Source organism: Ascidia mentula, chromosome 7 (assembly GCF_947561715.1).
Source record: "Ascidia mentula chromosome 7, kaAscMent1.1, whole genome shotgun sequence".
NCBI lineage: Eukaryota > Metazoa > Chordata > Ascidiacea > Phlebobranchia > Ascidiidae > Ascidia > Ascidia mentula.
In genome coordinates, this window is record NC_138572.1 from 6362666 (window position 1) to 6921716 (window position 559051).

Below are 559051 nucleotides of genomic sequence, written 5' to 3' on the forward strand. Positions count from 1 at the left end.
TGCGTGGGGGCGGGGCCTTTTGGAAGTGTTTCATATTTTAGTATTTTAGTATTTTTAACGGTAAGTTTCGAAATCACGAATGCAGGAATGTAAAATTGTTGTTAGGCTAACGTGCGTTTTACCAGTCAATGCAATGGTTGCAACCTAGAAATAATTTCTCGACAAATTAATAAATGTTTTACTCGCATATTATCTCATCCAAAAACGACAGCTTGAGTGTAATCATAGAAAAGGTGCGTAAAACCGACTTGTTTTGCGCGTAAAACCGATAAGTCTAGAGACCTGTTCCGTCTTAAGATTAACAAGGTGAAAGGACAGCATCAATTCGCAGCCACTTGAATGAATCTAAATAATGTACCTGCACCACTCCATGGCGCCCACTAGCGACAGACAAAAACTAGCCACCAATTTGGTTTGCGGACTGCGCTGCAATTCCTTACTTTGAATCTTCATAAGATAGACTAGCACACTGTTTTCGTGTCAATTGACAGTCGTGGAATTAAATAGTTTTAAAAATGAAAAATTTTCAAGCAGTTTCAAACCTAACGTTCAGTACTATTTCATGTATCTGCCTGGTAGGCCCCACTTTCTACTGATCCCAACTCAATTGTCTGCAAATTTTGAAAAGTCAGGAAGTTACTGTAGCAGCTTTGCTATAGTTTTATTTTGCCATCAAAAAAAGAATCCCAGGATTTTTCCTCCTGTGTGCTTTCTCCTCGCCTCCTCGTGGTCCATGATGCCGTTACTAGTGGTGAGGACTATGTATCTGCAAAACAATCATACATTAGTTAACCTTGATTTTACTTGGGTTTATTGACGTATATTATGGCAAGGGTTGCCAACAGCCTTGGACAACAAAATAAGCAATTATGATACAAATTGTGATATACTACTGTCATAGAAAGCAGATTTTAGGACTATTGATATGATTTTTTCACAGGATGATCACCTTTGTGAAACTATTTTGAAAATAAGGACATTTTTCAAAAAAAGGCATAGTATGGCAACCCTGATCTTAGCTCATATTAGGCACCTGTAAGTGTGTTCTACGCATAATCAACTATTATTATATAATGCAGCATTATAAATGAGTTTTTCGAACCAAACATTGCACAACAGAACAACACATAACTTGTATAACATTCTGAATAAAATAGAATTTACTTTCATCCTGCATAAATTTGAATATCCAAATTAGTTCCACAAAAATAGACTCCAACAAAACTATATATAAGTATGTAAAAACAACACTTGCAACCTTGCCAATCATTGAAAAAATTTGCCTAAAAAAACGCAAATGCTAATGCTTTTAAAAACAATATGCATACACGCATTAGTAACATTATACACATATTAAACAATACTGTTTAAATTATTACCATGAAAAATAACACTTCAGCAAATCAGAAAACAAATTATTACAAATGCCCCCATTTAATGTAAATATCAGTTAATGTTAGTGTCCCAACAGGCCCACAACCACAGCTTGTATCATTTCATTAAATACATTTCTAAAAAAAACTTTTTGCAAACCACCATTCTTCAAGGACCATTTCTTGCTTCTTTATGTATATATATATATAGGACAGTGGTTGCCAAACCTTTTTTATATAAGATATGTTCAATGCAAATAGTATTATTATGGGACAGCTTTAAAAGGTATGGCAGCTATTATACATATACAACATAACCAAATAGCACAGAGCAGTGTGCAATAACCATGCATCCTCCTCCATCAATTATGGCCAACTTTAGTTTTCTACACTATCAATAACAAATGCCTTGAGGCATGATGGCAGGGACCCTCTTGTAAAACACAGACATACCCAAACTGTCTTGAAGGCAACAAGTTAGTCGTCCATCTTTCCATGTCTCTGATATTAACGTCAAAGCGCGGGGAAATAACTCCACATTTGTTAAGTCGACCATTCAGCTCAACGACAATCTTGCCAGCTCGGTGGTCGTCAACAATTTCAAATTCGTTTATGTAACCTGGAAATCATAATTGAGTGAGTGTTAGGGTGACCACATACAGTAAATTGGACAACAAAGCAAATTTGCTGTTTGATCAGAAAGCAATATTTTCCTCTCACTTTTATATCAGAGAGATTCCACGCATAGACATCATTTCAAACAGCATAGACATCATAAAGTAAAGGTATTATTTTCCATAAATCACTTTTATAGCATATACAAAAATGATAAAAGCCAATACAATTTTAACATATACACAAAGTTTTGTAAATTTAAGGAAGTGCTATTCTACTTAAAACTACACTTTACAATTTTCAAAATGCAACTAGAAAAAACGATACAATTCAAATGTAAGACTGTAAAGCTGCCAAAACAGATCGAAAAGTTAGTATTTTTCCGTTTTACTTGTGTTAATTGTGCAGATGATGTTCTTACTGGCTTGCATTTATACATACACGTAAAGGTTCTGGTAGCAATATACAAAAACTATTGCTTAATAAATACCGTGCTTCATCATCACAGTCAAGAACTTGACGATGACTTTAGAGCATGGTCGAATGAGAACCTGGCGTTTTCCTCGCTTCTCAGCGTTACAAATGCTTTTCAAGGCATCGGCAAGAACATTCATACGCACCATGGTGGTGACTTCTGAAAATTAAACATATTGTACTGAGCACAATTTTGCTATTTTTAGGCTATAAATTGTTTTGCTTTGTACAAATAAGTTTGTATTGATTGATCAGAGTGCTTTAATATCTCCTCATTTGAATATAGGAGAGATTCCTCGCTTTAGACATCATTTCAACCAGTATAAAATGTTTACCTTGTAATTTTGCATATCAGGGCTTTACACAATCGCTTCTTGCGACCTCTTGACAAATATTTTACACCAAATACTGCCTATGAACTATTAGTTGTGTTGTGTACGTAATTATATTGTTAAAACATGGTTTTCTGTGCCTTATTAAATGATTTTTACAGATAAATTGGGAAAAGAACACATTACATACCACTATACCTCCAGCGTCCAAAAAAGACAGAGCCGCGATTTTGGGAGTGAGATGTGTTTTAGAACGCCCCCCAGCGGAATATATAAAACATCGACATGGTTTATTTTTAAAGCATTAAAAGTGAAAAACGGGCTTATTCGTAACTTTGTACAACTTTTTGTCACACAAACGATCGATTGATTCAGTTTAGAGGCGGATATATCCGTAATTATCGCATATGCGCGATCATAAATAACAGAACAATTGTTTTCTTAATTCCGTATATTGTGGTGTGATATAAACAAAAAAATACTCGAATCAACGACGATATTGTGGTCTACTTTAAGTGATATATTGCCGTTGCCAAATAATTTCGAAAAACAATGTAATCTGGGTTAGAATTCCGGGCGTGAATTTACTCACTTAACTCAAGTCCTAAATGAATGCTATTTTAAATGGATTGAGCAAAATAGAATCAGTAGGCCTATAGATTATTACAAGAAAATGCTTGCTTTTGGAACATAAAATGGTGTAATTATCCCAAGCGTTTTAACTGACTTTTACCATTGGCTTAATGTAATAAGTTGCAGAAATTCGATCGCTATTGTCTTGGGTAATCGGCTTTGAAGTGTTCACTTGTGGAGATATCTGATACTAGATCCAGTTACTGCGTCATGACAACCATTCGATACACTATCCACACAGCACAGAGCTAACACGGTGATTAGTCTAATTAGCTGGCAGTTGGTATTTTTCAAAAGAAATATGAAAAATATGGCGAACAAAACTACATTATCATAAGAGCGAGTGTGGTAGAGGGACATTAGGCTTATACACGTGTCGGTCAGCAAACATTTACTGTAGACAGGTGATGTTGCGACTGTAATGGCGTTTGTATTTGTGGGTATGTAATTGGAATCGTTGCTATTATTGCAAGCTACGTTTGCGTTTATTTAGCAGACTTTCTAGTAAAGCAAACAATTTTCACAAAGAAAATGTTTAACGACGGCGATGATGATGAAATTATCGCTCACGATACACAGGATGCAGAAAGACCACCAAGCGGACTGAGCAGGTACGTTTGGTGTGACTAAATGTATTGAAGTAAACATGTACGTTTGATTCTATCATAACTGAAATACTAAAGTAATATTTTGCCCATTGTCAATAGAACTATTTTGGCATTAAATAATATACGATTTCAGTAAATTTCTGATAATTTAAAATCCAATCTAGCATGCTAGTGATAATCGTCTGTGATTAAAAAAATTAAAATACATGTTTTTAATTAAGAGCTACGATTTCTATACCGTCGCTTGCTTGTGTAGTAATCCGAGTCAGTAGGGCTTTAACATTGACATTTTTATTTTATGATATTCCTTCACAATTACAATGAATATAAATATTTTGACAAACATTGATAAGTCCGCCACAATTTAACAATGTCAGATAATATTTTGCTAGAAAAGAAAATAGTAGATTTGAATATTTTTTTTGTTTCGAAGAGGATATTTCGTCTCGTAGCAACGGCAAAGATAGTCGCAACGAAAATCTTAAGAAGTTTTGATTTGACATTTTCAATATTTGTGTGCAGTATTAGCGGTGGCAGTTCATCTTTTTCGGACGAAGACAATAAAGAAGCTATGGAGGTGAAAATGAAGCCCCCGCAAATATACGTTGAACGAACATTGGCCATAATCAAACCTGATGCCATGAACAAAGCCGCAGAAATCGAGGATATTATTTTGAGAAACGGCTTTACGATTTTGCAGGTAGGTCCGAAAATAAAAAAGAACTTGTTTGTTCAACAATTACAATCATCTGTGGATAAACACCTTCTTTCTTTGTTAGGGGTTTTACAAACCACGAAACCAGTAGATGTAGGCTAATACAAACCAAACCTAAACATTTAGCTTTTCTCCAACTGCTAAAAAGATCTTAATCCCTGGATGCAGGTAGCCCTGATTAAGACCCACTGCAATAGATAAATGAATCTCATGTTTCAAAATAATTGTGTTTCATAAAATTGTAATTTTATTAAGGTTTAAAAGAATATACTTCACTTATTACTGTTGGTTTATTTAACAATTGCATTTGTAAGTACAATCACAAAACAATCATCACTACATTGATATAATAAACAATGCAAGTGCTTCAAATCTGTTTTTTTGTTACAGAAACGAAAAGTTCATCTATCTCCAGAACAAGCAAGTGACTTCTATGTGGAACATTATGGAAAGATGTTTTTCCCTAGTTTGGTGGCTTACATGAGCAGTTCACCAATTATGGTATATGTGCTTGCGAAAGACAAAGCTATTGCATCATGGCGAGAGCTGATTGGACCCACTAACCCTTTCAAGGTGTCTTAGTTTTTCAAGTCAAATGTTTTCTTCTTAATGATGGTTAAAATATAAAAAATATATTATGTGCTACAGCTAATATAATTATTAGTATGCAAATACTATTAGTAATACAAATGCCCATTTTGGCTATTTAGAATAGTAATTATCTTTGTCATCAACTTAGTGACAAATATTTGAGGTGCTGAGATATGCAACTTTTTTTGTAAACTTGAAGGCACGAGAAACTCATCCTGGATGTTTAAGAGATACATACGGAAAAGATCAAACTCGCAATGCGATTCATGGCAGTGACAGTTATTTGTCTTCTGAGAGGGAAATTCGCTTTATGTTCCATAACAGTAAGTGTTTTGTTCAACATTTTGGAGTTTTCAATTTTAAACATCTGTTGACAAAAATTTTTGACTCAGATCCCATTTTATTCCAAATTAACTCTGGCCATACCAGAAGTCATTAAAACAGAAAGCCTTTGAAAATTTGACAGAAAAATGTGGAACAAATAAAAGCAGGGCTGCCATATTTAATAAAAAAAAACTTTTTAGAAGGGGTTAGCACAAGCACCTTGAATGCCACCTCTGCATATATCCTACTCACATACAGTAATAGTAATTTCCAGGACAGGGACTTTACAGTTTTAAAGTAATTTTTAAACAGAACATTTGTCTTCCACTATGTATACCAACTGCTAATAAGAGGTCTTTTGGTTGTACTAAGTGTTAGTACTTCTAAATTGTAGATGTGATTGAGCCTATTGCAGCTGGTCAAGACTGCAAGGACTACCTTTCTGGTGAAGTGAACCCCACACTCCTGAAAGGACTCACAGAGCTTTGCAAAAAGAAACCAGGAGATCCTGTCGTAAGTGGTCATAATATGTAGTCCCAAGTAGCAAAAGTTTAATAAAGCCTTGAAACAAAAATTTTGGTCGTTTTTAGAAAAAAAAAATCAAAAAACTTTTCAAAAAAGTAGTAACATATTTGAAATTACACTTAAATTGAAAGTTGTATAATTATCAAAAAAGTGTATTTGTGTTCATCTTTAATTTGTGAAGGTAAAATACTTTCTTTTGTACAACAGACATGGCTTGCTGATTGGCTAATTGACAACAACCCAAACAAACCAAGTGTGAAAGATCCTGTTGTGGTGGAAGAAGCCTAAAAATTTAATATCTGTTCTTTGTTTGTTTACTTTGTCGCGCTATTAAATATATTAGTAATCTGTTATAAGCTGTTTTTGGAGAGATTTAATTAACGGACATTATACAGACAAATTTGTCAACAAAAACGTTTTTGCAACATTTTTTAGATTGAAGAAATACAAAAGTATCAAAGAAAATGACTGGAAGAAAGCAGGAAACACAGAAAAACATGCAATACAATCTCATAAAAGTGATTTGATATTGTGGCAACAATGTACATGGCTTAAATACATATCTAGGTTCAACATATTGTTTTCAATATCTCACTAATTACCCCTGCAATTATAACCAAGTGCCTTATATTTATACAGAAAACAAAAAATGAAGCAACTTATACAGCAGTATTTTCCTGCATATACTGACACATATTATAATTTGAGGCAGTAAAAATACAAAAATCACGAAAGGTAAAAGCAGTGAGTGTTGTTTCCATATGAATGCATTTTACAAATGTGTAACCATTGTTTTTGTCGCTGCAAAACACAACAAAATTTATATAACACATATATGCTTAATGCTAAGATAACTGTTCTCACCTCTACATCCTTTTATAAACATAAAAATTGCAGCTAGAAAGGAAAGACCGCATGCAGTCCATGCTAGTGCATATCCATAGAAGAAAGCAGGATATCCCAAAAGGTTACTTTCCTCAAGTGCTTCTAGAGCTTGAACAGTGTACACTGCTGTGGCAGAAAGCACCACACAACCTTAAAAAATAAATGTCCAGTACTGTTTTACAATTTGTTGTTTAACATTTTGCAAAGGAAAATATTTCGCTAAAATCTGATTTACAACCTAACATTTGGTCATTTCTATTGTTGCTTATGTGCATAGCATACATATTTAGAAATATAATTATGATGACAATGCTGCATATGAGTAGGCGCAAAATAATCACCACATACCAAAATATGTATAACGTAGGTTTGTCACATATTGTTACAGATATACTTCACCACTGTATATTAATCAAAAACTAATTTAATGTATTTTTTGTGCAGCCTTTATGAATAAACAAGCACCTAATTGACACAATTGTATATGACTGAAAATGGGATTTTATTTATTTGATCCTGAGTTTTCTTAAACCTTTTATACAACCCCTGAACAACTTTATGATTCAAAAATGTCCCGTCAATTATATAAGATAAATGTGATGTTCAAGACTGATACAACAACACAGGCTTCTCCACAGCAGCCCTTTTTGCAGTACAAACAATCCCGAGGGAGTCCTGGCAAACCGCTAACCACAGTATATGACATGTTAAGATTACACATAAATAATACTGGAGTTCTGTATAAATTTTTTAAGTGCTATTAGAGATGTTATCTACAAAAAAGTTACAAACCAAATCGATTTTAAATTTACCCACCTCCTACTGTAGAAAATGGTGCAGCAATGAGAAGAATAAGATCCCTTGACTTTATATGGGCTACAAGGCAAAGTACAACCCCAGCAAGCAGGATCACTGATGCACCAACCATTGAAAATAAAACTCCTTGGGCATAAGCTGATCGTTCAACTACACACAACGTCAATCAAACTCCTTAACACTCCAATTGGTTTATACTTTTACTTCATAAATTTTCCATTACACTTTTTTATTAACAGGTGTAAAAATTTGTCATCATAATCATGCTAAAAAAAACTTTTTTTTCTGGTAAATAAACTTAAATAATGCAGTTCTAGTTGCAGTATATCTTCTTAACCTGTTTTATTCGAAATCGCTCTTCTGGCACTTAGTTTCAAAAAATAGCAGTATATTAACCTGTTTTGTTTTATAACTTTTGTAATGTGGACATAGGCCCACTTTCTGGGTGTGATCCCCAATTATACCCCAAAACACAAAAATTGTTGAACTATATTTTAGGACCATTACTACAATGGTAGTTAATGAATAGCTCTAATTTTATTTGATTTTGTGTGCATTCTGAGCAATACATTTTCAAAAAATGTAAAATTTTAATGTAGAAAACTAACATAACTTATGGTGAAACATAAATATGCATTTAAATTCCAAATGCAGAAATGTTGTTTTTCAGCCAGATTGGAAAAAATGTCGTGCGCAAAGGATTGATTCACTTTTGCCAAAATTTATCGATAACCTGCGCAACATTAATTAGCTAATGCATTAACATACGAAAAAAACATTGCAATCGTCCGCAGAATTAGCGATCGCATAAAAAAATTTCCTCCGCACATAAAACAAACTTTCCAATCTGGCTCTTCGGTAGGCTACCAGTCTGCAGAGTATGGCCACTGCCTGTGCAAGTTCGCACGGCAATTTTTTTTTACTGCACACGAAAATTTTTTGACTTGCAAATGTCTAAACATTCAACAATTAACAGAAAGACGTTTTATAGTTTTCATTGCACGCGGGTTTAGGGGTCGTACACACGCTCACTCAAAAAGATTTAGTCTTGCACCCCCGACATCTCGTCAGGAACTGCAATATTCTGCAGACTGGGACTAGGCTATATGTTCATCATATATTTTTTACACAATTAATCTAATATTGGGACTTTTGTAAAAGGTGTTTAAGCAATTACAGGCTAGTATTAGTCTAATGCAAGTAACACATCCTTCTATCATATTATGTACAGAAAGATTTTTGAAACTTACACCAGTCTATAGCACAGCCGTAAACGGTACAAGATTGGTACAGCCCAAAGTAGTGCGTGGGGGATCCATTCAAAGAGAAGGTGAACCAACTTGTTGTGATAAGGGAAATAAAAACAGCAAGCAAGCCCAAAACGCTACAAATAATGCCAAGCCCTCCAAGTAGATCCATTCGGCATTGGATTCTTTACAAGCTTTATAACCAGAAAAATTAAGGAACTCCGAGTCTGAAGTCTGGTCCAGAATCTCTCCACGAAGCAAAAAAATCCCCATTCGTGTTGCGCTTTGTTATTATTATCGTAAATCGAATGAGAGAAACCTTTATTTGAAACGAAATCATAGGTAAAAGTAGCAATGTACACTTTTTGAAACTAAAAATCATCCTTTAAAAGCCTTTCAGCACCAATTGGAAGACTGTAGTTAAACAATCTAAAATCGGGTTGAAACATTTTGAGTAATGAGTTCAAATTTTCGCGTGATACGTTTGAAAAATAGGGATTGAGTATGTCTTCTCGACTTGTTGATGTTTGCCTTTTCCCATTTAACCTTGGGAAAGATATGTTTCTGGGAGCTCCTATAATGTTCAAAAGGTACCTGTAAAATATACATAGGATTTTCTCGGTAATAATTGGACTCATTATTAAGTGTAAAATATCTACACCGATTTATGACACCAAGAGTAAAGTAGTATGGGTCGATTTCATGCAAAACTTTTATTTAAAACATACCTTGAGTCTTCTTCAATTGTTTCCAGTTGGCAAATAATGTCATACTGGACCTGACACGGTTGACACAAGTATGCATAAGTGGACCAATGTCGCTCAAACATGTTGGTTTGTTTGCGATCCGGATAAATCACGTGTTCAACGAACTGGTTGAAGGTGACATTGGGAGGCACTAGTGCTGGAGAAGACCATGTACTACGTATTGACGCCGCCCTGTCTAAAAGTAAGAAACTATTTTTCAAGTAATAGCAATGGCGTCCAACACAGCATAATTCAGCTATATTTACCACATTGGCAAATCTGTTTTATTGGTTTGTGCAACACCTTTTACTTACTTGTTCCATGAATTTTTCTGTTGTAGGAAGACACCAACCTCTCGTATGGATCGCGAACCAATATTGAAGACACAAATCTTGTTGTATTTGTAACATTTACAAAGTACTTTTCAACTCTACTCTCCACCACATGAGGGCTACCGACCAACTGCAGCAGAAACACATGACAATGTTATAACCAATAACGTAACATGTATTTCGATGTGTATATTAAGACAATGTGTATACATTGGATAACGAAGAGATATTTTCTTGTGTTTACTTATTCCACAGCTTACTGTGGAACAAACCAAGTTGCTGTATTGTTTTGGAATTAGTCCTACAGGCATTGGTGAATACATTTGCGATAAAATATCATCTGAAGTGTTAAACTTTAATCCCTAACAAGCTTCTAAATATGAACAAAAAAAGTCCTACCTTTTGTATTTTGTCTAACAATTTTATCATCAGTGCGTCCATGCTTGTTGAACCAGCTTTAGGAATTCGGCAATGCAACCAGTTGTATCCTTCCATTTCCATCAAAAGTTGTTTGCGGTAAGGAATTTCCAACATGTCTGAGAAAACACTGGTGTGAGACAGATCAACGGCAGCACTTACTCCATTTGGAACAATATGTTTCAACCGTGTATGACAGGCTACGTAATATTGAAGTGCGGTTTTTTCGGATCGTTGTACCACCGCAGATAGCCACTAGATGACACCCGAGCGCATGTAGGTTTGATTCGTGTTGGAGGTTGTTTTTAACAACTGATATTTACCAAGATTTTTACATTCTTTTTTCAACAATTCTCTTCTCCTTTTCATGCGAAGCGACATTCTAGCCATAAACTCTTCTTCTGATTCGTAAAGTGGCTGCTGGCACGGCACAAAATTGAGTTGTTGAAATGGTCAGTTGAATCGATTACAACACGCAAAAAAAAATTATTTATTTTTTGAATACTCAAGACATGACAGTTTTTTTTACAATTTTGCATTATCATTGGTCGTTGATGCAGTAATTAAACAAGTTTAACAATAAAATAGAACTTAGTTACAGACTTTATCCCTTTCAAAATCATTTCATTTAACGTTAAACCCTGAGTTATCGTAGGCTGAATATTGCAAAAGATAAATCAACCTGGTTTTCGCCTCTTTGCCGATCTTCAACGATATCGCGAACATCACTGAGGTCAGACTTTGTTGTTAGGTAGATCCTTTTTACAGGTAGTGAATTACTGGTGCGAAAATGACCGTACAATAGAAACATAAAGATAACAGAGGAACAAACAATGATAATCTTGGGTCGCAAGTTCATGTTTTTGATCACGACCAATTTTTTTTAGATATTCTTTTTGAATTCCTGGATTAAAAGTGTAAACTTCGTAAATTTATATACAACGTTGAAACAACTTGTATCTCCAAGCCCTTTTATTCGTTATCTACCAGCGTTCACTCAATGAGGTGCACAAATACGAAATTCTGTTGATTGTCTGTTGATTAGAAATTATGTCCCTGAATTAAGGACTAATACATACCCTTTTATGCTTTAGGGACCATTACTCGCCACCTCCAACCCACCTTAATATTATGTATAATACATACCACCAAAGTATGCCGATTTATTTGTTTGATTCGCGGAAAATACCGACTGACTATCATACTCCTGGTACAAATTTCTTTCCATGCCTGATAAAAATTTGACTATCATTATTCACTCGCTATACTTCTAATTATACGCTGCGAGGTTTTCAATATGTATTTCCTTTTCTTCCAACAAAATTCGAAAATTTTTTTTGTTGAAAAATTGTTACGCGATGCCCCTGTGAACTCACAACAACGCGATGCACAGTTTGAGAACCACGGTTTAACAGTAACGGATTTATAAGCGGATTTGTGTTCTCCACGGGTGCATTCACGTCGAGAATATAGGTATTTTGTAATGGATTAGAAGGACGCCCTTGTCGCTACATTTGTTATTAAGACACGTGAACAAGGTATCATTTTCGCGTCAGTTATAATGGAGCACGCTAATGAACTACACTGAAAACCGCCGGAAAGCTAATACAGTGCAGTGCATTATAAGATAATTCATGTTGGATTATCTCCGGAAAACCAAGATGGTAAAGTTTTGTAAAGTTAAGTTAATCTACCTGTGGGCTGTATTTTAGCAAATCTCTTTACACTTGTTAAAAATGGTGTATTATAAATTAATCACGTAACGTATGGGTTTATAGCTCAAAAACGAAAGCAAGAAAAGAAACACGATGTGTTTTCATTTAACACAAGCAAAAGATACGAACGAAATGGCATTTTTTGGAAACGTAAACGTAATGTACAAGGTGGCAGACATGAACAGAACTTGGCTTTATATGGGGTTTAAGGTACAACAGACAGATCGTGGCATTGGCAGTCTAGCCGCTTATAGCAATCCAAACGATCTAAGAGCGATATTGTAAAAAAGTAATTTTGTAATACATTTGCTAAACAATTAAAAGAAATTAGCAGTTTGCTGGAAGAAGCAAAAGACCAACAATTTAATAGTTGAAAAGTGCAACGGTTTGTACGCATTTTGCTACAAGTATACAAAAACATATTGCATGGTGTATCGCGCGAAATTATCCGCATGAAAATAATGTTTGCTACGTAGTTTTGACACCTTTCGTCGCCTCCCTGTCCTTCAGTCTTAAATTGTACAGCTCCGACATTTTCGCTGCAAGAGCAGAAAAATCAAAGGATTCCAGAAAATTGCTGCTTTGTTGATAAAGGCCTTGGACCTTCTCATGACGCTTCTTTGCTTCTTCGACATAACGCGGCTGAAAAGTCTTTAGTTGCAGCCTTGTGTGCGTGATGTACTTGATGACGTTAACTGACGTGGTGTTGAGTGACGTCAGACCGTCTTTTTGCATGCGCACGCGAGCTAATGAAGTCCGATCAGCGCGCAGTGGATTCACGGGATTCCCCTTGTCTCGCTGGTGTTTTATCATTTTAAATCTGAGTGAGATATTTTATGTGTTTGATTCAGGATGGAGAATTAGTTAAACATATAAATGTGACCATTGGGACCAGTTGAAAATTTTCAGGTAGGACCTTCTTTTACTGCTTTAAACTATCTATCACAAAAATTGAAATACAGTTATACAGATTGATCTATAAAAGTTTCCAGTGATTATTAAAAAAAAAGTAATATATTTTCTAAAAATTCTGCTTATATTTGTCAACAGGGTAGTGAAAAATACAGCCTGTATCTGAGATGAGTGCTGTCGCCAGCCCTGAAGGTCAACAAATCAATTTTATCCTATAAATCACCACACTCATATTGCGGAATTCTTTGTGGTCAACTCAAGCGGTAAAAAATGATTTAAGTTAAGTGCCCCATGACCGACGGGTGTGGTGATTATTCAAAAAGTGTTTCAATGGGGACCCAGTTAAGGCGTCAATTTTGTAACCATCTAAATTTTGTAACCATCAGGTAACTGCGAATAATTCTAGTGGTAAATGCCACTTCAATAAAAATCGCAAAGCCTGTGAATATATGGTTTGAAGAAGTTTTTTGCCACCGGGAATCTGTGTCATTTCAACAACTGTTTTACCCATTGCAATAAATCATCATCTGATTATACTTCGAGTCATCGGGCTAATACGTTAATTTTAATAATGAATAGAAATAAATCTCACTTCACGAAAGTTTGGTTTTCCCGCCAAACTTTCAGTTCAACTTGCTTTATTCGTTCAGCCATATCGTCATCCTCGCCTCCCCAGCCCTGAATAGCAAACATTAAAGGTTTTTGGGTGTTGTGCCTCATCATGAGATTGTGTATTTTTATCTTTTCCATATTCTTATAAAAGTAACCTGGATTTTGGTATTTATATATTTGTCGAAGCTTTTCCTCACAACGTTAATTTAACTGTCTTAACGTTGCCATTAAAAAGTCACTGTTCATACCTACGTGCCCAAGACCATGATTGTATAGGGTTTTCCGAAAAGCTCATGCCTTTTTTACAAGCACGAGGCCCTATGAGTATTCTTTTTATGAAATACAATGTGTTATCACTCACAAGTGATAGCGTGTGCTGAGCACTAACAGTTAGCGCGCAGGCTTTTAGTATTGTGAAGTTTTTCTCGCGCCCAAAACGGTCGTGAACCATTTGTCTCTTCAGTAGTATATACCCGAATAGTTTATACTTACAACAAATTCGTTGGAATAACCATTTACTGCTCGAAACTGTTTATAGGTGAAGGCCAACGCGGCTCCAACAGTCAATCCATATTTCATTTTGTATCCATATTTGTCGATGTACGGAGCAAGATGGACAACGCGGTCATCTACAAACACATTCGGAATACTGACTTTAAAGACAATAACCAAAGGTTAAGAATTGTGGTGGTAGATTTAAATTGCAATTTAGAGCACTAAAACTTCAGACCTTACAATGAGTTGGATTTGTAGGTGGCAAAAATAGGATTTATAGCATATAGTCGGTTCTAGAAAATGATGCCAACGTTTTAGAAAATGCCGACCAAACCTCTCACGGGAAACCACCAAACAACAGTATACCCACTTTTGCATGTGTACGATATGCGGTCGTCTTCAGCTATGATGTCAACGTCGTGAAAGATGAAACAATCGAAATTCATCAACTGGTTGGCATACACAAACGCCGAATTCATTAACTGCCCTGTAGGATGACATAATAGAAAATTAAATGAAGAGTCCCTGTAATTGCACAGTGCTCAGGAAACTTATCTCGGACAAAACACTCGGTCTTGCTCAAAGTCAAACAAATGGAAATGGCTAAAAATAGCCATAGATTGCGTTTTGCGTACTAAAGTCTGTACGTACAGCAACCGACACGTGCGATTCCTAGTAATGTACACACAGCAACCCACAACAATACGTACCTTTGTTGAATGTTTCTTTGTCAACCTGTTCTGCCACTATTATGACGTAACACAACTGTTGTCTTTGTAATAGCTGGTGAATGTAAAACAGAAAGTACCTGAGAAAACACGAAAAAACATAGATGACAAAAGCATTCACTCAAGGTTAATAATCGGCCTTAAACCTAGAAATTAAGAACAAACCTTAAATGCATTTCTCTGTCCCTTACAGGAACCACTACAGCTACAGTTGTTCGACACACGCAGTCGCTAGGGCCAGCATACGAGCCACCAATTTCCAGATACTTGTATTGGACAGCTATCTCCTCCATAGTGGGCGGCCAATTTTGAAGAGGTCGACTCTTGTTTGTCACTTGAACTATGTAATCGAATTCCCCTAAAAACAATTAATGTAATGTTACACTATTCCCCTAAAAAACATAACCGTAATATCATATAGTCATACATAATCGAAAACCAATCAACAAAGGTATAATGCTGCGTCTGCATCGGCATAAGCACCTTGCAACACAATGCGTTTTGACTAACTCTAAATATTGTGACTAAAAACACAAGGAAAGTTTTAGTGGTTGAAGTAACGTATTGTATTTTTGGATATGGTTTAATCTGGCATAAACCTAAGGTGCAGCCAAGCATAAACTCAGACGAAAGCCTTCTCTAGCCAGATTTTACGGTCCGGCGAACGCTAACTTACTGTTAATGTGTATGTTGATCGGTCCCTGTAGCATTGGCGATGTGAGTGGGCACAGAGTCAAGTTCTTCGTTTCAACTGTTGACAATTTCTTTCCCGAGTCTTGCCGGTTTTGAGTCAAGCAGTCAGTTATCGTGGATTCGAGTTTGTAACAATCGCCCGGTTCGTGGGCTAAACGCCGGGGTAGACTTTCCACGATGCTCCTGATGCATTCGTTCTCTTGACTTCTGTGGACTACCGATTCCCGGTTGATGGTATAGGAAAATATATGCATTATGGTCAAAAGACCAACGGCACACAGGCCAATAAGCCACAGTTTTTTGATGTTAATTCGCATTATCTTTTAAAGTTCTCGACTAAAATTTTGATAGACATTTGAAAAGCCTGGTTAAAAAAGCTGTGATTATCACACATAAAACATAAATAATATAGCAGCGAAAACGTTATTCTATATCAAACAAATGCAGTAAGGCAATATAGCGTTTAAATTTAACAGATTGTTTCGCTTTCGTTGAAATTTCGCTTACTTACTGCATATGTTTTCCTTGCGTTTCCGAACTAATACAGAGAACAAGACACAAATATACAATATACTTGCAACACACGTAGTTAAATGCAGAAAATACTCCACTTTTCCTCTATGAGGAATAACACAAAAGACACATCAATCGCTAAAGACAGGTGAGCAGAATTTCAATGCTATACTGTGTCAGCTACAACTGCGACCATTGCTAAAAACACCTCTGAATAATTGACGATCGCAAAAACAAGGACCCGACAAGGGCAATGGGCAAACGACACTTGATGACACATTTAATGGCGATGAGGCACAAGGTGTTTGGTTAAGCGAATACGCTCAACTTCTTCTGTATAGAGTTTTATGGTTGCCACAGCGACGGCTGCGCAAAAATGCCAGTGTTATTACAACAGCTATGCTAGTTTTTGAAAACGGACAGGAGCCCAGTGAAAACTAGCAGTTACCTTCGCCACTTTGAGTTTGTACCATTCGGTCGAAACGATTTAAGCGCAACTAAAACTGTGAAAAGACCGAAAACGATTTTCCCAACACTCGCTAACATTTCACATATTTTTACTCTCTAGACCTTTCAAAACCAACAAATTTAGCACAAACTTCCACTTCTTACAGCCAATTTCCAAGGCCTCCAATGTGCATTTGCTCAACTTCAACAGATGACTAACAGCGGGGTGTCGGTTGTAAAAGAAAATCAGACTTGTTTACTAGGTCAAGTTAAAGTTACATTGTTTATCACCAGCAACCACTATTGATTGTATTTTGGTGCTTGTTCAAATTGTCAGACAAAATAAAAAAACAGGATGCTGAGCTGGGTAATTTGGTCACTTGTTTACAATAGTTTAAACTTAGGGATTCGTTCATAATTGAATTGCTGTCAAAGAATCCTTAACTAAGTTGATCACGAAATATGAGCTGGCGACTCGTGCTGCTACTGGTACTGAAAAAAACACCACGGTATCCATAATATAAACTTTCCTTTCTTGTCGCCCACGTTCCTTGAGAAAGCGATCATTGTTTGATCTGGTTCAAACTATATTCAATTAGGTCAGCTAAAAAAGGATACCAAACCTTTGTCAACCAAAAAGATAACAGGAGAGTCTGATAAACAAACTATTATCAGGTAGAATTGACAAAAATTGATGTTTCTTGTAATTTAAAGGACCAGCAATTTATCGCTATCTTCCTGCCAAATATAAACCTATTAAAGGCTTGCCTACGTGCTCTCCAGTTTCAGTTGATACCGTGGCTTTTCCGCCCTTCGCTCACTGCTTCCGATAGTAAAGCAATCTCTCCAATGCTTTGTCACGATCCAGTAACTCAACCCGGCTGGACTACTCCAGCGTCAGTCACACATTAACGGTTCGCTAGTTTTCGACCGACCGATGCGAACATCCTGAAAAAGGTGAAATCAATCCTGTATTGTTCGCATGGGCGCGGGCAAACACACTTATTGGTATTGGCATGAACATCGCACCATTCAAAAGCCATAAAACTGTTCAGTGTTTCCGCCTGTGTGTTTCCGCTCCGGGAATTTACTCAACTTGATAACGCATGCCAGTGGTTACCAGCATTCATGAACCCGCCACGCACGCATCCCTATCACACTGCTATAACGACGGGCCAGAAAAGGGGATATTTGTAGTGTTAACAGTTTTTGCGACAAATCCGCTGCTTTTTTTCTTCAGTGAAACAGCTATCAAGCTGCGAAGTTTGTTATTTAGAAGTAAAATACGTAAATCCTCCATGTATGCTTGCAATGCCCGCCCCAGAAACATTATCTGTGAAGCAGCATTTATAAACCTCTGCTCTATAGTGTTACATGCGTATCTCACATTCTACTTCTTATATTTTGCGTTCCTATATTTTATATCTAGTCTGGTATGTAAATGAAAAGTTTTGATTATTAAAAACAATTTTCAGTCCTGCCTGCGTGCTTTTTAATCAAAATTTACGGCAAGTCTGCGAAGGTAAACTTTTCACTTTAGGTCAAAACTTAAACGCACGTGTCAGCAATAATCGCAGTTTTGCCAACTATGCGAAAAAAAACTTTAATTCGTCGGATATTCCTTGCTTTTTCCTAAAATACAAATGTCAAAAGTCCCATTCTCCTCACCTGTCGCTATAACAAAACACATACATATTTCAGCGAAAGAACCTTAAATCACATGATTGAATTCGTGCGGAACGTTTCATTATTTGTGAAGCACTCAGCTTTGATAAAGCACACAGAGAAATTGAAACATGTGTATCTGTGTAACGGATCAGCATCACTGGATTTGTAGGCGTGAATATCATCAAAGCAAAACTGTGTAACAATACTGTAGCGTATGCTTAGCTCAGCTTGTAACGTTTGTGAAGCTAACTCGACATACATAAATTTCATATATATAGGTTCAAGTACGTTGGTATGAGTACAAGCAGTTATAGCTTGCTGGCGCCCACTGCCGGCACTAGTTCAAGTCTAATTATAAACAAAAATTTCGTGTTGCTAAAAATTGTCAGGTTTGTTACGTTTTCATAAAAAATAACCTATCCAGCATACGCGCTTCGGCACATCTCCCTTATACCTCCAACTTAATGATAATTTTGAAAACTTGTTTTCACATGTATTGTGAATACATCTGGAACACAAACGCATAAAATTCTTTCATTGAAAAAGGCTGCTGATATTTTCCAATTTAATGCACTGAATTTAGGCGAAAAAAACATGCTCTGGAACTTGATCCGATCAGCTAATCGTCCGCGCCACATAGTTTGCTGCTTTGATTCAGATTCGTCCTTGATTTTTCTGGCGGAGACTCTTTTCGGCTTCTTCGATAAAAGGCGTTTTGAAAGATTTTACTTTGAGTCTTGTGTGCGTAATGTGCTTAGTGACGTCAACCAAGGTGGTTTTAAGTGAATTCAGGCCATCTTGTTGCATGCGCATACGTGCCCTTGTAATTCGTTGGAAACGTAAAGGATTGACTGGATTTCCTTCATCACGTTTATGCTTTAGCATTCTGAACCTGTTAAATATGAGTTGTTTGATAAAAATGTTGGAATTATTTAATTTATTCGGGTTAAGGTTGATGAACAACGACAGCGAAATTAAAAAACATAAGGTTTATTCCAGTTAGACCATCGGTATTTGCAAGTTTCAGCAATGATTCGTTTGCGTGCAGGTGTTACTTTGATATGCTGTCTTACGCTTATGCTAATACTATATAGACCGCATGATAGTCAAAGCATAACTGGACAATATTGTCCCTGTTTATAAAATCGCTGAGGTTTGTAGTGCAATATTGGCATATTAAAAATTTGTTATTTTGCTTTAAGACAATGGTACAGACACCCACAAAAAACAGCATACCTCACGTAAGTCTGGTTTCCTCGCCAAATTTTCAGATTCGCTGAATATATTCTCTTCTGCATGTCGTCATCATCTCCGCCCCAACCCTGAACAACAAAAGTGGAATAGTTTCTCAGTGTCGAATTTTAATACAGACAATTCACGACAGCAAGTATTGGTAGCAAACAGCTACGTTTTGTTGGATGAAATTTTCCCCAGCGCCACTTCGTTATAGACGTTTCTTAATGTTTGTGAACGAACCTTGGTCCTAGCTAGGAAATGCGGTGCCTATATATTTTTTAAGTTGAACCATCATAGTTATAGGTTTGATCTTTTGGGTATTCGAGGTACCCTCTCCTACCCCCTAAAAGCGCGAGACCCGATTTGGTCCAGTCGGTCAAATGTGCCTGGGGTCGCCCCAACTATAATGTAGTAAATATTCTGGGTCGCATGAGAAGGTCTTGGTCCAGTGTACTCACAACAAATTCGTTGGAAAATCCATTCACTGTTTGATATTGTTCCGATGTAAAAGACAATGCGGCGCCAACAGTCAACCCGGGGAATATTTTGTATTTGTTTTTGTCCAGGTAAGCCCCCAGGTGAATAACCTCCTCTATAAAAAAGAAAATTTTTAAAGTTGAGAACTGGTTGTGTTTTTGATGTCGACTTAAATGTCATAAGAGCTAACATAAACAGTTTGAGAATCACTGACGTTTGACAACGTGAAACTTATGTCAGGAGACGGCCCACAGTTAATTTCGATATGACCAATCAACTCCAGGGGATCAGTTGGTATAGTTGAATTATGTAAAAGTCTGATCATATAAAGGCAGTATAGTGACACAATTCACACCCTTTTACATTGGAAAATACTATAATACACCGGAGTCACACAGTTTTTGCTAAACTGTGCGATTTTTAATGGTTAGGTGTGAACAGACCCACCACCTGTTTTTTTGGGTGATGTATTTGAGTTGAAATACCACACGAAATCGTATAGCGTTAATATTCGCACAGATTTCTATGTTACATAAGATTTTATGTGGATCAAGTTTGGCGAAAACTTTGGGACCCCGTGTAATATACTTCCTTTACATCACATCATAATCGGCAGAATTTTTTTAGATAAAAATCTCGTGTTTTTGCAACTGAAATAAAAGTACTTACTTCTACAAGTGTAAGGTACGCGATCGTCTTCCGCGATTAGATCAACGTCGTGAAGCACGAAACAATCAAATTTCCTTAGCTGATTGGCGTACTTAAATCCTGTGTTCACCATTTGCCCTAATAAGACAACAGTGGAATAAACAAAACAACACTTTTTTATACCTCCTGAATTACACATGCTGGCATAAGATTAGCGAAAATGAAGGAAAAACAACGGTATAAAAAATATACTTGGTAATGTAAAATGCAGGACCTCGTGCATTACACATGTTGGCGTAAGATTAGTGAAAAAAATGCATATTTTGAAAGCAAAAATGTACTGTGGAAATTAGCAAGGCCTATTCCTTCACTTTACAGCAGCGATTCCTTACTACATGGTAAAAGAATTGTTTCTAAAGTAAGCACATTAGTTTGATAATTACATTTATTTGACATATTGTTGGAGGTAGGTTTGAGTTAGGCTCCATCTGATTCCGTGTATTTAAACTTGCTGTTCTCACCTCTGTTAAAAATTTCGTCATCATCTTGTTCTACCACAATCACGGTGTAACACAGTTGCTGCCTTTGCATAATTCGATGAACGTAATAGAGAAAGTACCTGAAAAATATTGGAATATGTCAAAAGCCAACTATTTAAAGCCTAGCGCCACTAAAACATACCTTAAGTGCAATTCTCTGTCTCTGAACGGCACCACTACGGCCACAGTAGCTCTACATCGGCAATCTTCGGGACCTGTATACGTGCCACCGACAGTTAGATAACTGTGTTGGACAGCTAACTCCTCCATAGTAGGCGGCCAGTTTGGAAGAGCTGGCATGCTGTGGTTTGCATTTTCATCCAAATGACTTAACTCCTCTGCAAAATACAGGATTATCCATACAGAAGCTTCAAAAATCGTGTTCATGCAAGTGCTTAAATACACATTTAAAGCTTCCGACCAGCAGTCAACATAATCGCAAATCTATTCATTGTAGTTTTCGAGCATCCATGGATGCTCGAAAACTAATTTATTTATTCCAATTTATTTATTCCAAAATTTATTCCAAGAATAAAACTAAAAATGCCCATTTATATGTTAACAACGTACTATCAATATATATCTCCACTGGTCCCTTGATATAAGGTGATGTCTCTGGACACAACGTCAGATTTTTCGTTTCCACATTTCGAAATAAGCAGGAGTCAAGCATGGAGTCCAACTTGTTGCATTTTCCCTGATTTCGAGGCGAGTAAGGCGACATACTTTCCACAATGTCTCTGATGCATTCGTTTTCCTTGTGTCTGCGAACTAAGGAGTCCCGGCGAACAGTATAGGAAAATAATTGCATGACAGTCATAAGACCGATGGCAAAAGGTACCAGGATCCAAAATTTCAATGATTGCATTTGTTTCATCTTGCAATGTTCAAAGCCGCATAACAAGTGACGATTGCAGAGCACCTTGGTTGAAAAAAATGCTATAATTAATGCTCTACACGTATACAGTGCAATTCTTGTCCATGCATTATTTTTATGGCCAATAACTTGACCATAGACTGGTTATCGAAGTAGGCAAAGGCTGTACAACACTGTAACGGTTATTTTAGCTTTCTGATTAAGTTAATTGCTATTGAAAAGTTCCCAAACCAAATTTTATGTGCGATTTATTATCGAGACAGTTTCCAGCATCCATAATCTTAAACAAGAAATATGTGAGCACTGGGTTAATGTTGTTGCTATTATTTCAGGATTGATTTAGCTTAACAGTATATGCACTTGAATGTAGTACACTGGCGCTTTCCATCCCTTATACTAAACCATTTTATTTGGTACTAGTATGTCAATATGAAGTTCAGTTAATATCATCGTAGTCGTTTTTTTGCTAAATTTCGTCTTGCAGCACACCATGCTCTCCCTTTTCTCATAATTCTTTCAACGCTTATCATAGCAGTAAGTTACATTTCTTTTAAGTCGCATTCTTGCTAGTAGATCCATTTTAGTCAGTAGTACCTACGTGTCATTACATCACAACAATTTTTACAGCGCAGATTGGTTCACATATGTTTAGCAGGTTCCCGTTTTGTGAAACAAAGCACAAGGGACGATTATTTCCGTTAATAGTTCCATTTACGCCACAGATAAAGCAATTAATCCCTTGTGCAACCACGTGTAGGGTTGGTGTCCTATTATCGCTTTTATGAATCTGCGTTTGGGCAGTGTGGAGTCGTTTACCATAGGGGTGGTGAAAACAACAGGAGGTTACGGGTTACGCGAAGGTTTGCTGCCCTTCCTGAAGGTCAAGCCACAGCTCCTCGGACAGCGACAGAAAGCCCACAGAACAGTTTACCACAGGGATGGTATATAATGGTGGAAACCGCTTTATTGTCAGATAATTGCGACTTTCTGAATAGAAATACGCCGTGCAATATTAGTACCATCCAAGCAGCTTCCCCCATTTTACTATATTTCATAGATAGATCCCTGTAATTAAGAAACCCCGCTTTCACACGTGTAACACAATAGATTATTACCAAAGAAATGTAATTCCGACTTAAACTTGCGGAACGACAACGTATATTGGAAAATACGCGACCAGTTTGGGGCAGAACGTCACAGAATGTTTTAAACCGGGTTTCGAACGAGAGACGAACATAAAACGCGAAAGTAAGTTAAGTACAAAATGTACAAAGGTCGACTGGACACTGTGCAACACGAGATGTCATTTTTGCTTTTAAATTGAACGGCTTCAAGCCAGTTACTGTACAAATGAAAGCAGGTTGCGTTCTACGCATTCTAAGAACGCAGGTCATAACTGTCGAATTGCTATAAAAAAAACCTTGACGAAGTAGGCGCTTTGCTCGTTACAATACAACAAGCCTCGAGCCTTGAATAAATATGTTTACAGTGCCAAGCAGTCGAAGCTGCATAAGTTGGGCCGGTAGGTGGCGCTTTGCTTCGAAGCATTGGGAAATGACACAGTTCGCACCAAGTTATGACACGCGCACAAAAGGATGAAGGTCGTGAACTATACGGACAACGCAGGGCAAGCCGAAGGTTGAACAGTTGGAATACAATTCGCTTGCGATTATCGCACAAAGTTTTAAGAATTGCAACGTTCAGTTGAACGTGGCTTAAGGAGCTTTTTGAAACAGGAAAATAGTAGTCGTTATAACGTAAAGAAGCGAACGTCTTGGTTAAGTATAGGCGGAATACGATTTAGAGATGTTTATTTAATACTTGGCTGTATTTAAAAGTATTTAATTTAATTACGAGTTGACAGCGATACTAAGGCCGCAGGTAAGAACCTAAAACTCCACTGCTGTGATAAATAAAACTTAAAAAGCTCAACAACCTCGGTCCGGTTATGTGAACTTACACATCGAGAAGGCCAGCTACTTCAAAAAGTCGCTCTGAACGCATTTAATCTGTTAAGTGGGAGGATTGTATAGGAAAAAGATTTTACTATTTGTTGTGAAATACCGGACGCGTGCAACTGGGCCGCGTAAACTCGAGAAACAGGGGGTAGGAGTTGAAAAAAATCACAGAAACACGTTATTTTATCGTTGGATGCCAGGCCCACGCGGTCACCGGCGGGGTCCTTGATTGTAGTTAGGTCTTGGCACGCCATCCCGGGCCTCACGAGAGCCTTGGCGGTCCCGCCGCATGCCCATTGGGCCCCCACCACGGCGTGCGCCCCGTCCGTCGCCCATCATGCCTCCTCCGCGTCTCTGTTCCCCTCCCGTGCGCCGATTGTTGTCCCGAGCGTTTCGTTGTTTTTTCTCCTCTATGTTGATACGGTGCTTGTCTTTGAAATGTGTGGGCTGCAGGAAATAGAGTGGTGTTACGTGATGTGGGCGCTGGCTTGTTTATATTGTGCAGCGTCAATAAAACTACGCATTCTGTTTCGGATGAAAACGCACTGTTTAAGTAATGCCAAAAAATCACATTAAATTGTAAACGGTTTTCTTTTTGAAAGAAAGATCAGAATCGCAAGTTGTCTTACTGGATGTTTGTTTAATATATACATTTTGACCACTAATAATTATTTGTTTGTCTTTGTTGTAAACAGCGCTATACATCAAACATTTGCAGGACTAGGGGGGTTTATGTAAAAGCTACTGAAGGATTACAGAGCATGGAATGTTAATAAAAAACCTATATATGTCATACAAAGCTTTAAATACATGTCCTGCAACAGCCAACAAGAGAATTTCCATAAATTGAATGCTTACAATGCATTAAAATTGTATCTAAGGTAGGTGCTTTCTTACCATAACTTCCAGTACACGTTCCACAGCTTTTGGCTCCTCGAATATCACAAAACCAAAGCTTGGATTGTTAGAATGGGAATGGTTGATGCGCACCTCCAAAACATGTCCAAAGTCTGTTAAAAATGCAGCACATTTTTAAGAAATGCATTTCCATACATCAACTGGCTTCAAATGGATGTTAGCTGGGTTACTGTATATACTTGAATAACAGACTTTAAGATTTTTGAACCTATTCTGGAGATATATATGTGAAAAATAAGTACTTTGAGACCATGTATCACATTGTAAATTCATTGAGTTGCTGTTTTCATAAAATAAAATTATGTTATTGACGTACTAAACACATTTTTTCAATTCCACAGCAAAATTTTCTTAATGAGCTGCTGACGCCCCATTATGTCTCATTAATCAGTGTCGGCTAAATTGCCAAACTTCCACAAGTAGTAACTGAGCACAAATGTTCACTTGGTTGTTAGCTCAGGAATTGCCATAAAAATACACACCTGAGAAATGATCATTCAGGTCTTTTTCGCTTATATCATATGGTAAGTTTCCCACAAAGATCTGCTGTTGGTCTGGGTACCGGATGGGCATTTGGTCCCGACCTCCTGGGCCCATAGGTGGGCCAGTTGGCCCGGCACCGATAGGCCCAGATCTTCTAGGTTGGTCTGGCCTATCACCATATCCACGATCATCATCCCTTTGAAAATTTCTTTGGTTTTGTCTCTGTTGTCTCTGCGCTCTGGGTGGTGCTTCTACTGGTTCTGTTGGCTCCGTTGGCTAACACAAACACAGCTGCCTTATATTTCAATTAAACAAAATCAAATCATATATATAATTGTTACATTTGCATGTTTTGTGCAGCCAATGTTTTAGTGATTAAGCAAAATTGTGACATGCATTTTTGTGGTATCTGTTACAAACTACACCTACAACAGAACCAAACTAAACTAAGAAAAAAGGAAAATAGGTGATGCCGCTACCAAAGCTATTTTCACATAAATGCCTTTTCAAAGAAACATCCTCACAACACACTAACCTGGTGAACTTTTACAACAGTTCCTTGTTGAGTTTTAGCCTGGGCTGGGGTATTTTTCGATGCCCGATCAGCCCATGATAGGACTTTTGGGGCAGTTGGTTTCGTTTCCACTAGTTCTTCCTCTTTCAGTGGTTCTGGTTCCTTTGTGGGTTCCGGCAAGAGTTCATCCTCAGGAGGAGCTGGAGTTGGCTAGAATCAAGTAACAGTTGTGTTGAATTGCAAAATAGCATATATATACTTTACATTATACTCATAGGCTGGTTTTTTTTTTCACTAAAAAATTTCTGTCAAATGACCGAAATGCCAGCAAAAATTTAGGACATTTTCAATTTATTTTGGTCATTTACATTATAACACATTCGTTCGCAAAAATGTAAGCAACTTGAATAATCTACCAGCCAATTTCCTTTGGGACATTGTGTCCAAAATGGCTTTTATTTTTTGTGACATTTCTAAGAAAATTGGGTCAATGACAGACAAATGACACAAAAAAAACCCAGATCATAGCAGGGAAAACAAAGGACAACTAATGTCATATCGCACAATGGTTGTAATGGCAACAATGCATTTATTAAGTTATGTGAAACAAATACTGATAAGAAACATAAATATTTAATACCATCTCATTACAAATTACCCATATACATATAGTTGTCGTTCTATTTGTTTTTCTTGGCCACATGAACTCCACTACAGTTCATAATGGAGGTGCACAAAGCTTCTTTATTTGCAATACATTATTTATTGAAGCAAAACCTTGCAAGTCTTCTCAAGCTACACATAAATTGTATGACAGAGATGCTACATTGCCACCCATTTACATCTCTGACTTTTAAGTAAAGTTGACAAACACATCATCATGTCAGCAGCAGAGAAAAATTTATATTACCTCTCGTTTTATTTCCGGGGTCAGGGATCGAGTGGGGGATTGACGGAGGGCATTATTCTCTTGAGCATCAGGTTCAATTAACTTTGTCTGTTCCGTTTGGTTTTCATCCAGTCTTTGGTCGAGGCCATTGGTCATAACAGGAGGTTGATGAAGATTTTGGGTCTCGTCTAAGTTTTGGTTGGCTGGGGGTTGGTACTTGTCTTGAAATGCAGGAACCAGGTTGGTTTGTGGTGGTTGAGATGGCTCCAATTCCTCTTCAGATTCTGGATAAAATTTTGTTCATTCACAACATGCATATAACTCATAATCCAAAGGGTGTATAAAAGTGAGATTTCAGCAAAAAACATACTTGTAAGGTCAAGGAACTTGTTAAACACTGAATTTGACTGAACTAATATTTGGTAAGATCATTACAGCTCTGTCCAAAATGCAAATCTATTGTTGCTAAAAGAGGAACTTAGGTATAAGGTTTCACAAAACACCCCCTGGACAACAAACCCATGGAGGCCTAAAAGAATCACATTTTAACAATGTTTTTCTACAATCCGTCCAACTGAATATACGATTACTGACCTTGTTCTCCATCAGAGCGATCATTGGGAGAGCTATCCATGAAGACTTCATCCTGGTATCGGAAGATGTCATTGTGAACATAAAACTTGTATGGATTGTCGCCCTGGAAAGTAAAGAAAATGTAATTGTATGTACATGAAATGTCCCAACTCTGATTTAGGGAAGAAGCAATATAAAAAGGTTATTTTCTCATCCTTGCACCCCACAGATGTTGTTTGCTTTCATCTAAGTAGCTACATTAAGGGGCAACTATTAGCGGTACATATGTTTAGTTGTTAACAAAAATCAACAGTTGTTAGTTGTGTTATAGGCTAGTTATTTGATAAACAAACTATTAAGAGCAACTGAGTAGAACTTACCTGAGGTGCCAACACGAATGTTTGCATGAAGCGCCTCAAGGGCATTCCCTCATTGGACAGCTCCCCAGTGACTTGAACAACCACTCCACTGCCAATAGTCGAATGGGCATCCACCTGTCGAATCTTCGTTCTACAGTCATGAAACTTCAGAGAATTGATCTTTTGATGGATCTCCTGAACAAAGAAAATAAGCATATTCACTGTAGAATTCTCATTAAAATGGATATAGATTATTCCAAGATTCTTTCCATGCAAGCAAAGCACCACACTAAATTAAATATAATCCTTGGCTGCACTAAACGGAAAGTTTGTAATTTACACAGGAAATTATAATTTATTTGGCGAAGTTAATTTTGCACATAATCAGAAAGTTTTTCATTGATGCATTTAGCTTAATGTAAGTTACGCAGAATATCACAAATTTTTGGAATAAAAGATATTTTTTTAATGGCTGCACAATACACGGATACTGCAGCTAACTTACAGTTTGACCGATGACAGGTTGTTCAGGTTCCCCATTACAGTATCTTCCCCCATGTACATACGATGAGCTGATGCTGTAAAATCTGCACAAAAATTTCGATAAAATCACATCAAGGGCTGTTAAAAAAACAACATTATGTTAGTCTGTAATTGGTGTTGGTAGATATATAGACTGCATAGTTTGTTGAAAATTTACCTATGCAACAATTCTGGTGCTTTATTAAGCAGCGTGTAATACTGGCGCACAAACTCGCGCCCAACTTGAATGGGGCTTGGTTTTTCCATCATTACCATTGCTCAGAAACAAAGCAAGTAAAATGTAAACCTGCAAGTAAAGAAACAAATGTATGTAGTTTTTAATACACATTCCACATATTTGTAAGTTTCAGGGGAAAGTTATTCAATAACTGTTAAACTTTGGTTTTGGCAAGTTTCAATTTAACGTTCTGCTTTGTGAAAGTTGTTGCAACAACAATAAAGCAAAACGACAGTTTGTATGAACACGTGGTTAAGTTTACGCAAGTAATATTCCTACTGGGCACGAAAAATAAAGAGCTAGTTAAAACCTTACTAATACATCTGTTACGCTTGCATATACCGTCATATACGTCTTATCTTTAAGTTGTCAAGGCATTCAAAACCTTCGCTACGTTTGTAACGGTCACGTTTTCTCAACACGCCACAAGCGAAACAGTTTTCTTCGAAAGTTCTCGTTTTTGTCCCAACGCTTAACGTGAAATCACCGAAGCGTTAATTTTTCATGCCCCTGTTCAAAGCTTTGTTATCGAAAATAATAGTCTCGGACAACGCATGGCAAACTGTTTGTTCTTTTTTGCCACAATCTTAGGTCGTCTGCTAAAAGTTATGCAATCAAGGATCAATATATGATAATTTCCTACATTGGAATTACCGTCTGCACACAAGGGAGACAATCATTTCCAAAACATGCTTTTCTAAAGGTGGGTATATATTTGGAGGGTCGCGTTTATATTTGTCCTGATTAATATAGGCTATGTTTTTAAGCCACCCTTGCTTACAACAGAACTGTTCATGAGCAAACGTGTCTTCTAGCCTCATATATTTTGTAAAGATATTAAACTGCCTCGAATCTTTGTTTTATGAATCAGATCAAATGTTATTAACAAGTGAAATATTATATTAATTGACTTCAAAACAAAAAAGCTGTATAAATGTGCAACTTTGAAACCAGAATATTTGCAATAAATCTGTTTTAGGAATTCCTAAAACCTACGTACATGGTGCACACTTTGAAATAAACCAGTGGTTCTCAACCTGTGGCACGCGAGCTCCTTACGGATCCTTTAAGAAGGTATGTGACATAATAAAATTGTTTGCAATAATTAAAATCTACCTTTACAAGTCTGCACTATGGAATATACGCATATTTTCCCTCTCCTGGATTAAAATTGTGTTTACGGTATTTGCTGAAAGTGTTTTGTTGTAATCATGTTTCAAACTTCGGCCAGGAACCAAATAGGTCGATTACAAATACGTTGAGAACCACTGAAATAAAGCCTATTTTCAATAAGTACAAATGCAGCCTTTAAACTTAAAGCAAAACGTGGAAATGTAGCGATGAGGGTAGATTGGGCAATGATTCCCGATATCGTTTAACACAGTACTTCCCAACCTTTTTCAGTTCGCGACCCACTTTTAATGCAAGTTTTATTGTGCGACCCACAATGACATAAAACCTGCATCTTTACTACTGGCATACGTACTGAAATAGTTATAATGCGACACAACACATCTAATTGTTACGTATTTGTTACATTGTTGCATAAATGTTACATAATGATAACGCAATAATTTCGTGAACTAATAGAAAACTGTAACATTTAGAAATGCTTCGCGACCCACTGGTTTAGCATATAACAAAAACTAATATTGCGTTGATAACCGTTTGATGGAAATGGGTAAAAAATAAACGAACAAAGTTGCACGTGCATAAGAACTTGAGATAAAATAAACTTTAGTGTACGAGTTTCACTTGTGTTTGTATGTGTCCGTTGTAACAGGAGACCAAGCGTGACGTCAGATATGCTGAAGAGTAATTTATGAGTGTGTAGGTAGGCGTACGCTGTGCGCGTCTGATATCGTTGGTTAAAACAAGCAGGCAGCACCGCCCTAGGCAAAGTCAACTGCACGCTCGCAGAAAACAATGACGCAGTTCTTCTCTGAGTGACGACTACTAACTTGGAATTTTCAACGAAAGTAGGCTGACACTTGTTGACTAAGCAAACAACGGCGCGAAGAAGATGTACGAACCGTTCGTATTTCAAGTTGTAAAGGAGATTTTAGGCCCACTGTACAAGAGAGAACACTCCAACAGTCACAGACAAGTTCGATTTGCTTCTCAAATTGAAGAAATCCATGAGATTATCAAAGATTCTGTGGACATTCAAGAAGTCTGTGATGATGCTACATTGAAATATGTAGATCGCATAGTGGATTGTCTTTTTGTTAATGTAAGAAATCCTCTTGAACTTAGCCAGGTTGAAGAATTTGCCAATGGTGTGTTATCTAGTGCATTTAAGAAATCTCAGGAAAAGATAATTCAGCAGTACTTAGTACGTGTTGAGGCCAAAAAGAAATTTGGTGAAGATATGTCAAAAAAATTGTTGGACGATGCAATAAAGTTCACATGTGAAGAGCAACGGCGGTTGTCAATGATTGAAAGATTTTGTGAAGAATTTATTACTTTACACATTCAACCGACAGTTGAATGTTTTGATGTTGTCAAAGATTATGCTACAAAAAAAAGTAAAGACATTTTACGTACTTCTGTCAATGAAGCTGTGGCGCACAATACCCATGTGAAAAATGTTACTCAGTATTCTGAAGATCTAAGCAAACTTGTGTTGGGTGACAGCCTAAAAGATTTACGTTTATCTTACACCACTGACCCATGTACACAAAATGCAGTTATTGTTGCTGAGAAAATAATAAGAAACCTGTTTTGTGAAAGCTGTTATCAGCAATCAGTATCAAAACCCCCTGACCTAAGATTTCAAAGGTTTTCAGAAAATCTTTGTTCCAATGTCTGGAATGAAGTATATGATGATTCAAGCTTGAGGTTAGTATATTTTGCCACAAACATGGAAATTTATATGATATAGTTAACAAACAATCTTTTTTAGATCAAGCATTTTGCATGGTGATGAAAGAGAATATATGTCCTTGACTTTACATAAGTGTGATGAAACCAACAATGAGGACCAGGTAATTGCTTGTTGATTATAGATCAAATAATTTCTACACAACATTAATAATCAGTTCAAAAAATTGTACATTGATCTGTGCTTATCGGTTTGAGTACATCACGTTATTTTGAAAGGTTTTGTTTCTCTGCAGAATAAGTCAAAAAACAGTAACTCTGATTCATCGAACTCTAGTTTTTTAACAGTCAACAGAAGGGATAGCTGTGATACATCAAGGTATGAAAGGCCTAATTTTTGGTTATGAATCATGGTGCAACAAGTTGAGTCTTTCAGTATGTTTTATAGTGAAGCACTGACACCAAAGTCTGCAATTGATGAAAGCACATGGAAAAAGGGATTGTATCAATTTGCTGACCAGCTTTTGTACTCTTTATCACATCTTGCAGAAGAACCCAGAATTCCTGATATGTTTGGTCCTGCTGACATAGGTAAACTACATGCGTACATAAAGCTAATAAGTTGCTTATGAACATAACAAATGATCTTGTGCATTAAAACTCCCATTCAGAAATTAATTTATGCACTTTCTGTCAAACCGGTATTTACAACATGGAAACACCACTCATTTTTTTTCAGGTGCACTAAGTAGCAAAGTTCGAAGGTCCGGATCATGCCCCCATATTTTGCGGATACCTTCCACCGTGTATGAAACTCCTTGTACAAGAAGGCAGTCTGAAACCCTAATACGATTCTCAGGAGGCATGAATGGTTTTGCGGAAAGTCTTGCTTCAGATATCATGCTTTCCAGTTTTCTGGAATTTTAACTATGTGCAAGTGAACTGTCCGACAAGGAAAGCAGTACTTCGATCCTATTTATATTTTTTTCTTTCTTGACACATCTAAGTGTTGTAATAATTGTTAAATGTGGCAAATGTTGCAAAATGTTCTATTCTTCGTTGTCTTAGTTCTGTTCAATACTGGCGACTTGGTAATATCACTGTTTCCAAAAAAGTGTATAGAGTTCCCTTTCTAACTTGGTGTTGTGGCATAACTTTGTACTGTTTGCGGAAAAAGCTAAAAACTAAATACCATGTCTATTCAATAAGAATTTAGTATTTGACAAATTGAAAATTACAATAATCACGTAAATGTAAAGTGATACATACTGTTTATATCTTATTTATGTGCCAAGTGCTTTTAAACTCCACTTTTCATCTTTGTTTATGTTCAGCCCAACTGTATGTGCCACTTGCATTTCGTATCTCATCGTATTGTCATTTTCTTTTTATCATGTTTCACATAGTGTTTTGGTTATTAAGTACATCACAAAACTAATGTACCCTGTTGTCGTGATATTGGTATAGGAAGTGTTCACTATACCTAAGATTTAAAAAAATGCCAATAAGCTTTTGTTGCAATCTGACGAATGTCCTTAGTAGGAGATCAGTACAACCAGATGTGGTGTATAAAACACAGTTTTAATTACTAATGTTATATTTGATATACAACAGTTAAATACTTGTGGTTGAAAGTACACTGTGGTTTCATAACCAATTGTCAATTTTTCAAATTGACATCAAGTAAAAAAAGAATATATTTGTCAAAAATTTTTTTTGTTATTATAAGTTTATACAGAAAAAGTAAGTTAAGTGCGCGCAATACAGAATAAAAGCAAATCAGCATCTACATAATTTTTCTGCCATCACTTGATTTTTTTGGACCCGGCAATACTTACACAATCATAGCAAAAATATAGGGTTTCATACTTCAGTTTCCATGGAACTGCAGTATAAAAATGTCTCACAGCTTACTGAAGATAAGTTGCATTTTCCTCTTCTTCGGTTCGTTTGTATCCCACCAACCCTATCCTTCCCTTGGTCAATTCCAGATCTCCCTTCGCTACCGCATCACTGGTATCGTACATTTTTCCCGGCGAGTTTGGTCTTTCGTCGGGAGCAGGCGCTGTTGATGGACCGGCCAAACTTGTTTCGACTGGAAGGTGGCCTTCAGTACTGATAGGCCGAACTCCCTGCGTTCTAGCTTGCCTTAGTTCAATTTTCACACGATCGTGCTCGTTGTACGAAATCATGTTTCCCACATAAGTGCCATCCTGGTTGGGGTTTGGAAGAGCGTAACGTGCCTGAGAGGAGAATACGTCGTAGAAGGCGCGTCTCAAGACCACACGCACGTGTGAAGCTCGGTAGCAGAAGATCAGTACTGAAACCACGCCCTGAAACATATTGTGTTTTTAATGCCAGATTAATAGAATTACCGGAATTATCCTAAATGCTACAGGCTTCGTTTGACACTATTATACTTGCGAAAATTTTGGATTTGGTTGTGTATTTGTTGTATAGTATGTACATTAAACCCATACTTATATTACTATAGTGAATTCCTTTTGTTTCTAGGCTGTTTTCTAGAAACATTTACCACTTCACGGTTCAAGAAATGCAAAGAGAAGGTGGCAGGTGAGCTTTTTTTACCACATGTCGGATTAACGCTGTTTTTTTTATTCAAATGACCCGCTTATATGTAAACGAGTAAATACAGTAATTGGTGTTTAGACTCGGGCGTATCGAAACCATATCCCACCTAACTCATACAAACACAACAAACAGTCGTAACCTTACCAGCACGATAGCACATGCTGCATAAATGTGATCCAGTGTGGCGTAATACGTAATTCCCCACTGGTCTGAAACAAGCCTGGCGCTTGCAATCGCCCACGTAAATGTAAACAAGATCAGAAGAACCAGAAGATGCTCGGCGAGGTGTTTCGACTCTTTAAATTGAGTCATGTAGCCTTGAAAAAGGATCTATTTAAAACAAAAGATTGTTGTAAAATTGGTTTAAACCCATTTTGCCACAAAGTGAAATTAGGGTTATGGAGGAACGTATATATCATGCTACCGCTGTAACAGGATTTCACATATATTGCTAAAATGCCTGACATGACATGTATTATGATCGTTTCATAAAGTGGCCACATTACGTTCGGACAAGAAACATTCTTTTCTCTGTAAAACACTATCAGCAGTACATATTTGTTACCTCTTTCTTATTCCTGTTGGCAGTCACCTCTTTGGTGGCATAACCAGATGCCAGAAGCGTGACAACGAACATCAAACCGGCTGGAATGGCAAATCCATAGTATAGGGCAGGTCCTTGCATAAGACATGATTCCTGTCCGGCGAATATATTTGCATGGAACACTGTTGTTCCAGCCACTGAAAATGTATGCGATTACGTCTTGAAGCATTATTCAATGCACCCTTACAGTACAGTATAATGCCAGTAAACTTACCGGTTGTTGTCTCGCTTTCGTAAGTCAGCATAAGACCCATGACAATCGCTGTAATCACAATACAAGTCGGATACACCACTAATGAGAATCTGTGGATTTTAAAGCAGTTGCTCATAAAACAATATTTCCCTTGGTGTTGATAGGCTTTAGTTAATAAAGTCCTGTTGTTGTGGTTTGATGGCCATAACTTATGACAACACAATTACCTAATTGACGGTTGTTCACTTAATTGTTAAGTTTGGCCCTATTATGACTAATGATTCCGACCAATTGTATGCGTAATTTTCTTATGTAACCGCGTATATAATATTACGTGACGTAGTACACGATGTACATAAGCGTAAAACTATTAATATATATCGCTGTTGCGTTTCCCTTTCCTGTAACGTATTGTGTGGCAGTCTTGCTCCCTTGTCAACGTAAGTTGGCTATGTACATGGCAGCTTTTAACGTATTTACGTACATACATGTAACTTGTTCACATTTACACCCACTGCTCCACACAGACCACTTTGTCTTTTGTAAAATTTAAACTTATGTCAGTTTAAAGGTTAACCAGTACATACCAACTTTGATAGTGAGTAAAAGTAAAAAACCCGACCTCCGCTATATTTAATCACATACTATATCCTATACAAGGTACTCACTTTCGCATTGCTGCATTTCTTCGGTCCTGCTCGCAATGCGAGAACAAGAGAATCCAGTTTAACGGCCATTCGATATTACGGTAGGCGGCAAATGCGGCAAAAGCCAGCCAACCAAAGGTCAAAAGAAGAAAGAAGTAATGCAGTATCGCCACTGTCAGACAGGAAGGTCGTGTCAACTTTGCCCACGTTGTTTCTGCCACTAGATGGAGCATGAACGCTATGGTAGCGGCAACAGATATTTGCAGTATAAGGTGAGACATCGGATCGCGACGTATTCGCCTATTCAAACAAAAATGCGACGTCATTGTTTTGTGTTTAATGGCATAAATTTCCGCACATATGATACCACTGCGTGTTTAAAATTACTAACATTAGTGTCAAATTGAATATCTATGTGTCAATTAACAAGATATAAACTCAGTATGACGATAATCATGTCTGACGGAATCATGATGTTCGGTGTTGTTTGTTTCATATACATAGGGATGACTCAGTAGTAATGAGCATTCAGTTTAATTGTAAATATGACGTTGACTATAAACAAGCACCTATACAATGTTACGCGGGTGTTACCGTTAACTTATACGTACAATACTGGGCCAACAAACACCAAGACACAACACACGGGAAATGCTAACTAAGTTATCGAATACGAACAACCCAGATGTCGTCAGAACTCGTATATTGCAAGGATTACATTGACATTGTTTTGATTTAAATATGTAATTCATTGGGTCGTTCTTTTTGCTTGCAGCCCGCAGAAAGTTTGGTAAACGCTGCTTAAGAATGAAACAACAAATATACCTGAAAGATATATGCGCCAGAGCAACCACCAAGAACGAGACCATAGCGATTGCGGATCCGGCTATTGCACTGCTTGTGGGTGGTATGGGCGGAAAACTTATCTAAAATTGTCAAGTATTTTTGTACGGGTCATTGTTTACTATATGTACGAATAGTACGAGATAACCCTTGTTTCCCAAAAAGGACTTCAAATATTGAAAAATTGGGATCTCAACCATAGACTGTAGATGCTGACCTAGCGATCACTGTTACTTACATAATGGCAATATGCACACAAAGTATAACTAGGTTTTAACAACAGGATCAGCCTGGTTGTAGTTAGAAATATATATTTTCCTTCATGGTAAACACAACAATAAAATGATGTAAAAAACATCTTATTTAAGTCCTATTTGTGTGCTTTAGTTTTCCATTACTGTTTGTTTTTAATATTTTTTGAAAACAAAATACATTTGGTTTAATTATCTTTGTTTATGACCTTCTGTAAAAAACTAACCATGCGCCTCGGCGTGTTTCTAGATTAAAGCTACAAATTGTAACTTCTCGCCGTTTACCTTTGTGAATAGAACAAAGGATGTTAGATGGTTGGTTTGGCAAGTTTGTTTTGTGGATATTGCACTTCCTGGGGACGGTTGGACTCCTGACTGTGAAAATCCATTGCTTGCCGGATCGAGGTACGCGCACACCGTTTGTACGTTCATGGGCTTCGAAGGCTAAAACAAATTGTTCTCGTTTTTGGAGATGTGAGTAATTAAAGCTTTATGTCAATGCTAATAATTTACAAATTAATAAACGTGCCGTATCAGTCTATATATGTGTACAAGCTAAATTCTCTTGATTGGCACTCTTTTGTAAAAGACTGACTTTTGTAATGAAAACAGTACACTAGCTTTCGCGATTTTCCCTCGCTTCGTCAGGTGTAAATGAACACAATGCGATACAAAAAAAATAATTTACATTGACTGTTTTTTGAAAAGGCCATAACTTACAGCTGGGAGTATTTAAACACAATGACAAATGAAAAGTATATTCTGGAATTCAGAATGTTTACGTAAATGTTTTTGGTCCACACAAAGCCACATATGCAAACACTAGTTTTTCACAAATTTTTTTAAAATAGTTAAAGTCTTGCACTGCCTTCGGTCATTTTCTTACTTGTTTGAGAGCATTTCGCTGTCCTGTGACCTGATTTGCAATGTTCCAAGTAATTTCAATTGGCGTAGTGAGGTTTGTTACAGTAGATTGTGAAGATGGTGAACCAACGCTTATCGACGCAACTGGCCCTGTTTCAACAATGAAGCAACACGTCATACTATGTTGACTACTCCCACAAAAATCCTCTATAAATTACTACAGTAACAGAATAGGAAATACTAATTTATTACTCGTTCTTAAAAACCTCCATAGACGCCTGCTGTAACATGAAAACGGTTTTTACCTGTAAGAGTTTCAGTGCCACCAGTCGGGTTTGGTGGAAAGATAGTTTTGTCCGTGAGTAGAATAACGACAGTTTTAACGATTGTTCCCGTACCACCGGGCAAAGCATTCTGCGGTATGGTAATGCTTGAAACGTAGTCTGTATTTGTACTAGCAGGAGGTGGAACTGTAACGTCCAGTCTCCCCGTTGCCGGTCTGGGTTGTTGCGCCACGCTAATAGTGACACCGCCGTATGTTTTTATCGTGGTTTCTGCATAGGTAGAAAAATTTATTTGCCTTAATTGACAATCATATGGCTTTTGCATACTTCAATTTTGTCGAATGAAACACAACAGTATATAATTATTATATATCACAAATATGGGAATCTTAAGTGCGTCATTAGCTGGTTCCTAAAATTTTATATCATTTTTTTTAATTTTTGATCTCGAAGAAAACCAGATCAGGATTCGTGCCCAGGATGCCTTGAGTTCAAATCCCCAAATTTTTTTTTTTTTTTTTGACCACACCGGGATTTGAACCCAGGATGTCATGGGCACGAAACCCGATCAGGTTTTATTCTTCGTATACGGGTCGGGCGCTTGGTTAATGCTGCCAATCACCCGCCCCAAATAGGTTATCATTTACTTTTCCCCAAAAACTGTAGCAGCGCCCACTACGTGACGAGGAAAAAGAGGAGCTCCTTGGGAATGTTCATCTACTTACTGGTTGTAACATTCTGTTTGAAGGCCATCGTTTCAACAACACCCAAAAGCCGTCCGACGGCCCCGTTTGTTGGAGACGCTTTGAAGGCGGGTGCAAGGTTTGTGAATACTGCTGCCACTACCGCTACGTCTGCTTCGTTTGTCTGTTCCAAAGTGACATGTTTTACCGCGTGTAAAGCACTTATTGGAAATTACACTTACCACGTTTGCCCCTGTTGCTTTCATGCTTAGCAAATCTGTCACGTTTGCAACGTCTATTGCACTTATATTTGACGCCGAGGTAAGTATCAGGGCAGTACGAACCGAAGTGGACAAAGTTGCCCCTTCCTACGTGAAAAGACCAAAGGTAATTTTTATCTAGCAGGTTACTTTTTTATACTGAGGGAATTTGGCCCACACGCAACTGATGCGAAATTTATTTGCAAATGTTATGATCGTTTCTACCGACAGTATTTTTGTAGTTACGATCGCAACGTTTGCAAATGATTTCGCTTCCGCCTGTGGGCTTCATTATTTGTCCTAAAGATTTACAAAACTGTGAGTAATGTTCATAAATCGTCATATTTTTTGCGAAACATTGTTAGAAATTTACTTACCAGTGAAGACAACACATCTGAAACCGTTGCGTTGCAAGATATAACCAGAAAGTCCCTCCATATTCCTCCTGCGCCACAGAAAGCAGATGCAGTGGCTCGCCCTTGAACACAAATTGATGTTTAATAAAATTACTTGCGATGAATTGTTTGTGCTCACCATCCGGGCATTTTTCCACACTTAGAGCGGCGTTTCCGATCGTAGTATCTGGGAATGTGGTTTTATCGTTGTGCATGTGTTTGGAGCAAGATGTGACTACCACCACTGCTGTTGTCGCGTTGTTGTCGATCGTCACTGCAGCAGTGCTGTTTACCGATTCACTTGTATATTCTTCAAACATATCTGTAGTGGCTTCGGTTTCCATCACTTCTGATTCGGTTTCAGCATCAGTCGAAAGTGTTTCAAACCTCGATACCGTAACTGTTGGGACCTGTGTAGTTTGCAAAGCCGTAGACTCGGTAGCTGGGGCAGAGGTGGAGCTAAAAACTTGAGATGTCGATAACAGTGTAGCTGTAGTCCCAGCGGTGGTGGCTTTTACTGCCGTTGACGCGGCACTGGTTGCCGTGGTGGTTATTTCTTCACTTGCTGTTATATCTGCCGCTTGCGACGTGATCTCCGAAGTGCTACCCGCTGTTGCAACTGCCCCCTCTGTGACTGTCGTCGCTACAACTGAGTTACTTGCGGCTGGCATTGCTGATGTGGAGTACATGGTACTTTCTGTGGCAAGCGACATAAACCCCGAGGTATGGGTTTGTTCTTCCGAAACAGTGGCCGTGGGCTCTGATGGTGAACCAGCTGTGGTATTACCTCCAATAAAAACAAGTGGATGTTGTGTTACGCCGGTACTGGTTTCGCTTGCTGTTGCATCTGTTAAAGTAACTGGAATAGTTGCTGAAACCGTCTCAGAAGACCCGGCAGTCATTTCAGATGTTAAGGCAACTGGGTTACTTGCAGAGGGTGTGGCTGAAGTGGAGTACACAGTGCTTTCCGTGGCCATGGTGACGGACAACACAGCTGCACCTGTTTCCTCTGTGCCTGTGACCATGGTTTCGGGTGTTGTGACTGTACCAACGGTTAATAGTTCCCCAGTTGTAGTATCTGTATTTTTTGTTGTTACTGCAGCGTAACTACTTTCTGTGGCTGTTGTCATCGACATATCTGGAACAGTTTCAGAAGGCTCAGTTTCAACTATTTGCGACGTCACATCGATAATATATGGAGCCTGGTTTGTTACTGAAGACGTCGCAGCCGACTCAGGTAATGTTGACATTGTGTTCTGGACCATTGAGGAACTAAGGGCGTAATTTGATGTTCCTCCGACAGATGCGTCTGTACCTGACGTAACCGCTGTTGCAATTTTCGACGTAGTTGGTGAAACCGTCTCAGAAGAACCGGCAGTCATTTCAGATGTTGAGGCGACTGAGTTACTTGTGACTGGAATTACTGATGTGGAGGACACGATGCTTTCTGTGACAGTTGTTGCTGAATTAGACGACATAAATTCCGATGTGTGGGTTTGTTCTTCCGAAACAGTGGCCGTGGGCTCTGATGCTGAATCAGCTGTGGTATTTACACCAATAAAAACAACTGGATGTTGTGTTACGCCGGTACTGGTTTCGCTTGCTGTTGCCATCGATGTTGCATCTGGTGAAGTAACTGGAATAGTTGCTGAAGCCGTCTCAGAAGACCCGGCAGTCATTTCAGATGTTAAGGCAACTAGGTTACTTGCAGAGGGCGTGGCTGAAGTGGAGTACATAGTGCTTTCCGTGGCCATGGTGACAGCGGCACCTGTTGCCATTGTTTCTGATGTTGTGTCTGTTCCAATGGTCGAAAGTTCCCCAGTTGTAGTATCTGTATTTTTGGTTGTTACTGCAGCGTAACTTCTTCCTGTGGCTGTTGTCATCGACATATTTGGAACAGTTTCAAAAGGCTCGGTTGCAACTGTGATTTCTCCGGTTGTTACTTCGGTTGATGTTGTTGTTGGGTAGTAGGTTGTTGATGGCGATTTAGTCGTGGTAACAATGCTAGTTGGAGTTGCGTTTTCAGTGGTAGATACTGTGCTTGTCGCGTCGAAGTTTAGTGGTGCGACATCTTGCGTTGTTGCAGAAGCCGGTGATGTATCCGCGCTTGAACCAGAGCCTGTCGATACGTACAGAGAGGTGGACATTTGTTTTTCTGTTGTCAAGATTGCAGAGGGTGATGTATCCGCGTTGGAACCGCTTGTCTCGCCTGTCAATGTGTCTGTAGCTGACATAAATATTGTTGCGATTGTCGGTGTTATTGACGTAGTTGTTGAAGCCGTGTCAGCAGATCCGACAGTTTCGTCAGATATTGAAGCAGCTGTGTTACTTGCAAATGACGTTGTTGAAGTGGAGTACATTGTGCTCTCTGTGGCGGTTGTAACAGCACCTAACGACGCAGTTGTAGATGCTCCCTCAACTGCTGCTGTGTAGGTTTGTGCATCTGATGTCGCACCAGCTGTGTTGTTTTCAACGCCAAAACCAACTGGTCGATCTGTTGTATCGCCACTGGTATCCGTAAATGTTGCCATTGTTGTTTCTTCAACTGTCTGAGAAGATCCAACAGTCATTTCAGATACCGTCGCTATTACGGAACCTGAAGTTGATGTTGAGTACATGGTGTTTTCCGTGGCCTCTATTACTGTGCCTGAAATAATACCGGTCGTTTCACTACTGATTGCTGCCACAGAAGCACCAGTTGAACTCTCTGCTGTTGATTCTGCAGAGACAGATTGTGTCAATTCTGTTGTTGGGGCATGTGTGGCTGTAGCCATGTCAGATGAACTTGTCACAATTTCAGATGATGTCGCGTTATTGATAAGCTGCACTAGGTTTGGAACTGAAGATGTTAAAATCATATTCGAAACCGACTCTGCTGATGTTGAGCTTTGTGCTGAGGTCATTGTGCCCTGCGCCATTGAGGAACTAGTTGGATAATTTGATGCTTCATCGGTCGTGACGTACTGAGAGGTCGACATTTGTCCTTCTGTAAATGCGATTCCGGTGGTGGAACTGCTTGTTGCGCCTGCTGTCATTGTGTCTGTAGATGACGTCTCCGTAATGAAAACTGAGTTTGTGGATGTATCCGCCAAGCTTTCTGTTGACGCGAATGCCGCCGATGGATTGTTCGTTGGTGATGATGATGATGTGGGAGTGTTTGGTTGATTTGTGGCACCAGTGGAAGACTGTTCAAAGGTCATAATCTCAGTGGAAAATGTTTCAGTAGAAACGACAGAAGTTGATGAAATTTCAGTTGCAGGGTCACCACGTGTAGTTGTTTCCTTTGGGGCTGTTGCAATTTCTGTAATTTGAGGCGACGTTGTTGCATTTTCTGCAGAGAATTGTTCAACTTGGACTGTGGAAACAGATGTATCAGTCATACCATGTGTAGAAGAAACTTGAACATTCTGAGTATGTTCCGTTGTAATTCCCTGCTCTGTTTGCATATTTGTTGATACCAAGACCGACCCGGCAGGAGTATTACCGGCGGCCTCAGACATCGTTGAGGATTGAGTGATTTGGTCCGAAACCGTGGACAATTCCGCTGAGGTGGATATGGAGTCAAGTGTAGTGGCCGCTGTATCACTAACTGTCGGATATGTTTCATGTATATTGGTTGTCGCAACCTCTGGGGATGCAGTGCTAATTTCTTGTGACATCATCATATTAGTTGTTTGTGCGACAGTTCCCGTTTCAATGTCTGTTGTGAAATCAGTTATCGCAAACGAAGACTCCGGCGCGGTAAAGTCTGTTACAGAGTCTGTCGTCAGATCTCCGGCACCTTCTTCAGTCACTCCTATCGCATTACGGTCATTCGGACCTTCAGCAGTCGTACCCAAAGGAAAGTCAGTCGTCATTTGACTGTATGTAGTCTCCTCATTCGAACCGCTTGCTTCGTTTGACACCATCGAAACATCAGTAGTTTGTTCAACATATGTAACTGTTGTATCCTCTGGCATCAAAGCTAATTCCGTCAGGTTGGCGCTAGACGAGGTCTCGTATACGTTGCCGAAGGTTGCATAATCTAGACTTTGCGCTGTGGTGTCCGACAAAAAACTTGTGTTGGTTGCCGTCGATGTATCTGCATTTTGCACATGTTTTATGTCGCCCTTATTGATGTCCCGGTAATTGTTTAGTCATAACACCTTCAAACTTTAAATTGTGTCAAAAGTTTGGTAGGCTATAAGTTGATATACTATATACAATCAGTCTGTAAGTTAACAACAGAGAAACATACAACCAAAAGACTAGGCGCTCTCACACAAAATTAACGTATGCGTCTAAACAGTGAAACTGTAACAAACGTGACGGTAACGCTAACGCTAACGGAGCACCAAAAACCGGTATGAACATTACGCAACCGGAATATGTAGTATAGTGTGATTGAAACTGCTTTTGGTTTCTGCGGTTGTATAGAAATTATTGACCCATATTTTAGTACTTACATATTGTCACATTGGTCAATTCTTCAGCAGAAGTAGTTTCTGAAATGAAAAATTACTGTTACCCACTGATGACATCGGCCTACAAATCTGAACACAATCACAATGGTCCCAACGGTGTCATATATATTGCCACTGTCTACGCCTGCAAATTACTGACGCTACCAGGCCGAAATGAGTGAATGGTATTGCTATTGGAACCTTTTTGTGTTAATTTTATAAGTTAGAAAAAAAACTTATCAGTTGTAACTTGCAAGATGTTCTGATTCGACCAACTATTGAAATATTGCTATGAACGCATCCTGCCTCTTTAATGCATTTTTATGGAATAGAAATACTAAATTAACACACAAACAATCAAGATTGGAACAATTGCTTACCTTGTACTGCATTAGATATAACAAATGATGATCCAAAGATCACCGATAAGAAAAACTTGAAAACATTTAGATTCATTCTGTGGTTGCTCTTTCGTTGCCCTCTGTTTTTAAATAGGCCTATCACCCTTGTGCTGCCATCAAATACCTATACACTACCTATGCACCTGTGCCAATGACAATATTTACCAAGACATCTGAAACTTTCGTTAGATTACAGTTTTTACACTGCAATAAATGCAAAATCTTTTAGTTTTCCATTTATCAATATATTTTTTTTAGCAATTAACGTTGAACTTTTTTACGTAGATAATACGTTCGGTCAGAAAATAACATAAAAATGGTGCGATTTTAAATAGGCTTTCGCGAAACTCGGTAGTTTCTTAACCAAAATGAATGCCCTGTGAGATCCATCGTAGATGTAGTTTGATGCAAAAATCTGCTGAATAGCCTATATTAAGAGTTTTAACAACAGACATATGAGAATGAAGCCAAAATGAAAAGAAACGACGATACAACTTGTGTGAAAATCCGATCATGTTTACTTGACGTTTTTAGGGGTTCTTTGTCACCTTTAATAACCTTTTTCTGCGGACGAAAAAAGTTTGGAAAACACTGCACTAAAACGTCTTTCTAGAACACTCTGGAACAAACACTGCACATTCACGTAGCCACCTCGTAACAGGAAAGGAATTACACAATCGGCCAGACGTAAGACTGGGATAATACTTGCACAGCAAAAGTCCATGACGAATATTAGAAATGATTAAGTTATGTTGACGAGGGTCCACATTGACGCAGAGCATTGCTTATGCACGGAAACGCTTAATCAGTTAGTGTTGTTTAACACCGCACGTGCATTGCTGTTGACGCGGATTGTTCTGATTACGTAACAAACCGGCTCCCCTGTTTCCATCGATTGCAACTTCTAGCTGTATTTATTTTTTGCGCGTACGTCTTGATTAAAGACTTTCCACATCTGTGATTAAAACACATTTGCGGCTGTCAGCTTGCCAACAAAGGTTTCTTTATTCGGTAAATAGGCCTATATTTATTTAAAATTATTCCGCCAGTGAAATTCGGTTGTCCCTTGCCTGACGTCACTGAATGTAAAAGATGTCAATACATTTTATTTCTTTTTAAAAAGTTAATAAAATAAAATTTCTTGTAATCGACTTGCTTGTAACGTGCAATGCACTGGGCGTGCCCACCTAGTGTTTCTCTGGTACACGTAAAAGTGCCTACAACGTCCGAAGGTCTGAATCACCATGGTGTAAAGGCCGATTTTAGACAGTGATTGCGGAAGCTGTTTTAGTTCTCTTCTCAATTTGTCCTGCGAAACTGCTTTGTATTGCACTTTATTTCCGCAACTTTAAATAAAACACATAAGTTTTCTTCATAACTCACATTCCGATATATGAAAATAACTTAGGCTATTTGTCTGCTTGTGAGTGAAATTTTTATAGCTTCCGCGTTCTACCCTTAATGCAAAACTTTGGCGCAGTTTTGTCTTATACGTAATTCCAGCAGTCCAATACACTTGTGGCACACAGCGAGCGGTGATTCGAGGATATGTTTTGATTTGTGATGTTGCGTCCGGAATTTTGCCCACGTCTTCCTCGTACTATCTGACGCCATCGGCTCGTTCTTCTCCAGCCATGGAAACTTTTCACATAGAAGACTTAGATGTTGTGTACTGTGAAGGCGGAAAAAACGCTTCCGTCGCCAAACGGACAGTGCGGTATAACTACTTCCCATTGTTATATTGCGAATAAACACCTTAGTCGAGTATTTTTGGGGGCCTGATAATAAACACGAGTGGGACATTTCTTTTTTAACGACTTTTAAATCGACTAAAAATTACGAAATTCACGTTACTTGACAGCGATCTTTTTTAAGGGTTAGGGAAAACAACGCTTATGATTTAGAGATATGTCGTTGATACTGATGGAAGCAATCGTATGTATAGGCTTAAATCAACCAGAAACCACGAGGGTTGAATTAACGGCTGAAGATCAAGGTAGGGAACATGGCCATCCCTGCTGAAGTTGTTTTCATGGCTTTGTCTAAGGCCACCCACAATCCTAAGGGACCCCAAAAGGTTACATTACTTGCACATTTTTTTCTTTGTGTAATTAAATGGCAAAACTGCCCATAAAATAACCAAGCACTGTACCACAACACGCGTTTTAAAACTATAGGCACGCTAGCTTGTGTGCTTATCTAGTCTGTTCGGAACGCGTTTGGTATATTTCAGGTTTATAGGCATTTGTAATGCTGCGTTAACACACAAGGGTATGCACACGGCATAAAGGCATTGAAGTACAGAAGAAATAAGTAAAGGTTAATACATAGAAATTCACAGTCTCCAGGCGGAAACAAATAGTTAGTCACACGACAGTCCGCTGCACTGCTGAAATGCTATCAACGGCCTCTTTGATTTGGTCTTCCTGTCTGCTATCCCACATAATCTGGGATGGAATACATGCGTCGTACAACTGTGAGTAGTTGATTCGTTCCACTACTGTTAGAGAACCTGGAATACGCATGCGTGGTTAGTTGAAAACAATTAACTCGGCGTGCCGTTGACCTCTGATTGATTACATCCGGGTGTGGAGCAGTTTTTCTGTACCTTATTATAGAGCAATTTAGTTTTTTTTGATACAATTCTTGCTACAAAACCTCAGGAACAACTTTTTTAAATAAAGAAATGTTGGTTGCCTGTTGTTGTTTGAGGTAGTTTTTTCGCTGCCCTTGACTCTCTCCAGCGTATATAGGCTTTACCGAACATTTGCACTAGGTGGGGATGGCGAGCAGCAAAGCGCTCTTCGCGACTAAGACGCCGGTGTTTCTTTAGTGGCCTAAAAGTGTACACATCTTATGAACAGTTCGTTTGTAAGATAGTAAAATGGTTGGGTTTAATTGAAAAACTAGAATTAGCTGCAAGAATTGAGACAACAACACAGATATGAAGCTAATTTTTGCACGTAAATGTCATGTACCTTTTGCAGTTTGACATGAGCACAGCAGATTGGTAATTTTCCACGTTGTTTAGCCTTAAGCATGAACGCGTAAACCAGGACGCAACAATGTCTTTTTTTCTGTTTCCCGGGTTCAAGACAGAATTCACAGCGTCATTCTGCGCTTGTTGCATTGGCTGATTTTTTTCAAATTCCCCATCCAACGAGCACCGTGACTCCGTATCGTCCTCGAAGCTGGAGTTTGCTGACTCATCACTTTGAGAACATTCCTCAGCTTCTGATTGCGTAGCTTCAAAGGAAAGAGGCACAGCTCTCACATTGTTCCATACCGCAAGGCAGCCGCTTTGTTTACCTTTGTTGTTTTTTAAAAAATGATTGAGGACATCACAGAAGTATTACCATGCTTTCGCATAGCAAGGCAGGATCACACGTTTTGTAGTGTACTAATTTAAATAACAGTATAATAACTGTAAACTGAAGGTTCTTTATATGTACTAACTTTATCGCATAATTAACAAACTACCACTTAGGCAGAGGCAAATTCCTGTTGTTTTAAAACTTAAATTAGGTTTTCATTAGTAAGTCTATAAATATCTCTTTCTAAAGTTATATGTAATCCAAATTACAAACAATCTATAATTACCTGACGGAGATACTTCATAACGCCGTATCAAAGGGTTGTGATTGAAATTGTTGACAAGAATTGGGCGTTGAAACCTATTCACAACCCCATGGCCCGAAAATTGAATCCCAAACTGATTCCTTTGGCCTGACCAATAGCCCAGTGTACCTTAATCAAAACAGTAAAAATAACAACACAAAAACTTTTATCTAATGTTGATTCTTGTTAAGTTGTGAGACCGCGTTTTTACAAAACTTCCAAACTATTTATTTGGAATATGTGTATGAACCTTGTTTTTGTGTTTTCGTTACAGAAAGTTAAACATTTTCGTTTAATTGCCATGAGCCAACTTTATACAAATTATTTTCTTTCGCGGGATACGGAAAAACACACCTGTCGTAGGATATTAAGGTAAACAACTAACCTCATACCGTTGTAAGCTGCTGGAAACGGAGTATAGGGTTGAATAACCTGCAAGCAGCCGCCATTGCCAGTTGGGATTATGTTTCCAGTCGGCAACATCTTAAATGCTACTTCCGAAACAATTTAGTCGCTAAATTTTGGATTGTTTAACACGAACCAATAAACCACGCCATTTTGACTAGCTGTCTTGTTAAATAAAAACACATATCAATCATTGTTTTATTATGACGTAACAGAAACACTGGAATCGTTCGTAAAAGTCGTTTCCCAAACAAATATTGATGCAAATATATTGTGTGGTAAAGTGTCAACAATTTTTAGAATAATTTATGATGAAAATAATTTACTTCAAAATTAACACATTTGTCAAAGGCGTATGGTCCACAACGTAGCAAGTCGTAGAAATACGTTGCTGTTATCGGAACAATGAGTTAGCAAGTTGTGTGAAAAGATTTGGTTTTTTTTATTGGCGAGTTCTGCAATTTACCTTCGTTACGTTTTCTGTCACGACGAATAATGGTTTTGGAGAGTACTGTGCTTTGGTAAGTGTAGTACTGTTTTATTTTTTTCGTGTTATTTTACAATTTTAGACATTTTTTTGAACACTATGCCTAAGATCGCATTTTTGTGAAACTAATAACCAAACTTTTCATTGACTAACTAATACAGTGTTGTTGCAGTGTGGACAACAGTGAGTATATGAGAAATGGAGACTATCTGCCTACAAGAATACAATCTCAGCAGGATGCTGCCAACTTGGTTTGCCGGTCAAAACTCCAATCAAACCCAGAAAACAATGTTGCTTTGATGTCAATGTCAGAGTAAGTATCCACTCATAGTTTGCATTCTCAGCAGCAACAATCTGCACACAAAAAACTATTATGATATACATAGGCGTAGAGTTTTGTACATCAACGGGGGTGCGGCGAAAAAAATACAAACATCAGGTGGTCGTTTGTGTACGCCAAATATAAAGTTATAGCGTTGTCCATATAACTTTATTGGCCGAAAAAAATGGACGAAACGTGGTTTTGGGACAAAGTCGATTTCTCTATACACGCGATAAAATCTTCCTTTTTCACGTTCGTCACCAACGTATTTTCGCTTGTGTTGCGTAATTGTAGATCGCGAATACGATGCAAACGAAACCGCGTGTTAAGTACCTTTATGAGTGTAATCAGAAAAGAAATGCGCCTTCATTTTTGTTGCGGTTTAAAACTGGCACCCCTGCACCCCCGTACTCTACGCCAGTGATGATATATATAAGATTGGAAAAAATGTCAGTTTTGTAAAAATTTACCGATAATCCATGCAATATTAATTAGCTGATGCATTAACATACGAAAAAATGTTTCGACCGTCTGCACAATTAACGATTGCCAAAACAAAATCCTCCGCACAAAAGACAAACTTTCCAATCTGGTATATATACAACAAGACTGCGTTTGGTGGAAAAAAACTCACAAAATATGAACTCTCCATCTCGTCAATACCCATTGTGGTTTTAAAATCTAATAGATATTTTTTTGATTTTTTTTTAACAAGGTATATTCGAAATTTTTTGAGGGTATAAACATGAATGTAACAACTAAATTATTATCTGCACATTAAATTAATAATTATCTTATTAGCATGCAGGTACACGTCACGCTGACAACTGATTCTGGAAAACTTCTCTCTAAACTGAACATGATTCAACCCAAAGGTGATCTGAAGTTTGTCAATGGACTAAGAGTTGCTCATCTCGCTTTAAAACATCGCCAAAGCAAAAACCACAAAACAAGAATAGTTGCTTTTGTTGGAAGTCCTATCACAGAAGAAGACAAAGAGGTATATATAAACTAGATCTATTTTTTTGTCCGGAGATTTGTTTTTAGCGCTCGCTAATTGGGCAGATGATCGCACATTTTTCATATGTGAATGCATTAGCTAATTAATATTGCGTGGATTATCGTTTAATTTTTGCAAAAGTGACATTTTTTTCAATCTGGTATATGACAGTGTATATACTGAAATGAAAAGGCTGATATAAATACGCCATCTAACACAATGAAATAAATATTGTTAGTTGGTGAAACTGGCAAAGAAGCTCAAGAAAGAGAAGGTGACAGTTGATTTGATAAGTTTTGGTGAACAAGATGTTAACACTGAAAAGTTGAACAACTTTGTTAACACACTCAATGGAAAAGATGGCTCAGGGTAAGGTTTACTTGTATGATTTTTAACAAACTCACAAATATAGATATCCTGACACATTTAAATTTATATCTCTGAATATGACCAGGCAAAATTTATCAGGTAAAAAAAGATCGTTAAACTGGACAAGTGCACATGTACAAAAGCAACTAAAAAGTCTTGTGTTTTAAAAAAGTTGTTCGATATTTCGCTTAACTACTGTAATGCAATCAGTTTTTTAAAGCTCAATTTGCATGGTAAATCTTCGAAAAAATTTTAATCGCATCTAATGGCTTCATTAATTAAGTACCAAAACCGAACACCCCCTCATATGTTTACTAGATCCACCATTGAGTGAATTTATCAACTTACTAGATAAATGTTTCTTAAACTAAATACTTGTTGCACAGATCACATCTGGTGACAATCCCTCCTGGTTCAATGTTGTCTGGAGCAATTTCCAGTTCTCCAATAGTTCAGCAATTTGGTGGAGCAGCTCCTGCTACTGGAGGAGGGTCAGACTTTGATCTTGGATTTGATCCTAATTCAGACCCTGAACTTGCACTGGCTTTGAGAGTTTCCCTTGAGGAACAGAGGCAGAGACAAGAAGAAGATGCACGAAGAACCAAAAATGCACAGGAAACCCAATCTGCACCAGCTACTGCAGGAGGTACGTTTTCCTTATGCATCAAGGCTGATACATTTTTTTCATAAAAAGCATAAAGTTTGACACCAACATAAGTGTCATGATAAAGTTTTGTGATTTGTACCCATTGACACATTTGGATTGATTCATAGACCAGTTTTAATTATAAACAACATGACATTCTAGTATGGGTTTACCCCCCGTCCCCATCTGGTTTTACTAGCAGGGGGACACACGGCACAGGCTTTGAGCATTAGGGACAATGGCGTTCTAGTTTTTGAAAAAAAATTCAACATTGTTTTTTTGTAGGGAATCCTACATCAGAGGATGATATGTTGCAGGCAGCATTGGCAATGTCAATGGATCAGGGTATCTTGGAACCTCCAGCGACAGCTCCACCAGCAGCAATGACCGACTCTATTGACATCAGTGCAATGACAGAAGAAGAACAGATTGCTTATGCCATGCGCATGTCTATGCAGACAACGCCAAGTGGTAACACATTATGCTGGTTATAATATTATGACTGCAAAGCAAAATACATTGTAAAACCAAACCATGCACATTCATATAAAAACAACTAGATCAACTGTTGTATGTTACAGAGAGTGTGCCACAAACACCAATGGAAACTGAAAATCCGGATGCTTATCCCACAAAGGCAAGTACATATGGATAACTTATTGATTATATTAATATTGGTGAGAAGGTATGTCTGACTGAGCCCTTGATTTTGTAGCATGACATTTGTGCATTTTCCATACTCTGTCAGTGCAAATGAATTGTAACTTTGAATTTAAACAGCCTATGGACACAAATGAATTTGACGAGAGTGATGAAGATGTGATTACCGACCCTGAGTTTCTCCAGAGTGTGTTGCAAACCCTGCCTGGTGTTGATCCACAGAGTGAGGCTGTCCAGCAAGCAATGAGTGAATTAACTCAACCACGAAGGTCAAATAATGATTCCAAAAAAGGTTCTGATGATAGCAAGAAGGACAATGCATGAAGTTGGGCTAAATACGTTTCTTAAACAATACTGCTTTACTAAACAACTTTGAAAATTTGTGTTGTGACTTGGTTGTGAAGGCTGTTTATGCATACAAGTATTTATTTGTAAAACGGCAAAAATAAAAATATGGAAAAAAATAAAAACGTTTGTTATTATTTGGCCTGGACCTTTTCTATTCTTGCTAAATATCCAGACTCCTTGTCTTTTATTTTGTTGCGCAGTTCAGTTTTAGCAGGAAGAATCATTTCCCTTGTGACTTTTTCAATTATTCGTCGTAGTTCTGATGCTGGCACAGTCTTTACTGCCTTGCTATCAGAGCTTTCAACTTCTTTGAGAACAGCTTCTGTTAGTTCATCAGTGATTATATCCACATTTTCGTCTTCCGTCTTTTCCTCCTGAAAAGGCAATATTATAAACTTTTTATATTTTCTATGTAACAGGTGTGTCACTTACCTTGGCCTGACTTAAAAAGAAATTTTCATATATCTCCTTTGGCATTGCCTCCTCCAATGGAGGTGGGAACGGTCCATTCATTTCAGAACAGACATCCACACAAAGCTAAAACAAAAAATATAAATAATTCACCCCTTTTTAAATGTAAACAAAAAACTTCACACAAATTCCCATTTAAATAAACTGCAAATGATATAATACTGACTTTGCACCCAGATATAATACTGTATATACATAATATTTACATCTGTTCCAACGATGAGTTCATCTTGCTCTTGTTGGTACAGGTATTCATAAAGAGAGTAGTGGTGGAACAGAGTAGAAATCAGGTATTCCATGATCAGTTTTGCATGATCAAGCTTGAAGAAATACAGAGGAATGGGCATCACAGCTGGACTTTCTGAGCCCACGCCAGAGAAGCATTCTTTGAGGTAATTTAAATTTTCTGACTTTTTCATGCCCCCATCTGCAAGGCAAATTTACAAGTGTTGACAATGAACAAAAAGATGGCAGATCAATGCTATGCAACTTGTTACCTTTGTAATCTAGTTAAAGGGAAAGAGGCTAGAATTGACTGTTAAAAAAAATCATCACCACAAATGCTATGTGGAGCAGGCATTGTTTGTACCTTTCATGTTTTTTAGTAGGTTTGACACAAGTGTTATGAAACCACTAAGTTGCCTTTCATCAAATCCATTTTCTTTGGCCCAGTGAAAGGCAATAACAAAACAATCAAGCTGGGTTGCTTCTTTGAGGTCTTCTTCGTGTTGCTCAAAATTAAGAATTGTTGCCATTTTCCTTCAAAAATTAAATATCTAAATAAATAATGGAACAAAACTATTAATTAGTACAGATAACGCAGTAATATTTCATGCAATGGCATGATGGGCAGGATCGCCCCACTACTACAGATATTGTTTAATCTTAAAATTAAAAAAAATATTTATATATAAAATAATTCCTAACTTACTCCTGTAATTCTTCAGGCGTTTCTGTTTGAACAAGCGTCCTTACTTGTGAGGGAAGCAAATCCTTCCATGCAAATGATCCATTGGGTTCTTTCTGTACAGCCTCTTCATCCTGCAACAACCAGTAGTTTTATATGCTTGCACAGTGACATATTTAAATAAGATATAGAGTAAGCCATTTAGTTAGATATGCTATCTGATAAAATGACCAGAAATCCACATCATCTTTTTTTTAATTAGTCTGTCTCAATTACTGCCATAAAGACGCTTTAGGAAAGGTAGTTTGTCACAAAGAATAGAACTGGTTACTGATGTGGATAATGGGGCATTAATCATTTATGCTACTGACGTTGTTGGTTTGTTCCAGATATATTAGGAAGGCAACAAACTGCAAAAGTGTGTTTTTTGTCAGGTGCAGATCTGCATTGGGACACAAAATACACTGAAAATGGGTATTTTCTTGCACGAGGGCAAACAGCCTTGTTTAAAATACTTTGTTTGTTACACTTGGTATATACCAACCGTTAAAGCATATAACGAAGGGTCTTCCTTTTTTCCCTTTCCCCTTAGGCTGGCAACGTTTTTGAAACTCATTGTCTTGCGACCATTTCAAACAACAAAACGCGCCTAAATCTTGTCAAATGTGACACTCGATCCACGCATATACAAAAACCGACCGGCTTCGACCCTAAAACTATCAAGGACTCAGCGAAAAATCTTGTCGGACACGATTATAATGTTGATGGTACAAACAGTTTCTACACGTACGAAATCCTATTGGGCTTACAATCACTATGACGACAGCGTTAACCACGTGATATTTTACGCCTGACTGGTTTTCCAGCATCTGCGCAACCAATGATTGTTATTGGACTTAAATTTAACTTTTTGAAATTTTAAGAAAAGCTAAGACAATTTAAGCAACCGACAGTACACGAAACACAATACTGGGTATCATAACTACCTACAACTTTTTTTAACTGATAAAACTGCGGTAATTTCTTCTGCTTCACAAGATGGCACAAGAAAGAACCAATTTTGGATGGGTTCAGAAGAAAACATATTGTGTATCTTTTTCGGGTCAATCAACAAAACTTATGTTTAAATTGTGTGTTAAAAAGTTTTTGTTATCTGTTTTTCACAACGAATTCATAGTTTTTAAAGTTATACCACGGCGCCAATAGCACATTAACATACCTCATTTTTCTCTCGCTTCTTTCCCTGCAAACAAATAAAAAAATAATCAAAAACAGTTGAGCATATAACAATTTAACAAAAACGAAACTTCTTACCCGTTGTTTTCTGTTAGCACTGGGCATCTTGCTGGTTTTGCCCATACTGATTTTACGTCCGTTAGTCATTGACAGACTTAACTTACGAAAAAATATCTAATCAACAGTCTCAGGTTACAACTATCCCCATTAACCGGCAATTGGATTAACCAGAGAGAAACTAGATCTCTCCTCGTAACACTATCAAGAAATGGAATGCTGCCAGTCGATCTCGCCAATAGCAAAACGGAATCGGCGTTGATTCGTCCGCCATATTGCAATTCTTAAAAGCAAACACCTTGTGACGTAATACACGGTTTTGTTATCGTGTATTTTTAAAAGAGCCAACATATCTCGAGCACAAGAATAACTAAAAGTATCCGGATATAATGCGCCTAAACCGCAGAACACAGTTCCTTCCTTGTTACGCGAAACACTTGATTGTGTGTAAGTGCCAGTGCAACGCTTTTTACATCAAGGCCCGTTTGCATTGTTTGAAAAAGGGTTCAAGACGGGACGTAAGACTGTCCTGGCTCTGCATACGATGGTAGGGAGGCTAGTACGGGCCTTAACCAAAACTTTCGGTAATCCGTGGGCCATGCAAATCCCATCACAAACAATATCAGTTTCTTAGAGCCTATTCGACTGTCTTTATAAAGATTTTTTAAATTTGCTTCAAAGCGGATCAAAATAATAGACAATAAAAGATTGCCCAGTAATGTGATGCTGTCGCTTTGGATTTATCTAAATTTCCCATTTTCGCCAGTCTTGTTGAGACAACAAAGAAAAATTGACACGCGACGGCGGTGCATTTGTATTAGAACACGTACGAAAAAGTTATATCAAAACAAAATCACCAAAAAAGATTCCTGGTTTCTAGATTTCTCCCGGTCGGAAACTACCTTTAAAATGATCGCTAATTTGCTTGTATTGTATAAGCTTAGTTTGGTGCACACTGGACATCATTTTGTTTGTCAAACATAAAATGGGTTCACAACTACACACCTGTGTCACAAAATAGCTTTGAAATAATAATTGCACAAAATACTACAGATTTGTTTCTTCGATACCAGTCGATTCGTCGTCATCTTCGTCATGACAAAGGATAATGGAAAGTCGAGGTCTTTTATTATCGCTACTTTCAGCGTCTTTATCCTCTGCCGAGTCAACGGACATGTCGGTTTCTTTAAGCTTCTGTAACGCATATTCCAAATGCTGTTTAACTTCAACAATGCCGCTGGGTACCTGGGCCTTGTATATTTGTTCCAAACTGTTACTTATACTCGAGGCAACTTTCCGGTTTAGGTCTTCATGGGACGAGGGCTGCGCCTGGTCTGGGTAAAAGTTAGTGTAAGCCTGCATTAGTTCACTGTCGTTACCAAACGCCTCTTCTTCATATACTTCATTGACTTCTTCCAGAGTAGAATTGGCCACAACCTCCTCTATGATCTCAGCAGGAGGATCCTTTAACGGGCTTGTGGCTGGTTTCTCAGCAGCGGTGGCAAAATAATAATAAAATACACTGTCCTTTGTTGCAGGTTTGTCCCATTTTCCAGGAGCAAGTGTGATATTGTCCCCATCCATGCGTACTTTGTTTTGTTGAATGCAAGAGTCTACATAGTGTTGGCAAATCACTTTTCTTGTTGGCCAAAACCTTCTGTGGGATTTACATGGGAGCTCCTGGTCCTTAAACATTTCCCCAACATGTAAGGTGAGGGTTTGTTTTATATCTCTCATTGAACTTATGCCAGCGGCCACCATCTCATCAATCTTTTCTACCAGCCTGCTATCCAACTGATGACGACTACTTGTGTCCTGAATATACACACACATAGTTTTATAACAATCAACAAAAAAGTTATAGTTATTTTACAATGCTATTTATGATAAATCATTAGGATTGGTATTGTAATTACTTCAATTACTTTTATGCTATAAGAACTGGGTTTCAAATGGGTAAGAATCACAACCCGTTTTACCTCTCCAAATGCATGGCCCACATGTGAGCCATTTGCGGGAAAGGTAATGCGACAAAACAACTCTTTGTAAACATCCTCATGCCTTGTTGCGAGATCATATCTCAAAACCTGACTAGAGGTCTTTCTCTGTCGCACAGTAGCATTAGTAGACAACTAAACAAATAGAAAAGTATATAGTTGTCAACTTGTAATATAAAACAATGTCTACAGTAAAACATATATACCTGATATTGTGGATAAATTTCAGCCTCAAGTATTTCAATAAATGCTGGGCAGTCTGTTTTCTTTGAAACATGAGCAGAGATATATCGCTTGTACTTCTTTCTTTTGGAAACTCTTGGCTGGTTTAAACAATCATAAACTGTATTCTTTGCCAGTGCTAAGTTTAATGATTGTTTAACATACCTGCACCTCGCTCTGCATTGCCAACTTGTCCCTACGCTTGTCGTTGTACTGCTTATTCCGATCCTTTGCATGTTCACATTCCATTTTATGCACCCGGACTATCTTGTATGGAAAATTGTCTGTGCAGTCCCATCTTATTCGAGCTTTGTCAATATCTGCAAGAACATTTATAGTTTAAAGAACAGTCATCATCATCCAATGACAACACTTAAATAAGATAATTTTATCACCAACAAAATGAGCATTAATCTAGCTCCTAGATCACAAAAAAGATGTTGCATATAAACATTGTTTGCTTACCATATGATCGTCTACGCTGCATTATAAATTTGGCTTGTGTCTGTTTCTCATAATCTTTTACTTCCTCAAGAGCCTTTTCCAAAGAGGTTACCCACTGTAAATAGGTAATTAAATAAAAATGTCACTTTGTCTGTTTAGCATTAATTCATAGACCAGCATACATGCTTGTAGATAGACATTGTAAATGGTATATTTAATATCTTTAAATACTTTACTTCAAACAGTGTAGCCTAGTAGTAGTAATACCTTTCGCAATTGTTTGTCTCCTGACGTAGAATATGCATCAGCATAGTCATCAGAACCACACACAACCACAGTCAAACTTCCCTCATTACTATCTTCCATTTTACATTCCATTCAACTTTTGTTACCTATCAACATGCATTTAAGGCTAAGATACATTTTAAGTAAGTATAGGACAAACTACTACAAACAAACGAATTCAAATTTAACAAGCATTTTACCATAAAACAATTTGACGACCTAATTTAATCTGTGCATTTGCAAACACTGTAAAAACTCCAAATCTTTAAAACTAGAGATGCACTGAAACACCTTATTTTTTATTCAGCCGAAACCAAATGTTCGGCAAAAGTTGCCAAATAAACCGAAACTAATTTTGGTATCCATCTCTTTAAATGCAATAAATTTAAACAAAACAAGTGCTGGATTTGATCTGATCCTATCATACAGCCTTTTATTGGCACTCAAAGAATAACCTCGACTGCTGTACCAAATGCTTAAAGTTGATTTTAGTCATTTCGGGGACAATAAACAAATAATAAAAACACATTCGTGCAGTTCAAACAATGATCTACACTAAACTTTGCGTATTAGCGTTGCATGCAGTGAAAAATTTCGGTTTCGGTCGAATTTTGCAAAAATATTCGGCCGAAACCGAATAATTATGAAAACCTTAGTTTCGGCCGAATAAATTCGGCAAACCGAACTTTCGGTCGGTGCATCCATCCTTATTCAAAATCATGCCAATGCGAAGCTGACCTTCATGTCCTCTTTTTTCGCAAACTAAACGGCTGCGCAAAAATTACTATTTTTGTGTAACAGGGGAACACAATATTTGAATACTTACCCAAGGCAGTAATTTACTGGGCTAGTATAAACTTTATTTGCTATATTCTGTTGTCAAAAACTCGCGCGAGAAGTAACGATTCTTTGAAAGTAACATTTTTGGGAGTACTTCATGCTGGCACATATTACGTAACACGCAGTAACAAACTCCACACTTTTTGTCACAAAGGTAAGGTTTCAAAATACACGCAAGAACGAGGATGTCTACTGTTTGTCAAAACAGAAATAGTTTTAAATCATCTTTTTTCGTTATATTCGCATGTAATAACATTACAAATATTCACAAATATGAAACAACCTGTTACGTAGTTTCATAATAGGTAGGCCTGCGTGTATTGTTATTTGACCAAAGCTTACGAACATACTTTCCTCCTAAAATATGTGTTTGGAAAGAAGAAATGCAAACATCGCACTATTAAAATCCCTTTAGAAAAAAAAACCCTTACAAAACTGTATTTAAAAAAAAATAATCTCATAACCTTGCACGCCTGATTGCCTCGCGTATGTGTGTGCAAAGTAACATATGGTGCCGTTCGGCGCACGGTTTAATTCTTTAATTAAGTGTTAAGCTTCCTGTATTGTGCTGAGGGACTGAAGTGGTTTATGTTAAGACAAATAAAATGTTAACTTGAACTAATCATGACTGCTATTCAGTTTGACAGATATCTTAAAAAACTAGCAATAAGAATTAAATATGTCTTCCAAAAGAATTAATCCGGATCTTCAAAAAGAAAGAAATGCAGCAACAATCGATGTGGAAGAACTCAGTTTAATTTTACACAATGGAAAACCGGAATTAGAAAAGAAGCGCAAACTTGGTATAAACATTTATTCTATTTCCTTAGTTCATCAATTATTCGAAACAGCAATATATTGTAGATGTTACTAGAACTCAAAAACAGTAACAAACAATCAACGTCAGTGCATGCGATCTTATTTGATTGAAACAGAAATGTAAATTCCACCTATTGGCATTTTCATTTTCGGACTTTTTTAAATAGGTGTTTCACTGTTTTTTGGATGATGTATGGTCTTCTATTGTTTCAAACACATGTGTTGCAATTGCATTTACAAGTTGCGAACGGCTTCTAATTTGCTTGTTGTATTATGGTCATGTAGTTGTCCCGTAGGCCTATATACATTATGATTCAGGCCCTTGGGTAACTTAATAAATGTGTTTCCACTGAGCATTGTTGTATGAATTCTGTGTTTAAGAAATTCATATTTCAATTATACTTCTCTGTGAGCAATTTTAGCTGAATTTGTGACACTTGGGCAAGGCATTTTTGTGGTTGAAATATAGCTTATTTTGCCTGGTGTTTCAGTGATGATGTGATGATTGTATAATATATCCTGTATTTTGCTTTTTGCAGAGGAAGCTGTGTTCAAGGACCCCGATTACAAAAGCATTCCATTGAATTTTATGTCCAGGGAAGAACAATACGAGGAGGGCCTCAGACGGTCAGCCATCGCTGTAACCAAGAAGGATTCACTTGGTGACTTGATAGAAAACCATGTCGACCTCATATCATACAACTCGTAAGTCAAAGTTGCAAGATGTGTATTATCAAGGAGAAATAGTTTTAGTACCCTGCAAATAGGAAATTGTATATACAGTAATACAGTTGTTGTAGTTTCGCACGAGTAAATGGGTTTTGGCATAGTTTACATAGAATATAAAATACCAAGGACACTGATAATTAAATGAACTATGTTTTCTGTAAAGAAGATATCTTGTTTTCTCAGATTTAACAAGTTTGTGAATATAATAAAATTGTAAGGTTTCATTTTAAATGACATTTCTATGATGAGTTACATTCAATCCTCCGAAAGGTTTCAGTACAAACTCTTGATAAATTCATGTTTTACCTTTGCAACATAAAGTTTCTGCAAAGTTTTATTATATCACATGCTGTTGTAACCAACATTGTATCCGGTGGTAGGGATGTATGCTCACCGAATGTTTTGTTTGATCTGAATTATGGCATGTTTGTTCCCACATTGCTCGGACAAGGCACTGAAGAGCAGCATACCAAGTGGCTCTACCCCGCCATGAACCATGAAATCATTGGCACGTATGCACAGACTGAAATGGGACATGGTAGGGGCAGAATGGAAATGGCACCTGCTCTCTTTGGGTGCACAGCAAATGAAGCATGAAACCGATACCCATTAGTTGTTTTCAGTAAAAACCATGCAGTGTATTTTTTCTGAACTGATAGAAATACATGTTCACAATAATCCTAAAACACTGAATGATTTCTGAACAAAGAAAACATTGCATTGATTTTATTTCATTCTGTCATTTAAAAATGAAGTCTAAGCAATTTAAACATTCCTTTTTAAATAGTGACTATTGTTGTTCTATGTGTGTACATAATTGTTTTGAGTAATTCCACACAAGCATTTTAGTTTTACATATCAGAAAGGTGGGCTAATTTATCTAAAAGAATGCCTCAAAACCAAAAGATTGCCAAGATCTAAATGTGTCATACTGCACTGTTAGGGAAAGTGAGCCAAAAATGCTGCACTGTTAGTTATGATCCAATAACATGAGTAAATATAACAAGAAATACTATAGGAATATAAATGTTTTGATTTTAAAGCATTTGAAATGTTAAACATGTTTAAACCTGCAGTGTGGTATGTAATGGAGTATCCCCCTTTGGATTACATGATGGTATGTTCCTTATCACCATGGAAAAGCTATGTGACCCAGAGCAAAATGCTAAATGGATGCCCCTCATTGAGAATTATAAGATCTTGGGCACTTATGCACAAACTGAACTTGGACATGGTATGACAAGTACCAAGCATTATTAAACTTCCACCTTTTGTGTGAGCTAAATTAAAAATCTAATTAAAAATTAGTCAGAGTGGCTCATTGCTGTAATCGAAGTTGCACAATTTGCACTTTTTAGAAGAAGTTTTTCTCCTGCATGTATCTTGTTAATTCACCTATTGTTCTGTCACACACTTACACCGGTATCAAAATGTGAAAGTTACACAGCGTTTATATTTCAGTTGGGTCAAAAAGTTCAGAGTTGGGGCTGAACCGAATGAGTGTGTGTGTGTGTGTTCTCACAAATTGAAATATTTAGTTAAATGAAATGTTTAACACAAAATGAAATGTGTACATGCTTCAACGTATATACTTCTGTTAGCTACAACATATGTTGTCCAAATATGTATTAGTTGAGGCTTATGACTGTGGTTGGTTATTAGTGTTCAGTGGCAAGAGTTGTTCCATGTTGTTACATTTTCTAACCCAGAATCGCCAGTGGAGGCAACAACCTCTTCTGGTTGCACGACAAAATGTTCACTGATGCCTTGAGAAGATTGGGCAGTGACTAACTAAAACAAAAACTTCTTCCGCTCTGTAACAATTACGAGATTCTTGGCACATATGCACAGACTGAACTGGGCCATGGTAGGATTGTGAGTTTTATCAGCACATGACAACAACGTTGGCGTGCAATGCCATGTAGTAATTTGTGACTTAATTCCATTTCTGACACATCCCTGACATATTTAATCCCTGACATATGTAACAGAGTTGAGAGATGAAGTTTGTTTCTGAGCGCAAAGGGAGTATGTATGTATAAAGTCAAGAATTTTGATGTTATGTCATTTCTCCATAAACAGGCTTGCCATACAGGGTTAATTTCTGAGATTCATGCCTTTAAAAACAGTTTTCCAAAAATCAAATGTGCTTGTTGACATTATTTTCACTTTGCGCCTGTACATTTTTTATTTAAGTAGTTTTTCCTGCTGCAATTGCAGACTGTTAGGTATATGTTGCACTCTGGTAGACATATTAAAACATATTTTAGTGTCGAAAAATATTTGTTGCATGTTTCCAAAAAAAGCCATCATCCTGACCATTAATATCAAAAGCCTTTGAAATTGGGCAATGTGACTAAAATCAATCAAAATTTGAATCTACTGCCTCATCAAAAACCCAGTTGATGATAACCCTCTTAATAATAGATAAACCTAAACTAAATTTTATGTGTAAATGACATATTTTGCACAAACTGAAAGAAGAACTTTATGTCTTGTTCGAAATTGTTTTGAAAGCCTTTGCTATCTTTGTGTAACAGTGCTGGTTCGCTGAGTTTTTAAATAGTAACACTTTGTCACCCAGAATTACCAATGGTGGACTGTATGAATTCATGGTGCATGATCAATTGTTTACCGATGTCATAAGAAGACTGGGCAGTGTTTCCTTGCAACAAAAACTTCTTCCCCTCTGTTACAATTATGAGATTATTGGAACATATGCACAAACTGAAATGGGCCATGGTAGGATTATGCATTTGAACACTATGTCATGTCTTGATGGTGAATTGCATGGGTCCAAAATTCTTTTCTCGTAACAAAAGCAGCTTTATTTTTCATAGCTATATTGACCTTGATTTGCCTATGTGATAAAACATTAACACGTGACCACTACAAATTAAAATCAAATCAGATGGTTTTTTTTTGACCGCTTCAATAGCTTCAAAAAGAATAGTCAAAATAAACATAGCTTGGGAGATGTCATGGGGGTTGTGTTGTTGCTAACAGAATGCACAAGTTTGCAGCATAACACAACATCAACTCTGCCTAATAATGATTTTGCAGCTTGCTGATATTTGTGTTTTTCTGTAACTCTTTCGCAAAGTAAGTTTTTGCCCACTATCTCTATAAACTTTTTATTCTAAACCTGGGTGACTTACTTGTCTTTACAGAGGTTGTTCACTTTATCATTCACAATGTTACACCCCAGCTTAGCGAGTGGTAATTTAACAGAGCTTGGAAAACTATGATTTGTTCTGTTTTTATTCAAAGTTCGAAGTGACTTGGCAAGAGTTTTTCCTGATCTGGGTCAGAGCATGATTGATTGTTTGTTTGCCTTAAATACTAACACAAATTAATACTGCTTGAATAAAACTAGTATGCCCTTTAATGGAATTTGCTTGGTGTCTGCCTAATGTATAGCAAAATCTTTGTAGAAAAATCTTTCAAAGTAGTCACTTTTGTGCTACTGGATAAAGTATAACATCATGTTACATCACATAACATTGTGGATTTCTCTGTCTCTTTTGTCCAAGAAGAGTACATCTTTATTTTACCATAGTGTAAATATTACTGTGTTGCAATTGCCATGGAATATTTGGGTGGATGCTACTGTAAATGTTTTGAAGTTGAAGCTTTGTCCTGTGGCTCTTATAAACTTGATTTGCAGCATTGTGCTCATGGTTTGGTACATTCTATGTAAAACCCTCACTGGGCATTCTTGTGTGATTCACATTGTCATTCCAAATCCAGAGACAGTGATTGAACATTTACCGAAAACAGAAGTGATTTGCTCTTGTGTTTGTAACACATAATTAGAAAAACAGAAAAAATATATATCAGCTACCAACAAACTCATGTATTGTGCACTTGGATCAAGCAATATTGTAATACAAACCTGTTGTGGATATGCTGGACTATATGTCACATGTTTTTGCTAGATTCAGGTGGCAATAGTAAAATGAAAGTTTTGTGATGGTGCAACAAACAGAAAACCAATTCAAAAGTGTCACTTTCTTTTTTTCTTTAATTTAGTTTGGTCAACGCAGACCTTCATTCATTTCGGGCACATTACAACATGTTCTCTGATGTTCTAGAAAGATTGGGTAGCGATTCTTTAAAGCAAACAATGCTTCCCCTCTGTCAGAAATATCAAATCATCGGCACCTACGCTCAAACTGAGCTTGGCCATGGTATGACCAAAAGTTTTCCATTAAACGTAATAAATATTGAAAAATTGTCACACAAAATGTATGGTATGCCTTAATTCACCATATATTTTGGATTATGTTGACATTTGTTTGATGTGCATACCATAATTCCTGATAATTGCATGGGAAAATTGTGAAAAAGTCTTTCACAACTGCTGGAGTAAAGGAAAACAGCAAACATAATTAAATTGTATTTATTATTGTTTTTATGTAAGTATGTGGGCAATCTTTGTAAAAAAGCAACTAATTTATTAACCTTTGACTCCTCTTCCATCAGTGATAAATCAGAATGATATATTTTGCTTAGAGCAGAATTTGCATATTGTTTTTTTGCTTTGAGGTTGTTATGCAAGTGTGTAAGTACAGGACTTTGGGGCAAAGATATGTTGTAATTGTCATTATTACATTATATCAGGTATCCCTTTTGGTAAAATTGCGGATTTTGGCAGAAAATTAAGGCATTTGATGGCATTGTTTTTCCTAGAAATTGTCATGCAGTGTTTATTTTTTATATTAGACATTGGGAAAGATTTATTTGCTTAAACATCAGTTGTTCATTTTACATTCAGCAAAGATTTTGTTGATTTTGTCATACAGTGAGGCTTCTGGTGGAATTTATCCTTTTCTTCTGCATGAGTCGATGTTTAGGGATGTTATACTTCGTCAGGGGATAAAGGAACAACAGCAAAAATACTTACCTCTTATCGAGTCCTACCAAATTCTTGGCACTTACGTTCAAACTGAAATGGGCCATGGTAATGAATAAATGGCATGCCAATAAAATATTAAGAAACATGAAAGAGAAATCAAAAAAGATATGTCTAAATTATTTTTTCTGTAGATTTGAAATGCCTTGTGTCTTGTTGTGTGCTGTGTTGGAAAAATGAATCTGTATATTTATTTTGTTGTTTTTGTCACTCTGAGATGTGCTTTCAGATGCATGTGTTTTCCATTTGATTTCTCCAATCTATTGAGCTTACTACGATAAATCTACAAATATGTACAGTTTTCTTTCATATCTACAGTAGGCACAGAAATATCCATGGTCTGTGTCTCCCACAGAACTTCATTTTGTTTGTGAAAAAGTTCTCTGATTAATTCAATGAATAAGATTACCAATAATCACCTGATCATAATGTGGATCCTACTTGATCTCCAATGGTAATTAATGCATACCATATGGATATGGATATGGTCATTAGGTATACACAACACCATGTTTATAAGCACAATTACTTCTCCACAACGATGTGTTTGATCTCTTTACAAATTTTTCAATCTGTTTTGTGGATAAGATAGGTTCGATCGAATTAAAAAGCAGCTGTCCGGATAGACAAAATTTACAGCACAACATGTGAGAAACAACTTTTCAAATCCAATCCTCTTTGTCTTCTGCTAATTTCTTCTCTTGTTAACTTGCGACTTTTAACAGACTACAGACCTGACTAATTTCAAAGTGTGTAGCGCATGTTCATGCTGCTTGATATAGCTTTACCTACATGCAAATAATTATACCTATTGAAACTTATGAACAGACAATCTTACAAATAAAAACATATTTAACAAACTTTTGTGAGATATTGGAATGACTTTTGTGTGGTATAATTTGTGTGTCAAGCATGTAACACTGCATGAAAGTGTGTAATTAGATAAAGAAGTGGTTCAGATTTACCAAAGCAATATATTAAAGGTTATTGACCTGCAGTAACCTCGCTTTCTGTAAGCCCAAAGAGAGCAAGGTGTTTTCTTTGTGTATTCACGTTAATGTTTACTCAGTAACTGGTATCAGAGCAAAGTCTATTTTGTGCTGTGATTCAGCATAAATTTATGCTTACACCATTATGTCATACATGTATAAACCACTTGATTGTTCATGTACTTTTGTTTAACTTTATTTGTGTGTGCTCGATTTTATGTTCCGACTGCAATGGAATAAACATTTTACCTACTTTTTCAGGCACATTTTTAAGGGGCCTTGAAACCACTGCCCACTATGATCCAAATACTCAGGAATTTGTGTTAAATTCTCCCACTGTTACTTCAACCAAATGGTGGCCTGGTGCATGTGAGTGAATAAAACTTTGCTTTTGAGGTTTTTATGCAAGTGTGTAAGTATAGGACTTTGGGGTAGAGATATTTTGTGATAACAAGATTATATCAGTTATCCTTTTGATAAAAATATGGATTTCGTAACAAAATTAAGGCATTTTATGGCATTATTTTCTCTTGAAATTGTCATGCAGCCAGTATTTTTATATTAGACATTGAAAAAGATTTATTTTGGTTAGATACATAACAGTTGTAATTTTTGTATGAGACTTAACATTTGTAAGTTACGGTGTTTTTGTCTCCAGTGGGAAAAACTTCAACACATGCTGTTGTTCTTGCTCAGTTGTATACCCAAGGAAAATGCCAGGGTATTCACCCATTCGTGGTACAACTTCGCAGCTTAGAAGATCACAAATCATTGCCAGGTGTCAACACAAACTTTTCAAACATTTCTTGCTACACCCCAACACAGGCTGCATGAGTCATCCTATTAGTTGTCTGTTTTTGCAAAATAAGGAATACTTGCATTTTTTCTTTTTTATATTCTATAAACATTTTTTTGAAAGCACAACATGATCTTAGTCTTATGTCGTGGTATTAGTTTTTTCTGTTTACTTCCTGAGTGCCTTGTAGCCTTCCCAATTTGAATTGACACATAACACATCAGCAGGGTTTCGTGTTTTTAAGCTGTTTTAAGCTCTATAATTATTAAATTATATAAATGACTTGTTTTGAAATATTTTTTTGCTTAGGAATTACCCTTGGTGATATTGGACCAAAATTTGGATATGGTGCAAATGATAATGGATTCTTGAGACTTAACAACCATAGAATCCCCAGAGAAAATATGCTAATGAAATACTCAAAGGTGCCTTAGCAATATAAGTGGTTTTTGAGATTTTGGTGATGCATTTTTTTTCTTTTCATGGAAATATACAAGGCTTTACTGTGTAATCGGACACTGTCAGTATTTTTTTCACAAAAAAGAGTCTTTTGTAACTTTTAGCTAAAACTGAGTTGCTTTTTTTCTTTTGTATCATGGTTCATTGACCACAAGTGCTATCTTAACCAGGTTTCACCTGATGGAACCTACACTAAACCACCCAAGTCACAGTTGACTTATGGTACCATGACATTCATTCGAAGCATGATTGTTCGTGCCTCTGCTTTTGGTCTTGCCAAGGGTTGCACTATTGCCATCAGATACAGTGCTGTACGCAGACAGAGTGAAATGCGACCTGGGTAAGGTTTTGTCTAAACCGAGTGTGAAAGATTTTTTTCTGGCACAATATGCGAACTTTAAACTTATCCTTTAGCATAATCATTCTACACTACAAACTATTTTTATTAATTATCAAAGATTAATTATCAATGTCATGCAAATTGTCATTTTTAATATGGTGAAGTTATATGTATAGTGGCTATTGCCAAATCCGAACCATCTCAAGAATATAGTTTAAATTATGAAATGCATAGAAATAATTAAAACATTGCTAATTCCCTGTTGGTTGTACAATGACCGAATTGCTTCTCCATGCAGGGAACCTGAGCCACAAGTTCTAAGTTACCCCACTCAGCAATACAAGCTTTTTCCACTGCTTGCGACATCGTATGCATTCCTATTTGTGCAGCAACAAATGGTGGCAACTTACAGTGAAGTGAATCAGCAAATAAACAACGGAGATTACTCAAGAATTCAAGAGGTTTGTGTTTTCAAGGGTTGTAGTATTTTTTTTTTGATTACAAAGTCTTGTTTATATGTTTTTTTTTCATCTGATTGTAACAAATTAGGTGTAAATCTTTGCTAAGCAGAACACCTTAAAAATGCACAGTTTTGTTTGAAGTTTTTTTTATAACGCAATTCAAAGAACCCATGTCTTGCAGCTTCATGGTCTTTCCTCTGCCTTAAAAGCATTCACCAGCTGGACGTCGAACGTCGGTTTGGAAATTTGCCGCATGTCTTGCGGAGGTCACGGCTACTCCATGTCGAGCGGATTTCCTAGACTCTACGCCGACTTCACGCCTAACTGTACATATGAAGGAGAGAATACGGTGCTCCTTCTACAGGCAGCTAGGTGATTGATTACTATAAGGGTTGAATTGCCTTTAAATGACTACATGTGAAAAATGCGTATGAAAAGTACCCTTTTGGTGTTTTTAAATGTGTTTTTTTTGAATAACTTTGAGAGCAGCCAATATAACGTATAATACAACGACTAATCTCTCTGTATAAATTATTTCATTTCACTCATTGTCTCACGAAAAGTTACAAAAAAAAATTGTATTTAAGGTTTTTGGTGAAATGTTACAAGGAGGGACAGAAGGGGTCTAAGTTGCCGGGGTCAGTTGCTTACCTTTCTTGCTCGGTATCTTCTCTGCGAAGTCGCGTAACTGCAGCCGGCAGAGATCTAACAGATCCATCTTTGCTCGTCGCTCTCTACACCGAGAGAGCCATGAGGTCAGTATCGCGCAACCGTCACCGTGTTGTATTTACTTTGTTGTTTTAGACCAAGTCCTTGTCTTTTGTTGTAATATTTTTGTCCCTTGTTTTGGTCATGATTTGATCCAAATCTTCACTTCGACTATTCTTTTATAGTTAAGTTCACCAGGGTATTTTACATGACATGGCTTTGGTCTGTGCTTCGTAGATTTTCGATCCTTATTCGTACCCTAAAGAATTTATTGAAAATGCAGTATCTACAGATTTATTCCCAATCGCACAAATAAAAATACTGTAGCATAGTAATGTTGTTCTGCAGACAAATAATGTTCGCGAACGGAAAGGTTGAAGCGGCCAAAGCAGAAGGCCTTGATCTTGTGGGAGCTTTGAATCAAGCTTCTGTGCATCTTGTGAGAGCTGCGAACGTGAGTAAAAATAAAAATTTATTGCCAAATGTGTTGTCAGTAGCAACAGGTGAGATGGACCCAATGTAAACGTTACTTACTTTAAATCTCATCTAAATCTCAACCATAGTAAGTTTATGATAAGCGAAGTGGAGTCAATAATATGAATTGTATATAAGCTGCAGACAGATGGCCACTGTTTCGACCTAAACGGTCTCATCAGTGCAGCTGGTGTGACAAAAGTAAGTTTAGGTCTTCGAAACTGACTTCACAAAGTAAAATTAATCACAATTAACTCACACGGTTGGACAACCAACAGGCAAATGTATTCATTTCCATAGTTTTGTATTCATTGTGTGTTGTTTTGACCTTCGTGTGACGACATTGCTTGTACATATATGGTTTGTGGGGATTTAGGCCCATGCTCATCTCCTTGTGGTCGACAACTTCTGGATAAAGCTCAAAGAGTTAAAAATTTCAAAGGCCCTGTACAGTACATTGCTTCAATTGTTCCAACTCTATGCCTTGGACGGCATCAGCAATAGCAGTGGTGAATTCCTGGAGGTCGGTATAAAGACATGATTTTGTTGAAGCATTTAAAAAAGCAGTTAGAAGATTGTTTTTTTTAAGTGTTTACATCATTTTTTGCGTTAAGAAATACAAGACAATTCTGATATTCTTAAACTTCCTGGTGCATGTTTCACATTTAAATTTGATGAAATTTTATTACTTGTTCAATAGAGATTTGTATGATTGAAGGTTTACGCGACGTAATTTCGGCGTCGCACTCCAATTAATTACTGAGCGTTTTACTACAGGATGGAATATTAAGCGGAACAGAAGTGAAAGCAATTCGTCAACATGTCGTTGAGTTGCTGCCGTTAATCCGGACCAATGCAGTGGCACTGGTTGACGCCTTTGACTTCAGGTGCGGACTTCATGCGTTAAGAAACACATTCGTACAACTTTGCCAAACACCTTAACATTATATTACATCTTAGCGTGGGGACTGTTTAAAACAAGTATATTTTTTTTGATGAGTGGACAATATCTAGGATTGTCTGTTTTATTAGTATGCACTTATAAAACGACTTGTGCAGTTATGTATTGATTTTTTCACAACATTTTTGAGTCCGTATTCGAAGATTTGATACCAGCAATCATTGCAATTACTTGTTACGTCGGGTTGTGTCAGTGTATATCTATTAATCCCACCAAAAAAGTGCACTCCAGTGTCACAAGACTAATACGCCCTATAGTATAATCTATATCTAATAAGATTTCTATTGAAATAACATTTTTGTGTGAACTCTGTAACTAATTGTGTTACTATTTTACACCTGTTCAGAGACGAAGCGCTGGACTCTGTACTGGGAAGATATGACGGAAACGTCTATGAAGAACTCCTTAAATGGGCGCTGTCTTCACCCCTCAACAAAACTGACGTAATTTTTCACGTTCCCCTGATTTTATTTTTTGCATTGAAAACGCCTTTTTTTACAGGTGCACCCGTCCTACGAAAAATATCTCAAGCCACTTCTTCACCGATACCGCTCCAAGCTGTGATTCGTTATTTGCGATCACGTGGCATCGTCAACAACCAATCAGCTCTTTTGGTCTATGCAATCAATTTCCAGCGCGCCCTATTTTGTGCCGCCTAATTTAACGTCTGTAGTTATTTTTCGCATTTGCACTTAAATGAGCAAGAACGTTTTAGATTTTACGCGTTGGTCTGTGGCCCATGCGGGCTTTAAGCGTTTTAATTTGTCAGTGAAAGCAGTGCGTAATTGTGATGTAATCCAGTAAAGCAAAAACTTCTTGTAAAGAGTTGCGTGTATTTTATTGTTTTGTTTTCGATCGTTACAGTAAGTGTGCTTGATTTGTTGCATCAACTACCCTCAATCTACATTTAAAATCATGTTGTCTGAGATGACTTTGGAAACAAAATCATTTATGTCGTTGCATAATATTTAAATGACGCGTTTGCCATGATTAAATAAAACAATTTTCAAAACGCCAATGGCAGCGTCCTGTTTCAAGTACTTAAAACCTTTTTGGGGGTTAAAGGATGAAACCTTTTCGTGTCGGTAAGTACCCGTTATCTTGTGCACCCATTTGGTATCTTCTTTCCTGATTACTCTTATTTGTTTCAGGAATTGACTGACAAAGGGTCATTCACATCCTTGGCATATTTGAACTTATTGAGGAATGTGCTGCAGTTCGAACATAAAACCAATGTTTAGCATTGTTTGCTCACAATTACGCTTCGCACTTCGTCACCCAACCGTGTTGCCGTTTGATAGTTTTTTTTTTCAAGTGCAGAATATACACACACCACGTCGCCATCCAAGCATAACATTGTTGTGAATTTATTAATACAAAGACCATAACAAAATGTTGTTGAATTAAACAGCAAGTTCACTAAACATGTCCATTTTTCTCACATGGTCATATTATCAATGAGAAACCATTTTGATGACCTTTTATTTATACATACACCATGGTTATAGGTCACTGGATTTTTCCTGTTGGTGAATATGATATCATTCACCACCTACCAGTATAACCACAAATGTACCGGTTTCAACAAACGATATGTTGTTTGTAACGCATATTATTTAATTGATGAAACGTTAGCAGTGTTGAAAACCCCTATGTTTCTTTCAATTACACTTGAAGTTTGAACCGGAGGAATTCCCTTTTTCGCCGATTCCTGTCGCCAGAGGGAGCCCAAGATCCTAGTCCAGGAATCAAAAGAAAGCAGCACGCTTGTAAGGTTGAGCAACATATTCATTTCAAACATTATCAGAGCCGCGTGGCGCGTAGCATCCTTTGGCATCAGTACAACGAATACGACCATCACTGACATATCTGACACCACGCACAGGATCGTAAGTAGAAATGTACGTTTGAGAATACGCGCTATCCGCGTTGCATTCGGTCCGTGTCGTTGCGAAAACAGTGGATTTGCGAACAAGAAAACGAGAAGTCCTTGTCCGACCAGGGCTAAACCGATTCCCAGGAAAACCCCAGTTACGTTGATGCCTGAAGCTACAGCTTTACAGCCTTCTGGGGTTGGACCATAGTTTTGAGGTGTGACGTACACCACGCCTGCTGTCACACCGCCAACAAGCACAAGGCAAATAGTCCCCCAGCTTATTACCGCCAACCATCGTCGTTGCACGCCTGTCATGACGGGGTGCTGGTATAGAGATCGCTGTCGAAACCACAAAAACATGTAGGTGAGACTCAATGTAGTGGTGTATCCAATTCCCGACGCATCTTGAAAGATTTCGCACCAGTTGGTGACGTGACTTTCGTTGGTGTATCCAATGTTAAATAAGACTTGATCGGGGATTAGGCGAATGTACGTGGAACACATAGCCACTACCGCTGTCGTGTATACCGGACCGGCGTTGATCTTGAATGTGTTCTCTTTCTTCCATTTTCCAGTTTTTATTCCGTACACGATAAGGGATATTGCAACGTAGCCTACCGTCACCATTGCAAGGCCGTTTACTGCTTCCGCAATATACCACTGGGGCTGCGTAAATTTCACATGTTCAAGTTCATTTCCGTCGGACATTGTAAGAAAAGTAGCTACGTCAATTCCTAACAGATTAAGTATAAAAATTTAGTCCTGTAAAAGAGAGAGTTAAACCAAATAAGACTTCACCGCCCTTACAACTTTTTAGTGGCTTAAATGAACCAAAAGTCTTTCTCTTTGAAATTCAGTGTAGACCCACATCATATACCAACCTGGACTAATTCAAATCGTAAAAAAACGTCTTTGTTTCAACATTTTTTCTCTTCAGTTTACCCTTTTTTCACGTAGGGTTCTACCTACATAAAGAAACTGTCGCGCTTTTAAATTTCTAAATCTATTCAAATTAAGTAGGCTATTATCTCATACGTATAACAGTGTGGCGAATTCATTATGACCGAAATAAATGTGAGACGAATTATATAAACCTTTTTATACAAAGGCCCAGACTTTTCAGCCTACGTAAATGACTGCAAGAAGTTGAGTAACCGCACTTTTTAAACTTTACAAAACGGTAAAAGCGCCGTATTGACAGACGTCCTACATAATATCACGTCTGGCGATTTACGTTTGTCTGGGTGGAACTACAAGGGTGTTATATAAGCGCATTTCGTATAAAATGGAAAAACAATGGTCCGATTTTAGAGCTTGGGTGCATGAAATGTTAAATTAACGCTTCTATTATTGACATGCCTGGTTTGTTTGTAGTTAGAGGTGAAATTGTCACGATTTTGATGCAAATGTATGTCTTTTTATACATTGACATTCTTACATTGATATTGGTTTTAAATCGCGTTGTTTGCGTGTTTTCAGTGAAATATGTATAACGTAAGCCTATATTAAGGTAAATCCTTTTCAAACATATGGCTTAGGTTCGCCAAAAACAGTGATTTATTCCCAAACCGTTATGATGCCAGCGATTGTAACAACGGATATAACATGACATTTTTGATTTGATACCGCGTACAAATAGAATAAACAAATGACGTTGGACTTCACGAGAACAAATCTTGAAACTCCTTTCTTTACAGGTAATTTCCAAAAACTAAGAAACACTTGTTTTTCCCAGAATTCACTTCTATGCCTATCCATTAACAATAACTCCTTCATTAACATTAAACTCTTTGCCACCCTTTTCAATGTATACTGAAATTCATTTTATAAATACCAGAGATTTTGTGAGCCAGCGTTTTATAAGTAGCGAAGTTTGCATATTTAAATTCAGTATTGTAGATTTGCATTTTTTGTGGTCACGGATTCCGGATTTTTTATGTGTCAGCACATTCGTGACGTTTCTATGTATTTTATATTACTAAATACTGTGTTATTATGGCAAGTGTAAACTGACTGTTTCTTTTAGGGCTAATTAATATCATCTAAGTTTCTTGTCATGATGCTAAATAAAGAATGCCGAACGATTTTCGGTTTCGAAAGACATCGCATAAGCCGGTGGGGCAATATTGCCTTGGGTTACGAGAGTTTATGCCTTCTTCTATTTTAGATATTACGTCACAGTAAATGTGTTATTCTCCAACTAACCGTGTGTGTGATATTTCTGGCACTTTGGTTGTGCTGCGCTCAGTCCATGGGAAGCTTTTGCATAAGACCGTGTTATGACGTCACTTTTTATAAATTTGCAACGCTTTGCAACATGCGATGTGTTCGAAATTTAAAATTTTGATTATAGCGTTCAGGTAAACGATCTTCAGCGTAGTTTCTAGTATTAAACTTCAGAAGATGTTTCAAACGACTTAAACGGAAAAGGTAAAGTGATAACAGACCTAGTATTAAAGCAAGATTGTATTTTTTTAACTGAAAACGTTTGCAAAATGCTCTGAAAAGGAACCACAAGGTCATAGCAGACCGCGGGTTTTGCTCAAAACACGTGGTTTATTTCTACAGAATGAAAGTCTAATGCGGACATGGTGACGTGGTCGCACTGTTGATCCGCATAAGGAAACAGTAGCGGAACGAAATTGGAAGTCTACTTGATTGATTACCAAAATTACAGCACAAGGTTTTGACTTCCTCGTCACGATTTTCGTTTCAAGTAGAAGTTTTTCAAACCACCCGAATATTCTATTTTTTTCTCGCTAAATTTTTCGAAGCGATGTTAACCTGATTTTGTTAACATTTGGTTCGTGCTTTTGTAAACCTCGTTGATGTAGAGTATGGGTCTTTTTCAACTGTTACCAAGTACATAATGTAATGACAACTGACATAAACGCGTGCGAATGAAACCATAAATAAGAATCAAGATTTCAAAAAACTTTAAAAAAATACACGTGGAAAGAATAAAAGAAAACAAGACAGTGATAACAATGAACAAGTAGTATGTATTTCGGGAATTTTTGATATAAAGTGAGGCTAATTTCGTTTGCAAGTACTATGGTGGTAAAAAAATGGGTTTAGGCCTTAAAAAAGAAATCTCATAGGAGCAAATACAAATAAAGAAATCTCATAGGAGCAAATATCTCACTTTTCATACACAACAACACCAAGTCATGTAATTTTTGTGTATTCGTAACCAATGGACTTCTTTTACGTCAGAATATCCTCAAGTTTAAAAATGAATTTTATGTTGCGGTGTTTGCAAACCTCTGTGAAGCAGGTTTAAACTATTGTACGTGGCTCTGTAGTGCTTGTGAAACCAGAAGGGCGGCGTGACGTATTTAGTGCTGCTGTATTTCTCCTGCAAATAACGGTGGTGATCTTGGGCCACGAACGGAAGGAAAAGATTATCCCAAAAAGATTAAGTAGAAGGTTAACCTCATATAGAACTCCCGGCAAATGTAGTGTACTGTTAGGTGGTATTACGAACACGTACAGTACCATACATGCAAGGTCCGTTACCACACAGAAGGCGGCAAGTCCCAAACATCGCTTTAAAAGCTTGTTGACTTTCATCGAGTTGTTCTTATTCACTTGCGAACGCAGGGGGTAAGCGAGCAGAAAAAACAACAAAGCCTGGCAGATGATTAAGAATCCGTTTCCGATGTAGATTCCAATTGGCGAGATGCGGTCTTTGCGAGTCGCGCAACCTCTTGGTGACTGGCGGTAGTTGTATGGGGCCACAAGAGATACACAGGCAGATACTAGACCACAAACACCAATAAATAATGTGCCGTAACTTACAATCGTCAGCCAAGTAGGGGAGGCGCTTTTCAATGCTGGGTGCTTGTATAGAGTATGCTGTCGAAGCCACAAAAAAGCATACACCGAACCTACGTTGATCGTGTAACCAATTGTGGCCAAATCGGCAGCCACTTCACAAAACGATAAGGAATCATTGCTGTTTCCATAACCATAGTTCATCACAAACTGGCGTGGTACCAAACGTAAGAAGCTGGAAACAGCGACCACCACTGCTGCGGTATAGACAGCCCCTGCGTTCACATTATGTGTTGCTAAGATGTTCGTTTTGTTCCACTTGCCGGTTCGAACGCCATAAACGACAAGGCTAATGCTGAGCCAAGTAACTATACAAGCGGCAACAATGTTGAAGGTTTCGCTTGCCAGCCATTCGGGCTGCTGGAACTTGTTTTCTATTACTTCTGTTTGGTTTTCCATTCTGTTTACTCCGGTGATTGCATGTGCTGCCAGAATGAACAAGTCATGAATCTATTAAGCCCTTCGGAAATCTAATGAGCCTAAACAAAATTATATGATAATGCTTGTATGACATCATATTTAAAACGTGCGGAAGCATTTTTATCTTAAACTGACACATAATATGGATATGAACTCCTGCGATGCAAATTTTAATTTTAAAGTTGCACTTGACGATTGATTTGGTAACGTGTAAATGAACTCTTAACGTACGCTTAATCTTCTTCAACCAGTTATATTCATTTGTTTAGGCCTCCAACTTTAATTAATGTATGGGTTCAATTGTTCTTTTGTTGCACACTGCTATAATAGTACTGTTTTCTGCAACATATGTTAACCAAACACTGCTAACCAAAACTAAACGTTTACCAACGCACGACGCTAATCTGAAAAACAAATTACCTCTGCCTGGCATAAGCCCCACAGCATTCTTAATGTATGTAATGACAATGGTATTATTAATTATTTATTACTACCCCTTATAACCTAAGTCATGTCGCTGCCTTGTAGAATATGACTCACAATAAGCTACCCTCACATACGTCACGAACACGTGTGTTACGTCAGATTTCTCAGGCGACTTAGGCGACTTTATAGGCGTGTGAAACAGAAACTGTGAATGGCTGTCTTTTGTTTTCAACTATTTGTCGTCCACCGACGCTATATTAGCGGTGGAATGTGGCTGTAGCCTCAGGGGGTTGCTCGCGCCTAACTGGAAGTTCTACTGCAAATCAAAACGTTTACAATGAAAAACGTAGTTATTTTTTGCCGTGATCGCATTTGATCACGCCCTACCAAGAGCGCAAAGGGTGTCACAAGGACGTCGAAGTTTTATTCCGTGTCGAACATTGAGAGAAAATTTATTTTCGCGCAACAAAAATCTAGTAGCCCGGTAACTGACGCATGAGAACGGCCTGCCGTATTTTAATCAAAACATTGTAATCGTTGAAACTCTTCTATAAATATACTGGTGTTGATAACTGGTTTTATCACAGCATGCAGTGATGCTATGCCTCTATGACTCAGATTTAGTGAAAAATTGCACTTATTTTGTAGCAATGCAACGTGTTTAGTAACGATGTAACGTGTTTTGTAATAATGCCATGTGTTTAAACGATTGTACTGACATCAAAATTATTTAATCACTTCAAAAATTGACAACTAATTGTAATCAAGAAAATCGTTGGGTCTTCGAAAAAAACAGAAGATCGGTGTCAAAGCTGTGAATTTACGAGACCCGTTATATTAGGCTAAATTAGTTCATAACAGAAGTATTACTGTACATAAGTAAGAGAAGTATATTGTAAATCTTATTTTAGGACTTTAGTTGATAACAATAGCATTCGTCTGTTCGTCGCCCGTGTGGAACACTTAGAATGGCGAAAAGGCAAAAATAGACGCCCTGGGTGTCACATTGCCGAAAGGCCGATAGGGACTCGCATAATAGATCGACACTTGGGCGGGTGATTGGCAGCATTGGTCTTTTCCATTCTGCAGATTTTGCGCTAACAGATTTCGGTGCAATGCTTCAAAAAGAAATATTCAGGTTTGCCTCTTGTATAAAGGGAAAAGGTGTTACCTTTGGAAATTGGTGCCGATTTTTGTGTGGCTTCGTTCCCACAAAATTAAATGACAGAATATTTCCAAATATAGATTTTTAGTGCTCAGGCGAGAAATAACATGTGCAATTTCACCACAAAATGATTGTTTTTCCAGAACAAGATAGGACGTACTGCGGCATATTTAACTGCACAAAGACTAACATAATATTTATTATAATAAACAACACGCAAACGAAACACTTTAATTTCCACAGCCACAAACGTTAATTTCCCGGCTAAAATCCATCAGTCTTGCTATATAAAACTACTCTATTTCGCTGTTGAGAAAAAAAGGATTCTCAGTGTACAGCTTTAACGACAAAACATTGTATCAATATTATATATACAATTTTCATGAGTCATTGGGGTGTTTAAACCTGCATATCGGTCGAAACCACCTGATGCTCCAATGTCTGTTTCTTCAGGGCACATGTAAGGATATCACGCCACGATTCGAATGACAAAAGGACGCTGATTAGGTTAATCATCACATTCAATGTGTACACCGTTACTGTAATATGCCGAGTTGTGTTTTTCCGTGCGGTTATGAGTGTAGCTGAGGCTGTGACATCGCTCACAACGCAAAGGCCAGCAAAGATTGTAGAACGCTTTAGAATCCTCAGCACTCTCTCTGCACTTCTGTCGCTACGTTGGGTAATCAAGGGGTAGATGAAGAGAAACAACATTGCAATCTGACCAAATACAACCACGCCGTTCATTGCGTACAGGGGCCATGCGATAAACTCATGTAAAGGTTTAGACACGCATCCTCGGTCAGAATACGTGTAATTTTGCTGGACAATAAACGCCGAACAGGCGAAGAGCCAGCCAGCCAACACCACAACAACGGTCAGCCGATTAACAATGTGCACCCAGGTTCTAATCGCATCGCTCAACGCGGGATGCTGGTAGATTGAACGCTGGCGAAGCCATAGGAAAATGTACACACAGCTAATGGTCAAGGTATATCCGATTGTGGATACATCCATCGCAATCTCACAAGGCCAAGAGGTGTCGTCGTTGTATCCAATGTTGAAAGTGACTTGACTTGTTAGAAGCCACACATAGCTGAATAGAAACCCCGCAAGCGCAGCCGAGTAAACGGCACCTGCGTTAATGCGTAAATTGTTTGCAGAGTTCGTCTTTCGCCACTTTCCCGTACGTCTACCATTTACTATGAGACCAATTGTCACCCACGTGACTGTTACTATAGAAACGACGTTGAAGACTTCTGCAATATACCACTCGGGCTGTTGAAACCGGTTGACTGAAGTGTACCCAGTTGTGTTGGAGACCATGGCAACCATACTTACTACGCGGAAGGAACTAACAGCGCTTTTTCCAAAAATTTAGCAAAGAACATTCTATCAAGGAAATATAAAGTGTTCCATAATAGTTTACTAATGTTTAATGCACTGGTACCAGCATTATGAAGAACAGCATTCTAGCTTTGGCTTTTTTATTTAGACTATACATGAGCTTTTGTGCTAAGTTGAACGAGAGACGCCAACAACGTCACTTTATATGGCAACAAAATACGCCAACAAATGCAATCTCCAAATCTCTATGCAATTAACGGACATAAAACTGTATTCTCTTTAACTTTTATAACTTTAAATCTAAAATCTCTTCCAGAAATTTGACCTCTCTGCTTTTTGCGTTGCGTTGCGCAAAGGCACTATTCAACAGCAACAAACAAAGAAAACTGTTTAAATGTTTAAAAGCGCAAGTTGTTTTACTATATAGGTCTCAAAGATAGATTATGATAATTTAATTCTAATTCTATGTAGTAAGCGTTCTGTTTTGGTTTCAGGTATTGAACAATGGCAATGAAAGGTTTCGTATTTACATTTCATTGGAATGTATTTACAGTGGCGCATCCAGGTCAATAACAATAAACTATTTTCTTCAACTTAAAGTGACAATTTGCATGAAAAATACTCTGTTCCGCTTCGTTTTGTATAAAGCTTTCGTTGTGGCCGGTAAACATTTTCCAATTCCTTCCACATTCCTCAATATGGGAGGATCTCGCACTTACCGTCAGTCGTGTAGTTGATTTGTGTGGGCCAAACAATTTATTGTTTCAAGCGAAGAAATGTTTTGTTTTAAATCCCCACGATTGATAAGATGTGTTTGATGAAAAATGGCGTTGAAAAACTAAACCACATCTTTTTAGATTTAGAAATCTTAAACTTACGAATCTTTAACAAATGGCTAATACCTGCACTTTAGGTATTAATCAGTGGTTCCCTATTGGGGTGAGCGAACCAAGGTAACTTGTACTGTCATGAAAAACAACTAAACTCTGCATTTAATAGTTGGACGTGCAACATATTTGCACGCAAGTAACGACAAGTTTCTCAAACATTGTTATAAAATAAGTGACTTTTTTCTAATTTGAAAGCTGGACTTGCCACGTTTAAATAGAATCCATCATATTTATATTACATTAATGTTGATGCTACATATGTTTAAAAAAAGCCATATTATTGCAAAGCTGCAGACAGGGTGTGTACACGCACTGTTTCGACCTGTAAGGTCTCATCAGTGCAGCTGTTGAGTGGCACTGTGTTAGCTTTTACACTAGCAGGCACACTAGTCTCCACTTTGTGGTACCTTTCGGTCAACGTCGATCTGCAGGGTACCTTATACTGAGTACCGAACAACAGGGACGAACCACTGTGGAGCGCACAATGGCCAAACGGATCTGCTTGTGGTTCGTCGTATCTGTTGTTCGGTACTCAGTATAGGGTACCCTGCAGATCGACGTTGACCGAATGTTGATGCTGATTTACTGATTATTATGTCAACGAAAAGTCACTGTTTCTGAAACTGCATGATAGTCCATTCAAATCATGGGCGTGCTTAAAACCGTTTCTTACATATTGATATGTGAAATTTAACGAAGAAATCTGTCCAATTTTGACATTTTTTCCGCATCGATGCGATGTTGAAGTCAAATATTAAATTTATTCTCTCGAGGATTTTTTGCCAACATTTACCTACGATTGGCTGCACAATAGAAGGGATTATACATATAATCGATTTTAGACCGTTTCCTTGGTCGGAATTCTTGTTTCTGTTTCCTGTTCACGAATCTGAATAAAATTTACGTATTTTGATTGTTGGAGTGCACAGAGATTGTTTGAAATACAGTACAAAAGTCCTTGCCGTTGATATAGTAGACGGCACACCCCTCCTGTGTTTATTTCAACCAGTTTGGAATACGAAGATGTTAGTATGTGCTTCACCAAAGGAATTAATCCTGTAAAGTTGTAAAGTTATAGTTAAGAAGCAGTTATTACAATGCCAGACAACGTATCTGCTATCAATAGATATGACCAACCCGCATGGTTCATAGCGGAAATCTTTAACGTTGTTACCACAGTAACGGTGACGTGGATCTGCATTAGTCTGATTGTGAACGGGTATCGTACAGGAAAGTGGAGAAAGGAAAATACGTCAAGCGCTTTGAAAGTCCATTCAGGACCTGTTTACACAGCGGCGGTTGCCTGCTTTCTTCTGAGCTACACGCGTTTAATTCCAAATCAAGTAATCTTTAATATCGGATACAACGACAGCTCTCCGGTGCCATGCGAAATAGCTATGGATGTCTCTATAATCGGTTACACAGCCACCATTGCTTGCGTCTACGCATTTCTTTGGCTGCGACAGCGTTCACTTTACCAACACCCCTTGATGGGATTCGCCAATAAAAAATGGCTGCGCTTTATCAATTGGGGGTCAATTATTCTTGTAATGGCCGACTGGATAGTTGTTGGTGTCACACTTGTTTTGCCACACAACTACACTGATTCGAACCAAGGCTGCGTTTCAAGGCCCAGGAAAGAGTTCACGGTTTGGCCGATATACTTGAACACGACTGTGCTTGCCATTGGACAGGCAATGATGTTGTTTCTTTTCCTATTTCCACTCTACTTGCACGTGAAAAACCCACTTGCAAGTAATTCTGGAAGGATTATGAAGATTTTAAAGCGGTGTGCGCTTTTCGCAATAATCTGCGTTGTGAGTGATTTTGTGGCGATGCTCGTTCTTGCTGTAATCGTACCGGAAAGCACAACCCGGCACGTCACAGTGACCGTTTATGACGTCAACATGGCTGTTAACCTCATGAGTGTTCTCCTGTCTTTTCAATCGTGGCCTCAAATTGTTTGGACATGCTGGAACAGACATCCGGCGTCGACCGGACCTTCCTGAAAAGATATGTGCTGTTAGGAAACAATCAATTTCTGAACTAAAGAGTTTGCATTGTAAAATGTTGCATATTTTTGCATTTTTTTATGATTCAACAATGTGCTTTCTTTTAACAGCATCTTAGCTTTGGCTTTTTTATTCAAAATGCTTTCTTTTTTGTTTGTGAAAATGAGAAAACCAGTTTTGCAGGAGCACTCGTAAGCTGTGAAGCAACATTGAGACATAAAAAATGGTAATTACGCCAGCATTGCTTGCATTGAATTGAAAGACTTTCATTATTGATCAGTATTTAAAACTGTACATGCGTACAAACACACACAAAACAAATGGATGGGCAAGTTTTGATTCTTTGAATAAAAACCAATCTTGATTTTCCATGTACTTGGTATAACTATAAAGTACATCATGGGAGTGACGGTACGATACCAGCCAGGAGTCAAACCACACCATCAAGGTCGCATGGGAAGTGAACTCAGTTTTTCAACTCATTCGACTTTTAATTCATTGTTGCGTTAATAATACCCCATTGTGTTGCAATAATGCTGTGGAGTCACGCAAGGGTGGGACTTTTTATTCACTTTCGCTTAATTTCCTTTTTCCGCTCGCAGGTTGCTCTGCAAGAAACCAAAACAAGCAACCCCCGAAACTAAAGCGTGACGAGAATCTTGCGCTGACTCAACTGTTTTTCCGGGTATAGAAAACCTTTAAAATGTCGCAACGGAGGTTGTTTGTTACTTGAAATAAGAGTGCAACGGTAGCTTCACGCCAGTAGTCTTTCTCGCGAAAATGCGTTCACTGTTAATTCATTTTGTTAATTATGCTGCTAAAGGTAACATAGGTAATAGTTTTTGCGTTACAAGTAAACTGTTTTTCATGATTTTCTTGTTTTAACATACGGTGTGTTCTCGTCCCCAAATATTGAAATTCGTCGCAGCATAGTGTTGTTTGACAGACGTTTCCACAGCTTTTTGCAAGGGTTTAGATAGAGCCTTACTTCCTATGACCTCACAGCTGTCTACTATTGTGAACCAGGAAACAGTTTTTTGTGTGATGGCATTGTTTGCGAGTAAATTTTTTTTGTGTGTGTATGTGGGGGAGGGGGGAGGGGGTATTGCGATTCGGATATTAACTGGAAGGATATGGTTTGTTGCAATATTAGTCTCCGAAGGCAAAGAGGGTGAATTTTTATTAAATGGAAAAAAAGATTTTGTTACCAACAAGATTTCTGTAAAAACGGGTATTTTTCGGGTATTTCGAAACTTTGTTGAATTTGTCATTTTTTTGTATATAAGGCACGCCCGTCGTGTAGTGATGCCTAATTTTTGACTAAACAGCAATTCTATAAAGCCTTAATTAAACACTGTCAACTATCTGATATATGATATAATTGTTGTGATCGTTTTATGCTAAAATTAATCTCATGGGACTTTGACCCAACCGCTATCCATTGTTCGAAAACAAATACCAGCCAATGCAAATCGCGTTGTCATGGCATATTGATTTCAGCACAATGGCTAGAAATCTAAATGTGTCCACATGGGTGTGGAGTGCAGGGCTTTTCCTGGCTACGCCATGCAGTCAAACGACTTCCTATATTCGTATATGGTCCCGTTAGTACCAAGCGATCGGCGCAACAATGGTTCAAGTATCAAGTTTCAACCGCAAGAAACAACCAAAGGGTAGCAATATTAAGTTGCTGTATAGAAGCTTATTCTCAAAAAGTGCAAGAGTTCTTTGCTTTTGTTACCGCTGTGCTGTATTGTTGTGTGGAACGAACAGTATTTTGGTGCGAAAACGATTCTTTTGCACCTATATGAATCCTATCAGTACCATATAGTACACTGCTATTCCACCAAGTCAGAATGTAACATTTGATTGCTGTTTTTTCGGACAAAACCTGACATTTTGTACTAAACAACAACGTTCCAACGACGCGTCAAAGTCATGGCGTAAAAGTTTTGTTATTAATATCACTGTAATGTTTGCTTCACAAATTTTTCTGGCGTTTTTTCACGTAACTAAATGAGTCCTTACTAAAATGGAAGGTGAAATGATGTCGCGTAACTAACTTGATTCATATGTAGCGGATAAACTACCGCAAAAAGGACACTAACTTTTATCAACATCTTGCAGGTAATCAGGGAAGTAGATAAGATTTGTCGATTTTCTAAACCGAAAATATGGAAAATATTTCCGACAACGCAACTCAGCCTGACGTCGTAAACTGGTTCGAACAGCCACAATGGTACGTAGCCGAAATCTTCAACATTTTTGCCATCTTTACGGTTACTTGGGTCAGCGTGGGGCTTATTGTCAACGGAAGACGCACCGGAAAATGGAGAAAAGAAAATACTTCCAACGTATCGCAGGTGAACGCTGGGGCGGTTTACACAGCGGCCGTAGCTTCGTTTTTGCTCAGCTACATTCGACTGATACCAGGTCAAGTCACTTTCAATATCGGATACCACCAGGGAAACCCCATGCCTTGTGAAATAGCATTGGACGTTTCAATTATCGGCTACACTTTGACCATCACGTGTGTCTACGTTTTCCTATGGTTTCGTCAGCGTTCGCTGTACCAGCACCCTGCTATGAATTTGGCTCATAAACCGTGGCTACGTCATCTTAACTGGGGTACGTTAGTTGTGATGGTCCTTGGTTGCCTTTTCTCCGGAGTTGCTTTCACTTACTCGGACAACTACACCGACTCCAACCGCGGGTGCGCCTCCAGGCCAAAGGATAAATTCACCGTTTGGCCGATATACGCTGGCAACGCCATAGTCATCATTGCACAGGCCATGATGTTGTTTCTTTTTCTCTATCCGCTCCGTTCGCAAACGCGTGGTAGTAATGCTTACAGAGTGATGCGGATACTCAAGCGCTCTGCCATGTTCGCTGGCGTTTGCGTGGTCAGTGACCTGCTGGCCATGGTAATGCTTGCAATAGTGGTTCCAGAAAGCACAACAAGACACGTCACAGTGACGGTGTATGACATCAACATGATGGTCAATCTCATGAGCGTCCTTTTATCTTTCGAGTCGTGGCCTGAAATCCTCACAACATGCTGGAAAGTTAAGCACAGAAGAGAGAGTGGGGTCTTGTCTTCTTCGGCCAGTGCTGTGACAGGAGAAACTAGAACATAGATTTGTTTCAGTTTTTCTCCGTGTGTAAACGTAATCTTTACAACGGATTTCCAGTTCCATATAAATCATCTTTTCTTGCTTTTAACTTCCCTTGTTTGAGTGAGCCTTATTTTGCAAGATCAAATACGCTATGTTATTTTGTTCTCTTCTAAGTGAAATTGGTAATTATGTAAAAAAAAGTCTTTGCCGAGTTCCAGCATCAAATGGCTTGATATTGGAATAAATTACCAACATTTTGTTTTTTGCCCATCCGATCCCATGTAATATTTCTTTGTTTGTAAATACAATCGTATCAACGATAAGCTGTAATAAAGTATGTTATGGTATTTTGTCGCTATGGTTGTCGATAAGAGCTTTTACGTTTTGAACAGTGATATGAAAGTCAGACTTCCTGGTGAAAGTGACGCATGATTAGAAACCAACAATTGATAAAGGGAAGACTTTCTTCTAAAATTTCGATCGACTTGAGGGGATCGACTTGACTGAAAATAAAGCTGTTTCAAAAACCGACGTCATTCGAAACTGTCCGTAACAAAGAAATTCAGCACCGGAGCGGTCAATCAGGTGTAAGCAAGTCTTTCATAAACCCACGTCGGTCGTGGTTGCGAAACATTACCACGCCTCCGGATACGTCACGAACCAGTTTAAACCCAATTGGCAAAACACTGTCCCACCACCCTATTTTAACATTCCGTCAATTTAAGTACAATGCTAGTTTTAAAGTTTTTTATGAAGTGTTTTTGTATTTGAGAGCTGCAGACATCTGGGTGTACACGCACTGTTTCGACCTGTAAGGTCTCATCAGTGCAGCTGTTGACAGTGGCACACTAATTTCCACTTTGTACTCAGTATTCGGTACTCAGTATTGGGTACCCAACGGATCGTTGACTGAAAGGTACCACAAAGTGGAAATTAGTGTGCCCGCTAGTGTAAAAGCTAGCACAGTGCCACTGTCAACGGCTGCCCTAATGAGACCTTACAGGTCGAAGCAGTGCGTATACACCCTGTCTGCAGTTCTCCATTACTATGGCTTTTTTTGTATTTGCTGTTGTACATTTGTATCTGGGAAACGCTAAAAGCAAGAAAAGAAAAGTATTTTAACACCATGGAATTTGGAAAAGGCTGATACTCTCTCGCATAAAATAGAGACCACGCACTATGTATAATATTTCTAGTATTTCGTTAATTCGACCAAAACTATGTATTTTTGTTTGGTTTACGAATACTTTTTGTGTTTAACATAACATGTTACAAACACAGTTGCGGTTTTTAAATGCAATTAATGAACGTTTGTTTTTTTGTATTCTTACAAGTAATTTCTGGCAGGGGATAATGTTTGCATGCAAAACTATCTCCACAATTAACTAAAATCTTTAGTTTACTTCAGTTCCGAAGACTCAAAGCATACATTTGCCTGCGAAAGCCATTTTATTTCACAAGCAGTCCATGTCAACCAACGCTATTATCTATTCAACAGGGTACATAGGGACAAATACGGTTTATTGTAAGGACGACACGCGTGGGCTTGTTGCTACCGTCCGCTTAATTTAAAGTGACCCATGTTGCACTTCATGACGTTTGTGGAGGCATAAGGTAATGCACATTTTCATAACTAAACTTAATTCTCACTTATGCATATTTAAACATGGGTTATATAACATTATCAACAGGCTGTGGAGTGTATGAATACTATCTCAGTTCTATTTGGTATTGCCTGTCAGATTAAATTAGATTGAAGTGGAAGAAACAACGCAAAGTAACTGAAACAAAGGAATATTATTCTCTGTCGCCCTTGACGTCAATGTTACAAACAACTGTCTTATAGATTGATTTGTATTAACGTACATATGCTATAGGCCAGGGTTTCTTAAACTTTTCTATTTGTAATTTGTATTAAAACCACAAAATTTTGTGTATAGCAACCCCAATTAGGTCGCGACCCATTGATTAACAACCTCTATGTTGGAGTAAAAATATCGCGGACAAACAGTTTGTCGGATCTACTTCTCTGCTGTATTGACAAAGTGCGCTGACTCCATGAAAAACAGGGCATGATATCATGAAGCGGACTAATTGTGCTTATTGTTTTTAACTACGCTGAATAATGTAGTGGGCTGAGTGTCTATATCATCAAGGAAGACGGTGGAGTGTAATGATAATGTCTCAGTTCTATGTGTTATTGTCTGTGAGAGTTTGTGGGTCATAGTTGAGGGAACAACGTAAAGCAACAGAAACAAAGGAAAGGTATTTTCTTTCGCCTGCGATGTCAATATTACAAACAGTTGTCTTGCAGATTATTTTGTGTAAGATCTTGCAATGTATACACCAACGACTGGTAACTTTACTCGCAACACCAACCACACTGTCTTGCAGCCTCAAGTTGACAGATTTTTGCAACCGGAATGGATTGTAGCAGAAATCTTCAACGTTGTTGCCATCACAACCGTCACGTGGGTCATCTTAAGTCTTATAGTTTACGGTCGTCGCACCGGAAAATGGAAACACGAAAATAGGTCGAAATCATCGCATGTGAATGCAGGTGCAGTTTATACCTCGGCCCTCATAGCTTTTCTACTGAGCTACATTCGCTTGATTCCTGATCAATTTACTTTTAATATCGGCTACAACGATGGAACTCCTTCACCATGCGAAGTAGCCATGGATGTATCAATAATCGGTTATACCTTGACCCTTGTTTGCGTCAACATTTTTCTTTGGTTTCGACAGCGTTCGCTTTACCAGCACCCGGCCATGGACTTGGCTAACAAACGCTGGCTCCGTTGCATCAACTGGGCAACTATATTTACTATTGTCGGGGGTGGCCTCTTCTCAGGTATAGCTTTTGCATATCCGAAAAACTACATGGACTCCAACCGTGGTTGTGTATCAAGACCCAAGGATAAGTTCACCGTTTGGCCAATTTATTTGAGTAACGGCGTGATCATTCTTGGTCAAGCGATGATGCTCTTTCTCTTTTTTTATCCCCTACTTTATCAAACACGTGGCAACAATGCTGGCAGAGTCAAACATATTTTGAGGCGATCAGCTATTTTTGCGGCGGTTTGTGTCGTCAGTGACCTTCTTGCTATGATAATACTCGCATTCGCAGTTCCTGAAAAAACGACACGACACGTCACCGTGACGGTGTATGACGTTAACATGATGACGAACCTCGCGAGTATACTTCTGTCTTTCGAATCATGGCGCGAAATTCTCACAAGTTTTTGTTCAAAATCAGAAATCACGAAGAATGTCCTTCCTACCGCTGCCAGTGGAATAACTGGTGACTCAAGATTGTAACTACGTTTTTATTTTGTGAATAAATTGCGATCGATTGTTAAATAAAACATCTTTTGGCGTCTGTTATCATGTTATATATCATTCAGTTAACAGCCTTGCATCAAAAATCACATCAGAGATGAGAATGTAACGTAAAAACCTTTAAAAGAAGTTTTATGAAAAACAATGTTATGATAGGGCCTGCCAAATTGTCAATGTTTAATTTTTGAAAAATTGTTATCAAAAGTTTGTGTTTACTTTATAATAACATGCATGTTTTCAGTGATATCACGAAGCACCAAAGGAATTGTGAGACTTTTTCGATTTGATAAAATAATATCGTGTTTCTAACAGAGCACACCCTCCATTGTATTTGGACAGGGTTTCTCAAACTTTTCTTTTGTACTTCTATGCTAATTCTAATCAATACCTGGCAACGTCTAGTATGGAATTGTTCTACAAAATTTCTTTCAAACCCCCCAAATTTTATCTTGCAACCCTAATTAGGTCGCGACCCAAGCTCTGTGTTGGGCTGTTTGGGAAAATATTACAGTTTAAATTGGACAAGCAGTTTGTCGGATCTACTTCACAGGTTTCTGTTGTATTGACAAAGTGAGTTGGTTCCATAAAAAAGCAGAGCATCACAACATGAAGCGGACCAATTGTGCTTGTTGTTTTACCAAGCTGTGAGTCACATTGGGGCGTAGTCATATAGTTTTCCAAACAGATACAGTTATTTCCCAAGGTTTGAGAATTAGTGCCAGGCGTATGTTCATGGTAACACCTAATTGTTTCCGCAATTGCTTTCATGGCTAAATCAAGTAATTAAAACAAAAGCTTAACACAAAATGAATACAACGACTGCTAATCCGCCAGCGGTGAACAAATTTGTGCAGTTGGAATGGATTTTTACCAGAAATGGAATGGATTTTACCAGAAACGGATTTTACAACGTCGTTTCCATAGCAACAGTCACGTCGGTTAGTGTGGCATTTATTGTAAACGGACGTCGCACTGGAAAGTGGAAAAAAGAAAACATATCCAACGCTTCAAAAGTTAACGCAGGCGCAGTCTACACGGCGGCCGTTGCCTCACTTTTGTCAAGTTACTTGTGTCTGCTTCCTACCCAGGCCACTTTCAACATTGGGTGCAACGATAGTTCAAGAAAACCTTGCGAGGTAGGAATGGACCTCTGCATCCTGGGATATATTTTGACCATTGTCTGTGTGTACATTTTCTTATGGTTTCGTCAGCGCGATTTACCAACATCCGGCAATTTTCTCTTAAGAAAGTCTGTTAGCCCCCCAGAAAAACAGAGCATGAAAACATGACATGGAGTAATCGTCTTTGTTGTCAGATATGTGGGCTGAGTAACACAACAAGGAAGACGGTAGAGTGGGTTGATACCATCTCTCAGTTCTATGTGTTATTGCCTGTGAGAGTTTGTGGATTGGAGTTGAAGGAACAACGTAAAGCAACGGAAACAAAGGGAAGGTTTCCTTTATCGCTTTTGAAGTCAATGCTACAAAATATTGTCTTACAGATTATTTTATGTAAGAGTGCAAGTCTTGCAATGTATACACCAACGACTGGTAACTTTACTCGCAACACGAACCAGACTGTCTTGCAGCCTCAAGTGGACAGATTTATGCAACCGGAATGGATTGTAGCAGAAATCTTCAACGTTGTTGCCATCACAACCGTCACGTGGGTCATCTTAAGTCTTATAGTTTACGGTCGTCGCACCGGAAAATGGAAACACGAAAATAGGTCGCAATCATCGCATGTGAATGCAGGTGCCGTTTATACCTCGGCACTGGTAGCTTTTCTACTGAGCTACATTCGCTTGATACCTGATCAAGTTACTTTTAATATCGGCTACAACGATGGAACTCCTTCACCATGCGAAGTAGCCATGGATGTTTCAATAATCGGTTATATTTTGACCATCACCAGCGTCTACGTTTTCCTTTGGTTTCGCCAGCGATCACTTTACCAACATCCGGCAATGGACTTGGATAACAGATGGCTGCGTTACGTTCACTGGGCAACTATAATCACCGTAGTATCAGGCTACCTTTTCGTAGGTATAACTTTTGCATATCCGAAAAACTACATGGACTCCAACCGTGGATGCGTATCAAGACCCAAAGATGAGTTCACCGTTTGGCCAATTTACTTCAGCAACGGATTGGTGTTTCTTAGTCAAGCAATGATGCTGTTTCTCTTCCTGCACCCTCTACGTAGGCAAGCCCAAGGCAGTAATGCTGGCAGAATTAAACACATTTTGAAGCGATCAGCTCTCATGGCAGCCATATGTGCTGTCAGTGACCTTCTTGCCATGGCAATACTCGCAATAGCGGTCCCAGAAAGTATAACACGACACGTCACAGTGACGGTGTATGACGTCAACATGATGACAAACCTTGCCAGTGTGCTTCTTTCTTTCGAATCGTGGCGTGACATCCTCTGGAGCATTTGGCAAAAATCGAAACCCCCTAAGGATTTTCTATTTTCTTCTGCTCCCAGAGCGTAAACAAAAGTATGAACACTGACTTTAATTTTATGGTCAGGCTTGCCAGCAATGTGGAGATATATGAAAACGGAACTTGTTCAGACGTACAAGCAGTTATTATTGTCCATGTTAGGAAAGCTAATACTGAATCTACGTGTACTCATATACACTTATATATCGTACACATCTCAATGGACTGCAAAAATAATATATTTTTCGTCTAGTTGTCTGTTTTGTGTTCGTTACTTTGTTGTATTGGTACCACTTTCCTCAATACCAGCAAAGATCTGTGCATGGTGTTTGAACTGCGCACAGTAAAAATTTTTGTGTATCACATGGCTTACTTTCCTTTAATTGTCTTTAGTTGTGAAAGCTCTTCTAATGATTTCTGTGTTGTATGTAAGTGCGGTATTTTAAACAATAAACTCATTTTCGCTTTTACAGAAAGGTTTGCTGCATTACGGGTATAATAATTCCACAACAATCTCTCGTTAATATCACAACTACGATAACAACAGAAACGTATTCTATTAAAACGAATCAACTATAGTGCAGTCATTTTGTTTCTATGGCAAGTAAGACGAAAGCTATTTTTACAACATAAAAAGAAAATTTGCATTGACCTCATAAACATTGATTATAAGGAAGGCGTGTCCACTGAATTTGTCATCACACACCCAGAAATGAAAATACTTGCATAGAAAAACATTTCTAGTGTAGCCAGGTAGAGCAATAATACTTGACATTTTGTTGAGTTTGTACTGGTTAGACTTTCTTACTATTATACCGAAACACCTATACGTAGGCCTAATAGTGATAACTGATCTGCATTAAACAAAATGAAAAATTCAATGAGAAACTCTCTTTCCTAATAAATGCTTTGATATTTCATGAGAAGCACGATTACGAAGAGAAAAATTAATTAATCAAAAATATAATTATGTTTGTTGACATTAGCATCCCTGTTCGGTAATAAAATGGATAAAAGCTTACACAAAACAACGACAAGTGCTTTCAATACCCCATATTGGAAATATACAATATATATATTGTATTTTTTTTAGTTAAAGAGGTTTATTTTTATGCATATGTCTCAAACACACTTTGTCCGATAATACGTTTCACCAATTCAATACAAATCAAACGAGTGCTTTGATGCGACAACGTGCACCACGTAGCAAACCGACTTGACTCCGAAACGCAATTAAGAAGAATGGAAAATACCTCAATTTCCCGTGCATATGTCGGCCCTTCTCCCTTTTATTTGACTCGGGCAATAGTATGCAGAAATAAACGTTCTCCGGGAAATTCCTTTAACAAGGCTTTAATTAGAATGTGATGGAATGTATGAGGAAGGCGTTTGAGACATTGTTTAGGCAGTAAAAATTTTACACAGAAATAAGGCCGCCAGCTGAGGTGACCACTCATTTGGTTTCACTGTAGTTGAGAAATGGTCAAGTGTGGATATATTGATATTAGGTTTGTAGCAATTATGTCTTGTCATACAACAGCATTTAAATCTTCTATAAAAAATTATCGTTGCCCTAAAATAATAATATACGAAGCAAGGAATTGCGTCATGATGGGCAACAACAGGAAGTCTGCTGTTCAAATGCCTAATTTATTCGCTGTTCGTTGAACCACAGAATAGAACGTAGAAACCTCGACACAAGCATGATCGATAGGTTCTTGTTTCTTTGTATTGCTGCGCACAGCTCACCTCGAAATAATGACTGGAAATCCGCTGTTCCAATGTCAGATAAGTGCGATCGTCAAAGATTTAATTTTAACAGATTATCTGTTGTAGAACAGGTAACATAGTGAATGAAGTACTTCGCTTAACAACTGGAAACGAAGCGATTATAGTCTCAAAATATTGTGACAAAAATTTGAAAAATTGTCGACTTTTAGGAAGATCAGCAAATTGCAAGGACGAATTTTACTAATTCTCAACAAGTGGTGACGAAATACATGCAGCCTGACTGGATTGCATTTGAAATATGTGACGTAATTGCACTTGTAACCGTCGCGTGGGTTAGTGTGGCTCTCATAGTGAATGGTATTCGCACAGGAAAATGGGAAAAAGAAAACGTCTTCAATGCTTCAAAAGTGAACGCAGGACCCGTATATACTGCAGCAGTGGCTTCCTTTCTTATGAGTTGTTTGAACTTGCTGTTATTGCAAGTATTTGTCATTCTTGGATACAACAACGGGTCGACACGAACTTGCGAAATAGCAATGGACACCTTCATCATTCTCTCCACTCTATCCATTATCTGTGTATATACTTTCCTTTGGTTTCGTCAACGTTCACTCAGTCATCACCCAGCTATGCGATTTACTGAAACACGATGGCTTCAAATTGTAAACTTTGGTGCTTTGTTTTTTGTAGTAGCCGGCTGGCTGGTTGGGGGTGTTGCTTTTGCATACCCAAATAACTATTTCTTTGCGAATAATAGCTGCCACGCTGTACCAAATGAACGATTCGTTATGTGGCCTATATACTTATCCAACGCTGTTGCCGTAATCGGCCAGTCGCTGATTCTCTTTCTTTTCTTATACCAACTGCGTTTCCATGCACAAGGAAATAATGCTGACCGTATTGTGAGACTGGTAAAAAGGTCAATAGTTTTGGGATGTGTTTGTGTTTTAAGTGACTTCATCTCCATGGCTTGTGTGGCTAAGGTGTCTTTGCATTTTTCTGTGAGTGTGTACGTCATCAACTTATTTCTAAACCTCACAAGTGTCCTCCTGACTTTCGAATCATGGCCGAGCATCGTTAAGAGTATTTGTGGAAAAAAGACAGAGACCTCCGGATAAAACCACGTGGTTGAAATGCTGAGACAACTACCGATAAACCAGAACTGAATTTGTATCTTTTCGCATAATTTTTTCATTGAAGTTTGTACCTGTTTTGTAAATATTGTCGTTTTAATCGGCGATGCATAAAATAATAACACCGAAGAGTTTCGGTGTGTTTCTTATGAAGTGTCGATGCTTGTGCTAATTGCTTGTGCTGGGCTAAAGTAATATTTTTCACTAGAATTGCAAAATACAGACCGGTATGTAAATCTGCCAAAAAAGCAGCAGTCATTGCAGATAATACAAGGAAATCTTTCTGGTCAAAAAAAGGTTACTGTATTGACCGTAATTGTCGCTCTTTATATCTGAAGACGGGTTTATCTCAACATTGTTATGGATGCCGTAGGAACAGGAAATTAACGTCATATTTACCATTATTTGGAAACAAGGCTGCAAAGTCAAAGTGTGTTATCATAGCCTTTGGATAAAACTACACGATGATGAACTCGCACATCCTGGTTCGGTCACGTCATGTAACCGAGACTAAAATAATAACATAATGCCACGCTTGCAAAGCTGCAGATAGGGTGTGTACACGCACTGTTTCGACCTGTAAGGTCTTCGGTGCTCAGTATAGGGTACCCTGCAGATCGACGTGGACCGAAAGGTACCACAAAGTGAAGACTAGTGTGCCTGCTAGCGTAAAAGCTAGCACAGTGCCACTCAAAACTGCACTGATGAGACCTTACAGGTCGAACCAGTTCGTGTACACACCCTGTCTGCAGCTTTGCAATGATATGGCTTTTTTGCAAATAAATGCCACGCTTCTTTCACTTCTTGTATGTTAATTTATTTCTTTATGCAATATTGTATTAACACGGGCGGTTGGAATTTATTAATATGAAGTCACAAATAGAAGTAACCGGTCTTTGTTCTCCCATCGCAATCTGTTTGCAATTAATTCAATCACGACCAAGAAAGAAGGTATTCACTGATGTTATAAATATGGTTGTATTGTTGTCCTGGATTTAATTTTGGAACGGGTACTGAACCCTAACGATATACCACAGAGTGGTGTACTATGCAGAATAAGGAGAACGTACGCTATAGTAGAAGTTTTAAAACATTATTGGAAAATTTTACCTACTCAAAAATCTCACAGTTCTCAGAGTTTTTTCAGATTATTAATTATGTCAATATGAGGTGGTGAAATCAACACGTATGTTTAAACAATTTCCATCATCATTCTCTATTTATCTAATACAATTTTAGCGCTTTCACTATACAAACGTTAGTTTAGCAAGCTGCGAGTCACATTGACGTGTAGTTATATCTGTTTGGAACGTTTGGATAATGCGGAAACCGCTGCATGACGTCCGCTGTTCCAATGCCTAATTTATTCGCTGTTCGTTTGAACCACAGAATAGAACGGAACAAGCATGACCGATAGGTTCTTGCTTTTTTGTATTGCTACGCACAGTTCACCTCGAAATAATGACTGGAAATCCGCTGTTCCAATGTCAGATTAATTCAGTTAAGTGCGTCAAAGATTCAATTTCAACAGATTATGTGTTGCATAACAGGTAAAATAGTAAATGAAGTACTTCGCTGAACAACTGGGAAAGAAGCGATTATAGTCTCAAAATATTGTGACAAAAATTGTAAAAATTGTTAACTTTTGAAAGATCAGCAAATTACAAGGATGAACTTTACTAATTCTCAACAAGTGGTGACGAAATACATGCAGCCTGACTGGATTGCATTTGAAATATGTGACGTAGTTGCACTTGTAACCGTCGCGTGGGTTAGTGTGGCTCTCATAGTGAACGGTATTCGCACAGGAAAATGGGAAAAAGAAAACGTCTTCAATGCTTCAAAAGTGAACGCAGGTCCCGTATATACTGCAGCAGTGGCTTCCTTTTTTGTAGTGATGTGTTGCGCCGGATCCGGGTACCCGAACCCGGCCGGATATTGACCAATTTTCAATACCCGGACCAGGCCGGATAATACACTTAATTTTACCGGATAGTTGGGAAAGCATTTTTGTCCTAAACGCGGACAAACATTTCGCAAATTACTCGTTTTTGGGACCCAGTCTGTTATAGCCTACTCGCCGACGTAAGATTTTTCTGTTATTTGTTATTAAGGTTTTTCGTGACGTGTTATACCATATTAATAAATGCCCACGTTTATTTGTTCCACTCATGACAGGCTAACCTTAACATAGTATTCTGTTTGGCAATTAAACATTTTTGCCATAATACACGAATCGGTGTTAACAAACTGCCGGATCCAAGTTATCCGGCCGGATTTGATTAATAACTATCCGGATCCGGCCGGGCCGGATAATTTGGAACTGGGAACATCACTACTTTCTTATGACTTGTTTGAATTTCCTGTTATTGCAGGTATTTACCATTCTTGGATACAACAACGGGTCGACACGAACTTGCGAAATAGCAATGGACACCTTCATCATTCTATACACTCTATCCATTATCTGTGTATATACTTTCCTTTGGTTTCGTCAGCGTTCACTGAAACACGATGGCTTCAAATTGTAAACTTTGGTGCTTTGTTTTTTGTAGTAGCCGGCTGGCTGGTTGGGGGTGTTACTTTTGCATACCCAAATAACTATTTCTTTGCGAATAATAGCTGCAACGCTGTACCAAATGAACGATTTGTTATGTGGCCTATATAAGTATGCAACGCTGTTGCCGTAATCGGCCAGTCGCTGATTCTCTTTCTTTTCTTATACCAACTACGTTTCCATGCACAAGAAAGTAATGCTGACCGTATTGTGAGACTGGTAAAAAGGTCAATAGTTTTGGGATGTGTTTGTGTTTTAAGCGACTTCGTCTCCATGGCTTGTGTGGCTAAGGTGTCTTTGCATTTTTCTGTGAGTGTGTACGTCATCAACTTATTTCTAAACCTCACAAGTGTCCTCCTGACTTTCGAATCGTGGCCGAGCATCGTTAAGAGTATTTGTGGAAAAAAGACAGAGACCTCCGGATAAAACCACGTGGTTGAAATGCTGAGACAACTACCGATAAACCAGAACTGAATTGGTATCTTTTCGCATAATTTTTTCATTGAAGTTTGTACCTGTGTTGTAAATATTGTCGTTTTAATCGGCGATGCATAAAATAATAACACCAAAGAGTTTCTGTGTGTTCTTCATGAAGTGTCGATGCTTTTAATAATGTTCAGAAAAACGGTAATTCGCTTTACCCTCAAGTGCTAATTGCTTGTGCTGGGCAAAGTAATATTTTTCACTAAAATTGCAAGTACAGACGGGTGTGTGAATCTGCCAAAAAAGCAACAGTCGTTGCAGATATATATATCCAACAAAAACTTTTCTGGTCAAAAAAAGTCACTGTAATGACCGTAATTATCACTCTTTATGTCTAAAGACAGGTTTATCTCAACATTCGTATGGATGCCGTAGGAACAGGAAATTGACGTCATGGTTACCATTATTTGGAAACAAGGCTGCAAAGTCAAAGTGTGTTATCATAGCCTTTGGATAAAACTACACGATGATGAACTCGCACATCCTAGTTCGGTGACGTCATGCAACCGAGACTAAAATAATAACATAATGCCACGCTTGCAAAGCTGCAGATAGGGTGTGTACACGCACTGTTTCGACCTGTAAGGTCTTCGGTGCTCAGTATAGGGTACCCTGCAGATCGACGTTGACCGAAAGGTACCACAAAGTGAAGACTAGTGTGCCTGCTAGTGTAAAAGCTAGCACAGTGCCACTCAAAACTGCACTGATGAGACCTTACAGGTCGAACCAGTGCGTGTACACACCCTGTCTGCAGCTTTGCAATAATATGGCTTTTTTTGCAAATAAATGCCACGCTTCTTTCACTTCTTGTGTGTTAATTTATTTCTTTATGCAATATTGTATTAACATGGGCGGTTGGAATATATTAATATGAAGTCACAAATAGAAGTAACCAGTCTTTGTTTTCCCATCGCAATTTGTTTGCAATTAATTCAATCACGACCAAGAAAGAAGGTATTCACTGATGTTATAAATATGGTTGTATTGTTGTCCTGGATTTAATTTTGGAACGGGTACTGAACCCTAACGATATACCACAGAGTGGTGTACTATGCAGAATAAGGAGAACGTACGCTATAGTAGAAGTTTTAAAACTTTATTGGAAAATTTTGCCTACTCAAAAATCTCACAGTACTCAGAGTTTTATCAGATTATTAATTATGTCAATATGAGGTGGTGAAATCAACACGTATGTTTAAACTGTTTCCATCATCATTCTCTATTTATCTAATACAATCGTAGCGCTTTCTCTTTGCAAATGTTAGTTTAGCAAGCTGCGAGTCACATTGACGTGTAGTTGTATCTGTTTGAAAAGTTTAGATAATGCGGAAACCGCTGCATCTCAACTATTATCACAGGAAGCTATGAAAACATCAACCTCATAGTGGACTTGGTTTAATTGAAGGAGCAGTTGAATAAAACAACATCTTAGACATTGTCGCTGTTGCAGATAAAGCAGTGTAACGATAATATAATATTTTCTGCTTTGGTTTGAGGTAGTTGTAGTTTTGTCAAGATATTAAGGCAATCCTCAACTAATTGTCAGATCGTCTACAAGAGTCAAGGCAAGCTGCGCTGATGAGATTTATTACCTCGAAACAGAGGCCACCTGTCTGCAGCTGATATAATCAATTCTTAACGTTTGTGAAAAATAATAATGACGTATGCTTATGCAAGCGTCAATTATATCAGCTTAAAAGGTTAAGTGAAGTCATTAAAAGAAACGCTTAACTGCAACAAAATGAATACAACGACTGCTAATCCGCAAGCGGTGAACAAATTTGTGCAGTGGGAATGGATTGTAGCAGAAATCTTCAACGTTGTTGCCATCACAACCGTCACGTGGGTCATCTTAAGTCTTATAGTTTACGGTCGTCGCACCGGAAAATGGAAACACGAAAATGCGTCGCAATCATCGCAAGTGAATGCAGGTGCAGTTTATACCTCGGCCCTCATAGCTTTTCTAATGAGCTACATTCGCTTGATTCCTGATCAATTTACTTTTAATATCGGCTACAACGATGGAACTCCTTCACCATGCGAAGTAGCCATGGATGTATCAATAATCGGTTATACCTTGACCCTTATTTGCGTCAACATTTTTCTTTGGTTTCGACAGCGTTCGCTTTACCAGCACCCGGCCATGGACTTGGCTAACAAACGCTGGCTCCGTTGCATCAACTGGGCAACTATATTTACTATTGTCGGGGGTGGCCTCTTCTCAGGTATAGCTTTTGCATATCCGAAAAACTACATGGACTCCAACCGTGGTTGTGTATCAAGACCCAAAGATAAGTTCACCGTTTGGCCAATTTATTTGAGTAACGGCGTGATCATTCTTGGTCAAGCGATGATGCTCTTTCTCTTTTTTTATCCCCTACTTTATCAAACACGTGGCAACAATGCTGGCAGAGTCAAACATATTTTGAGGCGATCAGCTAGTTTTGCGGCGGTTTGTGTCGTCAGTGACCTTCTTGCTATGATAATACTCGCATTCGCAGTTCCTGAAAAAACGACACGACACATCACCGTGACGGTGTATGACGTCAACATGATGACGAACCTCGCGAGTATACTTCTGTCTTTCGAAACATGGCGCGAAATTCTCACAAATCTTTGTTCAAAATCAGAAACCACAAAGAATTTCCTTCCTACCGCTGCCAGTGGAATAACTGGTGACTCAAGATTGTAACTACGTTTTTATTTTGTGAATAATTTGCGACCAATTGTTAAATAAAACCTTTTTTGGGCGTCTGTTATCATGTTATATATCATTCAGTTAACAGCCTTGCATCAAAAATCACATCAGAGATGAGAATGTAACGTAAAAACCTTTAAAAGAAGTTTTATGAAAAACAATGTTATGATAGGGCCTGCCAAATTGTCAATGTTTAATTTTTGAAAAATTGTTATTAAAAGTTTGTGTTTACTTTATAATAACATGCATGTTTTCAGTGATATCACGAAGCACCAAAGGAATTGTGAGGCTTTTTCGATTTGATAAAATCACTATCGCGTTTTAAACTGAGCACACCCTCCATTGGATTTGGACAGGGTTTCTCAAACTTTTCTTTTGTACTTCTATGCTAATTCTAAACAATACCCGGCAACGTCTAGTATGGAATTGTTCTACAAAGTTTCTTTCAAACCTCCCAAATTTTATCTTGCAACCCTAATTAGGTCGCGACCCAAGCTCTGTGTTGGGTTGTTTAAAAAAATATCACAGTTTAAATTGGACAAGCAGTTTGTCGGATCTACTTCACAGGTTTCTGTTGTATTGACAAAGTGAGTTGGTTCAATAAAAAAACAGAGCATCACAACATGAAGCGGACTAATTGTGCTGGTTGTTTTAACAAGCTGCGAGTCACATTGGAGCGTAGATATATAGTTTTCCAACCAGATAAAGTTATTTCCCAACGTTTGAGAATAAGTGCCTGGCGTATGTTTATGGCAACACCTAATTGTTTCCGCAATTGCTTTCATGGCTAAATCAAGTAATTAAAACAAAAGCTTAACACAAAATGAATACAACCACTGCTAATCCGCCAGCGGTGAACAAATTTGTGCAGTTGGAATGGATTTTTACCAGAAATGGAATGGATTTTACCAGAAACGGATTTTACAACGTCGTTTCCATCGCAACAGTCACGTGGGTTAGTGTGGCATTTATTGTAAACGGACGTCGCACTGGAAAGTGGAAAAAAGAAAACGTGTACAACGTTTCAAAAGTTAACGCAGGCGCAGTCTACACGGCAGCGGTTGCCTCATTTTTATTGAGTTACTTGTGTGTGCTTCCAGTCCAGGCCACTTTCAACATCGGGTACAACGACAGTTCAAGAAAACCTTGCGAGGTAGGAATGGACCTCTTCATCCTGGGATATATTTTGACCATTGCCTGTGTGTACATTTTCCTATGGTTTCGTCAGCGTGCAATTTACCAACATCCGGCAATTTTCTATTAACAAAGTCTTTTGCCCCCCAGAAAAACAGAGCATGAAAACACGACATGGAGTAATCGTCTTTGTTGTCAGTTATGTGGGCTGAGTAACACAACAAGGAAGACGGTAGAGTGGGTTGATACCATCTCTCAGTTCTATGTGTTATTGTCTGTGAGAGTTTGTGGATTGGAGTTAAAGGGACAACGTAAAGCAACAGAAACAAAGGAAGGTTTCCTCTATCGCTTTTGAAGTCAATGTTACAAAATATTGTCTTACAGATTATTTTACGTAAGAGTGCAAGTCTTGCAATGTATACACCAACGACTGTTAACTTTACTCGCAACACGAACCAGACTGTCTTGCAGCCTCAAGTTGACAGATTTATGCAACCGGAATGGATTGTAGCAGAAATCTTCAACGTTGTTGCCATCACAACCGTCACGTGGGTCATCTTAAGTCTTATAGTTTACGGTCGTCGCACCGGAAAATGGAAAAACGAAAATAGGTCGAAATCATCGCATGTAAACGCAGGTGCCGTTTATACCTCGGCTCTCATAGCTTTTCTAATCAGCTACATTCGCTTGATACCTGATCAAGTTACTTTTAATATCGGCTACAACGATGGAACTCCTTCACCATGCGAAGTAGCCATGGATGTTTCAATAATCGGTTATATTTTGACCATCACCAGCGTCTACGTTTTCCTTTGGTTTCGCCAGCGATCACTTTACCAACATCCGGCAATGGACTTGGATAACAGATGGTGGCTGCGTTGTGTTCACTGGGCAGCTATAATCACCGTAGTATCAGGCTACCTTTTCGTAGGTATAACTTTTGCATATCCGAAAAACTACATGGACTCCAACCGTGGATGCGTATCGAGACCCAAAGATAAGTTCACCGTTTGGCCAATTTACTTCAGCAACGGATTAGTGTTTCTTAGTCAAGCAATGATGCTGTTTCTTTTCCTGCACCCTCTACGTAGGCAAGCCCAAGGCAGTAATGCTGGCAGAATTAAACACATTTTGAAGCGATCAGCTCTCATGGCAGCCATATGCGCTGTCAGTGACCTTCTTGCCATGGCAATACTCGCAATAGCGGTCCCAGAAAGTACAACACGACACGTCACAGTGACGGTGTATGACGTCAACATGATGACAAACCTTGCCAGTGTGCTTCTTTCTTTCGAATCGTGGCGTGACATCCTCTGGAGCATTTGGGAAAAATCGAAACCAACTAAAGATTTTCCCTTTTCTTCTGCTCCCAGAGCGTAAACAAAAGTATAAACACTGACTTTAATTTTATGGCCAGGCTTGCCAGCAATGTGGAGATATATGAAAACGGAACTTGTTCAGGCGTACAAGCAGTTATTATTGTCCATGTTAGGACAGCTAATACAGAATCTACGTGTACTCGTATACACTTATATATCGTACACATCACAAAGACTGCAAAAATAACTATTTTTCGTCTAGTTGTCTGTTTTGTTTTCGTTACTTCGTTGTATTGGTACCACTTTACTCAATACCAGCAAAGATCTGTGCATGATGTTTGAACTGCGCACTGTAAAAAAAAAATTGTGTATCACATGGCTTACTTTCCTTTAATTGTCTTTAGTTGTAAAAGCTCTTCTAGTGATTTCTGTGTTGTATGTAAGTGCGGTATTTTAAATAATAAACTCATTTTCGCTTTTACAGAAAGGTTTGCTGATTACGGGTATAATAATTCCACAACAATCTCTCGTTAATATCACAACTACGAAAACAACAGAAACGTATTCTATTAAAATGAATCAACTATAGTGCAGTTGTTTTATTTCTACAGAAAGTAAAGAAAACCTATTTTTACAACATTAAAACAACATTTGCATTGACCTTATAAATATTGTTTTTGAGGAAGTCTAGTCCACTAAATTTGTCATCACATCACCAGAAATGAAAATACTTGTATAGAAAAACATTTCTAGTGTAACCATGTAGAGCAATAATACTTGACATTTTGTTGAGTTTGTACTGGTTAGACTTTCTTACTATTATACCGAAACACCTATACGTAGGCCTAATAGTGATGACTGATCTGCATTAAACAAAATAAAAATTCAATGAGAAACTCTCTTTCCTAATAAATGATATTTCATGAGAAGCACGATTAAGAGAAAAATTAATTAATCAAAATTATAATTATGTTTGTTCACATTAGCATCCCTGTTCGGTATTAAAATGGATAAAAGCTTACACAAAACAACGACAAGTACTTTCAAATACCCCATATTGTAAATATACAATATATATATTGTATTTTTTTTAGTCAAAGAGGTTTATTTTTATGCATATGTCTCAAACACACTTTGTCCGATAATACGTTTCACCAATTCAATCCAAATCAAACGAGTGCTTTGATGCGACAACGTGCACCACGTAGCAAACCAACTTGACTCCCAAACGCAATGAAGAAGAATGGAAAATACCTCAATTTCCCGTGCATATGTCGGCCCTTCTCCCTTTTATTTGACTCGGGCAATAGTATGCAAAAATAAACGTTCTCCGGGAAATTCCTTTAACAAGGCTTTGATTAGAATGTGATGGAATGTATGAGGAAGGCGTTTTAGACATTGTTTAGGCAGTAATAATTTTACACAGAAATAAGGCCGCCAGCTGAGGTGACCACTCATTTGGTTTCACTGTAGTTGAGAAATGGTCAAGTGTGGATATATTGATATTAGGTTTGTAGCAATTATGTCTTGTCATACAACAGCATTTAAATCTTCTATAAAAAATTATCGTTTGCCCTAAAATAATAATATACGAAGCAAGGAATTGCGTCATGATGGGTAACAGCAGGAAGTCTGCTGTTCAAATGCCTAATTTATACGCTGTTGGTTGAACCACAGATAAGAACGTAGAAACCTCGACAAGCATGATCGATAGGTTCTTGTTTCTTTGTATTGCTGCGCACAGCTTACCTCGAAATAATGACTGGAAATCCGCTGTTCCAATGTCAGATAAGTGCGATCGTCAAAGATTTAATTTTAACAGATTATCTGTTGTAGAACAGGTAACATAGTGAATAAGGCATTTCTATTAACAACTGGAAACGAAGCGATTATAGTCTCAAAATATTGTGACAAAAATTTGAAAAATTGTCGACTTTTAGGAAGATCAGCAAATTGCAAGGATGAATTTAACTAATTCTCAACAAGTGGTGACGAAATACATGCAGCCTGACTGGATTGCATTTGAAATATGTGACGTAGTTGCACTTGTAATCGTCGCGTGGGTTAGTGTGGCTCTCATAGTGAATGGTATTCGCACAGGAAAATGGGAAAAACAAAACGTCTTCAATGCTTCAAAAGTGAACGCAGGTCCCGTATATACTGCAGCAGTGGCTTCCTTTCTTACGACTTGTTTGAATTTCCTGTTATTGCAAGTATTTACCATTCTTGGATACAACAACGGGTCGACACGAACTTGCGAAATAGCAATGGACACCTTCATCATTCTCTACACTCTATCCATTATCTGTGTATATACTTTTCTTTGGTTTCGTCAGCGTTCACTCAGTCATCATCCAGCTATGCGATTTACTGAAACACGATGGCTTCAAATTGTAAACTTTGGTGCTTTGTTTTTTGTAGTAGCCGGCTGGCTGGTTGGGGGTGTTGCTTTTGCATACCCAAATAACTATTTCTTTGCGAATAATAGCTGCAACGCTGTACCAAATGAACGATTCGTTATGTGGCCTATATACGTATGCAACGCTGTTGCCGTAATCGGTCAGTCGCTGATTCTCTTTCTTTTCTTATACCAACTACGTTTCCATGCACAAGGAAGTAATGCTGACCGTATTGTGAGACTGGTAAAAAGGTCAATAGTTTTGGGATGTGTTTGTGTTTTAAGCGACTTCATCTCCATGGCTTGTGTGGCTAAGGTGTCTTTGCATTTTTCTGTGAGTGTGTACGTCATCAACTTATTTCTAAACCTCACAAGTGTCCTCCTGACTTTCGAATCGTGGCCGAGCATCGTTAAGAGTATTTGTGGAAAAAAGACAGACCTCCTGATAAAACCACGTGGTTGAAATTCTGAGACAACTACCGATAAACCAGAACTGAATTTGTATCTTTTCGCATAATTTTTTCATTGAAGTTTGTACCTGTTTTGTAAATATTGTCGTTTTAATCGGCGATGCATAAAATAATAACACCGAAGAGTTTCGGTGTGTTTCTTATGAAGTGTCGATGCTTGTGCTAATTGCTTGTGCTGGGCTAAAGTAATATTTTTCACTAGAATTGCAAAATACAGACCGGTATGTAAATCTGCCAAAAAAGCAGCAGTCATTGCAGATAAATGTCATACAAAGAAATCTTTTTGGTCAAAAAAAGGTCACTGTATTGACCTTAATTGTCTCTATTTATATCTGAAGACGGGTTCATCTCAACATTCGTATGGATGCCGCAGGAACAGGAAATTGACGTCATGGTTACCATTATTTGGAAACATGGCTGCAAAGTCAAAGTGTTTTGTCATAGCCTTTGGATAAAACTACACGATGATGAACTCGCACATCCTAGTTCGGTCACGTCATGTAACCGAGACTAAAATAATAACATAATGCCACGCTTGCAAAGCTGCAGATAGGGTGTGTACACGCACTGTTTCGACCTGTAAGGTCTTCGGTACTCAGTATACGGTACCCTGTAGATCGACGTTGACCGAAAGGTACCACAAAGTGAAGACTAGTGTGCCTGCTAGTGTAAAAGCTAGCACAGTGCCACTCAAAACTGCACTGATGAGACCTTACAGGTCGAACCAGTGCGTGTACACACCCTGTCTGCAGCTTTGCAATAATATGGCTTTTTTGCAAATAAATGCCACGCTTCTTTCACTTCTTGTATGTTAATTTATTTCTTTGTGGAATATTGTATTAACATGGGCGGTTGGAATATATTAATATGAAGTCACAAATAGAAGTAACCGGCCATTTTTTTCCATCGCAATTTGTTTGCAATTAATTCAATCACGACCAAAGAAAGAAGGTATTCACTGATGTTATAAATATGGTTGTATTGTTGTCCTTGATTTAATTTTGGAACGGGTACTGAACACTAACGATAAGCCACAAACAGCTGTACTTTACAGAATAAGGCGAACGTATGCTATAGTAGAAATCTCAAAACTTTATTGGAAAATTTTTCCCACTCAAAAATCTCACATTACTCATATAGTTTCATCAGATCATTAATTATGTCAATATGAGGTAGCAAAATCAACACGTATGTTTAAACTATTTCCATTATCACATTCTAATTTTCTAATACACTTTTAGAGCTGTCACTTTGCAAACGTTAGTTTATCAAGCTGTGAGTCACATTGACGTGTAGTTATATCTGTTTGAACAGTTAGATAATGCGGAAACCGCTGCATCTCAACTCTATTGTCACAGGAAGCTATAAAAACATTTACCTCATAGTGGGCATGGTTTAATTGAAGGAGCAGTTGAATAAAACAACATCTTAGACATTGTCGCTGTTGCAGATGACGCAGTGTAACGATAATATAATATTTTCTGCTTTGGTTTTAGGTAGTTGTAGTTTTGTCAAGATATTAAGGCAATCCTCAACTAATTGTCAGATCGTCTACAAGAGTCAAGGCAAGCTGCGCTGATGAGATTTTTTACGTCGAAACAGAGGCCACCTGACTGCAGCTGATATAATCAATTCTATACGTTTGTGAAAAATAATAATGACGTATGTTTATGCAAACGTTTAATTATCTCAGCTTAAAAGGTTAAGTCAAGTCATTAAAAGAAAAGCTTAACTGCAACAAAATGAATACAACGACTGCTAATCCGAAAACAGCGGTGAACAAATTTGTGCAGTGGGAATGGATTTTAGCAGAAATTGTCAACGTCGTTTCCATCGCAATAGTCACGTGGGTTAGTGTGGCACTTATTGTAAACGGGCGTCGCACTGGAAAGTGGAGAAAAGAAAACGTGTACAACGTTTCAAAAGTTAACGCAGGCGCAGTCTACACGGCAGCGGTTGCCTCATTTTTATTGAGTTACTTGTGTCTGATTCCAGCCCAGGCCACTTTCAACATCGGGTACAACGACAGTTCAAGAAAACCTTGCGAGGTAGGAATGGACCTCTTCATCCTGGGCTATCTTTTGACCATTGTCTGTGTGTACATTTTCTTATGGTTTCGTCAGCGTTCAATCTACCAGCATCCGGCAATGGACTTGGCAGATAAAGCGTGGCTACATTACTTAAACTGGGGCGCGCTTGCTATAATAATATGCGGATGGCTTCTCGCAGGTATAGCCTTCGTTTACCCGAACAATTACACGAACTCCAACCGTGGCTGTATTTCTATTCCCAAAGATCAGTACACTATTTGGCCAGTGTACGTCAGTAATGTTATTGCTCTGGTTGGACAAGGTCTTATGTTATTTCTGTTCCTTTACCCTCTACGCTTACAAACCCAAGGAAGCAATGCTCGTCGCATTATCAGAATTCTAAAGCGGTCGGCTGCACTGGCAACCATATGTGTGGCTAGCGACCTTGTGGCCGTGCTAATTCTTGTGGTTCTACCTGCAAATACAACCAGACATGTTACTCTTACTGTGTACACATTTAACCTAATGGTAAATATCATGAGTGTTTTGCTGTCCTTTGAATCGTGGTCTGAAATCCTCAAGAGCGTTTGTAGTAAGGGGGTGACAGCGGAATCCCGTGAGGCTTCTTCTATCGGAATAACGGGAGAGACAAGGGCCTGATTTTCGGATACAGTTTTAGTTTACCGTCAAGAAACTGATATTTTGTATAGTTGTTTTGTGAAAACATGTGCAAAAAAATGATTCTCGAGTTTCAGCGCCAACATAGGATGAAACGTTTTATTCGTTACACGACAACGTGCACCACGTATATTTGTGTCATGGCAAACAGGCGCGTTATAAGAACGTAGCAAAGAACAACAAAAAACATTTTGATTTGCCGTTCAATTGCCGACTGTTCAATCCATCTTTTTGACTCTCGAGCGCCTCATTGTGTACAAACGCGTTCCAATGTGCTGCGGCAAATAGCCCAGGGGTTGATTTGAATGTTATGTTAACTCGCACTCTCACTATATAAACAAGAACAGAATTGGCATCTTTTTATGTAATGTTTGCATTTAAGTTTGTACCTGTTTTGTAAATATTGTCATTTTTACCTGTTATGCATAAATTATCACCACTCAAACTTTGTGTAGTGTCTGCATGAAGTATTGATGTTGATCATATTGTTCAAAGAAAAAGGTTCGTCGCTTTGCCTTAAGGTGCCAATTACTTGTCCCGGGCTAAAGTAATATTGGTCCCTAGAGTTGCAAAGTAAAGACGGGGATGTGACGTAATCACAAAAACGAACTCGAAATGAAGTCGCTTCACTCAGCATTTCGAGAGATACGCCTGTGCCCTTCACGAATCAAAATCTTAACTATATGTTTACCACAAAGTTTGTATGGTTGCTAAATGTGCAGGAAATTATCGCCAAAGTTCATATTATAGTTTCAATGTACGAGATTGTTGTCATAGCCTTAGTATAACACTTTAAAATGATGAACTCCCACATCCTGTTTCGGTCACAAAGTGCAACCAAGACTGAATTATTAACGTAATGCCACGTTGCTTTCACTACTTGTACGTTAATTTAGTCATTCTTTTAGCTTTATACCTCACTGCATTAACATTGGCCGTTGGAATTTATTGACATAAAATCACACATGGAAGTCTGACTTTTGTTTTCCCATCGCAATTTGTTTGCAATTAATTCAATCACCAACAAGAAAGAAGGTATTCACTGATGTTATAAATAGGGTTGTATTGTTGTCCTTGATTTAATTTTGAAACGGGCACTAAACGCCAGCGACAGGCGACAAATAGCAGTACTATGCAGAATAAGGAAAACGTATTATGTAGCTGAAATCCTAAAACTTTATTACATGATTTTACCCATATAAAAATCTCACAGTACTCATGTAGTTTTATCAGATTATTAACTATGTCAATATGAGGTCGTAAAATCAGCACATATGTTTCAACAATTTCCATTCATCATTCTCTATTTATCTAATACAATTTTTGCGCTTTCTCTTTGCAAACGTTAGTTTAGCAAGCTGTGAGTCACATTGATGTGTAGTTGTATCTGTTTAAAACGTTTGGGTAATACGGAAACCTCTGCATCTCAACTCTATTGTCACATGAAGCTGTAAAAACATTAACCTCATCGTGGGCTTGCTTTAATCGAAGGAGAAGTGGTAAAACAACATCTTAGGCCATGTCGCAGTAGGAGGCAACGAAATGTAACGCTAATGCAAAATTCTGCTTTGGTTCAAGGTGATTATATAGTTTTGTCAAGATATTAAGGCAATCATCGACTAGTTGCCTTAGCAAAGCAATCGGCGAAAGGTGTCAGCACGATGCTCGGTGTAACTGAGTCATAAATATCATCCATGTAAAGTGATTGAGCCGTAAAGTGATCAGAGTCGGCTTTAACTTTCATCGTTATAAACTGATCGTCGAGGTCGAAAACACAGCGTGGACTCTGTTGAACGTCCAATTATTCCGTTTGGAATACCAAGTTTAAATTGCTCGAGTGATTTTTATGATCTGTGTCGGCCAAATGAACAATCGCGCACGGCGAGAGATGATAAACAAACAACCATCCGCGCGCTGATTTGAACTCACTACGACCAAGCAAAAGCATCCGACTGCCCCTTGAGCAATGAACGTCTCAACCGAGTACTGAACGTTTATTACAGGTTTTGCATCCTCACTTAGCAACACAGTTCAGCATGGTTGTTCTCACACCAGTAAACCGTGCAGCTCGCGGACTTCAAGTTCCACGTAATTAACTCTTCACGGTTTATCAATCACCGAAATCACCGATCCGGATTAATGACAAGTGTGGCCGGTTTTGAGCACTCATGTCTATAAAAAGTCGTCATTTCCTTGTGGAGAAGTAGGCGTTTTAGAGATTATTTTAGCAATAAAAATTTTGAAAATAGTTAAGGTCGCCAGCTGAGGTGGTACCTCATATGGTTTCACTGTAGTTGAGAAACGGTCAAGTGTGAATATATTGATAATCAGATTGGTAGAAATTATGTCTTGTCATACAACAGCATGTAAATCTTCCATACAAAAATTATTTATTTGTGCGTTGTTCTACCTGAGATCCTAAAGCCCTAAAATAATAATATACGAAGCAAGGAATTGCGTCATGATGGGCAACAGCATGACGTCCGCTGTTCCAATGCCTAATTTATTCGCTGTTCGTTTGAACCACAGAATAGAACGGAACAAGCATGACCGATAGGTTCTTGCTTTTTTGTATTGCTACGCACAGTTCACCTCGAAATAATGACTGGAAATCCGCTGTTCCAATGTCAGATTAATTCAGTTAAGTGCGTCAAAGATTCAATTTCAACAGATTATGTGTTGCATAACAGGTAACATAGTAAATGAAGTACTTCGCTGAACAACTGGGAAAGAAGCGATTATAGTCTCAAAATATTGTGACAAAAATTGTAAAAATTGTCAACTTTTGAAAGAACAGCAAATTACAATGGTGAACTTTACTAATTCTCAACAAGTGGTTAGGAAATATATGCAGCCTGACTGGATTGCATTTGAAATATGTGACGTAGTTGCACTTGTAACCGTCGCGTGGTTTAGTGTAGCTCTTACAGTGAACGGTGTTCGCACAGAAAAATGGGAAAAAGAAAATGTTTTAAACTCTTCAAAAGTGAACGCAGGTCCCGTATATACTGCAACAGTGGCTTTCTTTCTTATGACTTGTTCGAACTTGCTGTTATTGCAAGTATATTTTTAACTCTTACATACAACAACGGGTCGACACGAACTTGCGAAATAGCAATGGACACCTTCGTCATTCTCTACACTCTATCCATTATCTGTGTATATACTTTTCTTTGGTTTCGTCAACGTTCACTTAGTCATCACTCAGCTATGAAGTTTGCTACGAGATTGTTGTCAAAGCCTTGGTATAAAATGATGAACTTGCACATCTTGTTTCGGTCACGACGTGCAACCGAGACTGAATTATTAACGTAATGCCACGCTACTTTCACTACTTGTACGTTAATTTAGTTAACTTTAAATAGGGTTGTATTGTTGTTCTTGATTTAATTTTAAACGGGCACCGATCCCTACTGATAGGCCACAAACAGCTGTACTATGCAGAATAAGGACAACGTATGATATAATTGAAATCTTTAAACTCTATTACATGATTTTACCCACTTAACCCGTCTCAAAGTACTCACAGTTTTATCAGATTATTAGTTATGTCAATATGAGGTGGTGAAATCAACGTATGTTTAAACTATTTCGATTTATCTAATATACTTTTAGCGCTTTCTCTTTGCAAACGTTAGTTTAGCAAGCTGCGAGTCACATTGACGTTTAGTTATATCTGTTTGAACAGTTAGATAATGCGGAAACCTCTGCATCTCAACTCTTTTGTCACAGGAAGCTGTGAAAATATTAACCTCATAGTGGACTTGGTTTAAATGAAGGAGTAGTTGACTAAAACAACATCTTAGGCCTTGTCACTGTTGCAGATAAAGCAGTGTAACAATAATATAAAATTTACTGCTTTGGTTTTAGGTAGTATTAGTTTTTTTTAAGATATTAAGGAAATCCTCAATTATTTGTCAGATCGTCTAAAAATACACAGCAAGCTACACTGATGAGATTTATTACGTCGAAACAGTAGCCATCTGTCTGCAGCTGATATAATTAATTCTTAACGTATGTGAAAAATAACAATTATGAATGTTTATGCAAGCGTCAATTATCTCAGTGTTTTTTTAAAGGTTAAGTCAAGTAATTAAAAGAAAAGTATAACAGCAACAAAATGAATACAACGACTGCTATTCCGCCAGCGGTTAACAAATTTGTGCAGTTGGAATGGATTTTAGCAGAAATCTTCAACGTCGTTTCCATAGCAACAGTCACGTGGGTTAGTGTGGCACTTATTGTAAACGGGCGTCGCACTGGAAAGTGGAAAAATGAAAACGTATCCAACGCTTCAAAAGTTAACGCAGGCGCAGTCTACACGGCAGCGGTTGCCTCATTTTTATTGAGTTACTTGTGTCTGCTTCCTACCCAGGCCACTTTCAACATCGGGTACAACGACAGTTCAAGAAAACCTTGCGAGGTAGGAATGGACCTCTGCATCCTGGGATATATTTTGACCATTGCCTGTGTGTACATTTTCCTATGGTTTCGTCAGCGTGCAATTTACCAGCATCCGGCAATGGACTTGGCAGATAAAGCGTGGCTGCGTTACTTAAACTGGAGCGCACTTGCTATAATAACATGCGGATGGCTTCTCGCAGGTATAGCCTTCGTTTACCCGAACAATTACACCAGTTCCAACCGTGGCTGTATTTCTATTCCCAAAGATCAGTACACTATCTGGCCAGTGTACGTCAGTAATGTTATTGCTCTGGTTGGACAAGGTCTTATGTTATTTCTGTTCCTTTATCCTCTGCGCTTGCAAACCCAAGGAAGCAATGCTCATCGCATTCTCAGAATTCTAAAGCGGTCGGCTGCACTGGCGACCATTTGTGTGGCTAGCGACCTTGTCGCCATGGTAATTCTTGTGATTCTACCTGGAAACACAACCAGACATGTTACTCTTACTGTGTACACATTTAACCTAATGGTAAATATCATGAGTGTTTTGCTGTCCTTTGAATCGTGGTCTGAAATCCTCAAGAGCGTTTGTCGTAAAGGGGTGGCAGCGGAATCCCGTGAGGCTTCTTCTATCGAAAATACAGGAGAGAAAAGGGCTTGATTTTCGGATACAGTTTCATTTTACCTTCAAGAAACTGATATTTTGTACAGTTTTTTTTGTGAAAAAATGATTTTCAAAGTTGAGCGTCAGCATCTGTTGAAATGTTTACAAAGTGCTCAACACTCGTTTGTGACGTTACATTGTTTGACACCGAATGCAATATCAAGCACCAGGCCATGACCTTGTTTGCTGTAAACCTAACGGGAAAGCTGACCTCGTGCCTGTTTTTGTGTGCCAGTCATATTGACAAGTTTGTATAAATAGAAGTGATATGCACCCTTCTGATGTGTAAGTCTTCTATTAGTTTCGGTTGTGTATATAGTGAAGCAACAAGCCTCTTGATGCAACAAGTTTCGGTTTTGTATTGTGTACTGTAGGGACAACCGAATATAACCGAGGTTTTGATTTTGAAAACCATTTTAGATAAGCAATATATTATACGCCCAATTCAGTGACGTTGTGATCTAATTGTTTTGAATATAATCGGAGTAGGCAATGGCTTAAACCGCAAAAACATACAGTTTGGTAAATGTTGTTAATAGACGCACGACAACCACCTGGAATGCATTACATTAAATCACTATCAGAAAAACCCATGTGAAAAAAACCCGACCACATCATCTTTTAGTCACTAAGCTGCACTGATATGACCTGATATGTCGAAACAATGGTACTGCCGGTAGCTTGCTAAATGTAAATACAATATCCTGCAGTTTCTCAATTGTATTCCGGATATAACGAAATATATTCATCCCATTTCTGGAAGGTATTTGTAAGAAACAGAGCATGATGTACACAAGTTTCGTGCGCAAAGTGTTTAAGTTTACAAATATAAAATTTTAAGAAGAAACTTTGTTCGAAGCAGAGGAGATTTAACATTGTGATATGTATATGAGAGGTGTTCCAAGAACAAGGGCAAATAGCACAACACAAGAGGACACAAAAATTGTACAATATAAAACCATAGATAAATCCATGACGAAACCCCTTTAAATGTTGTCGAATTTGTAAACATCAGTGCAAAAGTTGCGATCGTCTTGCGTAAAAACGGAAACCTCTCCAAACGACCGTCTTTTTACATATCGGTGGTTGCAGCAGAAGTAGCTTGTGAGGAAATCGCGCCAGATGCACGTTTAATTCCACCTGTGCGCGGCCTAAATAGGATCGATTTCCAAGACTCAAACGACAGTAAGATGCTGACGAGGTTGGTCATTAAGCTGACGTTGTACACTGTGACGGTCACGTGACGCGTCGAACTTTCAGGAACGATGAAGAGAAGCGTTGCCATGGCAAAGAGATCAGTGGCCACACACACAACGGCGAATGTAGCGGAGCGCTTGAGGATTCGACGAATGCGTCTCTCGGTGCGGTTGCTGTAACTCTGGAATCGCAGTGGGTAGAGAAATATGAAAAGCAGTAGAGCCTGTCCCGTGATGGCGCAAACATTTCCCATGTATACCGGCCACGAGGTGAACTCTGACCTTGGTCTTGCGACGCAACCTCGCTTTGAACGCTTGTAGTTTTCTGGTATGATATAAGCTAAGCCCGCGAACACAAGACCACTGGATATCGCGAAAATGCTTCCCCAGCTCAGTTTTCGAAGCCAAACTTTTTCAGCAAGAGCCGACATAGACGGGTGCTGGTAAACGGATCGATGGCGAAACCACAAAAATGCGTAAATGTTCACAAAGCTCACAGCGTAGCCCGCTACGTAGATCTCCAGGGCCATTTCGCATGGGCGATTGCTTGTGTCTTCATAGCCCAAATTGAATACAGCTTGGGAAGGCAGTAGCGCTGTATAGCTGGCAACCATTGCTACTAAGGCCGAAGTGTACACGGCACCAGCGTTAATCTTGCTGGAATCAGAACGGTTTGCCCGACGCCACTTTCCGGTCCTGTAGCCGTAAATGACCATGCACGTAATTACCCACGTGACTAGCAAAATTGACAGAAAGTTTGCCGCTTGTGCAATTATCCATTCTGGCTGTTCTAAGCGGTTAACAGCTCCTTCGAAATCCGTTTGATTTAATCCAGTAGAGGTGGTGACGTTTTCCATTTCGCATTGGTTGGTGTCAGCTAAATTTATTGTTATCTTGCAAATAAGTTATCGTATTGACGGTACAATATATATATATACATATACCTGTTCAACAATTAAACTACGTTTGGTATCTCATTGGATTCACTAAACTATAACATCGTGCTAACCAAGGATTACATATTATAATAATTAATAATTTTCACTCCGTAATATAACCAGTTACTAATCCTATTTCTCAGTTTTTAACACACTAATATCCTTTTTAGGTAAACCAGCGTTGGCGAAACCAAACCGAATTGGACCAGGCATTTTGCTTGCAATGTATACGCCTAGACTTTAATTAGTTGTCATTATAGCGCATGCAATCTCATAAGTAGACATATAGTACTTCCTTGTGGTACATTTGCGCGCAACAGTAGCCTGATAAGAAGCTTGAATGTACTTTCATTGTATGGTTCTTCCGTCGGTCGCTTTTACTCGAAAGCACCTCTCGTTAAATCACACAATAGCTAAGGGCTGTTTATAGAAAAGACCAGAAAGTGTAACTAAGGGTCCACGAGGTATTTCCTGGTCAACCCGGGCCCTCAACCAAGATTTTTGAACTCGTTTTTAATAGATGGGTTTCTCATTTGTCAGCACGACTGGCCAGAAAACGTGCCGTGTCACTTGTACTGACACAATGTGCAATAGATTGTGACTTTACACAGCAAGTGATTCCTTCGAATAAAATGTATCTGTCGTTCCCTCCGCATCTCATTCGTCATCCGTTTGGTTTGTCGTTTAATGAAGACGTAATAGCATGAATTATTGTTTGGTTTTTATTACTTGTTTAAACTGGAGTAACATATGCAAGGTTTACCGCTTAGTTGTGGCCAATATAGGCCTTTGTGTGGACCCTACTGTATATTCATGCATCCTACCAACAACCTCAGCAAATATACATACATGCAATTCATGTGGTTTGGTAAAAGCCTGAGACGAATCCATTGAACCTCCCAAATTTTCCAGCCGTTTTTCCTTCCTGTTATATCAGATTTCACTTCGTGTCGATTTAAAGCGGCATCGTCTTTAATATCGCTATACGTTTCGTTGATCTATTGCAACAGATTCACTGAGTGTATACGAGTTTTACTTGTTTACTGTGTTGGTAGAATGAATGAAACAGCAAGGGAAAATAGAATAGTGGTTTACAGATATTGTTTGTCATGCGCATATACATGTCTTTACAGGAAGCAATTACAAAAGGAAGGCAGTAAATGACGGTATCGATACGTATTGAGTTTGCATTCTACGCTATATTCGAATATAAGAGCAAATATCATGAAATGGGTGCAGGTAACGGTCTGTGCAGGTCGGTTTTGACCAACGGATCTTTCTTTGTATGTCAGTATTTTTCAGAACACGATCATCTTTAGTGTATGTGATCTTTTACTTAACAGAAACATTTTTATCGCCTTATGGCTTCACCAATTTTTGTCAAAAACTGCACGCGAATAAAAGACTAAAAACACAAAAATCAGTTGCAAATCTTGGATTTCGAGTGCCCACAAAATTGAAAATAATAGTGATGCAGTAGAACATTAGGGGGTTAATTGCAGCATTTTCTGCATCAGATTGCAGCACGGAAGTAGGAGGTGAAACTGGGCTTGAATAACAATATAAGGGTCATGCTCTGAGCGAACTGTAAATAAACAGCACAGGCATTCAACATCAGTCATCATGTGACTTTCATATCCATATGTGGATGATAAGTAGCTTACGGTGATTTGTATGCATGAACTGAAATGCCTCCAAAACATTCAAATCATTTCCTTGAAGACTTCAAATATAATTCGCCGTTTAAATGCAAACGAAAGAATATCCGTCATTGAAGCCAATGAAACCCCAAATCTCGCTGCCACTTCCTTCCCTTATAATTTATTTATTTGTTTTATTTTATTTTCGGGCTCAGGCGAATGTATTTAGGGCGTCCAACACAATTGCGTTTTGTACATTGAAACAACAGGATTGTAAGAATGACTGCCGGTAGAAACGGAACTATAGCCTATACTGCTGGTAAAGTGCAGGACCCGTTTGGTCGTGATATTGACAAATTAATGTTCTAATGACCGGATAGGCTACCAGCTTGGTGAACGGGGGTCCACTAGGAAGGCACACAACATGCCACAACTAAGTTGGTGTAGCAATTATGAGTAGCTATACGTTACTTTGTCTTGCGGATTCACAACACTGGAATGTGGTTTGTTAGACAGTAGGCAAATTCCGTAATAATCTTTAATATATATTCTGACTGTGTAGCCGCGCGTTATGTAAGTAACCTTTCAGTTACCCCACATACTGGGACAATTTTAGGTGCTGACGTTATTATCTGAGATAAGGGTACTTCTTCGAGCGATGGTGTCACAGAACTGTTAAGTGTGGGAATTTTTGCTGTGTCATCGAATATACGAGGTTGTTTAGGTTTGGCGAAAGGATAAATATAAAACGCCAACATAAACATAATCTGCTGTAATCATGCACTGACAGGCAGTAAGGTTTACTCGTACAAATTAACCTTCATCGTAGTACTATATACTGCTTGGTGTATTTGGCGCGAGATACCTTTCTAAATGTGGCGTCTGTTTCCGTAAAGGATATGTGTGTTTGATTAGGTGGCTTATACTTTAATCGGAGACAAAACGTTTCGCAGGGAAAATACGTCTGTATTAAATTATTTTACTTGTTTTTGTGGAAACTGCAAAATAATTTTTCTGTGGTATGCAAAATTCAGAAGGTAGTGTCGCATACAAGTCCTTTTGTATTATAAATCCGTGTGTACAGTTATTTACGCTTATAATCAAAAGCCTTAGCTTGCAAGAACTTGAGCATATGAGGACCTCAATGCAAATTTTATTGGGGCAAACGCATTAAAACTTGCAGTTGAAATGGATTGAAATCTCGCATTGAAACTGGCAGTATGCCCTGTAGCCGTTATTGTTGATAATATTCAGGATGACTTTGCATAAAGCATTGTCTTCTTTTCTTGAAAAGGACGACAGGGCCTTCTTTCGACATAGAATAGCTCCAGTATTGTTGTCAGTGGGGGCATTGTTGTCGCCTACTTCTATGGGGTTTCAATCTCTTCTGCAGCTAGTATAGAAGCTTAGTGAGGCGGCAATTTGCAACAAGAAGACCCCAGACAGCCAGCCACGCAGTGTCAGTTTACGTGGTATTCATTCATTCATTCATTGGTTTATTTTTGCCCAAAGTATTTCAGCAATAAAAAGATGGGGAATGCGAGAGTATGGGCAGGGGGACGCTGGATTAACCTTCAGGTTTTCGATGCCAAGCGTCACCCTTGGTCTGGTATTAACAAGTTTCATCGCCACACTTATCATATGACGTCACAAATTTACGTAATGCTTCTTTGAATTAAGGGGTACCCCATGCAATGTACGTACAGCTAGCGCGGTTGTATCATCTGCAAGCAGGAAGAAACTCTTTTAAAGTCAGTCATGGAACTCTTCATACTACAAGCGCTTCTTATCGTTTACTTCCCTGTACACAAGCGAAGGGAAAGACGTTAGTTGTGCAGTTAAGAGCAGAAGGAGTTGCTTGTTAGTGTGTTTGAAATTTGCGTGCTTATTGCGCTTAGTGACGCTCAAACGTTTGTAAACCCAACGTATTTTTCATTACTTCGTTTTTTTTTCAGTTATTTCGTCTTCACTTGTTTTTAAATTTTGATAAAATAGTTTTAGGAATTGATTCACTCACGTCCATGGAGCACACCACAGCATTTGAGGGTTTGAACGAGACTTCACATACAAACGCGACTATGGGATATCGGGAGCGATATGTTTCACTCGTTTTCACGTTCCTGGCGGTTCCATGGCTTTCGTACGTCACGATTGCGATGACGTATTACAACTATACCCACAAAATATTCGCATGCCCTGGACGTAAGTCATTAAATTTAAGTAGTTTTGTAAGCATGTGTGTGTTGTTAATGGGCATTTTGAACAAAGTTATGAGAGAACATCTAAACGAGTGTTAAAAAATGCAAAAGTGATTACCACCACCTTTTTGTGTCAAATCTGTACCCGAATAAAATCTATATATTTTTACTAGAGTCCAGCATGGCATCAAGAAAAAAAGCAAACACGGGTGCCAAGGTTGTCAACACAGTGCTGGTGGTTGCATGCTGGTTCGGATTGGTTTACATTGTCGCTGAACTTCTTTTGGTTTCGCTGCCACCTCCTCCTGGTTTCTGTCCGATTTATCACCGTATAAAGCAGATAAGCTATGGGGTGTGTCTTGTCTGTGTTTATCTCACGCTGTGGTTTCGGGTTTTTACAGCTTTTTACTGGGACAAGTTCTCCAAAAATAGCACGAGCGTGTTTGCGCGCGCCGCCAACATCTTCGCCATTGTGTTCCTGTTGCTCATAACCGTGGCAAACTATGCCACGTTCCTTTCAGGCCCAGCGTACGCCACTCAGGTGTACGGTTGTTCACCTTCAATTCCAACTAAGGCCGACCGTATGAAATGGGTCATTTTAGGAGCGACAACGATTATCTGCCAGCTCATTATGCTTTCTTCTCTCATTTATCCCCTCTACCTGCACCGCAACAAGATGCTCAGTCAAGGCTTTAATACACAGTCGGCGATCCCGCTTATCAAGCGCTCCGTTGCCATGACTATCGTGTGCATTATATCAGACGCTATTACATCCATTTTCGCGACCATGTACAAGAACCCATCCGTCTATCTCAATCACGTCGTCTTCAGCATCAACCTGCTGGTCAATATGACTTGCGTGATCTGTTCCTTTGCTGACCATAGAGAAAAGCTGTTCCCCTTCCCTTGTTGCTCGGGTTACCATACCGTGAGGCGGCTAAGCAGAAGTTCAATTCAGTCGCGGCATTCTCTGACCACTTTCAAAAGGGGGAGAGGATCATCAGTCACAACCGTTGTGCAATGAACGCATTGTATTTTTTTAAGACACACAAAAAAGAATATTTTAAAGGCCAGTATTGTTTACTTGGCTACACAGGGTGAACGGTTGCGGTAAAATTGTTTCAAAATACCACATTTGCTGCTGATTTTTAAACTGTGCATGGTTTACTTTGTCGAATTAAGGCAATCAAAAAAATGAATTCTTTAATTTATAATGTATGTAGCAGCTTTGGTCTTGCAGCGTGAATGTGACTTCCCATACCTTAACCTCGTGAGCGATACTAATGCCCTGCAATTGTATGGGTTGATTTGTGGTCTGTTATGACTAACCGTGGTCAACCACAATCAATCATGCTAAAGGAACAATTCCCGAGTCACCACTTCCTCTTCGCTTGAAACTTTGACTGAGTCACTTTCGACAAACGCTTCTCTTTTTAAAACCGAAGAAAGCGTCTTGTCATGTAACAAACTCTTATGCTTTTAATATGTTTGTCCTTTTTCTGGTAATTGTAGATATTGTTGTGACCTGTTTTTTCCACAAAACTAACAAGTATGTGCAAAGGCATTGAAACAATAAACTCTTTTCATTTCTAATTGCGTATTTCGGCGATGTGTACATATTTTGTTGGGTATTTCTACAATGTATAAATAAACGTTGATTCCCTCTTGTTAAAAACGAAATTGTCAATTTTCTAGCACCGGATTTAGATCAGTATCAAGCTTAATCGTTTGTAAGGTGACTGTACAAAGGGTGGTATATGTTTCGTATATAAGAATAATATAAAATCGGTTATGCTGTAGTAGTTTGGGCTTTTATCCGGGAAAATGCCGGAGCAATAACTGGTTTATTAAAATAGTAAAAGTAATGGAAGCTCATTTGGGACACCTTAATTTCTGCCGAAAGCCGTCTTTATTTTATCATTGTCTCGATTTCTCTGTTTGGGCGTGCAGCAATCCAACATCTGCCATTGGCCTTTATTATTTGGAAAAAATATAGATACAGGGAAACTTGTTAGTTTGATTACGTAAGTTCACAAAATTTAATAAAGACAAGGTAAGGTTGTATCCGATAGTACATTTTAGGAACAAAAGTTCCACTCATTGGATGTATAAATTTTGTTTACTTCTTCATCGTCAGCTGACTTGGTTTGTTTGACATTTGTTTACAGATCACGAATAAAATATGCGTTTATAACAAACTCGTAGACGTTACCAAGTATTTTAATCCTTTAATGTTCTGATTTGGCCGATTTGTGTGGTCAGACGTGACATTGCTACCTTGCAAAACGCACAGAGTTAACGAGTAACCTTGACAGTTTGCTGTAAAATTACAATCGTTGGCTGACCCAAAAATATTAAACATCATAACACGAAAAATTTGTATTTTCCAGTTATACAGTTGTACAACATGTGAGGATAGTACGGGTTGAAAAAATGTCTGAGCCGAAACCATTGTACATTGCTTCATCATTAAAAGACTTGAATGCAAAGTCTGTGTACAAAGATGGTGGTAGAAGCATTAGAACTCACATATCGTTTGCTGACAAGGCATTTGATGCTGGTGAAGAAGCATTGAAGGTCTCGGATGAGGAGCGTGCATATGTATTGTTCATGAAATACTTGGATATTATTAAAAAGGTACGCAAGTTACCAGAGTACAAAAAGGATCCAAAATATTATAATTCTTTAATTGGGAATAAAAAGATAAATGAAGGTCTGAATCATGCTGAAAAATTGGCCAAGAATTTGGAATTACGATACACGATAAAAAGTGAAAAAGAAATTAAGGCAAAGAAACCAGAAGAACCACAAAACCATTCGTCTTCTATATCTAATGGTTTCCAACTTCAAGAAGATTTTGTATTTCCAAAAGAAAAGCTAACTTCGCAGGAGCTGTATGACATTTTGTATAAAAAAAGGAAGAATGTGATGGTCATGGACCTTCGCTCGGCAAATGACTTCAAAGCTTCCCATATAAGACACGATTACTGCATCAACGTACCTTCCGATGTCATTAAACCGGGGTGTACACCATCAAAGGTTGAAAAAGGAATTGATAAGGAACACTTTGATGTGTGGAATTCCAGAGACTCTGTAGATTTAATTGTTCTTGTTGACTGGACGTCCAAATTGTCACGTGTAGAAGAGTTAAGTGACCCATTGCGTAGCTTAAAAGACTGTATACATAAATGGGACCAGATAAAAATACTCAAAAGAAACCCTGTTGTGTTAGAAGGTGGGTATATTGATTTCCTTGATGCTTTTCCACAGTACAGCACAAACCCACAGGTGAAAGTGCCAAGTTTTAAAGCAGAGACTAAAAATGTTAATAGTCTTTTGGATTTTGACTACTCAGATTTGAGGCAGTCTATGAAACCAGTAAAGGTTGATGCAGAGGTTAAAACTCCTCCTGTTAAGCCTACATCACCAGAGCGCCCTAAACCTTCTTCTACACAAATACCACCAACAAAGAGCAATGACAGGAAACCAGAAACACTGACTAATGGTTTTTGCGAAACTAGTGCCACTGGGCTCTATCCGTCATTGACAAGTGCATCTGTTAAACCCACTGTACAGAGTACCAATGAAAGTTATGTATCTGACAGACCCATGATTAAACCGACTGTTCCTAAGACTCAACCCAAGTTTGACAGATCCATGAAGCCCAAACCTCCAACTGAACCGAAGCCCAAAAATGAAAATCAACAAAGTCCAACATTTCAGCCTCAGCGAAAAGCAACTCCAGAGCACAAAAAACCTAATGTCCGAATTCAGCATCCCCCTCCAGTGGACCATAGTGATACTATTAGCGAAATGGAGAGGCGCATAGCTGAAATGGAAGAAGTAGAAAATGCAAAGCAATCTGATCTAAAGCAAATTGAGCAACAAAAAAAAATTGCTGAGTTAAAGGCCAAAGAAGCTGAAATTAAAAGAAGAAATGAAGAACTTGAAAGGAAGACAAAAAAAGTGGAAAAGGATCTTGCTGCTACTATGCGGGGACTTGCTAAACCTGCTACTGATAATCAGAAGTCTGAAACAACCAATGGCACTCCAGTAAACTCCCTGGAAGATAAAAAGAAAGATGATGTAGCAACAGAAAATACAGTGGTAAGCAGCAATTCAGAAAACCCTGAACCAGAAACACCTATAAACCAATTAGATGCCAAACCAAGCCTGCCGAAGTCTGCAAACAATTCTGAACCCACATCGAAACCTATTGTAAAAAGTGAACCACCTTCCACATCTGCATTGGACATAAAACCAAGTAATATTTCTTCAAACATTCAGAATGTGAAACCTCAAAGTGCAGCAATACTGCCTACTGTGTCTAGGTCAGAACCAGCCATAGGCCAAAAGACCCCATCTCAAGATAAATCTACACCTGCAGCAGCACCAATAGATCCAGAGAAAGTATCTGTTCCACTAAAGAGTGTGGTGGAAAATGTTGACCGATCTGTAAAGCCAATGCCGCAGGCACCTGCTCCAAAACAACCTCCTACAATACAGTCACAGCCTAAACCTAATATAACTGTAAAACCAGTGCAAAAAATGGTTACCAAACCATCCAAGCCCCAAATAACAAGAAGCAATACTCCTCCAGCTGGTGGATTTGGTTTAAAGAGGTCCTCTTCATCGCCAAACATTGCCAAAATGGTGCAGGACGAAGCATCTGCCAACCAATCTAAACAACCAACTATTCCGAACCGTGTTTCAAAACCCCATGTGCTTTCAATAGAAGCAAGTAACTTCGAGGCAACGCTGGATCGATCTCTGCAGGGTGTTTACGGTGGCCATGATGCTAAAGCTCTTTGTGGTCTCAGAAACCTAGGCAATTCCTGTTACATGAACTCAACCTTGCAGTGCCTGTTTAACACCTCTCAGTTGGCACACTATGTCCTGAAGTTTGGGTATCGTGAAGATATTAATCGCAGAAGTCGAATGGGATCTGGAGGCAAGGTTGCAGAAGGTTTTAGTGTCCTTTTGCGAGCAGTTTGGAATGCACAATATCGATTTATAGTGCCAAGGGATTTTAAAAACATCATTGGTAGCGTCAAGCCAATGTTTCTGAAAACAACTCAGGAGGATGCCCAAGAATTTCTCATGTGTCTTTTGGATGAACTTCATGAGGATTTAAACAGGAAAGGGGCAAGCAAATATATTGAAGAGCCAGACAATGACAAACTGAGTGATGTTGAAGCCGCACAACAAGCTTGGGAATTTCATAAGCAACGCAATGAGTCGATTGTTGTTGAGTTATTTAGTGGTCAGTTTAGAGCAATACTCCAGTGTGTGGCATGTGGTAAGACATCAAGAAAATTCGACACTTTCATGTACCTGTCTCTCCCCTTACCACAGCACCAGGCAAACATTTATGATGTCATAAACTCTTTCACAAAAGTAGAGCTTTTGCGTGGAAGCGACCAGTGGTTTTGTCCTAATTGCAAGGCTCACAGAGATGCCAAAAGAACAATTCAAATATGGAAGCTGCCTCCGGTTTTGATAATCCACTTCAAGCGCTTTGTTTCATCAGGGCAGTGGTTGGACAAGATCCACACCACTATATCATACCCCATAACTGGCCTGGATCTAGCTCGCTTTATTAAAGGTCCGAAAAAGCGTAATCCTTACGACTTGTATGCAGTTTCACACCACCAAGGGCCTGGACTAGATAGTGGGCACTACACGGCTACCTGCAAAAACTCAGTGAACCAATGTTGGTATAAGTTTGATGATACAGAGGTGTTTGCATCCTCAGCACCAAGTGGGCCCACTTCATTTATCTTGTTTTATTCGTGTTACCCCAGAGCCGTTCCAGCATAAAATGCATTTTGTTTTTGTATATTTGTATTAAGTTTTTTTCTTGAAGATTTTAATATTATTTCCCGAGAAATAAGTTGTATGTACATATATATTGTTTTTTTCTTTGTGCTAAAATGCCCTGTTTAATGTCGGTGTGTTGTGAGCAGTTATTTTGGATTCTATCGTCACAACCGATTAGGTCATAGTCCTCAATGCAATACAAGCTCCCTTAATTGATATCGAAAACAGATGCAATTTTTGTATAGTTTTAGTGCATATTTCATGTTGTAACGTATGTGCATGTTTCGGAAGTGCTTTATTTGGAGGCATATCAATTATTAATCTTCGTCGTTGCTCGTCAACAATCCGATTGTCCTGTTTAAACTGTCTGAGTAGCTATGACATGTTGAAGTCAAAACGCAACATAATCTGTTTAAAACCAGAAAAACTGTCTTTGAATACAGCACGTTACTTGACTATGTTATTTTGCGTCAAGCATTTGAAGTTAATGCGTTATGAATCGTAATTGTAATGCTCCTTTGGCAGTTGCCGGTTGTAAAAAAATGCAAACTTGTGTATTTTTGTATTTTGATTTCATTGTAGTACCCACTACTCTATATGGTCATCAAGCAAACCTATTTAAAAAAAGGATAAAGTTGGACTTACTTTTCATTTTATTGAATTGCCGTCAATGTAGTGGTTTGAACTGGTTATTTCAAGGTTTCTGTACTTCACATGGTGATATCAGATGGGAAAACATAGCTAAAAACGTTGCGAGGATGCAGGGAAGTCCGAAACTGCGTTTAATTCTGAAGATAAACAGACTAGCCCATACTGCTGAAAACATTGACCATCCGCACTATTTTAAATTGATGAGGGTTGTTGCCGAAACGTTTTAACTGAATAAAACATGTCAATGTTTTTAGCGCTATGGGTCGGTCTGTTCATTCTCAGAATTATGAGTAAACCCGTTATCAGTGTTCCATTGCGCAAATATTTTCAAAATGACGGTCAATTCGCGACCCTGCCTGGCGTGAATTTAGCAAAGAAAAAACATGTTGAAATAATCCAATTATTTTTAAAGTTGGCACCAGCGATCCAAGGGCATTTGCATTTATAAATAAGAACCTAAAGAACAAACAGACGATTGGAGGGCGCTGAGAAACATGGGCAGTAGGTCTTTATTGGTCGCAGCTGTTAAGCGACCTTTACGTATGCGGTTGAATTGTTGTTATATTTTGGTGACTATACTACAATCCGAATGTGCGTACAATCACGCCACAAGGGCGTGGTCAACGACAGCCAAACATTCTTTTTAAACGGGGCGTGTTGTGAAATGTCGGTAAAAATGCAAAACGTTTTTATTACAAACAAGTGAAATAGATAGGATTAAATTCACCATACAATTGGTCACTTCAACACGGTTCTGCAAAGTGTCGGTAATCATACTGAAACATAAAAATTCCTTAAAACTGTGCAAACTGTGCCAACCAGCAGATTGCCTAAGCGTTTTAGCACAAACTAAGCTTCAAGCGCATTCCGATGTGCAATGTGAAGCACAAGACTTGTGATTGGCCGACCTCTGTAGCTCCAAACGCACGGCAATTTGATTGGTCGGAGGAAAAGAAAAAAACGCCAGCAAGGTTGGCAAAATCGGCCATTTGTTCTTAGCTTGGTCGAGCAGGGAGGGTTGAAACTTGGGGAATAAGAATTACTTACTGCTATTTGTGTAACTGTAATACAAAAAACTTGTAGATTTATTAAACTCTGTAAAATATGCTGACGTGGACGCTGAATTATCCTTAAAGAACACAACCAGTAAGTTACAATCAAATTCAATCCGCTCGGATGTAGCCTAAGTTAGATTTTAAGACATTCTGCCAATGTTCATTTGCATGCTGAGTTTGAGTCGGCTTTGTGGAGTCTCGTGTACAGCATTCGTCGGTTTAGCCAACCAGAAGACGTCACACACTTCGCCTGCAAATATAATTGGTAAAATTTTCGTAGCGTGAAAATTCCTGGTTCATGACGTGTTCACTATACCTTGCTCATAATACCATTTTTTGTTTAGTTACAATCCATTTTTACCAAGCCATGATGCGGAAAGACGAGTAGATGGTTACTGCTCAAATATACTGATGTAGACGGAGGAGATGCTGCTGTTGCATGTTGGCAATTGTTTTCTTGCTGTAATTTGATATCAAATTTCGTTGTTTTGGTCGTCGTGCGCGTAGGGTTAATTATTATAAATTAACATAATTTTCCCACTAGAACCAGAAGTGAGAGATACCAACACACAAAGCGGAAACATTCAACAAAAATTTGCAGAATAAACTCCATACTTGACTTAGGTCGCTAAGACGAGTGTTCGCAACCACTGGCCTAGCAATTAATCGTGCCACGCTAAGTGATTTAAAGCATTCCAATAATTCCGTTTAATGCAGTGATTCCCAACCTTTTTGTGGTTGAGTACCACTTGTAGGTAAAACAATTCCGAAGCGTAACCAATTGGTTGAGTGTTACAAAGTAGCGTGGGGAATGAAGTAATAAAAAATTTAAAATTTATCACGATTTTTTTGAATTCGAACTAGATCCGCACATTACTGAAATGTGCTCGCGTACCATTGGTTGGAAAACACTGGTTTATTGCATGTATCAAACAGCGCTTCAATGATGTTTCCAATCTATAAAGGTTTACGCCCTCTTCACTTAGACCGAATTCTAAATCCGTGCCTTCTATAACGATGTTTTGGTAGAGATGTTTTTTCGGTGGGTTCGCTTCCCTCGCACATAACGTCACGGGTTGTAATTCCGCTGAAAAAATGCGCATCCGTGTAAAATGAATCCTGCAACTGAAAAGTTGTCCTTTAATTGTAACACCCTTGTTAGTGGTGATTGTACTAATAAGTTTATCGTCAAATGCTCATTTGAATTGAATATTTACACTGTATTTCCCATGTAAAAAAAACACATTAATCACCTCCTTTACCCTTGTAAGCACCCTCTTTATCGCTTATCTCGTTATTGAATCCTAGCAAAGATTTGTTGGATTTTCCTTGTTGCGACCGCGCCAATGTACTACAAACACCATGTTAACCAGTTTCTTTCGTGACCTGTTGTGGTGGAGAGGTTAACGCCTTCTTCCAGTCATCTGTACCCGTGTTCGAAGGTCTGGTAAAATAGAATTAATCTCTCTCCGATAACGCACTTCGGGCCTAAATATTTGATCATTATCTAGTGAAATGAAGCTGGTCGTCCTCAATATGGTGGTGTGTTTTGCCTCTTCCAATGCACCAAAGGGTAGGAGCATAATGTATTAATAGGTTAATACATTAAAAATCAGTACACACTGAATGTAATATAGGGCAGACTATCATAAAATATGTCCTTATTTCCCAACATAGCAAAGTCTAACCCTATGTCAGTCCATCCTTATTGCTATTCCACATAACATAAGCGAAACCACAACCTAAAGTAGTTGAATGTATGTCAACCTCAACTAAAATCTGAGAAAAAAGTACGTTGTATGCCCAAAGTTTCATGAAACTCTTAGATCGTGTTCATAGGTTATGATCCCCCATTATTAAAAATATTCACACATAAAACTATTTAAAGTGCTATATTCAAACGCCTTGTGTATTAACCAAACCTACAACTTCTGGAAGGCACATTTGCAAACATCAACCAACCTACACAGGATTCTCTTCAAACAACATTAAATTTAAACTGATTGATAATCTTGATAAATAACCAAAATTCGTTATTTCGATGATTAATCATCATGCCTGAGATGAGAATCGAACCCGCAACCATGAAATGCCATGCATGGAAACGTGCCTCTCTCACAACCACATGGACGTGTGCCTGTGTTCAACATTTCATGGAAATGGGTTGAAAAGTTTATAAAGAAGAAGAATCGCCTTAGTTCTTCGTTTAGTAGTAAAACAAAACAAATGTGAGTCATTTTGGGTTCAAATATTTGCTTTTCTCATATATATTCCAAAATTATGAAAGAATCCCAGTAGATTCGGAATTAATTCTACATCTTGTTAGCTCGTTGTTCTTATCGCACATTGTGGTGTAGTGGTTAGTTGAGTAAGCTGTCAATCAAGTGGTCTTGAGTTCGAAACCAGGTGAAAACCTTTTTTTCCAATTTAAATCTGGCCCAGTCGACTGAGAACATTATGAACACTTACTTGGATCTTTACATCCGTCACCAGTTGTGGTGTAGAGGTTATGTCACTGTGTTCTTAATCCTCTGCACCCGAGTTCGAACCCCGGTAAAGTTAAAATCTTTCCCCGGAAACCGATAACACACTTCGGGTTCGAACCTTCACCCAACCACAGTAAACTGTAACTGGTGATCCTCCTTAGTATGGAGGTCTGTCCTGATAACTTAATCTCAACATCCTTCCTTCGAACTAACGCATGGGCATAACTCTAGAGCTTGTAATCCAGAAATTAATTGCGCCTGAAAGTAAAATCACATCTTAACGAAGTAAGTTAACACCTGAGGACTAAGTACCACCTCTCTATGGGCATAACCCTCGAACGTAATCCTGTATTAAATGCGCCTGAGAAGCAAACTGGTTAAACTTGGTAATTACGTAGCATCTCCTTTCCAACTAACCCAATCCTTGAGCTTGTATCTTCGTAATACGCCAAGAAAGTAAATTCACCGCTTAACAAGTCACAACCTGTGAATTACGTAGCATCTCCGTTCCAACTAACCCATGGGCATAACCCTCGTGCTTATAATCCAGAATCTAACTGCGCCTAAAATTAAATTCGCATCCTAACGAAGTAAGTCACAACCTGGTAATTACGTCATCCAACAAACCCATGGGCATAACCCTGTAGCTAAAGTCACTATCCTATCGAAGTAAATTCCTGGTCGTAAATCAGCCGCTCATTAAAGTCACTATAGGGCCGTCCGAATGTAGGTCCAAATGAAATAACAGTAATCCCCATCCCGAACTGACCTGAAGCTACGCCAACCTAAACAAAAATCCCAGAAAAAATAGGGGACATACACAAAATTTTTAAATATTTTACAAAATCATTAGCTGACTAATCTCCTCGTGCGCCCGCTTCTGAGTTGGCCACCTGCCTATGCCCCCTGATGGGACACTTGCCCCCTGGTGGGGCGCTCCCTGATGGAGCATAAGGTGTGTTTTCGGATCTCGGTGGCCAACTCAGAAGCGGGGACTTCTTAGCCTGACTAAACGCAGGGCTACCTGGCCGCGATCCTTAGCCTGATTTGAGTGAGTTAACGGGGGTGGGGGAGATAATTACCGAATTGCTTTTACCCATCCGTGACAGGCACACGCACGGAGAGGTGACACCAGCGGGAAGAATTTAGTTAGATTGGGATAAGTCCGAACCCGAAGTGAATTAACGGTTACCGGGAAAGAAGTATTAACTTTACCGGGGTTCGAACTGTGGTGCAGAGCATCAATAGAGGGGGGCGGTAACCTCTACACCACGGCTGGTGACGAGGGTGAGGCATCCAAATCGCGTTAATAAGTTTCTTACTATCATTCGTTTTTAAAAAAAATCAACCGGAGGACTTTCAATGTCAACAATCCTCGTGTGAGAACCGAACCCTCAACCTCTGGAACACGGAACTGGAAACATACCTTCATCACAACAACCTGCATGTGTGTGCTTGCTTCAACTCAGGTATTAACACTCGATTTTTCCTTTTTAAATGATAAAGTGGAAAACAATTACGACCAATTTGTTGAAGGCAAGGATCGAACCGACAACCTTCGGCATACTCGAGCGGAAACCTACCTTCCACACAATTACCTGCACACACATCTCACTTCAAATCAAGTTAAATGGCATCATACAATTTTCCCTTGAATTACTATTTCAGACTTTTGCATTATTCCTTAAAAAAACAATAGAACTTGATTTTAACACCCTGAAAGTCTGACTGGAATGTCTACCATAAACGTTCCACGCAAAGACTTTTATAAATCGGTGCCATTTACAGATACCTATTCGGTTTCTAAAAACTTTCCTGTACACAATCAACCAGCAAGGTCAAAGGCATTTAACTTGCTTTGAATGTTGTTCATTCACCTGTAATTATTTGCACTGAACAAAAAAGTTTGATATCAATCGGTGGCAACAAAAATCACAAACTTCCTGTTATTCTTTACTGAAAATTTATGATAAAGCATAAATTCAATGAGAAGGTATATATAGAAGAAAGTGACATATTACAGGAATTGTGCTTGCTATCTTTTTCATTAGCATGTTCAGTAATAGAAACAGCAATTCTAACCATGCAGATCACAAGTTTTTGATATTTATTGAGTTGTAAACTAGTGGAACTCAAGTGGAAAAATTAATTTGGTGAAACATGAATGCGTAGTTTTGAAGTAAGCGAACGCCAAGAAAAACAACACATCACAAAACTGACGCAAAACACGAAATTTCTTCCATCAGCATGTCACAAACCTTTATAATACCAAATTAAAATTTCAAAATTAACATATGAACTCTTAGTTTTTTTGTTGGCAACAACGTGACGAATGCTGCTAAAAATCCCGCTGTTCATTGATTGCTTATAGTCGGCATGTGCTGTTCCTTGTAGCGACCAATAACATGAAATCTGTGCAAAATATAATTAAACTAAACTTCTGAAAACCTATATTGATAATTGCTCATAAAACACTTTGGGTTATTACCCATAACATTTACATTAACCTTCGGCAATAACCAAACAATGTCATATTTCATGTGCATTCACACGTGTCGACATCTTTGTCCTTGACCATTCCAGATATCTGGACTAAAAACATGGTGCGGAAAACTGTACATTTTGTCAGATATTACAGATATGAATTATTTTATCATGAATTATTAGTAAATATCTGTTAATACTGCGCACTGCACTAAGTACTTTTACGGTATTGCAACGTCTTACAACAGCAACAACAGTTGTTGTTTTTCTAGCATAACATACACATCCCACACGGGAAGAAAGGGTGATGTCAGTGTAATCGAACCTTGCATTTAGTACATTACTTTATTGGTATCTGAAGTTGTCGTCCAAGTTAGTAGTTTTGTCTCACTGCTTTAAACAATGAAATCTACATGCATTGTGGAATGTACAAAGTGGGATCTGTGATTAAAATTAGTGTAAATTACCCCACTTATTGTGCGGTTTTATGACTATTTTAGTTGCTGCGCGGTAAGACTAAAATATTGACAAAAAAACACAACACAAATAAAATCATAATAATTAACCAATGACAAGAGAGGACACTGCCTTTACCCACAATTTAAGTTTATCCGAACAAGTTAGGCGCTATCTCCGCATCAGAGATGGTGTTGATGATCCGAGATTAAAACATGTAACACAAAATTACATTACGTTAACAACCCGGTATTTAGTTCACAGCACTCCTTCACTATATAGATAACACCAGGAAAAACACTAGTCTCTCCCAGTAACGATCATATTAAATTCCCTCACAACGCAAAATATCACGTCATTCCAGCAGCCAGGCGTGCGTCATAACTTACACCTTTAATCGATGTTTATTCTTTGCAGCGCGAAAGAAGCGAACGAGGTTGTATTCTTCTGTTATGGTTACACGCGGCATTCATATAAAAATAGCGCAAACAAATGCACAAAAGCTACTAATGTTTGTATTACTTGCAACAGAACACTAACTGAGAACACATCATTTTGCAAGTTTTAATCACACTTACTTACTTGGCTCCAAATCACGTCATTCCGTTGTGAAATTCCGAAGCTAAAGAAGCACAACCAGCATCAGAAGTTTGATATGAGCACACAACAATTAACGCCTCGCGTTTGCCCAGGGGGAAATCCAGATGAAATAAAGGGAGAGAAGTAAGAAAATAAATGACGTCTCCGATCTCCTCCGATCCAACCAAGAACATCATTATCACCTTGATGGCTTCTAACTCTCGTCACCAGTTGTGGTGTAGAGGTTATGTCACTTTGTTCTTAATCCTCTGCACCCGAGTTCGAACCCCGGTAAAGTTAAATCTGTCACCGGTAACCGATAACACACTTCGGGTTCGAACCTTCGCCCATTCACAGTAAATTGTAACTGGTGATCCTCCTTAGTATGGAGGTCTTTCCCGGTAATCAACATCACTATATCAACAAAGTAAGTCACAACCTGGTAATTACGTAGCACCTCTCTTCCCACAAACCCATGAGCATAACCCTAGAGATAAAGTCCCCATCCTATCGAAGTAAATTCCTGATCATAAATCAACCATTGATAAAAGTCACTAACATAAATGTGTAATAATCTGATCATAAATCAGGCCATCCGAATGTATGTCCACATGAAGTAAGAGTAATCCCCATCCCGAGGTAACTTAAAGCTACGGCAACCTAAACAAAAATCTCAGAAAAAATCGGGGGACATACACAAAATTTTTACATATTTTAAAAAATCATTAGCTGACTAATCTCCTCGTGCACCCGCTTCTGAGTTGGCCACCTGCCTATGCCCCCTGATGGGACACTTGCCCCCTGGTGGGGCGCTCCCTGATGGAGCATAAAGTGTGTTTTCGGATCTCGGTGGCCAACTCAGAAGCGGGGACTTCTTAGCCTGACTAAACGCAGGGCTACCTGGCCGCGATCCTTAGCCTGATTTCAGTGAGTTAACGGGGGTGGGAGAGATAATTACCGAATTACTTTTACCCATCCGTGACAGGCACACGCACGGAGAGGTGACACCAGCGGGAAGAATTTAGTTAGAGTGGGATAAGTCCGAACCCGAAGTGAATTAACGGTTACCGGGAAAGAAGTATTAACTTTACCGGGGTTCGAACTGTGGTGCAGAGCATCAATAGAGGGGGGCGGTAACCTCTACACCACGGCTGGTGACGAGGGTAAGGCATCCAGATTGCGTAAATAAGTTTCTAACTATCATTCGTTTTCAAAAATATTTAACGGGATGGCTTTCAATGTCGACAATCCTTCTGTGATAACCGAACCCACAACCTCTGGAACACGAGACTGGAAACATACCAACTTCACAACCACCCTGCATGTGTTTGGTTGCTTCAACTCAAGTATTAACACACGATTTTTCCATTTTGAATAATAAAAGGGAAAACAACTAGGACCATTCTGTTGAAGGCAAGGATCGAACCGACAACCTTCGGTATCCTCGAGCGGAAACCTACCTTTCACATAATTACCTGCACACAAATCTCACTTCAAATCAAGTCAAGTAGCATCACACAACTTTTATCTTTAAATAAATAACTATTTGGGTGGTTTAATTTTCTTTAAAATCTAACTCATAAGCTCTGAATGACATTGGAAGCCTAACATTCACACATCGATTTTTTAACTTTCCCTTCGTATAAAGACTTTTGCATTATTCCTTTAATTTAAGGAAAAACCTTAGAATGTTATTTTATCACTCTTTGGGTCGGACTTTTTCGATTGGTAAACCGGTAGAATACATGTGCCATTTACAGATACCCATTCGGCTTTTAAAAACTGCCAGTGTACAATCAACCAGCAAGGTCAAAAGCATTTTACTTTCTTTATATGTTGTTCATTTAATTATATTCATTCGCACTAAACAAAAAAGTTATATATATTTCTGTCGTAACAAAAATCGCAAACCTTTCTGTTATTGTTTACTTAAAATTTATGAGAAGGTGTAAAGAAGTGACATATTGCAGGAATTGCACTTGCTTTCTGGAAGCAGTAATCGAAAGGGGAATTCAAACAAGCAACAAACACAACACATCACAAAACTGACGCAAAACATAAAAATAAATTAAAGAAAATTTCATCAGCATGTCACAAGCCCTCGCCGAAAGATAACTACAATTATTCAGCTGACCAATTATTTGATAACTAATTTCAAATTACAATATTAACATATAAACTCTTCCAGTTTTTTGTTTGGCAGCAACGTTACGAATACTGGCGAAAATCCAGCTGTTATTACTCATAAACAAGCGCTTACAATAAGCTCCAGCAATAACCAAACAATGTCATATTTCATGTGCATTCACACGTATCGACATCTTTGTACGTGACTTTCCCAAATATCTGGACTAAAAACATATCTGGAGAAAACAACAAACTTTGTTAGATATTACAGATATGGATTCCTTTATCAGGATCTGTTATAGTAAATATCCATCCATAATGTGCATTTTACCAGCAACAGTTGCTGTGTTACTAGCCTACCTTACACATCCCACACAGGAAGAAAGGGTAATCGAAGCATAGCATTATTTTTTATACATAACCTTGATAGTATGTGAAGTTTTGTCTCCATGCCCCAACCAACGAAGTCTGAATCGCAGAATGTACAATGTTGGGATCTGTAATGAAAATTAACATTAGTCTCTCCAAGTGACGTTCATATTCAATTTCATCACAACGCAAAACATCATGTCATCCCAACATGTAGGCGTGCTGGGAATACATTGTAGTTTTAATCAATGTTTGTTCGTTGCATCGCCATAGCAGTGATAAACTGTAAGTCTTTTCCATGCAGTTACGTTCAAGCTAAATTACAACACAACGCAAAACACCACGTCATTCCCAGTAGTATGTGATCGAAGTCGTATTCTTCTGTTGTGTTTACACACGATGTCGTAAAGCAACATTTAAATAAAAAACAGCACAAACACATGCATAAGATGCATTAATGTTAGATTACTTGCAACAAAATACAACCCAAGCACTTGTTTCACATCATTTTGCAAGTTTTAATCGAAGTTTACTTACTTGGATCTAAACCACGTCCTTCCGTTGAGAAATTCCGAAGGCAATGAAGCACAACCAGCATCAGAAGTTCGATATGAGCACGCAACAATTAACGCCCCGCGTTTGCCTAGGGGAAATCTAGATGAAACAAAGAGAGAAAGGTATAGAAAATCACAGACTTCCCCGCTGGATTGTGCATTCGAGCTATTTTGAACCATTTCAAAATAAAAAGATATTTTTCCCTTTGTTATTCAAACCTTTATGTATGTTGCAACCCACGACCAAATGTTTAAACCTGTTTTTTTGTAACAGATTCTGATGTTTTCATTAAAATTTTGCATTCGTTTCATTGAGCAGCGAAGTTTCACATTAATTTCAGATCGAAATTCGCCTTTTTTTAAATTCTGACATAAAATTTCCTTGTTGCATGTTGTGCTTCAATACATGTGGTACAAACTTTCCGACAAATGTTTGAACCTGTTTTTTTGGCATATTCTGATGTTTGTGTTAAGTTTTTTTACTCGTTCTGCATCCCTTTTATTGAGCAGAAGAGTTCCACCAAAATTTCAGCTCGAAATTCGCCTTCTTAAATTTCTCACATAAAATTTCCTTGTTACATGTTGTGCTTTAATATATGTGGTACTCACTTTCCGACAAATGTTTGAACCTGTTTTTCTGGCAGATTCTGATGTTTCAATTCAAAATTTGACTCGTTCTGCATCCCTTTTATTGAGCAGAAGAGATAGGCAACAATCTTAGATCGAAATTTGCTTTTTCAAAATTTTGACACAAAATTTCCTTGTTGCATGTTGTGCTTTAATACATGTGGTACTCACTTTCCGACAAATGTTTAAACCTGTTTTTCTGGCAGATTCTGTTGTTTCAATTCAAAATTTGACTCGTTCTGCATCCCTTTTATTAAGCAGAAGAGTTCGGCAACAATCTTAGATCAAAATTCGCTTTTTCAAAATTTTGTCACAAAATATCCTTGTTGCATGTTGTGCTTTAATACATGTGGTACTCACTTTCCGACAAATGTTTGAACCTGTTTTTCTGGCAGATTCTGATGTTTTAATTCAAAATTTGACTCGTTCTGCATCTCTTTTATTTTTCCAACTGCTTCAACAACTCAACAAAGTTCGAAATAACTTGTTTTAAAAGGTATTAAAATATGGATAAAGACTGCAATTGTAGTAAAAACGAAGATGGCCTTATTCTGTGCATTGTCTTGCATACTGTTCTTTAGTTGTGTTTGGACACAAAAAACACGCCAAACTTCAAAATTCTATGAAACTTTTTGTAGCTCTTAACGGGTTGCAAATGTTTTGTCAATGTGTTTCTAGCATCTGTACTCGAGTTCGAACCCCTCTAAACGATTGAATTCTGCGTTATGGGGAAATAAATTATCTGATTCTATTCGGTAATTACGGGGCATGCTCAGATCCGCTTGTGGCACAAAGAAAGCGGTTTTTAACTTGAGGTGGTGGCTTACCTCTATGAGATCTGTTTCTAGTTGGTGGGAGAAACTATAATTAATACGGTTGATTCTTTTCCTCTGCAATAAAATGTACGCATACTGCAATACAGAGTAATCACACGTAGTGTTTTTAGACACAATGTTAAAAAAATACACAACTGTTTGTGTATTTTAAATACATTCTTAACATATTTCGATTTTCGTGTCCAATTTGCGAAACTTTAGGGCATTCACCAGAATTAAAACATAGTGTGAGACGACTATCCACGTATGGATGCCCACATATCAACACAGCCTTCCGGCTTTGCGCTGGTGCGTCATTTCCCTTTCGCATTGCAGGCTTGAAATCGCTCAATACAAATGCTTAGATGCAATGGTAAATCACTAAGGTTTGAGGCACCATAGGACAAGTCCGTGGTTAGCGTATGGAGTTGAAACGTGACTGTGGAAGTTCAATTAGCCCTAGTTTTAGCTTACAACATGATTTACAGTCTCTTGTACGCTCACGTCTTGCGTAGTGGTAGAAGGCGTGAGACACAATTGCTGCGGGGTATGACAAGGAGCTCCAGTGTCTGGTAGCTGTTGGGCCTAACGTCGCTCTCTTATTGACAAGATTGAAGGGCTTATATCGAATGACAGCCAATCAGTTCGTAATGGTTGTAAAAGGTTATACGTAAGGTTCAGAAACGTATTACATTCTAGAGACATATACACAGAACAGGATTAGAGGAGGGCAAAGGCTGCTTGCATTGTGTCTTAATATTTGCGAGAGTATATTTGTAGAATGACTTCACTTGCTCGGTGAAAAATTGAGGGCCAAACAAGGCGGTCATTCGGGCACTGTGTGGTTTGTTTGCTGGAATTTCGGCGTCATACCGTTCAAAAATAACTGCGACGGGTCCGTTATAAGCAAAAACAATACAATCGTGCCTTGACTTGTCAGCGCGACTAAAAACAAATCTGCCGGTTTTCTGTTAGGTGCAGTATAAGAAACCCAACTGCATGACGCAGTGTGTGTATAAACCGTGAGCTATGCCTATGTTTAACAACACAATGACTGTTGAAACCTGACAAGATGCCTTTCCATTTACCAACACACAAAAGGTAAGGTATAGGTGAGAATGTAAGTGCGCTATAAATCATTGCAAGTGTTTTGTTAGAATGTAAAACAGTCAAAGCAATACGTGAACTAGAAAACAGCACATTTCTCAGCGACAATCTCCTGTCGGTAAATTACAGGCTGTGCAATGGCCGGAAATGATTGAAACGCGTCATAGGCAATTATTCATTAATCGATCTGTGTCCATTTGATGTGTACCGGGCTTGGCTAAACGCGACATGTACATTGTATCTTATCCTTTAAACATCATTAAAATTGGCTTATTGTACCACGGTGTAACTCCGTTTGAAAATACAAGAGTTCCAGAAAAATCCTTGGTATAACAGCATTTATAGTGACGGTAGATAACAGTATTTATGTGGAAACGACATATAGCATAACACGAGACGCTGTTTTACCATATCACTTCATAGTTTAATAACAAACGTATGTTGACCACTGCATACTTGTTATCACATCAAACCCCTTTGTACGAACAAGGGCAACCATTGCTTATGTTTTAGTCGGACTCAATTGGCTTTGAGTCCAAATGTATCGTCCTCCGCTATCAACAAAACCCCCACCTTCGGACTTGGGCCTGGACAATGGAAAATAAAAGACGAAAACCATTCAGCTTCCTTGTCGGAAAGCCTTCGGTCTATGAGAGATGATGGATTTCTTACCGACATTACTTTTACATACCACGAGGAGGTTACTATGATTATTTAACGAAACCCATGCAAGTCAACGTAGTGGTGAATGAAAGTGATTAAAATAGTGCACCCAAAAAAGTTTGAATAAATTGTGAATATCGTATGCGTTTGAAATATGGGTACACTTTTCACATTCCTGAAGCACACAAGTATTCAAAACTAATAATTGTATTTTTAAGAGTATCAAAGCAAACCGGGTCGTCCTGGCCGCCGTAAGTCCAGTCATGCGAAACGTTTTTGCAAAGCGTGAGAGCCTTCTTAACGCTGACGTCATCCCTCCGGAAGCACTACATCAGTTAGTTCAGTTCGTTTACAAGTGAGTATTGATTACAGTTGAAACACATACCTTTTCAGCTTATACGCTCACATACTGTGTCTTAGTATCTTGATGGTTTCCATGGCATTTATACCAAAACTACATTTTGCATCAACTTTCGTGACTGTTAATCCTAGAGTTTTTTGACGTTAATATCTTTTTATGTGCTTGCATAACGTAAATTTGTACATGAATACTTGATAACGGAAGGGTTTACTGTATGCAGCGTAAACATCGAAATCGAGGTGGATGCGATCAAGAAGATTTATAGTGCCTCCAAAATCCTTCAAGTTGCTTCCGTGAAGCGAATGTGCGAAAACCTTCTTAGCATGTTACCCCACGACCGCAAAGGTAATGTTACCACAGGTTGCTCTCCCGTCCTTTGGGATTATTTGAACCTAACATTTCTTTCAACACTTCAAAATTTACGATTCATAATGTTTCTATATAAAAAATTAAGTGTGGGTTAATTTTAATGTTCATAAAGGGTTGTCTGTCAGTGGAGACCATTTTAAAGTGTACATTACTTTTAATTTCACATTTTTTTACGATTACGTAAGTATTTTCATAACTAAACGTCTGTTGGTGTATGGGTGTAGGTCAGGTTGAAAGTTCATAAATTGGCTCCAATGCTTTATTACTGGCTTTACCAAATATGTGTAATTACTAAACAGAACTACCACCTCGTCGACCGAAGCTTAAACGCATGGCTGGCGTTGATGAAATGTCAATTGGAGATGACGTAACAGATGGACACGCGAGCAGTTCCTCCGAGAAAGAGAACTCATCTCAGGTAAGCTTTGAACAAAAATCTAAATCAATTTGGACCAACATTGGTTGCAAAATTTTTGCCAGGTTTTGAAATACCATACACAAGCAGTTGGCTGTGTGCCAGTGGCTCGTATTTTTAGTGTAATCACGTTTTCGGGCCACAACCTCAAGGAAAGTACCTCTTTAATAAAACAAAAACCTGTAGGCAGCATAGTTAAGTTACAGTGCTTACTCATGAACTTACCCAATAACTCGTACCGGTGTAACTGCTCTTTTCTTATTTATTGGCACTATATGGACTGATTAGTATCTGCGAGTCCCACTCCATTCCTCAACATTCGTCAGGTGTTCTGAATTGTAATCAGCATTAATGTGTAATTATAATAGTGCGTCTTACGTACGTTTCAAAATGTTATGCATGAAATCAACGGCATTAAAACAGTCTCAATATATTCCAGGTTTCTGGATCTGAAAGCACCGATTCTAGTTCGGACCTCAATTTGTCTATGACCGCACTAAAGCGAGATACAAAAGCATCCATCAAACTGACATTTCATAGCCGTTGTCCAACACCAGTCAACCGGTCTATGGAAGACCTAACGTCGAATAGCGTTGGAAGCCTGGAAACTGGATGCAACGACAACAACAGCACCTTTAGCCGAACTCCAGATAGCATTCGCAAGTCGGAGGGTAACATTGTGTCTCCAAAACGCGAGGCCCAAGTTAAGAAATCAGCAGGGAGGTCGTTTGATGAGAGAATGGCCCAAAAACCAAGATCTGGGAGTTACGACGTTCCCAACAATGGACCTATCCTGCTTTCTGCTGTTCTCAACAGTAAAATGAATACAGGAAACAAAAATCAGACCTCGAATATAAACGGATCGGTTCTCAAGGAGACAGGAAACGGAACTTGGCCGACGCGCATGCGCACTAACGGTAGGTCGTCACTTCCGGAGGAATGGAAGAAGTCGCACGACAACCTTCAGTCTCCGGTAAAGGAAGTGGGAAAAATTGTCGAGAAGAAACGCGAGGGAGTAAAGAGAAGGAAGCAGAAGAGCCGAGATGTTTACACAATCGGGTTTAGATCGAAGTCAATACCTGGTTTGTTAAAAGGTTTGTTCAATTGGCTGTAATTTTCACATTTTTTAACCCAACGGCAAGTATAATATATCCCCTACGCAGCAAACATACACATTTATGTGATTCTCTATATAAACAGCAAATAGCATAGTATAATAGTTACCCAGTTCTTCGTCTGAAAAAATGTCCAGCTGGTGTTTAATTCAATGATGGAGAGAGTTTATTGTAAAAAAAAAACTTAACAGGGCTAAACAGCATGCGGGAACAAAATCTGTTCTGCGATCTGACTCTTATTGTTGCCAACGCGCGTATAAACTGCCACAAGGTGGTGCTAGCGGCAAGCAGTCCGGTCTTTAGCGCCATCGTGCAGAAAATCAACACCACTGAGATCGTGTTGACGAAAGTGGACGAGAATGCGGTTCTGGAAATAGTTCGATTCGTTTACAACGGGCAGGTAAGTTACAATAAAACAAAACGGAATCAGCTTTGTAACGTAGTGTAGCTTTGCCGCTTTGCTGGCAACGTGTACTATGTCAAATTTGGTGTATTTTCGTCGATACGAATGCAATCCAAGCGAAATGGAAACCAGATAGTACTGTATTTCACTCCGCTATTTTAAAAGAATTTGGAAAATTGCGTCTGTTACTCAGGCGATCAAACCCCAGTATACAGTTTATCGATAGCATCTTCTTAACTTTCAGTGCACAATCGACAAAGACAACGCAATGGGACTGCTTCGTGCCTCCTATCGTTTTCAGTTCCACTTTCTTGTTCGACAATGCGCCAGTTACCTTGAAAGGAATTGCACAAACCATAATAGTTTTTTTTCGGCCGACAACGTGCTTCTCGCATATAAGCTCTCCGGCATGTGCGGCCTAGCTCGTCTGCGAGAGGAATCGAGGAAGTTTGCTACCTCACGATTTTGGGAACTCACAGAGACTCAATCCTACAAAGAGCTTTCCTCGCTGGTAAGGAAGCTCCGGTCATACTTTTATGCTGCCTATACGATGGCAACAACGGAATACATGTATTAAAGTAACGTTTCTGTTTCAGTGGCATTTTAAAGAAAATATGATGGCAATAGAAAATTAATTCATTGTGCTAAAAACATGTATTTCTGATAATTGGAAACAACAACATAAATACAGCGGAAAATGTAGGGTATATAGCAAAATATCTGCGAAATTCCTGTTTCTAAAGTTTAGTGTCGATCAAATAGCGCTGGGCTTTCGTTAATCTTCGTTTCTGTGAGCACTGTTTTAAAACTAGTTTAAACCTCAATATCTGACCCTCATGTTGTGAACAAAGGACCTGAACAAACTGATCAGTTGCGAGACTTTACGAACCGCCAGGATTCGTGATCCAGAACTTGAGTTGCAGTTTTTCTTCGCTCTCATCCGCTGGTTGACCTACAAATCCAGTCAGAGAATTCCCTTGATGACGTGGCGCGTGATGAAGTTTGTGCAGTTTGACAACATGAAAGCTAGCGTCATCAACCGCGTCGTTACAAAGGAATCTATCGTCATGGGAGATCCAGTGAGTTGAAACCCTGGGTGTATTTGCTGGGTTGTGTATGTTCACATAATAAAAATCGTCATTTATGGAAATACGTATCTGGGATATGTCCACGTAACGTAAAGGTGGAATTTTGTTGTTGACTTTTGGATCATCAGTACTAAATTTACAACTGAAATCTCTTCAGTTTAAGTTGTAAAGTGGATAATATAATATTCCTCGGTTTTAAGCGGACTCGCTATGATTCACGTCCAATATACAAATATTTATAGTCCAGTGTGTTTAATGAATGAATACTGGATCAATTTAAAACCAAAAGTCCCTGGCATGCTGTTGATCGCTCACCGTATCGATATAATTATATATTAAACTTCATAAAGCAATCTGCGGACAGCTCAGATGTTTTTTTATGAGAAAAATATATTCTATATATTATAATTATCTATAGTCCAGAGAAACTAAATCGTACGGACTTTGAAATTTGCGATTTTAGCCAGTGATGATACACTTTATGTAGGACACAAGACAAAGGATTCTGATGGCATTGCACAACCAAACTGCACCTCAATACCTTTCTAATGCCATCGGAGGGGAATCCCCTCCAAGACAGGCCAAAAAAGGAAACATCGTCGCTTTCGTTTCATTTGATGAGACGTCGGAGTCAAAGAAAACAAACAACAAAGTTTATGGGTAAGATTCGAACGCAACGTACTAAATATTACGTCGAGGAAATTGTAATAACCTGCGACCACAACATACAAATCCAGCAAGTAGCCTTCTGTAAAACCAATCAGTACAAAACAAAAACCGAATGGTTTAGAAGTTTTCGGTAAATCATGGTTCAAAAAAACCCATCGAAAGCGATTTTCCTAAGCAGTCCAAGCTAAATATGATTGTGAATTAATTATGACTGTAATCATTCAGTGACATTCCAAAATTATTAAAACAATTCTAAATATACTTTCTCCGCAGTGTAAACCCATCTGAGAATACATGGGAGGATCGCGGTCTTGCCCCGGTCACGTGGGGTGGTTTTGCTGTGACGTCACAGGGTAGTGCGCTTTACGTCGCCGGGGGACGTGACTTCAGAAAGAACAAACATACATCAAGTGATGTGTACAAGTAGGAATAATATCTTGAGTTTTACTGTAAAATTTTTGTTCAGTTCTGTTGACATCGTTTGTTTATTTTTCTGAAACATCACAAAAAATAACAAGTTCGTGTTGTTTTGCCATGCACAGATACGAAAACCAGCAGTGGACACAACTTCCCAGCATGAAAGTGGTGAGGTCGCATTTTTCGATCGTACCATACGAAGGAACATTGTATGCCCTGGGTGGAATGACTGAAAGTGTTGAAAAAGGTAAACTGGACGATGGTCTTATTGGTAGTTAATGTTGCAGGCATAAGTTACCTTATACTAATATGGCAAACAGAAAGCATTTTGTGACTATTACCAAGATGTTGAATTTCAGGCGTACCGGGATATCAGATTACAGGATGCATAGAGCGCCTTGTAGCGGATACACGTCGCGGACATTTAAAGTGGAAGATGTCGTCCCTGAGCATGCCGACGCCAAGCTACTTTCATTCTGCCGTGTTTTGCGAAGCTACAATGCGCTTTAGTGCCCTGGATGCTGCGTTTATGCCAGGAAAGGTATATGAAAGCACATTCCTTATAAAAGCTTCATACTATTCTATCTCAACGTAGAAGTGTTTCTATGTAGTAGAATTATCTCAACAACAAATCAGGTTAAGCATTCATCACGGTGTTAAAATTTAGGCCTTTTTCAGTGGTTGTTGTTGACAGTGTCATGACGTATTGTGCCACATGATGACGTAATAAACTTGATAAACCTTCATATACATTACATTGTGTTAAGCACGACCGACCAGAAGGAAGAAAACAGGCTTCACCGAACAAAGCGAGGAATATTCTTCGCTCGTCTAGGGAATCAGAAAAGAGTCCAACATTTAGCCGCCTCTCTCCCAAGCAAAACGCATTAAAATACAAAAAACCCTCGTTCGGTGAGTTAACATATTCACACAACATCACGCATGCTGTGTCATTGCTGTTACATTTTCAAAGGCTTTAAGAACGGTTTGGGCTTTGGTTTTATTGCACTTAGAAAACCCAGTAGCAAAACGTTACTATTCCTGGAACTCAGCAGTAATCTTTGTTTTTATTGCTTATGTTGTTTCAGTTTAATAATTGTACTTGTCACTTAGTGCTGCTACTCACAGGTAAACACTTTTTTTCCAGATCAGTTTAGTGAAGACGCACACAGTCATACTATAACAAGACCTGTTATACTGGTATGTGGGGGAAAGAGCAAACCCATGCAGAACATTATGTTCGATCCAATGAACGAAAGGTGGGTATATCAATAAATTAGGAAAGCTTTGATGTACAAGCATTTGTTTTTCTGGGCAAATACTCTGTTTATCCCCATAATTTTCTCTTTAGAAGCATGTCGTAGTTCCGAACCTCCCCATAAAGGTAGTCCCCTATAAAAATGCTCGTTCTATATTGGAGTGGCAAATACGTTTTGGCAAACTCATATTTTTTTGCAAAGTTTAATAGCTTACATAAAGAGTAAAAATTGCAGCATTATGGGACAAAATATCGTTTAGGTTTGTCGAAAAGCGTCCACTTCCTTGTCCTTGCACGTCACCAATTATGACGTCAAACATGTCTCGAGCCTACCTCATAAGCACAGGGAATGTGGATTCGTCACAAGTGAACGCTCTTCTATTCGAGTACAGTTTCAACAGTGACCAATGGACAGAAATCAAGTTGCCCATGTCGGCAAGCGTTCCATCACAACCCGCGTGAGTCTGATGTACAGATTGATTGGTTTCACTTTTCAGCACTATAATTCTGGGAAGAACATATCGAAGACTGCTGGTTATAGGGTGGAATATTACATGTCCAAATACAACATCACCCCTGTTGCTTTGGCTTTCGTTAGGTTAATTTTTTTGCAGCGAATATTTTCATACAGTTCACACTGTCTTGACACATACAGCTTACGTGTTTGCTCAACACAGTTACTGTTGGTTCAATGAATGTTTCACCAAGCTAAGCATATGCGTAAAAAGTGACAAAAACACAAGACATTTTCCAAGAGCACCTCCGTATCAAATACAATCAAACTCAAGGACCTTGTTTTTTTGCAGAGGAAAGCTGACTCGCCTGCGCGCAAGTTTTCGCCGAGAAGACAAAACAGCGCAATCTAAGCCACTGGTCACGTGCGTAGCCAACGGCAACCAGCTGGCTTACGTCGTTACGCACAACAATGACGTCACTCTTCATACATACGACACCACGTCGACAACATGGACGTCTTCCGGAAAGAAAAGACTGGAAAGTACACCGAGAGCCATGCAAATATGCGTTCTGCACGATCGTGGTTGAAATCAGAGTACTTGATCGACAACCTGTTATAAATCGCAAATTATGCAATAGTTTCGTTTTTGCCTCTGTATTCGCACTTGCAATATACGCTTGAAGTAGAACTCGTGTGTGGTGGTGAGAAGAACAATTGCATGGTGTGGTTGAAAGAATTTGAGAGGCTGTCGTTAGTGGTGACTTAAACTGGTTATATGACGCGAACAGGATGAGTCGCCTGAGGCAGTCAGTACACGCCAACAAGACTGCATGCTAGCACTGTGTGTGTTGGTGACGAAATTTAACTTCAAGCAAATACTAAGACGAAGTAGAAACCCATAACACAATAAAACGAATGTTCTACATATATTTTGCCAGAAACAGATTTTAGAGTAGTGATAATTTAGACATGTGTTCAGTACAGCGTTACAATTTTGGATAAAACTACAGGATATGAAAGTTTGTGAAAGTGTCAAATTTGCCAAGCTGACGGTTTGTTTACACCGTGTTGAACATTATGTTTGTAATCTTTTAATGTTAGACAAGCGCAAGAAGTTTGCAGTTTGCAAAATCTCATAGAATTGTATGCATTGACATAGAACATATCTATGAAAAATTCCTGAGTATCCATTTTTAAACCAGTATCTTAGTGGTGTAAAGGACGGCTAATAATGACAAAAGATGAAAAAAACTTAGAATAAACGACCTTGGGTGTTGCCCCAGGCAAAAATCAGTCGTCGATCGCAAATCAAGATATGCGTGGAATACATGTATACCGTGCCCTGCTGTCCGTTGGTGTTATTGGAGTTTTCTACTGGATGACGTCACACGACAAGAGTGAAAAAGTTGAATATGAAGTTCTATCGGATTATGGTGAGAAGAAATACATTTCTTTTTTAAAAAAACTATGTCAAGGTTGTTACATAGCGTGTTTGGTTCTTAGACCAAGTTGCAAACACCGATGGTTCGATCTTATCCATCAAATCAACTGCTTCAAGGTAATCATACAAATATAAACCAGCTTTGGTTGCCAGCATCGTTTCATTTCTTAATACAAAAACCGAACAAACATTTTGTAGTCTACCATCAACGACAACAGTACCAGCCCGTAAACGCATCTTAATCTGGAACATTCCTTCCTCCGTCACATACCCAAGAAACATCGACGAAAGATGTGGTCTCTGTGACGTCACAACCAACCGCACGCTACTAAGTGACAGTGACGCAGTCGTGTTTCATTTTCGAAAAATTGCGGAGTTGCCTGATCCAGCGTTAAGGTACAATTCTACTCGAATTCTACTCGAGAAAACAGCCAAAATGGATAAGTTAACTTATATTGCTTTTTGGATGCTATAAAATTTTGCAACAAATACCTCTAAATTCGAAAGTTCAGAAGAAAAAAAATTTCTTGTTCCAGAAAACCTCAACAACTTTTCGTATGGCTTTGCCGCGAAAGCCCCTCTACAACGAAGCTTTTGACAAATCTGAACTTGGATCGATACGATCACTATTTCAATGCCACAATGACACATAGGTATCAACATTCATTAGTTTCCATTCCTTATGAAGGATGCCTAAATCGTGTAAGAATAGTTGCCAGAACATAAAAGCTTTAAAGTCCAACAAATTGTTGCTTTAAGTACAAAGTATAGTGTTGGGACTATTCATAGAAAACGTCCAGCAAATATATTTTCTAATTTTTTCACATTGTGGTTCTTTAATGACAAAAATCGCCCCTTATACCTTCCTAAGCTTTCCTCATCGCTTTACTGAACTGTTAAACATCTTATTCACTCTTTAGGCGGGAATCTGAGATCTTTTCGCCTTACCTTCGCCCTCTGACGTACGATACATCACCTTACCTCCACGTGAGACAGTCTGACATTCTGAAAACGAAGCGCTACCTAGCGGCGTGGGTTGTAAGCAACTGCGGAAGTTCGAATGCGGCGACGAGGCGTATGTTGTTCGTTTCTTCACTCGCGGAGGTAAATTAAAATGGGTGCCAACAGATTTAAAAAGATTAATCGTTCGGTTTAGTGAACACATCTATTTAACTTCAATATTACATCAGTCCCGAATCGGAGATTTTTAAGGAAAGGGTTTATTTGCAATTAAATTGCATAGTTGTCAACGGCTGACTTAAAATGTGTTTTCAATCAAGATCTGAAATACTTAACAACCTGTACATGAAGCACATTATTTTGACCTATCAGGTCTCATCAGTCTTAGTAAAGGCTGTCACATTGTGGTTACTTTATACCCCCACTCCAACATTTTGGCGTTATGTAGGCTGGACTGAAGGTTGATCTGTTCGGAAAGTGTTACAACAAAGAATTTCCGCCGTACAAGTCGAAAGAAGCCCTTGAGAAACTCAGCGAGTACAAGTTCTACCTTGCAATGGAAAATTCCTACCACTGTCGCGATTACGTAACCGAAAAGTTCTGGAACAACGCAATTTTAAGGTAAAATTGTACCGATATGCGAACTACTGTACAAAAACTGGCTCAAAATGCCGTTTCTCAATTTTAGTTTGTGCATTCATACTGTCCGCCATAACGTATAAGTAAACTTATTCCAGTGTTGTTTAAACTGTTAAATGTTCCTTCGTTACACAATAGTCACAATTTAATTGACGTAATTAAAGACGACGACATGGTATTTAAGAAGCGTCAAAATTTAAGTCTATACTAGGTTTTGTACATTCTAAAATCATGGATTTTCTGTGACAAATTTCCGCCGGTACGCCGGTTTGGAAAGTTTGAAACAGCACCGGCTTATTTCATATTTTTACTCAATCATATATTTGTTGCAACAAAGAACTGTACGTTAATTACCTGATGGTTGTCTTCTCAGTGGTGCTGTACCAATCGTGTGGGGACCCGACAAGGACGACATCCTACAAATAGCACCACCGAAGTCCTTTATCTTCGCCGAAGACTTTGATTCGCCACGAAAGCTTGTCGAATACATCAACTTCCTCGACACCCACGACGACGAATACTTAAAATTCTTCGACTGGAGAAACAACCTTCCCGAGGACGGAGGGTTTCTCTACCGCGACCAAGCGGCTAGGATTTCAGTCTTGCACAAACCGAAGATCCAGCCGACAAATTGGATGCTTGAAGGCGTACGGGAATACGAGTACTGTGAACTTTGTAGAACTTTGCATAGCAATCGAGTTAAAAGTTATAAAACTGTGCCGTCATTGAAAGAGTTCTGGTACGACCACGAACGGAAAGAATGCCTGGTAATGTAGTTCAATAGAATTGACTTTTCTGTCTGTCCCAAGGGGAACTGTAAGAAAGTAGTAAATATTAGGTTTATGCATGTTTTGCTTGGCCAAAACTTTTTAACACATAGTGTGCTTGTAGAGTTTTAAACGGTTGACAACAATGCTTTTGTTTCGATGTATTTACAGTTATATTTATGTCACCCAAAAAACGTCGATGAGAATAAAAAGTTTCAAAAAATATTTGTGTTATGTAATGTAAGTTTTGTCAACAAATGCCATACTCTCTCAAACGTTACCACGTCGAGGAGTAATCGTCGCTGGGTGGAGTAAAGAGCTAGCGTGCATACTGCCAGTATGATTTTGTGGTGTTTGATGGGATATGGAATTTGCAATATTTAGGCACAACAATTTATATTTGTGTTATACTTGCGATACAATGGAAAAAGCATTAAATTCGTTCTGTGATATATTTGTTTCTTCGTCGCGATGTATACGACTTTGACAATAAATAGGCTTCATCCCAGAGAATATAAAGATATTACTTTATAACAAACCAAGGTTTGCGAGAACAAAAAAACTAAATTACCAGACACAAATATTATACCAGCATCACAATTAGTAATGTAGGTTCCACCTAAATTTAAAGCTTAGTCTCTAAAAATGATGATAACAAATCGCGCGTTGAGTCAACAGCAAAATCGTGCGTACTATCTATCATTAGACTTACACTGTGACCTCTATGGTATTATTTCCTTCCGTACTCCTGAGGGCGAAATGGAGAGGCACCCGCATATCAAACATGCCGAAACCACTTCAGAACGCGGCGCTGAAAGAAGAAAAGATTGCGGTTGGCTGGATTGAAGATCCGCTCGAAGGCCGTGTCAAGTCCAATGTCAATGACAAATTCGGGGGATCTGAACAATCTGCGGTTTCTCACGATTTTTGAATGCGTCAATGGATTTTGAATTCAGAAATTTAACACTCCTAGTGACGTATATACATGGTATACATTTCGCATAATGTTTTTATCTGTTTATTTTCAGCCGAACAGAAGTACAACTACTATACTGATTCAGACAGGCATAAGATTTTATCGTTTACAAATCAGTAAGGTTTATGTGTTTAAAAACCAAATTACTTGCTTGCAAGGAGTCCCACTGAAAAAGATCGGTGTGTTACTGATTGGGTTTCGGTTGGCTCGTCCACAAAGCCACAAACGTCATCGGGTTGATAAACCAAGCAAGACACCCGAATTTGCATATATCACAATGGCACAACCGTAAGATCGCTTAAAGTTTGTGGTTAAATCTACGCCGAAAGGTCAACTTGACAACAGAAAACAAGGTGTTAAATCGGAAACGCCCAGAAAAACTCCAAATCTCCAAGATAAAACTTCAAAAATCTAAAAAACAAGACAGACTTGAAAAGCGTATTGCCCACAAAGTGGTCAAGAGCATTGCCAGGATCTTTTGATTTAACTGGCTTGAAACACAGACACCAAAGATTCCACATGTAATTACGCAGTCACCCGCAAACCGCTCACGCTTTCTAATCGTGTGTAACCGGGTAATCGCAACCTGACCGACGGGCGGGTGCAAAGTCAAACAACGTCACAATTACCGAACTGTTTGCCAATCATTAGGCGTCCCGTTGCCCCCGAGCAGGGATCCCGGCTCGATTGGATCAACAACGTCGCTGTTTTTGGCACCCCTCGTCTCGTGCAATTATCCTTCAATCTGAACCACCTCCTGCTTGGATTGTTTGGCTTTGAGGGAGGTCTCGAGGTTTGTTTGTTCGTTAGCACCCCTCTGGTAAAAGGTGATTAACGAAGAAGTCGACAGTTAATGTGATCTATTGCTCAAATATATGTTCTGCCAGAATTGCTGTGGAGTGTAGAGTTGGCAACATCATGTCATTAAGATACGAACGTTTGCGCAAGAGGGCAATCGGTATTTCAGTACGATGACGTCAGTTTGATAAGTTTTTTGACTAATTTTTGAAGCGGTGACCTTGAGCAAATACCTGTAGTGCCTTATATTTTATAGTAGGAAAATGGGTTTGAAGGCACAGCTAGAGGTTTGTGTAAGTTGCATGTTTTGTGGTCACAAACGTTTAATAATTTGTTCAGTCTTTTCATTACACGGGTTCCTCAGCAAAACAACTGGCCCTCGATAAAGCAGCGCAAAAAGGGCCACAACCACACAGTAGCTTGAATAAACCATCGTTTCCACAGCGGCCGATAACATTCCTGTTTAACCTCACGCAAAAACGCGCAACAATATTTACCGTCGTAAGTGTTTGAGTTGCAATCGAAGCAATTGACTTTATCAGGCGTTTAATTGCCGTTGGGAAGCCTCGATACATACCAAAGCTACGTCATCCATCTGTGTGCGACGGAGAAGCAGTGCGAACGTGTTACATAGCACCATACAGCACGTTCTGAGATAAGGTTGATTGGAAATAAGATAGACGCAGAGTTAATTGTCAATGGCCCAAAACCGGTAATCCATTAAAACTGGGAAAGGCAAATATTCGTGACAGAGGGTCGACCATTCAGACGATTCCGCGCATAGATAAGCAACCCACATCACAATGCACACCCTCGACGCGAATTTCTGGCCCGTGGTTTGGGAGAAAAGATTTTTGAAGGAAGTTTAAAATCCGATAGGCAAGACTCGGGAGTACTGAAAGCTTAGTAACATGGATACGATTTAGTGGCTTGGGGATCATGTGCGATACAGAGGTTCCGGCAGGGTATCAGCCACGGTACAGCGGCGCTTTCTAATCCTCGGAGTGTAAACGGTATTTAAATCCGCAGCGATGTCACGCATGAGAGGTGGCAAGTCTAAAAACAGAGAAGATTGGAGGTTAGCTGCTGTTTTTGTAAACAAGTGTGCAGGATTACCAAAATACTCGAGCGATTTGGCGTTTCTTTTTGCCGCCGTTTACCGCTTTAGTCGTCAACAAACAAACCTATTATGCCTGGTGTGCTTTCATCCACCATCCCACAATCGTTGCAGATTTCGGCGAAACAAAGTGAGGTTTGAACGGCGCAATGCAGACAGGAAAAGTGTTTCCATCAAACATTTACGGATTAAGGCATTTACGCAAGTTCGTTACACACATTTCATCTCGTAAAAGATAGCGTGGGGTATAGGTTAAAGTCCGCCACGTATCTGTATCCTAATACAACCTATTCACCAATAGTTTTGTAATTTAAACAAAAAAAATAAAAATACGGAGAAAAATAGCGGTGTTGAGTCATCCTTCTCCGACTAAAAATTGTAAACGTAAGAAGAAAACTATCCTAATAGATTTACGCTTAGTGCCTCGTGCGCTGAATCTTTCCAAATGCGTCATACGCGGCAATCTTTGGACTGGAATATTTAACAGCGCTAAAAATATAGAATAGGAGTGTGAATGATTAAAAGTTGTCGGAAATGGGATTTTCAAGGAGTGTGTTGAAAAAAAGTCTTTTCAGCCGAAAACGCGATACTAGCAATAGTTACGACCTCCTGCTACTGGACACGCAGGTGTTCATAAGCTTGCCGTTTGTTTTGCAATAAAACAGCTTCGGGTTCTGTGTGCAGGAACAACATCGCGCTACCGCGTGGAAGTGAGGTCGTAAAGTTAATGGCGTTGTCGTATTTCAGTCTCACCTGTTTAAGCCTCGCTAACGAGGCTGGGATTTGCACTGGGTGTACTCCGCGCGCGATGCCGTTATTTTTTGTGGCATACGAGGCCGTAAAACTGTGTTATTATATCGTGCATTGTCCTCATATTGTTGCTCGGTATGAGATAATGTTACATACGCAGTGGCACTGTCGGGTTCCGGGCTACGGAATTTCGCGCCGCACACGACTCAATAAACTCCTGCGGTGGGTGGGAATTCCAGTGCCGGTATCACATGCCGAGAACCGATTAAAAACAGCGCAAATCTATCCGCATGTATATAGGCGTGAATATCTTCGCGGAGGCAAACTTCCAGGGAAATTGCGGGTTTTGACTTCCACGTTTGGGTCGTTTGGCTATTAATGTTCTCTTGTGTTGTTTACGTGGCCTCTACGTGTTTTTGAATCTTACAAAGCCACTGGCACAGGGTATCACAACCTCTGTACTTGCGGTTGGTAAATGATTGGCAAAAAGTCTGTCACGAAAATAAATAAAATCCAGGTAATCTAGTTCAATAACTTGCATTGTGAGAACCGCAAGGCACCGCACTGTTAACCACGTCAAGATCGATTGTAAATCTGAACGCCGGGATCGAGGTAAGCATATCGACGTGTGCAGTTGCGCCTAGGGTTTTAATTTGCGCCCTACACAGCGCGAGGGAGAGGGTGTTCAGCTGTTCTTTGCGGGACAGACTGGTTAAACATAAGTGCAGACCAGGAGTGCGTGACTTTTTGGCGAACTGTCCGCCGTTCTGCTTGCAGCCTCTTCGAATCTGGAATGATTGGGGACAGACAACGCGACGCAGGCGTTCGGAAGGCAGGAAAATAATGTAAATGCGTTTAGGGATCTTCGTTGTTCATTGCAACGTAGCAAGTTGTGCATACAGCTCTTGAGTGTAAAGGTTTGTTTGGGAGACAACTATTAGTTGTCCACCACCAGCAGCAGCACGTGGGATTTGTTGCCAGTTAACGCACAACATGCATAGGTCAGCTACAGTCTTCGTGCTATCATCATGAGCCGCAATATGAAAGGATTACTGATGCAGTTGCTTGAATACCGTTTGTCTCGTCCAGAGGGAATTGCGTGACAATTGTTAACGCTGTGCGTTTTATAAAGGAAAGGCCTGGACGTTTTAACGACAATGACGTTGGCACTTAAAAAGGTTATTCCCACATGGAATTCTTTGTGTGAGACGCCAAGTACTCGGGAAGGTTTGTAAGTACTGGGGTCAGACCTGAAGCATTGAGCCTTGAGTGGCAATTAAGCTGATGGTGTACATTGCAAAGCCGCGTAACATAGGGTAAAAGGCGGCCCTTACGCAATTCACCATACTCCCAAATTTCGCCTATTGTCCCGCATGACGCTTGTGCAAACTGAGATAGTCAAATACGTCATGTGGTTGTATTGACTTTGACGCGAGCGATAGGGAATTCGCTCTTCGACTCGTTACCGGAGCTCCCATTGTTTTGTGGGGACCCTGGTGCGTCAGCTGGGAGCAAAAGGGCGGCAAAGGGGAGCGAAAATCCATGTTGACATCGCGCACGATGCGCTCGTGCCATCACCGTAGTTTAGTTTGCACAGAAAACAAAACAGCTCAGGGTCGCAACGCAGGAGCGATTTTTGAGCTAGCAGCCTAATGAGGGACAAATGAAGCGGTCTATCCTACTTCATGCACGGGTGAGCCCAAAACCGCGTGCGATGGTGAACCGCTCTAGACCGGTGCAAGGTTAATAGCTGGCTAGTGTTGCGTCCAATCTCATCTAAAGCGGTATAACGTTCCTTGGGCCTGAAGCTCGCGCCAACGGCTTAAGTCTACAACGAGGCATCCTAATTAGATTAGCTTGGCGTCCCCTCGCGCTTCAAACTTTCGTCTGCGCGTGATTGCTTCCTCAGTGGCAACGTTACACTTACCCGTGGTTGACTGCTGATGGGGGATACACGCAGCCGACAATTGATCAGCTTAACTAGATGGAGCACTTCAATCGTCGTGCCAACGTGCCTGCGTCAGAGCTCCGGGCTGTAAGAGGACGCCGGTAGAACACGTTAAGACGCATACCAAGCCATCTTAAGCATTACCAACGGCATTCGAGCGCGCTTAAGCCAATATCGCGTCGCATTTGGGATAAGACCGCGTTAATTTTTAAGGGGTTTTGTTTCAAAGACTTTTCTCGGACAGTGAAAGTATCCGTGATCCCTAGAGAAGGATGGGAAGCCGCAATACTCCTTCATACGTTACTTCAGACATATGGTAGATGTTAGTTTAATACCTTTAGGCCATAGGACAAGTCTATTGGATTAATGTGTGGGTCGATGCTGTTAGTGAGTAAGCCGGGAGACTTTATATGATCGTCAACACGACTATCTAGTAAAAACCGTAATTGCCATATTCCCTCTTTATTAGCCTTAAACTAATGCAAAGTAAGCCAAATGAACATATTTTGTTGCAAATTTAACGTAATAATAGCTAAAAGATTGGACATCGGTGTATAGCGTTTAAATCGACGCCAGTATGTAGCTGCCACTTTTCTTCTTTCGATATCACTTGACGAGTCTTACTTAATCAGCTTCGATCCTCTGTCATATTAGTAACATTAAATTGTCCATCTGGAGGCTGTCGTCTTTACTCGCGACGGCAAACCTCCAATTAAGACCCATGAGCTGAGCAAAATGGCAGGAATTGCGTCATCGTGGCAACTCGTTTTCATAGCATTACGTGTGTACGTATACAAGTTCAGTGGGTACGAGAGGGCGTGTCCGTTTAGCGTTGCACAATTATAGGAAATACTTTGATCAGGGCAAATTAAAGCTCCGCACGAGGACCCAGCGGCGACGTGTGCTGTGCTGGTATTACCGATATTTAAGTGGACTGCACAGAAACAGATGCTAAAGGCTAGTAATGTTTTTGGGGTGATTTCTAGTGATGCGTATTCAGTTTTACATTAGTTTTTTGTTAAAGTATGCTCTGCATTCACGTTGGTCAGAAAAGAATTTTTCAGTTGTATTACGAGCGGGTAAGTCCCTTGTTAGAGCCTAGAAAACGACGATGCTAATTGTCGTGACGTCACGGCGAGTTGTAAATTGACGGGTGAGCGTGTATGTAGGTCCGACTGATCGAGAAAAACGTTCAGGCATCGCGTTTGAACAGGCGCCGACTGGATCTTACAGACAGGAGTTGTAATGTGTGGCACTCGCGGACAGGAAAGGCCTTGATGGCGAAAGGAAATGGCACCTCGACCTGAACTAAGTTCTGTCAGCCCGGCCGACGCCCAGGAACGCTAATCGCGAGGCAGGGGAAAGAAAGAACTGCCCGCGAAAAAGTCGCGGAATATACAAAAGCGAGTGGGGCAGTATGTGTGACAGACAGACGTCGATGTGTAGGTTGTGGAAATAGTCTAAGAAAACTGGCCTTAGATTTATAAGTGTATATTTTGTATTTCCAAAACAGGTGACAGTTTGTTAATTTTGTTACTTATCAAGTGGATCAGGATTAACGATTTTGAAAAGAAGAGATTGACTCTGCGTACAAAATTCTGCGGAAGAATGAGGCCTGAAACCTCGTGGACGACGATGGCGAGACGGGCCAGCATGATCGTTTGGGGACTTGTTTTATCGACGGTTGTCGTACAGACTGGGCATCGGACACTGGCCAACGCGACGTACGTAAAACAGCCGTCACACTGTTTGCCGATTCCCGTAAATATGAAACTCTGCCACAATGTGGGCTACCCGCAGATGATGCTCCCAAATTTCTTCGGTCATGAGTCGTTAGACGAGGCGCATCGTCAGTCAATCAGTTTTGTACCACTCATTGGCCAAAATTGCCATCCGCACACCAAGATATTCCTCTGCTCCTTGTTTGCACCAGTGTGTCTGAGCGGAGGTCCTATCCCACCGTGTCTGTCTCTCTGCGAAAGCGTACAGGATGCATGTCTACCCACCTTGCTTAAATTCTTCTTTGACTGGCCGGAGATGCTCAACTGCTCGCAATTTACCAACGATCATCCCTGCGTTACGATAAACTCTTCCAGCACCCCGAGTCCATCTCCAACGCCAGAAAGTAAGTGCTTTGCTTGTGAGTGTTGAGTGAAAGATCTTAGTTATAATAGGTACTATGGTTTTAAATGGTGATTATGCTGTGCGGAACATTATTTCAAATTAAACCTTGAAATAAGACACCGTTTTTAGTGGCAGTTAGTTTTACCGCATTTTGTAAACCTTCATACACTATTGCATGGATTTGGGGTGCTTTGAAGTGAGGAGTGTTTGTATTCAATAATATTACTTGGAAGGTTCCACTTTTCAATGCTCTATTGTGTATTCAGTGATTTGGTACAGATATGGTTGTTTGCACTTTGTTAAGCGTGGGTGTCTGTTGTTTGAGTTCCGGACCATTAGTACTTCGTTCTGAAACTGAGTCAGAAGTGTTTTACGAACACCTGTAGCCGCACTGACAAATGTTAGATTCTGTGATATTCTAAGGAGGCGATTGAAACTAAGTTGACATTTTGTGGTCACTGCGCACAGCTGCGAAAAGTACATTGCTTAGCGCCAAAGAAAAGACAAATGCACTAAAAAGAGCCATAATTTAAAATAGCCGAATACAAGTCCCGCATACTTGGCCCTCTCGGGCACATAAATGTTTTTAGTACCGAAATGACTAAGAAATCCAAAACCAGACTATGTTCAGTATGGTCGCCTCACACGAAATTTAGCAAAGAAATGATCCCAACCAGGTTTTGGGGACATAGAATTCAAAACACGTTCAAAACTCATGCCAAAATATGAAATGCAATATGCGACACACCGCAATGGTAGTCGTTGGAAAAGCTGGATCCTGGATGGTAGCCCAGTCTTTTGCCCGTAAAAATTTACTACTTCAATGCTTGGCGTGCGGAGTACGGTCACCGAACTTTAAACATCCATCACCTTTGCATTAAACCCTTTTGCTCAACTGCGTATCATATCGTTCGCCAGACAAAGTACACAGCAGTATAAAAGACCCAACGACGGGGTTTAAATTTATGATATCGGTTTGTCATGACTTGCCCCCACGAAAGGCAAAGCAAAGCTCGAATACACATAGTTTCCCATGCCAATTTAACTCAATAATATAAGGCCGCCAACTTTGCTTTGTTTAAATTTTGTTTTGGCTGATGTCGTAACTTCGAAGTTTTAACGGTTTTCTAGCATTCGGGGCTTTAAAAACGGCGGTAGACATTTCAGGCATGCTACGTTATATAACCCTTTAACTTCACCGGCAGAAATAAAATTGTAAAGACGTTGTTGTTTCTCAAAACTTTAAATTATGCGCCTCAGGGCGTCAAAACAAAAAGCTTGTTGACTTCATTCACGTGGGCAACCAAGCATTCCTCTGCTCCAGTAGACAAATTCGCCATCGTGCTTAGAATAATTAAATAATAGGCCATGGATTTCGGCGCCTAATTCGTTTGACGCGGTCAACGTGATTTCGTTACGCACCAATCCGCGCCATGAATTTTTAAGACAGTGTTTATTAAAAGTTTCTCACGTTGTATCCTAAAAACGTTGGTGAATTTGCCTGTCATGAGGCTTTCTGGTGAAAACTTTGTAACTTATTTAATTTTGATTTTCTCGATTGCTGGCTGTGTTTTTTACATAGAACTGTGTAAAAAGCTATGAGATGGGATACCCCGACTACAATGCTGTTCCATCATATAACAGACGTATCCGTGCACCGTAAAACAGTTGTTTTTGAGTCGCCCTAACTTATGCCGTGATGGGGAGCGCCTCAGGTTCAAGTTGACTCTAAGGGCGCGGCATCGATGATTATGATTGACTGAAAAGTGGGGTAGTACGGTCGTAGCCTACCCACATTCTCACAGCCATGCAAATGGAGGGTGGAAATGTCCCTTTTGCGAGCTCAACGTGGGTGGGTATGAGTCGCTTGTGATGCTGTGCCGTATTCCTTTCTGGCCCACTTATAGTGCAAGCGGAAATCCGCAAATGAGGACGGTCGCCAGTTTTAAGTTTTGCTCAGTCAGAGTGGAAACAATGCAAAACCGTGACCTCCGGCTTCGAGATCCGAGGTCATTTACATTTGGAGAAACACTCAAAATCGTATTTGCAAAACCAAAGGAAAAAAAAGCGAGCGCGTCTTGCACGTGACGTTAAAAAGCGGTTTGGCGCCAGACTGTGTGAGGACAGGCCGTTAAAACTTAACGCCAGAGTAAGATGAACCAAGTATACTGTTATTGTTATAACACCCTTTTTCTCGTTTAGTGCTGTTACGGGGCAAATCGCGCTTACCTGGAGAATAACACTTAAAGCGTAGAATAGACAACTTTAAACGTGTGATTCCTTTTTCTTGACCAATGATAGGCTTTTGTTTTTTATCTTGGTAAGCACCAGCAGCAACTCATTGCAAAAACTTGCGTTAGTCAAAACCACAGCTGCGCATACATAAGTGGGCGCTTCACAACTTTTTCGTCTTGACTTTGGTCGAATATAGCGGTATGTGGTTATCCAGCTTGTGTAATCAAATCCAAAGTAAACACCCTTCCAGGTTTTGAAGGCCTATTAAATTCAGCATAGCAAACCATCTCTGTTCAATGTGAATGTAGCCCACCAAAACCAATATCAGCGACACCGTGAAATCGCAAACCATTTCTCCTTGTTGCATTTTATGCTGGTGCATATCAAGGCGAAATTGCCGCCGCTGAGCAAAGTACGTTTTTACAAAGCAAGTTGGCGTTTTGGTTTGCTCGGTAGCTCTAGTCGTTATTAGAGTTGTTCGAATGGAGACGCACAGTTAACTCATATATTACAAGAAGCACAAAACTTGCCGTATTCCGCCACCAAGGAACGTAGTTGTCATTTAGTTCTAGATGCACAGACATCGTGAAACTTTCTCCTTATTTATCCGAAGTATTGCATGTTTGTTCTGTTCTCGCGGCATGGATTTTCGTTTGTGTTGAGCATGCGCTTGGATAGTCTCATTTGGTGGTCGATCTCTACTTATTGGTTTCTTTCTCAGGTGGCCTGGGTGACCCTCGCGACGCCTCGAACACAAGTACGTGCCTACCGTTTCATTGCTTGTCTTCGTTTACGGTTTTAAACATTCGCTGTGTTCGGGCTATTTCTATTGGTCAGGGTAGCTCTAGCGATCTTTTGTGAAAATAACTTTCCAAAAAGCGCTGGTTTGGGGTAAGCTGACAACAAATGTTATTAGACCAAACAGTTTCCCATCAGTTTCGTCATGAATTGTTTGCAATTATGTGTGAAGTGCAAAATGTCAAAAATCACTCGTACGCTGTGAAAAGGTAAAACTATGTTAAACAATTACAAGCGTTAAAGATTTAGCCTCGAAAAGACAAATATATAAATTTGACGGGCACCAATCTCAGTCACATCGCGAAGATGCCTAAAATATTTGGCGAACGGGGGTGCGAGGCATTTGAACAGGAGCCGTAAGGCGCCCGGATGCTGTACGCCTGTTGGCACGTTCCCGAAGCGCTAATGAGACGGCTGGGAGGGGATCAATCCTCGCCTGAGTTCAGACGCCCCGGGGCTGGCAGTTAGTACGCGATAAAATCGCCTAATCTATTGCGGGCATCGAAGAAACAGATTAGAGGTGTTGATTGTTAGGAAGTCGCGCCAACTGGCCCGTTTAGCCTGGAGTTAAGGCTTGCTGCTCGTGTGTGGCGCTCGAAGGCGTTTATCCAAATCAGAAAGTTTTTGTTGGGCAAAACACGAGTATATTTGCGATAAATACGAGGCTCCTTACAAATGTTTACGAAATTTTTGGACGCGTGGGCTTAACTTAGATGCCCTCATTTGACCCATGTTTAGCAAATTGTGCCACGTGCGATTGATATGATATAGGAATAGATTTGAATCGTTTCGACCAACTCAACTACCCTGCGATTGCAGTTTCGTGCAAAACGAAAAACAAAAATTTTGTTTTGTTTCACCCTGCAGCTTGCGAAAGACCTCAGGTGCGGCATATCCATGTTATGTATGCATATTTTTTATAATTACGATAATATAATCCACGCGCAAGGTCAACCAAAAGTCAACGAACCACAATCGCCGGAGATAAAATTCGACACCCTTTTAAACGAGGAAATAATGACGCCTCTGTCGTTAAGGCCTTGCAAGCAGTAACTTGAAATCTTTCGATATTATCGCCATCAACGCATTACGTCACTACACAGCAGTGTTTCGGTCGCTTTAACGGTTAGCGTGTGCCCGGGGCCGACTACTCTCTCGCTAAATGGATGCTTGATTTCGATCGGAATTGGTGACGGTTTCAGCGCGTCTGTGTTTAGGGGAGAGACGCGTTTACACCGATACCGACGATAGCGCTATTTGCAACGTTCTCGGGGTCGCATTGATTATATCGCGAGCGTTAATTACGCCAGTGTTGTGAGTTCCGCTCGGCCCAAGTTTGCGATTATCGCCGTATCGACCACAACTGTAGCTTTTTACATGCTTCGGCAAAATGTTTCAAGTTTTGCTTGACCACGAAAGTTGAAAACGCTTTCTAAATGATTCCTGGAAGTCAAAACTTGGCTCTGTGTGAATCGATCAGGACGTTAACCCATGCAAGAGCTCAAAGACAAATATATCAGTGAATGTAAAATATACCAATCCTACATGGTCTGTGTTGAAGTTGCGTAACATACCATTAAAATTGCAGACCAGTTCTCAACAGCATTAGCGCTTGTGCGATTGATAAAGATACATGATGGATAATGTGGTGTGTGTATAAGCTGCTAGTTAATTTACCGTTTGTTTTTGTCCAGGCGACGTTTGCGCTCCATGTGATACTCCACTGGACAACACAGTTCTGGACAACTTTTGCGCCAGCGAATTCGGTGAGTAAAATGTTTGTTACATTGGATACACATACCAGTTGGGCTATTCATCACATTTTACTGTGATCTTAACGCCTCCTGTGGTGCACCACACATATGAGAAGGTATCTCCGAATTCGGCGATACATGACAAAAACAGCAACCGAATACCGATGGTATACCTCGACGTGCGTTGCGCAAACTTCAGCGTGCCGTGTACAATGAAACGCGATACAAACTCAGAGGTCAGAGATTTTTGGGAGAAAAAAACTATGTTAATCTCACGCTCCTAAAAACGATGCTGTTATGGCATTCATACTCACGCTATGTGGTTGCTTGTCTTGGCAAGTTCAGACCCCTTTTACACAAGCTTTTGCTGAGGTATATGGCTTGTTATGTAAGACTTCACGCCATGCACGCTTTTAACTGCCCTTCTCCCATTTAACACGCGACAGAAATGCATTTAAAGCATAAATACTTCGTGTATAACCTGTACACACAAGATAGAACAAATCTTTAGCACGAGGTCAAACCTAATCCAACCTGTTAAGAATGACAAAAAATGTAAAGTGGATAATGCTGCACATTAGGAAGGGGACTCAGTTAAGCGTCAGTCACATGGTTTTGATTGATTGCCAAGAACGAGGGTTCCGGCTACTTCTTGCACAGGAAACAAACAAAACGTCCGTCAACACAACCGCCCCCGTCTCACAGCGCGCTGTCGAGAGACAATAGTCGTCAAGATAAGGATCTTAGACTCCGGACCTTCGACCCGAAAGGCGCAGGCTAAAAAATATTGCCATGTCGTGCAAAGTGTCACATATAGTGGATAAACATACGGGAAGACGCTGTCACAGTTTCAGATCATATCTGTTAATTGCGTGGCGTAGTTGGACGTACGGCGCGGCATAAACAGGTTGATCGCCAAATAAACACATTTTTAGTGTGACCATAGATATGGTTGTGCAACCGTTTGCAAATCTGTTGACGAGGTGATGGATCGGGTTGTTGCACAAAGGCACCTCATTCACCAACCCAATTAGGACATATACAACTTCGTTTGGTGCAAAACATAGATACCCAAGGGAACGTACACAGATGAGAGATATCATCCACACAAAACCGTGCAACTTTGAGGAACGTTTTCCCGCCAGACTTACCGCAAAAACATCCCATTCAAGAGCGATATGCGCGAAAAGCCATGAGACACTTCTGCCAATTATTCCATACCATTGGTTTTTTTTAACTCCCAACCGTTTTACAACGAGCAACAATTGGGTGAATCACAAAAATGTATTGAAACCAGGGCTTTTCAAAGTGGCGTTACAGCAGTCTGAATCACGCTCAAATATTAGCCTTGGCTGGGTCGTGTGTCACTAGTTTCTGCGATCAATGACGGCCTGGTAATGATGGATATTTGGCGAAATGTCATGATAAATGTTATCACATTGAGAAATTGTGAACTAGACCACCGCAAACGTTTTGTTCGACATTTTAGTGTAAAGTCTGACACTGCAGTCTCGTTGTGTAAATTCAGGGGGGTTTATCATATCATATTTATCATACAAGGCAAGTGGCTGTGACTACTTCAGTACAGCGCCTTTGTCACCGGGCACTTTTCTCAACTCACGTGCCATGATCAGTAAAATCAAACGGAGTACCAAAGGGGAATTTTCCTCAAATAATTCTCTGTAATGCCATACAAATCGGCTGTCGACATATCACATTCAACAAAAGAGTTTTCATTTACGAGAGTGTTAGACATTCTCCCTCGGCGAGTGGTAAATCAAGGATGCAAATGCGGCGGCTGTCAATTAGGAAGATGTCTCCGTCCCTAAAACAAGTCTAGGGGAAGTCATTTGAGGGAAATCTGTAATTTACGCTAGGAATAATCAGCATAGGAAATAACTATGAAATAATCATGATTTAAACCTCTGACCAAAACCTTGACATAACTCCGACAAACCAAGAGTGTTATCATCCAGTATCTAATTGGCATACGTCGTTATTTTCAGTATTTGCCACTAAATTGATGTCTGGCGTCAAGTGCGATTACAATGGGACTTGAACATAATTATATTATTCGTACAATATACAGTACAATGGATTTCGTTATACCAATTGCCATACAATTCGATACGCCTTCTTCAGAATCTTCAGGCAATAGGTTTTTTGTCTGTAATCGTAATTTACCAAGTGGTTTTCAAAAAGTCATTACAATTCATAATCGCAGGGCCATAGGTGCAAATATTTTCTCTTGCGACTGCGGTAATTACCACATCCTCTCTCACAGAAGCTCGTGGCTAGTCTAGACGCCCCATCTATAAGCACACTTGTCGTCATGACGCAAAACAAGCACATTAATCAGGGCTTCGTCGCGTCCGCTTCAAAGGCGGTTGAAACTTGAAAGTGGCAGTGGCGCGCTTTTAGGCACGAAAATATTGATCAAGCTCACCATCTGGAGTCAACAAAGAAGTGGCAAATGGTACAGCGACCTGCTGCTGAGCAAATAGAAATATGACAACGTCGATTATATTGGGGATAGCTTCACCGAAATCCTTATTAAGATACAACTTTTCGTGATATACAGCAAGCGCAAAATTTATGATACAAGAAACACCAGAGATACAACTATTACAATAAAACGGTCACTATCGATCGCTGCTCATCATTCATGGCTTTTCACTTAATAATGACCTTGTGTTAGCTGTAAACAACTAAAAATAAGATGATACTCTCACCCCCGGAAAGCCGTCAACAGTTGCTAAACACGAAAGCGTTTTGCGGCAGTGGAAGCGGAAAACATGATACTTTTAAGATTAACTTTTAATCTAGGCGACCTTCACAACTTCAAAATGACATTGGGAGAAGATATCCTGCCTACTCCACCTTAAACGGGTCAAATGTTTGCGCAGACAATTTGCAACCCACCTCCTTAGGAAAACAAAACGACTTTACTTAGAATAATCTACAGGATATAACTTACAGACCAAAGGGTCTCATGTTTTCGTTGCACGTTGGGGTATTTATCTATATTTAAAAATATCTTCCTGATCAAGTTTTTCACCAACGTGGAGGTGTCAAATGTGAAAGCGAACCACTGGAAAACAAATAGAAATACAATAACGTATCGTTAATTTATGCATTTTCACTGCAAGGAATCAACACAGAGCGTTAGTCGACAGTGAAAACACGATACTTTTTAGGTTAAACCCTAATCCAGCTTGGAATCGATTTCGGCAGCAGATTTTCTGCTTACTTTCACCTTAAACGGGTCAAATGATTGCGCCTGGAAAATTGCACCCTCTCCAAAAACAAAACGACTCAATTCAGAATAATTTGCCGGTCTTGAAGCTAGGATGACATTTACAGACCAAAGGGGTCTCATGTTTCCGTTGCACGATGAGATATTGGCATTCCTGCGGTCGTCAAATGACAAGATAATCTCCTCTGGAGGGTTAGCGAAGGAGATCGGGAGCCGGCACGTGCACGCCGTACGGTTATGCGCAATAACTCAACTGCTATACAAACCTGTAGACTGTGCGCTGACATTTTGTTTGACTTAAAATGCAAGTTGCGTGGGCTAACCCTTGCGGCAACGCTAACGCGGCTCTCGTCCACAACGTCATTATTCTTAATTTTTAGTATCCCGGACAATAGTTGAATATTCTTCGTTTGTTGAAGAGCTGTATCGTTGAGATATGGCGATTTGTGCACGCAAGGGATTAACATAACCACACTAACAAATTACTTGAAGGGAAATAATCGATATGAGTTGACGCGGCCCACGCAAGGCCAATTCGCCTGTCACGTAAACATATAATGAGATTCTCCAGTTGGGTGAGTTTTACGTGATGTAAATTTGTGAAGCCGTCAAGTAAGTGCTTGTAAAATAACGAAGCGCAAATCCTTCATTGATTGCGTTTTCAGAACGAAATGTAAAAATATCGCCGACCCCTGCTCCAGGCCGATGATATACGGCCTGCGGCGGGCCGGGTTAATCCAGAGGGATGCAATCACCATTAGCTCCGCACAAGTAGACAGTTGTTGTTGAACAAGACAAGAAGATCAAGACTAATCGTATGCATAAGAAATATGCCGGAATAAGTGCGGCTACTACCTCTAGCCAGCGTTGTTAAAGTACCTCCGTAGTACAACATAGTAACCTCCGGGCTCAAAGTGCAGTTGTGCATATTAGATGTTCGACTGTAATGTTATACGACGACGGTTTAGAGTTGTCTTTGCTGAAATCACGACCTGTACAGTTTGTAAGCTGCGGATGTTATAAAATCCTATTTTTTACAGATAAAAATCTTTTTTCGTGAAAACTTACGGTCAGATGGCCAACGGAAAATAACACCTTAAATGGCACGAAATAAAGAGAGCGGTTTAACGTAAACAAAAAATGAAAGTTTTGTTTATTGTAAATATAAATTTCCCACTGCCTTTAAATATGCACATCGCTAGCCGGCCTGTTTAAATATGCACATCGTTTCGTGGTGATAGTTCATTACTACAGACAGATATTATGTAAAAGCCCGTCTGGGCCCGGATCCTGCAAAAACGCGGAGTTTAAGTGTCGACCATTCGCGAATGCCACAAAAATGCTAACGATGTCATTCGATTCCGTTCTCACGGACAATTAGAGGCACTTAATTCGGTGGCTTCTTTGTCCTCGCAAGCATCTGCCCATGGCACTATAGGCGAAGTGGGACATGTAACCCATTCATGCACTTGGCACTTCCCCGTGGTAAAAAAAACAGCCCCAGACGGCACTTATAACGCACCCTTGTACTATTTATAGTGCATTAAATAGCCAATTCTTGGCGCCAATCAATGGGTGTTTCACAATGTTATTTCGTTCAGGATTTTGTCATCACATTTAATACAATTGCTGTTCGTACAAACCCGTCCTTTTACAGTCCAATTTTTTTTTTCTGACGCGCAGCGCACCCAAGCGGATATATCGGTGCCATTTTCGGTGGAAAGCACCATTTGCCATGCTACGGAAGAGGTCAATTGACATTCTTCTCATACATGGCAATTAATTTTGCCTAACTGCACTGTTGTGGAAGTAATTTGGACACTTGTTTGAAGCCACAAACCCGAAATTGGCCCTAAAACGTTCATGAACGTGCACATTAAGAGAAACAAAGAAGCCTATCAACCCAACGAAATATAAAAATATGACCAATCGTAATACCAACAAGTCAATGTAGTAATGTTTCATGCAATGGCTTGATTTGCAGGATCTCTACACTGCCAACTAGTCATTCGTAATTTGTGTTCATGCGCAAAATACCAACCACGCAATTACGAAATTAACATGAACTGATGAGAAAACCAACTTTAACCAAGAGACAAATAATAATCGTCTGCTTTCGCCCTAAAGGGAATCTCGAAATGATCCAAAACATGACGGAATTTCACACTTCATATTCCCCACCCAATTCCACGCCCATTTTGCATGAAACATATTTAACCGCGGTTGTCATCTGTACCAAGCATTCTTACTTTCTGCTATTCTTTCGACTTACGCCAATCAAGTTAGGGCAGAGCAGAAAACAAGCAGGCACTCGAAAAGTTAACGCGTTTCACCAGTCCGCACGCGAGGTTCATGAACAGCTCCATCGACGGCGGACAGACGAAGCAAATACCCGCCCTCTTTCTCGTAAATACACCGGCATTCGTGCAGAATATTTTGGCGCAGTCATTGGGGGCTTGGACAAGCGTCGTCTCACTTCGCTGGCAATCGGGTGCCAAACTATGCCGCGCCCGGCTTGGGTTGCAATTTTACGGGGTGGGGTGCGACCTTCGCGTTTCCTAAATCAGTTGAGAAAGTCGCTGTGTGATATAAAAACAAGTAAAGAAAAGAAACATCAGACCAAAAATTTAATTTAAAGTGCGCGCACACCTGCATAACGGTCATGTTAAGTCAGTAGCTTAAATACCAAGTGATAATACCGTAAAATATTAGCATCTATAAGGTGCTATGTGCTCTGTTGCCTCGATATTCGCAAACGTATTTTACCGAATGTCACGGAAAAAGTTGGCCAAATTATCTGGATTTAGGGCTGAAAAATTGAACCGGGCGTAGGTGTAAGTGCACAGCTGCACAAAAGGCTGCCAAATCGGAAGAAAACCACTTGAACCGAAAGCGAGACAACGTCGCTTGGCAGCCAACTGGCGTCATCGTGTTTCATGGCGGGTGTATTTTAGGCAAGGGTGGCTCCCAAAATAGGTAACGCCCAAAAATTTCGAGTGCATCGTTCATTTTTGGACTTTCTGGAACGGTCGTCATTAGGCTTTCAGATTTGCTACTCCTAGTAGTGCTCATCGCATCGCACGCAAGCATTATATTTAGAACCAATTATTGTACTTTTTTACCCAATGCAATAGAGGCGAAATGATTTGAACACGCACAGTTATTTACTTTTTGAACACTTGGAAATCGATCCAGGAAGACATTTGTCTATTTGTGCCGTGGAATTTTCTGTTTGAATGCAAAGTGCCTTCAACAATTTAAAACGGTTCATTCGGGAAAGAAACCTTTCAAAATTCCAGCCTCGACACCAAATAGCTTTCAATCAAGCATCATTGCAAACAGAACCCTTCTCCAATGCTATGTCCAGAGTAAACCCCGGACGTTTAACGCACCTTGCTAAACAAATGCCTGATGCGAGGCCTAACATATCAATTTTCACACCACCATGGGTGGCCCGTGGGGTCTTTGACAGCGAGACCGCTTCCAGGAGCCCCTCGAACCCGCGGTGTCAACCCGACCAGGTTGTTTGTGTCCCAAACACACAGAGTCGTGGCCTTATGATGGTTCTTCACGTTCCGTCACAGACACCGTATACAGTGAACACTGGCTGATTTCACTTGTACGGCGTAAATACAATGGAGTTCGAATTCGAAATATTTAACCCTGGCCCGTGTAAACAGTCTGTGTTTTCCGAATCGCATGAACAACAAACAACGAAACGTTACAAGGTAGCTTGGGGCTACTATTGCAGTTTTTAAAATCTAGTTTTGCAGCATCCGCGAAAAAATTTGCTGGAGGGCGCCTGTAATTCACTGACTGTTTGTTGAACCATCAACGCTTGCAAACTCATTAATAAAATTTGCGTTTTTTCTGGTGCAGGTAGCTATGTTCTGGTGACTAGTCGTTTTGGTTATAAAACAATCAAAAATTATCTCCTAGTAAAATGTTATTTCCAAAAAATTAGACGAAATTAAATTAATTGCCAATGGTACAAAGGGAAACTATGCAAACAGGCGCTTATTTTTATTCTCAAAAAGTTACCAACTATTTTGTTTGTTTTGCAGTGATCAAAGCCTACTTCAGCAAGATTCGGATCGCCGGCAGGGGATCTAAGCGCCAAATAAAGTTCAAAAAAAAGAAGCGCAAGGTCTACAAGCAAGGGCCGCTCAAACAACGAGATCTGCAGCGGAAGCATCTGAAGTTAAGCATCCCCAGCAGCCGTAAATGCAACTGCCCTCAAGTGGACCTGCTTGTGTCCAAAAAGGGCAAGAAAGGAAAGAAGGGAAAGAAGGGAAGAAAGCCCAAGGTCGCTTTTCTTGTAATGGGACGAAAGGTGAACAAGAAAATGCTCGTAACCGTGATCCACAAATGGGACAAAAAGAACAAAATGCTGAAGAAGATGGAGAAGAAATTCCGACAAGACGCTTGCACTCTGGGGGGGCCGTGAAAATCACGCCACGCGTTCCAAGCCAATAGAGTTAGGTTGCTACACCGAGACGAACTCGAAATAAGCAGCCCCCAGTCGACTCTGCGCCAATCGTTTTTATCAGTACAGGCGATTCACCAAATTCTTGAGTAAAATATATTTCATCATTTCACTATCTCGGCTGTACTGCTTTTACTTGGCTTGAAAAGCTTTTATTTGTTCAAAATCAGTCACCACAGAAGCTCACCTTGGTGCGCATCAAAGGGCGATTTTCGATTAAAAGGTCGCACCGATATTTTTGTTAAGACGCTTTATAATGTTTTGGATTTTTTACTGTGTACAGAACTCTTTCCAACGCTATGCTTTCTTTGCAATCTTTTCTTTCGTTTAGTTTGTTTTACTTTTGTGTTTGTTTTGTTTTTTCAAAAATGCTCGGCAGCCACAAAAGGTTTATAGCAAAGGCAATTCACCAGAACCACAATCCACTTTAAATTTCTCATTTTTGTATAAAAAAAGTCATATGATGCAACGGCATGCCATATCTAAGCGAAATAAGCGATAGTGATGTAAATACCTATTGAGAGTATACGTGTGGCTTTGTGAGTAAAGCTATTTTTCGTTGAAGATTGGAATTATTTTTTGTGCTGGGCCGTTGCTTGTACGTTCGCCGCTACTTGCATTAATACAAAGAAGCCTTCAAAGCTAAGATGTTCAATTTGGCAGGTGCGTGTGGCACACTCGTAATTTGTTTGCAAACATGCAGTTAAGCATTTATACTTGTAAGTGAAACAGGGCTTGCCAAACAAAAATAAGATGTGATGTAAAACTTCATGTCATATGCATGGTTTTTCAGACCGTGAGGTAGAAACTTTAAATCTATTTTTAGTATTTTTAGTTTTGTAGTTGGCCTTCCATTGGTAATAAAATATTTGAAACATTGAAACTGACAAATGCATGTCTGTTTAAGAAAACACAGTTAAACACAGGGCGTACCCGTCCTTTTGTGATGTACACAGCAAATGCGATCTCGTGCGCACTCTTGTGACAAACAAAAATATTTCAAAGTACCGCTACTTGTCGCTAGGGTGTAAGAATGTGAAATTAGTATTTTTTTAAACGGGGGATGTGCAGCATAGGTCAGGTCGCACAATTCTACGATCAAAACCACAGGTAGATATGTCAAGATTTGAACGCAAGTCCCAGTGCGGTAATGGAAAAAAATCCAAAATGTTTGTTTTTTCAGAATGAATCGAGACGTGGAGGTTAAATTCGTTAACTTACAAACACTTAAACTTTACAAATTACAAATACACACACATATATAAATGAGTGTGTGTGGGGGGAAACACAAACGCATTAAAACTGATAGCGATTCACGAGTTTCCAACTTAATTGCGTAAATCTAACAGGACGAACGTGTCTGAGTCTCGTATCTAAAAGTAACTCTGAAAGGTAGATAAATCATTATCGTTTGAAAACTCTAGTTTTCCTCGTACGAAACATGCCAGGAACCTCGCTTCAATCAATCGGCGTGACTTGTGTTGTTAACGAATCCCTAAGTCCGCTCACGCGCAAACAGAAGACATGGCAACACCTAAAGCTACGTAGGCGCGTACCTTCAGAATTTGAGGCTCCAACATTTGCATATTAGTTCAAGCTAGCGAAAATTTGCCAAAACTTTAGCCAAAGTTAATCGCGATGAATCACTCGACGGGACCACATAGGTATCTCACAATCCCAAAGCGCACGTTAAATGTCAAGGTTGTATGGTCCTGCGTCAGCACTTAAATTAGCACGTAATTCTTTTACAGTATTTTCACGACGCTCTTACAATGTACCAATCAAATGCTTTCTTTGTAGCTGCCTAGATTTACATATTTATTTTGACTTTATGTTGAAATAATTAATATCTCGGAAAAATATATTTTGCGACAAATGTGTATTGCTTGTGGCACGATAACACGTTTTACATATACTGACAACAGGTGGAATGTTGCACACGGGAACTACACAGCGACCACAGTTGACATTTTCGTAACAAGCACGTGGTCGCCTGGGGGAAAAAATATGCTAAACTTGTAAGTTTGTGCATGACAGCAATTAGATTTAGTTTCCCATAACATTCATGGTGCAAATCAGCATATTTGAAGTTTTCAGAATCGACATTCTCTGCAATAACAAGCAAGGAATGAAAAAGACCATTTGTACGTTTCTATTTACTGATTAGGACTTTGTAGTCGTAATGCTCTACATAACATGGTATTGTTTTTTTAGTGCTGATGGTCCAAGCTTTTCTCTCAGTCTCTTGTGTGGGAGAGGCGATGGCGGTTGCAAACAAGTCTGCTCAAGATCAAGAAGCTTTGTGTGCTCGTGCAGAGAGGGATTCGTTCTCAAGAAGGATAATCAAAGTTGTAAAGGTTTGCCCACTTAACACACCTGTAGGCAAACATCGGGAACGCGATAATATGAGGCAACTGACAAAGTATGCTTTAGAAGACTGGTTTTGAAAAATAAACGACCCGATTGCCTTGTCGCCCTTTCTTCGGTATTTTATATAATGATATTATATGGTCAGTAAGCGGTCTTAAAATTGCTCCAGCCTCATGACTCATACTTTAATAAGCTTATGTGCACAAAACTGCAGATAATTTCAAATGTGCCTCAGCTCAAATCCGGAATAAACCGGTTTGTTCAAGTCAACACTGCTGAGGGTGTACAGTTACTTTCATGCCCTGAAGACAAAATGTGAAAAAGTCCCGTCGAATCGACCGCATATGCCGTATATAGTCAAACAAGTGGTGCATTTTGAAATTAACAAGCGTATATATGAACCTGTGTATCTGATTTGATCAGAGTGTACCAACTTGACATTTTTTACATTTCTTGGACTGAATTAACCGTATATCGACTTTCTGTAGAAACCAAGCAAGACTTTTGCGTCATCACTCATTAAGTATGTGTCTGATAAATGAAATCAACAGATGGTTTCAGTTAATTACCATTCAAAAAACAGACGAGTGTGTCGAAAACACTAATAACTGTGTTCAAGGAATATAGATTTCCGCTGATAAACATTCCACAGAAACATTAAAACCCAAATTAAAGGAAATAATAACAGCTAATGCATTGTCGCATATACGCCCGATAGACAAATCAACATTTCTCATCCAGCCGCAGACTGGCTGGATGAGTATCTTGCCTTTGGCTGTATGCGTGAGGTGAAAGGTCAGATGACGTACGAGCTATCAAAGTAAAAAAGTGCTTCTGATGGGTAACAGTTGTAGAAGTCGCGATTTTTAGAAACCAAGGACCCAAAATGGACTGGTTTATCATACATACATGACTGAAGTGCTGCTGTGTTGTTGAAATACACTTACAAAACAAAATCGGGTCAGTTCTGATAATTTTCTATTTTCGTTGTCATTTATTATGGACTAGACTACGCGCCCCAAGGTTCTTTTTTCGAATCACTTTTTATTAAACGTACCGTAATTAAAATTTTTAGTCGATGAAAGGAAGTATATCTCCATCGACTTGTACGCAGCCAACTGCACGAGGAGAATGGGGTGTATGCAAAAGGTGTGTTTCCAATAACCCATTTCGAATCGCTCATGATGTACTGCGCTGCACGATTAAGTAAACACGCGCTAAAGTAACGTTGTGGCAAGCTCGTATAAAAATGCCCCGTAGAACCTTATGACTTCTTGCAGCACTTTCCAACGACTTCTTGATACTAACCGAAACGTGGTCCTGTGTTAATACCTTTAACGTAAGTAGACCGTATTTTTCTAACTATACTACTAATGATGAAAAGCATTTAGAAGCCCATACTACTCAACAAATCTTATGCACGGACGTTTCAGTCATTACTCGAACTAAATTTTTATTACAACTATCAGCACAGGTGTGTTGCGTTGCATAGTATATACTTTTATAGCAAAATCAACGCTTTCAAAAGAGTATAGTAAATACAACAATGATATGTGTTTTATAAATTTTAGCAGTGCCAATTGGCAATTCCTTTTTTTAGCATAGTTGCCGATGTGCAGCCATCAAACAAAAATAGTCGGTGACTCGGTTTTGCAAACAATGCGTGGCGACCAAGTATGAATTTCTTTACACCTATTCCTCTTAACATTATTACTGCAACTAAACCTGGTCAATAGCATTCAAGTTTAAGTGTATTGGCCAGTCCGTCCGAATAAATGCAAAAAGGGTTTGTGATACAGAATCATGGAATTTTTGACAGATAACGGCCGCTTATACGACGTTTGTGCCTCTGCCATGTTTTGTGTGACGTGTGAGATACAATTGTACAATCCTAGCATATGAGAAACAATATGTGACAAAACAGTGTTAGCAACAAATATGCAGAAAGTGACAACTTACATAACTTTATCAAAGTTTTTGGATTTGTTTTTGTCAAAATCTAACGTTATGAGGTAAGATTAAGTTCGATTGAAAAGGGGTCTTGGGCCTCAAGTTTCCAAACATAAAAACCTCAAAACGTTTTCGATAAATTTAAAAGCGTCATGTGCTCTTCGCTCTAATCAGAATTTCGCATTTAACGACCTCGATTCATGGTAAAAACATGGTCTGGATCACTTCCAGTATCGCGCAAACACGTGACTACAGGTAGCTCCTATACGGTTGCACGCAATAAGCCGGCAAATGCGCGTCAATGGGGCCCAAATAAAGCTTCCTAGTGATGATGTAGGGCCAAAACGTGTGTTGCGCACAGTCATGGAACCGTGTTTGGTCATGCCTGACCGCACCCAACTTGCAAATACCATCGGCTATCCGAGCAAAGCCATGTAACGAATTTTAAACGGGAAAAACGAAACGGAGTCACGCTCAAACAATAAACTTGTGCGCAGATGCAAAGTATTCCCAACGATACTAATATATTTTTTTAATTAGCGTGCTAATTACCACGAACAATTGACTGTCTGCCAATAATTGGATGGAAATAAACGAAAACTAACACAAACAATGAATTCAGATTTTCAGTAATCATTTAGGACAAAATTTTACTCTTTTTATTTCTATGATTTAATAAAGCAAAAAAACAAACAAAGAATTTTGTTGTTATTTCCTTTAATTCGGACATTTATCAGTGACAACTAGACAGTCGCCATAAATAAAATATACAGTTTTAACCAACAACCCCTCGCGAAATGTTTTAGGTCAATCCTACACAGGAAAGAAATGGTGTTTAACTGTTTTCCGTTCTACAAGCGCGCAAGTCATGCAAGGGACAATGAAAACCACAAATTCCGTCTTGAGCTCGTGTAAGTGTGTCGTGGTTGTTCTAAAGGTTACATTGGCATGCATGTGCACTAGGCAATCTTGTAGAGCCGGTAAAGAATTGAATTCAAGTCACAGAGCATCTGCTGCTTTTGCTTGCATGGATTGGTAAATGGCATAAAAGACTTCGCACTAGATTTTGTGAAGCACAAAGCAATTTTGCATTTGACCTTTAAAAGTACTAGCAGACAAAGTCAACTTCCAATAGATAAATAGTTTGGCCTTAGGGGCTACGGCCTCCAGTTGGCTACACCGTCAAAACCAGTGAGATAAGTAAGTTTGCAATCACCGGGGGCAAAGATGCGATAACGATTCTGGATTTGGATTTACCGAGATTGTAATAATCAAACACAAGCCGACAATACTTTCTGTTTTGGATGAGTTAGCGTGTGGTTGTCAAGTATCCGTTAAACAACCGCGTTTTAATTCCTGACACATCTAATAACTTCAGACTGGTCACAAAAATGTGAATGTTTTGTTGCGCAAATATTTGTGTTGGGCGTGCAACCCTATAAGTAATTATAAAACAAGTAACCGAACGAATTATATCCATATATCAAAGCCTAATCACACCAACGTCATTAAATAGAGCTAAAATGTTAATGCGTAATTAAGCACGCAACTTCAAATCAAATGACATGATTTCATAACTTTAATGACCACGAATTCATTTAGCAAACAAAACGCCGGGCTTTTCTGTAATAAAACTATTACACAACATATCTATATTTGTAATCGACATTTTACGTTTTCAATCGTGCATGGGAATAATACAGACGTAACTTCTCACAGGGTTTTGGCAATCTTCCGTGCGCAAAATCAAAAGTAAGAAAAACGGGGCGAGGACTTGAAAAACGGCGTGAAAAAGAGAAAGTCTGCATACATTTCATAGCTTCTACCTCCAAGTCAGTTTAATTTAAGAAACGAGCGATACTGAGTACCGTTAGGTGGATACGTGTCAGTGCTTTAATTTATGGTGGTCGTTTATGGCCGCATGTGATGAGTTCCTTGGTGTTAATTAAATAGCCTTATTAAAGGTGCAGACGGCTCTCGCAACTTATATAAACAGAGTTTTTAGCTGTAGTCTGCACGCTTTTATGGACTTTGTATGTTGTGAGTGTACTACACGCGCCTTTAAAGTAAAACGTCAATGATAGCAAAAAGTTTTTAGTTAAAGTTGTGGTCACTTAGGTATATATGTGTATATATATATATATATAGACCAAATCGAAGCAGCAGCAAAACCAGTCAACGACAAATCTACTGTAGACGAACCAAATATGTTTTTACAGAAATACTTATGATGACGCTTTGAAAGAACAGTAAACGGCATTTTAAACAACTTTTTGTGTGCAGATATACTATACGTCAACAAACAAGATTTGAAACTGCCTTTAAACTGCTCAGGATGTTGCGGATAGCTCTGTGTTTCACCATGATAGCGACGGTTCTTGCAAGTAAGTTTTTTATGTAGTACCAGCGTACAAGTTATTTGTCCTACGATCCCCGTGTAGGCCCCATCAATCAAATATACCAAAGGCGCATTACAAAATAAACGCAACCTCGGCGTTTCGAATGGCACACGTGCGCATACGATACCTTAATTTGGTAACAACCGCTGGTATCGCCCGCCAATTGTAACGCGGTTGGTGCCGAATTACAAAGTGGATAGGAAACGGATGCTTCCCTGCGAAACGGAAAGGCGTGTGTTGTATTTGTGGTGGATAAATATCAACATTATATTTATAAAGTGAAACACGCAATTGCAAACCTGACTACATTTTTTACGCGCAGTTTTTTTATAATGTAATGTAAATTTGAGTAAAAAAAAAACACTACTATTAATCAAAAAGACGACAAAACAAATTTCGATCATAACCTCAAGTATAAATATACAATTGACGTCACTTTGCACGAGTCGATGCACGATCTTAGCATGTGGAATGCAGCACCCATCCCTAAAAGGTCACAACAGGGCCAAAAACTTGTTTTTTAATCTATCATATGATTCCGGCTATCAACGTGACGTTCACAAACGCAATCCCGGAGCCAGATCAATCATAACCAGGAAGGTAACCGGTGTCAATCGGTTTAAGGTCGTTTAATACTCTTTTCGTCGTGACGTATTTTGGCATGAAATGGAAAACCTCTAGCTTACATTTCATCGTTACACCAGGAATTTCATCACATCTGTTGTTAATATGTCAATTGATTGATTAGACCTGTGTCAACAGATTGCCTTTTATGATATTATTATTATGGTGTTCTATAGGAACCGTTTACGCACCGAACATTTCAGTGCGTTGTTCCTGATGAATACAAAACACAAAAACCAAAGACTGTGATTTATCACAAATCTAGATTGGACGAAGGATCTCACTGTTTGAATTTTATTTGCACAAGCACATGCTTTCCATAAATGTAAACTCAAAGTTTTCGATGCACAAGTTCGTGATTGCGAGTTTTCCAAAAAAATACCTAAGAAGCAAAGGCCGCGTGGCAACTTTGACTTCGAGCCAAACATGACCTTCACAGACAGCAGAAGGTTCAACCCCAAACACGTGGAGTGCAAACAAGATATTGTGATATCGCTGACCTATTGCAAATCAGCGAAGAAACTTAGTACCACCTCGGGCAGTGTAACGCTAAGGAACACGACGTAGGTGTTTTGGGTTTAGGCAGGATTGTGGCTTTAGTGTTCTTATCCCATTGTTGATGCTTATTCTGGTACACCACTTAATAGTGCTAATGGAATTTTTGAAGTGAAAGCTAGTTTTAATCCATTTGACCGTTAAACTGTTAAATCTAATTAGTTATAACAGTAACTTGCAGTTTTTAAAATCATCGCAATTGCAAAAAAGTGTCACTGATTTCGAATGAAAAATGTTGTGGATCATGCTAATGGTTTTATTATTCTAGGTATCATTGTTAAAAAGGGAAATTTAAATATTTTCTCACAAAAACACATAATTTTAAACTTGTACATATCCTACTTGGTGTGTTCCAACCCGTAACGTTTTGTCAGGAAAAAATGCACAAACTAGACGAGGCCGTGTAATTGTGCGACTTGGTTATCGCGAAAGAGCATCTGCAGCAAGATTTCAATCTTCTGTATACAAACCACAGTAAGGTACATGAAACAGGGGTGGTGAGCCATTGGCGCCTCACAAGGCGTTTTAAGGAAACTGGTTTGCTGTTGCAGCAGAAGAGTGGTATAAACTGGTAACCATTGTTTCCTGAACCGAGGATAAGCTTTCGCATTCGCTTCGGGAAAAATGAAATATTTAGAAACTCATGACGTCACGTAATTCTACTTAAAACAAAAAAATATGGTCGTTTTTTATTTGTTATATTCATGTTGCCACCCGACATTACTCCCTTACAAAGATACTGTTAGGATGCTATCCACTGTCGTATAGTGTATTGTTTATTATTTGCATGAAACGAAAAGATTGATAAATTTTCTTTTCGTTGATATAACTATTCGCCGAAATAGATACAAGTTCGTTAAAACAAAGTTATGAATGCTACTACGAGTTGAATGCTGCATAATGGTCACAATGTTACATCAAACACAGTTGCAATTTCACGTGCATTTATCCTATACAATTGTTGAGACGCCTTTAAACATGTTTATCTATGTTTAGATACACGCTGTGGGGGGCAGTGGTGCCGAGGCATCAAACGTTACTGCTGCGAATCTGGTCGAAGGCCTTACTGCGTCGTGAGCCCACGAAGCTGCGTGTCGAGGACGTTATGCGCCCGCGTGAGATGCCCGGAAGAGACGCCTCACTGCTGCGGGAGCGAAACAGCGGCTTTCTGTGTGCGAAGTAGCAAGCAATGTGCACCGAGAAATGGGTGCGGCTCGTCCCGGTGCAGTTGGATCAAACCCTACTGTTGTGACAAGGATGGCGAGAGGCAATACTGCACCTTCACGGCGCGCACATGCGTGAGCAGACAGACGTGCGGTGGAGAATTTTGCGACCGTCTCAAACCTTATTGCTGTCCGGTCGGGGGCGCCCACTGCACGCGGAGCAGATTCACTTGTAACGTACGCAAGAGGGCGCCACAGAACAGACCGCAGGTGCGGATCAACGTCAACCGACGCACCTTCGGTAAGTAATTCCTATTTATAACGGAGTTAATGTTGGGCACAACAAATATGTTTACCCTTAAGAGATTGGCGATCATTTCTTTTCCGTTCTCATTTACGCAAATTTAAACAAAACATGTATATTTATGTGAACTGCATACAAGACCACTGTTTCGACCACTAAGGTTTATAATCCAGGGAGCAATTCGGCTGAATATTATTAAACTTCACATGTTACCTACAGAAAGCACAGTCTGCGGAAGTATGACATGCTCTCCAGTTCGACCAGTTTGTTGCACGCAGGGCAGCCGACCCTACTGTGCAGTGAGCGTGCGAAGTTGCCAAAACCGCCGATTAAACTTTTGTGGAAACTCCGTTTGTTCGTCTCTTAGGCCCCATTGCTGTACATTCAGAGGTCTGTCTTTCTGTGTTGCGAAAGAGAGTCAGTGCCCAACACCAAGCTGTGGAAGCGAGACATGTAACCGAGCTAAGCCGCACTGCTGCCGTCGCGGACCTGAGCCTTACTGCTCGGTAGGGTTAAGATCGTGCGTGTACAAACAGCGCTGTGGGTCGGGATACTGTTACGCCGCCAAACCCTACTGCTGCGGATCTGGAAAATTTGCAAGTTGTGTCAGGAAAGAACAGCAGTGCGCTGAGAAAGTGACGCCCAGGAATGAGGTTGCGGCAGTGGCGACGACTGCTACGACTCTAGCAACGACGACTGTGAAGCCAGTGGCGACGACTGTGGAGCCAGTGACGACGACTGTGGAGCCAGTGGTGACGACTGTGGAGACTCTCGCGACGACGACTGTGGAGCCAGTGGCGACGACTGCTACGACTCTAACGACGACTGTGGAGCCAGTGGCGACGACTGTGGAGCCAGTGACAACGACTGTGGAGCCAGTGGAGACGACTGTGGAGACTCTGGCGAAAACGACTGTGGAGCCAGTGGCGACGACGACTGTTGAGACTCTAGTGACATCGAGCGGCACTAATAACGCGCCAAACGCAACCACTAGAGTGAGCAGCGGAGCAGGCTCCGACGCTGATACTATCATGTAATTGCTTATTTTACCCACAAAATTTCAATGTTTGTACTATTGATTTTGTACATAAATTTTTCAATAAATCACATGATGGTTATACGCCGGGTCACATTTTTATGTTCAAAGTACCCAGACTCCCTAAATAATCCCACAGGGAGCTTTTACTACATGTTTTAATTCACCATAAACGTGCAACGTATACGGAAAGACGTGATAGTTCAACCGCATAGCATTGCTTACAGAGACTCGAATGACCAGCGTAAGGCGTCATTACTAGAGTTTCGTGTGTACGCAAATGCTAAGTTAGTCCACCGTACAAAATGAAATATTAGCTTTGCATGTTCGAGATTGCTTAGAACGCGGCAAGGTCTTAGGTCTCTATGAAGCGTAGAAAGGTTTCATTTTACTTGGGAGACAGGCCTTTTTAGTGACCGAAACGTAGATTTTAACGACAGAAGTTTTGGCCACATTCGTCCTGTTTATAGCGTTTACCTGACATGTAACAGTGGTGAATTCTAACTGGTGTAATATGACGAGAGATTGGATGGTATACTGTTCATATCATAACATCATAGTCATGCTTCATGCCTAAATCAAATTGGTTTTGCTTGTGAAACAACTGAGTAAAACATACCTTAACCTGAACTAATTGTCGCCATGTAACCTTCGACCCAAGAAAAATGATGACAATCAAGAAACGGTCAATTAGCGTCAAATAGGAGTTATCCTCAATTAAGCCATTTTCACGAAAGAAATCCAATAGGACGATAATTCAACCGGGCCGGGCAGCAATTAGAACTGCTTCGTTAAGGCCAATATCAGATAGAGCAGTGATAAATACCTGGAGAATCAAGTTTTGGGTGTCTGATAATGCGCATGTTTGCGCAATTTATACTGGCGTTTCAAAATAGCTGCTGAAAGTCATTTTAAAATTTGGAATTTCAAACAGAAAACAAAAGTGTAATTTGTAACTGATTGTAGCTGATTTTTACGTACTGTAGTGTCCAGAGAACAAAGGAACATTTGTTTTATTTTTTACTGTTTCCATCAGTTAGTTAGAAAGGATTTCTGAAATGCTAGCATCCTCTGTTAAAAATATCGTGATAGTTTAGATGTTGGAGTCGTAATATATGCTTGTATCACGTTGATATCAAAAACACAGAAACAGCATTTTGGGGAAAATGCATTGATTGGTTATAAATACTTAACAAAATTCAAATGCACGGACAGTTAATAGGAATTGTGAACAACAAACCCTGACAATAAATTGCCATAATTTGGTTTAAACAAAAATAATCTGACATTTTGAAATAAAAATCGTGAAACGTAAACAAGAAGTTGGCGAAAAAATCCACCGCGGGGCCATACAAAGTACCAGGCCACCGTGCGAATAACGCAGCCCACAATTAATTCGGTCTTACTAAAATGGTAAGTGGGTGGCATATTAAGTAGATATCGTTTCGCATAGTTCCGCATTATGACGACTTCGTGGCAACGATGCAAAAAGGACTGTCCTTTTTTCTTCATTCGCCCACGCGTGCCCGCTTTTTTATTTACGCACGTCCGTCGAATGCAAAACTAATCGCGTGCTTTTAGTAGTTTCGGTGTATGTGTGTTGAAGGACGTCACACTCAGAGTTATGCATGCAGAAATAGGGATGCATTTGCTGTGATAAAATGTGTTGATAATTTTGGTTTTTATATGGTAATATATATTTATATTATATTTTTGCAATATACAGAATATTGTAAAGCTGAGAAAAGTTGTTTTCAATCAACCCGCTCTATCGCTCCAACCTTCAAGGTTGTGTCTTTAGTTACACCAACTAAAACAGTTTTCATTAAAATAATCTTTACATCAAATAACCAAATATCTTCTCGAAAACCGACAAAAATTATTACAAACGCCTGTATTAGAATTTACAACCAGCCTAACGCAACATGAGCATAGCCCAACACCAAGCCAGCATAAGTGCAGTGTTAATTCAGGTGCAAATAGCAGTAAGTGTTGTGGCTAATCATGGATTTTGTAACAGGCAAAGGTGGTATTTGAAAGTGCAGTGGTTTCCACTGAACGGAGAAATGCTTATGATGAGATTCTGCACGCGCCGGACGATAATTTGAATATAGGCTTTAAATGGAAGAGGCAATATAGCAAAAAAAGGTCATGAATTTTAGATTGCATACAACAAAAGGTTTGACACACTATAAGCTAATGGATGTATGTATTTAAATATTACTACCAGCAGAAGAAACATTCTGATCTTCTTAAAAAAATGGTGGGATGTGGTACGCATGTAAACCTAGAATCGCCAAGGCGACACAACAGGTATAAATTGTTTGTCGCTAGTGCTGTTTAATGCAGTTGAAGTAACGAAGTGTAGGAGAGGTTATGTATTAATCCAATTTGTGTAATGTTAGCCAGTTTTGCTATTCAGTCGTGAGTATCAAGTATGGTCAAATGTTTTCAAATAGTTTGAATAACAGGTTAGTTGTACTGGGCATAGCCAACTACCCATTAACCCAAGTAGGTTCTTTGAAGCATATGAGAAGGCAACACCTTGTCAAAATACGACAGAATTTTGCGAAAATTGTGCATTTAGACATCATCATATACTGAATACGGCGTTGTATTATCTCTCATACAGTTTATTAACCTAATATAGGCCCAAAGCGCCCTAAAGCTGTAAAGACAGATTTAATTCGAGCTCCTGTCACACCTTTGCACTAAATTAGCCGTTACGTTGACGGAACTATGTAGAATAACATACGCTGGTCAAGCGATGCCTGTTGCCGGTTGTTCGTGACGATCCAATTAAATATCTTGTTGGGCGCTTAGGTCATCAATCGTGACCATTATCTTCGAAAATCAGACGCTTGGACCTAACAAGTGTTTACACACAGCACACGCTCACGCATAAACTGATGTTGGCACGGCCGGGCATGGATTAAAATCATTAAGTCCGATGAAATATCTCAGTCCATGATACATATACACAATCGTGTTTGAGTGGACAGCACCGAGGTCGCCAATTAATAAGCCCACAGGTCAAAAAAATAAACCAATTTCGCGATTACTGCGAAGCTTCAGCCATCGTGATCCGATTAAGATTCGGTTGCCATTGGAGAAAACCTCGAAGGTCTGTTACATTCATACTGTGATACCTGAACTGAGCATTACCTGTTGCAGGATATAGTTAATTCGTGGAGTCATATCGCCAAGTGCGTAGGCGAATTGGGATTGGACAGTCCGTTGGTAATTGTTACTTTGCAATCTACTGGAAAGGTGTGTCGGTGATCGGAATGGAAGTAATGAGATTTGTGGCAATTTGTTTCGGCCTATTTGGCATCGGTGCTCTCGTCGATGCCCAAGGTGTGTATGTCCTTGATAAATTGTAACATATTTTAGCATTTTTTTCCTTTTCACAGTAACAATATAGATATGTACATTTTAAACATTATGTTGGCTATGCTGGATTGATAACGAAATATTGCAGTATTGAAATAACTTACCAGATGTAACATAACCATTGCAATTTTTATGGTCTCAAGTTGTGACACTTTTTAAATCAATGAATCGGGAATTGTCGCGTAAACTTACATGTTTAAGAAATGTTGCTGCCAATTTTAGAGTTTAAATCCGATATTCAAATCATAAATGCAATAAAGCTTGTAGGTCATGTTCCGACAATTTCAATCGAATAACATTATCCGAAGGGTGCCGAATTTCGAAACGATTACGGGTTGGCATCTTTGGAACAACAAGCAATGAAGTGCTTTAACCACTGAATAAACATGTTCAAATCCAAGTTTGGAATCCACTTATTTTAAAAGAGCAGTTGTGCTTTGTTGTCCAAGTCTCATTATTGTAAAGTAAGGAACGTGAATTCCGCCATTAAACATACTGAAGTGCAAATTTTGCACTTTCGAGACATTTAAAGTTGAGGCAATTACGATCATAATAGGACCTTCGATATAACACCTGAACTCTGCTTGTGAGTGACAGGATTAAGTAGCAAAAAGCTGCGGCAGGAGGTAAACAACATACCTTAGTTTGCGACTCACCATGTACTATCGCCCGAGGAGCAAATTTTTACCAACGCGCGCGTTGCACGTGCCACTCAGTGATATAAATCTCGCGTCGATGTCATGGAAAGGCGGTTTTCCGCAAGTTGTGAATATTTACAGATTCGGTTTTTTTCGCAGTTTGTCATGTTGCTTATCATATCCAAATTGCGTGTTACGATATAGCCCCTAAAATATTTATAGGTCGCCTGTATGTCTTAAGTAAAAGCAGGTCTTAACACAAGTTTAGCAACATCTAAAAACACACCAAAAATTCAATTTTACCTAGAATCGGTATCATACGATTTATACTTGTGTCCCAAACCAACTTTCAAATACAAACCGCATCAGTCAAAGGGCACCGAACATTAGAGGAATATTATAACCAGAAAATATACATAATGTGGGTGACATTGCGCTGCACGTCAGGGGCAATTTCGTGACATCCAAAACAAAAAACGGCGAAGGAGATGCCCTGGAAAAGTCAATACCGTAATATTGGATCCTTTAAGACGCGTGGCTTAATTTCTGTTGAAACATGGGATGGTACGTGCAATATAATGGGCACATTATAAAAAACCTGGTGTTCGTACTGAGTGATACAAAGAGAAACGTTTGATAGATGTTAGCAGAAAATATAAATTGATTAAGCTTACATCCGTATATTATGTGATTCTGAAAGCACTGTTATACTATATGTTACTAATATTTAAAAGTGATGGGCGCCTAACTAAAGAACCTTTATGGTTTTATCGGGGGTGTTCCATTCTATAAATTTTGTTATTTGTGTTTTAGTTTATCATTAAATGCATTTATTTGATATTAATTAACTTTAGGCTATTTGCGCGTTCTATTATACTGTATTTTGTTTTCATTCACAAACGCATGTAAGCAAAGCCCAGGCAATTAACAATAATGTTGTGTTTTTTTTAGGAGAACAATGCGGATTCCAGACCTGCAACATTGTGAAACGTTACTGCTGCTTGAAAGGTGATACACCGTATTGCACAGTGAGTCCACGAAGCTGCGTCGCCAGGAACATGTGTGGCAGTAAAACGTGCTCGGTGAGCAAGCCATATTGTTGTGGAGTAGGTCGATTGGCTTACTGCACCAAGGCTGGACGCAACTGTGTGGCAACCATATGTGGTCAGGGGTCTTGTACAAGGCAAAAACCCTACTGTTGTGGATCAGGAAACACAGCATACTGCACAGAAAACAGCCAAACGTGTCAGGCTTCAAACTGTGGTGGTGGACAATGTCCCTCCTATAAACCGCACTGCTGTAAAGCTGGACCAAGGTTCTATTGCGCAAGGGATAGCGGAGATTGTGTAAACACTTTCGACTGCGGGACCAACACTTGTAATGTTGTCACTCCATACTGTTGCGAAACTGGTGCAGACAAGTACTGTGCCGTGGGTCGACGAAATTGCGTTTACAGGCGTCAATGTGGCCCCAGCTTCTGTCTCTCTGAGTCTCCCTTCTGTTGCCAATATGGCACGGATTCATTCTGCACTCTCAACGCAGAGACTTGTGCAAAAATGTCCCCAAGTTCTGAGGTGGTAACACCAATCATAGAACAACCTATAAGCACCACGGCCTTGGCCACAAAGTTACAGACGAACACAGTTAGTCAGTTAGTCACCACCCCAACGACAACAACCCCATCATGTGGACGAATCTCTTGCTCAAGAGTAAAACGTCACTGTTGCCAACTTGGACCAGAGCCTTACTGCACAGTTAGCCCAAGAAGCTGCGTATTTAAAGTGTCCTGTGGTTCCATTTACTGTTTTTCGGGCGCCCCGCATTGTTGCGCGGATGCTGAGACCCCGTTTTGTACAAACGATGTCACTACTTGTCCTACAACAACCACTACTACAACCACAACAACAACTGCAACAACTACAGCAATTCCAACCACTACAGTTGCTCCAACGACCACTACAGTTGCTCCAACGACCACTACAGTTGCTCCAACGACCACTATAGTTGCTCCAAAGACCACTACTGTTGCTCCAACGACCACTACAGTTGCTCCAACCACAACTACATTTGCTCCAACGACCACTACTGTTGCTCCAACGACCACTACAGTTGCTCCAACCACAACTACAGTTGCTCCAACGACCACTACTGTTGCTCCAACGACCACTACAGTTGCTCCAACCACAACTACATTTGCTCCAACTACCACTAAAGTTGCTCCAACCTCAGATGCAGCAGCGCCACCCACCTCAACAACTACAGTTGCTCCAACGACCACTACAGTTGCCCCAACCACTACTACTGTTGCTCCAACCACCACTGCAGCAGCGGCACCCTCCACAACGACAACACAAGCTCCAATCACTATTACGAAGACAACGGAAAACCCAAGTACAACAACAACGACGTTTTCGGAAGGTCCATCGACTACAACCTCTATACAAACCCCGCCCATTGCAACAACAGTTGAAAAAACAACTACAACAGGTACCACCACAATAACGTCTCCAAGCACAACGACAGCAACAATAACTACAAAAACAACTACAACACCTACCACAACAAAATCTCTTACGACACCTGCAACCACAACCGCATTACCAATCGCCACGACGCAAACAGTTACCACAGCTGCTAGAACTACATCACCAACCACAGAATTAACAAAACCAGATAACATCTCCATAGAAGTGCCAATCACCACCACAAACACAACAAGTACAATTACAAATAATGCGATAATCACAACAACAACAACCTTCGCAAAGATGGCAACAACAGCTGCAACCAGTGCTGAAACACTAAGTGCTACAAATGCAGCACCAACTGCAACACTTTATACAACTAAACTTACACCAAATATGAGCTCATCCGAAGCCACTGAGACGACAACTACAGGTACAACAGCAACACCTAGAGGCAATCCTGCAACCATTGCTACAACAACTACATCTGTGACATCCACAACTGCAAGGGCAACAACTAATGACGCTGTGACCGCGAAGCCTACAAAATTCTCTAAAGCCACAAATGAAACAGTTGTAGTTTCCTCATCCACAAGTTCAGCATCAACAACAGAAGATTTTGCAAGCACAAAATTAACCACAGAAATTCCAATCACGATTGCAAGAGAATCTACGGTGCTTTCCACCAGAATGTCAGGCAATATTTCAACAACTGCAACCACACAAACGACAATTGTACCAGTAGTTACAGTCATAAACGCAGACAACACCACCATCGTCACTAGTACATCTATATTTCAATCCACAACTTATACAACGAATGCGACAAGCGCAGCAGACGCGGCTACCGCAGGCCCAGCAGACACACAAACTACTACGAAACCAAATACGACTTCTTCGACTATAATAGCAACTGATAATGTAACAAAATCCTTTGCAACAGAAAACACGACTTCCGATGCTGCGGGAACAAACAAGACAAGCTCGTCACCAATACAAGGAAGCACATCAAGAGTAAGATGTTGGTTGATAACTTGCAGTTATGTTTATTAAAATCGCCGTAGCACTGTCGTGTATTTTAGACATTTATCCACCGGTTTTGCATACCTATTAACTCACGACCTACCAATTGTACAATTAGGCTAATGCCATTTTCAAATCTTTATTACTCAGGGTGCAGATAGCGGGGGGAGCGAAACAACAACGTTGATCGCCAGCAGCGTAAAGGAAGACCAAACTGCTTTGGAATTTACAACTACCATGGGTTCGGATGCCCCAGCTGCGACAACAAAAACGATGTTGGTGAACTCAAAAAAACCTACCAACGAGTTTCTAGTGCCTTCCACACCCTCTGTGGAGAAGACAACGAACGTAGAAGGGGTCGTGAATCAAGCAATGCCACAGTAAGTCTAATCATGGTGTATTGAGCTTGTTTAAGCTGGTGTGCACAAACACTAATTGGAATTGTCTCTGTGTTGCTAGTTAGCCGAGAAAACCGTCCTAAGTTACCAGCTGCATTGGTGAGACCCGATAGGTCTAAACAGTGTGCTGTGCACAATTGTCTGAAACTCACTGATCATTATCGGCTCATTGCTCGTACAAAGAAAATTGTGTTGCTAGTGCCTTAGGTTTTTGCATTGTTGCCAACGTTTGTAATTGGCCACGACAAAACTGGTCAGGTTTTTATTAGTAAGGATTAATTGTATCCTCGTTTAAAACAATTACCTAAAAATATGCCAAGTCGTGTTGTAACTCACACATAGCTTCACAATTCGAATACCCAATTGAGACGTTTAACGCTAAATTGCTGAGAAGCAAAAATTTTCACATGCCTTTCGGCTGACTTGAAAACAACCCGGGTTCCAATTAAAGAGACGCTGAAGTGTGTAATTCGTGGCGCACCGTCAGAAGTTCCGAAATGTGTTTTGGATCGCAGTCTGTCGCAGAGTGTACGTCATACGGACCTTATAAGCCGACGATCTTCGCGTGGACGCAAAAGGAATGTTAAACGCTAAGCACAAATTAAAGGAAATTTTACCGATAATGATGCATTGGCCTTGCCAAAATATTTCAAAGGCACGTTTGGGACATTGGAAAAATAATTGAAATCCTCTATGTCGCTGAAGAAGTCAGATGTTGTTAAAACAACCAAAGCGCTTGTACTACAAAACTGGTACTCAATAAAAAAATTTTTTGGAGATTTTGGTGTGAAATAGTGAACAGTACCACAGTCTTTTTTGAAAAAAAGCAATTGACAATGAATCCAGCTAGTTAGGTGTAAATATTGCTGAAATAATTAAAAATATAATGATATTACAGAAACCTTTTGGTGGGAGTAACCGTGGCTGGTGCTGTTCTGGTCCTATCTTTCATCGCATTCATCGTCTACCGTGTTCACCGGAATAAACAGAAGACAGGGTTGTACGTGGTGAATTGTGATCCCTGAAAAACAACACGATGTGAGCAAGAGAATCGTCGATACAACCTCAAATGAACTTGTCTGGATGCTCAATTATAACTGGGAAGTGTCCAACGGAAGACTAAAGAGGTCGTGGTCAATAATAAACTCACTGTAATTATCTGTACAGAGAACATTTTGATAAGTCCGAACGTAATCTTGTTGGGACAAAGTTCGTGTGACGTCATATGGAGCTCAGTGCTATACAACACGAAAGGTGCGGAAAGAAGTTTTTTTTTTAGTTCTGAGCTGATTTTAACAGCTGTATGTATTTTAAGATTCAAAGTTATGTGTTGTATCGTGACAAGAAACTGAAAACATGGCAATAAATATGTACATTTGATGCAGTACATTAAACCTTTCACAAAACTTAAAATTCAAGAACATGAATTGCTTTGCGTTTGAAGTTTCATGATATTCACTACATGTCGCAGGCCTAGTTGTGCGACGACGCACATTTCTCCAACACGTTGTTTTCGGGTGTTTATGTAAAGTATTGGGCCGTCTTTTCTGCTTGTACTGCATTAGCAATGCAAAACTTTCTGACGTGCACGACTTTGGCAGGCGACGCGTATGACAAATTGGCATCGATGAATTTTTGTTCTGAGAAAACTTTCCATTAAATTTACTGTCTGACACCTGGTGTCAGGAAATTTTGAAACAGTTTGAACTGAAATGTTAGAGGAACTAAAGTGACTGTTTCTTTTTTAGATTTGCTTGTTGTCTGTTTTGTGTCTTGACTTTTGATACTCATAACTGCACGTTTTGGTAAACTGTATATGATTACTGTGATTTTTCTGTGTCGCTGATGTAATAAACTCCAAACAGCAGTCAAAACTACATGAGATAACCAGAGAAAAAGTGTATTTCCCCTACTCAAAGCAGTGGATTTTTAAATTTTTGGTCAAATGTCATAAAATAAAATCAGCGAATGCGTGGAAACGATGTTGTTGCTTCAACCCGTGCACGAGTTGTGTGGTTGTGCTGTAAGTATTTTTAGAATACGAGAAGCATTCCTTAGACTCATTTGCGTCCATGGATGCCAAAGAATGGGAGGTCACTGAAGGGTAACGGGATTTTTATTTTTTGATCAAACATCACAACAGTAACTTCAAAATTAGTGTTTCCCAAACTTTTTGTAAATTGCCCACAAATTTATATTTTTTGAGGGTTTGTGAACCTAACCTAAACATAAGAAAAATCCTATTGAACTTTGGGTAAATAGCACCAATTGGCGCATTTCAAACACAACAACTCTGGCGTCGATTCTTAAAACAAATTAAACCGGCAAAATAAGCCCGCTTTGGGGGACACCAATGTGAAGTGCAGCAGAAGGTATGTAGTTTTATATGGAAAAATATCAAATTCAACCAAATGCGAGACTTTGTATTCGCCGATCAAAACGATGATACTTTTTGAAGTACAGTTTTCTCGACAGAGCGATATTGTCCGACCATGAAGAATATGAAGACCGCAAAAAGACCTGCAAAAAAGTGACTAAATTTAGCAATAGTGAGAACAATATATTTTTTGGGGGAAGTAGAAAAAAAATTACCAGGATTCGACAAAAACATGGAAGGAAGTATTATGCAGACATTACATCATTTTTAACCATGAGGTTTCGCAATCGTCTACTTTTCAATTCCTAATAGAAACTGCTTACATAGGCCTCGAATTTCCCATTAAAACTAATGTAAAAAAAAACATGCTGACCTATCAGGATAGTCAAAAACATAAAGAATGACGTAAGTGCCGCATGACCCTTCTTACACTATTATGACGTTATATCTACACGTGCAATGGCGTAATTTGCTTACTTGGCTGTCGATGCACAGTTGGGTTTCGACCAGCGATAAAAAATCTTCCAAGTTTCTGTTTAAAAACTCGCAACGATCCAACATTTTTTCGGAAATTAAAAATTGGCGGAGATCCTTTGAACTGAAGAATCGGATTCCCTGCCTACATTTTGCAAAATAATTTAGCAAACCCATCCGAAACTGTTATTAATTGTCACTACAGGCAACTGATCGTGCTATTCAATGATTCTTAATATGTATTCTCTACAGTGGTTTTAATTACTAAACATAAAACTAAGAAATGTTTAATTAATTACAGATTAACTTACATTTTTGTTAAATCCATGTTAAAAACGTACTTTGAAATTTAGATAATTTGTGAAGTTTATTGCGGATTGCTAATCCATGTATATATATATAATACTGTCTATTTTGTACTGTATAATTTCTGTATTTACAAACAAAAAGTAGGAAAGAACGACTCACGGTTTGTACATCAATAGGCCTTTCATAAGCCAGTTCAACGCCTTAGGTGGAGCGGCAACGTATAATTTAATTATGTTGTCGTGTGGGACTGCTGAGGCATTGTGAGAGAGGTATTCGTAAACGGAGCGACTCAAACCTTGTATGTTGATTCCCGCCACAGTTGCGCACATTTTAGTCAAAGCTGGGTTGCGACGGTTGTCTGAAAGGAAAACGTCCCTTTATCAGCACTTGTTTATCATATTTCCAAAAAAGAATATCCCACACAATAAAGCTATTCAAAAATTACTAGAGGATAGTTCGCAGAAAAACTGCCCTTCTTTATAACGTATGCGATATTGCAATTGTGGCATTCAACCAAAGTAATATAATGCTGCGTGTATGATGCTGCACAAATCGAAACTAAAGCAGAAATTAGGAATTCAATGCTTTACTTTGTTCACTAATTGGCAGTGAGCACAGAATGGAAATTTAAACTTGTGGATTTTTGACATCAGTTTTGAGGTCATTTGACTGCAAGTATACAAAGAGGTGGACGCCATTATATTCCTCTGTCACGTGGAAGGTTACCCAGAGTTAACTGTTTGCCTTATTTGATGGTGGCTGAATTACACCATGAGCAGGCAGGAAAGTGAACTTTCCACGTCTAGGCATTTTTGTGTTGCTGGTATGGTCAATGCACTTTGTACCTTTAAAGTAACTTCTTTATTTTTTCATTAGTGTTTTCCTTTTTTTATCATAGTTTTTCCTCAAGCTTTAATAGGGGCGGGCAAAGTGAAATAAAACGCCACACTGTAATAAGAATCATACAATGTATGCCTCGCACGCATACTGCAACATAATTGTGCAAACATGTTTTTATGGTCTCGTTTTGGGCTTTTGAGGCAATCATTGCCAGACAACGGTATGTAAAAACATGTTGCATTTGAAAATAGTCCAAATTAGATGTGAGAATAAAATGCCATTTAACTACATGTTAGACGCGCAACATACATGTGATCTTCATATTATTAAACCGCTATTACACAAGAAACATTCAAATTCTAGCAGCAATTACATACGCACTGGCGACACTATTACATTAAATTTCGTGCCATATTTTCGAGAGTGTAAGAAATGTTTAGTCACACTAAAATCACACAAAACGGAGTTTCTAAGTTTAGTGCGAAGTTGTTATTACATATACTATGACAATAAACTTCCGTCGTTTGGTCCCCAAACCGCAGAAACTGGCGAACTGCACGAACCGATCGGTTGCGTTTTATATAATGGGCCGGAAGTAATCGCATCAGAATTTGCTGCTAACTAATAGTTCGTGTTATAGAAAGGTTTCCAAACATAACAACCAATATTATGAAAACACTCCAAATTGTGCGCTCAAATTCAAACATAGAAAAAATAGAATCTTTGAAATGTTAAACCCTTACGTTTATTTTGGGGATTCCCGCCGGCCACGCACATGAACTCATAGAAATCGTCTTTATCGTAACGCCAGTGCATGGCTGTGTAGCGACGATCACTAAGAACACGATCGACAAAAAGCTGCGCAATTTCCTGGAAGCATAAGAAGGGTGGTTATCAATCAATGTGTCTTTCATAACATTCATCGTTTCGCTAAATAACCCCGTAGCGCCACCTGCCGGAAACATTTTTCAAGAATAACAATCACTAGAAAATATTTGATTTTTTTTTTTTTTTTTGTCAAAGTTTTTCAAATACAATTTTGTCATTAAACCCAAAAAGTCCGGCGTTGTTTTCTACAGTGTCTTGCAACGACGCCTGTGGGCGTTAGTGCGGATTGCACAAGCAAGTCAGAACGCTATAAAATGCAACAATTTATACAATAAAAGAATAAATTTTGTCGCCTGTACCTTAACATACAAAGGCAACTGGGTGCTTTTGGAAATCAAGGCATTCAAATACAAGTCTGACACAGCGCTTGTGTTCTTCGTAACGCTTTGTGGTGGCATATCGAACAACGTTCTCACCGTCTGAAAGGAAAAGGAAGCAGCCCCCTTTTAAGTTAGGACATCAATAATAACATACATAATGAAACTTACTTGATTGCCAAGGCTCGAAAAGGAAACTTCTCGAAAAGGCATGGCGTACAATGCGCATTGTTTATTCGTCTGGTAATTACTTAAAATTTCCTCCTCGCTACTTCCAGTGCGATAAGCTTTGTGCTTAGGAAGAAAGGGCATTTGCAAACGGTTTTCCAATCTCAATTTGAGAATATTACCATTGTTACCCTGAAAATATATCATCTACCTTAAATTACATTGTGAACGGCAACAACAAAAACTACAATACGCTCAATATTGACTACTGACAAATTAAATAATGACTAAATTGGTGATTGTGGAATTAGAATACAACAAGCATAACTTACTCTTGGCATAATAAATTATGTAAAACAAAATCAAACCTTATTCAAAATGTCAATGTTTAATTTCTCTTCAGCTTGACGCAACTGAGAAATTGTCCACTCATTATTTAAGGATGAAGTCAGAAAGATGACGTCAGGTTGCCGCGAGCAATGACGTCTATACTCGGAAAGTGTGATCACCGGAAGTAGATTTCCAAGAGCAGCGACATTAAACCTGCATCAAAATACATTCTCATTTACAAGGCGAACACAGCCAAATATTAAACTGTATGACTGACCTATGGTTAGCATCGATTGTATTCATGCTTCCGTTGGCATCCGTAAAGTGTTTGTGCATTAGAGGCAGGACTAGAGTCCTATTTAACCTTATTGCTACATAAGCAGCCTGTCTCAGTCCGAACAATTGGTTGTTTGGTCCATTGTAGAGCCACGGTAATATAAATTTGGTTTCCGAGGTCTGAAACATTGGCTTCTGGTTGGATGAGAGAACCTCGTCGCTTGGCAACCAGCTTTTGCACTTTAGCGATCTGCGGCACGTGTGACAGTCGAGGTTTCTGATTGGTTTAGAATGACCAGATATGGGTTCTGAATTATCAACAGTTTGTTGTCTTGCTTTCTCATACGCCAATTGCCGGACGGAATGAAATGCTTGACTTTTATACAAGGAGCGCTTGGTCGAAATCACCATCAATGCCAACAGACAAAGAAAATATATTCTTGCTCGAGTAATCATCGCACATATTTTCTAACACAATTCATATCCCTGTAAAAGTTCGACATATATCAATGAGCTTATTTTACGTTGCCGCAGATCTTACCAATTACAATATAATTGCCACTCAATCATAACAAATTAGATGTTGGCGGCCAATTATTCACGATTTATAAGAATCGCTACGTAAGGCGTCCACGCTTTCGACCGTGTTAACGAGTCTAATCGCGCTTGTTTTGTGGTTTTTCTTTAACCGCAGCTACATCACTCAACTGACAGCTTCGCAGGTGGATTTCAACTGCCGGGTAATCCAGCGCAAACTTTTAGATCGATATTTGAATTAAACAAACACTTTTCCTAATCTATCCCCTGTAGAGGGCCATTATTAGTTGGTGTCTGCCACGCATAGGGGTTGCAAGTTAAAACAAATATATCCCAGTTCTGTCTGAACCCATTATATTCCACTTGTGAATGGAAATGGAACATTTGTAGAAATTTAATCGACCTCGTATCACAAATTGGTGCAAACCAAACTAAATACAATATCACTTTTAAGTTATATTAACATTATGTCCGACAACGAAAAATAAATATTACGTTAACATAACGCTCGGCGCACGTCATACTTAAGCTATAACTTGACAAGAGTAATGATTCAATCAGACATTGCCGCTCCAACTGCAACTACCCCTGAAGAATCCGGCCTTTTTTGTCTCGGCTTTCAGCAGTTTTTCATGACTTGCTCGATACAATGCAAGAAAAAGTGCAATACATTCTTTTGCAAAAAAAGTACATTCGTCAGTACTTCTGCAATGGCACAGGTAGCGTATTACCCATCAAGTCACCAGGCCTTTTTTCCGAGTACTACTCTATGTAAATACCGTGAGAAATTATCCAATACCTTCCAGCGCCTCCTGTTGGACGACGAGTAATCTTTGCGGCTAATCCGCCGGTTAGACACGCTGGCCTGGAACTAACCCGCCTTTTGAAAGGGCATTTTTCGCCACAAGGTCATTTCGCCGAAAATTCGCCCCGGGGTCTCCGATCGGTGACGGTGTCATGTTTGTTTAGAGACAGGGCGACTGTTTATTGGCAAAACGCAACGTTGCTGTTTACAAAACGTCAAAATGGCGACCGACCATAATTACCCCGGATATAAGTTTTTTTTGGAAAGTTGCGACTTTTTATTGGAGAGGAAATTAAAAAATATTTCAGGAGATTGCACAAAGTAATACGAATTTTTCCGTAAAAGTCAAATAGCCGAAACACGGCGATGAAAATGTCCATGGGCTATTCAATTATACTAGCAGGACAAAATAAACTTGTTCTGTACGAAATAATTAACGCATTTCTGTGTAGCTTATGTTCAAAGCTCACCTTTATCCAAACAAAACTGTAATCATTTTATCGCATTTATAGCTAACACCCGTCGGATTAATGAGCAAAGACCATGGTAATTAACAATCGGTTGTGGAATCGTCTTAATAAGTGCAATGCCACAAGCTATGGTGTAGCTATGGTGTAACTAGTGCTTGTACAATATATTGTTTGTATTGGTACGTTTTACAATTCCACTGATCAATTTACAAAACAATTGGATCTTAAAACTACATTTAATGATCATTTTTATCACCAACTAATATCACAATCATCACATAATATTCTCCTTTCTATAGAAACAACCTATATTTAAATAAAATCTTTTGGAGGGTGGTTCAAGGTCATACAGTCGTAGACAATTTCCCACATACTTAAAGCATGTTTGCTTCATCATACGCACATCAAGTGGCAATAGAGGCCCACTGAAGGCGCGAAATCGCAATCAAAATGACATAGCGCTTGAATATACCCGAAAACCCCTATGTGATGAATGACGCGCGCATGTTATTGTGGCTCACCGCATCGGTTTTTGCTAGAAGTGTTTGATCAGTTGCGACTGTAAGTGCAGTTCTTCATCGACTATACCGCCCTGTTCCCCAGTCATCAGTGTATGGGTCGTGAGTCAAAACCGATCAAAATCGTACACAGCTTTAAATAAAAGCGACAGTTTGTGTTAACTTAATTTAGTTTCTGTGTTCCGATTGGCTGTGAGAAGAAATGCAGCAAGACATACATTGAGATATAAGGGGAATTTACGAGGCAACCGCAATAGAGTTTCAAAAGAGTGAAAGATGTATATTTTAATTGCTGTGTTTGCTATACTAGCAGGTGAGTTTGCATCGATAAAATTGAAAACTTACCCAGCTTTTATATGATGTTCACACAATGCAAAAAACTAAGTGTTGTCTTGTCAATGCCAGAACCATAACCTTGTCACAAAGGACAGTGCCATGAAATAAAACAACATAAACTGAAAACTTTGATTAAAATATCGCTCTGTTGCACCGATAACCTATACGTTTTTAACTATTGTAAAGACCCCGCTAATGGCCAAGCTGCTTGTGGAGGAGTGGAACAGAAAGGACAAGGATACGTTATTACACCCAACTACAACAAACCTTATCCTAACAACGTTAAGTGCGTTTGGGAGTTTCCATTCCGACCTAACGACCTAATTTACGTAAGTCTGTACTGCATATTATGGGCTACGGAGTCGCAAAACGGCAATGCCGATAAAAATTGATGAACTATTTCAATGGCCAAAGTACGACGATTGAATCAGTGATATGTTTATAAACAAAACTGTCTTCCCGGAAATACTTTGTGGGCGAATACCCAATCTAACTAAGTTATTAAAGATTTTATTTCGCAAATTTTATGTCGCCAACTGAAAGATAATTGATTTATTAAGATTTGGCGATTTAAACAGAGAATCAAGATAATAAGTTAGTCTCTGACGATATTAAATCAAAAGCGCAGAATTTATCAACACATTTGTACAGTTGACGCTAATGGACATGGCGATTGACAATGGAGGTACATGCAAAAAGGACTACCTTCGGTTCGAGTTTTACGGCAAAGCGCCGCGTACAGTATGTGGCACACAAACGAATCGTGAGCAGTTTATTGGATCTGGACCCGCAAAAGTGGTATTTGTAAGCGATGGAAGCAACCTCGCTGCAGTCCGTGGAATCTACATACAGTACAGAGGTACGACGTCTAATCTTGCTGCTCATTATTATTTTGGTCGAGGTGTTGCTGAAACAAGGAATGTGTTATGTTGTTCATAACTCTTTGAAAGCGATAAAGCTATGGAATCTATATGTGGGTAGTTTTCTCCATTTTGTTTACAAATAATTATTTCATTTTGTCGGCTACCAGTCAACCCACTGCTGGTGTAAACTCTATTGACACAGTGAGTGTCTATGCAGTGAATTACAGAGCGTATTTTTGAAGACGTGTATTTAACTGCGCACTACATACGTTCTAACTTTAAACTCAACCTCATGCTGATTGAATTTGCTAACCAAACCATTGATCAGCATTATCCCTTTGTAATCACGCTTATATTTTAAAGTACCCACTTTTTCAGTGCGACAGAATGCGGCTCAGGTGGTGAGTCCTTGTGTTTCCAATCCTTGTCTGAACGGAGGCACCTGTAGTCCCGCACGATTTAACTACAGATGTGCTTGCCCTGACGGGTTCGAGGGAGACAACTGCGAAACGGAAGTTGAATCAAGTGAACAATATTTTCTATTTATGGGAGCTAGGGGCAATCACAAGGCCAACAAACTAAACAACAAGGGTGCCAATAACGAAGTCATACTTTTAGCTTAGAAGTAACCCAAAGGTAGTCGTTTTAAAGTTGACAGAAACACAGTTTTTCGTCCACAAAGGTGCAGTCAACTACTGTGACCCGAATCCTTGCACAAACGGAGGAACATGCACGGATACTGGAGATGGCTTCACCTGCGCGTGCCCACCAGGATGGACTGGAGACACTTGTTCAGCAGGTGTAGGCATTGTGCATGCTTGTTTTGCTTTTTTGTAGGGCTTTTATGCACCATATTCATTGGATCAAAGTTTATGCAACAGCACCACACAACGTACATTTTAGACGTTTTTCAGGCACATGTAATGGAATCTTTCGGCCAAACAGAATTGGTTTGAGACAAAACAGTCGTAGCCCGTCTGACCTTTTAAAACGAAGGCTTTGTGTGTCTTAAAGTTAAACCAAACTTACACCCATCACAAATTTAATTTCGATCATCGTAATTCTTCCTAGCTATATTTAGAAAGACCTCAGTCAACAGCAGCACTGATTCAATCTAATAGGTCGAAGCCTGGCTGACTGCAACTCTGTAATAAAATCATTCTTATCAAACATTCAATTTGGTAGATGTTGATGAGTGTGCTGAAGGACCTTGCAAAAACGGTGCTACCTGCGTTAACGGTGCTAATCAGTTTACCTGTACCTGTCTACCGGGATACACTGACGAGACTTGCGGAACAGGTAAAAAAGCCGTATAAGTAGATAGATCCGGAGTAGATAAGGCAATTCCTCTATTATAGTTTCACAAATAGTTTGCATGTTTTCGTTCAGTTTAGTGAAGTTAGCATGATATAACGATGTAGGCCTACACAACGAAACATAACAGATTAAAAATGATTTAAAATCAACGTCAATACAGCTACTTTTAAAGTTCACATTAGGTATTGTTTTACGTCCATACACTTCCATATATATTTAATTTGTGCGTCTGAATGTCGCAGACATCAACGAATGCGATTCCTCGCCTTGTCAGAATGCAGGAGAATGCCAAGACGAAGTGAATCAGTTTACTTGTAAATGCCAGGAAGGTTGGTCGGGCGAAACCTGCACCGAAGGTGAGATGACTTGCAACGTTTTAACTCTAAATGTTGGCAAGACAGTTTTTTGATAACGATCTTACAAACGCGATCGACGCAGATTAAACTGTTTGGCCCGTGTTTTCAAGCATGATTCCAGCATGGTATATCTTAAATTCACGGTACAGCATCATTAAATGGTTACAAGGTTTTTGGATATCTTGGTGCAATCTAAAAACTATTAAAGAACCATAATTCCTAGGTTATTTTTAGATTGTATTCTGCAGCATTTTTTCCTTAGAATATTATTAAGGTTGTACCTAACATCATTTCTTCACAGCATGTATTGTTGCCCTATTGGGACAACTCTGTGAGTAAGAGAATACGAAAAAAATGCCTGTTTGGTTAAGATATCAACGAGTGTGAATCGGAACCTTGTGAAAACGGTGGGAGTTGCGCGAACGGCGTGAATATGTTTACATGCAGTTGTGTGGATGGCTGGGAGGGAGATATGTGTGAAACCAGTAAGCAAACGTCACAAAATCACATGCTTGCTCAACGGCCCGCAACCACATATGTCCAAAAATCTTAATTTGTGCAGACAGTCCTAATTAATAAGTTTGTTTCCAATTGATTCATGTACAAAGTAATGACAAATGATGTTTGTTTTGCCAAAAGCAATTGCGCAATTGAAAATTAACATAAAAAATTCTAGTCCAATCTACATAATTTAGATATAAATGAGTGCCAATCAGAACCTTGCCAGAACGGTGGCACTTGCGATGATGGGGACAACATGTTTACCTGCACCTGTGCCGAGGGCTGGAACGGGGAAACTTGCGATAGTAGTGAGATACACACGCTGCTTTGCTATGTTAAAACCACAAGTCTTTAAATGAAATGTCATATACGCTTTCATATAAATTTAATTTACTCTGGTTTGGTGGATGGGTGATTTGCCCCACATAACTGCTATTGCTTTGGGGTAATGAACATTACCGGAGGCTGTCTATTTGTGGATCCCAACAAGTGTGTATCGGTTACGGCTAGTTGGACAAAATGTTTTAAATGTCAGTACGAATATCCGCTGCAATGCTTCTGTTTTTTTTGCTTGGAAGGCTGATTTTCGTTTTTAACACAGTTTAACTCATTCGCTTGTAAACACTTTTGAAATTTGCACTCCTCTTTTTGGGAAAGCAAATAACTAATAGCAAGGCGAAATCGCATAATGCTTTGTAGCTACGTTGCATAACATTGCAAACTGTTGTAATCAATTTCAAGCAGCTGCTAACCATGTATGCGATGTGAAGTACAAGAGTTAAAGAGTTATTAATCGACATTGATTGCGGTGGAATTTCAGAGGAGGAAGTTAACGAATGCGAGTCGGAACCCTGTTTAAACGGAGGGTCTTGCGAGGATGGGGATGGAAAGTTTACGTGTATTTGTGCAGAAGGATGGATAGGCGACACTTGCGAAACTAGTAAGATCTGGTCCGGTATATGCAGCTCTTGCTTTGGTGGTTGGCTTTAAGTTCAGCAAAAACGTCCAAGGAAAGACTTGGTCTTCTGTATGAAGCTATAGCTTTTGCCAAGGTGATTGAATTAGATGCTTTACGTTTTAGCAAAAAAGATAGCTCATGTGCGTATGCATGTGTGCTGCTTTTGCCAAGAACTCGCAGTTAGGTTTGGAATCGCTTGCCATTTCCAGCTTTCTTTGGTATGTTGTTGTAGTTGCTTTTTTTGCAATGAACATTTTCTGTTTCTTCCGGCCGTAAAGGAAAACAATAATAAAATCCTAACCAATCAAATTTGATGCCGAAATGTAGAAGCTCCGCTCATACAAATGCTTGCATCGCAGTTTGCGTGATGTCTTGGTGTAGAAGTTTTGTATATGACTACATGTATGTTAATCCAATGAACAGGGAGAGTTTAATATATCTATATCTTTTTGGTGGAAGACACTGTACGTCTCTTTTCAGAGGAAAATATAAATGAGTGCGATTCGGAACCGTGCCAGAACGGGGGCTCTTGCGTCGATGGCGACAATGCGTTTACGTGCAGCTGTGTGGACGGTTGGAGTGGCGACACTTGTGATATCAGTGAGACCATTGCGCTAAAGCTTGCTTAGAGCAGGAAATCGAAATGCGTTGATCCCCATTTTCGAGTGGTCAAATCCATCGCTGGGATCGACACATTTCTGTGCTTACAACACATTCCAGGTTATGCTGGAGTGTAGTTTACAGCTGAGGGGCGCATCGTTCAAAGTATCGAGTATGTTTGTGCGGTAAACAGCTCATCGGCACCAAAACATAAACTTTCGCTTCAGCTGAACTGGTACTTCTGCTTTGGTTGTCATAAAGTGCAATCTTTCTTTAGCAAATATATACAGCAACACATGGATTTCAATTTATATTTAGAGGACGAAATAGATCCATGTGAATCGCAACCATGTCTCAACGGTGGTTCGTGCGAGGCTGGTAAAGATATGTTTACGTGCACCTGCATGATTGGTTGGACTGGGGTCACGTGTGATACCAGTAAGATACACGTCGATGCTTCACAAGCTACTTCTCTATTGCGCTATCACGATGTTAAATCAAAGGCTTGCTATGGCAGTTTATAAAGCCATACTGGGAAGCCTTGTAGATTAGACGCTTGACAAAACTTTTGCAAAGCACTTTGCAGAAGCAAATTACTTTCTATAGTATAAACGAGTTGAACTTTTACGATCTATTTGTAGTCATTTCTGTTGGAGTTTTTGATCCCTTGCCCAGGCTTGAGCTATAAATTCACTAGAATATGAAATCCATACAGTTGCAATACGCGTTACTTGGTGTTTTGATGGAAAATGATCATCAAAGCTGTATCTTTGATATTCCGGTGACTTGCGCTAACATGTTAAAACAAAGACACAACCAAACTCTGAATTAGCTTTGCTGATCAAATACTCTGCTTCTGCTTTACGCGACAAGATATTGCATAATACTGCTATGCAACGTGGTAGCAATAGGCAGCTAATGCACGTAGCTGTTACGCAGCAATTAACTATAAATTGGGGCCATCCCGTGAGTTAAAGGATATTCTAGAGACGGATCCATGCAACTCTGACCCGTGTCGAAACGGAGGGAATTGTCAGACAAAAGGCGAGGGATACGATTGTAAATGTGCCAGTGGGTGGACAGGGCATACATGCGAAGTAGAAGAAGGTACTTGATACAACAATATACAGCAACACTCTCTTAGTTTAAACAGGCAATGACGAGTGGCCATTTTATGGTAATCGTTTCACGCAAACAGGCGGTAATCTGGAAGAGAATTATTCGTCGCATTAAAACCGCAACGTTTTTATTCAAATTTTCACAGAAGTTCAAGACCACTGCACACCGAATCCTTGCCGCAATCAGGGTACGTGCACGAATACGGCCAGCAGCTTTGAATGCAGATGCAGAGCAGGATTCAGAGGCAGAACATGCACTCAGGGTAAGTGTTCATTTTGTCTAGATTTCTTGCTGCAGAGGTTGCTCAAGCAGAACACGGCTTAGAAAATAAGCAAATGTTAAAATGGGTTTAAGGTTACTCGTCAGGGATCTTGAGTCCGATAAATTACGGCGAAGTTTCCTTGTAGACATCAACGAATGTGCATCAAACCCTTGCTTGAACAATGGAAGGTGCGTGAACAAAATAAACTCGTATTCGTGCAACTGCCAGGGTGGATATACTGGATCGAGGTGCGAAAACGCTCCAGAAGTCGGTAAGTAAAAATATGTGACCTACATTTTTGTGAAACATATCTTTCTATCTGTTATATGTAAGAGCCTTTCTTAGAAGTAGTGAATATAATTGTCAAAAACAAGTTAAATGGATCTAATGGTGAGAACTTTAATAGTATTAATAAAGGTGGAAAGTAAGGTGTGAAGGATCACTATAATGGTCGTAAGGCATATTTTTCATAATACAGTTGAAGAAGCAGGGGACCCGAATGACATTTGCAACCCCAATCCTTGCAAGAATGAGGGTGAATGTCATGACCTTGGGGATGGAGATCCATTTTGTTTTTGCCAAGATGGCTTCGAAGGGGACTTTTGCGAGGAAGGTATTACGTGTCGAAAGATTCTTCGTGCAAACCAGGTGTCTCGGTGACCATCAAAACATGGAACTTTGCGCGCAAAGTTGCGTTGATTGGATTGGTTAAACTACTTTTGTCTGCGTTGTACGACGTCCTCGTTATATTTTTTTCGGTGTCATGTTCATTTGTCATGTTTTCTCTTTGAAAACATATTCGACTCCGTGCAAAAATATTGTGTAAACTTTTAGTTGTATTCATTTGCTTCGGTGAAAGTGGTATTTTACTATATTTGTTAAAATATTTTTTCCATCGTTATGTATTAAAACATGTCATGTTCACATTGTTTCCATGGCACACAATAAACTGAGTGTTATTGTCGACATCATATTTTGTATCAAAAGAGGAGACTTTGCAAAGATTTTGTTTTACATTTCCGTTATTGAAACAAAATCTTTGACGCAATTTTGCACAAAATTGTGTGTAATGTAGTTGCACAAAGAAATATCAAGTAGTTGGCGTTTTCGCAGCACAACTACATTAACAATACATTTGCTTTGAAGGTGAGAGTGTGTGCATTCCCAATCCATGCGAGAATGGCGGATCGTGTATCATGTGGGGCGACAAATTCACGTGTACTTGTCCTAGAGGGTTCGAGGGGGAGACGTGTAATAAAGGTAGGCATACAAACTTACATTGTTATTCCTCAAGAAACAACAGTTAAGACACCTTTTACTGCAATTGTTTTGCCTATTGCTTTACATTTACTGTATTAGACACTTTGTGTTTTAAGATATTGACGAATGCAAATCCAATCCTTGTGCTGGGGACTTGGTTTGTGTTGACAAGGTCAATAAATATATTTGCCGACAAGAATGCGACCCGGGTTACACAGGAGAATTTTGTGACATAGGTGAGGTATAACTATTATCACATGCAGTTACCCTTGATGTATTTAAAGATGTACTTTTTTTACCTTTTTAGAGATAAATGAATGTGAAAATGATCCCTGTCAAAACGGGGGTACTTGCACAGACCTATTGAGTGATTTCTCTTGTGATTGTTCACCTGGTTACAATGGCACACAGTGTGGTAAATATTACATCGAGATAGTATTAATATCAGCCTGTAGAACAATTATATTGTTTATAAATATTACTCATAAATAAGCTTTTTTACCAATCTGCACATGAAACAATTTACAGCAATAAAACATACCAATAAGTATCATTGCTTTTTATTTGTAGAAAATCAAGTTCCCTGTTTGAGTTTACCATGTCATAACGATGCTAAATGCGAGGAAGTTAAATACAGTGCGAACGAAACAAAGTATCGATGTCTTTGTAACATTGGATGGGATGGTTTAAACTGTGATGAAGAAGTTGGTAAGGCCTAAAAATTGCACATTATCACAAAGTACCTCAACATCATATGTTGTATAAAGTGGAGGGATGCCCAAATCCGCATGAGGGCGTGGATGGCTTGGTCCCATTTGGAGCAAGCGTGGAGATTTTCTGTGGTCCAGGGTTCATTCTGAATGGACCAGAAAAAATAATTTGTTTGACGAATGGATCATTCGATGCAGCATTTCCACAGTGCACAAGTAAGACTATTGCAAGTTAATATATTATCACATTTCGTAGGTTCGAATTCATTAAAATCTAATTTATTGTGAGCGATATATTCAATAATTTTAACGGTTAATGTTTGATATTAACCCACTGCTCCAACACAAGTGTTTAGTTTAAAACTGGACTGTAAACTCTAGACTGTTCATTCTTCCGGTCCAAAACAACAAAGAAACACCTATTGCTTGAAAAGATTGTATTTTTCTGACGTTTCGCCAGTATGAACGACCAGGCATGAAGGATATTACGCGAGAAAAAGTAAAAGGGGGCAACTAAAACACAGTGGGATATTGCTGTTGCGCCCTTTTGTATTTTTTCGTCTTGCAATCCGCTACTTTTTTGTCATTTACCATTACCTTTGTTTTCCACACAGCAAATCAGTCTTCGTCTGCTTATGCTGGTGGACGGAAGGGGATGTCAACAATAACTATCAGTATGATAGCTGCTGGTGGTGTGGTCATACTCGCAATCGGAGGCTATGTCGCATATGTATTTGTTTTTGCGTAAGAAAATTTCAGATTGTTTGTTTTTATTTATGTCACTACGGTTGAAACATATCATACTAACTAAAGCTACATATTTATGTAGACCATGGAATGCCCCAGCTTTCAAAGTGAATCCTTCAAACCCACAAGGAACAAAACGACAGCCCAGACCAAAAAAGAATACACCCAAGTCTAACAAAAAGACAAAGGATAAATTAACTACTGTTCAAGAATCTAAATCAAAATAAGACAAGCTTTGGTCGATTAACCACTACGTCAAGTACAGATTACTATTCATATCTTTTTATGACACTGTATTGCCTCTGAAAGAAAAAAACTGTATTCGAAATCGAAGCACTTTTTGAAATCGATTTGTCCTACACCTTTGAACAAGCAGCCTTGCAATAGAGGCAACAACCCGACACAAAATTTAACATTTGCGACAAATCGTTTCTCACAACGATTCCAATCATCGAAATTTTGTGTCTGAATTACTTTTTACGCGATCGACAAATACAGCTCCAGCAGGTCAAAAAGTCACGCTTTGTTTGGTTTGAATTGGCTAACCACCCGCCTAACTGATCGAATAAACCATTTATTTGAGTATTCTTTCCGTTTTCTGTTACCTACAAGCTTGGTTATTTCAGTCGCAATAGAGTTTTGAAAACAACATTGTTTTACTTCTGGTGAAGCACAATAAATATTGCTGACATAATTTATAAATTCACCAAATGTTACAAAAAAGGTATATTAAGTGCCAAGCAGGCTCAACATCGAAAATTCGTGACTATTTGATCGTATCTAAACTATAAAATACAAACCTCAGCCATTTTGAAGAGAGAATTATTTAGTGAGATTTATTTTCATAAACCTTTGGTCATGACGTAGTAGTAAGTGCGTCGTATTTTCCTATTGACGATTTTTCACAATTCCACATTACGTTTGGTTTATCAGGGCAGAATTCTGAGAGTTGGTCTTAGTTGTGAATGAAGCCACTGCACCAACGTCAAGATGCCAACTCACGCAGTGGGTTTCTCATGAGTCAGCAGAGAAACCCCCCGTTGGCACAGAACCACAACCAACCGGGGAAAAGATACTGACCCACTTGCAGGGAAGTATTGGGATGTACTTACCACAGTACAACACGTGTTACCTGAAAAACAAGTACAACAATTGGTAAGAATAGGTCTCTTGTCACTAAGAACATCTTAGCTACGTTCACTTACCCCTTAAATAACCAAATTTTGCAGACTTCAATGAACACTTGTTTATCGAAACGTCACCTGCACAACAGTAACCGGACGTTAGGCAAAAATAAATGGCAAACTTTCATAAAGTTTGGTTGCCTATGGTAATCAACGGATATTGCGGAAATGAAACAAACGGACCAGAACCGTGTTAAAAACTTACCTATTTAATTAAGCAGGCAAGTTCTGGTGACATCCCGTACAATGTACGCACACAACGATTACTACAACAACAACAACAAATGTACAGACACAGTAAACATAAACTTTAAACAACTTCCACTCACCCCCACAAGAAAATCATACATGCAATAAAAAAAACCATAGATGCTTTTTTGAAATTTCACCTGAAAAATATAACACAAAGGTTATTGCGGAAAAAGCAGAAACCATCATCCCATTGTAATATTTACCTCCTATATGATATAGTTAAGCTCCAGTGAAATTTCATTTATAACCTGAAAAAAAAACATAAAGAGTCAGAACGTTAATAAAACCAAACTACCGTGTTCCAAGTTTTTCTTCCGATCTGAAATATAAAAACAATATGGTTATTTTACGTTCGTAAAAATAAAAGGCCTTGATTCATCAAAAGGACATCTAACATTACAACGAACCGCGCCGACGCATAATTATTCGCACATTTTACTTGACTGTCTGCCTACCTGCCCCAAGGTAATTCAGCAGATTCAGATTAACCAAACTGCCTCGTGCAAAACCTCAACAGCCTGTCTATCTCGGATACAATCTTGACAATTTACTTGGCGAAGGCGACCCCCAAAAACCTGCCCTGTCTTTTAACTGCTCTGCCCAAAATCTGCACGCTGTCTTACTGCAGTTTTGCCCACTCGTACGAGCGGAAGTAATCACACAGCAAGTGAAACAAACACCATGAAATCCAACTAAAAACTAAGTCGTAACCAAAGTTACGACTGTAGTTTGGCTGGTAAGAGGTGAAGCCACACGTTAAGCTCGTATTCGTTGTTATCAGCGAAAATACACAAAGTAAACAGTGTTTATACAACACTATACCATTGACTAAACAACAAAAATTTCATTTAAGTTATTAACCAAACTGTTAAATCCCGAATTTATTTATTTAAACCCCATCTAATGTGGAACATTACTTCACATTCATGCAAAGCCTATTTAATCTAAAATCTATACAGAATGTGGAAATTTTAAACAAGAATGTGGAACTTTACTTCATACTCATGTAAACATATAGTTACCGTTAGGATAGGGCCAAAACCCATAAAAAGGTTGCCACGTAACTGTGGTAACTGTCACCTGACGTTTGGCTCCAATTCAACCGTACACGAAATTGAACATCTACCATCACGAGGTACACGATTGGTTGTTCGGCTGCTTCAGCTTTCGCCTCACATTAAGTTTAGGCGCAAAATACACAAAATATAAATCTACAAACATGGGGAGTGGCCAACGCCCTGCGCGAGCCTGTTTTCGGACAAATCGAAAACAGGACACACACAGACTATTCTGCTTCACCTGACTTCACTAAATAGTAAAAGGCGAGACTACCGTGCTTTGACCAACCCTTAAACACAAGTAAGTAAAGTTCACGGATGAACAATCCTTACAACAGTATTTACAAGCTGGCCCGGTCAACAAGAGGTGCGAATCGGTTGGGAAAAGTATTCATACGTGCTTAAGGGAATGCACGTATGAAAGTGTGTCCAGACATAAACCTGCACCCGAGCAGTGGCCTTATAGTTCGCAGGGACTTTCACAGATTTATGCAGAGCAAATATGCAGATTCTGATAATAGAGCATTGCACCAAATTCCTTCTCCAAGAAGATTTGTTTGTTTAAAGATTTTCGGCCAATGTTGGCCATTCACACATTGCCCACATGACGTCATACCCACGAAGCAGCCTTGACCGTTTTGTTGGTAAATGTACATGTAGACGCAAATCCACGACAAATCCTACTTTGACATATTAGCAACGCTACTACGGGGCGACATAATCGTGCCATATTAGTGACAAGGAAACTACGTAAAACTAAAACAAGCGCAAACATCAGAGAAGATCAAGAGGCACTGTGTACCAACTACCCATAACAGAAGGTTCAATTTAATGGAGAAAGAAGTTTAGTTTGCGCAATAATGTGTGAATTTGGTTGTGGGCAAGTTAGCAGGAGGGCTCGTCAACGTTTCAGCAATCTCACCGCCAGCCGTAGCAGCTGACATGAGCTTATTAAGCTGACCTGCACAGTGACCAACTCTGTGGGATTTAGATCTGCTAGAAGCAAGACCATGGCCAAGCCGGGGCCGTATTTCTAGCCCTACATTTAACTAAATTTTTTTTAGCAACGCGCCATCCCTTAGCGAGACAACTAAGTAAACCCTAGTGGCGCGCGAACCCCAATCGTACCCTCCCTAACTATCCTATGCCTACTTTATGTGCTACAAAGTAGTCTAACCCTAGGCGCGAATTGCTGCAGATGTAGCACAAGAACTAAAAACTTGGGCCTTGCCATCGCTGGACCTATATATGGCGAATCAAGGCCACTCGATGCAAGAGGATGGGAAGAAATTTAGGTCTACGATTCGCACCCAATGTCGACCAGCACGGTATTCTCCTGCAATGACCTACGACTCGTATAATATGAAGTTGATCTTGCTTGATGCAAACGGCGTCCAGAACATCCTTTCCACGTGGTGGCGTGGTCCAATCTTGAAGGTAATTCCGGTCATGATCTTGAGGGTATTCCAATCTTGAGGGTATTCGGAAGCTAAGTTGCAGTGGCTGTTGAAACAAAACAACAAATTTTCTGATTTCACCAGGACTTATCAACTAGAGATACACAATTTTGCTGTCAGAAGGTCATAAATACAGGCAAACCAAGTGACCGCCCAGTAGCCAACAGCACAAGCACAGATGATATCTTATACACAGTTAAATAAAAAACAAGCAAATAGCTCGCTTACCCGGGTAATTTCATCATGTCGTTTCTGGAGTAATCCGTGCATATCGTACTTATTGAATAACTTTGTTGTCCTGCAAAGATAATATAAACAAAGATAATAATAAAATAATACAATTATACTTCATCCAAGTAAGGAAAAATTAAATGAAAATATAACCAGTTAATGTGGTCTGCGGACAATCGTTGAATTTCCTACGATGTTGTCCATCTCTGCGGAAAAAGTACACAAGCGAAAAACAAAGACTCAACGGATATGCAAACAATACATAAAATAATATTTCAAACAAAGTACATTGTCCAACAGAAATGTACTCTTCGTATGTCCTTCCAACCCAAGCAACAGGGCATTTGCAATAGAAAAATATATAAAACACATATTTTAAATGAAGCACATTGTTCAACAGAAATGTCCTTCCAACCCAAGCAACTGGGCAATTGCAACAGAAAAATAAAAAAAATTATATTTCAAACAAAGTACATTGTCCAACAGAAATGTACTCTTCGTATGTCCTTCCAACCCAAGCAACTGGGCATTTGCAATAGAAAAATATATAAAACACATATTTTAAATGAAGCACATTGTTCAACAGAAATGTCCTTCCAACCCAAGCAACTGGGCAATTACAGTAAGAAACAAAATATATAAAACACATATTTTAAATGAAGCACGATGTCCAACAGAAGTGTCTTCTTCATATGTCGGTACTGATCAACAGTTTTCCGACTGCCCAGTGTGTTCTTCCAGGGCATTCAGTTAAAATCCTTATGCTAGTTTCATTCCAAGTAGCAACTTTGGATTTAATGCTGGTATTTCGGTTTTGACGAGTTCGATTCTCTCAGTTTGAAAGATTCGCGGGCGGTGCCTGAAACAAGTAAGTTTATAGGTTATGCCTGGATGTATGTAAACATGTATGTATATAATGGGGCAGTTGAATTCACCTTTCAAGACCGAAACTAGAAGACCCTTTGATGCTATATGCTTCTATATGGAGGTTGGTCATTCCCAGAAATGTCCTCGTAGTAAAAGATTTGCATGAAAAAAATCCGGTATTATTCGAAATAATAGTTGGCGACATTGTAAATATCCGTTTCTAATATAATCAAAATATTATTGTTTTACACTGCTGTAGCGGGAACTTGCAAGTATAGTGTTATGAAATTTTTATTTGTTGAATGGTCGATGTTTGCCGTCTTTGGTGAAAAAATTCCAAAGCATTGGTTGTTGGAAGGACAAAAATTCGTGATGTTAAAATGGGATGTAATTCTGTATTCTTTCACGCAATGTTATGTCCAATCCTGACGCAGAACGCAGGCGAGGACCGTGCACTGTCCTCGCAAAATAAAAAGCAGCAGCAGCAAACGTTGTAGTGACAAGTACCGGGGGATGTAGTGAGAAGGAAAAGGCGCAGAGAGCATGGAATGGTAACCGGATGAAACCGGTTTCAACCAGTTACCGATATTACACCGGGTACTTGCTCAAGACAACGCATAACATAAAATAAAACAAAACATGCATGCATGCGAGCGCGGCGGAACAGGATTGGACACATTTTTACGTGACGTACAAATTCAAATTGTCCAGCATAAATGCTCTATCAAAAGTTGGGCCTACTGTGAAGTGAGTTTTTAGTCCAAGTTGTTACACTGCAAATTTGGGAAGGTTTGGTAATGCAACTAGATAAGCCTTTTTTAGGTCAATAATGTGAAACACATGAACTTTACAACCAAGATAAACTTGCAACACTTATCCGACGCTGTCCCGACGGCTGGGAAGCTTGATCGTTGAAGACCTATAACACACAAACACTTGCAACTAAACAAAGTTGCCACAAAGCCGGGCAATGTTTCAACCTAGTAAAACTAAATTTCGTGATCCAGGACTACGACTAATACAATGCTTGTGTTGGGCCCACAGCCGTATGTAAAAACATATTGTTGTATGTAGTCAACTAAATGGCGACACATGAAATTGATGCATCTGGAGTTTGCTATGCATAATGTGATTGTTATGCATTAACATTAAGTTGGGCTAACAGCAACGAAGGCATAAGTCTGTAATACCTGATGGGAAGAGTGATATCGCTGGATCTTATTTGTAAAACTGCTGCTGTGCAACTTCGCTGTGTTCATAAAATCTGTAAACAAAACCGAATGTTAGACACAACTGCTTGTAATATTAACTATTTGCTGGTCCAGCAAGGAATCAACGCCGTAACAGTTGCTCACTTCACAACTTATACACAACTACCACTTTCTCAGTTGCAACAAAAACAAAACCCACCTGATGTAATAACATTTTTTTACGATGGATAGACGCTTTCTCTCCGCTGAATGTGTTTCGAGGCACAAACTTAATAAGTCGACCGCTGGTACCGACATATATCTACATAAATCGACGTTACATGCAGTACACGGTACCTTAATATAGTGTTACTGCATGCACTTTGCACTACATTAGCGTAACAATTTCGAAAAATCTAAATCGGACAACATTTCATCATTAAGTCGTAACTAAAGTTCAACATAGCTGCCTAAAACCATGCTTAAAACAAACGTACAACTATCCGCCATCCGCACATTTTAACGATAATCTTACTTAACTTGAGCAAAAAAGAGCAAAACTTACTTCCAGCATCTTTACTTCGTCAAACACGTCCATTCTCTAACCTTACTTCCAAGTTCTGTGCAGGCGACTTGGAGAAGTCGAATATTCCTGCTGAGCCTTCATTATTACGTAAATTGTCCTAATTGGCTCCGCGTCTCGCGACTGGATGCGTTTGGCGGCTTTTTCGAAAATTTATTTTTAATTTACAAATACTTTGCTTTAAAAAATAAATACAGTTATCTGATGATGATAGCTAGTTTGCAAAATAAACTGAAACGAATCTTATGTTATGTATTGTATATATTTCAAGCCTAGCATTGCTAGTTACGCCCTTTTGACATGCAAAACAAGGTTTTTGTAAAGGCATCTTAAACTGGGGAAAAAGGCAATCGAGAAGAAACATGGCTGATTGCGGAAGAGCAACAATAGAAATGGTAGCCTGTACGTTGTTTATGGTAATCTGTACGTTGTTTGCAAGCAAATAGATATTAGTGACAGAAATATTCCCAACAAACATCCCAAAAAACAATTTATTCTTTTTAGCTGTTTTTGCATGGAAACTTTATTTATAAAGAATAGATTGCTTGGATATTTAGCGGCATATTATTTTTCACTCCACCTAAATAGTTTTTGCCGGCTAAAAACACAATTTTTTGTCATGCGTGTTAACTGTTACGCGGGATGAACTCCTATCAGCTGTATCAGTTACACAATTGTTGCATCATTATACCTGGCAGCGCGCCAACGCCTACTTTACAGCTCTTGGTTATTTGTTTACATAGGGCAAGAATGAACCTATACTACTGCCATGGACGCTGCTACACTTGATTAACAGTCGAAAGAGCTAAAAAGTTCCACAAAAACTGGTAACTGTACTGAGTGGTCATATTGCAAAAATTAATAGGCCGAGACTTTTATTTTGGAAAAATTTGGACACCGTTGCAGATCAAACAATTTTGAAACGCCAAACAACATGTGGGGAAAAGTTTCGAGGAAACCAGTGCATTATATGATTATGGTACAATAAACTTGGAAGGTATACAACTTCATAACGGTAGCACAGATGGTAGGCAGAAAAGCAATGTACTATACATACCCAGCAGCCAAGAAAGAATATATTATTACTGGAAACCGCTTATTTGTATATAAGATGAAACTTGTTGTGTTGCAAACTTAAGAGACATGCTTATTGGGGCGAAATATCATTGTCTCAAACATTATGGGATTATAAATGTGTAGGTATGGGTGTAAGTTTATGTGTACAAAAGGTAGGGGCAAAGTAACGATAATACTCATTTGGCAATCTTACACGGCGTAGTAAAGGAATATATGCTGATGTGGCGATTCATGACGTTGGGATACACCAAAATGAAACGAATTTAACTTTCATTTCAACAGAAAAAAACACAAAGAGTCGGTTAACCAGGTAAAAACATATTGTAAATTAATGGTATTTGTGCACAATTATTTTCGGCGCAAACTCTAAAGTTACTTTATAGGGATAAGAATTCAACATTTAAGGTGTTTCCACATATGGAGCAACGGTGACCTGGTAATCCGGGAATCGGATTGGTCCCATGTCGACAACAAAAGCAGATTCACCCTTGCTGCTGCCTCTCTCGATGTCGTTTTGCATAACAACGAATTGAGTGCTCGACATTTGCTTGGTCACTTGTCCGAACCACAACTGTGAATAGAGGATAGAAGAAATGTTAACAACGAATGCAGCTCATATGTTATATGTTATAACTTGGCCGTTGAAACTTTGTCAATAGCGAAACCTGCATACAAAATGGTTTGTTGCGACATATGTGCGCGCTTGATTTTAATCCTAATGTTTGCTCTTGTTTTATGTTTATTATTTTTAGAATACTGACGTATATGCGAAATATATATATATTCTCTGAAGTAGTAGTTTGGATGGTTGTGCCATAATCCAGGTCATTCCAGTAATTACATTTTGTGAAATAGGAACAGCGTCCAACGATACTTGCTGCCACAAGTGATGTAAGTTATGAAACCTCTATGCTGATACACATTGCAAGATATTTTACTTACGTTCAAGTTCTTGACGGGAGCTGGGAATGTCACCAAAACGGAATTGACGTCAGTTGGGTAATAAAGTTTGCCCTGGGCACCGTTGGGCCAAGTACGGCTGAAGACAATGAATCCATTTTCACGTGCTGCAAAAAACGTACAGTTTTGAAACGGGCAATTTCTTCAGTCAGAAGAGAAGAAAAAATGAACTTACGGATTTCGCAGACAGCCATCATCTCGGAAGCGCACACGGCGGCGAAAAGATATTGGTTGATGTATCCACAGTCTCCGTTTCCTGCAAATTTTCACATGTTTTTTTTACCAGTTGGAAGCAAAATAAATATTGGTGACGAGGCACTTTCATACCATGTCGTAACAAATCTTTTGTTTTTAAATTAACTGTTACATTTGTGCGTCATTTTCGATTTGGAAAGAAATGGATCAACAATACCAACCTGGTTGCTCAGGTGCCCATCCAGCGGTGTATGTGAATTCGCTTCCATCGGAGTTCACCCACAATCCTTCTTCGGCACGGTCGGTAAGACCTGTTACAAAAAGAGTGGCATTAAAACATGGACAAACTGGATATAAAACCAATCAGATAGAGGAAATTCGAACACTTACCGATCCATTTATCTCCTGCGATGTAACGGATGACGTTTTTCCTTATGCCATCATCTTGCACTTTGACAAGACGTCCACCATCAACGCTGCAAGCTCCCTCTGCTCCTTCGTAGGCGAATACATCTTCAGTTCCACGCATACAGCTGTGTCCAATAGCGAGATATCCGGCTGGGCAGTCAGCCTCTGCACAAACGAAAGAAAAAAAATTGAAACGTGTTTTCTCCTTCATAACAGAAAACAACGACAATAACTTGTTTAAAATTGCAGTGAGCCAAAAGGTATAGCATATTTTATAACCCCATTTCGCGCGTATAAATTTGTACAGTGTCAAATCATTTTCCAATTAACTTAGTTAAAAGAGCTTTGTTAGGAATAGCAAGCTTTCAAAATCGATTACGTACCTCCTACGCGTGGTGAGCAAGTAACAAAGTCATCTTCCATAATGTGGTCTTCTGGGCATTCGCAGTAGTAAGAACCCTCAGTATTGACACAGAGATGTGAGCAAGCAGAGTTCTCGCACTCGTCATCATCTAAGGTACGGCAGCAATGAAATTTAATTTGATGTAACTGAGGTTATAGAAGTGTTTAACATCGCGGTTTTCTATTGTGTATTTTAAATGTAAAAACGTTTTATTTTTATAATAGTTAGATCTATAAAAAGCAAAAAAAACCTCCAACTTAATTGTTTTTTTGATGTTCAATAATTTATTTTTAAATGTATCCACAAGCAATAAAATTAAAACTAAAGAAAGCATTTTAGCGTGCCACTGAATTCTGCAATGCTTACCAAGACAATAGTGCATGTCGGGTCCAAGCACGTAACCGGCGTCACAAGTGCAGTTGTAACCAATCAATGTGTCAACACAGTTCTGAGCGCAACCACCGTTGTTATGTGCGCACTCGTCGACTGCAGCTCTGGTCAGGTTGGTTTCTGATGAGAAAACAGAAAAGTTATTACTGAATGAATATTGAAATGTTCTAAAATATGATCGTTTCTATTTACTACCGTCTCAGAAATACCCACATTTAGTGATATCGACTTATTTGTTGTGTTAAAAACTTGTAATGGTAACTTATCATGAATAATGGATCTTCACGAAAGAAAGTATTTTCATAGGGCATCTAAAGAAAAATTGTGAGGGGCGATAAATACGTACTTGGGATGCAAGTCATTCTGTCCTCGCTAAGCTGCATGTCTTCTGGGCATGAACAGTAGTAAGACCCCTGGGTGTTGGAGCACGTGTGAGAGCAGCCACCGTTGTTGGTGTCGCACTCGTTCTCGTCTGTGGAGGTACCGAAAGTGTTAAGGCCTTGTCATTTAAATCCTACTATATTGTATGTCCTACAGTTGCATTTGTATACAATTATGATTCATTGACTTTCAAGTATCGAATACCCAGTTTAAAAAATGCTTAGGTCACCGACAGGACAATTCTTTACAATGAAAATACGGTTCTTTGTTGATATTTTTTTTGTATAAATGTTTAATATCATATTCTTGAAAGCATGCTGTACCGTAGCAGACAGCCTTCTGGATGTCGTTGAGCACAATGCCGCTCAATTCAGCGAAGTCAGCGGCCACGAAAGCACGGTCTGGTAATCCAGCGATGCTAGCGATCTCGGCTTCATTGACGTTACCGATTCCAACAGCGAATGTAATAACTCCGTCCGCGCGAAGTGCTGCGCTTGGTGTAAAAACGTCGTCCTGGTTGGATATAAAAGTAAGTTTAGTTAAAGTAAATTGGCTTTAATTTTGTAATAAATATAAATAAAAAAGAGTTTGCGTGTAAGAGTTTTTCATGTGACTAAAAAGTTAAAGCATGTCGCTTTGTGGACATAAACGATTGCTTGATGTGTTGTAATTTGGGCTGAGCGGGACATGGACTTTCGTTTACCTGAGATTTTCCGTCAGTGAGGGTGATAACAATCTTGGGTACACCGGGTCTGGCGCCATTGGCCTCTTTGAAGACGTTGTTGAGGACGTAATCGAGGGCCTGGCCGGTCCTGGTTCCGCTTCCCATGTATGGCATGGCATCAACGGCATCGTTCACTTCAGCCTTGCTGTTGCCGCCAGCGAAGTTGAATCTTTCGTCAACATCTCTATTGTATCTGAAACAAACGTTTCAGTGTTTAAACCAGGCAGGAAACGGTCAACCAGCGAGCGATTAGCCATGCAAGGTGGTTTACCAGTCCATATTCTAATACGGTTTATAACAGTTAAAGGCAAATTGCGTTCTTGTAGTTTGTTGTGTCAAAACTGGGTGTTATTGTTTATATCATTGTTTCAAGACGTTTATGCGGATAAAGTGGTTTTGGAAAATCGCAAAGTATCTTTGTTGTCGGATTTCATCTTTTTTGGATTGTTGGTATGAGAAAATACCTGATAAGGGCAGTGTGGACTTTGTCAACGCCAAGGTTGAAGGTGTTGTAGAGAGACTTGACGAAAGACTTCATCTTCTGGAAGTTATCGAACTTCACAGAGCTAGAAGAATCGACGACAACGGCAACATCGGCCTATTTGTGTGGAAATATATTGTCAAAATCATGCCAACGAAATCGTTACTTATATTGAGATTTATTCAAGCATATTTATTGATTGGTCAGTATTACCTCCACATTGAATGCTAACGTAGAAACAACAAGTAAAAAATAACGCAATTTGAATTCTAGCCTATATTGCTTGATTGTCACATTTCTATGCTTTAACGTGAATAACCCACATATAATTCTTTTAATTAGAAACATCATCCAATAGTGCAGGGTTCAACCTACCTGTTTAACGCTGCAACGGTTCTCCACGGCGCATGGCTTTTCGTTAAAGTTGCAAAGATGTCCAGAGCAGCAGCATCGGCACACATCATTATGAGTTCCAGCGTTGCACTGGCTTGGCATCCACGCGGTACGAGGATTCTAAAACAGATAAGATGTATTAAGATAATGAGCATAAGTACTTCGTTGTCTTGTCCACAAATAAAGAAGCCAACTGGCAATAAACTACACTTTAAGCGTTTGTTATGTCTAGTGATATACGCCTTCACAGATGCGTAATTTTTTTCATAAAAATTGCGTTGAAATCGAGAAGTCTGTAACTTTTGGGGCTATCAGCATTGTATAGTCAGAAGTCAAGGAAAGTGCGGGTTACCTGGATGAAGTTGTTGTTGCAAGCTTTGGTTTGTTTGCATCGCTTGAAGATGGCCTTTCTGCCGTCGTGGATGCGAACCTCGTTCTCACACGAGTCGGCGCTTGGTGGACAAACTTCTTTAGGCTGGGCATTGCACTCTTCGTTGGTGGCTGCACCCTCACAGGAGAAGCAAGCACGTCCTGATAATAACGCGTATGATTAAATCAAGTTGGTGCTTAGAGAAAAACCCCAGCGTCAAGCAGATTTTTCAATTGTGTATCCAATACGGTTGTGTCTAATACATATTGAACCCAATATAAACAACTCCTGTGTTATGCCGGAATGCATGAGCGAAAGATTGTTTTCTGTGTGTTTAGACTACACCAAATGCAGAAAAGTAAATTTAGTGTTGCTTACCGCAAGATTTTCCGTCAGTGTCAAGAGCTTGGCCGACTGGGCACTCGCAAGTGTATCCACCGTCAAAGTTGGTGCAGTTGTACTGGCAACCTCCATTGTTGTTCTCACACTCGTTGATGTCGACGCAGCTGCCGTCTTCCAAAGCGAGGTATCCTGCACGAAAAAGGTACCGTGAAATGTGCATAATATTTAGGTACAACAACTAGGAATTGTCTAAGATTGAAACATAGATATATCACCGTACCTGCTTGATTTTACAGAACAAACATAACTAAAGGTAAATTCAGTGCGTTTTACAAATTTTATCAAGGTAATTTTGCACATATCCTACCTTGCATGCAAGTGCAAATGACGGCTCCTTCAAGTCCTTCACTGCAGATCTGGCTGCATCCGCCGTTGTTTTCGAAGCAAGGGTTGATTCTAGATATTTAAAGAAGATTGCTGACTGGTGACATTTTTAATATGATACAGCTGGCTAAATGTGGTTTGAAAACTTCAAACAAATTATTCTACATTCAAACCAATGTTAACAATGATCATTCGATTCATGAAAATTGACGTCATATAAATAACCGGTGGCCAACCAATTCTTAAATGCATATTATAAAGACAGCATTCACACCTGCAGGTAAGTCCATCGTCATTAAGAAGCATGTTCTCTGGGCATGAGCACTCGTAGCCTGGGCTCAAGTTTGTACAAGTATGTGAGCATCCACCGTTGGCAACCAAACACTCATCGACATCTGAATGCACAAATACCGATCAAACCATGTCCATTTTTTTGCACAGGTTAACTCTTGTTGTAATATCTTACCGATGCAAGTGTGTCCGTCTTCCGAGATAACTGATCCTTCATTGTGACATCTGCATTCATATCCTCCCAAGGTGTTCACGCAAACTTCTGAGCATCCCGCGTTGCCGTCGAAGCATTCGTTGGGGTCTATACACAAACACATTGTTATAAAAAATAATAAATTAAACTCATTTTGATTTTGCACGCATAGTTACTATACGAACAATAAACGTGATACATAAAATGGAACGTAAACTGATGAAACCATGAGGGTTTTCGAGCAAATATTCCTACGTACCGCAAGTAAGTCCATCTTCAAGGAGAGACATTCCAGGTGGGCAGAAGCAGATGTAGCTTCCCTCGGTGTTGGTGCAGTTGTGTGAGCAACCACCTTGGTCGGGGTCGGCGCATTCGTCACTAAAGATGATAATTGCGACTTAGTTTTAAAATTTATCCCACGTAAGAAATGACTAGCGACTCATTCTTTTGAAATACGTAAGTATGGGAAGGTGATTCAGTAGCATGTTACTGTGGCATAACGGGATTGTTCTATTCAATAAGTTTTGGGTTTTAGTGATACCAATGATGTATATAATAAGGCGAAATATGTATATTAGAGTTACAACAACAAATCCCCATGCAGTGTATATAAAACCACATAGGATTTTACAAAGTGATTTGCAAATCTTGGATTTACCGTTCGCAGATGACTCCACGGATAAGAACGTAGTCATCGGGTACATCAGGGCACACACATTCGTATGATCCTGGCAGGTTAACGCAGGTTGCTGGTTCAACACATCCGCCATTGTTGGTTTCACACTCGTTGATGTCTATTAAAAAAAACAATTAACATCAGTGGGTTAAACGCTAAATTGTTAACGTGGACTCATTTGTTTAGGTTAAAATGTCGTTGGATATTTACATGGACTTGACCATATTATTACATCTAATATTAATATGCAACTTCGTAAATTTTAAAGCAAATGTAAGTTTTCTTCGTGTACAAAACCAACTGCATTATAATAGCACAAAACTATCGAGTTAATTTCGTACCGACGCAAACGTCCAAGTCTTCGGGGTTGCCGTCCCATGCAGCAGTGTTGTTGACGAAGTTGTACTCGCAGTTGAGTTGAGTGAGTCCAGCGCCAGCCAAAGAGTAAGCGTAACCTTCAGCGCAATCAACTATTGCCATTCCACCGGGGAAAACTTCACCGTTTGCTTGCAGAGCACGGAAAACAACGTCTTCACGCTCGAAAGATGGGCATCCTGGGACTGTAACAGAAAGGGATTTGTAATGTTTATCACATGTAAAATGTTGTACAGAGCAAGTTTAAACACGCAATCGTGTTATACTTTAAGGTACAAGAGTGCTTTAAATGCAATACAATACTTGTTCTTGGCGCAGTTTTAAATAACTATAACAAATTATAACGAGTCTCAATAAACCAAATTAAGCTGCTAAAAATGAGGTAATAACTGTGATGCGCTGCAAGCCAGAAGTAGTTTGTCAAGAAACACTTACGAGTGAAGTTGTATGGGCAAAGTCCAGCGTTGCAGAGTGATTCTGTGCAGCAGCATTCGCATTTGGAGTGGAATGACTCTGGGTTGCATTGGGATGGGCCTTCACCGGAGTCACGTGGGTTCTATTAACGACAATGACGTCAGAGTGTAATATAATAAAGATAAACCAACATCGCGAAGCTTTGAACAAATTTAGCTCAAACGCTGTTTTAGTGGTTGAAATTCGTGATATGTTAAGTGTTTTGACATTTAATCTCAAAATTCTTGGCAAACAAACTAAATTTAGCCGACGCTGGATCGTTTGTCACAACACAATCTCATCCTACAACGAAGCACGGAAAGTCCCAGCCATCTACTTGCCCCGAAGCAAATCCAGCTGATTATGGCAAGTGACTCATCGCGACTTTTTTCTAATTGGTTTTCAAATTACCTGGATGAGGTTGTTAATGCAAGCAAGGGTCTGTTGGCATCCTTTGGTGATACGAGTGATGTTGTTACGTTTGCGCATGGTGGTGAAGCAAGCATCTTGGGAGACGGGGCAGGACTGTGTACAAAAGGATGTTTAGGTTTGGAAAACATTAGATAAGTCACTGACATATGTTCATTAACTTGGAGTTAACATGGTTGGTGACACTGCAAGACGTTAAAACACAATTTCGTATTCGCTACAAACACTTTATTTTTACCTGAGGACTAGGTCGAAATGAGATATAGGTCTAATTCATATTCTAGGTCCTTTATGCACCATATGATTATGCATATCAACATGTAACTTACAACTGGTGTGTTGCATTCTTCGTTGGAAAGAACATTCTGGCAAGTGTAGCAGATAACACCACAGGTACGTCCATCTTCACGAAGGTTAAGACCAGATGGGCACTCGCAAATGTATGATCCTGGGGTGTTTACGCATGTGTATTCGCATCCTCCGTTGGAAACTTCACATTCGTTGATTTCTATTCGAGCCAGAAAAGGTGACGTTAAATAGTGCTAGGAAATAGGTATATACTCCGAAGGGTGTGAATAGAAATTTCCTACAAAACTCATTAAGTTACAAAAGAACACGTGTTCGAACACAGGCCAATCACAATTACATCAACATAAAAGGTAGCTACGTAGACGCAAACAATTCAAAGTATATCCAGTGTGACTAAAATACCAATGGGTAAGTGCTTGTAGTCAAGGCACGTTATAAACTAATCTCTATGAACCTGTGCAGTTATGTGCGTCTTCCTCAAGGTAGTAACCAGCCTCGCAAGAACACATGTATGAACCGCCTGGAATGTTGGTGCAGATCTGAGCGCACTGGAATGGATGTTCCTGGTTCCAGCAGCTGTCGACCTCTGGAAAACGAAAATTCAGGTTAAAATTATGTTAATATACGCAAAGGAATGTTTAAATATTTTGTTATTATTATTTTTTCTTGCTTGACGATACGCTAGCAATATGTTTAGAAAAAACGACTTAAACACAATGGACAAGAAAGGTTAAAAATATTTATGTCCGCCTTGTAATCTAACGCGCTTTATAATGCTTAATTTCCGTTAATGTTTATCACCGAACTGGATCACAGAAAGGCAACCATGATAAGCCAATATGCACGAACAGATGGAAAGAACCCACAAACTGCTACCCACCGCAAGTACGACCATCAGCTCCGATGATCATTCCCTCTGGGCAGTCGCATCGATGGCCTCCTTCCAAGTTTACACAGAAGTCGGAGCAACCACCATTCTCATCGCTACATTCGTTGTAGTCGTCACACAGCGCACCATTTTGCTACGTCAATAAGAACTGGTAATGTTTGAGCTATCATGCTGAAGATGTACGTTTTTATACATCAGTATAACCATATCGCATAATCACAATGTGAGGATATTGTGTACATGACCATTGTATTTGTACAAATCGTTTTTTTTTACATTGCAACAATTGCCTTTACAAAATCGAGCAAAACATTGCTTTGCGAAAGTAACCGGAAGGGCAACACGAAAACTTACAACGTGCATGGGTCCGCAAAGACAAGTGAATGAATTAAGTTTGTTGATACATCTGTCGGCGCAACCGCCATTATCTACCAAGCACTCGTTGGTATCTAAAGACAAAATGTTATAATTAATATGACACAAATATGCATCAAACATTATGTAACACTTTTGCACATTACCCATTAAAGTTCTCGTTAAAATTTAATCTCAAAATTAGTCACATAATTGGAGGTTTGTCCACTTCATGCCGTCTATTAATTTCACTAATATAGTCTTACCGCATGTAAGACCATCTTCAACGACTGACATTCCCTCTGGGCACATGCAGTAGAATGAGCCGATGGTGTTGACGCAATCGTGGCTGCAGCCACCGTTGCTGACTGCGCATTCATCGTGGTCGCAAGTCTTGAGGTCAGACTGAATTGACAAAAAGACAAAAGGTTTATTATAATTCCTGCTTCTTGGATTTCCTTTCAGAGACCCTAAAACACGAAACCTAACGTTGAGTGTTACAAAGGCGGTGAAAGGGAGATACTGCTGATATGCAGCAGCGTTAGACACATTCCAGATTTATAACTTACGGCGAGGAACAAGGCTGCTTCTGGGTGAACGCAGACTTTGTCGTTGACGGAGGTGACGAGGGAAGCATCGAGCTGTGTGTAGTCAGAGACCAAGATGTAGTTGCTGACGGATCCGGCGATCTCGAGAAGCTCGGACTCGCGAATGCGGTTTGCTGGAAAGAGAAGCATTGCGTAAATATAACGTAAATGTCCACGTTGTATTGTGTAATATATCTGAACCCTTCATAATCAGCCAGCTAATCTAGGTGGAGTTAAGTCAAAGTGATGCTTGTATTTAAATCATTATTCCTTGTATGCTTTACCAACAACGTCATCTTCAAAATTATTCGTCGCATTGAAGGAATGCCAGATAATGACGCTGGACTTGACTGTGGCCGGTCCCCAACGTATGAAACCAACATCCAATACTTAAGAAGTTTGGGTAAATACTTACTGACACCAATAGCGAAGACCTGGTCGGCAACAGCATGGAGACGTTCGGCAGCGGCTGGAAGGTTTTGGGCATCCTGGGAGCGACCGTCAGTAATAACAACAACAGCAAGTGGGACACCTGGTCGACGGCCACGGGCTTCAGTAAAGCAGTTGTCGATGGCGGCGTTGATGGCCTCAGCGGTGTGGGTTCCACGTCCGGAATATTCAATGGCCTGTTGACGTACAGGTGATAAACGGTTTTTATGCAGGAATATAGAGTTCCAGTGTATAGAAATTTGTTTTAAGGCTTCTATAGTTTAGGCGCCTTGCTTGTATTTTTTATCTGGAATATTATATGCATATTTCACAAGCACCGAAATATGTTCGTTCGTGGACGTGGCAACTCTTTCGTCAGTAAATCACAAATGTTTCCACTTACGGCAATTAGTCCAAGAAGGTCAGCAAGGTCAGTGGCGCTGTTGAAGTCAATGCGCTTGGTTGGGAATTTGTTGTAGGTCATCACTCCAACCTAAAAACGTTGCGAGAGGTTTTTGAAATTTTCAATTCTGATAATAAAATTTGTCAAAACAAGAAGTTTCAATTTGGTCCAACTGCTTTGAAGACGTTCTTTTTTTGATCATTTCTTACCCTGGTGGCATCGAGTCCGATGTTCAACTCAGAAACGGCGTTGGAGACAAAGTCAAGTTGAAGGTTGAAGTTGGCTTGGCCTACGGAGCTGGATGAATCGAGGATGAAGAAAAGGTCGAGCTGTTGTTCGGCGCAAGGGGTCTCTCCTGGGCAGGAGCACTCGTAAGAACCGTTAAAGTTGGTACAGGTATGGGAGCAACCGCCGTTGTTCACTGCGCACTCGTTGATATCTAGGAACAGAATCATTGGTTAGGTTAAACCATGATTAGGATTGAACTCCTTTTGGATTTTCAGGAATATTATGTAGGATTTTAAGGTTTAGACTTAATGTCGAATTTTTAATGACATTACTAGAGTGTTGGAATTAACAGATACATACCTCCACATACTCCGATGATTCCATTCCAGAATCCTTCGACTGTTCTTGGGACTTGTGTGCATACAAGCTCAGATGAACCTTCAACTGGTGCGTATCCGGGTGGGCAGGTCAAGTCACAAACGTCTCCAAGCTGGGCGACAAAAACGTGTTACGATCATCCGACGATACTCGTGATTTGCAATTCAATTTACTAGTTTTGTATCATGGGTTTTATAAGTAAAAAATTACAAAGAAGAACAGGTAGACAGAATGATAAAATATTAATGCAATTGGGTGTATAACTTGTGAAGTGTGTACCATCTATACATCAACACGAAAATTACATGTAAGTAAACAAGTGTCTACTAGAACACACTTAAATAGATTAGCTCTGATTTGTGTGTACATTTTACCTGATAGACTGGGCCTCCGGTGCAAGTCATGTTCATACCGGCTGGCAACTCAAGTGCCATTGGATCTGGGCAGTTGATGTCAATGCTGTCGGCAAGAGTACAGTCTCCTGGAATGTTACAGAGAGATTCGTGGCAGCAGCATCTGCACACAGAGCTTCCATCTGGTTGCACGTTGCACTGTAAAAAAAGTTCAGCATTGAAACATTGCAAAAGAGCGAACAATTGCACCAGTAATGGTCTAAAATGTAAATGTTGACAAACAAGAAGGATTATAGAAGTTTAAGGTCGAGAAATTGTCGTAATGTTTGTATGAAAAAAAAACGTTTTTGGTGACTTTAATGTATTTCCGACAGCCGCTTGGTAATTTAAGGCTTACACCTATTTTTGACCTAAACTTCTACTGATAATTTTAGTTCAGACGAGCGGGTGTGTGGAGTTGTTACATGACGGTGCTGATGAATCACGACAGTCAGTCATGCAGCCGCAAGGCATAAATCGAGCACACGTAAGAGGGAAGTTCGACATTTAGTGGTAATCATCAGGTGCAATCAGCAAAACGTAGCCATCCTGCCACGTTTCGAGATTTTACAGGACAAGCGACTCTTTGTATGTTAAAACAGGTCGAACGGGTTTTCATTAACGCCTGTGTCAAGGAACGTACGTGAATCTTATTGGATGTCTCGATTTGCAACCTGACTTAACAGTGTAGCAACAAAAACTCAGCTTTCTGGAGCGTTTTGCTTTGTTTTTTTTGTCAACGACCCGGCTTTGTTATTTTGTTTTTCCAGACTCAAAGTGAGGAAAGCAAAGCAACTATGTTTAAAAGCAAAAAGCATTTGGGAATGACGGTTCAAAAATAAAGACGAAAATTACCTGGGTAGGAGACCATGCAGTTTTAGGGTTCTGAATGAAGTTGTTGGCGCAAGCCTCGGTCTGTTTGCACATCTTGCTGATGTAAAGGACTCCATTCTCACGTCTGGTGGTGGTTTGGCACGATTTCTATGTCAAAAAATTGAAATAAGGACTTGCACTGAACACTTGTAGCCATTTTTGCCACATACTTGGGAGAAGGCAAAAATACCTATATCTGACAAACACACTTTCTGCGGGATTACATTTGCGATGGATGGATTAATACCGTATTACCCTTGTCCTAAAGTAAGTTTTATGAAATCACGTGACGATGTAACTCACTTGGTTGGGTGCGCAAATGGTGCTTTCCAGGCAATCTTCGTTGCTCGTGACATGGCTGCAAGTGTAGCACTGCACGCCACATGTCTTTCCGTCGGGGCGGAGACCCATGCCGTCCGGGCAAATACACACATAGCTACCCATGGTGTTGTTACAGGTACCCTCGCATCCTCCGTTGTTGACCATGCACTCGTTCACATCTGCAAAAGCCGCATGAGGATGATAATTTGAACAGTTTTTTTAAGTAAATTTTGAAACAAACGAACGTTTGCTGCGGTATATTACAAACCAAATTAAGCGCATTAAAATATGTTGAATTAAGTTTGTGCTATGAAAACGCTTATCAAGCATGCTTTCATTTTCGTTTAAAGATATTCGCTCTATTCGCCCAAACAAGCGTGAAGACCAAAAGAACAGACACGGTTGTCAACAAGAACAAGATAAAAACAAATGATGCAAAGGTTTCTCACCTGAGCAAGTACGTCCATCATCGTTGAGTGTGTAGCCGTTGTTGCACTGACAGTAGAATTCGCCGTCAACGATGTTTACGCATCTCTGTTGGCACTCGTTACTGCCGAAGCAGCTATCGTCAACTGTACGAAAAGACATTTTGATTATTAATTTTGCAATAAGTTGAAGCTTGCTGCGTTAATTGCAAGCATAGAGAAAAGGTATAGTAGTTTATTTGTCCCTTGCCCAAAATTCAGCAAGTGGCACAAATGCATTAACAATAAAAGCCCAAATGTAGTAAAATTAAAATCTGCAGAAAAAATCTCTTTTTTTGTAGCAATAACGCGAAGAGAGTCGCAGTGACTTCTAATGGACAAGTTTTATGTTGTTAACTTACCGCAAGTCTTGGAGTCTCCAGCGGTTACTCTTCCAGGTGGGCAGGAGCAAGAATAGCTTCCAGCTGAGTTGACGCAAGTATCGGAGCATCCACCGTTGTCATCGTTGCACTCATTGACGTCTAAAGTTAACGGAATAATTAATTATTACGCATTGATGTGTAAACAGTAGGCCTACTACGAATGTTTAGAAACAATTTTTCTTAGAGCAAAACCACTCGTCTACATACAGATACGGCCAAAACAAATTAGGCAACGACGTCCTCTTCTGCTTCAATAAACCCGTCATTAACGTCAATTATAGCGCATTACATGACACAGGTAGTTTTGCCAATTAAAGTTCACTGCATATTTGCATGAGCACTATGCTTACCGCTGCATGTGGTGGTGTCACTGGCAAGGGTGTAGCCGGTCATACACTCGCAGTAGAAGCTGTTGTAGGTGTTTACGCAAAGTTGGTCGCACCCACCGTTATCCGTCAAACATTCGTTAACGTCATCGACGACCTCACAGATCTACAATGGAGGTAAAAATGTGAAAACAACAAACAGCTTTCCATTGTTTTCGTGCCTTCCGTCTAACATTATCATTACATTTTTAAGGCGATTCAGGTATGTTTCATAATTGCATTGAATGCCCGAAAAGTCCATGTTACTATCAGCTTTCAGAACTCACCCTGTTGACAATAGCATCAATCTCGGCCGGCAAATCAACAAAGTCTGCCACTGTGATCACGTTCTCGCTAGCCGGCTGAGTGGCGATTTGGACGAGCTCAGACTCGACCGCCCTTCCGACTCCAATGGCAATCACGCGGGTTGCCTTGGCTGTAATAACACATGCTCAGTATTGCAACCACTACCAAGGTATGTGTATATACACACACATTGTTGATAAATGATAATCGTCCACGAAGAGTTATGAAAATATTTATCCAGCAACTACTATGAAGTTTGTTCTGGATAGTTGACAATGCCCTTATGAAGAACTACAAGCAACACATAAATGTTCTTCATAACACTTCTTTATCAGCATTAAAACGCTTTTTGGTTCGCTAAATTTTATGCTAGTGTGGTTTAACTTCAAGAGCAGTGACCGGTTTCATATTAAAACAGGGCTAACAAACCAACCTCTAAGCATAGCGGCGTATTTATCAAGATCAGCTGCATCCTGACTGCGGCCGTCGGTGAGCACGATTACAACAGTCGGCACTTGGCCCTCTCTCCAGCCACTGTAGCCCTGTGTGAAAGTATTTGCGTTAGTCGTCGGTCAGCAATATAACAAAAAACATCTTGTAGCCCTTGTGGTGATGCTTAAACGTAAACATATTTGGGAATGTCAGGAAATATTAGCAAAGTTTCCCAAATTCGGACTAAGTTTAGGCAAAATAGGTGTAACTACCAAAACCACAGATATGAATTAATAACCATAAAGCAACCTGGAGATGATGGGAGGTGACGACGTTAAGGGCATTTGCGGTCTTGGTACCACGTCCATAATAAGGTATATCTGTAATGGCGTCCAAAACGCCCTGCTTGTCGTAGATAGTGTTGAAGAAAATGCGCGAGTCAACCCAGCTGTTGTAACGGGCAATCGATACGCGAGCAAGGTTTTCCGCAACATCCACATCTTGAACAAGCTGTGAACAGAAAATGTGAGCAAGCATAAGAATGGTTTTAAAAAACTGTAAGAAGTTACACACAGACTAAAGGAACTGATGACGGAGACTTAGTTTCTTGCGCAATCTCGGTTTGTAAATTCATCGCCGAAAAACATGTTAAACCACTTTTTGTCTGTACAAGTTGCCTGTGGCCAAGAAACAGCGCATCAAGGAACTTGCTAGTGTCAAATACAGCAAAACTTTTCCTCCTTGTTACAGGTATCAAGCGTTAATGTGGAATATATAGAGTTTTACTCGTACAAACAAATTAGAATTGCGTGTGCTTGATGGAAATTATTCCAAATAATAATTGATATTCAAATGAAAGGTTACTAAGATAAAATACACAACTTTAAAATGCTAATTATTTTCCAAACACTCCACACGTGTTTATATTATCTGACGCTACGTTTTTTTTATATATTGGAAAACAAGGCAACGGGCAAAAAAGTCCAACTAACCGCGGTGAGGAATTCACGAATAATTTGGAAGTTGTCCTCGCCAACTGAACTGCTGGAGTCAACGACGAACATCAAATCCATGGGTGCTGAGCATTGAACTGGTGTGGGGGGAGGTACTGTAGTAAACAGAAAATTAGTTTTTCTCTTTTCAATAATTCAGAACCCATCAGATTCATTATCGCGTTTCAAAATAACATGCGTTGAAAGGCTGGGGGTTTTGTGTGTTTACTAAACATGTATAGTCGATACGATTTACTTTGTTGCATTATCATTATGATTCGGCATGTACGGTTTTGGCGTAGGATACAGGTATTTTTTCGATGAAAGAGATCGTAATGGCTCAGTTTTGTGTGTTCAGCGTACATAACGTAGCAGGGGTGACTGTACCACCAAACCTAAATCCATTAAAACAAAGCGCCCCTGTATTTCCAAGTATAAACACGTCGTTTTATCCTGATTACTTCAATCAAGCTTCAATGCACGGGAGACAAAACAAGCACCATGCGATCGACAAATCACAGCCTTCCGCGTGGATGGCTGCTGGCCCGAAATACAACAGAGCAGCGGCATCTTGTCGAACAAGTTTTCCCAGTGCCCAAGGTGATAAACGACCTTTCGTTGGCGCGCTAAGATAACATCTACATGTGCTAACAGGCGAGGCGCTGCACGCTTGGCCCGAGGGTCATTCCACGTGGTCAGAACCGGCTCCAGGGCCGCTTACGGGAAAATGCAATTAACGTGTCTAGGTGGCGCTATGGCTCTAAATCGTCCAATGTACTGTAAAGGTTAGGACGGGCAATGACCAGGATATCCCGGGTTCAAACCCCAATGCGGTAAAAAGAAACTTGATTAAGGAAAATTTCCACTTACCGTCAGTGGGATCAGGAGTTGGTGCTGCAAAAAAATGGACAAATTTAGCAATCCACCATTTTTAAGCCTAATGATCACAACACATACACGCATCTTATATCCAACAATATGGGTTCTCTTATTTAGTTTTCAGTCGTCAAAATAATCAAATAAATGCGACTGATAAGTAATTGAAACGTGATAAAGCACTTTGATTGAAATGAAAAAACAAGTCATGTAACTTACGTGGTACTTCACCGTCTTGAGCACGCGCGAAAGCAATCAACGCGACAATTATAAATGTTTTGAACACCATTCTGAAAAAATACAACATTAAAATAATGAGATAGGACCTCAAACAAATCTGAAGTGTCGAAGGCGTACGTGACCTAATAGCTGTTACATTATGTGTAAGTGAACTGACTATAACAAGCACATGATTTTTGGAGGTCGTTTGCTAATATTTGGAAGGTGAGTCGGAACTCATGTTTCCAATGAAAACAGATTCTACAGACGACGCCGTCTATTGTTCCTTTGCTTCAAAAACCACGTTTTCCCCCGAGGACATTTGCTCGGTTTTCATCGCGTATAGTTTATGAATTCTGGTTGACCCGCTAAATTCCATCAGCCAATATTAAATTTTATCGTGTGTTAGACGAATGCCTTGTAGCTCGTTTTAAACATCCTGCAATACAGTTGTGTCGCGCTTTTGTGTATACCACTTGTCGCATACGAAGCTCCTTATTCCCTTATTCCTTTACGTAATACATGATTCATTCGATTGAATTTGTCCAGACTTGATCGTTTGACGCGAGCCTCTTGTTCCAAGAAGCAAATCACAGGAGATAATTAATCGCCAATTTAAATGTCTTACGCACTTGCACTTGATTGGCGATTTTTGTCATTATCGCCACTTTGTCTGTAAAGAACAAAGCAATTGATCGTCGATTCCATATCTCGACTAGACTAAAGGCGGCCGATCAAACGATAGTGTGAAATATGATGAGATATTGAGCTCAAACCTTTTTGTTGCCTATTCCAAATTCTAACTATTGTTTTTTTTCACGGCGTTGAAAAATGCTAAAATGTATATTTTTTAATTATCGTAAATATTTGCATGTCTCCGAATGCGTGAAAACGATAATTTATGTTAATTGAAAATATGTCAAATTTGGCAACAATGTGTAAATTACAACATTTACATGTTAAGTTGTTCTTTTCTTTAATTTGAATAGAAAGAAAAGTTGAACTTTACATACCTGACGTCTTTCAGTCTTCCGGTGTGATGAAAAAGATGATATTATGTTAAAAAGAACTCAGTGACTCGGCTGAAGATCGGGTTCTTCCCCTTCTTGAACAGCGTCAATACAGTTCCTAAATTGGTTAATACAATAGGAAGAAAAAGAAACAAACATAGTTAATACGAAACTACTAAAGACTTTTGGGATTCCTGAATATTTTTCATTCTTCTTTACTATCTAATGTTTCCCGATATCTTTTAGACATAGCGCCCTGCAACCTATTCCAACTTCAATAGACAGAAACGTGCCAAATTTTTAAATAAAACGTGTATTAGCGCTTTAGTGTGAATTCTCTGGAAACAGCCCTTGTATAACTCTCACTGAAACGTAGAATCGCGATAGAGCTGGTTTTAAAACAACTGCAACGCAACGCGATACCTGCTTGCACAGATCTAAAGGCATGTGCGTGAGTGCCGGCATCATATATTACCTCGGCAAAACGCAGCAAAAAAATGCACGAAAACCGGTCAAATCCTCCTCATCTGTGGTCCTCTCCAACACACCTTTATCTTCTCCTCTCTATCTGTAGTCGGTTTGCGCTGTGACCGACTCCTCACTTTGCTTCCAAACAGGGAGGCGAGCCGCCGTTAAAAGGTCTAGCCCTGTACGCCTCGGGGCAAGCCAGCGTTCTCGCCTCTGCATTTTGAAGCTGCGTCCGATCCCGCCAATCTAGTGGTAATACGTGTGCGGACGTGTCTTGAAACTCAATCAGGTCTTTTCCCACCCGCGCCGACCGACCCACATCCAATAAATATTTTACGCCCTGCAATGCAACCAAACTGTTTAACATTTATATGTTAAAGTCGTCAGGGACTCACGAACTGTAAGTTTTAGGCTTAAAGCGAAAAAATTTGCATACAACATAAATTGCTTGTTGAACATTTTGACCCCCAAATCCACAAAAAAAAAACTTTTTTAAAGCTTCGGAAAAAAACCGTTACGAACAGTACGACCAAGCCAAAGAGTCGGGCGTTAAATTAAAATATGCATTAGTGGAACTTATCAAATTTAGTCAGTGCAACGGGTTAACTCAGAAAGGTCTTGACGACTGACACTAATCAATATTGCCTTGTTGCTTCAAAATATTGTGTTGAAAATTTACTTGAAAAACCTAAGGTTGTTGTGGTAGTTATTTCAAACTTTAACATCGTACACCAAACCAATATCAGAGTGGATTCTTTCTCATAACCAAAACATTTTGAGAAGCTCGTACGACATTTTAATTTCGGAAACATTCAAGTAAATAACAGCCGTGTGTGGTGCCCACATAGAGATCAAAGGCGAGAGTGCGGCCGTTTGTGAACTGTCCTTTTGTTCCAGAGGTATTTAAGGTCAATTTTCATAGCTAGGAGCCCGCAATTAAAAGAGTGCGTGAGACATTAAAGATTCGCAATCTCAAATCAACCCGAAGACGTCAAAAAGTGGATATCGAGCTTTGTGACGTGAAACTGAGAAAGTAGTCAAGTAGTGGTAATTTCGTCAGGAACCGTTCACTTATATCATATTATGTAACGTCTGGAGTACAAGCATTTTGGTAAAGATAACAAAACGTGTTGGCAATGGTTTTAAAAATGGAACTGTTTTAATGAGGTATTTTTTTCAAAAAGTCGGCGTAAACATCATTGCTGTATAACCATCACCAACGCAACGTGCCAAACGGAACGAATTTCCGTTGAAGTGTGATTGAGAACACCTTAGTGTCACCGAAGACCAAATTTTTTCAATCTTCTAATTACGCCATGGGAAAGGCACTTTCTATGCACTAACCAATCACTGCGTTCAAAGCTTTTCCTGTAAAGTCAGGTGTTTTTTTACAACGACGCATTTGTGGTCCTTTCAACGACGCATTGTGGACATCAATGCCTTACTGCGCCAATGGTTACCAATGATAGACCCCATCATATCAAATTGCGTGGCGCGTCACGGTTTTCAATGCACGGAAGTTTACAAGCAGGGCGTGACAGCTCGTCGGTGCCCGGTCGGATCGTTAAAACAGGCGAACACGTCCATAAACGTCATTTATTGCAGGGGCCGGTGATCCACCGGCGCATGTGACCGGGCGTTAACACAACAATGCTGCAAAATTGCCGCAGGTGATTGCAGGTACCTCAGAAAACATTATTGGGAATTGAATGTTAAAATTAGTGTGGGGATCTCACCATCAATTGACAAATGGGAATTAAGGCAAACTACTTCGAAATTCATTTGCAATCGTTTCGATTGTATCTACGATCGATGTTAGTGGGGAATGTAGGATAAATGGATTTCAGAGCAGTTTTAGAAGCTATATTGTTTGACATATAGATTTTGACACACTGTCTTAAAGAGCGCATATTTTTGTGAAGGTTATCTCTTAAAACGTTCAATATCCTTAAAAAAAAACAGCCCCAATTCTTTTCGTGCAAAAAAATAAACTCCTTTCGGCAATTCGAAAAATATTGTTCAAAACTGGGTTTAAAAAAGTAGTGAAATAACCAATAACAGAGCACTAACCCTCTTGATCAAAAACTGTTGGATTATAAAAGAATCGCACAACATTTTAAAATGCATATATGTCTGGCCGCGTGTGCATGTTTAAACAGTCTTTGTGTTGTACAAGTCAAACAGGTCCGCCATATGACTTCACCTAGTGTAACAGCGGCCAATTACAACGTAAACATCGATAAACAAACCCAGCAATATCAAGTTTTTCTGCGCAACGCGAAAATGTTCCGCCACTTGCCAAGCCGGTTTCGCTTTGCATGCGTCACCTGGCCTTGTATATACTTGGACACGTAAGGCTGCTTGGAAACGCGGCACCGCAATTTTAAACATTATATTGTGCGGAAAGCTGCAGGCACTGCCTATTTTCCGTTCCGTTTCTCTTTTAAGTGTTGCGCGTAGCCGTGCATTGCGTGTTGTTTTAACTATTTCTTGAAAGAATATTATCTTTAAAATTCACGTATGGGGAAGACTGGTGTCATATGAAATAAAATTGAAATTGTTTTGAGCAAATTTCAAACTAATTCCACTTTGCGTGTTTTGTTTGTATTGATCAACCTAAAAGTTGTATTTGCTGTAAAACCTTCGCAAGTGAATGAATTGAGTATAAAGTGCTTAGTTCCCACAATTGTCTGTATACTGGAGGCGAAATAGGGTGCTTCCAAAAATACAGATCGTGTACAACTTTTACCATTTCTCACCTACCCACACACAAATTTGAGTCAGAATTTACAACTAACAGCAGAGAAAACACAAACTCCAGTCCTCATGTCATGTTTTGCGATAGCAGAGCGAAAATATTTGGAATGGGGTTATCATGCGACTTTATCGATGAACGACCAGCCAACCTACTGGCTTTATGAGACGTTAACAGGTTTGTGGCAGCAGAAACCTCCCCTTCAAGGCAATGCAAACCCTTGCATTCGCTTATCGGCCTGCAATGGCCGCAGGTGTTACGGCAAAGGACCTCGTTAAAAGATTTTGAAAAATGTATTATTTGGCGAAGAAACCAAGCTTGGTTTTGCCATTTATACATTGAGACAAATATTACACAGCAGTATTTAACCGTTTTCAAACAAAAACCTATGTACTGTGAAAGAATATACGGGAACACTTAACTTCAGATATTATTTTGAACGCTGCAAACTTCAGCCCGTAACAGTCGCCAAGCACAACAACGTTGCAATGAACGACAGAGAATACTTAAATTTACCACAGCAAATGCGATCATGTAAACGTACGTGTTTTGCTTGTGCCTGTTGTTAAAATTTTCAACATCCAACATGTATTGCGAATTCATATTGCGTGTACATGCCATTGCAGCAAGACAAACTAATGTTGCAAGGAAAAATATGTAGTTTAATATAAAACCATTAGCGTGGTTGTAACTTACGATATATTATCGAAAAGTCGGGCCCACTCTTGCAAACATATATCTTTATCGCTGCATCGTTGGATTGTGAGATTCATGGGCAAGAATCCATGAGAAGAACAGCGTCTCAACAGAAAAAAAACTCCAATCCGCGAAGTGTCGGAGATGCAACACGAGGAACTGGACAGACCTGATTACGGTTAACTGAGCCACGTATTCCGTGTAGCCACCTGATGAGTATTAAGCCGCCTTGCCAAGTGCCGAACCATATTTCGCAACCAAGGTAAACGTTCGCTTACAGGTTAAGGCCATAACACGAGGAAGACACGTCAATGTCTACCCGCAACACAAAGGTGTGGGTTTCAGGAGTTACCAGGAAGAAATGCCACCGATAGGCTTGGCAATCTTTTGGATAAATTGCGGAGTTAATGACAAGATTATATCTTCAAACAAGGGTTTGTATTGAAAATGTAAAAGTAAAATTTTAAGTAATTGATCGAAAAATAAAATTTTCTTTACTACTTACTGCAGTAGTTTCCAACTCTTACTTAACAATAAATAAAAAAAGGTGAGAATGTTGTTTGAACCTATTCGTATTGTCTTATACACATTATATAAACGAAATAAAACAACTATCAAGAGTTTGGTTTCCGTTACAACTCATTAGACAATTCTAATAGTTTTCACGATCAATTTAGGGTGATTCATTTGGTAATCGTCGACGCAAAAAAGCGTTCGCATTCCAGAAGCGTTTGGGTGCGTTCTGACGCACTCACGATATTGGTGACCAATACTTGATCGTGCGCGTAACGAAAAGACGGCGATCGCCCAAAAATATCGATTTCTCAGGAGGAAACTGTTGGCCGTTGCCTTGGGGCGGACGAGGGCAATTGAAGCCGGACAACGATTTCGCAATTAACCCAAAGTGGCGTCGCACGAGGTGGTTCAAATCGGCACGAGGGGTGCACGAGGCGATCACGCCGTGAATGCGTGATCTTACAACACGCTGTCCTCGTGTTTGGAGCCCCACTTTACAAACGAAGCAATCGTCGCCTAAAGGCAAGCAAACAACAGGTATCGCCGCCCTAAAAGAACCGGTCGTTTAGCATTTACAAACAACAAAAGAAGAACGAAAAAAGGTTTTGCCGTCATTGGACGTTTAACCGGTTTTTGAGAACACGCGGAAGCCGCACCCACTCTAAACACAAATGCGCTTTAGAACCCTGATGGTTGCTCACAAATATAATGACAAAACAACAACATTGCATCTCAAAAGTGTGCTTTGTAACAGAGTTTATGTCTGTATGTCCGGTTTCCGAAATACACAATCCGTGCAGAAAGAGTGGATTTTTATCGAAGGAAAGTAACCACTACAGTCTAATAGATCTGATCAATCTTTCTTTGTCGCCTCAACAGCACGTTCTTAAGGTAATGACTGCAGTTTAGACTTCAAAAGTGACATTTTTAAAATATTAAATACTTGCCACATTTAACCTAACCCAATTTCATTCAACTTTGTATTGTATTTGAGTGTTTCTTTTTTAATAAAACCCAACGAAGGAAATTTTAAATATTAAAGTAATACATATACAGCTATAGCTTTATAAAAATTTCATCCTGATGACTCTTTTAAGGCATGATGTTCAATAAATCAAGTTGTAAGAATATTGAAAGGCTTGCATTTAATACGGTAGAAGTTAAAACAGCTTTAAAATATAGACACCCCAGTCTGTAACAGACAAATCTTATAAACGAGGAGGGTATGGCATACGTGCATTAAGATACTTTTCTAATATTAATTTTTTAAATATTTCTTCTGTGGTTTGAGAATTCTCGGCGGTATCTGTTTCAATGCACAGTCGAAAAAAGTTTTTGTGTGACTTTTTTTAGTTTGGTTTTGGCTTGACATTTGTTGTTGGCCAAACACAAACGAGCCCATTTACCAAATCGGCATTGTAATTCACTTGGCGCACCGTTTGCGCAACCTAAACAAACACAAATTCCTAAAGTTATGCAACAACCTAGATGTATGCGGTTACTTTAAAGGATAGAAGCCATTGTGAAAAGGTTAAGCCGACTATATTCGTCCTGACGTCAATAATCGCGGGATCGCGCGCTTAAACGACCTTGCTTCGGCTTCTGTTTTTACCTGCATTATCCGACTTTTTTGTGCGTTGTCGCGGCTTAGACCACGAGAGCAGCAAGAGCATGCGCTGTGTGCATTGCATTCAAACCGTGGATTAGATGCATGGCCGCCGTAAGGACATAACTCGAGTTGGCCGTTTGATAAACAAACTTGACTCGGTCGAAAACGCCCAGGTACTGGTTGGTACAAGATCTTTTGCGGACTGCGGACGAGCTCTCTTTGAGAAGGAAAACAGGTTGAACGTCGTAAATATCAACCATTATAGAAATTCATTTAATCCGGTTAAAAGCGAACTTTGCAAATTCCATTCAATTTAATTGCATTTCTCCCTTTTGTCAATGCATAAACATCAAGATTCTAAAGATAATATACACGAAAAAGTACGAAATGTGGGTAGAAACGCATGGGCTTACCACCAACGACGTCGAATTTCCAACAGAACTAGCAAATTTAATCGTTAATTTCAATTTGTTTATGTTTTTTGATAAATTAAAATAGCGGCAAAAATATCCCGAAATATTGCAAGAATAAATCTTACAACCAAGCTAATTCCACCAGTTTCAACACAGCTTGAAATTAGCGGTTAACCAACATTTTCGGCAGTTTTCGCAAGGTATTGAATTGTGCGACGCAAGGCATTCTTGAACGAAATAAATGTTAGCATTCAAGAACGCAAGTCGTCGCCTACGCGCGTGTCGCGAAATAATAATTGTTCTCAAGCTTCCACTACATCACCTCACCTACATACACTCCTGGTTAAGTAGCCTTTCCAGGAAAACAGGACTACTAAATTGTCGTTTGCCAGCCCAAGGCCAACTTGTGCTAATGTCACACATTGTACAAGTTTGTCAGTTAGATGTTGATATGATAATGTTTAGACTGTATTAACGCAACGTAGAGAAAAAACACAATCATACTTTATCATGCACACGGCAAATTTTAGGAATTAACACCCAGCTGAATTCGGCTTTGGCTTTGTTCTTGGACTCGGCATTCACATATTGCCATAAAGTGATGTGCCAATAATATCATGTGCATGCGATGACTTCATGGTAATGTTGTACACATTTCAAGGAAGCTCTGCAAGAACATTTCAAAGAAGCTCTGCAACTATATTTGGGGGCGTAAATCGGCCAAGATGGGCGATGTTGACTTTAAACTTAATATCTTGAAGTTAAGTCTGTGTGACATTCAAAGCGAAAGCGCGGTAGGGTAAACAAGTTTCTGAAAAAGTAAGTTGGTTTCTAATGTATTGAGCGTCCTCTCGACTCGCATGTATTTTATGGCAGTGAATGAAATGTAGTGCTGTATATTCTTTGGTTTTATTACCTATACTTCGTTTTAATGTTCAACACCTTGGAAATTTTCACCGTTGTCCAACAAAAACGTGACATGAGCGAATAAACTGTATCAGAAACTCGACCATGTCCGGGCTCCGCGGCTAATTGAAGGCATTGCCTACAGTGATTTTATGCCGCATAATTATGACTTGGTCTTGTCAAAAATAGTTCACTGGGGATGGTACGCCGGTAAATCACATACCACTGACTGACATCAAGACATCAACAGCCAAGTTGATACCAGGGAAAAATTTTAATTGTTGCAATTTTGGTAGTTTTGGCTTAGGGCGTCATCCCGATTTCTGATTAAAGACTCATGGAAGCGGTTATGGGGATTACATGAAAGAAAATTTATTCTAACAAAAAACACGTAATTTAAGGGTATAAAGAACAACAGAGACACAGGGATCCACTTCACTCGCAATGATAAGGGTGTTATACTCAAAACAAGACATTCAATTTAGACGGAAATTCTAGCACGGCAATACTATGCGGTTTTTGCCTTATCGCTTCATTTTGGCTTTAATTAAATGTTTGTGACAACATTGGCAGTATTTGGTTTTGAGTCAATGTTGGGTCAAATATAACGAACAAAAAAGCGAGGCATTTTAAATCCTTCTGGTTTCAAACCAGCACAGGAAATTATTGCAGTTCCTTAAATTGATTTTATATGTTCCATCCACTAAACGATCCACCTGGTTAATACACAATGGACGCCTGACTTAATAACCTCTAAGGTTTTTAGGGGCCCCATCTCTTACCATTTGCAAGTTTAGTTTATTAACATTTCTATAAGTTTAGTTCATTTGTGTTGCAGTTTATCGAACAAAATAAAAATTGTTTGATTTTGGTGGTGATAACTTCAAGGTTCCGCGCCAAAAAAATGAGAACAACTTTCAGAATTTACGACAAACAGAAAGTTCTAGTGAGCGCCCGAAGCGGTAAAATATGATTTATCATTTATGCCGCAGAACTTTGCTCGGTAAATGATCACCACACAAAAAAACAACCTCTTAGAAATCCACGACAGTACAAGCATTAAGATATGTTGATTAAACGATTAATCACTAAAATCCGCGAGTACAAACGAGCAGATCAACTCAAAATAACTGTGTGTACATCCAATACTTAAAGCAGCGAAGAAAGTTGTGTGAGAAACCAAAAGGAGCTTTGTGATGACGTGAATTAAGTGCACTTACGTTCGTCAAAAACCGCACCTGTGATCACTTGTATTGTTAGCCCCGAATGACGCATACGCCATTGACGTCCAATTACGAGAACACGTCAGGTGGAATTATAGTGTTTGGCAGTTTACAACAAAAGTTATGGTAAAATATAACATAATCAAATCACCATTCCGATGATAAGGAATTGGGTTAATAAGCCGTGTTATTATTGTTTGGTATCGAACTGTATTCAACATATTGATGATCAAAACACCTTCAGCAGTTGAATAAATTTGTTTAGCTCGGGACAAATTAACTTGTATTATAATGGTATTTTTAATTCAAAAATCCAAAATTAACACAGTTTTAAAGTCAATTATTTACAACGTGTATTAAAGAAAATACGACTCCCGCTCATAAAATATATAGATTCACCGAAGTAAGATTTTATACAACCGCAGGGTGGCGCAAAACGGTTTACATCGGGTATAGGATGCAATTGTCCCGATTCTCAATGCGCGAAAACGTCAGGTTCAGTTCCAACTCTTCGGCTTTTAGGTTTTTTAGTTTTGCGCTGACTCGTTTGTATTTTTCCATATCGGTTTCTTGGTTTCCTTTTAATTCGCTTATCACCATTTTAAGGCGTTCAGCTCTATCCGCACGGTGGCGCAGTTTGTTCTGAGCTTTGTGAAGGCGGAGTAGCGTTTTCGAAACCTGCCTATCCTGTTTTGTTTGATCACAGACACGATTTAGCATTGGCGCCACTTCAGTAAAGCTAGTGAAATTTTTGTGGTTCTCCAAGTCGTGTTTTTCTGTGGTCGAAGGCTGTTGTTTCGGAGCTCTGGCGACGCCAAGAAACGCGGATTTCCTCTTCACAATTTTCATCCGAAAATTGGATTCGGAACGTGTTACAGGACGAAAGAATTGTCGATAAAGAAGACGACGCGAATGAGGAATTACTTTGAAAGATTTCGATTTTGTCATTTTTTCCTCGTCTTTCTTGTGACCTTAAGTAAATAAAGCCATGTATGACATTTAAATACGCTCATTTCGTTTCAAGAAAAATAATGCCACTGTTATAGCCACGTTAATTTTGGCAAGGGTGGCAGTTTAATTTTGCGGGTGTTTTTCTAATTTTCTGGCATTAAACCTTTTAAGTTACTGGTGGAAAATATAGCAACAAAAATTTCACCACTGTGATAATGTAAACGTTTTCATTGTCCAACAACATCGTTTACATATCTTTTACTACATATAAGATACAACAACTAATCTGCAACATCAAAAATTTATCGCAAATTACAATCTTACCTCGAAAGACCATGTCCATTCTAATGTTTTCCAGGTTGTAAATTATATTTACAAAACTGGCAAAGCTCTCCAAGCTTTCCTGAAAACTGATCTATGAGTGCTTTATGACGACATAGTGGAAGTTTTGTCAACCTGTTTCCTGAGATTATTTTTACATTTTACAGCACCCGTTTTTATTGTGATAAAACTTTTAGGGAATCTTATAGACAGACACTGGCAATTTGCCTATTTGTATTTGTCGTTGTGGATTTGTAAAGCAGTGCAAAGGATTCGCAAACAAACTTTTTAACCAGTAAGCACCAGAACTGCCCTTTTATTTACTTAAAACCACAAGGGTACCCTCGCACAACCCATACCATGCTACAACGCGTGCTGGGTGCTCATTCGGTGACACAAACCGACCAAAAAGAAGGCAAAATTAACCCATTCACGAAATTCAAAAAAGAAAACCACGCTCAAATTGCACTTGTACATTATCGGATGGAGTGTTTGGTAGCAATCACCTCTTGCCCTTGTGCTTCTGCTTCTGTAAGTTTGGGGCAGATACTTTTACTTTGCCAGGCATTCCCCTCGAGAGGTCATGGTCCTACAAAAAAATTGCACATGGAATCATAAAGTGGGGAAAAGCAAACTTGTGCGCACACAGCACAGGCAAGAAACATAGATTCTTAAACAAAGTAGTATAAATGCTTGGCATATGGACATTGGAGGTTTAACCACGAGGACTTCGATTCCGAATACATAAAGGACAGTATAAATGCAAAAAAATATTTTTATAGTAAAAAATTTACATTACACATTTTCCAGTCAGCATGGAGAGTAGCAAGCTGTATTTGCTGAAACCATGCGTCCAATTTAAGGATATAGGCTACTATACTTTTATTATTTTGTACAAATAAGTTGACCTTGGAGAAACACAATACCTTTACACTGCGCAAATGATCTTTTTCTTGTTGGCTCGTTTCGCGGGATCCCATAAACATGTTTATCGCTGTCTTGGCGGCTGTGAAAAGGTAATAGATGAAATTGTTGCTAATATTTACATTAAAACAAAAGCTTAAACACTCACCTTTTCCTTTCTTGCCGTTTCCAGGGGTCAGTTTCACTTTAAATCTGTCATTAATAACGACAAAAATACATAATGCACATTTTTTGGAATATGTCGAAACCGATTGCAAAATTAGGCTAAAAACTAAAAACATTATTATGAGGTTTGTGAAAGTGAATTAAAATCGTCACAGCCACTTTGCAGTCTAATTTCAGTAACGCCAAATTTAGAAGTTTAACAGAAAGACCATAAACCCGCAAATTTACATGGAAACGTGGTATGCGACTCATTGGCCGGTGTAACAAGTTAAACAAGCTTTGCAAGATATTGTTGCGTGCCAATTAACTGTGTAAGTAGTCAACAGTATACTGTACCGCCATATTCCTGGTACTCATTTGCACGAAATATAAACATTGCATGGCGTTAAAAAGTAACATGAGGGCTTACGCCCTGTTCTGCTTGCGATTTTGTAAACAAATCTACCGATAAGGACTTCGTACGTGTGCAGCAAATGCCACATCGGCGATATGATGCATTGCACATCGGTGCAATATGGTCAGACCACAAACGTCAGCGGACTGAAGAAAATCGTTATCTTTTCGGCGCCAATAGCAACGTTACGCACATGCTGTAAATTAATACGTATGTTACACTTGTTTCTACGGTTTTATGGGCGTTTGAAAATTGCAAATCCACGACAATGAAATCAGTGCCTAAATGGCATTGATCAGTTTGCATTTTTGGAAAGGTCGTTTATGGTCATGTGGCCTCTATTTTAGAATTTGTACTTGGAACTCCTGATATTATAATTCGCTAATTGTTACAATGTAAGACATACATGGATCTTCTTTCTACCAATTGTCATTTTAACTTACTTGTAGTTTTGCATAGATATGTATGGGGCGCATACTGGTATTGCGAAAAGCAACACATCATCAGAAACGGGAGAACCCGTTAAACTATCAAGAATGTCCACGACCGGAAAAAGAGGAAGATGTTCTTCTTTCAGGACAGCTTCCTTCTCCTCATCGGATCCTTCTCCATCTCCTGACAAATAAGTTCCCATCATGTCGAACTAGAACTTGTTTAATTTTTTTGAAACGAACAGTAAAGCCCGAAAAATTTATTTTCTTGACGTCTTCTCTGTTTGTTTCAAAGATTTATAAAACCATGAGTTACGTTCCTTTGTTTTTATCTCTTGTTAGTTTGGTGTAAGAATGTACACGTAAGTTCAGTGTATCGGTAAAACTGTCTGAAGTATGATTTGTTCAGCAACTAATGTAACAAGAGGAGGAGATCGAGTACTTCATGCCCTGCGCAACCATCCAGCTGTTGCTTCGACAAAAAAATAATTATCGTTGCAGTAAAAGGTCAACATATTTGTGTTCATTTGTCAGTTCGTCAAACAGTTCAGGAAAGTTAGGAACTGCAGGCCAAGAAGATGCGGAAGTGATACCTTTATGCTGTTCTTTAGTTGGGAGAAAAACCTCAGACTGCTGCTTTTCCACACCTGTTTGTTCTTCAGTCACAGATTTGCCACCAACAGGCGCCGTGGAGTTTGGTTGTTGTGGTCTTTGACCTGCGCAAAGTTTAAAATGCGTAAGACAACGTTTTGCTCAGACAATAACCTAACAATAACAACAACAACAATAAGAAAAAAATAACTACTGACCTCTGCCCTTATGTTGTTGTTCTTGTTTTCCTTTTTTCTTTTTGTCCTTATTTCTCGGGGCGTTCGCTGACTGCACAATTTCATTATCCACACAATATAAAAGTTAACCATTTTGTCTACCAACACACAGTACTAAATAGTACATTTGGTAAATTGACAATCCTTTGAGATACATTAAATTTCAAGCACTCCACAAAACTTTGGACATTTTGTTATAAATGTTTTTTTAAACATAAAACAACCAATTCCGTTATTTGCCAAATCCGTTAACAACGGTCTGAAAAATCCGCAGTTAGACAAAAACGTCCGTTTATTTCTTGCGAAAACATCGAAGTTTTTCATCAAAGAAATATTGCTAGCTGCCTACCTGAAGTATTTCCATCTTAAGTTGCCTTTCCTCTTCATCCTGGTCCTTGTATTTTTCCTTCATTTTCTTCAACTTGTTCTGCGAAAACAATAAAATTTCATTTCAATAATACTCAACGACCCGATTAAAAGGTGACAGAACTTACTTTCTTTCCCCTTTTCGCAGGTTCCGGCTCGATAGAAACGCTCTGTGAGGTAAAATGTACGTTTATTGTGATTATTATTAAGTATTTAATCGCACAAATTAACATGCATTATATACACAAGCATGGAGCCAACACTATGAATTTTGTGAGATGCATGCAGATGACCACTCTTTCTACATATAAGGTCTCATCACTGCATCTTGATGGACGATTCTGTCGTCCAAACACCAGGCAAAGACTTCTTTGTGGTTACCATACAATCACCGTCATCTGTTGGACACCAAACTAGCAACCTTTTGAAATAGTGGTCATCTGTATGCAGCCAATAAAAAAACGCCATCATTCTGATGTGCTTCCAAATATGCATTTGGAATGTTTGCAAAATGCTGGTTGTATGTTGTAGCGACTGCTGACAGCCTTAAGAAAACTAGCTCATACATTTTCACTATAGATATATCAATACCTTGTCTGATACATTTTCACGCTTTGTAATATCTGGTTGTTCTGTTTGTGTTTCTGGTTTCCTGTTTTCCTGATGCTGTAATTTCTTTTGTTTCCTTTGTTCGCGTCTCTGCTTGGCTGATAGCTTAGGTTTGATTTGTTCTTGCGAGACCTGAAAATTCAATATGATGTTTAGGTTCAAAATAAAATACAAATTATGTGCATGGAAAAAATCACTAAAAAAACTCACAATCACACCAACGCCGAATTTAAATATCATGTTAAAAATGTTAATGCCTTTTCTAGCCTTCACAAAACAGCTTTTTTTTACCTTTTCTGCAACAACGGGTACAGGCGTGCTATCGCCCAAAAACACGAACTTATCATCCTCAACCTTTACCTGCAAACAAAAAAATTAAGTTTTCAACAACCTTATCATATTTCTATGGTATTTACCTTGTCTTTGTACGAGTCAAGTTGGTATTTGTCCGCATCGTATTGCATCTTAACCACAGTATCAGGATATGCAAATGGCATTATGTTTGCATTGGTTTTCTCCAATTCGTCAGATGTGACAACGTCGCCGTCCTGGCTTTCGTTGTCTCCACATTTTCCTGTAAGAACTTCCCCGTCTTCTTGGGAAGCAGTTTCAGTCTTAGAACTTTCTTCAGTCTCAGACGAATGCTTTTCGGATTCGGGGCCGTTTGAAATTTCAACGTTTTCTGTTTACAAGCATTAATAATACAGGTGTTATGCTTTAAAACTTACTGTGCTGAGGTTACCCCAGCATCAGTGTTTAATATCTATTACCAGTTGCATCCGACGTTGTATCCTTGGTTTCCACTTCATTTTCCTCTTCTGGTATTTCTTCCAAATCTGCGATTACAACCAAGTCCGTATAAAACTACATACCAGTTATAAATCTACTCAAACAACTTTTATGTATAATTCCGGCACCGACTGTAAACTGTATTGAATTAAGCTGCAATGCCAGATAGAAATTATTATCAGTTGGCATAGGAAGCATTTTCAAAAACACAACACAACATGAAGCAAACGATCAAGGACATTTATATTCTGTTTGTTGGCGGCTGCAATAAGATCGTGACTACTTGTACTCACCAAGCTCTGTATCAATCTCATCTGTAACAGTGGACAAATCGTCTTCGACCGATCTTACTTTTCTTTCACCTTTGTGTTTCCAAACACATGTTTCGTCGACCTACAGAGCAAGCTTGTATCACAGAAATGTTACCGCAAATTAAAAAAAAATAACAGTGAAAAAGAGCAAATAATTTTAAGACAATGTTACAGTTAGTCAATGACCTTAAACAAAATCCCAAAGCCATAAACAAGATAGGATGGTGGGAGGTAGTTCTTCTTCCCTGTAAAACAAGGTAAAGTCATTATTTTTTCAACACATTATTTCAGCGAAAAATCAATAGTAGAAAGAAAACAATTTTGGCAATAAGTTATGTGGAATATTCTACTCCTGATGCTGCCAGGCATGTTTGTAACTACAATAAATAGCCAGAAGAGTCGCCTTGTTTAAAGTTTCGCAGAAAATCAAAAAATGCATCTTGCAGGGAAAACACATTATTTACACACCTCGAATGAGAAAACTCCCAGTGGTCAGATATTCACCACTAGGGGCAGTCTTGGAAACTTGATCGTGACTCACCCACCATGCGCTCGTCACTACCTTTGCATCCCAAGCAGCACTGTGACATATTGCCATTGTTCCTGCTTCATTGAGCGTTTTAGGGGGGATTGGAGTCCCTATAATACATAAGAAATCAGGAAAATGTTCTGAAATAATAAAAAAAAACAGACACTGGTTACCCTACACATTATATCAACAAGCAAAGATAGATCTGTGTATAAGCTGCAGACAGATGGCCACTGTTTCGACCTGAAAGGTCTCATCAGTGCAGCTGGTGTGACAAAAAGACGACTTTGCTGATCAAACGGCCAAGCAAAGACTTCCACTTTGTGGTGACTATACAATCACCGTCATCCGTTGGGCACCAAACTAGGTGCAACCAAAACGGAGAAAACAAGGTGGAAACACTATGGCCAAGCAAAGCTCAACCAATAGTGCCGTCAGGCCCCGTGTCACAATAAACATATGTCGAAACAGTGGCCATCTGTCTGCAGCTTATACACAATTCATATTATTGGCTCCACATTGCTTAAAGATAGATCTGTCAGTCAAAAACCATGCAATACTCGATGTTTGTAGCCTTTATGAGCATTTTACTCGCTGCTCTTGAATAAGTTATTTTTGGACTCTTTTTACCTGTTGAGTTTTTGATAATGCAACTTGTGGCACCGTGTAAGTCTGCATGTACGTAGACATCACCTGAGACACATTTTGTTGACAATAATTATTGCAAACAAAATTGCTTTAATAATCTAAAATTTACCCATCACTGTGAAGCATATTTGCCATTACAAAAAAATCTTACTGACATATTTGCCTCTGTTTATATATCAACCAAAATTTACCACAACAAATCAATTGCCCAGACATAAAAAAACAAGCTGACCAATGAAAAAATGATATTTTAAGGATATTTTACCAGAGTTTAAATACTTCTTCACAAGCAGTTCATTTTGCTGGGCATCTCTTCCACCAATCACAAGAAAGTTTTCAGAAGAAACGAACCACAAAAACTTTTCAAACCAGAACACCCTGATCGTAAACACAATATACACATGCTTAATAATACATCAAGCCAAACACAAGCACAATTTACTTTCGAGCCTTCTGAATATTTTGCACTGCTGCAGCTTCTTTTAATGTTTGTTTTGTCTTTTTTTCAGCAGATTTAAATGCCTACAAGAGAAAAGAAATGAACACATTAAATAGTGGCATCTAAATTCTTTGAGTGAAATAAAATTTGAAAAATTTCAATAGTTAAGACTGTCAACACCCTGACCTTTTTTTGTAGCTTTTTAAATATTAGAATTACCTTTGTAGAAGCATCTACAGTCCTTTGTTCTTTCTTCATTGCTTGTCTCTTCATATTGTAATAACGCTGGGCATTTGCGTATGCTGTCAGGGAAAGATCGATCTCAACCTTACGTGGAGCAGACTTTTCTTTTGGAGCTGTGTCTTCTTCATCTGAACTGTTCATGTAGTCAGAATCATCACTCTCACTGTATGATGGTTCTCTGAAACAATTTATTTGTTGTATTTCGGTATATTTTTGGAGTATTCATGTCACTTTTTTTATCCATTAGGATGAAAAATCTAGAAATATTGTTTGTGTGTGGTGCTAAAAAATAATAAAGTTCAAGAAATTTGAGTTTTTATGGATCAATGAGTGTTATTGGCTTGCAATTAGACATGCCATTAACACTTTTCTAAATCACACACACAGTTAGCATAACAAATTCAAATGGTTTCACAAAACTTATAGTTCCGAGTATATCAATACTTATACAAAAACATTTTCAGAGCAAAAATGGGAAAGATTTTAGCAACAGTAATTGCAGTGTACACACATATACCTTAACAACATAACCATGGAGTTTGTCTCCAGCTTAAGGCTTTTTATCAATGAAGCAACAGGATCTCCTTTTATTTGAGCAGCATGAACCAAAGCTTTTATTTCCGACCAATCCACTTGGTTAGCAATTGCACTGCATACTATCCGAATAGCCTGATCAACCTATAAAAGTATGAAGATTAAGTGAACATCAATTAACATTTGAAAGCTATCACAGAAAAACTATACTAAGGGAAAATGTAACTGCAGTAAGAACACTGTTCATTACTGACAACAATTTACACCAAAATCTGGCCAGTCAGATTGCAAAACACTGGCTGGATATGGCTTGCATGCACAGAAGTTTAATTTCCATCTTAACTTACTATGTCAAGGTTGGTTTCAATGAGAGCAGCTTTTATTTTATCTTCTTCCTGTTCTTTCTGCAATCCTCCGATCCTGCTCTCGTGATCTTTACGGATGTTATCCAGCTTCTTCAGTGCCGACCTTTCAAACTGCAGAGCTTTAAGGTCTTGCTTTTGTGACTCAACAGAACCAAAAAACTCATCAACTGCCTGAAAAATTTAAAAGTAGTAAGCCAGCCAAATTCTAAAATAAATTAAAACTGCATGATAATATATAAAAGGAATGGCTCTTCTGGCACAAACTTCCTCAGGGTTATGTCAACAGTGGTGATGCATCAAGCGCATAAAACAGCAAAAACGCAAGAAAAACGTAAAGAAAAGCACAAGGAAAGGAAAAAAGAAAAAGGGAATCCTGCCAGAAGAGCAATTCCTATTAAATATTGCCTAGCAGCAATAATAGCACGAAATAATATGCAAGTGAATACAACACAGCAAAATATCAACCTGGGGTTTAACTTAAACTGGAAAGTTAGGCCTTAAATTATGTGGCAGACTTTCAATGGATCATGCCACTAATAGAGAATAAGAGACTACTAACATGGCCTTAAGTTACAATAACATGCTAAAAATTCACAATTTAAATGAATATTACCAATCATACCTTGTTAAAACTCTCATATTCTTGGTAAGGATGGGTTTTGTGTTGTTCAAAGAGAAATGGCTGAAACTCAACATTCGTCAATAACTCTCCATCTGTCTTCTTTTCTCTTTTCTTTATTACAAATCCCTAAATAGGCAACATTAGCAGTTGCTATAATAGCTCTTCTACTGATTATTTATTGTGTTTGATTTAAACTGTTTTAAGGGTCATATACATAGAGGGATACTAAAATAATAAAATACAACGAAAAAACCTAAAAGTTAAATTACTTTGCATTGCATTGACTTGGCTTTTTCCATAAACTCCTCAGCTGCCCTTAAAGATTCATGAAGCCTGCTGACATCTTCAAAAAATGTAAAGTTTAAAAAGTTTAAATTATATCTAATAATGGCATGTTTATCCACCTGCTTCAACAGAAAATTCTCCTCCAATTTTACAGTTCGAAGAAAATCCACCCGAGATTAAGCAATGATCAATACATGTGACACCATAGGCTGCACAAAAAAAATCTTACAAAACCCACTAAACAGTTATAACATGGCTTCAGATACTCACGTAAAACAGGATTCAAGACTCTTTTCACCAAGCTGTCCTTCTTAGCATTGCTCAATATATCAGTTAAACTAAAAAAAGTTGGGTATTAGGAGATACTGCATGAAATACACACTACAAAATACAACTTACTTTTCCAATGTAATAAACTCTTCCACAGGTCTTGCAGCATGCACCGGGTATGGTTCATGAACAGCAATTTTAACATCTTCATTTTCCTGGATAACACAGCAATTAGATAACTTGACACCAAAAAGAAACACAGAACAGTTTCTGGGGTTGATGTTTGTTACGTAATTTTTAAATTTTTAAATCAAAGGCCTTACTTGGCTATCTTTATCTTTAGATTCTGCTTTAATAAGCAGGTCTTTACGGAATCGAAGGAGGTTCAGAATGACGTAATCACAGTCAGTGAGTGCAATGTTACCCTGAAGAATCAAAAAACTTAAGAAAATAAATGCAATTTAATTATCAAATATACATATACAATGCTAAAAAGTGTGCAAGAGCAAACAGAATTTCCAAAACTATGAATCTCATTGAGAAAGTTTGGTTATAACCTATTTTCAGTTCATATATGATTCTTGGCAGACAATTTGAAAAATTCTTCTAATTTTAAAACTCCATTTAGTTATTATCCAACAGAGATGCCATAAAACAAGAAGCTTTAAATAGCCACAATATAATACAGCAATAACAGTAACAATTGAAAAGAATTAATGATAAAGGTAAAGCACCTACTCTGTCATACAGCTCAACAATAACATGATAAGCAGCTTCATTAGATCCAAACTGAAGGTCAATGATTCTGTCGATACCAAGTTGTGTTGCAGACACCAACCTGCGACCGCGGAGATGTTTTCTCAACTAAACATAAAATAAACATTATTTTACATGCTTTACTGGTTTTTATGAAAACGTCCCTTACCTTAAATGAAAAACCAGAAGGCATTGTGTTTTTTGGCCACTCAAACTCAGATAAGTGCATTCTGATTCCAGACTCCACAAGTAACATTATTTTTAGGTCAGTTCTGAAAAGTAAACAAGTAAGACAAAATACGACATAACCATATAAAAGCACATATATCCTTACTTGGCCAATTTGAACAAATACGTTTTGTTGTTGATGTCGTAAACGTTAACAAGTCTCATGCCAACAGCTCTAAAAACAGAAACAGTTAGGCCACTTTGGAATTACTGTAAATTTTAATGAAGTCCTACTTTTCATTGATTTCCGCCAATACGGCACATATGTCCAATGTGGTGAACCTCGTCTTCATTTTTAGGTTGTAGAATAGTTTGTAAACTTGTTCTAATCCGAAACAATTTACAATTTCAAGAACGAAACCTTCTCCACAAAAAAACTTCCCTTAACGCATGATTGACTACGTCCAGATGTTGACAAAGTTTATTATTATTAATGACCTTGGTAATTTGTTTTTAATGTTGCTTAGGCAATAATAAATTTATTTTTATACAAACGCTTGCTTTACGGATAAATAATAGCCATACCTCTACTAATTTGCAAGCAAGTAATTCAACCAAAAAGTTCAAGTTAGCGGACCGTGAAAGGGGAGAATCCCCATTGCAAAAACGTTTTGCAAAGTTTGCAGTGCATTGCATTACAATCCAGGCAAAGTTCTAAGTTGCTTCCAACATAACATGGCTACGTACCTTGGTTTTGACATTAGCACCCAACAGGTGAGTAAAGCTGTGTTAATAGTGTTTTATTGTATAGTAATAAAGACGTTTTGAATAAATAAACCCTTCGTCCTGTCAGGTGAAAATAATTGCAATAGATGATGATTTTCAACCGATTGAGGAAGTAAGTGTACATTTTGATTCGGAGCTTCCAAAGTACAAGACCAAAGGTTTGTTTGCAAGCAAATATCACCAATGCTACAAGTCTGTATTTAATAAATAATTTATTGTCAGGCCTAATAGAAAAAAAATGTGCTTTAGGAAAATTTTATTGGTAATAATGTTATTGGCCCCAAAATATTAGCTAATGTATTAACATTCGAAAAACCTTCACTGGTCTGTGCAATCAATGGTTGCCAAAAAAACTCAACACAAAAATATCCTTATTTGGTAGGTGGAGTTCACATTCATCCAGACAATTTAACTGTGACTGTACCTACAGCAATGTGGGTGGAAGCGTTTGAATTAGCTTTGCTCAAGTTAAATGGTGAAAGTTTAAATTTTGAACATGTTGCTGCTATATCTGGAACAGGTCAGGTGAGTGCATTCCTTATAAATTTTTATAAACTGTTTTCACCAACACACATTTGTTGTATGAAAAAATGTCCTTTGTCCGCCAAACAAACTCACTTTAAACAAATGTGTAATAAAGTAAGCAAGACTGATTTGATTTCAACAGCAACATGGAAGTGTATATTGGAAGAAAGGAGCCTCTGATATCTTAAGCAGTCTGATGCCTGACACTTACCTTGACGATCAACTGAAAGATTGCTTTTCGATACCAGATTCACCTATTTGGATGGACTCAAGTACAAAAGAAGAATGCAAGTGAGGTTTTTGTGTTTATTCTCTTGTGTCTTGATGTAACATGTATTGTCTTGGAATCTAGGCACCTTGAGGATGCTGTTGGTGGTGGGCAACGCCTTTCAGATATTACAGGTTCTCGTGCTTATGAAAGGTTTACTGGCAACCAAATTCGCAAAGTTTTTACAAAAAATAAGGAAAAGTATGACCAAACTGAGGTAATATATTTAACTCTCATCAAATTAATAAACTTTAACTTTTTCATATTTATTATTCATGGTAAGTAAAAATTTTTTTTCAAAAGAAAAATTTCTTGAAGTGTCAAATTGTAAGTGGCTTACTGACTTGTCATTAATGGTATCTTTGCAGAGAATATCGCTTGTAAGCAGCTTTGCAGCATCGCTGCTTTTGGGTAAATATGCAAACATCGACTACAGTGATGGGTCTGGAATGAATCTTTTAGATATTAAGTAAGTTGGTCTTAAACGATAAAAACACTTTTTCTTACTTGTTGTTGTTGCCTAACATTTACAGCAAGAAAACATGGTCAGATGAGTGCACAAGCTCAGTTGCAGATTCACTTCAGGAAAAGCTTGGGACCCCAGTTTCTTCCTCAGCAGTTTTGGTAAATTATACTTGTTTCCATAGTGCTTGATATTGCCATGAAAGCATGCAAGGAGCACATTTCGAACAAAAGCCATGTTAACACCACAAACATTACATATGGGTCAATTTGTATTTGATCACATTTAAGTTTCTATACCCTTGCCACCATATGATTTTAAAGTAGTCCTTTATATGACGGGTCTATATTTTTTGCAGTTATAGGTTCATGTGCATGTTCATACTGTAAACAGCCTTCAGTTTTTGAGCAATCTAATTTACATTTCAGGGTCCAATAAGCGACTACTACGTACAAACGTTTGGTTTCAAACCATCGTGCAAAGTTGTTGCTTTCACTGGAGACAACCCAGCCTCTTTAGCTGGATGTAGATTGCAAGTGGGTTTTTGATTTAGTCTGTCCTCTATCTCAAAAAACATGATTGCCTGACCCTGTTGTTTGGTCAAGCGTGGTGATGTGGTTGTCAGTCTTGGAACTTCTGACACACTAACATTGTGGCTTGATGAACCTAGACCAGCGCTGGAAGGACATATCTTTGTTAACCCTGTGGACGATAACGCTTACATGGCTTTATTATGGTAAGAATACGTTTATCAAACCCTTTGCTATAGTTCTTGTTGTGCGTTGTATTTATGCATTGTATTCCTTGTGGCTGATACACAACCAGCTAGAAATTTTGGTAGGGGCAAATGTTTTTTCGCCTCCAGGATGTGCAAAACAGAAAAACCACAGGAGTGTTTGTTTTTGTTCAATATTTAGCCACAAAGTGCAGATTTGAAAAAAACAAAGCTGAAGAAATCCCATCACTGTTTAATCACGAGTAGACTTTTCTTCAAAAAAAACTTATATAATTGTGCCATGACTCCGTTTACCTACTCCTGGCAGCGCCAATGGCTGATACACTTTTACTCAGCTTCAAAAACGGATCGTTGACGAGGGAAAGATTTCGAGACAAATATGCGGAAGGATCGTGGGAACGATTTTCAGAAGCCTTGAAGACAACAAGTCCTACAAACAATGGCAACATCGGTATTATGATTGGCGACAAACGTAAACCAAATATATCTTAACGGAAAAATTGTTTTTCAGGCATCTACTTTGATGTGCAGGAGATAACGCCTGATGCTGTTGGTCATTACAGATTCAACGCAAAAGACGAAAAAGTAGGTATTTGCCTTGGTAGAATTCTTTGAGATAAAGTATCAGAATCACCAAACATGGTCAACAAATATTGGTATATGGTTTTTTTAGATTACAATTAAATAAGTGATACAAACGATGCCAAACTGTAGATGAAATATATATATCAGAAAAAAAAACGATGAATGACTTTTTCTCATGTACTTTTGTTGGTTGTACAAATTTGCTGCAGTTTTTCAACATAACACAGGGATGCACTTATTCATACAATAGAAATATTAAAATGTTTTCGCTAAAAGTTTTTAAGTGGCCAGTCTATCAAAAATAGTGCACAAGTGACCACAGAAGTTACAGAACTAAGACTGACACGGTGCATCGTATAAATTGAATTACTGCAAGTATGTACAACTTTTCCAGGTCGAAAAGTTTTCTGATGCTGAACAGATACGCAGCTTGGTCGAGGGTCAGTTTATGGCCAAACGTTTTCACGCTGAAAGGCTTGGATACAAGCTCGGTTCTAACTCACGCGTTCTCGCCACTGGCGGCGCATCGGAGAACCTAGAGATATTGCAGGTATGTGTAGGTGAATGGTCACAGTACAATTATGTGTATACATAGAATATAATAGTTTGAAACCCAACTCTGCCTTGTTGTCTCTTGGGCCTCAGACACACCAAGAACCACGTAAGTTTATTTAAACTGTAAATTATGCCTGCAATAAATTTTCAAAAAATGAAATGTTTTTCTTGATTAAATATTTCGTCTAAACAGCGAAGCTCCATCGAAATTATGATCATATGCCTAGTGTTTACATTGTTTGTTGTTTTGGTCAGGTGTTATCTGACGTATTTCAAGCTCCAGTTTACATTCTCGACACAGCAAACTCTGCATGCCTTGGATGTGCATACCGCGCCAAACACGGTATGTTGTTAATTCTAAATATTACCAATGTCACTACCCATTGTAATCACAAAATCCAGTTGGTAAACCTTTTGCACAATATGCAAAGGGTTTGAGATCAGTTTCTCAGGCTCGTATCAATACTTGAAGGGCGTGCGTAAAATGATTGGTCATTTTAAAGTGTGTTTGAGAAATAAGATTAAAGATCATTGCTTCAAATGTTTGGGCAAATGCGCTACTGCAAAGGGATACTTAGTTCAGTTTTCATTATTGAGGTTATTTTATCCAGTGTTTATCTAACTGTGGTTTATACAGGTATAAAGGGAGGCCAATTCTCAAAAATTTTTGATCGCGAGCCCGATTACAAGTTGGCAGCCTCGCCCAGTGACGTCAACTATGACGTAGATCGCTACGGTCGACTGCAGACTTCCATTTGCAAGTAAAAGAGAACCAGTATACCTCTTCACTCTTATCAAATTGCAATAATTTTCTTTTTTTCATTTATATTGGTTTGCGTCAATTTGTAATCACATTATTAAGAATTTTCATCTTGACCAAATGTATTTTATGCAATGTCGCAATCCTGCTTTCTCGCGTGGTTTCTATTAAACTGGTTGTCATATGGATTGTTATGGTAAAACGCATTTCAGAACTTGACTCGGTTTGCAAAGACAACGTTTCTGGTCTCCGTGGTAAACTTCAGGGTCCCAATTGAGGGTTTTAACAAATTTGCCAACAATGCCAGGGACCGGACCTGGCAGAAAATAAAAAAAGTGATATATCCAAAAAAATTCAGAAGCTTTTAGGATTTATTGGTCTCGAGCGTAAACAAATGGGTCTGATACCTTGCAACGAAATCTCATCAATAAATTTACAAAAACACGAAATTCATCTACAATCTGTAGAAAGATTTCTTGTGTAAATAATGCAAAACGTGGTAGTTTAGACGTTAGTCTGACGATATGGCAAATCTTTTGTGATACCTTTTTTATTTGCAAGTGATCAACTACAGAGTTAAGGCAAAGCGCAGTATAGCGAGTTCGTGCACACCGTTCTATGCAAATAAGCACTATCAATTCCCCTTTTGAAGAGAAAACAGGCTTAACGTAACGTCCAGGTCTGGCGCCACACCTGTGAACATTATATATGACGACAGTTTTCATATTTACAAATGTGAGAATTCTTAAATCCCATTATTAAGTTTAAGCATCGTTAAAAAGCTCTTCTAATGATGTGGATCGAATTGGGTATAGGTAAAAATCCCAACAGGCTCAACGGAAATTGACGTACTTACTCAGTGATAGAGACCTGAGTAAGTACCTTTATCGTTGTTGATTGTGTATAACCGTTGTTGCACTGACAGCAGAAGTCGTCGTCAACGATGTTTACTCATCTACGATGGGAATCGGTGTTTTCAAGGAACCGTCAACTGTACGAAAAAGCAATTAGATTATTAATTTTGCAATAAGTCGAAGCTTGGTGCGTTCATTCGCAAGCATAGATTAAAGATATGGTATCTTATTTGTCCATTGCCCAAAACTCAGCAGGTGGCAAATGCAAAACAAAGTCAAAAGTAGTAAAATTAAACCTCTGCAAAAAAATCCCTTTTTTAGAGCAATAACGCGAAGACGCAGAGTCACAGTCGCAGTGACATCTAATAGTTCAACGGCAAGTTTTCTGTTGTTAACTTACCGCAAGTCTTGGAGTCCCCAGCGGTTACTTTTCCAGGTGGGCAGGAGCAAGAATAGCTTCCAGCTGAGTTGACGCAAGTATCGGAGCATCCACCGTTGTCATTGTTGCACTCGTTGACGTCTAAAGTTCACAGAATAATTAAATATTACACACATGCTGTCGGGCATTGATGTGTAAAGAGTAGGTCTAATGCAAATCCTTGCAAACAATATTCTAAAGCAAAACTATTCGTCCACATAAAAACATGACCTGGTTAGGCAACAATCTCCTTTTCTGCTTCAATAAACCCGAACAGCTATTAAAGCGCGTTGCAGGTAGCTTTGCAATTTAAGTGCACTGCTTATTTGTATGAGCACTATGCTTACCGTTGCATGTGGTGTTACTGGCAAGGGTGTAGCCGGTCATACACTCGCAGTAGAAGCTGTTGTAGGTGTTTATGCAAAGTTGGTCGCACCCACCGTTATTTGTCAAGCATTCGTTAACGTCATCGACGACCTCACAGATCTACAATGGAGGCAAAAATATGAAAGAACAAAGATAAAAGCTAACAGTTACATTTAAACTAGGGCTGCAAAAATACATGTCGCTTATATTACACTGCACAGGGTTACACATGGTTTTGGCCGTGAACTTTTCCCCAGAAACAACAGTAATTTTGTTGTGCGGGTATGACAGATGAATCGTTTGATTTCTATTTTTCCGTGCCTTCAACACCCAGCTAACATTGTCGTCGACATTATGAATTTTAAGACGATTCAGGTATGTTTAATAATTGCATTGAATGCCATATTAGTATCAGTTTTCAGAACTTACCCTGTCGACAATAGCATCAATTTCGGCCAGCAAATCCAAAAAGTCATTCACAATGATCACGTTCTCGCTGGACGGCTGAGTGGCGATTTGGACGAGCTCAGAATCGACCGCCTTTCCGACTCCAATGGCAATCACGCGGGTGGCATTGGCTGTAATTACACATGTTTAGTATTGCAACCAATACCAAGGTATATACACACACATTGTTGATAGATGGTAATCGTCCACGAAGGGTTATGAAAATATTTATCCAGCAACTACCATGTTGCTTTTGTAACACTTCTTTTTCAGCATTGAAACGCTTTTGGTTCGCTAAATTTTATGCTGGTGTGGTTTAACTTCCAGAGCAGTGACCGGTTTCATATTAAAATAGGGCTAACAAACCAACCTCTAAGCATAGCGGCGTATTTATCAAGATCAGCTGCATCCTGACTGGGGCCGTCGGTGAGCACGATTACAACAGTCGGAACCTGGCCCTCTCTCCAGCCAAGGTGGCGCTGTGTGAAAGTATTTGCGTTAGTCGTTGGTCAGCAACATAACAAGAAACATCTGTATAGCCTTTGTGGTGATGCTTGAACGTAAAAATATTTGGGAATGTCAGGAAATATTAGCAAAGTTTCCCAATTTCGGATTAAGTTTAGGCAAAACAGGTGTAACTACCAAAACCACCGTTATGAATTAATAACCATAAAGCAACCTGGAGATGATGGGATTTGACGACGTTAAGGGCATTTGCGGTCTTGGTACCACGTCCATAATAATTCATATCTGTAATGGCGTCCAAAACGCCCTTCTTGTCGTAGTTAGTGTTAAAGAAAATGCGCGTGTCAGCCCAGCTGTTGTAACGGGCAATCGATACGCGAGCAAGGTTTTCCGCAACACCCACGTCTTGGACAAGCTGTGAACAGAAAAGGTGAGCAAGCATAAGAATGGTTTTAAAAAACTGTAAGAAGTTACACACAGACTAAAGGAACTGATGACGGAGACTTAGTTTCTTGCGCAATCTCGGTTTGTAAATTCATCGCCGAAAAACATGTTAAACCACTTTTTGTCTGTACAAGTTGCCTGTGGCCAAGAAACAGCGCATCAAGGAACTTGGTGGTATCAAATACAGCAAAACTTTTACTCCTTGTTGCGGTATCAAGCGTTAATATGGGACAGATAGAAGTTTTACTCCTATAAACAAATTAGAATGCGTGCGATTGATGGAAATTATTCCAAATAATATTTGATATGAAAGGTTACTAAGATAAACTTTAAAATGCTAATTATTTTCCAAACACTCCACACGTATTTATGTTATCTGACGCTACGTTTTTTTATATATTGGGAAACAAGGCAACGGGCAAAAAATCCAACTAACCGCGCTGAGGAATTCTCGAATGATTTGGAAGTTGTCCTTGCCAATTGAGCTGCTGGAGTCAACGACAAACATCAAATCCATGGCTGCTGAGCATTGAACTGGTGTAGGGGGTACTGTAGTAAACAGAAAATTAGTTTTTCTCTTTTCAATAATTCAGAACCCATCAGATTTATTATCGCGTTTCAAAATAACATGCGTTGAAAGGCTGGGGGTTTCGTGTGTTTACTATACATGTATAGTCCACACATACGATTTACTTTGTTGCATTATGATTCGGCATGTACGGTTACAGGTATTTTTTCGATGAAAGAGATCGTATTGGCTCAGTTTTGTGTGTTCAGCGTACATAACGTAGCAGGGGTGACTGTACCACCAAACCTAAACCCATTAAAACAAAGCGCCCCTGTATTTCCAAGTGTAAACACGTCGATTTATCCTGATTACTTCAATTAAGCTAAAAATTAAGCTTAGAGCAGCGGCATCTTGTCGAACAAGTTTTCCCAGTGCCCAAGTTTTCCCAGTGCCTGCGCTAAGATAACATCTACATGTGCTAACAGGCGAGGCGCTGCACGCTTGGCCCGAGGGTCATTCCACGTGGTTAGAACCGGCTCCAGGGCCGCTAACGGGAAAATGCAATTAACGTGTCTAGGTGGCGCTATGGCTCTAAATCGTCCAATGCACTGTATAGGTTAGGACGGGCAATGACCAGGATATCCCGGGTTCAAACCCCAATGCGGTAAGAAAAACTTGATTAAGGAAAATTTCCACTTACCGTCAGTGGGATCAGGAGTTGGTGCTGCAAAAAAATGGACAAATTTATCAATCCACCATTTTTAAGCCTAATGATCACAACACATACACGCATCTTATATCCAACAATATGGGTTCTCTTATTTAGTTTTCAGTCGTCAAAATAATCGAATAAATGCGACTGATAGGTAAATGAAACGTGATAAAGTACTTTCATTGAAATGAAAAAACAAGTCATGTAACTTACGTGGTACTTCACCGTCTTGAGCACGCGCGAAAGCAATCAACGCGACAATCATAAAAGTTTTGAACACCATTCTGAAAAAATACAACATTAAAATAATGAGATAGGACCTCAAACAAATATGAAGTGTCGAAGGCGTGCGTGACCTAATAGTTGTTACATTATGTGTAAGTGAACTGACTATAACAAGCACATGATTTTTAGAGGTCGTTTGCTAATACTTGGAAGGTGAGTCGGAATGTTCGTTTACATGCAACTCATGTTTCCAATGAAAACAGATTCTACAGACGACGGCGTCTATTGTTCCTTTGCTTCAAAAACCACGTTTCCCCCGGAGGACATTTGCTCGGTTTTCATCGCGTATAGTTTATGAATTCTGGTTGACCCGCTAAATTCCATCAGCCAATATTAAATTTTATCGTGTGTTAGATGAATGCCTTGTAGCTCGTTTTAAACATCCTGCAATACAGTTGTGTCGCGCTTTTGTGTGTACCACTTGTCGCATACGAAGCTCCTTATTCCCTTATTCCTTTACGTAATACATGATTCATTCGATTGAATTTGTCCAGACTTGATCGTTTGACGCGAGCCTCTTGTTCCAAGAAGCAAATCACAGGGGATAATTAATCGCCAATTTAAATGGCCTACGCACTTGCACTTGATTGGTGATTATTTGTCATTATCGCCACTTTGTCTGTGAAGAACAAAGCAACTGATCGTCGATGTCTCGACTAGACTAAAGGCGGCCGATCAAACGATAGTGTGAAATATGATGAGATATTGAGCTCAAACCTTTTTGTTGCCTATTCCAAATTCTAACTATTGTTTTTTTTTTCACGGAGTTGAAAGATGCTAAAATGTATATTTTTTAGTTATCGTAAATATTTGCATGTCTCCGAATGCGTGAAAACGATAATTTATGTTAATTGAAAATATGTCAAATTTGGCAACAATGTGTAAATTACAACATTTACATGTTAAGTTGTTCTTTTCTTTAATTTGAATAGAAAAAAAAGTTGAACTTTACATACCTGACGTCTTTCAGTCTTCCGGTGTGATGAAAAAGATGATATTATGTTTAAAAGAACTCAGTGACTCGGCTGAAGATCGGGTTCCTCCCCTTCTTGAACAGCGTCAATACAGTTCTTAAATTGGTTAATACAATAGGAAGAAAAAGAAACAAACATAGTTAATATGAAACTACTAAAGACTTTTGGGATTCCTGAATATTATTCATTCTTCTTTACTATCTAATGTTTCCCGATATCTTCAAAATCTCTTAATAAAGCAAAATGTGCGAATTTAAAAATGTGTATTAGCGCTTTAGTGTAAATTCTCTTGAAAGGGTCCTATTGCAACTCTTAATAAAACGTAGAATCTCTATAGAATTGGTTTTGGTTTTAAAACAACTAGAAGGCAACGCGATACCTGCTTGCACAGATCTAAAGGCATGTGCGTGGGTGCCGGTATCATATATTACCTCGGCAGAACGCAGTAAAAAAATGCACGAAAACCGGTCAAATCCTCCTCATCTGTGGTCCTCTCCAACGAACCTTATCTTCTCCTCTCTATCTGTAGTCGGTTTGCGCTGTGACCGACTCCTCCCTTTGCTTCCAAACAATGCGGAAAGCTGTAGGCACTGCGCGTTTTCCGCTCCGTTTCTCTTTTAATCAAGAGATGAGCGCAACCGTGTATTGCGTGTTGTTTCTTGGTAAAACCGATAGACTTGGCAATCTTTAAGATAAATTGCGGAGGTAATGACAATATTATGTCTTTCAATTGTTTTAAAGATGTAAGAGTAAAGTTTTAAGTAATTTGGCCAAAACAGTTCACAAATAAAATAAAGAGAAATGGCAACTTAAGATGGAAATACTTCAGGTAGGCAGCAGGAAACATTTCGACGCAAAATCTTTGATGTTTTTGCAAAGAATAAACGGACTTTTTTGTCTATCGTCGTATTCTTTGGACCGTAATTAACCGAATTCATTGTAAAGCACTGAGTGGTGAGGAAAGTTTCATCTTTGAACTTTTTTGATCCAGTGACTTCAAAAGTTACTTTTACATCCTTAACACAAACCCTTGTTTTAAGATATAATATCATCATTAACCCCGCAATTTATACAAACAACTGGCAAGCCTTTCTGTTGCATTTTTCCTTGGTAACTCCTGCAACATGCACCTGCGTGTTTCGAGCAGACATTGACGTGTCTTTTTCGTGTTATGCCCTTAACCTGTAAGCAAATGTTTACCTTGATTGCTAAATATGGTTCGGCATCTGGAAAAGCGGCTTAATACTCATCTGGTGGCTACATGTAATACGTGGCTCAGTTAACCGTAATCAGGTCTGTCCAGTTCCTCGTGTTGCATCTCCGACACTTCGCGGATTGGAGTTTGTTTGTTGAGACGCTGTTCTACTTGTAGATTCTTGCTAAGCCCATGAAACTTATAATCCAGCGATGCAGCGATAAAGATATATGTTTCCAACAGGGCCCGACTTTTTGATAATATATCGTAAGTTGCAAACACGCTCATGGTCCTAAATTTAACGACAGATTTTTCCATGCAATATTAATTTGTCACTGCTGGAATGGTATGTACACGCAATATGAATTCGCAATACATTTTTGGATGTTAAAAATTTAAACAACAGACACACGCAAAACATGTACGTTTATTTGATCGCATCTGTCGTGGTAAATTTAATGTATTCTCTGCTTCTCAAACTTTACAATAACCAACAATATCTGAAGTTAAATGGGCCTGATACTTTGTAAGGAAATCTCATCAATATATTTACGAATGTAGGAAATTCGTGTATAAAAAGATTTCGTGTGCAAAATATGCAAAACGAATAAACATTGCCATTGCCTAAATATTACCAATGTCATTAAAATGGTTTGAGATCTGTTTCTCAGGGTCGTATCAATACTCCTCTACCAGAAGGGCGTGTATGAAATGATTGGTCATTTTAAAGTTTTATTACTCAGAATATTTGGGCAAATGCGTTGTACAAATTTTTGAGCTAGTTTGCATTATTGGGGATATTATTACAGTTTTTTATCTAACTCTGGTATACACAGGACTAAAGGGAGGCCAATTCTCGAACATGTTTGATCGCGAGCCCGATTACAAGTTGGCAGCTTCGCCCAGTGACGTCAAGTATGACGTAGATCGCTAGGGTCGACTGCAGACTTCTATTTGCAAGTAAAAGAGAACCAGTATACCTCTTCACTCGTATCAAATTGCATTAATTTTCTTTTTTTCATTTATATTGGTTTGCGTCAATTTGTAATCACATTATTAAGAATTTTCATCTTGAGCAAATGTATTTTATGCAATGTCGCAATCGTGCTTTCTCGCGTGGTTTCTATTAAACTGGTTGTCATATGGATTGTTATTGTAAGAGGCATTTGAGAACTTGACCCGATTTGTAAAGGAAGCGTTTTGGTCTCCCTGGGTAAACTTCTGGTTCCCAGTTGTAGTTTGATCAAATAAGTCAAGAATGCTTAGGACCGGGCTGACAATAGAAAAAAGTGATATATTCAATAAACTTCAGAAGCTTTTAGGATTTATTGGTCTCGAGCGTAAACAAGTAGGCCTGATACATTGCAACGAAATCTAACAATAAATTTACAAAAGCACGAAATTCGTCTACAATCTGTAGAAAGATTTCTTGTGTAAATAATGCAAAACGTGTTAGTATAGACGTTAGTCGGACGATATGGCAAACCTTTTATGATACCCTTTTTATTTGCAAGTGGGCAACTACAGAGTTAAGGCAAAGCGCAGTATAGCGAGTTCGTGCACACCGTTGTATGCAAATAAGCACTATCAATTCCCCTTTTGAAGAGAAAACAGGCTTAATTTAAGGTCCAGGTCTGGCGCCACACCTGTGAACATTATATATGACGACAGTTTCCATATTTACAAATGTGAGAATTCTTAAATCCCATTGTTAAGTTTAAGCATCGTTACAAAGCTCTTCTAATGATGTGGATCGAATTGGGCAAAAGTCAAAATCCCAAAAGGCTCAACGATGAAGGTACTTACTCAGTCATAGAGACCTGAGCAAGTACCTTCATCGTTGTTGATTGTGTAGCCGTTGTTGCACTGACAGCAGAAGTCGCCGTCAACGATGTTTACGCATCTCTGATGGGAATCGGTGCTTTCAAGGCAGGTATTCCGTCAACTGTACAAAAAGGCAATTAGATTATTAATTTTGCAATAAGTCGAAGCTTGGTGAGTTCATTCGCAAGCATAGATTAAAGGTATGGTAGCTTATTTGTCCGTTGCCCAAAACTCAGCAGGTGGCAAATGCAAAACAAAGCCAAAAGTAGTAAAATAAAACGTCTACAGAAGAAATCTCTTTTTTGGACCAATTACGAGGAGACGCAGAGTCACAGTCGCAGTGACATTTAATGGTTCAACGACAAGTTTTCTGTTGTTAACTTACTGCAAGTCTTGGAGTCTCCGGTGGTTACTCTTCCAGGTGGGCAGGAGCAAGAATAGCTTCCAGCTGAGTTGACGCAAGTATCGGAGCATCCGCCGTTGTTATCGTTGCACTCGTTGACGTCTATAGTTTACATACTAATGAACTATTACACACATGCTGTCGGATGTGTAAACAGTAAGGCTACTGCAAATACTTTTTTAAAGCAAAAGCATTCGTCCACATACAAAAAAAACGATCAGGTTAGGCAACAATCTCCTTTTCTGCCTTAATAAACACGTCACTAGCAGCTATTAAAGCGCGCTGCAGGTAGCTTTGCAATTTAAGTGCACTGCTTATTTGTATGAGCACTATGCTTACCGTTGCATGTGGTGGTGTCACTGGCAAGGGTGTAGCCGGTCATACACTCGCAGTAGAAGCTGTTGTAGGTGTTTATGCAAAGTTGGTCGCACCCACCGTTATCCGTCAAACATTCGTTAACGTCATCGACGGCCTCACAGATCTACAATGGAGGCAAAAATATGAAAGAAACAAAGAAAAAAGCTAACAGTTACATTAAAACTAGGGCTGCAAAAATACATGTCGCTTATATTACACGGCACAGGGTTACACATGGTTTTGGTCGTGAACTTTTACCCAGACACAGTAATTTTGTTGCACGGGTATGACAGGTGAATCGTTTGATTTCTGTTGTTCCGTGCCTTCAACACCCAGCTTACATTGTCGTCGAATTTTGAGACGATTCAGGTATGTTTAATAATTGCATTGAATGCCCATAATAGTCCATATTAGTATAAGTTTTCAGAACTCACCCTGTTGACAATAGCATCAATTTCGGCCGGCAAATCAGCAAAGTCTGCCATAGTGATCACGTTCTCGCTGGCCGGCTGAGTGGCGATTTGGACGAGCTCAGACTCGACCGCCCTTCCGACCCCAATGGCAATCACGCGGGTGGCCTTGGCTGTAATAACACATGCTTAGTATTGCAACCAATACCAAGGTCTGTACACACACATTGTTGATAGATGGTAATTGTCCGCGAATAGTCATGAAAATATTTATCCAGCAATTACCATAAAGTTTGTTCTTTTAGATAGTTAACAATGCCCTTATGAAGAAGTACAAACAACACACCATGTTCTGCATAGCACTTTTTTATCAGCATTAAAACGCTTTTGATTCGCTCAATTTTATGCTAGTGTGGTTTAACTTCTAGAACTGAGACCGTTTCATATTAAAACAAGGCTAACAAACCAACCTCTAAGCATTTGAGCGTATTTATCAAGATATTCTGCATCCTGAGTGCGGCCGTCGGTGAGCACGATTACAACAGTCGGCACATGGCCCTCTCTCCAGCCACTGTAGCGCTGTGTGAAAGTATTTGCGTTAGTTGTTGGTCAGCAACATAACAAAAAAAAACATATTTTAACCCTTGTGGTGATGTTTAGCAAATATTGGGCACTGTCAGTTCACAAATTCGGGCTCAATTTAAGCAAACCACGTGTAACAACCAAAAACAACAATATGAATTAGTAGCTATAAAGCAACCTGGAGAAAATAGGAGCTGACTACGTTAAGCGCATTTGCAGTCCAGGTGCCACGTCCATAGTAAGGAATCTCTGTAATGACGTTCAAAACGGCTTCCTTGTCGTAGATAGTGTTGAAGAAAAGGCACGAACCAACCCAGCTGTTGTAACGGGCAATCGACACGCGAGTGAGGTTTTCCGCAACATCCACATCTTGAACAAGCTGTGAACACAAACTGTGAGCAAGCATCACAAAGGTTTTTAAGTCAGAACGTTTCTTTTACTTTGCAAGGCGATCAAAATCATACTGCCGTTGTTGTACAAATAGTGCGCCATATGTTCACGATAAAAACGACACAGTTAAAATTTCAGACCCATTACAATGGAAAAGAACCATTAAGTTACACTAACACTAAAGGCGCTGATGACAGGGACATGGTTCTTGCACAATCTTGGTTTGTTAAGTGTTAATGTTTAAGTCGGATAGATAGAAGCTTTACACCTATCAAGAATTTAAAATTTCGTCGGTTTATTGGAATCATACTAAATAACATTTAATATTTAAATAAATAGTTTCCAAGATAAAATACCTAAAGAAAGCAACTGGCAAAAAAGTTCAACTAACCGCGCTGAGGAATTCTCGAATGGTCTGGAAGTTGTGCTCGCCAACTGAGCTGCTGGAATCGACAACAAACATCAAATCCAAGGGTGCTGAGCATTGAACTGGTGTAGGGGGAGGTTCTGTCGTATACAGAAAAAATAGTTTTTTTTTTGTCATCTTATATTCTACTATATAAGTTGTCTTATTTAGTTTTAACCAGTCAAAATAACCAAATAAATGCAACAAAAGTAATGATAGGCCACTGAAACGTGATGAAGTATTTTCATTAAAAAAAAGCAAATCATGTAACTTTCGTGGCACTTCACCGTCTTGAGCACGCGCGAAGCAATTCTGTTGTTAACCTACCGCAAGTCTTAGAGTCTCCAGCGGTTACTCTTCCAGGTGGGCAGGAGCAAGAATAGCTTCCAGCTGAGTTGACGCAAGTATCGGAGCACCCGCCGTTCTTATAGTTGCACTCGTTGACGTCTAAAGTTCACGGAATAATTAATTATTACACATATGCTGTCGGACATTGATGTGTAAACAGTAGGCCTACTACGAACGTTAAGAAACAATTTTTTAGAGCATAACCATTCGTCCACACCCAAAAACGCTTTAAACAGGTTAGGCAAAAATGTCCTTTTCTGCTACAATATTTTCTGCTCCGTCATTGACAGCAGTTAAAGCGGGTTACACGCCAAAGATAGTTTTGCAATTTAAGTGCATTACTGCGTATTTGTATGAGCACAAAGCTTACCGTTGCATGTGGTGGTGTCACTGGCAAGGGTGTAGCCGGTCATACACTCGCAGTAGAAACTGTTGTAGGTGTTTATGCAAAGTTGGTCGCACCCACCGTTATCCGTCAAACATTCGTTGACGTCATCGACGACCTCACAGATCTACAACGGGGGGCAAAAATGTGAACACAACAAACATAACAGGAAACAAGGCTAGATATGTTTTTGGCCATTAACATTTACCCAGACACCATAGTAACGTTGTTGTGTGGGTCTGGCAGGTACTTCGTTTGATTTCTATTGTTTGGTGTCTTTAAAACCTAGCTAACATTGTCGTCGACATTATGCATTTTTAAGACGATTCTGATATGTTTCATAATTGCATTGTATACCCAAAAAGTCCATATTAGTATCAGTTTTCAGAACTCACCCTGTTGACAATAGCATCAATCTCGGCCGGCAAATCAACAAAGTCTGCCACTGTGATCACGTTCTCGCTGGCCGGCTGAGTGGCGATTTGGACGAGCTCAGACTCGACAGCCCTTCCGACTCCAATGGCAATCACGCGGGTGGCCTTGGCTGTAATAACACATGCTCAGTATTCCACGATTACCATAAAGCTCATTCTAAATAGTTGGCAATGCCCTTATGAAGAGCTACTAGCAACACACCATGCTTTTTGTAACACTTCTTTTTCAGCATTGAAACGCTTTGATTCGGTAAATTTTATGCTAGTGTGGTTTAACTTCTAGAGCATTGACCGTTTTGCATTAAAACAGGGCTAACAAACCAACCTCTAAGCCTTTGAGCGTATTTATCAAGATCTTCTGCATCCTGAGTGCGGCCGTCGGTGAGCACGATTACAATAGTCGGCACATGGCCCTCTCTCCAACCGTGGTAGCCCTGTGTGAAAGTATTTGCGTTAGTTGTTGGTCAGCAACATAACGAAAACATCTTTATAGCCCTTGTGGTGATGCTTAGCTAATGTAAAAATATTGGCCTAAGTCTGTTCACAAATTCGGACTCAGTTTAAGCAAACCACGTGTAACTACCAAAACCACCAGTATGATTTAGTAGCTATAAAGTAACCTGGAGATGATAGAAGCTGACGACGTTAAGGGCATTTGCAGTCTTGGTGCCACGTCCATAATAAGGTATATCTGTAATGGCGTTCAAAACGCCCTCCTTGTCGTAGTTATCATTGAAGAAAAGGCACGAACCAACCCAGCTGTTGTAACGGGCAATCGATACGCGAGCAAGGTTTTCCGCAACATCCACGTCTTGAACAAGCTGTGAACAGAAAATGTGCGCAAGCATCAGAAGGGTTAGGGTTATGAAGTTTCTTTTACTTTTTAAGACGATCAAAATCCTACTGCAGTTGTTGTACAAATAGTGCGCCATATGTCTACAATAAAAACGACACAGTTAAAATTTCAAACCCAAAGGAACTCATGACAGGGACAGGGTTCTTGCGCAATCTTGGTTTGTGAAGCGGTAATGTTTAAGTCGGACACATAGAAGCTTTACTCCTATTAACAAATTAAAATTTCGTCGGTATGATGGAAATAATTTCAAATAACATTTAATATTTAAATAAATAGTTCCCAAGATAAAATACCCAACTTAACAAAAACTAACTATTTTCCAAATACTCGACACGTGTTTTACATTATCTGACTCCACGTTGTGTTTTTTATATTGCAAAAGAAAGCAACTGGCAAAAAGTCCAACTAACCGCGCTAAGGAATTCACGAACAATTTGGAAGTTGTCCTCGCCAACTGAACTGCTGGAGTCAACGACAAACATCAAATCCATGGGTGCTGAGCATTGAACTGGTGTAGGGGGAGGTTCTGTCATATACGGAAACATTTTTTTTTGTCTTTTCACATCTAATATCCAACAATATTATTACTCTTATTTATCATTAACCCGTCAAAATAACCAAATAAATGCAACAAAAGTAATTGTAGGCCACGGAAACGTGATGAAGTATTTTCATAAAAAAAAACAAGTCATGTAACTTACGTAGTACTTCACCGTCTTGAGCACGCGCGAAAGCAATCAACGCGACAATCATAAATGTTTTGAACACCATCCTGAACAAATAAAACCTTAAAATAATTAAACAAACACATGAATAACTGTGAGATTGGGCTAGAAGAAATGCCGAAGGCGTGCGTTACCTATGTGTGAGTGAACTGACTATAACAAGCACATGTTTTTTTAAAGGTCGTTTGCTAATATTTTGAAGGCGAGTGCAAGTCATGTTTCCAATTAAAATAAACTCGACAGACGAAAGACGGCGTCTGTTGTTCCTTTGCTTCAAATACCACGTTTTCCCCCGAGGACATTTGCTCGGATTTTATCGCGTATAGTTTATGAATTCTGGTTGACCCGCTAAATTCCATCAGCTATTATTTGATTTTATCGAGTGTTAGACGAATGCTTTGTTGCTCGTTTTTAACATCCAGCAATACAGTTGTGTCGCGCTTTTGTATGTGCCACTTGTCGCATACGAATTTCCTTTATTCCTTACTCCTTTACGTAATACATGATTCACTCGATTGAATTAATATTGCCCAGACTTGATTATTTGATGCAAGCCTCTTGTTCCAAGAAGCAAATTATAGAGGCAAATAATGCTTATTTAACCTACGCATTTGCACCTTATTGCCAAGTATTAGTCATTATCGCAACTTTGTCTGTGAAGAAAAAAGCAATTATTCGTCGATTTCTTATCTCGACTAAACTATAAGCGGGCGATCAATTGATAGTTTGAAATATATTAAGGTTTGCATGTCGCCATATTCGTGAAAACGATAATTTATGTTAAATGAAAATATGTCAAATTTGCCAAAAATGCAATCCTCAAACTATGTATGGGAGTCTCCCCGACAGTATTATGTGCAACCAAAATTTGGTATCGAAATTGTTTAAACAAGTCATATAGGAGAAAACCTATTTCATTTGTCTTTCTGTCATATATGTTTCGCCCACAATTCGGCATCGTCAGTATCAGTATAAAAACAACGTGGTTTAAAGCAAAATAATTAAAACAATACAAAAATTGACATGAAGGTCTAAGGGCTGCGCAGTCGTATCCATCCTGCCATAGTTACTGCAAACTGGTGGAAACGTACAATATCAAACTTTACAATAACCAACAATATCTGAAGTTAAGTGTTCTCGTCTAATCTTTCATACCACACAGAACTGTAGAAAAAAATTTGTTCAAATACATAAATGGCAAAATTGAGCTTGGTTTCTCCGCCAAATAAAACATTTTTCAAAATCTTTTGACGAGTTCCTTTGCCGCAACACCTGCGGCCATTGCAGCACGATAAGCGAATGCAAGGGTTTTCATTGGCTTGAAGGTAAGGTTTCTGTTACCACGAACCTGTTAACGTCTCATAAAGCCAGGTTGGCGGTTTTGTTCATCGATAAAGTCGCATGATAACCCCATTCCAAATATTTTCGCTCTGCTATCGCAAAACATGACATGAGGACTGGAGTTTGTGTTTTCTCTGCTGTTAGTTGTAAATTCTGACTCAAATTTGTGTGTAGGTAAATGAAAAATTGCAAAATTTGGACCCAACCCATTTCGTCTCCAGTACGCAACGCAAATAATTACGGGAACTATAGTCACTTTATACTCAACGCATTCGCTTTTAGTGAAAGTTTTACGGCAAACAAAAGTTTCTTGAAAACCATACAAATTATTCTTGAAAAAAAATGTATTTCTTTCTTCAATATTTCGTCTAAACAGCCAAGCTCCACTGAAATTGAAGTAAGTAATGATCATATGCTTAGTTTTTACACTGTTTGTTGTTTTGGCCTGGTGTTATCTGACGTATTTCAAGCTCCAGTGTACATTCTCCACACAGCAAACTCTGCATGTCTTGGATGTGCATACCGCGCCAAACACGGTATGTTGTTAATTCTAAATATTCTGTTTGTTTCACTTTGTAAAACTGTTTGTTTCACTTGTAAAGACTTTTGAGCAATATGCAAGGGGTTTGAGATCTGATACTCAGGGTAGTGTAAAAACTTCTGCATCAATAGGGCGCGCGTAAAATGATTGGTTATTTTAAAGTGGTTTGAGAAACAATGTCAATATTCATTGCTCTAAATATTTGGGCAAATACGCTGTTAGGAATTCTTACTTCAGTTTTCATTTAATGTTATATTTTACCCAGTTTCTATCTGACTCTGGTATATGCAGGACTAAAGGGAGACCAAACAGAATTCTCGAACATATTTGATCGCGAGCCCGATTACAAGTATGACGTAGATCGCTACGGTCGACTGCAGACTTCCTTTTACGTAAAAGAGCGTCAGTAAACCTCTTCACTCGTAATAAATTGCATTAATTGTTCGTTTTTTCATTTATATTGGTTGGCATTATTTTGTAATCGCATCATTATGGATTTTCATATTGGGTAATTGTATGTTTTATGCAATATCGTAATCGTGCTTTCTCGCGTGATTTAAATTAAACTGTGTGTCGTATAGATTGGTATGGTAAGACGCATTTCAGAACTTGGCTCGATTTGTAAAGACAGCGTTTTGGTCTCCCTGGGTAAACTTCTGGGTCCCAATTGAGGAATTGATCGAACTGCTCAAGAATGCCAAGGACCGGACCAGGCTGACAATAAAAAAAGTGATATATTCAATAAACTTCAGAAGCTTTTAGGCTTTACTGGTATCGAGCGTAATTAAGTGGGCCTGATACCTTGCAAGGAAATCTCATCAATATATTTACGAATGTAGGAAATTCGTTTACAGTCTATAGAAAGATTTCGTGTGCAAAATATGCAAAACGACTACACATTGTCAGTACGAGTAGGAAATCTACTGGCCGATTTCACTGGCCGTCCGTCCTTTTGAAACGAAATCCACTTTTCTATAGACCTCCATGTTGTTAGCGTGAAGACGGGTTGATGCACTTATTAGGAACTGTAGCGCTTTGGCACTCAGACCGGCGGTGTTCTGTACAAGGAAATACGAAACAACACGTGCTACGATGCTACCAAAAACCGGAGAAGAGTTTCTGTGTCGGCATTTGTCGGTTTGGCAACCGTTTCGGGCAAATAGTCTCCGCCACTTTGTAGTTTTCGTCCTGCACCGTAAGCAGAAAGCAAGGGGGCAACTCCGGATCGATGCAAAGCCACGTCTGCCTAAATGACGTCACACGCTGTGGCGCGCATTCGTCTTGGGGAACTCCCCTCGGGTTGAGTTCGTCGGATTGGAAGTCGAGTTCATTTTCGGTGTCGAATGATAGTTTATCCGATGAGGGCTGGGGTGGGTTTTTCAATGGAGCTGCTCTTTCTGAAGTAAAATGTTGACGGAATTGACGTAGTTTTTATTTTAACGAAGGGGGAGTTTTCGCTCAAAACACAACCGAAAAACTAAAATATTCTTACGAGGGTCACTGAAGTTAAAGAGTTCATAAATAGAAATACTCGCGTAAAAAAGGTTTACTTCTTACTTAAAGGTTGCGAGCATTTCGAATTTCTGATCAACGTCGTTCGATTTTCGCTCAGCTGAAAACGGCAACTCCGTGGCCTTTGCGCACTATATCACAATAAGTAAATTTACTATTACTCAAGTTTTCAACAAAGTTGACAAGACAAACGCAGTATATCTCACCTTTCTTCGGGCCATTTCACCGAGGGATTTTTCAGGTTTTGTCGGACTAAGTTCATGGTGGCGTTTGCAATCCCACTTATTTTGTAAAAAAATATGACTCTGCAAAAAAACGGAGGAAATCATGTGGAAACGCTCAAATGACTATAGAAAGGCAATTTCATTGAGCAGTTGCTGTAGTATTGCGACATATCTGGTAGACGTGGATGGAGTGACAAATGCCGTTAGAGGGCAGCAAAGACGTGTCGCGACTAAACAAAGAGTCCTGCAACATTGGCCAAGGCACTTGATCAATCTATCAGGTAAAAATCCTGATTAGGAATTGTGATTAAGAAAACCTGAATTCGAGTCCCGTTGCGGTAACATATTTACATGTACAATAGTTCCCAAATCGCCTGAATTTGTTTAATAAAACCGTAACAGATGCAAAAACATCAGTCGTTCCAATATTAGATAGAACTGTGCAAGTTGTTGTCCTGTGGGCCCAAGCGCAATTAGTTACCCAAGATAATTCGCCACTGACCCTGTCCGGAATTATATTCAAGTATAAAGCAAATACCCCTTGCCAAACTTTGCAACGGTCGTCATTAGCCCGAACTTCGTAGGGAAATACGTTTCTCCCAGAAAGGCTCTTAACAGAATCTATACGTACGAAATGCAAAGCGAACATTTTCAACGTTATTCCGTCATTATCGAACTTATTTTCTTGTTCCTTGCCAAATTCCATCCATTTTTGTGACGCATATTGATTTCAAAATGGTGTCACGAAATATCCACCTAGATATGCCGACGCCCCCATATATGTGATATATTGATGCAAATGAAGTTTTGATAAAAAAAACACTGTGCACAAAATGGGCGAAACCAAAAATCCTAATGCGCTTTAACGATTTAGTCTTTACATAATCTGACCTTTTCTAGCGCCAATGGCTATTTTAAACCAAGCTCCACGTTCTTAAAGATTGCGATCAATTGTAAATGTGTTTTTCAGTGAGCGTTGCCATCTTGGTGCAGTAAGTTCGTGGAATTGGTGCACAGTTTGCAATATTAAAGCGGTGTCGCGGGCAGCTTGGTTAAATCGGGAAAGCAATATCGGCCGCAAATGAAATTCTGCTTCTTTACTTTGCTGTTTGACCTAATTGAAGTGCTGCAATACCAACCCCTTTTTATCCATGGCAGTACAAAGTTGCCAACAAAAGAAATTTGTAATGCTCGTTTTTTAAATTGTCACCAGCTCGTTTGGAAAGATTATGAGGGATTTTATGACATTCGCAAGGAATTAGACTAAACTTTAAGTTTTACAATAATGTATTTCAGTACCAACAAGTGTTTGGTCGTTGCACAGCAGTAGCGTAATCTATGCATAATAAAACTGACCTTCTCCCAAATTAGGGCGTATCATTTGACAAAAGCAATTTAATGTTTGCAATAATGCGAGTGTTGTGGTTGGCATTTGGTAAGGGCAGCATTGGCTTCTTTACGATGCTACATTAATATTGTGAGGTACGCATACGCAAGTGGTCCGACAAGCTTCATGAAATATGTAAAGAATACAATAATGCGTATCTGCCAAGCAGAGCGCAATTGCTACCCGAAATGTTGATAACGTTATATTTAAAACGCGTGTGAGTCCGAGCAGAAAGTCAAAAGTGGTGACCTTCCATGATCCACTTGTTCACATAAATCTTTTAGTGATATTTCGGCCGCAACAACGCAGTGCAACGGCAAAAATGAAAAGTGCGTGCTTTTAACTCGAGCTGCGGGAAAGTCCAATTGACACGCTTCTCCGCGTATGACATATATTGCCGCGGGATTCGTTGGATCTGTCGAAAAGGGATATCTGATCCAAAGGGAGCTCTACCAAAACGCGAAACACGCTGCAACGATTTCTGCGAGCGAAATTCCCAACGTTGCTGTTGTGACGGAAAATATTACAAACGATATGTGTCTCGCGCTACATAGAGAATCAGAAAAACCACAACATTAAATGTATTATATTTTAACGTAATTGTATTTGTATAACATGTATATATAATAAGGTATACTATGTTTGTATATATTACCTTAACTTTCTCTCATATTGAACCACTGTAACGTTGCCTTGCAAAGAGAACTTCTCTCCCCAGAACTGGTAGTTGTAAGTCAAATTGGGACTGTCCCTTCTCAAAAGATTTGTAGTCTAATAAAACAAAAGGCAAGTGTGGTATGATCAGGTGGAATCTTTTTCACCTCCTGTTTAATCCAATAAATATGAGATTGCCAGAAAATCAGAATTTTTTTTTTATAATTTCGTTCAATTGTTGTATTTGTCTGATTTTCAATATCTGTCAGAATTCATACAATAGTGTAAGCATTTTTTGCTACCAATAGTTTAAACCAAAATATTACGCCAACTGTTGAGGTTGTCTTTGGTTTTCCGGGTTTCAGCTTCCACTTGTAGCTGCTCCTCCCGAAAGGATCCGTGGTTCCTCCAAGATCCCTTCTCTTTCTCCTGAAAGAGATCGGAAGTCGATCGGAAACGATCCCGGTCAGTTTTCTCGCCTCTGTAAAAATGTAATTTCTTGTTCATGATTCGATCCACCCTCTTGTTTGCAACCTTATGAGTATGAATACATTCAACGTTTACGAACATACGTCTTGTAATAATCAATTCATTTATTTACTATATTAGTTTATGTATATTTTTGTGTACATACACAGTATGTACATATACAAATACTCGAAGGCAATATACATAATTTTTAAACCCAAAGTAAGAGCTAAGTTTACGTAAAGTATAAGGTTATAACAAACAGTTTACCTTGCCCGGCCATTCCTTCCTGAGTTGAAAAACTGTTGAAAAGTTTGTGTTTTTGTGATTGCCGTACGACCTGATGATAAAGACAATTGTGAGATATTTTGCAATAATATTCGTTTTTCGCCGAACTAAGCAGATTCTTTCTACAAGGCATACAGGTTAGTTTCTCACGTGGTAACGTTGCCTCTCAGATATCAAACGTTCCATTATTAACCTATAGTAATTGAATTGGCAAAATTGAGAGAAGAATCTTAGCACATGGGCCTAATAAATTGCCTTTGCATCATAAGAGATCAACATAGTCCTCACGCGAGCAACGAAAGAGACCTCGGTCGAAATTTAATCCGAAAGCAAAGTTATGAGCTTTACTAACAGCTTGTTGTTGTGCTTGGCGCCCAAACCGCATGATACGGTCATACATTTTTAATGACTTTAAAGGCTGCTGCAAGAAAGCTGGATGCTGCGGAATAATTTTCCAAAACGATGTCTAATGAATAAATGGGCCACCGCCCAAGTTTACTTCTGTCTTATGGCAAACCAGAATGCCCAAAATCGAACGAAGGCCAAGGAAGTGATTTAATGAAGGGGTTAATGGTGTTTGCAAGGACTCAACGACTGTTATTTCGCGGTAATCTGCAGATTATTGATCGCTGCCACAAAACGCATTTACGCAAATGAAATTGCAATGAAACTGTCAACGTCCCTTGGGTAACGCTTTTGCATCAATGCTGTTTGAAGGAGTCCGTAAGCGCGTGTGGAATTCTAAACAAATTGGCCAGCGTTTCAGTATGATTGGAACGCAAAGCGGAGAAAATTTTTTCGTTTTAAGAACACGGTAGCGAAACTCGGCTTTGTAGGCGAAGCATAATGACACACGAAAAGAGCGTCCCACAAGTGAAACACTTAACTTATTTATACCAAAATCTATGTTGTTTCTTGCCTTACCGTTTCATGCCATTTTTTTCAAAAAATCACGATATGAGTGGTAAGAGGCTAAATGCAATGCGCGACTTACGGTATAAAACGTTGATTGGCATTTGCAATTAGTGACCGGATGCCCATATGAAATCGATGAGATGGTGAAAATTGTGATGGATCGGGGCGGAATGAGGTTCATTGATTATAGATTGCGCTGCAAATTGCTTGAAACAAGTCTCTAAGACTATATTTCGCCCAGCAACCCTAATCAACTGAAACTATTACGGAAAGCTTTCCTGTACCCAACAGCCCTATAAACGAAACAGGAATGGCTAATTGTTGAGCATTTAAAGCAAAATCAATGTAATTGCTTCGTACGCTATATTGCAAGGTTTTTTGTGACGCCTCTTTTTCATCACGAAAAACCGGTTCGCTATTTTTTGTGACGATTTATTTCTAAAAAATATCCGGTTCTGGCGTATTATCATAATATTTCAGCCCTTCAACGATAGGCAGTATGCTTAAAAAGCTTAAGCGTGGTGTCTCAAAGAGTCAGCGGAAAACGTAGTGAATGTCTGAATCTCGACGCTGAATAATTAATGACGAGAGCGAACGGAAAGCAATCAAAATCAAGTTTGTCAGCAAATGCTCATTGCGCAGTGGAACCCCTTTCGTTTGCGGCTTTGATTTGTTTGAAGAAAGCACCAATTACTTTTTACCGTTCGGCCATCTTGAAAATTAGCAGGGGCCTAAAGGACCGGCACTTTCCTTTGCGACAGTGGAGAAAGTCTTTCTTCTGTGGTAGATATATCTTTGTGAATAAATGAAATGCCTGATGTACAGTGTACCTTTTTTAAACAAATTTTTGGCACTCAAAACTGACGCAACGCTAAGAAACGACATTTGCCTCCTGAACTTTTAAGTGACTAATGTACGAATAAAAAATTCAAATAAACTTCTGCCGCCAAATAGATTTTATGATTTTCTGGGTATTGATTTGATTCCGAGAAAAACAAAACTAAGTATTTTTGGCCATGGATAGAATGAAAATCTTACATTAAATTATCCAAAGTATGATCATGGCATGTGTATGCTCGAGTAAACCTATTTTCACATTGATCTAATTTAATTATTTCGACGTCAAGGGTTTGTTGCAACGTCACGGATCGTCAAAGATAATCGTCCCCCACATATGTTTGATTACAGGTCTTCCAAACAGGAAGCCATCGAGTAAAAACACGCGCTTTGCATAAAATATTTAACACACCCACACTTTGCTACCTGCCGAAATTGTGCGACCCGGGCCTAATTGAAACCAATCACCACGTTTTGCCAACGCACTATGAAAAATTGTCTTATCTGACTCAAATTGCTGCAGAGTAAGTTATCTGCAGGGATTGTAATGCAATATTAAATGCAAAACAATTAGTAGTTTTAGAGAGTTGGGGTTTTACATTAATAAACTGTAAACTCTTTGCGTACAACAAATTCCTGAATACACACTTTTTTGGCTCTTTTTTTAGAGACAAAATTTAAAAAAAGCATTATGTTGAAAACTGTTCAATTACTTCGCAGTTTTTTTCGTGTTATGAAAAAAAATTTTTTTTCACAATTTTTAGGAATGGTTAGAACCTTCGCGAGGAACATTGTGTAAAATTGGTTTATCGGAGTTTTTTATATGACTCCTATTGGATTATAAAACACCAGATATATTTTCCTGTTATAGCCATAGTTTGTCGAGTAGCCCTTTCAAACAAAGTCTGTTCGCCTTCAATCATGGATGTGCAGCACTTGGGTAGCGCCAACTTGGCGGATGCTTAGGTTATCAGTTTCCCGCACCGGAAGCCATTATTCCCCGGGGGCGTCGCAGAGAAGAAGAATTTTGATCCGAGGTGTTTCAAGGTAAGACCCTGACGCAAGTTATCTCCCATCTCATTTTTTATGCATGGGCGCCAGATGTCCACTGTGTCGAGAACCCAGGTGGTCTTATCTCAACAATTCTGACGCAAATACGTGACAAGACAATAACACTTCGAGTCTGGATTCTGGGTACGTTTGACAACAAAAAAACGAAAAACTACAAAAACCTCCATGTTGTGAAGTAACAGAAAAGCAACGCCTTAAAGCTCCGAATGGTTTGAAATATGCACCACCGCATCTTAAATTTGATGTGAATATGAAAAAATGTAACAAACTTTTTGAATTTTTGAAGTCATCGTTTGTCTTATGACCTTGCTTTTTGACTACAATGCTTTATCCCCATTTAACAGTTGACTAAACGTTGTGGGCATAAACTTATTTGTTGTCACATCCTTTAACATGCGTAAAGTTCAAGTTTTACGCAGGGTGTGCACAGTAAACACCACTAGTAAGGCATTTTATTGTCGTCATTGGTTTAAAAGCACGACTCCTGGTGACGTTTTGACAAAAGACTTACGCGTACAGTGGGAACTAACAGTACTTAATGGACAAAAAATTAACGCCATTTTCATCTCCAAATGTCGGGCTGTAACCTTAACGACCTATTTGGGGCGACACGCTTTTATGTACCAACTGTAGACGCAAAATTACTCAAAGTGTCTATTTCTCAAGCCTCCTCTTTTGTCAAAACGTCACCAGGAGTCACAAGTCTGTGGGCCAGAGTAGAGTTGACAGACTGGGCGAAAGTAAGTCGCAGCAAACTGCTCGTTTCCCAAAGTTGACGATTCGTCACCCTGGCAAGAAATCGATGCTGTCGACACGAGGGTGTCGCTACAGCCCTGTGTGGAGCGGTATCAACGTTTCTATCGATCGGGATATTCGCGGATATTGTTTGTCATATACTAAAGTGTGTATAAAATTTTGCTGTACAATTTTTTTCTTTTTTGAAGCTGTAGTGTCTTCAAAAGTATACGTCACACTGCAATTTTATTTTGCTCGGGCAAATCTTATCTAAATGTCTGCAAAAGTGGATAAAAAAATTTATAGACCGAGGAATTTAAAAACCCTAAAACCCACTGTGCGACAGAAGTGTGTTCATCCCATGGTGATATATTATCTTTTAAAAGTATTACTGTGATTTTGAATATTGTGTGATGGTTCACGTTGGAATTGTGATGTTAAACCCCAATGAAGTCTTGCTGTATGGCAGACGAAACATCGGAAGACTAAAGTACGTTAATTTATGCCAGAAGATCGGTCTATTTTGAATTGCAATATGCCTGGCAGCAACGGTAGAACAATATCTTTTGAAACTAGTTTTCCCTCTATATGTAGACAAAAATAATACGCTGTGATTTTCATTCAATGGAAATGTCTCAACAAAATTCATTGAGAGTGAAAGAATGTGGCCGACCGCATATGCTTTGGTCCAACGTTATGGCCAATCTTTTCAGATACAAATCTTTTTCATTTGCAAGTAGGCAACTTCAGAATTTAGAAGTGAGGATTGGCAGAGTGCAGCATGGCGTGTGTGTACACACCGTTGTATGCAAATAAGGTTGCAGCGTGAATTCCCCCTTTTGTAAGAAACAGGCCCAACGTATAAGGTCTATGTTTCCAATTTTTAACTCCCAATATTAAATTTAGGCATCATTGCAAAGCTCTTCTTAAGCCACAGAATCCTTAGAAATGTTTCCAAACCCAAAAAGGCGGAGTGTTATGGAGTTTGCAAGATCCATAAATTATATATAGAGGCAAGGGGCATTGAAGTTGTTCTGTCCGCTGGAATCTTACTCGATAGCGGTCACGCTATCGCGGTTTTGTAAACAGCTTGATCCCCATGGCATCACATTTTCACGAGGTCATTTAGTATTGTAATTTCAAGTCCAAAGTAAATTATAGCCACAAGATATTTCATAGAAACAACTTATAGCTTTAGTAATATTTCAAAATGAGAAAACGTTCGTCCACCCAACACTTTTTCCGTTCTTACCTCGGTTTCTTCTGCTACGTTTTCGTTTTCTCGTTCTTTTGAGAGAAGAAATCCATCGGTGGTTCCTAGCAGTACAAAAATTTTGGCGCACAGAATTACTTTCACTATTGAAGCCATTTCGGAGTAAAATGAAAGCCGATTTTCTCCTATAAAACAAATGATATTAAAGAAGAGATAATTTTTTTTATTGCTGTATAAAAAATTTTAAACCGAAAATTGACCCCAAAACAACCAAAACATCAAGATTCTACTCTCAAGGTCGTCTATGTATGACACTTTTGCTTTAGCTGCCTACTACTGTGCACAATGTATTCAAGTGCTGCTCCACGTAAAAAACACGCTTTATTGTAGCTCAGCAAAATACATGCTTGCAATAGTTTGTACAAACGGCTCCAATACTATTACTTCCTTTGAGAAAAACTGTACTTTAAAACTGTCTCCACGAAACTTAAACATATCCTTATATATTGCACCTGTGAGACTGTACCACCGCAACCGTTGGCAGCCCTACACTGAGGCAATCTAACTGCACATCACGGGAATTTATATGTACAGAAAATTTCGAAAATCGATAGCGTTAGCACTCGTGCTAATCGAGAAAGCCTTCATCTACTTCTGTAATAATTAGCTTGCTCGCTGGTCGCGAGGCCGGCGCCGTGCAAACAGCTTGCAGGAAAAACACAGCTAATGCTTAATTAATGCCTTGGCGCTGTTGCTCTCGGCTTCTGGGCGACCTTCCTGTGCATGTCGCCTACTCTACGCAACGGTGGAATATTTTTTTACACAAATTCACACAGTTATTCTAGTAAAAACTTAGCATTTTTACTCATTAATGTTGTTGTCAGAATATATTTTGAACATACTATAATCCTGAGACTCCAAAAGCCATTTTTGACATTTTCCCTAGCTATTTCAACATATTTTGCATTTGAACATATCAATGCGGTCTTAACATGTATTGCATTCTACCCTACCAACTGTGATAACTAAACGGATTAATACCAGCAGGCACATAAACAAACAACAAAACTTGGTCAGTTAGATCATGATTCGTCCAATTGCAAACTACTCATAAATTTTACATAAAAAATTTTACATCTAGCATATAAATAATTTGTGCGCTTGCTTATCATTGAAACTGATTTTTTACTGACAATAACACAGCAATTGTCGTTTATTCCTTTCGACTGCAGCAATTTTCCAATGAAAATTCCAAATGGTTTACAACATGAGTGCCATGCATCAATGGCCTGCAAAGCCTCTAAAGCCGGCCCTCGACAGGCGCGCAATTCTTGCGGAATTTGATTTGTCGTCCCCGAGGACAAACCGAAAAAGAAGGGCAACCAAATCCGATTAAAATCGGATGATAGGAGCTTATATTCCCGCAGTAGCGCTTGACACATGTGGGAACGTAGCAACGCAAGTGGCATTTGAATAATGCTTTTGGATATTCTAAGATGTTTTTTCAATAATTGGATGGGTATTTTTTATGTATATTTGAGCATTTTTATAGAGGTTTGTATCTCGGGGGCGACAACTAATTCAGACGCAACGTTTTTTTTCATGGGACCACGCATCTTCCGAACTGGATATTGTTTTGACCTTAGATCAATTAAAGCATCAAACAACGAGACTTGGAGAGTGGATCTTAAATTCAAACCTAACCGAGAGCAAAATGTTAAACTTCTCGTTTCACTTTTCCATAAAGTGACGCGCTGTTCAGTCATATTGACCACTAAAAAAAGGATATTACATAATTTTTCGGACAATTTAACACAAAAATAAGCTACCGTATAATATACATACATATAAATATACATAATGATGCTACTGCGCCCCCACAAAAATCTTGATCCTTTAGAAGATTCTGGCACTTCCCACTAAACTTTTCACTGGCCAAGACACGCAAGAAACCCAAACACGTAAAAGCCAAAAACTTTTATTGTGAAAAGCCAAACGTTTTTAAGGGACAGCATCGTGATTATGTAAGCTACAGCGTTTCTTGTGAAAAACGTAAAAATTGCCGATTATTGGGAGCAAGAAGACATGACGCTACGGGTGCGTTTAAAGGGTTGAGAAGATTATACGGGAATAAAGGGGGAAATGAAACAACTGTTGGAAGCCGGATCAGCTGTGCAAAAAAATCCGAAAAGAGCGTTTCGCAATCAAGCTGACCGAATTTAGATGACACCAGCAGTGTGAAGTACATGGACACAATGGAGTTTGAATTACGTTTACAACAAACGTGTTAACGTTTCAAGACACACAACATACAACACCGAAAGAGAAATGATAAAACAACAAAATGGAACATTTAAGGGCATTAAAAACGCTTATTAGCGATGGTTAAAGTTGTTAGGGAACATATTTTTTTCGGATGGGGTAATCGTTTTTTTCAATTTTGATGGACATGTTTCTGCGCAAGGTTTTGGATATTCTGGTTTTTTATGTACTACAACATAAGCGTGTACAGTGCAGTGAAAAGTCTACGCCGCATACAGAAAGAAATAACAGCGGTGTGAAAAGGACAAGACATGATATATGGAGAACAATGGTTGATAAATTTTACAAAATACTTTAACTCAAACCTTACGGAAAAAACATCCAACAACTACAATCTACAGCAAACCAAAAAGCAAAACAAACAAAGAATCCCGAATAAAAGATGTTTTTTTAGATTTTCCGCCATTGACGCTCTCCGCTTTTTTCGGCTTCCGCCAGTGGGCGCTATCTCTTACATGTACGACTCGACTGTTTTTCGAGACTTTCCCTTCTTTCCATTCCTCTTCTTCTTGCGGCCGCTGGATGAGGTCGAAGCGGGGCGAACAACTTGCCTCTCGAAAGTGGGGGAATGCCCCACAGGTTGGCTGCTGATCACTTTGCTTGGGCTGCATGGGATCTTAAATGTGCAGACGAGAGAGTAATAACTTGGCTGTATGGATTGCAACAAGACTGAGAGTGCTTTGTGTGATTAAAATGACGTAACCAAACGGATTTGAGAAACAAAACCTATAAGTTCTCATCAGTGCAGGCCGTTTGGTCGGCAAAGTCGTCTAAATTGGCTCCACTTGCTTATATGTAAGCAAAATCGTCCAAGACACCAAATTTTAAGAATTTATACATTTCACGGAAGAATCAGCTCACATCTAGCTTATTCTCAAAAATCACTTTACCCTTTTTGGAGCGACGAACCCAAGCCCGCATACAGCTGCCAGTCGAAGATTGGCACATTTATAAGTCATATATTCCCAATTAGGTTAGTTTGTGTTAAAAACCTAGTTTAAGATTATAAGAACTTAAACCTAGTTTTCTCATATTAAAGTTTTTTTTGCTGAAAGCTGTTTCCGTTGCCATGCACGTGATCGAAACTTACTGGTTCGGAACGAGGGACTTTACTGCTCTTTACTTTGCAAACCGGCAATTTGGGGAAATCCATCGAGTCGTCACTGACGTCAGAGCTGCACATTATAGGGAATACAAGTTATATGTTTTGTAAGCACTACAGGACGTTAAAGAAAAAACTTTGTGCCAAGTTGTATTACTTTTTAATAATCCATATTCATACCATAATTAAATTTTAATTTCCATCCAAATTCAATGCTAAAACCTGGGTTTCTTTTTGCGTAAATTTACAAACCTCCTATATATCTATAAAAATATTTAGTTTTAAGAATAAGCCCAGCGCTTCAAAAAATAAAACAATACAATAAAAACCGTGCTCAGCATCCAAAATTACCTAAAATATAATTACAACATAGAAGGCGGAAATCAACGAAGGCCAATTTTCCAAAATAAATATAAACTGTAACATTATCTGCGTGCAGAGTTAGCTAAGTCATATCGTCATGGTAAAAATCTACCTTCCAGTAGTTGTCTGTGGAGTTTCATCCGATGGATATTCCATTGCATCCTGGAAGCTATTGTCCTCCTCGCCTGGGGTACTAGAAACGTACAACGTTATTTATACATTGGTTAAAATTAATGGCATTTAAATTAGAAACTCACGTGTCTGGGTGACGTAAAATTGGATTTTGTGAGCTGCCCACATCTGCATTGAAAATATAATCATTATTTATGTTCATATTTTAATAGAATTGAGACAACACATTTCAAAAAGTGAAAAACCATTTGAAATCAGTGCTTAATTCAGTGCACGATTATTGTTGCATTTTTTAAGAGTTGTCTTGTTCATTGTTAAAATGAAATAAACGTCGACCAATGGCATTTCCCGTCTAGGGTCACGTGATAATCTGCTTGTGACGCAAGCATTAAAAATAACTTACCGCATCCAGGGTAGGTCATAGCGGTTATAACAGCGGCGTCGGTGGAGCTGGTGACGAATTCGTTGAGTTGAACTTGAAGCATCTGTCAGATGAAGGTCAAGGTTTAAGGTTAAATTTTGTTGTTGTTAAAAGGCATTTTCACGACCCTTCTACTGTATGTGACCAAGCTTTCATTTGAGCAAAAATATCGTAGTCCACTTTTTTCGCTACAACTTACATGTTTTGGTTCCCTATAGCACAACATATATTTCCCAGTGGGCCAAAATTACACTATGGCCCGCCGGCTATCTTACTAGTTTTAAAACATCAGCCTGATACCAAACCAGGAAAGTAATACGTGTTTCGCTATTTGCTTTTATTTGCCTACTCTTGTTTGAAATTTCATAAATTATTTGCGAAACGATGTTCAGAAAAGGACCAGGATTTTTTGACATGCACCTCAAACTGGTATAATCAAACCATGTAGGATTTATTGAAGATTTATATTGAAAGGATGCGCTTATGAACACAAAGCTATCAGCAGAGTGAAACGGACGGCATCCTATAATGGCGAACAGAGGAAACTGGTGCCATTACTCGACTTTAATATAAACAAACAAAAGGTTTTTGCACGTACTTCGTTTTCGTTGCTGAGTGCCTTCGAGATTTCGCGTTCGCCTTCAAGTTGATCTTCGAGTTCCCTCTCCCGTTCCACGTGGGTTTGTGTGGCGGAAGCAAGCTTCTTCTTTTCGTCCTGTGGATAAGGTAGACGACATATAAGCCTTCGACAGTTATTTAGCGGTGACGGAAATGTGATAGTTAAGGGAAATTTTGAAATATTTTAATTGCATAATACAGGTCTGAATCTTAAGAGTCTGATTTTTGTCATTTAATCATATTGGATTATATAAGGAAATTATCATTCATTCGTGTTTTTCCGTTTTTATTGCGAGTTAATTTTACGCAAACGCACGTAACTTAAAACACTTATCACCAAAACTATATACTCAGCGCACTCGAAACAACATAACACAAGGTATCGGTTACTGGTTACCGCTAGAAAACATGTTACCATCATACATAGCTTCAATACGCACCGCATAAAGTTGCTTGTACTTAATGTATCGAGAATGTTCTGATTGAATCGACTTTTCCATCTCCTCGATTTTGTTCCTCAACTGAGTAGCCTGTTCCTATCGAAACCATAGGCCTTAAAATCAACCAATCACAGCGCTTAACCGTGTCACGTGGGTAAATTACCTGCTCCTCGGCGTCCGGATCGGCGATGGCTTTGATTAATTTTCCAATGCTGTTCATGAAGCCCTGGCCCTCGCCTTCCTCATCTTTAGCGCCACTAGCGGATGTTGTTGCGACGCCGACAGACTCGGTTTGAATTTGTGAGTTCGATTTTGTCTGCTTCTGTAGCAAAAATGGTCAATTGTTATTGTTTTAATTTTTGCGCTTTATTTCGCGTTTAGCCTTCATATAATTGTTTATTAATATCAGTGCTATAAGACTTTGTGTCCATGGTACCGTGCAAGGTTGTTTAAAATTGGAACCCTTAAACGAGCAAGGGACACAAACTTTCACTAAATACTGAGGTGAAACCCATAAGCTCTCATGGGAGTCACTATTATGAGGTACCTGTTGTTTAACTTTTCTCAGCTTCTTCTCCAATTTGTGGCATTCAACGAATTTGTCCTTGTAAGCGTCCGCACCCATTGAAAGTCTTGTGGTCAAATCTTCCACCTGTAGTTTTACACAAATATATACCGCGTTATCTTAAAGTAAGGGATTTGCTGCAGCATACGGGGAAAGTGCCTTTCATTACATACGACCAGTAGGGATGAATTGCTCGTATAAATCTTAATAAAGAGGAATTATACCTGCTTTTTCAGGTCAGCGACCAATTGATCATTGGCATCGACCTCTTCTTGTGAAACAGTAGCTTGTACCTAAAATGACAGAGTGGACAGCTGTTATTGTTGTGCATTTAATTTACATAGGGATGGACATAACAATAGCATTACCTCAATGCTGGACTGTTTTTGCTTCTTTGTCTGAGTCTTCCTGCTTGCTTTCTTGGAATGAGTGTCCGCTATACGAGATGCGTTTGCCACGACTGCATCCGACTCTTCAAGTTGTTTTCTCAGCAGAACAATTTGCTCCTAAAAAGGAAAGTGTTATTCTCCCGAAAAAAGGAAAGTTAACTTCAAATTAAAGTTTTTCCACCTTTAGACAAAATCCAGCCCAAAGATAATTTGGTTACACCTGCATGAAATCTACTCACATGCATTTCACACTCCACTTCCTCAGCTTCCCGTCGTTGAAGCAACAACTTCTGCTCATATTCACACAATGATTTTTCAGCATCTTCCAACTTTTCTTCCACAGTTTCAAGCTGACTCTCCAAGGCGTGGATGGTTGACTCGGCACCCTTAAGCTCAGTAAGCAATGCCTCCTTGTCCTATGAAAATAATAGAAATTGCAGTCATGAAAAATACTAAGGCCAGTTATATGTTGTAAGTGTGTGCTTGTTATATTTGATACTCCTATGATAGAGTCCTATCCTGTGTACACTTTACTACATCATAAATTATAAATTTTACAATGCAAATGATGCACACAAAGATTTACATACAATATAAAGTTTGTTTAAAGGTCAAAATCTACAATATATATTTTGGTCTACTACATTGGAAATATCGAACATCATGCACTTCTTTTGTTGTGTTAAAGTAACCTTTTTACCTCAAAAAAAATTTGCCAAACAAAAGGTGAATTTTTGATTGAAACTTAACTTGATTTTTTTGTTCTTTGAAAATTTAAATTTATAATGTGTCAGACAGCTGCACAACATTACCTTTTTCAGTTGGTGAAGATCCATCATCAGTTGGTCTCTGCTTGCCGAAACTTCAGTGAGTTCTTCACGGAGCAAACGTTTCGATGCCTCGAGTGCATTCACCTGCTCCGAGCTGTTCCTCATGGCATCACGGACCTGGTTTGCCTGAGAATAAACATACTCAAAATTCAATTGTCTGGTTTGTTGTTGCAACTTTTTTAAAGCTACCTTAAATTAAAATACAACTTATATTAAGTCACACAAAAAAAGTATGACAATTTTAACATTTTGAGCGGGTCAAACTGAGCAAAAGGTTACATGTTAGCACCTTAACTTACACAATCATTCACTGTAAACATTTGTGGTCTTACCTTAGATTTGTTATGTGGAAAACAACAAGGACATTTATTCATTTTTTAGTGTACTTTAAGATAAAATGATTCACCAGAGTAAATAGACATAATGCTTCAGTGGATCATTTTAATCTTTACAATATGCAACACAGGAAATGTACTCAACATAGAGGCAAAATCCATTACCTCATTTCTTGATTTCTTTGTAACTGCTTCAAGCTCTTTTTCTTTCTGTGCAACTTTTGCATTGGCTTGTTTCAAGTTCTTCTGTGTGTTCTGAATGTTGTCCTTTGAAATTTGCAACTGTTGTCGGAGAGACTCAACCAAATCAGAACTTTGCTGCCTTGAAATTTCTGTTTCTGTGAACTGGGTCTAAAGCAACAGAAATAAGTAAAGCCATAAATATGATTTAGCCGAAATTGGTGGAAAGTGTTGTAATTAGAAAACAGCGGAAAAAGGTTTGAGGCATTCCAGTTTATGGCTTAAATTTTATGTTACTTTGAATTGGAAATTTGTCACTATTATTACTATTTCATTAAGTAAAATAAGTAATTCCTTGCTTACACCTTCACATCATTCCTACAAGAATTTGTATCACATATATATATTAGTATATTAAACACAAAAAATACAAATCAAAAACAGTGTTTTTGGATATATTTATGCAGTTATTCACCTTGAACAGATCTCGTTCATCCTTGTAACGCCTCAGCTTTGCAAGTAATTCTTCGTTTCTCTTCTCTAGAACTTGAGCTTGCTGATTATTTTTCTGTGCTTCTGTTTTGCTGGAATGCTTCAGGTCATCATGTTGCAGGGACAGGGTCTGTTAATGAACAGTTTTAAATGAAAATTGTGAGATTATTGTTCTGATTTTTAATAGGAATACATGGCTGTTACCTAAATTACCTTCGCAAAATGCCTCAACACATTTGACACTAAAATTCTAAAAGTGTTATGTTAAAATTTTGTATAAAATTAATTTGTGCTTGTGACATTTTAAGAACTTCATGAGGCAAAAACAAATATAGTTCAGTCAATAAAAGATAAACACTTCATTGAATAAAGAAAGCTTGTTCAATATCTTTCACATAAGGGGTTTTGTGCTAATGTACAAAAGCAACATTGCAACGCATTGTGCAAAACAATCCTTGCCAGGGGCTACGTTACACAAAGGAAGCAAAATACAATCAGTCACAAGGGCATTCCCCATTGACTGGCATTCAGTTTACAGTCTTTACAACAGAGCAATGCCCTGTTGCCTATGGAGGTTTTATTTGAAGGGAACTTTATGGGAACCAGCGGAGCCTATTGTACAAGGGACAAGTATTTTCATTCCACAACAAGTTTTGAGTATAATCACTTAGTTGGTGACAAACACAGAGCTTTCACAATCAAGCGTGACATTTTTGTTGCGACTACATTTAGGTTTGCAGTCACATCAATACATAAAGAGACAAAAGCTAATGCAATTGAGCCGAAAATATCATAAGAAAATTACTATTCATCATAAGTTAACACAAAGCACTAGTCTGTTATGAAAAGAGGACACACCAACCAGTAAGTATTACACAGAACTTGCGTCATTTAGACAGGCTATTTGTCACGTCCATTTCACTCTTCTGGTGCTTGTACAACATATGTGGGCATTTATTAGTTTGTGGTCTCATGACTCTTACTCTGCAGTGAGCAATAATGACAAGGTAATAGTTGAGCTATTAAAAGCTCCAGGCTATTCCATCAAGACATTGTTAAGATAAAAGATTTGCATTCAGGGTGGTTCAAGTAGGAACAACACCTCTTTCAAATTCACTTCACAATAATAATCTTGATATATCTTTATATACAAGTACTTTACACAATTTACAAATACCTACATGTGATTGTGGGTAAAAAAACATGTTAGATGTGCAAATCCATAACAAATTTTGCAATATAAAGTTACATTAACTAACCATTTTAAGTGCCATTGAGGCTAGCCAGACATAAGAAAATAAACCAATATATATGTGTATATATATAGCCCTGTACAAGGTCAAGTCATTCAAGGTCATACAGCAGTGTAATGTCATGCTGAAGTGAACCAAACAACTCAACTGTACATATTTTTGACACAAACATTTATAAACTCATGTTTTTGGGTGGTAAGCCCAGTACTTAATTGTGGCTTTCAACAGAATGGTATTATAAAATAACATAGGTGTGTTACATGAAGTGACTGTTTGTCAGTTTTGTGACAAAAAATAGCAAATTTATGTGTGTTCATTGTGTGTGGAAAACAGGAAATATTTACCTAAGAGAACTAGCATAAAATTGCTTTGTCATGCATACCACGGTTTAAATGGCTTTATACAATCGACTTCGTTTGTACCATGTAGTAACACACTGTGTAACACACAGTATTGAGCAATTATTACGAGGTGAATCAAGTTTTAGGTTGGTCATCATCAAACTTACACCAAGCAGCAAATAAACTTTTACAAGGGTTTACTACTTACCCTAATTTGATCGAGCATCTCAAGTCGAATGACTTCATGTCTTTGCAGTTCATTGTCACGTTGTTGAATTTGTTCCAGGTGCTTTTTCACCATCTCTTCTTTCTCATCCTCAGCGACACGGATGGCTTCATTAAGTCTGAATCAGCAGAAGTCGGCATTGAAATAACATTATTTGTTGTGCAATCAAAAAGGTGAAAAGCATATGCAATTGGGCTAATAAGTGAGAAATATTTTTTTTGCTGGAAGTTTGTGAGTTCTATGGGGTGTTTCACAATAAAGGCAGGATTATATGGGTTGGCATTTATTTTTGCAAAACCCTACAACAAACTTTACAACTGTACATGTCATAAAAAATATCACCAGCCACTGGGCAACCCTAAAATACCTCATTAACCACCACAAACAATAGTATCACTATGGATTGTAAAATTGCATTGTCTTTTTTAGCAGGACAATGGGTGTTGGCCCAGCAAACAAATCGCTGCATGATCATGTCAAAAAAATGCTGCTACACTGATTGAAGCATCCAACCCAAAACAAAAACAACAGCATGACATCATGCACATTGCTTGTGTGTCATTATAAGTCATAATAAAGAGGATATAGTGACGTCACAAGCTACCCACTCACAGACGACAAGCGTCATTCAGTGCATTCTAACAGATGTGTCCACGCAAATAAACTCTATTGCCTGTATTGATTTTGCTTCATTTCCTTGCTACCAACTATTCAACCCAATATGCAAGCTGTTGCACTCTCATGACAGACATACATGCATATATGAGCAATCATATGAAATTAGTTGCTCTAAGGAGATATTATCCATTTAAAATATATACCCGTCAATGTCACTTTGCAGAGTATTAATCATTTCCTCTGCCTCCGCCAGCTTGGCCTTGGTTTTCTCAATTCGCTTGTCAGCTTTCGAAAGTCTGTTTGTAATCTTTTCATGGCTGTTTGTCAATTTTTCAAGCTGCTTTTCCAGTTCCTGTAAAGTATACCAGATAGGGTTTGAATATATGCATATGTATATATATATATTTATACATACATACAGTTATAACAAGAGCTGTATTAGACTGTAAAAAATCTTTTTACCAAGTTAATTGCTTCTTCATTTTTCAGTTTTTCTTCTGTGGTTTCCATGTTCTCAATAAGCTTTTGCAGTGCACCTTCCAACTCTTTTTTTGTGGACTGAAGGCCTTCAATTGTGTTTAACAGTTCTGATTTTTCCTGGTTGACTTTGCTCAGTTGTTCCTAAAAATTCACCAAAAGTTACATATTTAATCTGTATTTTAAACTGGGGACGCTTTTGATCAGTTTGGATATAATGAATGGTTGGCTTTAAATAGGGATGAAGTGGCTGGGTTCTTCTGCGATGACAAATAAACAACACTAAGTCATGTTATACATGTACTTAACAACAAAATAGTATTTCTGGCAAGCTAATCATTACATACAAGGCACAAACATACTTCTAAAGCATCAGACTTGGTCTTTAAAATGATCAAGCCATTCTCATCTTCAACTTCTACGAGGTTATCGTTTTCAGTTGAAAGGCGGAATTGGAAAGGGGTGCTTGCCCCACGGACGTATCCTTGCTTGGTGACATAACAAAACTGATAGAATTCATTGTCATCACCAGGAAGTTGGTAGGCTGTACAGAAATATAAAAAGTTATTGAACATGAATAAGAAAGCCGAAGCTAAGATGCTGTTTATCATTTTAAGTAAACGTTTCGAACCTATACTTGGTTCATCATCAGTACTACTACCTGAACCAAGTATAGGTTCGAAACGTTTACTTAAAATGATAAACAGCATCTTAGCTTTGGCTTTTTTATTCAAAGTTATTAACTCCACTTATTTTGCACCCAAGTTTATCATACATGATTCTAGGATATATTATTTATACCTAACCCATAATTATGAAAATAATAGTTTTTTAAAAATTATAAAAATAACATAAAATTTCTATACATTTATACCATACATTATATTATATACATTTATTTTCATAACAAGATTGCTTTTTACAGAATTCCTTTTGCACATACACATTTTTCAAATCATTAGCTTTTTAAAAGTGTCTTTCTATTATACTTTTCCAGGCATCTCAAAAACAAAATTAACCTTGAAATGAAACAGTTTGTGACTTGTTCCCAGAACTATCTTCATTTGATGGCTTTGGGGCCCATATATATGTGAAGTAATCTCTGGGGCTGGCCCAGCCAACTCTGAACAGACCAACCCAATCCCTGGACGATGGTTCAATGGATTCAGTAACAATGTAAGTTACTTTGACATCTTTTTCTGGAGGATAGAAGTCAGGCACATCCGGAAATATAACCTATGCAAAAAACTAGCATTTATTTCATGCAAAAAGCACCATTAACACAATAGCAAGAACTTCACAACAGCACTTGCAAATACACAGTAAAATAAAATCAAGGTATATGGCAAACTACGGAAAAAAATACTATGCAACTGACCTGGGAAAAATTGCTAATAGCCATATCATGGCTTCCAAATGTTTCAGGAATAAATGGTGCATCGGACATGTTGACCATTTCAGCTTGGGATGTTGCACAATCTTGCGCCATTATCAGACACTTAGTTTCCTTTTTAAAAGTAAATCTACAAAAGCACAGTTACATCACCAGTTTTTCGTTAATATTGCAAAAAATATGTCTGAATAGTATTAGCTGCTGCTAAGTAAGTTGCACAGCACTAACACTACATTTTATCACAAGTCACCAAAAATAAATTCTAAACATGAAATAGATTGCAATGTTTAAACTTACAGCTGTTATTACCTGACAAAAAACATTTGGTTAACATATAAGTCTACTAAACTATCACAGTCAGAAATCACAGACAGAAATACAGATTTGCAAGCATTTTATACCAGTTGCCGTTGGCGCTTGACTAATCCTGCCGCACTTATAAATAAATAAAGTTGTTAGCCTGTGCTGATGACAGGGAGTTAATACCAGACGACCTCCAGAGAAAATCAATATCATTATAACCTGATACTAGTTCCGCATTTGGGCGCGATCCTGCCATTGTGTTGTTCATGGCGGTCAGCTGACTTTGTTGATGTTTTGATAGTGACGTACTTTTATTCACAACGACTCGATCAAATGGAAAGAGATTATTTTTTAAAGGGTTAGTTTAAAGGCCAACATAGCGGTAAGTCAACAATTTAAGAAATATGACGTACTCATTGTAACTACGTGTAGAACTACATAATTGGGTACAGTATGTAATGAGCTCAAGAAAACTTTTTTGGATCACAAAATCTAAAACAATATTCTGCAGCTTTTATTGAAACTCATACCAAAAATCATAAATTATACTTTTTTTAGTTGTGCGCTCAACATGAAAATTGGGCAAAAACAAGCCAGGACACCGTCAGCCTGTACTAGTTTATTGCTTCTTTCAGCTAACGTTGTTCAAAATTCTTGAAATCCATACGGCCAAAAATACAAAAATGTTCCAAACTAAGGTCGTTTATTGTTTTTCAAAACGCACGCGAATATCTGATCACTAGCAGCCAACAATAAACATCGGTGAAAAATGTAGTTGAACTTTCAAATCCACGAAAGGACGAGAATTGGAAGGCCCGCCCGGTCTTGTAGTCGGGCTTCAGGGAAATACCGAAAAACGATGGCTTCAAGCAATGGATGCCAGATAGTCTTTGACTTCAGATGGAGATAAACGATGGAAACCATCTGCATTGGATATTCCCACTTCAATGTTGTCTTCTGTCATTTGACCCTCGAAAGACTCCTGATGAAGAAAAAAGGGTGCATTAAGTTAAAAAAAAATTTTTTTAAATTAACTCAATTTAGACAAACAAATTTTGGTGTTAAAATAGTGTTGTTGTTGTGAAAAAGAATTGAATAAAAGAGACTTTAAATGGTGCGACTTTACTATGTATCAAATTACAATTTCCAGTTGTTACAATTTCGAAGAATTAGGCCCATGCCATAACATTGAGGGATGGTAGTTTTCTTAAAATTCATCTATTTAATACTTATCAAGTTAAACACTAATTTCTAAGTTGGTTATTTACCTTTAGGGTAAGTATTGCAGTATGTACAGCATCTTCAAGTTCTAGTTCTTCATTATATCTGCAACAAAATATTCACATCAATTCCTTAAGTGTCCTTTCACATAATTTTTTTATATTCTTTTCTGTATCACCTCTTCTCCAAAAATGATTTGCCATTAAGATGATTTTTCCCCAGTGCAGTTGCTTTCCATGCAAAATAGGCACCCTACAAAAATAAACAAAATTTTCAATGTGCCTGATATTGTAAACACATTTTTAAAAGACTACTTTCTGCCCATGTAGGACCTTTGTTAAGTAAAACAGAGCAGTATTCAAAAGCAAAAATTTAGTTTAAATTTATAAATGTAGTTTAATGCACACCAACATTGACTTACAGATGGGTCACACTGGAACAAATAAGGTCTGTTGTTGTCCCATCCACAAATAAGGAGTGACACTCCAAAAGGTCGGACACCACTGCAAAAAAAGACTGCTTGTTAAACAAGTCAATAAATACAATAAAACTGAAAAAAATATATAATTTCCATGAGCTGCAAACAGATGGCCACTGTATCGACCTATGAGGTCTCAACAGTACATCTTGGTATAATGAACGATAGTGTTATTTTATGTAAGCACTAGCTTTAAAAACAGTAGGAACAGTGTGGTGATACTTTGTTTATATGTTATTACAGGAGAAATGGTGGTCACCAGATCAGTATCTGCAGTCTGTGGTTAAGGTCATCCTCATTTTCCATACTTGAAGTCATTTATGTAGAGGCATAAATACTCACCCAGTCTGTGTAAACTCCTGCATAACAGATGCAATTCTTTGTACAAGTTGCGTGGTGGGAATGCTCTCTTGGTACTGCCGAAAGTACATCTGGGCAATTTTCCTTGCCCTACTCAGCAAAACTCTGAAATTAAACACAATGTTTAAGAGAAATATTGGTAACAAGGCTAAATAAAATGTTTGGTTGTTATTTACCTATAATCAGGACCCATTCCACTATAAACCATTCCGATTTTTTCTGTAATAGGTTCAATTTTGTGGATGCTGTGCTCGTCATACAGAATAGATTTCTGCTTTTTTTCAGTAGCTATGACAACTCCATTTTGGGCCTTGATGCCCACAGATGGTGAACCAGCAGTCACAGCATTAAGAGCATACTCAATTTGCACAAGTTTTCCACTTGGACTAAAAGACAAAGTAGTAATCATATTATTGTAAGAAAACTTATCTGATATAAAACCCAGATTGAAAAATTTGTATTTGGACCGAGTATTTTTTGCTTTTGGGAGTTTGTAGAAAAATCCTCGACATATATATTTCCAATCTGGTATAAACCACTTTTGCGAAAATTACCCGATAATCCGCACAATATTAATTAGCTAATGCATTAACATACAAAACGCAATTAACGATCGTCGAAACAGAATCCTCCGTGCATAAAACAAACTTTCCAATCTGGGGTATAAAGTCGTTTTTATACTTTTTGTTAAATGTAAAAATAAGTGGAGTTAATAACTTTGAAGAGAAAAGCTTTTACAGAATTAAGACTAAACTGTGTGCCACTTGTTGTGAAAAATGCACGAGTCTATATAAGAAAATTAAGAACATGCTTGGAAATAGAAACCAGTGTGTGCAACTTATGCTTATAAGCAAAATTTGCTCCATAAATAAACAAACATAAAGCGATGATTTACCTGAATGTGGTAAGTGAGAAACTATATCTTTCCGTCATTGTGAAACTAGTAAATGTCTGCCAAATATAAAGAGTATCCAAAAAGTCCGATGACAAAATTACGTTTTACAAGAATTGAACTGCACAAAATTCCCCTATCATGCTGACTTACTTTATCCATACAACTACAACCATAACAGGTATTTTTAAAAAATCTTTGTGATCCCAGACCATATTTCCTACCTAGTATTGCAGGTAAAATATACGTTTTCTCTATTTTATTTTTATCTCTGCATTTGCATAGAACCTTCGAATTTATACCCCGGGTTGCCATGCCATGGTTGTTTCTAAGATTTTGTATTATCTTTAAAAGCAGAAGCTCAGAAAATATGCGGATCAGAAAAGTATTAATAATAACTCAAACATCGGGCAAAGCTTCTGAAATAATTGTACCAATATTGGAAATATTTATTGTACATACTAAGAGCTTAGATGTCACGTCGCAGTATCGACTTGTGCCTTGTGAGGTGGATGTGATTACGCTATACCGACTTCTAGGTCGTATCGTTAACTTCCCAAAATGATCAGCAAAGTCCTGGATTTCTTACGATGAGAGAATATTTCGGGTCTGTTGATCCATTGACTGGTGAATTTGAAACCGATTCATAAGTGATTTTCACACTTCAAGATATTAACTTTGCAAATATTTATCATGTGCTTTCTAATAGCGTAGGCAGGTTATAACGAAAAATAGGATTTGTATTTTTAGATATCTGTCATGCCTGGCTTCTTCCGCAGCTGATGCTTAGCTGTGGATTCAAGCGAATCTTGAACTGTGATTTGCATGAGAAGTAGAGCGATAACAAGAAATGCTCATGACGTTAAACGCCGAGAAGGGCAATTTTTCAATCAAGTAAAGATCTATTCGAATACAAGTTGTATTAGAGGCAGTGTAAGGACAAAATTGTTGTATTAAATTTCGCTTGACTTGTTAATGAAACAGCCAAACATGTCTCCTGGTGAAACTAAAGCAAACCAGATGATATGCCGAATTCTTGATGTAAAAGATATCCCACAAGTGACAGAATTCGTCAAGAGATATTATTCCCCTCGCGTATCAATTTTTCAAACGTTTCAAACAAATTGCAAATGGAGGGAAGACTTCTGTGTTGCAAGAGCAAAGGAGGCCATTCATCACCAATCTTCGTATGGAATATTTGATGAAGATGGCAATATGGTGCGACTAGATATGGCCATATTGTACAAGAAAGACTGGCTGTACAAATACCCGACAGTGCATGGAGACGAACATCCCAGAAGCCAGGCCTTGTTTCGATTTTTAAAGTGTATGCATGGCGATATGTGTTCTAGCTTAAACACAGACACTGTTTTAAAGATAGTCATGATGACTGGCCACCCCGATTTCCACGGGAAAAAACTTTGGAAACATTTTAACATCTTTGAACGACTCGAATCGTGTGCCCTGCAACGAGGATGTGATTATATTGTAGCTACCGCCGTCTCGTTATACTCCCAAAGTGTCCTGCAGGGTGCTGGATTTTCCACACTAAGAGAGATCAAGTACTCTGAGTATGTTGATCCATTGACTGGTAAAAAACCGGATTTGGAATTGTCACCGATTCACACCAACGCCAAATTGATGTACAGAAACGTTACAGAGCAACGGTCACACAACAGCCAGTTTCTTCACTAACACCCGGAATATCTTTCCATTGGGTTAAGGCATTGTTTAGGTATCGTTTTATCCGCAGCATCTCATTTCAAAATGTATAGCAACGGTTGCTTTCTTACGTGATTTGACCTCGTTAGTAGTGTGATATTAATTTAGCAATGTTAACAGTGTCTGTTGTGGTCACGCCTGATTGCATATACACGGCAGCAACAGTGCGCTTGCATGCCACAGCCGCGTGATTCGTGGAATGTGCCGCAGTCCATTCTGCATGATTCTTGTTCGTGTGCGTGGTATTTTAAATGCAATTTACTTCCCTATGAATGCGTGTGTTCTCGCCTTGTTTTTCATTCTATGGTTTTGCAATGGTTCGAACGAATACGAGGAAACACAACAGTTTCTACTACACAACATCTGTGTTTTCATGTGATTTTATTGGCCAACTCAAAAGTGTCGCTTATTAGAGACGTTCGGTTTCTTGTTTGAAAAGTTCTTCATTGTTTTGTTTAAGTGTCGGTCTTTTGCTAACAGTTCGCTGACCGGGAGTCCTTCTTTTTACAGCGCTTCGAACGCTTTGTTTTTTTTCAGTTTCAATAATTGAACTTTCCGTGTGCGGTTAATCGAAGGCGAGGTTTGGGCAGCTCAGCTCGGTGCTGTGCTGTGCTGTGCTGACCTCAGTTCTTTGGTTTTGTGATTCGGTTCTGTTTAAGCGATTGGGCGTCTTCAATTCACTAAGTTTCGCCTTGGTATTCCTGCGTGTGTTAAAAAAGTATTCAAAACTGATCTTGATACAGTAAATGTTGGTATAGTATTTCCATCAGGTCTTCCATTAAAGTCAGGTTAGGAAACACAACAATTAGAACTCACGTGCGTTCTTATGTTAAATGTGTTAATCAAATAGGATTTCCCATTGATCATTTTTATGGCATATAGGTCGCAACAAAACGATAAATCCAACGGTGAGAAATGACCGTAAGTATGGAATGGTTGTTATAAAGGACAGTAAATTCTGTTTGTCGCAAGAAAGTTATCCTGTCTGCTGGTGTAAATATTTCGTAGCTTAACCCTTTGACAAACTGATGATGAAAATAAATAAAGATTAACCGGGCGTTATAATTACATCACTGCTTTTGATTCCAAGCTGGATCAGCCACTTTTCCCGACAAGTCGGAGCGAGATCTGAAAAATCAAGCTCCCGGTGAGGTTGTTAGAGCTGTGACCGCCAAATATAAAGGACCTGCGCAGTGGGGCGATCCTGCCTTGCTATGCGTAACCATGACATTACTTCTGCGTTACTTTTTATTCTGTGATACATTTTTCATAGTCAACAAACGGCGACCACTCGCAAACACTTTTTCAAAGTTATGATATTTTGTAAAAGTGCATAAAATCCATCGAGTGAGTCTTCTACAAAAATTTCTTCCAGATGAGTAAAGCAAGCATAACCATCAAAATGCAGAACAACAATTTGTTCTCAGCGGTCAACACCATTTCTGTCTCTTCTATAATATCATCTGCAGAAGTCAACAAAAAACTAGTTACTTTAAAAAAGTCACAGCAGTATTTTTTTTGTAAGAATGTTTTGCTGCATTGTGTTTTGATCGCGTTATAAAATGCATATTTTTGTGAGAGTTATTCGCTGTTTTTTTTTTACCTATACATGTTCTTCCATCCTCGTTGAGAACCCTACCAGACCTACACGCACAAACAATGGATTGTTCCACAATCAAACAATGGTCCTCACATCCACCATTGTTCTGTAACAACCAATATGCATAACGCTTTATTTCGTGACAGAAGGGCTTCATATTAAAGGTATTATTCACTCACCTCCTGGCAAAGATCTTCTGGTGCTTTCTGTTTCACAAGTTCAATGGGGCCATATGTGATCACGTGACTCTTCGTGCTTGTGATGGATCTTCTGCCTCTTGGCTGAAAAACATAGTGTTCCAGCCTCTAAATCAGTGGCCGTAATTTTCTTTCGCGTTTATAAAACATTCAGGCGTGAAAACTGTTTGTAACTTCAAGCGATTTTTGAACGAAGATTGTACATCAGTTAATAATAGAAGGTCGATTTAAAATAACAGTGTAGCCTATAAATGTAATGTCATTCAAAACCACCAGTAATAAATTATTTACGTTTAGAACAAAACCGTAAAAAAACATTCAGAAGCAAAGGGACCATAATAATGATCATAAAGCTGCAGACAGTAGTGCGCACTAAACCAGCAGCTAAACAGCGTGGAACAGTCTTCCACTTTGTGGTGGTACAAACCGTTGAGTACAGTGTCACCAGCTGCACTGACAAGACCTTACAGGTCGAAACACTACTATCTGTAGCTAAAACATACATTGATTTAAAGTTTTCATATTTTCGTTTCAATCAACATGTACAAATGAAAGTTTGTTTGCTTTAAATCCCTTGTTGTCTTATGGCCAACGAAGACTCAGTAACAGATTTTATAACAATTTATGCCAGTAATCCCAAGTCATTTGTTTTTTGCAGGAATTTTTCACTCAAAATGTAATGACAGTTTTCACTAAAAGGTCACATAAATAGTTGACTCACCAGGACCTGACAATCCAAACCACTTTCGGTGTCGCATATTTGCAAATTGCAGTGAACGTACATTGACTGGTCATGATCACCGAGGTGCGACCACACAAAGGCTGTAAACTTAAACTGGGTGATGAGTAACTGATAGTTCTGAATCACTTCCGTGTACGCGTTGGACTCTGAAGGAAGGTGTACAGCCACACTGCAAAAATAATTTCAATGAACGTTTAGCATTTCCAGTGTAGTTAAATGTTTTAAAATGAACCTTTCAACGCATTAGGAGATTACTACAATATCCAGTCAATATTATTAAAAAAAAATAATATGATAAAAAAAAAATTTAAATTCATTATGGACAAGTAAATAATGTTATTTTGCTTATTTTGTTGTAAAAACTTTGCCGAATCAAACAGAGACTTTATGTGGCTAAAATTATTGCAATGACCGAAACTTTCATTCACCCATGTTGAATAATTGGATAGAAAATTGCGTCACCATCAGATTCAGTTGGAGTACCCCAACATCTTTTCGTCTGAAAACAAAAAACTTTGAAAGTTATAGTAGTAGTTTGAATAGGAATGCCAAAGCTAATATGCTATTAATCATCTTAAGTAGAGTAGACGTTTCGAACACTATCTGCGTTCATCATCAGTTCTATAATTGAATGAGCTACATATGCAGCAGAGTACCTAGGTAGACATGCAACTGAACTTAAGATGATTAATAGCATATTAGCTTGGGCCTTCCTATTAAAAGTAATCAACTCCAAGTATTTTGCACCCAACTAATAGCAACAGGTTATCAAAATTACAGGAAAACGTGCTTGCAAAAGTTGTTATATTTTGCACTTGTTCTGACATTGTAGAGCAAGTTTAGGTTCACCTGCAAATAAAGGTCGCTGGAGTTTGCGAGAATCTTCAGCTGTCCGTAAATGGGGGAGAAGGCTGCAATGGACGGGGGATTCCCCGGTAACGGTGTATCAAAATCGTTGGAAACATAGAGATCAAATTCGACCTCGAAATGACCGGACTCCGTTGCCATAACTTGCACAGATTTCCTGCAAACAAAAGTGATTTTGTGCTGAAAATTTTAAGTTTGATACGGTGACAATTAAACCAATTTCAGGTTTCTGAACTACCTAACGTGAGCACAACAAAAACTTTCCAACGTAAAACGTTAATTTTGAAACATAACCTAGAAGGAGCTATAGACCAATTATTTTTAAACTGATAACATGACAAGTTTTTGACGAAACGTATTTAAAATAAATATAACTTGTCAATGTTTTTTTGCAGTGCGGACCGGTCTCTTCATTCTCAAACGTAACTTAGATGGGTTTTTGCACTTGTTTTAAATGGGAATATTCTGTTATTTATTCACGAAAATATCTCACTGAAAGGGCGATGAACTTAATCACAATTTATTTGTCTGTTTTTATCCTAATACAAATCAGATAACCAGCTTTCAAGTCGCTTACATAGAACGTGGCCGTATCTTGTCTGATGAAACCGTCCGAGTATTGTTAAACGAGCAGGTGTAGACGAAAACGTAGGAACTGGCTATTCTTTGAATAATCTGTGAGACATCTATCTCGCGTGCGGCTTGCACAGTGTAAGAGAAAGTTGTAACACTCCGATCCTCGAGCTAAATGAGAAAAATAACGTTTTTTCGACCACACTATAGGACGTAGAAGGTTTAAAGTAAGGTCCTTGACATTTTACGCAGATAAAAATAGAAGTTTGTCGTTTGTAACAGCGCACAGGAAATGTTTACGCAAAAGTGAAAAGTTTAGACAACCCAGGAATGTGTATACTCGGGGAGCACATCGTGGTTCGAACACACTTAGCTTATATTTGCTGTACAAACGTGGAACTTAATTTTGATATCCAAATATACATGTGATCGCATTATTAATTTCTACCCAGAAGGAGAAAATTTGAAACCAAACAATCATTACAGTCTCACAAAACGTGACAAAGCACAACACCATAAAGTTACTTACACCAGTGCCTTCGTCAACAGGATGACCCTGTTGTGGTTCACATTCAGTAAGGTCAAAGGTAAAAGCCAATGGATTTCCGGGCATAGGAAGAGCTTTGCAGTGAGAGGCCAACGCGCCGGCATCTACAGTAGTTCGAGCAGAACGCGATATTACAACCTGGTCACCAGCCTCAGGCACCAACTTCTCAGCAATATCTTCTGCTGACAACCTGAGCATGGATTTACTGTTATGGTTTTAGGAACCTAAAGCTGATAAACCACACCATATTATTGTGTCATTATAGGTACGTTGCGTTTCTGTGCAAAATACATTAGAATGTTTATAAATATCATTATCCAAGGTAAACTAAAACAAAATTGAGTTTGTTATAAGGGCTGAAAATTGGAAAGCAACTGAATGGTCGATTTTGGGACAAAAGTGGGTAGCTCGTGTCAACAACACAAATGCAAAGACAAACTTACTTAATGGTGATAATATTACCGCAGACGATTCCTGAGCCAGTAGAGACTCTTACACTCTCCGGGCTCTGGCCAAACCCATGAGCGTTCATTGCTTGTACGGATACACGATAAAACGTCGCAAACTGCAAGTCGGTGATGGTGACAGAAAGTCTATCCCCATTAGTAACAGGTACTATTGTGTGGCCTCGGTCTTCAGCAGACATCCACGATACTTTGTATTTAGTGATATTGGCATCTCCACCCGGGTTTGACTGATCCCAACTCACGACTATTGTGCTTCCATTTGCGTAAACGTTTAATTCTGTGTTGCGGACTGGGTTTGGCACTGAAAAAGCGAGAGGATTTTGAGCACTTAACAGCGATATGATGTTGTTGTTCCTACTAGTAGAGTTACGAATTATCATTAACGAGAAATTAGGGAAATATTTTTAGTCAAAAAAGTTGCAAATGATATTTTGACGGTTGTTTGAAATTAACTTTAGTCGTAGATTGGTTATAACTTTTATGTTGCTTAAACAAATTGAAAATGCTGCAATGAAGCTACGGATAAAGTATCACTCTTACGTGTACATGCAGACACAGGTTCGGACTCTTCTCCAATACGAGATCCTCTGACAGCCGCAACCGTAAACTCATATACAGTATTGGGAAGCAAATCCTCCACCGTCAGTCTCATGCGTTTACGGATCTCGGTCACGTTAACCATTCCATTGTGGGACTGGTTACCGCTTGTCTGCTGGTAATTCACTTTGTACATGGACGGTGGTGCGCAGGATAGGGGGTGTCGCCATTCTATGGTTATGCTGTGTAGTGTGGGTGGATGCTTTATGGAAATGCGCGGATACGGGACGAATGAAGATTCTGCAAAGTATACACATTTGAAATTCAGCTACGTATTAAATTTAAAAGCCCCATGGCAGGCACAAATGCAATTGAACAGGTGATATAACATACGGGTAGAGCGGTTTAAAATCAATATAAACAGCCAGCAAATAAACTTAACCATCGAAATCATTGATAAATAACAACTTATTGCAGTTGCAATTTAAGCATCATCAGTTCTTATTCAAATAGAAATGAATTCTTATTCTAATAAAAACCGAAACATGTTTTCTAAACATAGAAGCGTTGACACAAAGTTGTCATAGTAATATTTGAAATTAAAGTTTCACTTGTGTTATGCGAAAGAAGTGTTGCTGGTTAGGTGGATTTCGTGAATTTAAAACATTTTCAATGCAATTTAAAGTAATATTTGCTAAAAAATTAAATTCAAGTTCAATCATTGAATATCATTAATCCCTATATAATAGCTTGCCATATGGCAATATTTACTAAACCTCATTTCTGCAAGCTTAAAGGCATTAAGAAAACAGGCAAACGTACCTGTCTCAAATATAACCGGATAAGCATGTGGAGAGTAACCCCCAGCGTTCTTAACAAGAACCCCGAAACTGTATTTATGTTCCGGCTGCAATCCTGTAACGGTGGCTGTAGTATTGCTGGTTTCAATATGCTCGCTGTAATAAGTATATGGAGACCAAATAACGTTGTAGGAAATGATTTCCTGATCGCCAGGGCCATCGTACGGATCCCATTCTATTTCTATGGTTGTGTTCGTCTGTGATACGAGCCTTATGTTTTCGGGTTCAATGGCTGGAGCATCTGAAAGAACGGGGATTTTGTTCATCAAACCGTGTTTCATTGCCTGGAGTAGGTAACCATAATACAATAGGGCAAATTTCCAGAAAGAAATCGTTTTCATTGTTTAATTTCCATGATACTCATTTCTATTTAGACATAGGTTAACAAACTATAGCTTCCTGTAGAGCATGTTAGGGGTATACAATTCAAAGAAGACAGAAATTGAGATGAATTACCGGTCAAACCCTCAAAATAATAAACCGTTATGTTTTACTGTTAAATCTGAAAACATTTATTGATAAAAATGCTTGCTTTGTACTTACATGTCACAATGTAATCTGGGCGGACCTTCGCAAAGCCGTTTTCCTCTACTAACCATCGACCTCTAACAATGTATAACGTGTTCGGTTCAAGGTCAAACACGTGTCGGATTTTCTGATGTCGGACTCGTATATAAACCACATCCACCAAACTTTCGTTGTGAGTTAAGATTTCGAGATACAGGCCCTGATACTCGACTGGAACGCGGTGGACGCCGATCTTCAATTCAGCTAAGTCTTCTATCTCGTAAGACAGCCGAGGCGGCGGGGCTGAGGAACATTATGACGTAATAAAGGTACGACGTATGTTAATTTTTTTGTGAGTGTGCATATTGCAAGGATATATACAAAACGAAACCGACTCTTTCAGGAATATTATACGTCAATATTTAACCGATATTTGAGAAATGCGCTTCGAAGTTTAAAAGAAATAACGCAGTAATATTCCATGCAACGGCATGACTGACCGGATCGCCCCCTGCGCAGGTCCTTACTTGGCGATCACAGCTATCGTATCGAGATCATTAGGTTTTACAGGTTTCGTAGCCCAGTCATTGCAGCCTAGCTTGATCAGCCAATTTAAAAAAAAATATGTTGAAAGATTTCACACTGGGGGTTATTTCAGTAGAGAGATTTGTGCATCCCCAAAGGTGAAATACAACAAATGCACCACAGACATTAACTTGTATATAGAAACTACTTTATATGAATAATCTTGGTCACAATTTTACCTGATACAATATACAAAGGCTCGGCATGAACTTCACTCTGGTCGTACACGGCTGACACCAATACAACATATAGGTCTCTTGGATCAAGTCCGAAGAGGTCAGCATGTGTTTCCATGGTTTCGATTCTCTGTAGCTCGGCTCCAAACTGTGTGAGCAGTACAACAGAGTAACAGATCAACCTTTCAAAGTCGCCGTATGGTTCCGCCCAGTGGACTATCACAAAGTGTGGGTGCTTAATCTCGAAGTGAAGGTCTCTTGGTGGACCAGGTGCTGTAAAATGAAGTTGTGATCACTAAATATGCATAATGGTGTAGACTGGAATTTATATGTAGTTAATTTGATGATAGAAAAAGCACTTTGTACTGCTGTGTAAACTATTTTTTGCACAGAATTACCGGTTGTTGCTTCGAAAAAAGAAGGATAACAAACTTCAATTGAAACTTTGACGTATTTTCAATTGCACGAAAATTGCTTTAAATCCAATGTATGGCAACAAACACAAGTCACTATCAATATTGCATTTCGTTGATATTAATTTACGTTCCACCTATATTGAAACACATTTCGGTAAAAATCATTCATCGATGAAATTAAGTTCATTACACCACCCTTTCGAGAAAGTTTTCTAGAAAAATCCTTTTAGTTACCAGTCACAGCAGGAAACGGGTGAGAATCTGCTCCTTCGCCAGCACGGTTGTAGGCACGGGCAACAAACCAGTAGTGGGTGTTGGGCAGGAGATCCTGGATATAAGTCCAGGTACTGTCTGACGTGTGGTAGAACATGCCTTCGCCACCGTCGTAAGTGTAAGAGAAGATGTAACCGGCGATTGCACTTCCGCCAGGTGGCGCTGTGAACGAGACTCCGATGGAAGTCTGACGTTCTTTCCACACAGTGAAGTTGCTCGGCCCAGCGAGTGGAGCTGTAAAAATGCATTTGAGCTAAAACTGTTTTAAACCATTTTGAGTTGCAGACGTTTTCCTTGCGTTTTTTAATTGAAACAACAATAGCAAAATATTAGGGAACAGTGTTTAAAATATCATGTTTACGCAGTGAAATTTTATAAGTTATAAAGTTTTAACCATAATTTTGGGAACTTATAGACTCGGAATTACTACATTGATAAACTACAGGCCCAATATACATTTCTGTCCGTATGTTGTTACAAGGCTTCAGAGCAGAACACGGGACACATACTGTTTTTCCAAACCATCTAGTCGAAATTTACTGAAAACAATTGTTCTATTTTGAAAGTCTTTTGTAGCCTCGCCGTGACAAGTAATAAACCCTCACAAGTGAATTACACAAACCTATTTAACTCAAATACTAACCTGTTAGGGCGAAGAAAGGCCTCGACTCCACAACATCCATATCGTATACAGTTTCTATTTTGAAGAGCTTTTTCGAGTTTGGGGGCATATAAAATGTAACACTCCGGTTCAGTTGTATTGGGCGGGTCACACCATCGGCAACCAACCTATACCCGCGAAGAGCCTGCACACCGCCCCCTAGCGGTGGCTCGGACCACGTGACTGTTACTGAACTTGTTGTGGCGTTCTGCATTTCCGGGCGCCTGACTCCATAAGGCACTGAACAACAAATAGAATCTGTGAGTTGGTTCGAAATAACTAAACACACGTAAGAATAACAATGTGGGATTTGCTGTAAAGTTTGTTAATGTTCATTCGAAATAAGTGTGAAGCATTGTAGGATCAACTTTGGTGTTGCATCGAATTAACACACAGTACTGTTTTTTCTGGCGGTTTAAACATTTTATGGTTGCAGGACATTTCGAACAGTCTTTTCTCCATGAACACCTTGTTTACTTCCATTAGAGCGTTTCTATACCCTATAACTAGCCGGGTTTCCTTTTCATGTGAAAACAACCAAGGCAATGTCCACAAAAAAAGACCAAACTTAAGTTGCTTAAAACTAGAAACCAAAACTTACAAGTGGTAAAATTGACGGGCATTGACTCTACTCCGCATTTGTAATTACAAAATGTGGCAGTGAGTGTGTATTCCGTATTCCCAACCAAGTCCTTTAACTTGTTGTACGGCTCGAATTCGCCGTAGTTGGAGTAGCTAAAGAAAGACCCGTTGATCTTGAACAAAATCCTGTCTATCGCAGAACCCCCGTGCTCATTTGCGACCTCCAGTACTACGAACCGTGGCCGTCTCCACACTATGACAGGGGTTGAGGCGTTGGCTGGAACTGTGAGACGATAGAAAGGTAACATTATTGATTGCATCATACGCATGCTTATATGATGGTCAGAGCCAAATACAGTAAGGATTTCCAAGACGGCTTTTATTGGGTGTTATTTCCTGTTGTTAAGCTATAAGCAAAACGCTTGTGCTTAAGGGTGTTGGCTCGCATGACAAAATGGAAAACGGTCAGAAGGTGTAAAGCCATTGTAGCCCAGCTGCCTGTTGATCTGATATGTCGGGGCGAGATAAAAAAACACGTTTCCAGAGCGGGTTGAACTTATGACCTTGAGCCGAACGGACCACTGCTCTACTGGCTGAGTAGCGTTGTGAGTTCACGGGTTTTAAATATTCATAACTTCTAAACTATTCTTTTACATTTTATTACCATATGGTAAATCCACAAGTCTAAACACAAACATCATTCCCACAGTAATGATAACATACCAGTTGCAGCATCCGTGTCTTCTGATTCCACCACAGTGCCATCATCGTATGTCGTTTTTACATAAACATCATAATTTGCGGATGGTTCCAGACCATCAATGTCAAATACAAGGGAAGTTGTGTTAAAAGTTTCAACGTAATCCACACAAACTGTGTGGTATAACACAGATCGCTTGTATCCAGAGTCTTGCGGAAGTAACTCAATAGAGATGCTGTTGGTGGTGGAATTTTGTTCTATTTGATGGATCTGGAATGGGGCTGGTTCTAAACAACATGTTGCATTCAAAGTTTAATGAATGTGTAAATTTTACAAAACAAGAACACAAGTAAAACTGCAATATAATAATGATGGACAAAGTCATGCAAAATTATGTCAATAAAAATAGCATAACACCAACAAAAATATACTGCCTAAAGTACAAAAACCTATTTGTTTATCTATTTAGAATTTAACAAAGGGGCAACGGCATGGACATCATGTTAAAATCATGATTTTAACCGCAAAATTTTTGTTTTAAGCACAACTAACAATTCAAAAATCCTGAAAAACTTACCAGTGCACACAGTTATCTCTTTAGATTCCTCTCCAACCTTTGAAATATCACCAAGAATATAAGCAGCAATTTTTACTATGGTATCATTGTTTGCCATGAGGTTTGTCAGGTAATAACTTGTGTCAACAGAATGGTGTATTTCTTCATTTTTCCCAACAGTTATAATGTAACCAGTAATATATGGGGTGAGTGAAGCTGACCAGGTCAGTAAGGCAGAGTTTGTTCCAATTTCAATGGCTGTAAGGTTGGTAGGTGCTTCTGGAACTAAATTAAAATCCAAATATAAGTTACATGGCTTACAAAATTGCATGAATTTCCCAATGGGTTATTAATGCTTCACTAACAAGTTTAGTTTGGAAAGCTGTGGATTACAAGAGTTTAAAATATGCCTCAAAACCTTGCAAAAAAAACATGGATGCGTTTCATTTAAATTTTTTTTCTGAAACCATACTGGGAAAAGTATAAAAGTGAAAATACAACTGGGCGTTTTGAAACTTGACATTATTTTCCAGTAATATACTAAAAGTAAAATGATATTATGCTGAAATCTATTTCAGAAAGCTGTGGATAGAACAGGTAAAATTATGCCTAAAATCCTTGGCCAAACAAAACATTGGTACATTTCATTTGAGACCATCATGTAAAGGAAAAAAGGTGAACCAACATGTGAATGACATTTTACAAAGATTACTTTTTCAAATTAGCAATATACTAAAGTTAAATGATGTTGTACTGCAGTGATGGCAATTGCACAAGGAACATTGCATACCTGTGTAGACAACAATACTGGGTGTGGTTGTCACATCACCATCCCGAACACCATCACTGTTACGATCAATACCAGCTTCCATGTGCACAACATATTTTGAGCCAGAATCAAGTGTAGTTATAGTGTAAGGGGGTTCCCCAACAGGAAAACAAGCTCCATGTTCTGTTAAGCATAGACTTAGAATCAGTTGTGCCCCATGATTTCCAGTCGGTGGATCCCAGTCAAAGGTGATGTTGGTTGCTTGGCAATCAATCGTCCTGAGGTTTCTGGCAGGTCCAAGGTCTGCAAATTTGAAACCAGTTTAAATTGTAATAAAATATATCCTTTCTTTGAATAAATACATTCTACAGTCAAAATGAAGCAAAAACTTGTCAACTTGCATTAGTGTTAATAAATGTACGTCATACGCAGTTACCAATTTTATACAAACCTAATACAGAACCTTCTAATCAAGCAGATTTAAAACAATTTTTGATTCCCAAATCAACATCTATAGGACAATAAAATTTATTACCTGTGGTTGCCATGGCAGCAGATGACGGCACACCAAGGCAATCATAATTCTTTGCAGCAACTGTGATGCTATATTCAGTATAGCCATCCAATCCACCAATGGTAGCCGATGTGTAATGTACAAACTTTGAAATGTTTGTGTTCAAAACCTCCACATGGTAACCTATGATCTCTGCATCACCTTCTCTATACGTTGGCCATGTCAATGTTATGGAACTTGGCGTCTTTGAATCAATATTAGGAGTGGACAGCGGCTGTGGTCCTAGATGTAAAAAATGTCAGTGTTACGAGCAAATCTTGTTCTAGTTAATAATATATCAGCTATTTCGTAGTTCTACCGTAAAATCATACCATAAAATTTTGAACAAGAACATCTAGAAATTAATAAAAAATCAAAATTAATCACAATTGTCTGTAGTTTTAATGCCAAACGTTTTAAAATTTTTCATTAAAAAATAAAAATAAATTATAATTAATGTTAATGAAAAAATAGAAAAACTGCTTTGGTTTATGCAAAATGCAATGAAAGTAAATAAAAATACAACATCCTACCAGTGGCATATATTCTTCTTGGAGTTTCTTTAACAGATCCATCGTCACAGAGACGTTTCAGATAAACAAAATATCTTGTGTTCGGTAGAAGGTTATCAATAGTGTGACTTCTTCCTGTGGATACGAAGTCACACTGGACACCAGACAGAGTCAGACACCAGCATATTTCAATATTAGGATCTTCATCTTCATTGTGGAGCTCTCCAATTTCAAACAACAGGGAGTAGGGAGTTGGACAACTTTCCAAATGGAGCTTTGGAATTGCAAGTGCTAAGGAGACAAGAGGTTTGCTATTAAAGAGCAAGTTCATCTCTATGTTATCGATATTACAAAACTTCACAAAAATATGCAGGGGTTTGATAATAAGCACAAGAATAGTTTTAAATTTAGCAGTAACCTAAAAAGTTGGGATTTTGAGCTTCGTATTTACTGTATATCAAAGAAGCAGCATGCTGTGGTTTGAAGATGTCAGCTAATGTATTAATAGAAAAAAAATGTTGTGCTTATTGTCCTGCAAACATCATCATAACTATTATTGCAAAATATATAACTTGGGAAAAAACATAAAAAAGAAGCTTTTTTATATAGAGTTTCATAAAGCCTACGAGGCACCACTTTTAAAATGTTAGATAAATGTTTTTAAACCCATACAAAAATGCCATCCATTGTGTTAAAGAAGTTGTGTAAAATGGCATATTTGTAACATAATGTTTTTGATTCGACTTACTTTCAAACTCTATTGGGTCTGATGGAATTCCAATTCCAGATTTAACGTGATTAACTGCAGCAACAGTGGCCATGTATTGTGTACCAGGTTCCAAGTATTCCATCTCCCCTGTTAAGCCATGGAATAACCTTTTTTTCTCGTCAAACTCATTGAACACCCTGACTTCATATAGACCAAGAGGAAGGTTTCCATCCACATATAGTGGCCAATCCAGTTTAACAGAATCTCCCGACACAGAAACCACTCTGGGAGGCTCAGTCTTTCCAGGGACTAAAAATATAATGATTGATTTGTTGAAAAAGGGTATATTTTTCATTGTTTAGAAACGTTTATATTTTAATTTAAAAAGATTAACACTAAAAATTCAGATACATATGTATAGAAAAAAGTTCATTTTGGTGTCGTACATAGCATTCTTTTTATATGCACATAGAAAAATATTGTGTGTAAGATAAATTTAGACTGTTACAAAACAAGCTATAAGTTTTTGTTTTAATGTTGGATGCAATTTGTACATTGACAGCTGATTGTGGCAGGACGAAAAAAGATATGTATAAAATACACAATAAAATCTTACCAGTTGCAGCAGCACCGGGGACATCATTTACTTTAAGCTCCTCACCATCCTTGGGCTTTAGCAAATAATGGTATAGAGTATTTGGAGACAGATTAGAGAAACATATCTCTGTTGGGTTCCATATGTATTTAAGTGTGTGAAAGCCCCAATTGACACTGACATCCCCAACGGGTTCTTCCCAGTCTATTTTAATCACAGACTGACTTGCATGGACTGATGGACAGAATTTGGAACAGCTTACTAAAATCGAAAAACAAAAGCAGCATTTTTAAGGGCAAAGATCATCCTAACAAATAGCACATAAAGTTATGCAAAAGTTATGTGACCCATTTATAAATGGTTCAAATTAGTTTTATAATTTAAAACTTTGTTTCTATGTACAGGAGTATTTCATGTTGCAGCAGGAAAATCTAAAATCACTACAAGTGTAGACATAAATATAACAGAAATATCCCCTTTTTTCACAAGAACTTTTGATATACAAAACCATTGAATAAATGACTAAAAAAATTATATTTAAACGAATCTGTTTTCACCTTACAATTATAAATTGTTTGAAATGAACGTCATCTTTAATTTAAGTGAAAGCAAACTTACCTTCAAGATCAATAGTGATTGGAGAATTTGCAACATATTGAATGATAACTGGTTTCATATATTGCAAACTCTCTGCCTCAAAGTCCAAGTCTGTTACATCGCTCACATAAATGCTCTCATCATATCCATTAATCTGAACAAAACAATATAAATATGTTACAATATATGATTTTCTGACACTTTTGTTTCACCAACATATTTTCTAAACTACAACTTACAAGGAGTGCCTCCCCATAACCCAAAGTGAGGGATGAGATATAGGAATGGATGCTCTGTTGGGCAAATGGTGGGACATTAATTTGCCATTCACAATACTGAGGCTGGTCATCAGGCATGTCAGGGCCTGTTAATCTTTTGTGATGTTCAGAGATTCCGAAACTCACAAATCCACCACAAGAGGCACTCATAACTATAAGGGATTAATCAAAATATTTATGTATGTAACTATATTGCTGATAAAGTCAAAAATATTAAATTAGATAACTGGTTTAAATTTTATTGTAAAAAATGTGATATTATGATATTGTGATATTACAAAGATACTTACATGGTAGAGCATGAATTGTAAACTCTCCAACTGGAGTATCGTGGAGAACTGTGCAGACAACATAGACAGTGTTAGAAGAACTAACAACCATATAACTGTTTTCATGGTCAAAAGTTCCAATTTCGCGACTTCCTGAATCAATGTCATATACCTAAAATACACCAAAAAACAGATACAAAAACACAACTTCCACAACAACAAGTTGTAAATACACACTAGTATGCCAATCAGCACAAACATCGTCAATGCTGCTTCTATCAAATTATGATACGCCAAAACAACAAGTTTTTTTTTATTATATCAGGTGGCATCTTAACACATACATTGTCAGAAAACACTTGGTTAACCACTCACCTTGCAGTATGGGGACTCTTCCGGAGTATGGGCTTCAACATAAATGGCCATTTGGGGAAGTTCGTTAGCTGTGAAGCTGTACACATAAGATTGACACCTTCGATCAATTTCGACATCAACTGGTTCCGAGGGCAGGTATTTCTGGTCGCTGCAGGGGCCTCTGAAGGCTGCAGTACATTTTTCAGATGTTATACTTACGACGATAAACATGTCACAAACTTGTACCAATGTTAGTGAGTATGTAATGGTTTCTAGCTGTGAGAATGAAATAACACATGTATGTGTCAAAATATGCACAATTGGTTTGTAAATTAAAAGAAAACAGTGGTTCAATGTTGTGATGTATGTATAGTAGATAAACTAAACTCAGGTAGTTAATGTCATGAAAAGAATATTATTTATATTTATCATAAACCAATAAGTTATTTTTAGCATGCTATATATGTTAGTATTCCTAGCAGTCTACCTAATAGTAAAGGGAAAATGCACAAAAACTTGTCAATTAGGCAACAATATGTTACTTACGTGACATTTCGATGTGAAAACGTGTCACTCTTCCCCTGGCCATCCCACTGATCAACTGTATCCTCAATTTGCCACCTGTGACAGAATAAACCCCACTTTCCCTGATAGTCTGTGTCGGTGTGTAATGGTCATCACTGACAATCTGCCAAAAAACAAAAGGTTTGTTACTTATTGCTTAGTAACACTTCATGAAACTTTCAGTTTTAAAGCTGAAACCAATTACTTTCATTCAAGATGGATAATCAGCCTTTACCAATATAGCTATAACTGCATTGCTCCAATCAGAATACTTACCAGTAACACATCCGATGGTGCCATTTCAAATATTTCAACTTCAACATGAATGTTAACACTCTCAAAGGGGATTTCATATTCCCACTCAATAAAATGCATGGGAATATAACAAGAATCACAGCCAAGCAATGGATAGGTAAAAGAACCAAGGTGGACTGGCAACCAATCCACTTGTTGTGAAAATGTTGTTACTGAAAATAGTTGATGAAACAATATGAGCTACAGACGCCAATGCTGTTTAACATATTAATATACATATGCAAAATGCAATGTATGGAAAGATTTACAATTGGAATGTATGTTTAAGTTAAACTGACACACTACTGAAAAAATCTAGTTTAAATACTGCACCAATTCATATCAATTTACAAACATCATACAAACTGGAATATATTTCCAACAATATCAAATGTATAACATGCATAAAATATTACCCAACATGAATTCAAATTCAACATATTCAAACTTCCTTCCAGTAAAACATTCAATATAAAGATGTGCATCTGGTGAATCATCGCATTGGTGGATGGCCTGGTAGTTTTCACCGGTAAATGTTCCAATTACTTTGTCTTCGTCATAGCCTGCAGAGTTCATAACCTGAACAGACACAGTATATACAAAATTTAATACATGTGAACGGTGAATAATAAAAGTGAGTATGGACCCAGTTCTAATCTTTCAATTATGACAGAATTTTAGCCACCCAAATTCTACAAGTGCACCTTACCTTTGTTTGAAATCTATCGTCTCATTACTACAACAATAAATAAACAGATAAGTTTATGTAAGTGTACCTTGCACACACCCCCTTTTCCAAGTGATCCATCCTTTACATAAACAACATAGTATCCCCTGCTTGATGTTCGTACCAGGCTGCCAATCACTTGACATGATGGGTCATTGTATTGTAGACTGACTCGATTGTAACCAAAGGCAGATTTCCAACAGTTGTTATCTATAGTAACACAATGTATTATGAGAAAACACTTTAACACAAGTCTCAAACATTTGAGTTGTATGTTAGGTTCTGGTTGTTATCTAACGTTTGTTTACAAACACAGCTGAGCCAAGTGAAGTTGGATTTCCCGCTGCGCCTCTTTAAGGCCACCTTGCGGCATCAATATTTTTAGTATTTTGTCTGTTAGGTTGCGCACAATACACACAATGCAGAATTATAGCTCAGGCACAAATTGTACCTGGATTTGGCACGCTTGACTGACAAACCATTCGTGAACACCATGCGAAAACCAAACTGTCCAGATTTCCATCAAACAAACATAAATAATGACTGGAGTTGTCAACATTATTTAGACCGCGCATTTACCACAAAAAATAACAAATACTGCTGGTTTTACCACGAAATGAACAATTAATACACCTTCTTGGAGGAAGTCATTTGGAATCATAGGCGGTGGAGGCGGGGGAGGGGGAATAATAAAAGGTGGTTTCCGAAACCGTGGAATTCGTGGCGGTGGAGGTGGTGGTGGGAATGGTGGAGGAATCATTCCTGTAACGTTTAAATAATGTTAATGCTTAAATACGGAAACTAAGCTGGGGTAATTAAAGGGGAAATAAATATAACTTGTAAATAAAACAGTAGCCGACTTACCGAAAACTAGTTCGCTCCATATCAGAACAAACAGAAGAGATTTGTTATTCATCTCAATTGCTCCACTTGTCTGCTCTGTACTTACTGTGTACTTTTATGCCTAATTTAACAACTCTCTTTTCAAACAATGATGCAACTATTTTGAAGTAAACATAACGTTCTACTTACACCTAAATCATATGGAGATAAACTCGATAAATAAATATAGGTACCTAAATCGATACAGACTAGCTGCATAGGCAATCACCTCCACAATCCGATCACATATATATAATTCGGGATGTTACGTTTTGTATTCAGTACACATACAGGCAACGAACATAAGTCGTCCAAAAGGGGGTCTCGAAAAATGCGCAAGTAGTCGACAGGTCTGGACATCTATCATTTTGAAGCAATTACAACTTTACCATTCCAGTGGATCTTTATATTCATATATTTATTATGTAGAACCTGCGTTTGTTTCATTAAAGATTAATAACTGACAAAAATGTTCCGAAGCTATTTGTTTACAAAAGTATACATTTAAAAGCTAATAACTTTCAAAAGTACATGAAAGCAAATACATATCACAACAGGTTCCGAACAGAATTTTAACCCTTGTAAATACCTCCCCGTGCCTCCCCCTTTTCGTCGAACCTCTAGTGATTCACAGAGACAACGGGCGGAAATAGCAATAAGCCATTTGAATCGCTTAACAATAGTACGCTGATTAGTAGCTATAATGTTGTGATTATACATTTGTCCCCTGTTGTTGTTGCTTCTCTGTAATATAACGAATATGTAGGCAAAGCAATTTAGGTAGCTATTTAAAATACGCAGTCCCAAAAAGTGTTTCCTACCCATGCCATACTTTAGTTTGCGCAACAAGAAGTAGTGGTTCCCATCCCTATGGATCCAAAATTTTAAGGGCACAGGTTGCATGTCGATGCCTATCGGTCAGAAATTTTGGATTTATTAAGTCTCTCAATACTTTCTAATTGAGATTACAAGCCATCACGTAACATGGTGTTCTTGGTTCGATTTTCCAATTACGGTATTGGCGTTTTGTAGTTTCGATATATATAGGAGCGGGGGAGCGTTTGAGGCCAATACATGTTGCTTGTCATACATAGTCTATGAGGAAGCTGTTAAAAACGTGGCATAAAATAGGTTTTGTGTAACCCCATGTGTTTGACTAAAGCAAAAATACCAAGCTAAAGCAAAAATACCAGGATCGGGTGATTGTATAATGAGGTACACACACAAACACATAGGCACGTAATAATGCAAAACAGCGCGACAAGAAAGGCGTTGGAGGAACAATGGGAAACAGGAAAATAGAAAAAAACGTTGCTTCTTGCCATACATTATCAATAAGAACATCCACTAAGAAACGTCATCACATTTAAAGATACAAAATTGACTATATTCCAAAACAAAATTCAACATGATCTGTCGTATAGTAATACAATTTATAAGGGTATTACACCAACGGTACTGTAAACGAATCTGATATTTGAAAAGGAAAACTTAAACCCAAGGCGCTTATAACATAGAAATAGGCGTCATACATTGCAAAATCATGAAACATGTGTATTTGAACTCTATGCTATTTTGTCTCGTTCCAAAAACCATTCAAACGACAGTCGATATGACCTCGGTCATTTTGTTAACCTCATTTTCCTTATCAACTCGACGTTTCTCTTCAACGTCAACATCGATGATGTCAGTGTTGACGTCATCCATGCCGCGAAGTTGCAGCAGACGCTCGTAGATGCAACCGGCAGTGATGCGAGATTCCGGTTCATAATCCCAAGCCTCATCCAACATCTCGATGAAGAAAACCATTCCCTGTGTTTAGCAAAAGGAAATCTGTTTAGTCATGACAGACAGTATGACGTATTGAAAAGCTCGATTTATTAATTGTCGAACCCGGATTCTTTTGCCTGAAGTAATCCGAATCTTAATGCGCTACTTTGTCAATTAGAAAATGGAAATTACAAAAGATATGTGCTCACTATTTATATCAAACTATTTCCCTATGTTAATGTACAGTTATTTGCGAAACTTAAGAAATATGATACCAGATTTGATGTAGTAATGTGGCCAAAACAGGCTCATCGTAATATCTAATGCGTCATCGCAACACCACGTGTGTCTTCTTAGTGGCAACATAAATCTCCTTACAAAAAGTATCATTAGTTCAATGACATCGCAACTAAGCTGGATCAAAGCATTTTTTCCCAACAAAAATTGAGCATGAAAAATTGTTCCCAACGAGGTTTAAACTCACGACCAAGGGCAATCACCACTTCTCTACCGACTGAGATACGAGAGCAGAAATACTCACTTTGTGATCTTTCCAGTACTCTGGTATGGTTGGTCTCTGTTTCTCGCGACAAACCAATTTCAACATCTGGGCTTTAGTCGGATGATCGGTGATCTGTCCTCCGAACGGTGGCATATAAGGAGCTGCCGTACCTTTATGCAGTTAACAAGCTTTACAAAAACTCAAGAATATAAAAACATTGCAACTGTCACCTTGAGAAGCGTTAGTGGTGTACATTTATGGTGGTAAAAATACCAAGTTTTTCAATGTTAGGGTTCTTACGTTTCAATACATTTTATGTTATGGTAAAAATAAATGATGAAAACCCGGAAAGAAAACAGGTTTTACATATTTAAGATCATGAATATTTGTTTTAAGTTCGACCCGTATTTGTCCTAGTTTCAACTCTAACCTCGTCTCATTGGAACGGTTTAATAAAAGGTTTTGGTACGTTATTAAAAGCTCTACCTTCGCTATATTCACATCGGTTGGCCATTTCCCACAGAACGAGCCCGACAGCGTAAACGTCCATTCGCTTGAACATTTCAATGTCAGTAAGATTAACGAGTCTCTCCAGTAGCTCTGGCGCCATGTAGCGGGAGGTACCAACTTGACCTTAAACAAATAAAAAAGCTCTTTTGTCTTTGATTTCATGACACTTTCCTGTGGAAAAATGATATTGCAGGAACTAATGGTTTCGGCTTGACCTGTTAGTATTTAATAGAAGTGTAACTTAAATGTTGGTCCAAAGTTACATTTGAATAAATTTAGATTCTTTACATTTAAATTTACGTGAGCCCAAGCATTATGAATGTACACAAATTATAAAAATTTTGGGTTTGGTATATTTTTCTTGCACAAATTTTCTTACCTGCGTTTGAAAGTTCGTCCTGGGTCAGCTCGGGATCCAACTTCAGTGAGAGGCCGAAATCAGCGAGGACACAAGACGCACAGTCGTCCTTCACCAATATGTTTGAACTTTTTATGTCTCTATGGGCGATTGGTATTTTCGGCCTCCCGGTTGCATCATTCTCGGCGTGGAGGTATGACAAACCTATTGAAGGAACTTAAGTTTATGCATATTCTATAAGCTATAGAGTTTTCAACATGACATTAACATGTTCCCTACTCCTCCTTTTAAACATTATAGGGTGCGGAATATGAAGAATATAAAAAATAAAAGTTTCTGGTTCTAAAATCGATAGCAATATATAAGAGAGCATTTACAAAAAAAAATTCCTTGCATACACTATATGTTCGATACAGTGTGTACACCCTGTCTACAGTTCTCAATGAATACTATGGCTCTTTTTGCACACATAAGAATTGAAAAGATTAGGACAGGGAATCTATTAAATGACGACAATCAATGGTATTGGTTTATTTCATGTTATTTGTCGCATAGACCCCTTGACAAAATCAAATATAAACAACAAGCTATATCCTGGCCTGGTGGTAGATCCTAGCATAAGGTAATGTATCACCAACCTTTGGCAATGGAACGAGCCATATCACAAAATTGAATCCAGTCTAATACGTGATTCCTCAAGAACTCTGACAGGCTTCCTTGTTGATAATATGCGGTGACGAGCCAGTATTGCAAATGACCGCGGACCGTGTGTTGCTCAGATGCGTAGAATTCTATGATGTTGTCGTGTCGCATCCACCTGTGGCATAAATACGCCTTTTATAGATTCTCATTACACTTCCAGTCGATAAAAATCTAAACATTAATGCAGGAAAATACACAACAGGGTTCGAATTAGCGGTAAAAAAACGTATCGCAAAAACGTTACAACCTAAATTCCAATACTTAAATTTTGCTTCGTACGCGATTGTGCATTACGCTTAAAACCTGCTGTTATAAACTCGTTGACGTAATATTTGTTTGGTCATACATCGCCATCATTTCATTGACTTGCGCAAAAGAGGCTTGACAAAATACGAGGATTAAAAGAAAATAGTCGTTGACATTGCCAAAAAACGTTATTAACGTTGTTTGCATCAGCGCTTGTTGCGTGTACGAATAAATAGATAAAGGAGGATGCGGCGCCTTATAATCTGCTGCGTGTTGCATCGCAATAATCTCATAAACGGGTCGCAACAACCCAAAAACGGTTCGCAATTTGCGAATTGCGAGCTGCTAATTCGAACCTTGCACAAAAAATATATTAATTAGTCCCTGAGCATATATACTTTCAGAAATAGTCACTTTGAGCTAAACGTATGGACCAAACGTCGAAATATTCAGAACATAAAGCGATCGAAGTTTGTTGTTTCGAATGGTTGATAGATATTTAATGTTGGTATTAATGGGCTGACTTTTTCTAATAACCTTTTTAGGTTTGCACCTTGGAAATAGCAAAAACAAGGACTTACCTCTCAGCAAGCATATCTTTCTCCTGTCTCCAGGCGCCGTAGTTACGCAGTCGGAATATCTTCACGGACACGATCTGCGGACTCGAGTCATCCTGCTGGAGTTTTGCTTTTCGGACCTCGGCGAAACGACCACGCCCTTAACCCAGCGAAAGCATTTGTCTAAAGTTACGGAAACCTATAGTTTAAAGTATCAAGGACTTACCTATCACCGAGCCTGTTAGCTCGATTGGCAGGTAGTGGTCGTTATGGTTGAGGGCGTTACCACGCGATCCCCTTGTGTATTGGGTAGCGACGCTCGAAGAATATCTGAAACGTTTTGGATCAGATCAAAAGTAATTAGGGAGCAATGAAATTTTTCGTAAATCAGGGCAATTTGTTTATGAAGCAACAATCGTTTATCATACATTCGTTACTATTTTGAGAATAAAAATACTGACCCATACTGTTAAAAACATTTTTTATTTATTCAAAAAGGTTTCGGAAACAGCTTATGCCATCATTAGTTGAAAATGACGTGCTTGGTCTATCACCAGGATTATATGGAGCTGACCTGATTGGCGTCACAAGTCATAGCTAAGGCTTTTGATAAATATATTTTACCTGCTTGCACTGTAAAGCAAAGGCTACTAAGGAAGCAAGGCATGACGTAGTCTTCGTATGTGCATCGTAGTCATTAAACATAATATTTAGGATCAACATCTCTGTACCTGCATGCCGAGTAGCTGCCAGTGTGTTTGCAGCTTTCCTCCCAGCCCACATCAATCAGACTAGCGTCGTCGGACGACAGACGACTGCCACTCGTCATCTTGCATTTGTACTCTTCCTCCTTGTGGCGGCATCTCCGCATCAGGAACACTATTAATCCAAGGATGAGGAGCACAAAACACCCGCACACACATCCGACTATGATCGGAAGATTGTTGTCCGTCACTTCTGCTTCGGTGGAATGCATGTCTACATATTAGTTTTGGTATTGTTAACATGCACGAAATTTCCTATTATTACAATATTGTGGTCACATTCCCTTTGATACGATTTTTCATGCTTTCAATATCCATCGTACCTTAGGTACGTTGTAAAGTGCGACCCAGGTGACATCAATATATAAGTATTGTAAAAATGAATAGTGCAACTTTCTTTATGCATGATCACTGATCCACCTTAATTTCCGTGACGATTTCTCAGAACAACTGTAAATTTACAAAATCTCACCGTTCATTGGAGGTTCGATAAATCTCCGAAACAGGGTTATGTTGTTGCAGGCGTCATGACCACACTCACACAACACTTCCCCATCGTTGTATTCCTCACACTTTCCAGCTATTTGATCGTCCCGAAAATTTAAGCTCAGTTCCTTGCTGCTGTCTTCGCATAGGTTTTGCTGAACGTAAAAATCGTTAAAGATTGTCTTTTGAATTACATTTATACATTTATATTTGCTATATACAAAAAAAAGTTGAAACTGCAGGTAGTTTACAAGACAATGTGAACCAATCGATAAAATACTTCATGGCCTGCTCGATGTTGCAAAAATCGTTCAAGATGTAAAAGTCGTTCAAGATGTAAAATTATATAGTCTGGTATTTCTTAGCCATAATTGGCGCGTCAATCTTATTATTTTTCTTTAAACTTTCGCTTGGTCAAATGCAAAATCGTATCACGTACAAAGGAGTGCAAAAGATTATAAAGTCATGAATTGTTGTGGACTGGAGGTAACCTATTCCAGCATTCAAATTCGCTTTATTGGAACGCATCAGCATAGCGCTGAAACGCCGCGTTTCTACACAATACAAGCAGTATCGTTTTCTATGTCGTAAACAAACTGAGGCATACGGTCCGTTCAGGTGTGTGTACAAACCTGGGTGACACAGGATGAATAAATCGTATGTCCTCTGTCGTAGTCAAGTCGTATGGTTGTGTGGCACAAGGCTTTACATGTACAGTTCTGTAAAGGACAATCGAAGTTGCAGGTGGCACCAGAGCAGCCAGGCTTCAAACGAGCACCACATTTGTAACATTTATTTGCAGCTTCAGTAAAGGTCGTCAAGGCGATACAGGAGACTATTACCAGAGTTAAGCGACCTAGCTGCATTGTGTGATACTGAAGAAGAATAGAGCCGTTAGACTACGTAAATTTGCAAGGATGTGTGTTTGTTTGATTCCACACGCATTCAAAGCAAATGAATGTCCTTGGGGACCAGTGCTGCTTCATGTAAGCTGCTTAACTTGCCAATTCAAGGCAAATTATCGATCGATAGCTTTTCATGCAATAAACCTGTACTTCGTATATTAACTCTAACAGCCTTACGCTAAGGGTTCGAAACCGAACAACACAACGAGTAGTAATAAAAAACGCATAGTTTTAGCGATGTTGTATCAATATGTGTAAATCTGATACAACTAGACCCAGTTTTATTTGACTCTTGGCCCTTTTTAGGTCTAGATTAATCCCTTAACTGACCTTGTCTGACATTTTACCGCCTGCCTGTGCTTCGGAATGTGAATATGCGCTCAGATATTGACAGTCGCAGAAGTCATTGAAAACTACTCGTCACGCACCGTCGCCTGGCTGTCGAGAGCGAATCGCCCAAGCGTGTTAATTTTTTCTCTCTTTCTTTCTCTCACTATTTACGCAAACACGACGTCTCGACCTGGTTGCTCGAGATGCGGAAACGACAGGTCTGGTTTATCTGCCAATTTCAGCTATTTGATTGGGAGGAAATGGTGGTGATATCGACATACTTTAGCTTGTGACATATACACCGAATGTTTACCTGTTATAATCCAATCAATAACAACTGTACTTTACAAACACGAGCCATAGCTGAACCGTTACGACCAGACACCTATCGCGTTATGTGAAAGGACAATCCTTCACATCACTTGTTTTCAAAGTAACTTTTCCAACGTTCTTGTATTCCCAATGGAAAAAGCCTTTATAATGTCAACCATTATATGCTCAGATTGTTAATGGTGTCACTGGGACCGGAAACCTACCCATAGTTAGATTAACTGACAAGAAAACATTTTACAATAAAAAACATGAATGATAAATTTCTATGACTTTACTGTATAAGATCACCCACCAACCACGCCTGAGCCTGCGTCTGTTTAGCACACTTGGTTTTCGAAAAACTGTTGAACGAAAGCTGGAGTATTTACGTAAAGAGTGTCAATCCTACCGTCAATATATTATGAAAGCAATGTTTTGTACGACTAAAAATGGTTAACTGAAACCGATATGAAACCTCAGACTATCGTGAATCACAAAGTACACTGAAGGCCAATATTTTACAAGCAAACGGCAAGTTGTTCTGTTACAAGACCTGGCCACACATCCTACGCCTACGGCTTCTGAAACGTAATTGAATTGAATGAGAGAGAGGCCTACGTGAGGAGAAAATACTTTACTTCTCAGGTGGCAAGTACGCAACTACGTCATAAATGCGAGCTGCGTTGGTCTGTCAGTCATCAAACAAACATGAGTTTGTGAATATTTGTTTTCCTTACTGGTAAAATATAAACTCGCATTTACTCACAATTCCACATGCCTAGGAATTTGTCACAAGCATAAAAAAAAAGTGTGCGTCAAAAAGTTTGGATAAGTCCATTATTAGTTTCAAGCAAAATCTTGCGACCTCCAGACCTTAAGAACAATACTTCTCCATGTTAGTTAATGATTAGTTTTTGTTTCAGTAAATACCCAGTGACCCACTGTCTTCGCGCAAGTCACAATTCTGCGCTGTGTGGATACCAATACAAGACACAACAGTTTTGATCAAGTCTGTTAAGTGGATATGTTTTTTTATCGTTAAACAGGCAAACAGTATTGACGACTGACAAAATCGATCCGTTTTGTTTTCAAGCTGTTAAGGATTACAAACGCAAACAAATGTCACAGTTACTTAGCTTTCCGAAAACAGTAGTCGAAGATATACTGAGTTGAAACCAGCAGACTTGTAAGCAGCCTCTAGAATAGTAAACTTTACCTATAGGATGCACAGCTATTTCGCAGAAATTTTAAACCGTCCGAACGTTGTAGCGATCGGCCGCATAAGGGAAGTCTTTATGTGTTATCAGTAGCGCGAACCAAATGTTGCTGTGATGTACTGTAGAAGTCTGAACATGACCATGTGTGTAATATCGTCACGTAGGCGAGGTTTGTTGCTTGGGAGTGTCTTGGGATTCGCTGTTGGTCACAAGACGTTGTCGAATTTATTTCAGTTCAGTTGAACCAGACTAGGATGTAGGTAGTGCATTTTTAGTTGGATTTTGGTTGGAAATGCAGTTTCATAAATTTAGATCCCAGTACGTTTTCTGCAGCTTTCTGCAGCACGTTTTTTTGCTTTTGTCATGTAGTTGTAACCATTAAATCAATTTAAAACGATCATTATATGTAAAGCATACAGAATTCGCATTTAAAAAAAATTAACAGAATTTATGACAGTTTAATTTCAGGTATAGTTCAGTTCATAGATTACAACGCGACCCAGAAAAACCTGGCGCAATAACTCGAACTTGATAACGCCGAATATACCTCAAGCATATCAGTTAATTTTGCTCGAAAAACTTGTGGAAACAATGCCTTTCAAATGGACAACTGTAGCACAAGAAAACCATTCAAGTACCGAAGAACCTACTATCTATCAATCTCACTCCCTGAGAATAGGTCTAATTGTTATTGGTGTTGTGCTGTCAATTTGTTCGTTCTATCTCATGATAGCGGTAAGTGTACACCGCTCGAGGGCAACAAAGCGCAAGAAGAGAGAAAACCTTCAGAAAAAGGAAAAACTGCACAAATCGTTGAGGAAGTCTACGAGACGAAAAGGTATGTGCAATGCTTGACAATGCTTAGCAACAGTTACCTTGTCCCAAATTTATCACAAATTTTGTGCTTTTCAGACAAATCTACTCCTATGTTGGACAACCTCAGTTTGGCCGCAGCAGTGCTGTCATTTCTTAACTGTTCGAGTGAGCACACAGTATTTTACACAGCTTACACAAGCGATGTTGCTTGCAAGATTATGCAGGTAGGTTTACCTCCCATTGAATATTACTTGTTGGTGTCCTTTAAGATACGTTGTGTTCATTGCTATTGGATTACAAAATGCCGATAACAGTGTGTATATTTTTAAGCTTAAATTCAACAACTTGACAGCTTGGGGATTTGTGTATGGTGTCACTGTATTTATCAACTATTTGCATTTTCAGTGTTTTTCCTTCTTGTTCTATGCTGCTGGAATAGCCTGTCTGTACACATTTTTGTGGAAAAGACAGAGGGCTTGCTACAACAGTCCAACGCTGTCTCAAATGCACGGCAAAGCTCTACGCATCATTAGCGCCGCTATTTTGCCCATATTTCTTGTTATGATGATAGCAGGTATAATGATGGAGATTGCAACTCAGATATAATATATTTTTTGTATGTTTTCGGGTGAAAATGTCCGGAACAGCTGATTATAACTTTCACTTAGTTGTCAAGCTACCATTTCTACCCAGAAGTTCAGCTTCTAACGAGAAAATTCAGAACCAATCAATTACTGTGCAACAACTTCCTATAGTTTTACCATAAACTTGCTGTAAACCATAGTTCATGCTCTACGCGACATGTATATCGATTCCGAGAATAAGTCGACCAACAACATACAAACAACCAGCGACATGTTACGTTTTATAAATAATAGGAACTATATCGAAAAACAAAACTGGATACAGTTAATTCAAAGTATACCCTGGTAGGCTGTGGATTGCACATTTTATTTCAATCAAGAGTAGACAGCTTCAACGATCTTTACTTCAATTTGCAAAAGCATGAACTAAAATTTTAAGAAGTTGCAAAAACCCACGAGCTGTCTGATACGATCGCTGCCTGAATCATTATCATTTCAAATCATTCAAAGAAATATTACTCACCTAGATGACAAATGCATCTGAGAAGACCTTTATTAATATCGTTTAATTTTAACAACCATTATAGCATTCAGTCCGATACACTTAAATATGGTGTTTTGCAGGCATTTTCCTGACGGGATTCATATGGGATTTCGAAACGAGTGTGCACGGATGTGTGGAGATGTCCAGCTCACGTATGCCTTTGGTCGTCCTTTTTGCAGGATCTGTAGCCATGCAGGCGACTCTGTTGGGCCTGTTTGTTTATCCACTAAAGCGTCACACCATATTTCAGCGATCTGCGCCCATGTAAGGCGTTGCCTTATATTCTTTTATTGATAAGAAGATGATTATAAAAAACTACTTTTTGAAATGTACATTTAATGCAATTTCAACTTTCGAACAATATTACTGCATAAAATTGGCTTTTTAGCTGGTTTGCAGATTTACACAAATGGAAAAGACAATGTATGATATTACACTGTTACAAAGTGAAAGAATTGTATGCTACACATTGTCTATTCACACACTTGATATCTTATGTACAATTTGCAGGATTACTGACAAAATTCTCGCCGCACTTGTGAAAAGATCAATGGTGACATCAGGACTTTGCGTTACTTGCGATGCTGTGACTTTCATAATAGCAGTTGCACTTCCGTTAACAACGCCGTTTATTGTCACCAATTTTCTCTACGATGGCAACTTGATATGCAACGTACTTTGCGTAATAGGATCATTTGCAGATTGGCGCCACCGGATGGCGCCATGGTGCGCCAAGGACCGGAGTCTTTGCGACCGTCGAGGACAACCCCCAACTTTTACATCGTCTGTTAAAACAAACACTACCACCGTGTAACTTTCAGTCTTTTGGTTTCGCTTCTTTGATATGTACAATTTCAGCTATTTGTTCGGGAGGAAATGCTGGTGATATCGATATACTTTAGCTGGTGACATGTACACCGAATGTTCACCTGCTATAATCCAATCAATAACAACTGTACTACACAAACACCAGCCATAGATGAATTGTTACACTTGTTTTCAAAGTAACTTTTCCAACGTTCTTGTATTCCCCATGGAAAAAGCTTTCATAATGGCAACCATTAATGCTCAGGTTGTTAATGGTGTCACTGGGGCCGGAAACCTACCCATAGTTAGATTTACAAAGAAACATGTTACGATTAAAACATGTATGATAAATATCTATGACTTTATTGTATAAGATCACCCACCAACCACGCCTGAGCCTGCGTCTGTTTAGTACACTTGGTTTTCCAAAAACTGTTGTATTTGCAGTTCGTATAGAGTGTAAATCACACTGTCAATATATTATGTACACAATGTTTCGTTGTACAACTAAAAATGGTTAACTGAAATCGATTTGAAACCTTAGCCTGTCATGAATCACCGAGTAAACTTAAGGCCAATATTTTACATGCAAAAGGCAAGTTGTTCTGTTACAAGACCTGTCGACACCTTCTACGTCTACGGCTTCAGATTCTGAAAAGTAATTGAATTGAATGAGGGAAGCCTACGTGAGGAGAAATTACTTTACTTCTCAGGTGACAAGTACGCAACTACGTCATAAATGCGAGCTGCGTTGGTCTGTCACCTGACAAACAAACGTGTGTATGGGAATAGTTGTTTTTCCTTACTGGTAATATATAAACTCGCCTTTATTTACAATTCTATATGCTTAGGTATTTATCGATAGAATAGGCAAAAAAAATGGTGCCTCAATAAGTTCTGAATTCTCTTGATTTGGCACTCTTTTAAGAAGACTGACTTTTGTATTCAAATATGTACACTAGCTTTCGCGAGTACCTCTCGCTTCATCAGGTGTAAATAAACAAGGCAATACAACAAGCAAGCGCAAGACGGCCAAAGAAAAAAGGCACTGTGAAACGATAAGCTGTCGTTAGTTGGCGTCGTCGTGTTGCGGCATCGTTCCTGCGGCATCGTCGTGTTGATAATGACTCATGAACCCCCAATCTCTGTTGAGCCCATTTTTGATGGCGTTGAAGCGATTAATGCGGTGTTGCTCGGCCGTTTCCCTTGCTAGTCTTGATTTTCCTTTGACTTTTTGCAAGACCATTACCCGCATGTCGTCGACGCTATGCTTGGGCTCGTTGAAGTGTGCCCCCACTGGCTTTTCAGTGTTACTGTGTCGGACATCGTTCTTGTAGCCATTCATTCGTTTTCGCAGAGTTAGCCCTGTCTGTCCAATGTACAGAGCGTGTGGGCAGCGTGCACATGATATGGCGTACACCACGTTGGTTGATTTGCAGCTGAATGATGCCTTTGGTGCAAATTTGTTGCTTTTATTACTAGTGGTAATGTGGTTCGCCGGGTTAACCGATTTGCACAGAGAGCACCTGGTGCTTTCGCAAGGATGAGTTCCCAACTGTTGTTTAGTTGCAGTCAGTGTCGAGGTAGTTAAAAGTTTCTTAAGATTAGGAGGTTGCCGATAGGCTTTTACTGGTAAATGTGGGAAAATTTCACTTACTGCTTTGTCTTAATGAAGAATGGGTTGCAGGTCTCTTGCGATCTTTTTGAGGCGGCCAACCGAATTGATGTAGGTGATGACAAGTGGTATACGCGTTGGGTTCTTCCTATGGTCGTTGTATTGGAGAAGACGGTCTCTTGGGATCTTTGCTGCTCTTTTCATTTCTTTATCTACCAAGCTGGCCCGGTAACCATTCGCCAGGAATACATCTCGCAAAGCACGTAAACGTGTGTTGCAGTCGTCGTAACGAGAGCATATCCGTCTGTATCACAGCGTTTGGGAATGTACTATGGACCGATACACATGTCTGGGGTGGGCACTAGAAGGGTGTAGATACGTACCTCGATCCAGTTTTGAATACAAAAGTCAGTCTTCTTAAAAGAGTGCCAAATCAAGAGAATTCAGTTCGTAAACATATAAGACAGATACGGTACGTTTAATAATTAGTTCTGATAAGTCAATTATTAGTTTCAGGCAAAATCTTGTGACTTCCAGACCTCAGGATAAATACTTCCCTGCGTTAATTAATGATTAGTTTTTGCTTCAGTAAATAACCAGTGAACCACTGTTTTTGCGCAAGTCCCAATTCTGCGCCGGTGGATGCCGATACAAGACACAAAAGTTTTGATCCAGTCTTATGGGTAGATGTGTTTTTTTTATCGGTAAACAGGCAAATAGTAACGACGGATTAAATCGATCAAATTTTTCCAAAAACAGTAGCCGAAGATATACTAAGTTGAAACCAGCAGACCTCTAAGCAGCCCCTAGAATATGGGCGAGGTTTGTTGCTTGGGAGTGCCTTGGCATTCGCTGTTGGTCATGAGACGTTGACGAATTTATTTCAGTTTAGTCGAACCAGACTAAGATGGATGTGTTGCACTTTTAGTCAGATTTTGGTTGCAAATGAAGTTTAATAAATTTAGATCCCAGTACGTTTCTTTAGGCTTTTGGTTTTGTCATGTTGTTGTAACCATTAAATCAATTCAAGCAATCATCATATGTAAAGCATACAGAATTCGGATGTAATGAAAATTTAACAGAATTTATAACAGTTTAAATCAGGTATAGTTCAGTTCATAGATTCCAATGTGGCCAAGAACAATAAAACCTGGCACACTTAGTCGAAATTGACAACGCCGAATATAACCTCAAGGATAAAACTTGTGGAAACAATGCCTTTCAAATGGACAACTGTGGCACAAGGAAACCATTCAAGTACCGAAGAACCTACTATCTATCAATCTCACTCCCTGAGAATAGGTCTTATTGTTATTGGTGTTGTGCTGTCAATTTGTTCGTTCTACCTCATGATAGCGGTAAGTGTGCACCGCTTGAGGGCAACAAAGCGCAAGAAGAGAGAAAACCTTCAGAAAAAGGAGCAACTGCACAGATCGTCGAGGAAATCTACAAGACGCAAAGGTGTAAGCAACGCTCCGCAATGGAAATCTTGTTCCAAATTTATCACAATTTGTCACAATTTTTGTGCGTTTCAGACAACTACACTTCTACGTTAGACAACCTCAGTTTGGCCACAGCAGTGCTGTCATTTCTTAATTGTTCCAGTGAGCACACAATATTTTACACAGTTTACACAAGCGATATTGCATGCAAGATTATGCAGGTAGGCTTTCCTTTTGAATATTACTTGTTGTTGTCCTCAAAGATGCGTTGCCTTCATTGCTATCGGATTACAAAATGCAATTTATCAATTGTTTGCATTTACAGTGTTTCTCCTGCTTGTTCTATGCTGCTGGAATAGCCTGTCTGTATACGTTCTTGTGGAAAAGACAGAGGGCCTGCTACAACAGTCCAACGCTGTCACAAATGCACGGCAAAGCTCTTCGCATCATTAGCGCCGCTATTTTGCCCATATTTCTTGTCATGATGATAGCAGGTATAATGGTGGAATTTGCAACTCAGATATAATATATTTTTGCATGTTTTCGGGTGAAAATGTCCGGAACAACTGATTATTACTTTCACTTATATTGCCAAGCTATCATTTCTACCCAGAAGTTCTGCTTCTAACGAGAAAAATCAGAACCAATCAATTACTGTGCAACAACTTCCTATAGTTTTACCATAAACTTGCTGTAAACCATCGCTCATAATCTGCGCGACATGAATAACGATTCGCATCATCCACGTCACTATTTTGCCCATATTTTTTGTTATGATGATAGCAGGTATATTGGTGGAAATTGCAACTCAGATATCATATTTTTTGTATGTTTTCGGGTGAAAATATACCCGGAAGTTTTGCTTTTAACGTGAAAATGCAGAACTAATTAATTTACTATACATAAACTTCCTATAGCTTCACCGTAAACTTGCTGTAAACCACCGCTCATGCTCTACGCGGCATGTATATCGATTCCGAGAATAACTCGGTCCACAATATACAAACAACCAGCGACATGTTACGTTTTATAAATGATAGGATGTGGTGATATGTATATAGAAAAACAAAACTGGATACAGTTAGTTCAAAGTATATCCCCGACAGGCTTTGGATCGCATATTGTATTTCTATGCAGAGTATCACACCAGACAGCTCCATCGATCTTTACTTCATTTTGCAAAAGCATTAACCAGAACTATAAATTTTGTTAACACGTCACAAACACCCACGAGCTGTCTGATATGAGATGCATCTGAGAAGACTGTTATTAACATTGATTAATTTAAACAACCATTTGTATTCAGTCCGATACACCTAAATGTGATGTTTTGCAGGCATTTTCCTGACGGGATTCATATGGGATTTCGAAACGAGTATGCACGGATGTGTGGAGATGTCCAGCTCTCGCGTGCCTCTGGTGGTCCTTTTTGCAGGATCTGTAGCCATGAAGGCGACTCTGTTGGGCCTGTTTGTTTATCCATTAAAGCGTCACACCACATTTCAGCGATCTGCACCCATGTAAGATGTTGCCTTATATTTTTTACATTGATTAGAAGATGATTGTAAAAAACTACTTTTTGAAATGTACATTTAATACAGTTTCAACTTTCTAACAATTTTACTGCATAAAATTAACTTTTTAGCTGGTTTGCAGATTTACACAAACGGAAAAGTAAAACAAAGCAATGTATGACATTACACTATTACAAAGTAAAAAAAATTTCCATTAAATTTTTGATAAATTATTAGTGTGCTACACATTATCTATTAGACACACTTGATATCTTATGTACAATTTGCAGGATTACTGACAAAATTCTCGCCGCACTTATGAAAAGATTAATGGTGACAACAGGACTTTGCGTTACTTGCGATGCTGTGACTTTCATAATAGCAGTTGCCCTGCCGTTAACAACGCCGTTCATTGTCACCAATTTTCTCTACGATGGCAACTTGATATGCAACGTACTCTGCGTAATAGGATCATTTGTAGATTGGCGCCACCGGATGGCGCCATGGTGCGCCAAGGACCGGAGTCTTTGCGACCGTCGAGGACAACCCCCAACTTTTACATCGTCTGTTAAAACAAACACTACCACCGTGTAACTTTCAGTCTTTTGGTTTCGCTTCTTTGATATGTACAATTTCAGCTATTTGTTCGGGAGGAAATGCTGGTGATATCGATATACTTTAGCTGGTGACATGTACACCGAATGTTCACCTGCTATAATCCAATCAATAACAACTGTACTACACAAACACCAGCCATAGATGAATTGTTACGACCAGACACCTATCGCGTTATGTGAAAGAAGAACCCTTCGCGTCACTTGTTTTCAAAGTAACTTTTCCAACGTTCTTGTATTCCCCATGGAAAAAGCTTTCATAATGGCAACCATTAATGCTCAGGTTGTTAATGGTGTCACTGGGACCGGAAACCTACCCATAGTTAGATTAACTGACAACAAAACATTTTACAATAAAAAACAAGAATGATAAATTTCTATGACTTTACTGTATAAGATCACCCACCAACCACGCCTGAGCCTGCGTCTGTTTAGTACACTTGGTTTTCCAAAAACTGTTGTATTTGCAGTTCGTATAGAGTGTAAATCACACTGTCAATATATTATGTACACAATGTTTCGTTGTACAACTAAAAATGGTTAACTGAAATCGATTTGAAACCTTAGCCTGTCATGAATCACCGAGTAAACTTAATGCCAATATTTTACATGCAAAAGGCAAGTTGTTCTGTTACAAGACCTGTCGACACCTTCTACGTCTACGGCTTCAGATTCTGAAAAGTAATTGAATTGAATGAGGGAAGCCTACGTGAGGAGAAATTACTTTACTTCTCAGGTGACAAGTACGCAACTACGTCACAAATGCGAGCTGCGTAGGTCTGTCACCCGACAAACAAACGTGTGTATGGGAATAGTTGTTTTTCCTTACTGGTAATATATAAACTCGCCTTTATTTACAATTCTGTATGCTTAGGTATTTATCGATAGAATAGGCAAAAAAAATGGTGCCTCAATAAGTTCTGAATTCTCTTGATTTGGCACACTTTTAAGAAGACTGACTTTTGTATTCAAATATGTACACTAGCTTTCGCGAGTACCTCTCGCTTCATCAGGTGTAAATAAACAAGGCAATACAACAAGCAAGCGCAAGACGGCCAAAGAAAAAGGGCACTGTGAAACGATAAGCTGTTGTTAGTTGGCGTCGTCGTGTTGCGGTATCGTTCCTGCGGCATCGTCGTGTTGATAATGACTCATGAACTCCCAATCTCTGTTGAGCCCATCTTTGATGGCGTTGAAGCGATTAATGCGGTGTTGCTCGGCCTTTTCCCTTGCTAGTCTTGATTTTCCTTTGACTTTTTGCAAGACCATTACCCGTATGTCGTCCACGCTATGATTGGGCTCGTTGAAGTGTGCCCCCACTGGCTTTTCAGTGTTACTGTGTCGGACATCGTTCTTGTGGCCATTCATTCGCTTTCGCAGAGTTTGCCCTGTCTGTCCAATGTACAGAGCGTGTGGGCAGCGTGCACATGATATGGCGTACACCACGTTGGTTGATTTGCAGCTGAATGATGCCTTTGGTGCAAATTTGTTGCTATTATTACTAGTAGTAATGTGGTTCGCCGGGTTAATCAATTTGCACAGAGAGCACCTGGTGCTTTCGCAAGGATGAGTTCCCAACTGTTGTTTGGTTGCAGTCAGTGTCGAGGTAGTTAAAAGTTTCTTAAGATTAGGAGGTTGCCGATAGGCTATTACTGGTAAAAGTGGGAAAATTTCACTTACTGCTTTGTCTTAATGAAGAATGGGTTGCAGGTCTCTTGCGATCTTTTTGAGGCGGCCAACCGAATTGATGTAGGTGATGACAAGTGGTATACGCGTTGGGTTTTTCCTATGGTCGTTGTATTGGAGAAGACGGTCTCTTGGGATCTTTGCTGCTCTTTTCATTTCTTTATCTACCAAGCTGGCCCGGTAACCATTCGCCAGGAATACATCTCGCAAAGCACGTAAACGTGTGTTGCAGTCGTCGTAACGAGAGCATATCCGTCTGTATCACAGCGTTTGGGAATGTACTATGGACCGATACACATGTCTGGGGTGGGTACTAGAAGGGTGTAGATACGTACCTCGATCCATTTTTACATACAAAAATCAGTCTTCTTAAAAGAGTGCCAAATCAAGAGAATTCAGTTCGTAAACATATAAGACTGATACGGTACGTTTAATAATTAGTTCTGATAAGTCAATTATTAGTTTCAGGCAAAATCTTGTGACTTCCAGACCTCAAGATCAATACTTCCCTGCATTAATTAATGATTAGTTTTTGCTTCAGTAAATAACCAGTGAACCACTGTTTTTGCGCAAGTCACAATTCTGCGCTGTGTGGATGCCGATACAAGACACAACAGTTTTGATCCAGTCTTATGAGTAGATGTGTTTTTTTTTTATCGTTAAACAGGCAAATAGTAACGACGGATTAAATCGATCAAATTTTTCCAAAAACAGTAGCCGAAGATATACTGAGTTGAAACCAGCAGACCTCTAAGCAGCCTCTAGAATATGGGCGAGGTTTGTTGCTTGGGAGTGCCTTGGCATTCTCTGTTGGTCATGAGACGTTGATGAATTTATTTCAGTTTAGTCGAACCAGACTAAGATGGATGTGTTGCACTTTTAGTCAGATTTTGGTTGCAAATGAAGTTTAATAAATTTAGATCCCAGTACGTTTCTTTAGGCTTTTGGTTTTGTCATGTTGTTGTAACCATTAAATCAATTCAAGCAATCATCATATGTAAAGCATACAGAATTCGGATGTAATGAAAATTTAACAGAATTTATAACAGTTTAAATCAGGTATAGTTCAGTTCATAGATTCCAATGTGGCCAAGAACAATAAAACCTGGCGCACTTAGTCGAAATTGACAACGCCGAATATAACCTCAAGCTTAAAACTTGTGGAAACAATGCCTTTCAAATGGACAACTGTGGCACAAGGAAACCATTCAAGTACCGAAGAACCTACTATCTATCAATCTCACTCCCTGAGAATAGGTCTTATTGTTATTGGTGTTGTGCTGTCAATTTGTTCGTTCTACCTCATGATAGCGGTAAGTGTGCACCGCTTGAGAGCAACAAAGCGCAAGAAGAGAGAAAACCTTCAGAAAAAGGAGCAACTGCACAGATCGTCGAGGAAATCTACAAGACGCAAAGGTGTAAGCAACGCTCCGCAATGGAAATCTTGTTCCAAATTTATCATAATTTGTCACAATTTTTGTGCGTTTCAGACAACTACACTTCTACGTTAGACAACCTCAGTTTGGCCGCAGCAGTGCTGTCATTTCTTAATTGTTCCAGTGAGCACACAATATTTTACACAGTTTACACAAGCGATATTGCATGCAAGATTATGCAGGTAGGCTTTCCTTTTGAATATTACTTGTTGTTGTCCTCTAAGATGCGTTGCCTTCATTGCTATCGGATTACAAAATGCAATTTATCAATTGTTTGCATTTACAGTGTTTCTCCTGCTTGTTCTATGCTGCTGGAATAGCCTGTCTGTATACGTTCTTGTGGAAAAGACAGAGGGCCTGCTACAACAGTCCAACGCTGTCAGAAATGCACGGCAAAGCTCTTCGCATCATCAGCGCCGCTATTTTGCCCATATTTCTTGTTATGATGGTAGCAGGTATAATGGTGGAATTTGCAACTCAGATATAATATATTTTTGTGTGTTTTCGGGTGAAAATGTCCGGAACTGCTGATTATTACTTTCACTTATATTGCCAAGCTATCATTTCTACCCATAAGTTCTGCTTCTAACGAGAAAAATCAAAACCAATCAATTACTGTGCAACAACTTCCTATAGTTTTACCATAAACTTGCTGTAAACCATCGCTCATGCTCTACGCGACATGTATATCGATTCCGAGAACAACTCGGTCCACAATATACAAACAACCAGCGACATGTTACGTTTTATAAATGATAGGATGTAGTGATACGTATATAGAAAAACAAAACTGGATACAGTTAGTTCAAAGTATATCCCCGGCAGGCTTTGGATCGCATATTGTATTTCTATGGAGAGTATCACACCAGACAGCTCCATCGATCTTTACTTCATTTTGCAAAAGCATTAACCAGAACTATAAATTTTGTTAACACGTCACAAACACCCACGAGCTGTCTGATATGAGATGCATCTGAGAAGACTGTTATTAACATAGATTAATTTAAACAACCATTTGTATTCAGTCCGATACACTTAAATGTGGTGTTTTGCAGGCATTTTCCTGACGGGATTCATATGGAATTTCGAAACGAGTGTGCACGGATGTGTGGAGATGTCGAGCTCTCGCGTGCCTCTGGTGGTCCTTTTTGCAGGATCAGTAGCCATGCAGGCGACTCTGTTGGGCCTGTTTGTTTATTCATTAAAGCGTCACACCAAATTTCAGCGATCTGCACCCATGTAAGTTGTTGCCTTATATTTTTTACATTGATTAGAAGATGATTATAAAACACTACTTTTTGAAATGTACATTTAATACAGTTTCAACTTTCTAACAATTTTACTGCATAAAATTGACATTTTAGCTGGTTTGCAGATTTACACAAACGGAAAAGTAAAACAAAGCAATGTATGACATTACACTATTACAAAGTAAAAAAAATTACCATTAAATTTTTGATAAATTATTAGTGTGCTGCACATTATCTATTCACACACTTGATATCTTATGTACAATTTGCAGGAATACTGACAAAATTCTCGCCGCACTTGTGAAAAGATCAATGGTGACAACAGGACTTTGCGTTACTTGCGATGCTGTGACTTTCATAATAGCAGTTGCCCTGCCGTTAACAACGCCGTTCATTGTCATCAATTTTCTCTACGATGGCAACTTGATATGCAACGTACTCTGCGTAATAGGATCATTTGCAGATTGGCGCCACCGGATGGCGCCATGGTGCGCCAAGGACCGGGGGATTTGCGACCGTCGAGGACAAGGGCCAACTTTTACATCCTCTGTTAAAACAAACACTACCACCGTGTAACTTTCAGTCTTTTTGCTTCGCTTCTTTATTGTGGTATTAAACAATTAAACCAGTATCCCCTTTTTTCTGTATTGTTGGATTGATGCCGCAAACAAGATGTTAAAGCAGACATGTAAGGTCAGGTTACTGTGTTAAATGGATAGAAACCGGTATTACAGTGGAAACAAAACCGTTTCAAGCACGTACCCAGCAATTCTATTTAAGCTGTAAATATTGTCACAGTATAAAACACAAAACCTCGTATTTTTCCCTATATATCTGTTTAACTGCTTACCGCATGTAAATGAAATTACGTTCGTTCTCATAGAACTATTTATTGCAACCAGTTCTGTTATAATTTGCCGGCCACACGCGTCACGCGTCGTTACGCTCGATTGCCACGGCTTGTGTCGTCGCGGCGAAAACCGAAAAGCAAAACAGTTCGCGTGCTGTGTCTATTTGAAGGCGGTGGGCGTGATGTTTGGTGCCATTCTGTACAGAGCTCTGCGCAGAAGAATGTGAACTGGTGCTCTTTCTTTGTCATCTCAGTGGAACTTGAAAATTAGATTTGTCAGGATTTGTGTGATTACATGTGTATTATTTTGCTAATTACACGCACTGTTGGTTTCCATTGTTATAGTTATGGACATGAGAAGCAGCACAGTTTTTAGGTGTTAATTTTTCTTTGATTAAGATGCATTACATTGTTCACTTCAGTTTTTTTCCTGGGACACAGTGTTTCATTGACAAAGTAAAGCTGTTTTGAAAAAGTGCTGAAGTCAATCTATATTTGCATTAGAATAAAATAAAGTCATTATGCTCTTAGCAAGACACATCATCTTACATTTCAACATTGTTTTCTTCAGTGGGATCTGTTAGGGCAGATAGCAATATTTAGGGCATATAACAGTTATTGCTTTGTTGTGGCCCTTGGTTGTGTAACTTGCAGTCTTTTCTCTATTTATTTACAAATTTTGGAATAATGGCTACTACAGAAACCTTGCCAGAGGAAGAAGAAAGCATTTTGAACAATTTAAGCAAGTACGTTAAAAGCAAGGTGGTTCTTAAGATTTGCATGCATATCACTTGGTTAAGAGATTATCTATTTAGAGGAACAAATGTAAATGCATTAATTAGGTATCGACTCAAAATGCATCTCTTATGTGTTGTTGCAGAACCCGCCAATTATGGAGCTCAAAGGCTGATATTGGAGACACTAACTACTTGTTTCCCAAATCTCCGAAGACCCCTACAACTCCCAATCGCAATCGATTTCCAAGCACATCAGAAACAACACCTACTGAGGTTGTCCGAGCTGATGAACAGGTAATTAGTGTGGGTGAATATACATTATACATTATGTACTGATATAACTTTCCCCGGAGTGACATTGGAAAAGAGGTGCTTTTATTTTGAAAGCAGGCTGTGCCCAAGTTCATTTATACATTTGCAGGCATAATATATTGTGTGAAAGGTTTACATGGCAAACGGTTCTTCATCGAAGGTGTGTTTCCAAACCCCTATACCCCTATACAAGTAATTCACATCCAATAATGGGCCTTGTTTTTTTGTGAGGAAAACACGGGGTATGTAAACGTCCCGCCATTATGTGAGCACTTACGCTCGTTCATTCACTGGACCTAAAGTGGTAAGGTGATACTCCTGGTCCTCGCCGATTTAGCTTCCTTAAACTTCGGCGACCAACTGGAACAACGCTATATCAATATGTTTATATAGTGACCTGACATGGCCCAATAGCTAGGGCAGGGGCGAATTTTGAAGTGTACAATTCCGTTCCGCTTTGCGTCTATGGAATTTGACTACAAGGGGTGTATGTCTAGTGTAATAAAACAATATATCCATCATATTGTTGGCTGGGGATTGGTTTCGAGGAAAACGGTTTTGCACGGATTTGCTGCTAATCCACTCTTCTGCATGGGATTTATATCTAGTCGTAATTCCGACCCTTTTGTTTATGTCTGTCCAGTGTTTTGCCGCTGCAATCCATTTTAAGTGCATCGCTTTGTGGTGTTCTAAAACACGGATTCTAACACGTCATATGTGACCTTTCCGTGTTGGAGGAATGTTTGTCAACGTATTTATGCGTAAAGTTTGCCGGTCGGCCGTGAGGGCTGTTTGCATATCGCTTCAACAAATTATCTAGGTTCTTGGATATACTAAAATCAAACGGTTTCACGTAGCACGTCATTATTGCTGATGGACCCTATATAAATAGCTTTTTTCCATTGCATTTTGCGTAACTGTTAATCATCGTAGACGCGTTTACCCTTTTAACACTTTCGTCGAATTGCATCGCAGTGGACCTATATTGCTGTGTATGGTCGATTACGGTGGTTTTAATCGACCCGAGACCTTGATTACACAATTAAACGCACTAAAAACAAGTGGAACATTTGCGTGACATGCTTATTAACTCTAGGGAATCGACATTGATTGTTCAGTTGTGTCGTGGCTGTGAAATTGACCTCAAATAATGTAAGCTTTTCCGGAAAGCCTACATTACCGCCTGGTAAATTTGAGAAGTCCAACATGTTTTGCGGTTGTCTTTATAGGTGATATTGTTTTGTAAGTTTGACCTATATATACCTATTTATTATATACCTATTTATTATATATACCTATTTATTATACCTAGTTATTTATCATTAATTTCGTTTGAATTCAAGATTAGTTTTTGTTGAAACTACTGCATCAGGAAATTGTTGAACGTATTTTCCTGCGTCTGTAATTTCGCTTTGTAAATTTTGTTATTAATACGAACACTTCAGCGCTATTGAGGTTAATCAGTTGCAAGTGAGTTACCTTATCGTCCCAAATCACATTTTCGGCATCGGCTAAGCACGGGCTACAAATATTTGTTCAACAGCAGATCAGTACACAAGAACAAGGTGTGTCACATCAGTGTTCTCGCCCACAGCTGAGATCGAATTCCTGTCGCTTTTCGGGTGCGACATTTTGACATTGCGTCATTAGCATTGGCTTTCGGTATCTGATCGTTTTCCTTACATAATCAGGTCAAAAGTGGATTGATCGATTGATCGCATTTATATCGTGTACAGCAAGACTTCGCCCGTTACATTTCACAGTTCACCACAAACCAAGTCCGCTCATAGTTGCAAACATTTAGCAACGTTAAAACGAATACGTTTTTATAAGCAAGTGGAGCCAATTATATGATTTCTGTAGGCTGCATACAGATGGCCACTGTTTAGACCTATAAGGTCTCATTAGTGTAGGCCGTTTGGTCGGCCAAGTCGTTTAAAAAGTCACACCAAGTTTCACTGATGAGACCTTCGGTCGAAACAGTGGCCACCTGTACGCAACAGAAATTACGTTTTTGTTCGGTTTGTTTGTGATGGTTTTGTTACCTTTCTCGTTTCGTTCAAGAAGCAACAGTTAAGGAAAAAATGTTAACGTGTCATTTTGCAACAAGCGTGGAAAACACCATGTAACCGCACAAACAAAATCACCACAACCATGGAAGAAATTAGGCCTATTTCCGCTTGTTAGCTGCTGGGAAGGCAGCAACAGTTGTCCCAAGTTTTCGCGGTTTTCTACATAGTGATTTCCATGCTCGTTGCTCTTAACTCACGTCGCCCCAGGGCGATTATTCGTGAGCTTTCGTCAAACTACATTACCTTTACCCTGAACCAATATAACAACAAATAGATAAGAGATAGCGCCCGGCGAAGAAAGTTTTCCTCTTGACTCTTTTAGTTATGGACATTATGCCTGGATAGCATACATATTATTCATATACCAATATTTTTTGAGCCATTTTGAGGAAAAAAATTACTTGTAATTATTAATTACCTGCAGACCGTAACCCGTAAAAAATGAAATATTGGTTCTAAGAATCATAAGTGCGTGGACAACATTCAACTGTATAACAGAGTATGTTAGGGGTTTGGGCTACAAAATCTACCCTACCTTTGTGCACACGCGCTTCTTGCAAGAGGTGGTGAGTGCGTCAATATCTACCCAGCAATCTCGGGTTTACTTACTTTGGGCGGTATTTGCCTTCCTGTACCTCGCTATTTCACGGGGCGCTTTCTTCAAAGTCACGAAGCGTAAAACATGTTCGGTCAGACCTTATAAGGTGTGTTATGCGGCCACGTGCTATTTTTGTTGATCGCAAGTTTAGATGTACGTATGCCGTTTTACAATATACACGTTTTTACCGTTGGCTTCTTCTAAAATGAAGCGTTTATTATGTATTACAGGCATTGCTCGTATAAGGTTTGTGAATGTGTCGATAACGATGAATATACAAAAACCCAATTTGTAATGAGGCAAGTTTTAATACTTGTGTATTCAATGTACTTTGTCAACCCCATGCCTTTCCCGCTTTGTGTGCGCATTCTGTCAGTCCTTTCATTGATGCAAGCAACTGTGCGATCAATGATCAAGCTTTGTTTAAACAGAAATGATGCAATCCCGTAACAGTGGTTTGCCATCCCCAGGGCCGCATGCATCTGATAGCAGAGCATTCTCCTCAAGTTTGCCAGCTACTATAATTGCACTTATTTTATTATTGCTTTGTCGGCGTCGTTCTACTTGGGTCTGTAATTAGTCGTGGTTCATGCACAAACGTCCTGATGGGAAAGTGTCCTAAGAATATCTAAAACCGTTCATTAGTTGGAATAGTGATGAATTACTGGGCCAGCACCAGTCAAAATTATGACCTTTTTATTTATTGACGTCATGCATTGACATTTTGTGTCACTCTTTCGTGTTTGGAGGAATCAAAATATGTTACAAAATACATTTTACAGACTGTGGACAATACAAACTCTTCCACAACATGACAACTATGAGTACAAAAACTGTTCATATCCCTGTGTTAAGTTTTTACAGCAGTGTTTTATGCTTGTCAGGTGGTGGAAGATTATGAACTTCCAGACATCAACTCGATGAAGTCCCAGTTTGAAAGCAAGTCAGCTCCTGTGCCAATGCCTGTGCAGAAAGCTCCTGCTGCCAAGGCAAAGGAAGACGAAAAAAGAAACAGTGTTGCATCATCAGAAAGCAACGAAGGTACTTTCTTTTGTTGAAATTACAAACAAATAGGTTGATAATTTTGTTAGTTAAATAGCTTTTCCAATCTTAGCCAAAAGCCTAACATTATTCTTGTCATATACTCATGCAGCAATCAAACATTTACAAAATCAACATAATCCTGACAGTAATTAAGCAATCTAAGTAAAAGAAGATATTTTTTTGCAAATTTTATGATTTCCACGTCTGTTACATCAGTAAAAGTAGTGAAAATTTGGTAATTGATTGAACCTTGTAATGTGTTTGTACTACTTGCAGTACCAGTCCCAGTAAACAGGGAAGAAATACCAGAGGAGACTTATGAAGTGGAGTTGGGAAAATTGAAGGCCCAATTTGAAACAGCAGCAAAGGTAAATATGTGAAAACACCTTACGTTTTGATACTATTGTATGATTTTTTTTAATCTAATAGTCTATAGTAGGGGTCTGCATATACTTTTTTGCTCGGCCGCCAAAAATATTCATAATTTCACACAACCCAAATACGAGCATATGCAAGTTGATTGATTGCCTATCATTTCTGCTCATATAAATGCTGCTCAACTAATAATGTAGCCAAACACTTCCCAACATTTCCTGTAGTGCCATTACAATCTTATGGTGCATTGCTACCAGGAATTTTTCTGGAAGTATGTAAGGATATCCTATGCAGACAGTGTTAAACAAGTGAAGACCAGGGCCATGCAGTAACTAATATTTGTGAATGTGGTCTGATGTGTGGTAAAATAATTGAGAAGCTAGGGATTAATAAAGGGTAGTTCCAATGCTAAAACTTATTAATAATAGTTTGTTTCTTTGGACACCAAGAGCATAAGTCTTCAATTATATTTTGACTGCTTACTTTGGAATTAAACAGTCCACAATTATGAGTTGGCCTGGGCGCAGGTCGTATATTCGTGGTAACAGGCTTCGAAGGTTAATGGCCAAATTTGAGGAACCACACATATGTACACACTACCTGTTTGTGGTAAGAGACTGTAAAGTGTTAAAAAATCATTTTTTGATTGCTTAAATGTGCATGTAAGTTCAGCATGAGGCAAAGGGAAACATCCCTGCCAACTTTTTTGTTGTCATGACATAATTATGTTTTGGTTAACAACTTTGCCTTGGTTACCTGTTTTTCTGGTCGAGACACTCCTGATTTCAAACCTATGTTTTTTTTTGTTCTCCCAAAAATGGTTTCATCTCTTTTTTTTCAAAAAATATGTTGTTTTGTTTCTGTTTCAAACTGCTTTGTTTGAAACTTGTTTTCAGTTCAAAGTGGGGGTAATTATCCCAAATGTAATTGAGACTTGGACCCAAGTTCACAGTAAAGCCATACACAGGAGTATAATTTCAAGAAATATGCATATAATATACCTGTTTTATATTATTTCAGAATGCAGTAAAAAGGCCAAAGTCACCTCAAAGGAATCCTGTATCGAAAGCAGCAATACAGGACCATGTTACTAGGTAACTATAAGTTAATTTAGGTTGTCATTGCTCATCAAGTATAATCGTTATCAAGCAAAGTCATAAAAAATATTGTTACTAATTTACTTCATTCACATGTAATGATGTTTGTTTTGCTAACTTTGAAACCCTATTAAATATTCTCATGTTCTATGTGTTAAATGTACCAACATGATCTAAGTGACATTGCTGTGCAGTAATTTTATGCCCCTGAATATTTTATCACATGCCTTCTCGGGCATGCATTATGTATATCTACTTCACAATATAAGCCTTGTGCATGCCTGGTCCGAAATTAAATGTTTTGCAAATTGTTTGCTGCATTATTAATTGTTTGTGCCATATGCCAGCTTAACCCAGGGCCTTAAAGCCACACTGCATACTAAGTATTGCAGAAACGCCCTGGATTAACTTTTAATTAAACTGGCAAAATTAATGTGTGCAATATACACTGACTCTGTTTAAGCAGTAATTTATTCCTTACAATGAAATAACCTCCATCATTACATATATTTCAATAATATCATTTTAACCTTGAACAATGAGTGTTTACAGCTAACCTGCATGGAATTTGAAGTGTGTGTGTGTTACACTTGTGCATGTTACGGTGTTTTTGGTAATTTTAACCCTTCTGTTCGGTGCAGGAGCAGAATTAGCACTAACAAAAAGCAGCAAGGAAAAAAGGTGGTGAAAAAAACCAGGTGCATGTTAATTATCTGCCTGTACTTTATATCTGTGCACATAAAGTTTTTTGTCACTGTAAATATAATGTATATTGCCCAAAACATATAGGTGCCTGCAATTTTTGTTTAACAAACTTTGTCCCTGTGGTCTGTTCAAAATTGAAAGTTTAAACATAAGTGAAAATGCATCTACTTTTATATTTATTTCACTAACTTTGGTCTGTCAGAGTAGCTTGGTTCACTAATCCAGTTTAGTTTCCACTACTTTTTCATTTACATTTATTTCAATTATTTTCACCATAGACAATTTCATGTACAGTTTCACTTAAAGTCACATTTCTTAAATGCATGGTTGCCTTCACAATAGGGTTTATGCACAGCTGCACGCATTGCATCACTAAACAGCGTGCTCCGCTAACCCAGCAACAATGCATGAAACCAAAATACTATTTTATTGGTTGGGGATATTGCATGGTCTAAACATCTATGCTGAGTGTTTTCAAAGCTTTGTGTTTACTGAGGTGGACTTCCTGTTGCAGTTTGTTTTAAACGTTTTTGTTGACAAAATTAGTTGATGATCACATAATCTGTTGGTTTGTACTGGACTTGCCAATAATATTTTTATCGACATATATTTATTTGTCATGTTTGATTTATCTGCAACTGTGAAACTAACATGTTAGATTGTAACAGATGTCACAATTTTTTTTTCATCCAAAACAAACAAAACTTTGATGCCCAAATTAACGTTAAATATTCATGCCAGGTGCTTGGTTTGTTTATGTTCAAATCTGATTTTTTTGCCAGTGTTGACATTCAATAGTTTCGTATTAGTTTTTTTCAGTCATCAGTGCTTAATCCATAATTTATCCACAACTAATTCACCCTACTTGGTGATTGACAGTTGCGGTTCCCATGTTAATCAATAAAAACCAATATTCTCAAACATACCCCGAGAATTGGTTTTAAAATTGACTGAAAGTTAAACGATTTTAATATCATTACACTCACTCAGGACATAAAAAGCCTCCACGTTAACCCCGACCCGTCGACCTTGTTAACAGGCCAATCCCTGCTAATAAGTACCCCGCTCCAATCGAACAGGAGTGTTTGGTAATTGATTGAGTGGCACTTTCCTTTTAGGGAACAATTTTCAAATGATTACTTCATCGTTGGTCCGGTTATTCGCCACTGCTTGGGCGTGGTGTTATTTTCCAGCCCGCTATACTCACATTATGCGTTAGGGAGAAGTTGGGTCGCGGAACTCTGTTAATAATTTGTAACCAGGTTTTGTGTGCGGACCTTTATATGGGAAAATAAACGCATTTGTGCAAGCAAAACGCTTGAATGCATACTAGATTTTCCCTCCTGCTTCTATTCGACCATGAAAAGTGTCAATGTGGGTTCGGCTGTATAACGTTGTGTACACAAGTGACGTAGTCCACTAACCGCTCTGCAAAAAGTTCCCAAAAAAGGGTGTTTGATCGTTTAGGAGTGATGTAATTATTTGTATAGGGGATACTATATCTAGATCGCTTAATAAGAACAGGTCTCACTCAATAGCCGTTCCGTAATATTATAGTCACATGTAGGTGATGCATAGTAGAGATATTAGGATGCACAAAACCAATTCATCTTGTATCCGTCAAAAGTGTGGGCACGCATGAGTTTGTACGACGATGTTTCGAGTTTCACTGCAGTTTTATTACCACCGCCACTAAGAATGTCTAAATATGGGCAATTAAACACGTATTTCATGAGTAAACGTTCAAATATCCAGACTCTGTTTGTTTAGTCCGTCACGCCCGAAGTGCTTGACATATTTTATCGACCAAGGTTAAGAACCAACTTTCTCCTTTTCGAGTATAGCGTGGCTGAAATGGGGGTTTAATTTTTTGCACACTTTTGAGAGAAAAACAACTTTAACTTCAAACTAAATTCATCGATTTTAGGTGTTTTTGGTATTTTCACACGCATATTTCCTGCCATATATTTTAAGAGCAAAATATGTTCAGACAAGTTTCAAATGTACCAAAACTAAAACATTTCACACAAAGATGAAAATATTTATTTTTTATTGTTGTTGGTCGGGAAATAGTTGTTAAAAAGTTTCTTAGCTATACCAACAGCCAACTTCAAAATATACACACCTAATACAAAGGAAAATATATTTTTTTTTAACATCTACTGTGTTACATTTCACGACAAAGTAAATTAAAAAACAACATTGTTGCGAACACGAGCTAAGATTTAATTTGAAACTTTCCCACATCATATTAACACTGCATATACCTAACTTACATTTGTATATTTGATGCACCTCAGATTCGAGGACGAAATCGTACAGCACAAAAGTGTTGTCACCTCAGAAGAGTTTACGGAAACTTCAGTCGATCTTTCGAGCCTCAAGTCGCAGTTCGAAGGTCGAAAGGACGACCACTTGGTGGCTCCGGCGAGTCAGGCAAACAAAACGAAAACTCCAAAGTAAGCAATGAATTTTTTTTATTCCTATAAGTTTTATTTGATGAACCGCAACAAAACGTATTATGAATAAACCGGTAGGTGTAATTAAGACAATAGACATCATCTGCAAACACAGGCGAAATATCGCAGAAACTTTAAACAGACAGACAACTTAGGATTATTTATCATATTTTGTACTAATCCGTTACTGAGTCTCTGTCAGCCATTGAAACTATACAGGCGATTCAGACAAATCAAACTCTCATTTAAGACAATGGGTTTAGTATTGACATCTCCGTTAATCGTATATGCCATAGAAATTACAAAGCCAGCAGAAAATAATTGTGTATAGTGCAACGCCTCGTGCGTTGGAAAACGGAACTGAGATTGAGGTCGTTCGTCCTGACGATCCAGTACAAGAAGAACATTATGACGTTGAATTGGGAGCTTTGAAGAAAAGATTTGAGACCACAGAGAAACAAACAACTGTCACCCCCAAACCAAAGGTGAGATTTTGTGTCGGGACCAATGTGTGAAAGGGGGTGCTTGCGGTCAATCAGTTTTCCGTTAAAATATCACACTTGCTGAAATTAAGTAGACAAGGAAATACCAGTGATGAGAAGGATTTGAAAGGGTATTATGAATGCATATTATTGCCTAAAGGTTCGGAAATCTTTTCTGATATGCAGGAATTAGAAAAATAACAACCATAAATACACACGTGCCCAGTTCCCTTAACATACCTATTATGTCCATTTGCGCAAGATTTTGATATGTTCCTAATTCTACACCTCTTGTGCAAAACACAGTATGTTTTCAATGAATATTGGTCTTCCCCGCTACAGAAGTGGTCAATGTTTCTTATTCCCCCTGGTTGCTGTGATAATTAATCCGTAATCTCCTGCGCCGTTTTAAACTTAATCAACTAACCCAAATCCTATTGAAACCCACTCATCGCATGCCTCGCATATCTGTCCCTTTAAAAGGCGCGTGGGACTCGAATCGATTGAGCGTTGGCCACACATATAGGATTTCCTATCGCGACACTACGAATCGGCGTTAGTCGCAAACATAGTAATCCATTCCCGAGACGCTTTTGATCGAGCGGGGTCAGATAGTTGCTGAAGTATTGAGCTTTTGTTTCTATTGCCAGGCCTCCATTGTAAAGCGAGCCAGCTTGAAAAAAGAAATCAAGGAGGAAGAACCCGAACCCCAAGACCAGTCTGCGGCAATGGAAGGTTGGTACAGATGACTTTAACGAAGGTGTTTCAGACAGTGATGGAATGAATTAGGTTGTTTCCGTGTAGGCAGTTGTGCTGTGAGTTTAAATAGGCCCCAAACCATTTGGTTTTGAAAAAAGATACATGGCTTTGTCTGTAACGTACGTTATCCAAATTTTCAGCAGCCAAGAAACTGTCTAAAATAGGTTGAGTGTTTTCCCCAATATTGGTAGGGGAATAAGGAGAAGCAAGAGTAATGAACATGAACAGAGGTCGTTTGTACTGAACACACTAAAGGACAACAAAATGCTTAAATTTAAGTGGACGTAATGTTAATTGGGCGCATGTTATAATGTCCTCTTATTCTACTTGTTTGGTGCTTGTTATTGGCATTTGGTTTCAGGGCCATTCGTCAATGCGGCCTTTGAAAGCTTCGACAAGAGGCTTACCCAACACACTTAACAGTGTACGCGTACGACGAATCAACGCGCAGTGTGAATCACATTTGAAAGAGCTCAACAACAATCAAAAACAAAGATAGTGTTGTTAACTGGCGCATGTTGCTCATAAATCTAAAACTAAAGCGCGCAGCAGCAGGGATAGAGAATGGACAACTTTTTGCTGTTAATCTTGCAGTGTGATACGATATAGGGACCTATAGAGTTAATATTGTTTGGAGTTATTTGAAAACGTCAAATTGAGATCATGCCCCCCACAAAGATGAAGATTTATCTTTCCCAACGTTCAAACTTGGAATTACAATTCCTCCTGGTGCCTGGGAATGGTAGGAATGGCGTTAAAGCTTGGATTGGATTTAGCGTAACCAATACAAAAACTGTATAGAAGCACAATAGCCATAATGATCAGTCGGTGACGTGTTATATTAAAAGAACCGTCTCGGAATCACTTTCGTTGCATTGGTAGCGTCCAACTGTTGATGTAAATCAAATAAAAAACAACAGTAATCAAGAGATTTATAATTGGTGATAAAATTGGACAAATTGGAAAATTGGAGTATGTTTAGACAATAGTCAGTTATTGTTAAGACCAACCAATCAACGGCTAATACGGTGAAAATTCCAGGAGAAACAATCCATTTTATAGCATCACGTATACTTAGACACAGTTTAATGCATTAAGCATATGTCTGTTTGTTTTAGTTATACTTGTAAAGACTTGTAGGCGTGGTTTTTGCGTTCATCGCGTTAATTGCTTCGCGAATTGATTACTCCAAATCGCATTCAAAGCGGTTCGTCGATAGACCCTTGGGAAATTGTTCTCTTCAATTACTTCCGCTGTTCAGGGATGGTTTGTTAACGAGAATTTCAGTGTTTCTGCCTTGATCAACCATCAGATCAGCAGCATAACAGCTTATTTCTATGGGGAAATTATAATACACCGCGGGACACAGCAAAGTCGCAAACCATGATTCACATATAAGACTTTGTAACATAGAAATTCAAGCGATCATTATTTGTATGATTTAGTATTGTATTTAATCCAAAAAGTAACAAGTGGTTTTCTTTTTTATACCTGACCGCTAACCTTCACTCAAATATGTATGTCACATATACTTTAATCGAGGTTTGCGACCAGACTGCGGGTACCGGTGCATTGTAGTATTTTCCATATCTTCGCGGCCTAATAGGCGTAAATTTGTGAAATTCACTCCATTTCTCATAATATCTGTATTAAAGTACATATAAAAAGTACAGAGTTGTATTTTAAAGTGTGTGTCAAAGTTGCCTTGTTATCACGTTACAAGCCTTCTATGAATCTTTCATTAACTTTTACCCCATGCGTGTAACTTTACGCTCCATTCAATATCTGTTTTCGTCAGTTTAATTTGTAAGTGCGACGTACGTGGAATATTGCCACGTAAATTCAGTAGGTTTTAAAAACCCATTTAAAAATGTCTGTTTGTGCTGGAGTTGCGTACAAAAAACCTCTGCCAAAACAGTTTCTGGATATATTTTCACATATTGCAGTCCAGTACGAGTCTTGGTTGTGAAAGACTAATTGTTGATAATTCTGCAATAACTTTCCCGTGAAAACCTCGCTCCAATTGTTTTTGGAAATAAAATCCTGTGTATATTAGTTTGTGCATGCAACTAAAACTATAACGTACAGTGGCATCACAGCTATGGTTGATGAAGGTACTCTCACCTGATAAATGCGATATGTGATGCGAAAAATTCAGATTAGCTGCGATGCCACTGAACCTTCTGATCGATATATGATACCTGAGATTGCCAAGTAAAGGTCTTCGCAGTGGGGCGATTGTGCCTTGTCTAGCGAAGGAATGCATAGTGACTGTATAACTAAATTGTACCCTTCACAGACTCTCCTCGTGTGGAAACGGTGAAATCGTACGAACCAGTTTACGAGGAAATGGTCGGAGAGGAATCTGTAAAAGAGCGACTTCAAAGGTACGCAATTCATTGCAAACTATAAACAAAGTTAATCACTCAAATTGGCAACATAATGTCACAAATGATATTTACTGAACTAAAATTGCGTATGTTCTGTAGTAACGTCTTGAACGCAGTATCACTATTGGAACACATTTAATACTTATATGTCAATAACTTTAGTAATTGCTGGTGCATTGTTACAGACCTGAGACTGACACGGCGTATTGAAGAAATTGAATTATATGTCAATGTCAAAGTGTATTGTTGGTTAACTTTTTTATTAGAAAACCATATATGTGTGTTCCAAAGCATGGTTAAGCGCAATCCTATCGCGGTTTTAAGTATATTTTTCCGGTTTGCATCTTTCAGGTACAAATCAATGACGGAGTCGACGAAAAAAACAAATTCCGTACAAAGAAAACCATCACAAAAGGTAACATTGCAGCATTTCACTGTTTTGACTTTTTGTAAAGTGTACCATAACTCGTATTGTGAAATGTGAAAGTTTGGTTTGGGTTTTCAAAGAAGGCCAAACCAGTTTCAGTCGTTTTGTGGTTTGGCAACTAGCTGATCACTTGTGACACCTAGCGGCTGACGTGTGCAAGCTTCATGCCCACGCGCTAGTGCAGTGATACTGTACTCAGTTTTACAGCAAATTGGCATTTAGTGTGCTGCAGACAGGGTAGTTGACTGCACGAAAATGTTGCAATTATTCTGTGAAAGTCGTCTGTTTCCCAACGCAACTGTTTTTGACATTTCCATATCCAGTAGCAAGCAGTACGAAGTCATGCTTTCCGTCAATACACCTTGTCGATTTCCCAACCTAGTGCCTTGTAACGTCCGAACATCTGTCACAAAATCACGCAGCTACGTAAAAAACAAACGCAGCTCCAGACAAATAAGGCCATAGATCGTTCGTTCGATACAAAATCGACTGGATTTTGCTACTGTTTTGTCTGCGACGATCGTGAGAATCGGCGCCGGTCGCTCCCGACGGGCAAAGGGAGGCGTCGTACTATGATGACGTCACTCCCCGCTCTTGGGCTGGCCTGTTTTTCAGGCGGGCCCCGCTGTGACCGAGGCTTTTCAACTAGTATTTCCCTCTTATCAATTGGGCGTTGGTTTCCTTTGAGATTTGTAAGCGAGCAAAACATGCCCGCCCTTTTTCTTGCAAAATTTCATCCATGTGCGTTTCATTGCCCATTGATGGTTTTGATGTCGTGCTCATGATTGGTAAATTGTGTGGAAGTGTTAGTAGCGAACCGTTTATTAACAAACTCGTACTTTCTGTCCAAAAATACGACGTTGTGTGTCTATGCTTTTGTCAGAAGATGGTATTGCAGTTGAAGCTCGCCATGCTTCTTAGTGCAGTATTTTTGCGAGCTGACCACGTATATGTGTGTTTCTTGGGGGATTTGTGACCAAATCTGTGAACGTTTGCGAGTAAGATTTCGCTACAGTGTAATGTCTCACTTTGCTGATACCATTTGGTCAACAAAAAAAAAGCTCAAGACACAAGTAAGCCAGAAATACGTTCACGTTCGTGAATCGTGCATGGCAAAGATTTGGCATTTATTTTCATAACCCGGCCAGCACAGTAGTGGATAGGTTGAATGTGATGATACATTGGCATAAGCTTCATTTCAATCAGCAATGGTTTTTTTATCGCTTTTCACTTAATTTCAACTTAAAGAATGTTTTTTTTTTTCATATCGATGTGTTAGTTTGAGTGACAACATGTTTTTGAGCCATCGCAAGGACCTATCATTATTTTTCTGAGAAGTGATAGCGTTGCGTGACTGCCCGGGCGTATTTCCGTTTATTCAGCTCGAGAGGGCGGTAAAAATTATTACAGCCGCAAATTGCGCTTATCAATTACGACCGGGCACGCTACGGCGCCTATTCCTAATTAGGCTAAAACAGAACAAGGAAAACGCAGATTCAGGCTAGCCTGTCGATCGATACGCCAAACAACAGTGAATTAAAGCATGCACGGGCGTCCTGACCTGTGACATCATTTTCGATCGGCGTTGACGTAGGTCAACGGGAAGTGCATTGACTGATACACAAGATCAAACTGCCAAGTTAGGTCCCGCATTGCTTTATTAATGGAGTTGGGTATTTATATGGCGATTACGCGCATAAAGCCTAAAAATGAACTCTAATGGTTACAGGTGATAGCAAACCTTGCGCTGTTTGTTAACGCGTCATGAAAAGCAGCAATATCGACCTGTGCTTGGGTCTCTAAACCTCAGTAACAGCCTTGAACATGAAATTCGGGTCCAAAAACCCCAGGCAAAGTTTTGTCTCTTCTCCAAGCTTGGTAAAACGTGTCCCTGTGCCCTGTCGCTTGGCAACGCTGTCATTGCGCGCCCACTTCCTGTCACGTGATGTCGATCACTTCCACCCTACCGAACAAAAACAAAGCACTTGGTGCAAGACGCGGTTCTGCCCGGTTTACACTGGTAACGAGAGTGCCTGTAGCATTATGGATATTACGGTTTATATGAAACATGAAGTTGTAATACAAGGCAGGCAACAACTGTAGAATCTGGAGTAAAATGTAGGGTTGTTATGTGGAGTTAAGTGTTGTAGGCTATGGTGTTTCAACTACTGGAAAGCTGAAAGCGATGCGAAATGCTTTGGGCATTGTAAATTCTGTGCCTTGTATACACTGTGGTTACTATTAAACATTGTGGGATGATTGCATTCAAACACTGTGCTTCAAACTTTTTTCTAAGAAACGGTTTGTCACATTTTCAATTGGAAAACAACATGCATTGATTGCAGCGATATGTTCTGCATAACCAGGCAATAACATATTGCAATTACACTGTGGTCAGATACCGCTTAGCTTGAACCGCAATGAACTGGAGTTGAACCTATCTGTTTTCATTGCTGCTTCCCATTCAACGAATTAGACAAGCGCCCGCGTGTATCCTTTTCGCAACCAGGAAGCTTTCTTCTCCTTTATTTGTGCGCGAGCTGTGTAACACTGCTAGCTCAACGATGATATTCACGTGGTTTATACGGCCTTCACAATGCTCCATGTGACACATCAGGCTTCAGGCTGCATGATCTGGTGAAGTATAGGAATGTACTGGGGCAGTGGATTAAAGTTGAAACTTATGTCGTAGTTTTTCCGCACGCTAAATGAATATTTAACATGATTAAAGAAAAAAAGCAATACATACATGCTGTCATTTTCGAGGGTGCTTTATTTCTTGCCGCGGAACAAGATAACGTATCTGTATCGACTGTTACGCTAATATTGTCACAAAAATTACTGTACATGAACGATTCCTTAATATAATACCGATAAGCAATATTTTGTCAATTACGTTGCATCGTTTATTGTTTGAATATGTAAACGCGTTTCTGCTTTGCCACTGTGACTAACCACATGTCACTCATTTATCCATAAATCATTGCACTTGAGCGCTGAGTTGCGACAATAGTGCCTCGTAGTTCGAACCAAAGCACATGTTGCTGAATGACCTTTAGGTAGAAGCCTATTTTGCGGTCTATATATCCTGTCCTGTAGCCTTGTTCCTCCTGATTCCGTCCGGGCGTGTTCCGCTGCTGGTAATCTCACTTGTGTTTGATCAATATTTACTCTCTATATGTAGCACAGTAAGTTTTACAACTTGCAGACATCGGCGAGTGAACCAGAGGATTTAAGATACCTTTATTTGTAGCTAAGCTTAGACATGGAACATTTCCTGCGTCGGAAGGCCAGCAAACAAGACTCCAGAGCGTAATTTACTTGTTTGTTTGCCCTCAAGGGCGGATCCCTCCTTAGTTGGGTATATGTAGCAAGAAAGACGCGTCCAGGAGGTTATAGTTAATCTAGCAAACCGCAGGCAAGACGATTGGGGCTCTGAACGGCGCGTTATGTTTTCTGTACCATTTAGATGGTCGTGAATAAGGTGAAAGTGGCATCGTAGCCTCAGCGGCATATGTATTATGGATGTGAAAGTAATTGATAAAATCTGTTCGTATATTTCTGCTTGAATTCGGTTTTGAACTATTGCTGTTCATTTTACTGGGAATTGGATTCCTGTTTGAACATGGTATCAGAGCACGAGATCAGCCAACGCTCACAGCCAAAACTATTGACATATTTGAAATAATCTACTTCCTCATTGAAAGCTTGAAGTTCTCTTGACAATGAGTCGTCCCTCGTGTCAAAGCGAAAGTGGATGATCTTTATGGACTATTGGCGCTAACAAACAACTCACAGTGTTTTGGGGTCTGGTTTTAACGATCTTCTGTTTGCATACACCAAGCTGGCACGCCTCCCGCTTGTTTGACCCCATTCCTTAAAAACCAAGTGTTGTCAGAGCAGTGGCGTCTTTTACGAGCAAAGATTTAAAGGTCCTTCGCGAAAAGAGGTTATGAAAGTAGTTTAAAGAGGGAGGTGCTCTGTCGTGTTGCATGTTCTGTATACAGCTTTGTTAATTTTGTGGATAGAAGTTAACAAATATTCGGGCCTAATGTAATTACGAATGTTTTGTCATCAGGAAACACCTTCGGCCTTTATTGCTTTGCTAGCAGAACAGTTGGAATAAACCCCCTCGCAGAACAGTTTAATTAAACCCTTTAGTTTGTCACTGCGCCAAGGCGAAATATTAGCTTTGAGGTCTAGTCCATATATAATGCATTCAGGTGATAGCGTTGTTGATTGCATTCTGCGCAATACGTAAAATACGGCAGGTCGAGTATTGAGTTTACTGCTTCAAACCATCGCTCACTTTCTGGTGACAACACCGCCCCAACGTCATCATTCGGCGTCACAGGAGACCTGAAGCTCTTTGCTTCTGTCACAAGTTGGCTTCGCGTGTTTCGGCATTTTCAGGTTTGGGAATTGAGCGTTGGGTTGAAATGTCGGCCAAAGCGAGCAGGTCTGTGGAAGTGACGTAATATCTTGCTATTCTCGGAGATGTAGCTACGTTTAAGCACGAATTTACGCGTCTAGTCGCCCGTGCATTTGCATAGGATTTATAAGGAAAGTTGAATGTTTTTTTGTAGTTGCTTTTGGTGTTTCTGGTTGCCTTTTACTTTTTTCTTTTTAGTATGGCGGTATATCGTTCATAGGAAGAATCAGCAAACGACAAAAGGTTCATGGTTCTCATGACAAGTGTAACGGTTGGAATTGTAGATGCACAAGTGGGCAGGGATTTTTCAGACAGCCGGCGGTTCTTATGTCTGGTGATAGAAAAAAATGCCTTGAAATTGCAGTTCATGATTTTGCTTTAACTGTGTAAAATTATGATGAAAATATAGGTAAAATCTGGGTCAACTGACCTGTCGCAACATCTGCTATCTATAGCTTTTCCAGCGACAGAAGCCACTTTCCAGCATATCACATTACGTATCGTAAACAATGGACATTTGCCATCACCGACAATTACAGCAACTAATTCGCCAACTCGTGCCATTCTGACAGTTGTGTGTTGCGTCGCGCCCAACGGTAAAGAGCTTTTTCGCGTGTTTATTGTGAATAATTTATAAACTATGGGTCGGCGCGCACACGGCGAATGAAGGTGATAAAAGTGCCCGACGCCATTGCTGGGGTCTTGGCGCACTGGGGCTGTGATTTATAATTAATGACCCTCTCAATATACTTGCGAGTATGGAGACAAATGAGGGCCAGAGTTATCGATACAAAGAGTTAAGAGGTACAGTTGAAGAGAGCAAATTTAAACAGTGTATTTCTTATATTCTTTAAGGTTCTTTTGGGTGTTCTTTAAGTGTTAAAGAAGGGATATTTTGTAGCGATTCAGTTTCACTCAACAAGCTTTGACGATGCTTTCAATGGAGCGTTCATAACTTTAAAATCCAGTCAGAAAGATGGGTCGTTCGTTACGCTCAAAGTTACAAAACAAATGGTGGAGACTTAAATAGTATTTAATAGTTACTCCTAATGTTCAGGTTTTGCCAACCATAGTCATAGCATTTGATACATAAAAAAGTATTTTATTCTGTTGTTGTATTCAAGAGTGAAGAGTTTCCTACACCTGACAAATCAATAGCGTTTTATAAACACACTACTGTCTTGAAAAATGTGAAATATCTAGTTAGTCTTCACTTTTTCTCTAACGAAGTGATTTATCATGGGCCAAATAAGTCCACGTACTCGTAGGCGTGAGTTAGTTTACAACGCCCTCGGGTATTAACCGGCGGATGCGATTTGCCGGAAGCGCTTCTCTATTACGCGCTAGTGCGAACCTGTTTAGTTGTTTGTAAACTTTTTCTTGTTGGTGTTGCGCTTTTTGGGTAGCCGAGGAATGTAGGTTGGACGACTGTTCTTTTGCTGCGCAAAGTATCGACATGTGAAGAATAATATTGATAATACAGTAATGAATGCTAGGATTAGTTTGGCATTGGTATTGGAGAAAGTTCATTAATAACATTTCTATGTTGAATATTGACTTTTTGTATCATGTGTCGTCGTCAGGGCTAGTAAAAGTATTACGTGGCGTGTGTTGACCCGGAACTTTGTTTATAGCTCTAAATTTCCCATTTTTGGTGTCTACCGAACACTTTGCATTATACTTAATCTTAACCTGAGTATCTTGCATTGGACGATAGCTTTAGTCGTTGAATATGGCAAATCATTAACCGCAATGACAGGCTCGCAGTTAGAAGTGACCAATGGTTTGTGTCAGTATGCTGGTCACGGTAATGCCTTTTTGTGTGCTGCGCCAAAAGACAGCTGACTATACAGCCGGCGCAAGCCAAAAATTTCAAGATGACACATGTCATTATCTGAATCAGCGATAACCAAATATGGTGTGCTGTGACGACCGGTCCCGGGATGTAGCTTTTGAATCATTGGTCTTAGCTTTTTGGGCTTTTTAGTACAAAGCTTTGTAGCAAACCTTAATTCGACGAAGAACTAGATAGTTTTAAGTGTTTGAGAGTTGCTTAGGTTGGACCCTAAACACTTAATTGCTATTTGGGGTTTGTTTTAGGTTGCCGATGGACGGTGCTGTAAGTTTGTTTTCAGATGTTTGGTTAACTGTTAGAGACCGTCGTCTCCAAATGTTACTTGCATGGTACTCGTATTAACACTTGCTAAATTGCATTAATGCGCACTCTTCTGAAAATTATGCACTTTCGTTTTGAAAGAAGTTAATATTTAAACAATTCAAGACGGAAAAGTGCCTCATTGTCCTTTCACTTTATGCAAAAGCATTTTTGCAGCAGCGCATACGACTCAAAACGTATTTTAAACTGTAGAAATGTGAATTGGAAACTTTTTTGAGATATCGTTTTACGGAGTGTGGGACCAAATGCAGTATTTTACGCTTGCACCAAAGATCTGCTATAAGTTCAATTAGCTTTTCACATATCGTTAAAGCAATGCCAGAAAGTGGTTTTTGCTAACACGTACGCACGTACCCGCAAAAAAACGCCTTTTCAGTTCCTTTTAGGTCTTATCTTGGCTCGAGGTAGAAAGCTTGCGTTGACGTGACTTCACCGGAAATGACGTGTTTTGCCGCCGCACGCGCGTCAACATTTTTCCTCTGCTGAGCTTTAAAACGACGCGTGTTTGTGTGCTCGGTTAGGAAGGAAGGGACGGTGTTAGTCTTTGCTGCATTGTACTCTTGTGTGTGACGATATGGCGTTGATAGGAAGATGCAGCACGATGCAAGGGTTATTGCTGTGATAATAGATGCAAAACTGGGCAAACCACGTTTTTGCAGCAATCTTTTGTAACCACATTTAGAACGTTAAGTTTTTATGAGGATTATAAGATCACAAAACTCCATGTGCTTTGTGTGCGCAAAAAGGTTTAATTTTTTTTGATTAACGTAGTGACAGCGTACAGCCACATTTACAGCAGTGCAAGGATACAAAAAAGGCCACATTCAAGTGGATCTGCACAAACTGTTTCCAAAACGTGGAACGTGTACGACTTTGCAGAATCAAAATCCAAACAAACATCTTGTCAACAGAAAGTCCTTCGGTGAAAATGGCAAATTCGCGTTTTTTTTGAGATTTTTTAATGCAATTTTCAATCTAAATGGCAGCCAAATGGATTTGACCCGCACTTGCGTAACTCCGGATTGGAGGAAATCGTTTTTTGACAATTTTAACAACCGCCTTTCTACCATTCCACCCACAAACAAACATAAGTAGACGGCATGCAGAATGCCGAACGCATAAACCAATAGATAAAGGACACGTAGCTATTGCTTGACAACCAGAGCACAGCCGGATCGATGCCTCGAAATTCAATTTCCAACGATCGCCTTTTAGTCTTGCACGTCGTACGTCTGCCGGTAACCTCGTTCCTCGCTCCCATGCCTGGCTTCGAAAATCACTTTTTTCCATTCCTGTTTCGCGCAACTTTTGCCTGGTGGGTATTTGTTTGTCACGTTTGTTGAATCGTTTGTTTTTGGCCATCAACGAGCGAGATCAGGTTCAATACAAGTAGATTTGGAACATACATCGAAGTTCAGGGTAAGTACTATATATTTGTTGGAACAGCGGGTTATCTGCACCTGGAGGTTTTGGCTATTTTATATTTTGCTTATTTGTACGAGGAAGGATAAACAAACGTTCCTAAAATTGCGGAAATTTGATCAGTGTATTTGTTCTATGTGAAGATTTTGTTTGTTCCAGGACTTGTGCGAGGGTGTGATATTTTGACTATTTAAGGAGCTAATAATAAATATGAAAAGCAGTAAAGTGATTATGATTGCAGAATGGTGAACATTCGCTTTTTTGTTCTGTTCTTCTGACGCTTTCAATCGGTTTAGAAAAACACATGCCAAAAATTACTTGTATTTTCATTTCTCAGCAATGCATGTTGGGTAAAAACACAGCAATGAAAGATAAGCTTTAATTTTTGAAACCGAATGTGTTAATGACGGAAGTAGGTGCACTAAAAGTTGCGACCACGCCCTTTCGTTTTTTTGCTGTTTATCCTCAGTGTTTTGCATCGAAATCTACAATCAGTCATTGAAATGTCGATTGGAATATTAACATTTTGCTTTCGTTCAAGCAACTTTACACTTAATTGCCCACGACCGTCTGCGTTTACGTGACTTGGTGACGTCACCTAACGTGGCTCGCCAGTCTGGCGTGCGTGAATTATTGATCGTGTTGCGGTAGGCCGATATTTTATGCTCCTTCTGTTTCACTGTGGCTAAAAGCAGCTAGTGGGCGCCAAACTGGATGGAACCGGATTAAACCGGTTTCAAACTGTGTGGAATATGGCGGACGATTGGCAACATCGGTCAAGATGCCTGACCAAGCAGAAGACGTAATCCGGGCCTGGGTTTAAATTCTGTTTTGGTAATAAACCTTGTGGGATGTGTGTTGGACAACTTTCCGGTTGTGCGCCCTCAACTCGAAGTGTAGGCACTCAAATCGACATACAATGTACTTTGTGTGTGCGACTTACATTCGTTAAAAAGTACAGACAAAAGTCAAATTTGGATCACCTAAGGCAACAAAATACCTTCTTTTTATCACTGGTGGATCGTTATTTTAAATGGATGATTTTGAAGATTGTATTCCGGTCAGCTTTGCCGGGCAAAGTAACTTGACAAGTCGGTGTGTAACAACGTGGCAACCTTCACACGCTGCAACCATTTAGTGAGAGAGGTCTCAACATTTGCGTTTAACGTATGCAAGCCTCCACTCGCAATCATTTCGACTTCATGAATTATTTCGCGTGGAACTGGTCAGCCTAGCAACGGCACTTTAACACCCCTGGTCCACTATGCGCCTTTGAACGTAGCGTAATCTTCTCAAAGCTTCTGTCATATGACCGCATGACCGGGAAATCAAAGTAGTTTGTTCGGAGCTTGTTTTCTTGCCGCTGTTCTTTAATATTCTTGCACCCTGCTCAAGGTCGAAAGATTGTCAAGCAGAATGGGAAACGTCGTTAAGAAAGTAAGTGCGGATTCAGTCATAATGTGTATGTGGTTTTCATGGAGATGACTGGATGTGTTTCGTAAACAAACCTTTTCTGAACCGAATGTGTTTCAAACAGAGGGGTAATGTATTGAGTAGAAATATGTTTGTTTGGGAAACAGCTTCTTACGTAGGGATTAAATACTAGAGTTTTGTGTGTGTTGGATTGGCTATTGCGCCGGTCAAAGAAACCACGATGGAAAGGCTACGTAAAGAGTAGGAAGTGGTTTGCTAATATTGTGGCATAGCTGTGAGGAACGACCATACGTTTACCAACATTACCTTCAGAGTAACTTTCCGTGGCGTAGGTTTTCATTGGGTAGCCGGCCTTTCCATGTAACAAAGCGCACCTTTATGAACCTGCTCCTTTCAAGAGCAATATGTTTCAATTACGGCGCTTTGTGAAAGGCATAACTTGCACAAGCCATTACATCACCGGTGTAATGGCATTCTCGAACGCAACTTTCTCTGTATTAATTGCCCAGTGATGATCGTAAAGACAGTTAAGCTAAGCAATGACGTTATGAAGTTGTTCTAAATGACCACTTATGGTGCAGCCTTGGGCGTTTGACATACATTGGATTATAAAGACGAATTGGTTGTCAAAAGACGAAGTTAACGCCGACTTATCTACCTTCTGTGGAAGAAATGTACAGTTAATTAAAAAGGAGGGACTGCTTTGCAGTGATGTAGAAGTAATGTGTGTTTGTTATTGCGTTTTGACAAATAATGCAGTTTGTGCTGAGAAACAGGAGTGTTGAGAAAGACAAAACCGCAAATCTGCAATTATTTTTTCGGGAAGTGTGATGGGATATACGCGTGACACTTCACTGTCAAGATGTCCACGGCTTCTGGTGGAAGTTACCTTTTACCGCTTTGCCTATGTAGTGCTTTAGTAACGTGGTTGCTATAATATTAGTATTTTTAAACTTGTATGTTAGTTTTATTGAAAAATACACTTTATTAAAGTGAAGGCAAGGTAGTTTCACGTTCCGAAAGTCGAAAGCAGTACCCACAGTCCGGTCTTATCGTAAACTTTCTCTCCATGTTATTTTCAATGTTGACTGGTAGGACGAATTACTATTTTGAGGAACCAAGCGGTTCGTGGGCGATTTCCATGACAAGATATGGAGCCAATATCGTGACCCAAACGTCCTGGAAGACGTTCAACTCCTTAGGTTCCTTATCAGTATAAACATGGCGACATACAGCGGTTTGATGTACTTCAAGGATAATCAAAGTTGCCCTCTACAGAGTTGTTTCCGAACTGAATTATTCTGTATTGCTGTGTGATGGCTGCAAATGCGCTTGTATGTTCAATTAAAGCGTGTGATACATTAAGAATACGGCTGTGTAAAGAATGCAGTAATATCGTCTTGGTATGCTACATGCGAACTATATGAGGTATCCACAATGTGAAAATCTTCGCCTGGCTATTTAAGTGACAAGACCGCCACCAGTCTTTAAGCTGTACTGATGAAGAAACGTAATAGATCGAAATAGTGGTGGCCCTGTGTGCAGTTTAATATCAGCAAAGCAGCTCTACATCTTAATCGGGACACAGCACTTTCCACGGCATTACTTTCAGATCAGATAGCTTTAGCTAAAGATTATAGGAATTCTGTGGGAAATTGTCGGCTCTTGTTACAACTGGTAATACTTTTGAGGATTTAAACTTATATTGGTGGTATATAAAGAACGCTAAAACAAGTAGGCTGGTTCCAAGAAATCAGTGACCAGTAACGGCTATTGCATCAGTGTCAAGACAAGTTGTTCGTTCGTTGGTTGGTTGGTCGAGTCGAACGTTGTTTTGTGTTTATGCTCATCAGGCTGACTGTTTGCCAAAACAAATGCTCGTGACTGTCGCATTGTTATTACAACTGTCCCGTGCAATGATGACCTTTGACAACAGCACTGTATTATTCGCTTATCTCTCAGTGTGACATAAGGACGGTTTTGGGTGCTTATTGTATCACTTATTATGTCTGGCGTCGCCTCAACTTACGGTAGTTGGAAACGCACTTCACGTTAACGGAAAGGTTCCGAGTCTGTGGAAATCCTTTGTAAATGTTAGATTTGTTCACTTCACGCGTGTGTCTGAAGTGTTTGTTCAGAATTAGTGTTTCTAAGGCATTGAACTAGTGCATGTACTAATACTTATAAATAGAAAAAGTAACTTTTCGAAGCGCCAGCGTATTCACGCATGTAATGGTATATATAATACATTGTGCTATGGTTACAAAGTGTTTTGGCTTAAGTAGGTAGATGCACATATTACCACCTGTAGATTCAAGAGGAGACGCCCTCTTTAACTATAAAACCGTTGCATATTAAACTCGAACTTAGTAAGAGTAGGTATTCTTCCCTTTAGACGCTCTTAGTGCAGCCTGATGAACTGCAGTAGGAAACGTCAAACCCAAGTCTCAAACCCGCATTCTGATACGCAGCTTGCCTTGCTGCACTCCCACATTACCAGTATTGCTTCCGCCCACAATGAACGACAGCTCTTGATAGGAATGTTTACGAGACCAACCTTGTGTTGTACGAACGTGCGTATGCAGGAGTGTGGTCGTTGGATGCAAGGTTGAGCTACGTTCTCTAGGCGTGAAAAGTTTGTGAGATGCGGCCTCAGCAGTACAATAGGTTGCTTAGGCACTTGCAAAAACTTTGCTTAAAATGCAGTATATCAAAGTTGCCGTGTGCACTATTGGCGTATTGCGGGAAAATGAGATACATATATAATTCTGTGGCACATCACAATCAGACGGAGAGTAACAAAAGGTCTCGCAATGCATCAACTGAGCATTGTGTGGCATTTATTGCCATTTCGTAATATTTCGTTGACACACAACTTCCTCCCAGCGGCGCAACTTTCCTGTTTGTATCGACCGTATTCCATCGCCTGGAGACGAAGTTGGCAATAAGCCTTAGATGTTCTGGCACTCAAGAGACTTAATGACAGGTTTTCTGGCGGCTTAGAGAAGTTTTAGACCTTATTGTATTCTATTGTCTCCAGTACCGTCTGGGTACTTGGAAAGTACACAGAAGTGTTATGTTATGAAACATAGGAAAATTTTGACAGTTTTAGCAGTGTCTCTTGTGCACCTTAAGCTATATAATTTTATTTTGTATTGTGACAGTATTGTGACATTTCAACGTTCGCAGTTGAAGTTGGTAGTTTTAGACATCCGTTAAGTTGCCCTATTTTCCTTTTCAGAAAGTAAGTGCTCCTCCTAAAGAGCCTGTCTCCCCTGCCAAGTCGGAAGAACTTGCAGAAGCTCCTCGCTCGCCAGCACCCAGTAACCCCGACGACCTTGAAATCGTTCGGTCCCCCCCAGCCGGCACAAAAATCACACCAGACTACGTTCCCAGCGTAGACCTGCATCAAACCAAGGCCCTATTTGAGAAAGACGAGCCAAAACCGGCCGCACGTCGATCCAGCCTGAAGCGCCCGTCGTCAGCCGCCAGCACCGAGTCGTCGCCAAGAATCGGCCGGAATCCAGACGCAAAAAGCCCGCCACCGCGTAGCAACTCTAGTCGGCATAGCAGTGTATCGCCGAGCAGTCGCAGCAGCAGCAACCGAGTCCGTACCATAAGCGCGAACAGTTCGAACCCCGCCGACAGTGATACCGAAAGCATGTCGCACGTCGTGAGACCCCCACCTGCTGGTACAAAAGAAACCCCTGATTATGTGCCAAGCCTGAAAATCAGCTCGGTGAAGAGTATGTTCGAAAAGCCCAAGACGTCGTCGCCCGATACACCCACAGGAGCCCCGCGCCCGCGTCGCCAGCTCAACAATTCCAATTGGGTGAACGGTAATGAACCGGAAGGTGCATCCCCTTATTTTTCTTTCTGTTTTTCTTTTGCTAATGTTCCAAAGCCTGCGATTTACCCTTCTTATAACATTGATGTTTAACTAACGCCTTGGAAACGCTAAAAGCAATTGTGTATTACACTTGCATTTGGAGAATGCCAGCCTCCAAGTTCGGTCTGTGGTCGATATGAATTCGTTCACGAACGGTTACGTTTTATGCATGAAGCAATAACCTCTTTTGGAATGTTCTTTAACAGTGCATATACAACACCATCGTTGTTATGGTTTGGTTTTAAACCTTCCAGGAATATTCTTGGATAAAAATTTTATTGGTAATGAAGAAAAATAGTCTGTTTTTCTGGCACAGTTAAACGTTTATTTGTGCCAGAAGAAACGATTAATTGCATTACAATATGCCTGGAAGCAACAAACCACTTTGGATGACAAACAATCTTTTTCTACCAACCGCATTTTCCACCGGAATGTTTACGCCTGGGCTTGAAACCTAACGTTTTCCTATGCTTTTGCAGCAAACAAGACAACTGAGGATGGAAGAAAGATTGTAGCAGAGGGCTCCTACGAAGAGAGAGCCGGAGGTGGGTTATTTTCTGATAATTATTCGTAAACTCTCTGCATGAAATGGTCACGTTTGAAATGAATGTCGTAATCACACTTGCAAGAGAAAACGTACGATTTATATCGTTCAGCGCATTGGCACAGCCGGTTTCATTCGGCACAGCAGCCTGAATAGAGTTGTGCATTTGTGCTGAAATTGATTTCAAGTAGCTTAATTCTTAACCGGCTGTGTGTAGTTTTATATTCAGTTATTTGCATGAGACGCTTTCTGTTTCTGTAAATTGTTATTCCTTTGTGAATATTTTTTTAGACTATGTGTTGCGGCCGATAATGGGTCAACATCTGTTGTGCTTAGTTACCACTGTTTTCAATGAATACCTAATGTAAACACATAGCCAAAGTTACACCAAGTCCCAATAACCGAATGTGAGCACCTAGGTTCCCTGTAAGTCGCGTCGTTGCTGAGCAACGGCAAAGGCTGCTGTATGACTCGTTGAAGGGTATACTCGAGCCTTACACAACCCTTGGTCATTAAACTAATGGTGGTGACCCCGTCGTTGATACAAACCATGTGCCTTGTGTTTTTTTAGATTCAGAACAAGGCAAGAAACGATGTGATGATGGCATGTGTTTTGCGTGTAGTTCGTGTGTCACTTGCATGCTCCCTTCACTCATTCCATCGCGTGACTTTCTGGACTGCCAGAAAGTGCCCTGGATTCTTTGTTCATTTTCTGTTCTTTTTCTATCACAAAAACACAATGCTAATGTTCGTTTTTGGCCTTTCTAAGTAGAGACACGAACAATGTATTGGAATTCGTATGTTTAGCCTTTAAAGTTAAACCAAGCAACAAAGCCAGGCCTGCTGTTTTGTGTGCGCGGTGCATCCCCTTTTTCCTATCACGATAAGCCAACTTTTGTCAATACACTAGTTAGGAGTAATGTACAAGACGTTATTAAACAGGTCTGAGGATATTGCTTGTTTCTACACAATGAAGTAAAAGTCTTTTATAAAACCATCATGGAAGTAATGATCGCAATGTGCAGTAGATAGCTGTTCGTTTCAAATAGTTAAAAGCTTGTGAACGCATCATACAACAACCTTTTCCAAGCAGCCAACCTCAGCCCTGTTTGAACGCTCTGTGCACTTGTCTCTTCACCCACCATTTGTCATCATTTTGCACGTTAGACCAATGCATGTGCTGCCTGTTCCATCACAATAACCATCCATTATACCCGACTAACATAAGGTATGGGCACAGGTGTGGTACGCCCTCCTACAGCTGGCACCAAGGAAAGGCCTGCATACAGCCTCTCTGCCGATTTTCTCAAATCGCGCGCTGCTATGTTTGAGGCTCCAAAGGACAAGGGATACCAACCACGCAACAAGATACAGGGCAAACCTAAAGCGGCCCCGGCAGTAAGTTATCTGCACAAAGCTATTGTTTCAATAGAGAGGTATATAACACATAATATACAACATATTCCTCCCTTCTTAGGAGGTTGTCAATGCGGCAGGAGAAAAGGAAGTTCCCGAGTACGAGCTATCACAAAACATGAAGGACACCAAGAAGATGTTTGAAGCCGGTGGAGCCGTCTCCCCAGAAAAGTAACTATAGCCACCTGCTTTAAATTATGCATGATGCAATTTTGACTATGCTTTCGTTTCCCCTGTTTACAAGCTTTCGCGCGAAATGTTTTGACACGTTGCAAAGTGTTTGTCATGTTTTTTTGTGTAATGGAGCGACGACACTGGGATAAATTGCTTCCAAGTTTACTTTGTTTTGGCAAGTAGCGAGTCGTGCATACGTTTTTCCGGCTATGGCTACTGACGTGCTTCCAATGCCACATTAAATCACTAAGCATTATGTACGTTACTGCACTTAACGAAAGACGAATTATCCTCGAAAGATGTTGGTTGTTTTGATTTTGCTTGACCAGAATTGGAAAAAGAAAAATGTTTTTCTTTTCGATGGAATTTGTTGATAGTTTACAACTTATATTATATTCCTGGAAAAGACAGAAACTGAGGATGCCAATGGGCGAAATTAATATGTTATGAATCAAGATCTTATACTGGCGCTGATTGTGTTTTACTCTTTTGGAGTTCTAGGAATATAATATTGTTTCGCAAGGACAGATTCGTCGATTACCGACTTGCACAGGCTGATTCCTGTAGACTTTTTCTCTTGTAGCTTATAAGTTAGCAATATTAAAAAGAAGTACACATTGTTCTTGCTGTAATTAACGATAAAATGTGTTCAGACCAACCACACCGAAACAGACAGAAATTGTGAAAACGCCACAAGGGGAGGTGGTGCGTCCGCCACCAGCGGGCACTAGAGATGACACCGATATTGTACCAGCTTCTGATTTAGGGTGAGGAAACTAGAGCTTTAATATACAACTTTTAGGTAGACTAATGACCCGTAAATAACGTTGCTTGATTGAAGTAAGTTTTCCAACAAGGAAAAAACAAGGAAATAAACAAGGAAATAAAGCCTTTAGGTTTGTTAATATTTTTGTAGAGCTTTGAAATAAAGGGCGTTATAATGTACACCAAGTCATTGTTTTAAGATTATTTTATTCTAAAGTTACCCTACAGTGAAACAAAACAATCCAGTAGTTTATACAACGTGGATAATTTTACAATCCGGTTGCCATTGCTTTTAAAGAGACCTTAAAGAACGGACGTTCATACCAATAAATTACTTTACATTGCTCAAGTTACCCCTTAGTGAAAGAAACAACATTGCAATAAACGTTCCATATTTTTTTTTCTAGTTCTGCTAAGAAGATGTTTGAGCAACAAAACGATGCCGAGCCGGAAGCGGCGCCAAGAAAGGCCCCGATTGATATCAGACAAGAGGCAGAAGAGGCTGTGAACCGTGACAAAGAAATTAAACAGGTATGTTCTGAGCTTCACGGCATACAATATATTGGCGGTACCTGGGCGTTTGTTTAAAATTTTAAAGCACTTCTGCTTAGCGGACTGCGGTATTTGTGTGAATATGCAAGTAGGCGAGTGACGGAGATGTATTTTTTGTTTTTGTAAGTTTTCCACCTGCCATTGTGAAGCTGCTTAAGCCACAATTGAACAAGCAAATAGCGTGCTTTATCTGCTAATAAAAGCATCGACGATCAACATCCTGTTCATCTCAGCCGAACCGCATTTCAGTCTGGGTGTTTTGCCTTGAAACCGCAACACAAGACGTTGCTTTATAAGGCGAAACCAGGTCCCTTACCGTGTTAAATATTTAATATTGTTTATAGGAGCGTTCATACGACGACGACAGCAAGGAGTCTGCGGCCGTTGAGTCGGAGTCAGACACAGAGGGCGAGTATCTCCTAGACAAGGATCAAAACCAGGTAAGTGAAGGATTATGCTGGACAAACCCAAGCTGCTGCTGATAATTGATAATGCTAAAAACACAGCCTCATGTCACTTAGTCAGTATTTCCTAGTACTAATGGTGAACGTAACAGTGTTTGAAACAATTAACAGCAGCATCCTAGTTTGGGATTTTTTCTTCGGTAATTTTCTTTCAGTTTATTTTTGCTCATAAAATTAGCGTTACAGTCTTTTTGCACACTTCTTGCCATCATCTTTAACGAATTGCCATGTTGTTTACAGGCTCCCGCTGAAGAGCCGGCACAGGAGCAAGAAGAGCCAGCACAGGAAGAGGCTGCTGCTATTACTCCTGTTCGCGTGGCTGTTCCCGATAGTCCAGAGCCAGAGGAACAACAAGGTATCATTATGTGGTTATACATTATACTTTTGTCTCCAATGAAATGACTTTGAAGCAGTTTTTTTTTATGAATTTATCCAGTGGCTTTGTTTTAAAGCGTTGTAAAGGCGTGATTAGTTTAGATTCAATGACACTTACAAGGTAAAATGAAAACACCCGCTTATGCTTAATATTTGTAGTTGAGACAATAGGCTTACGAGATCGTGCATTGACGGACTGAACCACAATTACCAAGGCCATACTTGGACCCGTGATCATTTGCACACGGCTTAACACCACACATTACCGGCATTGAGAATCAGTTTTGCATTTACACACTACTAATGGCAATGATTTTGTTTTCAGAAGAAGAACCAAAAGCACAGGACGAACCGGTCCAGGTGAGCTCCAGTTCCCTTAGCATCGGTTTATTTTCGCAACCGGCTAGATACCTTTTTATAACTAAACGCGTATAGTAAAGTAAACTACATGACAGATAAGACCACGTACAGTTACATCTAGTTACATAAACCCTAATTTTTTCACAGGAACCTGAGCAGGAGTACGTAGCGGATGCAACTCCAGCGCAAGAGCCAGAGCAGGAATACGTTGCAGAAGATACGCCAGCACAAGATCAATCTGCACAAGAAGAAGAGTTCAGAGAAAATATCGTCATTGAAGATCACTTTCTGAAAACTGAAGAGGGGGATCAAGAAGAACAGGCTGCTCCTACGGAGGAGCCGCAAGCGGAGGAGCCTGCACCCGCAACAGAGGAGTATGATCAACCGGAACAGGAGGAAAGAAGACCTGCGGATCCTATTATTGAAGATCATCTCCTCCGCAGTGAAGAAGTCACCACTAACGGGATGCCAGATTCCCCGGAGGGAGAAAACCAGGACTCTTATGCAGGACAAACCGTTGAAAAACCTGCTGCAGTGACTGAAAACGGAGGAGCGGCCGTGGCTCAAGAAGCAGGTAAGAGCGACTCTAGCAGCGACGATGACGATATCAATAAGCCACATTTCAACTATCCCTTCGACCTTGAAAAATCTCCCGAAACAGTAAAGCCTTCAAATTACCTTGACTCATTGCTACTGCAGCCAGCCCAAGAGGCTCCCACCGCTTCCGCCGATCTCCTAAATGGTTTTGGTGACTTTTTGGCCCCAAGCCAGCCAGCAGTTAATAGTAAACCGGTGGAACCCGCAGTTCCCATTCAAACCGACCCTTTCGGTTTGTTTGACGCCCCGCAAACCACGCCTGTTGGCCCATCTCCCCCCGCCCCAGCTGTGGACCCGTTTGATATTTTCTCCACTCCCACAGTGGCAAAATCGACGGATAATTCGAAAAAAGACCCATTTGATTTGTTTCTGTAGAAAAATAGTAATTTATAACATGTTATGAAGCTATTGCTTAGGCTTCTTTAAAAACACTGCAATCACGCAATGTAATTGAGTATCGACCCATTCTTGTCTTATGTTAATTATTGATTTTAAACATACTTAAGGACATTACAGTTGTATGGGCACACATACAGATAATGTGTTTTAGTGACATAGAGGTATCTGTTTGAACTCGATGATGCGATTATTGACCTTACTTCTACCAGATTAAATATTGATAAATTCATTGTTTTCACCTTACTGCTTTTGTGCATTCACAGATGGAGGCAGCTACCTAGACTAGCTTGCCTTCTTGGGGCCATTTACTTGAACGCGCGGCCCATTGAGCCCACACAGGCCACACCCCATGCAAACACACACAAAAAATAATGTACATTTCATTACTCGCGTGCGCCACCCGGCGGACATGCGCACAGTCCACGTGAGTATCGAATGTGCATGGGCCCGTTTTAAGTTTAACCATTAGCCCTTGACGTGTTTTGGGTTTAACCCGGGGATGTCCCGGTTGCATGAAGTTTTGACCTAGAGTTTGTTGTCAGTGTTCGTCATCACTGTCACAAAACACAATAACCCCACACCTTTATTATCATTTTCAGCTCCTGGCATGCGGTATACGCCTGTTAGTAGGCGTTGTTTGTATCATTGCATGGATTGCTTTACGTTTATTGTTTATCCCATTAACCGTGTGTACATTATCATGTTGAAAGCTTACTCATTACCGCTGTTTTGCGATTGCGGAACGATCGGCTTCCGTTGACTTCAAAATACAAACTGTACAAACTCGCGCAGCAGGGCCCAGCAAAATGTTCGATGTTTTGTCGAACTGCTGGCGCTTTTAACAAAACAAACAGCGTTGCATGATCGTCAGTGTTTATACTTGCATGCCTTGCACTAACCCTATGGTTTTTTCATTCTTTGGCTTGCTTTCGGTTTGAATGTCTGGAAATTTTATTACACTTGTGTGTAAATTGTAATGTGGTTGATTATTACTCGGCAGCGCTTTACGATTTTAACTTTGTTTTGCATATTTTTTGCGCTCGCCAATTAAAATTTACTGCATTTAAACATAATTTATATCTGCGGTTTCGTTGCCGCATTTTGCATTTACTTCATCAACCACGTATATACAGAATAATTGTAACAAGAGCACCACCGCCCCATATCAAGCTGGTGTCTTGTGTGTGTGCCGCGGTCTATAGTTTTCCCAGAAAACCCGTTTGTCCAACGTGACAGCGGTGTCGCAAGAATAGTTTTTACTCTTCTACCGCTGCATCCTTACTTTCCGCTCCGGCTCACAAACCGCCATTACGAATGCTCGCTCCTCGCTTTCCGCCGCTTGATTTTAGCCCTTTTGCCGCCCCACAATAAGAGCGCCACATTCATTTATATGCATCGATTCCTGCGCCGTATGTTGTTATGTGTATGTATACCGTTTGTGTGGCCCTTTATCGCTCCCACCTTCATGTTATTCCAAGGACCGAATCGCCCCCCGCTGCTCTCCCCGAATCAGTGACATGACGCAGTGGTGACGTCAGCGATTACACAGGCGCCAAGAAGTTTCCCAAAGCGTATTGAGAGATATGTTACCCCTGTTCGCGCTCTGTGTTGTCGTTGTGTTGCGAATCGTCATCAGTATATAAAAGTCGCGATTATCCCAATACAAAATGATTCCAAACCGTAAAATCCAAGTGATCTAATGGCTGTAATGTTTGTAAGAAATTCAAGTACATATCGGTCATGTAAAGAGTATATTCTTTGAGGCTTACATGTTGAATTAGCAATAGGTCCATGGCTTAACTTTCAAGCTAATGAGCAGACCAGTTTGAGGTACAGCTCTTTAAATTCGTAGGGGGTGGAAGATTCGCAGTAAAATGGAAGTGCAATTTACAATAAAGCTGACCTTCTGTTTTCAAGTGTAATTAAACCCTGATGAAAGAAGAAACACCAGGTTATTTTTGCCAGAAGGTGAATGCCTTTTTGCCTGGCGGCATCAGCAGAAGTGTAATCTTGTCACAAAACATTGCTCTGCGAATTGTCAAAAATAGGATTTTACAGAAAATATGAACGAAGCGCAAACCCATCACCCATCTTATCTGTATATTTCCAAGTCTGCGTTCTTTTCTGAGCACCGTACAGCCATTAAGCCGAAAAAAATTTCAACTTTCACCAGCGAGACTTGACGTCATCATAGCTGAAATATGTTCAATGTACTTCCGCCATGATTGCCTGTTGCTTTTAGCAAAAAGAACCCAATCGTTTTAGAAACACGCGTAAAACCTCAAATGTCTGTCGTAACAACAGGCCTAACTGGTAATCCTTACTACCGGTGTAACGAATCGCACTTTCCAAACACCCGGGGTCTCCAAAATTCCTGCTAGGTGACGGCCGCAACTGACGGGATTCGTGGCTAGGAAAACCTGCATTCGAATCCCTGTGTAGTAAAAAACATATTGCTTTGCCACATTGACTGTAGTTCAAATCGGAACTGTCTGCAGCATGCAAAGCAAGAGATGAATATGGGCATTTATGGGAGGCTAGTTTGCCTTTTTATTCGCTTGTCAAGCATCTTGGCTACCCGGCGTAGTTAGCCTGTTTCGAAGTGAGCACAATACAAAAACACCCCAATCAAAATTGTCAAGTTTTCCGTCGCTTTGTAGACTTTTTGGATGCCCTTTTTTCGTCGAGACTTCGCTTGAGAGCCTTCATCTTGCGAGTTTGCAGACCACCTAGGTCTTGTGACGTCATGTGGATGCGACCCCGCTTCGTTCCGAACATGTCGCCGGACACATTCTTAACCTTCTTAGGCTGCGAAGTTTAAATATATAGTATCGTTATCACTAGGTTTACAGGCATTGCAGCCTAGCTGGATCATTATTATTAACCATTGTTATTAGTTGCACACCAAAAATCATGGCAATATAGGTTCATATCCAATTATTAGCGATGACAACCTAAGATAAATTATTGAGCCATGCAAACATTTTGCATACCTTTGCCCCCTTTGGCTTGCGACATGCTTTTTTGTAAAGATCTTCCGACGCTATGTGTGTCCTCCTTACGACCAGATCCATGTTTGGTCCCATATTCTCAAGCTCAATTCTTGGTGTCCTTGTTCCAGATTTCTTAAGTGCAACCCTATTGATGCAAGAAAATGGTAGGGGTATATTGATGTATATAACTAATATTTAAAAATCCGATGGCAAATAATGATGTTTCGCTGTGTTATATCTCAGGATTTTTTTTTGTTTTTTAACGAATTAGTTTGGTCCTTAGGATTACATCAAAATATAAGTTTTTAAACTTCCTATGATACCCTGAATGCACAGAAGAACAATAAATAGTATATGTTAATACTGTGGTTTTACCGGTAACTTCTCAAAAACACTCTTCCATCATTAGCAGTGAACTGCAAAACATGTTCTAAACCTGGAAAACAAAGTTTTCTTTATATCACAGAGTTGAGTTTCCCTTGTATTGATAAAATTCGTACCTGAAAGTCTAATATTTTTTATAACAGGCCCTCGAAAAAAATCAGTGAGTAATGACTGTAATTTCCGTAGCTCTTCATCTGTTTCGAATTCTGGGCCCGCAAATATAAGACAAGGTTTCGTAGCCAATGGACATTTATTACCCTATGTACAAAAGCCCTAGGTCAAATCTTTATTGCAGTAAAATTTGTGGTTGCCATTGGCACTCCTTTGTTACAGATTCAGCTCCCAAGCACCTGGATCTACAGGGTTACATTATTCAGACCTTTTATATTGGCTGATACAGCTGATGCCAAGCAATGAGAAGAACAAACTGAATATACATAGTGGCTACGAAATACAGGCTTACCTTGATACTTTCGAGTGATTGGAAATTTTCAATGCCTAATTCAATCATATCCAATAGCTGGTTATCAAATGTCCTGCCTTTTAGACAAACACAAATTTATTTGAAGCACATGACATGGTGATAAATTAATATTTTGGATATAAACTTATAAAAATTCTTGTTTACCTATCACGAGGTTGTGAGGCCTTTTCTTGGAATGCGAACCAAACATAAACAAAGAGGAATCATTCATTTTTGACAAAAATTCAATGCTTGTTGCATCTTCGAAAGGTCTGGTAATATTTCTTTTTCGAAAAAGGATTGCATTGGGCTTTTTGAGCAAGTACTGAAAAATGTTTTTGTACAACTTATTACATATTTTTGAACTTCCAACAAGCAAAAATTCACATACCAGGTCTTTTAGTGCAGAAGTTACAAGTTCACTTGTGTTTCCACCACGGATAAATAGGGATTTTTTATCATTTTCATGAATCTTGGGCAAACGTTCCTTCAAAATCCGTTTGTGCCTCTGCGTTTTAGGCTTTCTGAGACACAATAGATTATTAAAAAACGCGGCATATATTGAAAAAAACCTACTCACATTATTCCCTGTTCCATATTTGTTTTACTTTTCACACAAGCTTAGAATAAAATACTTTAATCTGTTGAAGCAAATTGTAAACACGAACTCACATGTTTCGAGTAAAACGGATGACTGGAATGTTTTCTCCAACAAAAATTAAACCTTGCAGCTTTCAAATGCGCATTATTCTTACTTTTATTTGCATTGCAAACTATTTTAACTGAACGAACATTTTATTTTGTTAATTTTAATGTTAATTTACTTTTTACATTATTTCATCTGCCGCAATATGTATTTTTTTTACAATCTCCTAAAATATTTAATGCTACAATTGACTCAGCTGATGTGTGTTCGTACAAATTCGAATTATGGATGCATTTTTTTAAAATTTATACAGCAGTTGTTCTTAATCTTAACCAGTCTAAAATTTCCCACCAGTTGGAAAATATGAGGTTGTAGGTGGGTAATTAGACTGCACCAAAATATACACAAGTAGTTGTTATGTTCTGTATAAACTGTGTATCATATACTTATTGGCAATTGGTCATGCAAAGCCTTTAAAAATGTTATAAAAGTAACTGATATACTGTACATGCAATAATAAAATTCCAAGCAAAAAAGCTTAAATATTAGTGGAAAAAAGGACTCCTTTTAAATTGAAAGTGGGAAATGAGAGAAAACAGATTAAGAACCAAAGGTATAATGAAGAATAAAGGTTTGTACATTCACCATTACCTGAATATTCAAATTTTAGACATTTGTTTGTTTATAAAATACAGCTTTAAGGCAGAAGAAGGCTGCACAACGCGGACAAATTTCTGTCATGTTGAAGTGTATTCACGAAATATTGGTTGTGCGTTTCATAAATCTTTACATTTCAGCGTTTGTGAAAGCACTATTTCGTTTTGCTCTGGCCAATCACTCGTTCCGCTACAAGAACAAATTCGGCAAGTGCTTTCACTGACACTTATTCACGTCAAGTATCCATTGTCCAACACGCTCCGACAGTCGTTCCTCCGTTCTTCAACAACTGTTTGCACCCAGTGTGCGACACAGTCTCTTCCTTCCTACTATATCTTTGTTTATTCGAAGTCATGGAGCGCAGAATTTACATGGAATACGTTTAATATTGGAAGCAAATCTCATAAAAGGTTAAGCATGGCAGCGACCACAAGTGGGAGCAAGTGCGATGAGAGGCATCACTATATTTGTGGCCAGGTTTTGTGTTGGTGCGATACCTTTCAGTGTCTAAAAGAAAATGTGTTTCAACGTTTGTGTGTAGATTGGCAGTGTGCTGGACATGGAGCACTACGAGGTGGAGAATATATTATTAAAAGATCCAAATGTAAGTGCAAGTGATTAAACTGGTTCTACAAAATATTCTGGGTATTCTAACGTGATTGTTGTTTTGCAATAATGTTTATTGCAAATTCTAACTTACGCGATTTATTATTATTACCGATTGTTATTATCGTTATAACAATCGTCGACAATTACGCTCGAAAATGCAGTTAAATCCATGGAACTTACAATACAATGTAATCTTCTACCCACAACAAATGATTTACTTTGTGCAGTTTTTTTACTTCGAGGAGTTTTTCCGTGTCGACGGCAAAAGAACGCTTATTATGTTTTATCAAACTCAACCTCCTAATTGGTACAGACAAGGCAAAAAGCCCACAGGACACCATGCCTCCAGACGCCCACCGCAAGGTAAGTCGCTGTATGGCCTTCTGGTAATATGTATCTTGTAGGTTTTTCTACAAGAAGGAAGTGTGCTCGTGTTAGGTTTGGAATTATAACTGTTGACTGTACTTTGTAAGTCAGATATGGTGTAATGAAGGGGTTTGTAGCATTCTTTGCCGTTTAATACGGGCACTGTTTTGCAGGGCGGCCTAACTGTGTCAATTTAAGGTACATGAAGTGTTGCAACCTTAAATCAGGGCCATAAATTCTGTTTTTTACTAAATGGACCGGTAGCGGTTCACGGCAAAGCCGATGCCGGGAGCCCTGCTGTGAGTTAAGCTTACATGTGCACACAAAGGGCTGTACACCAAGTAGAGGCGTGACGTATTGCAGGCAGTTTTTGGTTAAACATCTTACGTGTTACGTACATTCGTGCAACTTGATGTAGTATGTTTGTATCAGGAGAAAGCGGAACAGTTTCACTGCAGCCTTCTAACGCAAGTTCGCTGAAGACTGAAAAACAAGGGAAGTATTTGTTCCTAACAAATGCTCAAGAAGAGGTATTATTTGATATCAACCAAAGTTCCTAATTATCATGCACTCATAAAACATAAGCTTTATACAACATTACAATTGATAAATAAAGTTCGTTTGTAAATCTTTATATTTCAGCCTTTGCTTGGACATTGCTTTTTCTTCGTGCGTCATTTCAATGAAAAGCCTATTAAGCCTGATAACGTGCATAAGGACGTTTATTTCGGATATTTTGAAGTGGAAAACGGCGATTTGCTCGGCGGAATCGAGTTTTATCTTTCTAGGATCATAATGCCTGCATTGAAAGCCACAACTGTAAGTTTATTAATGAATGACTGTTAACTGTAAAACAGTGATTCCCAATCTTTTTGTGGTTGGGTACCACTTGCAGGTAAAACAATTTCGACCCGCACCACCCAGTTGAATGTTACAAAATAAGCTAGGGTATGAAGTAACAAACATTTTCAGATCACTTACGATTTTTAAATTCGAACTATACCTGAAAATTACTAAAATGTGCTCACGTAGCACCTGGAATGCCGTCGCGTACCACCGGTTGGGAAACACTTTAAAAATGACTCCAAAAAATTCTAATAAATCTGATTGACATTGTCTTTAGTGTGTTGCATAGTAATAGTTGATTTAAGCTTAATAGGAAAAGCTTTAAGCTTGACTATTCGACATTGATTGCATTTAAAAAAATTCTGAGAATGAAATCGTTTTTGTTTTTAACGCCACTTACATATCTTTGTGTAAATAACTCCGTGTTTTTGTCCACTGCGAGTTACGCAGTGCGCGTTTTTTTGTAATACTCACTGCAGAATTGGGGACTACTGACCGGTAAACGTCTTGATGAACATCGAAGCAAATTTCTGGAAGAGATGGAAAAGTTTATCGAGTGTCTGGGGAGCGCACGAACCAGTGTGAGGGAACAACAGATCAAGCTTACTCATATTGACGTAAACGTTGACATCACTTCCGTTCCACCGGCGCAGTTTGCCACATTGGGTAATAAAAGTTGAAAACTGAGGGATTAAAGGCGAAGATAAAACCAGCTGTTGTTTATAATCTTGCAGGATCAGACCCGCAAATTATTGAAGGTTTGGAAAAACAATTGGATATTTGGATGAAAGAAATTGACCAAGTAAGTTGAAACTTAAACAAATTTAATTGCCGAACTAATTTTTTCTACAATTTCTATGCCAGATATCTACTTGTTACGAGATTTTCGTATCATTTTGAAACTTTTGAAATTTTGAAGTTGAAAATTTCGCTTAACTGATAATTCGTGAATGATTCCCTTTACTGTTCCCATGTGCCAGATACTTGTGGTGAGCGAACAAATACAATGCGAAGCCGACGACATTGGGCCCGCGGCCGAACTCGATCATTGGAAGAAACGAACAGCTAGATTCGATTGCCTTCTGAGCGAGATACGTAACCCCAGGGTGCGAGTAATCACAGCCGCCTTAAACGCCCTCAAGTCCAAAAGCATTAAGAAATGGAAAGAGCTGGTGAGATGCATCCCTCTAATGACCGCCTCACGATTGAAATAGTTTCTATATTGGATCAAAGGAACGAATTCTTCATCGACAGCCAGCCAGAGCGTAGTTATAATATACTAAACAGTTCCTTAATTTTTCCAGAATCTATCCTTACTGAGCATTGTCATTACTACTATTGACACCAATTCATTTCAAAAGTTTCAGATTTTTGACTTCAAATTGAACAGTGTATATATATATATCTGCATCTTTTAACTATAATAAGCGTATACATGTTTATATGTACGATTCAAGTACTATAGACTGACAATCTATTTTATTGCGTGCAAATGATAAAAAAGGATACTATATATGAGTTTAACATTATCACTTTGTAATGCTTACACTGAAGCCTGCAATCATTAAAGTAACTTCTACGAGGTATAGGTTATATATACTACCTGGAGATTACTGCTTTGGAGATTTGTAACGTTTTTTGTCATTTTAGGATGCTCAAATAACCGATGCAACAAACGAAGCAAAAGACAACGTGAGATATCTTTACACACTGGATAAGTTTTTTGGACCCCTTGTGAAGTGCACACCCACCAGCTTAATAGGTATCATATTTTATACATATCCCAGTGTCATGTAATTATTATTCTACAGAAGTTATGTTAAGAATGTACTGAAGTACTTGTGGCACTGAAAAAAATTAGGCGAAGAACATATAAATGTTACGTCGGTTAACACATTGTTTTTTGACGACATTGAAACGAGGACGTGCATTTGTTTCAACGTAAATTTCTAACATGCAAAAAATAATTTCGTGAACTCAATAATGGCCAAAAGTATTATTGCATCTGAAAAATACTTACTGTGCTACGTTCCAGAGCACGTTCCCAGTTTGCTAAACAACGTAAAGATGATATACAGCGTCTCGCAGTTCTACAACACCTCCGAAAGGATGACGTCACTATTTGTGAAAATCACGAACCAAATGGTGACGACGTCGAAGGCGTACATGTACCAGGACGTGAGCAAGATATGGAACCACGAAAGGTGGCCCAAAATGACTGAATTTTTTCGTCACACATATACCTTCGGTTCCAGGTTTTTTCAGATCGAAATGGATTGATTAACGTTTTAAGATTTTTTGATGGGTTTAAAAGTGTATGCTTTTGACCTAAAGTTGGTTGAATCAATCACACTTCCTGAGCGCACTTTTTTACTTTAGGCCAGAGCTAATTTCGAGAATCGACGATTGCATGAAACTGAACGAGGCATATCAGAATAGCTTCCAGAAAACGAAGAGAAAGCTTCAGGAAAATCCGAACGAACCGCAGTTTGAGTTCAGCGAAAACTACATCTTCGGAAGGTAAAAAAGAATCCAAGATTTTACAGCAGTTATTTGTTCTCCCAGCTGAAATAACAGTTTCATGTTTAATATATTGTGCCGTTTATCATAGCAAAGAATATGAAAAAACGTATCTAAAACAAAGAATATTTAAAAAATATTTTACCGAATTCAGGCATGCACACATTTGGGCTTTTATATGCTGGGATTTATGTCTAACAACATATATGTATACCGGATAATTGGAAATATAGTAGCTGGAAGGATATACTTATTAACAACCAATTTAATGTATGCAGTTGTACTTGCATCTTCCTATAACAGTCGATGTGATCATTAATAACATGGCAAAAATATCATGTTTTTTTTACGAAACGCAATTGGTTTCAGGTGTAAAGTGTAAAATTGAGACCTATAGGAAGAAAAATAGGCATGTTCAAATAATTTTTTGTCATCAAAAGGTTCGATACATTCTGCGGCCGGCTGAAGCAGATTCGCCAGATGGCCGTTACATTAGAGGATCTTAGTTGTCTAACGAACATTAGGTTGCAGGTAAGACATGAAGTCGAATTTGCAGTAGTTGATGTAAGATGCAACATGTTTTTGTCAATGATATATCATAGTCGTGACTGCAACATAGACCTCTTCAGTGTTCGATGTCATTATGAGTTATACTCAAAGTTATACTGGGCAAAGTCAATGAAGTTTGTATTGTGAATCAAATCGTATCTTTCTCTAGGGTCTGGACAGCTATACCGCCAAGTACAAGGCAATCGTGGCAACAGTAAAAAAGAAGTCATACGACCATCTGAACCACCGTTGCCATGAATTTCGTACCGACTTTGAAGAATTTCTCAGTCAGGTCGACAGCATCAGAGAGGGAATTCAAGGCCTGGTAGAGCAGTATTTCACCAGAAATGTATCGGTTAGTTTTGGTTTTTCTTCCTACCATGCAATTAATTTAAGTCGGTTGTATCAAAATCTGGACAAAGGAATTAACTTTGATCGGAAAAACATCTACGTCTGCAGTATTGACTAGTTATGCTAAGATGTTAAAATTAGCAAAGCGATCTGTAGACTCGGATGGTGGATGTTTTTCTAAACAAAAAAAAGCATCGCTTTGCTAATTTTAACATGTAAGCATATCGATATGACGTGCGATCGACAGCCTGCCTGGGAGTTTTTTTCATTCTGTCGTCACATATACATTTATTTAATTTCGATTTATTGACTGTATATTTTAATTTTAAATAGTTCTCGGTAATTAGTTTGAAAACTTGTGTCCGAAGACTGTTGCCCGGACAAAACGCATTAACACTAAAACTCCAATCTAAATCACTTTAGAATTTTAGTTTTTCGTTTTTAGACCCCACAGGCAATTGCTACAATCGAAAAATTTGAAGCAATCAAAGGAATTGAGCTGGAGTTGTGGGAAAAATACATGAAAACACTTATGCAGTTTGGTAAAGAGGTTGAGAGCACCAAGAAGTTGTACGAAAGACAGAAAGAAGATCCCCCGATACCTCGTAACATGCCACCGGTACTTGCTTTGAGTTCAACAATACTTTGGTCGTAATATTTCCTATTGCGTGGATATTTTCACGTCAGTTGAAAAAAAGAAACACTATTCTGCTATTATAATTATTTACCAAACGGTTTTAGGAGGAACATCGCAGTTGTTGGCAGTGACGCATTGATAAATAAAATTACTTGCATTGCGCAGATAACCGGCCGTATTATGTGGGCAAGGAATTTGTTTCGGCATCTCCAGACCTCCGTGGACGCTGTGAGCAGAAACAAGTCAGTGATGAGGACTCCGGAAGCTAAAACCATTATCAGGAATTACAATAAAGTGGCAGCCGCTTTAACTGAATACGAGGTCATTTTTATCAAGTTAAATTATCGTAACTATTGTTTAGCTGTTGGACGTATTGTATTTCAATTAATTTGTTCTTCGGTCACAATTAAACGTATACTTTTACGTTTCTTCTGCCATTTAACTGGACTTCGTCGGATTAATGGTGAAATTTCCGTTTAATTTCTGCCTGAAGAACAAATCAATTGAAATAAATTTACACATCATTTGATCCAATTTGTCATGAAACACCTAATAGATGATCGCATTCTGTACAAGACAATCTACAAAAGGACGGATCTTAAGAAATAGACAGAAATTTAAATTCAATCAGTAAAAAACCCTTTGTACGTGAACAGGTTTTGTTCCACCGAGCTTGGTGCCGCGGAGTCGAGAACGTGCGCCGTGGTCTGAAAGCCTCGATTTTGGTTCGACACCCCGAAACACGTGACCTGTACGTGAACTTTGACCCCAAGGTGGACGAGCTGTTAAGTGAAACACGTCACATGAGGACAATGCGCCTTGACGTTCCTGACGTAGCCGCCAGACTGTTGGCGATTGACTACGAAAGACTTAGGTATCAAGCGGAAAGGTGAGGAGAAATCGTAGCAGTGTTTCTCAAAATATTTATACAAAATTCTATCACACACAGAAGAGCGTAGTACTTGTTTGTAAGTGTTTCCCAAAATATTTTTGCATAAATTTGAAATTCTCGAAACTAAAAAGCTGTAGGCATGAAGGATTACCAAGGTTCGAGAAACAATAGATACGTAAAATTTAATGACTAGGTTCGTGTTCGTGTACGTAAATATGTTGCGCCACTGATTGAGAATCGCAGTAAACGGAATTGATTCCTTTGTACAGACTCAAGGACTTAATAAAGGAGCAGAGTGAACTGAAGTCCTTGATACCTCAGATACTTCAAGCTTGCACAGTCAACCACGTCAATCAAATTGAAGAGGTTTTCAAACCGGGTTTAACAATGCTCAACTGGTGCTCGCTTAACGTTGACAAATGTAAGTGACTCCGTGCAATTTGGACTGTACTGTCTATTCCGGTTTTCTAGCGGATAGTTTTGCTTCGGTGGTAAATCAATTGAACTCTGTTGAACTGTGTTATGTCTTTCAGTATTAACTTAATAATCTGTTCTTCTGGCATACATAATACGTAACTTCCATTACCTTGAGGAAGCCTTGTTGAACAACAGGCGAAACGTCGGTGAATGAAGTTATGTTTTATATATGCCAGAAGAACAGATTATTACAATATGCCTGGCAGCAACAAAAACATTATATTTCAGAATAATTCAGAAACAAAATAGAAGATATATTTATCGAGGTTAAAATGTCGCATAATTACTTTTTGATCAGAGTCAGCAAATTTATGTAAAATACATCCTTTGCAACTGTTTCAACTGTATTATATATGATTTTGGGTATGGAGTAGGAAGCAAAATAAGAAAATATGTCCCCCTGGTTAAAATATCACATCGCAACGTAACGTTTTGATCTATCTGTTCTATACGCTAAACGATTTATTGTACTCAAAATCAAATAAGTTGCCTAACAAACGTCAAAAAACACTCGCGAAAATGTTTTAGTTTTGTTTAATCCAAGTTATATTTTATTATTCAGTTATCGCAGCAGTGGAAAATGCATTGGAAAATTTCAGCTCTTTTGTGAAGCAAGTTAACGATTCTTTGGAGTGTCGAATTGATTGTGTGATCGCGGAAATCGCCAATACAGCTCTTGTTGTCATACCCGAACAAGAACCAATGACTATTTCTGAGTAGGTGTCATTAACATCGTAGATTTAATGGACTCCTTTGTGACATCTGCTTTTACATTTAAGCTGTCACCATTTATAGTTAAAATTCGCCAAATCTGACCAAGTGTTTGTTGCTAACATATAATATATATATTTTGTGTATTTGAACCCAAAATTTTGGACTACAACCGCATAAATAATACTTGTGAAGCAACGTTGCCATTTTTCGTGACGACATTTCCAGAAATATTGATTGTTTTGCCAGATTTACGGAGCTAACATCCAAGAAATGTCATGATGGTGTCGCGAGCCTATCCAGATTAACCACTGTGCTGGAAAAGAACGTATTTGATCTGATCGAAGCGTTGAAGGCCAAACTGAAACCCACAGAAAGAGAAGTACTGGTGGTGAGTGAAGCTTCATGTAGCGTAAATAAAGCCAATGCTTTAAATAGAATTTTTTTCCCATTTCCAGCAACGTCAATTGGGCACTAAAATTCGTGGTATAAACTGTGACATATTCTCTCATACATTTACAGGAACCCTACTGCTGTACGCATCACGAAGCGAAGCAAAAGGGACAACGTTGCCAGGAATGTCTTTCGTGTATATACTTCAACACACTTAACCAATTTTGTCAAAAGAATACCGACGCTTTGATTAAATGTAAGCAGATTTTTAGGACTTGCCTAATATCTGTAGAGGGATCTATCCCTCGGTTAGGCATTGTTTATTTATCTGCGACAGCAAATTACTATAGTTGGTGTAATGAAGCAGATTTTTATAGTGCATAACTGTAACCTCGTGCTCTCATTTTTGTACGTGTTTAGTTGAACCTATTTTTGACAATTTCCAGGCGTCAAGGAATCACTGGACAAAATACGTCGTCGTCTAAGAATCAAAGCCCAATCCAGTGACTACGGAAAACCAGCAGTTGGATCGATTCAGTTGCCTCCTATGCTCAAAACTGACATCATCCTTGCGCTGCCTAACATTATTATCAAGCCTTCGCTTGAGGAAATACAGCATGCTTTGCATAAGGTATGCCGATAATTTTTTCCGACGTGGTCAAGTAAATGAGTTTATTGTTTGTTTGTCGCCGTGAAACTTGCTCAGAAACTCGCTGCCATACAATGGCCTCAAATTTTGCGCCAACAGTACAAGTTGTATTGAAGCGTTTTTGGTAAACATTAAAATTTAAATTAATTTCTTTGCGATACAATACACGTTCCATACTGCTGATTAGCAATGTGGAGCCAATAATATGAATTGTGTATAAGCTGCAGACAGATGGCCACTGTTTCGACCTAACGGTGCCCAACGGATGCCGTGATTGTATAGTCACCACAAAGTGGAAGTCTTTGCTTGGGCGTTTAGTCAGCAAAGTCGTCTGAAAGTCACACTATAGCTGCACTGATGAGACCTTTTAGGTCGAAACAGTGGCCATCTGTCTGCAGCTTGTACACAATACTGCTGATAGTTACGAACAATTTTGGCAGATCATTCAAGAGACACTACAGTCATGCAAAGGGATTCCCCAATGGCAACAGAGCATAATTGCCCAACGTGAGGCCGAACTTGGAGTGGGCGACAGTCATGTAGGAGAAACAGCCTCACCCGTACCCATAAAGCCAATCTACAGAGTAAGACTCCCTGGGTTCTTTTGCTTCCTGCGAAATAAGTGATAAAATGCGGCATAACGTACGCGCATAGTTAAGTTTGATGGTCTTGTTTATCTTTATAATATTAAACATGTATACTAAAACAGTTATCCGAACTTACGACTATATCTCTTCGGATATCACTATGACTCACAGTTACTTTTGTAAAGTATACTATAGTACTCTGCTATTATTATTTTCTCTGCCAAATCGAACACCAAATAACTTTTGCCAGATAATCGCTGATAATAAGGAGGTCGCCAAGATGGTTTCTCAAATGGGAACCATAATTGGGTCCCTTAAGTCAGAGTGTGGAAAGGTCGTGTCACGTGTGGAGGCAGAGGGAGATTTCTCCGAGGTTTGGGCAAAAGATGCGGAAGCAAAACTAGCTCAGTTTGTTGAACACGAACCAAGTCTTGCCGAGTTTCAGGAGCAGATAAGAAACTTCCACGTAAGCACTGCACATTATCCACTATATATATGTTGTACTTAAAATTGTTTAAAAAAAATTATTATTGTTAAGCCAAACTTCTCGTATATGGTTGGGGTTAAAAGCACATGCGTTATCTTACCAAGTAAACCTTAAAATGTGTTGAACCATAATTTTCTGGTATTAATAGCCGGGCAATGTTGTGTTATTACTACTTTATAAAAAACAATGTTACATGTCGTATTACCAAATTGCAGCTCTCTAAAAAAACATTTTTGGCTGTTTGGCTTGTACATGTCACATCCAGGTGTGGTTTCAAGTTGTCTTACATTGCATTAGATTAAAGCAACTGTTGATTTTAAACTGATGTCATTCTGACAGTCCTGTATGCGACAAAAACAACCCTGATTGTGCGAAATTAACGTCCTTGACCCCACGTGACCTACAGCACTTTGTATTTAGAAAATGGAGGAGAAAGTCGAGAACATACCGACCACCTTTGTGGAGGGAGCGATCGTGTTCTCCACTGAGAATTTCAAGTACGCTCTGCAGATGGAGTGCCGTGCCGCCAAGGTCGCCTTCGGGAGACAACTCAATGTTACTTGCGGTCGAATGATGGAGGTACGGAAGTAGAATACCAACAATTTAAAACTGCTAAATTCTGGCATCATGAGTTGCTGTAATGCTTAATACTGTTTTGACCTTCGCAAACCACCAAATTTGTTCAGGACATATTCGTGTTTGTTGAAAACCTCAGCAAACGACTCACCCGACCTTTGGATGACCTTGACGACATCCGAACGTCAATGGGAGCACTTGAGGAATTAAGGCATAATGAAATACGCATGGAAGGCGCAATTGCCCCCCTGGAAGAGGCGTATGGCTTGCTAAACAAGTATTGAAGATTTATCTAATTTTTGAAATACTTACCAATTACCAACAACTTTTTTTCTTTCTGATATCCACTATGCAAAACTATTCATTCAGCAATATGCCAGTAAAGATATTAAAATACAACCTACATTCTAGAATGGAGCTTACTTTTGACGATGGCAACGCTGAAAGGGTTGATACGTTGGGTTACTCATGGCGAACTGTCACACAACAATCAAGAGAGGCTCAGACCAATCTGTTGGAAGTCCAACCTGCATTTCGTGCCAATTTACTGAGCGGAGTTGAACAATTTATAAAAGACGTCGACCAGTTTGAAACAGACTATCACGACAGGTATCTTGCAGACCTGATATGGCGAAAACTAATCGTAAAGAGGCCATAGGAAAAAAAATTTTAGTTTTATTATTAATTTTAAAAGTTTTCCACAGACAAAATAACAGAATGTTCAAAATTCTTTTGTGCCAAGCAAACTGACATTTTTCAACGAGTCTAAAGTAAACTTACCCCTCTTCTGAAAATAGGGGACCAAACATGCAAGGGATTCCGCCACAAGAGGCGAGCGAGAGGCTAACAGTGTTTCAGTGTCGCTTTGACGACCTCTGGCGGAAGTTTGCCACCTACTCTGGAGGCGAAGAGTTGTTTGGACTTTGCACAACTGAATATCCCGCATTACACAAGATCAAAAAGGAATTGAACTTGCTTTCAAAACTGTACACACTTTACAATGCGGTAAGTTATATGGGATGTAATTGTATACTGGATTTAGCATTGAGCTTGAATGAAATTTATGCGTGATTTTTGACACACATGCATGAGCACCTCTACGAAAGTATTTTCGTGTATATAATATATATAACAGTTAATATTAATAATCTTCAAAATTTGAAAAGGAATTCGGCTGCATAATTCAATTTAGTACAACAAGTGTCATAAAAAAGTCATTTTTGTCCCCGCGCCTCTAGTCCCAATTCTTTTGCGATTTGAAATATTTTATCGTCTTAGCTTGTAACACAATTTTTGCAGGTGAATACGAGTGTCGACGGGTATTACGATATAATGTGGCAAGAACTCGACATAGAAGCCGTCAATAATGAGTTGATCGAGTTCCAGAACAAATGTCGTAAGTTGCCCAGGGGCCTCAAAGAGTGGCAAGCTTTTCTTGATCTCAAGAAGAAGATTGATGACTTCAGCGAATGCTGCCCTCTACTGGAGATGATGGCGAACAAGGTTGGTTAATAACTTTTATTCCGCTATTTTGGCTGCCAGGCATAATTAGTCAAAATCGTTCTTCTGGCACTTACGTTTCTGAAGTTATTTATTCGAAACCGACGTTTCGTCTGCCATCCGGCGAGACTTCCTCAGGGTTGTGTCAACTTTTTCCATGATGATTAACTTTTATTCCTTTTGCCGATCCTTAAGTTGTCCCTAATTCCCTGTGTAAAACCTTCTATTATCCCTAACTAGGACGACATGTTTTAAACCTGTGGGTGAAAACAGTGTACTCGGTGAAAAATATTGCAGAAAGCACACAAATGATGGCAATGTTGCAACTCTTGGCGTAATCAGACCATTTTTCTAACAGGTGTTTGGCTACAAAACAGCATTTATCCTTAAACGGGGAAAAGGGTTTGTTTATGTAACGTATTTTTTTGTCAATCAAACAGGCGATGAAGTCAAGGCATTGGGATAGGATTGCCAAAATTACACAACACACCTTTGACGTGGAGTCAGACAGTTTTCTGCTTCGTCATATTATGGAGGCTCCGATTCTCCCGAATAAAGACGAAATCGAGGTAGTAGAAGAAAAAGAAAGAAGACATTGAACATTTAAATGCAGTCATTTTTCTTACTTCGTATTAGTGATGCACCGAAACAGCTATTTTTATATTCGGCCGAAACCGAATATTCGGCAAAAGTTGCCGAATTAATTTGGCCGAATAAACCGAAACTAATTTTGGCATCCATCTCTTTCAACGCAATAAATTTAAACAAAACATGATGTACTGGATTGGATCTAATCCTATCAAACAGCCTTTTTGGCGCTTAAAGAATAACCTCGACTTGTTCCAACTGCTATAACTTGATTTTTATCATTTCTGTGAAAATAAACAAATGAAACGAACACAATCCTACAGTTTAAACAAGGATTCTAAACTTTGCGTATCAGCGTTTTATGCAGCAAAAAAGTTTCGGTTTCGGCCGAATTTTGCAGAAATATTCGGCCGAAACCGAATAATTGCAAAAACCTTAGTTTCGGCCGAATAAATTCGGCAAACCGAACTTTCGGTGCATCCCTACTTCGTATTGCATTTCCAAAGCATACGAAATATATGTCAAAAAATGTTAGGTCAATAATTTCAAAATCCCTGCTTTGAACTTCTAGGATATCTGCATATCAGCCGTCAAGGAGAAAGACATCGAAGCGAAATTGAAAACCACCGTAGCTGAATGGGAAGGCCAAAACTTCACGTTTTCCCTTTTCAAGTCACGCGGGGAACTCTTGCTAAAGGGACAGGACATACAGGAAATTGTGGCCTTACTTGAAGATAGCTTGATGGTTCTTGCTTCGTTGCTAAGCAACAGGTAATACGAAACTTGTCTTTTTTTTAAATGTTTTGAATTCTTTCTTTTTGTCTATCTATACGATATACGATATTTTAAATGTTTTATATCTAAACGTTGTACTGAAAAGATATTGTGGTAAAAGGCATCGTCTTGGACAGCAACAAAAATTAAACATATGTTTGACGTATTTTCCAAAGGTACAACACCCCGTTTAAACCGAAGATACAATTGTGGGTAAACAAACTGTCAGGCACAACAGAAATCATAGAACAGTGGATGACTGTGCAGAACTTGTGGATTTACCTTGAGGCTGTATTTGTTGGTGGTGACATCGCTAAACAACTTCCCCAGGTATGAAAAATCACAAAACGAGCTGATATCAGTTATGGAAATATTGACGTACTATTTGCCGTGTACTTAGCAAAAAGCACCAACTAAACTGCAATGTAGAATAAACAAAGGGTTGTTCACCAGCGTAAAACCAAAATGGTAACGTTCTATGCAGTACAATTTCTTGCTGACGTTCTTGCAGTACAATTCGTCAAAGGCAGGTCCAGCTGAATTTAGTCAAAACGACTGTATTTTATACAACCGTCATCATATTTGTTACATTTTTGTTGTGATTCCAGGAAGCTAAAAGGTTTTCAAACATCGACAAATCATGGTTAAAGATCATGCAGAGAGCTCACGAGACCACAAACGTAGTTCAGTGTTGTGTTGGGGACGACACCTTGGACCAATTGCTCCCACACTTACTTGAACAGCTTGAAATTTGCCAAAAGTCTTTGACAGGTTCGTCTACCACAGTGATTCCCAACCTTTTTGTGGTTGCGTACCACTTGAAGGTAAACCAATTTCAACGCGTACCACCTAGTTGAGTGCTATAAAGTAACCTAGGGGATGAAGTAACAAACATTTTGAGATCACTTACAATTTTATAAATTCGAACTATAACCGCAAATTACGGAAGGTGCTCGCCTACCACCTGCAATACCCTGGTACTCGTACCACCAGTTGGGAAGCACTGGTCTACCAGATAAATGGGCTATTTAAATAAGCAATACTGACGATGTATTTAAGTAGGCGAAATGTATGTATCAGTGGAAACTAACACTTTGTAACCGACTCAGGACTTTATACGTTTACATAAAAGTAATCGAACACAATTTGAAACAAAGACTTTGTCGGGTAAACCTAAATCTGACCGTAGATTCCACTATTCCAATATTTATCTAAATGGGACAATTTTTGACTTTTTGATTAACTTTGAAAGGCTATCTCGAGAAAAAGAGGTTGGTATTTCCTCGTTTCTTCTTTGTTTCGGATCCGTCTCTGCTGGAAATATTGGGGCAGGCTAGCAATTCCCACAGTATACAGGTAACTCAATATTTTGCATTTGTCTCTATAACTACACTGAACCGTTTTATACCTCGTGTTTAATTTAATTGAATTAATTTAGTGAGGATAAATTGACCAATTATCGTTATTTTCCGTTCGCCATACTTTTCCTTTCGTTTATGCTAGCACTGAATTAAAAAGTTCGTGGATTTAGAAACACAACTGGTGATTGTTATCAATTGTTACAAATTTCTCGAAGGCTCATTTGGTCGGCGTATTCGATAACGTTGCAACCGTCACTTTTCACGAGAAAGAATACGACAAAATCACCGGAGTAAATTCAAGGGAAAAGGAACACATTGACCTCGAAAAGGCCGTCATGGCACAGGTAAGGAACTATTGTCCTCTAAATGTTGAGCTCATATATTTTTACTTGCAATAATACGTTGTCCTTCTTTTAGGGCAATGTGGAAATTTGGTTGGGAAATTTGTTAAAAGAAGTGCAGAACAGCATTCACTGCATTATCAGGCAAGCTTATTACAACATCGAAGACAGTGCCTTCAAAATGCTCGAATTCCAGGTAAAAATTGTCATAGTAATGGAATGTCGTTAGCTCGGTTATAACACCTCACCTCACCTCTATGTGAAGGGGATGTTTGCTGCTCAAATTGGACTGCTGGGAATACAGATGATTTGGACCAGGGACAGCGAGGTGGCCCTAAAGAATGCAAAAACTGACAGGAAGGTAGCAATCGTTCCTTTCCTTTAACGCAGTCAGTGTTATATGACTTCTTACAGTGAGTAGGTTTGTCTTATGCGGAATAAAGCTTACGTTACTTTACCCTTACACATGAATAATTACAGCTTGTTTTGCCCAAACAAGTTCTACTAAATGTGAATTTACACATTTACTTAACTAAAACACAAGGTATGTGGCTTCACCTAAATTTGAAGTCTCATGGGTTAAAATGTATGGGCAGTCTATTGAATGTTACGTTAGGCAGTTCACTCTACCACTTCCGTACAAGGACAAAACACGGACGTTTTCATGGTGTTCTCGCTTTCGTAGATAATGCAAACAACAAACCAACGGTTTCTTGACATGTTGAACGAGCTGATCGGGGTGACAACCAAAGACCTGACCAAGACTGAACGTGTAAAATACGAAACACTCGTCACAATTCATGTTCATCAGAGGGATATATTTGATGACCTGGTGAGATTACAATATCTGATTTTCTTAAAAAAAAAATTGCTGCGTTCGTTTTAGGTAATGAAATTTAAAGAGATATCGCCCTATTAAATTTAATGCGATATGATAGCTCTATGTAATCCATGATGTTAAACTATTATGTCCAAGTGGTGCCCCTCCTCTTAAAGAAATAACACACAATGCCATGCACCAGTGATTTTGCCTTTTTCCCAGTGTGCTTGTCTTGATCTAGTGCTTTTGACCTTGTGGTCTGTTGCTACTGTTTGTAGAGCCGTGAGGAGCTATGGTGATTTTTGTTCAAAATCCATTTAACTAACTTTACAAATAATACCAAAATTAATCACAAAAAATTTATTTCTACAAAGAACTTAAACCGCCCAATAGTGTATCAATTTTAGAAGAACCATTACTGAGATAAATGACATATGTTGTGTCACGCACTGGGGTTCATTACTTATATTCATTAAATTCACACTATTTCAGCTTGATTGTGTGTTAAACCTGATTTAATTGTTTCAAGGTTCACATGCACATAAAGTCGATATCGGATTTCGAGTGGCTCAAGCAGTCTCGCTTCTACTTTCAAGAAGACACAGATCGCTGCCTGGTCTCGATAACCGACGTCAACTTCGACTACCAGAATGAATACCTGGGTTGTACCGATCGTCTGGTCATTACACCTTTAACTGACAGGTAGGAAGCGGATAGTGTATCAAGTGTAGACGCAAACAAACTAAACATGTTATAATGACCAAACAGAATTTAGCCAACCTAACCAATGGATTTGGTTTTACAAAAACAGTATCGCCTGCTATTTCCGCATTTAACATAGCAATGAATAAGTTGGGGTATTTATACCTTCGTTAGTCCAATGCTTGTAATATTTTTTGTTTCATAGGTGTTATATCACATTAGCACAAGCCCTGGGTATGAGTTTGGGGGCATCCCCAGCTGGTCCGGCCGGCACAGGAAAGACAGAAACGACAAAAGACATGGGAAAGTGTTTGGGAAAGTACGTGGTCGTGTTCAACTGCTCCGACCAGATGGACTACCGTGGCTTGGGCAGAATCTACAAAGGTGTCATAATAGAAACTGATATTTGTCAGAATATTAGAGGGATCTCAGTGACGTTTGCCAAGAACATTGTTGATTAATGTAGGCACATAAACCACATAAATTTAAATCAATGTAACAAATAAATTTCAATAACATTGCTTGGTTGTCCAAAATGGAGTCGTAAGAAGAATCTATTTTCTATTATCTTAACTTGCAAAAGTTGGTAGTTGACAGATCGTAGTCAATATCTTATCTTGTCATAGGTCTGGCTCAGTCAGGTTCCTGGGGTTGCTTCGACGAATTCAATCGAATCGAGCTTCCGGTTTTGTCGGTTGCCGCACAACAGATTGCCATCGTGCTTGGTGCGAAAAAAGACAGAAAAAAGTCTTTCATTTTTACAGACGGCGATCACGTGTCTCTGAACCCAGAGTTTGGACTTTTTCTTACTATGGTAGGTTCTTCTAGTGTTTACGTCACTTTTGGTTCAATAACTTGATACATTGGTTTTTATGAGGCTTGGCGATAACCTGATTTTTATCTAAATTTAAACAAATACAATGCATTGATTTCTCTACTATTCAGTAATAGTTCATTAGATAACAACGCAGTTAAAACATACAAGCAAGTTGATTGGAAATTTAATAACTCATGACGTACGAATATTATGTAACAGAACCCAGGTTACGCTGGACGTCAGGAACTGCCCGAAAACTTGAAGATAAACTTCCGCTTGGTGGCAATGATGGTACCCGACCGTCAGATTATCATGCGTGTGAAACTTGCCGCCTGCGGTTTTGTCGACAACGTGCAGCTTTCGAGAAAGTTCTACACCTTGTACAAGCTATGTGAAGAGCAGTTGACAAAACAGGTATTCATACATACAGACCATGACTGTGCCCATATTTATTGCCTCAAAGATTTAATGCAGCGTTTCTAAGAGAGAAGCAATTTAACATCATCAATATTAGGACGACAAAAGAATGATAATTTACTGTGTGAAGTCACCCTTCGTGTCAAGAACAAAATTACAGTATTTCTTTATTTCCAAGGTCCATTACGACTTCGGACTCCGAAACATCCTGTCAGTGCTTCGTACTCTGGGAGCTGCAAAACGTTCGAGCCCAGGGGATTCGGAGATGAAAATTGTGATGAGGATTTTACGTGACATGAATCTTTCCAAATTGGTCGATGAAGACGAACCCCTCTTCCTATCGCTTATAAACGATCTCTTCCCCGGGATTCAACTGGAAAAAGCGGGTTACCCACGGATTGAAGCTGCTATAGAACATCAAGTGAATATGTTTGCACTCTTGCCTTAAAACTTTATAGATAGTAAATTTTAGGTAACATTTATTCCAAGGAAACGTCACCATCAATTACACAGACTGTATCTTATTTAGACAAAGAGTCTTATACTGACACAAAGTGTTTATCTAATTTTAAGATTTCGGTCGCAGTCGGGCCTATTTTTTTATCTTCATGATCGCTGATACATTTAAGACGTAACTGCATAGCAGCACCTGAAACAAAACTAAACATTAAATATTACTTATGTAATGTAAACAGTGACGAAGCGAGGGAAAATCGCGAAAGCTTGTGTACTGTTTGCATTACAAAAGTCAGTCTTTTACAAAAGAGTGCCAATCAGAGAAGGAATGTAACACATATAGACTGATACGGCACGTTTAATAATTAAATATTACGTGAATAAAAGCATCAATTTCTATAGTATTACTGCTTCCATACTAAACTGTGCTTTCAAATTAAGACCACTGACATGGGTTTGGTGTTCCACCCTCCCTGGGTTCTCAAGCTCATCCAGCTCTACGAGACGCAGAGAGTGCGTCACGGAATGATGACCTTGGGACCGAGCGGTGCAGGAAAAACTCAGTGCATCCACGTGCTGATGAAGGCAATGTCGGAATGCGGAAAGTGAGTAAAATGATGTTCATTTCTCTTTTGGTTATTTGTAATTGCGGTCAGATTTTTGCTGGTCTCAGTGAGACAAAATGACTTGTTGAAGGTATTTTCTTCTATAACTTGTGAAAAAATCATATACCAAGTCTTTGTTGCCCATGAAACTGTCGGAAGATTCCTATACATATTTTAAGAGTTCTAAGTCCCAGTAAGTATTGAATTCTCAAGTTAAAATATAGGCAAAATATCTGGGAAGCAAACTGCCTTGAGCACTGAGTATAGTAAAGAACTTAAGTTATGTTGTAACTTTTATCGTAATTTCAATATACCAGTCCACACCGCGAATTGAGAATGAACCCAAAGGCCATAACAGCTTCTCAAATGTTTGGTTCGTTGGATGTCGCTACCAACGACTGGACGGACGGAATCTTTTCAACTTTATGGAGGCGAACTCATAAGGCAAAAAAGGTACTAAAGTCAAATCAGTTTTTCGCACCTGTTCATGTTGAAACTGTACGTTACAAGATTGGCTGTCAATAAACAGAAAATACTCTTTTATAATGGTTTACTGCTAGAACTGGCTCTTTTATTTTGAAAAAATTGTTATTTTTATTAAAATATACAGACTTGTGATGTTTCAATCATGTAGCAAATGATGCTTATTCTTCACAGGGTGAAAACGTGTGGTTGGTGTTGGATGGTCCTGTAGACGCAATCTGGATAGAAAACCTTAATTCCGTGTTGGATGACAATAAGACTCTGACACTTGCGAACGGGGATCGAATTCCAATGGCAGCAAACTGCAAGATTATCTTTGAGCCTCACAACATTGATAATGCCTCGCCAGCAACTGTTTCCCGAAACGGTATAGAAACTTTCTACGCAGATTCAAGTCATTTTTTTGCTTGTAGTTTCAATGTTAGAATTGAAGATTTTAGCAGCTGCTTACTTTAAACATGTTTATGAGTGCAAATGTAATAAATCGATTTACATGATCAAAGTTTTACAAAAAATCACTACAAATGCATAAGCAAGGACCTGTGCAGTGGGGCGATCCTGCCTTATCATGCCAAAGCATGAAACTCTACATATGTATAGTGTACATTTTTTGCACTGGTGAAAAACTGGTGTTAATTAGATGAATGAACTATTTACAGTCAATTTATTTTCCAGGCATGGTTTACATGAGTTCGTCTATTCTAAACTGGGACCCTATCTTGACGGCTTGGCTTAAGGGCAAACCAAACGTTATGTTCGAAGTGCTCATGTCCGCCTTTGAAGGAATCTTTTGTGGTACTTTCTTTTTTTTGTGTGATGTCGTGCATGTAACGTTTGCATGTCTTACTTTGTGCAGCCCTGTACAGGTTCGTAGAAACAGATTTAACACCAAAAATGAGCGTGCTAGAGTGCATGTACGTCCAGCAGCTTCTGACTCTGCTTCAAGGCTTGATACCAACCACTGATGACAACAAACCAATTGAAAAAGCGCACCTTGAAAGGTATTGATTCCTTGAACAAAATTAGATGTAAGCAAAATATTTATTTGACATAACTTCGTAAATGTTACTAGGTTGTTTATTTTCTGCTTGATGTGGTCACTTGGAGCTCTGTTAGAACTTCCGGACCGCGAAAAAATGGAGACTTTTATCCTAAAATATCATAAAGACAACGGAGGCCTTAATCTACCCAAGATGCCGAAAGGTTAGGGGATTGAAGTTGGCTACGTTTAGTTCATAAATCGAGTAAGACGAGCAACTACTTGGTCACATGTGCCTGCAACTGACATTTTTTGGAGCTATTGTACAAACTGTAACACAAAACCTCCGATCAGTGGTGAATAAATCAACAGTCAAAATAAATTTCGCCGGTGTTGCCATAAAATTGGTTGCATTATACAGAAACAAAACGATCCTCAAAGCACCTCTGACAGTAATAAAGTAAACACTATGGGTCAAGTCTCGTGAACAAGGCTGGTGAACAGGAAAATAGGGCATGATAACTATTGTATGACCTTGTGTGTGTAATGGGAGGGATGCCACTTGGAAAAATATTTAATAGTTTTAACAAGAGATTTGCCACCTATTATGCAGATAGTGGGCATACCATATTCGAGTACTTGGTGAACGAGTCGGGACAATGGGAACATTGGTCAAATCGAGTTCCCGCATACGATTACCCGCCAGATTCAACGCCCGAGTACATGTCGATACTCGTTCCAAACGTGGACAACGTGCGTATGGACTACCTCATGCACACGATCATGAAGCAGGTATAGTCAATATCCAAATTAACAAGTGTTTATTACGCTGAAAATCGGTGATAAGATTGTTCATATTAGATTAGAATAAAACGTGTCAAAGAATTGATTTCTGTATAAAGTTGTGTTTGTTTAATCTTTTTCGTGTTTCGACTTCATTTTCACCCCGCACCTTTGTTCTTGTATTATATTAACCCAAGTGATGTATAACGGCACGTGACTAAACCAACCAATGAGCTTCCGATGGTCCAAGTATAAATAGTCATGTGCGCCTGTTAATTGGGTTCTTTGCATTCGGCTCGACTCTACTCTATCGGAATCATTGTCCTATCTTTGATCTTCTGTTCGATGACAAGACACTGATATTATTACTGAGACTCTATAAGCTATTCGCCGGCTTGGGATTTCCTTTCAATTTCTATCGAGGTGGAAAAAATTAGCATGGCATTTTCTTGTCATGTTTAGCAGATGGCGATTAATGACTAAAGGTATGGAAACTTTACGCTTTTGTTCACAGGAAAAGGCCGTACTGCTCATAGGCGAACAGGGAACGGCAAAGACCGTGATCGTGAAAGGTTACATGAACACACGGTATAACCCAGAAACGCATGCAACCAAAGCACTCAACTTTTCATCTGCCACTACGCCACTAATGTTTCAGGTAAAATAAAGCTTCATTATTTAAGCAGTGGTAACCAGTGGTTTTCCGAATTCCACACATTTAAAACGATTCACTGCTCCTGCGATGTACGATGTGTATTAAGAGCCGTTCAAAATTTTTATTTGTCCAACGAAGCGAGAAAACGAATAGAAATTATACATGATTGATAAATATGCTACCTTGGTATCTCTCGCTTATCATGTATTGTTGTTGCTTTGGTCAGCGCACCATTGAGAGTTATGTGGACAAGCGTGTGGGAAGTACGTACGGACCTCCAGCAGGAAAAAAGATGACGGTGTTTATTGATGACGTCAACATGCCGATTATTAATGAGTGGGGAGACCAGATTACAAACGAGATTGTCCGGCAACTAATGGAAAGCAAAGGATTTTACAAGTGATTTAAGGAGAATTGAAACAGCATTTTAGGAAAACAGAGTGTATTAAAGTTTTCGAACATATCGTGTTTAAATTTCGTCCATACCTTTCAAGAAGTCAAAATATAATATACGGTCGGCCACTTGCCGTTCCCGCCGTATTTAACGTTTGTAAAAAACTTTGCACATAACAATCACCAAGCGATGACAGATCTGCTCACTTACTGCCTTTTGTTTTCAGCTTGGAAAAGCCGGGTGATTGTATCTTTATTGTGGATATACAGTTTGTGTGCGCCATGATCCAACCTGGTGGAGGCAGGAATGATATTCCGCAGCGTCTCAAACGACAATTTACAATCTTCAACAGTTGCCTGCCATCAAATGCGTCCATCGATAAGATTTTCTCCACTATTGGCTGTGGCCACTTTTGTGAGGTACACGGAATTGCCAAACCATATCAGGCGACACCAAATCGAATCTTTCCGCTTTTTGTAGTATCTGTTTCTTTCGTCATTACCATATCACAGCACTGCGGGTTTCTTTTCTCTATTAAAGTCTGCCTCTACTATAGAGTTTTTTATACTGTTACACTCAATAATGAAAACTCCCTGTTTAACCTTGCATTTATTTTACTGGTATAGCAGCCAGGGCATTGCAGCCAGCTGAAACAGCTATCTGTACCCACTTATAACAGCTTCCAAACTCATTTACGTGACGGAACTCGTATATTTTAACAGGACAGAGAGTTTTTACCCGAGATCTGTTCTTTGGTTCCACGTTTGGTGACTGCCACCAGGAGATTGTGGCAAGCTGTTAAAGGCAAACTTCTTCCAACCCCGGCTAAGTTTCATTACGTTTTTAACCTGAGAGATCTAAGCAGAATATGGCAGGTTTGTTGAGCATCGATTGGAAGTTTTTGTTGTTTGTATTGCATGATCAAATATTTAAGACAATACTTGCTCTGAAACAAATCAGCCTGGTATATTTCGGAGAAATATATTTCGCCCTTTACGCATAGCCAGATCCTAATAGTTGTCAACAGCATTAATTTTTTTCATAATTCCAGTTGCTTTTATTCGCTTTCGCATACAAATACCCTATCTGCATGTAGGGTATGTTGCAAATTTCCGGAGAAGTCGTTCCCGAACTGAAATACCTTATGTGGCTGTGGAAGCATGAATGTACGAGAGTGATTGCTGACAGATTTGTGAACAAACAAGACGACAGCTGGTTCCATAAAGCCATGAAGCAGGTTGGTGACATGTTCAAAACAGACTATTATAGGAGCTGCAGACAGTAGATCACACTGTTTCCACCAGTCTGGCCTCATCAGTGCAGCTGAGTCTTGATGTATCGCCAAGGTCGAAACATTGTGTACTGTCAGCTCACTGATCACGATGACTTATTTGCTTCTATTAATTTGTTACACGTGGACACAAATCTAGATGCAGTAAAACATTTTTATGGTTGAAAATGTCTATGTCTTATGCTTTACATAACCGTTAATAGAATAAGTTATTTGGGCTTACACAGAAAAAAGCAAGTGAAGTTTATTTTAACAATTTGCTCTTACATATTCATATGTAAAATATTCAAAACAAAGTGTGCCTGTATAGGTGGTTTTGGAGGAGGTAGGAAAAGATGAATGCGAATTTATTGCTGACGAACCATATTTTGTCAACTTTCTGCGCGATGCCCCGGAAGCAACTGGTAAGTTATGTTTAATCTCAAAACAATGTTTTCATCTGGAAATGACGTCGTATTTAAATTTAAATTCAATCCCAAAAGCATGCCGATTATTGGTCGAATAGCCAACCTTTTCAGCATAGTTTAGTTATCCCCGCCTACTTCACTATTTGCTAGGAGTTTAGTTTGTAAAAAAACAATCTTGGTTTCCAGGAGAAGAAGAGGACGACGCAGCATTTGAGGCTCCAAAAATATATGAAGGGACAACATCTCTGGAGCTTCTTCAATCCCGTTTAGTTTTGTTTCAGGGAATGTACAACGAGGCCATACGGGGAGCCAGCATGGACCTCGTCTTTTTCAAAGTAAAACTTAAAATATGACATATTCATTAGACATTTATGTTGGACTTTACCAACTTATGGATATTATGCCGCGTTTTATTTTTAGTACTGTGCAGGCAGACCTATAAAAACATTAGGTTAAACAAATCATTTTGCCATATAGGATGCCATAGTTCACCTGGTTCGCATATCTAGAATACTGAACACAGCACGTGGCAACGCCCTATTAGTTGGAGTTGGTGGGAGCGGCAAACAATCTCTCACCAGATTGGCTTCATTCATAGCCGGATACAAGACATTCCAGATAACATTGACCAGGTAAAAATCGTCGAATCAAAACCACAAACTTCCTATTAAACCTTTCAAACCTGCCACCTCGAGCACCAGTGTTTTGATAATCTTCCGTGGCAGCATTGGCGTAGCAACAGATTACGGATTTACATGATACTCAAGGCATGGGCTTGGATTGGCCACTTGCCCTATTGCAACCACAATTTCAACGTTCTAGTTTGAGACCTCTGAACAATACGCAAGGATTCGTTGCACTTCAGACCATTATCGATGTGCAATGTGTATCACATATGATACATGTTTCTTTACATAAGTTTTTTTGATTTTAATACAGATCGTATGGTGTGAGCAATCTGATGGAAGACCTGAAAATCCTGTATCGCACTGCTGGCCAAGAAGGCCATGGAATTACTTTCATATTTACGGACAATGAGATCAAGGACGAGGCTTTCCTGGAGTATCTCAACAACGTTCTGGCATCAGGCGAGGTAACATTGTTTTAAATGCTGTTCTGTTATTAAGTAAAAGTTAAGGTGGTTAACTATGCGTTTTTGTATGGAAGAAGCGTACATTTTTATAACCTTAGACGGTAATTGCTTATTCAGTGCTAATATGTTGGTAGTTTGGTCAATGGAATAGGACTTAACTGTCATTGCTTTTAGTTTAAAAAATGCCGAAGGTTTTGTTTTGGAAAGTGTTTTGCAATCGCGTGTATCATATGCACTATATAATGCGATTGGACTGACGTTAGTTATAACTTATTTACTTCTGTAGGACTTCGGCCAGTAAACAGTGTTTTTGCACTATGAAGTCTTGCAGAAGTAAAATGTTGATGTTCTTTTTTAGGTGTCAAACTTGTTTGCGAGGGACGAGATTGACGAAATCACACAGGAGCTGATAGGAGTTATGAAGAAGGAATATCCAAAACGTCCTCCGACCAACGAGAATCTCTACGATTATTTCCTCACCCGTGTGAAGAGCAACTTGCACGTGGTCCTCTGTTTCTCCCCTGTATGTTTTATTGTATAGAAAATAACTGTACATATTTATAGATAGATATATAGACTACACAGAGCAGAGATTTTTGCGTCAAACTTGTATATGCATATAAACTGTTATGGTTATTGGAGAATTACGCACTTTCCAGGTTTTGAAGTGCTAAAAAATATTTTCCTGTAATTTTATGTCATGTAAATTTCCATGCCCAGAAACTGCTGGTTGTTATAAGTTTATGATTTGAAGTTTATGCCCCTAATTTTATCCCCAACAAAAACAAAATTGCATTGATAAATTGATTAACCTATCTTTAATGTAGCTTCACCTTGTAATAAATACTACATTGTTCGATATGTTTTTGTGCGAATTGTTCTCAATTATTCCCAACACCTTGCAGGTCGGTGAGAAATTCCGTTCAAGATCAATGAAATTTCCGGGTCTCATTTCCGGGTGCACCATTGATTGGTTCTCACGATGGCCACGCGATGCCCTAGTGGCCGTTGCCCGACATTTTATATCCGGATTCGAAATTCAATGCACCCCTGAAGTCAAAATCAGTCTCTACGCTGTCATGGGAATGTTTCAGGTATATGAGATGTTTGTCCAGTGAAAACAACTTGACAAATCTTAATTTTGATATTCTCAACTATATAAGTTATAGTGTTTAAAACAGTGTTTCCCAGCCTGTGGTACGCGACGGCATTCCAGGTGGTACGCGAGCACCTTTCCGTTATTAGTGGAAATAGTTCGATTTAAAAAACCGTGACTGATCCCAAAATGTTCGTTACTTCATCCCCTAGGTTACTTTGTAACACTTAACTAAGTGGTACGCGTCGAAATTGTTTACCTCCTAGTGGTATGCAACCACAAAAAGGTTGGGAATCACTGGTTTAGAAAATGCCACTTTACAGCGCTGTCACATTAGTAACACCAACGTATTTTTATCCCTTCTAGGACTTGGTGGCGGAGGCGTGCACGGATTACTTTGAGAGATATAGACGACAGACATATGTGACACCCAAGTCCTACTTATCGTTTTTGGATGGTTACAAAAAGGTTTACAAAGAAAAGTTAGAGTATATCGGAGGCCTTGCGAAGAGAATGAACACAGGTTAATATGATTTGAATAAGTCGGAATAATCATGATTGTATTATCGATAATTGTGAATACCTGTATCTTATAGATACACTCCAGACAGATGTCTTATAAATTGATTTAATTGCATTAAACGTATTTGAAATATTTCATGTTTCATGTTTGATCATCTGGTGTTTTTGTCAAAATAACCGACAATAACCCAAAATTTCTTGGTAAAGCTGACAAACCTACAGAAACACCTGTTGATCTAATCAACACGATATACACACGTTCAGCCTTAACGTTATTACCTTCCTGCTCTTCGATAGGGTTAGACAAGCTTATTGAAGCGACCCAGTCGGTTAACGAGTTGTCCAAACAGTTGGTAGAGAAGGAAAAAGAGCTGGTCGTCGCATCGAAAAAAGCTGATGACGTGTTAGCTGAGGTTACAGTTTCAGCTCAAGCGGCTGAAAGTGTTAAAAGCAAGGTACAACAACCAAATTTTGATAATATTTGTGCAGAAGTAAATTAATAACACTTTGTACTATTGGATGTGGGTCTATGCAATAAAGATAATTTATTATGACGTACATGTTTTCTAAACTAGTATAGTGTTGGACCAGAATGAAATCCCATTGGTGAGTTTGTTAATTGAAAGTTATTTAAATTTTAAGGTGCAAAAAGTAAAAGACAAGGCACAGGGCGTAGCAGATGTGATCCAAGCTGATAAAGCAGTCGCCGAGGAAAAACTTCTTGCCGCCAAGCCAGCCCTGGCAAAAGCAGAAGCGGCGTTGCAGGTAATTTGTGCTGTACTTATACACAAATTGCATGTGATTTCGCTTATTATAATCTTGAATCATGGAAATTTAATGTAAAAAGTAAGTTACAGCAGTACTTCCACCATGACGGTGTCTGATTTATGGATTACCACATTTTTATCGTCAAAAAACACTGTTTCCTGTTTGTTTATCAGAACTATCAGCTATCACAGTTCAATTAAACTTATCAAGACGAACTTCAGACAAATACAGATTATTTGTTATGTTTTTTTTTAACTATTTGCAGACAATCAAACCTGCCGACATTGCAACAGTTCGAAAGTTGGGGAAGCCCCCGCATCTTATCATGCGCATCATGGATTGTGTCATCTTACTAATGCGGGTAGGTGGTTTATTTTTTTTAAACCACGATGCTTACTATACATTATAATATTCTTTTTGGTGTCGAAAGTATTGTTAAAATGATGCTATTTTTCCCTCACACGCCTTACTGAATCGTCAAAAAATATTGTGAAAAACACAAAACACACAAAATGTATTTTTCATTAGTGTCACAGCTTCATTGCTTTTGCAGCGAAAAATCAACAAAGTGGAACAGGATCCCGAGCGTCCCTGTATTAAGCCCTCGTGGAGCGAAGCCTTGAAGTTGATGAATGACACAAAGTTTCTGCAAATGTTGCTCGATTTTCAGAAGGTTTGCACCTTTTTAAGCCTTGGCTTTAATGCCTGCTTTTCACCGTAAAAAAAACAAAGAGGAGCCCAAGGAGGCTTTGATACCCTTTTCGTATGGTTTGGTATGCCAAACATCGATTAAGCAAAATATGAAAACTTTGGTGAGCATTATTTGTATTTTGGAAGTTTTTTTCAGGCTGAAATGTGTCGTATTTTTAATAAGCTTGTTTACTTTAAACAACGTAAACAATAAATACAACTTTAAGAGAGCTGTCTGAAAGATTGACTAAAAAAGTTTTACTTAGCAACTACAGATACGGTTATTGATCGACAGCCTACCTGGCTTGGTTCACCGATCCGGTGTAGTTTATTATTTTTTCATCAACGTAAACAAATTACGTTGTTTGGAGAAAACATATTTCTGCATGTGTGATTTGGTGGAATCGTTTCTCGTAAAAACAATCCGGAATGGAAAATGGCCTAATATTCAGTCGAATAAACTTAACAAATTGCACAGGACTCCATCACAGAGGAAACAGTTGATCTCTTGGAACCGTATTTGTCTCAAGAAGATTATACGCTCGAGTCTGCGAAGAAGGTATGTGGGAATGTTGCAGGTCTTTTATCATGGACAGAGGCGATGGCAACTTTCTTTGGCATCAATAAAGAGGTTCTTCCCCTGAAGGTAACTTTACTTTGTCTTTTTCTGCTCGAAATAACAAAATTCTGTCAAATGATTCCGGCAATCATTCCCTGGTTTGACCCCATAACCATTTCCACCTATTGCCATAGACCACAGATTGTGGTTGAATAAGACACTGGCGATGCTATGTATTATAGTCTCGTACACAAGCCGACTAATTTTACCTTGGAAGTTAACGTATTCCCAGACAGATAATACAAACATTTCCAAAAAAAAACTTAAAAAACAAAAATATTGACCGAAAGCACTTGGGGTTTGTCTTTGACAGGCAAATCTCGTTGTACAAGAACGTCGACTCGGTGCTGCCATGGCAGACTTGGACGCTGCTCAAGCAGTTCTTGATGAGAAACAAGCAGAATTAGATGCGGTGCAAGCAACCTACGACGCTGCAATGAAATCGAAACAGGCAATACTAAATACAGTTTTATCTGAGCAGCGTAAATTTTTTTATTAACTTTCAACATAAACAACAAAGACGTAGCTAAATTCGTTTCATCGTCCTCAATCCGCCAGCTAAAAATAATAATAACTACGGTTGTGTGACCGTAGTTGTTTGTGCACAAACAACCAAGGGTGTGAAAATTGCTTACTGGCAACTAATTCTTTAAGATCGCTTTTGCTTCTTTCGCAAAAAAATACCTATTTGCTGCTGACTTGTATTCTGTACACGAGGATATGTCCAAATCTCTCGGTTGACCGTGCGAAAGTCTCATCGACATTCCATCCCAATTTCAGGATCTTATCGACGATGCAGAAGCTTGCAAGCAGAAAATGAACAACGCCAAGACTTTGATCGGCGGTCTCAGTGGAGAAAGAGTGAGATGGACAGAATCAAGCAAACGCTTTCAACAGGTGGTCATTGAAAGCTTGAATTGATAATAAAGATGGACATATAAAGGCGCCAAACACTTGTTGTGATTGTGCTTTGTTGCATTTAATCTCTGTGATATGCATTTGTGAAGGAAATAAACCGGTTGGTCGGGGACGTGTTGCTTTCCTGTGGCTTCCTTTCCTATTCTGGGCCCTTCAAACAAGAGTTTAGAAATCTTCTGATGGAAAACTGGCAGAAGGAGATGAGAAAAAACAAAATCCCATTTACGGAGGTGCTTTACTTTCACGTATAAACGTGCGCACGTTACATTAACTGATAACTGAGCCTTTTTCTTCAGAGTCTCGACGTTACTGCCATGTTAGTGGATTCCAATACCATCAATGAATGGAACTTGCAGGTAAGTTTGTAATTTCATTTGCAGAAAGTAACCAGCATATTCCAAACAGTGTACATTTCTAACCATGCAGTTTGACTATGAATCGTATGCATTGGCGTCGGAGGCGCCAACATTCTTCATACACAACAGCATGTAGATTTAAAACCAATAAAAATTATGACTCGTATTCATTGGTTTGGACATGACGCGTTTGTTTTACTATGACTCGCTGTGTAAATGTTGTAACACACAAATCCCTGTGTAAGTTTACATTTAATTTATATGCATACGATACTGTAAGAAGTAAACTCATATTTTAGGGTCTTCCCAGTGACGGGTTGTCAGTTCAGAACGGTATAATTGTCACCAAAGCGAGTCGCTTTCCACTGCTGATTGATCCTCAAACCCAAGGAAAGATGTGGATCAAAAATAAAGAAAAGGACAACGAGATGCAGGTTCTTGCATTATACAAACAATCTGACTAATCGAAAGTAGTTATACGTGCAAAAAACTTGAGTTAATTTATCAGAATATAAATTCCAAAGCTATTATGCTTTTCATTGTGCGTTGATCGTCGCTGCTAAACAACTGCTCAGTTGCCTGCCTACCTCTGCGCATGCCTTGCTGCAACCCATTCCGAGTTAGCACCGATGATGAACGCAGTAGTGTTCGAAACGTCTGCACAATGAAAACATAGTAGCTTTGGTATTTATGTTCGAAAGCAGTTACTTTTTCGACAACAATGTTGTACTATAGGCGACCACGTTAAACCACAAGTTTTTCCGTACTCACCTGGAAGATTCACTGTCTCTCGGGCGCCCCCTACTGATCGAGGACATCGGCGAGGAAATCGATCCCGTGCTCGACAATGTTCTCGAAAAGAACTTCATTAAATCAGGCTCTACCTTTAAAGTGATTAAAATATTGAAAAATTGAGATCTAAACCATAGACTGCAGATAATGGGCTAGCGATCACTGTATAACTTCCGTAATGACAATATGCACAGAAACCTCTAGCTTTTGACAACAGGATCACCCTGCTGGCTGTTGTTTGGAATATATATTTTACAGGGCAAAATATTATGAAGCTGGTGCTTTGTGTGCATACTACCTTTATAAAATATTGTTTAACAGCCCTATATTTTGGTTGTGGTGGATCACAGGAGCTTTTTCCACATTACAGGTTAAACTTGGAGACAAGGAAACGGATGTCATGGATGGATTTACATTATTCCTCAGCTCAAAACTTGCGAACCCGGCTTATACACCTGAAGTCAGCGCTCGCACTTCAATAGTTGATTTTACTGTGACGATGAAAGGTCTGGAAGACCAGCTTCTTGCACGTGTGATTGTCACCGAGAAACAGGTATTTTCTGTTTCAAAAATTGTGGACACCTTATAACTTGACCTTTAGTAAATGGAGCATAGTTGGTTAAAAAAATTGTGAAAAATGTGAACCATTTTATACATGTTGGCAAGCTGCAGACAGGGTGTGTACACGCACTGTTTCGACCTGTGAGGTCTCATCAGTGCAGCTGTTGCAGTGGCACTGTGCTAGCTTTTACACTAGCAGGCACATTAGATTCCACTTTGTGGTACCTGTCCGGTCAACGTCGATCTGTTGGGTACCCTATACTGAGTACCAAACAAGCTTGCCAATACCATTATGGCTTTTTTGCACATATTTTATACATGTTGTTTGTAAACATTATAACCTACAGTTGGTTGCAAACCTTGTACATACATTTCATTCATACATGTGCAAGCAGAGAAGACGCCAATGTATGTAATGGAAATTATCGTAGCTAAAAGCCTAACAACCGACTTATCGTTAACAATGAAGGAATTGGAAGCGGAGCGAATAGCGTTGCTGGAGGATGTAACTAAGAACAAGAGAAAGATGCAGGAATTGGAAGATAACCTCCTTCTACGTCTGACTTCCACTAAAGGCTCTTTGGTTGAGGATCACAGTCTCATACAAGTGCTTCAGGTAAGTGGTTGATTTGTTAATACTAAAAAGATTGTCTCTTTGACATTGATTCCTTTGTAACTTACGCTTTTCTGTCGAAGGAAAAGGTGTAAAATTTGTACTGGTATGTTTTTTAATTTTATTTTTAATATCCGAACAGCATGTAAGCAAAATTATCCTCTGTCTCCAAAAGCGAGCCTTTTTAGCCTTTTTCACACGTTGCTTTTATTGCGTGGCTTGATGAAGGTCTGTTGTTTGACGACCGAAAAGTCATGCAAACAAGTAGTTTTCTTGCCAGAGGAGCTTTAAATTATTGAAATCTATTTTTCAAGGTCACTAAAACCACAGCCGAAGAAGTCAGCGAAAAGTTAGAAGTTGCTGAAGAGACTGAGCAGAAAATCAGCACTGCCCGAGAGGAGTACAGACCTGTGGCCTCCCGTGGATCGATCCTGTATTTCCTTATCACTGAGATGAGTCTGGTGAACGTCATGTACCAAACTTCTCTTGCTCAGTTCTTGGAGGTTTTTGACCACAGCATACAAAAGTAATTTCGTGTTTTGTTGGATTACGAATGTTTGTTTTTATGATCTAATTGGCATTGTTGTTGTAAATGTCGTAACTTATTTTTGTTTGGTGGCATATGTAGTCAATTAGTCGAAAAACAGTAAAATGATTGCAAAAATGTCGATTTTGTCACAGAGTCACGTAATTTCTCACATTTTGCATATTATGTGTGTATACTTTGTTCAGAATATCAGCGAGAATGAAGGCGAAACTATAATAATTTTTTGATGGCTATTAATTAGAATCGTGTCATGCCACGTTTTCCAGGTCAGCAAAATCTCCGATTCCCGCCAAGCGAATCTCCAACATTATTGATTACCTCAGCTATGCCATATTCTGTTACACCGCACGTGGTCTTTACGAGGAACACAAGTACATTTTTACATTGCTGTTGGCCCTTAAAGTGGACTTGCAATCCGGCAAAATATCTTCTTCTGAATTTGACATCTTAATAAAAGGTATATTATGCTAACAGTGTAGGTATACTATCCAAATACATATAAATTGTGATTGAACAGGTGGCCTCAATATGGTTTTATCCGGCTATATCAAACAACATATGGTTGTCATCGTTTATATGTCACTAGGTGGGGCTGCATTGGACCTTAACTCTGCAGATCCGAAACCGAAGAAATGGATTCTTGATATCACGTGGCTTAACCTTGTTCGATTGACGTCACTTCCGCAGTTTAAACAGATAGTCACACAGGTTACAGGAAACGACAAGTAAGTGCTTAATTTTATGAACTACCCAGCTTACTTTAGATCCAGTGCATTGGTTTTGAACTTTATATAGTGAAAAGTTTGTTGGCGTTCTTGATGCACAAAACTCTCCTAATGCCTAATTACTTGCTGTAATTGTTTTTAGAGCGTGGAAGAGTTGGTTTGACCAAGAAGCCCCAGAGGAATGTGACATACCGGAGGGTTATTCAAAGTCATTGGACACTTTCCGAAAGTTTCTTCTCATCCGAAGCTGGTGTCCCGACCGCACGATGGCGATGGCGAGATACTACATACTTGATTCACTTGGGAAGCGGGTGAGTTCTGTTTTGGATTCATGTGTGTAACAATCCAGATAAGTAAATGATTTGGAAGATTGCCGTGTTCGATACAGTCCATTCAGATTGGATGTCCATTTAAAGCTGGCCTAACAGGCTCAAATTGTATGTTTAGATTCTCCCATCAGCTATATTGCATTAGGAGATCGAGGGTTAAAACCAAACTGAGAGCTTAATTTTTCATGTCTCGTTGCGACTTGTGACTTTGGACTATTTTCGCTATATTGCCAGTGAACTTAATATTCCACTATACAATGGGAGATTTGTTCAACTTTCAGCCTCTGTATTTTTATCTTAGTACGCAGAAGGCGTTACCTTGGATCTCGAGGCAATGCATGAAGAAAGCAACAATTTAACTCCAATGATTTGCCTTCTCTCGATGGGATCTGACCCCACGGATCAGATTGAGAAGCTGGCAAAGAAAAAGGCAATCAGTGAGTGTTAATATGCATTAGTACAATCTTGCAACCATTGCCATCGCTTTTACACCGGTGCTAACCTTCTTTGAAGTTGCCATGAATCATATATTCTGATAATTGTGCTTCTTCATTAAGACGGATATGCTTTTTAGGATGTCAAGCAATTTCCATGGGTCAAGGTCAAGAGGTTCACGCACGTCGCTTGTTGCAACAGGCAGTGGAGGAAGGAGGTTGGGTTCTCTTCCAAAATTGCCATCTTGGTTTGATGTTTATGGAGGAACTGTTGGAATCAGTAAGAACCACTTAACTCTCTTCTCAATGTAGTATTCCGTTGACTTGTGCAACTCAAAAATACTTTTTTGCAACTTATTGTTTGTGATAATAGAGATTTATGTTTTTCTCTTTGCTCCACTTCATTGTCATCATCAACGTCACCATACTTTTCATCGTCATTACCTTTTCACAACCATCAAGAATTGCACAAGAAAGCATCAAAAAACATTTTCATTGACATATCATTGCTATAAAGTGCACTCATTACCTAGGTGAGTTTTGTGCATTCCTCAGTCGGTATAAATCCACCCTTTAGTTCGATATACCTAGCATACAATGATACGGTTTGTCGAAACATGGCCAAGACACGCTTCATTGTCATTACTTGTATTGGTTAAACTATAATGGAAATAATACCAGTTGACACTTCTTCGTGTTGTGAAGTTGCACGCTATGAAGGATGCCAACGCATCGATGAGGATTTTCATCACAACAGAAGTAAACCCAAAGTTTCCTATTACATTGCTGCAAATGTCAACAAAGTTTACCAACGAGCCTCCGCAAGGCATGAAGGCCGGCTTAAAGCGCACGTACGCAAGCGTAACCCAAGAGCAGGTCGGAATAAGTTCATGTTATATGAAAAATTGCATTGAAATTGATGAATTCAAGTTTGAAACGTTAAACCTCAAAGCAATACAGTCATTAAGAATTCAAACAAGAGACTATTGTGCGCAACTACAATATCGCTAATTGTAAATTCGCTTCACTGAATCGTTTTCACGTCTGCCGAGGTCGATTATCTATTTTGCATTGTTCTGTTACTCGTTTAAACCAAAATCTTACAGGAAAATAGGACCAGCTTTAAACACACGTTATACATTCCACAGCTTGAAATTACCAACATGCCTCAATGGCGACCTCTACTGTACACCACTGCGTTTCTCCACTCGGTGGTGCAAGAGCGCCGCAAGTTTGGGCCACTTGGTTGGAATATTCCGTATGAGTTTAATCAGTCCGACTTTACAGCAAGTGTGCAATTTATACAAAACCATTTAGATGATATTGATCCCAAAAAGGTGAGATATTGTATTCATATGTAGGTCCCTTTTATTAGGAAAATTTCTATTTCTGTGCTTTTAAACCGTAAACGTTTCTTTTCACGAATCTCAAGGACATTGAGGGGATGAGGAAAAATGTTTGAAAGATGGGCCTTAAATAGCTCGTTGTTTTGTGATAAATACAGTCAGTTTACCACTTGTTCATTGAAGTTTGTGATTTTGTAGGGCGTTTCATTCAAGACGATCAACTACATGATAGGAGAAGTGAATTACGGAGGAAGAGTGACCGACGATTACGACAAGCGCCTTCTTAACACCTTTTGCAGGGTTTGGTTTGGAGAACACATGTTTGACGCCAAGTTCGCCTTTTTTGCCAAGGGTAAGACGGTGCCCGCCACGGATCTTTAATAATTGCACAACAATTTTCTTTCCTTTGGGCTGGTGTAGTGTTTCCCAACCGTTGGTACGAATACCACTAGTGTTACGCAACGGCATTCCAGGTGGTACACGAGCACCCTTCCGTAATTAGCGGATATAGTTCGAATTAAAAAAACCGTAAGTGATCCCAAAATGTTTGTGTCTTCATCCCCTAGGTTACTTTGGTGGTACGCACCACGAAATGTTTACCTCCAAGTAGTACGCAACCACAAAAAGGTTGGGAATCACTGGGCTAGTGGCTGTACATGTAATGCACTGTGAACAATACATTGATATAATGCTTTGGGCAATGTGGTACTCACATAAACTGTATTACCGAAGAAGTTTTAGCCAACTCTACGTACCTATTCCATGCAGGCGGTTACACTATCCCGAAATGTGCCAACGTAGATGATTACCGTTCTGCCATTGAAAACCTTCCAGGAGTTGATTCCCCTGAAGTTTTCGGCCTCCATCCGAACGCCGACATATCCTATCAAACCAACACGGCTAATCAGGTAAGCCCCGGCTCTCACAAAAGAGAAAATATAGTGTCCAGAATGCTTCGACTTAAATCCCGAAAAGAGGAATATCTATTTATTTTGTTGCCTATAAGATTCGTTTTTCGAGATAACATGTAATGAGTATGCAAGAAAACATTTTGGAAACAGTGCATGTTATATAGGCAATACCTGAGTTTGCCAAAAGCTGCACTGATGACACTTATTAGACCGTAAAAAATAGTTTGAAAATTACATTGTATAGTACAGTATTTCTTTTCAAATAATAATCTGGGGCCATTTAACCCAACGCCGTTTCAATATCACTTTTACTAAAATTATATTCTTTGTGTAGGTCTTCACTACGATCCAGAGCATCCAGCCGAAGGACTCTGGAGGCGGAGGAGGGGAGACAAGAGAAAGTGTGGTCGATCGTCTGGCTGTCGAGATGTTGGAAAAACTTCCTCCGGATTATCTTCCTCACGAAGTCAAGGATAGGATCATCAAGATGGGGATTACCGACCCCCTAAACATTTTCCTGAGACAGGAAGTGGGTTTTGAGAATCAGATCAGATTCTTGTAGTGTCTATAGTACTTGCTGGTGCACTGTTTTGACAAGAGACTGACTGTTAAACATTTGCACGAGCTTTCGCGAGCTTAATCTCGCTTCCTCAGGTGCTGTAAAGGAGGCGAGAATAAGCTTGTTGTTGTCGAAATTTGTGTTTTGTATATTTTTCATAACGACAAAAACCATCGTGAAATTTATGTTAATTCGGTGGTTTGTGATAAATATTCGATGCTTGTGGAAAAATAACATATAGTGACAGCAAAAATACAATGCATGAAAATTTCAAGAAGTTTGTGGGAATTGGATTGCAATTGGGTCGAAATAATGTCGACATTGGTAACCCTATGCATCAAAACATCTTGCTTCTATGTTACAACAACCAACAAATACGCAAAAATTAATCACTACGGCATGTTTAACAACAATATTTCAGGTGTTTCTAGCGGTGGAGGTCGTATATTTCCTCGCCTTCTTGGCAATTTTAACTCGCGTGTACTATAGGTCGACCGAATGCAGAAAGTGATCAGCGCGGTTCGAACAACTTTGACAGATCTCCAGCTTGCTATCGAAGGAACTATTATAATGAACGAAGCTTTGCGGGATGCGCTGAACAGCATATTTGACGCTCAAGTACCCGTGGCCTGGACCAAGGTATAGGAGGACATAAACAATTTGTTGCAAGTTTGTATGTAAACCATACAAAGTTCTCAACGTCCATGAACCGGCGATGTACTCGTCCTTATAAAGACATACACACAGAAAACGTTGACATTTTGTTTGGAGACGAATTTGCTTGCGTTTGCTTCCTTCTGAACGGCTAGACAGTTTAATATGGAAACAAAATTTGCTCGTCTTTATGCGACGATATTAAAACGAAAAAAATGCAAAATTGAAACGATATTCCATTTGGGAACTTCTGGAGTAAGCTACGTGTGAGCGAAGTGGAGCCACGTACAATCCTTATATAATTTAGATAAATCCTGATTGTTTATTGAGATTTCTTTTACTAATATATTCTTGTAAAGATTTCCTGGGAATCTGCAAGCATTGGGTTTTGGTTCAGCGGTCTGCTGGATCGCAACGCTCAATTTCGGACTTGGCTTTTTGAGGGAAAACCCCATCAGTTTTGGATGACCGGATTCTTTAACCCCCAGGTAAATTCTTTCGTCAATTTACCGTCAAAAACCTCAAGCTGGTATGCTGTTGTTTTCCTCAATGAAATTACCTAGTGGCAATACCAAAGATATCAAATCACCACTTTAACAACACTTATTTTTGAAATCGACTTTTTTCCAACGCCACTTATGCGTGACACAGGTGGAAACTTCACATTTAAAATTACAATATAAATATCCTCGTGTTACGGGGTTATTTATAATGTAATTTTGTAAACTTCCATTTCTTACAACCTAATTAAATTACAAATCATCTTCCGATTACACTTCCTGTGCAACCTTTGTCCTTGTCTTAACCCAGGGATTCCTTACTGCCATGCGGCAAGACATTACCCGGCACCATCAGGGTTGGGCACTTGATGGCGTGGTACTGCACAATGACATCACAAGGATGACAAAGGAAGAGGTGACGTCACAGCCGGATGAGGGGGTGTACGTCTATGGACTATTCTTGGACGGCGCAGGCTGGGATAAAAGGAACATTCGTTTGACTGAACCTGGAAATAAGGTTCTGACTTAAAGTTATTCGTTGTTTTCAAATCAGCCTTAAACATTGTAAACCTTGCAGATAACAAAACCTATTGCTGTCAGTAAAGAAATAGCTTTTTCTTTTTACGACAGGTTCTGTTCGCAAACTTGCCAGTTGCTCACGTCTACGCAATCAACGCCACAAGCAAAGAATGCGCAGTGAAAAGCAGAGCCGGTCATACCTTCTACGAATGCCCCGTCTATAAAAAGCCAAAGCGTACTGATCTTACCTACATATTTCCCCTGAAACTCAACACCACTTTGTCACACGGCGCAGACAGATGGGCTCTCCGAGGCGTTGCCCTGCTTTGTGATACAAAGTAGATGTTTAGATGTTTATTGTAGGCTATAATGAGTTGTACAGTCGTACGCTTTAAATGTACTGCCCTTACAATATGTTGTCTTATGTGTTGCGATTAGAGGGCAAGTGAAAGCTTTGAACTTACGTTGTTGGAAAAATGCTCATATTTTCCACCGCAACTTAATTTAAATTGAACTAGCCCAGAAGTGATGTCAGTTCTAAGAACGCTTTTGAATGTTGGTTGCGTGCAGCTTGCTGTAGATAGATAGAATATCTGCATTGATTTAGCTTTACATGTGTACATTTGCCAAACCTGTAAAACGATTTGTGTACATGAATTGAAGCAGCAACATAGGCTGCCTGTGTATTTGCACTGTGTAAATGGTAGGGGAGTGTATATGTACTTATTTGTATACTTTCAGTAGAATAGCTAAGGCAGTAAACCATGTAGTCTTATACCAACGTGCTGTGTTTTTCTCGTTAAAGTTGTGCAGAGTTTTTGACAGCCCTGTTGTCACACAGGAAGCCGAAACAGCGTTATTGACAGGAAGTGTATGTAAATGGGTATATCTTTGTTATCGACTGGTTTTAGCACTTCAGAGGAGGTGGGTGTGCGCCACTGCAAATTGCCCATTTCCTTCGCGTATCAGAAAACCTTATCAAAATATTTGTTGAACTGCAAAAACGCTTTTATCATCGTGATACTATACAGTTGAATATTTGCATTTGGAAATTATCATGCGCAACATGAGTGGGCAAATATTTGAAAATTGTAACATTAATGGCTTGGGGTGTTTGTTCAAATTTTTGCTAATTAATGTTTTAATTCTAAACTTTCAAATTATTAGGTCCCAAAACCTCATTTAATGTCGTTCAAACATATGCTTCTACATAGAACAGCTAGCGCCCCGCTGTGGAGGCGAGCTGCTTATAATCGAACCGCGCTGTATCGCTATAGAATACAATTGGTTGCTCGGCGAGGCGTTTCGAGTTTCAGCGAAAGACGCAGGAAAAACGCCAGTCAATGGATCGTTTTCCCTTTGCTAATTCGAAGTTGTTTTGCCTTGCAGGTTCGTGCTCGAGGCGGCCGTTGCACTGCTAGGTTTCTTCATTGCTCTTGCAGCTTGCCTAGCGCCTGTGTAGTGTGCACGGCAATGTAAGCTTCTCGGCAGCAAGCAACGCAAATTGTGGATTGATTTGTCAGGGACATATTGCATGCGGACGAAATAGTAGGAAGTAGTTGTTGATTGGCAACTTCAGTGTGCAGAATAGAGTACTACGAATCAAACAGCATATGACGTTTAACTACGTGCAACTTGTGAAGGGCAGACTTTTGAAAGTTTAATGGTAACTTTGCCCCACGCACAACTATTACGTTCATGCTTTATGACTATGTTGTTTATCAACGTTATTTGCAGGTAGTATATTGCACAAAATCTCATGAAATTAACTCTTGATATCGGAAACGTCACGACGGCTACGTCAGCAGAAACTACCTCGTTTGCCGACGCCAAAAGCCTGTCAGAGCATTGGCTTCCCATTGCGGTGACCGCCGTCGCCTGCCTTGTCTTTCTCGTCTATATCGTGCTTTCCAAGTAAGTTTGTCCGCAAGCACGTCAGAACCAATGACGCCATATGTTAAGTTTGGTGGCATTTCTCGCAAACAAGTACCGAAATGTTATTTGGATGATAGAAAGCATAGAACTCAGCGCTGCTGATTATTCATTAGGGCGTGATCATCACAGCGTGAAAATGACATCACGTGTAACCTTTGACCTCTTTCCGCAGGCTCGGATACGACTGTCGCAGCAAAGAGCCGCCGGAAAGCAGTAAAAACGACCACGCTGTCATACTGACTAACAAACAAGCTCCAAAGGGGACAATTCCAATGGAGGACGAAGCGCCTTGCTCTTCAAATACAGTTCGCCTTTGAAATGTCGAAATTGTATGCGATCTTAAAACCTCTGCGGTGGTCAAATCTATCCATCAACTTTACCTACTGTTGTACCTAATGTAAATGACAGAAGACTAACACTGTCAAAGATGACTGCGCGTTCTGTGCACACCACCGTACCTGTTTAAAGGACAATGTTTACGATGATGATGATAGTCTCAAGAAATTAAGAGTGACTTGACAGTGAACTAGTTATATTAGTTGTGTTTTGTTTTACGAGCACTTCATCGTTAACTTCATTGATGCTAGAGTTTTTTGTCATACCGTTTAATCCATGCTTGTTTTTGCGCCACGTTGGCTTTGTTGTGTGTGTCACATGCCGATGTGCGTAATCCGCTTACTTCGTGTGGTGCAACTCGAGTTTCGCTTTAAGAGACAGAAATGAATAGCTTTATTACATAGCGACAATTTAGCCGGTGGCCGTTTGTGGTCGGGTTTTCTGTGGTACGAAGTTATAGCACTTTTCTATGGCCAATATCCTGTGGGTTTGTTTGGAAAAAATACAGCCTTTCGGCGACGCTTACGTAACAAATGAATTAAAACTGGAATGCCAATGTCACAAACTGTACCTTATCCTAGTGGAACGAAGTCAAGTCACGTTTCTGTGACAAATGTCTATTGGGTTATTCCCAAACAAAATTCTGCCCCAAGGCGCGTCAAATAAACTTTTCAGTTTGCCGAATGTGTAGAGAACAAGTGCGTTTCTCATTATCCAACTTTCTTGCACACGTTGGATAATTGGGATTCGTGTTATTGTGTCACTATAGTGTGTATCACCTATCACAACGTCATTACGTGTTTGGATACAACTGGAAAACTCCCTGCTGTCAATTCATGTAACAACTTTTTTGTAAACAAACTCACTTTTTGTATATTACCATGACATCTAATTTAAAAAAATATCGGCGCTCAACAAACAGCTGAATTGTGTTGCTTCTTAAATAGTTGTTGCGCTTTTATCGAGCAAATGAAAATCTTAAGAACCAACGCCATCGTTGCGAGCTGTCAATACAACACAGTAATCTCTGAACCGCTGGGCAGTCGAATTAATTGCGACAAGATCAGATAACTCGCCAGTAGAATGAACGCCTACCTTGTTGGAAAAGATCCGTGTCACGTTCGGCCAGTTTTAGGTTCACAGTGGTACAAAGCAATAAGTGCAGCATTATATTACGTTGATGTGATGGTAAAAGACATACACGTTGTTGACAATTTGAATGACCTGAGTTTAACCAGTTTTGTTTGTGGTTCAAAGCAAGGTAAATACAGCATAGAATCAAGTTTCCGCACACGTGTTGTTTGTGGTTGGAATGCGGTTACTAAGGCGCTTGAAAGTTCTTATTTATTTTGAAATTAATCAGGCCAGTCGTAGTCATGTCCACTAGTTCTCGCTCCTTGAGCGTCAAAATGTTGCCGGGTGTATGATTATATTCGGTGTCCGGTCCGGATTAGACAGTGACGCGTTTATAATCTATTTTTGCAACATGATGTTGGAATCGCGTTCACTTGTAACAGGAAACACCACGACAGGTGTTGACTCATATGTAGAAACTGGCCACGCTGTCAGGTCCGAGGTGCTTTTGCTTTTGCCTAAGATACGATAATCACAGTGGGACTTTCTGAAAGACAACTTCATGTTGAGACAACGACCGAAACAAGGATTCCATACGCCATCCTTCATTCCATTCCACATTCGGTTATTTTCGTCGCCTCGTGGCACGTAAACAAATAGGAAATTCCGCCTTAATTTGCTCAATCGATCACGTGATCTACTGTGTATTCTTGTTCTGTATTACTTTGAACTGCAAAGATGTGGGCGCACGGAGAGAGTAATGCCTGTGAAGCAGCAATATCGTTGTTGATTTGAACCAAGCGTATAATCCATTTGAACTGTAAACTTTTACGTTTTGTAACGCATATATTGTATAACATTTTCGAAAAACAGACAAAATCATTTTACGCAGCTGATACTCAACAAATTAACATAAATACTTTATTGGTCAAAAAACAACTATATACACAAAACTTTAAACAAGTTTCTGTCGATATATCGAAAGTTTAAGGGATCTACATTTGGAAACCTCGTAACATCAGGCATTTAAATGTATATCGCTAGTAAAAAAAGTCTTGCACTTTATTCTGCAAAATAATAACATTTTATATTGTTTATGAAATCCCATACGGAGATTTAAGGCCGTAGTAGCGCAAGAGTGAAAATTTTGAAAAGACGTTAAGCTTATTATGTCTCTCGATCGCTGTTTACTTTGCAAACCACATTTCTTTATTTAAACCTGTTATTTATATATCCTTTAAAATTAATGCCACGTAATACACCGTTTGTTAGGCACAGTTAATTTTCCATTGAATTAGTTGAATTTAATAATTAGTCTTCGCAGTTGTTACTGATAAGCTGCCTTTGAATAATAATTACCAACGTCGCCTAGTCAACCGTAAATGCTTGGAAGGGTGCACAAAGGAGTGTGATACGCACCGGCATCGCTCAAATAGGCCAGACCTATTTTTGGCTGGAGGGGCGAAGAAGGCTTGGAACGCACAAAGCATTGAGTTGAATCCGAAGTCGAGTTCATTAGAAGCGTAGCTCGCAGGAAAGTGATATAGCGATCGTTTCGAACAGAAAAAGCTGTAGAATATAGATATAATAGGAAGGAATAAGAAGGTTATATTCTATAATCTATACTAAGGAGGAATGAGTAATATTCAAGTATATTTGTGAAAGCACGACATAGGTATGGTAGTAGTCATAGCAAAATGTAATTAAACCTAACTTGACATTGCCGACGCGTATGCATTAACATTCTCTTTTACTAATTATACTACAGAGTGGGGTCTTACTGCTAAACTTGGATTCCTAAGTAATCTCATTTTAACGACACCGGTACTGCTATGGAGGGTATGGACATGGGCAAATCTATGGGCGGTGTAATGGAGATGAACGATACAATGCATGGAGGACACGGAATGGATGGATCGATGATGTCGATGATGATGATGTCTATGACGTTTCACAACAAACTGCCTTTCCACCTCCTCTTCGAAAACACAGAAATTAAATCCAAAACAGGTATGTTTGAGTGGAAATTGCAAATAGGTGTTGTGATTTGATTCGGGCTGTGGCATGAGTTTGTGTAAGTCGGAACGATTTTTACAGGGTCTGGATCGGTTTGTCTGTAGATAATATAACTGTTTAATGTCTTCAAATCAATAAGCTACAAAAATATATACTTTTACCGTTGGCTTATTTTATTAAGATCTCTTCGTGGCGGGCGTTCTTATGTTTTTTCTTGGCATCGTGTATGAATACATCAAGTCATTGCGACTCCGAATCCTTGACCCAGAATGCTGCAGTCTAATGTGCTGCACCTGTCCCAAAAAGAGAAGCAAGACCGGAAAAAAGTGCGTCACAAAGGTATGATTATTGACGTCACAATCTGCTGACCAAACGAAAAATGCGTTATTGACGCGGGTGATGTTTGATAGTTGCAGAAGAAAACGTCAACATGCTGCAATTCGGATGACATAAGCGAGTCCTACGTCACGAGTGTAGACGTCAGTGATGACGACGATGAATTTCAAAACGATACAGGGTTAGTTTAATTTCTTGTTATTTTTTTTAAAGAATATCTGTAATAAGCAATGCCCTTTTGCAGGAAAAACAAAAAACGCGCGATCACAGTGCACTTGCTCGAAACCGCGCTTCACGGCATTCAGTTGATATTTTCTTACATCATCATGCTGGCGGTGATGACGTACAACGTGTGGATCGTCTTCAGTGTGGTGGTTGGCTCCATCGTGGGATACTTGGCATGCAATTGGCCGACATCTGGAAAGCGTAGAAGGAATTCACGCAGAAAAATGATAGTTCGCAACACTGACTGTCACTAAATGCACTTTTCTGTCTGCACCTGTAGTTGTAAAAATATAAGGTGGCACACTTGTTGAACAATACTAGTTCTATCTTATTACAATGTATGGTATAAAGAAATACGACCTTGGGACGTGATATTACTTGAAAGTTGAAATTGTGAGACATTTAGTTGTCAAATGAAACGTGTACTTTTCACTATGTTCGAGCAATCTATACTTTCTCTAGCATCAACATTTTAACATTTGCCTTGTCTACTGTTTGTGCACCATACCCAGAACTTATCCACGCAATCTAATCTGTTTGCTGATGATACAAAACGATCTGTTTTCGTATTTTCTTGGTTCTTTTTGTAACTTGGGTTAAGATTTATTTATTTCAACCTTGTACAGTTTGAGTCCTTTTTAGTTTTTCATTGCGATAATTTTATGCTTGTAGGTGACGTACACTGTTTTTGATTATTCTGTCAATCACCTGTTCCCAATCGAGCATAATGACGTTGGTCTGACCGTATTATGTAGAAGTAAAAGGTCACAAAAATAACATCCTGTGCGATGCACTTATTCATCTGTATCGTGAGAAAATCGTCCGCGCGTCACAAAACGACAAAAAGGTGTGACTAATTTTTTCTGACGTCACAAGGACTCGCATCAGGGCCCGCGGCGTTTTTGTGCAACATGTTTTTATTTGCTGGCGTTCAAGTACTTTCCTGCGGTCCCCGTGAGGTCAAGCGTGGTGCTGGTTCCACCGGCTAAACAGCAGGATTGCAAGTTATGGTTGAGTTGAATTTCGTGCTCCGTGGAGAAATTCGAAGCAACAATGGCGCGCAGTGGTATATAGAAACCCCCGATGTTAACCAGGTGTAAACATCGACTGGATTTTAGGTTCCAGTACACAATAAAGTGCGTTGTGCCATAAAATTATGTGGTTTGCACGAGAACAAATATGGCTTTTGATTCACTTTCAAACTAATATTTATAAATTTGAATTGTGGTTATATATAGGGCTGCGGTATTCTTAAGTCTTGCATTTAAAGTTTTGTTTGCACTCTTGGAAAGAATGTTATTAGTGTTCTAATGTAAACTTAACTATTCGCCCGTCGGACAAATAAAGTGGTTTAACCAAGGGGGTTCGGACAAAAATTGTAGGAAAAACAACTTTTACTGCCAAGTGCGCAGTGAGTACTATTCCTACAGTTTATTGACAAATCGCTGAAAATTACTCTTTGAACGTGTCGATAAACCTTTACGAAATTAACGAGCTTTGGCCACCACCAAACGCTGTACTTTCCTGAAAACTGATAAAAAAGATGGTTAAACTTTCGAAACAAACTCTTCGTGATCCGCCTCATTGTAGTTCCGTATTTACTACCATGTAAAAACCTGCCTTGTTATTTACAAAAGAACCACTGGGTTTTTATTGGGGTTTCACGGCAGTTCAATTGTTCGTTTTTTGCTTCTGGTTTTGAAGGATTTTGCACGTTTAGGGGTGTGGCTGCTGGTTTGCCGTAATCACTGCGGTTTTTAGTTCGGTCGGTTTGTATCATGACTTGTGGGCAATCAACCGTAATCACACGCATTTTACTCAAGCAATGTAAAATGGCACAGGTTTACCACGCGGTTCAATTATCTAATTCTTCATTTTGCACGTTTCGGATAATTTGTGTGCCACAACCATTGTAGATTGCCCACAAGTCATGATACAAACCGACCTTTGCTAATGATTCTAATTTATTGGTGTTTTTTGTGCATTGTTTTAAGTTGGTAAATGGAACCATGCTTTGTCGGTAAAGCGTACAAAAACACAAAAAAACAAACAACGAGCAACAGGTTTTAGATCGCTACACAACCAAATCCACGTTAAATCGGGGTAGTCCACTAAAGGCGGATTTCCCAAATACCATCAGAGCACAATGATACTGTTCATGAAGATAAATCACCTGTGTAACTATAAATTATAACAAAAACATAAAATCTAATGATAGAGGTAAATTAAACGTTTAGTCGCTCCCAGATCCGTTCTACGTTTGCAAATTACCATCTGTGAGCCGATAATTGCATGCGTTTTGGTATATGGCGGCACATAAAGATGTAGGTATCACTTGACATTATCAAAGGCATAAATTAATACTGATGCTGCCAGGCATGTTTTTTTGCTGCAATATGGGTCTTCTGGCAATAATTTTATTGTATCAACGTTTCGGAAACCATGCAGCAGCCTTCATCAGGACGTAAAAAAATGTGATGAAGGCATCTCGTAGTATTGCAAGAATGTACGCCGTGTCAAATCCAAGTGATTTGCGAGGTTTTCTTCCAATACTTTTGGAATGTATACAAACTTATATACCCGGCACTTAGGTTGTTGCGCGTCAGTAATTTCTCTGTATGTGAACAAAAACTATGAATCCATGACGGGTATGCGCTTGACTGGATAAGTTGAAATTACAAACGGGTATACATTATGGGTGGAATCAATCAGGATCTGTTACGCATGAGTTGGTGAAGTCCGGAACGCTTTTTACATGATCTTGGTTTGTTTTAGACTGTATGGAGATAAGATCACTTAGTTTTATGGTTTTCGAGTTGAATTTGCGGACGGTTAATCATTGCGGTTGAGGCCTTCGCGGAGATAAAGCAAGACCAATATGGTGTAAGCCTGGGACGCATGATTAAGATCGCGTATATTTCGGATTGTCTGGAGATTCGATTGCTATGTGATTTTCGCAATTAAGTATTATTTTTTGTCGTGTGTAAATACATCAATTCGTTGCGAATCCGAATACTTGACCTGCAGTCTCTTGCTGCACTTGTATCGAAATAAAGCGATGGAAAAAGTGCGTCACAAACGCATAAAAATTAAACCTGAGAATCTGTCAACATTACAAACTAATGCCGCTGTTGTTTGGTAGCTACAGAAGAAATCACCAACGTGTTACTATTCGGGTGATATACAAAACTTCACGTGTGTTGAATGATGGTGATCAGCTTGCTTCGAATTACATCGATAACAAAATATCCCCATCAAGGTGGTCGGGATTTTCCATGTAGAATGATCCCTAGCAGGGCGCTTGTTTTTGTTTTGACGTAACAAAAGTTCAAAAACATGTCAATTCTTGGGTTTTAGGCTTCCTGGAATGAAAAGGGCTCTTGAAGCATGAACCACCCGCGGAATCGTAAAAAAAGAGCCAAATCCGTTTGGATTTACTTGAAACCACGTATTTGTCAGGCAGTCAATCGCTCACACCTTGCAATTCATTTCAGTTGTGTATGTCAACGAGACATATGCGTTTCAGCGTTGCTTTGGACACGGTTGAGGCGGTTTCAAAGTGCAGCCATTCAAGCAAACTAAACGTATGAAATTGGCCCTGGCTGCGAACGCGGCTTGTGTTACATTGTTGTTGGTGTTCAGGGGAGAATTGTGGTTTGCGATTTCAATTTGCGAAACTTATCTTCGAGGGGGCGAAATTGTCACGCTGGGAACCACAGCTGGAGTGTTTTTGCAGAAATGTTCTAATATTAAATGTCTTTCCTATTGTATCCATAAAGCTACAAGTTTACACATATTCCACTTCAAGTCCAGACCAAACACCTGCGCAATCATATGGACTTAAGTAATTTACATAGCCAAAAATTAGTACGAGACAACGGTAAACTTGACAAACATCTCAAAGTGCTTTCAAATGGTGATAAATAACCTAGACCGGATTGGTTTATTTTTGTTCTTCTCTGATGTTACATGGGCGGGTTTCCGATGTACGAAACTTAATTCACTTTTGTGAGTCACTTAAATCGAAAAAACTTGAGTGTTCTGAACGAAATCCTGAATTCAGATGAAAATTTCCAAAAAGGATGCGAACTTGGCTTGTTTTCTTCCTTGTATTCCAGTTGACGGACGTAACTTTACCTTGCATGTAACTCTTGTGCGCCGTCTAGCGATCAATGGTACGTAAATCTTACGACGAATAATACCATACCTCTGTTGCTCAAACCCAAAACACGGCGTGCTTTAAATGTGGCATTAGCTTTAATGTAACACTTACTGTATTGGAATAATTTTCACCAGGCAACATCTTGAAATGGATCACACCGAAAACTATGACAAAAATCTAACGGTAAGCAGTACATAGCAAAATTCACGGTCGTTTTTAAAACGATACACCCAAAAAAAGTGCTTTCCCGTGGGAAGTACGGTGTCACAGTTAGGATTGTTACAAAGACTGCGAAGTGAAAAGTATAAAAGACACTCGAAGAAATGCTACTGCTGGTTGCATGGAATTAAACGAGGCAAAGTCTATTTGGGAAAGTAAACTGATGATACCCCAAGGGCGAAATATATATATTCTTACAATTAGGTATTGCACGATTCCGCAGTAACCTTGGTTAGTCGCAGTAATCACTTTTCAGAAAACTTAGTGCAACAGACCAAAACCAAATACAGTTGCCTGTGGGAGGTTTATACACTTTATATAAATATCTCAAATCTAATACTTAATAAAAATACATAACTGGCACGACAATAGGAATGACAAACTGGTACAGGTTTTTCTCGTCTGTTTTGTAACAATTTACGAAACTTTCTTAAAAATCATTCCTCCTTGATTGTGAATGGAATCTCCTGACACGAGGGTCCACCCTAGATTCTCAAACTTCTCCAACAACACGAGCACAACCAACGACTTTTCAGCCACGTTCACCGGCATCTTCTCGTTCTTACAATTCACCGTCAGCCGTTGTGACGTCGCTTTTGAGGCAGCTTTTCCGTCGCAAAACTGGTGAAAGATGTCATCGATTGTCGTGATCAGCTGGTCGTCAATTTCCGGCACGCACGTCACAACGTATGACGTCGTATCAGGCAAGAAGTGGGATTTCTTGCAGAAGACATGAAGGAAAGGCATATCTGTGTTGTGTTATTGGTCTGCGTGGACAAAACCCTAAGCATCAGTTTCCTTGAAAAACATACAAATTACATGTAACAGACTTAACAGCTCTTCTGCATTGATGATACATGACAGATTAAATTTCTAATGAACTACTACATTTATGACTGATTCGGCATTGATGATGCTGAAATTAAATTTGTAAGGAACAGCAACATTTTTTGTGTCTTTAAACGAAAACGTGCGGTTTTTCGTTTCGTGTTGGTGATCTATGACGCAAATTGATCCCGCAAACAATAATGTAAAACAGCTCCTATTCATACTGACCTTTAGGTAAATGATTGCAACCTTTATAAATTCATGCTAACAGACTATTACGAGTGATTTTTAATGAAGTGTTTATACTATAATACCCCAATGCTTCCGTATCGGTTTCACTTTTGTTAAATTTAACTATAAGGCTTCGCCCGTAATGACTTCCTTCAGCCTTAGCAGTCAGTAACTCGCATCTTTCTTTGACTGTGGTGGTTTATATATTGCCTTCCCTGACAAATGGTAATCAAGGTGCATGATACGACACACGCATGACTACATAACTTATGTCCAATGTAAACACTGTGACTAACCAGCAACCACTGGGCAACGCGACTACTTTAAGAACAGTAAAACATACAACTGCACTTGTTGTGTCAAAAATCTGCCAACACAGCTGCGTGGTGGATCATCTTTGAGCTAACAACCAAATCATGTTTATGCGGGTACAAAAACATGCAATATAAGTCACTGCTGAGCTACCAACGAGGATATGACGTAGCGTGCAAGCATGCTGTCACCATTCGTTTGCATGATTCAGTCTTGCCATGCATATGATAAACCTATCGCGCCTATACTTGGTTCCTTTTTGAACACTTACCGTCGTGTTGTCATTATCTAGGTTTTACACCTAACTTCTGGTTTTTGCGTCGTTTATACTTAGTTCAAACCATACCACCTTAACACAACGCACACAAACCACTTGCATGACGGCAAAATCATCCTAGTATAGATTTACACGAATATTTCTCTTTACGTGCATCGCCAGTTCCTTGTTCAATCAGACTGTTGACGATTTACAGGAATAAGGAACTGGTGATGAATGAAAGTATTCATTGCTACTTACTGTAGTAACAAGCGGATCCTGTTTAAAACAAGTGCTTGGTGGGTATTATTACTAAAAGGACAATGACCGCCACGTCATCGTTAGCAGTTTTAGGGTTTAGATCCAAATTAAGTAGGCCTACGTAAAACCATGTTTCAAAATAATCATCAACAGTGCGCCCTTGGTTTCGATAGTTTACTTGACTTTTCTCTGAGCACTACACAGTTTAAATTGAACCTAAACATCAGCTGTGAAAGTTGGACTGCATATTGCTTTGTCTTTTTTAACAGATAACGTACAACGCAATTCGTGCTGGATATTTATCGATCGCTCTCGAGTATGTGCATGGTCAAGAAACGTGCAACAAAATCATGAAAATACCCGACAAACTGGCAATCACGAATGTGACAAAATGGTATAAAAGATTCCAAAAATTTATATTGCATGACACTATATTTGGCTACTATCTTATGCTTTATTTTAAACTGCACTTTTTTGAGTGAGCCACATTGGATTCTTTATTCAAAACAGGAACACTTGTGTCCATTTTAATACTGATGTTTGGGTATGGTTTTTATCTTGACTACTTCTTTTGGCACATTTTTGTTGTTCATTTTTTACCTTGGATATAACTATTTTTTCTTTGTCTACGTGTTTATTTTTTTGCATATTTTTTTTATATACATTACGCCTATCCTCGTTGTTATCTGATGTTCGCTTGATCTTTACTGGAATAATTACCAGCCCGACACCAGGCGACGCAAAAATTGATTGCAACACAGGGAATCAGTCACCCGTGACTTTAGGCAGCAGCACGTGACCAGTTTGTTGTCAATGAAGTAAACAATAGTAATGACTTTGTAATTTTAAAAAATTGCGTTACCATTTTGTTTTTAAATATTGTGGCATTTCAATAATTTAATGTTGCTTAAGTTTTTACGTGCTTTTGGAAAACATATTGTGATAGGATGACTCTATTTTTTTTGTCAATACGTAGAAGGTTTCAGACGATATGTCGGACTCAATAGAAAAGCACAAATTGATAACTTCTTCTGAGTTAGCCAAAGCTGGTCACAAAAAAGACCTGTTGTTGCCAAAAGCACAATCACAGACATCTATGAGCAGCAGTATTGCTATTGTCAGCTTTTTTTCGCCCAACAAATCAGCTCAAAGTGATCTGCCGAAAAACAAAGATGGCTTAATCCGGCAATCATCAGATATTCTTTCTGGATTGGTTTCCAGAACAAGTTCTGCAAGCCTAGTTGATGGACGTAAGTAAATTTGAACTAAACTCTGCAAATACAATTTATGTTCTATTGCAACCTTTCCTGTATTACATAATATTGGAAAATCTGTAAACTTGAACTGAGGATTTTTTTTCAGCAAACTTTGGTTGTGCAGACTGGCAATTGCTTTGCATATACATAATCTATTGGTTACTTATTCAAAAGTCACATAATCTAACTTATTCTGTTTGAATTTTTAAAAAAGTTGCAAAAAATCAATCTGACCTATGATAGGCCTACAATTCTGTGAATTTTGAGGCACTTTTTAAGCCATGTGGATTAAAATCGCATTCCTATATTTAACTTGGCATTATTGAAGTATACTTTCATGAAATTCTATGTTGTTTTGACTTTGTAGTTGCAACCTCACAAAAATCAAACCGTTTCAATCCCTTCAACCGAAGTCCAGACAATTCTGAAAACAGCTGTTCCAACACTACTGTTGAGAGTGAAAATATTTCAGTTGCAAGTTCTGGTTCCCTTGATGCAAGTCTTGCTGAATTAGGACTCACAGAAGATTACTTTTCACTTCCTGAAGTATGCCAGCAATTTTATTACAAACTTATTGTTCATTTGTGTATTTTAAATTGTTTGAAAAAATTTAGGCTTGCTTCTTAACATTGCAAAAGCAGTCATATTTTATGTAACCTTCTAATCAAAAGGCCTCTTGCAGGCAACACTATCAGTAAAACAGTTCCAGGGGTAAATAGTTCATTAAATGTTTCTGTAATATAGGGTCTTAAATGTTTTTGTACATTTTGTATTAGAAGTGTAGCCACTGACATTGATACAACCTGAACTTACTTTCTTATACTAGAGCCAACTCAAGTTGTACAGCGCAGATGAGATAGAGATTGCAATTGACCAATGCAAAGAAATGATTTTGAGAGCACCTGAAAATTCTGCGAAACGAAAAAAGCTGGTAAAAAACTTGGTTGACCTTAGGCTTCGACTTCAAGACATAAAGGTACATTTAAAAAACACCAATAGCAAGGAAAAAAAATGAAACATGTTTTGTGATTATAATAGGATGGCCCAGTGCCAGCTGAACCACGATCTAAGCACATACTGGGACATCGCCTTCGTAAAAAATCTAGTCGCAGTATGAAGCACCATTGTGATTGCTGCACTAACCTGATATGGGGAATGATTCAGGTATTACATGAATATATGTGTATTTTTGATATTGTAATGACTGCAAATTATGCATTACTTGATTGCTTGCAAGAAATTTGCAGAAATATTTGTCAAACTAACTGAATTGTTTCACCCAAATCATATTAATGAAAGAGCCATAATAGTCAATGAGAGCTGCAGACAGGTGTACACACTGTTTCTACCTGTAAGTTCTCATCAGTGCAGCTGGTGACCGTGGCACATGCTAGCTGTTAGACTAGCGGGCACACTAAATACTATTTTAGCATTTGCTGTGTGTCATATAAACATACTGGTACACATTTAAACATAGCCAAAGTCAACCTAAATTTTCTTCACTGCAGGTGTGGTACAAGTGCAGGGCGTGTGGTTTCAGTTGCCATTCCAAATGTGTGAACAAAATCAGGAGGTCGTGCGTAATGATGTCGGTAAAAAATAATGTTTCATACCAGCTGAGGATATGCCCTGAGGTTGGGTTGTCCAAACAGCAGTACTGTTGTGCAGAATGCAAAAATCACATTGAGATTACAGGTGCGGGATTTGCCTTAATTTTTTTATGTAAAGATATCAATGTTTTAGGAAATAATGAAGGTTGTTGTGTGACAACAGAATTAACAAACTAGGCTTTTTGTAAAGGTTAGTCTAGAGGCGTTTTTGTGCAAGTATAATATGGACAAGGAAATGGTTTCATCATATAGGGTATAACCTTTTTTCCATGACAGGATCTGAAGAGGCAAGGCTGTGCGACTACAGTGGACTGTATTATTGTGCAAATTGCCACTGGAATGATACTTTGGTGATGCCTGCAAGGGTTTTGCATAACTGGGATCACGAGCCATATAAGGTATAAGCTCGATTCCAAATATCCACAACGCTACTAAACAGCACAAGTATAACTTGCACTGTGTGTTTGTGCTTGTGAGCTAAAGTATTTACAATGTCCTATGACAATACTGTGGTTGCCTAAGCATGTGGTTTTTATCTTGGCTTAGGTGAGTCGACAAGCTTTTCAGCTGCTACAAGCCATCCAGAATAAACCACTGCTTGACTTACAAGAGATTAACCATCTGCTGTTTAACTACGTTGAGGAGTTATCTGAAATTAGGGTAGGCTAATGTTTTAAATACTTTGCATCTGAGGTTCACATTGTATACACCAAGCTTATTCCTGTTTGCAGAAAATGCGAGAAGATATTCTTAAAATGAAGTTGTATTTCTTAACTTGTTCTAAAGCTTTGGAGTTGAAGCTGCTATGGAGGGTAAAGTTGTGTGTTTTTTTAGCAATAAATTACCCACTAAATGAACAAGAAAAACTCTAATTGAAAAGTAATGGGCATTGGTGAAACGACAAAAATTTTAAAGACAAGAATTTATTTATATTCCTGATGTCCTGCTATTAAAATGTAAGGAACCGTTTCTGTTGAAGCTGTTCACCCAACACCATATACTGGTCAAAGCAAATTTATCAAAATAAAAACACCTTTCGTTTCATCCATTTGTGGCTACATTTTTAAGGATATCAAAGATGAGGACATATTTGCATCGTGCCGATATTGCGAATTTGAGATATGGATAGCCAACGTCACGTGATGTTTATAGTTTTTCTGTGACCTTTTTCTTTCAGTTATTGGCAGTCAATACCCCCCTCTTAATATAGCAAACTATTTCTGATATAGCACATGTGTCTATTGGCCAGTGTTGGAATTGCTAGTTTGGACTGATTTACTGCAAATGAAATTCAGGACGCTGTAAAGTTACGTTCAAGACCTAAATACTTGGTTTTGCTTGAAATAAAGTGTAACTTGTTGCTATTTTAACAAGCAATTTCTTTCTTTTCAGCTCCAACATCGCCAACATTTTGTGGACGGGTCACGCATGTATTCCATGCGAGATTTGGTTGAAGCCAGAAGTGGGTCCCTTACCACAGAATTGGCCGAAATTCACGCTTCCTTCGCTAAACACATCAAACTTGACTGTCCAGTAAGTTTGGCCGCTAACGTATGGCAAGTTTGTGTTTGTGATCAAAGGTCCAACGTTTCTAACCTGTACGTATACATAATAAGCAGAACCGGCGTTTTTTTAAGTTGATTCTCAAGGGGTAGAGCACATATGTTCTCTTTTGTTTATTTAACTAAAATTCCGTGCCGTTTGTGTGTGTTTTTAAGCCGCATGCTTGGTTGAGTAGAGTATAGCAAATTTCCAATATCCAGCACTAGCCTAGCTTGTCGCGTGATTATTGTCATCTAGATGGGACATGTGATTCCTTTAGCTGCTCGGTTGTTACCTCATAACCGAGCTTGGTTTGTATAACGCCACACATGACCTTTTCACAGTTCTGTCAAGCCAAAGGCTTCATCTGCGAGATTTGCAACTCGGGTGAAGCCCTTTTTCCGTTTGACGTCATGGTGTCTATTTGTCCGAGGTGCTCTGCAGTCTTTCATGTGTGAGTAAACACTACATATACGGTCGATACTGATGATGCCTGCAAACACAGGCGAAATATATATATCAAAAAATCGTTAAACAGACAGACGACTCAGGATGATGCCATAGAGACAACAGGCGATTCAAAAAAAAACTTTCATTTATAGGGGTTAAGTATATGCTTTGTTGGGTGTTTCAATCATTGCAAAATCTCTTATTTTTTATTTTTTATTTTTCGTAAATGTATTGTTTGCAGATGAAATAGCAACAGTCATATTTAGGATACGACAGTACTATTTAGGTTGTATCTATACTCCTAAGCGTGTTTTTTTAGTATCTTCTTAATAGTTTTTTGTATGTACGTATGTTTAAAGCGGACTAGTTTTTAACGCAATTTTCATGGGTTCTATTGCCATTCGCAGAGATTGTTTTAGTTGTGTTGACACCATGTGCCCTCGTTGCAAGCGTAAGCAAAACAAACGACTTGCTTCTTTCTCAATATCCATGTCCTCGGACGAAGAGTTTGACGCCCAGGAACGAAGTCATCACAACGGGGATGATGACGAAGATTCGATCTACGGACCGAGTCGAACATCCTCTTTGCTGATTGCTTCCAAGACAAGTACGGAGCCCAAACCATCGACAGAAACCGAAAATCAGACACCAGACACGGTGCAAATGAAATCACGTGCTTTTGACAGCGACACGGCGCCGCAGTCTTATAAATCAGCCTTCAATTCTTGGGTTGCTAACAATCGGGACAGGGAAACTCCCGCTGCGAATACGAGTCAGCGCGACAAACTCCTGGACCGACATCAAACCCCAGGTGCGCGCCCTCCGGCGACCAACACTTCTTTAATTAGTCCTTTAGCGAATTCCTCAAGGTGGCGCAATACTACTCAAAGCCCTAAACTCGTGGATTCTGACCTAACAACTCTAGTTATTGAGAAGTCAAAGCAGTCGTCAAATTCACCAACGCCAAGTGCTGACCACAAATCGCACACAAATCTGTTGCAATCCCAGCCTGACGTCATTAAGTCCAAAATGACGTCACCGACTCGTCACGAAAGCATTCAACCTGAAATGTACAACCCGAAATCGATTTCCGACTTTCTCGAGTACAGTGACGTTGCGAAAACGTCATTAAACGGCGGAACGAATTTCGCAACTGCTGGCAGGCAGTTTAAGGGGAATAACCCCTTTCTTGATGACGAAGACGACGCAGCGACACCTAGAGTTGGGAATGAGAATGGAGGAAAATTTAGCAACCCTTTCCTTGATTCTGGTGATGAAGAGGTTGGTATGAATCCATTTGAAAATGATGATGATGCAAATTACGACAAAGAAAAAAATCCATTTTGTTGTTGAATGTCACCTGCCTTTCCCGTGATATCGTGCCGTCCACCTTTCAATCTTGTTCGTTCGTACTTGCCTCGAAACTACAGCAAAGGTTAAGACATTGGCTGCGTAAATTAAAATGTGAAGGCTGTGTTGTTGCAAAATTAGTAATGTTTCTAACCGAAATATGTGCGAAGTCAAGATATTTTTCAACTTATTTTTCGAAGGTTCTTTCGTTCGTTTACAATATGTTTGTTTTTGAGTTTATCCATTCGTGCAATATATTATAATAGTATTCAAAAATATTATAATTCGCATTTTCGCCACTGAGTTTAGTATTCCCATTTTCGTTTGACTTGTGTATGTTTGTTAATTAAATTAAAGTTCATATGGATACCTATAGTTTATGTCACTGCAAATGACGGGCGTTGGTGTGCTAAAATGTACAAGCTTAGTTTTAGACATAGCACAGACCATGGCTTAATTATATTCAAAAGATTAAAAGCTATTTTTAAATAGTGTGAACAGGACCGACCTTTGGAGCCATGCTGAAGCACATACTGCACTGATCCAAGGGGGAACTGTTCTTTGCTGAATTCAAACCATTTTTAACTGATACGTTAAACCCGTACAGTGCTTATCAGTTGGACAGAATATTAATTTTTGCAAACTTTCGATCATAAAACCTCCGTTATGATGTATCATGAGCGTTGTGTAGTGGTAAAGCAGTTTTCTTCAATGACATATACGCACTGCGTCACAACACAACACAAAAACATGCGCAATAACTTATTACTCCGTTCCAACAAAACAGTCATGACGAAGCACATGAGTCAAGTGATGCGTGACGTAGTAGGCCAGCAACGCAACTGGTTGGTGAAATTGCGTCACAACGTCCTATTGCGAAATCGCCCTTGAAGGCGTGAGAATAGCGGCCCGGCGGGTACAAAGTTCTCGCTTCCAACGTGGTGTAAGTGGTGCCGATTGGTTCGCATTGTAGGTCTGGCAAATGTAGTTCATTACGAAAGCTATAGCAGTTACAAACTATAGCAGTATAGTCATACCTTCTGCATTTTCGGGGAAAAATTAAGGTATATGCTCGTTGGATTCAAGGCATTATGCAGTTTTACCTGACCTCAGTGACCTTCAAGAGTATACACAGCATGGTGTTTAATTTGCTGTACAATTAAGTTTGGTACTTACTAATATAAGCTTTTAATAAACTTGCTTTGTGTGTAGATTGGCAATATAAAGAAAGTGGTTTGCGTTTAGACACTTCGAGTGTCATAGGGGATAGGTTAAAAAAAATTGACAAAAATACAAAAAAATGGTTTTCTTTTCATTTGATGAATATTTATTCAAGTAAGTATATAAATAATATCATATAAACAGTTTGTATATACATGTGTGATGGAAATTGGAATTTTACTTATGTTTTTTTTGGCAGCCATCCATGGGAAAAAGTAGTTGAGGCAGCTTTGAGAAAATATCCTAATCCCGAAACTCCAAATGTTCTGGGAACTGATGTTTATGAGCGTAAAATAGATAATGATGGCAAACTCCATTCAAAACGACTTATTTCATCAATATGGTCAAATTCTTACACTGAGTTTATGGCAAAGGTATGCAAATTTTGTTTCACATTGATCTATTACCAGTCATAGGACTACAGTCGTGGGTGTATACTGGCCACAACAAAGTTGTTTTTGGGTAACATGAATATATTTTGCTGAAAATTTGTATTTTAAAAAAAATATAGTTTATTGGAATTGACATCACCAAAACGGTACATGCCATCGAGTGCTCAGTGCTAGACCCAAAAGAAAAGACCTTTAAATTGTCTTCAAAAAATGTAAGTAATGTTTGATGTTATCCACTATTGTGTGGTTTTGTTTTGTTGAGGATTATATGATTTGGACATTGTGCTGCAATCCACCAGTTACAGTATTTCTTGTAAAAGCATAACTTTTTTGGTTAGAAATTGGTTCTACATTGGTTTCAACATGATGTATATATATTGTTTTGCAGTATAACTTTTTGGACTACATTGTTGTCGATGAAACTTTAACATATACGCCTGATGAGAAGGATCCAAACTCGTGAGTAACATTAAAGCTACCAGCATCTATGTTAAATGTCATGACTAATCACATGTGTTATGTTGTTTTCAGAACATTACTAAGGCAGCAGTGGAAAATTACAGTCAAAAACCTTTCCTTTACTGGGTTTCTTGAAAATGCCATGGGAACTACAATGGTATCAACAGCTTTCAAGGTAGAAATTATTTGTTTTGAATTCCAATATGTCTGATACACAGTACTAGAAGAATTATATTATGGTTTTAAACAGCAATGCCCTTCATCTGCTTAGTGCTTGTTAATCTTTTAAACCATACTAACCCCATGTACAAGTGTTTGAGGCTTGACAAGATGTCTTTCATTAGTGATATAGACCATTGTATATGTTTGTATCCTTGTATGTCTGTATATTATGGTTATGATGCCATGTAGATAATATTTCCCGTCATCAGTAAAATGCAGTCAAAGATGTTGTTGTCAGTTACTATGCAGTATTACCACATATTATCTAATTTACAAAAAAAATATAAAAACAATAACAACTTAAACTGGTGCGTGAATGGGTAACAGTTGTGACAGTTATCCAACTATTTTAACCCTTGCAAATGACCCATTTATTACCAGTGAAACATTAGAAGAATGTAGTAGACATTTTTAATGTAATAGCCACGGTAGTGGCACAATATTGATTTTTTGTTGGCCTCATCCAAACAGACTTGCTTTTGTGGATTTTCGAGTCTGTTGTGTTTAAATTTTGATGTGTGTTATTCGAAATTCAGAAAATAATCTTGCTCTTGCCATTTGCTTTTCCTCAAATGCATTCAACTATCTCAGGCCCACCTGCAACAACAGATTGAATGTTTTTACTAACACTTTTTTAAACCCACTTTTTATTTCACAGGGCCGGCAGGGAATTGAGTTCGTTATTAACCAAGTTCACGAAGAGGTTGAAAGACTTGCAACATCACCAGCCATTGAGGAGATGCAACAAATGGCTTCTTCCACATTTACCAACGTCAAAAAATGGGAAGAAAGTCTGCACGAAGAACTGCAAGAATTTATAAATAACCCCAGTTTAATAACTGAAACCTCAGGCAATTGACGAGAGAAGTATTGTAGCTAGGTTTCAATTATTTTTGTTATGTTTAGGTTCTTTTTTTTCTTTGTTTTCTTTTCTGGGCGTTTTTGTATACTTTTCTCGGCATTATGCAAAGATTAGGAAATGCACGCCTTTTTAGGCCATTGAGACTGTCTGAAACTGTGACTTGGCTAAGCTGTATCACTGTGCCATTCCCGCAATGCCACAAGTTGAATGCAAAGCGCTTGTGTTCCAGCAGCCAAGGTACAGTAAATATTTCAACCATCAGAAAAACAGGTTTGAGTTTTGAAAACTCTGTGCTGTTTCGTTTGTCAGTCCAATGTACTCTCTCTTTTTGACTCTCACAAAACAAATCTACTATATACCAAGAAGGTGGTTATGGCACCGTTATAGTTACACCGACTTTTCCCTCATATTTATGTGTTTCCCACGAAAACTTCGTGTGTTGTTTTTTGGGATTTTTCAAGTAATAAACTGGCCTCTTTTTGGAGATTTGTCGAATGCTTGTGTGAAAAATCGCCCTTGAAGGCGTGAGAAAAGGTCGTGTGTTGTTTTTTTGGATTTTTAAACTGGCCTCTGTTTGGAGATTTGTCGAATGCTTGTGTGAAGCTTGTTTACGACTACTGTATATAGAAGAAACGTTTACGTGGATTTAAGAAAAATTTCTGGCTGAATTGGAAAATCCTTGCTTGGACATGTTTACTCAATTTGACCCAATGAAGTATAGTTCAAGCTTTGAAACAATTGTAAGCGCAGTTCTAAAAATGATTTCGTACGTTCCACGTACTCTAAAGGTTCGCGTTCAGTTTTCTGGTTGATCGCGAGCCGTACGTTCATTTTCGTAAACCCATCGTTATTGGTTTAATTCCCTTTGTGCAATGTGCAACAAAAAGAATCGTCCATTGTGGTAAAAAGAGCGGTATGTGTACATAATACTGTCTTTAAATTCTGCGTGCATTTGCTGCGCACCCACTAGCGATAGTTAATCAACCGAAAAAAATGTTCTTAAAATTTCTACCAATATAGTACCCACACAGTAATTATAGCCATCAAGGGATTTTTAAGTTTGTTGGTTGGTCATCTGTGAAATTTGTAAGTTGTAATCAATTCCCCAACGCCCACATTCATCAGCGAAGTGTTATGAAATAAAAATAGCCCAACGCCTTCTTAGAAACACAACCGCCATATCCACATACTTACAACCCAAGATATCCTTGCCACAAATCCCGGTCATGCGCCTGGCCTACACTAAACGTCTTTTTTTACTACACCGGGGTTTGAACCGAGGTTGTCCTGGGCCGAAAACCCGATCAAGTTTTGTTGTTGATATGCGGGTCGAGTGCTTGATGGGCTTCGTTCATCAGATGCGTGTTGAAGGGGTAGGTGGTAAGAACCGTCACCAGAATGAGTCGAGGTATGAGATTCACATTTAGGTCTACGTAACATAGAAATCTATGCGAATGGTAATGGTTCTTGTGTGAGCAAGGCAAATAACTGTTATTTTTGGTAATATATTGAAATTAAAATACTACTTTAAATGGTAACTCTTTAAATTATAATAACATTCGCCTAGATTTCTATGTTGCATAGACTTTGATGTAAATCGCATATCTCGACTAATTCTGGTGACGGTTCTTATGCATCTACCTGTTAAAGGTGGCTTGTGGCGCCCCCACGTGGTAGTGTTTGGTGGCGTTTATTCGACACTAGACATAATATGGTGTAGATTTGTTTATCGAATGTACACATATATAATGTACAAATGTGCAGTGCATACGCGACAGTGTGTATTATGTAGTTTAAGCTGGTGTTAAAGTATGAAATGCGCCATGTCCCAAGGTTTTTTCTTTGATATACATAACAAAGCTGTAATACGCTGCTATAATCAAAATCGAAAAGAAAGAATTTCAGTTTTGTAACACACATGTTCAGAAGTTGCCTTGGACATCCTAAGCATTGGGGCGCGACCCTCATGTACAGGATTTTCATAACGTTTTAATGGTTTTATATTTTCAATTGAGGACACAAAGTGTCCAAATTTGTGTCCGTAGTGTCTGTAAGATACTTAGCATATTATAAGTTTTAATGCAACGAATCAAGTGACGATCGCACGCAATCTTCTGCTATTTAAATTCCATCGCAATGTTCTCTTATCTCTCCTATATGCCACGTTTTCTACAGATATTGAAGCACCAGCCAGTCGTCTGGGTGCATGGTACGCAACACGAGGAAGACCGAGCGATGCGCACGACAGAAGTGACGCAACTTCCTGTGGTTGTGGTGCGATGATGGCTTTTGTGGCGCCTGCAATGTGCTGGAGTTTTAATTGTGCCACTCTGCCGGTGCGACGTAACGTAGATACTGCGCAGGGAACTTACTGACTGCTGCTAATCGAGTGTAATTAATATTTCGCACAAGTTTCAAGGATCCAGGAGATTTACTCAGTATCCGCGAAAATGGTGAGTTTTTTTTAGTTACTCTCACCGAACTTATTGGGAGTCAATTTGCTGGCGCTGCTGTTTCGAATTGCATGAATTACTGTCTCCAATACGCCAACGTGAGAGAAGTTCGTGGTGTTTTAAAGCATGTGATAGAATTATTGTCGAATCGCTTCAGACTTGTTCGACATGTGTGAGACCTCTATGGAGCTCGCACCCCGTTGATTAGCTCAAGTCTGTTAAGTATAAGGAAATAGAAGTGTTACTGTCTGTATAATGTCCTCCAGGAAGGTAGGCACTTTGTGTTTGCAACAGGTTAACGGGATTCGTATGTAAATTGCTGTTATTCCACTGCTAATATATGTTTCTAACTTATACCTAAAATACCAATACATACTTCTGTAAGTCACTAATGAACAAATTTCAATTCGCAAGCAATATGTAAACGCTACAGCAACGCATGAGGCAACGCCCAGTTCCGAACTGAACAGCACAGTTTTGTCGCTTGTCAAAACTGACATGCTATACCCCTATCGTTAAAACAGTTAACGCCTGTCTGATGCATCCGCTTTGTGCTTTCACTTCCAGCGCGAATGCATTTCCATTCACGTCGGCCAAGCTGGGGTCCAGATCGGCAACGCATGTTGGCAACTTTACTGCCTCGAGCATGGCATTGGGAAGGACGGAAAGCTTGAAGATCATGCTAATAGCAAGGACGAGTCGTTCAGCACCTTCTTCAATGAATCAGGGTCTGGAAAACTCGTGCCAAGGTCAATTTTTGTTGACCTAGAGCCAACAGTACTCGGTAAGACAGTCGGGGCATTGTTGCACTTAAACAAGGGTGTCAAGCATATGTCTACATTGAGGAACATTATTTAAAACAGAAACTTGAAGTATATAATACCCAATGTCGTTTGTTAGGGTGTGGTATAATGCAAACAATGTGATAACGCCATCATCTTCATAATGTTTCCTAATTTGTTTAAACGTTTGCGACAAACCATCTACATAATCCTCTCGCCAGATGAGATACGGACAGGCGAGTACCGTTCTCTCTTCCATCCTGAACAGATGATATCGGGAAAGGAAGATGCGGCTAATAACTACGCCAGAGGACACTACACTGTTGGTGAGTACTAAGCCAGCTGTGTTTGCGTTTTCCCCCCGCAAACAGGACGTATTTAAATACCCGCTGCAAACAGTATGTGCTGGGCGTTGTAGAAACGGGCCGGGCTGTTAGGAACTCTTGGCTATGCAGCCTGGCCCAAGGTGTTGAAGCACTGTGTAATTTAGTTAAGTTATTGATGTTGTACAAACAGGAAAGGAGAAGATAGACGAAACACTTGACAAAATTCGCAAGGTTTCCGATCAGTGCAAAAGTTTGCAGGGGTTTCTTCTGTTCCATTCGTTTGGTGGAGGTACAGGTTCGGGATTCGCGTCACTTCTTCTTGAACGCCTTTCAATTGACTACGGTCGAAAGTCAAAGCTTGAATTCGCCGTATATCCGGCACCCAGGGTAAGCAAAAGTCGTTTGTAATTTTGCAATTTAAAATCATTAATCAACTGCAACAGAGAAGAAGTATAACTATTTGTTGAATGTTTTCTTTCAGTATCAAATTTGTGTATAGGTTTTGAACATTGTTTTAACTAAATTATTACCGGAGAAACTTTACCAAAGTTATTTTATTTAATAGCATAGATCACTAAACAAGGAATTAAACTTTTAGCGAATAATCGATGTTTGCCTTAACTAGTTTCACTATACAGTTTCCAATTCCGCGATTCTTTACAGATATCAACAGCAGTTGTGGAGCCTTACAATTCGGTATTGACCACGCATACTACATTAGAACACACGGACTGTGCGTTCATGGTCGACAACGAAGCCATCTACGAGATCTGCAAGAGAAATCTTGGCATAGAACGGCCAAATTACTCAAACCTGAATCACCTGATTGCGCAAATTGTCTCCTCAATTACTGCTTCCCTCCGATTTGAGGGCTCGCTTAACGTTGACCTAACAGAGTTTCAGACCAACCTTGTCCCTTACCCTCGTATACACTTTCCTCTTACGACGTATTCTCCTATTATATCCGCCGAGAAGGCCTATCATGAGCAATTCTCCGTTGCCGACATCACCAGTGCTTGCTTCGAGCCCGAAAACACAATGGTAAAGTGCGATCCGCGAGGGGGCAAGTACATGGCGTGTTGTATGCTTTATCGTGGTGATGTGGTGCCCAAAGACGTAAACTCGGCTATTGCGAACGTCAAGAGCAAACGATCCATCCAGGTTGGTTCTTGTTTAAACCTAAGTCTGGTAAATTAAGTAAAAAATGTTTTCCAGCATTATATTTCCAAAACTTTTTCTAAATTTACAATATAATTCTTTTTTTCTGAGTGATATTATAAATCAACATACTTTTGCAGTTTGTTGATTGGTGCCCTACGGGTTTCAAAGTTGGAATCAATTCCCAGGCCCCAACCGTTGTTCCAGGAAGTGGCATGTCTAAGGTGCCACGTGCCCTGTGCATGCTCAGCAACACCACTGCTATAGCGGAAGCTTGGGGAAGGCTGAACCATAAGTTTCAACTGATGTACTCCAAACGGGCCTTTGTTCATTGGTAGGAAGATTTTGTTGCAGTAGTTTGCAAAAGATTGACACCATGTCACTGTTTTACTAATTAAAACATAAAACCAACTAGGACCATGAGGTTTGCAGGCTTGGCAGCCCAGGCAATGCTTGTGATCGCCAAGCAAGGACCTGCGCAGTGGGGCGATCCTGCCTATCATGCCATTGCATGTAATATTACTGCGTAAAACCAATATAGTGGGTTTTTTGGGAGTTTAAAGTTGTCACTACAAAATGCATGGATAAACCGTCTGCATTCTGCACAAGGCACGTATATTTTACGACCAAAACTAATTGCCTTTTTTCTCACCGGTTATCAGCAGCCGTACTTTTACCTCGCTGTATCGAAACGTTTACTGATCAAACAATATAGGTTTCATGATTCATGCAGTTCGCGCAGGGTAATAGGTTCAACAGGAAGCGATCTATAAATAAATACTCTTCTCAACTCTTTTTATCGTATGACTTACTGTATGGGTTCATATATGTGCGTTTTTCAAAGCGGTGTCCTGAAAACATATTTATCGTTTGACCAACGAGCTCTAATAACCCAAATAACGATCCGCCGAAAGACAGCAGCCAATGACATTATCGTGGTTATTAAAATGTCGATCGAAACCTACATCTGCTCGCATTGTAGACACAAAACTAACACGTGAGATGTCAAGATATTTCTGCCTGCCGTCGGAATACATATTATTCATACAACATTTTATTATAAACGAAGGTATGTTGGAGAGGGAATGGAAGAGGGAGAGTTCAGTGAGGCCAAGGAGGATCTTGACGCCCTGGAGAAAGATTATGAAGAAGTTGGAAGCGATTCTGTAGAAAGTGGAGAGGAAAATGCGAGCGCTGAAGAGTACTGATCACTTTGGCCTGTACATAACTTGATATATAATAGGTCTGACAATTTGTTGCATATAATAGTCCTTCGTATTCGTGACGTCATTCTTCTGAAGAACCTATTGCTGTTTTTATTCCTACAGGCTTGCATGTCTGCCTGATTTTATTTTCATGAACTTTTCTCAATATGCAAAACAAGCGCTTCCCTTCTTTATTTTTCCCTGTAAGGGAATTAAAAGTATATCGAAATTTAAAACAATGTAGCATAATTTTTGCCAAACCGAACAACCATTAAACTGACCATTTGTTCGGGTTCTTTTTGCCCCAATTACACTCTGTAAATATTGCACATAATTTATATTCCTATAGCAACCTGCGTGTATCTTTTATTTATCGACTGATGTTTTGTTGCCTGTTCACTTGTTCCACGACCGCACAACAAACCTAATATAAACAGACCCATAGTGAAAAGTTGTGATTGAACCACAATCACGGAAACATTTATTTCCAGGGTAAAATCAGTCAGCTTGCTAGTGTAGAATCATTTCAAAATCAGAAAATCACAATAAAATCATTAAGACACTGAGGATGCTTTATCTTGAAAGCAAAATATATTTGTCCTGGCTGATTTTAGACACTAAGCTGACTAATATTAACCCGGAAATAACCGTTTACGTGATTGGGGTATATACATTACACATAAGGTGGAAATCGTCTGAGCTTTTGCAACAGAATGGCGAATACTTCCCAGAATCACCTAACATGGAGTTGTGATTGAGCCATACTTGTAATTGGCATTTCGAAAGAGTTTGATTGGAACTCTAGTTGGAAGCAAAATGTAAAACTGTTACATAATAACGTCCTCGTAAAATAAAAACCAACAAGCATGAAAAGTATACGACATGTCCAAGATTTGTGCTTCGGCATTAAGTACAAGCTTTCGGTCACCTAGCCTTAGAATGGTTCATTGCTACAGCTAAAAAAGTGCGTAAACCGTTGGAGTTTCTAAACTTATTTGTACCACGGACTACTTAGTGTAGGCATTATTTTCTGGAAATAAATTCAACACGTGATTAAGAAACCTTAATATTTTATTCTAAAGACTCGTTTTTTGTCTAAGAAAGAGTCATGCATATCAAAGTCAAGTATTAGGTGGCCTATATAGGCGTAAGGCCTGTTTTGATGTACATGAAGCATCCTGACATCAGGAACTTATTTTTTTCTTTGCAGTTTCACCGCTTGGTGTTTGGAAAACCCTGATATGAGGTGTTCGTTCATGCGTGTAGTTGTTCTTGTTCGCAGGTGCGTTCACTGAAGTGTAACGACCCTAAAGTGCTTCTAAGTCAGGAATTTCCTTACCGGTACGTGGTCTTGGTCTTGCACTCTATTACAAGTTAGCTTGTTATGAGTGTGCGTGTATGGCAATGAACGACCTATTGCCAAAGGTGCCATTTACCGTGCTTGATTTTAGATTTGCGATTATTTTCAATGTTTATGCCTAGGTAACCTCTACAGATAATGGATTTGAGGCAGTTGTTTGTGGCGAGTGTGTGGGTCTCAGCCAAAGATGTGTTCAATGGAGTGCAATAAGCTGTCTGTTATCGCTTGCTGTGCATTATAGGTTCTCGAGTTACTGACACATTGACTGCATGGGCGTTGCCTTAGTCCAGAGGAAAAATAAATTTTAACAAGGAATTACGTTTGTCGTGCAGAAATCGTGTTTCAGGAAACAAAATGCAGTCTCTGGTTTACTACAAGACTCAAGAATTTGTTGGACTGCCAGAGTCGTCGGATTTTAAAATTGTGGAAGAAACTGTCGACACAAATCTAAAAGATGGAGGTATTTCATGGTGTGTTATTTCGACTGAAGTTATGACCGCAAAGACATTAGGTTTGTTTTGTTTTTGACATAAATTTTCGTAAAAAAGACATAAATTTTCGGGGACCTATTCGTATATTTTAAAGTCAAAAATTATAATCCTGCACCAAAATTATAAATACGTCACCCTTTAAATAATGAGTCTTGCCCTTGTCAATATCTATGTTTCCACAACATTATATTATTTTCTTCAGAAATTATAACAGAAGCTATTGTGATAAGTGTGGATCCTTTTACAAGGTAGGCTTGTCTTATGACAGTACGAGCTTGGCCTTTATGTTACACATCCTTATGCAGATCGTTCAAGACGTCATTGGAGGCCCCAGTGATCGGGTTTCAAACAGCCAGGTGCAATTCAAAAATGAAAAATTTAAAAACGATTTACCTTAAATTTGCCTTCAATATAATCAGAGTTTTAGAAAGCAGAAACGAAAAGTATCCAAAAGGATCTACTGTGAGGCATCGAGGAGGCTGGAAAACGATTTGCAAGTGCTCAGACCAAGAAGTTTGGTATCGCGTGGATGAAATGTTATCGGCAAATGTTTCAGTTTCGGCAACAGTGGGTGTGCTCGGCATGCCTGGGTAAGATACAATTTCCACAGGTTTCCTGTCCTATGTGAACCAGACAGGAGAAAATGCAGCAAAACCTACACTTACATCTTTGGTTACACTAATTTCGTCTAGTTTACTTGTAACCTCGTATCTATGTCCCCCAAATTGAAACATGGTTTCTTCAAACACTGCTGGGACAGACAAAAGTATTGAACTTTTAAGACTATCGGCGTACTTTGCTCTGCTCGACGGGTGCAACCCCCAACCTGGAGAAACAGTGATGATTAATGGGTGCGCTGGGGCGGTTGGGAACGTTGTCGGCCAAATTGCAAAGCTGAAGGTTCGTCTGTTCTGCCCAAAAACCTAAATAGTAACTTCGGTTTTGATACATATCGCTGTAAACATCCAACTGTTTATCAGGTACTAACGTCAAGTAAAAATTTTATGAGGTGAAAACTACAATAAGTGTGTTTACATCAAAGTGTGTTCGGAATGCTATGATTCGATTACGATATTTCTTGCTTCTACGATAAAACGCGTTGGTAATTTGTCAAAGTTTTAACAGAAAATTTCGTATTTCATGCAGGGATGCAGGGTCGTCGGGTGTTGTGGTTCGGATAAAAAGTGTGAATTTGCTAAGTCCATTGGATATGACGATGTTTTTAATTACAAAACCGCCGATTCCTGGAAGACAGAAATTTCCAGAATCGCACCCAAAAGAATCGATTGTTTTTTTGACAATGTAAGGAAATTTTACCCACTACATTATACCTTCCTCATATTAAGTCAATACAGGTTTAGTTGCTGTTAATGCAATTGTTCATAATCATAATTTATGTCGCCTGTAAATACTAGCAACCCAGAATATGTAATCACACTTAAAAACACTGCTGTGGCAGACAAAAGAGTTGTCTTTAGACGGGTATATCATTTTCTATATTATCCTTAAACGCCAATAGTTCGTCGCATTTACGTTCGGATAATTACAGTCCCCCCCAAAGAAAATTCCTGGATCCACCCCTTTTACATACATATAATTCCAAATTTGCTCATAAAGATTCTTTTAATAACTCGTTAAATATCAATTATGATTGCTATATTTCATTGGAATATGTGATGTATACAGTTTCAGTTTACATCTTCAGGTTGGTGGCCAGCTGGCTTCCGATATAATTACTTCGATGAATCCAGGAGGTCGCATTGTCGTCTGTGGAGCTATCAGCACGTACAACGAAGAAACAGGAACAAAAGGTTGTATATATATTCCAAATGCCATTCCTGTGCTGTCTTCGCCTTGGTCAATTCAAAATCAACTCGACGTGTTCCGTTTTTAATATTGCTTATTGCTACACACCTGGTTCACGTGACGATGCAAGCGGTGCCAGTGTTATCTATTCATTTTCCCCTTTCTTGCGTTTTTCCTGCGTTTTTAGTGTTTTATGTGCGTGATGCTTCACTGTTGAATTAACCCTGAAGAAGTCTCGCCGGATGGCAGACGAAACGTTGGTTTCCAATAAACACTTAAGAAACTAAGTGCCAGAAGAGCAATACCGATTAATTAGTATGCCTGGCAACAAAAATAGCAGTATAAAGAATGTTGTATTTGAGACCCTTATTTCATCTAATGTTACCTGCTGATTTATGCTCAACAATGTGACCTAACCGGAAGACCAAAAACGCTTTAAAACGACCCACCAGTGGTTCGTGTGCCGCAACGACTGCACCAACCAAAAATTTTTGTAATATTTCAGCAGCTTTTGAATACATATTTATCTGTTGTTCGTTATCACAGGGCAAGATTACAATACACCAGACTGTAACTGAGGGATTTGAAAATACTCCAAAAGCATTTATTGAAATGTTGACGGGAAAAAACATCGGAAAGGCTGTGGTCAATCTGTAAATTAAATTGTACATACAAGTTGCTTGCAAATAGGTTGCGCAGAATAGGTATCGTTGTCATTAATCGTTAATCGGGCATTTCAGTTATGACGTTTAATAAGGTTGAAATCGTCGACAAATCCACATTGCTTTGCTGTTTAGGTTTTTTTTTGCCGGCGGACAGAGAATATTCCTATCATTGCTATTTTAAACAACGTTTATGGAAATTATACGGGCTGTTGGTGTCAAGATTGTTTGTATCACGTGGGCAGGATGTACCTGTTTACGATTGACTATGAGATCTGAAAGTTGTACTTTATATCTCAACTATGTGTCAAATGATAATGTGTATGGTTGTAAACCAAACAGGCGTTGATGAGCTTTTGTATTTTTTATTGTGTTAGCTCGACTTAGTGTTGATTACTCTTGATAATCAAGCATGTATATCGCGTTGCTTTGCGGATTAAATGGCAAAACTTACAGACCTGTTGCAGCACACACTCCTGCTGATATAGCGTGGTAGGATTGGTGTCAAACGTTTTTATTCCGTTTGGTTTTATTCCGTTTAGAGAGGTTCCATTGATTTCTCGCGATAAATAAGTCTTTCCTCAAAACTTTTGAATCAATGTTTATGGTCTAAATCTTAAAGGTTTCTTATTATATTACGATCCAAATTTACGATTTGTCAGATACTTCGAAAAATCTCAAACCTTTCTATTTGTTCCTTGCGTACACTTGTTTACTGCTTGTTGTACTTTATTCACCTGGTTAGTTTAAACAATTACTGTTGCAAGGCATAGTTGCCAACGATACTAGAAAACAATCTAAGCATGGGCATGCAACACATGGTCACAGGGGTTTTGACAGAAATGCTTTATCATGTCTTCGTAGTGCTTCTGTGTCAGTTCATCGAAACTGCGATCAAACACGAATAGATGTTCTTCCTCTCCAGTAATCTCCAGGAATTGTTCGCGGTCCAAGACGTATCCGTCCGTTTCGAAAGTTTCAAAGGCAAAAACGTACACCTGGATGCAGAATTCATGGTGTGTTATTTTTACCATCTGCGTGCAATTGTGGCTGCAAATTTTTTGCCCCACAAAAGTTTTGGTTCCAAGTACAGAGTATTTTCACCACAAATCTGATCTCCATATGATTCACTTTCTCCTTTTTTTGAAAGGTTTATGTAACTTACAAGGATGTCACGTCTTCTTGCTTCTGCTATCGCGTCCTTAAAATCATCGTCTGAGTTCCTGTTTGTCACAACAGAAATAGCTTTCGGTACTCGGCTGTCTCTCATACCAGCTTCAGGCGTCAGAAGGTTGTCTAATGCGTATTGGATTGCCGCTCCAACGTTCACTGGTCCTGCAACGAATCGAAAGGATAATACTGTAGTTCAGAATTGCCAGTGTGCTATTTAAAAATCGTACAAGTTTATCACTCAGGTTTCGGTGCTTAATATCGTTAATGTCACTAAAGAAAAATATTTCTTGGGAAGTGTGTACTACTACAAGATCTAGGCTTATTTGCCACCATTCAACACAATTTTAATTTCCTGTCTAGACTTGACAACGCATTTTTGCTAACCGATAAGAGTCAAATTATCACACAAAATTGTTTGAACGCATTTGTGCATACCATTGTTCACCACGCGAATGCGTTCCTTTGACAGTTCCAGAAGTTGGTCGATAGTAGCATTGTACTCGTTAAACTTTATGACGCCTTCCACATTTTCACTAAAATACGCGATTGACGAAAGAGTCGCATCCTCGGCAATCACGCCACTACAACAAATAAAAAAAATTGCAAAAATTTGCAGGTGTGGCATCTTAGGGCAGGACGAAGTAAAGCTTACTCGCTACTTTGAGACAGCAAGTTGTCTAAGATCACTTGGCCACCTTCCCCGCCCAAATGGTAAAGAGAGACGGAGTCGTAGAGAAAGTACGGTGGACAAGGTCCTAAAAAACAAAGCACATTAGTTTACATAGAAATCGTAAAAATATAGATACTTTGTTCTTTTGAATTTTACTTTTAACGTCATTTTCACGAAAGAGAATCCAAAAAAAAACAATGTACAAAATAAAAACGTATAGATTTTACGATTCAATATTATCAATTATGTCCGGTTTCCTGTGTTTTGGGTCCATTAAACTAATGTAGTATTTGGGTTTTACTCACTTGCGCAACACGGTTGCTCATGTGCCCAGGATCCGTTTCTAAGGCAAACGTTGTTGTTTCGGTTCGCCGGCCACACTGCGTAGTCTTTGGTCGTGCATTTGTATTCGCAAATAGCGCCAGCATTGTTCTCGTTGTAACACTCAATTTCGCCGTGTGGAAAGGTTGTCGGTGCTGCAGGGCAGTCGTTTGCCGCTAGAATAATAGTTACACACGTGAGGTTGTGTTATTTTTTCAACAATAAATGTTTCTTGGCAACCGCTTACTTTGTGTTGAAATTTTTTGTGCTTTTGAATTTATTAACAAATGCAGATGGAAAAGAATTGTTACTACTTCTGTTCGTCATTTTCCTGATTATTTAGTACAATAAGGTGATAACGCAATGTTACCTGGCCCCGACACTTCGTAATGTGTGACACAAGTGGGCGCTCCGGCGTTGCACAAATTCGAGTCACAGCAGCATGAACATACTGAGTTGCTCTGATCCGCGTTGCATTGCGTTGATCTCCCCGATGCTTTCGGGTTCTAATCGATTTTCACAATAATTAACGTTCATACACTTGGTTAATCCACAGCGTGACAAATAAATTGGGCTTTTAGATTTTCGTTTCTTACCTGCATCTCGTTGTTTTTGCAAGCCATGGTGTCTTTGCATCCCTTGGTCACTTGCAGTTTGTTCTCATATCGTCTTACTGTCGTTTCGCACGAATTCTACAAACGTTGTGCTCAAATTAAATCTTTAATGACGTTATTAAGGGTGAATAAAACCGCTGCTACATGCGACAACCTTATACAGCAATTCATGATCGGTGAATAAAACTAAACCAACCAAAGTAGCTTCTTCTCGACCATTAATACCAAGTACATTATATGTTTTGTATGAAGTTATCATATACCTGGTTTGGCATGCATTCAGTTATTATTCCAGTCACGTCACATTGTATGAACCCGTCAGCTCCATGACACGTCATGCACTTCAAGGCTAAAGTTGAAACGGTCAATGTCAATGCAACTTTTAAGTAAACCCACAAGTATATATCTTACCTTCAACATAGTTTGCAACACCCAACAGAACCACAGAAAGGAAACCAACGACCTTCATACTTGTACTTCGCACGGTATTCTTACAATAAGCTACTTGTGTGAAGACCCACCGAGACTATGAATTCAGTCTTATGTCGACCAACACTAAATCCCCTTAATTTATATATTTTTTAAGGGTCAACCAGTGGCCCGCGGCTAGATATAATTTATATCAGACAAGCGTGTTTAGTCCTTGTAAGGTTTGTTATCCTTTTACACGTCGTTAATGACTATTTAATCGTTGCTGGTGTCAAGGGTGATTTGATGCGCTGGTGTCAAATAGGTCCGAATCGTAAACAAGGCGTATAAAGTTGTAAAAGCTGCGTGTGTTATTGCAGGTACGGTAAAGTTGTGTTGTTTGTTTTTGCTTCCTATTTTAACTCTTTCACTTTTCTAAACCTCAAATGGCATGTCGCCATCTTATGCAATGATAAGGTGACTGTATCATATAATATTTTTGTTTATTGCATTAGTTGGCTATAGTTTTGCTGTATAAAATCTGGAGCACAAACTTTAGTCTTGCTACAAACTCACTTAACCGAATAACTTTCTGCATTTGTATTCACCTACATTTCAATCATGATTATGTAGTTCACAAATTTTTTATTGATACCAAACCATAATATAGAAGGGCAGTATTCAGCAATAAATATGCCTGGCAGCATCGGTAACAATTTACACCATAATATAGCCTGCAACATGTTAAATCACCGAAACAAAGCAAAACATACATTCAATCGCATAATCAGCGGGGTCGAATAGACAATACTCGTGGTTACTCGTGGTTACTCGTGGTTACTCGTGGTCATGCATTATATGTACACACGGGTTCTGGCAAAAATGCTCCATCTCGTCAGCTATTTGGGCTTCCAAGACTGCTTCGTTGTTGCCGTATAAGTCAAATCTAAATATGTGATCTTTCTCGCCAGTGAAATCCAAGAGCTTCTGTTCGTCGAATTGGTAACTGTCACGGGTGATTAAATACAGGAACAACTGCAGGGTACAGAAAATATGGTTACACAAGGCTTTGAATATTGAGCGTTGTGATATTGAGCGTAACATCTATTTTACCAGAATGCCCCGATCTCTTGCTTCTTGGGCGACGTCTTTTACGTCATCATCCCAGTCCCGGTCTGTTAAAATTGAGATGGCTTTCGGTACTCTGTTGTCTCTCATTCCTGCCTCAGGGGTAAGAAGGTTGTCCAGTGCGTAGCGTACCGCTCTTGCAGCGTTGGATGGACCGCGAAACGCGCCTATAGGAATATAGTGTATATATTTTTGCGTTTGACTAACTGAATAAATTGTTTTTGTCTTACTTAAATTGGCAAAACAGAAAAGCTTCGTTAAATGGCTTGTATTACTGGAGTTACTCTACTTGCATGTGAGGACACATGTATTCTTGATTGCGCTCTATGATTTTGCTATAGGGTGTAAAACTAAATCCCACTGCATAGTTTGTTTTACTTTGAACATTGTTGATTGTTTCATTGCTTCGGTTTGTTAAGTTGGGTTACAGATTTAAGTTTACTTTCGTCAACATTGTTGATTCTTTCCCGTCCCAGCTGGTTTAGTAGAGTGGCGTTGGTTCCGTACTCGTTAAACTTGATAACGCTCGACTTAACAACATCTTCACCGAAGTACAGGACCGATAACTTCACGCTGTCATTCGCTATAACTCCACTACAAACACAAATAGATATTATAAGGTACTGTGAAAGTCGTGACAGAAAGGTGGCGAAAAAAATAAATTGCCTTTAACGCGATTTAAGACACTGTATTAAAGTGAAGAAAAAGCAGAAAAGTTGGTCATAAGATTTTCATTCATTCTTTAATTATAGCTGCTCGTACCTTTGATCCAAATATGTATAACATCTTGTTGTGGAAAAGGTATAGAGCGAGGATGTATGTTAAATTTGTCAACGACAAATACTTTTACAACTTACTAAGCAAGGTCATCAGCCGTAACAAATTGGAAAGACTTTTCCGCGTCTTCGCCGGAAAAATGATACAAGAACACATCGTCATACAACATATAAGGCGGACAAGGACCTGGAAATATTTTAAACATAATTTTTTTGATATTTTATTTTTAAGAAATCATTGTTCTTAGATTAGCTTTGTGATTATACAGCAGTACTTACGGGCACAGCAAGGTTGTTCGTGGGCCCACGATCCATTGCCACGACAGACATTGTTGTCACGTGCTGAAGGCCACACTTCGTAATCTTTCCCTGTGCATTGATATTCACACACCGACCCTGCTTTGTTATCGTTGTAGCATTCAATATTTCCATGGGGGAAGTTTTGTGGCACGGCTGGGCAGTCGTTAACTGCGAAAGCCATTCGCTGATTAAGACTGTTATGGTTGTAATATGTACAAACCTTTACCTGGGCCTGTGTTTTGGTAATGCGTGACACAAGACGGCGTACCAGAGTTGCACAAATTTTCGTTACAGCAACAAGTGCAGACAGAGTTGATTTGATCGGAATTACATTGATTTGATTTGCCGGAACGTCCGTAGTTCTTTGTTGATATTCAAAAATAAACTAAAAAATTAGAAGGGCTTTGTTTTTTCTGGCCGGGCAACATACCTGCATAAAATTGTCTCTGCACGCTCTTGCGTCTTTGCAACCTTTCGTAATGGACAAGCTACCGCCATGTCGTCTGACAGTGGTTTCACAAGATCTCTGTGACAAATATAAGCTTGTCAAATATTATAAAACATTATTACAACATCCAGGCTTTTTAGTTGAAATTGTCACCTGATTAATTCTGCATTCCTCCAACTTTCCAGTCACGTCGCATTCTTCAAAGCTGCTTGCCCCGCGACATCTCATGCATTTAAGTCCTTTTTTAATGTATAGAATTTAGTAAAATCCATTATTATGTATTGTTATTGTAACACATCACATACACACCTTTTCCTAAGGCAAATATTCCAACCAGGACACACACAAATGTCAGCCTCTTCATATTTTGCAGTCCAACTTGCCAATTTAAAAGAAAGCTGTATCTTGAAGGTAAAACATAAATTTCTTATTTCAAACACTTTCCAGTTATTCCGATATTAATAACCTTCTTCTCTGTGTTGTGACTGAATGTTCATGGACCTAAGTTGCTATGCTCAACAAACCCTTAACATTATTCCTGGAAAGACTTTTTAAGTAAAAACTTGCCTTCGGGCGTTGACTGGTTTTGCAGTGTTACCGGCACAATAATAATTCTGCATTGAAGTTGATGTAGTTCGACCGGTTTTGACCAAAACAAGACACATGTCATACTTGAGCATTTACCTCGCTGCATATGAATATAGCTTTCGCTATTCTAAATTTGTGTTTATGCTAAGCAATCGAGTTTAGCTCATATGTTTGGTTTTTCTTCTCTTTTCGTTTACATAATATTTGGTGTCTTCCTTTTTAACCACCTAAGTGTTTAAAATAAATACTGAAGGTTATATTTATGAACATGGGATGGCAAGTCTCAATTCTACTTTCAGCAAAACTCTCAGAAATTGTTGCCTGTTTTTTTAGCTAAACTCTATATATCAACCATGACCTATTAGTCATCTTTTACGTTTACCGTCTTCTCCTCACAACCCAAAACCAATAGCGATGAACATGTACAGATCAATAATCACGACCCCACACATTTGTAATTAGTAGAACCATAATATAATCTTTCATAAACTTTTCAAACCTTGATGATTTTTGAAACATGATTTCTCAGATTTGTATTTTTGTCCAGGCGGAATCGCTTCAATCGTCGTATTGCTACCTTAGTCAGGTTATAGAGGGAATACTAATGTGCTTTAACTGTTAATTAGGTTACTGTTTAAAATGTACAATCATTTCTAAAGTACAGTCACCAGATTAGTAATTTTACAAAAAGTATTCTGAAACATACAACGTGTTTTATCACAATATAAATCAAATGGTAGAATCGAGGTAGGGTCTCAAAGACATAATCAAAATCAATGCTGTTGAATACTTATGGCTGCTGGTGGTCATGTAAAATATGTACACACGGGTCTTGGCAAAAATGCTCGAACAAGTCAGCTATTTGGGCTTCCAAGACTGCATCGTTGTTTCCGTATATGTCAAATTTGAAGATGTGTTTCTTCTCCCCGGTGAAATCCAAAAGCTTCTGTTCATCGTATTCGTAATTGTCGTGGTCGATTAACAGCAGGTACAGCTGTACATTGCAGAAAGTAGAGTTACACTGTGGTCGCTGTTTGTGTCTCAATTGTAATGTGTTTTAGCGACAGGCCGAATCTTGTTTACAATGTAGGCACTACGACGCGTCGGGAAGTGTTTTAAGCTTGGTATGTGAAAATGTAGTACGGAAATGCGGATTTTAGCATTTTCGCGTTTTCGATATACTTTGTGCACATATTTTGAACAAACACTTTTTTTTGCTCCAAAGCATTGAAATGAAGCATTGCGAATACTTCATTGCAAAAGTCTTGTCATATCTGGCATTAAACATAACATCTATTTTACCAGAATGCCTCGATCTCTTGCTTCTTGGGCGACCTCTTTTACGTCATCATCCCAGTCCCGGTCTGTTATAATAGAGATGCCTTTCGGTACTCTGTTGTCTCTCATTCCTGCCTCAGGGGTAAGTAGATTGTCCAGTGCGTATCGCATTGCTCTTGCAGCATTGGACGGACCACCAAATGCGCCTTTAGAAATATAGTTTGTGTGATGTTAAGCTGCTGTTCTCAATTGCTTTTCAATTGTTACCTTATTCTTTTAAGAGATTTGCTTTTGTCTATACCCTCAATTATTAGAGACGTGAAAGGGTTTGTGTAAAAAGTTTGCACTATTGACACTTTTAAATTTGATAAGGAGGACACCCGGATTGTTAGTTGGTTTGGAAATAAATCTCCGTAAACTATATTTTTTTAACTGAAGCTTTTGCTCCAACCTATATGTTTGATTTAGAATGTAAGAATTTATTTACTGCTTCGTTTTGTTAAGGCGCGTCATAAATTTAACTCTTACTTTTGTCGACATTGTTGATTCTTTCCCGTCCCAGATGGTTTAGCAACGTGGCGTTGGTTCCGTAATCGTTAAACTTGATGACACTTGACTCGATAACATCTTCACCGAAGTACAGGGCCGACATCTTGACACTGTCTTCTGCTATTACTCCACTACAAACACAAATAGATGTTGTCAGTTACTGTGACATTCGTTAGATATACAGAAACAAAAGAGCCGTAATCATTGAGCTATTATGTATGTTAAGAGAACATAAACCATCTTACTAAGCAAGGTCATCAGCCGTAGCAAATTTGAAAGAATTTTCCGCGTCTTCGCCGGAATAATGGTACATAAACACATCGTCAAACAACATGTAAGGTGGACAAGGACCTGAAAATATTTTAAACAAACTATTTCTTGATTTTCACATGATTTTGTCATTGTGCATTAATGAAAAGATAGTATTCTTACATTTACCCTGTAATTACTCGGGCCATTCTCCAGTAAATAATTTGTTATGATGCATGTATACACATGCGTACTTACGCGTACAACAAGGTTGTTCGTGGGCCCATGATCCATTGCCACGGCAAACGTTATTGTCACGTGCTGGAGGCCACACTTCGTAATCTTTCCCTGTGCATTGATATTCACACACCGACCCTGCTTTGTTGTTGTTGTAGCATTCAATATTGCCATGGGGGAAGTTTTGTGGCACGGCTGGGCAGTCGTTAACTGCAGAAACATTCTTTTGATTGATATTGTTGTTTTGAAGCATGCATAGATTATATTTACCTGGGCCGGTGTTCTGGTAATACGTTACACAAGATGGGGCACCGGAGTTGCACAAATTTCCGCCGCAGCAACAAGTGCAGACAGAGTTGATTTGATCAGAATTACATTGATTTGACTTTCCGGAACGTCCGTAGTTCTTTGTTCATGTGTCAAGGGAAACAACAAAATTAAAGGCTTTTGTTTTTGTTTACAGTTCGTACCTGCATAAAATTGCTTCTACACGCCCCTGCGTCTTTGCAGCCTTTCGTGATTGTCAAAGTAACGCCACGTCGCCTAACAGTGGTTTCGCAACTTCCCTGCAACAATTTTTAAACACCATTACTACACCCAAGCTTTTTTCGTTGAAATTGGCACCTGGTTAATTCTGCATTCCTCCAACTTTCCAGTCACGTCGCATTCTTCAAAGCTGCTTGCCCCATGACATTTCATGCATTTAAGTCCTTTTTCAATGCATAAAATTTAGTAAATGGCCTAATTGTGTGTTTTCATTATAACACATTACACATCCCACCTTTTCCCAATGTAAATACTCCAACCAGCACGCAAACAAATGCCAGTGTCTTCATATTGCAGTCCCTAGTGTCAGTGAAACAAGGTGTATCTTTTAGTTAAAACAAATTGTTAAACTCTCATTTTAAATACTCTCTGAATTTTTAACCTTCTTCTCTGCATTGTTACTGGATGTTCATGCACCTAAGTTGTTGTGTTCAACAAATCCCTATCATTATTCCTGAAAAGACTTTTTAAGTGAAAGCTTGCCTTCGGGCGTTGACCGGTGTTACAGTGTGGCCATTCAAGTCACTGTAATAGTTCTGTATTTAAGTTTATGTGGTTCGACCGGTTTCGACCACAACTATTCTACTTGCGTCTTTTTAAAAAATAAAAAATAGCTTTTCCTTTTCTAAATCTGCATTGAAACCAAGCAACTAAGTTCTTCTTATTTTGCTTTGAAGCATTGAACCTGTGTAGATTTGATTCTGCATGCTCCTGCGTCTTTGAATCCTTTTGCAATGGTCACGCTACTGCCATGTCCCCTAACAGTGGTTTTGCAAGATTTCTGCCTTCGACTTTCCTATACCTTCCATCTTCTCTGCATTGGATAATACGTTTATTTGTATTGACATTTTTAGACATGTTATCATACCCAAACTTACAACGTTATTAATCACCACATGAAACAAACACTTTCCAGAAAATGCTCTTGATGGAATTTTCTGTGGGGCATAAACGAAGCGGTCAAAGGTCAAACGTTACTCGTGGTCATGCAAAACATGTTCACATGGGTTCTGACAGAAATGCTTGATCAAGTCGGCCATCTGGGCCGCAAAAACTGCATCGTTGTTTCCGTTTATGTCAAGTTTGAAAATGTGATCTTCTTCTCCCGTATAATCAAGGAGCTTCTGTTGGTCGTATTGGTAACTGTCACGATTGGTTAAGAACAGGAACAACTGCAAAGGCAGAAATTTATTTAGATCAAGGAATGTTCCGAAGACCTTTTTTCGAAATTATTTCAAAATTGGCCTAATTTTGGAAGCCAATAATCGGTGTAATCTGGACCGAAACCGAATATTTCAAGACGTCATAAATTTGCACATTGGTTGAAAACCTGTCCTTTTGTCGACTTTCGCCAGAGTTTCATTTATGCAATCCCATACTTATGCATAAATCCTGGCAACAATTAATGCACTTTTATTTGCCTGATCACGAATATTCGGAATCAGTCCAGCAAATATTGTTGTTCTTGTGTGAATTTTATGTCTTTTACCCACAAGAAAAATCTGCAAACATTGCCAAGCGTGGCCACGGTGAAGCGTGCTCGCGTTAAAAAACTATTGTTCAAAAATGTTGATTTTCAATGAATTCGTGTTCTGACCAAAAGTGGATTTGTTCAGACGTCTAAAACTTTTATTTTAATCTTCTGGAACTAATTTAGGAAAAAAGATTTTATGTTTATTGCAAAGCTTTAAAATGAGGCGTTGCAAATGCTATATCGCACAATTTGTGGTAACCGTGTGGTAATAAAAGGTATCATATGTTTTACCAGAATGCCTCGATCTCTTGCTTCTTGGGCGACCTCTTTTACGTCATCATCCCAATCTCGGTCTGTGAATATTGAAAGGCCTTTAGGTACTCTGCTATCTCTCATTCCTGCCTCAGGGGTAAGAAGGTTGTCCAGTGCGTAGCGTACCGCTCTTGCAGCGTTGGATGGACCACGAAATGTGTCTTTAGAAATGTAGTGTATGTTATGTTAGATAGTCACAGTTTTTCAAACGTTTTTTGCGTTTTTGTCCTACTGTATAAATGTTTTGAATTCAAAGCTTGTATCACGTTGAAAGCATTTTTTTGTTTGTAGAAAAGATGAAACAATTTCTTTTGTGATTCAGAATTTACCCACTGGATCTATTCCGATTGAAAAAAGTTTAAAATCAATATTCCCAACACCCAGGCTTTCCAGATATGAAAATGGTTCAGCTGAGCTATTTCGTACTGATGTACACATGATATGTTTGCAGTTTCGACATAATATTGGCCAATCACTAATAACGTTTTTTTATTTTTAAATACTGTTTCATAGTTACATCATTGTTTAAATCTGTCATAGATTTTCAAAACAAACAGTAAAGGCCATAGTACTTGCTGCACTATTTTGAACAGACGGACTGATGAACTACTCTTTAACATTGAGAATGACTGTAGTTACAATCGAAATGTTTAAAAATCAATTTATTTCCCAGTTACATGGGCTTTACTGTTTGTTTTGAAGATTTATAAAACCGTGAGTTATGTTTCTAACGTCATAGATTTAACTTTTACTTTCGTTAATATTCTCTAATCTTTCCCGTCCCAGCTGGTTTAGCAGAGTGGCGTTGGTTCCGTACTCGTTAAACTTGACAACACTCGACTCAACAACATCTTCACCGAAGTACAGGGCCGAGATCTTCATGCTGTCTTCTTCTATTACACCACTGCAACCACCAACGAATGATGACTGTTACCGTGGAAGGTATGCCAATATATGTTAGTTTTTAAATAACATTTGCAGTCTCGACTGTGGTTGTGAGATTATGTAGCAACCGAAAAAACGAACAGAGACTTGGTTTTATGATTTCTATGCATTTCTTTATGATTTCTATTTATTTTTTATGGTTTCTACATCTTTTATGTGATTTAACACTGGTTCAGTTTTTCTGATCATAGAAATCCTGCTTAAATAAGTATGTTAAAAGCACAAACTTTTTTGGGATCTTACAAAGCAAGATCATTATCAGTAATCCAGTAATCAAATGATTTCTCCGCGTCTTCGCCGGAAAAATGATACAATAACACATCGTCATACAACATGTAAGGCGGACAAGGACCTAAAAATAGCACAGACACAAAGTTTTTCTTGTTTTTATCGAAAAAAGATAAAATTTGTTTTCAAAAATAATTAAACATGTGAATTCTCTGGTTACACATTAAAGAAATATATTTATTATAGGCCCAGCTCTATTTAATGTCATTAACACTTACGAGCACAGCAAGGTTGTTCATGCGCCCACGATCCATTGCCACGACAGACATTGTTGTCACGTGCTGGAGGCCACACTTCGTAATCTTTTCCTGTGCATTGATATTCACACACCGACCCTGCTTTGTTATCGTTGTAGCATTCAATATTGCCATGGGGGAAGTTTTGTGGCACGGCTGGGCAATCGTTAACTGCAAAAATCTGCTGTGCCAGTCTGTTATAGTTGTAATATGTATAAACCTTTACCTGGACGCGTGTTCTGGTAATATGTGACACAAGACGGCGTACCAGAGTTGCACAAATTTTCGTTGCAGCAACAAGTGCAGACAGAGGCAATTTGATCGGAATTGCACTGGTTTGACTTTCCCGCACGTGCGTTGTTCTGGAGGATCAAAGCACTTAAAAACGCCCCTTTAGGATTTTAGAATACAAATTTTACCTGTAGTTGGTTGCTTTGACATGCTGTGGCGTCTTTGCATCCTTTGGAGATCACTAAACGGTCGTTATGCCGTCTCACAATTGTTTCACACGTTTTCTGTTATGAGACAGTTCAATGTGTTGAAAGCATGATTAGTAACTCAAGAATTTAGAAAAAAAATCGGTCTTAGGCCTACTATTGTCTGTTTAATGTTGGTTAGTTGCATGCCTTCCATAAGGTGCACACATCTATTACACAAAGCTTGCATTAAAGTGATGTATTGTTTTTGTTACACAGAGCATCAATTTAAGAAATTTAGGAGCGCACTTGGTTTATTCGGCATTCTTCTATCCTTCCATTAACATCGCACTCCTCAAAGCTAGTTGCACCATAGCAAGTCATGCATTTCAACCCTAAAAAGATTCCATGAGGCTCCCAGATTACCGTTCGGTCTCTTTTTATGATCTTACCTGTAGCAACTGTGATTAAGCTCACCAAAATGCAGAAGTCAAAAAGATGCATCATCCTTACTTTCGCCGCGTGCATCTTTATCTGACGTAACCGTTTGAACTTAGTTTACAAATTAAGCAAAGTTAGTGATGTTTAAACGTGCCCCCAAGGCTAGACTGACCAAAACTGACCGGGGCAGACCTTTTCTCATAGTGCAAAATCATAATTATACATGTAGAGATACGATATGAACAAGGCTGCAGAAATCCCCAAGCCTACATTGCATTGGTCTATAAGCCGCTACCCTCTTCACGGGATTCAAATCAAATCAAATGCACATGTACTTAGAACACCCACTGAGTTTTGAATTTTATTGAGAGGTTAACAATCACACTCCTGACAAAATCTATGTTACGAACATTAAATTAGGGTATTGGAAATTTTGGTGTTGATCATGTAAGGTTGACCAATTTTGTCTTTATGCCAAGCGATCGAGCATCACGTAATCGCACGGGTTGCTACAAAAATGCTTCATCCATCCGGCGAACTCCTCTGGAGTGATGGCACTTAGAGGATGATCATAAACAAACACCTGCTCTGGCGAGCCTGTGATTTCCAGCGTCTGATTTCTGTCCAACGTGTGACCCTCCACTTCCATTCCCCAAAAGTACATCTGAAAGGAATATATAAGAGCATAAATACCCGCCATTCTGTAGGTATGACGGCCAACATTCGCAGAAGTTTTTGATACGCGACAAAGCAATCCGCAAAGAATTTTACACTCATAAAAAGTTATTGCTGTTTTTCACTGAAAACTCAATGCCTTACTCATTTGCAAGATTGATAAAAACTATTTATTGCTTATTTAGGAACATATTCCCCGGGGTTTAAAAAAATTCAACACGATCATCTGTGCAGATACATCAATAAATATTAACTATGTTGGCCATTTCACACATTCTTAATGTCGTATACTACCTTGACACCTTCCCTTCTTGCTTCCGCAGCTGCGGATACGACGTCGTCGTCAGAATCTCGGTCCGTTACGACGGTGATACTTTTTGGTACGTGGTAACCTCTCATTCCGCTTTCACGAACGAAAAAGTTGTCCAACGCGTACAGGATCGCCTTGCCTGTATTCACCGGCCCTGTAATATGTAAGTGTTAAATCCGAGTTGTTTAGTGTGATAATCATCCAAACTTGTATGTTTGGTTCTCGTTAACTTAAGTCAGTTGCTCAAACCCGGTTAATTTGGCAATTTAAAAAACCTTCGTGTTCATCTGGTAAACTCGAAAGTAAAATACAACAAGTTTTAATGATTTCCTTAAACTAAACCCAAGCGAGAATATATGTGTCAACTCAACAGTACACAGATAAACATTTCCCTTACTGAACTACAACAACCTTCAATGTTTCGTGCACATTTGTACACGTACATTCTGCTGGTTGTTGCATACAATGTTTTCACAATCGAAACGTCGAGTTATTGTAACCAGAAAAGCCTTTTTGTATTACCCTCGTTTATAACTTTCAGTTTGTCCAAAAACAACTCAATCATACGAGTTCCGTTTGCTCCATAGTCGTGGAATCTCACTGCTGTTGATTCGTACGGATTCTCACTGTAGTAGATCGCCGACATTTTCATTGCATCATCACCGATTGCCCAACTAAAATGACGTGAGGTTGCGGGGGGAATCACACTAAAATACTTTTGTGCAAAACACTGGAAAGTCATTTAGTTCAGGTGGGAAGCGGTTATGAAAGTTGGTTAAATTTAAATTTTTAAACATGCAAGCGTTATGAAATATGTATAAATATGTTTGCACAAATTTACATATATTATATTTGTTTCTTACATTCCTAAACCGTGAATAATCTTGCGCAGTTCTTCTTCGGCAAATGAACTTTCCAAGTGAATAATAAACACATCGTCCCAAAGCATGTAGGGAGGACAGGGTCCTTATTAATAAATTGTGGGTTCAAATGAACTGTCAGTTATGTCTTTAAAAATATCTGTCTCTTAATCAGAAATAACTGTTTTTTCGCGAACTTTTTAAATATTAAATATTACTTGAGTATAAAGAGATTGGACCATATTGTTATTAACATTGTCATGTTTAAAAGAAAACGTTTCGGCAAGAACTTATGCCACCATCAGTTTGACTGACGCGATTGGTGTAGCTCCGTCATTATAAGGAGCTGACCTGACCGACGTCACAGATAAGGCTCGCGCGGGTGGTAACGTCAAGTCTCTTTATACTCAGAATTATGAGGAAATCCGTGATTTGTGTTCCTATTATTACTTGTTTTCTAAATAAAAATGGAGTGGATTTGTACGGTACATAAAGGATGGGGTAACGCATTAGTTTGTTATTAAAGAAAAGGCGGGACTTTTAATTAATTCTTTACGTGCACAACACGGTTGTTGGAATGCCCAAGATCCGTTGCCTCGGCAAACATTCGTGCTTCTACCAGGCGGCCAAACACCATAGTCAACTCCCTCACACTGATATTCGCAAACAGTTCCGGCTTTGTTGTTGCCGTTGCATTTCATTTCTCCATGCGATGAGAATGGCGGAAGTGAAGGGCAGTCGCTCACTAAAAGATAATTAAATGCCAAAAGCTGACTCTCTATACTCAACTTTAACAACAATTTTTGATAATTCAAGGGAACCAAAACCCTGGTTTACAAAAAACTAGTTTGGAACTTACGTGGCTGCGTTGCTTGATGATAATTAATGCAAGATGGGTTTCCGGCGTTGCACAGACTTTCCCCGCAACAGCATGAACACAAAGAATTAATTTGATCTGAGTTGCACTGATTTGATTTTCCCGACCTGGCGAAGTTCTGGTCATGTATACATATTATATTGTGTTCAATTGAACAGAATAATTTAACAGCATTACGTTTACATTAGAAGTAAAAGGATGGCTTATATGACAAAGTTGTACCTGTAACTCATTGTTTCTGCAAGCTTTACTGTCTTTGCACCCTTTCGTTATCCACAAATCACCACCACGTCTTCTTACGGTTATTTCACATACTTTCTGCACAAATACATTAACCCTTTAATTGCATGTTTGTGTTACTATTGCTTTCTACTTTATCTCATCGATTTAAAATACTTTCAACTAAAGCGTAACATTTGTATGTATGTTAGTGTCCAAAAACATTACCACCTGGTTAATTTGACATTCTTTTAAGGTTCCCGTTACATCACATTCCTCGAAGCTAGTTGTTCCCCGACAGGTTATGCATTTTAAACCTGAAAGCGAACAGTTTATTGCACTATTCTCCTGTTTTGCAAAAATCTTACCTTGGACATGTGTTGCCACACTAACTAGCCAAATACTTAATAAAAACGCCTTCATTATTCAGCTTTTGCAAATGTTGTCAGACTGCTGGATATTTTTGAGGAAATTTCTGCAAAGATTAACTTCGCATGTCGGTGCACCAATTGGCCTTTGTGCAAGACTGCCTAAGGGGATGTATTGTTTGATGCTTATCCTGATTGGGTTTGGTCCAAGCTTGTGTTTAAACAAGAAACATCAGTTGGAAAATTTCCAACTAGCAAGATCACACCATTCACAAACACAAAAATTTACTTTTATTACAAACACGAACACCAAAATCAAAGATTATATTTTTTGCTACTGGTATAATGACGCCTGAGTAAATCACGCATGGTCGTGTAGAACGTGGTTGCACGGATCGAAGCAAAAGTGATGAACCATATCCGCTAATTTGCTTGGCTCCCATTTTCCATAAAAGTTGTCGAAAATAAACAAATGGTCTTCATCGTTTGTAATTCTCATCAGTTGTTCACGGTCGAATTCAAAGCCGCCAAGTTGAACCCCAAAGACGTAAACCTGCAACAAGGACGACAGAAAGTGATTACTTTCAATGCGTTGGGTTTACTTTGGATGTAACGCCGGCAATATCCCGTCTATCTATAGCTTGCATATAGGACTCGCTCAGATTTAAGTCTGGAAAAGTTAAACTTATTTCAAGAAGAGCAGCAACTGAGTACATTATGACGCTACATTAATATGTTTATTTTTGAATATTATATTATTGGTGCCTGACTTAAAAAAGCCGCTTACGTTTGTTTCGGAGCCCATTTGTTTCCTGCGGATGTTGTTCATTTACATCGCCGTATTCGCACAAATTAAATTATTACTATGATATGATTCAACGCTTCGTTATTCCAAACCTGATAACCCAGTAGCCGAGCCTTTTCTGCTTCTTGCGCCATGCTGGCATCCGGGTTGTTGTTGAGGTGGATGCTAATAGATTTTGGAACTCTGTCGTCCCTCATTCCGGATTCTGGTTTTAGTAAGTTGTCCATAGCGTATTGTATAGCTTCCCCACCGCTTCCTTGCCCTATATATTAAATATTACTATGCTTTTATGTCAAATTAACGAACAAAACATAAGTATGGAACACTATTCATGGATTGTGTAAGCTGCCGACAGATGGCCACTGTTTCGACCTAAAAGGTCTCATCTGTGCAGCTGGTGTGACTTTCAGACGACTTTGCTGACCAAACGGCCAAGCAAAGACTTCCACTTTGGAGTTTGTTATAATTCTGAGAATAAAAGCTTGTCCCAAACATGCCAGTATCAGCTGCTATTTTATTCTTAAAACATAACCGACGTGTCCATAGATAACGAACCTGAACTTTCAGCCACAACAAGTCTTTCATGAAGGAGCTCCTTGAGTCTTGTTTCGTTTGAATTGTATTCGTTAAAACGTATAACGCTCGATTCAAGCACCTCATTTCCGTACGATAGAAAAGTCTGCTTTAATGCATCATCAGCAATAGCTCCACTACAAAAACAAGTTGCAGTTGGTATGTACGTCATCACAGGGTGGTTTATTGGACTCAACTATACAATACGTGTCTTCAGACTTTCCAATAACTCTTCGGCCCCTTCGCCGGTAAAGTGGATGAGAACTACGTTGTCAAGGAGATAATAGGGTGGACATGGTCCTGGAGAAGTGGAAAAAACTCGTAACGTGTTTTCATTTTAGTATAATAAAATTTTCCTTTTGAATTTCACTTACTATACAAAGTACATTCAAACAAAATATAAAGGCAGCTTTTGACAGATGTTTTATCGTACATAAAGTTAACAAATCTGTAAATTTGTGAACCAGTAAATTGCATGAACTTCACGTCACAATTTAGATAAATGGGTTCTTCATGCCAAAACTGGTTTTGATAGCAATTTTCCTGTGATTGATCACCACAATTCGACAAACTGTCAAACATCAATGACGACTCACTTGCGCAGCAGGGATGTTCTTGTGCCCATGACCCGTTTCCGAGACAAATGTTGCTTGTTCTGCCCTCAGGCCACGCACTGTAATCTTTATCAATGCACTGATATTCGCAAATTGAACCGGGTTCATTCTGCTTGTCACATTGAACATTTCCGTGCGGCAATGACACTGGTGCTGCAGGACAGTCGTTCACTGCATGATAAACATGTGTTGCTTGATTTGGGCGTTTTCCACTCCCACGATTATTGACTTAATACATAGTATAATAATATAATTCGTTTAGCGGGCAACTAACCAAGCTGCGCTGATGAGACCTAATAGGTCGAAAGAGTGGTCCTGCCTGCAGCTTACTTACAGCATAATATTTGTAACAGCACAACTTATGTACTATTTCTAATAATGGTATTGTTTGCCGTAAGTACGCTACAAATATGGTAAAAAAAATTTGATCCCACTCCTTGGCAAAATACATTATATGTAACGTTTAATTACTATGCTAGTGTGTATTATCTACAATAACTAGTTAAAATATTTGAATGATTAAACCTGGGGCATTTAGGTAATATTCTTCCATGCAAGAAATCCCAACATTGCAGACATTGGCATCACAGCAACACGTACACACCGAGCTAGTTTGGTCTGCGTTGCACTGAGTGGATTTCCCGGAATTCGCACGATTCTGTGAAAAAAGTTTATGTTGTTGTGGTAATACCTCTAAATTAGCTTAATTTTTACCTGCACTTTGTTGCTCTCGCAAGCTTTCTGGTCTTTGCAGCCTTTCCAGACAAACAAATATTCCTTGTTCCGTCTCACCACGGTTTCACATGATTTCTATAAAATTGTTGGAATTAAACACGGAGTTAACTGTTACGGTTTACGAAATTTCAGCATCAAAACTCCATAACATTCCTTTTGATCATCTACAAGCAAAGTATGGCTATTTGTTTTTGACCACTATATACGATAACAAGCGTAATGTAACAATTTGATTTTAACCATACACGATCGTTGTTGTTAAGACACAGTTAAGAAATTTAACATCTTCAGTTTTAAAACTTTACCTGGTTTATTAAACATTCCATTACTTCGCCATTGGCGTCGCACTCATTGAAACTCGTCCCGCTGCACTTTACGCATGTTAAACCTAAACCCAAAGTATACTTTTGCGCTTAACCATTTGTAGTTAATTTTGATAAGCAAACTTACCTTTGACTGCCGGTAAGGCTAAAATGGCCATCAACAGGCATAAGTTCAGTGTTTCCATTCTGAGCGACATTTTTGTATCTACGCCACTTTGTGGTGTGACCACTGCAACAGGGATACGTTAGCCCAAGGGGCATAACAATTATGTTTTGATTTCCTACAAATTGTGCAAAAAATTCAGCCTGGAGACAGATTGAGTCGCCTTTTGCGGTAAATAGGGCAGTGGCCTAAAGGGCGGTGTTTTTGACATGAACAAAAGTGCACCCGACACTACTTTCACGAAATACAAATTTCCGCTTCAGTTGAAAAAAACTCTCTTAATTTTTTTTTTACATTTCCTGTCTATACGTCTTTTCTAAGAAGAGTTTGAACCAAGGTTGGATTTTATTTGGGACATAGTAAAACGGACAAAAGACGCAGTAGACTCCCACAAAAAACATTACTATCGCTCGCAGATGGAAAGTTCAGAAACAGCAAATAAAATTGCCTTCAGAAGTGTTATGATTACATGCAATGTAAGGCGAATCGAAAACAAAAGCAAAACTAGTCGCAGGCATTTGTTCAAAATGGTTTACGAAGCTTGTAACTGTAATCGATGCGCTACTCGTGATCGTGCAACACATGATCACAGGAGGAAAAGCAGAAGTGGTTTATTAGGTCTGCAACACTTTCCGGACTCAGATTGCCGTACAAGTTTTTGAGAAGAAATACATGCTCCTCGTCTCCTGTAATTTCCACCAATTGTTCCCGGTCAAACTCGAATCCTTCTCGTTCGAAACCAAGGACATAAACCTGTGGTAAAAGGAGTTGTTGTCAGCAGTAAGACCTAAAATTATTTGAGTTTATACCAGAAAAAGTATAATCCAGGGGTGAACAACACAAGACCAAATTTTGCACGTCATTTATGTTCAAATGACTAAGTGACAACGTAAAAAATTGCCAACATGCACTTATCCTTAAAAAGGTCACACGAGTGATGAATGGTTTAGAGCAAATATAGCACGCATGACCGTTACAGTTGTGCACTCCTAGTATAAAAGATACAGAAAACATCTACAACTATTTAACATACGAATCTTCACATACAAGAAAACCAAGCTCCCTCGCTCTTTTTCCCATTTCTATTGCGTCATCGCCAGGTTGGACGTTTGTGTGAAGTTCGAGTGTTTTCATCACTCTATGGTCACGCATTCCAGCTTCGGAAGTCAACATTCTTTCCAAAGCGAATTGCATTGCAACGCCGAACCTTGGTGGACCTGAAACAATAACTTGTTGCATGTGTCCTAAGACAGAGGGTATTACCAAAAACGAGGTAGCTTTGGTTATAACATGTTTTGTCTTTGTCAGCCGTGGCGATTTTCGTCCATTTGCACTGACCTTCAGCTAGCACAAGTCTCTCTCTCACTAGTTCTCCAAAGCGAGTTTCGTTGCCTCCGTAATCGTTAAACTTGATTAAACTGGATTCGACCGGATTTCTTCCGAATGACAAGATAGATATCTTGAGGGCATCTTCCGCTATTCTACCACTGACAGATATATACATTAAATACTTAAAATCAGGTAAAAAACGTATATGCCTTGATGGATTGTTGATGTTTCAACTTATAAAGAATAATTAGGGGTTTGTGTACAAAATTTAAAATTTTATACTCAACTATGTCACACTTTCAATAAACGACTGCATTAGCTTCTCTGCTGTATTCCCGGCGTAATAAAGTAACATTGCGTTGTCTGCAAGGAAATACGGTGGACATGGACCTAAAATCAATGTGCATTAGCTTTTACATTGTTAATATGTTCACAAAAGTGTGGCGTAGGAGTCACATACGAGCACAGCAAGGTGTATCTCTAGCCCAGGAACCATTGCTTAGACACAAGTTATTCTGTTGATCCTTTGGCCAGATAGAGTAATCCCTTTCATGGCAACGATATTCGCAAACAGAACCTGCGTTGTGGCCATCACTGCATTGGACAGTGCCGTGTGCAAAATTGGTTGGTTCTTGCGAGCATTCTCGTTCTGTAAACAACGAAACGGGGATATACCGAAAGTAATCCTACAGCAATGTCTAGAACCAGGGTGAATTTTATGCCATAATTGGCTGCTAGAAATTGTTGCACTTCCAACACAAATGACAGGTTTAACGATTATTTTTGATTTTAAAGTTAAGAATGGGAAACTTTATAAAAACTGAATTAACCTGGATCTCTATGGTGGAACTCTTTCATACAAGAAGCTCCAATGTTGCACATGCTTTCCTCACAGCAGCATGTGCACATTGAGCTAGTTTGACCCAAGTTGCATTGAGACGGCCTCGACAGAAAGTTCTATATAAATAAAGCCTTGAATATCGATTCATATTTTCATAGTTTGGCGCAGTATTTCATCTCTGTACCTGAGCCTGGTTATTTTGACAGGCCATTCTCTCCTTGCAGCCTTTCCATACCAAAAGTTTGTCTTTGTATCGTCTTACATTGGTTTGGCAGGAATTCTGTTGCATTAAGAAGCTCGTTAAACCAAAGCTCTTGCGTGTATGAATAGATATATTGTGTAAATATAGATGCATAGGTGTTTTTTGTCGCTACTGTTCATCATTCGACTTTAGGCAATTTCCTTAGAATGTACAAACCATAATCACTTTACCTATCGGCTGCCCAATGGTTTATAGGTAAATTTGCAAAAACGTACCTCGTTTGGTAAGCACAATATTATATCACCCGAGGCGTCGCATTCATCAAAGCTTTGTGCACTACTGCAAGTCATGCAACGAAGTCCTGCAGTGTTTAACATACGTCTTAAAATAGATCTTACAATATGACATAAAGCTTGCCTACCTTGCACACTCTCCACGATGTATAGCAGGAATATGATTACACGGACTCTCATAGTTCAGGTTTAGAAGCACGCTTCTTGCATTCAATCATATTCTGTCTACATGGTGATATTCTCATGAGATATAAAGCTTTGGGCAACCTTTTTTCGTGTTCCACCCAGTTTCTTTTTCTTTTTCGAGTGACAGCTTTCGCTACAACATTTATTTACCGTTGCAAAGTAGTCCACAGTTTTTAAAAAATACTTCACAAATTTTACTTTCGTTTGGCATATCATAAAAAGACCGTAGCCTTGAAGTTGTTGTGGTGAAAGAAACAACGTATACTGCACGAGATGATACAGAATCACATTAAAATCTCGCATGCGTAATGAATTTATCTAAATTGCGAAACTGTCTACTGACTAAACACAGACTCGGGGATTTAATATATTTTATACATTGTTTAGAAAGTTTATTAGTATTATTTTGCACGTAACCATAGAGAAAACGTCAGATACTGTCATATGATATTGCCAACGGCATTGACTTTTCAGGCGTGATCGTGCAGCACGTGGTCACAGGCCGAAAAACAAAAGTGCTCGATAAATTCGGCATAGATTTCAGGCTTCAAATCGCCTAAACGTTTTCCAAATACGAACACACGTTCATCATACCCTGTAATTTGTACCAATTGCTTGCGGTCGAACTTGAATCCTCCATGTTCAAAACCAATCACGTATACCTGCGACACAAAAATTTCCATATATTCATTTCCCTTGGGTCATTTTCGCTATGTGGTGACTTATGTAACTGTGACTTATTCAACATGTTGGAAATCCTTGAAAGATTGTGTTGACTGGGATGTGTCATAACATATCAACAAGGGTTTATAGTTAAAATATGTTTTCAAATTTTTTAGCACAAAAGATGTAAGTTGCATCAAAATTCAAAATAAATTTGTCAAGATTTGACCTAAATCCTTAAACTGCACAATTTTTGTTTGGATTTACAGATAGTTTACGTACAAGATAACCCAACTCCCTCGCTCTTTCTCCCATTTCTATTGCGTCATCGTCAGGTTGGACGTTTATGTTAAGTTCAAGTGTTTTCATTACTCTATGGTCGCGCATTCCAGCTTCGGACGTCATCATTCGTTCTAGGGCAAATTTCATTGCAACGCCGAACCTTGGTGGACCTGCAAGGTGCATGGGTTGTTTCTTTAACAACGCTGACATAGTCCCGAAACCAATGGAATGTAACCATAATAGCGGTAGTGTCCTTTACACAGCTTTAATTCAAGCAGTATAAGATCAAGTTTAAAACAAAAACAACATTTTTCGTGGGTCTGCACAAGTCTCTCTCTCACTAGTTCTCCAAAGCGAGTTTCGTTGCCACCGTAATCGTTAAACTTGATCAAGCTGGATTCCAACGGATTCCTTCCAAATGACAGGACAGATATCTTAAGTGCATCTTCTGCTATTTTCCCACTGAAAAGATTTATTTAACGTGTAATTAAAAGCACATGCGGTGTCGATCAGTTGTAAATGAAGAAAATTCAAAGACTCAACTATATCACACTTTCTTTGAAAGTCAGCAAAAGTTGCTCTGCTGTTTCTCCGGCATAATGAATCAACATTGCGTTGTCCGCAAGGAAATACGGTGGACATGGACCTGAGCCGCAGAATTATGTGCCAGACATTGTTCATCTTTCGCAGTAGTGGAGCCAATTACGTACGTGTACAGCAAGGTGTATCTTCAGCCCAAGATCCGTTACTAAGGCATATGTTTTGCTGTTGACCCTTTGGCCAGATGGCGTAATCCTCCTCCTGGCAACGATATTCGCAGACAGAACCTGCATTGTGGCCATCACTGCACTGGACAGTGCCGTGTGCAAAATTGGTTGGTTCTTGCGAACATTTCTGTTCTGTAATTAACAAAAATATGCCACATATCGAACTGGAATCTATAGAATTGTGTAAAACCATATAATGACTACTATCTGCTTAAAAACCTGGATTTTTGTGGTGGTACTCTCTTAAACACGAAACTCCAACGTTGCACATGCTTTTGTCACAACAACAAGTGCATATTGAGTTAGTCCCATCTGGATTACATTGAGACGGTTTCGAAATAAAATTCTGCATTACCAAAACATACGAATTTTGATTCTTATTTTAACACTTTGCAGAAGTACTTCTTATCTGTACCTGAGCCTCGTTGTTTTGACAGGCCATTTGCTCCTTACAACCTTTCCACACAAGAACATGGTCTTTGTATCGTCTGACAATAGTTTGACATGAATTATATTGCAATTGGACAATGATGAGATTAACTTTTCGTGTGTGTGGTATTGCAAAATTGTATTTACAGAAACGTACTTTGTTCGGCAAACACGATTTTACCCGATGCATCGCATGCATCAAAGTTTGGCGCAGCAATGCACGTCATGCAACGAAGAACTGCAAAATTTTATATTTGTCCTATTTCAAAAACACTCTTCTTAAATTATTGCAACAAAAATGTTATTACCTTGCACACTGCATGCAATGCACGACATGATAGCTAATATCAGGACTCTCATCATATAGCTGCAGAAGCGTCGTTTACACCACATAAATATTACCTAGCATCATACGATGGACTTTACTAACCCTCGGTATAAGGCCTTCGGCATTTCTAGCTGGTCTTGATTGTTTTTCACTTTCGCAAGAAGAAGCCTGGCCTATTGACATCGCATTGTCGCTTTATCTATGACTGATCTTAACTACATATTTGATTGTTTTCTTAGCTACAATATTTCAATGTTCCGTGAACCAGTTCTTAACATAAATTGTAGCAAACTGTCGAAACTTCTGGACATATCGGATATAGCATATTAGACACTGTTACCTGGCTAATCGTTCAAACAGAATCTTTGTCGTGGCTACCAAAACTAGTTTTTGGGAAAACACCGCACCACCACTGAATTTATTGAAAAACCGCAGTCATTTAAATGCCATAATATTTTCTTTCACTTCAGTTTACAATTCGTGATCATGCATCACGTGATCGCAAGGGTCCATGCAAAATGTAGTGTCAATTTCGGCTAAAATTTCTTGGTTGAAGTGGCTGTCTATGATAAAAACCCGCTTCTTTTCTCCTGCAATATCCCAGAGCTGTTGACGATCCAGCTTTGTGTTGCCAAATTCGAATGCGAATATGAATATCTGTAAGTATTTTGGAGGATTATTTGAATAATGTTGATGTTGTCTGCGGCTGAACATATGAGACGCTTCATTTATCGCCACGTCTTCACCATGCTGTGTTACGCTGTAAACAAAATTATTTAAAGAGAAAATAAACCTCACCTCGAAGCCACGCCTTCTGGCCTCCTCGCCTGCGGCAATGGCATCGTCTTCAGGGTTGATGTTCAGATACAAGTCAATGCTTTTGGGAACTCTGTCGTCTCTCATACCGGCTTCTGGCTTGAGAAGGTTTTCCATAGCATAACGTATTGCTTTTCCGGTATTTACGGGACCTGCATTGTACTATTTTAATAAATTGCGTTGCCCAGCGCCGATAACGATCGTCCAAATACGAATATCTCTATTATACTTAGGTTATATCAACTCTAGACACATCGATCATTTTATTTGGCTGCGAAGCCGTATGATAATTCTAAATTGCCTTGTGCATTATTTAATAGATTTATGCGAAAGAAAATATTGTAGCGATTTTATTAGTGGTGCTAATTTTAACAGCTGTATGTTGCAATACACCACAAACCTTCGTTGGCAAGAGTAACTCTTTCCAGAAGCAATTCAAGCAGGAAAGTAGCGTTGGTTCCGTATTCGTTAAATTTGACAATACTGGATTCAACAGGTTCACCACTATAGTACATAGCCGAAACCTTCCCTGCGTCTTCCGCTATAACGCCGCTGTGATTGCAATAAAAGCCTCGAAAAAGGTTGACCACAACTCTGTTCTTTGGCATTAAATAACTACACTTTAAAAATGTACTGATCTTCTGGCATAAACGTACTGTATTCTTACGACGACCAAGTCTCGCCGCATGGCAGACGAAACGTCGTAAGAATACAGTACGTTTATGCCAGAAGATCAGTACATTTTTAATTGCAATATGCCTGGCAGCAACAGGAATTCCATATCTACACTTTATACTGATATTATCTTGTTTAATCTTGTAAAATGTAATAGGATTGCTAAGTTGGTATTGTTGCCATCACGGTTAAATTTTGCAGAAATACGTTTACTTACAATATCGCACCTTCCTTTAGGGTGTTTCGGAGAAGTTCACTGGCTCCATCTCCACTAAAATGTAACAACGTCATCACATCAGCCAAAAAGTAAGGTCCACATGGTCCTGCAAAAAAAGATGAATAATTTCCAAAATAATTGGGGCAAAACAAGAGCTTATCCTTAATAGTAACAGCTATACTAGTTTTATGTTCCGTGAAAGGTCACAAGTTAGTAAAAATCTTTATCATGGCTCACGTGCACAACATGGAGGGTCGTGGGACCAGGAGCCGTTAGTAAGGCACACGTTAGTTTCAGATCCTGGAGGCCATACAGAGTAGTCAACATCTTCACACGTATACTCGCAAACAGATCCGCTGTTGTTGTCGTCTTTGCATGTTATTTTACCATGTGGCAACCTCTGGGGCACAGGTGGGCAGTCCTTCACTGCAAAAGTTTGGGGTATGTTTAGTTGTTTGTAAAAGTGGTGGACTTAAACGAACAAGAGAAATGTAACTCATACAGGATATTAAGTTACATGCATAAATGCTATAAGCTATTTGCAAAACGGCATATTAAGAAAATTAACTGCCCTTTGTCAAACGAAATCAAAACTAAATTGTGCGAAAGAAAAAAAAACATGAAGGAGATAGTGCACGTTGTTTTAAGCAGTCAAATTTCACCAGTACAGTCAACTCAAGATGGTCTTGCTAGCCAACTAGCCAGGGGTAAACTATTTAAAAAAATCAATCCGCTGGGTACTAAATTAGGCACAAACTACAGTAAAACACTGTATGGCTTAGCAACAAAGCAGACAGGATAGGTCGAAACAGTGTAAACTGTTAAATTATTTCAGTCAATGTGAGTAATTACATGTTTCTGGCTCATTGTGTGTGCATGACAGCGTCCCAACATTGCAGAAGTCGTCATGGCAACAGCATGTGCATACCGAACTCTTTTGGTCATTGTTACACTGTGTGGACTTTCCCGAACGTCTAAAGTTCTGGATAGAGAATTCAAATAAATACATAAATGTTGGCATAGTTTCACAAAAAAAGTTATAATTAAATACGGTTTACCTGTATCTGATTGCTTTCACATGCAGCCTGATGCTTGCAACCTTTTCGTACATACACGTCATCCCCGTATCGCCTCGCTACGGTTTCACACAATTTCTGCAAGGAATTTAGTTTGATTTGTGCAATTCACGTGTACGTGCTTGTATAATGGTTAAAACAAACTTAACAATAGCTTTATCGTCGCTTACGACAAAAAACTTTTATTGCTTTGCGAAAACAATACGAAGGCGAAGATGCTCTATATTGGAGGCAACGGTACTTATAGTAACAGCTACTTACCTGATTAGACATGCACGTCCTAACGTGTCCCTTTGCGTCACACTCGTCATATCCGTGCGACCAATCACAACTCATGCATTTCAAACCTGTACGAAAAACTCAGGACTTTAGAGAACGTAAAACTATTTTGAAATTTAACTTACCGCTGCATCCGATCACACATAAGACTAACAAAGGCAGAAACGTTGCAGAAAGTCCCATTATTGTCCAGAGAGGTTTTGGCGACCAACTCTTCCGAGTCAAGTAATGTTTATCTCAGTAATGGCCTGCGGGTAGACCGAGATATCTGTCACTTACCGACAGTTTGAAGCCAAAATATGTGCTTCACCTCAACTTACAAACACACTCAAACTTTTTCGAAACCGCAGGCTAAATAAGCAAGATACTGTTACTATAAAATATGATTACGTGGACATAGAGTAATTTTGGTCTTTTTAGTTGAAATTAAATCTAACTGGAAATCATTTTTGTGGCGGAATGAATTCCTGATGATTTATTCATACTGTTTCACTAATACGAGATACTGTAAGAAATTCTGTGCAATGAAATAACGCGCCTAAAAACGATGCAATTTCAATATTTCGAATCAGAATGAACAACAGTTAATCCATATCGATTTACCAATAAACTTATATTGCATCCGAAACCCTACTTTTTATTCTGTTTTTCACCACCGGCAACAACTTAAACAATCTTTGGTCAATCAAACGTGACCAACGTGAGCCATGCACTAACAATTGTCGTTTTATAAACAGGAATTAATAGAAAAATGTGGGGATCTAAATAACCTCACACAATAATAAAAGAGTTTCATACTTAACATGAAAGTCCTGATAATATCGCATTTTTTCATCGATTGTCTCCTTTCCTCTTTCTTCGCAGTGTCTACACCCAGCAAAACAATCCTTCAGGGCTAATTGCTAATTGGTAACGCCACAAACTATGCTCGAGGAACACGGTTTCTTTCAGAAACACAGTCACACCAAAACTTGCAGCAGGGAATTTGAATGCTTGTTTGTTTCTTTGATTTTTCCACAGACCTTGGTTCCCTGCGGCCGAAAACGGAGCGCTGATTATAATTGGGAAACGTTTTTCTTATCACCTTCAATCCAAAGAACGTGTTTCTTCAGTCGTTCAAGTTTTTACAACGGAAGGTTGTGTTTGGTTTCATCAGGTGAGTGATTAATATCCCATAATGTTTTGTATTATTTAAACGATAGTTAATTCAAAAGGGCTCGCAAAATATTCTTTATTGTTTGATCCCAACATTTGCATGCTCGTTGTTGTGTTTTGTTGTGTGACTTTGCTTGCTATGCATGTTTGTTACGCGTCACCTGTTCGAACTCTAGCATAGGAAGAATACTAATAATATGGCACCCGTTACAAGCGCGCGTTTTTAGTTAGGATCGCGTGATTCACATTCTCGTTATGTTGGGATCGAATATGCTGGAACGTCCGTATTGTAATTATTTGTACTATAGTTACTAACCCGTATTATAGTGAATTTATTGCAATAACGTTTTCATATTTTATTTTGCATGCTGCATTCTGGAGAACCTAATTCAGATCTAGTACATGGAAACATCTTCAACCTATTGTGAGTTGATTTTATCGTTTTTTTGCAAAACATGGCAATATTTTAGCGTTAATGTTTTCTTTTTTTTCCAGATGTAAAACGCATCAGAATAACGAATGTGCTTTCTTCGTTGGTTTGGGTTTAATATTATTGAGCAAACATAATTGAACAGACTTGGTAGCCTCTTTTCATTTCAGGTTAGTGTTTTCTCAGGGGTGTTTACTAAGAAACTTAATTACATTTTATCATTACAGATACGAAATCGTTGGTATGGTATACTGTAAGCTTTCATGCTTTAGAAAATGGTTGCAAATCTCGTTACTGCATGGATATGATAGATTTATTTAAATCCAGCAACGCAACTACTACCTCCCCTGAAAAGACCGACATGTCTCCGAAGAATTGTCTACTGTACAGCTTTAAATCGTAACGCTTATTGTGTGTTTACTTCGCTGTTGTACGATTTCTTCTGTGGTGTTTTAGTGTCAGACGTTAGGAAAATACGTTCACAACGTTCGTAGCTGAACCTCCGGGTGCACACGGTGGTATTGCTATGAACGTTGTGAGCGCAGATAACCGGATGGATGCGTTAATTTGCGGTATGCTGTAGGGTTTAATCGGTTTCAATAGAAATGCGAAAAAAAGCGAAGTCGGAAAAATAAAATCTTAAACTTGTCCTACTTTTTTTGAGATTTGGTTTTCTAGGCAAGCGCGTCATTTGTTCGTGCTATGAGGTTGTAAAAGAGAAAATGAAGATAAAGGTGTTAATTATGCTACAGATTGAAAAAAAAAGAATACATCGCGTGATGGGGAATCGGGCCAAGTTACTACGCACACAAACCGTAACTGTGATGCATAGAATAGCATGACATTGATAAAACCGCCTATATCGTGAGATAAAATCAATTAAAAAACGGTGACCAATGAGAAGCAAGGAAACTAAATGTAAAACGACCAACGGGAAGTCTTTTGACAGGAATCCGGTTACACGAGGCATTTCGCACGATAGCGTTAGTTCTCCAACGACCTTTAATACAATAAATCACTCACTTTATATGTGGTAGTATGAGGCTGCTAGTATCAGCTTAAATATAACTGACTGCTAATATCAGGCGTGTTGAAGTTGATACTGGCAGCGCTCAGATCGATCAAACTTTGTTGGTCTTCATGGTAAATTTCGCCCCAACTTTTAACCCCACCACCCCCTAAAAACGCCGATGCGATTTGGTCATATCGGAAAAATGTGCCAAGGATGTGAAATTTAAATGTGAAATTTATTTGAGCACAATGCACAAGTATACCTAGGTTGGTAGCAGAATCCGACAGGCCAATAAACTTTTGGAAAGTAATGTGATTACTAACTATTGTTGACCACTGAATCCACGCGGACCAGCGAGTTTAACCTATTTTTTGTTATTCTATGACAGTACGCCATAGGCCATGCACATATTCGCAAGTTCTGTCATGGTATTTTCCATTGCGTTTATTCGTATAAGTTTTTTATGAAAGATCGTACACAATATGTTATGTAGGTAACGTCATCGATTATGGTTCCATTGATATTGCTCCATTCAACGGTTGACACGCCATCAGGGAGTTCTGAACCTGTAACCTATCGCTCACCTATAACCTGTTACTGTACAAACTACTCCAGACACTAACTGACCTGACAAACTTTGCTTGCTTTAAATTCATTAAAGGGTGCAATTGTCTATAACTGTATCTTGAAAATCTCCCAACGAGGATAAAATTGATTTATTTCTGATTTACTTGAACGTCAGCGGAATGGTCTTGTGGTTAGAACTCCTTATTTAGATAAGGCGTACGAGGTTCTCGGTTCGAACCTCACTGTGAACGTTTTGAAAGCATATGTTCTATTTGTTATCCTGTTTATTTTGGAAAGAATGAAACACTAGTAGATACTTCACTTTACAGTTGAAAAGCTCGTCATCAAATTGGCTGCTATGGTTACGTGATACAACTAAAAATTGCAAGATCGCTGGTTGTATTCTCACGTTAGCTGCCACCTTTGCCCGGTTGTTTTGCTAACAAAAGAATATAATGAATGTTTTAGCGACAGCTTCGGCTCAAACGAACCGTCGCCAGTTGTGGTGTAGAGGTTAAAGTCACATTCATGTAATGCTCTGCACCCGAGTTCGAACCCCGGTAAAGTTAACAGCTTTCCCCCATAAACGATAAGGCACATTGGGTTCGAACTATCCCCTCTCAGATAAACTTAAACTGGCGATCCTCCTTAATATGGTGGTATGACTTCATTACCATTATCTCCTTCAGTAAAAGTATAATCTGTCCCGCTAAAACTGTCAACCAGTCCTACGCTATCTTAAGGCACCGGGATTAACCCATACAGGGTATAAATTCTATCACTATCGCCCCCAGTAACATTCGGGATTAACCCAAGAACGTTAATGTCTTCAAATTAATTCGTGTAATGTTATTCGGTAACAATTGCTAATGTCCCCGGCAAATATCATAACCTGCTCTCCAGTATCGTGATGCCCGGGATTAACCCAACTATCGTGAGGCCCGGGATTAACCCGACTGTCACCTCTGTCCCAATAAGTTAATCGTATAAGGCCCGGGATTAACCCAACTGTCACCTCTGTCCCAATGAGTTAATCGTAAGACCCGGGATTAACCCAACTGTCACCTCTGTCCCAATGAGTTAATCGTAAGGCCCGGGATTAACCCAACTAAACTGTCACCTCTGTCCCAATGAGTTAATCGTAAGGCCCGGGATTAACCCAACTGTCACCTCTGTCCCAATGAAATAAATCCCACCAAATACACTCAGTCGTCATCGCATCGTAGATTAAAACTAGCCGAACCTAAACAAAAATCCAAGAGAAAATCGGGGGTCATGCACAAATTTTTGAAATATTTTACAAAACCATTAGCTGACTAATCTCCTCGTGCACCCGCTTCTGAGTTGGCCACCTGCCTATGCCCCCTGATGGGACACTTGCCCCCTGGTGGGGCGCTCCCTGATGGAGCATAAGGTGTGTTTTCGGATCTCGGTGGCCAACTCAGAAGCGGGGACTTCTTAGCCTGACTAAACGCAGGGCTACCTGGCCGCGATCCTTAGCCTGATTTCAGTGAGTTAACGGGGGTGGGGGAGATAATTACCGAATTACTTTTACCCATCCGTGACAGGCACACACACGGAGAGGTGACACCAGCGGGAAGAATTTAGTTAGAGTGGGATAAGTCCGAACCCGAAGTGAATTAACGGTTACCGGGAAAGAAGTATTAACTTTACCGGGGTTCGAACTGTGGTGCAGAGCATCAATAGAGGGGGGCGCTAACCTCTACACCACGGCTGGTGACGAGGGTTTAACAAAGTAATTGCCCTTTTAGGTTTCTTGATGCATAGTTTTAACCTAAAAGTATCTTGGTTAAGTCCGAAGCGAATTAATTTGAACTTTACCGGGATTCGAACTTCGGTGCATAGCATCATATGATTGGGACGTTAACCACTACACCAAGTCTAATGACGAAATGTCGTGGTCGAAGTGTTACCTAAGTTTTGTTTTTACTTAAAATTTGAAAAGTTAAAGATAGAGCCATGGTCGTTGGATTCTCGCTGGCGCTTTGAAACAACCCAGCCATGGAGCAGGATAACTGTTGCATGTTCTTTTAACCACGACACCATCAGGACATGTTTTTTGAGCGCTGAATTTTCCCTTTTATTACTTTATATCTCGTTGATGGCAAATAAACCAAAAGGATGCAGCTTTGGCCGTTATTCGAACCAATAACCTCTGGCACCGCTGCCAAGCACCCTGCTCAACCCACAATTCAATAATCTATTTTCAGCTGATGACCAACGTGGTTTAAAGTGTGGTGGAATGTTACTGTGTTACAATCTTCATCTTTTGATTTAAACGCCGATTTTTTTCAACACCTGTAGTACTTTTGGCACATTTTTATTCCCATACGGTATTTTCTAAGCGAATTTCAATGGCAATGCTGCAGGTTTGCGAAATCAACAATTTCCTGACTGTAGTTCCTAATAAATCCCGGTACATAGTTTCTGACAATTTGTTTGTAAATTCAATTTTTGTATTTTATTCAATTTATGGCTAAATCGTCTGCAAATTCTTGCATATCTAATTAATGCAAACAAAATGAAACTAGCCACATTTTGTTGATCAAATAACTCTTTTAAAGTCTCGGAAAACAACCGAGTTTTTGGCCAAAACGACATCTAATTCCATGATATCCGACAGTTGCAAACGATTCTATGCGCATTTTGACACCAAAATAACAGTTTTAAATTTTTCACAAATAATTAGCTTCCTGACTGTTGTGCTTTATATCCTCTGGTACACACATTCGGATAAATTATTTCCAACGATTTTTTAAGGTTTTTATCGAGTTTTTGGTCAAAACGACATCTAATTTCATCATATCCGACAGTTGCAAACGATTCTATGCGCATTTTGACACCAAAATAACAGTTTTAAATTTTTCACAAATAATTAGCTTCCTGACTGTTGTGCTTTATATCCTCTGGTACACACATTCGGATAAATTATTTCCAACGATTTTTTAAGGTTTTTATCGAGTTTTTGGCCAAAACGACATCTAATTTCATCATATCCGACAGTTGCAAACGATTCTATGCGCATTTTGACACCAAAATAACAGTTTTAAATTTTTCACAAATAATTACCTTCCTGACTGTTGTGCCTTTTATTCTCTGGTACACACATTCAGATAAATTATTTCCAACAATTTTTAAGGTTTTTATCGAGTTTTTGGCCAAAACGACATCTAATTTCATCATATCCGACAGTTGCAAACGATTCTATGCGCATTTTGACACCAAAATAACAGTTTTAAATTTTTCACAAATAATTAGCTTCCTTACTGTTGTGCTTTATATCCTCTGGTACACACATTCGGATAAATTATTTCCAACGATTTTTTAAGGTTTTTATCGAGTTTTTGGCCAAAACGACATCTAATTTTATCATATCCGACAGTTGCAAACGATTCTATGCGCATTTTGACACCAAAATAACAGTTTTAAATTTTTCACAAATAATTAGCTTCCTGACTGTTGTGCTTTATATCCTCTGGTACACACATTCGGATAAATTATTTCCAACGATTTTTTAAGGTTTTTATCGAGTTTTTGGCCAAAACGACATCTAATTCCATGATATCCGACAGTTGCAAACGATTCTATGCGCATTTTGACACCAAAATAACAGTTTTAAATTTTTCACAAATAATTAGCTTCCTGACTGTTGTGCTTTATATCCTCTGGTATACACATTCGGATAAATTATTTCCAACGATTTTTTAAGGTTTTTATCGAGTTTTTGGTCAAAACGACATCTAATTTCATCATATCCGACAGTTGCAAACGATTCTATGCGCATTTTGACACCAAAATAACAGTTTTAAATTTTTCACAAATAATTAGCTTCCTGACTGTTGTGCTTTATATCCTCTGGTACACACATTCGGATAAATTATTTCCAACGATTTTTTAAGGTTTTTATCGAGTTTTTGGCCAAAACGACATCTAATTTCATCATATCCGACAGTTGCAAACAATTCTATGCGCATTTTGACACCAAAATAACAGTTTTAAATTTTTCACAAATAATTACCTTCCTGACTGTTGTGCCTTTTATTCTCTGGTACACACATTCAGATAAATTATTTCCAACAATTTTTAAGGTTTTTATCGAGTTTTTGGCCAAAACGACATCTAATTTCATCATATCCGACAGTTGCAAACGATTCTATGCGCATTTTGACACCAAAATAACAGTTTTAAATTTTTCACAAATAATTAGCTTCCTTACTGTTGTGCTTTATATCCTCTGGTACACACATTCGGATAAATTATTTCCAACGATTTTTTAAGGTTTTTATCGAGTTTTTGGCCAAAACGACATCTAATTTTATCATATCCGACAGTTGCAAACGATTCTATGCGCATTTTGACACCAAAATAACAGTTTTAAATTTTTCACAAATAATTAGCTTCCTGACTGTTGTGCTTTATATCCTCTGGTACACACATTCGGATAAATTATTTCCAACGATTTTTTAAGGTTTTTATCGAGTTTTTGGCCAAAACGACATCTAATTCCATGATATCCGACAGTTGCAAACGATTCTATGCGCATTTTGACACCAAAATAACAGTTTTAAATTTTTCACAAATAATTAGCTTCCTGACTGTTGTGCTTTATATCCTCTGGTATACACATTCGGATAAATTATTTCCAACGATTTTTTAAGGTTTTTATCGAGTTTTTGGTCAAAACGACATCTAATTTCATCATATCCGACAGTTGCAAACGATTCTATGCGCATTTTGACACCAAAATAACAGTTTTAAATTTTTCACAAATAATTAGCTTCCTGACTGTTGTGCTTTATATCCTCTGGTACACACATTCGGATAAATTATTTCCAACGATTTTTTAAGGTTTTTATCGAGTTTTTGGCCAAAACGACATCTAATTTCATCATATCCGACAGTTGCAAACAATTCTATGCGCATTTTGACACCAAAATAACAGTTTTAAATTTTTCACAAATAATTACCTTCCTGACTGTTGTGCCTTTTATTCTCTGGTACACACATTCAGATAAATTATTTCCAACAATTTTTAAGGTTTTTATCGAGTTTTTGGCCAAAACGACATCTAATTTCATCATATCCGACAGTTGCAAACGATTCTATGCGCATTTTGACACCAAAATAACAGTTTTAAATTTTTCACAAATAATTAGCTTCCTGACTGTTGTGCTTTATATCCTCTGGTACACACATTCGGATAAATTATTTCCAACGATTTTTTAAGGTTTTTATCGAGTTTTTGGCCAAAACGACATCTAATTCCATGATATCCGACAGTTGCAAACGATTCTATGCGCATTTTGACACCAAAATAACAGTTTTAAATTTTTCACAAATAATTAGCTTCCTGACTGTTGTGCTTTATATCCTCTGGTATACACATTCGGATAAATTATTTCCAACGATTTTTTAAGGTTTTTATCGAGTTTTTGGCCAAAACGACATCTAATTCCATGATAGCTGACAGTTGCAAACGATTCTATGCGCATTTTGACACTGAAATAACGGTTTTAAGTTATTCAAAAATAATTAACTTCCTGACTGTTGTGCCATATCTTCTGGTATACATATTCAGATAAATTATTCACATTGATTTACTAGTTTTTTTTCCAATATTTGGCCAAAAACTACATCTAATTCCATTTTATGGACAGTTGCAAACGATTTTCGTGCTTACCACTTTCCTTTCCGAAACTACATCAAGACGGATTATATACGGGCTTTATTATTTAACACTAAATAAATCTCTATATATTTCCACTAGCTGTTTCTGTATTAGCGGAAAATTCAGACCATAATTCCATTTGACCATTCTGGTTTATTCACGCCCGTTTTTCTGTGTACGCCGACCGAACCGCTCCGGTATTAAATTTTGTTTACTGTCAATATTGTAACAGTTTGCTTTTACAACATTTGTAGCTACGCTTCTGTGTGCACCCAGAGGCAAAGCTCCAAATCCCTTAAACCTCCCTAATTTCCGACGCTAAAACAGCTGTAAGTAAACAATCATACGAATGCGAAGTAAAAAAATACGCAATCGTTTTACGCAATACGATAACAAAAAATCTTCCAGTCTTGGTATTACAACTGAGGTTTCCTGTTGCTGTCCGGCCATGACCACGAATATACATGTATAACAAGGCAGTGGTTATATCACGTCGCATTGAAATTGGAAAACGTCCTTCAAAAAAATAAAAAAATACTTTCTTGAAACACAAAGGACTACATTTATTAAAACTGACCTGACAAGGATTTTCTTGGTGAACCGTCTATATAGTTGTGTTTAACAAATCAAATCAAAAGCAATTACGATGAATAAATGTATTCATAACCATTCCGACTACGCATGGCATCTGCTTATGAAGAGTTTATTTACTGACATAAATAATGCAAATTTTACTTACCATCAATGAGCAAAAAGAACCCAACTCACCATCAAGGAGACGTTGAACATTCAAAAATATCCTCTCCGTTGCAACATGCCAAAACAAGGATACTTTGTTACTAAACTATTTTTATATTACATGAGCCACTTAATTTTAAAAGTAGTTGTAACAATTCTTGTAGACTCGATCCCAACATAACGAGAATGTGATTCACGCGATCCTAACTAAAAACGCGCTAGTTGTAACGGGTGACGTTTGTTCTTCCTATGCTAAAGTTGGAACACGTGGTGCGTAACAAACATGCAAGGGAAGCAAAATCACACAACAACGAGCATGCATATGTTGGAATCAATCTATAGAACAATAATTTGTTGACTACTGTTGGAAAATTGTTTATCAAAAATTAGTAAATCAATCACCCACCTGATAAAACCAAGTACAACCTTCCTTCGTGCAAACTGGGACGATTGAAACAACACGTTCTATTGCATTGAAGGTGAAGAGAGAAACGTTTCCTAATGTTAATCAGCGTTTTGGTTTGCGCCGCAGGGACCCTGATAAACAGGAGAATAGAAGAAACAAACAAGCATACAAATTTGGCTGGGAGTAAAACTGTGTTTCTTTTGCAACCGCGCTTTTTGCGTTCCAATTAAGTAGTAAGGCATCAAAAAGCCTGCGTTTGCATTTGAACGAATTAAAACCAACGCGAAATTTCCAAACGACAAGAGCCCTTCCACAATTAAAGCCCCAAAAGTTATTAAGATTTGCATCGTTTTCAGCTGTTCGGCTTTTCTCTGTTGCTTATGCACCTACAGTTGGATTCGAACCCTCATCATCTCGCACATATTTCCCCATTAGGCTTTGCTAGCTCCCTGTGGACGGACAATCGTTCCAATAACCCGATAACCTTTACACTCGGGCTTTGACAAAACATGCGGGTTGGGCGATATCTAAAACTCTCATGATAACATGACACAAAAACTAAAAACGTTTTCATTGTTTGAAGCATTTCTCAGAACACAAATCTTGTTCGTTTAAATGCTCATATTACGTCACACATGCTTTCAGGGCGACGAAAATGAAAAGAATCGGATATCTCAATGACGTAATAAACGTAGACGAACATCACCACAATCAACAAGAGAAACTTTTGAAAGAATACATAATAGAACATGTGGTATGTGTATAGATATGAATGTGGAAGGAAATGTATATAGATCGCTATTAGGTGAGTACGACACAGGCAGTATATGTACAAACGTATAGAGGACCATGGAATTGACTAAAAAGGACGCAAGACAGTTTTAAAAGTTTTGGGCGTAAAACTTGTGTACGAGAAAGACTTATTTTAAGATTGATAGATGTGACAAAATCCATTCTTATCAAAAAAACAATACCACTTTAAACAGACGCAACAAAGCAAGATAGTTAAAAGCCGATGGTGCTGAAAGTGGTCCTGAGATTCAATAGTTTATAAGCCGAGTCGCCTAAACTTTCTGTTGAGTCGTAATGTATTTCGGAAGTTGCCTTTGGCCGTGAAAAGTTTCTGTTGCCTTATCTGGCGCCGCAAGCATGAAGTGACAAACGGAGGGCAATATTTATGTAAATATACAAAGCAAATGATAATCTACATTCGATGGCTGAAGTTTTAGCAACTGAGCGATCGTAACTCCATATATATTTGTATTGAAAATAGTTTTGTTGCAGTGAAAACTATTACGAACCAAAACTGTGAAAAACTGAAGTGGCTTTTGCACATATAAAGTGGCATGTCTAACAATAAATTTAACATTTTTTTCGGTGTCAAGCGCCCACGACAAAGGTTGACAATTACGATCCGCCAGTAGACGAGTTGATGGGTAAAGTCTGTAAGGCTGTTAGTTGATGCGGATGCTTACGACCGCATGGCGCAGTCGCAATGTGCATCCAAGTTTCAAAAGTAAATAGAACCGCCAGCACATTGGCAGTGACGCTGCACCCATATATAGACATAGGTAAGTGGTTGCTTGACAGAACGAATATTCCCGCTGCAATTCCTGCGGTACCGTCGGTAACGACACACACTGTTGTTGTGGCTATTGTACGTTTCATCATTGCAGTGCCAGTGCGACCTCCGGTCTTTTTAGCGTAACAGAACGGATACAGCAAGAGGCCCAGCATCATTATCTGTCCAAGAGCGTTACCTGATGAAGCGACCAAGGCTGGCCAGTTCTTGTAGTGACCAATGTATCGACAGCCGTACTTTGCGGACGCGAATGTGTTGAGGAAGTTGTAAAGGATTCCTGCAGACTGCATGCCCGCAACCATCAAGGTTATGCTCGCGTAACTAATGACTTTCATCCATGTCTTGTTGAGGTGCTTTAAAGTAGGACTACGATACAATGAGCGCTGCTTGATCCACAGGAAGAGATACACGAAGGAATTCCCCATGACTAAAAGCTCAACAGCGACTTTGGTAGCAATGTTGCATGCCGTATTCTCTTTCGCTTTGAAACCGTAGTTAAAGGCGAAAAAACTTGACGCCAAAAAAATTAAACTTGAAAGGGCGGCGGCCACGGCGCTGATGTACAATGCAAACCCATCTTTCTGCTTAGAAAATTTACGGTGCAGACGTCCGTAAGCGAAAAGGGAAACGCAAACCCAAAGAACTACTAGAATGTTTACGGTTGTCAGTACGGTTGCAGTAAGCCACTGGTATTGATGAAAGCGTCGCCATGGGGAAAGTTCAGTTAAGTTTGCTTCTCCCGAAGTGTTCATTTTGTTGACGTCTTCTTGCGCCAAATATAAGTTGCGCTTTTTTCGAACTATTTGGCACCTACTCTCTATACAATAAGAAGAAATGAAGTTACCTGCAAACTCTATCCCCTTAAAGGTAAATTCAACATTTCAAATTCTTTTGAACCCAATAAAAATTTTGCTGCGATACTGCCCAGCAGCCACTATTGGTATAATCTGTCAAGATGACTGCATTCGAGGCATCAGGACTGCTTCTTCGCTCTAACTAATTCTCTTTGCTTCACGCCGAAGCAGTTGTACGCTGACATCCGATCCATCACTGCAATGTTGGCGGCAGAAATGTGATTTTAAGATCACGTCCTATCACTAAAGTCATTTCCTTTTTAGGGTTATCGTCTGTCTTCCTGAAACAATTTAACTGTCGCACAGACACTGACTGGATCGAGGAAACGTTTAACGAGAACATTGATTAACATAAACATGCTAATTTTTAAAACGATTAGATGACGATGGTTATCCACACCTGTTGTGGCATTTAGTGAAAAACAACATTGTTTCCTTTTTCACCTGTTTTGCACATTCAACCGGTTTGTAATACAACACACCGCCGTATGTAAGTTTAAGCGGTTCTGATCATGACTCTATTAGTTATGCTTCAGCCTGGGGCCAATCGCTTTACATACCGAATTTCCGCGAATCTATGCATAAACTGTATATGACGCAACCACCGTGACGCATGTGTTTTAGCTACCGAATTTTGGTCTGGCCATTGCGATATGTTGAATTTTGGTCTATGTGACATTTTTGTTAATGACGCAGCCAAGCATTTTATCGGCCTCTGAATTTATACAATGTAAGTCAGGAAGTGTGAACAATGGGGGTCAGCCACAACACATGCTACCTACCAGCATGTAACCTCACTCTAACCAGCCTGGTTGTTTGCACAATTTAGAATTGCTTCGCGACTCCAATTTCCAGTTTCTATCAAACACCGTAGTTTGAGATTAAAGATGTTAAATCCACAAACCAAATAATCTTTCATAAAAAGAAGTAACGTATCAGTGGCCTAGGCCGGATCCACACTCACACTTTGCGCCGGCGGATTCTTTGTTTGTTTCGATGTCCTGAGCGTACGCCCGCACGCCGGCGTATAATGAAACGAACAAAGAATTCGCCGGCGCAAAGCGTAAGTGTGGACCCAGCATTAGAATATAAAAGCGTACAGGTTCAAACTGCTATAACACTGCTTTTCTCCACACGCTGCGTACGTTGACGTGATCGGGTCAAACTTAAAAAGATATTCGTCTGCCAGTGCCGTGTGTAATCCTAATCAATAGAGAAATTGTTCTGACGGCTATTGATTATGTCTTTGCGCACAATTTTCGTGAAAAACAACATTGAACACTTGAATATAATTTTTGCGTTAAAGTTACCAATGTATACTATTGGTTATGACGTGAAAAAGTTACTGGTGACGTCGCTGGGCAAACTATTGCTTTATACAAATAGTTCTTAAAAACGATACACACTTTTGAACACAATTTGTAAAAGTAGTCTGCATGTGTTATTGACAGAATGAGTATAGTTTTGTCTGGCAAGGTTGACGTCACTTAGTTGGTTTAAAAACTCCCCTCAACTAAGGTTTACAGTCAAGGAAACCGTATATTGGTTGCGTATTACGTACTATATCCCACATTACTCGTACAACCCGAAAAGTTTTTTTCAACCTATGCCACAAATAAATCTCTTTAGAAACACTAAACTTTTTTACTGCTATTTTTGTTGCCAGGCATACTAATTAAGTGCCAGAATTGGTTTCCAATAAACACTTTAGAAACTAAGTGCCAGAAGAGCAATTCTGATTAACTAAACTTTTTGTTTTTACGCTAATGACGCACATGTGTGGTTTGCTAACTTGCTCACTGTTTTGCATTGTTTAATCTAAGTGTTAGCCGCCTTGGTACAAATCTGCCATCGCAACGTTTTCTTCGAATGCATGGCGCTCGAACGCGACTACAGAGATATGTTGACAACTGGTCGTGTGAATACGCCACAAGACTACCACCCTGGAGGGTTGCGTAATCAGCACAAGGGTTTGATGCAGGACATACGGTTTATTTGACGTTTGAAAAGGAAGCGCTGTTTATGCTCAGGACCAGCCAGAGCCCATTGAAAGTTAGTTATTCTTTGGACTTTGACACCGATGAGTATGTGTGTCGATGACATGCTGGTAAGTATAACGATTCGCCAATGCAATTATTTGTGCTTTGTTTCATTTTTCCAAATTACTGTGCTTTATTCAGCAATTATGATGCTTTCTTTATTTCATGTACTTTTTTTCTGTGCCTCATTGTGGAATTTTTGTGTTTTTTTTTTTCTGAAACTAACGTAATATCTGCTTCCTAGAAATCAGTGGTGCTGGCGGTTGATAAAGGATTTTATGTGCTCTATCCAGCATCACCCGCTCTACACAAAATATGTACATTAATTTATTTTATTTCAATTCAATTCGCGGATGTCCAGAGTTTTAAACTTTCGCTATTTGAAAGACGATCCTTGTGAATTCCGATAAACTCCGACCAACTCTAGGTGCTGAGATACTTTAAATAAGAATTATTTTGTTGGATGAAGAATTAAGACCAGGTTTTGTACAGTATTGTGCACATACGACATTTTAAGCTAAAGTTCAAATATTTGAGAAAACTTACGATATAATACTCATTAACATACAACAAGTACGTATGCTGAAAATTGAATCGGGAATATTGTACTTACATTAGAATGTTACGTTATTTAAGAACAAAGAAACCTAAACAGAATGACGTATTTAACTTCAACTAAAGTGACCACCGACAATGCATTGAAGTATTGAATCGGTAAATTAGTAACCGCGGACTTTCTCAATTGTGCTCTTTTATCAAGCAAATACACACAATCATTCACATGCAGGCCGTGACGTCACCACATTGACGAAACAGGTGCGGGCTATTTTCGTAGCAATCTAACGATCGAAAAGCAATTTCTATCATCAGCACATGCCACTTGCAGTTGCGTTCTGGGTTGAACTAATATTTGCCTTCACGGCGTCGATAAAGCGCACACAGGTCGCAGTGCAGAAGCCACTCAATCGGTGAACGCCTGTTGCTGCTTCAACGTTCGCTGAAATGGGAGTCTGGTGCTTGCAAACTGTCGGTCTTTTGTGGTGTGGTTTTTGTTCTGGCGTTATAGCCTTGCTATAGCTCATAGAGTGGTATGAGCGATGATGATTATGAAAATTTGCTATTTGCTTTATTAGGTTCAACAAGATACATTTCAATATTGGCATAACGTAGAGTTGTTTGCTAATGTGTTTTATTAGAAAAAGACTTTCCGCATGGTAGACACCATGCTTAATGGAAAAGCTGAAACTCGCAGAACATAAATGCGTTAGTTGTCTTGTGCTGTAATTTTAAACCGTTGTTAGCCTTGTATAAGTTGCTAGCTTTGCTTTCGTATCGGTTTATCGTCTGCTTCAAGTTAATAGTGATATATTTTGAAAGTTTCGACACGAACGGTGGGAAAATGATTAACGTCTCTAAATGTTTATAGTCATTTTTGTATAGATAAAAGTAGAGGCGTCGACGTGTTCAAATACATGAGTAGATTGTTATAAATAACTTCGTTGTCGTCTTCTATTATGGTTTTTCAAAAACTTACTTACATTTAGCGACAGAAGTCGTCCGTAGACAAAAATTCTGAGCTTGGGGATAATATGATAGCAAGGACCTTAAACAATTATTATTTCTTGTCCTGTATAGTTGCAAAACATTAGTTTATTAGAGACAGCAGGTCATGGAACTGAGAGCTGCTTTGTTCCTCGTTGGTCTTGTCGCATGCGGCCCAATAAGGTACAAAATAAACAATTCCTAGTAAGATGCAATGAAAAATATCGCATTTTAAAGCGTGTAAACACAAAAATTTATAAACATCTGGATTCGCTTATCTGATGACAGGTTTGTGCGAGCTGACACAGCAACAACGGATTTGGCTACGGAGTTTGCTGCAAATTACACTCGGGATGCTGCACAAGTTTTCTACGAATCTGTGGTTGCAGCGTGGGAATACAACACTAACATCACCACACACAACCTCAACATGATGGTTAGTTGACATTGCTGGAATATCACTCTGATTTCTTGTGTTATATATATTTTGCGTTTTGTCTGCACAGGTTTAGGATTAAGGCCAAGTTGTTTAATCATACAAAATTAGCCCTACGTAGGGTTAAATAGTCATCATGTAAGAAACGAGTAACTCGTTCAAAACTTTACAAAAAGAATACCTTGTCCTGGCGTTTAAGCAAAAGTCAACACGTGGTAAACTTTTTGAATGATGGCATTGCATGCGTCATATAAAATTGCCGATCTGATTTACAATGGATTGGTTATATGTTAAATTTAGTCATAAACTCTGCCGCGTATAGGATGTGCTAAAAATAAACCCAACCTTTGTTTGTGGCGTACAAAGCTTGCGTATACGTATACGTATGTGCATCCAAAATAGTGCACCTACTTGACGACAACACAGTCGGTGGACAGTTTGCTTCATATACAATGATTGCTTAATCTGTGGTTAGCACCTGCGCAACACTGAGCTGTTTGTCATTTCGCACGCTGTACAGGTCGGCACCAGGCGCCATTTAAATGCCTACAAATGCGTGGTTAATCAAACACCGCAGCAAATATTAAATCTATTTACTTAAATTAAACTACACATATAAATTTGTAAAACGATCCTACGAAGAATTTGCTTTTTATTAGTATTGCTTTTAAGTCTAGCAAAAACGCATACTGACGTTTGTACTGCACTCAGAAGTAACTTATGCAAAACGATACCACGTGTTTTGCCCTAATATCTGCTATATTACACGTGAGTTTTTGAAAATTTTATTACAAAACTCCGAGTTAAACTCGTTTTGGATTCAATTTGCCAGCGCAGACGAAACCTATAACAGCGAGTTGCATGCTTCATCATGTGTAATTTTTAACAGAACGCGGAAAGCGTGAAGGAAGCCAGTTTTACTCAAGATTATGGAAAGAGAGCGAAGGATCTATTCGAAACTAATATTGACCAAATCGACGGTACTTATATTGTTATCTTTACATACAAACAATCATACCTTGTATCTATGAAGAATGGACTTGCGTGAATTGGTATAGAGTAAACCTTATTCATCCGAATGGAACATGAAATAGAGTTTTGTCTTCGATTCATCCACGTGTTACCTTATCCATACAGACCATTTTGAATCTCTTATGTAGATGCTGCCGTCAAAAGACAAATTGAAAGCATTATGATTCTTGGCACAGCTAACCTTCCTGAAGGGGATCTTAACAGGGTGAGACTAATGATATTGCAATGATAAATTACTGCATATGTTTAACATTGCAAATGGGTCGCTCAAATTAGGAATAAGACACATTGTTTTTAGTACAACAATCTAGCCGGGTGGATGGAAAGCAATTACAGCACAGCTGTGGTGGTGATGCCCGACGGAAGTGAATCGCCGTTGGATCCAGGTATACGGCCATATAGCGGCCACGAAAATGATTGTGTATTCGAGATAGCACAAAAAATTGAGAAAAATCGCAAATACACAACATCGAAGGCAACAAGATAGGGTTGATTTTATGCTTCCTTTAGTGGGCATCTAACAGTCGTTTAACATTGTTTTCTTATTTATCCAATCGGTTTGTTAGACTAACAGAAGGCATTTGGTAAAACAGAAAACTTAAATCCTCACATGTCGAAATTCCGCTGCCGCCAAACGCAAACAACACCTTTTCACAAAACCCTCGTAATGGCGGTTGCAGTGAACGCAAACAGAATGACGCAGCACGTCGTGATTAAGGGACGTTAGCAAACAGAGTTCTGAACAGCTCACAAAGCCACTTGTTTACAATCTATGAGTCTGGTTTTGATGAGCGCTTATTTTTGCCAAATGCAAGTATTTTAAATGAACGCACGATTTTAAATATTTTCAGAGACGAAACTTAAATCATAATCATTAAATCACATGCATTTCTTTATTTGAAAAAAAGATTAAGTTCATCGAATAATTTCATGCAAACCAGCTCCATGCTCGAAACATAATTCGTATGACATATATATTTCAGTTGATGGTTTGAATTGTAACCGTATAAAGTAAATCCACAAAAAAATGCAGCATACATGACCAAAAACAAAACGATTTTAACAGATTTGACCGCGCTGATGGCCACCTCTCGTGACTACAATGAGCTTAAACACGCGTGGAGGGGATGGTACGAAGCAGCAGGCAGACCAATCAAAGACACATACGAGGAATTCGTGTCTCTTTCTAATAAAGCCAGCACGATGGACGGTATATACTCTTATTACAAGTTTTGTTGTCTGCGGTTCCCACATTTCAACTTAAAATATACCGGTTGATTTCTAAAGCATTTTGGGTGCAATTTTAACTGAAATTGCATATTATGTATACATTGCGGTACTTAGGTTTCGCCAATACTGGGGAATACTGGAGATCCTGGTACGAAGTTAATGACCTCGAGGCCATCACGGAACAACTGTGGCTTGAGGTGACATGACTTTTTGTAAAATTGTAACCAATTAGGGGATTGGTTTAATCGGGGCACTGGCTTCTTGGACTTAAAGATAAGAAATATATGCTCGGATGTGAAAAAGACGCGGGCCCTCGACCCTCATAAACGATCGGCTTTCATAGGACAACACCTTTCAATGAATGCGTACGTGCCGTGGCAGCCAAAATAAACACTATTTGTTTTAAAGCTGAAACCACTGTACGAAGAGCTGCATGCTTACGTCCGAAGGAAGTTGTACGACGAATATGGATCAAACTACATAAACTTGCAGGGACCGATTCCGGCCCACTTGCTTGGTAAGAAAACATGTAAAAATTTCAATTTTGTCTCTAACGCAACCCAACGTGACACTAATGAGTTTGCCGAGCACCACAATTACCACATTTTTATGGTATTTCATCACACGATCCACTGGGAAATCAAACGATTGCCTGTATGCGCCTAAGGTTACTTGGATCGGTTGTCAGTTGACTTGACGAGGTTAAAGTAATTGATTTGACCTACCAATTGCCTTAAATATTGCCTTTTAATAAATCATTGATTGGTTTATGATTGAGATCTAGGCTGTTAAAACGCGACCTACGTATTTTCGACAGATTCATGTTAAAAAACGCGTAATCAATAATTGCAAAGGATCCTGCGGCTTTTTTATGCTCAAGATTAACTAATTCTAGAAAAAATTTGTCAAAGAAAAGTGTTTTCGTTTGCAAAGTACGCAACTAGACTTTGGCTCATTCGAACATCGCATCGTAATTGTGTAAACTCATTGTTTTATGACCTGGGAGCCTCAGCAGTACCTGCGCGAGACGTCGCGAGCGCGGACTCGTTGTAATTGATCAAACAATCATGTCGTGGCCATATGACTAAAACATACAATGATTCGCATATGTTTACCATTTATAACTATAAATAATCCTGTCTGTTGTCAAAGCTGGTGCCAATGACAAAATAGAAAATGCAGCTTTATCTTATTTGAACACTTCATATCGGTAAATTTTAAATACAGTTTTTCAAAGCGAGCTAAATACTCGACAAAAGTTAAGTTACCTAATTACATTTAGTTTTCCAAAATGGATTTCTCGAAAAATAAGTTAATCCTTTGTATGGTTAGGATCTGTATATTTGTATGGTTAGGATAAGGTCAAGAAGATTCCCTGGTGCAAAGTTTTATGTCATATGTTTGAACGTTTTGTTTTATTTCCAGCACAACCCTATAATTTGTAATATAATACAGTCCAACAACATACTGCTATAAAATTGTTATCGCTGGCAGGTCATGCGACGGCGTTGACTGCGTTTGTCGAAAATTGCGAAAATATGTTTCCAAATTGTTTACCTCTTCAATAATTCAATCGAATTTGTTGGAAACATGTTCCTGCCATCGCAAATGCAAAATGCGTAACCTGGTTAATTTGTTCCACAGGCAATATGTGGGCTCAACAGTGGGGAAATATTTACGACCTAGTGGAACCTTATTCTGGGAAAACTGGCGTCGACGCCACACCTGCGATGCTTGAGCAGGTCAGCACACACTTTAGCAAAGATAAGAAATATATTAGCACAGCCCGATCACAAAACTTGCTGTGTGGTAATATTAATACTCTGACAATATAATGTAAAAATTCAATGCTTGAAGCCTTTTTCGCTTCTGAGCATTTATTTTTTATTTTTCTTAATGGACTACATTACCTAATGAACACGAAGTAGGGAAAGTGTAAAATTGAGCGTCGAATAAAATAGTTCGAGTCCTTTTAGAGATAGCAGCGATAAGGACAAAAATGACTTGTATCGTGTTTTGAACACAGGGCTACGACGCTGAGCAAATGTTTAAAGTCTCCGAAGAGTTTTTTACTTCACTGGGACTTGAACCGATGACCCAAAAGTTTTGGAACTATTCAATGATCACGAAACCTGATGACCGTGACGTAGTATGCCATGCTTCCGCTTGGGACTTCTACAATGATGATGACTTTAGGTACCAGAAACTTAGATGCATTTCCCACCATCGCATGTGCTAAAAATATATATACGCAGCAATTGATTTGTAGTAACCAAATTCATCACCTTTTCTCCTTTATCAACACCCTGTCGTTTTTCTAGAATTAAGATGTGTACGGTGATTAACATGGAGGATCTAATCACAGTGCACCACGAGATGGGTCACATTCAGTATTTCCAACAATACAAGACCCAACCCATACCTTTCCGAGGTGGCGCTAACCCTGGATTCCATGAGGCGGTAAGTACATATTTTTGGAGAATAAAGCCAAGTAAAATCTTGCCTTTCAGCAAAACTGTTTCTTTCTGTCACTCAGTGCCAATTCTCGACGTTTCTTCTGTAGTTCGAACAAGCCGTGTAAAAGCTAGAAATAGCTGAAATAACAGATACGTGTCGTAAAAGGATTATTGTGTGAAGCTTTTTTTAACGAAATAAACAAAACCTTGTTGCTTCTTCACAGGTTGGAGACACGCTAGCCTTGTCAGTCAGCACTCCAGACCACCTCAACACAATCGGACTGCTGGAAACGGTTGAGACCGATACCCAAGCAGACATCAACTATCTTATGTCGCAAGCAATGGACAAGATCGCTTTCTTGCCTTTTGGTTACATGATTGATAAGTGGAGATGGAGAGTGTTTGACGGCACCACCACCAAAGCTGAGTACCAATCATCTTGGGACGACCTCAGGTAATCTTCATAGTGCAAAAACTTTTCAGTTTATTCAAGGTTTCCCGCTGTTTCTTGGATTTTCCCATAAAGTGTGGACATCCAAGATTTTCCGGCAAAAATATGGTGCATCGGTTGTTCCAATGTATTGAAGGATGCACCCCTTTGCTGCCTTAAAACAACGGCCTTAGATTGAGTTTATATCGTATTATAAAAAATGCTTTCGTATATAATGTAATACAACTCATGGCCTTGATCTAACTAGTGTCTGTGGTGGCATCGATTTTAGAAAAGGTTTCTTCTTTTGCCTTGCTTTCGTCCTTGTGAACTCGCAGTATTGCTTGTTCTTCGTCAACATGGTTAACTGTACAACAAACGTCTGCTAATTTACGATCAGGGTGACAAATTAGCGTAATTATACGATGCAAGCAACAACTTGCCCAAGTAGCAATAACTTATCCCATTGTTGACTCATGTCGTAAATTACATTGCACATACCTAACGCTAGCGATAAAACTTCGGCCTTTCGGAGCCCATTTACGATTTCAGGTGGGTAATTAAAACATCGAAGAATGTTTGTTGAGGTTCCTACATTAACAACTTGTTTTTCTTCTATAAAAAAATCCGTTTGCATTTTTCTTGCCTTTCAGTGTCCACAGCTCCTAAATATTTCTGTGTGTGCTAATTTGGGACAAACTATGATGGACGCACGATACCCTAATTTTACAGCTTGTTAACGGTACTCTTATCTATGCCGTGAAACTTAAAACAAGTGAATTTGTATACATGCAAGCCAAGTCTTACACGTTAAACATGAACTGTGCTGGTATTTACGGTATAATTACTACCAACAATCGTTCTCTATATAAAAAAGTAATCCACATTGAACAGTACACAACTTGTATGCTACAATCGGCAACTCGTACAGTTGTTTTAATGTTTTAACAGGCTTATGTACCAAGGCATCGTGCCTCCGGTTGAGCGGGATGGGACTTTGGATTTTGATCCCGGCGCCAAGTATCACATTCCTGCCAATACTCCATACATCAGGTGTGTTTATTAAACAGATAAGCTATCTTGGTCGGTCTAAATATAGCGATATTTCTGTTTATTCTTGCCGCTTTCTCTAAGTCACAAATGTGGGTACGTAAGACTGCTGGCTGTTGTTTTTCTGCAGCCAGCTTATCACGATTGATAGCTGTGGGCAGGTCGCTAGTTATTAAGTCGTTTCTTATTTCCAGCGGAAAGTAGGTAAACACTTCAATGTTTACAAGTATGCTGAGTTCTATACTGTCGTAACTCGAAGCTTACGAGGCGTGTTTTCCTTCTTAGGTACTTCGTAAGCTTCGTCATCCAGTTCCAGTTTTACGAGGCCATGTGCAATGAAACTGGCTTTAAAGGAGATTTATACAAATGTGACTTTTACCAGTCCGAGACGGCTGGTGCCAAACTTGCGTGAGTTATTTCACATAAAGCTATTCCACGCATTGTCTGCTAACGTAAAAATGTTCACGACTGGCTATTTAGCAGACATGCACGCCATTAATATGCACTAATAAGTCCTATATTATAATGATGAAAAAGTGGCTCTATCAGCCGCTCAACAACAGTAATTACTGGTTCCTGTAAGATTAATACTCTAGTGTGTAGGTAATTCTTGCTCCTTTTTTGCCTTGAAAATTGGTTAACCAAACGGTTGTTCTGTGAGATTCATTTGGAATGCTTGGGATATTCCTTTATTTTCCCTTTAGATTGTCCTTTTGTTTTGGGGTTGTTTGTTTAAAGATTAGGTATATATGTGTGTTGTATTTCCAAGCACACAAATTAGTATACCTTTATATGTGAGGTTTTACGTGTACCTGTATTTACGACCTTACAGTGCCAGATATTTAGCTATAATTCTCATTTACCGCCCAAAAAAACAAATGATAACAAAGTCAGTTGTTTACACAACTAGGTACAAACTTTAGCATCGATAGTTGATGTCCTTACATAAATCGTTTAATCGAACAAATTGTACGTTTAGAAATATGCTAAAAATGGGGGCCAGTGAACCATGGCCAGTTGCAATGGAAGCCCTGACAGGCAGTTCAGAAATGTCCACTGCCGCATTGATGAGATATTTTGAACCACTCACCAATTGGTTGAAAGAGCAGAATATGGCAAACAACGAAGTCATCGGATGGCCGGACGACACGTGGAGGCCAAGTGAGTAAAGAAGATAATTTTTTCATGACTTTTTAGAGCCTACGTATAAAAAATCTGAGGCAATAGTTTCTTGGAGCCGTGCTTCCTTAAAAACGAGAACAGGTGTTAAATATTGTCTTACAGCACTAACAAGTTAATTGGCGAAATCTCCCAAAAACGCTCCTCAAAAGTATTGAAAATCTCCTAACAGTTTCTAATACCTCTTTCGCAACATTAGATCAGTACAGTACGTTTTTCACATAAGTTGTGGGATATCAATTTATGCAAGATAACACAACACCATGATTTGTATTAAAAGTGGGCTACACCAATCCGGAAAGGGCCCCGGGGTTCCTCGACAACTACAACAGTACTTCGGAAGATATGTATTTTGCGGCAGTAGATGCTGAATGGAAATACAACACAAACATCAACGCGGAAACGCAAGCTGCAAGCGTAAGTCTGTATTGGCTCTGTATGGAGCTTGACACGATAGTGTGCGGTGACTGCTTTACACACTGGTCTTGAAACCGCCGCAGAATATTTCTTCTCAATCGTGTTGAAACATAATAACAGCAAAAGGACACTGATCTGAATTATATGTTGTGTGGTTTTGTTTCTGGCATGAATATTTTTCGAAATTAAGTCGTCAATTTGAGGGTACCAGCACAATATAAAAAGCTGACCTATTACTAATGGCGTACATGGAGTGATGTGCAGAATAGTGAACACGCTTTGTGCCTACAATAAACTGGTAAATAACCAACCGAAGACTCGTGGTAATTGCGGTAACGATATCAAAAAGAGAAAAAACCGTCAGAAACAGTTGCGCACAAGACCTTCCAATTTACCTCCCTTAAGTTTCAATTCTGCGCATGCTACAGGCAAAAGCCGGCGAGGATCTTTCAAAATTTCAAGCAGGCAAAGCTTTAGAAGCAAAAACGTACGAACCGGATGAGATTACGGACGAAAACTTGCAACGCCAGATGGTGAAGATAAGTGTGGTCGGCGAAGGAGCTCTTTCCGATGATAAACTCAGTCAGGTTAGGTATATTGTACCTATGTATAAAGTGTCTTAATATGTTGGTTGCATATCAGATACTTCATTGGAATTCTTTGTTTTTAGTGATTGGTTTTACCTGCTGCAACAATGTTATTTTCAAAGCCTGTGTATTTATATTTTTTTCGGAAAATCATAGTGCAAAACTGTTTTTGAAAAATGTCGTGCCTAATAATGCAAGATGATATTCACAAACATATGTTGTATATACAAATATTTTTTGTTGCAGTGTTCGTGAGTGCAAATTATAAAATTAACTTGACCGTTGTATTTGCAGCTATCGGAAGTTAACGGCAACATGCAAACCACGTACAGTACGGCGACTTACAATGGCCAACCACTCGATCCAGGTTCTTTCAATAAATCCTCTAAATCCTACATATCCTCTTCCGTATACAAACCTATCTGTATTGCGTTGCAGACCTTACAGCTATTATGGCGAACTCCAGAGATTACAACGAACTGCGGGACACATGGAAAGGATGGAGGGATGTCAGTGGCAAGCTGATGCGCGATGATTATAATAAATACATTGACCTGCAGAATGAAGTTGCTGTCTTAAATGGTAATGTGGTTTGTCCCGAAGCAACGACTGCTGATCCAGCAACAAAAATAAATATTTGCTGGCAATTTGAAACCAGTCTAACTTCTTTGGTTATGTTTTTTATGTACACTTTTAGAAGTGAGGGTTTGGGTGGACAATAATGAAAAATTTGCTGAGTGAAGTCAGTCCATTTTGTCTGATGTTCCTATCGCGGCAATGAAGAAAGTTAAACCATGATTGACGCAGATATTTTTTGATTTTCATTTTGTTGTGTCTGTGTCAGTGTCGCAAATAATTTAACACTGCTTGTTGTCTCCTACGTATCCTTTATTTCCTGAATTACGATCATTATGATACAATTAGTGAGCAAAGTTTTACCTCTCCTGCAGGGTACTCTGACATGGGAGCGTTCTGGCGATCTGCGTACGAGACACCGGGAATCGAGAGTCAATTTGAGGCCGTTTGGCAAGAGATGCTTCCTCTGTATGAAGAACTCCACGCCTACGCGAGAAGGTAGCAAATATGTTTGTGTGTAGTTTTCTTTCGAATTCATAGTAGTTTAGGGTTGAACTATAACCGTAAAGTTTAATTAAAGACATCAGAAACATTGACTTTGCGCTGGAGGCATAGTTTTGCTACATTGGTAAAATCTTATCTTTGTATGACATGTATTAAAGTTGAAATCAAACAAAACCGAAAACATGCTGGTAAAATCGAAAACAAACATTCAAGTAAAACTAATATCACAGAAATAGTTTTTACGACGTCAGAAACAAGTCGCCAATGAATCCTTACCCTGTTGCTTATAGAAAGCTGTACAACAAATACGGAGGCGAAGTCATCAACCTGAAGGGTCCGATTCCAGCTCATCTTATGGGCAACATGTGGGCTCAGGATTGGCTTAACATTTACGATCTAGTGGAACCGTACGGTGGTTACGTGAGACCAGACGCCACACCAGGATTAATTGCAAAGGTCGCTGAATCGTTTTTCTAAACTTTACTTTGACGAGCAAGGTGGAGCCAATAATATGAATTGTGTAAGCTGCAGACAGATGGCCACTGTTTCGACCTAAACGGTCTCATCAGTACAGCTGGTGTGACTTTCAGACGACTTTGCTGACCAAACGGCCAAGCAAAGACCACTTTGTGGTGACTATACAATCACCGTCATCCGTTGGGCACCTAACTAGGTGCAACTCTACGTAGGGTTGAGACCTATTAGGTCGAAACAGTGGCCATCTGTCTGCAGCTTACACAATTTACTTTGACATGTTTGTGATTCTGTCTGAAATTGACATTCAGTCGATAGGAATTGCCTTTGTAGTCATCTTCTGCCTGAAATATACCTCGTTGCTTATGTTTTTTTTCTCAATAGTTGACTAGTTATCGCCAGAAAATAATAAGTCATTGCCGTTACAGGGATGGAATGCACAAGACATGTTCCATGTTGCTGACAAGTTCTTTAGTGATATGGGCCTAAAAGCCGCACCTCAGCCGTTTTGGGACGAAACCATGTTCACAAAACCAGATGATAGAGAGGTCGTTTGCCACGCGTCTGCCTGGGACTTCTATAACAGAAATGACTTCAGGTTTGATTAGTTGGAGTGACTGGCAAAAATTTCCGTAATATCTATTAGTTTTTGATACCCAAGTCAATAAGTCAATTAAAGTAGGCCTACGTCATTTACGAATTAATAGGAGCTGGTTAAATAATGGTGTGGTAATTATCGGGAAAAATACAACGTATTGATTGGACAATAAAACACTGCAAGTAAACTCACAGGTTTGATTCTGAATTTTGAGTGAACTGCATTCAGCAGATTCACAGCACACAGATTCCAAATGATGATCCACGATTTTTTCTTATTGTTCTGACAATAAATACCAACGCTATAGCGAGTCAAGGCAATTAAAAATACATTTTAGAATTAAGATGTGCACGGAAATTAACCAACAAGACTTCGTTACCATTCACCACGAACTTGGACACATTCAGTATTACCTGCAGTACAAGGACCAACCAACAGTGTTTAGAGACGGCGCCAACCCTGGCTTCCACGAGGCTGTAAGTTCGTCATGATTAACAGTTGCTGTGTTATACGACGTAGAAGAACGATTTAAGCCTTTTTCACGCATAATATGGTTTCTTGTGATGTCCTACAGTTGTGCCAAATGGATAATTTTCTATGCACAAACTTATCGTGTGATCCAGATGTTTGCTTTGAAACTGAACAAACATCATTCTGGCCTTCATAGTTGTGCATAATTTGGATCATGACGAAGCATTATCATGGTAATTCATGCAGGGCCAAAAATGCGTGAGGTATGACAGTATTACCTTCACGAAGCCCTCGATTAAAAAACAGTTACAGCAGATATTTGAATGCACACGATCAGTCAGTTCCTAACTTTCACGGAACTGCATAATTTAATGAGTATATTCCCACAGGTCGGTGATACACTGGCGCTATCAGTGGGAACACTTGACCATCTTTACAAGCTTGGTCTTATCGACAAACCGGATGAGAACGCACAGAGTGACGTCAACTATCTGATGAGCGTCGCTCTGGATAAGATCGCGTTCATTCCTTTTGGTTATTTAATGGACAAATGGAGATGGGACGTTTTTAGTGGAAGGGTGGGTAATGCTACTTTAACTCTCTCGCGACAATCTAACCTACGAATCTATTCTACGAATTAACATCACAACATCACACTAAAAGCATGCTTAAAATACCTTCACGATGTGTGTTGGATTTACAGGCGAGCAAGACAAACCTGAACGAAGCTTGGTGGGAATACAGACTAAAGTATCAGGGGGTGGCGCCTCCTGTTTCTAGAACTGAAGACGATTTTGACCCAGGCGCGAAGTTTCATATTCCAAACAACGTGCCATATATAAGGTGACTTTTAATGCTGCTTCTGTAACAAGAGCATTGAAATTTGAACAATTTTTTATGACAAATATGAAAAAATCATGTAAGTAATAATTGTTTGTTACTAATGCATGTAAGCTGTTGGATAGATTCGAACTGGTACATATATTACAATTAGTAGTTATTTAAACAGCAGCTTTGTAATTAATTTAATGCATTTTGCACAGATACTTTGTAAGCGTTGTGGTGCAGTTCCAATTTTATGAATCTCTTTGCGCCAAAGCCGGATATGACGTCAACAATAATCTGTACAAGTGCGATTTTAACGGCTCACTTGCCGCTGGACAAGCGTTTGGGTGAGAATTTTAATCTTTGACGAAATAAAACAAATCAAAAAATTTTGGGAATTTTTCATTCAGTGAGCATTTGTGCATTAAAACGCTCATTTAGTAGTCGTCAAAGTGTTCAAAATTACTGTAGTGGTGGACGATCAGCGCCAGTGCAACCTTCATATTTAGCCTGTGCTACTCGGTGTGAGTGGAATCTAAGAATATAAAGATAGCACTAACACTGACTGTCAGCCACTGTTTTTGTGTATTTAGGATATTTGGCAAGTTTAGAATATGGCACATCTAACCTGCGATTTGACACTTGATTGATTGATTTTGTCCCTTTTCAACAGTGACATGTTGAAACTTGGTTCGAGTGTTACTTGGGAGGATGCATTGGAAATAATTACTGGATCTCGCGAAATGTCATCAGCCTCTCTTGTCAAATACTTTCAACCCCTATTGGATTTCCTTCGGGCCGAAAATGTGAAAAATAATGAAGTAATAGGATGGCCAGACTACTCCTGGCAACCACCCATGAGTAAGTGTGAAACGAGGAAGAAGCCTGCTTTATAACACTTGTCTTATAGGCAACTCAATGGCTTTCCACGAAATATTAAATGCCTTTTTTTAGTAGTACACATAAACATAAGCATCGTTATAGTCATTTATTCAAATAATAGTTTATGACTAAAAATCATGTTTAATGATGTCGTACATTGTAAAATTACAATCTGTCGTAACACATTCGTGCATTTTACTTATAGACACGGTACAGAACGCGGACGGAACGGTGAGCTTGGACACTGGTGGTGCCGGTAATATGGAGAGGGCAAGTACTCTCATGGTGGCGCTAGTGCTCATGCACGCTCTCCTCAAGTGGGCGGTAGAGTGATATCACTAACCCCTGTTGTATTAGAAACCTAATTCTTCAATCATTCATTGTTTTTTAAACCGGTGCTCTGTTTTTGTTGCCATTTGTAATTGTGTGTGGTTACTGGCAAGCAAGCCCCGATTTCACTTTTTAAATGAAGTGCTTGCTTTCGTCACCAGATATGTGCCGATGACGCAATCCGTAATTTCTACGCAATAAAGCTTTCGGTGCTGGAGTGTCATAACAGCTTTTACTTAGGCGTGTGTAAAACCCCGTGAATGTTTCAGATGATCCCATAGGAAACGCGCAGGAATCCACGGGGGTACAGTCTTATAGTTTCCACTGTACATGCATTACGACTGATCGGGAACCATTTAGCTATTTTATGTAGTTGTAGAATGTTTGTACGTAAACCTGTTTTTATTTGTTTACGACTGTTATGGTCGTCTATATACCTAGCGGTAAAACTTCATACCTACTTAGCAGACTGAACACCACTCACATGAAACACATTAACCAGTTTATAACGCCTAAACATATGTATGAGGCAACGATGAACGACTAACAGTTTGTAACGCATGTAATATTTACATGAAAGCATTTACAGAAGAGATATGTATTGAGTTATAAATTTAGATCCGGATAGAGACGCCTGGCGTTTTCCAGAACGATCGGTTTGGCTTTGGGATGGTAGTTAAGTACGTTTTGCAAGGCTTCCATGGTCATACTGAACACATCCACATACGTACGAGCCCGAAGAGAGCATGGCCTTCGCACCTGAAATAGTAAATCGTGAAATAGAATAAATACTAGGTTTCAAATTCAGAAAAGGCATAAACCACATTAAGCCCCGCTGCTCAACAGGCAAAAAAACGTCGGTTTATTAAAATCTATGAAAATATTAACCAGGGCATTCGATATATTTTAAAAACAATTGAAACGCTTATCATTGCTATATGGGCTGTATTGTTTGTCCTAAAGATTACAAAACTGAGAGTTGCTTTCTTGGTCCGGATTGTTCTCCATCAGGTTCACTGGCATCGTAGCCAAACTCGACCATCATTTCCGACAAGCGAGATATAAACAATCAAACCCCCGTAAGGCTAAATTCACAACCTAACCAGGCCCCATACTCTACCGACTGAGCTGCAAGAGGTCAAATGGGTGCATTGTGGCCATATTATGGTACACTGGTGCGCAAGTGCACAACTTGCCAAACGACTTTCACCATTACAAAATCCAGGAAAACTATTTCGAGATATCGTTACCTTTGCCAAGACGCTCTCGCACAGAAAGTGTTCACCTTCCATCACAAGGCGGATGGGGACCTTTTTCCCCTCGATACGCTGGATTGCCTCTGCAACACCGTGGTTGATGACGTACATCTCGTTACGGATATCTCCCTGTGCAAAAGTTTAAGGGTCTAAAATACCGCATATTGTCAACGAATAGCTGATTTTTGGGGGCTTGAACGAACCTGCAAGCAGATGTAGTCGCCAGGCATGTAAGCTATAGGCACCATAGCCATGCACAAGTGGCGGAGGAAGTTTTCAGGGCAGCCTTCGAAAAGTTCTATGCCGTCAACCATCTTGCGGCAAATTTGAGTGTAGATATCAGCTCGTAAGCTACAAGACAACCGTTTAGCCAAATCAAACCATTCTTAGGATGATTGTGGGGTGGATGTATATCTCAAACGCCAAAGCAACACAACTAAATCGAAACTGCCAATGAATCAGGCCCGGAAAAATAAAGAAAATATTTTTATTGTCCAAAGCAGAGGATCCAATCAGCTTACCTATAAGGCATTTTGAACAAAAAATTGATTTTAGGTAAAAGTTAACGAATTCGTCTACACAAATGGTCTACACAACAATTATCTATAACAAAGGTTACGTTGCATTTCGTTAGGGATGAATGCGTCACAGGTTTATAAACGGTGATTGCATAGTCCCCAAAAAGTGTAAGTCTCCGCTTGGCCGTTTGGTCAGAAAAGTCGTCTGACAGTTACACCAGCTGCACTGATGAGGCCTTTTAGATCGAAACAGTGGCCATCTGTCTGCAGCTTATACAGGTTTACAAAAGTTGAGAACAAAAATCTAGAAATTGCCGCAATCCATCTCAACAAGACGAAAATAACATGCAGTGATTATTAGAGTGCTAAATATACCTGAAGGATAAATCTGGGAATAGCTCCATGACATTTACACCCTGGTTCTTCATCCACATGTAATCATAGTAGTGCACCACGTGCTCAAACAACTCCTTGTCGAATTTCAAATCCGTCATGTAGTTTTTCACAGACTGCAATGAAAAGTAGTTTATTTGAGTATTTAGTCGGAAATGTAATAACTAAGTAAACGATACATAAAGCATTTGTACCCCTTTTAATTTACTTAACATCATTGGCACGAAACTCATGCCATATAAATTCAAAAACTGTTGCAAACAAATTGCACTGTTAGTGGGAAACTGTAAATATTTTATTTTATTCATACTTCATCCTAAACAGGCATAAAAATTTACCGTGACGCTCTGTTCATACCACACCCTCAGACTCTCGTCATTAGCCAGCGTTGCCGCCACCATTCCGAGCACATATCCCAACATAAGCTTTCCCAGTATCATGACAAAACAGGAGAACAACATCTCGCCCTGCGTCTGCGGCGTGATATCACCATAACCAGTTGACGTCATCGTCGCCACTGCCCAGTAGAGACTGTCCACCCAGGGAAGAAGAGTGTGTCCATAAATGCCGTGAACGCCGTAGTCTGTAATAGTTAGTGTAAGTTATTTAACAAGCACAATACAGAACCTCTATGGGTGGGCATTCTGGCTATCACTGATCACAGTATTTTGCGGCCACATCATTGTACGAGCAACAAAAGATGCGTTTTTCCCATGCCATTGCCCATGGTAGGGTATTCTTACCATTTCTAGTGGATTGCGCGCTATACTTTTCGAGAGTTACTTAACACAAAATGCATTTAGTACTTGTTACAGATTGGGAGGTCCATGCGAAGCTGCCACACTGACTCATCGGGCAGGAGATCACGTAAAAAATTCCACCCATTGTGTTGATACCGAATACCACGAACAGAATAAACTTGTACACTCGGAACACCAGAGCACTGCAAGATTACAAAACACCTGTTAGTCATTCATTTATCTCGCGACCACAAACAACACAAATGCACGATGTATACGAAAGGAAAAATGGCGTGGGCAACAAAAAAAGCCTCTTTGTAGAGGTTATAAAGACAAGTATTGCCGACGACCGCATCAGTAGTGTTCTTAAGCAACTACACACAAGGCTCATACTCATGGCGAATGTCGCTTTCTAGCTCCTTAAAGATGCACATGAGCCTGTACATCCTTAAAACCCGGTTGAGACGCAGTATCGACATAATTGTGAGCTTCAAAGCAGGATCGGCGCTGATGAAGTGAGCAAATACGTCGATAGGTGCATTAGCAAGTGCGTCAAGAGCGAAACGATCAAGGGATTTTCCGTAGGCGAGATGTATCTTCAAGCGGTCGTCGACGTTGGTACTGAATTCGTCGAGGAAGCTTGTGTGAAACGACATGATCATGTCCAGCGCAAACCTGTTGAAACAGGTTTGAATTGGATTTGTGTGGAAATAACAGAGCGAATTATACGGATAGTAAAGTACAAACTCGTCACTTTTACATTAGCATCTAAATATAAGTGAATTGGGTGTCGGTAGATTCACTATCATTCCAATAAGTTAAATCTACTACTACTTGTATGCAATGCGGTCATATTTACCAAACATCAACGATGTATCCTATAATGTAGAGTTGAGACGAGTGGTTGAAGAAGCAAGCTTGGTAGACGGATACTGATGCAGAGAAAAACACTAGCAGGATTGTGAGCTGCTTCCAGTATGAGCTGAACTTGGACTCCCGATCCATGATCTAATAAACATGGTTAGTCAAAGCAAGTGGATACAGTGTATGTCCAATACAAAATACCAACAACATAACTGGCTACCGGACAAGGTCTGATAATTGCTTTTCAGGAGACCTATTCAGGTTTTGTGTAGGAACGTGCAGCAACTTTTAAAAAATACGTATAGGTTGGTGTTAAGTTAAAAGTGTGTCTTTAAAGTAACTACTATCACTACTAAATCTGACTTTAAAATAGTTAGTCGATCAATCGACAATTACGGATTAATGAATTTTGTCAAAAAACAGCATTTGTAAAGGACTTGTTTTTTTGAAAACGCAGTAGATATAAGAACATTTGCAATCATACCTTGGTGAACTTCTGTAGGTCTGTCCCATCTCTCCTGTAGCCTTGTACGTTAAAGAGTGACCCACGTGCCAAAGCGTCGTCACTCGGCTCCTTATCAAACGTCATGGAACGGGTGCCGTGCATTTTTCGGTCCTGGAACCCGATGAAAACAATTATTAGATAAATGCTTGTGTAGACACTGTTAAAGTGCAACTAACAGCTGCAAAACTGCCATTAGATGTGTTTTTGCATGACATACAACTTCCCGCAGAAAACCACACTTACTGCGTTAATTTGGGTACCTTATATACTGTTTAAGTTATACATGCGCGGTTTGGCATGTATTTAAATATATGTTTCAAAATCCCCTTACGTTGCTCGCATGGCTTCATACTCTGGTCTCTAAACAAAATATATACCCACTATTACTTTCCCTTTTTCCGACAAGTTTTTTTTTGGACCATATACCTGTGCAATGCGGGTCATTCGCTCTCTGAATCTTGGGAATTTGCTGAGAATGTCGTCCAGATCCGATTTGCTGAGCACATTCAAATCGCAGTTGGTCAAAGCTTTGATGGTTCGGCTTCGTGGGGTTGCAAACATGAGCGCCACCTAGTGATGGAACAAAGTTGCCATAATGCTAAAGTGGGCGATTTTTTTTTATTAATCAACGGTCCAAACATGCATAAATTAGTTGGCTATGCATTCGATTGTTTTTTTTTAAACTTTGCTGAGTTTAAGTGAGGTGCAGACAGGGCCGTTTCGACCTATTAGGTCTTACTGGTATAGTTTTGTGACTAATGGGTCGATACAATGGCCCGATCTGCAGCTCACGTAAAGCATAATTGGAAAATTTATTGCTCATTCCTGAGTGCAATAAATGTGTTTTTGCAGCTCTAAGCAACGTTTTAATGATACTTATTCCAAACGTATGAGAACGTTTTGCGGTGGTCTTTTATACAGAAAGTAATAAACCTCTCCAAAATGTTGTCCAGGTCCAAGCACTCTTGATACGGTTTCGTCATCATCTTCCAAGATGGCCACATCTCCTCTTTGTATAAAGAACATCTCATCTCCGATGTCGTCGCGTCTGTTCATCAAATAGCACAGTTAAAGGTTTTTGACGTACAGAACTATCTATGGGATTTTTTTGCAAAGCATTGAACGTTTCATGCTTAAGCTGAATCATTAAATGTTCCCCTTTAATCGGTATAGCGTTGTACTGGTTATAAGGTTTTGAAATAACACCAAAACGCTAATGACGAATCAGCAACTGCCTAAAATATCATTGCACACTATTCACCATCGCTAGAACAATTAAATTCGAGATTTGTAGTGACTGCAAAACCACCATACTCACTTTTTTTTGGTAAATGTTTCAAAAAACATAGAAAAACCTGCACACGATGCTCTGCTTTAGGTAAAGGTGAGGCTGAATGTGAGTGGACATGAGTCTGAAAAATCCCTGAGTTTCCTTGTCCACGTCAGGGCCGCCTTCGTCAAAGGCTTCACGTATCATGGGGTCGTACATGCTTTGACACACACTGGTACGTAGAGAAGGTGGCAGTCCAACCAGCAGATAGTCAGGTGTTACTCCCCTGGTACGGTCCCATAGGTAGCAGTAATAGTCCAATACCTATAAGGGATGGAAAGCTTTTCATCAAGCCAAGTCCGATGACTGTTTGTTTAAGTGAGGGTAGGTTTTTTTTGGGTAAACTATTTCTTAGTAAAACTAAGACACCATATTATAAGATCAATACCATTCTGGGTTAGATTTTATTTTTAAGCTAGACACACTTTCAGTTTTTGATACCATGTATTTTTGGGTTGAAATTCTTTATTTTAAAAGAACAAGAGGGTTATCATTATCAATATGTGGATCTAAATACGAAAAAATAAACAAAATCACTGCTGTATTGATCAACTGAATGCAAAATCTCCTTGAATTTAGATGAGTTATCTGCGGCGGTCTTCTCTGTTATTATTATCGACTGAGCAGCATTAGCTCCCATATTTTACGCACCTGTCTCTGGGTGTCCTTCGACACGTCGTAGACCTTGAAAAACTTCAGAATATCCGAAAGGCGTCCCTTGTAGTGACCTCGCCTAATATCGTCGGTCTGAATATTGGCGGAAATATCTCCCAGAATGGATGAATAGTAAACCGTTCCACAAATCATTACAACAATGGCCATGAACATCTCAGCCTGCTTGCTAGCGTGTATGTCGCCGTATCCAACGCACACCAATGTGGCAGTGGCCCAATACAGACTCACTATATATTGATCAGCAACGGAACGGATAAGATCCAACGACGGGAAGAGGTTCTGCTGGGCGATCTTGCCTATCCACGTGTCCTTGTGGCAGAATGTGTCGGATCCAGATGCATTGAGAACGACCATGTCACTCATGTTTCTGTACAAGGCCCCGTTCTGCCAAGGCGAAAAAACGGTTTGTTTCTATTTTTACCTATTTTCTACCGCAACGTGATTCGAACACAGGTGATCCTGGCCAAGAATCCTGATCAGCTTTTTTATTTCATATAAGGGTTTGTTCCCATGCCGCTTTACCTTCTGTATGTGTTGTTTATTCATGTAGTCAATTGCAGAAGATTTAAATCGTATTGACAGCAGTACAGAAAACATGGCACCCATATATACAGAAAATATGCTATCTTGGTAACTTACATTGACATTTTCCGGTGGACATGCTGAAAGAAACAGAAGGCAGGCAAAGGTGTGATGGATTATCACTGCAAATAGGGCGCTGCTGATGTGCTTGAGCCAACGTCGAGAGTAGCGAATGTCAGAGAACCAGTATGAAAAGTAGGCGAAAACCTGGAAGCATACACAGAGCCTTGGTAAGCTTGGTGTTTTGTAGTAGAATGTCCTATTCATAAGTTTTTGTATTGTAGAATGATATTTTGTTATGTATATTTACTTGTAGAAATGGTGCTACAATAATTAGCCTGTATACTGCTACTAACTTTGTAAAATTGCAGGTATCTTGTGATGCGCAAGATTGCCACCAATCGCCACTGCTGTTCACTCATTGGTGAACCCAAGGCCGCATAGGCGATCAGTTCTATCGGAAACCAGGACATGAGATCCAACGCAAAGCTTGTCTTCAAGTAGTGGTGAGCGGTTCTAACTGGATGCGTTACAATCACAGCACGATCGTCGTAATAGGAAACGTGAGCTCGGATGTATTGGTCAACGAGAGAGAGACCATCCAGCACGTATTGGAGAGTCATTAGGGCCGGATGACGTGGAAGGTAGGCGTACTGCAGAAAGCGTAAAACCGTAAGTTTGGGATTCGATGATTTAGGTCAACCATGTGCACTACTGTAGGCTCCTATCTTTTTTTTAATTGATTCTGGGATTTATGCTCAATTCTGCTACATATGGCTTTGGCGATCGCCGTCAGTTTCTCTACTTAAGACAAATATATTTCGCTATAACAGAATCGTAAACTTCTAAATCATTCAAAACTTTATTAATCAGTTGATACATGATTTTACTGAGATTCATGTCAAGATCAAACCAAATGTTCCGAATACATTAAATTTGAACGTTTTTACGCCTAAACAACGTAATTCATACCTGAATTGGCACAATGATCATCATAAGGAATATAAGAACAATCCTCAAACTCTCGTAAAAAACAAACGGTTGGCTCTTGGGGTCAAAGGTCATGGGCATCAGCAGTTTAGAAAATATTTTTCCGGCTTCGGAGGTTGCAGGCTGCAGTTCCGCATTGCTACCCTTCAACTTATGAACGAGGAATGGTTTCTCGCACGGCTCAGCGAATAGAATGGTGCCACCTTCGATTTCCGCAAGATTGTAGCGGTCGCCCATCAACTCGCTAACAAGTGCATAAATTTTATCGTGCTGTGTTCTGTATATTTACGTCAAAACGAATATATTGGCAACTGTTTTGTTGTTCTGGCAAATAATTAACTCTTCTATTGCAGTCAAAAACAAACCATCGTTTACATTGACATGCGGGGTTGTTGCAATAACATTGTTTATGAGTTTACACCTTTTGCATATTATAAAACCAACATCGATTATACAGAAGCTGTCTGATCGGGAGTCGATACTTTCTAAGCAAAGGCAAATCATAAAAATTAGTCACGGGCAATAGTTAAGAAAAGGAAGCCCCGATTTGAAAAACTTGAATACGAAACGCTTGACATGAAACGGCATCTGCATTTAATACTAACCCCTTTTGTCCACCAGCATTCCTTCTCTTGATGGCGTGCAGGACTCGGTCTTTGTACTGCTGATCATTTTCAATCGTTTCCATCTGTCTCTCGAGGATGGGGAACGACTGTAGAACTTCATCGATGTCCCCTCTAGTCAGAACAAGAACCTCACATGCAGTCTCGGCAACAACAGTTCGGGGTGACGAACAACTGAATAAAACCTGCACAAACATGCCAATTTAATAGGAAGCACCGACGTTGAGAAGGGCTTTAAAAAAAGACACAACTTTGGAGTCTACGCATATTGAATATATTTTCAATTTCAGCCACCATCTTTATCTCACAAGTAAAATGTATGTGTATATTTTTTCGTACAGTTGAAAGCAATCTTACTTCTGTTTCTCCAAAGTAATCACCAGGACGAAGACTATCGATGACCTCTTCCAGATCTTCAGTTATTACGTCACAGTGACCTTGTTTGATGATGTAAAGGTTGCGTGAAAGGTCGCCCTAAGCACAAATTAAACAAGCTTTTATCAAACAAACCCACTGGTAATTACTGACATGGGTTTATTACTGACACCACTTTATTGTTCAACACAGACCGTTCAATTGGTTGGCAGTTTCACATAAGTTCGTCAAATCTTAAATCGGTCAGATCATTAGTAAATTGTCTCCCCCAAAGGCATTTTAAAAGGGGATTCACCTCGTAAATTATGACGTCACCCTCCGAGTAATGGTAAATCATCACGTGATTGCAGAGCATGGCGATAAAAGATGAATCGACACCATGAAAGAATGGAAGACCTTCGACGAACTTGTTCACACTCTCGTACATCATGACGCTGTGTAATTGTTCCGGTAGTTCTCGGCCTATTGTCTCAATGCCTGGCGTCACAGTACCGCGGTATCGCTCCCATTCTATCCGTCGCACGGACAAGACGCGGTCAACCAACGGCGGGGGTACCTTTACAAGATCGCGCAACGAAGGTGAGATTTATGACGAAGTTATTATTTCAATATGTTTGCGGGAATATTAGCAAAACCATGTACGGTGCAATTGGAAAGACAGAACAAATAGAGATTAATGTGGCGGAAGCACACGATTGACCGACATATTGCATCGCACAACCATTACCAATAACATCCTTTAAAGCTTAACTAGATCAACGCTCTTGTTAAAACTGATTTGTTTCAACAGGTTTTGCAAGTCATGACACATTGACCTTGCACTGCTGCAACGAAAAGGCTTCTAAAGTTACATTACTAACGTAAGTAATACCGGTTACTTACCGAGTGCACAACAAGGTATTGTTTCATCGCCAACATGGAGTTCCTGAAGCTGACTTCAGCCGCCTCAGTGTTGGAGACGGTTGAGGCAATCATAGCGACCAGCCACCCGTACATAAACGTGCCAATGATCATCGTTATCAGAGCGAATAAACGTCCCGTAGTTGTGCTTGCAGATATGTCACCATATCTGGATTACAATTACAACAGTAAGCTATACATTTGGAATAACATTTCAACAATGGGCTTGTGTGTGTGTAAATGTGGATGTCGATTATCCATGGTAAATTTTTGAAAAAAAAGAGCTTAGTGCAACTATAATTTCGTCTTTATGTTATAAACTATTACGCCAAATTTGGACAATAAGCTTTCATTCCATAATTTTAAGCTAAAACTTATCAGTAAGTCCAAGATTGCTGTGCAGTATATAATATATGGTATTGTCATTTTGTTGCTGACACAAGCTTTTACAGAAGTGTTTCTTTTTGCTCAAAATTACTTTTATCAAAATCGAAAAGTTGTTGTAACAAAGCAACCAATTTTCCAAGACAAAAAAGTTAAGCTTGCACATTTAAATTAAAAATCAGGGCTATTACAAGACTTATCTTACCCAGTACTTGTCATGGTGGTGGAGGCCCAGTACATGGTCTTGATGTAATCTTGTCCACGGTTCGTGGCATACGTAATATCGAAAACCCACGCCCAAGAGCCAAATCTGCATTTGTATTCGATCCTCTCCAGATCACTGCAACGAAAGAGTTGTTCTTCGATTACACAAACCTGGTTATAAGCAAACTACTTGTAATTAGAAGCTGGCTGTTGCATTGTACACGTAGTATCACATGTTTACTGTGTATATTTTGTCATGACACGGTTCGTTGGCATGTAAATTTTGCAAAAATATAAACAATACAAACAAAATGATTCCGTATTGAAAGTAAACAATATATACCATATACCCGAATTCAAATTTACCTTCACAAATGTTTTGGTTGCTTTTATAACCATCCTCAATGTAATCGAACGTATTGTTTAGAAAAACTATAATTTATATTTCGAAAATTTTTATTGTTTATTTAATAATATCTCGCGGGGACTTTTAGTCTCTCGACATTGATGGTAATCTTTGCAAGATTTATTCAAATTAAGGTGAATGACACAACTTGGGTAAATTACCTAAACTTTAAAAGCGCTAGTAAGTTGGCATATATAGTAGATATCGTCGTAAAAGGTCATACCTCTGCATGGCGTAGCCGCACGACCAGAAATAGTAGTAACATGAACACATGTGAGTGAACGTGTATATGTACACCAGTAGCTTCAATGTACGGATACGAACGATCTTCACATCCAAACTGTACTCCCAGCGGGTGAAACTAGTCGGCACGTAACGGAAAAAGTAGATCAATCTGTTGAGTCGCAGAAAGGCCATCATGTGGTATTTACTGATGCGACTGCACGTAAATGAAGCGGATAGGATTTCGATCGGCACCAGAGCGATAATGTCAATCCACAGCTTGTCCCATTTGTTGTAGTTGGCTAGGATGTCTTTGAAGCTGGTGAGGAAACCTGAATATATTGTAAAGGAACTTGGTTGGATAGATACATTTAAAACAGGGGTTGGCAATCTACTCAATAATTTCATCTGGCAAGAAAACTTGTTTGGACGACGATTCGGTCGTTATTCAGCAGACCTTCATCTGGACAAGTGAAGTGAAAAACCAACACGGTCATAAATGGAAACGCGTGAAAAAGGCGAAAAAGAAGCTGAATTGGCAACTAACTGTCGGCAATCTATGGCCCGCCCAGTGTAACCATCCGGCCACCAGCCTTTGCAGTGACTGTGTGACTCACCGAGTGTACTATATTACTGTGCAAACTAAGCTGATAATCTAATTGAAATGTCCTTTTGAAAGGTTATGTTGTGAGAGAAGTAAAAGTACAGGCCACCACTGGTAAGTTGTAAAGTATGGCTTTCTCCCGCGGAAATACAGCCTACTATAAGCACATGTTTTTAATAGACCAAATTAAGACGAAATGTTAGCCTACCATTGGGAGTCAACACTTCTGTCCTGAGATTGACGAATATGTTGATGTAGAAGCTCAGGTCAATGATGAAGTAAGTTATGAAAATGTGAAGCCTTCCCTCGTCGCTTTCGGGATTGTAAGCCACTAGGCTGATGTCATACGTGGCTGGAACCACGACCCTTCATAGAGTAAAACGCATTTACCTTTTGGTTAACTTGTTATTCGTAATAGTACTTGTTGTTAGCAAAGTTCACTTAGGCAAAAATTTAAATTGTATTGTCTGTTTTAGAAGCCAACCACCTCCTAAAACTTTCATCACAACTGCTTGTTGGAAAAAAAAATACAAGTTGTTTGAATGTTGAAAAACTTATTTGCTACTCGAAAAATACAGGAATTTGCAATTAGGAACTTGCAAAAAGTTTAGTTATTGGACTACGATCGGTTAACGCAATTTTACACTTATATAAGATCTGATAGGACTCGTCTTTGTATATACAACACCCAGAAACACCGTAGTTCCATACCACCAACTTTTGGGTCAACAAAAAAGGACAACAACACTAAAAGTTAATCGATTTCTGCACAAACTCACCCATAACCACCATCGTGCGCCGTGATCATGGACCCAAAGGTGCCGCCGACGCCACGAATACAATCCGCGATCGCAGAGAAACCGGTCATAGATCCACATGTGCTCATGTACGCTGACGTCGAGTTATCGCACATGTAACCAGCGATGCTGAGAAGATCCACGGATTCCGCTTCCGTGCCGTTATAAAAGGTTTCTAAAGAACACGAAACATCAATGTTTGAGACGTTGATACATTTTATCATTAGCAGTGGTTTCAGAAATACGTAAAATGCTACAGATTGGGTTTCCGGGTCTGCAGATTTAAGTTGTAATACTACTCTCCATACAAGGGTTGAGCAAGCTGTTGAACATAATATATGCTGTAAACCTGCAAAGCCTAGTTAAATTCCATTTAAATTCCAAAAATCATTTATATACATTTCTTGTACTTTTACACAACAAAATCATACGTTTGTAAATATTTTTTTTTCAGTGAGTTTAGATAGAGCGAGAACAGAATCACCCGAAACATGACATTTGTGTTATGAACATACCCATTCCTGGGGTGGTGGAGAAAAAGGCAAGCAGGGTTGTGTATAAGCCGGTGAAGAGTGATATACAGAAGATGTAGTTGATCCAGAAGGCATAGAAATAACCCTTTGGGTTTATGATGGTCAGGTTAAAGAGACGTTCCTTTATTGTCGTAACATCGGGATCCTAGAATAAGCAAGATTCTACATAATCTGCCGAACCTTACCATTCTATCGCAGTTATTTCTGTAATTAACATTCTACCGCAGTTAGTCTGTAATTATTTACATTAACCAGTGGTAGATTGCTAACACTACACGCTCGCTATGCGAAACTTTCCTTATATTTGGCTTCAGGTCCAACCGCTTCCGCAAGGTCCTCGTAGTTAGCGTTGGCAGCAATCATTTCGGTTCCATCTTTGATCTTGGTAAGAGAGCGTTTACCGAGTTTCTGAGGTTCACCGTTCAGTACAAAGTCCACAAGAGACGGCCGAGGAGCTAAAATTCAAAGCGTAAGAAATACATGAAGATTGCTTGTTAAAGAAAGAATTTTTTGGTTTCTTAAAGCTATATTGGTTTATATATTCACCTCGAAAAAAGGCAATTTCAAATCTTACAAATAGGGACACATTAAAGAACGCACAGAAACACTCACAATACCATTTAGAATGTGCAGAATACTAAGACCCACCGTCACTGGTTAACACCTCTTCAAGAGCCATGCGCTCTTTCGTCTTATGCATAGGTACACGAGATAGATCCACTCCTTCATAGTTCGTGGAATATACGGTGGTCATACGGCGGGCCATTGATACGTCTGGTAATTCCGAGCCGGTTTGTTTCGTTCCAGTGATGACTGTGTGGCGCCGTTTAGCGGCAGAAGTTTTCCTGCGATAAAATGTTTTTCAAAAGCTGGGCCTATAACAATATATTTTTAAACCTGTCTACATATGCATTTTTTAAGTAGAAAAGCTTCGTGCGTCACAAAAATGTTGTTTGTATTTACTTTCAATGTTGAATAACATCGGTTGTGAATAACTGCAATCGAACAAAACATACTCAATAAAGTTGTTGAAATCGGAGAAATCCGGAGGTTCCATGGGCCACTGCTTGTCAGGCCCCTCGCACTTATCACGTGCGGCATCGCAGAACTGTTTGGCGGCTGATGAAAAACAGCAGCAAAAAATAAAATATTCAAACTGACTCTCACATAGTTTCAATCAGTTTCAAAGGCACTCTGAAATCACTGACAGCATAAAAGAGGTACCTTCTGGGTAGTCAGACAAAACCATTCTAAAGTCATGTTTGTTGAGCACGAAGATGTCGCAGTTGGTTTTGCAGCGGATGGAGTTGATGCGAGGAAGATCAAAAACCAGGAGAATTTGCCCAAAGAGCTTGCCGGAGTGCATCATGGCAACTACCTCCTCTTCGTCAGCATCCAGCACCTGCGAAGTGAATGGAAATTTTCCGTTTATTTGGGATGCTGCGAGATTGTAGTTGTACCAGTTAATACCACAACCATATTACCTCCACAATGCCGTGCTGTATGTAGCACATGTTGCTGGCAATTTCTCCAGACCGTTGGACAAACTGGTTCTCCAGATACACCATCGGCTGAGATACCAGTGCCAGATTACGACAAAATGCATCCTCAGTTTCTTTCAACAGGTCAGCCTATCCGTTGTACAACAAATGTTTAGTTAACATACACACTACGTTTAAAATTGTGTGGTAGCAATGAGCGCATAACAGCTTTTTGGAGTCATAGTAAAAAATATTAGGTAACTTTGCTTATCTTAAATTGCCTGAAACTCTCTGCACTTCTACCTTTCGCACAAGACGGTGAAAAGTAGCCTCCGCAAAGCTGGCCCTAAGCGCTTCTGGAAGAACCTTCAAAAATCCACTTCCCTGAACATTTTCCCCGTTCCAGCGATGCCAAAAATAATCAAAGGATCTCAGACAAAGGTCCTTCACGTTGTCAGTAATACCCATTTGTTCCTGACGGGCAAGATAAAAAAAAAGATTAGAAATCGCTGATATTTGTCTTTTTGTTCCTTTATCAGGAAAACGGCGGCTGGTAGTTGGTTCTTAAAATGAACCGAAATTGTGCTTAATCATTATCGTATATAATGCACCAAGACAAACATACCACTTCGTTTTCAAACGCCTTGTAACGCTGTACAAAACTTGATCTTCTAGCATCCATGTTCGTTAACATGGAAGTCATGCCACCCATGGTCATACCGTACAAGACTAACATACCTGCAACACAAAACAACAAAGTAATACCTTATATTTCCAACGATAGTTTTTAAACCAACCTATGATCATAGCAAATATCGAGTAAACTTTCTCTTCGATGGTCCAGGCATGCACGTCGCCATATCCAGTTGATGTAGCAGTCGCTGTGGACCAGTACAAACTGGTGACGTAGGTGTTATGGAGGAAACTCACTTCGCTCATTGCTGCATTTTCGCTCGTCGTAACCTCCAAAACTTTTTCAATGATATCTGCATGCAAATTGGCATCGTTTCATGCACAGGGTTCTATTGAGTTAGTGAATTAAGGAGCTATCGCGAATACATTTTAACCGCGTTTTGGCACGCCAAATATTTCGATGTTTAATTCAAAATTAGTTGGGTAAAAGACCTTGCAAACCGCATGAAACCCATTTAGAGCAGCACAAACATAATAAAACTGTACAACCAGTCTTACGTCTTGGTAGATGCATGATCCAGCTCCTTCCTCCGCAAAGCGTCAGATCGAAGCCTGCCTCGTCGTACCGAGAACAGGCCAAACCGTACCAACCGCAAGCCAGAAAATGAATGGTCAATAAGGAGAGCAAGACGTACTTAAGACTGCGGTAAATGAAGGTGCTGGATCCCGGTTCCTCCTCCCGGATGCCTAAGAAAAGAGAGAATATTGACATGGTTTGATTTGAGGATTTTTCATGCGAACAATGGAGACATTTTGCTCACGACCCAAGGTACAACACTGTACAACTATGTATACATTTTAAAAGTCCGAGAAAACATTTTCGATAAAAATTAATTAACATCACCAAAAAAATACAAGTTTTAAATGCTACAATTGTCTAAATTTGGCCTAAGGGGCAATATCAGCTGAAACTTACCAAGATAGTAAAGCACAAACTGCAGACGCACGTACTGCTTCTGTCTTCCAAGAGCATAATACAACTGCGGGCTCCCGGGCAAGAATACGCTCATTTGGCTGAGAGGAATCATGGACAGCAAATCAAGGTAAAATGCAATGCTCGCTTGGTATCTCTCCCTAATCTTGTAAAGATTTCTTTCCTCGACGCCATCAATCATATGGCCTGTCCTTGATCGCAGAAACATGTGGAAGATGTAGAAGACGTCTGCTGCCACAGCTGTGTTGTACATGAGCATGTCGGCGACGAAGAAAAACATGTAGGAGTTGAAGAAAAGACAGAGCACCACCAAAAAGCACAGAGATGTTTCGAAATTTCGTAACCATGGGTTATACCAGGACACGGTTTCGCTGCAGAAGGCATCTGGGTTGCCTCCTTCCTGAATAACGTAGGCGCTTTTGGTTGATTCCATGTTTTCCGCGAGCTTTTGACTGCTTTTGCGTTTTGCTTCGGCAAGCTGACGGTCTATTTCTTCATTTCCTTTCTCTTCCATGTCTATCGCCGTTTCCGTCATGTTGAAGCTGTGTGTCCTACACTAGGGACGAAAGCACGGTCGAAAGGTTGAAATTCAGCCGACCGGCAACCAAGCTGCACACTAGGTTACCGATCAACGTCACAACCAGTTCTAAACTCTGTGTAATATCAGCAAATGAGTTCCAATTTTCGAAAATCTTGGTTGGCTTATCAGTTTGTCAAATCTTTTTTACGGCAAGCATCTGAAAAGTAGCTTACTTGCTCAACTGTTTGCTGAGCAAATCTGAACGCATACTCGGCCAACCAGTTTGGAGTATTCTGAAAAACAATTGTTTGAGTTGTGACGTAATATATGCTATTATTCGTCATAATTTTTTATTGTGGTCACCTGCAGAAATAATTTATACATGAATTATGTGTGCTTTGTGTTCATATTACCATTATGCAAGGAACAGTGATCGCTAAGTCAGCATTTACAGACTATGGTTGAGATCCCAATTATTCAATATTTGAAGTCATTTATTTGGTTAAAAATGTTTATTCGTGATTTGGCCACATCAAAGTCTCAAATGTATTTTTATGTATGGCTCATAGCGATAATTTCGGTCATTATGGAATCGAAGTATTCAAATAAATTAATAGTATAAGGCTTTGCATTTTGTTGCGACTGTTGAAGTGTCTTAAATTATATTCTGCAACGTAAATTTATTACCGCCAGACGATGCTAAAGGGCGCCCAAAATAAAATGATTGCATAACACCAAAAACTTTTTTTTATTTTTTTTTTTTACCCCAGCGCTTTCAAATGTAATAAATATCCACTTGTCTATGCGTGCAGGCCCCATGAGAAGAAGGTGCGACACACCAGGGCTCCTGTCTGTCTTGGGGGCCCAATAATAGCAAATTGGGGCCCACATCATTGTTGCTTTAAAACCAAGAGACTTCAAGCGTAAATGTTGTGTCCCACCGAAAATGTCATGTTGTTTCTATCAAAAGGTCCTCGATCTTTTCTCTCTCAAGAACCCTGCAGGTGTGCGCCTGTCCCCATCAATTATAAAAATTACTTTACGCAAATTTTTTTTTTTCTAAAAAAATTTGACTAGCAAGGATATATTCAGAAGAAATACCATTCTGTGAGCTAAAGTTTATTGAATGAATTGCAATAGTGCTTAGTTGTATAATGTTTGAATATAAAATTTTGTTACGGTGGTTTCGTCTTTTGCATACTGATGGCTAGTTTGTTTAACGCAACGTATATAAAATAAAATGGTCCTATTTTCAACAAATAGCGTATTTACTTTGGCGGTTCCTTGACTTACAACGTGTACTTGAGTTCGCGTAGATGTGTAAAATAAGCAAGTTTATTTGAACAGTCACAAATCAGGTCAAACATTTTCACTTCGCCTGGATGTGTCAGACGAAGCGGTATTTGCTCAGCTTGTGGCGTCGTAAACGTCGGCGAATCCTTTGTGGTCAGTTTAACGTTTTAAATTTGTTAATTTTATAGCCCTTAATTAAGGACACGGCACGGCGGTTCGTTTCGCAAAGTAGAACGAAAGTAATCAATTCCATTTTAATCAATTCCCCTGACTGTTATTGCAGAATAGCATTGTGCATTTTTATAAATACGTGCTTTAAAACTTGCATATGCGTTGTAAAAGTTTACCCTAATGCTTAATTTGTACTAAAAAATACATTATAACGCAAAGCAAGCGCTATATTAGCAGGTGAACGTCACAAAATTACTATCATAACTGATACATTGTCATTCGGTTTGCTGTATTTCATTGTATTTTCAGATCTATGGTCATTCATAATGATTACCACATTAAGCACGTGTTATTTGGATGTGATAGTTCAAGTGCCAGGCTGAATTAAGGATATTAGACGGACCAGTTTGGCAAGCTGCATTTTAAAGTCAAACACAGCAAAGCATTGTCTGAAACAGCAGATTGCCGCGTACGACCACAAGATCTTTTTACCACCGTCAGTAGATCGCTGTTTAAACACACTTTTCAAAAGATCTTATGCATCCACAAGTTGGGCATACCGGGCTTACCTTGTCTCAAATGAACCGAAAAGGCAGCGGCTTTGCCAACGGGCCAGCAGGGTTGGTTGTTCAAGTGGGCTTGCGGCTGCTGTCTAGCAACACTGCACAAAACTAAGTAGTCTCTTTGGTGTTTCAAGTATGCATTCTCTAGCGGTTCTTCAAACACGAAATGCAGTAGAACCATTTTCGACGGAGGTTCCACAAAACGTTTGAAAGTGTCTTAAGATTTGTTTGTAGTATGATTAGCTTTCTGCACAAAACATCATAATCATAATGGTGTTTAAAACCTTGTCGATTTGCATAAACATTTTAATATCACTTAGTTCTAAAGCATGGCTTTGTACTTGCCAACGCACTGACGTGACCACACACAAAAAAGCGTGATTTCTTTAGAATGCAGTCAAGTAGTTCTGGTGGAGCAACACGAGTTTCGAGGCACAAGCTCTCCACGGGGTTCTTATTTCACTGTAAACTGTGTTCGTTTCCGCTGGAAAGAATTAAAGAAGAGCACGCACTGTACACATGATTGCCCTCAAAGGCATCAGCAGTTCTTGTTCGAGAACCTTCTGGTCCTCGCCGCTGCATTGCTTTTTAGTGTTGGAAAAACAACTTGTTTGTGCAGATGTGTGCATCTTGTTGTTCTCCTTCGTGCCCAAACAGCTTATCTCAATTCTCGGTATGCATCGAAGGTTGTCACCATATAATTTGGTTCGCAATATCGAGCAGCTATTACATAATAAGCAAAACTTCAACGATATGATCAGTATGTAGAAACACGACATGAGGAACTTTTCGCTAAACTTAAAAAAACATATGGAGGATGCTATATCACACAAATATTGTAAAATTACCAAAATTGTTATGGAGCTTGTCAGATATTACAGAATAACTACATTATTTCCAATCCAATTGTTTATAATTCCGTAACATTAATTTGCAGACAGACTAAATAAAAACAATATTGTTACCTTAGTCTCCTAATAAACAGAACTTTTCAACACGCGTGTGCAATGTCTGCTCAATATAGCTTGTTATCGCGCGCGGTTTGGCTGGAATTTGTAACATGCAACTTCCACCCTTCGCTGTTTCCACGTCTGTGTTGTCTGGAAATGTAAACGGGTTTTCGAATGGAATGCACGCCTGTGGCATCGCAATGAAGTTGCGCATTACTTTAGGGAGAATACAATCCCGCCATTGAGCTCTGAAATATTGCAATTATTTTGCGCAAATATTGTATTTTTATTTGTTCTGCTTGGTAAGGTAATTCTGCAATATTTTGAAATGCAAACAGTGTTTATGTTGTAAAGTAATTTGAAAGAAGTATAGAACAACTTAACACTTACATAACAGGTTTTTTTAGTGTCTAGCTTTAAATCTTCATACAGACGTAGTGAAACCTAAGCCTACGCATACAACTTTTACCGTCCCGCACTAATACAAAATTCCTCAGATGTCTGGTGTTTTGCGGCACAAAATAATGTGTTTCGCCCATCCAGAGGTATCATCAGTATTAGTTGAATATATCACTTTTATGCTAAATCCGAAGGCCTTATCCCGTTCTAGAATGCGATTTTGCGTACAACGGACACGGTATAGAACCCAATCTAACAGAGTTTATATATAGTTTAATGTTGCTTTTTAAGAAAAATATTGGCTTCCCTACATATCTGCAGTATATGGGTTGTATTGTTGTTGTGTACTGGGATGCCTCCTCTTCCAAGTTTATAGACGGTGACGCACGGCGTTTCCTTTGTATTGTCGGTCTCGCGACGTGAAACGATATTTGAACTGGCAACGATACGAGAAAAGCTTTGCCTCAAACATCAGCTCGCCGAGCCTTATTTGGGCGATGAGAAGTTCGCGAAAGGTAATCAACCACAGACGGTGGTAGATGATTGCTCTGTGGCTTTATTACCGGAAGCATATACTTGTAGCCGGGCGTGATTTGAATGCCTTCGATGCCATTTAAATTTTACTTGGCTCGATTCGTGTATGCTGCAGTGAAGGCGGGGAATGGAAGGTTCTAGTCCAAACCATTTAGTTGTCCGAATATTTTTACGAACACCCATACGTGCATTGTACTTTTTTTATATACATACATCAGAAACATATATATTGTGCTAGTTTTACTGCCAGACATATACAATTTAAATAAGACTGCTCTTCTAACATAAATTAACGTACTTTATATGGCCGACGTTTCACTCACATATGTTCACGCTTTTTGAAACGTACTGTCAGCGATATAAAGAATTTCCAATTTGCTATGCGTTTATGTTATTTCTGATTGCGTAAAAGCCGCACTCGTATTCTTTTGTTCTCATGATGTATTGGTTGGAGGTTTAGGTAGAAAATGTTATGTACGTGGGATTACGTAAAATTATTAGCATTACGAAAGCATTTCCTATTGTTAAATTAAGACGAGATCCAATAGATCTTTAGTAAAACAAAACCCATAAGAATACTTAGGCATCAATGAAATACACATCCCACCAGTGTGTCGCCTAAATTGGCTGCGAACAGCCACGGGCGCCGAAATTGGGCCAAAGACATTCGCAGTTTGGTGCGAGAACAACTGGCGCAGCGCAAAAGCGAAAAAAGCGCGCTAAAAAGGAAAAAATCGGCGACTACATCCCGGCGGCGCCGGTGAACCAACGCCACACTCAACGCAACCGCACCTTAGGGTTGCTTGGAGTTCGGAATTGTCACCAGCACCAAGCGACTCCCGCCAGAGCCCCGCTGCCGCGCTTCAGCCAGCAGAAGAGGCGCGGTGCGGACACGAGCGTTGTTGCAGTTAACTGCCGGACGGAGTATACGTGGTCGCCGCCGACGACTGGTATAGCCGGTAAACGATGGATTGGAAATTGACCGTTAGTTTGCTTGTTCTCTCTTCCGGGGTCTTCTGCCAAGGTAAGTCGTGCTTATAACGCTTTCGTATAACTTTGAATGCACGTTGCGCAATATTTATCACCGTCAATGCATGCCGCAAACATTAATGCATGAACTTCACAGGGGAAAAAATGGTCACAACGAAAGTGTTTTTGTTTGTATTACTTCATGTCAATACTCTTTGAAAACTATGCGCAAATTCATCGTTTTCGATGTATTGTTGACTCTTGAGGTTGATCGACGTACAATGCCCACAAGTATTTCAGTGCGGCACGCCGAGACGCGGGGCTTAGTTATCGATTAATCATGGATTGTCCGTGAAATTCCATAAACCGAGAAAAGGGTTAGGAGCGATAAACTTGCACTTTGGTCAGAACCACAGCATCTGGCATCTGCTTTGTCAACCGAAAAGTGCGATGTTCATCTTAACGCCGAGTGTTGCTTGTCTCGGGTGTAGTTGGCCAAATTCGGGAATTACATAACGTCCTAACCACAAGGCTTTAGGAATGCGAAAGTGTATTATAAAGATTAAATATGTTCCGGGACGCTTTAAGTTTCAATCCTCGTTACAGATTTTATTTTATCAGCAATCACATGCACTGTGACAGAATGGTAAACGCAATCCACAGACTGAACTACACAAAAAAGCATTGAGCTTTTGCGTTGTAATGTTTCCGAACTGTTTCTAAAGTCAATTTTGATTCAAGCACTTCTGCGGCGAAAGACGCAAGCTGCAATAAGGCGTAAAAAATGGCGACACGCATCGAAATTGCTTTAGAATGTGGCGCCGTTTTACGGATTGTCGCTGGTATTTGCAGTCTGTCGTCACACCTTAAAGGCAACGTTTGAAAATTTGCGCATAATTATAAAATTTACACAAAACCGCAGCATTTAAATAATGAATCACCTAACGGTTAACCAGTCGTCCAAGTATTTTCAATTAACTTTGAACGATTTTTAACCGAAAATATGTATTATAATGGTCGCACTTTAAGCGTTTACTCGATCGACAACCAAGTTATTCAGGAACCGGTGAGTGCCATGGCCTTGCCCAGACGGTGTTTGCCGACATGAAACGAGTTGTGACTGACGTCCGTCTTTTCTTGTCAGTGTGAGGATAAACAGCGTACAAACCTCCCGCTCTGCTAAATTCACTTCGCATTTGGGACGACAGCGTACGGATTTTGAAAAACCGGCGTTATTTAAATTATTTAATCAGACTTTTTCAATTCTTTCTGTAGTAATAAGGGATTCGTTCGTTTAACTGTTGGGAATAATAATATTTTTTTGCTAACCTGGAATATAACGTCCACAATTACCAGAGATTGCATTCAAATCCTGACCTTTTAGCATCACATACCTAAAACGCGAAGCGCCTAGCGTTGTGTTTAGCCTAAAACAACGATAGTTATCGACATGCTCGAAATAATTGACTTGATTGTTGCTCCACAAACAATAGCTTCGTTCAACTTGCGTCGCGGTAAAACTCGTTCAGACCAAGACCAACATGCTCTATGATTGCGGATAGACGTTTCCGTATCTGTCTGCCCGACACGGTGGTAAGTTTAAGCCTCGAACGCTTCGGTTGACATTTGCGGCCGTCCAAGAGACGATTATGAATGGTTTTGACGCAGGACCGGGTTAGATAAGCCGACCCGAGCCGCCTTTACTTGGGTGAGAATCGTGCTTTTCTTGCAAAGATTAATACTCGTAGGTTAGGTTTGCTAACCAGTTGCGGACTGAGGTTGAAAGGTTTCATCACGCCCCAATGTAACGGCTAACAAAGACTCCGAGTTTTTAATTCCCCTCTTAGTATTTCGTCGAATCGAAGGAAGTACAACCCGCGTTCAATTTCTTTTACGTAATTTGGTCGAATTTAGTTTATTCGCCGACACCCTGATTTCTAGACGTCGCACTTGATTATTTCTTTGCTGAATCGATGAATCATGTCTGTACGCGTTTTAACCTTTCAATTCCACCCTCAAGCACGTCGTTTGGGTTCCTTTAGTGTCATACTCGGCCCGTTCTCATTGGCAAATACTAAAGTTTAGGCAAATTTCCAATCTCGTCGCGCTTCTCACAGTAATTCCAAAATTTTTGTGTCTCGCTTGTAAAATTGGGCGCGGTAACCGGAAAACAGATTGCGCCAAGGTGTTGTGTGTTGAACCTTGTACTATCGTGCATAACTCAAATTTGCGTTCAATGCGGAAGTTCGTTACACGGTTTTTGAGGTTTAGCTTCGCGATTGGGGCAGGTGTGATATATCGCCTCGTGCACAGAGTGTCCCTTGTCCTACTCCACCGAGAACGCGTCACGGCTCGACTGAGCACGGATGCGCAGAGAAAATAGCCTACTGCGGCCTCTCCGACGGTTTCCTGAAGTCTGAGCGCGGTTTTAGGTCGAAGGAATTTAGCAAGGCTCTTGTTTCGCTGCTCGGGGCCCATGCCCGCCGCCGTTGGAGATTTTGTGCCGCGTTTTTGGGACGCAGAGAGGCGTGTCAAGGCAATTGCCATGCGCTGTCGGCGGCGCGATGATAACAGGGCATTGCTGCTGTTCATTCAATGGTTCCGGTAAAATAGTAGGCCCCACATCTGGACTATTTCCGCGCCCCACGCATATATATGTAGGTTAACAAAGCCACTTTCAGGGCTTAGTCTGTCTATGCGGTAAATGCACTTTCCGGCAAACAGTGTAATTTTACTGATAACGATGTTGCGTGTTAAACGAGCCCGCCTGTGTAAAATGGGACCGTCTGTTCACTGATGTAGTTATGACGTCGACGCTCAAATAAATTCTCTCAAAATATTAGTTTTATTCTGGCTATGCCGACCCCCACAAAATGAAAGAATGCGAAGTTGATTGAAATGATGCCGCGGTTTCGTTTATTTTATCTTACGTACAAACTTTAATATACTTTCCCCTCTATACAGTACTATGTAGGGAAACATAAAACAAAATGTATTGCACTGTGCTGTCCAATGCCAAAGAGAACTTAAACACAAGGTCAACATGTTTACTTATATTTAGCTGTCCTGTGCAATTAATCTCTGAATGTTTTGAACTGACCTTGTGTGTGCATGTTGTTTTGTTTGTCATATTGCCAACCACTGTTTCCATATTAACGCATGAATTTTGCACTCTATCCAAATGCATTATTAAGATGTCATCCATATTGTAATGTGCAAAGTTTGTCGTGCAAACCGTGGTATCCCAACATCGCATTGTGCCGAATTTATGTTCACTTGGTGGGTTACCAATACGTTGCATGACGCTTCAACTAATTTTGCCCAGTTTTAACCGTAACATTTCACATTCGGCCCGAAACATTCACCCTTTCAACGTACAGTGTTATCTTAATAGAGCACCATTTGCAGCGGCATGATTTTGGGTAGCTTTTCCACGTCAAACTTTGCACTCTAGTCATGAAAACTATGCTATTTGTACTCATTTTTTCAAACCTGTTTGTTAAGTGCAATTGCGCCACCTGGGAACTTTCCGCGCAACATTTCGCAACTGCAAGTGGGCGCAACGCGCGTGGTAAATACGTGACAAAAAAGGCCGAGTCAAACTCAAACCATTCAAGTCGCTTTAAAATACACCGGCACACTGCGAGGTATAGATATCACGGCAAAATGAATAATCAAACGCGTGCACATCAAGCAAGATGCGTTTTGAAAAACTTGAGCATCCTTTTCAAAACATTGTGTGATAAAAAACATTGGAAAAACAATGTTTTTGCACGACCTTTGCCATTCAAAAAAAGAAGCCTCTTAAGGGCGTTAAGCGTAAGCACGCAGTGTTTTCCACAGTAATTGCGCTAAAAAAAAGCCTGTTTTGTGGTTGGAACGCACAGAAGACGAACTTGGATGCGTTTACGAGGGCCAGAGTTACGCGTCACGGGACGTGTTTAAACCAAGAAACTGCGAGGTGTGCGTTTGCAACAACGGCGAGGTGACTTGCGACTACATAATTTGCCCCGAACTCACGTGCGAAAATCAAATCACGGTTGAAGGTCATTGCTGCATGCAGTGTGCCGACGCGACAACAGGTAAAAAAATGCTACTGCCAAGCACACAGGCAATGCTTCAACAAGTCGTAATGACATTAGATTTTTTTACATTTTGACAAAAGAAAGAAAATGAGCGAATAAAATGTATCAGACAAAAGCATAACGATTCGTGTTTTGCGGGAAGTTCCCTGTTGGCTGATCTCATTTTTTTTATCGTTGATTATCGTCCACGTTTCAATATGTGTATTTTGTTTACAGGGGTAAGACGTTATTTTGTATGCTGTTCTGAGATCGAGGATAAGTATATATTGTATTGTATATATTCGAAAGTAAAAAATATCACTGGTGTAAGAGTATGATGACGTGTCTCATAAGCTTGAAGCGGTTATTGCACGATTGAAAACTGCTGTAACTCAAACCTTCTTTGATTTTAGCAAGGACCCAAGGGTGAAAAGGGAGAACCAGGACAAGTGATATTTGAAGTGAGTAGTGGTATCACGTGTTGGCAAACCACAATTGCGTCGAGTTCATGACTAACAAGTTATTAATGTATAACGTACCTTAGACCTTATATACGTCACATGTCAGTATTTTAAAGCGTTACCTTGTTGCAGGATGTTGGACCACCAGGACCGACTGGACCTCCTGTAAGTTATTTATACCCTATTGTTAGAAAAGTTAAGTTTTTTTGGTATTATCTGGCAGTGGTGCTTTGTGTTTTAAAACTGTAAAGATCTGCATTAAAAGATTCAAGCGTTTAAACTTATTTTTTTTCCAGGGAATTGCAGGTGATATTGGACCTCCCGGTGATCCAGGAGAACGTGGACCGAAAGTAAGACATGCGAAAGAATATTTTACGATCTTTAGTTGGTTGCATTTTACGATCTCTATTTGGTAGCATACAGAAACATGTCTGCAAGAAACCATATAAATACCACATATGAATGGACACCGATAAAGCGACATGTTTATAAGTTATACATAATACAACAGTGGGTCGGAACCACTTAGCAAGAACAGACTGATTCCTGCTGTCTAAATCAGTTTTCTCAATCACCTAAACGACTTTTTTTAACTTATCGTTATCATTTCTTCTACTTTGCATGCTAACAACGTCAGACTTTATAACTTTGAATATGCTATTTCTTAAAGGGAGAAAGGGGTAACTCAGGTAGGGATGGCGGACCAGGCGTCCCTGGACCACCCGGACCACCTGGACCAGCCGGAACTGGATTAGATGGCGTGAGTATTACGTGCCTGTCTGTGGGACAAAGTTTAAACTATGCCTCGTGCTGTAAAATAAAACAAAACAATGGGTTAAATTTGCTATTATTTTGTTTGGATCAGGTTTAATTTAAAATGGGTAAAATTTGTTGGTAGTCCTAATGATTAGAGTACGCCAACCATCACCATTTTAAATTCATTTTCAGAGCATGGCCAGCGCATACAATTCAGGCAGCAAAGGACCTTCTCAAATGATTGCAGGAACACCGGTAAATTTGACTGCCATTTTCATGTTTCTTGTAAATTTCTAGTTTTAAAGGCTTTTTTTGCAGGGAGTCATGGGCCCAAGGGGATCACCAGGCACAGTTGGACCACCGGTAATTTGAATTCCAAATACATGTGTTAAATTTTAATTTTAATCTGTGTGACGACGACCGTTTATACACATGTTGGGCAAAACATCTAAACTTAAGTTACTTTTTAACACAGGGTATGCAAGGTTTCCAAGGACCACCAGGGGAATCAGGAGAAATTGGACCACCGGTAAGATTTTTGTGCTTTAACAGTAAAATATCTAAGTAGAGGTTTGACTTCGAAATCCCGGTCCTGCTCTGACGTAACCAAGACCACCGTACAATTCGTGCATTTCTCTACGAGTTGCAATTAACAAGCAGCAGTAGAAATGGTGTTTATATATTGTTGAAGTGGAATTTGTCATTTGGCTGCCTTTTCATTAGTTGTTTTCTCAAAAAGACGATATGTCGAAACTTACGTTCGTAGCCGTTCCTACTTACGCTTTCGTATGAACCACCAACATATGTATAATTTTGCACAGGGACCTTCTGGCCTCATGGGACCAACCGGCTTGTCTGGAAAACCGGGAGACGATGTAAGTTTCTTAAATATATTCATTCATCTGCAATGCAATTTTTGGAACTTTTCTTCAATCCTTGAAACACAAAAAGCTAATTGCAGAAAATAATCTTCGTTGTTCATATATATATGTAATTACCAAATAATTTTCTTATTGACTTGCAGTGACTATTTTATACAAGTTCCAGCACCTGCTTTCAAACATTGCCCTAACTTTTGTAATTTTAATATAATTTTATAGGGTGAGGATGGCAAACCTGGAAAACCTGGATCAATGGGGCCCCCTGGTGGACAGGTACTATGTTTGTTTCTGTATACCACGTATTTTTAGTGACCATAATTAACCGATTCCATTTTTTTTTAAACCCAAAACTAAAATGTTCTGGCTACCTTTAAAAATAGTTGTTTTAGGGACCTCGTGGCTTCGCTGGAACTCCGGGACGCAACGGTGCCAAAGGACACAGGGTGAGTTTAAAGACGTTTTGTTTTGTGGATAATTGTATTCTTTTTTACCCTGAAAACTCATTTAATTATATTGACACAAGGCGGTTGGTTGTGTAACTACAGACATTACATGGACATTTCCCCAAAAGTTTTGATGGAGAATTAAAAAAAAATTCTTTTCTTCAATAAAATTCTTCGATTCTCTGTAAAGTGTGCGGAAATTTGGAACAAATTTGTTCTTCTTTTATTCACAGGGTCATTCTGGTATCAACGGTGCCAAAGGAGAGGAGGGCGATGCAGGAGCAAATGTAAGTGCTATAAACACATCAACGTCAGAACATATTCTTTTGAATTACGTGGCGCGTCGCAAACGACAACAGCACGTGTAGGAGAGGACTTTTATGTTTTCTAGTATAGCACAAAAAGTATTACGCTTAAGCTGAGGTATTAGAACTATATGTTAAAAATTAACGCACCCTGAACTTACGCCGTCTTCCTAACGTGAAAGGTTTTTTAGTATTTCTATATGTGCTAAAAAAATAAATTGTTTCAATCGACACTTTTTTACAGGGAGAAGAAGGAGCGCCTGGTGAGCCCGGTCCATCTGGAGTCCAAGGTCCACGGGGTTTGCCCGGGGGCAAAGGACCACCAGGAACCCGTGGGTCCCCTGTAAGTAAAGTCAAATGGCGCTAACGGCATTAAATTAGAAACTTTATTTTTATGTTTTTTTTCCTAGGGCGCAAGAGGTTCTGACGGCGTTCCAGGACAGGCAGGACCACCAGTAAGTACAATTTCTATTGCATTTTTTGCAATAGAAAAGCCACGACATTAATTAAAAAGATTGGGTTGTTAAATGTTAAACTGCGACACATATTCATAAGTCTTACGTTTACTATAGTGAAGATAAAGTTACTTTAATACAATGATTTGTCACATTTGTGTATAAGCCCGAGCTTATTTTTTATTTCATTAGCATATTTTTCGTTACAGGGCCCGACAGGCTTGGCTGGACCACCTGGTCTATATGGAGCCCCTGGTTCGAAGGTGCGAATAAAAAGATTTAAGTCTTTCTTGTATAGTTTACAAGTAACGTACTGTAAACAGCTAGTATCAATAAAATCAATTATGGTTATGCGGGAATTTCTTATTTGCAAATATTGTTTCCAACAACTTTTTGGTACGTAGATACAGTAAGTTTTAAAAGTTTTAAGTACAAAATACAGAACTAATTGAAGTAATAATAAAATCTAATTGCACGAATCAGTGCAGTTTCATCTTGTACCCGACACTATTTAGCATTTTCTCAAAACATTCAAAACTTACAGTCATAAGGTTCACAGGCTTCGCAGCCAAGGCATTGCAGCCAAGCTGGATAAGCCACTTTTCCTGACAAGTTACAGTCATTTCTGTTTTCAAATGCACTTTCTAAATGTTTTGTACCGTCACTTTTGTAGGGTGAAGTTGGCCCAACTGGTGCCAGAGGACCCGACGGACCACAAGGATCACGTGGAGACTCGGGAACGCCTGGACCACCTGGCCCAGTCGGGGCACCGGTATGATTATGACCAACTAACTGTGGTGTTTCGTTGGCAAAATATCTAGGAACATAGAAAGTGCTAGAATTGTTTGTACACCATGTTGTAATTAATTTTTTATCAGGGTCTTTCCGGTGTTGACGGATCTTCCGGACCAAAAGGATCAACGGTGAGAATCATTTTGCTCAATCCTTAATCTTGGTACAAAAAACGCACCTTCTAAAAATGTGCCAGAATTGTTCACGAAATGTTAAAGTTTGGAAATGGCTACAGCAACCAATTCATGTGTTAAACGTCATTTCATTTTCTTTATAGGGAACCCAAGGTATTGGAGGACCACCAGGAATTCCGGGACCAAGAGGAGCCCCCGTAAGTGATGTCCAACTATTGAAATAAACAATAAAAATCCGTTAATAATCCTCATTTTTGCTTCTGGGTAGGGACCACAAGGAAACATCGGTAACTTCGGACCGAAAGGAAACCAGGTAAGTTCCTACGCGTCGTACAGTTTGTTTTTCTATAAAAGAGCGGTGTTGGGCCAGTCCTCACTTTCTGGGAATCATTTTCAAAACCAGTTCTTTTTGCACAAAAAATAACGAAGTTTCATCGCTATGTTTCTGACAATTGTAAATGTTTTGTGAATTTTCAACGCGATATTAGAGAAACTATTATACTATAAATTGCAAAGTAAATTACTTTGTTTCTTATTAGGGAAATCCTGGACACGCAGGCTACAAGGGAGATCAGGGTCCCAAGGGAGTTATGGTAAGTTAATGGTGCTAAACTTAGCATGTCCCCCACCATGACTAACGTGTAATTGTTATTTTGAAATATAACGCTTTTCATTTAATGTTTGTTTTATGTATTACATTTTTTCATGGCATAATACTTTCTATCAACTACATAAGCTATTGATTGCGTTTTGGTATCCGGATTTGTTTGTGAGATTGAATAACGGGTTGACATTTCTTTAGGGCGCTAGTGGACCACAAGGTCTCATTGGATCGCAAGGAGAAGAAGGAAAGAGGGTAAGTAGTGCTGGAACTGCTTGAACAGATAAAATACATTGTCATATTTCCCACGTCACGTTTTATCCGGGCATTGCTAAATTGTGCGACCATGCAGAATAGTGGGCGACACGCCCCATGATTATGTTGTGAAGTGTGATGCTGAATAGCTTTATTCATCAAGGGTCTCAGTTGCAAACCAAAGACTAATATAAGTTGAAATAGTATAACACTATAAAGTATTGTAGTCATTTAAACACAAAAGAGGAGAGAACACATGTAAGCAATGAAATCATTGCTTAAACTATTTGTTTCACAGGGACCAAGAGGCGAGGCTGGACCACATGGACCCATTGGAAATCCGGGAGAAAGGGTAAATTTAATTTGAAAGTTTTTATATTGTGCGCCTCTCTATCTCATTAGGCTAAGTTTCTCTGGCTTTTGCACTGGCGTGTTTCAAAACTGGTTAAATGGAAATTATAGTTGAGAAATTGGCAGCAGCTATAACCAAGAAAATTACAGCACCAGTTACGACATTTTTTACGTGGCAATTGAACAATTGCGTTATCTCTGAACAAACGTAATTTGCAGCTACGATTGCCAACACTGATATGTGGAGAAATTGTGTCTAAAGTTTTTCTTTTTATGTTTAGGGTAGTCCTGGCGACCGCGGTTTCCCAGGAATGGATGGACCTACAGGAGCTAAGGTATTTTTTGACCAGAATAATATTCATATTAACACAGACTTGTTGTTAATTTACTCTTCGTATTGTTAAAAATAAAGAAATTAATCAAAGGTCATTTATATTCTGCACTGATAAGACCTTGTAGGTCAAAACACTGTCAACACCTATCTACAGCTCCCGTTGATTATTATGGATTTTTTGCACAAACATTCATATTCTTTTGTAGGGCCAATCTGGCAAGAAAGGCAAACAGGGCCGTGGTGGACCGAAAGGTTCCCATGGAGATCCAGGACGCTCGGGAGAATCTGGCCTTCCTGGACCGAGGGTAAGTGTTTGTTACGTCATAGGTGCTATACGATTCTGCGTTATGTCGGTCTGACTTTGAACAAACCTGAACTAACGTATGTGACTTCCTACCATCCATACTAAACAACGTGCGGTAAAAAATTGGATTAATAATTTACCAAAGAGCACATCGATTGAAAAAGTTAAATTACTGTGGTTTACATATGTTAAAAGCGATGACATCAGTACAAATTAGGATGTTACATGGGTAACCGTTTTGAAAACACTCGCAGGGTCTTACCGGCAAACCTGGCAATGAAGGAAGACAAGGACCCCAGGGACCATCAGTAAGTATCTGTTTATGTATTGTGTCGCAAACAACTGATCTTAAATAAAGCTTTCTAATAGAATGGCGGGGTATTACTTATTTATTGCGTGAATTTGTGGTAAAATTCGTAGATAACGCTGTGATTAATGAAGGATAGCAATTCACTTCTGATATCTTACAGAGGATTTTGAACAGTTCGTTCTCATTGTAGGGTATTCCCGGTGACGACGGCCGCGCCGGACCCGCTGGCGCATCTGGACCGAAAGGACCTCCTGGACAGATCGGTTTCCCAGGAATCAAGGGTGTTGGGGTAAGTAATTGGCATTCCACAACTGAATGGCCTGTAAACTCGGTCACAGCCTGAATGCAGTCTATTAAGTTGCTAGGATAACATGAACACAATTACACACTCACTGGCAAGAATTAGTCATTTAAAAAAGGTGATTTTGTCGAATTTGAGATGCCATTTTTTTCAAATAATGTTGAAACTGTTGCCGTTCAAAAATCCGGTGCGTAAATGGCATTTCTTTTCATGCAGGGCGAGGCAGGTAAATCTGGAGAAAAGGGCATTTCTGGACCTCCCGGCCTGCGTGGTTTGACTGGAAAAGATGGAGAGTCTGGTCCATCTGGACCCCCAGGACCTACAGTAAGTCACAGTTTTTTGCACGAGTAATGTTTAAACTCACTACTAAGAAACTGGTTCTCGAGCATGAACCGGCTTGATCCTTATTTGTTTAGAGATTGAAATTCAAACGAAAAAAATAAAATGAACTTCTGAGCGCAAATAAAATCTTAGAGTTTGTGTGATGAACTGTTCACAAGCTAATTGTCTCTTCATGGCAGGGTGTTGCTGGCGAGAGAGGCGAGACGGGACCACCAGGACCCACCGGCTTCCAGGGACTGCCTGGCAACCCGGGACAAGTTGGTGAACCCGGAAAGACTGGAGAATCGGTAAGTAACTCCGAAGCAATTATTATGAATATACAAACATACGAAGAAATCGAATATTCGCCCTAAACTTTATGGAAATGTGTGTGACAGCACAGGTCGCTTATTTCGACAAATAGCGCCATCATGTGTGAAACGTTCAACCAACAGTTAATTTGTGACGTAGGGTGTTCCTGGTGAAGTTGGACCATCTGGAGAAGACGGACCACGCGGAGAGAGGGGATTCCCCGGAGAGACAGGAGAATCAGGTCCCGTTGGCCAATCTGGTCCCAGAGGCAGCCCCGGCGTGCCCGGATCCGATGGGCAAAAGGTACTTTACCGCATTCTGTCGGTGGTGAATGTATATTCATTTGATTTACGTGTTTGTAGGGTCAATATGGACCGCCTGGAGAACCTGGCGAACCTGGCCCGATGGGAACACAGGGTGTAGCAGGGTTGCGTGGACCACCCGGGCTTTCCGGTGGCAAAGGAGAACAGGTAAAGTGTTGTCTATTGCTACAAGATTCCTAAACACTCAAAAATTATTCGAATTTGGGTCCCTTGTTATTGTCATTTCGCATTTTTGTTGATAAAACATAGCTTTACTTGCTATCAAAACTCACAGTTTTATTAAAAGTTGGAAACAAATTAAAAAGTAATACTGACTGATATACCTGCAGTTAAATAGAACTAAGTCGTAATTTAGAATCCTTTTAAAACTTTTTGGTATCCAGGGTGATTCTGGAGCTCCCGGTTTGGAAGGAGAACCCGGCAAAGAAGGCCCACGAGTAAGTTTTATGTTTCTGGGTTTTTCATTAATACAAAAATATGTTGATTGTGAGTTTTCACGGTAACTTATTTCTTCATTAGAAATGGTAGGTTTTTAAGACAAGTGCAAGCGTTGGTTTTGACATAGTAATAATATGCGCAAAAAATATCTGAATTCTGATTATCAAATCATGGTTTCGTTAATTGTGTTTTGATATATTTAACGATGCATATTACATACATACATGCCTTTATATTTCGACACGTGGGTAATGCACGTATGCTATCAATTGTTCTTGCATTGGACCATTTTGTCATTTTGTCTTTTTTTATTTTTTAGGGTCTCACTGGTATCATGGGACCTCCTGGCCCAACAGGCCTCAGCGGCGAAAAGGTTTGTGTTTTTTGTTTAATTTACCTCGCAAATTTTCTTTCCCATACATTTATGCATTAATTCGTTTCGTATAGGGTGATTTCGGACCGCCTGGCGAAGCTGGACCTACTGGAGGTCGAGGAAGTCCTGTAAGTATATTGTGCTTTGCTTTCGTTAAAACCCTTAATCTAATTTCTCCACTTTATCTGGTCAGCTTTTCAATAATCTTCCAAAACCGCTCTCGGTTCATATCTGGTCGGTTCTTAAACATTACGCTAAACCGTACTTGCCAATAAGACGAGAAAAATAAATTATGAATGAAACCGAAAGGCATAGAAGAAATAATACAGTTACAAATGCCTAAATCTTAATGTTTCGCCCCCTATTTTATGAACAAATACGTTACCAAAGTAAACAGCAGTATTTTCGTGCAATATTGTAACTTGTTTTAACTTGTAGGGCGAACGTGGACCTCCTGGAAACGAAGGACAACCTGGATATCCTGGAGCACCTGTAAGTAAACAAACTATATACTCGTGGTTTATTTAGGAAATCAAATCAAAATCAAAGGATTTTTTTGTGCAAAAGACTGTAACATAAATGAACTATAGACCACATGAAGAGCATAGGACCAACTGTTCCTTTGTGGTAAAATTACCGAATTTAAAATTCCTTAAACAGTTGTCTTTTTTTGGAGTCTGATGTAATTTGTCTGTCTACAAGTATCAACTATCTATAATTGCAAGACTTATAAACATTTGTACTCTAATAGGTTTAGTTCCAGTGCCCATATAGCATTAATTCTGTACGCTGTAAAAACCGTAAATAAAATTAGGTTTGCAGACAGTGCACTCTATTTCAACCTACCAGGTCTACATCAGTGCGACTGGTGACCGAGGACTGTTTTGCGGCTAACTGTCCAGACAGACTAATCCACTTTATGTCGAATATGCTGTCGGCGCCAGTCCGTTGTTAACCAAACTAGGTGTGCACTGTCTAGCTTACAGATTAGGATTGGCTCACACAAGTCAGGGCGTTCGTTTTGTTCGTCGGTTGCCTTTGAAGCACCAAAGTCGCTCATATATTTTGCTTCTCGTATATCTATCTATTTACATTGGAGAACTTTTCATGGTCATTGATTTAAATTTACAGGGGTCAGAAGGTCAGCCTGGGAAAAAGGGACCGCTAGGTCTTCGCGGAGCCAAAGGAGACAGCGGCGTCCCGGGTCTCCAAGGACCAGCTGGAGGAGTTGGGCCACCTGTGAGTAACTAAAAGGTAATCAAGTCTTTGACTTTTGAAATAAATGCTTTTAATTTTGTGACAGGGACCACATGGCGTACAAGGAAGAAAGGGAGGCCGCGGAGGCCTTGGACCTCCCGTAAGTTTGAAGATTTTACTTTTTATGTTTTGTTTACGTTACGGTTTTAACCTGTCAAATTTCCAGGGACCCGCCGGATTCCCAGGACCACAAGGACAGCCCGGTACACCAGGAGACCAAGTAAGTATGCTAAGTATACTTTAGTATTCTAATTATTCAATTCGTCTTGTTGATAGGTCACATGGGCATGTTTGCAATACAAAATTTAAACCTTTATAGAGCATCTTTTTTAACTGTGGTTTTGCATTTAACAACTGGTGTTGTTAATACCGTGAACACCATTTTCTGAAGACCAATAAATATCGTTCTAGTAAAGGAAACATACCTTGACCTGGAGTTGTTCAGTAAAACATTTAAAAACCTGCCACTGCATTTTGATTCTAAATGGTTTCGCCGTAGGGATCATCCGGCCAACAAGGAAATCCTGGCGAACCTGGAAAACCTGGAAGCAAAGGAGCACCTGGTGACGAAGGACCTCCTGGATCACAGGGCGAACTCGGTAAGATGTTTCGTACAGCTCAGTGATGTTTAAGGCTGTTGTATTGGTGATGGTATATTGATGCACTATTGAGAAAAACATACATCATATTCCTCATCATAAGGTTCACAGGCTTCGCAACCAAGCTTGACAATTTGGACTTGAGGGGTAAGTGGCTGATCCAGCTTGGCTGCAATGCCTTAGTTGCGAGGCCTGTGAACCTTATGATCAGAATACCACAGCTGAGATTGCCAAATATAAAGGGCCTGCGCGGTGTGGTGATCCTGCCTTGCTATGCGAAAGCATTGCATTACTTCTGCGTTGTCATATCTCCTCACACTTGAAATTTCGAGTCGTTTCTCCATAAATCTGCTAGATCATGTTGTAGACTCTTGCCTACACTGGAAGAAGATTTGAAATTTTCAGACGTTTAGGTTTCACGAAACTAAAAACAATTGGTTTAAATACTGTAAAATTTTAGGACCCAGAGGCAACGACGGCCAACCTGGAGAACGAGGACAGCCCGGAGAGGCTGGTTCGTCTGTAAGTTTACGACTGCATGTTGCCTTTATCGATAGAGTTTGGCAGTAGATTGAATTTTTGATATTTATTAGGGTGAACCAGGACCTAGCGGCAACACCGGATCACTTGGAGAACGTGGTTTACCGGTAAGTGCTATTCCGTTTTTTTTTTAATTATTGGAGCTACGCACATTGAATACCAACGGCTTGAAAGAGTTCATTCAGCTTTTTATAAGCATCGAGTTCATAGTGGACTACGTTACCTTTCCATCAAGTTGCATTAGATTACAATTTAAAATGTATAAAACCTGATCAAGATCTATATCCTATTAAAACATCCTTTATTATTTGTAACGAAACCTTTTACCTTCTGCTCAGGGTCTCCCAGGTCCAGGTGGAACACCTGGAGAAAGAGGTCCATCTGGCGTGCAGGTAGGTTTATTCTATTGTCCTATATTACAATTGCATTAGAACAGAGAATCTAAAATGCGGCCTCGCGTCGTTTAGTTACGCTTCGGAAGCTTTACTTCAATAACAATCTTAGAATATAATTTTTTTTATCTTCCTGGCATGTTACACTGCACAACCAACGACAGTATTATTAAAAACAAACTTTCTTTCAAATATTTCTGAAATACGCCTTATTCGCAAAATCAACTTTAAGAATTGTAAATATCAAAAATTTTGTATGCGTTTGGAACGATAATATAATTTGTATGAGTCTTCGTAACTTATTGTAAGGGATTATTGTTTTAGACGTAACATAAATATACTTCGCGCGTGAAGTCGTATTGTTTTTGGTCAGTTTCAGATAATAACTACACTTTTAGGGTTGCAATACTGCATATGAGATTTACGTAAAACCATACCATGAAAAATTTAATTATGAATATTTTGAAACCAATATTTTCTTAAAAAACAAAGGTGTCAAAGTATTTGAATACATTTTTTTATCACAGGGAGAAGACGGCAAACAAGGAAGATCAGGCTTGCAAGGCGAACGTGGACCTCCAGGGGACATTGGCCCTCAAGGACGTTCAGGACCGTCCGGCGACGATGGACCCGAGGGACCACGTGGTCAAGAGGGTGCTCCAGGCCGCGACGGCTCATCTGGGCCTAAGGTGATTTGACTTGCACTTTTACCCTTATATGGAAATGTGGTGGAAATAAATCAACCTGTAAAAAGTACCTTTTAAATATTTTTATCTGTTTTATTTATAACGTAAACGAATTGAACCACACTGATAAGATTCATACAGGAAATAAGAAAATACATTTTAAAAGAGATGATTGTTTGAGAAGTACACATCAGTTGTATCATCAAGTTTTCGCTATGTGATATACACAAAAAAATTGCTATGTCTAGGGTGACGAAGGTGATCTAGGTCCACCCGGTCCGACTGGTGTTTCAGGAATGCCCGGACCACCAGGTCTGCCAGGTATTGAAGGAAAGAGCGGACCCCGTGGAGAACCTGTGAGTTGACATCAGTTTAATATCTTGTTTAGTCCAACTTAGCGTGTTCTGGATTTTTTGCTTTCATGTAATGTCACAACGCTAAAACGCAAACTTTTACAACATAGAAACGCGAAGTGTTCCGGGAATAATTTTCCTTTGAATGTGGATTTATCATATTTACCATTTGTGCATTTATTTTAAGGGACCATCAGGAACACAAGGCCCACCAGGAGTTGAAGGTGGCCGCGGTTCACCGGTAAGCTTTGCAATTTGAAGTTGACTTACAGGAAAAATAAACGCTTTTGTAGTTATTTGTCAAAAACTATTAGTTTTTGCTTTAGGTCATCTCTTCTCACGATCACAGACTTAGCGTTAAAAATTAATTTCGTAGTTACTGCTTGTTGTAAAAGATTACTTAAGTGGTTTCTGAAATTGTAAATTTTGTGTTCCAGGGATCTGTTGGCAAACAGGGCGACAAGGGCTCGGAAGGATCACACGGACCAAGGGTAGGCAAACGTTCCTGTTAGTGTTGCACTGCATTAAGTGTGATATATCCTACATTGTTTTTTTATCGTGTAATGGTCGGCAGAATACAAAGGCTACGTGTAGCATGCAAACACCTCTGTCGTAATGCAAGCCTGTTTAGTTGGAGCAGAAATGTAATTGCAACGTGTTTATATATGTTGTTTTGTTATTTTCACTGTATGATGTATGATATGTAGCTTACTTATTTTATTTGAAACTTCTTTTAATTTTTTCACAGGGAGACAAAGGTCATCGCGGTTTCAGCGGTATTACCGGTTTGCCAGGACCACCGGTAAGTCCTTTTGATCTTTTATTGGTTATACTGCCCCAAAGTGTAATGCACACTAGCAAGTTTCCAAATGGATTAAGTGTGTTTTATTGTCGCTCGTCCCTGTGTACCTTGGGGGAAATATCAACTTGCAACGTTTTGTTCTTTCCAGGGCAAACAAGGAGACAACGGACTTTCTGGACCTCCAGGACCTACTGGTCTTAGAGTAAGTAAACTAAATAACCTTTGTTGATTTTGCGATATTAGATCAGCGTATCTGTCGAAAACTCTGCTCGGTTACTTTATCGTTTTACCAATCATAGGGTTTGGACACTAAATAAAGATAGTGTACTGGCTAAACTTTGTCTTTGTTTAGCTACAACCGCCCATATCTAATGTGTATGTTTTTAAATAGGGGAACACTGGACCCAGAGGATCGTCTGGCGAGCCTGGAAACCATGGCAACCCTGGTCCTCAAGGCCCTACCGGTCCACGCGGTAAGAGCGGAGACGATGGCATGAAGGTGAGAGAGATTTAAAACATTTTCTGTGACCGGCGACCTGTTTGAATCTTGCGTTCTTTTATTGGCACTGGGGTAAACCATACCATCAGGTTAAAGAAACACTGGCATTTTTGGTCATGGTTGAACGGAGTAAGCATAAACACACATAATTCAGTAAAGCAAAACCTTGTGGTTGCGCATTTAAAAATACATATAACCTGAATTGTAGCAAGATAAAAAATGGTTGCTTGATTTAAGAGTGTGTATTCAACAGGGACCCCCTGGACCTTCTGGACCTCCCGGACCACCCGGACCTCCCGGCGTAAGTTGAACTACTTTCAGTCTAATATTCTTCTTAACTGATAATGCTTTGTAGTCTTATGTTTTACAAAGCTGCGCCCACGTGGTATCAGTAAACACTTACAATGATCGCAGGAACACTTCAATCCTATATAAGTTATTCCACTGTAACTGCCAAGTTCCACGAAGTTAACCTACAATTGTCACGTTTAGCCTGGAATCAACATGGCAGCCTTCCGTGCCCCTGTTTACAGCTACAAGGGTCCTGGCACAGTCAACGATGAAGCAGTCAACGACGATGCGTCTGTTGAACGTGGCGATGAGGTACTGTCTCAATGTTTAAAATACATCTAGTTTGAGCTATACTGAAATCTAATGTCAATCGTTTTGTACAGATCATGCTTGCCTTGAAAGAACTTCAAACCTCGGTGCAAACCATCAAGTCGCCGACTGGTGCTGACCGCAAAAATCCGGCTCGCACCTGTTTGGACATCTTCCTGGCTGAGAACGAGCAGGGACTTCCCTCGAAGAGCGGTAAGGGGATTACTGTGGTATAGTTGACATGGAAACAATGCAGAGCCACCATTCCTTCTCAACGGCACATGTGTATGAATACTAAAATCTGGTGATCCCGACCAAGACCTTGAAATTTAGTTTGATCAATTAGAACAAGCGATACCGATCATGCCTGCACGACTTACGATTATTTATCATATTTTGTAAACACAATTGAACATAATAATCAAGGATTAAATTTTACAACCTTGGTAATATCGGCGGGCGATTCCATTGTGATGAAAGTGTTTACAAGGTCTCAAATCATTTTCAATAGGAATTCGCTGGATCGATCCCAATGGCGGATGCAAGGCCGACAGCATTCAGGTTTACTGTAACTTCGAATCAATGGAAACATGCGTGTACCCAACCGAGCGACGCATCGAAAACGCGACGCACTTTGTCGGCCAAGCTGAAGGCTATGTTTACTACGGCGAGCATATGACGTAAGTAGTTATTCAACGGCAAACCTGTAACAGAGGCCCTATTACAGGCATAAAATAATTATGTAAGGCCTTTTTGGAAGTCCGTTTTACCCTTAGGACGGTTAATTCGATAAGTATGCCTGATACTACAGTATTTGGATCATCCGAATATGTATTTCCGATCACTTGCCTGGAATATGTAGTTTAAACGAGGTGTATTTTTTAGTTCTACGAAGGTTAAATACGATCCACCCCGCGATCAGCAAGTTGAACACGCTGACTACTCGTCCCAAATGACTTTCCTGCGTCTTCTTACAGGCAGGGCTAAGCAGGCAAGTTCCATATACCATATTGTTACTTTTACCAGTTCGTAAGACTGTACACAAAACGTTTGGTATCGATCAGTCACATGATTAGGACAATGTATGCCAAGTTTTCATCGTTTGTATCAGTATTAAATCCTAGCTTAAGAAATTCCGCTGTTCCTGATAAATAATTAAGTATCTTAATTAAACGTGTCGCTGTGTCGTCATTAATTAACGAATGTTTTTTCACGAGCAGAGGGTGACGCTGTACTGTCGCAACATGGTGATGTATGAAGACAGGAACGGCGATCTCGACTTGGCTGTGAAGTTCCGTGGTTTTGGCGACGCCGAGTTTGTGGCAAGCGGAGAAGAAGAGCGGTTCCGCTACACAATGGTAGAGGATTCGTGTTCGGTAAGTTACATCGCGAAACTGTGTTGTTTGTGCCTACTATGGTATGTGAATTGGATTGCAGCAGTTACCTAATTTAAAATCCTTACAGAGCTCACGTATTGGTTGTAAGTTGCATTTACCATAAACAGGTTTGCAATGCGACATTATAGGAATTTGAGTTGTAGGTTGTCTTTGCACAATAGGCCATGAAACATCGCCACTCGGTGTAAACTTAGACTTACAGTTTATTAATAATATTTGTTTTACAGTCACGAAGATCTCACTGGGCAAAGACAGTCGTCGAATACGAGACGTCCTTGGTTGGCCGCATGCCCATCACCGACGTTGCGTTCGCCGACGTGGGTGCCGAGGATCAGCAATTCGGCGTCGAATTCGGCCCGGTTTGTTTCCGTGGCAACTAAATTCACGACCAAAGCGTCACACGACGGCGTCACCTTTGATGACGTCACGTGCTCGCGCCTTTCACAAACACTGTCGACCCGACCGGACCATTCCTACACGACTACGAGTACATGGATATAGCGCTTAAATGAACAACCACGAAAGAGACACTTTATTTCCATCGCATTTTTGCTATTGTATTTGCTCTGACGACGACGACGACAACGACAAGTATATTTTATTGTGTGTGCCATTTTTTGTATTTCGCCTTTTGACCTGCGTTTTCAAAGCTTTTGCCCTATACGTTTACCGTCTGTAAACCCCTATCGGATCAACGAGCAGCATATTCTCTTGAAATCAGCATAAAACGACCGTTTGTTCGTAGCACATCTTGCGTCATGTGTTCTTGATACCGCCCCCGACCCGCCATTCGCTACGACCCTGTTTTTTATTTTTTATTTGCTTTGTGTCTGCTCGTATAACAGCTCCTGTGTGTTTTTTTCCGCCGCCGCTTTTCTATAATCACACTTAGTATTATCATCGCAGTATTGAAATTCGCTCCGAACGCATCAGCATTCACCGTTTGAACTACCGCGCGTGCCTCAAACGACATTTCTACCTTTGTTTCGATCCCACCACTAAAATTTCAGTTTCAAGCTGTCCTTCCGCCTGTCCCAGTTCATTCCATGAACTGCCAATCCCAACCCGCCGATTTTCCGTCGATTTTTTTATACATCTCGCCTTCCCGTTGGCCTGGATTGACGTCATGAGATCGCAAACGCAAACGCGCCAACATCCGCCGCTTGGCCGAAGCCTAGCGTTCCACGGCGCCAAACGGGACGCTTGCGCAACGGAACCAAAGGCCCTGAACCCTGAGCGTCATGACTCCGACACAAATGGCTTTGGCGCATACCAGCACTATATGCTATCGTCATTTCTGTCGCGGGCGAGACAAAGGGCGGAGCCTGTTTCATCATGTGAGCGTTTGATTGACGTGCTTCCTGGTCGACCATGGATGAGCGTTGTTACGACGGAAACATCCCATCTTCTCGATATGTTGCCGCCAACCGACCCCGTATAACGAAAATCACATTCTCTTTCTCACGCACGTTGCGTTGTGTTTTGCTTTTGTATTTCGCTTTTTAACAACATTTGCAGTAAAATCGACTATTTGTCAAAATGTATGGTGGTAATTTCCAGACAAAAGTAAATTGAGGAAATTTAACAGAACAGAGGATATCGTCTGTTAAGTCTAATATTCGCACTTAGGAAGAGACCAATAACTACTGCAAAATTACAGCAACAATGAAATATGGGTTGAAGGCAAACAAACGAAAAATATAGGTTCAGCAAACTTTTTACGGTGAAGAAGCTGACTAAAATTCCAAGCGTTACCAACGCGTACAGCCTTGAAGGTAGACATGCGGAACGGACACAAAAGCTTGCTTTACGTTCCTACGGTCCTGATCGACAAGACTCCGACACAAATGCCATGACGCATACCAACACCAATTGCTATCGTCATTTCTGTCGTGCTCTCTTGCATTTGGGTCTCGCCTTTTGTCAAGATTTGCAGTCAACTTTTAAAAAAAACTTTTTGCAGAACCATGGGAAAAAGAAATTTTTGCTTCCTAACATTGACATAAATTTACTTGAATTATAAATGAAGGACCCTTGTAACAAAATTAAATGTTATTCAAGTACCAAACCTGACTTTGTAATCAAAATATATATTTATATTGCATAAAGTAGGAGAAAGAAAAGGTAAGTAGACAGTACAGGCACTTGCAAGACGAAAATTAATTTAGTCAGTCGTTTACTAACTGGGGAAAGGCTTGAGTTTCGCCTGTTGTCGTCCAACCGTAGCCGGTTCACTTGAGAACAATGGAAACCCCCACGTCACAAAATTTCGGAAATAAAGGCAAATCGTAAGCCCCAGTATGGTTAGTACCTGCGAGATCTGTTTGCTATAGGACTGAAAAGCTACCCTGCAACGTAGTCAAATAGTTACAACCTGTTGTTGTCATAGTAGGAAGAACAAGGTTTATAAAATTATAGCGACTACACACACATATTGCCAGTAAAATTTTGTGTTTGTTTGTTTTGTTTTTTAAGATTTCTTGAATACAGCTAATAAAATAGAGAGGGTCATTGGCATTCTGGTAAAGTTAGCTAGTACAAACTCAGCCAAATTCTTACATAAGCATTTGCAAAGAATAAAATGTAAGTTTTTAACAATTAAATAAAGTTGATTATACAGCTTGTAAATATCTGGCTAATAATGCTTCTGTAACATTTGCTGTGAAGACAATTAGGAAGATGCATATGGGTGGTAATGTTTAACATAAAGTGAACTGCATTAGTTTAATTTTTGATATTAAGTGCACATTGTCAACGAAACATGGATCATAAACTAAACACTTTACCCTAGTTGGCCAGAAATATGTATTTATGTGTGAAAACTGTGAATTTCGGTAGGGAGATTAGCATGGCCTTTTCTAAACAATGTGAAGTTTTATTACGGGTTGTGACGATAAGTTTTAATATGAGTCGTCTTTCTACTAGTTAACCTAAACGTTTTGTTGCTACCGACTGTTCGCGGCGTGGGTGTTCATGGAGAACTCTTGCCTTACATGCTTTTGCTATTTTCAAATAAACTTTTGGAATCTTGTTGGCACTTACAGTTGTTGTGGCAGTGGCATGGTATTAACGCCTGTTGTTCGCCTAAGTCACCTTTGGGCAAAATTTTAGTTTTTACCTTTTTACTGTTTTTTAAACTCCATTTACACGCATCGCTGACTTTGTCATTTCCTCTAACCATCGTTAACCGTTAATCAAGAATAACTTCCTTTCACGCATTGGTCGTTGTTCTCTTATAGTGCATGTGACATGGAAAATCAATACGGCCGCAGGTTTATGAGATACAGCTGATCAAAGTTGCGTTTTAATAGTTGCGACCGTAATCGTGCGAAAGCGAGATAATTGTTGCGTGACGCCATTCAAGCCGCTTCAGTCGTGCGAGTGCTGGCAGCGAGGCTTATTCGTAGGAATGGAAAACGCCGCGCCGTTGCAACTATTGTTAGTTCGAAAAGGATTGTTTAGCTATTGATTAAAACTGCAAGCAGTTTATCCATTAATTAGCATTTATAATCGCAACATACAGTTGGTGTTTAAATGGTAGTAACGCCTACAACGGAAAGCATTCCATTGCTCAAAACTCCTGTGTGTAAGGTTGTTGGCTGAAAAGGATTCAGCGGCATTTGTTTGTGCAAAGTTTTGTGGCGGAAATGTGTTCGATTCGCTTGCTGCTCTGTAGCGTTCAAGGACGCAAGGGGGGTAGGGTTACTATTTGTCCAATTAAAGAAGGTTCGCGTTTTTTTAGAAGGCCAAATTTGATTTTATTTGATAGCAGGAGTGTGTAAGGTTGTTAGCTCAAAAGGATTCAGCGGCATTTGTTTGTGCAAAGTTTTGTGGCGGAAATGTGTTCGATTCGCTTGCTGCTCTGTAGCGTTCAAGGACGCAAGGGGGGTAGGGTTACTATTTGTCCAATTAAAGAAAGTTCGCGTTTTTTTAGAAGGCCAAATTTGATTTTATTCGATAGCAGGAGTGTGTAAGGTTGTTAGCTCAAAAGGATTCAGCGGCATTTGTTTGTGCAAAGTTTTGTGGCGGAAATGTGTTCGATTCGCTTGCTGCTCTGTAGCGTTCAAGGACGCAAGGGGGGTATGGTTACTATTTGCCCAATTAAAGAAGGTTCGCGTTTTTTTAGAAGGCCAAATTTGATTTTATTCGATAGCAGGAGTGTGTAAGGTTGTTAGCTCAAAAGGATTCAGCGGCATTTGTTTGTGCAAAGTTTTGTGGCGGAAATGTGTTCGATTCGCTTGCTGCTCTGTAGCGTTCAAGGACGCAAGAGGGGTATGGTTACTATTTGCCCAATTAAAGAAGGTTCGCGTTTTTTTAGAAGGCCAAATTTGATTTTATTCGATAGCAGGAGTGTGTAAGGTTGTTAGCTCAAAAGGATTCAGCGGCATTTGTTTGTGCAAAGTTTTGTGGCGGAAATGTGTTCGATTCGCTTGCTGCTCTGTAGCGTTCAAGGACGCAAGGGGGGTATGGTTACTATTTGTCCAATTAAAGAAGGTTCCCGTTTTTTTAGAAGGCCAAATTTGATTTTATTCGATAGCAGGAGTGTGTAAGGTTGTTAGCTCAAAAGGATTCAGCGGCATTTGTTTGTGCAAAGTTTTGTGGCGGAAATGTGTTCGATTCGCTTGCTGCTCTGTAGCGTTCAAGGACGCAAGGGGGGTATGGTTACTATTGCCCAATTAAAGAAGGTTCGCGTTTTTTTAGAAGGCCAAATTTGATTTTATTCGATAGCAGGAGTGTGTAAGGTTGTTGGTTTAAAAGGATTTCAACGGCATACATTTGTGCAAGGTTTTATGGCCGAAATGTGTTCGTGGTGTGCGAAAAATAATAGTGGTATGGTTTTTGTTTTGCAAATTTGACAATGTTCGCGTTTTTTTAGAAGGCAAAGTTTGGTTTGATTTGATAGAATGAAGGCAAAAGAATATTTTTGTTTCAAAGGATTTCAGCGGCAAACGTGGTTGCTTCGAGTTATGTCATAATACGCAGATGATATTCATAACCGATTATAAATACGTTTTTTTCATAATTTTGATAGCCTATGAACTTTTACATGTAAATCATGCTGCTACCTCGTAGGGCGGCCGAGTACCCCGCGTTCAAAGTTTTGTTGACTGCGATTTTTTTTTGTCAAGTAACATCCCTCTGGTGTAGATTGACTGCCGAATTTTATGTCACAGAACAACGAAAGATAATGAAATAAATACTGGCTACCTCTGACCCTATGTTAACAAATAGCTAACAGTCATTTTTTGTACCACGACGAAAGTTTCAAGATATAAATAGGCCTACACCACTGTACTTAGATGTTCAGATTGTATAATCGTTAGCATTAATTTTCCATTGCATTTAACGAAACTTGAGATTAGGTCATTATAACCAAGGGCATTTGGTAGTAACTGTTAACCAAGAATAACTTCCTTTCACGCATTGGTGGTTGTTCTCTTATAGTGCATGTGACTTGGAAAATCAATACGGCCACAGGTTTATGAGATACAGCTGATCAAATTTGCGTTTTAACAGTTGCGACCGTAATCGTGCGAAAGCGAGTTAATTGTTGCGTGACGTCATTCAAGCCGCTTCAGTCGTGCGAGTGCTGGCAGCGAGGCTTATGCGTAGGAATGGAAAACATTATGAAACTGGTTTATTAGTTTTGTATTAAACAGGAACACAACCAGTGAACAAGTGCAACAAACGGATATTGATTGTTTATTTGAACTGCAAACAGATGTCTTATCATTCTACTACCTGTGGTCGATCTTGTGAATTATGCAAAATGCTGAACAAGACTGGTCGGTTGGAAGTTTCAGGACGAAATCGGAGAAATTCTGGGGCTAAAAAATGAATTAACATGCACCGATTGTGGAATTTACGTGGCAACCTGCCTTTATAAGAAATGTGCCGGGTGATTTATCAAAAAATTTGGTAAAACAAATCAACATCCAAAAAAGTTTATATTTTTCTATTGTGAGTCGTTATCGGTGGAAAAGAAAATGAGATTTAAACTATCGAGTTTACATGTGCTGGATTGCGTTACAGTACATACAAGGTGGACGGTTTACACCTAAAACAACTTTAAATCATTTAAAGATATTTACCTTTTATCTCGTATGAAGCGCGACCAATTAAAACTCAGATGTTTGCCAGTCCTAGGAATGGAGTATATACGCGAAGGGAATTGTATACACCACCTTCGAACCGATGTGGCGAAGCGATGGGAATCTCCTGTTTACCTATTGAACGCGTTCTTCTTTTTTTAGACGCGCAGTCATTAAGTTGGGGTTTGAATCGTAGCAACGCAAAACGTCGTTGCTTGCCTCAAATTACTTTTTTTAATTGGGCAAAACTTTTTCGCTGTCTGTTGTCAAAACTTCTGTCAGTTTTTTTTTAATCACCATTTTGTGTTGAGGATAACCGTCAAAAAAAAACGAGACAGTTGTTATTTTAATGTTAGTTTTGCAAGTTATTTTTTGTAATTGTTAAATTAATTGCTCATGCATAAATGATTGAAGTTTACCGCAGCAGATTCACTTGAGATCAAAGGAAAACTTGTCACAAAATTGAAAATTTGACCTCAAACAAAGAACAGTTTTTTTTGTGCTAGGTCCAACCGCTCGTAGAACACTTGCCAACCGTGAGATCTGTTTGCTGAAAGTACAAAGGTGCGGGTAAAGTTTTTTGTATGTTCTAACCTTGTACATGACAGCATATGCATAACGTGTTATAAAAAATTGCAAAATTTGGAAGTACATACAGTAATTATATACAGTTATGTTGCCAGTAACTGGTCTTGAATGGGAACCTTTTAAAGGCATTCAGTTATTAACAAAAGAGAAGTCAAACAGAAATGTTTTCTTGTTTGGACACCAGGGCGATACATTGTTTTGTTTGCGGCTTGACTTCTGTTTTGTTGACTTTCTCACATTTATTGGCGCAGAAGCACGAAAGCACAGACTTACCTGCTTGTGCCACACAACCGACAAAGTAGTTTAGATTTTAAAAAGTTCAATAGCAACAGTACAGTCATGATGCCGGAATTGTTTTACTCAGCACTAAATGTTCGCTGTGCTTATGTAGTATGTGCCAGAAACGGTTTTACTTGTAATTTTCCATGCCTGCCAACCAGTCAAGGCACGTTAACTGATGAGACCTTACAGGTATTGATGAGATCATACAGGCAGAAACAGTCTGTACACCTGTCTGTAGCTCTTAAGGCACATTAAGTTAACGAACCAGATTAACTTTATCTGACGGAAATGAAATGTATAGTGTAATTGTTTAAAGCTGCAATTAACAATATCATACATACACAGGTGTAAAGCAAAAAGAGTTGCAATACTGTGATAAAACACTACAACAGAGAAGTTACTTATCCAAACGGAAATTTATCAAGCAGGTTAGATTTGACAAGTTTGCTATTTTCTATAGTTCGTTCTGTTAAGAATGGAATTTTTAAATTCTGTTTCAAAATAATACAGTTGCAATGCTTGTTATAGGCTACTTTCTCTTCAGAGAAACGTTATTCTTCCGTGAAATGGTGAGTATGGCGTACATAGACACATAATGGTTTAGTAGATAAACATATCTTGTGTATTGATTTTAGGCTTCTTATCATTCTGCTCGGTGTCAAGATAGTAGATGTACTTTGTGCAAAATGGTGCCACCAAGAAATCGGTTGCCGATGCAAGGACGAAGTGATATAAATTTGCAAAACAACCTCAGTTGTAAAGATTGGGGAATTTACGTAGCAACGTGTATTCGGTGTAGGGCGCAGTATGTTGGCAAAACGGAAAACCCGTTTTCCTCGCGTTGGGCCCAACACCGACGGAATTGGAATAAAGCAGATACCAATTTGGGGATGAAAACTCATTACCAAACTCATTTAAGTCCAAATGATCATTTGCCTGCCATGGAGGTATGCTATGATGTTACCTTTGTTGGTCAATCATGTGGACAAAATAGCCTTGGTGATTTGGAAAGTTGCTGGATAAATAAGATTAGCCCTCAAATAAATGTGATGATACCGAACAATCCCAATGCAAATATTTGTTAGATCTTCAGTGGGACTGTATAAGTAGATACTTCGTAAAAGTAATTTTGTCTTTGATAAAGATTGTAAATACAAATATATGTGTGTGTTTGTTTGTATATAAGCAACATTAAAATGTTATGTACTAACGATTTTACAATCATCCCAGATACAAAAGTGCTTTAATTATTTCAATGCTATGTCAGCAACTCTAAACTATTCGCCCAATAGTGAAACCTACCGGCGACCTCTTTTCTCCTCTCCCAACCACAAGTTACAAACTTTGGTTTCGCCCACAACGCGCACAACTTCGTTCCGCCATTTTGTATTGATGTTGCATTAGACTTGTTTGTAAAATTAAAGAACATAATCCCAACGTAATTTCTTTATTTCAGTATAGTGTTGTACAGTTAGCGCTAACAAATTTAGCACTAATAATTTATCTATGCATTACCAAACTAAGGAGAAAGTAAGCTGATGGACTTTTAATAAATTTAGCGTCCAACTTAAGTCCAATATTCGCACTCCGGAAGAGACCAAAAACTACTGTAAAATAACAACAGCAAATGAAGTATGGGTTGAAGGCAAACAAACGAAGAAGAATATACAGACATACACAACGGACACAAAAGCTTGCTTTACACTTGGTTACTTCTGTTATGGGGCAAAACTTTAGTTTCGCTTCACGTTCAACACGTGACCAACCTTTGTTGTTTCTTCCCCACATTTTCCGCAATCTCTTTGTTTTCAAATATTAGCCAAAGAACTTACTTGCAAAAATAAATGAAAGGCCTTTGTTACAAAATAAACTGTTACTTGAAGTACCCAACAAGACTTGCATGGGTATTCAAAATATATATTACCAAAACATCAATAAAGAGAAATTGGCAAAATGTGGAGCTTGACAGGTAAGCATAAATCTTCCTTCCAATGCCCGATGTTTACATCTACAAGGGTCCTGGCACAGTCAACGATGAAGCAGTCAACGACGATGCGACTGTCGAACGTGGCGATGAGGTGCTGCATCAATGTTTAAAATACTTCTAGCTCGTGCTGTGCTGAAATCTAATGCCAATCGTGTTGTACAGATCATGCTTGCCTTGAAAGAACTTCAAACCTCGGTGCAAACCATCAAGTCGCCGACAGGTGCTGACCGCAAAAATCCGGCTCGCACCTGTTTGGACATCTTCCTGGCTGAGAACGAGCAGGGACTTCCCTCGAAGAGCGGTAAGGGGATTACTGTGGTAGTTAACATGGAAAATGTGCATGACCACCATTCCTTCTCAAGGGCACATATGTATGAATACTAAAATCCCGTGATCCCGACCAAGATCTTGAAATTATTACAATCTAAACTCAATTTAACATAATAATCGAGGATTGAATTTTACAACCGTAATAATATCGGCGAGCGATTCCATTGCGATGAAAGTGTTTACAAGTATCAACATTCAATATTTTCATTACGAAATCGACGTTTTCTGACGCCACTTGTTGTGCGTGACACAGGTGGAAACTTCACAAAATCACAATATGAAATAACCTTGTGTCAAACGCATTTATTGTAAAGAATACATGTTGCGCTAAAGAAAGTGTTTACAAGGTCTCAAATCATTTTCAATAGGAATTCACTGGATCGATCCAAATGGCGGATGCAAGGCCGACAGCATTCAGGTTTACTGTAACTTTGAATCGATGGAAACATGCGTGTATCCAACAGAGCGACGCATCGAAAACGCGACGCACTTTGTCGGTCAAGCTGAAGGCTATGTTTACTACGGCGAGCATGTGAAGTAAGTGGTTATTTAACGGCACATTTATAACAGAGGCTTCATTACAGGCATAAAATAAGTAAGTAAGCCTTTTTTGGAAGTCCGTTTTATCCTTAAGAAGGTAATGTGGGGTTAATTCGATAAGTATGCCTGACACTGCAGTATTCATCCGAATATGTATTTTCAAGGCACGAGGCTGCTGGGCTATGTAGTTTAAACGAGGTGTATTTTTCAGTTCAACGAAGGTTAAATACGATCCACCCTGCGATCAGCAAGTTGAACACGCTGACTACTCGTCCCAAATGACATTCCTGCGTCTTCTTACAGCCAGAGCTAAGCAGGCAAGTTCCATATACCATATTGATATTTTTGCAAGTTCGTACGCTTGTACACAAAAAGTTTTGTATCAGTCAGTCATATGATTAGGACAATGTATGCCAAATTTTTATCGTTTTTGTATCAGTATTAAACCCTTGCTTAAGAAATTCCGCTGTTCCTGATGAATAATTAAGTAACTTTATTTAAACGTTTCTCGCTGTGTCGTCATTAATTAACGATTTTTGTCACGAGCAGAGGGTGACGCTGTACTGTCGCAACATGGTGATGTATGAAGACAGGAACGGCGATCTCGACCTGGCTGTGAAGTTCCGTGGTTTCGGCGACGCCGAGTTTGTGGCAAGCGGAGAAGAAGAGCGGTTCCGCTTTAGAGGATTCGTGTACGGTAAGTTACATCGCGAGACTGTGTTGTTTGTGCGTATTTGGTATGTGAATTGGATTGCAGCACTCACCTAATTTAAAATCCTTACAAAGCTCACGTATTGGTGGTAAGTTGCATTTGCCATAAACCGGTTTCCATTGCGACATTATAGGAATTTGAGTTGTAGGTTGTCTTTGCGCAATAGGTCATGAAACATCGCCACTCGGTGTAACCTTAGTCTGACAAGTTATTAATAATAATTGTTTTACAGTCACGAAGATCTTACTGGGCAAAGACAGTCGTCGAATACGAGACGTCCTTGGTTGGCCGCATGCCCATCACCGACGTTGCCTTCGCCGACGTGGGTGCCGAGGATCAGCAATTCGGCGTCGAATTCGGCCCGGTTTGTTTCCGTGGCAACTAAATTCACGACCAAAGCGTCACACGACGGCGTCACCTTTGATGACGTCACGTGCTCGCGCCTTTTACAAACACTGTCGACCCGACCGGACCATTCCTACACGACTACGAGTACTTGGATATAGTGCTTAAATGAACAACTACGAATGAGACACTTTATTTCCATCGCATTTTTGCCATTGTATTTGCCCTGACGACGACGACGACGACGACAACGACAAGTATATTTTATTGTGTGTGCCATTTTTTTGTATTTCGCCTTTTGACCTGCGTTTTCAAAGCTTTGCCCTATACGTTTACCGTCTGTAAACCCCTATCGGATCAACGAGCAGCATATTCTCTTGAAATCAGCATAAAACGACCGTTTGTTCGTAGCACATCTTGCGTCATGTGTTCTTGATACCGCCCCCGACCCGCCATTTGCTACGACCCTGTTTTTTTATTTTTTATTTGCTTTGTGTCTGCTCGTATAACAGCTCCTGTGTGTTTTTTTCCGCCGCCGCTTTTCTATAATCACACTTAGTATTATCATCGCAGTATTGAAATTCGCTCCGAACGCATCAGCATTCACTGTTTGAACTACCGCGCGTGCATCAAACGACATTTCTACCTTTGTTTCGATCTCACCACTAAAATTTCAGTTTCAAGCTGTCCTTCCGCCTGTCCCAGTTCATTCGAACTGCCAATCCCAACCCGCCGATTTTCCGTCGATTTTTTTATACATCTCGCCTTTCCGTTGGCTCTGGAGTGACGTCATGAGATCGCAAACGCAAACGCGCCAACATCCGCCGCTTGGCCGAAGCCTAGCGTTCCACGGCGCCAAACGGGACGCTTGCGCAACGGAACCAAAGGCCCTGAACCCTGAGCGTCATGACTCCGACACAAATGGCTTTGGCGCATACCAGCACTATATGCTATCGTCATTTCTGTCGCGGGCGAGACAATTTCATCATGTGAGCGTTTGATTGACGTGCTTCCTGGTCGACCATGGATGAGCGTTGTTACGACGGAAACATCCCATCTTCTCGATATGTTGCCGCCAACCGACCCCGTATAACGAAAATCACATTCTCTTTCTCACGCACGTTGCGTTGTGTTTTGCTTTTGTATTTCGCTTTTTAACAACATTTGCAGTAAAATCGACTATTTGTCAAAATGGATGGTGGTAATTTCCAGACAAAAGTAAATTGAGGGAATTTAACAGAACAGAGGATATCGTCTGTTAAGTCTAATATTCGCACTTAGGAAGAGACCAAAAACTACTGCAAAATTACAGCAACAATGAAAGTATGGGTTGAAGGCAAACAAACGAAAAATATAGGTTCAGCAAACTTTTTACGGTGATGAAGCTGACTAAAATTCCAAGCGTTACTAACGCGGACAGACTTGAAGGTAGACATACACAAAAGCTTGCTTTACGTTCCTACGGTCCTGATCGACAAGACTCCGACACAAATGCCATGACGCATACCAACACAAATTGCTATCGTCATTTCTGTCGTGCTCTCTTGCATTTGGGTCTCGCCTTTTATCAAGATTTGCAGTAAACTTTTAAAAAAAACTTTTTTGCAGAACCATGGGAAAAAAATATTTTTGCTTCATTACATTGACATAAATTTACTTGAATTATAAATGAAGGACCCTTGTAACAAAATTAAATGTTATTCAAGTACCAAACCTGACTTTGTAATCAAAATATATATTTATATGACATAAAGTAGGAGAAAGAAAAGGTAAGTAGACAGTACAGGCACTTGCAAGACGAAAATTAATTTAGTCAGTCGTTTACTAACTGGGGAAAGGCTTGAGTTTCGCCTGTTGTCGTCCAACCGTATCGCCGGTTCACTTGAGAACAATGGAAACCCCCACGTCACAAAATTTCGGAAATAAAGGCAAATCGTAAGCCCCAGTATGGTTAGTACCTGCGAGATCTGTTTGCTATAGGACTGAAAAGCTACCCTGCAACGTAGTCAAATAGTTACAACCTGTTGTTGTCATAGTAGGAAGAACAAGGTTTATAAAATTATAGCGACTACACACACATATTGCCAGTAAAATTTTGTGTTTGTTTGTTTTGTTTTTTAGGATTTCTTGAATACAGCTAATAAAATAGAGAGGGCCATTGGCATTCTGGTAAAGTTAGCTGGTACAAACTCAGCCAAATTCTTACATAAGCATTTGCAAAGAATAAAATGTAAGTTTTCAACAATTAACTTAAGTTAATTATACAGCTTGAAAATATCTGACTAATAATGCTTCTGTATTTTTCGTTTAAACAACATTTGCTGTAAAGACAATTAGATAGATGCATATTGGTGGTAATGTTTAACATAAAGTGAACTGCATTAGTTTAATTTTTGATATTAAGTGCACATTGTCAACGAAACATGGAACATAAACTAAACACTTTACCCTAGTTGGCCAGAAATATGTATTTATGTGTGAAAACTGTGAATTACGGTAGGGAGATTAGCATGGCCTTTTCTAAACAATGTGAAGTTATATTACGAGTTGTGACGATAAGTTTTAATATGAGTCGTCTTTCTACTAGTTAACCTAAACGTTTTGTTGCTACCGACTGTTCGCGGCGTGGGTGTTCATGGAGAACTCTTGCCTTACATGCTTTTGCTATTTTCAAATAAACTTTTGGAATCTTGTTGGCACTTACAGTTGTTGTGGCAGTGGCATGGTATTAACGCCTGTTGTTCGCCTAAGTCACCTTTGGGCAAAATTTTAGTTTTTACCTTTTTACTGCTTTTTAAACTCCATTTACACGCATCTCTGACTTTGTCATTTCCTCTAACCATCGTTAACCGTTAATCAAGAATAACTTCCTTTTACGCATTGGTGGTTGTTCTCTTATAGTGCATGTGACATGGAAAATCAATACGGCCACAGGTTTATGAGATACAGCTGATCAAAGTTGCGTTTTAACAGTTGCGACCGTAATCGTGCGACAGCGAGATAATTGTTGCGTGACGTCATTCAAGCCGCTTCAGTCGTGCGAGTGCTGGCAGCGAGGCTTATGCGTAGGAATGGAAAACGCCGCGACGTTGCAACTATTGTCAGTTCGAAAAGGATTGTTTAGCTATTGTTTAAAACTGCAAGCAATTTATCCATTAATTAGCATTTATAATCGCAACATACAGTTGGTGTTTAAATGGTAGTAACGCCTTACGGAAAGCTTTCCATTGCTCCAAACTCCATTTTCGCTGGTCTGCGTCCGCGTTTTTGTCAGTTTTGAAACTAGTGAACTATTAGAATTAGTTGGAGAAGAATTGCCCAGTTATTGTTTAACACTGAGCTCAGTTGATGCGCTTATAACTGTTCGACGCTTCCAATGTTAGGCCTAAACAGAATGGAAACCCCAGAAGCATCTCGTCCTTTTCTATTGGACAATGCTTTAGTCACCTTTGTTGCGCATTGTCAAAGAAACGAATAAGACATAAATTGTTGGTGGTCGAATTTTAATCACCATTCTGTGTTGAGGAGAGCACGATAACCGTCAAAAACGAGATAGTTGCTATTTTAAAGTTAGTTTTGCAAGTTATTTTTTGTAAGTTAAATGCTCATGCAATGATTGAAGTTTACCGCAGCAGATTCACTTGAGATCAAAGGAAAACTTGTCACAAAATTGAAATTTGACCTGAAACAAAGAACAGTCTTTTTTGTGCTAGGTCCAACCCCACGTAGAACACTTACCAACCGTGATATTTGTTTGCTGAAATTACAAAGGTGCGAGTAAAGTTTTTTGTATGTTCTAACCTTGTACCGCATGACAGCATATACATAACTTGTTACAAAAAATTGCAAAAAAAGTACATACCGTACTTATATACAGTTATGTTGCCAGTTACAGTTTTATTCGTATTTTTTTGGCAATTTCATGTGCTGTATGTTTCGATCGAATTTACCAACAGTAGATAGGAAATATCATATAACAAATAGCACTGGAATTCTTGACAAGTTTTAACAGCGCCTTGAATGATGTTACCCATCAAAAATCTCGAATGATATCACCCACCAAAAATCTCGCAACCGCAATCGTGCGAAAGCGAGATAATTGTTGCGTGACGTCATTCAAGGCGCTTCAGTCGTGCCAGTGCTGCCAGCGAGGCTTATGCGTAGGAATGGAAAACAATGTAAACTGATTAAGTAGTTTTGCATTAAACAGGAACAATTGCAACAAACAAATATAGATTGTTTATTTGAACTGCAAACAGATGTCTTGTCAATCTACTACCTGTGGTCATCCATCTTGTATGTTATGCGAAATGGTGAACGTGACTGATCGGTTGGAAGTTCCAAGACGAGACGAGGCAAAACATCTGGGTCTAAAAAAGGACTTAACTTGCACCGATAGCGGAATTTACGTGGCAACCTGCCTTAAAAAGGACTGTGGGGAGCAGTATGTCGGTAAAACGGAAACCTCGTTTGCCAAGCGTTGGAACGGACA

At 39.1% G+C, this 559051-nt stretch overlaps 62 protein-coding genes and 1 long non-coding RNA gene across 76 annotated transcripts in view; 32 read left to right on the forward strand and 31 right to left on the reverse strand.

The window, feature by feature from the left end:
- Positions 1-633: 633 nt before the first annotated feature.
- On the reverse strand, positions 634-3015 carry LOC145908182 (small ribosomal subunit protein uS8). Its single transcript, XM_082995393.1, has 4 exons — positions 2985-3015; positions 2479-2622; positions 1827-1992; positions 634-766 (listed from the first exon to the last, which is right to left on the reverse strand). The coding sequence occupies exons 2-4, from the start codon at positions 2609-2611 to the stop codon at positions 673-675; spliced, it is 393 nt and encodes a 130-aa protein (XP_082851519.1). The 5' UTR covers positions 2612-2622; positions 2985-3015; the 3' UTR covers positions 634-672.
- Positions 3016-3924: 909 nt separating this feature from the next.
- On the forward strand, positions 3925-6546 carry LOC145908324 (nucleoside diphosphate kinase 5-like). Its single transcript, XM_082995580.1, has 6 exons — positions 3925-4038; positions 4558-4735; positions 5141-5323; positions 5541-5664; positions 6060-6178; positions 6398-6546. Exons 1-6 carry the CDS (start codon positions 3959-3961, stop codon positions 6476-6478), a joined length of 765 nt encoding a protein of 254 aa, XP_082851706.1. The 5' UTR covers positions 3925-3958; the 3' UTR covers positions 6479-6546.
- A 10-nt stretch (positions 6547-6556) lies between these two features.
- LOC145908325 (uncharacterized) lies at positions 6557-9385 on the reverse strand. The gene is made up of 4 exons (XM_082995581.1): positions 9142-9385; positions 7892-8041; positions 7055-7225; positions 6557-6991 (listed from the first exon to the last, which is right to left on the reverse strand). The coding sequence occupies exons 1-4, from the start codon at positions 9308-9310 to the stop codon at positions 6963-6965; spliced, it is 519 nt and encodes a 172-aa protein (XP_082851707.1). The 5' UTR covers positions 9311-9385; the 3' UTR covers positions 6557-6962.
- A 124-nt stretch (positions 9386-9509) lies between these two features.
- On the reverse strand, positions 9510-11492 carry LOC145909403 (carbohydrate sulfotransferase 11-like). Its single transcript, XM_082996794.1, has 6 exons — positions 11316-11492; positions 10957-11053; positions 10616-10752; positions 10199-10346; positions 9867-10080; positions 9510-9732 (listed from the first exon to the last, which is right to left on the reverse strand). Exons 1-6 carry the CDS (start codon positions 11490-11492, stop codon positions 9510-9512), a joined length of 996 nt encoding a protein of 331 aa, XP_082852920.1.
- An 867-nt stretch (positions 11493-12359) lies between these two features.
- Positions 12360-17572, reverse strand: LOC145908307 (beta-1,4-N-acetylgalactosaminyltransferase bre-4-like). The gene is made up of 7 exons (XM_082995558.1): positions 15772-17572; positions 15261-15453; positions 15078-15175; positions 14738-14854; positions 14365-14501; positions 13853-13938; positions 12360-13168 (listed from the first exon to the last, which is right to left on the reverse strand). The coding sequence occupies exons 1-7, from the start codon at positions 16103-16105 to the stop codon at positions 12817-12819; spliced, it is 1317 nt and encodes a 438-aa protein (XP_082851684.1). The 5' UTR covers positions 16106-17572; the 3' UTR covers positions 12360-12816.
- Positions 17573-19070: 1498 nt separating this feature from the next.
- Positions 19071-22040, reverse strand: LOC145909404 (beta-1,4-N-acetylgalactosaminyltransferase bre-4-like). The gene is made up of 7 exons (XM_082996795.1): positions 21887-22040; positions 21459-21654; positions 21299-21396; positions 20799-20915; positions 20111-20244; positions 19653-19738; positions 19071-19308 (listed from the first exon to the last, which is right to left on the reverse strand). Exons 1-7 carry the CDS (start codon positions 22038-22040, stop codon positions 19071-19073), a joined length of 1023 nt encoding a protein of 340 aa, XP_082852921.1.
- Positions 22041-23262: 1222 nt separating this feature from the next.
- LOC145908206 (ras GTPase-activating protein-binding protein 2-like) lies at positions 23263-28718 on the reverse strand. Its single transcript, XM_082995430.1, has 9 exons — positions 28588-28718; positions 28393-28474; positions 27909-28082; positions 27550-27652; positions 26977-27239; positions 26088-26276; positions 25552-25828; positions 25049-25161; positions 23263-24598 (listed from the first exon to the last, which is right to left on the reverse strand). Exons 1-9 carry the CDS (start codon positions 28683-28685, stop codon positions 24362-24364), a joined length of 1536 nt encoding a protein of 511 aa, XP_082851556.1. The 5' UTR covers positions 28686-28718; the 3' UTR covers positions 23263-24361.
- A 1764-nt stretch (positions 28719-30482) lies between these two features.
- On the forward strand, positions 30483-32906 carry LOC145908611 (uncharacterized). The gene is made up of 5 exons (XM_082995920.1): positions 30483-31488; positions 31553-31634; positions 31767-31849; positions 31919-32061; positions 32210-32906. The coding sequence occupies exons 1-5, from the start codon at positions 30671-30673 to the stop codon at positions 32395-32397; spliced, it is 1314 nt and encodes a 437-aa protein (XP_082852046.1). The 5' UTR covers positions 30483-30670; the 3' UTR covers positions 32398-32906.
- A 196-nt stretch (positions 32907-33102) lies between these two features.
- On the reverse strand, positions 33103-44045 carry LOC145908160 (uncharacterized). 2 transcript variants are annotated; one of them, XM_082995359.1, is made up of 16 exons: positions 43909-44045; positions 43532-43570; positions 41569-43167; positions 39226-41295; positions 39069-39169; positions 38674-38799; positions 38474-38615; positions 37770-38018; positions 37487-37614; positions 36886-37044; positions 36332-36432; positions 35528-35806; positions 34881-34969; positions 34628-34803; positions 34207-34392; positions 33103-33803 (listed from the first exon to the last, which is right to left on the reverse strand). In XM_082995359.1, exons 1-16 carry the CDS (start codon positions 43982-43984, stop codon positions 33381-33383), a joined length of 5943 nt encoding a protein of 1980 aa, XP_082851485.1. In that variant the 5' UTR covers positions 43985-44045; the 3' UTR covers positions 33103-33380. The 2 variants fall into 2 exon arrangements, with proteins under 2 accessions (XP_082851485.1, XP_082851484.1); XM_082995358.1 differs by having other exon boundaries at positions 39226-43167.
- A 4306-nt stretch (positions 44046-48351) lies between these two features.
- Positions 48352-51906, forward strand: LOC145909203 (26S proteasome non-ATPase regulatory subunit 4-like). Its single transcript, XM_082996533.1, has 8 exons — positions 48352-48473; positions 48612-48752; positions 49563-49761; positions 50000-50130; positions 50517-50776; positions 51062-51247; positions 51358-51413; positions 51557-51906. Exons 1-8 carry the CDS (start codon positions 48448-48450, stop codon positions 51758-51760), a joined length of 1203 nt encoding a protein of 400 aa, XP_082852659.1. The 5' UTR covers positions 48352-48447; the 3' UTR covers positions 51761-51906.
- Positions 51845-54564, reverse strand: LOC145909204 (ciliary-associated calcium-binding coiled-coil protein 1-like). Of its 2 annotated transcripts, XM_082996534.1 has the most exons (7): positions 54477-54564; positions 54382-54405; positions 53187-53296; positions 52845-53014; positions 52462-52682; positions 52217-52321; positions 51845-52158 (listed from the first exon to the last, which is right to left on the reverse strand). In XM_082996534.1, the coding sequence occupies exons 1-7, from the start codon at positions 54543-54545 to the stop codon at positions 51916-51918; spliced, it is 942 nt and encodes a 313-aa protein (XP_082852660.1). In that variant the 5' UTR covers positions 54546-54564; the 3' UTR covers positions 51845-51915. The 2 variants fall into 2 exon arrangements, with proteins under 2 accessions (XP_082852660.1, XP_082852661.1); XM_082996535.1 differs by lacking the exons at positions 54382-54405; positions 54477-54564 and adding an exon at positions 53707-53946.
- A 698-nt stretch (positions 54565-55262) lies between these two features.
- LOC145909205 (uncharacterized) lies at positions 55263-57560 on the reverse strand. Its single transcript, XM_082996536.1, has 6 exons — positions 57386-57560; positions 57140-57233; positions 56840-56994; positions 56659-56775; positions 56435-56587; positions 55263-56270 (listed from the first exon to the last, which is right to left on the reverse strand). Exons 1-6 carry the CDS (start codon positions 57494-57496, stop codon positions 55503-55505), a joined length of 1398 nt encoding a protein of 465 aa, XP_082852662.1. The 5' UTR covers positions 57497-57560; the 3' UTR covers positions 55263-55502.
- A 1326-nt stretch (positions 57561-58886) lies between these two features.
- Positions 58887-70912, forward strand: LOC145909276 (peroxisomal acyl-coenzyme A oxidase 1-like). Of its 4 annotated transcripts, none has more exons than XM_082996634.1 (15): positions 58887-59046; positions 59602-59767; positions 60172-60329; positions 65957-66064; positions 66354-66473; positions 66801-66916; positions 67121-67290; positions 67589-67751; positions 67933-68123; positions 68339-68506; positions 68808-68913; positions 69310-69456; positions 69711-69820; positions 70241-70337; positions 70396-70912. In XM_082996634.1, exons 1-15 carry the CDS (start codon positions 58923-58925, stop codon positions 70456-70458), a joined length of 2007 nt encoding a protein of 668 aa, XP_082852760.1. In that variant the 5' UTR covers positions 58887-58922; the 3' UTR covers positions 70459-70912. The 4 variants fall into 4 exon arrangements, with proteins under 4 accessions (XP_082852760.1, XP_082852761.1, XP_082852762.1 ...); XM_082996635.1 differs by lacking the exon at positions 60172-60329 and adding an exon at positions 60868-61025; XM_082996636.1 differs by lacking the exon at positions 60172-60329 and adding an exon at positions 62376-62533.
- A 3905-nt stretch (positions 70913-74817) lies between these two features.
- On the reverse strand, positions 74818-76006 carry LOC145909405 (uncharacterized). Its single transcript, XM_082996797.1, has one exon. It carries the CDS (start codon positions 76004-76006, stop codon positions 75050-75052), a length of 957 nt encoding a protein of 318 aa, XP_082852923.1. The 3' UTR covers positions 74818-75049.
- A 7992-nt stretch (positions 76007-83998) lies between these two features.
- On the forward strand, positions 83999-85256 carry LOC145908830 (uncharacterized). The gene has a single exon (XM_082996152.1). The coding sequence runs from the start codon at positions 84042-84044 to the stop codon at positions 85002-85004; it is 963 nt and encodes a 320-aa protein (XP_082852278.1). The 5' UTR covers positions 83999-84041; the 3' UTR covers positions 85005-85256.
- Positions 85257-87207: 1951 nt separating this feature from the next.
- LOC145909406 (uncharacterized) lies at positions 87208-88304 on the forward strand. The gene has a single exon (XM_082996798.1). It carries the CDS (start codon positions 87321-87323, stop codon positions 88302-88304), a length of 984 nt encoding a protein of 327 aa, XP_082852924.1. The 5' UTR covers positions 87208-87320.
- Positions 88305-89788: 1484 nt separating this feature from the next.
- On the forward strand, positions 89789-90819 carry LOC145909407 (uncharacterized). The gene has a single exon (XM_082996799.1). The coding sequence runs from the start codon at positions 89803-89805 to the stop codon at positions 90817-90819; it is 1017 nt and encodes a 338-aa protein (XP_082852925.1). The 5' UTR covers positions 89789-89802.
- Positions 90820-98184: 7365 nt separating this feature from the next.
- Positions 98185-99365, forward strand: LOC145909408 (uncharacterized). Its single transcript, XM_082996800.1, has one exon. The coding sequence runs from the start codon at positions 98415-98417 to the stop codon at positions 99363-99365; it is 951 nt and encodes a 316-aa protein (XP_082852926.1). The 5' UTR covers positions 98185-98414.
- Positions 99366-113255: 13890 nt separating this feature from the next.
- Positions 113256-114607, reverse strand: LOC145909201 (uncharacterized). Its single transcript, XM_082996532.1, has one exon. The coding sequence runs from the start codon at positions 114519-114521 to the stop codon at positions 113541-113543; it is 981 nt and encodes a 326-aa protein (XP_082852658.1). The 5' UTR covers positions 114522-114607; the 3' UTR covers positions 113256-113540.
- Positions 114608-118201: 3594 nt separating this feature from the next.
- Positions 118202-120092, forward strand: LOC145909200 (uncharacterized). The gene is made up of 2 exons (XM_082996531.1): positions 118202-118444; positions 118614-120092. Exons 1-2 carry the CDS (start codon positions 118264-118266, stop codon positions 119462-119464), a joined length of 1032 nt encoding a protein of 343 aa, XP_082852657.1. The 5' UTR covers positions 118202-118263; the 3' UTR covers positions 119465-120092.
- A 742-nt stretch (positions 120093-120834) lies between these two features.
- LOC145909198 (ubiquitin carboxyl-terminal hydrolase 8-like) lies at positions 120835-124817 on the forward strand. The gene has a single exon (XM_082996528.1). The coding sequence runs from the start codon at positions 120874-120876 to the stop codon at positions 124258-124260; it is 3387 nt and encodes a 1128-aa protein (XP_082852654.1). The 5' UTR covers positions 120835-120873; the 3' UTR covers positions 124261-124817.
- Positions 124818-137436: 12619 nt separating this feature from the next.
- LOC145909199 (uncharacterized) lies at positions 137437-145435 on the forward strand. Its single transcript, XM_082996529.1, has 17 exons — positions 137437-137564; positions 138084-138270; positions 138452-138588; positions 138815-138939; positions 139263-139381; positions 139818-140472; positions 140685-140893; positions 141141-141407; positions 141748-141975; positions 142472-142644; positions 142927-143076; positions 143196-143317; positions 143430-143611; positions 143838-143982; positions 144218-144329; positions 144589-144786; positions 145135-145435. Exons 1-17 carry the CDS (start codon positions 137536-137538, stop codon positions 145370-145372), a joined length of 3276 nt encoding a protein of 1091 aa, XP_082852655.1. The 5' UTR covers positions 137437-137535; the 3' UTR covers positions 145373-145435.
- A 559-nt stretch (positions 145436-145994) lies between these two features.
- Positions 145995-148832, forward strand: LOC145908558 (4-galactosyl-N-acetylglucosaminide 3-alpha-L-fucosyltransferase FUT6-like). Of its 2 annotated transcripts, none has more exons than XM_082995856.1 (7): positions 145995-146218; positions 146289-146343; positions 146425-146622; positions 146763-146879; positions 147147-147330; positions 147635-147807; positions 148199-148832. In XM_082995856.1, the coding sequence occupies exons 1-7, from the start codon at positions 146101-146103 to the stop codon at positions 148599-148601; spliced, it is 1248 nt and encodes a 415-aa protein (XP_082851982.1). In that variant the 5' UTR covers positions 145995-146100; the 3' UTR covers positions 148602-148832. The 2 variants fall into 2 exon arrangements, with proteins under 2 accessions (XP_082851982.1, XP_082851984.1); XM_082995858.1 differs by having other exon boundaries at positions 146425-146616.
- Positions 148833-155698: 6866 nt separating this feature from the next.
- LOC145908243 (secreted frizzled-related protein 1-like) lies at positions 155699-169469 on the forward strand. Of its 2 annotated transcripts, XM_082995476.1 has the most exons (4): positions 155699-156306; positions 159262-159297; positions 161033-161104; positions 168413-169469. In XM_082995476.1, exons 1-4 carry the CDS (start codon positions 155790-155792, stop codon positions 168793-168795), a joined length of 1008 nt encoding a protein of 335 aa, XP_082851602.1. In that variant the 5' UTR covers positions 155699-155789; the 3' UTR covers positions 168796-169469. The 2 variants fall into 2 exon arrangements, with proteins under 2 accessions (XP_082851602.1, XP_082851603.1); XM_082995477.1 differs by lacking the exon at positions 159262-159297.
- A 5972-nt stretch (positions 169470-175441) lies between these two features.
- On the forward strand, positions 175442-179310 carry LOC145908731 (uncharacterized). The gene is made up of 3 exons (XM_082996060.1): positions 175442-175538; positions 177729-178196; positions 178419-179310. The coding sequence occupies exons 1-3, from the start codon at positions 175490-175492 to the stop codon at positions 179234-179236; spliced, it is 1335 nt and encodes a 444-aa protein (XP_082852186.1). The 5' UTR covers positions 175442-175489; the 3' UTR covers positions 179237-179310.
- Positions 179311-182428: 3118 nt separating this feature from the next.
- Positions 182429-188928, forward strand: LOC145908341 (uncharacterized). The gene is made up of 5 exons (XM_082995601.1): positions 182429-182592; positions 184218-185753; positions 186675-186745; positions 186905-187134; positions 188051-188928. Exons 1-5 carry the CDS (start codon positions 182523-182525, stop codon positions 188175-188177), a joined length of 2034 nt encoding a protein of 677 aa, XP_082851727.1. The 5' UTR covers positions 182429-182522; the 3' UTR covers positions 188178-188928.
- A 627-nt stretch (positions 188929-189555) lies between these two features.
- On the reverse strand, positions 189556-193542 carry LOC145909409 (uncharacterized). Its single transcript, XM_082996801.1, has 9 exons — positions 193133-193542; positions 192894-193068; positions 192529-192717; positions 192340-192459; positions 191896-192022; positions 190481-190670; positions 190424-190433; positions 190007-190144; positions 189556-189672 (listed from the first exon to the last, which is right to left on the reverse strand). Exons 1-9 carry the CDS (start codon positions 193540-193542, stop codon positions 189556-189558), a joined length of 1476 nt encoding a protein of 491 aa, XP_082852927.1.
- Positions 193543-195656: 2114 nt separating this feature from the next.
- LOC145909410 (uncharacterized) lies at positions 195657-208645 on the forward strand. The gene is made up of 25 exons (XM_082996802.1): positions 195657-195774; positions 195984-196126; positions 196449-196656; positions 197039-197185; positions 197343-197459; positions 197846-197959; positions 198220-198333; positions 198705-198818; positions 199029-199142; positions 199655-199774; positions 200273-200392; positions 200711-200830; positions 201380-201499; positions 201660-201773; positions 201919-202044; positions 202252-202386; positions 202920-203033; positions 203150-203269; positions 203341-203448; positions 203604-203741; positions 203801-203959; positions 204358-204487; positions 204573-204597; positions 208167-208421; positions 208526-208645. Exons 1-25 carry the CDS (start codon positions 195738-195740, stop codon positions 208643-208645), a joined length of 3132 nt encoding a protein of 1043 aa, XP_082852928.1. The 5' UTR covers positions 195657-195737.
- A 3525-nt stretch (positions 208646-212170) lies between these two features.
- On the reverse strand, positions 212171-230581 carry LOC145908221 (uncharacterized). Its single transcript, XM_082995452.1, has 45 exons — positions 230451-230581; positions 229438-229508; positions 229213-229236; positions 228343-228458; positions 227660-227860; positions 227352-227460; positions 226900-227048; positions 226598-226739; positions 226227-226346; positions 225850-225972; positions 225383-225579; positions 225062-225187; positions 224189-224365; positions 223797-223926; positions 223418-223647; positions 223209-223298; positions 222792-223002; positions 222359-222510; positions 222056-222194; positions 221790-221884; positions 221427-221568; positions 221001-221132; positions 220567-220745; positions 220220-220333; positions 219791-219911; positions 219322-219540; positions 218963-219098; positions 218564-218682; positions 218287-218412; positions 218095-218215; positions 217804-217892; positions 217473-217625; positions 217077-217255; positions 216707-216844; positions 216315-216448; positions 215830-216043; positions 215450-215639; positions 215092-215217; positions 214722-214865; positions 214336-214464; positions 213935-214117; positions 213766-213855; positions 213525-213605; positions 213332-213456; positions 212171-212960 (listed from the first exon to the last, which is right to left on the reverse strand). The coding sequence occupies exons 2-45, from the start codon at positions 229505-229507 to the stop codon at positions 212790-212792; spliced, it is 6156 nt and encodes a 2051-aa protein (XP_082851578.1). The 5' UTR covers position 229508; positions 230451-230581; the 3' UTR covers positions 212171-212789.
- Positions 230582-240506: 9925 nt separating this feature from the next.
- LOC145908222 (ribosome quality control complex subunit NEMF-like) lies at positions 240507-250404 on the reverse strand. The gene is made up of 31 exons (XM_082995453.1): positions 250275-250404; positions 250147-250215; positions 249982-250084; positions 249795-249920; positions 249380-249481; positions 249186-249271; positions 249057-249124; positions 248906-248995; positions 248771-248844; positions 248502-248627; positions 247862-248050; positions 247498-247658; positions 246957-247158; positions 246741-246820; positions 246564-246676; positions 246281-246343; positions 245590-245760; positions 245308-245366; positions 245104-245203; positions 244792-244857; positions 244438-244703; positions 244313-244381; positions 244004-244153; positions 243541-243582; positions 243396-243473; positions 243029-243098; positions 242813-242935; positions 242232-242403; positions 241378-241421; positions 241232-241311; positions 240507-240894 (listed from the first exon to the last, which is right to left on the reverse strand). The coding sequence occupies exons 1-31, from the start codon at positions 250331-250333 to the stop codon at positions 240808-240810; spliced, it is 3288 nt and encodes a 1095-aa protein (XP_082851579.1). The 5' UTR covers positions 250334-250404; the 3' UTR covers positions 240507-240807.
- Positions 250405-250662: 258 nt separating this feature from the next.
- Positions 250663-254827, forward strand: LOC145908224 (xylulose kinase-like). Its single transcript, XM_082995456.1, has 14 exons — positions 250663-250754; positions 250834-250924; positions 251149-251291; positions 251434-251582; positions 251644-251776; positions 251928-252028; positions 252093-252183; positions 252451-252558; positions 252628-252758; positions 253094-253209; positions 253270-253343; positions 253738-253893; positions 254154-254241; positions 254536-254827. Exons 1-14 carry the CDS (start codon positions 250716-250718, stop codon positions 254661-254663), a joined length of 1548 nt encoding a protein of 515 aa, XP_082851582.1. The 5' UTR covers positions 250663-250715; the 3' UTR covers positions 254664-254827.
- Positions 254828-255547: 720 nt separating this feature from the next.
- LOC145908223 (matrilin-1-like) lies at positions 255548-268513 on the reverse strand. 2 transcript variants are annotated; one of them, XM_082995455.1, is made up of 14 exons: positions 268423-268513; positions 268132-268247; positions 267486-267686; positions 267191-267299; positions 266827-266975; positions 266417-266558; positions 266026-266145; positions 265684-265799; positions 265081-265281; positions 264791-264899; positions 264345-264493; positions 263893-264034; positions 263536-263655; positions 255548-255649 (listed from the first exon to the last, which is right to left on the reverse strand). In XM_082995455.1, the coding sequence occupies exons 1-14, from the start codon at positions 268490-268492 to the stop codon at positions 255606-255608; spliced, it is 1788 nt and encodes a 595-aa protein (XP_082851581.1). In that variant the 5' UTR covers positions 268493-268513; the 3' UTR covers positions 255548-255605. The 2 variants fall into 2 exon arrangements, with proteins under 2 accessions (XP_082851581.1, XP_082851580.1); XM_082995454.1 differs by lacking the exon at positions 255548-255649 and adding an exon at positions 262671-263271.
- A 2910-nt stretch (positions 268514-271423) lies between these two features.
- Positions 271424-279788, reverse strand: LOC145909411 (uncharacterized). The gene is made up of 7 exons (XM_082996803.1): positions 279672-279788; positions 274844-274913; positions 274432-274586; positions 274107-274222; positions 272047-272145; positions 271886-271971; positions 271424-271725 (listed from the first exon to the last, which is right to left on the reverse strand). Exons 1-7 carry the CDS (start codon positions 279786-279788, stop codon positions 271424-271426), a joined length of 945 nt encoding a protein of 314 aa, XP_082852929.1.
- A 1812-nt stretch (positions 279789-281600) lies between these two features.
- LOC145908180 (uncharacterized) lies at positions 281601-292255 on the reverse strand. The gene is made up of 21 exons (XM_082995391.1): positions 292115-292255; positions 291756-291972; positions 291099-291280; positions 290722-290880; positions 290463-290611; positions 289624-289759; positions 287805-287951; positions 287315-287500; positions 286797-286940; positions 286224-286400; positions 285964-286101; positions 285820-285888; positions 285578-285682; positions 285194-285352; positions 285031-285126; positions 284571-284687; positions 283955-284036; positions 283677-283719; positions 283532-283612; positions 283045-283129; positions 281601-282570 (listed from the first exon to the last, which is right to left on the reverse strand). The coding sequence occupies exons 1-21, from the start codon at positions 292223-292225 to the stop codon at positions 282406-282408; spliced, it is 2748 nt and encodes a 915-aa protein (XP_082851517.1). The 5' UTR covers positions 292226-292255; the 3' UTR covers positions 281601-282405.
- Positions 292256-293124: 869 nt separating this feature from the next.
- On the reverse strand, positions 293125-295525 carry LOC145908047 (proteasome subunit alpha type-2-like). The gene is made up of 7 exons (XM_082995218.1): positions 295387-295525; positions 294668-294877; positions 294474-294596; positions 294075-294156; positions 293832-293905; positions 293701-293758; positions 293125-293414 (listed from the first exon to the last, which is right to left on the reverse strand). Exons 1-7 carry the CDS (start codon positions 295422-295424, stop codon positions 293298-293300), a joined length of 702 nt encoding a protein of 233 aa, XP_082851344.1. The 5' UTR covers positions 295425-295525; the 3' UTR covers positions 293125-293297.
- A 2920-nt stretch (positions 295526-298445) lies between these two features.
- Positions 298446-312114, reverse strand: LOC145909413 (fibronectin-like). The gene is made up of 25 exons (XM_082996804.1): positions 311926-312114; positions 311708-311840; positions 311111-311350; positions 310534-310803; positions 309807-310076; positions 309256-309516; positions 308742-309023; positions 307973-308236; positions 307419-307682; positions 306715-306978; positions 306096-306353; positions 305414-305686; positions 304767-305036; positions 304039-304305; positions 303458-303736; positions 302639-302935; positions 302075-302399; positions 301614-301821; positions 301089-301255; positions 300494-300668; positions 300073-300143; positions 299624-299813; positions 298885-298986; positions 298709-298811; positions 298446-298568 (listed from the first exon to the last, which is right to left on the reverse strand). The coding sequence occupies exons 1-25, from the start codon at positions 312112-312114 to the stop codon at positions 298462-298464; spliced, it is 5529 nt and encodes a 1842-aa protein (XP_082852930.1). The 3' UTR covers positions 298446-298461.
- Positions 312115-312819: 705 nt separating this feature from the next.
- Positions 312820-315088, reverse strand: LOC145909414 (uncharacterized). Its single transcript, XM_082996805.1, has 7 exons — positions 315037-315088; positions 314806-314934; positions 314222-314382; positions 313862-314024; positions 313428-313618; positions 313134-313275; positions 312820-312863 (listed from the first exon to the last, which is right to left on the reverse strand). The coding sequence occupies exons 1-7, from the start codon at positions 315086-315088 to the stop codon at positions 312820-312822; spliced, it is 882 nt and encodes a 293-aa protein (XP_082852931.1).
- A 1153-nt stretch (positions 315089-316241) lies between these two features.
- Positions 316242-321820, reverse strand: LOC145908327 (TGF-beta receptor type-2-like). The gene is made up of 10 exons (XM_082995584.1): positions 321582-321820; positions 320936-321104; positions 320431-320677; positions 319926-320029; positions 319724-319859; positions 318833-319011; positions 318216-318398; positions 317813-317959; positions 317366-317496; positions 316242-316866 (listed from the first exon to the last, which is right to left on the reverse strand). The coding sequence occupies exons 1-10, from the start codon at positions 321813-321815 to the stop codon at positions 316651-316653; spliced, it is 1746 nt and encodes a 581-aa protein (XP_082851710.1). The 5' UTR covers positions 321816-321820; the 3' UTR covers positions 316242-316650.
- A 2372-nt stretch (positions 321821-324192) lies between these two features.
- Positions 324193-326913, forward strand: LOC145908970 (uncharacterized). Its single transcript, XM_082996287.1, has 5 exons — positions 324193-324551; positions 324626-324753; positions 324935-325103; positions 325738-325921; positions 326168-326913. Exons 1-5 carry the CDS (start codon positions 324305-324307, stop codon positions 326469-326471), a joined length of 1032 nt encoding a protein of 343 aa, XP_082852413.1. The 5' UTR covers positions 324193-324304; the 3' UTR covers positions 326472-326913.
- Positions 326914-329293: 2380 nt separating this feature from the next.
- LOC145909415 (uncharacterized) lies at positions 329294-332181 on the forward strand. The gene is made up of 5 exons (XM_082996806.1): positions 329294-329540; positions 329615-329742; positions 329847-330015; positions 330858-331041; positions 331326-332181. The coding sequence occupies exons 1-5, from the start codon at positions 329294-329296 to the stop codon at positions 331627-331629; spliced, it is 1032 nt and encodes a 343-aa protein (XP_082852932.1). The 3' UTR covers positions 331630-332181.
- A 2323-nt stretch (positions 332182-334504) lies between these two features.
- Positions 334505-336597, forward strand: LOC145909416 (uncharacterized). Its single transcript, XM_082996808.1, has 5 exons — positions 334505-334751; positions 334826-334953; positions 335058-335226; positions 335827-336010; positions 336294-336597. Exons 1-5 carry the CDS (start codon positions 334505-334507, stop codon positions 336595-336597), a joined length of 1032 nt encoding a protein of 343 aa, XP_082852934.1.
- An 849-nt stretch (positions 336598-337446) lies between these two features.
- LOC145909759 (uncharacterized) lies at positions 337447-371013 on the forward strand. Of its 2 annotated transcripts, none has more exons than XM_082997110.1 (22): positions 337447-337617; positions 337752-337902; positions 341475-341631; positions 341911-342002; positions 343030-343103; positions 343748-343804; positions 346112-346270; positions 346602-346755; positions 347403-347487; positions 349811-349898; positions 350253-350316; positions 363034-363646; positions 364161-364226; positions 365454-365623; positions 365703-365812; positions 366469-366582; positions 366988-367111; positions 367477-367572; positions 367837-367951; positions 368297-368331; positions 368479-368905; positions 369591-371013. In XM_082997110.1, the coding sequence occupies exons 1-22, from the start codon at positions 337559-337561 to the stop codon at positions 369611-369613; spliced, it is 3033 nt and encodes a 1010-aa protein (XP_082853236.1). In that variant the 5' UTR covers positions 337447-337558; the 3' UTR covers positions 369614-371013. The 2 variants fall into 2 exon arrangements, with proteins under 2 accessions (XP_082853236.1, XP_082853237.1); XM_082997111.1 differs by having other exon boundaries at positions 368300-368331.
- An 815-nt stretch (positions 371014-371828) lies between these two features.
- LOC145909760 (ribosome production factor 2 homolog) lies at positions 371829-373847 on the reverse strand. Its single transcript, XM_082997112.1, has 8 exons — positions 373748-373847; positions 373559-373691; positions 373333-373492; positions 373168-373244; positions 372821-372962; positions 372696-372756; positions 372321-372465; positions 371829-372135 (listed from the first exon to the last, which is right to left on the reverse strand). The coding sequence occupies exons 1-8, from the start codon at positions 373762-373764 to the stop codon at positions 371965-371967; spliced, it is 906 nt and encodes a 301-aa protein (XP_082853238.1). The 5' UTR covers positions 373765-373847; the 3' UTR covers positions 371829-371964.
- A 1040-nt stretch (positions 373848-374887) lies between these two features.
- LOC145909417 (dynein axonemal heavy chain 8-like) lies at positions 374888-413662 on the forward strand. Its single transcript, XM_082996809.1, has 89 exons — positions 374888-374947; positions 375012-375074; positions 375307-375442; positions 375878-375975; positions 376088-376264; positions 376771-376957; positions 377026-377093; positions 377272-377463; positions 377942-378053; positions 378327-378495; positions 378671-378811; positions 379252-379342; positions 379530-379715; positions 380157-380330; positions 380514-380669; positions 381005-381237; positions 381510-381661; positions 382280-382433; positions 382678-382819; positions 382951-383077; positions 383268-383452; positions 383911-384054; positions 384308-384523; positions 384965-385123; positions 385231-385397; positions 385532-385729; positions 385918-386125; positions 386420-386623; positions 387061-387189; positions 387780-387979; positions 388159-388312; positions 388591-388753; positions 389235-389338; positions 389559-389687; positions 389761-389880; positions 389950-390045; positions 390370-390516; positions 391034-391206; positions 391412-391590; positions 391833-392020; positions 392243-392437; positions 392619-392861; positions 393338-393501; positions 393819-393954; positions 394159-394351; positions 394660-394779; positions 394841-394985; positions 395057-395187; positions 395577-395755; positions 396261-396404; positions 396628-396800; positions 397022-397214; positions 397518-397670; positions 397892-398032; positions 398397-398490; positions 398680-398828; positions 398971-399125; positions 399433-399586; positions 399945-400109; positions 400492-400680; positions 401049-401205; positions 401502-401659; positions 401847-401969; positions 402238-402333; positions 402526-402645; positions 403141-403308; positions 403595-403732; positions 404062-404178; positions 404289-404429; positions 404496-404555; positions 404855-404989; positions 405291-405446; positions 405718-405900; positions 406378-406524; positions 406836-407047; positions 407335-407525; positions 407655-407793; positions 407936-408104; positions 408424-408559; positions 408697-408836; positions 409262-409432; positions 409705-409893; positions 410101-410254; positions 410671-410810; positions 411148-411342; positions 411862-412011; positions 412386-412514; positions 412837-413043; positions 413157-413662. The coding sequence occupies exons 1-89, from the start codon at positions 374888-374890 to the stop codon at positions 413385-413387; spliced, it is 13749 nt and encodes a 4582-aa protein (XP_082852935.1). The 3' UTR covers positions 413388-413662.
- Positions 413663-414411: 749 nt separating this feature from the next.
- LOC145908135 (uncharacterized) lies at positions 414412-415841 on the forward strand. Its single transcript, XR_014402943.1, has 3 exons — positions 414412-414711; positions 414783-414959; positions 415153-415841. It is a non-coding gene; the product is annotated as an uncharacterized LOC145908135 (long non-coding RNA).
- A 2075-nt stretch (positions 415842-417916) lies between these two features.
- On the forward strand, positions 417917-419740 carry LOC145908134 (uncharacterized). 2 transcript variants are annotated; one of them, XM_082995328.1, is made up of 5 exons: positions 417917-418065; positions 418159-418400; positions 418588-418745; positions 418823-418923; positions 418987-419740. In XM_082995328.1, exons 2-5 carry the CDS (start codon positions 418223-418225, stop codon positions 419219-419221), a joined length of 672 nt encoding a protein of 223 aa, XP_082851454.1. In that variant the 5' UTR covers positions 417917-418065; positions 418159-418222; the 3' UTR covers positions 419222-419740. The 2 variants fall into 2 exon arrangements, with proteins under 2 accessions (XP_082851454.1, XP_082851453.1); XM_082995327.1 differs by having other exon boundaries at positions 417920-418065; positions 418817-418923.
- Positions 419741-426216: 6476 nt separating this feature from the next.
- Positions 426217-431769, forward strand: LOC145907925 (differentially expressed in FDCP 8-like). Its single transcript, XM_082995044.1, has 11 exons — positions 426217-426486; positions 426860-427038; positions 427319-427468; positions 427531-427656; positions 428001-428187; positions 428379-428500; positions 428649-428762; positions 428834-428914; positions 429495-429635; positions 429989-430098; positions 430502-431769. The coding sequence occupies exons 1-11, from the start codon at positions 426228-426230 to the stop codon at positions 431445-431447; spliced, it is 2415 nt and encodes an 804-aa protein (XP_082851170.1). The 5' UTR covers positions 426217-426227; the 3' UTR covers positions 431448-431769.
- Positions 431770-432654: 885 nt separating this feature from the next.
- On the forward strand, positions 432655-435071 carry LOC145908974 (PRELI domain containing protein 3B-like). The gene is made up of 6 exons (XM_082996291.1): positions 432655-432779; positions 432865-433039; positions 433177-433269; positions 433446-433516; positions 433589-433691; positions 434397-435071. The coding sequence occupies exons 1-6, from the start codon at positions 432745-432747 to the stop codon at positions 434595-434597; spliced, it is 678 nt and encodes a 225-aa protein (XP_082852417.1). The 5' UTR covers positions 432655-432744; the 3' UTR covers positions 434598-435071.
- Positions 435072-436915: 1844 nt separating this feature from the next.
- Positions 436916-441198, forward strand: LOC145908973 (tubulin alpha chain-like). The gene is made up of 7 exons (XM_082996290.1): positions 436916-437053; positions 437621-437837; positions 438057-438161; positions 438352-438548; positions 438825-439322; positions 439460-439653; positions 440389-441198. The coding sequence occupies exons 1-7, from the start codon at positions 437051-437053 to the stop codon at positions 440525-440527; spliced, it is 1353 nt and encodes a 450-aa protein (XP_082852416.1). The 5' UTR covers positions 436916-437050; the 3' UTR covers positions 440528-441198.
- Positions 441199-442219: 1021 nt separating this feature from the next.
- Positions 442220-444838, forward strand: LOC145908568 (prostaglandin reductase 1-like). The gene is made up of 8 exons (XM_082995869.1): positions 442220-442344; positions 442578-442623; positions 442681-442731; positions 442795-442965; positions 443158-443275; positions 443522-443677; positions 444081-444261; positions 444690-444838. The coding sequence occupies exons 1-8, from the start codon at positions 442239-442241 to the stop codon at positions 444836-444838; spliced, it is 978 nt and encodes a 325-aa protein (XP_082851995.1). The 5' UTR covers positions 442220-442238.
- Positions 444839-445640: 802 nt separating this feature from the next.
- LOC145909418 (uncharacterized) lies at positions 445641-448090 on the reverse strand. Its single transcript, XM_082996810.1, has 9 exons — positions 448033-448090; positions 447885-447970; positions 447604-447699; positions 447378-447513; positions 446992-447183; positions 446669-446771; positions 446452-446597; positions 446009-446178; positions 445641-445841 (listed from the first exon to the last, which is right to left on the reverse strand). The coding sequence occupies exons 1-9, from the start codon at positions 448088-448090 to the stop codon at positions 445641-445643; spliced, it is 1188 nt and encodes a 395-aa protein (XP_082852936.1).
- A 776-nt stretch (positions 448091-448866) lies between these two features.
- Positions 448867-451351, reverse strand: LOC145909419 (matrilin-2-like). The gene is made up of 9 exons (XM_082996811.1): positions 451249-451351; positions 450835-450920; positions 450664-450759; positions 450460-450595; positions 450213-450401; positions 450015-450120; positions 449600-449751; positions 449143-449324; positions 448867-449064 (listed from the first exon to the last, which is right to left on the reverse strand). The coding sequence occupies exons 1-9, from the start codon at positions 451349-451351 to the stop codon at positions 448867-448869; spliced, it is 1248 nt and encodes a 415-aa protein (XP_082852937.1).
- A 708-nt stretch (positions 451352-452059) lies between these two features.
- On the reverse strand, positions 452060-454418 carry LOC145909420 (uncharacterized). The gene is made up of 9 exons (XM_082996812.1): positions 454364-454418; positions 454207-454292; positions 454053-454148; positions 453853-453988; positions 453604-453792; positions 453342-453447; positions 453076-453227; positions 452572-452753; positions 452060-452263 (listed from the first exon to the last, which is right to left on the reverse strand). Exons 1-9 carry the CDS (start codon positions 454416-454418, stop codon positions 452060-452062), a joined length of 1206 nt encoding a protein of 401 aa, XP_082852938.1.
- Positions 454419-454866: 448 nt separating this feature from the next.
- Positions 454867-458327, reverse strand: LOC145909421 (uncharacterized). Its single transcript, XM_082996813.1, has 10 exons — positions 458252-458327; positions 458109-458194; positions 457803-457898; positions 457610-457745; positions 457366-457554; positions 457103-457211; positions 456667-456818; positions 455894-456075; positions 455107-455300; positions 454867-454942 (listed from the first exon to the last, which is right to left on the reverse strand). The coding sequence occupies exons 1-10, from the start codon at positions 458325-458327 to the stop codon at positions 454867-454869; spliced, it is 1296 nt and encodes a 431-aa protein (XP_082852939.1).
- Positions 458328-458709: 382 nt separating this feature from the next.
- Positions 458710-461604, reverse strand: LOC145909422 (uncharacterized). The gene is made up of 9 exons (XM_082996814.1): positions 461550-461604; positions 461413-461498; positions 461185-461280; positions 460945-461080; positions 460642-460830; positions 460089-460191; positions 459748-459899; positions 459210-459379; positions 458710-458904 (listed from the first exon to the last, which is right to left on the reverse strand). Exons 1-9 carry the CDS (start codon positions 461602-461604, stop codon positions 458710-458712), a joined length of 1182 nt encoding a protein of 393 aa, XP_082852940.1.
- A 3674-nt stretch (positions 461605-465278) lies between these two features.
- Positions 465279-466966, reverse strand: LOC145908131 (uncharacterized). The gene is made up of 6 exons (XM_082995325.1): positions 466922-466966; positions 466552-466740; positions 466379-466481; positions 466101-466249; positions 465810-465979; positions 465279-465515 (listed from the first exon to the last, which is right to left on the reverse strand). Exons 1-6 carry the CDS (start codon positions 466947-466949, stop codon positions 465324-465326), a joined length of 831 nt encoding a protein of 276 aa, XP_082851451.1. The 5' UTR covers positions 466950-466966; the 3' UTR covers positions 465279-465323.
- Positions 466967-468083: 1117 nt separating this feature from the next.
- LOC145909423 (uncharacterized) lies at positions 468084-473328 on the reverse strand. The gene is made up of 15 exons (XM_082996816.1): positions 473271-473328; positions 473128-473213; positions 472849-472944; positions 472643-472772; positions 472028-472216; positions 471791-471896; positions 471299-471450; positions 470881-471050; positions 470558-470739; positions 469741-469813; positions 469545-469671; positions 469265-469457; positions 468866-469020; positions 468559-468728; positions 468084-468275 (listed from the first exon to the last, which is right to left on the reverse strand). Exons 1-15 carry the CDS (start codon positions 473326-473328, stop codon positions 468084-468086), a joined length of 2079 nt encoding a protein of 692 aa, XP_082852942.1.
- A 10373-nt stretch (positions 473329-483701) lies between these two features.
- Positions 483702-485512, reverse strand: LOC145908587 (uncharacterized). The gene has a single exon (XM_082995890.1). It carries the CDS (start codon positions 485474-485476, stop codon positions 484550-484552), a length of 927 nt encoding a protein of 308 aa, XP_082852016.1. The 5' UTR covers positions 485477-485512; the 3' UTR covers positions 483702-484549.
- Positions 485513-489250: 3738 nt separating this feature from the next.
- LOC145909260 (angiotensin-converting enzyme-like) lies at positions 489251-502800 on the forward strand. The gene is made up of 28 exons (XM_082996603.1): positions 489251-489342; positions 489448-489595; positions 490485-490575; positions 490756-490832; positions 490926-491013; positions 491694-491837; positions 491972-492054; positions 492266-492374; positions 493502-493599; positions 493884-494053; positions 494179-494317; positions 494538-494767; positions 495695-495796; positions 496079-496201; positions 496773-496954; positions 497253-497389; positions 497818-497976; positions 498271-498343; positions 498415-498558; positions 498927-499050; positions 499347-499512; positions 499959-500128; positions 500466-500604; positions 500989-501177; positions 501303-501442; positions 501643-501771; positions 502098-502285; positions 502512-502800. Exons 1-28 carry the CDS (start codon positions 489287-489289, stop codon positions 502637-502639), a joined length of 3726 nt encoding a protein of 1241 aa, XP_082852729.1. The 5' UTR covers positions 489251-489286; the 3' UTR covers positions 502640-502800.
- Positions 502801-503168: 368 nt separating this feature from the next.
- Positions 503169-521401, reverse strand: LOC145907902 (uncharacterized). Its single transcript, XM_082995006.1, has 36 exons — positions 521199-521401; positions 518628-519458; positions 518210-518398; positions 517816-518004; positions 517644-517756; positions 517322-517492; positions 517022-517168; positions 516762-516939; positions 516554-516656; positions 516186-516382; positions 515833-515992; positions 515520-515680; positions 514987-515179; positions 514416-514573; positions 513605-513935; positions 512977-513111; positions 512370-512556; positions 511783-512043; positions 511470-511586; positions 511095-511297; positions 510472-510733; positions 509856-510152; positions 509557-509706; positions 508894-509301; positions 508268-508506; positions 507846-507960; positions 507339-507482; positions 506892-507023; positions 506403-506551; positions 505937-506218; positions 505610-505746; positions 505142-505386; positions 504786-504919; positions 504096-504243; positions 503887-504021; positions 503169-503395 (listed from the first exon to the last, which is right to left on the reverse strand). Exons 2-36 carry the CDS (start codon positions 519178-519180, stop codon positions 503243-503245), a joined length of 6876 nt encoding a protein of 2291 aa, XP_082851132.1. The 5' UTR covers positions 519181-519458; positions 521199-521401; the 3' UTR covers positions 503169-503242.
- Positions 521402-523840: 2439 nt separating this feature from the next.
- On the forward strand, positions 523841-545223 carry LOC145908023 (uncharacterized). Its single transcript, XM_082995185.1, has 55 exons — positions 523841-524100; positions 528521-528569; positions 528702-528734; positions 528866-528919; positions 529240-529329; positions 529518-529580; positions 529644-529688; positions 529801-529854; positions 530147-530200; positions 530426-530479; positions 530596-530649; positions 530883-530936; positions 531199-531297; positions 531365-531409; positions 531619-531672; positions 532083-532181; positions 532288-532332; positions 532479-532532; positions 532604-532648; positions 532875-532928; positions 533138-533191; positions 533490-533543; positions 533824-533877; positions 534083-534181; positions 534435-534488; positions 534681-534779; positions 535008-535115; positions 535313-535420; positions 535584-535727; positions 535787-535894; positions 536131-536184; positions 536505-536558; positions 536633-536686; positions 536997-537050; positions 537690-537797; positions 537862-537915; positions 537982-538035; positions 538315-538414; positions 538875-538936; positions 539008-539061; positions 539293-539346; positions 539874-540035; positions 540281-540388; positions 540573-540626; positions 540823-540876; positions 541134-541187; positions 541336-541389; positions 541579-541686; positions 541940-541987; positions 542179-542289; positions 542361-542499; positions 542798-542966; positions 543172-543277; positions 543507-543662; positions 543911-545223. The coding sequence occupies exons 1-55, from the start codon at positions 524042-524044 to the stop codon at positions 544061-544063; spliced, it is 4218 nt and encodes a 1405-aa protein (XP_082851311.1). The 5' UTR covers positions 523841-524041; the 3' UTR covers positions 544064-545223.
- Positions 545224-545745: 522 nt separating this feature from the next.
- Positions 545746-559051, forward strand: part of LOC145908025 (collagen alpha-2(I) chain-like) — an 18534-nt gene continuing 5228 nt past the window's right edge. The window contains exons 1-10 of one of the 4 annotated variants that reach the window (XM_082995187.1): positions 545788-546266; positions 550282-550339; positions 550991-551073; positions 551174-551214; positions 551281-552723; positions 552795-552933; positions 553331-553499; positions 553714-553819; positions 554052-554199; positions 554447-555753. In XM_082995187.1, coding sequence (XP_082851313.1) covers positions 552637-552723; positions 552795-552933; positions 553331-553499; positions 553714-553819; positions 554052-554199; positions 554447-554727 — 930 coding nt within the window. In that variant the 5' untranslated portion in view covers positions 545788-546266; positions 550282-550339; positions 550991-551073; positions 551174-551214; positions 551281-552636 and the 3' untranslated portion in view covers positions 554728-555753. Of the gene's footprint in view, positions 550340-550990; positions 551074-551173; positions 551215-551280; positions 552724-552794; positions 552934-553330; positions 553500-553713; positions 553820-554051; positions 554200-554446; positions 555754-559051 lie in introns of those variants that run through there. The other 3 variants (XM_082995186.1, XR_014402920.1, XM_082995188.1) reach the window with 3 other exon arrangements.
- LOC145908026 (uncharacterized) overlaps positions 556540-559051 on the forward strand; it is a 3127-nt gene continuing 615 nt past the window's right edge. Inside the window, exons 1-3 of the mRNA XM_082995190.1 lie at positions 556540-556789; positions 558273-558330; positions 558819-559051. The exon at positions 558819-559051 is cut by the window's right edge and continues 615 nt beyond it. Of these exons, the coding sequence (XP_082851316.1) occupies positions 558819-559051 (233 nt within the window). The 5' untranslated portion in view covers positions 556540-556789; positions 558273-558330. The remainder of the gene's footprint in view (positions 556790-558272; positions 558331-558818) is intronic.

What these genes read in the sequence shown, in the direction of transcription:
- LOC145909420 (XM_082996812.1), bottom strand. Translation starts at nt 454,418, where the DNA reads ATGAAGACACTGGCATTTGTTTGCGTGCTGGTTGGAGTATTTACATTG. An exon ending in TTACCAGAACACCGGCCCAG is followed by an intron (nt 453,793 to 453,852) that starts GTAAATATAATC and finishes ATGTTTCTGCAG; the next exon opens with TTAACGACTGCCCAGCCGTG. An exon ending in ACGGCTGATGACCTTGCTTA is followed by an intron (nt 453,228 to 453,341) that starts GTAAGATGGTTT and finishes TTGTGTTTGTAG; the next exon opens with TGGAGTAATAGCAGAAGACA.
- LOC145908327 (XM_082995584.1), bottom strand. Translation starts at nt 321,815, where the DNA reads ATGCAGCTAGGTCGCTTAACTCTGGTAATAGTCTCCTGTATCGCCTTG. An exon ending in AAAGATATGCTTGCTGAGAG is followed by an intron (nt 319,012 to 319,723) that starts GTAAGTCCTTGT and finishes TTTATGCCACAG; the next exon opens with GTGGATGCGACACGACAACA. An exon ending in CCGATGTGAATATAGCGAAG is followed by an intron (nt 317,497 to 317,812) that starts GTAGAGCTTTTA and finishes AACTGCATAAAG; the next exon opens with GTACGGCAGCTCCTTATATG.
- LOC145909205 (XM_082996536.1), bottom strand. Translation starts at nt 57,496, where the DNA reads ATGGAATGTAAAATGGAAGATAGTAATGAGGGAAGTTTGACTGTGGTT. An exon ending in GCAGCGTAGACGATCATATG is followed by an intron (nt 56,995 to 57,139) that starts GTAAGCAAACAA and finishes ATGTTCTTGCAG; the next exon opens with ATATTGACAAAGCTCGAATA. An exon ending in AAATTTATCCACAATATCAG is followed by an intron (nt 56,588 to 56,658) that starts GTATATATGTTT and finishes CTATTTGTTTAG; the next exon opens with TTGTCTACTAATGCTACTGT.
- LOC145908970 (XM_082996287.1), top strand. Translation starts at nt 324,305, where the DNA reads ATGCCTTTCAAATGGACAACTGTAGCACAAGAAAACCATTCAAGTACC. An exon ending in GAAGTCTACGAGACGAAAAG is followed by an intron (nt 324,552 to 324,625) that starts GTATGTGCAATG and finishes TGTGCTTTTCAG; the next exon opens with ACAAATCTACTCCTATGTTG. An exon ending in TCTTGTTATGATGATAGCAG is followed by an intron (nt 325,104 to 325,737) that starts GTATAATGATGG and finishes GGTGTTTTGCAG; the next exon opens with GCATTTTCCTGACGGGATTC.
- LOC145909418 (XM_082996810.1), bottom strand. Translation starts at nt 448,090, where the DNA reads ATGAAGGTCGTTGGTTTCCTTTCTGTGGTTCTGTTGGGTGTTGCAAAC. An exon ending in CATTCGCGTGGTGAACAATG is followed by an intron (nt 446,179 to 446,451) that starts GTATGCACAAAT and finishes GATTCGTTGCAG; the next exon opens with GACCAGTGAACGTTGGAGCG. An exon ending in CAAGAAGACGTGACATCCTT is followed by an intron (nt 445,842 to 446,008) that starts GTAAGTTACATA and finishes TTCTGCATCCAG; the next exon opens with GTGTACGTTTTTGCCTTTGA.
- LOC145908587 (XM_082995890.1), bottom strand. Translation starts at nt 485,476, where the DNA reads ATGAACACTTCGGGAGAAGCAAACTTAACTGAACTTTCCCCATGGCGA.
- LOC145908731 (XM_082996060.1), top strand. Translation starts at nt 175,490, where the DNA reads ATGTTGCGGATAGCTCTGTGTTTCACCATGATAGCGACGGTTCTTGCA. An exon ending in GATAGCGACGGTTCTTGCAA is followed by an intron (nt 175,539 to 177,728) that starts GTAAGTTTTTTA and finishes ATCTATGTTTAG; the next exon opens with ATACACGCTGTGGGGGGCAG. An exon ending in CGTCAACCGACGCACCTTCG is followed by an intron (nt 178,197 to 178,418) that starts GTAAGTAATTCC and finishes TGTTACCTACAG; the next exon opens with AAAGCACAGTCTGCGGAAGT.
- LOC145908568 (XM_082995869.1), top strand. Translation starts at nt 442,239, where the DNA reads ATGCAGTCTCTGGTTTACTACAAGACTCAAGAATTTGTTGGACTGCCA. An exon ending in GCCAAATTGCAAAGCTGAAG is followed by an intron (nt 443,276 to 443,521) that starts GTTCGTCTGTTC and finishes TATTTCATGCAG; the next exon opens with GGATGCAGGGTCGTCGGGTG. An exon ending in AAATCAACTCGACGTGTTCC is followed by an intron (nt 444,262 to 444,689) that starts GTTTTTAATATT and finishes ATATTTCAGCAG; the next exon opens with CTTTTGAATACATATTTATC.
- LOC145908611 (XM_082995920.1), top strand. Translation starts at nt 30,671, where the DNA reads ATGTACGAACCGTTCGTATTTCAAGTTGTAAAGGAGATTTTAGGCCCA. An exon ending in TATGATGATTCAAGCTTGAG is followed by an intron (nt 31,489 to 31,552) that starts GTTAGTATATTT and finishes AATCTTTTTTAG; the next exon opens with ATCAAGCATTTTGCATGGTG. An exon ending in GATAGCTGTGATACATCAAG is followed by an intron (nt 31,850 to 31,918) that starts GTATGAAAGGCC and finishes TATGTTTTATAG; the next exon opens with TGAAGCACTGACACCAAAGT.
- LOC145907925 (XM_082995044.1), top strand. Translation starts at nt 426,228, where the DNA reads ATGTCGGACTCAATAGAAAAGCACAAATTGATAACTTCTTCTGAGTTA. An exon ending in AAATCACATTGAGATTACAG is followed by an intron (nt 428,188 to 428,378) that starts GTGCGGGATTTG and finishes TTTCCATGACAG; the next exon opens with GATCTGAAGAGGCAAGGCTG. An exon ending in ACATCAAACTTGACTGTCCA is followed by an intron (nt 429,636 to 429,988) that starts GTAAGTTTGGCC and finishes ACCTTTTCACAG; the next exon opens with TTCTGTCAAGCCAAAGGCTT.
- LOC145908830 (XM_082996152.1), top strand. Translation starts at nt 84,042, where the DNA reads ATGGAAAATATTTCCGACAACGCAACTCAGCCTGACGTCGTAAACTGG.
- LOC145909201 (XM_082996532.1), bottom strand. Translation starts at nt 114,521, where the DNA reads ATGGAAAACGTCACCACCTCTACTGGATTAAATCAAACGGATTTCGAA.
- LOC145907902 (XM_082995006.1), bottom strand. Translation starts at nt 519,180, where the DNA reads ATGACGGAAACGGCGATAGACATGGAAGAGAAAGGAAATGAAGAAATA. An exon ending in GATTTCAACAACTTTATTGA is followed by an intron (nt 516,383 to 516,553) that starts GTATGTTTTGTT and finishes ATTTTATCGCAG; the next exon opens with GAAAACTTCTGCCGCTAAAC. An exon ending in GCGCACGATGGTGGTTATGG is followed by an intron (nt 514,574 to 514,986) that starts GTGAGTTTGTGC and finishes TACTCTATGAAG; the next exon opens with GGTCGTGGTTCCAGCCACGT.
- LOC145908224 (XM_082995456.1), top strand. Translation starts at nt 250,716, where the DNA reads ATGGCTACGTACCTTGGTTTTGACATTAGCACCCAACAG. An exon ending in TCCAAAGTACAAGACCAAAG is followed by an intron (nt 250,925 to 251,148) that starts GTTTGTTTGCAA and finishes CTTATTTGGTAG; the next exon opens with GTGGAGTTCACATTCATCCA. An exon ending in TTTCTTCCTCAGCAGTTTTG is followed by an intron (nt 252,184 to 252,450) that starts GTAAATTATACT and finishes TTTACATTTCAG; the next exon opens with GGTCCAATAAGCGACTACTA.
- LOC145909410 (XM_082996802.1), top strand. Translation starts at nt 195,738, where the DNA reads ATGTATATTTTAATTGCTGTGTTTGCTATACTAGCAG. An exon ending in GACCTAACGACCTAATTTAC is followed by an intron (nt 196,127 to 196,448) that starts GTAAGTCTGTAC and finishes ACATTTGTACAG; the next exon opens with TTGACGCTAATGGACATGGC. An exon ending in TGGGGTCACGTGTGATACCA is followed by an intron (nt 200,831 to 201,379) that starts GTAAGATACACG and finishes AGGATATTCTAG; the next exon opens with AGACGGATCCATGCAACTCT.
- LOC145909405 (XM_082996797.1), bottom strand. Translation starts at nt 76,006, where the DNA reads ATGGAAAACCAAACAGAAGTAATAGAAAACAAGTTCCAGCAGCCCGAA.
- LOC145909759 (XM_082997110.1), top strand. Translation starts at nt 337,559, where the DNA reads ATGGCTACTACAGAAACCTTGCCAGAGGAAGAAGAAAGCATTTTGAAC. An exon ending in ATACAGGACCATGTTACTAG is followed by an intron (nt 343,104 to 343,747) that starts GTAACTATAAGT and finishes TGTTCGGTGCAG; the next exon opens with GAGCAGAATTAGCACTAACA. An exon ending in TAGACAAGGATCAAAACCAG is followed by an intron (nt 367,573 to 367,836) that starts GTAAGTGAAGGA and finishes TGTTGTTTACAG; the next exon opens with GCTCCCGCTGAAGAGCCGGC.
- LOC145909198 (XM_082996528.1), top strand. Translation starts at nt 120,874, where the DNA reads ATGTCTGAGCCGAAACCATTGTACATTGCTTCATCATTAAAAGACTTG.
- LOC145908973 (XM_082996290.1), top strand. An exon ending in CCGTATATCCGGCACCCAGG is followed by an intron (nt 438,549 to 438,824) that starts GTAAGCAAAAGT and finishes GATTCTTTACAG; the next exon opens with ATATCAACAGCAGTTGTGGA. An exon ending in AGAGCAAACGATCCATCCAG is followed by an intron (nt 439,323 to 439,459) that starts GTTGGTTCTTGT and finishes ATACTTTTGCAG; the next exon opens with TTTGTTGATTGGTGCCCTAC.
- LOC145909203 (XM_082996533.1), top strand. Translation starts at nt 48,448, where the DNA reads ATGGTTTTGGAGAGTACTGTGCTTTG. An exon ending in AATGGAAAAGATGGCTCAGG is followed by an intron (nt 50,131 to 50,516) that starts GTAAGGTTTACT and finishes CTTGTTGCACAG; the next exon opens with ATCACATCTGGTGACAATCC. An exon ending in TATGCAGACAACGCCAAGTG is followed by an intron (nt 51,248 to 51,357) that starts GTAACACATTAT and finishes TGTATGTTACAG; the next exon opens with AGAGTGTGCCACAAACACCA.
- LOC145909199 (XM_082996529.1), top strand. Translation starts at nt 137,536, where the DNA reads ATGCCTTTCCATTTACCAACACACAAAAG. An exon ending in CTTTTACATACCACGAGGAG is followed by an intron (nt 138,271 to 138,451) that starts GTTACTATGATT and finishes TGTATTTTTAAG; the next exon opens with AGTATCAAAGCAAACCGGGT. An exon ending in ATACAAAAAACCCTCGTTCG is followed by an intron (nt 143,983 to 144,217) that starts GTGAGTTAACAT and finishes CTTTTTTTCCAG; the next exon opens with ATCAGTTTAGTGAAGACGCA.
- LOC145908324 (XM_082995580.1), top strand. Translation starts at nt 3,959, where the DNA reads ATGTTTAACGACGGCGATGATGATGAAATTATCGCTCACGATACACAG. An exon ending in CCACCAAGCGGACTGAGCAG is followed by an intron (nt 4,039 to 4,557) that starts GTACGTTTGGTG and finishes ATTTGTGTGCAG; the next exon opens with TATTAGCGGTGGCAGTTCAT. An exon ending in GACCCACTAACCCTTTCAAG is followed by an intron (nt 5,324 to 5,540) that starts GTGTCTTAGTTT and finishes GTAAACTTGAAG; the next exon opens with GCACGAGAAACTCATCCTGG.
- LOC145908307 (XM_082995558.1), bottom strand. Translation starts at nt 16,105, where the DNA reads ATGCGAATTAACATCAAAAAACTGTGGCTTATTGGCCTGTGTGCCGTT. An exon ending in CATATCGTACACATGCAAAA is followed by an intron (nt 14,502 to 14,737) that starts GTGGGTATACTG and finishes ATGTGTTTGTAG; the next exon opens with ATGACCGCGTTGTCCATCTT. An exon ending in GAAAACCAAACTTTCGTGAA is followed by an intron (nt 13,169 to 13,852) that starts GTGAGATTTATT and finishes TATCTCACTCAG; the next exon opens with ATTTAAAATGATAAAACACC.
- LOC145908131 (XM_082995325.1), bottom strand. Translation starts at nt 466,949, where the DNA reads ATGAAAGAGTTCCACCATAGAGATCCAG. An exon ending in AGATACACCTTGCTGTGCTC is followed by an intron (nt 466,482 to 466,551) that starts GTATGTGACTCC and finishes CATTGATTTTAG; the next exon opens with GTCCATGTCCACCGTATTTC. An exon ending in CGAGGGAGCTTGGTTTTCTT is followed by an intron (nt 465,516 to 465,809) that starts GTATGTGAAGAT and finishes CTTTTACCACAG; the next exon opens with GTTTATGTCCTTGGTTTCGA.
- LOC145908221 (XM_082995452.1), bottom strand. Translation starts at nt 229,507, where the DNA reads ATGGTGTTCAAAACATTTATAATTGTCGCGTTGATTGCTTTCGCGCGT. An exon ending in TCAAGACGGTGAAGTACCAC is followed by an intron (nt 229,237 to 229,437) that starts GTAAGTTACATG and finishes ATTTTTTTGCAG; the next exon opens with CACCAACTCCTGATCCCACT. An exon ending in ATACGCCGCTATGCTTAGAG is followed by an intron (nt 227,049 to 227,351) that starts GTTGGTTTGTTA and finishes GTGTTATTACAG; the next exon opens with CCAAGGCAACCCGCGTGATT.
- LOC145908180 (XM_082995391.1), bottom strand. Translation starts at nt 292,225, where the DNA reads ATGGCGCAAGATTGTGCAACATCCCAAGCTGAAATGGTCAACATGTCC. An exon ending in AAGTGGAGTGTGAAATGCAT is followed by an intron (nt 286,102 to 286,223) that starts GTGAGTAGATTT and finishes TTTCCTTTTTAG; the next exon opens with GAGCAAATTGTTCTGCTGAG. An exon ending in TGAGAAAAGTTAAACAACAG is followed by an intron (nt 285,353 to 285,577) that starts GTACCTCATAAT and finishes TTTTTGCTACAG; the next exon opens with AAGCAGACAAAATCGAACTC.
- LOC145909760 (XM_082997112.1), bottom strand. An exon ending in AATCACTCGAAAGTATCAAG is followed by an intron (nt 372,963 to 373,167) that starts GTAAGCCTGTAT and finishes TTTTGTACATAG; the next exon opens with GGTAATAAATGTCCATTGGC. An exon ending in GCAAGCCAAAGGGGGCAAAG is followed by an intron (nt 372,136 to 372,320) that starts GTATGCAAAATG and finishes TAAACTTCGCAG; the next exon opens with CCTAAGAAGGTTAAGAATGT.
- LOC145909403 (XM_082996794.1), bottom strand. Translation starts at nt 11,492, where the DNA reads ATGAACTTGCGACCCAAGATTATCATTGTTTGTTCCTCTGTTATCTTT. An exon ending in CAGAAAAATTCATGGAACAA is followed by an intron (nt 10,081 to 10,198) that starts GTAAGTAAAAGG and finishes TCTTACTTTTAG; the next exon opens with ACAGGGCGGCGTCAATACGT. An exon ending in ACAATTGAAGAAGACTCAAG is followed by an intron (nt 9,733 to 9,866) that starts GTATGTTTTAAA and finishes TATATTTTACAG; the next exon opens with GTACCTTTTGAACATTATAG.
- LOC145908558 (XM_082995856.1), top strand. Translation starts at nt 146,101, where the DNA reads ATGCGTGGAATACATGTATACCGTGCCCTGCTGTCCGTTGGTGTTATT. An exon ending in TGAAGTTCTATCGGATTATG is followed by an intron (nt 146,219 to 146,288) that starts GTGAGAAGAAAT and finishes TTTGGTTCTTAG; the next exon opens with ACCAAGTTGCAAACACCGAT. An exon ending in AATGCCACAATGACACATAG is followed by an intron (nt 146,880 to 147,146) that starts GTATCAACATTC and finishes TTCACTCTTTAG; the next exon opens with GCGGGAATCTGAGATCTTTT.
- LOC145909200 (XM_082996531.1), top strand. Translation starts at nt 118,264, where the DNA reads ATGGAGCACACCACAGCATTTGAGGGTTTGAACGAGACTTCACATACA. An exon ending in AATATTCGCATGCCCTGGAC is followed by an intron (nt 118,445 to 118,613) that starts GTAAGTCATTAA and finishes TATTTTTACTAG; the next exon opens with AGTCCAGCATGGCATCAAGA.
- LOC145908223 (XM_082995454.1), bottom strand. Translation starts at nt 268,492, where the DNA reads ATGGTGTTCAAAACATTTATGATTGTCGCGTTGATTGCTTTCGCGCGT. An exon ending in TTGATGCTATTGTCAACAGG is followed by an intron (nt 266,559 to 266,826) that starts GTGAGTTCTGAA and finishes CCCCCGTTGTAG; the next exon opens with ATCTGTGAGGTCGTCGATGA. An exon ending in TTGATGCTATTGTCAACAGG is followed by an intron (nt 264,035 to 264,344) that starts GTGAGTTCTGAA and finishes CCTCCATTGTAG; the next exon opens with ATCTGTGAGGCCGTCGATGA.
- LOC145909423 (XM_082996816.1), bottom strand. Translation starts at nt 473,328, where the DNA reads ATGGGACTTTCTGCAACGTTTCTGCCTTTGTTAGTCTTATGTGTGATC. An exon ending in GTACCACCACAAAAATCCAG is followed by an intron (nt 469,458 to 469,544) that starts GTTTTTAAGCAG and finishes TGTTAATTACAG; the next exon opens with AACAGAAATGTTCGCAAGAA. An exon ending in CGAGGGAGTTGGGTTATCTT is followed by an intron (nt 468,276 to 468,558) that starts GTACGTAAACTA and finishes TTTGTGTCGCAG; the next exon opens with GTATACGTGATTGGTTTTGA.
- LOC145909407 (XM_082996799.1), top strand. Translation starts at nt 89,803, where the DNA reads ATGCTACAAAATATTGTCTTACAGATTATTTTATGTAAGAGTGCAAGT.
- LOC145908243 (XM_082995476.1), top strand. Translation starts at nt 155,790, where the DNA reads ATGAGGCCTGAAACCTCGTGGACGACGATGGCGAGACGGGCCAGCATG. An exon ending in TCGCGACGCCTCGAACACAA is followed by an intron (nt 159,298 to 161,032) that starts GTACGTGCCTAC and finishes GTTTTTGTCCAG; the next exon opens with GCGACGTTTGCGCTCCATGT. An exon ending in CTTTTGCGCCAGCGAATTCG is followed by an intron (nt 161,105 to 168,412) that starts GTGAGTAAAATG and finishes TTTGTTTTGCAG; the next exon opens with TGATCAAAGCCTACTTCAGC.
- LOC145909419 (XM_082996811.1), bottom strand. Translation starts at nt 451,351, where the DNA reads ATGACATGTGTCTTGTTTTGGTCAAAACCGGTCGAACTACATCAACTT. An exon ending in AAACCAGTCAACGCCCGAAG is followed by an intron (nt 450,921 to 451,248) that starts GCAAGTTTTTAC and finishes ACATTAAAAAAG; the next exon opens with GACTTAAATGCATGAGATGT. An exon ending in GCAGAGACAATTTTATGCAG is followed by an intron (nt 450,596 to 450,663) that starts GTATGTTGCCCG and finishes ATATCAACAAAG; the next exon opens with AACTACGGACGTTCCGGCAA.
- LOC145909260 (XM_082996603.1), top strand. Translation starts at nt 489,287, where the DNA reads ATGGAACTGAGAGCTGCTTTGTTCCTCGTTGGTCTTGTCGCATGCGGC. An exon ending in GATTCCGGCCCACTTGCTTG is followed by an intron (nt 492,375 to 493,501) that starts GTAAGAAAACAT and finishes TTTGTTCCACAG; the next exon opens with GCAATATGTGGGCTCAACAG. An exon ending in GGACGACACGTGGAGGCCAA is followed by an intron (nt 496,955 to 497,252) that starts GTGAGTAAAGAA and finishes TTGTATTAAAAG; the next exon opens with TGGGCTACACCAATCCGGAA.
- LOC145908182 (XM_082995393.1), bottom strand. Translation starts at nt 2,611, where the DNA reads ATGGTGCGTATGAATGTTCTTGCCGATGCCTTGAAAAGCATTTGTAAC. An exon ending in GACTGTGATGATGAAGCACG is followed by an intron (nt 1,993 to 2,478) that starts GTATTTATTAAG and finishes TATGATTTCCAG; the next exon opens with GTTACATAAACGAATTTGAA. An exon ending in TTGCCTTCAAGACAGTTTGG is followed by an intron (nt 767 to 1,826) that starts GTATGTCTGTGT and finishes ATTGTTTTGCAG; the next exon opens with ATACATAGTCCTCACCACTA.
- LOC145909421 (XM_082996813.1), bottom strand. Translation starts at nt 458,327, where the DNA reads ATGCACGCGGCGAAAGTAAGGATGATGCATCTTTTTGACTTCTGCATT. An exon ending in TGAACAACCTTGCTGTGCTC is followed by an intron (nt 457,212 to 457,365) that starts GTAAGTGTTAAT and finishes TGCTATTTTTAG; the next exon opens with GTCCTTGTCCGCCTTACATG. An exon ending in ATTAGAGAATATTAACGAAA is followed by an intron (nt 456,076 to 456,666) that starts GTAAAAGTTAAA and finishes ACATTTCTAAAG; the next exon opens with ACACATTTCGTGGTCCATCC.
- LOC145909404 (XM_082996795.1), bottom strand. Translation starts at nt 22,040, where the DNA reads ATGTCGCCTTACTCGCCTCGAAATCAGGGAAAATGCAACAAGTTGGAC. An exon ending in AGTGGAGATATATATTGATA is followed by an intron (nt 21,655 to 21,886) that starts GTACGTTGTTAA and finishes TGTATTTTGCAG; the next exon opens with AGGAGTTAAGTCATTTGGAT. An exon ending in GATTTTCCAACGAATTTGTT is followed by an intron (nt 19,739 to 20,110) that starts GTGAGTACACTG and finishes TTTGTTGTTCAG; the next exon opens with GGTTGGGGCGGAGATGATGA.
- LOC145909409 (XM_082996801.1), bottom strand. Translation starts at nt 193,542, where the DNA reads ATGGTGATTTCGACCAAGCGCTCCTTGTATAAAAGTCAAGCATTTCAT. An exon ending in ACATTGACATTTTGAATAAG is followed by an intron (nt 192,718 to 192,893) that starts GTTTGATTTTGT and finishes ATATATTTTCAG; the next exon opens with GGTAACAATGGTAATATTCT. An exon ending in AGTTGCCTTTGTATGTTAAG is followed by an intron (nt 192,023 to 192,339) that starts GTACAGGCGACA and finishes TTATGCTTCCAG; the next exon opens with GAAATTGCGCAGCTTTTTGT.
- LOC145909422 (XM_082996814.1), bottom strand. Translation starts at nt 461,604, where the DNA reads ATGAAGGCGTTTTTATTAAGTATTTGGCTAGTTAGTGTGGCAACACAT. An exon ending in AAGAATGTCAAATTAACCAG is followed by an intron (nt 461,281 to 461,412) that starts GTGGTAATGTTT and finishes GTATTTGTGCAG; the next exon opens with AAAGTATGTGAAATAACCGT. An exon ending in ATTATTCACGGTTTAGGAAT is followed by an intron (nt 459,900 to 460,088) that starts GTAAGAAACAAA and finishes ACGTCATTTTAG; the next exon opens with TTGGGCAATCGGTGATGATG.
- LOC145909417 (XM_082996809.1), top strand. Translation starts at nt 374,888, where the DNA reads ATGGCAGCGACCACAAGTGGGAGCAAGTGCGATGAGAGGCATCACTAT. An exon ending in TACCGACGCTTTGATTAAAT is followed by an intron (nt 383,078 to 383,267) that starts GTAAGCAGATTT and finishes GACAATTTCCAG; the next exon opens with GCGTCAAGGAATCACTGGAC. An exon ending in TGGAGGAACTGTTGGAATCA is followed by an intron (nt 408,837 to 409,261) that starts GTAAGAACCACT and finishes CGTGTTGTGAAG; the next exon opens with TTGCACGCTATGAAGGATGC.
- LOC145909413 (XM_082996804.1), bottom strand. Translation starts at nt 312,114, where the DNA reads ATGAGTGCCTCTTGTGGTGGATTTGTGAGTTTCGGAATCTCTGAACAT. An exon ending in AATCACTATTGATCTTGAAG is followed by an intron (nt 311,351 to 311,707) that starts GTAAGTTTGCTT and finishes TTTCGATTTTAG; the next exon opens with TAAGCTGTTCCAAATTCTGT. An exon ending in CCAGCGACCTTTATTTGCAG is followed by an intron (nt 300,144 to 300,493) that starts GTGAACCTAAAC and finishes TTTTGTTTTCAG; the next exon opens with ACGAAAAGATGTTGGGGTAC.
- LOC145908206 (XM_082995430.1), bottom strand. Translation starts at nt 28,685, where the DNA reads ATGGTAATGATGGAAAAACCAAGCCCCATTCAAGTTGGGCGCGAGTTT. An exon ending in AACCTGTCATCGGTCAAACT is followed by an intron (nt 28,083 to 28,392) that starts GTAAGTTAGCTG and finishes TTCTTTGTTCAG; the next exon opens with GAGATCCATCAAAAGATCAA. An exon ending in CCCCGGAAATAAAACGAGAG is followed by an intron (nt 26,277 to 26,976) that starts GTAATATAAATT and finishes ACTTGATTCTAG; the next exon opens with CCAACTCCAGCTCCTCCTGA.
- LOC145908222 (XM_082995453.1), bottom strand. Translation starts at nt 250,333, where the DNA reads ATGAAGACGAGGTTCACCACATTGGACATATGTGCCGTATTGGCGGAA. An exon ending in CTGCGAAAAGGGGAAAGAAA is followed by an intron (nt 243,474 to 243,540) that starts GTAAGTTCTGTC and finishes TTGTTTTCGCAG; the next exon opens with AACAAGTTGAAGAAAATGAA. An exon ending in ATATCTATGCAAAACTACAA is followed by an intron (nt 241,422 to 242,231) that starts GTAAGTTAAAAT and finishes TATTAATGACAG; the next exon opens with ATTTAAAGTGAAACTGACCC.
- LOC145909411 (XM_082996803.1), bottom strand. Translation starts at nt 279,788, where the DNA reads ATGGCTTCAATAGTGAAAGTAATTCTGTGCGCCAAAATTTTTGTACTG. An exon ending in GGAAGGAATGGCCGGGCAAG is followed by an intron (nt 274,587 to 274,843) that starts GTAAACTGTTTG and finishes ACATTTTTACAG; the next exon opens with AGGCGAGAAAACTGACCGGG. An exon ending in AGACAACCTCAACAGTTGGC is followed by an intron (nt 274,223 to 274,431) that starts GTAATATTTTGG and finishes TTGTTTTATTAG; the next exon opens with ACTACAAATCTTTTGAGAAG.
- LOC145908341 (XM_082995601.1), top strand. Translation starts at nt 182,523, where the DNA reads ATGGAAGTAATGAGATTTGTGGCAATTTGTTTCGGCCTATTTGGCATC. An exon ending in TGCTCTCGTCGATGCCCAAG is followed by an intron (nt 182,593 to 184,217) that starts GTGTGTATGTCC and finishes TGTTTTTTTTAG; the next exon opens with GAGAACAATGCGGATTCCAG. An exon ending in GTGAATCAAGCAATGCCACA is followed by an intron (nt 187,135 to 188,050) that starts GTAAGTCTAATC and finishes ATGATATTACAG; the next exon opens with AAACCTTTTGGTGGGAGTAA.
- LOC145909276 (XM_082996634.1), top strand. Translation starts at nt 58,923, where the DNA reads ATGTCTTCCAAAAGAATTAATCCGGATCTTCAAAAAGAAAGAAATGCA. An exon ending in AGAAAAGAAGCGCAAACTTG is followed by an intron (nt 59,047 to 59,601) that starts GTATAAACATTT and finishes TGCTTTTTGCAG; the next exon opens with AGGAAGCTGTGTTCAAGGAC. An exon ending in GACCTCATATCATACAACTC is followed by an intron (nt 59,768 to 60,171) that starts GTAAGTCAAAGT and finishes ATCCGGTGGTAG; the next exon opens with GGATGTATGCTCACCGAATG.
- LOC145908134 (XM_082995327.1), top strand. Translation starts at nt 418,223, where the DNA reads ATGGAGGGTATGGACATGGGCAAATCTATGGGCGGTGTAATGGAGATG. An exon ending in GAAAAAAGTGCGTCACAAAG is followed by an intron (nt 418,746 to 418,816) that starts GTATGATTATTG and finishes GATGTTTGATAG; the next exon opens with TTGCAGAAGAAAACGTCAAC. An exon ending in GAATTTCAAAACGATACAGG is followed by an intron (nt 418,924 to 418,986) that starts GTTAGTTTAATT and finishes GCCCTTTTGCAG; the next exon opens with GAAAAACAAAAAACGCGCGA.
- LOC145909416 (XM_082996808.1), top strand. Translation starts at nt 334,505, where the DNA reads ATGCCTTTCAAATGGACAACTGTGGCACAAGGAAACCATTCAAGTACC. An exon ending in GAAATCTACAAGACGCAAAG is followed by an intron (nt 334,752 to 334,825) that starts GTGTAAGCAACG and finishes TGTGCGTTTCAG; the next exon opens with ACAACTACACTTCTACGTTA. An exon ending in TTTCAGCGATCTGCACCCAT is followed by an intron (nt 336,011 to 336,293) that starts GTAAGTTGTTGC and finishes TACAATTTGCAG; the next exon opens with GAATACTGACAAAATTCTCG.
- LOC145908325 (XM_082995581.1), bottom strand. Translation starts at nt 9,310, where the DNA reads ATGGATCTACTTGGAGGGCTTGGCATTATTTGTAGCGTTTTGGGCTTG. An exon ending in CGGCTGTGCTATAGACTGGT is followed by an intron (nt 8,042 to 9,141) that starts GTAAGTTTCAAA and finishes CGTTGTGTGTAG; the next exon opens with TTGAACGATCAGCTTATGCC. An exon ending in ACCATTTTCTACAGTAGGAG is followed by an intron (nt 7,226 to 7,891) that starts GTGGGTAAATTT and finishes TTATTTTTTAAG; the next exon opens with GTTGTGTGGTGCTTTCTGCC.
- LOC145908160 (XM_082995358.1), bottom strand. Translation starts at nt 43,984, where the DNA reads ATGAATCTAAATGTTTTCAAGTTTTTCTTATCGGTGATCTTTGGATCA. An exon ending in CCTTTGTTCTATTCACAAAG is followed by an intron (nt 36,433 to 36,885) that starts GTAAACGGCGAG and finishes TGACAATTTTAG; the next exon opens with ATAAGTTTTCCGCCCATACC. An exon ending in CAGCATGTGCTATCGTGCTG is followed by an intron (nt 33,804 to 34,206) that starts GTAAGGTTACGA and finishes AATATGTTTCAG; the next exon opens with GGCGTGGTTTCAGTACTGAT.
- LOC145909408 (XM_082996800.1), top strand. Translation starts at nt 98,415, where the DNA reads ATGAATACAACGACTGCTAATCCGCAAGCGGTGAACAAATTTGTGCAG.
- LOC145909406 (XM_082996798.1), top strand. Translation starts at nt 87,321, where the DNA reads ATGTATACACCAACGACTGGTAACTTTACTCGCAACACCAACCACACT.
- LOC145909415 (XM_082996806.1), top strand. Translation starts at nt 329,294, where the DNA reads ATGCCTTTCAAATGGACAACTGTGGCACAAGGAAACCATTCAAGTACC. An exon ending in GAAATCTACAAGACGCAAAG is followed by an intron (nt 329,541 to 329,614) that starts GTGTAAGCAACG and finishes TGTGCGTTTCAG; the next exon opens with ACAACTACACTTCTACGTTA. An exon ending in TTTCAGCGATCTGCACCCAT is followed by an intron (nt 331,042 to 331,325) that starts GTAAGATGTTGC and finishes TACAATTTGCAG; the next exon opens with GATTACTGACAAAATTCTCG.
- LOC145908047 (XM_082995218.1), bottom strand. Translation starts at nt 295,424, where the DNA reads ATGACGGAAAGATATAGTTTCTCACTTACCACATTCAG. An exon ending in TTCTCACTTACCACATTCAG is followed by an intron (nt 294,878 to 295,386) that starts GTAAATCATCGC and finishes TTTGTCTTTTAG; the next exon opens with TCCAAGTGGAAAACTTGTGC. An exon ending in CTGCAATACTTACCCTAAAG is followed by an intron (nt 293,415 to 293,700) that starts GTAAATAACCAA and finishes TTTCTTCATCAG; the next exon opens with GAGTCTTTCGAGGGTCAAAT.
- LOC145909204 (XM_082996534.1), bottom strand. Translation starts at nt 54,545, where the DNA reads ATGACTAACGGACGTAAAATCAGTATGGGCAAAACCAGCAAGATGCCC. An exon ending in GTGCTAACAGAAAACAACGG is followed by an intron (nt 54,406 to 54,476) that starts GTAAGAAGTTTC and finishes ATTTGTTTGCAG; the next exon opens with GGAAAGAAGCGAGAGAAAAA. An exon ending in AACTCATCGTTGGAACAGAT is followed by an intron (nt 52,322 to 52,461) that starts GTAAATATTATG and finishes TTTTTGTTTTAG; the next exon opens with CTTTGTGTGGATGTCTGTTC.
- LOC145908023 (XM_082995185.1), top strand. Translation starts at nt 524,042, where the DNA reads ATGGATTGGAAATTGACCGTTAGTTTGCTTGTTCTCTCTTCCGGGGTC. An exon ending in CAGGACAAGTGATATTTGAA is followed by an intron (nt 528,570 to 528,701) that starts GTGAGTAGTGGT and finishes ACCTTGTTGCAG; the next exon opens with GATGTTGGACCACCAGGACC. An exon ending in CTGGAAAACCGGGAGACGAT is followed by an intron (nt 530,201 to 530,425) that starts GTAAGTTTCTTA and finishes ATAATTTTATAG; the next exon opens with GGTGAGGATGGCAAACCTGG.
- LOC145909414 (XM_082996805.1), bottom strand. Translation starts at nt 315,088, where the DNA reads ATGAATAACAAATCTCTTCTGTTTGTTCTGATATGGAGCGAACTAGTT. An exon ending in AAATGACTTCCTCCAAGAAG is followed by an intron (nt 314,383 to 314,805) that starts GTGTATTAATTG and finishes GTGTTACTATAG; the next exon opens with ATAACAACTGTTGGAAATCT. An exon ending in TTTTCACATCGAAATGTCAC is followed by an intron (nt 312,864 to 313,133) that starts GTAAGTAACATA and finishes TCATTCTCACAG; the next exon opens with CTAGAAACCATTACATACTC.
- LOC145908974 (XM_082996291.1), top strand. Translation starts at nt 432,745, where the DNA reads ATGGTTTTCTTTTCATTTGATGAATATTTATTCAA. An exon ending in GATGAGAAGGATCCAAACTC is followed by an intron (nt 433,517 to 433,588) that starts GTGAGTAACATT and finishes TGTTGTTTTCAG; the next exon opens with AACATTACTAAGGCAGCAGT. An exon ending in TGGTATCAACAGCTTTCAAG is followed by an intron (nt 433,692 to 434,396) that starts GTAGAAATTATT and finishes TTTATTTCACAG; the next exon opens with GGCCGGCAGGGAATTGAGTT.